At 39.3% G+C, this 576,716-nt stretch overlaps 20 protein-coding genes across 28 annotated transcripts; 9 read left to right on the top strand and 11 right to left on the bottom strand.

Annotated features, from left to right (window-relative positions):
* Positions 1–153,587: 153,587 nt before the first annotated feature.
* On the top strand, positions 153,588–175,040 carry vwc2l (von Willebrand factor C domain containing 2 like). Its single transcript, XM_063887223.1, has 3 exons — positions 153,588–154,065; positions 164,657–164,786; positions 170,074–175,040. Exons 1-3 carry the CDS (start codon positions 153,664–153,666, stop codon positions 170,223–170,225), a joined length of 684 nt encoding a protein of 227 aa, XP_063743293.1. The 5' UTR covers positions 153,588–153,663; the 3' UTR covers positions 170,226–175,040.
* Positions 175,041–175,205: 165 nt separating this feature from the next.
* bard1 (BRCA1 associated RING domain 1) lies at positions 175,206–196,718 on the bottom strand. 2 transcript variants are annotated; one of them, XM_063887048.1, is made up of 11 exons: positions 196,344–196,718; positions 194,610–194,666; positions 193,885–194,033; positions 192,261–193,297; positions 191,778–191,858; positions 190,721–190,893; positions 184,907–185,033; positions 184,169–184,301; positions 182,705–182,797; positions 177,495–177,592; positions 175,206–175,555 (listed from the first exon to the last, which is right to left on the bottom strand). In XM_063887048.1, the coding sequence occupies exons 1-11, from the start codon at positions 196,433–196,435 to the stop codon at positions 175,208–175,210; spliced, it is 2,388 nt and encodes a 795-aa protein (XP_063743118.1). In that variant the 5' UTR covers positions 196,436–196,718; the 3' UTR covers positions 175,206–175,207. The 2 variants fall into 2 exon arrangements, with proteins under 2 accessions (XP_063743118.1, XP_063743119.1); XM_063887049.1 differs by having other exon boundaries at positions 192,261–193,294.
* A 2,489-nt stretch (positions 196,719–199,207) lies between these two features.
* Positions 199,208–273,147, bottom strand: abca12 (ATP-binding cassette, sub-family A (ABC1), member 12). Its single transcript, XM_063888325.1, has 74 exons — positions 272,965–273,147; positions 272,131–272,208; positions 271,805–271,898; positions 269,688–269,820; positions 268,812–268,939; positions 268,263–268,336; positions 267,703–267,873; positions 267,364–267,557; positions 266,905–267,023; positions 266,657–266,757; positions 264,416–264,562; positions 263,534–263,700; positions 262,700–262,833; positions 262,099–262,229; positions 261,366–261,530; positions 260,905–261,113; positions 260,392–260,525; positions 259,800–259,911; positions 257,068–259,686; positions 255,405–255,716; positions 254,349–254,660; positions 253,292–253,603; positions 251,951–252,063; positions 251,617–251,684; positions 251,164–251,312; positions 250,847–250,977; positions 250,434–250,576; positions 248,503–248,670; positions 248,075–248,292; positions 246,242–247,168; positions 245,948–246,054; positions 244,663–244,769; positions 243,936–244,135; positions 243,299–243,375; positions 242,332–242,462; positions 241,428–241,598; positions 240,702–240,866; positions 240,263–240,458; positions 239,430–239,569; positions 231,799–231,918; positions 231,551–231,641; positions 230,962–231,141; positions 230,267–230,594; positions 229,138–229,252; positions 228,647–228,976; positions 228,008–228,077; positions 227,781–227,915; positions 227,184–227,345; positions 226,774–226,957; positions 225,877–226,095; positions 224,934–225,130; positions 223,297–223,454; positions 222,308–222,541; positions 221,952–222,099; positions 221,386–221,632; positions 220,070–220,159; positions 219,023–219,110; positions 218,754–218,881; positions 217,689–217,776; positions 217,217–217,325; positions 215,308–215,362; positions 212,769–212,946; positions 212,271–212,386; positions 209,991–210,153; positions 209,262–209,515; positions 208,719–208,923; positions 207,815–207,924; positions 206,873–207,023; positions 202,068–202,202; positions 201,383–201,486; positions 201,045–201,137; positions 200,747–200,852; positions 200,346–200,483; positions 199,208–199,917 (listed from the first exon to the last, which is right to left on the bottom strand). The coding sequence occupies exons 2-74, from the start codon at positions 272,194–272,196 to the stop codon at positions 199,813–199,815; spliced, it is 14,379 nt and encodes a 4,792-aa protein (XP_063744395.1). The 5' UTR covers positions 272,197–272,208; positions 272,965–273,147; the 3' UTR covers positions 199,208–199,812.
* A 615-nt stretch (positions 273,148–273,762) lies between these two features.
* Positions 273,763–282,607, bottom strand: pofut2 (protein O-fucosyltransferase 2). The gene is made up of 9 exons (XM_063888636.1): positions 282,409–282,607; positions 280,659–280,912; positions 280,244–280,388; positions 278,682–278,792; positions 278,177–278,243; positions 277,950–278,075; positions 277,426–277,606; positions 277,011–277,134; positions 273,763–276,066 (listed from the first exon to the last, which is right to left on the bottom strand). Exons 1-9 carry the CDS (start codon positions 282,582–282,584, stop codon positions 275,913–275,915), a joined length of 1,338 nt encoding a protein of 445 aa, XP_063744706.1. The 5' UTR covers positions 282,585–282,607; the 3' UTR covers positions 273,763–275,912.
* A 98-nt stretch (positions 282,608–282,705) lies between these two features.
* Positions 282,706–287,002, bottom strand: LOC134867009 (trans-1,2-dihydrobenzene-1,2-diol dehydrogenase-like). Its single transcript, XM_063887275.1, has 4 exons — positions 286,436–287,002; positions 284,002–284,193; positions 283,476–283,626; positions 282,706–283,248 (listed from the first exon to the last, which is right to left on the bottom strand). Exons 2-4 carry the CDS (start codon positions 284,188–284,190, stop codon positions 283,136–283,138), a joined length of 453 nt encoding a protein of 150 aa, XP_063743345.1. The 5' UTR covers positions 284,191–284,193; positions 286,436–287,002; the 3' UTR covers positions 282,706–283,135.
* A 196-nt stretch (positions 287,003–287,198) lies between these two features.
* LOC134867007 (tubulin alpha chain-like) lies at positions 287,199–293,499 on the bottom strand. The gene is made up of 4 exons (XM_063887273.1): positions 293,319–293,499; positions 289,206–289,428; positions 288,675–288,823; positions 287,199–288,335 (listed from the first exon to the last, which is right to left on the bottom strand). Exons 1-4 carry the CDS (start codon positions 293,319–293,321, stop codon positions 287,361–287,363), a joined length of 1,350 nt encoding a protein of 449 aa, XP_063743343.1. The 5' UTR covers positions 293,322–293,499; the 3' UTR covers positions 287,199–287,360.
* Positions 293,500–296,565: 3,066 nt separating this feature from the next.
* LOC134867008 (tubulin alpha chain-like) lies at positions 296,566–299,428 on the top strand. The gene is made up of 4 exons (XM_063887274.1): positions 296,566–296,675; positions 296,948–297,170; positions 297,380–297,528; positions 297,622–299,428. Exons 1-4 carry the CDS (start codon positions 296,673–296,675, stop codon positions 298,594–298,596), a joined length of 1,350 nt encoding a protein of 449 aa, XP_063743344.1. The 5' UTR covers positions 296,566–296,672; the 3' UTR covers positions 298,597–299,428.
* A 592-nt stretch (positions 299,429–300,020) lies between these two features.
* On the top strand, positions 300,021–303,287 carry tuba8l3 (tubulin, alpha 8 like 3). The gene is made up of 4 exons (XM_063887272.1): positions 300,021–300,060; positions 301,545–301,767; positions 301,882–302,030; positions 302,181–303,287. Exons 1-4 carry the CDS (start codon positions 300,058–300,060, stop codon positions 303,156–303,158), a joined length of 1,353 nt encoding a protein of 450 aa, XP_063743342.1. The 5' UTR covers positions 300,021–300,057; the 3' UTR covers positions 303,159–303,287.
* A 1,485-nt stretch (positions 303,288–304,772) lies between these two features.
* dnajb2 (DnaJ heat shock protein family (Hsp40) member B2) lies at positions 304,773–314,365 on the top strand. 2 transcript variants are annotated; one of them, XM_063887669.1, is made up of 11 exons: positions 304,779–305,110; positions 306,706–306,803; positions 307,063–307,172; positions 307,695–307,748; positions 307,932–308,048; positions 308,497–308,571; positions 308,802–308,934; positions 309,400–309,470; positions 309,775–310,071; positions 313,151–313,204; positions 313,363–314,365. In XM_063887669.1, the coding sequence occupies exons 2-10, from the start codon at positions 306,739–306,741 to the stop codon at positions 313,177–313,179; spliced, it is 951 nt and encodes a 316-aa protein (XP_063743739.1). In that variant the 5' UTR covers positions 304,779–305,110; positions 306,706–306,738; the 3' UTR covers positions 313,180–313,204; positions 313,363–314,365. The 2 variants fall into 2 exon arrangements, with proteins under 2 accessions (XP_063743738.1, XP_063743739.1); XM_063887668.1 differs by lacking the exons at positions 313,151–313,204; positions 313,363–314,365 and having other exon boundaries at positions 304,773–305,110; positions 309,775–312,325.
* ptprna (protein tyrosine phosphatase receptor type Na) lies at positions 312,859–331,609 on the bottom strand. The gene is made up of 24 exons (XM_063887667.1): positions 331,359–331,609; positions 328,223–328,273; positions 324,634–324,744; positions 323,894–324,011; positions 323,596–323,743; positions 323,116–323,311; positions 322,803–322,949; positions 322,511–322,636; positions 322,270–322,304; positions 321,916–322,181; positions 321,687–321,773; positions 321,492–321,571; positions 321,279–321,343; positions 319,501–319,710; positions 318,804–319,070; positions 318,547–318,694; positions 318,347–318,420; positions 317,922–317,999; positions 317,605–317,724; positions 316,914–317,080; positions 316,089–316,142; positions 315,847–315,911; positions 315,205–315,278; positions 312,859–315,087 (listed from the first exon to the last, which is right to left on the bottom strand). Exons 1-24 carry the CDS (start codon positions 331,432–331,434, stop codon positions 315,016–315,018), a joined length of 2,835 nt encoding a protein of 944 aa, XP_063743737.1. The 5' UTR covers positions 331,435–331,609; the 3' UTR covers positions 312,859–315,015.
* Positions 331,610–338,896: 7,287 nt separating this feature from the next.
* Positions 338,897–346,140, top strand: LOC134867174 (desmin-like). Of its 2 annotated transcripts, XM_063887538.1 has the most exons (11): positions 338,897–339,588; positions 341,632–341,692; positions 341,875–341,970; positions 342,906–343,067; positions 343,148–343,273; positions 343,363–343,473; positions 343,631–343,740; positions 343,899–343,951; positions 344,449–344,540; positions 344,729–344,767; positions 345,437–346,140. In XM_063887538.1, the coding sequence occupies exons 1-11, from the start codon at positions 339,005–339,007 to the stop codon at positions 345,476–345,478; spliced, it is 1,476 nt and encodes a 491-aa protein (XP_063743608.1). In that variant the 5' UTR covers positions 338,897–339,004; the 3' UTR covers positions 345,479–346,140. The 2 variants fall into 2 exon arrangements, with proteins under 2 accessions (XP_063743608.1, XP_063743609.1); XM_063887539.1 differs by lacking the exon at positions 344,729–344,767 and having other exon boundaries at positions 338,898–339,588.
* A 979-nt stretch (positions 346,141–347,119) lies between these two features.
* tmem198a (transmembrane protein 198a) lies at positions 347,120–379,197 on the bottom strand. 2 transcript variants are annotated; one of them, XM_063887540.1, is made up of 7 exons: positions 378,787–379,197; positions 361,929–362,169; positions 356,864–357,102; positions 355,987–356,199; positions 354,756–354,879; positions 350,934–351,235; positions 347,120–350,404 (listed from the first exon to the last, which is right to left on the bottom strand). In XM_063887540.1, the coding sequence occupies exons 2-7, from the start codon at positions 362,065–362,067 to the stop codon at positions 350,252–350,254; spliced, it is 1,170 nt and encodes a 389-aa protein (XP_063743610.1). In that variant the 5' UTR covers positions 362,068–362,169; positions 378,787–379,197; the 3' UTR covers positions 347,120–350,251. The 2 variants fall into 2 exon arrangements, with proteins under 2 accessions (XP_063743610.1, XP_063743611.1); XM_063887541.1 differs by having other exon boundaries at positions 361,929–362,165.
* A 1,646-nt stretch (positions 379,198–380,843) lies between these two features.
* Positions 380,844–395,925, top strand: LOC134867816 (myc box-dependent-interacting protein 1). Of its 3 annotated transcripts, XM_063888640.1 has the most exons (19): positions 380,844–381,171; positions 381,980–382,060; positions 382,341–382,395; positions 382,518–382,612; positions 383,280–383,375; positions 383,512–383,622; positions 383,710–383,802; positions 384,079–384,164; positions 384,341–384,416; positions 384,856–384,920; positions 385,564–385,608; positions 386,481–386,556; positions 386,990–387,112; positions 389,021–389,041; positions 391,382–391,786; positions 392,344–392,397; positions 392,625–392,699; positions 392,786–392,887; positions 392,977–395,925. In XM_063888640.1, the coding sequence occupies exons 1-19, from the start codon at positions 381,085–381,087 to the stop codon at positions 393,076–393,078; spliced, it is 1,848 nt and encodes a 615-aa protein (XP_063744710.1). In that variant the 5' UTR covers positions 380,844–381,084; the 3' UTR covers positions 393,079–395,925. The 3 variants fall into 3 exon arrangements, with proteins under 3 accessions (XP_063744710.1, XP_063744711.1, XP_063744712.1); XM_063888641.1 differs by lacking the exon at positions 385,564–385,608; XM_063888642.1 differs by lacking the exon at positions 391,382–391,786.
* Positions 395,926–396,602: 677 nt separating this feature from the next.
* On the bottom strand, positions 396,603–403,340 carry LOC134867787 (indian hedgehog B protein-like). The gene is made up of 4 exons (XM_063888599.1): positions 402,496–403,340; positions 401,075–401,232; positions 400,714–400,817; positions 396,603–398,711 (listed from the first exon to the last, which is right to left on the bottom strand). Exons 1-4 carry the CDS (start codon positions 402,799–402,801, stop codon positions 397,975–397,977), a joined length of 1,305 nt encoding a protein of 434 aa, XP_063744669.1. The 5' UTR covers positions 402,802–403,340; the 3' UTR covers positions 396,603–397,974.
* A 19,526-nt stretch (positions 403,341–422,866) lies between these two features.
* On the top strand, positions 422,867–431,610 carry LOC134867428 (sorting nexin-4-like). 2 transcript variants are annotated; one of them, XM_063887982.1, is made up of 15 exons: positions 422,867–423,019; positions 423,853–423,977; positions 424,639–424,662; positions 424,778–424,919; positions 425,129–425,278; positions 425,718–425,765; positions 425,989–426,044; positions 426,140–426,212; positions 426,535–426,596; positions 427,084–427,149; positions 427,266–427,355; positions 428,176–428,275; positions 428,517–428,662; positions 429,525–429,639; positions 429,832–431,610. In XM_063887982.1, exons 1-15 carry the CDS (start codon positions 422,927–422,929, stop codon positions 429,877–429,879), a joined length of 1,338 nt encoding a protein of 445 aa, XP_063744052.1. In that variant the 5' UTR covers positions 422,867–422,926; the 3' UTR covers positions 429,880–431,610. The 2 variants fall into 2 exon arrangements, with proteins under 2 accessions (XP_063744052.1, XP_063744054.1); XM_063887984.1 differs by lacking the exon at positions 424,639–424,662.
* Positions 431,611–439,735: 8,125 nt separating this feature from the next.
* Positions 439,736–459,730, top strand: LOC134867436 (zinc finger protein 853-like). Its single transcript, XM_063887997.1, has 9 exons — positions 439,736–440,001; positions 440,724–440,883; positions 441,617–441,746; positions 452,195–452,275; positions 453,578–453,604; positions 454,048–454,068; positions 455,869–455,985; positions 456,665–456,724; positions 456,811–459,730. Exons 1-9 carry the CDS (start codon positions 439,736–439,738, stop codon positions 456,837–456,839), a joined length of 891 nt encoding a protein of 296 aa, XP_063744067.1. The 3' UTR covers positions 456,840–459,730.
* Positions 459,731–462,532: 2,802 nt separating this feature from the next.
* On the top strand, positions 462,533–470,655 carry arsh (arylsulfatase H). Of its 2 annotated transcripts, XM_063888755.1 has the most exons (11): positions 462,533–462,641; positions 463,747–463,887; positions 464,209–464,330; positions 464,459–464,581; positions 465,032–465,234; positions 466,253–466,473; positions 466,736–466,872; positions 467,736–467,873; positions 468,176–468,335; positions 468,825–468,946; positions 470,055–470,655. In XM_063888755.1, exons 1-11 carry the CDS (start codon positions 462,637–462,639, stop codon positions 470,462–470,464), a joined length of 1,782 nt encoding a protein of 593 aa, XP_063744825.1. In that variant the 5' UTR covers positions 462,533–462,636; the 3' UTR covers positions 470,465–470,655. The 2 variants fall into 2 exon arrangements, with proteins under 2 accessions (XP_063744825.1, XP_063744826.1); XM_063888756.1 differs by lacking the exon at positions 462,533–462,641 and having other exon boundaries at positions 463,748–463,871.
* Positions 470,656–492,615: 21,960 nt separating this feature from the next.
* LOC134866915 (matrix-remodeling-associated protein 5-like) lies at positions 492,616–502,288 on the bottom strand. The gene is given in 8 exon segments (XM_063887129.1): positions 492,616–495,852; positions 495,854–496,309; positions 497,184–497,405; positions 498,173–498,380; positions 498,508–499,722; positions 500,135–500,270; positions 500,897–501,038; positions 502,071–502,288. Coding segments are annotated over 8 exon segments (4,230 nt in total). The 5' UTR covers positions 502,275–502,288; the 3' UTR covers positions 492,616–494,205.
* Positions 502,289–502,740: 452 nt separating this feature from the next.
* On the bottom strand, positions 502,741–509,793 carry LOC134867435 (matrix-remodeling-associated protein 5-like). The gene is made up of 7 exons (XM_063887996.1): positions 509,606–509,793; positions 509,312–509,441; positions 507,430–507,671; positions 506,664–506,815; positions 504,045–505,909; positions 503,220–503,969; positions 502,741–502,797 (listed from the first exon to the last, which is right to left on the bottom strand). The coding sequence occupies exons 1-7, from the start codon at positions 509,791–509,793 to the stop codon at positions 502,741–502,743; spliced, it is 3,384 nt and encodes a 1,127-aa protein (XP_063744066.1).
* A 32,989-nt stretch (positions 509,794–542,782) lies between these two features.
* LOC134866824 (neuroligin-4, X-linked-like) lies at positions 542,783–556,443 on the bottom strand. Its single transcript, XM_063886985.1, has 8 exons — positions 555,858–556,443; positions 554,755–554,907; positions 551,731–551,916; positions 550,709–551,159; positions 549,805–550,018; positions 549,016–549,140; positions 545,220–545,829; positions 542,783–543,305 (listed from the first exon to the last, which is right to left on the bottom strand). Exons 1-8 carry the CDS (start codon positions 556,336–556,338, stop codon positions 542,898–542,900), a joined length of 2,628 nt encoding a protein of 875 aa, XP_063743055.1. The 5' UTR covers positions 556,339–556,443; the 3' UTR covers positions 542,783–542,897.
* Positions 556,444–576,716: the final 20,273 nt, after the last annotated feature.

The following is a 576,716-nucleotide window of genomic DNA, read 5'->3' as shown; positions in this document are numbered from 1 at the left end:
ATGGATAGTCTCATTAAGGGTTTCAAAAATCCAGGTGCTCAGGTAATCTTTTCATTACATTTGTCTAATCCTAATCCTGTTGAGATAATTCCCAAACTACAGCATGATAACCTAAACCCACTTTTACTGTTTGGCTCAAAAAGCGCTTTCAGATAGACAACAAAAATAGCTTTACCTACAATTATTACATTTAAATAATCTGTGCTATATAAAGTGAAATGTACGTTAGGCAATGAAAGCCCCACTATGGTTAGTGAGGGTCTGACTATATAGTCATTGTGTGTGAAAACCTTTCCTAACCATAGCTTGTCACACACCTCAAAAAGTCACAGAACCCTGAAAGAGAACACACATTTTCACTAGCACTGTAGATTCCTTGGAAGATAAATCTACTTTGTTTACCAATTATCACATTAGAAGATATTTTACCCCATCAGACTTTATTTAACAAAGCCATTCGACCATACTACTACTGCTGGATCCCTCTATTACGACAACATTAGTATATACCCCTCTATGGACCGTGATTGCTTGTAACAGTATGCACACAAAGGAGCCCCCTGCTTGTCATTAAACACACTTTCTGGTTGCTCACTTTAAAATACCAAGACTCACAGTTCATGAGACATCAGGTTACGGTGGTTAAATACTTCACATGCTCTCAAACAGTGAAGCACCACCCAGATAAATGCAATACCAAGTCACATTTCAACATTGGGACATGTTCTGTACAGCTTGATCTCATAATTCAAAATGTTTATGTTAATGTTGAAGACGCCTCAGCTTCAGCAAGAACCGACATGCCAGAAATGACTTCCAAAGCTGGCAATTAAACATTTAATGCACCCTACCGGCTAAATAGGCTTCACTGCAGATCTTTATGCTGCTGGTACTATCACAACAGCTATCATTGATCCGTGAAAACAGACAGATGTTTCTTTCACCTAGTTGTCCTCTGGAATATAGGAGGATTTCAGAGGTTGAAGGCCCACCTAGAACAACCAGCACTTCAAATCAACTAGGGAGAAGGTCTCATTTTCAATGTATGAATGAATACAGCAAAGTAGTGATATAATAAACAAAAACCTGTTTACTTTGTTTACTCTCACAGCTGACCATATTATTATAGCAAGAAACTATTTGTTAAGTAAACACAGTGAAGTAATGTCCTAAGTAGAGAATACATCACACTCCCTCTGCGTGTTGATAGCCAAGCTTCCTCCTGTTAGTGCATGCAAAGCCTTGTGTGTGTGCTTCATTGGCTTGCTAATAGCAGGTAATCGTGCTCATATGGCAGTTACCTATACACTGCTCAGACCCAAATATTGTTGCGGACACACATCACACACTCTGCTGTTCATGCTAGCTTTGTGAAGGCAATCTCAAAATAATCTCTTAAATCCATATAGAGAACCTTACGTAATAAAACAGGGATTTTGTTCATAAGTTCTTTTTCACACGCGAAAAGCATAACATACAAGACAGAAAAGAGGACAATAGTATTTGATATGGTTAAAAATAACAATACAAATAAAATAAAAATGAGGTAAAAGTACCGCGGTCTCTGTAACATAAAGATGAAGCAGAAAACAGTAAACAGGTAATGTAGAGGGATGATACAGTTGTCATCTACATTAAGAAAAGGCACAATTGGCTGGCCTATGCCGCCCTCTATTGGCCAAAGGCCGCAACAGCATAGCACCGACATATGCTATTACACGAGGCCTATTATAACATACACACATAACAAAGTACAGGAATGCACAAAATTCTATATAATAACTGTAGTGTACATAATAATGCTTACATTAGCCCTGCACTTAATGGGTGATACCGTTATACATTAATACAGGCTGGGCTGCCAAGTGCTCCGCATGGCAAGGCTAGCTGCTATGGCTAACTAACCTCATTTACGGAGTTAGCGGGGTAATTGCGGACATAAACTTCCTGAACACTCAACTGGACAAGACTACATGCACTTACATTTTTCATGCACACACACGCATGTCCACAACACACAGACTCCGCCAACACTATAACACAGTTATGCGGTTATAACACAATAGTGACAGTCCAATCGCCATCAGTCTCCTTGCTTCAACTGAACAGCAAGTGCACGTTGCGAAATTGCGCCACATGGTTGAGACCCCTCTGTAATTCTGGCTAGGGGTCACATGGAATAGTCCAACTAACGGGGGAGTTTTATACAGCCACTGTTGAATCATTGAAACAATAATCTATTATGAAGCCAAGGGAGCGCCAGCACTGAGACATGGCTTTTATTTTTATGAAATATTTACTTTTTGTTGTTTATGAAACACCCAAAAATATGTCATGTGGAAAAATACAGGTTTAAGCTAATTCCATTATTCATCATTATGTTGGTCGGCAGCATAGACTAATTGGTTTCAGTGACAGAATTGTCCATATATTATCTACTTTTTCTTTCCTTCTGTGACTTGTGTCTAACCCTTGAGCATAAGTGAAAAAATATGCCACAGCTGTCACTGTTACTGGGAGGTGAGAAATGTAGCATGTTGGTGTCATGTTAGCACACCCCACCTGACTCCTTTATCCTGCTCAGACAGATCGCTACAGTGTGTCTGGTGTACCTTTCTCTCCACAGCACTGTCAGCTCTGGTAATTGACTCTTGCAGTCTCCGCTGAGCCGTCCACTACATGGCCTCTCAGGCTCCACACCCAATTACAGGCTGCAGCTCCCTGGTGGGCGGAGGTGGATGACTGGGGGGGGGCAATTGGGGGGTGCAGTATTATAAGTCTTTGATGTGGAACAGAGTGAGGCGGATACAGGCGGGCACACGTTAATCAGTGGCATGACCCCTTAAAACTATTAACTTATTAAATTGGTGATGCCACAACATGGATGCGGCCTGTTGGATTTCACACATCGCACTGTTACACCCAGGATACAATGTTGACTGGTCAGATTAAACAATTAGCTGCCTCACTGTTGTACAAGTTAAACGTGAAGGCATGCAGCACCACTATACGTCTTGCTCTATTTATTCGCTGTGTAAGGCAACAGATTGGTTTGAAGTCCTGTTCGCTATTCAGCCTATGCCGCACAGAGAGAGGTGATTCTTTATGGCCACCAGGCACAAAATCAAATAGCAACAAACAACATGATCGTGCAGCATTGGTCAGTGGCAGCCTGTCAAAGATAATAACCATCAAAGGTTTAGCTGTTTGCTATAGGGAATTCCTGAGTGGTGTCTTCACATTTTGTATGCAAGTTTCTTCGCTCCCTTTGCAGCTTTCAATATACTTCAAGGGAAATCATGGGGTTACTAGAATTCATTTTTTAGTCTTGGCAATGGTTTCTTTACAATTTTGATAACAACTCACACAGTTCTTGATGAGATCGAGGAATTTTGCATATGACATGACAGCTTGTTAAGAAACAGTTCAGCCCCAAAAATATTTTTGTTTGGCAAAAGCTTTGAATATAATTTTTGGGTATTTATATTTTAAATGACGGACTGCAGCAGCATGGTGTTGGCAACTGACAATTTGAACCCATTTCTCTGTTTGCTTGTTGACGTAAGGTTCCAGAACATAACAAATTATGTTTATCTGCAGAGTTGGGTGTAACGCGATACAAAAGTAACGGAGTTACGGTAAGGTATTACTTTTTGCTGTAACGCAGTAATATAACGCATTACTTCTGAAATGTGGGTGATATAATACCCATTACAATTCTCAGTAACTCAAGTTACAAAACATTTTAACCCGAAATGATGTGGTGTTTTGTTTCTAAGAAATCACAAACATCGCGAGACATTCCGACACCAGAGGAACAATTATGCCGGTAAGATAGTAACTCAGTAAGCCTATTTACTATTGGTTAAGAGGGCTGCATTTCAGATTCATAATGAAGAGCTGCAGGCTCGGAGAAAAGAACAGAAAAACACAGGAGTGCGCGCAGGCCAAAGCAACAGAAGGTCACTTTCTCTCTCGGTCTGCTATGCTACTTGAACCCCGAGAAGTTCAGAGACTCGTGGCGGAGTGTTGAAGATCTGCAGCTCTGTCCTCTGTGGAATCGCCAGCTTTTAGAAAGCTTGTCAGCCGAATCCCCGTTAACACACCAATGACAAGGTGAGCTAACGTTGCCATAAAGACTCGATCATATACAGCAGGTTACAGGGCCGTGCAGAGGCTCCACTAACATGTTATTAATAACAAACAGCGATGTAATGTTACCGGTATCACATATTATCCAGCCCACTTAAACGGAGTATACGTTTAATTTCAGCATACTGCCATAGATAGCTTTAATTAATGACCTGCAATAAACTACATTTTAGCATTTAGTGGTAATGTTTGGTGAAAGTAACTCAAAGTAACGCAAAAGTAGTGTAACGCATTACATTTCAGAGACAGTCATAATGTAATGTAACTTATTACTTTAAAAATACAGTAATAAGTCATATGTATTGTATTACATTTTGGAAGTAACTGGCCCATCACTGTTTATCTGTGACCCACTGAAGATGATGTCAAAGCAGTTTTAGATTAAGCTGTTGTTGTTGACAATCAGGAAAGTTACTCTTACCAAAAGTGAATGGAGTCAAGCCGAACCTTAACATGAAGTCGAAATTTGGCAATACACTGTACTTAGAATCAAATCCTACAATGTAGCGGTTCAGCATCAGGTATATATCCGGCTTTACAATAACTAACAGTCACTCACACCCAACTGCCAATTCACCACAATATATCTGTTTGACCAGGACATAGAAAAGGTTACCTATAGTGTGAGACCGAACAGCCTCACTTGACATATGTGAGCCACAGATTGCACCGGCCAATATTATTTTTCCTCGGAAACACTGGAGTGGATGTAAAGAGAAAAAGAGAGAGGGCAATGATTTTAGTTTATTAGTTGTGAAGCCTAATGGTCCATCTAAGATGTGCACAAACCAATTAGCTTAGCTGACCTTAGAGATGGTGTGTCAGCCTGTCAATCTCAAGGAGGGTGAGGGCAACTCTTATCTTTGGCTTACAGCTAAAGGGGGCAGATGAGTAGATGAGGAGGATGGAGGGAGTGATGGGGAGAAGTTATTGATGGCAGAGCAAGGCAGGGAGGAAGGGTCAATTAAGGAAACCTCTAGTGGCACTGACCCCTGAAGGCAAAAAAAGATCCAATAAGTACTATTGTATCAGCAGGTAGTGAAGAAATCACTATTATCATTCACTCGATGGAATTTCAGGAAATTCCTATTATTATCACCACCTCGGCTGCTGGTGAGTTTTACATCACTTTCAGATATTTCAAGCCTTAACACAGGGTTATAAGATAAGCTACACAAGTACTTTTTGTAAGTCGTTAAACAACTTCTTCTCTTTCAGACCTGTGTCATTTCAGCAGATCTATAATCCACAGATAAAGTAAAGTTTCTTCAGGGGTCTTTTGTTCATGGAGTGTTTTTTGTTGAATTTGATGGGGAAAACCTAACCACCTTGTGTTGTAAAAATGTTTAGGCCTACCCCTTTGCTAAAGATGTCAACTTCTGCATGATTGACATGACAACAGGGATTAAAGCAAATAACACATGTTCCTAAGTAAAAATAATTATGTGTAAGATTCGTAAAGCAGCTCTGTATTTACAACTCCATTGCATGCGAAGAAACATGACTGCTGCTATCAGATAGATGGACGCATATGAACTGGCACGCTTGCCGTTGTTTGAAGGAGAAGTGTTGTAAAGTCACTCACATTTTTGTTGAGCATCGTAGAGTCAAGCCTTTGTTGTTATCAACATGGTGCCGTCAAGCAGAACTTTACAAGGAAGCCAACCTCCACAATGTTCCACTGAGACGTACACAAATAAATAATATTCTTATCTTTATATTTCTGTAGCACACAATTAGAATCCACTTAATTTGCTGTGATTTATGCAAAGCTTACTTACCTTTATATGCTAGTAAAATAAATGTTACAGCTTAGTATAATGTCATTAAATTGCTTTAACCATCGTTTCTAGGACATTACGGACAGAATTGTTTGCCTGCTTTTGCTCATATGTAAACTTATATTTAAGATATTAATTAGTTTAGGCGTTTAAACAATCTGGGAAACCTTTAAAAGAAGGTTCTCAATGTCTCAATAAAAAAATGCATGTATTACTTAAACCAACTGCATGTTCAGGTAGTTTAATTCTATAAAGGGTGTGGCTGGTACTCATACATCTCAATTAACTGTCTATTCTTCAGGATTGTGCAGGCCTATAAATTCTTAAAATACACTATTAGTAGTTGAACTTTATTTTGTGGTGCACAATGAGGGCCCTGAATAAAACTGAAATATGAAGCCAATCAGCAAAACATTACAGGAGTCGAACCCAAACCATCTCTACAGCTCAGTGAGCGATTCTTTGCTTCAGACACCCTGTTTCCCTTTTCTCCCAGGTGCATCCTGTCCCTGAGCGCCCCATATAGAAACGTTACTCCTCGATTATGACTCTTGTCATGATCGAGCTACATGATAGTTAGTAAGAAGAATAGATCATTGTTAAGACCAGGTCATGGCAGTCATGTTCTGTCCTGGTTCTTAGCATTTGATGTATCACTTTGCTCGTGCTCTTCCTTGATCATGCTACATGGTGTTTTCATGGCTGAACTCGTGAACACCAAAACCAGCAGCACTGTCATCATTACACTCTCAGTCACCCACCAAGGAAACTGCTGTACCATATTCTAAAGTACTTTTCCTTAAAAATGTAAACTCATACATGTTGTTGTTGACTGACAGTTGCAAATGAAACCCAGTGTAAGTAGTTATTCTCAATTCTCTATCATGGCTAGATTTATTGAAAAAAGTCCTGGGTGCACTATAGCATTCTGACCTTGATTTTACTTCTAGCTCAAAGTCATAACGACCGGAAGCACAACAAAAAAAACTTTTGAGGAATCTAAATTTACATTTTTACAAAACTTCAGTTTGAATTTGAAATGAGGAAGCAATGTGATGATTGAGTTTGAATTATAATTCACATGTTTTGGCTGAGAAATGCAAAGTAAATGCAGGACAGGAGCAGCTATTAAATGTGTCAGTAGGGGGCAAAATTGGTCCAGGATTTTAGAATCAATGACCTCACACTAGCTGTGAGAAATACCCAGAACTATGTGGAGGATTTACAAAGTACGTCATAGAAAAAAGGAGAAATCGTACCCTCATTGAAAGCAAGCACTGGGGGTTTCCGAGATTTACAGATATGTAAGATTGCTTTCTGCAAAAAACATTTCGCGCAAATGTTGTTTTTTTCATGTTGAAAAATGTAGTTTGACAATATCACCGATTAAGTAGAATGAGATTGGAATTTTTGCTAAAAATCCATTGCTTTGTGTTGATAAAAATAAAAATATAGAACAAAAGAGTTGCTGATAACCAAGATGGCAAAAAAAGAGCACTCTGTTAACATTTACAAATGCACAAATGCATTAATGCACTGTTATTCCACTCAAACATTTGTATTGAGATTAACTGAAGGTCACTTTTTGCTTTTTGAAATTGTGGTAAAGAATAGTTAGAAAAAAACATGAATTGCCCAACAATGTCAATGATTTTATGGATAAAAACGGTTAACATAATCAATGTGTCAAAGCAAAGAGTAATAATTCTATTACAAGTGAAACACAATTGCATTTTTCATTAGAAAATGTAAAAACTATGTTTGTAATTCAGACTTTCTGTTAAAAATGTGTAGTCTTTAAGATTAAATTAATGTTATGATATCACTTTGAAAACCTCCCTCTTGACCTACAGAATACATTTTACAACTACTTTCATAGACATAGTTTTACACTGCTGGACAAATGTTCTGATTGGCAAGTGTAAAAACACAGAAGTTCTTCTTTAAGTGATGTGCTGGACAATATGATAGGAACCTTAGAAAAAAGCACAAAGAAAACTGCAGAGCCAGACCATAAGTTTGTCAATGAAACATAATAGAACTGTAAGCTTCCTATAGGGGACAAGCAAAAGCATCAAGCAGATCACTTTGCACAGAGTTACAATGACAATTTCTTTGCCCACTGAGCAATTTTGACCATAGCTGGAAAAAGACATATGGGCGTCTTCTTGTTTGTGTCTGTGCTGCCAAGTTTGTCACAAGTAAGAGGGGCAATAAAAAGTGGGAGGATTCTCGACTGGAATACTTTAACTATTTGCACACTACTCTAGATATTGATCTGACTGTACCAGTTTCTTGCATCTCATCTCAGAGTACTAAATACATACTCGTCGCCATTGGCTTTTGAGCTCATCCTTCGGAAATAATTATTACAGCATTAATTATGTCTGAACTATTTGTGGGAACTATGTGTAGAACTTGTAAATGGAATATACATTTCAAAGAAATAAACATGTTTTGCAATCAAAGCCACTGCACTGACTGTAAAGACTTCATTAGAATTGTTCTTTGCTTAGCATTAGTACTGCTTGCAAGCCTGTTCCCTTTTCTACTTTCAGAGCACTTACATTTGACATGGTTTATATGGGTTATGAATCAACTTTAATGGAATGACCTAATTCCTTAAATGCATCTCAGAAGAGACAACGGTGTTTGTCTGGGAACCATGAGTATGTGTGCCAAATTTTGTTCCATTCCACCTTGGAATATGTTGATACATTTCAATGAACACATGACAATTTAATGTGCTGGTGGCCTCTGATGCAACCAAAGTCATTTATATTGATCCTCTAGGGACATAATATATTTTTAACAAATATATTGGCAATCAATACAATAGTTCTCAACATATTTCACTCTGAACCAAAACTCTAAACCAGATAGTGGCACTAAGAAAGGTCAGGTTATTGACAACGTCAATGAGATAAATCCTCGTGGGACCATCAATGTTTGTGGAACATTTAATGGCAATTGATTTGATAATACCTGAATAATTAAAAGTATGGATCTACCAATCGACAAAACAAATGCTTGAGTTATTCTTGTGCTATATATTAGGAAAACGTTGGGTGGTGTTGCTTTGATTATTTGGTGATTCTTAACCATTCTGCATTTGTGAACTGCACAGTGAGCAGTCATTTCCCATGAGGTACTGTACCATTCTGGAGTATCAGCTTCTCCGACACAAGAAAATCCTTTAGCATGTCTTGCCATGCACTGCTGTATAGCCCACCCTGGCCCCTTCAAGTTCAAAAATTCACACTTGTGTTAATTTGAGTAATTCACCCCTGTGGAATGCAATAATGAAGGGCTGAAAACAACATCAGGAACATTTGTGCCATAAAAAGCCAGTATTTCTGAATATCTGTTATCATTCAGGATGACATTATGTATTTCATGAAAATAAATGTTTATTAATTTAAATACATTAAAATCATCAGAACACGAGTTGTCCAATTGTATCACTGAATCAAATTTCAAATCACAAGCTTGAACTGAGTAATTCAGCTAAAGCTAGTGAGTCGGCCAGAGTGTGCAACTGAATTCCTGCCCTCGGGCTGATTATTGCTTTTGCATGAGATATGGTCTGCCTCAGAACTAACTGGAGACCAGTGCACTGCATTTTGAAGGCAAATATCTACAGCTCAGGAAAAAATACATGTTGTCATAACAATCTCATAATCAGTTCTAAGGCAAAAATACATTGCAAATGGGCAAAGATGCAATTTTATTCCATGAAGGTTTCAATCTGTAATGTTGGCATTGCCAAATTATGTGTCCAACCACCCTTCAACACAGGATTGGGGTTTTGTTGCAGCTTGGACAAGAGGGTCAAAGTAGACATCCATAGTTGGATGAAGAGATATTCTCCATTAACCCTGTTGGCTTACACAAAAATAATGAACAAGCACTACCAAGGATCTTATAAAGATGAAGAGGTCTTACAATTTGCCTGCTCTGCAGCTTGGGTGCATAAAAGAGGTACTAAAGAACTCGCCCAATGGACATTCCTTTTTTTTGTTGGGGTATGTGTTTATTTAGGGATTGTTTAATCACCCAATATAACATTGCAATTGTACAATATTTCTTGATGTACGGGTTTATGTATATTACACTGCCGTGGCAGCTTTTTTTTGTAAGTTGTTCAGTGTGAACAAGATTCTGACTTGGATGGGAAAATACGGGGATGCAGTGTTTGCTAAAGATCCTCCAGAGTTTTTCAAACATTCCAGTCATGTGCAATGTGTTCTTGTGTCTGCTCTGCTGTTTCTGTGCCACTGCTCAGTATCTGACTTTTGACTCGGACCACCCACTGGAACACAAGGTGAAGGTTATTACAGTAATTCAGACTTTCTGTTAAAAATGTGTAGTCTTTAAGATTAAATTAATGTTATGATATCACTTTGAAAACCTCCCTCTTGACCTACACAATACATTTTACAACTACTTTCATAGACATAGTTATACACTGCTGGACAAATGTTCTGACTGGCAAGTGTAAAAACACAGAAGTTCTTCTTTAAGTGATGTGCTGGACAATATGATAGGAACCTTAGAGAAAAGCACAAAGAAAACTGCAGAGCCAGACCATAAGTTTGTCAATGAATGATGTGTTCAGTGTGAACAAGATTCTGACTTGGATGGAAAAACACGGGGATGCAGTGTTTGCTAAAGATCCTCCAGAGTTTTTCAAACATTCCAGTCATGTGCAATGTGTTCTTGTGTCTGCTCTGCTGTTTCTGTGCCACTGCTCAGTATCTGACTTTTGACTCGGACCACCCACTGGAACACAAGGTGAAGGTTATTACACATACTGTATTTGCCATTTGGGTAATAATGTGCCTCACATAAGTCCCTTCTTTACTGAACAAGTACATAGCCCAACATCCTCAACACAATGACAGAAAGGAACACTGAAGTTTCACACCAATATGTTAACTAACTCATATGAGTATGTACAAAGTCTAAAGCATAAGGTTTTATTTCGTTTGGCTTTGTGCTTCCATTCCTACCATTCCTATTTCACATACTACTAATGTACAGTATAGTTAAATAGTTAAGCGATGACGACCAAGTAACGATTCGCTGTAAGTCCTATATTACACATTATTAAAACAAAATCACCTCTCTAACATTGAATTCATATTTCTTTGAAAACATTTCCTTAACACAACGGTATTTATTGACATTTCTCAGTTAACTACCTATAAGTAGATAACATTTGAACAAATCATGTTTACTTTTTTAATTTAACCAAGAACATTTTCTACTGAATCAATCTTCAACATCCAAGTCAACAGCACCTGTGTTACCGGCTGCTAAAAGCCAAAGTTAAGTAGCTTAACTCATGCTAAATGCTATATGGATTTGTGTTGTTTGCTTGCAGCATTACCATGGATAAATAAAATGTGCCTTTTTGTGCTGTTGAGTGCAGGAATAAACATGTATCTACAGCTTATATATATAAACAATTAGAAACATAGTATAGGCCTGTATTTATTGTAAACCTCTACTTACTATTGGCCTCATTAAGGCTAAGAGACAAATCTGGAAAGGAACTGGAGAAAGGTCATTGCACGTCTTTGAATATTCTGTGCATGTATTGTGTGTGTTCACATGCATGTCAGCACTTGTATCATTGTTAACCTTTATCAAAATTTGCCTAAAGCTTAAAAGAAAATGTCATGTTCTTCCATATATTTCTGTATTTCCGTTTTTTATAGTCTATGCTTGAATTTGAAGTGTTTTTTCTTCTTTCTCCTTGTGTGTCCTTAGAATCTATATGTTCGTCCATTATTGTTCTAAGGAGCCTGTTCGGAGTTCCCAGCAAAACCCTGGACAGGCTACAGTATGTCCACAACTCTGCTACTAGGGTCTTCACCTGCACTGAATCATGACAGCATATCGCCCCTACCCTCTGTCACCTCCACTGGCTACCGGTCGAGTCCCGCATCACAAATAAACTCCTCCTCCATGCCCTTTGCCTCACGGATCTCCTCCACCCATACATCCTGTCCCGTACTCTTGGATCATCACACTCATACTTTTTTTCCATTTCCCATTCAAGCCTCCGCACTTTTGAGGGCCGTGCCTTTAGTGTCGCTGCCCCAACCCTCTGGAACTCACTTCCTGCTCAAATCCGTAATGCCCCTTCTCTGGACATCTTCAAGTTAACAGTGGAAACTCATTTGTTTAACATACCCGTCCATCCTTAAGTTACTAGTCCCCCCTGCACTAACAGAGAATGTCACGTACCTCCTTATGTGCCTTCTGTCTCCTTGTCTGTGTTCAGTTTAGTCCCAGTATGTTCTGTTGTTTCAGTTTCCCTCTGTATTAGCATTTTATAAATTGGTTTATGAAAGGTGCTATATAAATGTCAGTTATTATTATTATTATTATAATAATAATTATTATTATTATTATTATTATTATTATTATTATTCCAGTACAACTCCCTATTGCTGCAGTAAGCTTGTAATCTTGGACAAACCAAGCTTTTGTTAAGCTTTTCACTTTCTTTGGATACAATACGTGTTTTATGTAATGCAAATCAACGCCATTTAATGAAGAAGCTCCACAACATGTCGTGCTGAAATCCATTCAGAATGTAGGTCTAATACATATTTTTTCTGCTTTACACTTTGGAAATGTATCCACGTGTTCTGAGTCTACATTTGACTTTAATAGTCAATGCTGCACATCAGTGAAGAACAATCTTTGCATTGGAAATACATACTGATGATGTTTTAGTAAAAAGAAGGCCCAAAAGCCAATCCACACCATCAGAACTTTTTAAAAGGTTTTTGTAGTGTTTCAATCACCCATTCATCTCAAGCTAGAGATCCATTTTCATTAGTTTTTTTCTTCAAGGATAGTGAAAAATAAAACCAATCAAATCACAGAGGTTTCAATTTGTTGTGATAAGTCAACTACAGTATATCTTGCACAAACAATCCGGGCTGCTAGTGTCAATACAATCCGTCCCATGACACTATGAGGATATACTTACATCAATCAATCTAGTCTCTCTCAATAATGATAACTGCAGAAAAACACCAATCTGTGATATTCAAGCACAAGCTTTGACATTTAGTCCAAAGAATGAAAGATCACTGAGTTATAAAATGCCATTGAATTCACCATGAAAGAAGTTGTGATATTCAAAGTAGCGCCATTGGTAGGAAAGAAAGCCGCCGGTGTTTTTTCTCTCAAATGCTGAGTGCATTCTTGAAATAATGGCAGATCTCTGACATTTAACCAGATGGGTAGGCAGACAATGATCCTCACTCAAACTGTATGTGGGCTTAAAGCAATGGAATCAATTGAGCAATGAATAGGAGTGAAGAACAATTGTTCTAAATAAAAAATGGAGGGTTCCTTACAGTATGTCTCCAATGTCAGTTATTGTGAAATGGAAACTTGTTCATGTTTTGAATACTTGTTACAGGGTTGTCTGTGCCTTGTTACTGTTCAAATGATGTATAACAAAGTAGAGGTGTAACTCAATGGGTTTTGGGTAATTGCTTCTACCTAAATTAAACACAACAAGCATTACACAAAAGTGTACATCAAAAAAGTATCAAATACACACTGCTGTCTTAAGACTGTATGTATGTTTGTCTTGCTGTTTAATTGTGTTGAACTTAAATGTTTGACCTTTGTGTCTTTTGACTGTGTCCAAATCAAAGCACACCTGCCATTTATTGGGAAAGATACAAATTGTGTCCCCATGCCAGTAGAGTTTTTAAATAATTGTTCAAATCAGTTGCCACATTCAAACTTTGATTTAGAGAAGTACTAGTTTGTTATGGTGTAAGCTAATACTAGGTCTGTTGAAAATGACCCCAATAGAGACTGTGGAAATAAATCAATATATAGAAATGGAACTTTAAATGGCATAATTCACTGTTTCCGGACGGACCAGATTTCGAACTTTGAAATAACTGTTGTAATAATTAATCCTGTTAAATTTAGATGGGAAGTCTCTTAAATTTGTTAAAACCTATTCCTACTATAGAATTTAGAACCCTACAAGACTAATTTCAGTCTGAAAGAGTTTGTAATTTAAATGCAGATTGTCATGAAAGATATGAGCATTTTCATTTTGCATTAAGGTTAGAGTTTTCCTGGATTGCAGAGTATTGATGCCAAGATGGCAACTGATGGATCATTGATAGAGCTTAACATTATTTTTTTTTAAAACTATGTGATGTCACAAACAAATGTACCACATATGAATGGTATCACCAAAATATACTCCATGGTTATAATAAAAGGCAAAATTCCTCACAGCATTTGCCAAATTATCACATGCTGCTCAGAGGATTGATCTTGGAGAGTGTAATGCCATTAAATGTATGTTATTCATACCCAATGTACAATATATCTTTATAAGGGGTTGAAATATATTAGGATTATATGCATTTTAAATTCTGTTAAATGTTAACCGGACATTAATTGTGATAACACTTTGTACACGTTTTCACTGTATAACTTATGTGGACTTCCACCATGTTTTTTTAAATATTCAAACACAACTGTAGATTTTTTTAGAGGGCATTTTGTGATAGGATCACACCAGCCACAATGACGAAATAGGGCAAGGGCACCCATGCAATCATCTTCAAACTCAGCCCTGTTTGGTCTCAGCTACACACCTTTTAAGTCTTGAATCCTCAAATGGGTTTATAGGGGTTAACATATATGACAAAACTCTTTCCTTAACTTCTAATGCCCTTGCTCTGACCACACCCTGGTTGTGTTGTCATAACCTGTATACGGACAGTCCTGTGGCATCTTTGAGAACACCACTTTTATGTTTTATGTTTGCATCGTGCAACCTCAGACATTACTATTCGATAGCTACATCTCTGCCTGTACCAGACCAAGAAGTGATCAAATATCTCCTAAACTGAGGACGAAGAAGGGTATAGGAGGCTGACAGCTAGTATGAGGAGGCCTTCTTGAAATCTCCCCGTGAAGAGAGATAAAAGGAAAAAGTAAAGGGTTGGATGCTCTTTGGGTTAATTGCATTTGACATCCATCCTTGCCTTGTGTGCTTCTTCTCTGAGGTTGCACTCTGTAAGACAGGACAAAGTGTGGGTTTGGGTGCAGATGAACAGAGAGAATCTTGAAGCAGTGTGTCAGGGAAAGGGTATTGTAAGGATACATAGGTTTCACTTTGATCATAATGAATGTTCAGCTGACACTGCTTTCCTTTTTGGTCTCCAAGGAGACTGTGGAGGAGTAGATGGGGGAAGAGTGGGGGTAATATTTGAAGTCTCATAATAGAGCTGGGTGGGAGAGGGATGAACTAGTCACAGCAGGAGTTCATGATGTCTGTTAGTTTAAGATTATTTTTTGCTGTCAATGTAAACGTTAACTGTCATGTTATACAACTCTTAACAATGTGTAGATTTTACATTATTGTGTGGACTTAATATATAAAACTCTGCTGCTAATGGCATAAACTTGCATAATCTGCATTAACCGTGGACACTTACACTTGATAATTATGTGTAGAAAGACATAAACATAAAGACATGGTCTATTTGTTGTTCCAGTACATTCACCTCAGCAAACTACCCCATAACAGAAGATCAGTTCTTTAAGTGTATTTCCATGACATGCTAGCTATATATATCATGTATCTAATTAAATGTTTCCCATGTCAAATATAATGGGTTATGTGTTTTCAACTGAAACATTATCTAGCAGTGGCTAATGTGAAATAAGAGTGCCTACAGTAAATGCTAGAGACCAAAAGAGAGATAGAAAGAAAAAGCTAAAGAGGTATAGCACATCACAAAGAAAGGCATTCCCTATCATTCTCATCCTTTTTTCGCCAACCCCAAAATACCATGTTATGGCTCTGTATAAATTCCCCCCCAGCCAAGAATAGTAAAGGCCCATATCCCCTGGTGACACATTGACATCTCTCAGTATTCTGTCACTTACACCCGAATACGCTTTTATTGCCCCAGCCATTTATGTGGATCCATTTGCATTAAAATGATATTGGCAGCCATGCCTGGACAGCTGGACACTACTGTTACCCACAAATCCCTTCTTGGGAGAAGTATTTCTTTAGTTTCCTGAGAATAATTTTCATGCAGAATTAGTCAAAGTCCCTCAAGTTAGACACATGCCAGACTGTAAATGAGGCTGAATGAAGAAATGTTTATCCAGGAGGCAGAAATGTGATGTCAGCTATTAGAAGGATAGGTATCCCATGAGCATCGGTCGGGTCATTCAATCCCACAATGACACCATACATTGCTCATTCAATGATGGCTTTACAATATATCTTATCCAGATCAAGTTATGGTATATTATTTGCCTAAAACATTTATATTCCGAATGCAAAATGTATTAGTCATGGGAGAAATGTCCCCCTTTGAACCAACCATTTTCAGTTTTTGCTCTTAACTGTGCTGCATATAAGTTGCAACACTGAGAAACAGATTTTGTCGGGCGATTTGAGATAGCATATTAAGTAGTTACAGTATTGATGGACACACATGATTGACATTGATATGATAGCCTGCAACAGCATTGATAAGAAGAAATTAAGTTTTGTTTACAGCAAACCTATTGGCTTTTGTTTACAACCAATATAAATACAACTCTTTGGAGTCATAGTATGTCTGATATAACACCTCCTTTTCTCTGCATAATGGTGGACCTAATGTAATGTTGGATTGTAGTCGGAGATAACTCTTCATGATACAATGAGCTCTTCAATCAATAATCTCTTCTCTTCATCAATGATATTTGTAAATTCAGTATTTATTTTATACAGAGCTTTCTCCGTTGAACATTTAGGGGAGTCATTGTGATGTTTTTTTTCCTAACTTTCTCCATAGCTGAGACAACCAAGAGAATTGATATGGTCAACATAGGACAGTAACGGAATGTTTATGTTAGGATGCGTTGATGTTTTAAGGCTTACTATACATCATTTTGAATGTCAAAATATATTATTAACATTGACTGAAGTCACTTTAGTCCTTTACAAATTATATGGAATGTTATTTCTTATTACTTTTTTCACTGATGGCAGTGCATTTTGCTCAGCTGTGGTGCATATAAATATCAACTAAAACACTGATAGAGTAAATTGATGAGCGTATACTCAGAGTTAGTCGTCTTTTGAAAATATAGTTGGTGTATGGACTTTCTATCTCAGTACGCTTTGAATCAGTGTGTCTTGCTAATGAGGGCAGTATTAATTATTTTGTCATGTCACAACACATTTGTTTTCTAGAAGGTGAACTTAAAACATTTGCAAAGGCATTTTTAGCGACATGATATTATGACAGTATGCATGTCAGTAGTTTTCCACTTCTATAATATCTCAGAGCCCACAAAAATATTGTTAATTCGGCTGGGTATACAATCTACTTATGGAGTTTCATTAAGCTGACAATGATCAACGCCTTCATTAACAGCACTGAATGGCTTTCATATGAAGAATTTTCAGAGCATTCAGACTGAGCTGATCCATCCTCCGTGCTGTCCATTAGAGCTGTCAGGCCATAAAGAAAATCATTTCTCTAGAACTCACCCAAAAACAGGAGAAAGGAAGTGACTTAATGTTTCATTGGAAGGGACACTTCTTTTGTGAAAGTGAGGAAGAGTTGCTGGTGGGTCACTGTGTGAATAGATAACCCTACTCTAAAGATATGTAGCCTCTTGTTAATGCCATTAGTTTGTTACAAAACAGTTTACACCTGTATGTAAACACCAAATATAAAAATAACAATAACGAAGTTCTATTAAAATAAGTACAACGTTTCAGGGTGTATTTATTATGAGTTGTTTTACGGTGTCCCATAAATAGCAAACGCATGTAACCCCTGCTTTCTTTTTTTTTTATTTGGCAACTGAAGGCATTGTTTTGCTTGTGTTGTACCTTGTTGTTGAATCTGGTAGGGTTTGATGGTTATAAAATATGTTGTGTCTAACTGTTGGAAAATAACACTTAACTCTATTCAATCACTTTGAATGTATTGACTTGCTGAAGCTGGCCACAAAACTGGAACAAGACGGTGTCAATATAGCACTAAAATAAACAGGCAAATGTGTGTATTTGTCAAGCTACGCGTAGGGAGTAAGACAGGGAAATATTTGGCCCAGCCCGATGCTTAGCAGGAACTCAACAGATGTTAACCTCTCAACTATACACCTACAGTAATGCCCTATAATTGCAGCTTTTACACTTAAGAAATAGACAATACCCAGTTTTCAGTTAATGATTTGATAAGACAATTGAATTAATACCATTACCATCTCAATTATTATCTTCAGCTTGAAGTGAAATTAAATTACAGCAGGGTTGTGAATCACCTTTTAAACACCTTGTCACATACTGTAACTCTGACAAATAAGATTCATCAGGGAGGCTAGGGTCATATGTACTTTGTTTCTGGTTGGCGACATAGCTGTGTACAAAATAAATACCAGTGAGTTAATTTGGAACAGTTAAGAAACTTATGCTCTCTTCATTCATTAATATGATTAGTCCAACGTCTAAATCCCAGTGGAAGAATAGAGGAAGCAAAGCAGGAGACAGGAAGATCTAAGTTACAGAACATCTAGTTTTCAAGGGTAATCATATTTATTTATTTTACAGTGCCAGGGAATGTTTTATAACACTATGACTTTTTTATAACTTTTTTACTGGTCTCTTTAGAGTGCCATCATATCTCACCTCTAAAAACTATGCTGTGACTACTATGCTTCCTACAATGCTCTACTAATACATTGTGTGTTCTGCCTGGAGTTTGTTAAAATGATCTCTTCTGGTTTGAAATTTAAAAAATCACAGCAAATGATGATTGATGAATACTTTATGAGTTTTGGTCAAGCGGTCAATCTGAAAGTTTATCACATTGATGCTGTATTCCCATAACCCCACTGTTTTCAAATGCCAAGTTTCAGGGAGATTTCACGAGATGTATGTTCTCTGAATTGTAAAAGTGAAGCAGGAATATATGCCAAGGAGAATTGAAGATGTTATGAAGGCTCATGACACATACTAAGAAACATTGTGCTGTATTCTTACACATTTCATTCGCTACCCAATTGTATGTGTTAACATAGGTTCACAGTGTAGCACAGGGCATTATACTCTGCTCGGCCAAAAAAAAGGTCACAACACTGTGGGGGCAGTGCTATGATCTGGGGTTGCTGCAGTTGGTCTGGTCTAGGTTCAGCAACGTTATGTGCCCAAAGAATGAGGTCAGCTGACTACCTGAATTTACTGAATGACCAGGTTATTCCATCAATGGAGTTTTTCTTCCCTGATGGCACGGGCATTTTCCAAGATGACAATGCCAGGATCCATCGAGCTCAAATTGTGAAAGAGTGGTTCAGGGAGCATGAGACATCATTTTGACACATGGATTGGCCACCACAGAGTCCAGACCTGAACCCGATTGAGAATCTTTGGGATGTGCTGGAGAAGACTTGCTGTGGTCCGAATCTCCCGTCATCAATACAAGACCTTGGCAAAAAATTAATACAACTCTGGGGAGAAATAAATGTGACATTGCAGAAGCTGGTGGAAACGATGCCACAGCGAATGCATGACATAATCAAAAGATAAAGGCAGTCCAGCGAATATCAGTGTGTGACCTTTTTTTTTGCCAGACAGTGTATCATACTAATGCATGTTCAAGTCTCGTAAAAACCAGAATTATTTACTCCCCATAATAACATTGAAACTTTTTCAGGGATAAGTTATCCAAAGTTCATCAAGGCTATGAAGGCCTATAGAGGGACAGGCTTAGCTCTGGTTGAATCATCCATGTATGAATAAGAGATCACCAGGTCACAGAAAGCCAATCCTCTCCAATTCAAATTTAACAGGGTTAGCGTCTGGGTGAGTCGTGACTTTCCTGCACTATGTTTAATTTATAACCGTATATCTAAGATGTCAAATGGGTCAGTATATGTTTTGACCATTGGATTTTATTTTCGCAAAAGGATAACCAAAAACCAAAAACGAGTGGATATATCATTTTTGCTTTAAAATTGTAACAATAAAATTGAAATACAAGGCGTTTTCTTTATCATGGTCAAAATGTATTAACTAAGCTTTAAAAATGGCATGTTTTTCATTTTCTACTTCTTAAAACAAAAAATACATTTACTAGAAAACAGAAACGAAAAAAGTGTTTTCATATTCTGCTACCGTAGTTGCCGTTTAAAGAATAAGAGCGCAGATGAGGACGGTCCTGTGTCGGCAGTGATTCGGTGTTGAGAGGTAAAATTAGCCCACCCCTTGGACACCTTTGTGGCAAAAATGCATATTTAAAAAAGATGTATACTTCTTTCCATAAAGCTCTTAAACAACTTACTTGCTCGAAACGACCAAATGTTTAATTTTTTAAAAATATATTTTAACCCTTTACATGCCAGTTCATGTATTTTAATTATTTCATTATTTATTATTCATATTATTATTTCATCACTTTTGCGGCAAAAAATGCCACATTGACTTCCATTGAAACCATCATGCATTCTGTAATGTCAGCTCTCATTTTAAAGAACAGTAGTGATATTTGACATTTTTACTGTATTCTACCATTCCATCTTCAACCCATTATAGGCCAATGCAGGAAATTGTGTATTTTTGCCAGTTATATTACGGAGCTGTGTGACTACAAGGAGCATTATGAACACTTGCCTGATATTATATAGGTCCCCCTTTTGTGGTCAAAACAGCCCTGACCCCTCGAGGCCTGGACTCCACTAGATCTCTGAAGGTGTGCTGTAGTATCTGGCACCAGGACGTTAGCAGCAGGTCCTTTAAGATCTGTAAGTGACGAGGTGGGGCCTCCATGGAGCAGACTTGTTTAACCAGCACATCCAACAGATGCTTGATGGATTGAGATCTGGGGAATTTGGAGGCCAAGTCAACACCTTGAACTTGTTGTCATGTTCCCTTGAACCATTCCTGAAGCACTTCTGCAGTGTGAAAGAGGACACTGCCATTAGGGAATACAGTCTCCATGAAGGGGGGTTCTTGGTCTGCAACAAGTTTAAGTTGGTGGTACGTCTCAAAGTAGCATCCACATGAATGGAAGGACCCAAGGTCCTCCAACAGAATATTGCCCAGAGCATCACACTGCCACTGCAAGCTTGTCTTCTTCCCGTAGTGTGTCCTGGTGCCAGGTCATCAGCAGCAGACCAGCAGGTCCTGCAGCATGTGACCTGGTGCTCTCTACAAATGCAGCTGTTGTTGCAGGTGGTGGAATACCTCTTTTTTAGGCCTGTGCACAACCAGTACCCACCTCTCCTTCTCGTTGAATGCTGGCAGCAGCAGCAATGGCGGTGGTTTCTGCGAGGGCAGCAACAGTGGTCTGTACCTCCACCACCATGGTAGCAGCAGCTGCTGTACGTGGGGGGTACGTTCTCCGCAAAATCTGTGAGGACACCATGGATTTCCCCAGCTCATGTAAGAACAACTTCTGTCTGTTTGTTCTTTGCGGGTTCCAGGAGGGATTTACAGCAGTGAACAGCACGAAAGCATTGAAGGCGGAGACCAATTTAAGAAGAGGGCAAGAGGCCACATCGTGGATTCTTAATATGGCATATCTCGTGGGCTCTGGCATCATGCCGATAGGTGCCTGAATGTAGCGCCGTGTCTCGGCATAAGATGGAGACCAGACTGGCCCGATCTTTGCTGTCTACTTACTGTTAGGATGGGAAGGATCTTCAGTGTCACACACATCACTCAAAAGTTGACCTTTTTTTACCCTATAACTTATCAGTGCATGCTTACACACACACACACACACACACACACACACACACACACACACACACACACACACACACACACACACACACACACACACACACACACACACACACACACACACACACACACACACACACACACACACACACACACACACACACACACACACACACACACACACACACACACACACACACACACACACACACACACACAGTGTGAATATCACTATTCTTCAAAATGAAAAATGCATGGTTTTATACTTGAAATGACAGTGAGATTAAAAAAGTTTGGTTTCAATGGAAGTCAAATATGTTTTGCCATGAATGAGTCCATAAGGACTATCTGATACATAAAAAATACTAATGCAATCAAATATTTTTTTTAGGCTAATCTTTGACATAAGATTCTAATAACAACCGAAGCCACATCCCCCTACATTTTATTATCTGGAAAAACATTTGTTTGTGTTTTTTTATAATAAATAATGAAATAATTAAAATAGGCATTTAAAGGGTTAAAATTCTAAAAATGATTGAATGTTTCGTAGTTTTGAGCAAGTGAGAAGATGTTTAAAGGATTTATGAAGAAAAAAAAGAAGAAAAAAAATATTGCTGTATTATGATTTAATAGCAGCTGTTAGTGCGTGTACATTTTTGCCACGGACGTGTCCACGGGTCAATAGGTTAAAGATCATGTATTTGGTGTGGGCTGATTTGACCCCCGACACAGGACCGTCCTCATCTACGCTTTTATTCTGTAAACGGCAACTTCCGGCAGTTTTAAGAAGAAGAAAATCACTGACCCAAATGTATGACCTTTTCAACCTACGCCCACTCAACATGAGTGACCTATATAAAGTTAGAACAAATATAAAAATCCAATCCCATTTTGTTGGCTTCTTATATCAAACCATTGAAAAATAACTCAAGACCAACTTTTAGTAATTCCATGTGAACACATGTTCTGCAGAGGTTTAGCTACACAGATTTCCGTACATGTCCAGTTTTCACTGAAACTTGATTAATTTTCTATCAAAAATCCAATAATAGCCAATAATGATTGTCTTGCTTGTCATCTAGTTATTTTTGTAACTATTTAATTGTATTTATTAGTATGTTCAGACTTTATTTACTCAGAAAAGAAGGTCCCAAAGAGGGAAGGTTTTTTAAGTAGGTCAAATTGGAACTCTCTCATTGGTGTCACTTCCAATGGATGGCCTTAATGTGTCTGCACTACAGTGAGCATTCTCTTTTTGTGAATAGTACTGCATACTAACTTCCAGCCTGTTTGAGGCCTTTAAGAGCCTACACAAAATGCCCCCGTTCTCAAAGGCAGCCTCAGTGACTGATAAAAGGCTTTTCTAGCTGTGAAGTGTGCCGGCCTTCACATCAAAACCAGGCCCTCCCAGAGGAATCGCTGCTGTTTTGAAGTGAGGCGCAGCTCAGGCGTGGTGTCACATCGTATTTTCCCTCAGTTACAGAGTCCAGGTCATAGTTTTTATTCAAGCCTCTTCAATGATATAATAATTAATAAAGGTAACGAACAAACTAAGGCAATGAGTTATGTTATATGTTATCATTATACATTATACAGGATATACAATTCCATAATGTATGCAAGAATATATCATCAATTTATTTACTTATATAATCAAAAAGTAATTGATCTCTCAGCTACGATACAATACAACTGTTTCAAATTACACACACACTAATAATGAAATAACAATAAAACAGCATTACCAATAATTACTTAATATCATCATTTATCATTTCATAGTTTGTCAATGATAACATAACGTTTAACTAAAGGGAAAAATAACTATCAAGTTGCCATAAATAGGAAAACCTGTGCCTTGGCTGAAAATGAGATTATAATGTAAAACATGACTTAGGTCATCACCATGCGTTTGGAGGAATTGCTAAATATCTTGATCCTCCTCAAGTCTTTTTGTTGTGCAGCAGTGCCCAATGAATACGCCTGCCTTATAAATACCATTATTGATCTATGCTTGCCTGCCAAGCCTTGTTCAAGACATTCCCATACCTTAAAATGATTCTATTGGCCTCAAAAAACTGAATGAGGAGAGAGCTAAAAAATTATTTGAAATGCTACTACTCTTTGAAAGCATTAAAATACGATGAAATAATTTAAAAGAATTACAATCCAGAATTACAAATCTTTACATAACAAAGAAACAAATGAAGAATAAAACAAAAAGAGTCTTAACATTGACAACTGGAATGGCATGCCTTTGTTAAAGCAATACCCTACCTCGCTAGGTAAGAAAAAATATCACCACCAGTACAAACCAAAGCATGCACTGTGATTTGGATTTCAAAACAAACTTCTGTAACAATGTGTAGAAATGACAGGTTTACAAGGCATGCAATTATATGTAAATGGCCATCATTAGGCAGGCACACAATCACCAGCTAGTATGCAGTGATGGCAGGAAACTATTCCAAATGCTTGCAAATGGTCATCAAACAGAAGCAAACAGGCCGAGCGAGGATCAGAGGATAAGGCTATTGAGTCCATTTTAACACTCGGAGAGAGGAACTATGGCTACTTGGCCGATACAGTGTACAGTTTACCTAATAATGAATGGAGTAACAGAAGCTGGGCAAATGCAGGAAAGCACTAAGCACAAGACAGCAGAGGGATGTTGGATGAAAAAAACTGATACACGAGAGTAGTGGAAAATAAATGTAACCACTTCACAATGATGTTTAGCAAAGCAACATTACATATTCCAATTTCGAGGATTTATTCAAATGTGGTTGAAGGAAAACAACCACATATTTTTATTTTGATTATCCTTATTTTTTACATTGTGATTTACATCAGTCATGATTTGTCAGAAATGAAAGCTGGTAACATTAACCATCTTAAGTAACAACTGTCCCATAAACTGTTAATGTGAATAGTTATAATAGTGTGTTTGCTCTGGCCTTAGAAAAGAGACAATGGAATTGCAATTACAAGTTGTTTGTTTTTAGACTAGCTGGACATTTTTGCCACAAAAATGACTTTTCAATTACTGGTCACCTACTGATGCAGGTGACCAGTAATTGGGAACCCTTCATCATTCATATAGGCTTAACAGACTCACGACTGGATGTCAAAAAAAAATAAGGTTCCCCAAGCACTCGCTGATAAACACCCTAATTATCGGGTAATCCTATATCATACACGTTTAGTTGACTCTAGACAGTCTGAACAATCCAGCTTGCTTTGTGATACAGGGTGCTATTCCTTTTTCCTTAATATTTCAAGGTTAAAACTCAACCAACGCTTTATATTGCATACCTTTCGAGCGAAGTGTCTTTTTATCACTTTGGACACCTGTCAACAAAATAGCTTCCCGACATTGGCTCCTCTAAGCACACGAGTATAGATAGAGACATAACCCTGAGTGCAGTGAGATAGGATCATTCAGTAATACACCATTATCCCTCTTTGCCATTCTTTCCCTTGACTCCACTAGACTTTAATCATTTATTAATTTCCCTTGTGGTCTGAGGGAAGGCATCATGGTCTGAATTTAAAACTGCCAAGATCAGAGGATTTCAGTGTGACTTTTTTATATGAGAAAGAATATGGAATGTGCAGCTTTCATCCCAGCAATCATCCAAATCCACCATGGACATGCTTAGCAATATAGTAGTGAGTGATTACTTCAGGGAAACATATAAGAAAGATTGAGTCACCCTACATTTGTTTGACAGTTTAGATATACCATCCTGCTCTGGCAGATTGTAGAACAGCTATGGATTTATTGCTAAAGCAAAGGCATAATGTAAAGAAGCTGGTGAACTTCCATTGATGATGCACCAGTAGTTCATTGGGGAAAGGCATCCCACAGGAGACAGGCCTGTGCGTTTATTTAACATCTACTGGAAGCACAATTTGGCAGTGGCTCAGCTATATCCACACTCATGAGTGGAATTAACATCAGGACTCTGGATATTATCCGTTACCTCTGTTCTGGCCTATGAAAGACCAACTAAGTATTTGTCAGCAAGACTATGCAAGTTAAGGCGTTAAATACACAAAAAGGCAGTGTTATGTGATAGGCATAAGGGTAAGGCCAAACCTGATTAAGGTAGAGAAATAAGTTTATCAAAAGATTTAAGGTGTCCTGTCCTGCTTCACTTAATTTAACACTTTAGCCTGTGTCCCGTCTCAATACTCGCATTATTAAATATATTTTCTTAAAGCTGAAGAAAAAAAATGGAAACAAAATAATCTGTATACAGTCAACACATGCAACATGCAGTCATTTTGCTCTCTTGTGTACACTTCTAAGTGTTTTATTATGATACGTAAGGTGTACCACACTCCCCACACAAAAATTTAACGATCCATAAAGAATACTTGGCAGGAGAGGAAAGGGCCTGTATACCACTGACACTAATGAAAACACTGCTGCAGACATTCTCCAATCACCTCACCCTGCTCATACTCCCCACCAGCGCATATGGATTGTGACAATTTGCAAAGTTTAAAAGTACAGGCAGTGACAACCATTGCAGACTCCATTTCCTAATTTTAAGTCCTAATGTAAACACAGGCAAAGTTCAACATAAAAATAAATGTATAGTTTACCTATCAAACTTCCACCTTCAAATGATATAGCAGTGTGTGACATATCACTGATTCTTGTGATCATTGGCAAGTTGTGAAGCAATCAGTGGGATTGCTTTAAACACATACTGCGGTGGCACTTGTATTGCCGCATGATGGATGCACTGGCACTGCCAGGTCTAGTAGAATGAAAATATATGCAGAGAGTGAAAGGGAACAAGCAACTCCAATTTTAAAATCACAGAAATTCCTTTTTCTTGCTTTATGACTGGTCGCTGCGATTCACCACAAAAGAACCATTCATCAAAAAGCTCATTTCTATGGAAGATCAATCATGAGATACTTTGCATTGATCATTTATGGTAAATGTGAGCAAAATACTTGGTTGATCAACATAAGCACAATTCCAAAAATATTTGGTTTTCATAAAAAGGAAATTGAGCAGTAGCAAGTGTACTCAAAGTTTTTAAAATCTGAGTATTTTTGGGCAGAAGTGCATCAGCAAACATTTTGTGCGGATCCCTAGTATGGGTTTACAAATGCTGAATTTTTCAGCATGTGAGATTCAACAATAATAATAAGGGTGAATGATATGAAATAGACTAACCTTAATCAAACGTTCTGTATTCTACCCAGGTCCTGGTTTTTCATAATCCTGAACTTCTTTGACTAGAGAGGCTATAAAGCACTCCTGCCTCCTAATCATCATATTATTTGATGTTTTTTTTCATTCCTCTTATACCTGGAAAACCATGTGACCTTTATGCATTTTACATAAGTTGCCTAAGGCATTCTCTGACACCAAAAAAACATGCATCTAAGCCTTCAGATATTTAAACCTCCACTTGGTGCTGCAGATATTATATCCTACTGCCCGTCACTCACTTTTGCCCTTCAGATAGCAGACAGCCCACGGATTAGCTTGGATGAATGTAACCCACACTCAATTATTAGTGCCAGTAAAACAGTTTAACTCAAAGCAAGAGATTGTTGCCAGACTATTGTATAAAATACGTACATCAGCTATTGGTACATTTCAGAATTGATTTTACTGTAGGTTTAGCCACTTCCGTATTTTTAATCTGTTAACTCCCTTGTGAGTGGGATCACAGACTTACAACTGTAAAAAAGGGTCCTTCAGCTTTTACTATATCCAAGCAATACAAAAATGGCAAATGTCAAGGCTTCCCAACTGTAGACTGCCTTGATTAAACAAACCATGTTATCATTAGACTATTTCTACAGCCATTCTCATATTTACAACCAACAGCCAGCCACCATAGGGAAATGTTACGGCCCTGGTCCAATTTGGCTTTTAGATATTTTCAAGTTTTGTAGTTGACATTAAAATGAAGTTAAATTTCAAACATGGATAGGGTCTGAGGTAGGGTGGTAGAAATAAGGATGTAACAAGTGGGAAAGGGCCCCCCTAGTTTACAGACGATGGCCTATTCTAAATGGTTTCTGTTCAGAATCAGAAACAACCAAATGTAGTTTGGCATCTGACCAGAAGTGCAAAACAGCAAGTGCAAGTATCTGCATTATATAAATAAATGCATATGAATAATTATAAAAAGACTACATTGTTTCTCTTGTCTTTGCTAGTGCTGCAATCCCTTCAAATAAAGGTATTCACAACACGCTGAAAAGTATTATCCTCTATACTACCCATTTACTGACAAGATAAAAAGAAAAAATGCATTGTAAGATGATAGTGTTGCTCTAATTCTGCTGCTGCTTGGTGGTTTTCGAGCACAAGGCTCAACCTGTTGCGCTTTAAACACAAAAGTTCAATTTAATTAACATGGTTTAATATTTCTCTGTCTTTTTTATACAAATATGCACATAGAAAGAACAGCACTCAAAAGCCTCTCCTTTTTCAGCAGTGACAGACCAACAGTGAGGGAAGGACTTTAAAGGATGTCTTATGGAACATGACCACCAGATCCAGCAAGGAGGCAAGGGGACGTGCTGTTCTACTCAACAGGTCGCTAAAGCAGTGAGATACCATACAGTAAGAATGCATTTGAATACTACATTGCCTACCCTGACAGTCTGTCAAAGTTCTGTAAGCCATTTTATATTATTCATGTTCTAATATATCCTTTGAATGCATTTGAAATGTTTTACTGTATTCAAATAAAAAAGGCACCCTACATCTTGTTCTCGTTCTCAATATGACATATTAAAAGTATTGAGGAGCCCTCCTTCATTGGATTTGGTGGAAATGTACCATCACATTTACATGACTCCAACAGGGAAAATGGTGTCTGTTCTCAGGCCCTGAATGGATTAACTTTTGATGAGACCAATGGTAACTGAGTAACTCCTACATGCCTCCAAGTCTTTTTAAGTCCTGCCAAATGGACCCACAAAACTACACACGCATACACACAGCTTCTAGAATAGAGTGCATATAAGATGTCTCCTCTGCCAAGGCCCTAAATCATTCATCTAAAACCCCAAAGAAAACAAGAATTTAAAAAGTGATTTTTCTTTCTTTTCTCATGAGTGAATCCAAACAAAAACAACGACAAAACACCTCTGCAGCACTGTGCAAGTAATTCAGGAATGACTTACTGTAATGCTTGATGAATCAAACGTGTATATATTTGCAAAACAAATATTCTATTTCATATGCCATCTTTACCCCTCCATTATCTTTTGGGAACTATTCAATGTTTAACTCCTTTAAATTCATGGTTAAATAACCATGTTTTCCAATTTATTCCATGCATTATTTATGCACTGGTGTTTTTAGAGTCATTTTTTTTTAAAACAAGGCTGTTTTAGCACATTATGCATATAAGAAACATTTTACATTCATTTGTTTGTTGTTAGGTTACAAGACGCATAACGTTTTCTTATCATTTTAAATACAATCATATTCTAGAGCTTAAATAGCTGGAGTCAAATTGACTCCAATGATAAAGCGTGTTAGTAAATTTGATGATAACAGGAGTGTCAGTTCTGGTAAGCCAGTGTTGGTAGATCACCCAGTATACACTTTATGATCTGTGGGAGCCCACCATAACAACAACCTAAACGATCATACTCTGATGTGTCCAATTAACTATCTTACATTTTAAGATACTTAAAAAGGAGTATTGAATAAGGGTTTCTAACTTAATATGATTACTAAATGGTGGGATGGGTGTCACTGAACTGTCCGTTATGAGACTCTACATAAACTAAGAGATATGGAAGCAGATCAGGCTAATAAATAATGTCCACCAGCAGGGAGACAGATGCATTAATTCATTTACTTAAGTAATATCAGAACTGTTGCTGTTGGAATAGCATCAAAACAAATGAGTGCAGTCTTTCCTAACCATAGGAATTCATCCTTGAATAATCTTAATTTGGGTCAATGGTGTGTCTTCTTAGCTTATCCTAAAAAAAAAGATTTGGCAATCTAATGCAGAAGAGAATTATTAATGCAAAGCTTGGATGGATTGTCTCACTAATGTGAGATAACAAATGAAATTTATCTCAACACAATGGTCTAGTATGAATATTCCTAAACACCAAAAGACCACACTAAGAAGTTATAAACCTCTGTGCCGTGTCAGTCAATTTGAGTTTGTCAAATAGCAGACGTCAGAGAAAACAGGACGTCCTTGGTCTTGCATTACGATTGATGAAAAAGACTCTGTGAAAGTGAACGTGCGTCTCCCAGACTGAGTGATTTGGCCTCCATAAATCTGGGGATGCCGCACACAGCCAAGCCTCATCCGCCGTTGAGTCGTTGGAACAAGCAACGTTTACCTATCTAGCAGTCAAAGGTGAGTGCTTTCAGTTTTTGTATGCAAGTCATTACTTATCTATGTTTTACATGCTGCAGCGAAAAGTGATGATAACCACTGAGTTGAGATTAAGCTGTAAATGATGTGAAATATAGTCTCTCATTTTAGATGCCGCAGTACTGATCATTCTCATGCAAGCATAATGCCTATAACGTGTTTCATTTTCAGATCCATCCATCTGTGCTTCCTTCCATTTATCCCTCTGCCCCCAAATTGGAAATTAATTGGATAGGTCCGAGTGGCAGCTGACAAGGCTTGCTTGGCAGATGTGACCAGGAAACATGAGCACAATGGCTCCAATTGAACAGACTGGGGGCCTTTTCACAGCTACATATTGAGCTCTATAGAGAAAAGGGAAATTATACAACATAACGGATGAGGAAAAAGATTTCCATTTCACAAATGGTTTCTTGCTTGGATGCAATTCAAGTCGAGATGTCCTCATTGGTTTGAAAAGTTGATATGGAATGGTGTTTTTACAGTCTATAAGTTAAGAAAGATTGCAGTATATGACAAAAGCAAGTATGCACATAAAATAACCACAAAGTAAGCATACTTTATGTAACAATGGCAAATAGAAAAATGTAATCCAGAAGATGCCTCTTGAGATAAGATTTAAATTTCTCACTACTGCCAATTCAACTGTTGGATGGATTGCCCTGAAATTAACAGGAATGTTAATGTTGCCAAGATGATGAAGGCTAATAACTTTAGTGATCATCTGACTTTCCCTCAAGTGCCGCCATAATGTTAAAATCAGTAGCATGTGGGATATCGCAACATCTATGAAATAAATTGCCTTACACTTCATTTGGTGACTCATCTTACTGACTTGAGACATGTCCACTTGAGATTATGAACTGAAATGTGTTATTTTCTTTTGAATTTGTTGTATTTTCTTGTTTGTTTCAGCATTTATTTATGCTCAGTGTTCAACTGGGAGTGAAAGGCGACCTTCAGGTTATGGAAACAAACTTTCAGTTTCATTGAAAATAAGCCCTAATGTTTCCATCCACACTTTGATGTTTCCCTAAGAAGCCTATTTGGCTAGACAAATATATAAAATATTCACATAATTTCTAGGAGAGGTTGATGTTGGGCCTCTCTACTCGTAGTCTTCAAGAGTCAGGTCTATTTTCCGTTCGTTTTCTGCACAGCCCTCTCAATATTAATTTATACAAAACTTAGTGCATTTTTGGGTTCATTATAGAAGGGACAATAACCTGTCCGGGTTTACCCTACTCAATAGTTTTGTGTTTGCGTTCAGTTTAATTTTTTGTGCCAATTAGCCCAAAGATGTTTTCAAGTTTGTTGTGATACTTGGCAATTCAAGCAACCTATTGCCTTTAAAGTGTGTCCCTTTCTCGACTTGTTCACTGTGAGCAGAAGCATCTCAAGCATATTAAGCACCATGTTGAATGTATAAATTAAGGAAATGAAGAGACATAAATAACAAAACACATAATGTTGTATTGCACAACTGTTCCTGCCCTAGCCCTGCTATTCTTGTGAGATTCAGCTTGAACCAGATGCATTTAAATTCATGTCTCTTTTGATAAGCAAGTAGCGAATTATGGCTGAGCTCAGAGAGTGCATTAAATGAATGGCATTTAAAGAGTTGCGTGAAGAGCCTTCCTGGGACAGCAAACATAAACTACTTAAGATTTCAGAGCAACATTTAAATCACATTTGAGTCTCCTTTTAAAGCTGTTTGCGTCATAATTTATGAATGCATGTACTACTTTACATTTGACTTAGGAGGAGCAAATCAGATTTTTTTTTTTATCCGCCCTTCTACCTTTTAAGATAAAATCTCATGAAAAAACCCCTCAATTGAAGAATTTCCTTCAGAAAAGCCAATCAGTTTGCAGATCGAACGGTTTTCACATTATTTTCCCAGCAATAATCTGTTTTCTGTAAAGTACTATTTTGTTTATAGTATGGTATTCCAACAAGGGTGAACACCACTACACATTTGAATTAGCTGTATTGAAAATATAAAAGCAATCATGTTTTTGTGTGTGTACTGATGCTATACCAAAGTTATGGTAGAAGAAAAAGGTGCAGCATATGTCATTTTAACATGCAGAGGGTCGATAACTGCTGAAGGCAGTGATGCATTTTAACAGCTGGTGGAAGTAATGGTCTCTACAAAGGAAGCAATTCAACAACAAAACATCAGAAAAAGTCTGAAACTCAATATCATGCAGGTTTAAAAACATGTGAAAAGGCTGTGCAAATGCAACAGGTTTATCCTTGGCAGGCCTCTACGTGCATCAGTTAGTTTTCCCCATTGTAGCTTTTCATTTAAGCTGTTTAACAATGTATTTCTTTTTTAATATCTTAAAGTCAGTCAATAAAAACACAATAATCCTCTACACAATCAAAAGAGGGTATCATTCATTCACTCTGAGTGGGATAATGCTCATAAATTAGAAAAGCTTAATGTAAAGCTGTTTAACACTTATAGCTCATATAATTCTCCCACATCTACAGCCGTGGAACAAAGGAAGAGACCTCTTCAGCATTACTATTGTCTCTTGTTTTATTATTTATAGACATGTCTTCGAGTTTTTTTAATTTAAAAAAAATAATAATTATGTAGCCTATTCTATAAACTACTGACAATTTATCTCAGTGTTGAAATTCAACAGACACTGGAATGGCTGCCATACATGTAGAGACAATAAAAGACAACAAGAAAAGTTTGGAGTGGTCCCCAGAGTTGTATGAATGATTAGCAAGGAGCAGCATGGCCACACTTGTTGCTTTCCTTATTGGAGAATGTCATTATTGGGGGATAATGAGCTCTGCAATGAGATTTGCTCAGCATTTACCTCAGCATCCATTCTCGTAAACGTCACAGCATGACACCACCAACATGGTGGCTACCATTACTCTCCTCTTCCAGGAGTATGTCAGGAATCTGCATTTTAAGCACACAATCTCCACAGGCATGCAGACAGTAATTAAACTGCAGCATGTAGATAGCGTTTAAACAGCAAGGCACTTGCGGGAAACGGAAAGTGACACTTAACTATTTAAAATACAGTGTGTTGATTGTGTTTTGTGAAAGTGTCACATACAGTCTGAAAAGTGTGCTCTGAGGCATTGTCCAGCTGAAGAGGGTTTATGAGGAAATCTCCTGCACACTTTCCAGACATACAGAAATGCTCCATATGATCTAGCTTAAAGGGAAAAACTACTATAGGATATAGGTCAATGCTCTACATTACAAATAGACAGAACATTTTACTCTTTTTGATTTGCTTTAAAGCAGTTTCATCGCCTATACAGCAAACATTTCTCCTTATCTCTTCGATATCAGAGTGAGCATTGTGCAATTTAATTAGAACATATTGCAATAAAATAGTTCATGTCGTCTTTTAATTGTCCTCAAAAAAGGCCTTACACTTTAGGCAAACCTCAAACCATTTGCTTTGTTTCACAGGTCCGGGGGAAGAATTTAAATTAAAATTCATTATTCATATAAGCTACTGTTTAATTATTTCCAAATCCATGTTTCTAAATAATACATGTGAAGGAAAGGGAAATTTGTGTGAAAAGCCACAATGGTTGTGTGAATATATTTGTCAGTAAATGTGGGATACTTTACCTAAAAGATAAATTAAACAATGATTGCATTGCATGAGCAGAGGTTTTAAAACTGTGAAAGTTAAAAGCCTATTGAACAATGGTTTGGAAACAAGAGGCCTTATTTTGAAGAGCAGGTGTTTTCAAATAGTTGGGAAAGTGGTCAAAAGGACAGGACACTCAAAAACAACTGGAGGTAAAGGATCGTAGTTTCGCTGATTTGGCTATCACCAACGTAAACTTTCGGCAACTGATTCGTTGAGACACAGCTCATGGAGAAAGAAAAGGTAGGCCTGCTTTTAAGCCCTTAGCGTCCGTTTGTCGCAGCAACATTCACAGTCCTTCATCTCATACCTCAGTTATATCTAATCACACTATATGATTCGCAAACTTTTAAATTATGGGTAATTTACCTTTTCCGTGGATAGCGTTATCTCCGATGTCGATCACGAATAAACCTCCATTAATCCATTTAGAATCATAGAAAAAAGACGCTCCGTGTAACGCAGAACTTGCCTGAGAATTATCACGTTTTAGGTGTTCCTCAATATCAAAGTAATCCAGGGATAGATGAATGTAATTGGTTGGAACATTTGTAAACAAAAACTTGTAATAGCAAATTCGGCATACTTTTAATGGTGCTCATTTGCAATATTTAAAAAAGGGGGCAAAAGTTGTGCCCCACAGTGTACCTCAACGAATCAACCGCACCATAGTGTACCTTCCCTTATATTAAGCATTATGGGTACTTACAAAACGTAAGACTTGATTACCCTCAACATACAAGTAGTATTGATTAGATTATTTTTATGGAATTACTATGGGCTAAAAGAAAACAATAATTGTAAGAGTTAAGTAGATTTAAACATTTTGACCACATTTCCTTCCTGAACACAATGTAATGCGTGCAAAGACAGCAAGCCATGCAATTATTTTTGATGATCTTAAATCATCTAAAAAATGGGGAGTAGGCGACGTAGCAGCCTTGTTATGGTAGGCAAACAATGACATGCTGTGTTTTTAAATAGGTTTTTAGTATGACAATTGGCCAATTAGCTACCCATTTAAAATTGTATATTTAAATTATTTGCAAAATAGATAAATAATTGTAGTGCTTTGGAGTACATATAGATATTTGATTTACCTCAGGTTTCGCTTAGGCCTATGTATACTTGCTATGGAGGTGTCTTGTAAACCTATCTAAGCTGGGCACTGTTGTTAAACTTTGTTGTGACACTAAAATAACATTGGGCTTGAAGCCAGTGTGTGTGTGTGTGTGTGTGTGTGTGTGTGTTTGCATACATTTCTTTAAAAGATTTGCTACTACAGTATCTGCTTGACTGCTGTTATCTGAAAGGCATAACAAGAAAAAGTTGTACAAATTCCTCTGCAGCAAGGATTGGAATCATGCCAGAGACACCCTTTTTCCCCAACTAAGACCTGTAGGATACTAGAACACTGTCCACAGCATTTTTTACCAGCTTGAGTGCCTTTTGCAAAGAGCCTCCTTATCTCTTGTAGTCAGAACCCTGGGTCGCAGCTGTTCGTCCTTCCTAATGATCTGCAATGCAGGAAAGGGTTCTCTGAGTTAAAGCTGGAGTAACTCCTCATTTGATACTTATAGCCTCATGCTCTGAAAAAATATTATATTTCTGTCCGTCTGTCCGTCTGTCTGTCATGTCATATCTTGTTACATCTCGATATGTCTTCCTTGATGGTAAAGCTTTGGGATAATGTGACAAAAGAATGAGATACTGTATGGTCCTGAAGGTGCTGTATACAATTGAGATTAAAAGCAGTGTGGCTTACCTTGACTACCTTGACAGCTACAATTGTTGGGGGGAATTGTCTCCTTCGGTTTGACACAGTTATTTCTTAATTATGTTATAATGGTGATGATTTTTTTGGATTACATAGGATTAGACTGATATGGGGAATTTTAAGGGAAATTGTTGCTGTGTTTGCTGACAAAATTATATGATTTTATTTTAGAACAGCAAAGAGATGAGTGATTTACCTTTTATGTTATTTGTTTTCATAGTGAGCATGATACCCTTAAAAAAAGTGTTAACCCAAAACACAGACATGGCTTTAATGTTATTTGCAGCTTATAATTGTTAACAACAAACTGCTGATTTGGCTACTCAAGTGATTTGTTATTTGTTTTACTTGTTTACTTTTGTTTTCTGTGCTTGCCTGAGATGGATGCATTTTCTTAGAGCATAGAAATGTGCCGTATAATGGGAAAAATAAAACCTGTGTGTCCGTCAAATGTAATGAAAGTTTGCTGTCAACATTAATACTATTTATATGCAGTTTTAAAATGATGACATTCACATCCACAGATTACTCTTTCTCTTTCTCATCCTAATAGCAGGGTCAATATAATTCCTTCTTGTAGCTTTTTGGCTATGTAATGTTCAGAGACGGAAGTTGGAAGCACAGTACAATATGTATGAGAAACTTATCATCACATAGCTCAAGAACACTTTATTATTTAGTGCTCCTGAAGTACTGAGAAAAGAAGACACAATTCCCTTTGCTTTTTCTTTGAGGCTCTTGTAGGTTTGGCCTTTTTAAAATAACCTGATATGAGGCATTTTGAAGATCCACCTACATTTAGAGGACATGCACTCAGATTACTTTGAGTGATTTTTAAAACTGGATGGAAGTCATTTTATAAGTCATAAGAATGCGTTACACTTTATGTGTACTTTGAAGGAGATCTTGTTCAATAGGTACATCACAGTAAGAAGTCTGACCATCCAAAGGACCCACGTGTTCTGTTAGGCAAATATTTTGTGGTAATTTAAATAAATTGAGTCTTTGTAATATGCACAACAACATTTGAAAGTTACAGGCCGTTAGGTTGTTCCTGCATTTTTAAGTAATTGAGGCAGTCTTGTTGTTGGGCCTGTGATAAAATATTATTTTAACACCTTTAATATTTTATTATGTTAACATGGTGCACAATGTGCTGTTCTGGTGAGCTCTGGTGGGTGTACCTGCTATTGTAGCTCATTTAGCAGAGTATGCTAATTGCCGTTATTTAGGCCTAGTTGATTTTAGTTTTTGAGCTCCTTAAGTTATCCAAAGACACTGAACCCCAAATTGCTCCATTATATTTCCTGGATAGCATGTCTGTTCTGAAAGAGCCAAATGGATGTCATTTAGCGTTATAGACACATTTAGAGGGTTGTGATGCCTTTGATGAACAGCACCTGGTTTTCATTTCGGACATACCTGGGCAGTAGTTTATGAGGTAAGCTACTGCCCAGCTGTCTGTCCATTTAATGTTCACCATGACCTGCAGTATAAGCACAACAAATTGTATGCTTTTCTTAACATACCAAACACTTATACCAACAAAACAGTAATATTAATCAAGGTTTTCATCACGCTCCGCATGGCTTTATACCCATGCTATTTTGCAAGATGCCCCAAAGTTCAAACTGTTGTGTTGTTCAAACATGCTGTAGCTTGTTAACGTTGTTTCAAAAATAGCCAAGAGCAACTTCTCTATCTTTCCAGTCAATCACTTTTCTTCCAGCCATCAAAAACTTAAAGGGATACTTGGCAGATTTGAACTTTAAGCTAACTTTTTAAAAAGTGGAAAGGCTGTTAGGCTGTGCACCTTAGAAAAGTTGATGGAATCCAACGGTTATTAAAGGTCGTTTATGGGTACGGTCACCATTTTAAAATCCAAGATTCAATTTTGTCGCATGGTTGACAAAGATGTTCATTGATCCTTCATTGAAATGCATAATAAATGCTGACTAATCTACATGTTGGAGTGCTTTATGACAGAGTGAGTGTGACTGATGGCGGCTGTTGTCTTTACCCTGAATTCAAATGAAAGACCAATCAATACCAAAATTGGAGTCAGGGAAAGATTGTGCGACAACAGCAGGCTAAAGGCTCACATCACCCAGAGAGGGTTGCAAAATCCAATTACTTTGGTTAACAAGCTGACCTTCGCACATATAATGCCACTGTGTCCCCCGGCTTTTTTTCTTGGCAGAGCGTAAGCACTCCAAGGCCTCAACAAAACTCAAAAAATTGCAGTGATTGCACTCAAAAGTAATGTCTACTGAGTAGCTTAGAGCCAGCAATGAGGAACTAAATGATACAAAAGGCTAATGTGAACTAAGGTGGGTTTTTACTGAAGTTTAAAAAGCCAGAAAGTGGAGAGGGATGTGTTTGTGTGCCTTTCTTTTCTGTTTTGTGCGTACTTGTGTGCCGTCTACAAGATACTTTCATTGAATTGAATATTCATATATGAATGCCATTAGCGTGCTACTGTTTGATCCTTCAAGCAATGATCCAAGCTGCCAAAAATATATTAAATGTGCTGATATACTAAATATTGTAGCTGCCAGGGGACATGTGCAAGCCTACCAGCATGCACCTGGCCAATATGATATAAACATAATGTTATGGGTTCCTGCAGGAATACTACTATTTATGTGCAATACCAATTAATACGTATAATAAATGTTGTATTACCAATATCAAAGATTATACTTTTTCAGATTAATACATCATTAAGAAGCTATAGATTCATTTGTTATTGCAAACAAATATCTGTTAAACATCCTATTAGAATTGTCTCTATATGACTGGTAAGAAACATCACCCCACTGACAGATTTCAACCAGTAAACTAACCATAATTTACTTACACTCATCCCATCACTAAAAGGTAAACAACATACACAATGTTAGATTAGACTAATTCAATTTGGATATGCATCTGGGAAAGCAGATGAATTGTTATGAATGTTGGGCCTACTTAATAGTTTTCATATGCATCCCTGCAGAGTGCGAGTAAGTGAAGTGGGCTTTCACTTTTGAGGGATAATATATGTGGCAGCCTCAGAAATAGAGGCCATCTACCCTCTGCATGTTGAGCTATTAATGTATGCTGCCAAAGGTACATCTATTAGCATAATTGGGTTATTGACACCACTAGGGGGAAAAAACATAAAAGAGATAAACATATCAGCCCACAGAATAATGCTCCCGCTCTTGCATTAGCTTTGCTCCACTGTGGGGGGCTGTGCCAAAAGTCCTCTTTGGATAAACAACATGGATTATTGGACTTCTCAGGGTGATGAGTTGCTGAAAGGCCAACAAATCCTCATTTTAAAACACGGCTCAAGTTTCACAGGCCCTAATAGCAATAAGTTGCATATGAGCTGAGCCTGCTTTGAGCAAGTTTAGCTCTCAGAGAGGCCTCGGAGCGCTGACTGGTGTGAAAATAAAATGTATTTTGTCTTTATGGTGGGCTTACAACCGATCAAGATAATCTTTTCACAAAACATTTAGTCTTCAGTTACACACTTTAAAAAAATTATTCAGCTGTAATAACAGCCATTAAACACACATCTTACAAATGTACATCATTTGAAAATTCTTAGATTATAGATGCAGTGTCTGCAGGAGCCTTCTGATTGCCTGATTTTGATGAGCCCTCTGACTGTTTCATTCAAAAAGCCATCTTATTGTTCCATTGAAAGAAGCCCATCTGATAAGGTCATTGAAGGTGTCATATTGTAAGGTGTCCTCTGATTCGTAGATTTAAAGGAGCCCTCAGTTTGGTCCATAGAAACGGCACTGATTAGTCTATTTAGGGTGTCCTCTGATTAGTCCATTGAAATGAGCCCTCTGATTTGATCAATCAGATAACTTGTAGAATTCACATTAATGCTAATAGTTTGGACAGTGATACTTATGAAATAAGTTTCTGGTTTGTTATCAATGCCATTTATCTTAGCTATGCATTTGTAGTTCTCATTTTTGAGATAAAGTGTCAGTCTTGAGAAGCGTGAATGACAACCCCAGCTGCTTAAACTGTGAAGGGATCAGAATGCAGGACATTTGAAGAACAGAAGTTGTGCCTCAAAACATCTATCTGAAGATAGAATGCACAAGGCTTTCCCCATTATATCAATGATCTTAAGGTCTTTCAGCAGAAACTTCTCTCAATACATTCCATAGAACACCGGCAAATGGTGACAGGTAAGACTAGTTGTCACAGCTCTGACAATAAGGTATTAACTTATGGATGTATACTCACGTCCCTAGATGATTCAGTGTATCTTGAGGAAATGGCAAAGTTGTTTTACTATCTTACTGACAACATTGTGATGCTTACTAATTCAGTATATAGAAAAAATATGTTGTGAGCGGGAGGCTCAGGTAACAGGTAAGAGACGGAAGCGTTCGGCGTTGGGCAAAAACAATGCGTTTATTGGTTGAGAATTGTGCACACTACAGGCAGCTCCGCGGTACTTTCCGAGCGGGGAAGGCCAGGACGGGGTGTGTCGTCTTCCCAGGACCCAGCCTACTGCAAGACCGACCAGAACCAGGTTACCAACATGCCTTATATTAAACGCCTGATTACCTGATTCCGATCAGCTGTCTGGTCTCCGGCCGAGCCACTCCCCTCACCCCAGCAGCCGGCGCTCTAACCACACCCGGCTGCCACATATGTTTTTCACTGATATCCCAAATACCACTTATTCCCATTATTCAAATAATGGATTGCATCATTTGCATCACTTTACACTGTAAATTTAAATATTGTGATTGATATTCTCAATCCATTATATCACATTGAGAACATCTTATGGAGTTCTTATTTCAAACATTAGAATCACCTCAATCAGGGCTGTGAAGTCACATGACAACATCCAATCAAGCCTCACAAACCTCTACTGTCATACTGTACACCTGCGTCCATCACTTCAACTCCCTGTGCTGGCTCCTATAGTCCTGCGCTTGTTCCTTTTCTCCATTATTTCTGATGGACAGATGGGCAGATCACATCCTTGGCATATCGGGGTACCTCTGGGCGAGCAGCTGGGCGAAAGGTGCCAGAGAGCAGACAGCTGTCAGACTCCAGCAATGCATCTCAAGTAAACCTCCCTGTGCATGAGGATGACAACAAAGGAGACTGAGTTGACCCACCGATAGTACTGTCGGATGCACCACGAATCTGAACAGTCACACCTAGAATGCTTAATAGACATGCAGTCCAATGTCTTCATAATTTATTTTTTAATGTACTTTCACAACTGCACCTCTAACAATGTATTTCTCAATATACTGAAGAATGAAACAGCAACAGTTAAAAATAAATCATGCTGTGAGTTAATGTGCTGTACAAATATTGTTTATTTCTATTCATGCTGTTTTTACTGTCTGACGGTGTGAAAGTGAAAACTGAAAAGGAAAGTGTTACGCTACCGCTAGAATATGTTCGCCAATAAGGACCACACCATCAGCAAGATGTGTTAAATGATTTATTAAGAAAAAACATGAATGATGTGCAAGGCTCCTACTGCTTGCGGCTTGTCCGCTTTGCTGCAAGCGCTGTGGGGAAACTTTGACAGGGAATATGCTGTAGCATCCAGGCTTAACAAGTGCTCTTAGGATTCTACATAGAGGACAGGAAGATAGAGGAAGGGAAACTGTAAGGAAGAAAGGGGTGTTAAACAAGAGATTTGGGTTTAAGTGTGCATGGGAAATGCAGGAAGTGACACAGTAATGGTGTGGTTCTGTTCTCTGAATTCTGCCAGATTAAATAAATAGATCATGAAATGTTAAACATGACAAGACTATTAAGTTGAGTCCATATTCCAGTATATATACATATCCAGTATAATGTAATTTTTTAATGAAAAATTAGCACATCTTAGCCAACTCAAAGAAAGCATAGCTAATCAGCATAGTGTTGTTCAGGTTATGAATTCCATATCATGCACACTTTAATAAACTACAAATACATACATTACAATTCAATGCACATTCTGAATACGTATCAGTAGTCAGCACCCAAATCCTGTATATGAACCTACAGGCAGGCTTAATGGCTGCTGCAGAAGCTGGAGCCAGCACTGCTGATATGAGAGAGATGAAAAGGGGCCTCCTCTCATCATGCCTTCATCATCACAGCCTCAGAGGATGCAGAGAGAGGTGGGAGATTATGGAATCTGAAAGTAAAGTAAATCTCTCAGACCTATTCTCTCTCATGCTTCCAGGCTTGACCATTCATTTCAATCACCCCAGGAGGGATGTTTGGGCACATGCATGTGCGTGTTGTTTGTACCGGCATTAGGGAAGCCATGTACTTTGCAAGCTCTGAGAAGCGATGAATTAGGGATGAGATGCCTTGCTCGGGTGAAGATGGATAAACCATCTTTATATATCGCCAGCTGTTACATGACAGACCCCTCCTTTCCTTATCATCCAAAGCTTATAACTGTCATTGTATTTCATTGGATAGAAATGTTGCTGGAGCTGTTCAGTTGTCTTTGAGGTGGTGTGTATTGAACTAGCTAGGGTGAAGTAACACAAACAAGTAACAGAAGAAGTTGTCCATTATTATTTACACAAAATAATGTCAGTGTTAATTGTCAGGGAAATTCTGGCAATGACACAGAAAAGTGTTTAGGCTTACGCTATATTCAATCATCTTTCCATAACATAGTGAAGCAGGCTACGTTTAAATAACAGCAACGTTTAACCACACCGTTCCGTTAAATGCTGGATGGGTGAGATAAAGTATTTCAGTGGATCTACTGTATGTCAAAATAAACTTTGAGATCAAACGGTCTGTCTTCATTGCAGTTTAAATCCAAGTAACAATAATTCAAAGATTTTAGAGATAAGTGCTGTAGCATATGTTCACTGTTTTCACAAATTGCATCCATAAATAATACATTTTTCTAAAGGACAGGAAGGATGTATATTCCATTTTGAAACTGTCAAATTATCACATCATTTGTAAAGCAAAAGTGTAGGCTTGTGTTGTGAATGTATTTATATGTGACTAGAAGAATCAACTGGTGATGGTGTTGCAGGCAACTTCCTATAGCTAGATGACCCTGGTTCAAATGTGAGCCAACATAGTGTGTTAGCCTAGGGATTAGGGAAGGGAAGCTTGTTCAAAGTCACCTTGGGTAAAATGTTGACAGAGAGAGTGCTTGAATAATGCTCACTGCAACCATTGCCATTCACTCAACCTTGATCCAGGCTCCAAGCTGCGGTAAAGTCAACCTGACCCTGCACAGCAGGCATCAGAAAAGGAGTTTGGTGCACCAGGCAGCTGTAAGAGATGAAAATTAAATGAACATGTGGTGCAATTGTAAGTCAATATTGTTGCCAACAGTGCCATAACATGCTGCTATTTCAACATGTTCCTTTATTTAATGGCTGTTTTCACAGTCTATTTTCATTATTAGAAAACTAATGCTTCTTTGTTGCCTTTTTCATTTGTTTTTACAATGCCTTCATTATTGGCAAATCACTTCATTTTATTTTGCTGCAAGGTGATTTTTCTTGCATATGGCATACTGTATGTATAAGCTCAATGCATATGTACCCAATCAGTGACAAATAGGCCTTTTTAAATCTGCAGATCTGTGTTGTCCTGTGAATCCTAAGGTAATAAATAATCACCTTTCCTGCCTTTATTGTGTTGAGAAAAATATGATGTGTAAATCACGGCCTTAATTGTCTTTTAATACAAGAGTGCTCTTGGCAATGAAGCTGCCGCATTGGCCAGCATACTATAGAGATCCATTGCACAAAAAATTAACTATTTGATCCTCTGTTAAAAGTACAGTCAAACATTGTATATTGAATATAAACAACTATTACCACCTCAAGCCAAAGTGCAGATGCTCTTACAGTGCCCAATACAGTTAAATTAACACAACAACAACAACAACAACAACAACAACGACAACAACCAATGCATTCAAAGGCAAACAAATACATAATCATCTGTAATAATGTACCATTGACTCATTGCATGAATCCAAAGTTAAAACAATTACAAATCCAAGACTTTATTTGTATGACTTTTGAGATTCTGAGCATGCTACCTGTGTTGAGGTTCATAAGAGGTCTGCAATCTTTTTTCTCTCTTGAGATGTGTTTGATTGTGTTTGTAAATGTATGTCTAAATGTGCAACAATTCTGATTTCATATTGTGCAGGAGGCAGAACAAAAAGCTAAAATGGGGAGCCAACCTAATATGGAAGAATGGAAAGCACCTTAACAGATTTTTTATATTCTGTAGTTTTTCTTTAATAAAGTTTACAGCTGAAAATGTAACAGTACAACTATCAGTACAAACCACAGTGAGGACTGAAGGAGCTACCTAATTTGAAATGTAAGTCTAGTCACTAATATGATAGCTAAACAAAAAGCTCTGTGAAAACTGCAAACTCCAGCCTGTAACAGAGATAACCAGTTATGCACAGCACGATGCCACCATAGAGACATATCAGTAAACATGTGTTGTTATTGGCTAAAGGCAGGACAAACATAGGGCCCATACAGTTTAATTATAGTCATATTAATTATAATGTTTGTAGCAGCCGCCTGCTCTCTTCTGAGGTTGTTCCAGATTGACAGATGGCCTCTTCAACTCCTCTTTTAAGTTTTCTGTCTTTGAAATGAGTCCCACCCACAGAGGCTATGATGTCTGCAACCCCCCTCCAGCTAGAAAAAATGAAACCTTTTGGACCAGTGGATGCATAAGAATCTATACATCTACTGTTTAATAATCCAGAAACCCGTCCCTATTTCTATCCCTTTTACAAGACTATCTACTGTACTTTCAAACCATGAGATGGCCTTGCGCATATCGCTATTATAAACTGAACGTAAATCAAAAATAATGCATGCACTTTGGTTTAATTTATTTTATTTCTTTCTGATGATTTTCTCCCCTGCTGCCTGAAATGCCTCAATTGGACTCCTTTATTTCCGTGACATAGTGACATCATCACCATGTAACACTCACACATATACTGGCTAGAGCTCTAAAACATTGTACGGGTCATACATCTCTTAGCAGTTGACCAGTCACAAAAGAGCCAGCCAGCTAACCAATCAGAGTGGACTGGGCTCTGGATTCAGACAGAGGGTGAACAGAGGTGCACACTCAGTATAAGATAAATAAAGAACTGTTTGAACAATAACGCATGTCAACTTATAAACCTTAAAATTACTATAATAGGGCCCCTTTAAGGATTTACTAAATATGTACCAACATAACCTCTCTCTTCATCTCTGCTACCACCTCTCTCTCTCTCTCTCTCTCTCTCTCTCTCTCTCTCTCTCTCTCTCTCTCTCTCTCTCTCTCTCTCTCGCTCTCTCTCTCTCTCTCTCTCTCTCTCTCTTTCTCTCCGTCTATTTCGACCCTATGCTTTCTTTCTGAGTCTGGACAGGAGACCATTCATCACTAGTTCTAATTAAACATACACTCATAGTAGGGCACTGGCAGCTGCGGGGAAAGGAGGAAAGAGAAGGAGATCAATTGCCATGAGAGGGATGGAAAAATAAAGGGGTGGAAGAGAAAGGCAGCAGAGAGTGAGACAAATAGATTAGTCACTGTGATAGAAAGCAGAGAAAGGACGTGGAAAAAACTGGTGGCTAAAAGTCCGATCTTCTGCCAGACAGGCCAAGCCCCCCTACCTGTGTAATAAGAAGAGTAACTCCCTCCTCAGAACGCCTGACAGCACCGTCTTAGTCCATTTCTCTAACAACATGAGGTCCCTTTCCCATCCCACCAGAGACTGATGGAAGTTGTAAGTCACAGCAACTGCTGCTTTGGGGCTGGAAAGTCTGCACAACAGGCTGGAGATTGATTGCAATAGGACCTCTTGATTTCTGACCCCTTTTTCTTTCATGACAGATTGCTTAGATTATCCTGACATTGTTTGTGCTAGATCTTTCTGATGTGTGTGTGACGATAGGAGCGAGTAGCAACACTATTGGAACTTGTGCAGTGGTATGTCAAGGAGGAGACAAAATGTCAAAGATGAAAAAGTACTACTGCTGTAGCAAGATCATGCTACGGTAAAGCTGTCATCAAGCTTGCGATAAAGATACTACTCCTGTCTTTTCTTCATAAATGGCTGTTTTTTGTCACCGTTGGTTACATCTTTGCATCAACCTGACCTTTTCTCCAGATCTAAGCATCATTTGTCATTCTCTGGCTCCACAAAGTTGAGTTTGATTCGATTCACTCTTCATGATATGGACTATTAAATATTTCAATTTGAGTCATTAACCTTCATGGAGCGAAACAAATCTCAAATCCATCACTCTTTCCTGCACTATACAGGAACAGGCTGGTCAAACTAATATTTTGTTTTGACTACACTTAAATGTTAAACCAAAAGCCACATCCAACATTGAACTAACCACTCGCAAGACATTGTGCAAGCCCCAAGCCAAATATTTCCAGGTTTTGACGAACATCAGTTTAACCTCAAAGCTGAGCTAAACAAGCTAATTATACTTTATAGAGTTGTAAAAAGATAGAGAAGGATCCAAATGAATTAGTACCTGCTGTAAACAATACATCCCCCTGTTTCTCTCTATGCTGTGTGTAATTATTTGTTGTCAGTCGGTGTATAGAAATGCTGTTATTACCATTATAACATTTTCCTTGGTCGTCTTTAAAACATATATGATATTTCGTTGAATTCTATCCTCCACTTCAATTACTGCCTGTGCCAGTGAGTATGGAAAATCTGAATGAATAATGCAATCAGGTGTTAAGACTGAGACTTTCTGAAAAATGTCATGCATCTTCTTTAGCTATGATGGCACAGATGTATTACAGAATATCTTTAAGGACAATTATTATGAAGGTATAAAACTATGTAATCAAGGCATTGTGAAGGTGTCTACTTTTGTAGAGAAAAATATACTGAACTGCTGCCTGTATACGATCTCTTGTATATGATTTAGTTTTGTCTTGAATAGGATGCCTCTGTTGAGCTCCAGCTTTACTGATCCGAAGTGATGCTAATAAACTATGAAATATTATGTTATGAGTATACAGCTGGAACATGGACCAGTTACAGAGCCCATTATTTTAATTGGTTTAACCTTTTCAGTCACTACCCTCTGAAAACCTGAACTGTTATTTTGGTTGCTGTCATTTTTACTGGTTGTTATAACCGAAACACCAACATCAAACCGGTGTAGTTCAGTCAGGGGGATGAAGTAATGATCAGGTTTTTTACAGCTGATGACCCCTGGCTCCATACCCGGAGCAAAGTGGACTACTGAATCTCATCAGCCAGCACCATTTGGCTGGCTACTGCAGGGATCAACCAGCCTTCACTCCTACTCAATTTAAGATGATGCATGAACTATAATTTAACAGTATCACTTCAGCTCCATCTCACTGTCTCTAGCCTCTTGTGCCTACGGGGCACATTTGAAAAACACCTCTGTAATATAATTTGATTCAATCTGAAACATCTGTCTTATTTTGGCTTGCAAAGAGGGGAGAAGAAACACAGACATATCGATTGTTTAGCAGGTGGCATAGCTACATGGATTGCAATGTTGGTATTTTGGTTTACAGATATTTACTTCCATATTTATTTCTCTGTAAACAAAGCTCCAGGCGCCAGTCTGGTTGACAATGATCTGTCCTATCCTGTAAGTACTGTTAATATCAGACAGTGCCCCACCTGTCATCTTTTATAACTACCCATACAGCATGATTTGGCAAACACTCTCCTGCAATTCATTCCTCAGCATCAACATGAGTGTATGTATGTTAGCAATATAAATATATTAAACTCAAACCGTTTAAATGTTTTTTTGAGCTTATTATCCTGTTAAATATTTAAAGTCGACCATTAAAGTAAATTACTTGTTCTGTCTGTAATTCCTTTAATAAATGTCTTGCATTTAAGAAACATACATCCATGTCAATACATAAAAATCATCTACTTTAATCATGTTTTGCAAAATAACTAAAGAATCCAGCAATATGCAATATTACATCAATCATTTCTGAATGACAACAGGGATTGTGACGTCTCATCTTCCTCTGTATTTTCCCGTCAGTTGAACAATGCCATCAGCATATACTGTATGCATCTATTTAATTTAAGTCCATATAAGCAAACCATGTTGCATGTCAGAGCCAAATTCAGAGGAGTGGTCACTGCAGTATGCCAACATTGTCTCAGAGCTGTTTCTGGGGCTTAGGTACACTAAGTTAATAATGTGCATAGGAAATAGGTTTAAGGGACAGAGTCAACTAATTTAGTAATAAGAACAACTTCCTGTGTCTTATTGAACCTGGGAGGTGCAATGTACTGTAGATAGCACACGTTTCTACTCTACGTATACATCAATGACACTTTGTTTGGAGGTATAGCTGGTTAGTCATATTCATGATTTTTAGTAGAACTGATTGCCAGTCATTGGGGGGGCTAGGGACCCTCACTGTTTGCTTGGGTGAAGAGCACTGGGGCTGACACGTGAGTTATGTGTTACAGCAGCATCTAAGAAAAAATCTATTTATTGCTGGCTGGTTGTTACAGCACAGGAAACCACTAAACTGATGGAGAAATCCAAACATTGCTGTAGAATAAAAAGACCCCTGATGCTGTATTGATAATTTAATAGAGTCCATAGAGGTTGAAAAAAAATGAAAATGGAACTGAATGATTGATGACTGTAATTACAATATCAGAAAAAAAAACAACCTCAACTCTGCACATTAAAATCAGCAAAGGCAGTGGTGCCAGGTCTCGAGTAGAATGAATGCAAAGCTAAGGAGACGTGTTTGTTGTAAACTGTTTCACACCAGGCTTTAATGTGTGTATATTGTTCTCCGTTTATCAGAATGACTGATTTACTTAGAGAGTGACCTTTTGTATTGACACACATGCATTTATTACCAGGCCAAGCTGTATATTATGTTCTGACTCAGAGACGCCTCCTTAGTATAACAAATATAGTTTAAACTTTTCCTATGAGGGAGTTGTGAAGCAGAGTGTGAAATGAATACTTACTTCTATTCTGGGGTGCAATAAATAAAGTCCTTAGTTTATCAAACGAGGGAGCCCTTCTGCTCACTTATCATTGGGCGCACCCATACAATTAAAAAGACCATCTGTATGTGGGTATCATTTTTCACACAAACACCAAAAAAGAAATCGCATCACAAAGACTATGTGTTGCATGAATGCTCTAAGACAGTGAAGAAGGTAAAAATAATCTATTTAAGAATCAACATTAAATACACAACATATACTGGGCAATCTTGGGTTTAAAACCGAGATCATTTAAAAACTGTTGTCCTTGTTTAAGTCTTTATCTAGCCACCAGGCATCTTTAATGTCAAAACCAATCCAAGCTAAGAATGCAGTATTTTTAGTTTATTGACTTCTAACAATTTTGCTATTGAAAATATAGCAATGCGCCTAATTAAGCCTAGATTTTTTAAAGTGGATTTAGGGGTTTTTCCTTCATGACTGACACTAGATGTGCACATGATTGTTGTAGTCACTCACCATTTTTAAGATGTGCTTTTTAGGTATTTATTGCTCTTGCTAGCTTGTTATTTCAAGACTTTGTCAGCAACAGTTGTGTCAGATTTTGCCACAACCATCTGTAAATGTCCTTGGTGATTGTTACATTTCCTCACCCAGGATAACTCCATCACTGTCCCATGCAGAAATGCTAATGGACGTAAGAGGTTTAGAATGTTGAGCAGTACAAAATCTATGCAGTGTTGAGCAGTGTGTGTGTGAGCACACCAAGAAGAATGTCTCCAAGTTTTTCTAAACTATTGATCATACACTCTTTGTGTCATTAGTATATTAGTGCACAGCCGCGAGCTGAATGGAACAGAGAGGCAGAGATGAGTAGACCTTTTTCAAGGCAGACATTTTAGAAGGTCACACAACATTAGTGATGGCTGCTTTCCATTTAGGTGAGCCCTTCTCAAGCGCCTGGTAATATGCATGCTTGCTAATTGTTACAGCTTAATGGCAAACTAATGGATCTCAGTTGAGGTTATTAATTATGTCTGAGATTTTTCTGCTATGACAAGACACACTGTTCAGACAAAGGTTGAATTGACTGACATTTCTAATTGAGATGAGCCTCAGAATGGGACCATGACATACTGTATGTAGCTTCTAGAAACAGAAGCATAATAAAAAAAGGTGGAGCCTCCTTAAAACATCTTTTTTCAGGCAACTGAAAGAATATAATGTTAATGTGTTAGATAGTTTTTCTGGTTTATTCCATCAGCCATGAATGGTTGATTTATTATAAATGAAGATTGTGCTGAGAGTATGGAGAATCGTGGGATAGGATTAACTTCTGATTTGCTCCCTCACACACTTGTGTGTCAGTAGTGAAATCTAATCTTACAAACATGGGACCGTTTCAATTTATTTTTATGTCACATTGTGAGCCATAAATGACCTTTTAGGTTAAGCTCACCAGAACAACTATTGCTACTCCAGATGGTCACCACTCTATGTGACTATCAGTTAGAGTGACTAAGAATGGATAAGTTGTTTAAATAGCTCATATTTTATAACTTATTAAAAGTTATTAGGTATACCTGTTTCATCAAATGCAATCCAAGATAAAAGCCCTCCAAGCTTACATCGTTTAATAATTGTTTACACTGCTTCATACGTTTGTTGATTTGCTTTATTTTCTGTCGAATAGTTGTCAAATTAAATAGTCCTTATATCTCAATCTGTTAACATTGGGGCACAAACAGTCTATTGAAACTGATCTGTAGTTTAAAAAAAGAAACATCAATAAAAACAATGAATTCTGGCCACAGTGAGACCAAACATTTCAGTGCCTTTCTTTCTTTCTCTCTTTGTTTTTTACAGAATGAGAGAGATTGGATGTTCATGGGAATGAAAAGAAACACATACCCTGATACACATCCTGCAGTCACAGTATAAACCCTGTGTGGTTCATATCAAATCAGTGAGAGGGATTGTTGTTTTTTGGTGCTGTTTGAATTTGTATTTCCGTCTGACCAAACATGCATTGCTCCCTGATATCCCATTATCATGTTTTGACAAATTTTGTGAACCAAAAATCGAGGAGATAAACTGACCTCGATGCACACCTGTAAGGCCAAACAGTTTTTCATATAATGCCAAAGTCTGGATTGGTTTGATAACTGTACATAAACATTTCACTTTGTAACTTCCTTGACAGATTATTTGAAGACAACCCTGTGTATCTGTGTTGCTCTAATCTCTGGCTAAGATTTATGGTATCAGTTACATACATATGTGTATACAACTGTAAGGTCATAAAAGCTTTGGCACATTATCTTTTAGAATATTGCAGAGCAAGACCTGTAAGCTTATCTACTTTAATATGCACTCTGTCACTGTTCAGCTCTCCCCATCCAAGGAAGCTTTTTTTATCCCCACTGCCTCAACGGTAATTCATCCTCCAGAAAATGTATCCTGGAGTGACTTTTAATCTGCGGTTCCCCGGGTTATATCTTCAGCCTCCTCTAACAGCAGTCAATTGTATACCATCTCTTACAGCATTTGGGGTCCCAGGAGGCCAGTTTATTCCACACAGAGTTCCTGTGCTCCAAGCTGACTCCAAGCCAATCAGTTGTTTCATCTCAGTCTCCTGGCCGAATAAAAAGCTGCTTCATTGTCCATGAAACAATTTCAGGGTCTGAAATACAAACTGCCTGTTCGTCGCCTCCTCACCACTGCCGTCCTGCATGATCCATCTTCAACATGCAGTGTTGTCAGAGCACAGCAGCACACTCTGCAATGTAACATATATATTACACAACCAGCTTCAAATGAGATTGAACAAATTAGATATAAATAAGTTTATATGTAATTATATTAAATCATTAACATCAGATGGATTTTGGACCATCTATTTACAATTGCACAACAATTTAGGACTTTGTGAAGACAATTTATAAACCCTTAGTTTTTGTAATGAATAGTTTGTATATTTCCCCTGTCCTTAACATTAACTAATTTCCTGTCAGGATCTCTGTTATTCAAAATGACCTTAGTCTCTTTAGACCCAGATCTAATTAGGGCTTAAGAAAATAGAATGAAATCCAATTTGACAACCTAGTACTGTTTTTCTCCACTATGTCTAGTGATCCATTGTTTTCCGTTATAGAAAGGGAGCTGCAGGGAGAGTGCAGGCTTCATAACATCAGTATCCTCCAGCTGTGATGCTGCTCCCTGGGTTATTAGATGCATCTCTTTTAATCAGACACAATGTGGCAGTGACACAAGCTCAACTCTTTCACTGTCAACTGTTGATGCATTTGATGCACAGACTTCAGCGACATGGGAATATCATCTCCCTCAACAAATTATCTGGGAATTAACCACCATACCGTGCCATTTTCCATATTATGCAGGCATTACCTCTATGCAATATTGGTTATCTTTAATAATAGGGCTTGCTGTCAAATCGTCTTTGACAGTCTTTTACAGTAAGTTAATTTGCGCTTACACTACTTCTGGTTAATGTCCTGTCGTGAATAAATATTGTTACAACATGTATGGAATCATATTTTACTGATAAAAATAGGCTAAGCACATCTTGCAAATATTATTTAATAATAGTATTTAAAGTCCAGCCCTACATTGTTTGCTTTTTTCCATTTCAAGAGGAAAGAGAACAGCACCCTAATAAAACAAGGAGGCAGTGAAGCTTAAAGAAACTTTAAACGGATGAATCTTCCCCCAGGTTTCGTTTTCAGAGCAGTCAAACTAATGCCTGAGTCTGGGCCAGCTGATTTTGCTCTCTCTCTGACTCTCTCTCTTTTCTATCCTTCAATTCTTCCCAGGAAATGCTCCAACTAATCGCCAGGGGCTTGAGGGTTATTTGCTTCCTCCAGCCACTCTGGCCTCCGAGGACTCCCCAGATGGATCCCATTCTGGGTGTTCATTGAAATCATCCCAGCTGCCCTGTCTCTCTGCCCACAGCAAAGGCCTCCCTGCTCCTAATGCCTCCTGCTCTTACACCCTTAGAAGCCGACTTATTGTAGGCACATTTTCATTTGCTGGGACCTTAGCGGTAAATGTTTGCTACCAAGATAGTGGGTTTCTTTCTTTATTGTATGCCACACAGATTTCAAATTTGTAGTGTATTGTGTTTTTTTAATAGCCTACCAAAAGCTGTATATTTGAATGACACATGTGAAGAGTCAAACTAAGCTGTAACATGTGCAGCACATCAGTGTATATTTCTATTGACTTATGTTAAAATGCATTGTCTCTATCAAAGAACATATATTTAAATTCAGAAGCCATTATCTACAAAGCCCTGTTGCTTTTTTTACTCAAAAATAACACACACATAAAAGGCTTGAGCAAATATAGTATTTCATTATTTCGCTAAACATTTGTAGGTCATGGCTTGTTACACTTCTTGATCTGGGTAGTGACGGAGTATCAAAGAGAAGCTAGACATATTATAGACACATATAGAAGGAGTTTCTTGCACATATACATGTTGTGCTTGGGTGCTGCCCCCCTTCCTCATTATATATTGTTGTTTCCAGGAACAAAGACAAACCACTATTATAAAACGAGTGAACAACAAGCTTGTATTAGACTGTAACTGACTGTAAAGGTCTGCCACTTGTGTGGTCATGCATGACATTTTGAAACAATAGTATTGAGGCAAATGCAAAGAAGACGTGAAGTTTCCATCCATTCATTAAGAGTGTTCTGATGCTGTTGGCTCTGTGGGGTTCTACTAACAGAAAGAACAGCACAGATTTTAGTAAAATGCTTACTTTAGCATGCTAACATGCTCAGTATGCATATATGTTAAATCATGTCTCTGATATGTTTCCTCAAAAATGCAAAAATGCAATTGAATGTTATTGTATTTTTTCCAATACTCCTTATATCCGATAGCACAGCGCCTAGAGAAATGTCTTTGTTGTTTGAGCATTGTTGTAAAGAACAAAATGGAGATTATAAAGCCCTGTTACTAACCTCTCTCCCTGAGAACCTCCAAGTCAAACTGACTCATACACTACGGTGCCTGATCCAGTGAGAGTGTGTGTGTGTGTGTGTGTGTGTGTGTGTGTGTGTGTGTGTGTGTGTGTGTGTGTGTGTGTGTGTGTGTGTGTGTGTGCCCTGCAGGTTGAGCACTTAGACTCAGTCCTCCGAAATTGATTCATAATACTTGAAACTGAGGTGTTAACTTTTTTCAATAGAATATAAACATAGCTTTTTTTCCCATTTGTTTGTGTAATGATGCTGCCCACGTATGCACACTTAATGACTGTGTACACACAGGCACACACTCTAATTTTCAAGCTGGGTAAAACACTCCTCCAATGTTATGAAAAGTACACAACTCAGAGTGTAATAGATAGACATTATGGTAAAATAATCACATGCCAAAATACTTGATAATGACCATTTATATAGAGATTTTTTAGAAATCTATAAGCATCTTTTAAGATAGGAGGCCTTCAAACAGAAACAAATGAAACACTCAAAAGTTAATGGAGAGTTTTTGAATGCAATAACTAACATTATTACATCAAAAACACTGTTTTTTGGGAGTATTTTACTATTACAGGGCTCTTTCAACAATATTTCAAGATAGGCTGCTTGACTATAAAAAATAGCTGGTGCACTGACAAAGAGGTTATGTGGCATAAAATGTATGCACGGTAATCCAAAAACTGCTAATGACATAGGTGCCCTAACCAAAAATGTTTCCTCTAACTGGCTGATATTGCGAGATATTTAACAACACCCATACTTGCATTCAGTAAACATGAAGATGTTGGCAACGCTCTCCTTACAGACCCCTTTAATTCACCCTGGTAGTGTTGTTGCTGAAACTTTTCGAGGCACCCTCACATAGATCATTATAAGATTTTGGATGAGTCTCAAGGTTTGCATTATCCTTGTGCAACTGAGTCTACATCTTGGCATTATCCTTTTTTGTCCAGCTATAACTTTAAAGTTAGCATACTAGCATGAAGGCGGTATCAATCTTCTCATCTAATGATCTGAGCAAACAAGACTATTTACCAATATGTTGAACTAACCTTCTGTAGTCTTCAAAAACACATGACATAAATCAAACCCAAATCTTTTCTTGTAATTTTCCCAACAAAAACGTTCAGATAATGAGATTTCCATTCTTAAAAATAAAAATAAAAATAAATCTGAATTCAAAGGGTAATCTCTTCCCTCATCAAAAAAAAAAAAAAAAGCAGGAACGCTATTTGCTCAGAGCATGACTGCCAAATGTGACATTTTCCTTTCATACCTCAATAACTGCCACAGCACTGATCTCTCACTCAAACTGTAAGCACAGCACAGGTTGCTGGGGGGGCCCACTGGGAATGACACCATGTCAAGCGTCCTTTCGATTGCAGTTGTCAGCTAGAATGAGCGATGTAAAATGGCAATGTCAAAAAGCCCTGTGTTTAGTTTGTCCGTGCTGACAGGTTAGGAAATGGAGCGTGCTACCTGACCAGAATGAGAGAATGGCTGCCCTGTGGTGCCACAGCAGTCACACCTACAGGCCAAGATAAACAAGTTTTCAAGCCGTCAATCAGCTCCAGTGCTCTTTATTTCCAATGTGTTTTGCTCTCTTTCTTTTTGACTCTCTATCTCTCCCCTGCCTGTCATATTAACAAAGCAATGCTGTCAGATTTAACCGTTAACTGCCATACTTGAACTCTCCAGTTAGTTATTCTAAACGAGAACCTCTTATAAAGTCTCTGGTCAATTTAGATCACCTGGAGGCATATGTGCTTGCAAATATGAAATGACTTTGTATCTCATGTGTTGTATCTTTTAAATAAGTCTCAGGATGGTAAAATACCTTGATTTGTTAAGCTCCCAAGCTAAAAAAAAAAGCTCAATTAAATGTTCTTGATTATGCTTGCAAAGAACACTGTATACCATTCAAGTAGCAGACGTCTTACTTTCAACCAATGTTCAGGAATTGAAACACAAGACTTTGCCAGCAAAATAATATATTGGCTGCTAATTATTTTTATGCTGTAAATAGCTTGCCCAAAGGCTAAATAAAATGTAGCTCTATTCTCATCGATTTGCTCAGATCATTTAGTAGAAAAGTATGACCACAAATAGCTTTATGATGTCAGGTGGAATCTGTTCAGATGAGTCTTCTTTTGGTTTAGGGACAGTTTTGGCAGTCAAAATCACTAAAAGATTTCATGAGAATCAAAATGATTTGGGTTGTTGTTATGTTGAGGTTAATGTCATAGTCATTGTGAAAACAAACAAACATCCACTGTCTGAGAGGGTATGTGAAAATTAGTCACCTGCGTCAAATTGTCATTTAGATCATTATTTCTTTGTTTTCAAGGTACATCTGTTTGACATGTTTGAGCAATACAATTTTTGATCCATTCATGTTTAAACTGCCAGGTTGGCACATGGTAACCCTTAACCCTGTATTAAGAACTGCACATGGGACTTCATGCATACACACACACATACTGACAAACTTTACAGATGGAAGAAATGCATGATTAGTATGGGAACGGTATGTCAGCCACAAGCAGTAATCCCAGTGAGCCACGTTATGATTTCATTTGAGGATTTGGGCGGTTTCGATACTGCCTCACTATGAAACATCAGGATTTTTTTGTAGCACAGAAAGGAGAAATGAAAAGGGGATCATTTCAGAAAATTGCAGATAGTAAAATTCAAATTCATCTCAGCATACAGGATTCGTGATGAGATCAGAGTTCAAAATCGAAAAGCTAGCATGCAGCCACGATGATAGACGTTCTTGGTAGGATCTATAAAAAGATTTATTTTTCATATTTTATGGACATTCTCTGAAACACTTTCATCTGTAGAAAAAGACTGTCCTAACTCTTTTGAAATAAATCAGAGCAAATCCACGGCAGCTATTGTTTAATCGTGTCAGTTTAGCTTAAGTTTATATTAGGATCTGTTGACAATGTTTGACTACTGGCTGCCTTGTGTCTTGCAGCACATACAGTTAGGTTCTTGTTGGGCCGAACTCTGAAATACACTTTCTGTTTTGAATTAACAACCTGACCTTGTTGTTTCAAAACTTATGAAGAATGCATTTAGATTGCAATTACTCCTCATAAATTCCATGGCCCGATGCCTTAAAAATGTGCATAAACTCATAAATACATTCATTGGATATTAGGAATGTGTCATCAAGAGACAAATTATTGTTATTAACGGCACAAAGTCTTCCATATGTTCTGTGGCAAGTTTAGAAGTCACACATTCTAAAAACTCTTGGATCTGATTACAGAGAGCCAGCTGCTAACAATGTGGATGAAAGATCACCCTGAATGTAGTGCAGACTTTAAAATGTATCTTGCACAAAGAACATAATCCTTTGTATGGTAGTGAGGTGTTTGGCCGGGAAATGCCTAAAATATATTTGAAGACTACTGATAACTCATGATAAATGTTAAGGAGGTGGGTTGCAAATAATCCAAATCCAACTCAAATGATCATCATTCACTTGAAAATGTCCCTACGTATAAGATAGTTTGTTTGAGACATACATATCATGAACTTATTGTCCTTTATATTCTCACACCTCTATATGTGAGTTTCCTTTACGTGCATGGTCATAAAAAAACATTTTGCAGATTATACCTCTAGCTGTTATGAGCATGTCCTCCACATTGGAATCGATCTGAACATTCGTCATTGAGTTTAGGCTAAAAGTCTGTCTGAGACCTTGAGTGAAATGAACTTCATGTACTTGAATACAATCAAACTAAAACTTGAATTTCTTTTCAATGATGTCTGTTACATTGTGAACCTTGTGAGTGTGTGTCCTGCTGGTATAAAAGGAATTGGATATGGACTGCCATGGTGAAGCAATTGGTAAGTGGGCAAATCAATATAATCAAAGGAGAAAGGAGAAGAAAGAACCCATTCAATTTGTATGTTCTTCTTGTAAAGTGAAGTGCCTTTGCCCTAATCAACATACACACGTTTTACAATGTTAGAATGAAGAGTAGAAACTAAAGGGTTAGAGAGGAGGCAAATTGCAACTTAATTTTCCTGCTTCCAGGTCAAATTCACCTTTTGTGTTCATTTCTGCCGTTTTTTTCTCTGCTGTTTCATTGAAAGATTCAAATAGGTAAGCCCAAATAAACTTGCATGTAAATCAAGTCAAACCTTTTTACAAATAAATAAATAATTTAACCACATTTGTGTATCTGTCATTATTACACTTTCTCACAATAGCTGACATCCAGGTATATTTAATATTTTCTCAACAACCATTTTTTCCCAACTGGCAGTGCCTCACACTTTTACCATCCTCGCTGCACATCCACAAAAGAGTTTTGGTGTTCTGGCAAAATCTGATCGTAAAACTATATCCATTTATATTTCTTGACAGTACCTACTGTAATATGTCCCAAATTAAATAAATGTCTTCATTCATCACACAAGCAGTCTATTCTGATCGGAGAGGAAGAGGAAAATTCACTTTGGCTTGACATCCATCTATCATCATTGTGTTCTCTAATTTAACTTAAATTTTAATATTTTTACTCTAAACTACTATATTATTCTCCATTAGACCTTAAAAACGTTTTTCTTTGAAGGCCAGAGTAGATATGATACATTTATCATCAACTCCAGATACTTGAATCATTGCTTCACCAATTCCATAGTATGGGTGGACTGTTAGACCATATTTTTAGGGACTGCATGAAAATAACTAGGGAACACACCCAATTTATTCACAGTTGAACCATACCCAAAATTTGCAGATTCATTATGCACATTGTGTTATTGCATCTGGAAAGAAAAAAAAAACTGCAACACTCCCTCTTCAAATTAAAATCTAATAAACTAGACCAGTGAACAAACTAGGGAAATATTTGTATTATTTTTGATATGAAAACACAAGTCTATCACAGACTCAGGTAGAGAGAACATGAAAATTCTTCTTTGCATTAAAATGTGCTGCTTGCAAAAGTGCAAAATTCCTAGAAAAATACTGTCTAACACTAAATTTCTTTTATTGAGAAAAAACACTTGATTTGTTATTTTGTAATTCAGGATCAAGCCCGAACAAAATCTAAGAACTAACTGCAAAACAACTAAAGATACAGGGGGAGACTACTATCCCCAAACAAAACCTTCCGTCAAATAATTTGACGCTCTCGCTCCCAACACCTTTCTCTCTAAAAGTACATTGGCCTTCCCCTCTCCCTGCTGGAAAAGTTTATGTTTTCTTCTGCCCATGCACAGGACAGGTTTAGTGAAAAAAAAGTGTGTTCCCCTCATGTCAACGCTGTTTTGCTGCACCTTCAGCTGCCACCCGCCAGCTCAGCTTTTGCCATATTGAATGACTTGAAGGCAATCTCTCAATCATACTGTATATATGATCTGGTTTCTGTTTTAATACGTTTTAATAAAATAAATACTGATCAGTACGGTTAGGTCAGTTTGAAGGTGGGCCAAAGCAAACAAATAACAACGACAATGTTGCAGAGGAAATTTACCAAGTTTGTTTCAATGTTAAAGTGGAGGCATGAAAAGCTGCAGGGCAACATGGCGAGCATCAGATGAGTGGTTGTTGTTGGCAGGCAGGCAGGAAGGCGGGTGGAAAAGCAGGCAGACAAACATGAATCCTGTGCATATGAAACAAACAACCATTTACTTCTAAGCAAAGAGGGAAAACTCCTCTCAAAAGACACTACAGCTTGGCCTGAGTGTAGCTACCACCGTGGTTGGAACAACAATCTGACCACAAGTGGGAGAAGACAGGGATGAAATGCAAGAGAGGAGAGGAGCTGCTTAGCCATGTTTGTTGGTAACCAGGGCCCAGGTGAGCAGCAACACAGCGACAACGAAACACACAACAACACACTATCAGAAAGGCAAACTCGGGACAAGGAAGAGGGAATTAGAAACACAGGGAAACACAAGCGAGAGATAAAGCAGTGGCTGGAACACATACAGTGGCGATAGGTCTCTTGTTATCATATGAAACATGTAATGGGATTATCTGGTGATGTCAGTTAAACAGCCTGCACTTGCCCTGATCAATGGATAGTAATCTTCTTTGTTTGTCAAATCCAAACAAGAGATTGAAAAGATCTCCATCCCAAGGAGAAAACAACAACTTATCCTGATTGGCTTTCAATTTGATTCCACAGTGGAACAACATTGTCCAACAATCACAAAATTGCGCTAGTCTTTGCATCTTATCAGGAGTCATTAAAAAGATTATAATAACACATTCTCAATTAAATATAGATAATGTGAAGAGTTACCAGGCACTGTGTACACTGAATATTATTTTTAAAAGTTATTTTCTTAATTCATTCATAATGCTTGTTCTATAAAAATCAATTTGTCATGATGTAATTAATTCATTAGCTTAAGTGACATATAGCAGGACATATGGACAAGCACTGAGAGAAGAGGCTCTCTGGCCATCTGTTATTATCAGATTTCAAAGTCATGCTCAGCTGTGGTATTGTGCTTTTTGAACAGCCAAGCTTTCCTTCCACATAAAAGAACATTTATCTTTCAGACATAGGACTTATATCTACTTTTAAAATACATATTATTCATGCAGTGAGCATTTGGAGTGGTTTTCATTTCATTTCAAGCAGAAAAATGGAACAGTGTAAGACTACAACAGGTGACTACCTGAATGGACCATTGGGTTCATGTTGGGGTTTGTAACACAGAATACATTACTTTAATATGACGAGTTTTAATCTGTACTAACTTTTCCAACACCTTCTGAAACATGTACTGCTTACTGAGGCTGTAAGCAACACATCAAAGCAAAAGATGTAAAGACTCATACGGTTGGGAGGGTTGGCTGCACAAGGACAGACTAGTGTTTTTAATGTGTATGGACTTTGTGCCACTAAGCCCACGACTTTCCCTTAGGTCAAAATCACTACCAGACCATTGGAAACTCAGGCTTGAAAAATAATCAAAACCTGAAATCCAAGGTCAAAGCAATATCCTCCAGAAATGTGCTATTGAATTAGCGTCAACTGTATAGGCCCGATGTGTCCCGTTCATTTTTATTTCCTTTTCAATTTTTTTGAATTTACTTATTCATTTTTAGATTGTGTTCTAGGAAATACAGTATCACTCAGCATTATGTCAGTAAGTTGGACATATTTCTCATCTCTGTCTACACTCATGCCTGCCTCACCAGTCTTCAGTCATGCTAATGCGATTACTGCCACCTCGTTGGTCATTTGATGCTAGGGGAATTGCTAGCACAGTGATGCACTGACCTCTCCCTCTGAACACAGCTTCATTTCTAATTAAATGCTTGTTCAGAGTACAGAATCACTCAATGATAAGGCTGGTGCTAATTTAAAATGTACATTGTCTATATGCTGTATGTATATAGTAGGTGGCACTGGGAAATCGTGGAGGCAGAATGCCTTTATGCAGTTGGTATTTCTGTTGCCAAACAATCTATGATTTATTTATTACCTCCACTTTAAGGCACAACTAAGTTCAAACAGAAGGCAAATACACAGGCACAGCTTTTTTCACAGTAAACAAATATGTACCAGAAGTCTACAGATGTCAATGTAACCAGCAAAGAATCTTGGACCCCATTCAAATATGTTTTAGGATGGTTTAGTCCATTTTGGCACCACACTTAGATGAAGCACTCTACAGTTTGTATCCTTGTTGAGAGTTCATTTTGGGCTCTTCACCTTCTATGCAAAATCCCATGAAGCAGAAACGGCAGCATAAATAGCACTTCTAAAAATAGAGTGAGTCAATGGATTGAGGCACAGCAAGTCATGTTCAAAGCGTCAAGATAAAAAACACAAGTGATGTTTTGATTCACTTTATTGTAGGATGATATCAAACGTGATCTCTCTCTCTCCCATGTTAGGTGTTACAGATTGATAAAAGTTCCTCTTATCTCATGTTAAAGGAGAGGAACATCTATTATTCCCCATCCTTTTGCTGCCGTCAGTTTCAGAGCTGTATTGTGAGTTTGGGATAGTTGCTGTAACCACCTTGCCAGCCAGGCGATATTACTTTCTGTGGAAGGCATTTTCTCCGCCATCATGTAGCTTAAGAATAACTGTATCTCACTGCTATAGGGGTTCAATGCATTGCTTTTTCTTCTGTTGTCACAGGCTCAGTCAGGCAAGCCAATGGTGCAGAAAGGTTCTGGGCTGATGAACAAGCACACAGGCCTTCTAATTACAGCAACACCCTCTATTCAAGCCTGTGTTACACTCTGAGACACAATTAGTCTTGACTAGCAAAGAGCCCTCTTGTGCCTGCCTTTTACCTGCTCCCAGTCCTGTCTTCTAATTCAATTTTACAAGCAGCAAATATGATTGCCATGTGGATTCCAGACAAAACTGATCATACTGCTCCTTTGTTGTCTTCTTGTAATTGAGTCACAGATGAGTGAATATCCTTCCCTCCATGTGTAGCCCTGATATAGATAGGCTACACGTGAGATACACAGGTACTCTCATCCTATTCAAGTCATCACAACAAAACCGCACATCTGTGAGGGTAAAGGTATGCAGAGTGCGTGTTTCATCAGCTCTTTTCTCTGATCACAATAGGTGGCAGGATGGCAAGCTGGCACCAATAGAAGCCAAACTGCTTTATTTGCAGACTGTATGTGCTTGCTACACTCTAATACAAATATATAGAAAGAAAGAGTGCCAGTAAATATCATATTCCTACAGGTACCCCTAAAATCCTTAAGCAGTGCCATTTCAATTTGATGTTATTAAAATCACCACCATCATATGGAGTTAGTGAAAAAGGCTTGAAAAGCAAGTTAATTTGAAACATCTGCTTGCCAGGGGTGTACGTAATGATCTACATTTAGTGTTGTCAAAGCAACAAAGTTCTTTTTTATATCTGTTTGAGTATTTTCAAGTAGCTGTTAATATTATTGTGCTTTCCTACATTTTAAGTTGCATCACTTTAAATAAAAGTAAGATATCTGAGAAAGGAACAAAACAAAAGAGCAAAATCCAAATTAGGAACGCCATTATTATATTTTGCATAATGATATATTGACAAAGGAAAAGAAAGATTGCATGCACATCAATCATTGATAACGCATCACCAAGTAAAGATGCAAAGCTTACAGCAATCAAAAACACCTACTAGTCAATCCTGGAGCCCATTGTACATTGGTTTATGTACAGTATATATCTGTTATAAGGATTGGGGATGAGCAAAGATTTGCTCCAAAAATAAATATAAGATGTTACATTAATGGCTAAAATGTTCACAGCTGATCCTTTATGTGATTCATATATTACCTTACTATCGTAATAAGTCTAGACTGAGGAAGGTCAATGTTTTATTGTTTGTGTGCACTGACTGCATAGAGATTGAAAATATGTTTGCATTAGACATACAGTAGGTCTCTGTGGTATATCGAATATACAGTAAACAAGTTATTGCACCTTGTTTTGGTGCCTACATTCATTCTTTACTTTAATATGTCCATCATATAACATCATATTCCATTTCTTCAATGCCTTTAAAAATCTTAACAAGAAGAATATGCTTAAAGTTGTACTGTAGCAATGACAAAACCGTGTTATATTCACATAACATACAAGCACAGAAAAAAGAAAATTGGTACCTGCTATATTCAATTATAAGTCCACATGTTAGTAAAATAGTGGAATTTCAAACACAAAAGATCTCAGACCGTTTTTCTAATTATGGACAATTATGTGGAGTTAATAAACCATTATGCACAGCTTCTAGGAAATGGAGGATTTCAGCTTTATCAGTGTTTTAGGGTAATTGGTCTGCTTTTGAGGACTAGCATTTCAGCCCCTCCCTCTCATTCCACTTATGTCCCAGTCCAAGAGTTTGAGAATTTCAGAGGTCACATCCCTCCACCTGAAATGTCCTTGATCAGAAGTAATAAGGATTTGTATGTCCAGCACAGCACTAATTTCCCATGTAGTGCCTTTTTAGAAATGCCAGTGAAAAGCATCTGGAATATTAAGTCAAAACACCCTATTCCCTCCACATTCAGGACATGCTAGCTCTAAAGCTTTGACACAAAGTCAAGGTCACTACTTAAACACAACAGAGACCAAAGGATTTGCTGGCATGTCAAGAAAGATTTAGATGATTGCAAGAGGCAATTACTTCAGGGTCAGGGAGCTCTTTTCATAAAATAAGCCGACACAACCTGATCAGGATTATGATTCTCTAATTTCCATAAAACTGCCATCACCACTACAGGAGGTGCGAATGACTGATTGTAATCGCAATACATTTGGAACGATTAACAAATCTGCTAGGTCAAAATGCCAATCAAAATATAGTAACACTGTGGCTTGGTACTACTTCCAGTTTGTGTCAGTTTAAGATGCAGATGACAAATCCCACATTGTTTCCCTTTTCTGAACCCTGTTATAGTTCTCCAAATACTGTGTCTAGTTCTAAGATAGAAAACAGCACACCTTCCTCAGATGTTGATTGTTTTTCAAGTAGCTTGATAAGAACATGATCAATCATAATCAAAGATCCTGTCTTTGTGACACTGACAAGTAGTATCAACCTTGCAATGTGGAGTTGATGCCTGCTACAGTGATATATATACTATATATATGCAGCAGAGGGAAAATTCTTGCTACATCTGTCCTTCAGGAGCACATGACAGAAATGTACCAAAATATTGAAATCGAGATCCTGGCTTGGCACTTGGTACTCGCAAAGATGTACGCATCACACTGCCTGCAAGTGCGACTACAAGATATATTCACATACACACAAACACCCTTCTGTACATACTCGTTGCACATAGCAATCTTTTACACACTAAAGCCATTACTTTTGCTGCTATTTACCTACATGAAAAGGTTAGGTGAAAAGATGAATGTGGTAAGGTTGTTGGACAAACACTGATCCGGGAGCATTAATGTTTGCCATCCATTTCATTGCCAAACCAAGTGTTCATACTCATCTATTTGTCAACAGGGGAGCAGTGTGTGGATAGTTTGGGGAGGGTTTTAAATACAAAAAATATTGCATGTATCACCAGGAGACAGCTACACCAGTGGAATACTTAATTGTGCTGTTGAACAAATGCTTTCGCCTGGTGCGTAAGAATCCAATTTTAAATCCATCCCGATTGTTTTAATGTTTTAATGCTTTGAGCTCAATACAGATTAGCGACAAATTATTGGTTTGTGCCTGGCCTTTGTTTAGAAACAAAAGTCAGCTGTTGCTTGCTGCAGAAACTGTCTAGGTATACTAGATGGCAATGTTGATTATCCACCATGGCGTCTGTTCCTGTGCACCTGTCTAAACGGATATTCCCCATGAGGCAGGTCTGTGTGATCCCTACCCAACAGAGATAATGGGATTGTGGACTGCCGTGCATCAAACGAAAATGCTCGGTCTGCTTTGTATTTTGGCTCAGTCGTTTGTTTTGATATTTTCTTCTTTGTCTATCTCTTCCTCAATCCAAGAGTACTGATGTGTTAGTATATCTTCCCTGCAAAAAATGAATTAGGAAATGGTTATTTTAAAGGTTGCGATGTGCTTTGCAGTGGGGAATTAAGGACCTTTTTTCAGCTTCAGTCCGTCCAATATAAATCTCAAATGATGATAAGGTAAAAAATGAAGGTCAATTTATATATACTGACAGGGCAGTGCTTTGTCCTCAAAACTGAAAACAATATGTCACACATATCTGTTCTTCAGACAAGAAGTATGGGCTGTTATTGCACAGCACTTGCTTTTTTCACTCAGTCAGCTGCATAAAAGATGGAGTTGTGACACCGAATAAGCGTTATGAATGCAGATCGGACTAATAAATAAGTGTCCAGCAGCAGAAAGGAGACGGGTGCATTAGTTTAATTCTCATACAGTACATAATGCTAGAGAGGCTGTCAGTGCCAAAAGCTGTGTCAGTCTACAGCTTCTGAGATAGAGGCTCCACAATAGAGCCATTTACTTAAGACGGAAGGTATTGGATTGTAAATGCCTTGTTCTGCATTTGGATGAAACTCAAACTGGGATTCAGAAAAATTAATATTGCACATTAAATAAATCATTCATAATTTATTTTTTATTAAGATTTATGAAGTCACACAATATAAGTCATAACTTTGAATCTTATACTTACATTTTTCCTTCTCTATAATACATAAACATCAGATTACCATTTACACCTACTTCTGCACTACTGCCAATCTTTATCAACTGAGCATTTATAGAGAGTAGGGAGACAAAACTGGAACAAAAAGTGGCTTTTCTTTTCAACATTATGTCAAAACATCCCCAGCCATGTGTCTTCACAAACATAAACAAAGTTATATCAGACAAAAAAGGCTTGGGGCACATGTGAGAATCAGCCTTACTATCTAAGTAACATAAAACAGCTTTAACAGAAAGATGTCCTTGGCCCTGAATTGTGATTGATGAGTATTCCTCAGAGAAAATGGAAGTGTGCCTGACGATGCATGTGTAGCTGCCAAATGAAAGGGATAGCACAGGGAGTGTCCGTGCCGAGCTGTGAGTATCCCTTTGATACATAGTAAACAAGATGGAGTTGTTGTTTCAAGACCCGGTGGGTTAGTTGCCAACGCTGCCAAAGACCCCGCGCACTATACAGTATAATCATTTGTACCATATTTCTATAAATCTGAAAATAGATTATGAAGGTTGTGGTCTGTTGAGTGTGAAAAACACTTCATGATGATGTCACAAATATTTATTGGTGCATTATGAAAGGCGCTGTCATACTATGGGACAGACGCCCAAGGCAAGGCATCTTGAACACATTCAAGCAAAGAAAACATGCACACACTTATTGTCCACTGCCCTTCGGGGCTCAATTTACCACATCACTGTGTTATTAAAGGCAAGTGGTTGCCTTGGGCTAGTTTCAAACTGACAAACAAGTTAGAGAGCAGCAGAATCAAGACTAACATCCACATAATCCTGATTCTAAAGCTGCATTCACATGACACACGGCAAAACGTCACTTGACAACCTGCAAAAAATAATTTTGAAAAAAGTGTAAAATAAAAAGACTTTAAGGGTAAGCTACATATTAAACTTCACACCTGTGGTGGGGAACATTTGTATTAATGATAAATATAGAAAGTTCACAGTTTTATCTTTATCATAAAATGTGATATGAAGATAAACTCTGGTTGTTTAACACAAGGTTGGTTTTTTTTTTTGTGTATGTATTCAGGACATTATTGTACCTGCTGAGTTGATTTATGTTTAACAATTATAATTAACCAAACTCTACTCACTTTTAGTGAGCAGATGTATGCGAGCGTGGAAACATCAAAGTCAAAAAGTCCACTTTTGTTCTGACTCCTGTCAGTGACTGCAAAAGTAAGTTTCCCCCTGGTGGTGTTTTTGAGTTATTGCAGCTTTAATTACCAGGACCTTCAGTGTTCAGTGTTCATGCATAGAGAGCGCTCCACCACAGAGAGTTGGTTGTCTGAGCCTTGGAGTGGAACTAACAGTGAGTAGAGATGCACTTGGTTTATTTTAGTTGTTTTATGGCACTGTGATCTTTAAGGTGATGTTGAGGCATTTATTTTAAGTTACGAAAACCGTGCTAACTATGCTAATGCTAATCGCGATGCTAACAGTTAGCAAGAGGCTAGTTAAGTTGCTATGGCTAATTTAGTTCATTGTTGAGCTTCATTTGTGGTGAATGAGTGAATTTCATGTATCTGTACTGTAATATGTGTGTTCATCTGTGTTGCAGTTTTACCAAAAAACATAACTGAGAACATTCAGCAAATCAACCTCAACCAAAGCTACTGGGTCTCTTTTTATTGGTTCGCTATCTGTCAGCCAGGACAGAATAGTAAAATGTTATCCACACAGCGGGAAAAGGCAATTGAACAACTGTGAACAGCACGCAGAAACACTGCAAGATGAGCGACCACGAGGAACGTCGGTCTCAGCTGGAGACAAGGTCTCGAGTCTCAGCTTCACACAAGTCCTCCAGAGCTTCAACCCGGACATCGGTCAGCGCTGCTGCGACAAGGGCCAGAGCTAAGGCCGAAGCAGCAAAAATTAAAGTATCCTTTGCAGAAAAGGAGGCAGCCATGATGAAAGAAAAGGCTTCAATAGAGGCAAGTCTTCACGTGTTAAAACAAGAGAAAGAAGCTACTGCAGCATCAAGAGAGGCAGCAATATTCGAAGCAGCAGCAGCAGTCGAAAATGAGGGAAAAGACACTCTTGTGAAAACCCGACCCTCTAGCGACAAGGCACAAGAGTCACTGTACGAGTCCGTTAAGGAGGAAACTGGACGCAGACCTGTCACTGATGAATGCTATGATCGTCCCCCTGCCCCAAAGGTATTTTTGTCAAAGCATAAATATCCACCTGTTACTCCTGACACTCAAAGGAAATACACAGCAGCTACTCCTCCAGCCCCTCACCCTGCCCAGTACAACAAATACTCACCTTCAACACCTCAAACCCCTGACTTAGCCCAGTATCTTATGAGAAGAGAGATGGTGAGCTCTGGGCTCCTTGCCTTTGATGATTGTCCAGAAAATTACTGGGCATGGAAAGCGTCTTTCCTTGCAGTCACAAGGGAGCTAAACCTATCGGAGCAGGAAGAGCTCAACCTACTGGTCAAATGGCTCGGGCCGGAGTCATCAGCTCAAGCCAAGCGGATAAGGTCAGTACATGTAAATAATCCTAGAGCAGGTGTTTTAATGGTATGGGAGCGCTTGGAGGACACATACGGAAGCCCAGAGGTGATTGAAAGTGCGCTAATGAAAAAATTAGATAATTTCCCAGCTATCTCTAACAAGGACACATACAAACTCAGAGAGTTAGGTGACTTGTTAAAAGAGCTAGAAGCTGCAAAGGCTGAGGGATTCTTGCTTGGACTCATGTATCTGGACACAGCTAGAGGTGTGAATCCAATAATCGAAAAGCTTCCCTTCTCACTGCGGGAACGCTGGATCACACAGGGATCCAGATATAAGGAGGATTACCATGTCCCTTTCCCACCATTCAGCTTTTTTGTTGACTTTGTATGTTCCCAGGCTAAGACCCGCAACGACCCCAGTTTTGCATTTAACTTTACCTCTACCCCCAGTCAATTCAAGGTGGAAAAGCCACCAAAATACTTTCCAAAATCAGCTGTGACAGTTCGGAAAACTAATGTCACTGCCGCAGTTAGTGCATCTCAGGCTAGTACATCTGTGAAGAAAAATGAACTGGACAAACAATGTCCTATACATAACAAACCTCATCCACTGTCAAAATGTCGTGGGTTCAGAGGAAGACATCTTGATGACAGGAAAACATACTTAAAGGAGAATTCAATCTGTTTTCGATGTTGTGCTAGCACCAAGCATATGGCTAAAGATTGCAAGACCACGCTTAAATGTGTAGAGTGTGAGAGTGACAGACATACCTCAGTGATGCATCCTGGTCCAGCTCCATGGTCGTTTGGTGGGCAGGCTGAACACTCACCTGAGGACAAGCAAAGCAGGGAGATTGAAGATTTTGCACCTCCTATAGTCACCTCCAAGTGCACCGAGATATGCGGCGGTGCCCCCAAACCCAGATCCTGCTCAAAAATCTGCTTGGTCAAGGTTTCCCACGCTGACCGTCCAAGTAGGTCTCACAGGGTGTACGCAGTGCTAGATGACCAAAGCAACCGGTCTTTAGTAAAATCACAAATCTTTGATCTACTAGACATTAATAGCAGTGCATCCCCCTACACTCTGAAAACATGCTCCGGCACAGTGGAGACTGCAGGGAGGAAAGCGAGTAACATCATAGTGGAGTCACTTGACGGGAGAACCAAGGTGACACTTCCCACCTTGTTGGAGTGCAACTACCTGCCTGACGACAGATCAGAGATCCCAACCCCTGAGTGCACCCAATATTTTCCTCACCTCCAACCAGTGGCTGATAAGATCCCTCCGCTTGACGCCAGTGCTCCCATCCTGCTTCTGTTAGGCAGAGACATTTTGAGCTTGCATAAAGTAAGGGAACAGCGTAACGGGCCTCACAACTCACCATACGCCCAGCGCCTTGACCTTGGCTGGGTCATAGTTGGAGAGTTATGCTTAGGTGGTGCTCACAAGACAGAAGAAGTCAACGCCTACAAGACTCACGTCCTTCAAAATGGACGCTCCTCTTTCCTTAAGCCATGCACCAACAACATCCATATAAAGGAGAGGCTTAAAGGTCTGACCCAGTGCAGTCTTCAAACGCAGTCGCACAGTGAGGAGATCTTTCAGCAGACGTGTCGGGATGGTCTGGGGGAAAGTGTGTTTCAGAAAACACCTGACGATGACAAACTAGCCATGTCAGTGCATGACAACGATGTTCTCAGAATTATGGACAAGGAAGTATACATGGACGACGAAAACCACTGGGTGGCACCGCTACCCTTTCGTTCCCCTCGTAAGCCCCTTCCAAATAACAGAGAACAGGCCTCCCAGAGACTCCTCTCTCTCCAACGCTCATTCAGAAGGAGACCTGACATGAAAGACCACTTCTTTGATTTTATGCAGAAGGTCATTGACAACCACCAGGCAGAACCAGTTCCTCAACTACAACGCGGGCAGGAGTGTTGGTATTTGCCGACTTTTGGTGTATACCACCCCCAGAAACCTGGGAAAATAAGAGTGGTTTTTTATTCCAGTGCGGAGTACAAAGGAACATCATTGAACGACACGCTTCTCAGTGGACCTAACCTCAACAACACTCTAGTTGGTGTTCTACTAAGGTTCAGGAGGGAGCAGATAGCTGTCACTGCCGATGTAGAACAGATGTTCTATGGGTTCAAGGTCAGAGAGGATCACCGCCATTTCCTTCGGTTTCTGTGGTATAAAGATAATAATCCAGACAAGGAAATCATTGACTACTGGATGACTGTGCACGTGTTCGGGAACAGTCCGTCCCCAGCTGTAGCAACATACGGGATGAGGAAAGCTGCAGAACATGGAGAGACCGAACATGGTACAGATGCAAAGCATTTCGTCTTCAGAAATGTTTATGTCGATGACGGACTCGCCTCAGTGGCCAAGGAGGATGAAGCTATCGATCTCCTGCAGCGAACCAAGGCCCTGCTGGCTGAGTCCATCTTAAGACTTCACAAGTTAGCTTCAAATAGCGCAAAGGTCATGGAGGCTTTTCCTGTGGAAGAACGAGCAAGTGACTTTAAGGATCTAGATTTGGAAGCAGACCCCTTGCCCCTCCAGAGGAGTTTGGGTTTAAGCTGGGAACTCCAGACTGACAGTTTCACCTTCAAAGTGTCGAGAGTTGTTAAACCATTTACCCGGAGAGGCATGTTGTCCACGGTAAATAGTCTTTATGATCCCTTTGGATTCGCTTCCCCCATCACAGTGCAAGGCAAAGCATTGGTGAGAGACGTTTCCTCAGAACAGTACGAGTGGGACACACCTCTTCCACTGGAGAAAGAGACACAGTGGAAGGCATGGACTGACTCCTTGACTGAGCTTGAACAGAAGGCGAGTGTTACCCCTGCACCCCTGGGAGACTTCAAATTGGACCATCTATGCAAGGTACAATGGCGCCAGGTCCAGAGTTTGGCAGACTCCTTCTGGAAAAGGTGGAGACTGGAGTACCTGGCAACTCTTCAGCCACGAAGGAAGTGGACCACGGAGAAGGCTGACCTCCAGGAGGGTGACATTGTTTTGATAAAGGACGTTCAAGCAAAACGTAATGATTGGCCTCTTGGTCGGATAGTTAAAGCTATTCCTAGCTCAGACTCCAAGGTCCGTAATGTTATTACCAAGGGGTAATTAAGGAGTATCTTAGACCCATTAGCGATGTTGTTTTACTTATGCCGCAGAAGAAAGAGTAAATAGTGGTATAACGTATTTATACTAAGCGGGGAGTGTTCTTACTCCTGTCAGTGACTGCAAAAGTAAGTTTCACCCTGGTGGTGTTTTTGAGTTATTGCAGCTTTAATTACCAGGACCTTCAGTGTTCAGTGTTCATGCATAGAGAGCGCTCCACCACAGAGAGTTGGCTGTCTGAGCCTTGGAGTGGAACTAACAGTGAGTAGAGATGCACTTGGTTTATTTTAGTTGTTTTATGACACTGTGATCTTTAAGGTGATGTTGAGGCATTTATTTTAAGTTACGAAAACAGTGCTAACTATGCTAATGCTAATCGCGAAGCTAACAGTTAGCAAGAGGTTAGTTAAGTTGCTATGGCTAATTTAGTTCATTGTTGAGCTTCATTTGTGGTGAATGAGTGTATTTCATGTATCTGTACTGTAATATGTGTGTTCATTTGTGTTGCAGTTTTACCAAAAAACATAACTGAGAATATTCAGTAAATCAACCTCAACCAAAGCTACTGGGTCTCTTTTTATTGGTTCGCTTTCTGTCAGCCAGGACAGAATAACCTTCTTGTCAAAGTTTCCACATGTGTTATACATACAGAACATTGAAATACCATTTCTGGCAGGCCCACAGTGCAAATATAAACAACAACAAAAAGGAAAAAAACTCAGTAATATATACATATATTAGACACAATCAACACAGTTTGACGGTAGTGCAAGTAGTTCTTTGGTGCAAAAAATACTTTGTGCAAAGTACATTCTCAGTAGCAGCAGAGAATAGAAAGTGACTGTTGCTGATGAGGGAGGGGTGTGTGAGGGAGGGAGATTAATGTCCTGGTACATTTCCATTGAGGCTGTGGGGAAAGGTGGGTGGGACGGAGGGTGGAGAGGTCAGGGGAGAGATGGGAGTGGGGGTAGAGGGAGATGAGAGAGGGAGGGAGAGAGGGAGGGAGGGAGGGAGGAAGGAAGGAGAGAGGAGAGAGGGAGGGAGAGAGTTCAGCATCCTGACCGCCTGGCGGAAGAAGCTGTTCCTCAGCCTGGTGGAGCTCGAGCGGAGGCTGCGGAACCTTCTCCCTGAAGGCAGGTGGCTGAAGAGGCGGTTGGAGGGGTGGGTGGGTGCTTTGCGGGTGAGTCGCAAAACATACCATCATCTGCAGACACATTTCCCTCATGCACTGTAGATAACAAGATGACATATTCCAAAACAAGCAGAAGATCTCTTTTGTTTGATGCATTTGACTGAGCAAGTCAAATAAAACATAAATATAGTTCATGTGTTTGCAGTAACTTAATGAATGTTTGATCAAGGATTGAGGAAAATACGTAGAAAAAGGTCAACATACAGTATCACTCTTGATGTACAGAACAGTAGCTCACCGATATGGTCTGCTAACATTATAATAGTAGCACTTGTTTCATTTTACTGTCATTATTTCATTATTTGAACTAACAGCATCAAGTAAGAATTTAGACTCCTGGAAACATGACTTTAAAACACAAGCTTAAAATTCAATCAACAAAACAGATTGAGGAATGACTGTTGGCACCACATTCTGTGGTAAATTTGTTTTTTACAACCTTGCTAGTTCAAGGAGAAAGTGCTCGTACAATTCCAGGAATTGTGACACAGTGTGATTTATTTGTCCATAAAAGACATGCCAGAATGAGCAGGAATACATCCCGGAAATGACAATGCAGCTGAGGATAGAAATGTTTGGCAATCACTGTCGTTTTTGGCCAAATGGGCTGGTTTTCATGTGTTAAACAAAGCATGCTAGTGCAAATTATTTAAATATCAATTTGTTTCACATTCAAGATGTAACATTAGTTGACATGAGTTCCTGTAGAAACAGATGAATGACAGAAGAATGGACTGATTGTTGGGTAAATCACTTTGGGAGTTTGTTTGTTGTTGTCTAAGACTGTTCAGCCGAGTGCTTTATTGTTATTACAGCAAACAACATACATTTAGAGATCATGTTCTTTCAATTGGTATGTTGTTTGTAAAGGTGTATGCTTATATCTGCATGTGTTGTTTGTTGAATCCATCATCCGATGTTGATGTACGGTACTTTATTACTCTTGGAACTGGATGGCAATATGGTACATTATAACAAGATATAATGCTCTTATATATAAAACACCTGTCACTCATTTGTTATGTTCTCAGATACAAATAGTTTGGTTGGTTGAACTAATACAGATGTAACTACAAACAAAATATACTCAGCAAGTCTCTGCTTTTTATATCTGTCTTGTCAAGTCAGCAGAAACTCTGGCTTCAATTTGCCCCTCATGTAGTGAAGGTTGTTATTCCTACTCATGTTTGGGTGAGTTTTCCAGCCATTAGTCCTTTCACATAGTTTCTACTGCCTTGTCAGCAGGCTTTCCCTCCCAATTACTGCCACTGCAGAGGCTGTAGTTACTCAGTGAGATTCAGCAATTAAAGCTTTGCACCAGTGCTCTGGACAGTGACCCACTGTGTATCGTGATGGCTCCGTACTTCCTCCATTGCTTTAGACTGTCTGGAGGTGACAAGCGTCAGGAATGTCTACCAGCAAGCATCACCCCTTCAAAATGATGCCAGATATGTTGCAGGTGTTAGATGTTGTATGGCTGCCTAAAACAGTTTTACATGACCGTGTTATTTTTCTGTCTGTGTTTCTTTGTTCTTAAAGTGAAAGTTGAATGATTCTAGGTTAAAATGATCTAAAATGTGATATTTCTGGTATAGCGGAGATGATATTTAGGCACCTTGTCACATGTCATCATGTCCAATAAGGAAGTAAAGTAAAGGTAGAGGGGGGGCGGGCGTCGGTATTTCACAAATGCCTTTATGCAGTAATCATATTTCAAATTGATTGACCCCAAAAAAGTCACTTTTTGTCAATTATTCAGGCCCAGATGTGAATCCATCATCATTTGAAAAGGCGGTAGCCAGTAACAATCATGATGATTATAGAAATAGACACTGTCTTTGTGTAGCTATTTAAAGGTTGTTATGAAAGGCTGTTCATCCAGCCTCTTCACCCTCTGCTGAATTGGCAATGATTTAGAACGGTCGTCTTTGTTCTGCTTACTGCTCTATAGAAGAAGTACTTAAAAATGCAATTTATTTCTTACTGAATTGTTCTCAATAGAGTTTATCTTGATACTTTTGAAAATCCGAACACAGAACTGTAATGGAGTAGCTCTGATCTGGGCATCTGGATATTAATATTTTATTCAAGAGTTCTATTTTGTAGCCTGCTCTCAGACACACTGCATGCTATACTTAATTTTATTCAAGAGCATCATTGTCCTCTAGACTAAGGAAGGTTAAGAGGTTTTTGTTTTGTGCAATTTCTCCCCGTTACCTAATATTAACATGGTGTATTTCTCAATGCTATGAACACAACTGACTATTGTCAACAGCTCAGTATGTCAGCTGATTTTAAATATTCATCTTCTAATCTTTTTAATGATTATAGAGACTTCATAATGAACAAGTCCATAACAACAAGTCCTTTGAAACATGCCTCATTACTTTTAGCGTTGAAGGTGAAAGGCAGATATACAGTTATGATTTCTCTCCTGCTAGTCGGTGACTTTGCCAAGATGATCTTAAAGAAAGATTGATAGGGCTACAGATTTAGAAGATAAATCACAATGTACCTGACCATCTGTTGATCAAAGTACAGCTGATATCCATTTCTTTTATTGGAGAATAGTAGTTAGCTGTGTGAATGTAAAGTATGGCTCTAAACAACACTGAATTCAAGTAGGATTGTGGCAGGAAACTAAACTTTGAAAACAGAGACTGAGATTGAGAACTCTCTATTATCAGTATTCTATTTCTATTGTCATTTCAAGGCCAACCAAAGGAAACTTTTGGGACTTAAGTTTTGCCTACTTTTCAACTACTGGATTTGATCGATGGGGAAACATATTTGCACATTTTCTCTAGATGTGGCCTACAGTCAGCGTGTTCCAGCAAAACCAGAAAGGTAAGGAAAACTCTAACACATCATATCACTGGTGGCCCTTTGACCAAATCAGCAACAATAACATATTTATTTTGTATACAAGAACATTTATGAATTTTGTGACGAAGTGAAGACCTAAACCTAAGACTCAGAGTGAGAATATGAAACAGTATATTAATGTGGTTCCCTTGGAATGAAAGGGGATGTCTGGAAGAATAAGGAAGTGGAGAAAAGAGGAAGCTGGTAACTACTGAAGCTTGGCGGGACAGGCATTAGGGCAGGATTTGAAACTGGCTGATGAAGCCATCTTGAAAGCTAGCGAGCGTTGTGCTGGGTTGCTGAATAGGCGACATTTACAGGCAGGCAGACAGGCAATGACCCTGTGTCTCAGGGAGACAAGGTTGAACATGAATCTAAAAAATAAACGGCATAAAACTGGAAAACTCTAATAAGCCGTGGACTTGAGCTAACATTATTGTTGAAACAATGATCTAAATGGGTAGGTATCTTCAGTAAAAAAGTGTATTCCTATGTATCAGGTAAACTTTGGAATAACATTTCCCAATTTGTTTTTAACATCTTTGTCATGAGAGTTGAACAAGGTGCTTCCTCAAAAATGATGTAAGTTTTGTTTTCAATATTGCATGGAAATGATAGGGTTATAAGATGTTTATATGAAACCCTATGTGAGTTTGTAGGAGTTGACTGACTTTTTCCCATTTAATAATTCACTTTGCTCAACTCTACATACATTTAAAGTTCCAGCAACTGAAAACATCCATCTGTTGGAGTGGGTTTGATGTTTGCCATTCTCATAACAACAAATACAAAAATGTAAATTGTTTATTACATTTTGGAGCTAAAAAAAGGTCTTTGTTTCAGACTTGTGGCTTGGAAAAATGTTGTCACTTGTTTATACATTGTTATGGGAAGATAATGTATGCAACATGAAAATAGCTAAATTCAAGTTAAGTGCTGAACATCATTTACCTGGTTCACTTGACCCCCAATATTTAATTGAAGGACAGAATCTTCTAACATTGGGGCTTTGTACAAAATGGCTTATTGTTGTGGAAATTCCACACTTAATCACCTTCTGGTAAGAAAAGAACAACTCTACAAGCTTCAAATCAAATTAATGTTATTTAATAAAGAGCAGAGCATCTAACAGAATCAATTCCAGCTGGAGGCCAGATAACCTGCACAACCAATGTTGTACAAGGATCTGACATCAAAGGAGAGACAGCCAGTAGTCTCCATCTCAGCAAAAGGATATCTTCTTAGCTGATGCTAATTCAAACTGTGGGAAAGTCTAACATGCTAATTTACAAGACTAAAACAAAGGAAACAAATGGTCACAGAGAGACAGCCAGCTGTCTGTCTCAGCAAATGGATATTTTCTTAACAAGATGTAGATTCAAACTGTGGGAAACTCTAACTGCAGAAGAAACTTACAGTGACATGTATATAATTAAATGGGACTATTATACATTTCTACGATACTTATTTCTATGGCCATTTTTGCAAATGTATGTGCCCAGTCAATGCAGGTTAGTCTTCTGTTAAAACTAAATAGGAGGCAACATTATTAAGCCTGGTAACTACATACAGAATAAAGTCTGGCATCGATCATTTATTCATGCTGCTATTCCTGGCAAAAGCATCACATGAGCTAGTGTGGAAAAAATACTGAATGTACCGAGAGGATGGTGACAAGCAGGATAAGTGTGCTTCAAATAGAGTGTGGTCTCATAGGAATGGAGCCTGGGGGTGTGGCATCCATCTGACCATAGATAAATTACTTTGGCATATACTATATTAAAGCATGTACTGTAAACAGACCAATGCTTCATCCTATCTAGCTATATATGTGGGAAATCGGAGTTGCTTGTGCCCAAGGAAGGAAAAGAATATGGATTTCTTTGTTTATTTGTCTGAAATGCTTCTTTATCCAGCATGGGTTTGCTTGTTTTGGTTTCATGCTGTATACATGCATACAGTACGCTCGATACATTCTCTGATGGAATAAGCTGGCAGGAGACGCTGTGTTCTGTTAGTCAACACATTGATTTACTTCTAGTAATGTGTCAATCTCTGCTGTACCTTGGTGGTCAAATTAATTTGTCAGTCTCCTGCTTTCTTTGAGAGAACATTTCTTGCTAACTGGGGAGGACAGTTTGAAGCTGATTTGAGAGTGTTTTTTCCCAGCAAGGCCCACATAAAGAAATGTAAGTTCTGGACCATCAGGTTGCATCGATGCATGTAGGAGCCCCTCTGACAGTTAGTCCCCCCTTGGCTGTGGTGCACAGTTCCTTTGTGGTGCAGCAATGTGTGTGTCAGTGTGTGTGTGTGTGTGTGTGTGTGATGCTATTTATGGGATTTCACACATTGAAAATGCAAGCGTTAACTGGAGCACAGAAAACATACCCTGCACAAGTGTGGCTCCAGTGAGAGCTTTGTGTTGAATTCTTTATCAAGATTAAAAATCCTGATCTTCCGTAATGCAACGATGTGAACACTGGAATAATCAAGTTTGTGTAACCAAATCCATACAGTTTAACAACAGCAAACCGTTGAAGGTGTGCTTACCTTTCAAGGGACAAAGACCCTGACACTCATGAATAGAGGAAACTAACCGAGTGTTGACACATTCACTTTTGTTAAACCTTCTCTATTAGGATAGAAACTCTTCACAAAACAGCAGTGGTCTGCAAACTGGACACAACAGCAGCAATAAAAAAACCACAGTGTGAACTTATTGTACCATTGATGACCAAGATAAGCTTTATCTTTCAGTGAAATGGTGTGGTAGTGGGAAGTAAACAGAACAGTGAGGAAAAAGGGAGAGAAGCTACAGGAGCTAGTGTGACTGAGAAGCAGTTAGCTGAGCAGTTCAAGCACCCCTGCAATCCCTTTTTTGCTTTAAATTAACAAATTTCACTTTGATATCTTTCATTTGTAACCAAATGTGAAATAGTGTCTTTTAGAAATGACTGTGAACACGGTTTTGCTCTGGGCACATACAATGCCACCTTTTCACACATTAGTCTCAGGTGCATAGTGAACGATAAGGTGCCTATTTAAAACCTGAAACATTTAATATTTGAAAGAAATTTCAATTTTGCGGGTCAGGTTGTTAGTTTTAGAAATAAAATGTAATGCTTTGGAGACAATTATGCCTGCGAGCCGGTCACCTTGAGTGCGACTAAGGATCATATCATGTAATTAACAATGACCTTTAATTATTGTACATGCCCCCTTCATGTCTATATGCATACATGTCCCAATGGAGTCTCTTTCTAACTCACATGGGCCCTTCCCTGTACATGACACTTTGGTAAATATTCTCCTTTAATCACATGCATGCATTTGCTTCACAAATTGAATTACTTAACACTTGACGAGATCAAGGCTAGCTCGCAGTTAAACAGGAACCTGAATTGTGTTGAGATAATGTAAACCCATTTTCTTTATTACTTTTTTTATACTTCTTTCTGATGTTCATTCTCTTTGAAAAGGGGTGTAGAGTTGCAATCTATAAAGTGCTCTCCAAAACCAAACTTTCATCAGGTTATTAATAACATGTAAATGGTATTTCCCTTCATTCCATATTACATTCAGAGGTAAAATGGGGGAAGAGCACCATGCCATTATATATTTTTTTGCACGAGATTGGTGGAATATTCTCCAGTTCTGTAATTATTTGTTGTAAATACTTTTCTAGTTCATTATCCTTCCTTTCCTTGTGGGATAAGTTAGATATTATTTTAATACTGCGTTTCCTCTTTCAAGGCAGGTGAGCTTCATAGGGAATCATTCCCATAAAGGATGCCGACTGCATGACAGCATACAACTCTGAATGTTCAAGCAAAGGAGGGTGATCACTGGTTGTATCAGATGGATATCTGTCGTTGGTCAAATTACTGGTAAGAAATAAAACAGTTTGGATATTTTATGCATCAATAATGCAAAACCATGTATAAAATGTGTTATCGTATTTGTGCACTGTGGAACAGGAGGGTTGACACTTTTGTTTTTTTTGTCCTGTCTGGAGTTAATTAATCTTTTACATAACAATTACCTTAAAATTGTGACAAATTAATTAATAAAGAAGCAGTTACAATGATATATATTGTATTACAAAGTTTGGTTGGTTGGTAGATGTGTTATTATTGTTTAGTTTGACATTTAGAATTGCTCTTATGGATGTGGGAAAAGGTGTGAAGGATTGAAGGGATGCTGTTGTATCACCTTTCTGCCTTGAACTATCCAAACAGGATCGCATGGGAGAATTGTTGGTTATATGGACATGTTGTTAGTATGACATTTTCCACAACTATAGAGAAAAAAGCACAGGGATTTCTTTGGAGTGTTTAATATTTCTGCCTTGCACGCATGAAGACGGAGGATGAGGACAACACTGTTTCTTGTTTGAGGCAGGGGAGACCACATTACTATGATGGAAGATTTGCTTAAAGGAAATGAGAGCTCATTTGAAAGTTCATGATTTATGACAGCCCGTTACAGAGCTACCGCTAATTTATTACTCCTAATCCAAGCTCTTGTACAACTGTGCTGGAGGTGCTTCTTGACTACACCCCTTGTGAACAAATTATAAAAAAGTGCCCGGCACACCCCTCTGAGCCAACACTGTTTCTGTGTCAATTATGCCGTGTAGCAACAACAGATATTAACTACTTACAATGCCCTTATATGCTTTGCACTATAATGGGATTTAAAGCAGCCTGGTAACTCTGCTATGGGTCCAGACTGATGATACTGTCACGGTACAACGATCTCCCCCAGTATTGCCCAGCTGACGTCTCGGTCATGAGTGCTTTAAAAGGAAAAAACGTTCATTTATTATTAATTGGTGGTGTTGCGTTGTGTATGACATTAATGTTGATCTGTGGAAACCTCACATCTGCTCAGTGTGCTTATTTTCCAGCTTTCAAAGTACAGAACTAGATGAGAGCTATCCAACTATTTTAGTGGTATTATTGCCAACTTCAGAGCAATATGTGACTCCTCTGCCTTGGTCCTTGTCAAAGTTGCCATCTCTCTCTTTTTTCCATTTATATATATAAAAAAAAGGGATACAGCTTGAATTTTCATTTTCAATTTAATTTTCTGCCATTCATGAAAGATTTTTGAATTTTAAACCAAAGTCTAGTCATTTTAAAGACTGATCAGTATGATCAATGAGCATAAACTGCTGAGTCACTTTTGGAAAGACGAGTGAGGCACAAACGACATTCGCTAATGAATGTGTTATAGGGCTTTGTGTTGCTTCAATAAAGGATTGTTTTTCATTCACACAGAACATTAACAATGGCAGACTTGCCACATTTATGTGCCTCCAGCTCTGGCTGTTCCTGTAGGTATAAATATGCCGACATTCACAGTATATCTGTATGTTAATCATGTCTGCCATTTATAAAGAGAAATTAAGGCAGGAAAATAATTGATACCGTCATGGAAATGTGTCCTCTTGATGATTCAAATAAAATAGCTGCATTAATTGTACTGCTTATTTTCCCTGGTTAATTATATTATATTCACATTACCATAGCCTTTGTACTTTAAATCCATCCATGTGGTTGTTGACATTTATGCAGTGTATCACAAATTATGGTTTATAAACAAAACTGAAACTATTTAGTGAGTAAGAACTGTGCATTCCACTTTTTTCGGAGTCTGTAAGTCATGCATTGAGGGGAAGGTTTACATTTATAGAATTCATGATTATTTCCAGTTTTTGAATTATTTTTAACTTCCGTGTATTTCAAACTTAACACTTAGAGAAACTTCTATTGTTAAACTCACATTTATTTGGAGCAGAAACTTGACACAATGAAGGCACACTCTCACATAAAACAAAGTGATTTACATTCTTGCCTTTGTTTGCATTGTCAACGTGTCAAATGTCTGCATTGCATTATTGTAAGTGTCAAAGAAGGCACCTGTTTGGAGTGAAAACATCTTGCACTTAGAACAGAAATCCTTGCAAACAATTGTTCAGCTGCCAGAAAACAGAATTAAAACATTCCTTATTCAAACTCTGCTCTTTTCCTAAATGTCAGCATCAAATACCATCATATGAAACAAGACATATTCAGCATAGAAGATAAGAGCAGAATGATATAATTCATGCTCTCCTTGTGCTCGGCTTTCATACAACCTTTAACAGCTGAGAGCGCAACAATAGCTGTAAGCCGCTTTCCATGGTGTCTGACTCAATCGGAGTGTGTGGGATAGGGGAACACTTATAAGGACATCAGTTTCTGAGGCTTAAGCTTCACACTGAGGTTTGCTTTAACCTCTTTTATTTCACCTTTCTTTGTCCCTTTGGAGACTTACCAGGGCTAAGCTATTTGCTGTCATGGTTGTCTGTGCTGTGACATCTAAATCGTATTGCAATGTGTCACACATTCTGTACTGTGCACTTAGAGCTTCAATCTATAAATGTTACCATGTTTGTTGCATTGGCATGTTCAATTGAAGAGGTGGGACCCTAAAACCTGATGAACATTAGTAGTGAGTGTCACCAAAGAGTAAAACACATGTTTTTAGCTTGATATAACACAGCTAAATGATGATGGTAAATCATGGATTTTTAAAGCCAATATATGTTAACATAAACAAAAAGAAACAACAAATGAATATGGACATTACAGACAGATGGTTAAAAGAATACTAAAGGAAAATGTTCAAGGTGTTGGTAAAAAAACAGGGTTAACATGCTTACATTGTGCCATAACTATTTAGCAGTAAGTGTTTTTTCTCATTCGCTGTCAATGTAATCTCTGCCCTGCAAGTATAATACACTATTTAGATTACATTTACATTTTACATGGAGAGGCGTGTGTTTCACTGATTATCAGGGATATAGTATCTTCCTAATATTGGATGTGACAATCACATGTTTTGGGTTTTTTTTTGGGGGGGGGGCTTTGTACTGTAAACAGACATGTTAAATGTGGGCAGAAACCAGGTGGAACTTGTGACCTCGAAGCTGTTGCAACCCGGACTACCACAGGGCTGAACTTCCGCCCACTCCATAGAAGCAATGTCAATTTCAATTTGTGCTAGGTGAGCTTTATTTCGATTAGTGCTGTAAGGTTTCGTTTTGACCACTTCTGTCCAATTTAGGATATTGATATGCTAACAGGTAGGCTGTCCCCGCCCAGCAGGTGTTTGTGTTTATTTCAGCGAGTGAAGTCACGTTTGTAGACGAAATACACTTTACAAAAGTCGCCACTGCGAGTCATTTGGTTTCTTTTACCCGAGTGCAGTCTTACAGGCAGGTTGCAATATTTTACTGTAGGTTTAATTGCTCTGCTGTGTTTTCATTTGGGCCTATACATTTATACATTGCTTAAGAGAAATATTGTATATAAAGTGCTGAATAAACGAACATTAAAATGTTACAGAGCTGTACTTAATTTAGTCTAGTTTAAAGGTGTATAGACCTATCACTTCGATAATAATCTGTAGAATGTTTCAGTAAATCAGGAGTTTATTCTGTGATATTTATCTAAAGCAGGTTTTTTTTTTAATGTTTTGCACATAATATTTGTTATGTGACTATATATATATGACAAATTGAAAGCTTATCGTATCTTCCTTGCTGCTACAATCTTTCTCTACTTTTTTATTTCTCTGTATTGTTGCTGCGGTATCCATTTTGGGACCCGTTACATCTTGTTACTGGCATTGGATGACAAGTTAGTAGTTGTGAAAAATACAATAATGTTGTGTTGGACTTTTTGGTCGATAGAAGGAAGCTTAAGTGTCTCATTGACATTCAAAAATTGTTCATTCTACCACCTTTGTCTTAAAAACCCCCACTATGCTAATGCTCTCTTTCTGCACTGACAAGTCTACTTCACGCTGGAGGTTGTTTTTTTGTTTTTGTTTGCCAGTGTTGTTTTCAGGAATTACCCTGTCTCTTCCTGCATTTGCTTATAAGACAGTGTTGATGGCTGTTTTGAATAAATGGGGTGCCTAGACTCACATTTTAGGCAAGTGCACAGACATCGACTTCTAGATGAATATTTAAACACCTCTGTAGTGACAAACTTGTAACAAATAAAGTCAGTATACAGTAGTGATGGTCCTACTCTTTAGGGGACATACATATAAGAAGAACACATCTTTGCATCAAACTGATTGTTAATACAGGCAGAACTCAAATACAGAATTTAGCTTATTTTATTGGTATTTCTACTTAACTCAGAAGTCTTAAAAACCCAACAACTACAACAGGGCTGTAAATAAACTTGAGGTTAGGAATACAAGCACTGATATTGTCAGATAGATCTGCCTCATGAAAGAACAGCTTTTAGTTGTCAACATTCTTCCCTTTTGTGCCAGCAGTAACCAAAGACTGACAAAAAATATTTCTCTAAAAGTCTCTAAAGTAGATTTTTCTTTGTATCTAATTATTTCCCTCAGTGAACAAGCAAATAACGTCGTTATGCTCACCCACAGAGCAGCAGCATTCACAGTTTTCCCTCCTTCCTTTTGTGCGGTGAAATGCTTTTCAAACTGTCTACTATCCAACAATCTGTCATAGGCTATAACAAACATTATATTAGTATCATTGTCATGAATTTGTTCACTGTGTTCCTCTGTATTCTGCTCCACACACCTGCATCTTTCCCCTGTCTTCATGCCTGATTAAAACTCTCACTGTGGGTGCCGGTGCCGTCATTCATGTCATTGCCAAGGACAATCCTGTGATTTCCCAATGGTGACTGCAGCAAGGGACAATACTCTGCTTAACAATTTCTCAGATGGATCAATTTATCTGTGTGAAAACCTGAAATGGTTCTACAAAGCTGAGAAACTGATTTGGCGATGTAGAGAAATGACACACCTGGCAGATAAGATATCATAGCTGCATGAAATTATAATTGAACCCAAACATGTTAGGCCTGTCTGTACCCTGTACCAACAAAGCAGACATCCTGACATTTATAGAGATGTCAATGACAGGCCGCAGACGGAAAAACGTTTTTGAAATTAGCATTAAAGTTAATTGGATATCATTAGTGACTTAAAATCACTTGCATCTTAACATGTATTATGTCACAAGAAACATTATTTATATGTTAATAAAACAATGCCTATGATGATATCGCAGACAATTATCAACCCACCTCTGCAGCTCCAGACCAAATTTAAATTAATAACAGTTTTGCTAAAACTAAAACTCTATTTTTCCGTTTATTGGTTTTCTTTTCTTAATTTTAAATGACTTAAAGTATTTTACATTTTCTTTAAGAGACAATATTAAACTGGCTCTTCTTATTTATGTATTTTATTGTTTTAATTTACGTATTATATTTCACAGAATTTGCCTCATTGTGAATTATATTATTATATTTTATGTAACAATGTGTGTCGTGGTAACATCTTAAGGCACTTCAGGCAGCAGTAAATGGCTTCACATGTCATAGCACACGATCATTTGAGTTTACACAATCACTACTGACATTTTTCGACACTGATGTGTTCAGTCAAAACTCCTCAGTGCTCTCACATCATTGTACACATACATCATAAGCGGCTATAGCTCAAGCAGTATCCTTTCATAAGAGACTACACTGCCACAGAGAATGGATTATCTAACACAATAACAGATCAAAACACACCTCACAGCACAAGCTCAATGACTGCTGTAATAGCTCACCACATAATGGAGGGTGCATGCTTACAAATCCAATGCAATCTGACGGGTCTCACTTTTCAGAGCATGCTGTAATTATTATTCACAGGGCTTCTGTTTCATCCTCAATGGCTTTAGTCTGTAACTAAATACACATTTGTATTCTTTAGTTTTCTAATCCTGACACAACAATCAAGTCCAGTGTTCAACTGATGGTAGCATTTTATAGTACAGCACTAGCCTCAAGTCGGTAGATTGCAGTAAGTTTAATACCTAAATGAGATCAGAAATATTTCAAAAATGTGGTAACAAAATGTAATAAAACATGAACACAATTTCTCTAAATTGAATTGAATTCGCAATATAGAATAGTGGAATATCCAAATCGCAGTAAGCGCAATATTTTGTAAAGGCATATTAGGTCAAATATAATTATATTTACATTGTTGTGTTGCTGTTAACCCTAACCCAGCCTACAAACAGTATTCTACAATCTTATAATAGTAAATAAAATAACCTTTATTTGGTAAAAATCATGTTAAAAAAATCACACTATGATCATTTTGTTTTCTATTTATATGATAATGTGAACAATGTTTCAAAAATGATCACCTCTTCTAGTATCGTAAATCATAACGCTATTGGAATACTTATCAGTCAAAATAATCACAATTACTTATTTTTTATAGAACGTGTGGCCTTGCTTTTAACATCGGAGGGCATTTTGACCTAATAGGATATGATAAAGGTTCTGGTCACACATCATTACTGGTAACATCTGGGGACTATATTTCTGGCAACGGGGTTTGGTGTATTTTTTTTTTTTTTTGCCATACCCTTTACAATTGTTCTTTTGTCCTTAAAATCAAATACCTACAACGTAGTTACAAAACAAGGGCAGCAATATTTTATTCACACACATACTCACACAGCCACACCCACAGGAATACATGAAACAAAGCTGAATGATTATTTTAAGACTGTGCACCAAAGCAAAATAAAATCTAAACCTAAATAACCTGCAGCTCTGAAGGATGGCCCTGAACTGTAAACTGACATATAGCCTCAAAATTGAATCGGAACAAAAATGTGTCCAACCCAATTTCTAAGGCCTGATGTCTTTATTAGAAAATTAATCTGAACCTGCCCTGAATCCTCCATACAGGATCAGGATCTATGTGGCTCAGTATGATATGCTGTCCTCTCACTTTTAATGTTCCCCTTGTTAGCCGTTAACAGTTGCAGAATTGGCAAAAAAGTCAAATACTTATGGTTTGGTCACTTTTGAAAAATATGAAGACTGCTTTCAAAGGATAATTTGTTGTTCCATGCTGTATTAATTGAATAAAGTCAATGACAAGAAGACTCCTTGATGCTACATGCAGCCTAAACATATGACATGTTGAAATAACTGATGCAGATAATCAAGCAATAAGACATTACACATTCATAATGGATGAGCGCTTTGGATCACCCCACAGCCAGGATCGACATTTTGACATTTCTACCTCCTGTGCTAGTGCTGTGTCTAGTTCATGAGCTCAATACACTTTCTTTAAACATCCTGAAACATGATAGGGTGCTTCTCAAGACCTGTCATTTCACATTAGAGTGAAAACAACATACAGTATGCAGTTGTCCTTGGTCTGTCTATTTGTCATCAAAAGAAAAGGGCACAACTTACCTGAAGGGATGTGTGTGCGCTGGCTTTTCAAATCATTCAAAAATATTGAACAGCTCATTGGTCCACACAGAAATGCTGTATGCACTGCCTTTATCCAGAACATTTGACAAGGTTCTCTTTTACCCCTTGGTGGATATATTCTTCAGGGTATATTGTGATGACATATTAGTGCAGTACAAACGGACTATATCAACAATGTATAAGATTCTATAACAGACTATCATTCTTCAGATTTGACTGAGCAATTTGTACCCTATTTTATATTCAACATGTTTATACAACCCTTTTTTCTGAATAATCATGTTTTCATACTACTAATCTGCTTCAGCAGGCTAATGCTAATGCACAAAGTGGTGTAGAATCCAAGTGCACATAAGGCAGCATTTATAGAGGGCTTAAGTGAGTGCCATGCTCAAGTGCACTCAACATGTGGACCTGGGGATCAAACTGCCAACTCAAAGATTGGTTAATAACCATATTATGTTTTAAGCATCACATGCCCCTAAAACAATAGAATAGGTTTTGCAGTTTACTTTTAAAACGCAACCTATGTATCACTGTTAAATTAAAGGTGGATCATTTTTCTAGGCATTTTCATCTCATTAGGAGACAATGTCCGCCTCTGTTTTAACACAATGATGTTCGATACTTGTTGGAAAGATGTTAAACTCAAAAGGCTTAACTTATTCACCACAGTTTGTCAAGTGTTTGAGTCCTGGACCTCTCGAACGCCAAGCGACAACTACACCAGATATGAGACATACTGTATATGCTTCCCCGGTTGCTACAAAAATGAGTTTTACTTTATTTGGCACATGTTATGAGATTGTTAGAGCAACCCTTCTGAAATTAACTGAAATATTTCTGAAGTAAAGCATTTAATTAGTTTAAAACCAGTTGTTCCATCTACTTCTGGTTCACACGTCCACATCAAAGCGCTGTACATTTAGGCACTCAACAAATGATTCTGGTAAATGTTTGGTAGACATGTTGAACCATGTCATCCACAATAAATTCAAAGATACAGTATAGTCCCGTTTCAAAAGGTTTTTCAGACCAACTGACCATTGAACAAGCATATGAAGAATATAATATATATAGAATATAATCTTGGTATACAGTACGTGCAACTATAATCAGTAAACATGTCCAAACTGTATAGAAACAGGAAAAATATGCATGTTTCCAGGTTTTAGGATTTTAATATATAGGATGTTGGCCTTTTGTGGTTGCCATTGGCCTGGGTTGAGCCACATTTCATTTGTCTTAAAGTATTGTAAGCTGGACTTAAAAGCTGATGCAGCACATTATGTAAATGAGTACCCTCTTGCTAAAAAGCAACATGCAAGTTACAGTTGATGAAGTATTCTGCCCTGTTACTATTTTCGGATGAGTTCATAAAAAGTTGTTGTGGTTTATTCAAGCCTTTCAGATTATTATTTTTTATTCCATCTTATTATTGGGAGGGGTACAAAATATAAGTAGAGATCATGTACAATTTGCCTGCCGAACTGTGAGGTTGCAGAAGACTCCCCCATGACTGATAGGCCATGTCACCCGCAAAGGGCAGGAGGATAAGTGGAGTTCCTTTGTAGTATAATGGAGGTTGTAAAATGTAAAAGAGCTCTGTGATGCATTTACTGTTAGCCATAAAATAATACTCCTCAGAGTGGCCACAGTGATGGAAAGCCACCAGCTCTCCACAAGTACCCTGTGTCTTTATCCTGTCATCATGTCAACATGTACGTCAAAGTGCAGTAAGCACCGGAGTGACACATTCTAAGAAGATCTACTCTTTAAAGTTAAGTCGTCCTAAACAAAAAAGCGGTAAACCAGCAGTCTTTGCACCAACCCCACAACTCACATTTTATTTTGCTTGTATTATTAAACATATTTTCAGGGACAATATGGTGTAGCGCTAATGACATCAGTTCAATTACTGGTTCTTTATCATAATTAGTGTGGGTAGTCTCTCTAACTACATGCATGAGCTGTGCTAAGGGCAGGATGTTGGTCAGCAAATGAACATTCAGCTTCTCTGTCCATAATATCTGCCATTAATCTTCGTCAGCTCTTGACTCGGTCTGTAATGGAGGGGTCATTTTCAAGGCCACATTATTGAAGAGACATCTCATCATAATTAATGGTTTCTTCTTTCCATTTACGGTTCAAGGAGCTAAACAAAAACTGAGAAAAAGCCAATTATGACACTTTCGTTTTGAGCTGCTAACGTGCAACAGCAAATTAACAAAAGTGATAGAGTGAGTTTTTAAATAGGACTTCATTAAATTCTTGTGTATTCAATTTTACCGCTTCAAGGATTGTTGATCTCTTTCCATTCTCAGGACCAAAATATCCTTCAAGTTCTTTATGTTACAGCTCTACAGACTCCCTTGTTTTAAGTTTATGTATAAAAATGAATGTTTTTGTGATAATCTGGTGAACACATTTAGTTTTAAATGTTTCACCGTTCATGATCGGTGTTTGATAATCTTTTTGTACTTATTTCCAAATCATTGTATGTAAAGCAATCGATTGATTTGCAAAACTACTGCATCCAAATGTACCAATAAAATGAGAAAACCAATGGCTGCTTTGCTAATGTTCTTTTCTCTCCTAGATAATGCCCCACGGAACAATAGATGCATTCAATTAAGCAGAATGGCAGACATTTATCTTTCCAGGCAAGTTGAGCTTAATAGAAGAACACATAGCAGAAATGGAGCGATTAAGTATCGATATGGCACAACTATACAATAGACTTGATAGCTTTAATTGCATGTCTCTTCAAGAAAAGAAAAAATAAACAGTGAGTCTTCACAAAATGAAGTCCTCTTATTCGATAAAGGGATTGGATCAATGACACTGTTATGAAAGTTTTCTGGATTTCAAAATTGAAAAGCCTGCAATAAAACAGTTTTTTCAAAGACCAATATTTGATTGATGTTTCTTTGCTGATGATCACATACTGTACATGAAGAGACACTTTAAAATGTGTTTTAAGTGTACTGTTCCTTAAAATACATTATCTTTATACTGTCTAAGGCCCCATACTATACAAGGAAAACCAGAGAGCATTGTGAAAATTGACAAATTAATGGAAGTCAAGAAAGCAAATACAGTAGAGACATGGACATGAGCAAAGTGCTTCTCTGATGTATTTTAATTATTAAGGTCTAGTTGTTTGCCAGGACCATTTTCCACTGCAGTTTACAAGGCTCAATATGCAGTACTTTAAATAAAATGATTACATTATTTTGGTCGGAGTGGAAAGGCTATGAGCTCCTTTTCATACAGTAAGGTTCATTACACATATTATATTGCACAAGAAATTGCTCCGACGCTACTTTGAACTATTTTCACTATTATCACTAAATCGTTTGTTAGTAGAGAACCATTGTACTTACTACGGGTTTGGTTCATTTTTTTAAGAGGTTAAATCAGTGTAGCGAACAGTAAAGAAGCTTTATGTACACTTGCAGAGTGGATGGATGGTGAAATTTTCAAATCATCATTACAAGTGAAATACCTCCTGCAGCCGTTGTAAAGTAGTCCCTTGTGATTGTAAATAATGGAACTATCAAAGCGGCGGGCCAGTCAGCACTACATCCAAAATGTTTCCATTTGATATTGTAATGCAGCCTAAAACAACGCCTCTTCCAAAACAGTTATGGATATTGCTTTAATAATAGCAGATTACTGTGAATATATATACCCAATGCTTGTAGAATAATTGGCCTTTTACTTTCATGATTAGACCACTAATTACTATTGTAATGAACAGCAAAATAATTGAGAGGTCTCTTTGAACAGCAGAGGGAGGACTCTCATCCCTCTCTTTAGTGCAGACATCTATCTCTGCTCTATCTTCCTTAAATGAACTTCATTATACGCCAAGTAAAATAAACCAACCAATTAACTTATATTTTTGTCAGTGTTTATAGTAGTTTTGCCCCATATAATGATAGAACTTTTCATAGGGATTCTGTAAATGTCTAGAATCACAGAAGACAAAATATTATTAACAAAGTTGTTGGATTGTTGAAATGTGTAAATCTATTGTATCTGTCTTTCGAGGTTTATGTTGATTTGTTATGTATTTTCATATACTATTCACTACAGTATACATGTTGTGTCTTAAACACAAAATTGGGAAACTGTTCAAATCCGTCCAACTATACAAGTAGTAATACAGCAATGACCCTGGTAATTTTAGTGTCGAGCTTCCTAGTAAAGGTGGACTTATGTTCCACGTTGTACTAATACAATTTAAGTACACACTGTACATTGTGAAGTAGCTCCAGCATTATGCAAATAGTTCAGGGTAATTCAAGTTCAACAAGCCATTCGCAAGGTATATAGTTACTTAACTTAACTCTGATTCTCTTTGATTTGAATTGGTTTCAAGGTTTCAAGGTTTCAAGGTTTTATTTGTCATATGCACAGCAGATACAGCGTATATGTTGGCAATGAAAATCTTATGTCGCGTGCTCCTCCAACAACTCAACATGCATGGTGCAAAAGATAAATAAGTAGTGCAAAAAGAGAGAAGAATATTTACAATATTAACAATAAAGATTTGAGGATGTGAAATATATACATATGTGGAATACATTGAAAGTATTTAAATACTTTACACTGTTGAATGGGGAGGTATGGACAGATGCATATATTATGTATAGCAGATGTATATGGCAGATATGTACAATATATAGATATGTGTACTATAAACAGATATGTATGGCAGATGTGTATAATATATATGTATGTGTGTACTATAAACAGATGTGAGTAGACATTCACAGAGCTCAGGAGTTCAGTAGTCTTATAGCCTGTGGTATAAAACTGTCTCTGAGTCTGGTGGTCTTGGTCCGGATGCTGCGGTACCGTCTGCCAGACGGCAGCAGACAGAACAGATTGTTGCTGGGGTGATGGGGGTCCTTTAATATCCTACCGGCCTTCTTCCTACACCGCTGGGTGTAGAGGTCCTCCATGGATGGCAGCTCCGTCCTGGTGATGTGCTGAGCAGTTTTCACCACCCTCTGTAGAGAATTTGTGGCCCTCTCGAATATCTCTAAGTTACAGAATTCCCTTCAGGAGACATACACATACTGCCTTATACAGCATTATAACAAATATATATATATATATATATATATATATATTTAATAGTGTAATATGCATATACTGAGATTGAAGGTTTTCTTTTACTTCTGAATGGAATATGTGCTTAAAAGAATGAGAAAAACTGAAGACTGGGAATCCCATGACAAATAAACTAGATAAGACTGTGCAGCACAAAGACTTCAATGAGAACTGTAGAATATATAGATTATTAATACTGTAGGATTGTGATGTTCATGGCCTTACTCAATTAGCTAAAGTCTCCCTCTTCATATGATACAGTAATTAATGTTTCAAAGTAGAAACATACACTTCATTTAAGGGGAATTTAAGTCCATTTCCAAGTCTTGATGAAACTGCAGTTTTAATCAGTGTGAATTCATTTTTACTTAAATCATGTGAAATGGACCTGTTTCATTCATTCTAACTGTTTGATGTAAAGCATACTTAATGGATGTAGTAGTCTTTCAATTGTACTGTGACACTGTTAGTGTTCATTTTATACCAATGTCCATGCTGCCCTTTTTGTTTGTTAAATCCCAATGAGACTACTTGCTTAGATAAAGGATGCCTGAAACAGAGGGCATATCACCACAGTAACTAGAACTGTTGAGGGTTAATACGTGAAAAATGTGAATGTTACATACCAGCATTGTTTGTAATGGGAGCGATGCACATGTGACTGTCTCTCATTAGAAAGACTGAGTTGTCTAATGGGGGGCCATTTGTCTAGGGAATCCTTGATGGGAGCTAATGGGCACAGGATGTGAATTAATAAACAACGCCCAATTGTACATGTGTGGACAATTAATAGTGCTTAACGAGAAACAAGATGGATGAATGTGGGTGTGGGGGTGATGGACCTGAGTTTAACAATGTTACATGTTTGGAGTGACTCCTCCATAGCCTTGCTAAGAGAGCCACTTGATTAAATAGGGGTGGGAAGTTGGGAACAGGATGCTTTTAATCATGGAAGGCAGGCATTAAGGAAGCAAGCTGAATGCAAATAATCGATTACTCCTGAGTTGCATTTATATTATGACCAAAAGTTATGGTGCATTCACATGGTCCTGGGGTGGTTCAATTTCCCGGGGTTGGGAAATTATTTAGCCAACGTTGGTGTGTTCCAGATGATGTGCTGTAGTGTATGGCTCAAAGTACCTGAGGGGGTGTACATGGGAACTTTCCATTTAATGATCACATCTTTTGTTTATTTTGACACTGCGGCAGCTATGAACTGTATATCAATAGCATTGAAATTGAACATAACTTGTGTATCAACCTATTATTTGGATATGCTCCAAAATCTAGTGGGTTCTTTCTTGACCCAAGTAAAACCCTTCCGCAAAGTTAAATGAAGTTTTCCAGAAGTTTTTCCTTAATGTTACTGAAAGACGGACAGACAAACATTCAGTACCAGCCCAAAGAGGTAAAGATGATAAGGGTCAGAGGAAAATGCAAAGTATTATAGGATCCTGTCTGTTTGAATGTACCCAGATGTTATAAAACCATCCAAACCAACGGTCTAGTATACAGCTCCGGAAAAAAGTAAGAGACTGATCCACATTTTTCTTGAATCTCAATCTATACATGTATGGCAGCCCTTCCAGTGTCTGTTGAATTCCAACACAGAGAAATGTTGTCAGTAGTTTATATACAAATAAATAATAATAATTTTACTCAAAGACATACCTATAACTAGTAAAACCAGAGAAACTGATAATGCTGAAGTTGTCTCTTAATTTCGGAGTCCGGAGCTGTATGGTATCAGCTAAGCAGTCAGCATACTGTAGTTACAGATACTGGTCACTGTTTCCTATATTATATTATGAACATCAAGGAATCTGAATACATAAACCTGCTCTTCTTCTGAGTTCTACCAACATTAGAACATCTATTTGCCTTTTTTTGCTGCAACTTTTATGTACTGCAATGTGGAAGAAAAGTTTGACGAGTTAGGCGGTGTAGAGGCCATTCATCTTCAAAGAGGAGAGTGAAGTGCATTACAAAACCCAGAGCCCATTCTGAGCTTGGTGATTCAGCAGTGGGCTTGTCTCTATCAGATAAGATGACAGGCTTATATTGATGGGTCTTGTCCTTGCTCTGGCTGATACTGTACGGTGTACAAAGATGCTGGGCTGCAGCATTCCCCAGGGCTTCCCTTTGGCTTTGCAGCACAGCCAGAGTGACAGACAACTGCTCCAGCTAAATAATCCTCCAAGGAGAAGAACAGAATTGGTAATGAGAATCTGAGCAAGTAATGTCACCGTTGTATTCGAGGCAATGAATAGCAAGCACATTTTTTCTATTATTGACAAAATGCCCATCACCTGATGAGGTCCAGGAACAGTGCCTGGGGCTGTTGTTGTTGCCCATTCTATTCAATGCAAAGAAGAAGCATGTTTGGAACAAGGATGGACAGTTATCATGTTTATAATTATTATTATTTGAATCAAATTGAATATATTTTAGATTAAGATATATGTAATTGTGAAACTCTGGTCTTAAAGGAGGCATGTTGACAGAAGGTCGACAGCATATCCCTGCCTTTTGGCCATTAGATGCTGGTATAGGCTTCAGAACCCCTGTTAGTAAATAGGACCTCACAGGAATGGATGAGTTGATATATAGATCTTAACAGATTTATTAAAATCCAACCTACATTCCTCAACAAGTAACTGCCTAGCCCATATAATCAGTAATGCCTATGCAAACATGCTGACTAAAGAACTGATTTCTCTACAACTTTGTGTAGAACTAAATCCAATATGTCTTCCAATAAGCTCCAATGAAAAGCCATTAGAGCCATAGTGCTCCTTCCATTGAAAAACCCTAATGGCCTTCTGTTTGGGACAGGTGCTCCACAAATTGCTTTTTCTAAATGATTAATGAGTGAAGATTTATAGGAAGGGCGATCTTTGGACTACAGTACATTTGAAAAGTGTGTGTGTGTGTGTGTGTGTGTGTGTGTGTGTGTGTGTGTGTGTGTGTGTGTGTGTGTGTGTGTGTGTGTGTGTGTGTGTGTGTGTGAACATGGTGTTTTAGAATAATCAAATTACATCAGGGATATCCTTGGCATTCTAGCTTGGGGAACACTAGCTTAAAGGTAACCCTTAGGTTTGTTGAACGAGTTTGTATTTTACAATTAATAATTATAATGAATCATAAATATTATCAATGATAGTGGCCCTAAGAACTCAACACACTGCTACTTAGGAAATAGCATGAGAAAGGCTAAACACAAGTAAGAGAACAAAACATCTTTACCATATTTAAGAACACATGCAGAATTGAGAAAACAGCAGAATCAGTTAACATAAGGAGAGACAGATGCAATGAGGACGAACAAATGACTCGGTTCAAGAGGGTACAATTAGCGTCTCTTTTAATCTATATAATCTCATTTTTTGTTATCATTTCAAATATAGGACATCGTGAGGCAACAGCAATGGCCCTTTGCTGCATGTAGTTCCCTCTCTCTCCTCTTTTCCTGATGGATCTTTAAGGAAGTTAGTGAGATTAGTACTCTAGTACTATTGCACTAATCTGTACTATCACAGTAACATTTTTGCTTTTATAGGCATGCATGAGTGATTAAAATCTATTGATATTGTGTGAATAAAAGTCACAGGAGACATTGTCTTTTAGTATAAAACTTCAAGTACTTTTTTTGTGATTAGACCACATCATTTAACTCAAGAGCAATATTTTTTCAGTTGTATAAACACTTCTACCTTAGTAAATGGCCTTGCTTACTCTCAGCTTACTGTCAGCTCCTCTGACACATTTTGCATGAGGGCCATTTACACAAGATACAGAAGTAACTCCCTGTTTTTACCTAGTTTTTACCAAAATGTACTGAACAATCACAGCTGTCTCAGCACTGAGGCTAGTATTTTGTTCTTTATGGCTGGATGTGGCCCACAGGCAACCTGTTGACATTGAAAACTTCAGCTATTCCGTCACTCACAGATCAGAAAATGTGAAAACACATTTTTAAATCTGGCAAGTGTTCTAATAAAAAAAAGCAAGAAAGACAAGCAACATATTCTCATAACCTCTGTGCTTTTTATTTATTTATTCATGACAAGGCTAAGGCAAGATAGTCACACCTTCCACATAAAACTATATCAGCGAGGGCAGTTCTGCTGTGACATGTTAATGTAACTTGACAGTCATTTTGTTTCAAGTAATTTAGTGGAGAGCTATTCCTTAAGTGCATGTCTCCAATTCATAGGGTAAGACAGACACTGAGCTTGTGTTCAAGGCTCTTTTCACTGAAATATCTGTTTCCCTGCTGTGAAACTGAGTGAGGGAAGAATACTCCCCCAAGCTGAAGACTCACTCTGCAGCGTGTGTGTGTGTGTGTGTGTGTGTGTGTGTGTGTGTGTGTGTGTGTGTGTGTGTGTGTGTGTGTGTGTGTGTGTGTGTGTGTGTGTGTGTGTGTGTGTGTGTGTGTGTGTGTGTGTGTGTGTGTGTGTGTGTGTGTGTGTGTGTGTGTGTGTGTATGTTGATCTTTGTGGCCCCGGGACAGACTGCTAGACACCGATGATTACATTTAGAAACGGTCGGACTAACCCTGGCAGGAGTGCTCAAATTACCATGCTGCTCATTTTTAGAGGAATATAGTTTTGAGAAATGAAATATATAAACAGTGCACCCCCCTCAGCAGCCAAATGGTCACAGTTCAGAGGCAGAAAGCTTGTATTGCTGACTTATGTCCGATTAAAGAAAAAAGCATTATCCTTGCGCAACATGGCTGTAATTACCTTGACCTAGTGTCCTCCTGCTCAGTCAGTTCTTTGGTGCAGCGACATGGGGCTACAATAATGGCTCCCAAATCATTTTCACCTTCACCGCTGCTATGCTGAGAATTCAAATCACACAGAGAAAGTCGAGGCACAGATTGGCTCTCAGATTAGCTGCTTATCCTGAATATCTCCTATGCAGCCTCCAAGGGCGCCAATCAGAGAGAAAAATGGATTCCTCACTTTATCCCCACCATGCTCTAAAAAAAAGCCCACAATGTTTTAGTAATGAAAGATGCATTGTACTTAAAGGCATTTTTGCTCAAGTGCAACATTGATTGGTTTGAATAGAAAGCAGTTGAAGTGTTGCTCAGAGGCTCTGTGTTTCGCTGATGTCGCACTTCTTTTATTTAATGACGGCATTAAAAGAGTTTCAAGGCATCGTCACTGCTTGACTCTTGGCTAAACAGCTATGGGAAAATAGAAGTGTTGTTGAGTCAACATGGTAATCATTGTAAATGTTGTAAAACATTAACAATAAAAACCTTTGAAAACCTCTGACAGAAATTATTCAACCTTTTGATTCCAAGGAACTATGTAATGAAATGTTTGTGGATACTAGCCAGGTAGAGTTTTTGTTCTTATTTCCCATATATAACTTAGGTTTTATTCAATGGAAGAGTATATATCACCTTTTAATAAATGGGACCAATTTCAAAACCAACAGTATTGTCCTTACCATTTTTTTGGGGGGGGTTGCTACATTGAATGAAAGAATGGAGTTAATTACACATCCCAGTGGTTTTGGTCTGTACCTTATGGCTTTGTATTAGTAAATCCAGAGCAGTGCCTTGCTCACTTATTAAGTAAATTGTTTACAGGACTTAATTTGCTTTCCACAAAATTCAATCTAGCCAAAAGCTAATCAGCCTCCTACTGTACATGTCCTGTTGGACTGCTACTGTATCTCCCCTAATGTCCTCAGTCTATTATGATTGATCAAACATTTACAATCAATTGGTTGGCACCAAATCAGGTAATTATCAAACATGAGAATCTGCCAGTTTGACGTTAAGCAAGTCCCTCATCTCGCCTTCAGGTTGCCAGGTCATTAATCTGCGTCTAATCACCACAGTGTCCATTGCTGCTGCTTCTGGCTGTCAAAAACCCATTAGAATCTCATGAAATGTCTAACCATAACTTATACACTCGGCCACACCATCGCATCACCAGTCCAGTTAAACATCTCGTGAATCTTCCTGTCACAGTCGCCAGGGGAGACAAACACTGCCATTGCTGAACCTCATAAGGGTAACAGAAGGCAGCTTCTTTTTGCAAAAAAGAGCCATTTGGAAGTATGGTATTCAAAAGCCTCAAGGTCGGTGTGCTTGTTATGAACTAATTTGTCATTAGAGACTACAACCATAGCAATTGTATTTAAAGTTTTTCTTTTTGGCATCACTTGAAAGCAGGATGAAAAGCAATATAAATGCCTATTTTTGATAATGGATTGAAAGAAAATAGTGGGAGGTACTCAGCTCTCTGCTAATTGGCAGTTAAGTGATGAAAATGGTTGGACACAGCCTGTTCTGACATTGAAAGATGTTTGGTGTGGGGGCTTGGATATTGGTGAAGTCATGTACAATTCTGTAATGGTCACACATAATGTCTGCTGGTCTACAGGTGGCAGTAATTTGCTAAAATGTTGTAACAAGGCCCAACAATTGTAACTATGCATTTTGAAAAATGCCTTGCAAATGGTTTATGAAAAAGATAAAAGTGTGTTACATTTTGTTTTGCCTCAAGGATTCACATGGCACCCCTACCACTATTGGTTCTCCTGACTCTGGACTTGCAAAATCACTTAGAGTCTGTTTAACTTTAAATACCATGTAAAGTCTTCACACCTCTCTAGGCAGGTGTTAACAGTCAGACAGACTAGTTTCACAAAGGACTCTGGGATTGTGACACTTTTAAGGGATCAGATGTGAAAAAAAGTTTCTTGCCACCTTGACTGCAGACTGGTAGGTGAACATAAGTACTTTCAGAGGGGCTTTGGATTCAAAATGATTATCCTTAATGAGCCTTGCTGCATTTCCTTTAAAAACCCCTGATAGCAATCATTAGCATTGAGTTACAGCTATGTTTCTAAATGTGTGGAGGGTCTTATTTTGTTATTTCTATTCTAATTTGTTTCTATAACATACATACATTTTACAAATGACTTAATGCTGTTGTTACAATCCATGATACAACAGGTGATAACTCCTAGCCTTATGGTTAAGAAAGCTAGTAAATTCACAGTAAAGTAATGCTGACATATGGTTGCCTTCAGTGGCACAAAGGTCTGATTGAATGCATTTGATAGCCCCTATTGATTCTGCTATAGTGTGGCTGTTCGGTGTGGCTTCTGTACCAGAAGACAAATTGCTTCTGTCGACAAGCTTGGGGACTCGGACATGACTACAGTCTCGGGGGCAACCCTAGACCTACCTGCAATTATTCCAACCACTTATAGCTTACAGTACGGTATTATTCGCAATGATTGTTGAGTACATTGGTAATGAAGTGTTGCTTGCCTGATAATATCCAAATGTCAAATCTCATAAGCTGAGAAAGAACGCTCCCTTTCCAAAAGAGCCTTTGTGGAAATGTGCATTCACAACACAATCAAATCATAGAGGAAAGTCATACATACAAATAAATTGTGCTCAGGGAGGCTCATGGTACATATAGAGGTCGAGCTGTTCTGACTCATTAGGAAAATACCAACTGTCATTGAATGATATTAAAGCTACAGTGTTGAGAAAAACATATTGAAAAATTAAAAATGGTTCCTTAATTCTTTCCTTAAAGTACTTAAATCACGAGTAAGCATGCAGAGCATCAACTGAACATAAGTGTACCCTTTCTGGTTTAGAATTAAGGGCTGTCTACAATCGTTTTCACAAACAGTAGTTTAATGTGTCTTATACAAAAAGGGATTCATTCATAGAATATGTTATTCACCATATTTTTGCGGTGCACAATCACACTTTTCTTATTTTAGAAGATACTGTATCATTATTGTTATCATCTGCATCCTTCCCTGACTATTTGCGTCCTTCCATCTCTCCAGTTGAACTTCACACACTGTCATAGTCATGCTTCTATCTCTGAGACTGCAAAGGTAAACAAAACAGTGGGAGCTGTAGGCTGGTTGCTTGACAATGAAAAAATAAATGAACAACATATTTGTCCACCATCTTTACACCTGCCACACTCCCACACTGTGAAATAACATGGCAGGCAAACATTTGCAAAAGGGACCAAACACTTCTGGAACACTAGCTGATTTACTGCATGTATGCTGTCATTTATGAGACTGAATGTAGACTGTAATTTGATCACATTATAGGCAGTTTAGGGACATTCAAATGTCTATTCAAGATGTACAATGCAGACACGTTTTACCTGGAAAGGGGTTTAGGCATTCAAGCTTGCTTTAAATTGAAGAGCAAGTGCCCATATACTTAAACCAACAGTTGCTTTGCTGAGGATACAGAAGTCTCTCAAAAAATATGGGACAAGAGTGTGAATAAAAAAAGATCCTGTTGAATCATTTCTATTCATTTCATGTCAACGTCATGTTTATTCCTGCTGAATGGATGCCTAAATGGAACTTTGGGATTGTTATGAATGCAGATGAAATTTGATTCAGATTATATATCTTCATCTGTGGCCTCGTTATATCAAATGTCAATGTCAAAATATTGATACTATATTGGTATTTGAGAAAATGCATCAAAAAGAATATAGAACTTTCACCACACATATCTGTGCTTAATTGTATTGGCATTGCGTTTCTCACATGGCCTCGGTGTTGTGACGGTGATTGACAACCCCATCACAAAACTTAGGGAAATATAGTGAAGGACCAGAAAAAAGGCAAAGTTTGCTCTTTTCACATTTTCTGTTGATACTCCTGTGTCAGCAGCTGCAGCCACACTCAGCAGGTGAACTACAGATTCACTGATGCAGGCTTACTGGATTTTTCCCTGAAGACTGCAGCAATATTAATCACATCACTCAACTACACAGCAGCAGTGAATCAAGATAAGCCTCAAATAAATCATGTACTGTATATATCAAATAAGCCACGGTGAATTATATGACAAATAACTGACCTATGTTCAATTTTCTTAACCTTTCATTTACGTATTTTTACTAATCATTTTCACTCATTTCCACAAACACGAGAACACAGAAGGAGAACACACAATGAGAACAGATAACATGGGGAAAGCAACGTTCCTTTGCATGTCGGTCGAAGAGGAATGACAATCCTTTAGGGGATTTCATTATCTGCTGACAAATATGTCTTTTCCTGTCTGACTGATGGATCATTGCGAGCAAGAAGACTGAGTGAACTGGAGGTTGTGGAGAGAGTGATGACTTTTAAAGGATCATAAAGAACCTGTAGGGGACAGCTCTGTAAAGGATTATTTAAAAGTGTTTTAATTTATTGGGTAATTCTAAGGGAAGTGCTCTCCTTATCAATGAAATGACTTCAATCTGAATGTGAGTGCTATGACATTTAATTTGGTTCCCTCAGAGCTCCTAGTGTTAAATAACAGCAGTAGCAGAACTATCAAATGGAGGCCTTTATGAGCAATATCATATCATCCTCAGCTGAAACTGACACATTTCCTAGACTCCCAGCAAGCAAAGCAACAATTTTAAATGATTTGTAAACTAACACATACTGTATTGCTTTTTTGCCTAACTTTCATCAATGATCACCTATCCTGTCCTCTAGCCATTTTAACTTAAGTCTAGTGCTGCATCTCAGCCAGTGATATCCATTAAAAAGAGATTAATTATTTTAATTAGACGGTCTTAGACGGTCATGGATATTAGTAAATAACAATCTGTGGTAGCTGTTTCTGTTCAGCAAGGACCATCAAATACTTTAATGGTAAAGGAAGGATATTGACTTTCATTAACAATGTGAAGTGAGATTTTTCATTCAAGGTAGAGAGTGGGGTTCATGCGGACGGGTAGAAGTAAACTAAAGCCAAACTGCATAACAGACTTTACAAAATACACAAAAGCTGCTTTTTATGGGATCTCTCCTCCGGACACAACATAACACAACACACAGCAAAAGACCAAAAATACAGCATTCATCATTTTTTAAGTGAAAGCCAAAACTGTAAAAACCGTTTTATTCTGACCCATCAGCACCCCTATGGCAGCCTTCACTTTGAGTTTGTATTTCTGAAGTTTGGGAAAACAGCTTGCATCAAGAAAGTGTACACTGTGATAGAGTGACTGTAGTGATTTGTCCAATCACGTCTGCCTTCCACAATTATAGCATCTTTTTTTGTTCTGAAATAAAGGGATTTTATAAGTTATCATGAATTGTTTTCCCACATTTTTATATCGTCCTTACATAAATGTAAATATGTATTTCAAGAATTGTATTATATCACTTCTGTGATCTACATTTGTCCTAAAAGCCTATAACTTACAATAACCTATGCATTTGAATAAACAGCCATATTGGATGTGTCACTGTAGCTAGCAATTGAAGTGATTAGCTAGTTTTTCACATCACAGTAAGTAATAACACTGAGTAAGAATGGGAGAGAAGAGGCTATACTATTTTTTTTTAAAGGAAATAAATCAACATAGTTGTGTTTGTGCAGGATGGTATGTTGCTGTTGCCTAACATTGCTTACTCTTGAATTATACTTTGATATAGCAATTACATTTTACTCAAATGTTGTTATATTCCTGACTATAACTTGCACTTTGCATGAAACTGTATTATTTTTGTGCCTTAAACTGCATGCTCCAGAGATGCAGGGAAAGACACAACACAATGGGAGGTGGGGCAATGTGGTGGTGTATCTCGAGAACATGGCAACTGTCATCATCTTCCTCCCAAAGTCTGACACTATTGAGCTATATAGTTCCTATCTCATTCATATTTGATAACCTATCCGTCAATCAGATATCAAATGGAAGAAGGAAGCACTTTCCTGTGATGTTATGTTTAATGTGTCTAATGTCATAACAGCCTTCAGTGGGTGAGTGACAGTGACCTTGCCACGGCAGAGACAAGTGAAACACCACTCAGAATGAGAATGTCCATTACAGTTCTAACTAGCAAAGGACAGATGACACCTCTGTGAAGGAGTGCTTTGGTGGATACATGCTCTGAATACATGGGGACATAACTCGGATCTCCTAGGACCTAAAGATAGTTATGGGCAAAGGTCGAGTTCCTTTCCATTAATGGAGGTTGTTTCCCTAACCAGAATTTGACCTGCCATGTCTGCTTTTTGCTAATTGCTGGCTTGTCTTCCCATGTGACAGACAAGTATATTGACTCTGATAAAGCAAACACTTTGTTGTTGACTAAGGCTGCTTTTGAAATTGAAAAACCCCTGTACTTTTCATGAGTGAGATGTAAAATTAGGTGTGTGGAGTCGAAAAATGTATTGCCGCTTTTCAGACTGTCCATTGGTGGACTACTAAGCAGACAGTTTAAATAATTAACTGTTGGATGAATTATGAATGAAGGCAAGTGACGTTGAGGTAGAGTCAAAAGGAAAAGTGCGAGAGCACATTTGTAAAATGTACTGTAAGAACAAATTCACAATTAAATGTTTATTATTTCCCATACAATAATCCTCGAGTGGAGGTGGTAATATTGACCGACTCCTATGATAAAAAAAACTTTCATTCTACATTCCAGTTACAGTACCAGTAATGTCATGAAGAAAACAGTCATGTGATAAACAGAAGACGCATTGCTCAAGTTTAGTTCAGAGTCCTACATGTATGGCAGCCATTCCAGTGTTTGTTGAATTCCAACACACTCAAATTGTCAGTACTTTATAGAATACCATTATTAAAAAAATACATCATTTAATGCAAAGACAGACCTATAAATAATAAAACAAGAGAAAATGATAATGATGAAGTGGTCTCTTAATTTTTTCCCGGGCTGTACAGTGAAAATGTAGAAGGCATAACATCTCTATGCGATTCCAACGCAGCCTAAGTCTGACACCTGGCTGAGAGAATAAACCTCTGTTGATTACTTTTCAAGCGGTTCTATCATCTCTTGTAGTAAGAAACCCTTTAAGAGAGTAAAAATGGATGTAACCGCGGCCGTGCACACGGCCTAAAGTTAGCTGTTCTACTGATCAAATTTGCCCTTTTTTTCCCCTCAAATGTAGCAAACAGCCAAACTCCTCAGATTCAATTAGAAACACGATACAGTTGGCAGTCACAAAAAGGATCAAGACAAGGATTTACTCCCAAGAGTATGATATTTATTTATAAATATCAGACAAATTTAATACATTACAAAACAGTAGGGTGATTCTCTGAATTCGGTGCACATTGGAATCTCTGGTTTATGAAAAATATATCAAAAAAATTGTGTTTCTGAACATTGCATCTGATGAAGGACTATTTGAGCCTCTGAGAAAATACGTTTTCCCACCTTAGGCATTAAATCCCAAACATTATTAGGAATTTCTTTGTCAATTAGGTTGTATCAACCCCATAACAGGACAATTTGATTCCTGTATGATTATAATTCTAAAACATATTCAAACCAATTCTTCCAGTGCCTTAGTAATCACCTGTCCCTTGTGTAAAATAACTTATTGGAAGTATATTTTATTTGATTCTAAATAATAATAATTTGACTGTCAAGTAGGATATGGCAACTTAACGTACAAGCGGTCTTCATAAATCATGAAAATATACTTTAACATAAACATTAGATTAGGCTTTCGTATATTTTCTACTTGTCCTCTAAACGTTGCATACAGTTCAACAAACATGTATCTAATATTTGTTATTATTATCAAAACATTTATGAAAATGTGTCAATAACAGGGTTGAACACACTGTAACAGGGTTGAACACGCTGTAACAGGGTTGAATGAATGACAACATTTAATCAACTTGAAATTGACTTAAATTCATTTATTAAAACAAACATGAGGAAAGAAGCATCTCATAAGGTATGTAAAATAACATCACATTTAGATTGAACGGATCTGTCCTATGAGAAGAAAAATGAGAACAACAGCATAGGCTGAATGCTGTATACAAAATCTATCTCACTGGAATTGGTTTAACAATGTAACAATTGACATCACAACAGTTACGCTCTAAATATAAACATTAACATTAAAATCATTTCATATGTTCTTCACAGGCTTTAATACAATTCATCTCTCATCTGTAGTATCAGCAGTAAAAAAGTACATTGCTGTCTCTTCTAAAATCGGAAAATTGAGCGTTCACTAAACACTGAACTAATAAGTTTGATGAGTGAATGTGGATGGTCTCTTTTCTTATCTGATCTGTTGTTCCTGCTTTTATGGTTCTTTCATCCATTAGTTAGACAGTATGTCCCAGATCTCATTCTGAAATTGCATGTGACGTGAATCACGTCCTGTCACAGGCTGAGGAGGCAGGATGAGCTCAAGCACATCATCAAATGGATACCATAGTACATCTTCTTGTAGAGGCCAAAAGAACCTGTTTTTGGTTATTCCAGCATGGTGCATGCATTTGACTTGAACGTCGATTTCATTTGTGGCAAGGATTATTCCTGGATACAATGTTTTATCATAAGTGAGCAGACACCACTTCCCTATTACCTCTGGGCTATCCCAATTGATTTCTTTCTGCCCTTGTGACACAGTAGCTGGCGACACGGTAGCCTGGACTTTCCTGACAAAGCTGAAATGCTTTGTATTCCAGCATTCACATACAAGCTTTCCATAGGTGGAGCACATGCAGCTGACATCTCGCAATGTTATCTCCCCTCGAGCAAGAGTGATGACCTGATGGATGTGCATGGTTCCTGGAACTGATGGAATGGTGGACGGCATCCTTTGCAGTGCCTGCTCAACAGCTTCATCCTTGATAAAAAACAATTTGATCGAAGTGTCCGTCTCAGAGAGGGCCTTGAAGAGCTCATAAGCATTGTTGATGTCCCGGCCATGGCTGATGAGGTTGTCTGCTGATCTCTTTAAGGCAGCACCAACACCATCTGGTGCTCCTTTGCCATGACTGGACTAGAAAAAATTCCAGGTCCTTCTCCGTCCTCTCTTTTCAAGCTCTGTACTGAAGAGAAAAAAGTTTCCTTTTTGCTTGTACTGCGTACAGGGCCCATCACTAAAAAAGTGCACAACAGACACCTCTGGGTGTGTGGTCTGCACATAGTCCAGTGCAGGTTTCAGATGTTCCCATATAGCAGCTGGACTCTTGTGCTTGGATGGTGAGATGGAGGTAAAGCAGGTTGGTTCTTGGGTTCCACCAACATAGATGACCCCTGTGTGAAGTGTGGCCTGTTGGTGGGAGGATCCAAAGTGTACTGACTGAATTTCAGTGCTGTACTTACAAGAAAAGTTCTCAGAGATGTATCTCTTTTCCATCGCTCATGCTCTTTCCTGAGTATTCTTCCCTTCTCTGTGAATCTGCATTTCTTCTTGCCCTGTACTCTCTTTGCCTCTCTGCATTTGATTTAGCCATCTGATATGAAAATAATGAACATGAAATAACATTTAGAGAAAAGGGGCTGGCTGGCTTAAGAACAGTCCAACCTTCAACCCTGTAACAATGATTCAACCCCGTAACAGTGTTTTTTGTTACAGGGTTGAATGTTACAGGGTTGAACATTTTAGCTTAAAGTAGCCATAAGTCCACATTAGCTAGGGTATGGAGCACCATATGGTATGAGGAAAACAAGAAATTAATATATTTTTCCAAGAAAATTGTTTGCTTTTTCTCAAACAGTATTAAATATCATTTATGCATGTAACAGTGATGAAAGGTTGAGCTTTACGATGTCAATCTGACAATAAAAACAATTAAAATATAGGTAAGAAAGTATGCTCACACTTACCTTCTCTTTACAGTTTGAGCGGGGAAATGTTGAGTGATGTATTCCTGGGTGCTGAGAAAGTTGGACTGAACCATTATTTTTAAAAAGGGGGGGATTGGTATGCTGTTATGGGGTTGAACAAAACTGGGGGACGTGATTAAATAGTGCTATTTTATAAATAATTCATGTATTTTTTTCACATTTCTTTTATTTAAGTTAAAGTAGACAGGAAAATGATTATATTAGCAGAAAAAACTTGTGGTTACTGACTATTTTTATTTGTTTTATATTCAATGAAAAAGTAACTTTGCTCAGTAGGGACATGCTCATTTGGCTGACCTCTACGCCTCAGCAACCCATAACATTTTTCAAAACATAATTTGTAAAATATGTTCGTGTGTTATAATGCAAAGACACATGGATCTTTCCATTTCTTGTTTTAAAATGCATTTTGTGGTTTACTTTATATGAAAATCTTTGAGGTAAATCTGTGGGACAAAGTGCACCGATTTCAGAGAATCACCCAGTACTTCAACCAGTAAAAGCAACAATGAGGAATTCAGCAACAAAAACATTATTTAAGATGGTATCCAGCCTAGAAAAACTGACCTAAACGAGCGCAGACAATTACTGTTGAGGGGGGGGGGGGGGGGGACAAGCAGGACACACACACACACACACACACACACACACACACACACACACACACACACACACACACACACACACACACACACACACACACAGGGCCTAACACGCTGAATCCCAACTCCCAAGGGCTGCCACTCACGTCAGGGGGCTGGATCCCTCGTAAAAACCACACAAAACACAACAGTGTATCTGCTCATTGGATACAGATTTATACAGATAATAAAAACACTAATACTCTTGGGAGATTAGAAATTGGAACAACAACGTAAACGTGTTATTGTTACCGTCACGGACAAAGCTACAGTCTGCTGGAGTAAGGTATAAAAGTCAACAACCAGAGCCTAACGTGCCACTACCTCGATGATTGTGGAGACTTACCGGAAACGTCTCGCTCGAACGGGACAGAACTATCAGGTATCAGCTGTTTAAATATTGTTTAGCAAGTGACTCGATTGCGGAAGTGGGCAGTACCACTGTAGCGCAATACTACGGTGCCCAAAAGGTAGTTTACATTTATGGTTGGCTACATTCACATTAAAACATGAAGCTGGTGCAGTGTAGTAGTTGTTATTGTTCTAAAAAATCTTAATGCCCAATGTTAATGCTCTATGTTCAGTTGTAGTGTGTTCATTATAATGAGCAAAACAAAGACATGAAAAGAGAACATGTTTAATCATGTAGCATGGGCATTATTGAATAAACAGTATAAACATGTATCTTTATGAATTGAATTAATTGTCTGCTCACCATTACTAATTAAAAAGTTATACACTATGCTGTTGGATCAGACTGTCTTTAAAACAATGATTAGCCTGTCATGTCTGATGAAATCAAAACAATGTTCTATCATATACCTTTATAAATATGAGAGTACGTATTTTAGACATAACTAGGTTTCTATTTTCATTCTCACAACGCATTTTCTGTGCACAGCCTTCGACCCTTAGAGATCTCAGAGAGATGAGTGGAGTCTCTGAAAGAAACATCAGCATCAGCGCAGCAGGTTGGGAATGCCGGCGGGCAGAGACTGACAAGAGAAACACGCCCCAGAGCTTTCGGGATAAAAGAGAATGGGAATTAATGAGCATGTTGCTGCGATTTCTGCAAATACTGAGCTCACACCAAGTTGTAAAACATCATCAATGACTGAGGAGGTCATTGGTTGACTAGTAAACAAAGTCAAATCCAACGCTTCAATGCAATGTTATAATTTATTTTTAGGGTGACTTTGCAACAGCTGTCCAGGGACTACAGATGAAAAACAGCCTATTTGCTAAATCTGGCACATTAACAGCAATGTAATGTATCTGTTAAAAAAAGAATAATAACCAAATAATAAATAAATATATCTTTAAAAAGCAAACACATTGAAAACAGGCGACTAAAATCCCTTCAAATTAAGTAGTTTTACCAGGGCAACAATAACAACCTTTGTGTTATCTTGTATAATCAATAGTAGCTCAGCATTGTATTTACCTTACAACAGGTTTAGCATTGAAATGTCATCCAATCTTTTGGAAAACAAGCACGCTATAAACTTTGGCAGAAGGAAAAATGAAGGGGCTTTTCGTAATTATGGATGGAGATTCTAGTACACTTGAAGATAATTACGTAATTAATCCCCCATTTCTGTCAAATGGGCTCTACTTGCCTCTCTTTGTCATTGCCTACACTTTCAAGTTCAAAAACACATTAGTATGGCATCAAAAGGAAATGCAGACCTTTTATTTATCTTTACTGTATGAAGCCACTGTGTTGGCCCAGCAGACCCAAAAGACACAGGACTGAGTAAAGTCAAAAAGTTGAACATTGCTCATCTTGCCAGAATGAAAAATTATGTTTGGCCGGCGCCGCATTGGCCAATTAAAGAAATAAAGCATCATGCTTGGTAGATTACTTTGTGACTGAAGGAAAACTAAGAAGAACCTTATTATAAAAGAAATTGATTAAAGTAGTCAATACAGACAGATACGCTGTAGCACATCTCCTAACAATTACCAAACACTAGTCAAACTAACAGGTCTCACACAGACACACACACTACAGGTCCCACGCTGACAGCCATGCCGCTCACGGAAGAAGGAAGAGACCGACTGCAGCCTTCCTTACGCCTTTATGCAGGCCCTGATTGGAAATATGTGAGTTTTAAGACACACCCGATATTGGCCTACGATTGTTGATTGAACAATAAAAAATCTGAAATTACCAATGTGTAAACTAAACTGTATCACTAAAATAATTCATGTTTCTAGAGTGAGACACAGGAAAAAATGTATGAAGACACATCCTGCAGCATACAGGTGCTACAGTATGCTGTGAAGTGCAACCTGGAAATAAAGACACAATGCTGTCACACTCAACAGAAGGAGCATGTAGCTGTATCACGTGGTGAGTACAGATGTTTAACATGTAAGGACATGTTATTGAGAAACATAAGAGTGAACACAACAAAATAATATTACAATTCCTTGACATGAAAATGTATCAAAGAAATCACACAGTCCAGGAAAGGCTGCTTGAATGTGCAATTTAGTTTTCATCCGATAACAGAGCGATTAGCACAATAATCATGTTACATTATCCAACAATGAAAGGGCAACCCTCAGTGTGACAGAGCAATCAAATGTGTTACACTACAATGCAATTGTGACTGAATTAGAGCACGTGTCTTCTGTTGAATAGAACATAATCGTACTGGTAAAACGAATTATAAATAAAGCCTTTTTTAATGTTGGCATTTAAAAGCTGAATGTTTCAAACATACATCAGATAAACTAACTAACTGACTGGATCATGAGCTTCCTGACGGGCAGATCCCAGGCAGTGCGGATGGGGAACATCACATCCTCCACCTTGACCCTCAACACCGGAGCCCCTCAGGGTTGTGTGCTCAGCCCTCTCCTCTACTCCCTGTTCACGCACGACTGCGTGGCCACACACAGCTCCAACACCATCATCAAGTTTGCTGACGACACGACCGTCATCGGCCTGATCACAGACGGCGACGAGACGGCGTACAGAGAGGAGGTCAGAGCCCTGACATCTTGGTGCCAGGACAACAACCTCCATCTCAACGTCAGCAAAACAAAGGAGCTGATTGTGGACTACAGGAAGAGGCAGAGAGAGGCACACACACCCATCACCATCGACGAGACTCCTGTGGAGAGAGTCAGCAGCTTCAGGTTCCTCGGGGTAAACATCAGTGAGGACCTGACATGGACACATCACACCAGGGTCATATCCAAGACGGCTCGACAGCGGCTCTTCTTCCTCCGCAGGCTGCGGAAGTTCAACATGGACTCCAGGATACTCTGCAACTTCTACAGGTGCACCATCGAGAGTATCCTGACCGGCTGCATCACCGCCTGGTATGGCAGTTGCACCGCCCTCAACCGTAAGACTCTACAGAGGGTGGTGAAAACTGCTCAGCACATCACCAGGACGGAGCTGCCATCCATGGAGGACCTCTACACCCAGCGGTGTAGGAAGAAGGCCGGTAGGATATTAAAGGACCCCCATCACCCCAGCAACAATCTGTTCTGTCTGCTGCCGTCTGGCAGACGGTACCGCAGCATCCGGACCAAGACCACCAGACTCAGAGACAGTTTTATACCACAGGCTATAAGACTACTGAACTCCTGAGCTGTGTGAATGTCTACTCACATCTGTTTATAGTACACACATACATATATATTATACACATCTGCCATACATATCTGTTTATAGTACACATATCTATATATTATACATATCTGCCATATACATCTGCTATACATAATATATGCATCTGTCCATACCTCCTCATTCAACAGTGTAAAGTGTTTAAATACTTTCAATGTATTCCACATATGTATATATTTCACATCCTCAAATCTTTATTGTTGTTACTGTAAATATTCTTCTCTCTTTTTGCACTATTTTATTTATGTTATTTGCACCATGTATGTTGAGTTGTTGGAGGAGCACGCGACATAAGATTTTCATTGCCAACATATACGCTGTATCTGCTGTGCATATGACAAATAAAACCTTGAAACCTTGAAACCTTGAAACCTTAAGGTTTCAAAAGGGGGAGGGTGGTCTCCCAAGGGAGGCTCAGTAAATGGAAGAGAAAAAAATATTTCATTAGTAATTAAAATATCACACAGAAAAACCTAATAGTGTGTGATTTGGTTGGAGATACTTCAGAGATACAGCAGTTTAGGGAGATTTTATAGCTTTTTGTCGTGCATAAGTATGACCAAATCAGTATGAGCAAATGCAGACACAGTTTATCGGTATTTTTGTAAGGACCAATAAGGTACTGGTACCAAATGAATATAAGTTCTCCAAACACATCCCTGAAAACAGCATTATACAATATAAATACAAATAAAAGTTTCTTGTTTTTTTTACGATTTACTCCATCTAATACTATGCAGGTATTGAAAAGGAGCCACCATTATATTTATTTGGTTGATCAGTCTAATGACTTGGTACTGCATTCTTTAAGGTTTGGTAGATCGATAACCTGGTTTTGTAAAAAAAAAAAAGAAAAACGAATTGCACTGATTGCCCATGCTCAGCAGCCCTCCTGTTGGGAGATGGAGACGGAACTTGTCTTTGATTGAGTCAGACCCTCAGGGAATCTTGGTTTCTTGTATTTTTATCCTGACCTTTTTGGACTTTTAATATGCTGCAAATGTGTTAAATTGAAATCAATGCTCAAGCACATGCAGGTGTGATAAACTAATTATTGCATGACTGGTGACCAGAGGTTTTGATGTCAATCGCTGTGCAGCATCGTGCAATTTGGTTTTGTGGAGAAGCGGCAGGAGCAGAAAGAATACATTATTTGCAGGATGGATACAAAAGTGTCAGGCTGATTTCAATAATTCCCAATTGTATCAGCTGTTCTTATTCATTTGAGAAGCACCAGACAGTTTAATGTAACATACCGGAGAGTTCAGGGCAGCCTCTGTGATGAATAAAATTAAGGAAAGGAGTGCGGTACAAATATAACCTCACATTTATTAATGTAAAGCATACTGTATTCATTTATAGAAGATGCAATAAAACGTTCAGCAGCCCCTAAATCTAAGACTTAAGGGAGACACAACACATACAATTTTGGTCTGTCATCCTACGTTGTAGCTTTATTAGAGACTTAGTGCCTCAAGCCTCAATAGTTGCCATTAGTGTTCAAAAGCTAATAAAACAGATACTTCTGTCCGGTGTTTATGATTAGCTAAGCCGCTTTTGTACCTATTGTAAAAAGCTCATAAATACCCATTAAGTATTAAAAAAACACAAACTTAAGAAACAAATATGCTGTATTGTAACCTCTTTTTTGACGGAAATACACCCAAACTACAGCAACAATCTATGGTAAGAAAAATGTAACTTTTTTTTGTATATGCTTATTGTTACTTCAGCATTTGCACACTTTATAAGGATATCCAGATACATGTTATTTATCCCACCAATATTTAATCAAGCTGTATTAGATAGCAGCCGCTCAGCCATGTCACTAAAGAACACTGCTTGGCAGAATGATTGTTAGTCCTCTATGAATGATTTAATATATGCTGCTGTGTGTCTCATTTGGGACACCTTGCTAGGTGTGTGTAGTTTTATGCAAGCAATTAGCCTCTTGAGGCCGTAAGTAACAGGGATTGTACAACAGCTAAGAGGTTTTAGGTAAGACGCAGAGTGGAGTGCCTAACAACACCCCAGAGCTGCTGTAAAATCACTGTAACTTACAACCTCTTGTGGCAAATTGTTTAATTCTACCACTTCACTTTGTTATGTATTACCAAGACAATCCAGGAGGAGAATTAATGCTACGCTAATGCATGCTCATTTAAATCCGTAACAGCTCTATATCAGCAATAAGATCTAAAACAAATCATCCAATACATTTTTTTTAACCTTAAATCTCTAATCCTCAATATTGCTAGTGCTGTCCTAAGCTCTTATGGTTTACCACTGCAGCCCACCACTATGATTTAAACTGCATTGCCTTTTCCAGCTTGTATTGTGCTTATGTGGTGGACTTTCCTAATTTAAATATGTCTTTAATCAAATTAATTGGAGCAACCTGAGCCTGTTTTGCAGCACAATGTCAGTAGATGATTTTTGGGTCCCATTAGAAAAAAACCTGCAAAAAGCCCACAGAAAATCTGGTGCTGTTGGCACAGTGCCCATTAAACATAAAAGGGATGACTAATGCATGCTAAAAATCAATGTAATTATAAATTACTTAATTGTGGTACTAAATCCACTAATCAATGACATGAACCATCTGTGGCAGTGCACAAATTCTCCCTGCACATGTTGATGATTGATTACTACAAAGTTGCCTATGCAAATCTCAGCCACGCCTTAATTTCATCCATGTTTTCCTTATCATGATTGAGGTGTGGGTGTAGAAATGATCATTTTTTATTTGCGTCCATGTTTCAAGTTAAACAGATACTGACCTAATGCTCACTGAGTGCATGGCTCTCTATGGAATAATGATTGGCGCGTGTCGATGAGTCCCAGTGAGGCTGTTAGCTGAACTCGTCTCATGCCCTGCTGTAAGGATGGATGTCCACCGGGCATTTAGAGATTCTGCCCTTGTTTTTGTATTCATGTCAAAGTCATTTAGTGCTTCGGATGATGAATAAATAGAAATAGATTTTACAGTACAGTGTATCAAGAGGAAGTTGTTAACAGTAATGAGACGTATATCAAAAATGCATGATTGAACACTTCAATAAAATGATTTTTTGACATGGTACAGATTATATTTCTCTCTGATGCACTGCATATGACTTGACATTTCCCACAGTAGGATGCTTAATTTAAAGTATCCACCGATATTTTATACCAGGAGTCATTTTCTTTCTTCCGCAAAACTCATACACTGCAGAAGTTTCCCAGAGGCTCTCATTCCTCACTCTGCAATGAGGCCAATCCCTTAGAGACCACCTCTCTAAGCACTTTGTGACAGTCCCTGAAGGCTAGAGTCCAGCTTCCAGTGAGCATTTTATAGCACAGGGTAGAGTTGACTTCAACTAAAGCTGCTGACCTCAGCTATATAACCTTCCCACATTGGCAGCCGAGATATGCCTTCGCATTTACCATGCTGTAGCTAGCTCCAGGGCTGGTGCATAATTTTAGCAATGGTGTATGTTTGTTCTAATTAGATTTATGGGTAGGAAATGTTTGGAGAAGCAAGACAGCACTGTTTTATTATTAAGCTTGGAATCAGGTCAGATGAAAAGAGCAGCAATGAAATGCAGTTTGATATTTATAAGCTCTGAAAGCTAAACAAGAACACTCAACTGTAAATAGTCTCGTATAAAGTCATTTTTCAGGACGAGAAAAACATTCTCTGCAAAACTCCCAGGACAAAGCATAACCAACTGATCCTACAACCACCTACCCATGACAAGTTCAGTCAAATAAGTCATTAGTGATTCATAGGAACACCTATGAATCACTCATATTTCATTAGTGACCACTACATTATTTATTGCATTTAAATTGAGATACCATTACAATAATCTATTCATTTTACACCTTCACAGCTGTATAGGAGATATGACACATGCAGAGGCAGTGTACTAGCTTTCAAACATGTCAATTTATTGTTCTTATCTTCTCTACCTTCTGTCCAGTAATACATTCTTGGTGTGATCAGAGTTCCTGATAGGCTGTAAACTCCGCCGGTCACACTTCTTTGCTTTTTGTGATGAAAACAAAAGATCCAAGGGAAGATGGCTTAACACAATTATTTTATCCAACCATCTCACTACATTCCTATAGAATTCAATGCAGTAACATTTTGTTGATAATGATAGAATTTACAATGACACAAATCAATTTCAAGCATTGCAATGTAAGTTAGCTATCAACTACAACAATCATATTAAAACGTCGCTCTTTAGATCCAAACACTGAAAACATATTACCCTTATAAAAATAAAAGCTTACCCGATTACAATATTCACTTGGCCACTTTTAATCGCCAAAATGAACAATAGTTGAGTAGGCACTGACATAAATAATTTATAGAAAATGTTGTTTAACTTCTAAATCATCACTTTGTAACTGCATGCTGTGTGGTTTGCTGTTGCAGAATGAAATAGAATTACGAGTCCCACCTGGTTGTTGTGACCTCAGAGGAGACAGCTAATTGAATAAGCCAAACACTACAATTGAGTCTTTCAATGTGACCTCTTACAGTCCATGGCACATCCATTTAGATTCCATCTGCTCTGAATTAGGGACGGGCACATTCTCATTTGTGTCCCCGCTGCTCCAAGCAAAACAACCTTTGTTGATCAGAGCCACACAAGCACTGCCAACTGCGTGCATGCGATGAGAACAGCTGCCAGGGAATTGCAGGTGGAATTAGACTGCATAATGGAGTTTAAGGTACCCGTGTCATTTTAACTCTGAAGATGTGCACGACATTTACTCTACATAAAGCAGTGTCATCTACAGTTAATCTCTGTTTCTTTGCCTTAGTAATTGTTCTTCAGTGTATTTAGATTGCAATTCATTGAAGTTGTAAGAAAGAGTACAGCTATGTATTGCAACGGTATGAAATGACTTTGTGTAGAAATACCGCATAGCTTTTACGTCATTAATTAACAGACGTATTACAGGTCAACACGGCCATGTCCATTTTGAGCTAGTGATCCAATCACAACCCAAGTCACACTCTTTACTTGAGCACCAGAATTTTGATTATCCCTCTTAGGACTGAGAGCACAAAGGCTTATTAGTATTACAGTATGAATTATGAATGACCACAGAGCTCTATATGAGGCGCGTGTTATTCGTGCAGTGTATTATTAAACCATAAAGAGTTTTGCATGCCAAGCTGGAGAAAGTGAGTTCCTGATTGCTTGAACTCTCACCATTGTCTTGGAAACCATATACAATGTACAGTATATACCTTTCTGTGAACTATTCCCTAGATCTTTAATTTAATTTAAATTAATTTAATTCTGGCCTGTGCAAAGAATGGATTGAATAGGATGAACATGGAAAGAATGCAAACAACACAGATACAGTGATTAGGATTGCAGCACACTTAATGTCGAATATACAGCTTGTGTTTGAACTGTACCCAATTACAAAATTAAAAACAGAGTCATGTTTGAAGGTGTATGACACAGTGCTGTTTGATACTTGGGGTGTCTACTACCCATGAGAATGGGTATACACTATTATACCAACAGGTGACACCTGAATTCGTTTCAGACACAGCGCTTATGTTTAATATTTTGGTATCCCGATGAGCACACTTGCGAGCCCAATTAAGCACAATGGCTTAAAGCAACAGTACTGGAATATTGGAGTCATTTGGTATGCCTTAATGCAAACAAAAAAGGACATGTTTATTGGAAACTGTACTTAAATCTTACAAATGACTTCAAATGTAATTACAGGCGCTCTCCCAGGGGCATCTGATGGCAAACAAACTGACACACACTTATTTTTAGAGTTCAGGAAATTATTAAGCTTGAGTAAAAATATAAATTGTAGTTTTCTTTTCATTCCTGGTATGAGCACCCACTTTCGATAGCTTGGCCTTGGCAATTAGGCTAAAAGGCACATGGGGAATGATAAGCTGCTGCATGTCTGGATTTTTCAGGTGGTTTTTGATATTTCAGAGTCTAGCCCTGATTATATGGAGAGCGTCTGCACAACAAATGAAGCTGCCGCCAGAAAGATGTGATATGTTGCAAGAGAGAGAAGCGATGGCAGAAAGTGGGCTGGAGTTGTCATTCCATGTGCTGCGCTGTAGTTCAAAGTCCACACCCCCGCTCACAGTCAGGCACACAGTAAGTCTGAAAGAAGCCACCCACTTACTAATTTTGTAATTGGGAGCAGGGAGGGTAAATGTCTCTTTGACAAAGCACTTTCACTTGCAGGGATTCCTCTCCCTTCTCTTTCCCCCTACAGGATGAATTGCCACAATGACAAAACTTTAATGTTATCTATGCAGCTGTTGTTACATGCAGACACTTGGGGAGGGAAAGCATGTCAGACCACTTGTCAAAACTGAACATGAACAAACACAAAATAGTTGAAACCGATTCCTGAAAGCGAGTTTCCAGTTGTGTTTCTCTGGGATTTGATTGGCCAGCTTCAGCTTAACAACACAAAGAAAAAACAGAACAGTGCTTGATTTTTTTGAGCCTCGAGCTCCAACGCAACCAAAGAGACAGAGCTTTACCAAGCAATACTATGCTTTAAAGAATGAAAGGATAGCCAAGGATAGTTTACACTTTGCCTTTTTTTCAGCATGAAGCTTCCACAAGTGTCTGTACATACCTTTTTTAGATAGTATCTGAATATATGCATGCTTTTTTACACTAAAAATAAGGGTCAATTAATTATCACCTCCTCCCAGAGCCCACAGTGTATGACTATATTGTGGGTGGTTCACTTAGTTTATTTTTAAATGTGTGAAAAAAGGAAAAAACCTCCAAAATGAAGTGAGCATGTGAGTCTATAAAAACTACTAATCTGTATACAGGCAACAAAAAGTGGAAGATCTATAAGACAATCTACACATTTTAAGATCCTTTCCCCACTTTCATTTATTTAAATAACAATAGCTTATGTAAGATGACAGACAATGCTCGGGAGAACAGAGAAATTGTTCAGACAAAGCAGGCATCATGATTGCCAAATGATAATAATCCTTTATTACTTAAGTCTGGATGTTAAATTACCCCACACATCTCCTGAATATAGGATATATAAATGGATATTCTGATTATATTCCATGCATCAGTGCTAATGCTGTCTTTGTTGTCTCATATACTGAAAATGCCACAGGATGGAAAGTGACAGTTGCACCAACACCAGCATGATCTCGGAAATAGCAAGCTGCTCTACTTCTTAGAGGGGCAGGTTCAGATGACAGCACAGTATGAGCAGTGACAGATGCATCCAGTGGTAGTGAGTGCAGTCACATTTTTATTTCTTACAGCAAATTCAGATTGTCTTGAGTAAAACACATCTCCTGCAATCAGAAGCGACTGGAGTCAGCTGAACGGCTGATGTGTCTGGGTTTATAATTGTAAAGGTGCTACATGTAGCATCCCACTTGCAATACCGCTAGAGGCTGACTGAGCATAAGGAGAATGAATAAGAGCCATTCATGCAAAGATGAATGGTGTTACAATGATACTACTGGATTTAACTTTGATGGCCAAATTTATAGCTATTCTACCACTTCACTACTACTGGCAGTATAACACGATGGGCACAGTAGTTCACACTTGATTAAGCTTAGTGTGAAGTGTCGTAGATTGATTTGTGCATTAGAATGATCGTTTTGAATATCTAATCTGAATATGAAATGTAAGACCTGTCATTAAATGATATCCCGATCATGAAATTCCATCCTTTGGTTATAGTTAAAAACCTTGTGGCAGGGTTGTTGATAGGCTTCTTGATTGAGGCAGGTAAAATGAGCACTGCTGCTTTCAAGACTCAATAGAATCCATGTGCATACAGAACGACAGCTCAGCTCAGGTATGATTTTGTTTCATCAACAACATAATGAAATGAAACCCCATGGCAGCAAGTAATATTTTCCAAAGGAAGCAGATGAACAATTAAAGAACTGGGAATTTACCTATGAACTACTTTATCTTCCTTAATAGATTTCTATAAATGTTCATAGAAGCAGCAGCTGTCAGTTTCCCCGAATACGGAAAGCCAGTTAAGGGGGCTCCTGCAGATCCTTACTAAAGTAAAACTAAAACAAAGCAGAAATTAATTATTTAAAGGTATTTTGACTCTGACAGTCATACAGAAACATCCACATCTACAAGGGCTGTCTTTAGGAGTAAAGGGCAACCAGGAGGACTCCTTTAGAGTGAATAATCAATGATACATCCAATGGTTCGCAGGAAATTAATATTCAATATTTTCTGAGAAGCACTCCTCTGGGAGTACTTAACTACTATACAGTGAACTGGAAAAAAGATGGTTATACTGTACATGACACTGCAGAGTTGGTCGTAGAAAAATGATCAAGTGTGTCCAGCTGGGGGTTGTCGAGCGAACACATGATTGGAACTATAGACAATTGGATTCTCCTAGAAAAGCAATAAGAATCCTCTTGTATCAGAGGTACTGGAAGCAGAAACACCTGATGATGGCAGAGGTTGACTAAATTGCCAATACTTTGAAATTCAATTATTGTATTAAAGGGAACTGGTGGCAACAAGCTGAGCAATTACCAACCATAACACATACAATGACAGTAGAATATTTTCTTTTTCTAAATGCACCTAGTGGTATGTCCTGAAGCTTTTCCATAATCAATAGCTTTTAAATCCAGCTATAATAGAATAACAGCCTTCCTTTCTACAGACCTTGGAAAGAATGACACTGGTATTTTTATAAGCGTCACATCACAGCAGATCCCTTCTGTGAGACCGCATGTTGCAGAACTCCCCATATAGCTCAGAGAAATGTATAAACCGAGGGAAAATAAAGTTGCTAAAGATTGGCTGGATTTCACACACAAGGGATCTTCTGGTGCAAGGACTCATGGGCTTTGGCAGGGATTCATCTTTGATATTGCCTCCTCAGCACTTCCCCTATAACCTTCTCAGTGCATGAGCCTTGCAACATTCATAGAGTGCCGTCTTTTTCAGGCGGGCAAAAAGTCACTGGTTGAAGCTTAAAACCTAATTGCTGTATTGCATTAGTGTACATGCTGTGTATTGATGAGAAAAGTACAAAGAGGAACTTTTCTTATGTTCAGCTCGTACGTAATTTTAGCAACACAGTCACACACACTCTTCTCCTCCACTCAATCTGTATGCTTGTTTACTTTTTAAACACCTCTTCTCTTCCCTGACAATTCTGTTTGATTTCAGCACAGCCTGCTGTAGTTTGTGTGCAGTCCTTGCTAGTCCTGATCACCATACTTTAATCCAAACACTTCTTTGATGTTCCCAGACGTCTCGGATCCTGCCTCGAAATGAGTAGAACAAACAGGCTGCGATCAGATCACTGGTGCCTCTGTGGATCTTAAGGGCTACTGTGGAAATGTCAGTGCGGTTTAAATTACGCATGATCTGATAAATGGAACTGCTTTGTTGACATTTAGTACTTTATCTTTTTTTTCTCCAATAAAAATGCCAACCAGTTTTGGGGGAATTGGAGATGGATGGTATGATGATGTTTTTCAACATTGCACAGATCTTTTGTATTTGTAAAAGCAGTCTGGCTCGTTTTTGTTGGTTACCAATTTGAATGCTTCATTGATCAAATGTCTCTCCTGTTACATACGTGCAATCCTCTTCAATGGCAATAGCCTGTGGCCATGTGCTTTTATAGAACAAATACAGGAAGCAGTAACAATGTTTTCACACTTGGGCTGTGTGGAACAGGAATAATTTATGAGACCTCCTCAAGGTAGTTGTCTGAAGTTCACTGCTTGTGAGCCCTGCTATAATCTGCTTAAATGTATGCACCAAATGTAAAACCGACACTTTGCACACTGGCTGTTCATTAAGATGACAGGTTGGTTGTGAATTGTTATCATCGACCATTATACACAGTTTGATCATTAAAACAGAAAAACACTTTTGCATGCACTGAGAGCGCAGCACAATATGTTCACCGGGTGAAATCCTCCATTGTCCTCATAACAGCAATAACGTGAGACGCATGTTAAGTCGCCAATGTTTACAAAAATTGCACATTTCATGGATGTCAAGTATGAGTTGTGCAGGCAATTCACGCTTTGGAAGGATTCTCTTGTGTGAAAGAAATACCTGCAGTATTCACTCCTGCTGCTAAATGACTAAAGAAAACAACCTGAACCATACCAGGTTGTTTTTTACAGCAGAAATACAAGTACTGTGCTTCAACATGACTCCAAACAATGCCACAGTATTTCTGCTTCGCTTCTCCAGTGCATTGTATTTTTCATAGCGCAAGATGAATTATAAAAGACGACGGCATTGTTCGACAAACTACTGAACCCCCTTTGTAACATACATTCATGACTGCTAAACAGAAACATGTTTTCTTTTTCATTGTTTTAGAATACAAGATTAGATCCTTTTTTTTAATCCAAATTAAATGGAATGTCATTGGAGGCTTTAACTTTAAGGAACTTATCTAATGAAGCTAGAGAGAAAACTTGAATTGGAGGTAAAGTCTCACCTACAATTCACATGACAGGAACCTGGAATTCAGTATTGATTGGTGTCGGTGTATGAGGCAGTGCATATCTCTAAATTATCTATCAGTCATTAGTCAATAGTGAGTCATCGCAACTTCCTTAAGGTTTCTGGCAGGAGCAGAAAATCAGAGCTGATGTAGCCGGCCACTCATTACCCTGGAAACACTGCACAAAAACAAGTACACACAGTACCTTAATTACCAGTGGTGTAGAAGACATTGCATGCAGAGACACATCCATGTCTGACATCAGCAGTAACACTTCTTCCTCGCCCTGAGCATTGTCTATTTCTGAGCTCCTCTAACAAGCTATCCAAGCGGGCGAGGTGTTGTTTATATTTGAAATTGTTCATGAGTCCATCAGTACCAGTTGATGGCTGTTATTCCTCTTCATGAATATTTGTTTTATTTAGATATTCCTGGGAAATACAAATGATGATGATGATGATGATGATGATGATGATGATGACGATGATGATGATGATGATGATGATGATGATGATGATGATGATGATGATGATGATGATCGTGATCGTGATCGTGATGACGACAATCATGATCATGACGGCTGTGGTTTCAACTCCCAGTAATCTTAATGCAATTTGAAAGTGATTACATCCTACACAGATGGGATATGCTGAACAGCAGTTTTTGCAGCTCTGCTGAGTTGTATTTGTCTTTTGTAACTGCTACCCAGTATAGATCCTTCAGACCAAACAGCGTGAGCCTGATAAAACTTTGCATGAAAAGGAAATTATGAGACAACAAATTGCCTACCTGAGAAAAAAGCATTCCTAGCAGACTGCACTACAAAAAGAGCAAAGTTGCCTGTATAAACCTGATAATGAGCATTTCTCAAGTTAAGCGTCAATAGCTATGTAGTATTTATTACTGTCATTTTGGGATTTTGTCAAAAAAAAACACATTTAATAGCCTAATACATCTCAGGGACAAAGAGTGTATAGAGAAGGACATTCACGTGAGGGTCATTGGTCCAGAGAGCCTCAATGGAAGGAGGCTGTTAGGGGCCTTGAGGATGATGGAGATGGAGAGCAGATTTGACAGAGAATATTTGAGGGGTATTTCCTTTAAAAATCTCTTCAGCTCATGCTGACAACTTATGATCAGGACATTATTTCCCTTAGGACCTCAAAGGTATTTATAACATTCGGAGGAGTTTGCCTTTTATGGTGGAATGTTTGCTCTGCACCAAGGAATCTCTACTCTGTCAGCCTTCGACCTACAAATACCACCAGAGCATGTCAGTAGAGAAATAGAGTTTTCCTACCATAAGATAAAATTCTTACCTAAAATGTGCAACACCAAAACCTTATAAAGTTTGTATACAGGTCTTAAGGAATCTTATTTGGGTCAGTGATTTCATTGGAAAAGTGCCCCCATTTTTTAAAACAAGAGCACAGATGAGAATAAATGATATCAATACAAACCATGGGATAAGCATTGTTGTGGCATATGAAATAGGCTTTGGGGAATCAAAAAGATTGAGTTTCCTGAATAAACTGTCCACATAACCATGTCAATGATTTGTGAAAACATGTACATTTGGACACAATGCCACAGTAGGGAGAAGACTGGTGTGACCAGCTTTGTGTCTGCAAGATAAAATGATTGCTGAAGAAGAATAGCAGCATTTACAAAGCCCTCACATGTATGCACAAGCTCACACATAACAGGGGGTAATGGTCAGTGTCCGCCCTCTTGTTACTTCAGAAATAAAGGTGTTGAGGACAGCAGCGGCCGAGAGCTACTTGATGGCAGACATCACCTCTTGAATTATAATGGAGGAAGACATATTTAATATAAACTTGAATCTACAGTACATGGCCATGTTATGTTTTTTTCCGCTGTATTACCACTCAGAAAAAGAGAGCAAGTCATGTTTGCTCTTGAATTTGAAACAGGTGCAATATCCGTACAGAAACTAAATACTGAATTGTGGACCATTTAAATTAATGCAACGACAAAACATTTTTTGTAATAACGACACCACATTTATGATACAATAACATTGTCTGCGCCTCCCGGAAAAATATGTTTTATTACTTCTGGATTGTGCCCTGGACAGCTGGGTTATGTTTTGGCCATTTAACGGTTTTTGTTGCTTCCTCCAAAAAATGTAATGCCACCCCAGGACTAGATTAATTTATGCAATCAATATGGAGAACCACTGCTGAAGCACACTACTTTGTATCTGGTGAAATCACAAGCATTGACACAAGTGGAAATTGACTGGAAAAAAAGGGCTAGGAGAGGAGAATACATCATGGTTTGCGTTGAAACTGGTTAAGTTAAGGGGACCTTCGTCGCCATTTTGCAGAATGGCTATAACTTATGCTGACTGTCGGCAGGAAACGGGAAATTAACAGCTGTCTAACATGTTTGATTGTCCAATCTGTTCACCATGACCTATTTCCTACAAGGACTTTGTGTTTTTCATGACCTCTAAAGGACTTTATCACTTGATCAGATATATGTCATTTCAGGACTGAAAGAACAAAGCACTCATAAAAATAAAGATAAATCGTTGCCTTACAGTTAGATTATTCATGTAGTTACTGATGACTTACCTTATGGTTATCTTAAATACCAAAGCACACAAGTATTCTGGAATATGTAAATTGTAGTCCAGTGGTTTAAGTGTGAGTACAAAAGAACACTTTTGGAAAAAACCACCGAAATTGAACATCATAAAACGATAAAAGTGTGTTGTTTACTATTGTCATGGTCTGGCTCTTGGCCATTACAAAATAATGGGAAAAGACACTAGGTACAGGTGAAGTCAGTGTATTTAATATAACAAACAAAGAAAGCAACACAAATAAGGTGTGTGAGTCTGTAATATCAGTAGTGTTGATGTGTGAGCATGATGTAGTGCCAAGTGTTGTATGCTAAAAACAAAGAAGATGCCAACAAATGACTAAACAGGTAGCTGCACTCAGGATGCAAAGACTGGGACCGAGACAATCTGGAGGGGGCTTTAAACCCCGGTAGTGCAGCAAACAGGTGCTCCCAATCAAGTGTCACCTACCAATACATAAAGGAGAATTGTTAGATAACACACTACTGGGAGGAGTAAGACTGGGGTCGTCACACTACTATGTTGAGCATACAGTGACACTGTGAGGCTGAATAATGAAAAGTTAATTTGAACTGCTAATGCACGAAACAATTTTACTGCAGTCTCTCAGGAGTTCTTGATTGAAAACAGTGACCCGAGAAGAACTGGATTACTGGCGTTCTATTACTATATACAATTTAAAGACATCTAAAAGTATTCACACCTGCTTCACAAATCAATACTCTATCTTGAATTCTGACTTTATATTTAACACATTTACTGATGCATTATTCTGCAGTAGAAGTTCACATTTGGAAGGCAGTTGAGTCAATTAGCTGAGGTTGATCAGTCAGATGTCGCTTAATGCACATTTGATGATCCTTAAAGCATAGCAATTTTCTCCTTTGGGGTCTTAGTTTCCTTCATGATTTCCATGCTGGATCTAAATCTCCTATTGCTGTGCCACACAGGCTTCCATCTTAGTCGCAACAGGGACAGAGCTTTCGTCATCAATCATTTAAAGGATGCAATTTGCACAGCACCTGTCCCAAGCCAGAGGGTATTAAGGTCCTCAGCGAAAGACGAACTTTGGACTCAGTAGTTGAGGAGTACAGCTCATTTACAATATAATGCTTTCCACAGAGTGTTTGATGAATCAGCAAGCCTTTTTTTCTGAAGGCATGAATTAGCATTCAGTCTTGCCTTTGGAGAAGATACCATGTATCTTCAGGTTAAGTGTTTTCTGAGCCAAAGAACAATGATGGTGATTAATGTTTGTTTTGCCTCCTTTCTTTCTAAGTTTCTACGGTAAAGAACTTCACAAGAGAATAGTCTGTTTGACTAAATTAAGAGCTTAATATATATTAGCAACACAAGTTTTTGGTAATGTCGTATTTCGGTCCACCAAAACCTTCCATGTCCTAGAAGACAAATCATATCTTTATTTTCCCATCTTCCCACTGCAGTCCCCAGCTGTTACCTGCTGTAAACCAAGATCGGGGATCAAGGTAATGCATTCAGGATTACGGCAATGTGTTGCCAACTCTCTGAGGACTGTCCAAAGTGTGTTCCCACTGGTCAGAGTGTAAAAGCAGCTCTTGTCCTTCGCTTTCTGAGCTTCGAGCCTTTTAGCTGTGATCGTAATGGGAGGAAGTGTAGCAGAAGTGTAGCAGTGTCCAGGGGCATCGTCCAGACAACTTCCCTCGAGGATCCAGTCGGTAAATCATGTAATAGGGCTCCATCCCGAGGGACCAAGTTCATTTTGAAACTGCTTCGCTGGGATGGCAGAGGGACCAACAGCAGAGAGTTTTGTTCATGAAAAATGTATAAATGCTGCACTATCTTGTTTTCCGGGCACAATAGACGAAGTAGAAAAAAAAACCTCATTCTCTTACCAGCTTCTCATTTGTACTTTGGACTGTATAGAATGTGGTGAAGATGACTACCTTCATGGGACCCTGCAAATACAAACATTTTCAACAAGAAGAAAGTGGACGTAGCAAGCCTAAATTCAACAAAAAAGGATAGAGGTGCTGAAGCGATAAAATGAAATATGATTAGCATGACCAGGTTGTCATTTCAATAGTCTATGATGTATATTATATTATGTTTCTCACATAAATGATTTAGCTAAGGGCATAGAAGGCTTATTAAATGAAGAATCAAGGGCTGACGACTTTAGTTATTAAGTAATTATAGAACAGAAACAGTGCATTCAGAAAAAATCCAGAAAACAAAAGACAGTTCAAATGAGCAGCTATAATACTACCAGACTTTATATTGCACTTTCAGTCATGGGTGAGGCGTATCATACTATACATTATCAGTAAAACAGTATAATGTCATAATCCAGCAATGAACAACACAAAGGAGTACCTATAAAGTCTCCCATTTTCCACCTTATTCCCTTCATTTTGTGGCAGGGCAAAATGATTTGGAAAATATAACTAAAAAATATTTGTTTACACTTTATGATCAGCAATATTCTCCGATCATCTGCTACAAAAACTGTGTCACGTGTACATGTTTAGTTTTAGAATAATTGCCATGAGTGGATTTAACTAATAAATAAATATCATAAAAAGAAAGAAGAAACTTTTTTGGCTACTTTTCCTCTTCTTTTTCTCCAGGCCAAATAAATATATTGACATCTGTAAAGCGCTGCTAATTACACAGGCAATTAACACAGACTTCTGCCTCTGCGGAATATCAAACCTCCCAATCAACACAAAAAGCAGACCATATAGGAGTCCCCAAAGCTTTGCAATAACAACAGGCATGTTTTTAAAAATATTTATAGAATTGTTATTGGAAAATGAACAATGGATATGGACTAAAGATTAAATAGACTGAAAAGACTGTGAAAGGAGTGTGCAAGGCTCCCTGGAGTGTCACAGCAATTGCAAGGTAATGGTCTTTTTTCTTCTTTTTCTTTCACACACTTTTATTGTGTTCACTAAAAGGTAAATCTCACGCAGCACTGCTGGGGGAGGTTATTGTTAGTTTTGCTCAATACTGACTATAACATATATGCTTCTATATAACACTTCATAAAGCCGACATTCAACAAGGAGCTCTGACAAAGCCGTTGAAATGCAGTTTAACTGTATTTAACGGTGCTTTCATTAACTCTACTCAGTACCACCAAACCCTTTTTAGACATCTGCATAGGCTGCAGAGTGCTCCACTGACATTAGTGTTCAATGCAGATATGTAACTGAGCCCTATAGGCATTAACAGTTAATGCAGAGATGGCGTGTCACTTATTCGGGGATGTCCCTGTCTGCAGAGCAGGACCCACCATCTCTATGGCAGACAGGAGCCAAACAGGGCCCAGGAGAAGGGGAATGCTAATTCACCAGCCACAGCACTGCCAAGCTGCCATTAATCTCCATGCAGCACCAATACTTTAGTATAAAACATTTATACCATTTGCATACAAATTGGAATACCAATGAAATCAAATGTCAAAGACAAGGCTGAGGTAAAAAAAGGAACTTTGTGAGGCTGATGTGTGTGTTGTCATTCATCTTGCACATCAATGGATTGAAGCCTTGTCTTGTTATGTGAAACCCCCAATCCCCAGCTGATCAACAGTCAACAGATAATCACATTAAAATGCAAAACTGTGTCTATTGCATTATATATGGAACTCATGATGTGCTGCAAATCAGTGTTTCAATGGTTAGTTTATGCTATTGTTATCCCAATGTCAAATGTGACGCAGCTCATGCTCAGTTCACGGGGTTACATTTCTTTGGACCCACACCAACTCACATTCCATTTTACATTTAGTTTATTGTAGATATAGATATCTTGTGAAATCCTTCAGCACATCATTGAATAGTGTGTGAAAGGTGGTCAGTGCCTTTGGCGAAGTAAAAAGGTGAGTCTGGAGTCCTGACAAGCTTCACAGGTCTCTCAAGTGTGTTCACAGCTCAGCTCCACTGCCGCCTTCCCCAGAGGTTGGCCTGTAAGCAGTGGCCTGGCCATGGGAGATAAGGGTGACAAACATGGAGGCCACCACAGGAAGAAAATTGCACAAACACAGCAGGGCAAACAGAGGGCAAAATAGCTGTGGTACATCTGTGTTGTGCAGAAATGCAATGGCAGTGACCCTTATGAATTGGATATCCTGCTCTCCAGAGCTTTAACAAAATGAAGTTCTTCTAGCTAGGTGAACGGGTAAAGGAATGAAAAATACTGTGTTTGCTAAATACACTTTAACTCAGCAGTAGCTCAAACATAGTGATAACATTTGGGATAAGCTGTTCCAAAAATGTAATGAATAACATTATAATTTCAAATATATCACAAAGGTCTAAAGGGATATTAGATTTGTTTTGGGACCACTTAAAAAACAATATACCTAAGACAAATTCTTTAGAAGAAGTTCCACAGATCCATCCTCTGACACTGAAATACTTTTAAACCTATCCGCACTAAACTGTTGCAGAAAAGCTTTATTTGAACATAATTCATCAGAGGAATATAAAGGACAGAGAAAAACGATTCATTATTTTTGCACCCTCAACTAGAGCATAACCTCCTTAAATAAATCTTCTTGAAAGTCTACTGTGTCAAAGTCAGCCAATAATTTAGCTCCAGCACAGATGTAGACGTTTTCCTGGCTGCATCACTCAGGACTCCTGAGAGGAACTTTCCACTCTGCATTTATACCGTTTTCCTCCTTGTGTTTTATTTGCCCCGTATACATGGCTGTGTAAAAGATTTTCAAGGATTTGAAAATATGGAAAACAAAGTCCTACAGTGTCTTCACACCTCATATATAGATCAATTGCTGGCTTAGCACATTTTGGATTTGAGGTGAGGTGAAGCTGAATACACAAGCAGAGCCCTGACAGGTACACACTGGATTTATGTAAGTTACAGCAACATGATGAGACAAGCTTTGCAGCATTAGTGTGATCAGAGGGATATCCCTTCTCACCTCTGCACAGGTAAACTACATACTTTTTTATTAAATAGGTTTCTAAAGTGTATAGTATAAAATACTACACTGTGCCATGATATACTGTACAATGCAATACTACACTATAAATACTATTCAATATAATTCTATTATATATTATAACTTAACATATTATAATATACTCTACTATACCGTACTCAATTCTATTCTATTCTCAAGCATACATAATATAGGCGTAATGTTTTGAAATGTACTATTGTATACTAGCTATACTATTTTGCTATACACCGTTATATACTATAGTAATCTCTACTATTCTATTCTATACTAAACTAAACTATACTATACTATACTATACTATACTATACTCTACTCTACTATACTATACTACACTGTACTATACTCTACTATACTATACTGTACTATACTGTACTATACTCTACTATACTATACTGTACTATACTGTACTATACTCTACTATACTATACTGTACTATACTATACAATACCATTGTACATAGATTGTTTTATACTATTATACTATTCTGCACTTTACTATACAATACAATACTATACTATACTATACTATACTATGTGAAACTATGCTATACTATGTATGCTATACTAAGCTATACTTTATACACTAGGGAGGCATTGGCGCTCTCTGTAGGGTTTTGCTTTTTGAACTGAAAGGTCGCCGGTCGGACTGTAGAACCCCCTCATCAGTACAATATTCCCCCTGCTCCTAATACTAGGATGGGTTAAAGGCAACATTTTGTGTGTGCTATACTGTGTACTGTAATAGTATGACAAAAAAAAAAACTCTTATACTATACTATGCGATACTATACCAGTTTATACTATACTATACCATTGTACATATACTGGTTTATACTAATGTACTATTCTGTACTAAGGATACTATCCTGTGTTATTCTAAAAGCATTACCCTGTAGTATTCATGAAATGTTGTCATTGAATCCTTGCAACTTATATTCTTTCAGAAGACTGTTAAAAATGTTATTATGTCTAAGCCATGGGAAATATTTATTATCTCTTCATGTTACAATGGGTGTGATAGAGCTCATGCTTAATACTGTAAGGGTGTCTTGTGTATAGCTGTTACCTATTTGAAATAGTGTATGGCATTGTTAGGTCGACATGGAAAGACTGAATTAAATGAAATTCATCCATTCTACTACTTTTAGGTTCAATGTGCATTGTGGTCACCGTACCAATAATAAAGACTAGGTTAAGGTATGTTACAGTCATGGTTATTCCTTAAAAAAACGTTATTGTTCATCAGAAATGGAAAACAAACTATGACACCCATCCAGCGGCATCCTACTCCCTATAAAGAATCTGATGTTCATTAACAGTACATGACAAGAACATGACAATCAGTGCCTTTATCAGAAGACTTTGTCCCTAAGACGTAAACATAAGTTGTTGTGGCGCACTTGCTAACACTACTGATACTCCATTCATCTTACTAGGACAGTCTCTGCTGATTACCATCCTGAAATATGCAGATGACACAACAGCAATACAAGCTTTGACAAAACAACACTCAAACCACCACATAACAGTTTAAGTCAAGCCAGAATAAAAGCCTGACTCAAAATAAAAGGCATTTCTCATCACTTACATCACAAGAAAACAATAATAAGGACAGATTATGAATTCTCAAAGGTATCAGATAAGAGGAGACTTTTCCTTGTCATCTCTTTTAGTGTTGAGATCAAAAATGCTTTCTGATTTACCCTGCGGTTTAAGACCGATCTTAAAAGGAAACTCTAAATCCCATGTTTCTTTTAAGCTTCATTTTCGATTCCCCACATGCCGTAATGAGGAGCAATTGCTTTGCTTTATTTCTTTATATGTTTTGGATTCTGTATTACCCACTGATTGTTAATATAAAGACGTGCCACTCGCTCACACACAAACCTAGTCACATAATAACATCAGAATTTTAAATGTTTAAAACTTTCATCCCCAGCTCCCTCTCATTAGTGTTTTAATCAGGACATAATAATGAATAGAGAAGAAGACAGGGTGAGGCAAGTCATGAGAATAATTTAGTGAACCTCCAAGCTGCAATATGTGTGTTAAGCTTGTCTAAAATGAGAGAGACCCATTCAGTGATTTCATCCTGCGACTAACAATGCCTAACAAGTCTCATTTTGATTCTGATTCAAAACGAACATGTTTGAATTATTTTCAGCAACAGCAATTTGTGGGAATTTCCATAGGTTAGAGAATGTGCAATATGTAATATCCCGTCATGTTTGTTAATTTACTTATGTAAGTTATTTATCAGGTTTATGCTATATGTTTCATGTTGGTTTATGTTTTAGCATGTTTAGTCTCGTTGTTCAGGTTTCAAGTAACAGTCACTCATGTCTCGTCATGATCTTCCTGTTTTATTTTGTACTTACCTCTCGTTTCAGAGCCCTTCTTGCCATTGTGTGTTTTCCCTCCAGTGTGATCGTCAGCCCCTCCGTTGATTGCTGCCACGTGTCCATTATCAATTAATCAATCAATCAATCAATGAAATATCACACATTTTACATTTGTCTCAGTGGATTTTACAGTTTGTAGAGAATATGAATTTGACACCCTCTGTCCGTGGACCCTCACATCTGACAAGGAAGAACTTACAAAGAAACCCCACAGTTAATAAGGGAAAATGGAAGAAACCTTGGGGAGAGCAAAAGACCCCCAGGACAGGCATTCAATAACATGTGTCCATTTTTTAATTTTTTTAAATGCATATTTTCTTTTGTAAAGCTGTCTTTGGCTCTGTTGCTGCTGTAGCAAATTAAATTTCCCCTCTGTGGGACGAATAAAGGGATTCTGATTCTGATAAATTAGAAGACGATGAATCCAGTCAACAATCCTGTGGGAGCCTTTAAAGAAGTAGTAAGGTGAGCATCAGGCCAGACCACAGCGACAGGCACAGCCTCGAGTCTGGATCCAGGACTCAGGACCACAGCAACAGGCACAGCCATGACTCAAGATCGGGAAGTAGACAGACACCAAAAAGCTGAAGCTGGTTTATCTAAGCCTATAGCAAAAAATAATAGGGGCTGAAGCTAATCAGCCCTAACTATAAGCTTTGTCAAAACAGGAAAGTCTTAAGCACACTCTTAATTTACCTCTTAATTTATACCAATAATCTTTGCACTGATATTCCACAGCCAAGTTCAGTTAGTTCCATGTTTTTGCCAGTTTCACTCTTCTACATTTTGTCTCTTCATGAGTTATCTTTTGTTAAACTTTGTTTTCATCTTAAGTAAAGACTTTTTGATTTTGCAACCTTGTCTCAGTCTGAATGTGAGTTCCACTACACAGAGCTATAGAGAATCAACAAGGAAAGAATTGAAGTTATCTTGGAAATTTCAACCTCATCTCACGAATCAAGTTAATAATACATTTAATTTTCCCATTTAATTGTATTTTCCGATTGTGATTCTGGGTATGTACATGGATGCATAGTTATAGAAATGCATAAATGTACTCAAGAGGTTTATTGATGAATGTTATTTATAAAATGATAAGTCTGAACTGAGCATTTTGCATAACCTTCTGCTCAGTTTTTTCATTGTATGCATGTTATTGTGTGGGCATAATGTATATGTATGAGGTGCCATGCAGGACTAGAATAAAATATTTATTTCAGGGAACACAAAGGTCTTCTTTGACAAACACAGTGGTATAGAGGCGGCACACAGTGATCCGACTTCTAATCAGAGGCATTCAGCCCCTCACTCTCAGCAGAGATGTTGCATGATAAGACCAAGTGGCTTTGACGTAAAATAAACATGTTCCACACAGTCCAGTTAATGCTGCAGATTACCCATTTTCGGTTTTCAAGCTTTGAGTTGTGAAGAGTAACAAAGTACAATTAATCATGTAGTTGTTTTTCACCACAATCCAGATTCAAATATGGCAGTTTATACCTTACTCCAGTTCATGTATTTAAAATCTTAACCTGCTATTTACATAGTTATTCAAAATGTGTTATTGTTTATTATTATAGGAAGATAAGACTATATTTAAACTCAGGCGGAAAATCACAGGCTACCAAGCAGAATATAAATTAATTAAACTCGGGCTCACCTTCACTGGAATAATAGACTCTATTCTGAAATGGCACATTCTGCATAATGACTCAGTTTACTCTTGGTGTTTGAAATGTAGTGATGTTAAATTTCAACTTTTCAACAACATTTTTTCAAAGCCTGACTTTTCCTAACATCCTAGTATGTCTTCCCTCTGGTACTTTGACTCTGCCAAGAGCTGAAGTCTGACACTTTTGCACTTTTCTATCAGAGGCTAGAAGCATTATGATAATCCAATTATATGCAAGACTGCAACATGCCCCTGCTAGGCATTGTGTCGTATGGAGCTCATGCATGAGGAGGCATGAGGAGGTTACGGTGATATTTCTTAACAAAAGATCCTGACATTACTTTTCACAAAATATATTACCTGCATTAGCAGTCAGTCAAAAGCTGGACCGATAGCCAAGAATTGTTGAATGTTTTTTTTTCATGACACATGATTTTCCTATATAAGTTATTTCAACAGCCACTTATTACATGTACATTGGCTAGTAATCCTCAGTTACTTAAAAGGATTTTTTTGAGGAGTTTGTCGGTATCCATTGGAAGGATGTAATGACAGTGTTGTTTGCTAACATCCTTGACTTGAAAATGTTTCTTTGTCCCACCCCACAGGTTTTTAAACTTAACGGCTTACATAACAAAATGCTGTCACAGTTTATTGTTTCAGTAACTACAAAAATCTGTGAACAAACTGTATTGGCACTGCGTTGTTGCGAAGAAGCATTACAAAAGCGGCCAAGTCCTTTGACCAGAGAGCACACTGAGTGTATCCCTCACTTGAGAGCTTTCAAGCACCAAATGAAACCAAATCATTTTGATCCTTTAACCTTTTTTTAATCCTTTATTGTTAATCCTGTGTATTATATATGGAAAAATGGTTTGCATATGCTACAACTTCAAGTTATGAAGGGTATTTATAACTCTGTACTCATTGTGTCCCATCTATTCATAGCTGGGCAGTCCTGCTGACAGAATTGCAGAAGTTTGATTGGCATCTATTCATTTCCTCTGAATTGAGAACAGGCCTAATCAGAGTCAATCATTGACCCTTTCAGACAGATACCGATAACTGAATGATGCAGAGGATTAGCTGGCGCTGCCACTGCCTTGTTTACCTCCCGTGTTCGTAAGCCAGTAAATGGCTGCATAAATGGCACAAAAACATTAATCACAGCATGCAATTTTCTCTCCCACTGTAGCCTCTTCCAATGCAAAGGCTTTCATTTCCTGTTCAATCTCGTGACAGAAATCCAATCAGCAGTGGATCATAATTTATACACACTAGCGTGAATCCACTTCAGGTGTATGAAGACATCTTATTATTTTAACAGACACACAAGAGAGACAAAGCCCACATTTTGTCTTAGCCGAAAACAGAAAGGGATTGTGTTTTCAATTTGATTGACAGATAAATGGAGAGGAGATAATTCGTAGTTAAATATTCTTTAATTTTGTTTCAGATGAATGTTGTTTTTTTTGTCTTCTAGCACAAGAAGAACCAATTAGATGCTTATTGACCGCTGGTCAATCATAAGGACTCAGGAACACAGCTATTAAGGCAACACTAGGCTTAAATACACATGTTTTTTATTCACAATTCTAATTTTCTAAATAACCTGAATGGAAACACTAAAAACAAACAACTAATGGTAAAGGTTTTTACTCTTGAATGGTTGAATTGATAAAAGCAAAATGTGTTGTGCAATGAAAACAGATTCAGAAAACTAATTATGAAGTACATGAAGCATGCTACTTCAAAATCTACTAAAGCTTCTGCTTCATTGATGAGACCAAACTCAAACAGTCTCCTCTTGGCTCAACACAGAGGCATTAAATAGAAGATATCAAATAAAAACATCTACATATCTCAACTCTACAGGCTTAAAATGAAGGGAAAACGATCTCCCTGTGGTGCGGGATGCTCATCAGCATGAAGAGTATGCGTGTATGTTTATTAAGTTTGTTTACTGCACCCCTTGGAATTAAAAAATCAACTGATGCATGAAATAAACAAAAGGCACACTATGATATGGCTTCTCTTTCCCACCAATTACTAGGCAATGAAATGTAACGTTCATAATCACATGGCTCACATCACTTACCTACCATGGTCTGAATGCCTTTCAGCTTGTCAGGGATCCAAGATTCAACATATCGAGATGAGGACTGTGAATGGTTTGTCACATTTTCTCCTCAGCTGTGTTAACCGCGAGGCTACCCTGTAAACCTTCCTACACTAGGTTACAAATGTCATAACTGTACATGGTATTTTTAGTACCTATAATTTTATATTAAAGGATCACACTGATAAAAAGAAACATATATGCAGAATAATGGGGGATTAGTTTAGTTAGGAGATCACATCAAGTCAGGATATAATTCAATTAATTGAAGTTCAGTTAAACACTTATCAAACCACATCATAGCTTTGGTAGTTAAATACTGCAAATGTATGCAAAAAGGGGATATGTCTCGATGTACTGCCAACACAATAAGTGTATTTTTTCAGCAGAGCCTCCGCAATTGAATTGTTTCTCTCCTCTGAGCTCTGACACAGAGAGAAAGGAGACTGAAAACAGTTTAACATCACACCTCTATTGATTTATCCTTTATTGCTTGAGATTTATGAATTATTGTAAATCTGATGGTGTCTCTCATAATACTGCCACAGGCTTTTTAAATCAGTCTGACAGGTTATTATTAAGCTCCGGCATTGAAGGCAGTGTAGCATGGAGGAATGTACCATCCCTGATCCTGGAGGACAAAATATAACCCAACACTCCCTGGTGTTGAGAAGTTGTTGTGCCAGAACTACATCCCCCAACAATTGCCATGGTACTCTCCATCAGTCATAGCAATGAAAAAGCATTAGCCTAACAATAATGTAATCTGAAGCCACTCTCACTGTAGATCAGTCCAGCCTCCTAGATATTGCGTGAGTTTCTAACACTCTAATAAATATTACAGTACTGTCACCTCTCACAATTTATTGGGCATGTGTGGGAATGTGCTTGATGGTCATGTATATGGATTCAAGTAATGCATTCATAATAGATGCAAACCATGAGGGAAAAAACAAAGTAATAGGCATTGTGTGGAGCTATGACCACCTCTCTGCCCACAAGAAGTAACAAGCTGAACATAACACTGCTAGGGTGTCTCCTAAACAGCAGCACTCTACAGAAATATAAATGCATTCACCATTTTAAGATGTTGTGGTATCCTTAACTGAGTGGGGCGGTAAAAGGAAGAGTATTTGAAGTTCCTTTTTTTGCTTCTATTTGAAGAAAAACCCAAAACACACCACAAAAACTCCTGGAACGGATGGGAGAGAATGAACGCTGTCAGAAAATCATCCAATCATCATCCAAGTTTACACAAGAGAAGAAAGTAAAAAAGGACTCTTTTACACAAGCCATCGCGTTACACATGAAAAAGTCCAACAGCAATATAAGTGCTCGTCTTAACTCGGAAGAACAGACCGAGCGGCGATGCCTCATGAATAAATCTGTGCTCTTTAAAAATGTCCTTCTCTCACTGCTCTCTGTCCTAACGCTCTGTATTTTATGTACGTTTTTTTTCTTTTTCTAAACTTCCATTACGCTGCAGGAGAGGAAATATGCTTTGGTTTCTAATTCATCAAATCTACCTGTTACTTCATCTCGGAATCATCAGTGGCACCACGAAAATATGTCTATATCATTTTGAGCTGCCACTCATTTTTATCAGAAACACTTCTACACAATCTTCCCTCCATGCACTTTATAATCAAAGGATTGACTAGCCCAGACTGTGATAACATATTTAAATTGTACAATATTCATATTTTAATTCAGGAAAAACTGCAGATTAAAAAAGCATAATTGAAAGAACCAAATCAAATGATTTGGACACAGTTGTGAGTGTGTCATGAAATATGTACACCTAACATGGCACAATCCACACCTAGGACAGAAAAATGGTTGCTCAGGTTCATTTGAAACCATGACAGAAAAAATGACAAACGCTTTCCTTTATCGGCCATGAGATAAGTGTGGCAGTTTTGATAGATGTCGAGGTGTATACAGTTCTATCAGGGCTTTGTACGAGGGCTTGAACTCTTAGCAGATCATGTTACAACTGTATATCTGCAGAGGGTCATGGGTGCGTAGTCCACATGACAGGCTACAAAGCTGTCATGCAGACATATTCAGGAGGCCTGCGTGGCTTCCTGTAAAATGGATAAACAAGCATGCAAATCAATCATTTGTCATGCTGTTCTTATCCACGGTGACATTCGTTTTCCCTACTTAGTCATTTAATTTCATTGAAACATTTGTGGAGGATCTGACTCATGATTCACTAGCAATTTCATCGTGGTGTACTGCAATATCGGAGTATTGGGAATTCTTTGTTTAATGTTTGATTTTATCTCCAACTCAATCCTCCTTGCCAGCATTGCTTTGCATTTTTTAAATGTCTCCAGGCAGGGTAATCTCAATTTGTCAGACTCCCAGACTGAAATAACTCAACAACTATTGGATAGACCCATAGCCCGCTAAAAGATGGAGAACATTGATATCATCTGAAATAAAAATGTAATGGCCCATGTTTGAACCGTGTTATTGTCAATATACTGATCTTGTTTTCCTTTTCTTCTCTTCGTCTTGTTTGTATTTGGGTTGTTTTTAATCTATCTGTTATTCAGGTGTTTAGGTTTCTTTTATGAAGGAGTGTAAGAGGAACCATAACCATGACATACTTTACCCCCCTTTGTCTATTACCCTCTCACAAATTAGCTTTCATCTACCTTTTCATCTCTTCATTAAATGTTTGTCTTTGGAATTGAGCCAAATTTAATAAAAATATTACAAAGTACCTCCATGGACAATAGACAATAACAGATAATGAATAAAACGTGATAAAAACGTTCCCCAGATGGTGAACTTTGGTGACCTTCTGATTTAAAATGACATTGACATTTTTATTTTTTGCTTAAATATTTAAAACCTGTTGGATAGATTTACAATGGCATTTGTCACAGATGCATATGACTTTAATGATTCTCTGACTCTTCATCTATCACCATCATCTGGTCTAAGAGTTAAATTTGTCCAATACTTTTTTGTAAGACCCCTGAGTCTCAGCTGTACTTTGTATTTTGTGCTAATTAGCAAATGTCTTCATGCTTACATGCTGAACTAATATGATAAATATAGCACACTTCATACCAGCATATTTGCATTGTCATTGTGAGCATGTTTACAAGCCGAACGCCCTCACAGACATTACTCTTGTTCTCTTTGCTGGCAGGTTAAGTCACACTTCACGGTCATCACAGTAAGTTAATCTGTCATTTATCTACTATTTTAGTTGCCATAAATTAATCCATGTGATAAATATAGCTGTGTAAAGTCAAATACGGACCTACAAAGTGATAGAGCAGCTTCTAAATTACCCCATGAGGAGACAAACAAGTTGCACACTCTAGTAAATAACAATTTGTCACTGCTGTATTATTAATAAGGTATAAATGTGTTGAGGAGATATTCCTCCCTTCTTGCACAGGAAGTCATAAAAGGAAAACCTACCTACTGTTTGAAAGGCCTGTGTGCGTTAGTAATCACTCTGTCCTTTTTTCCCTGGGTCAGCCACATCGCTGCGGGTAGAGCAGCTGAATGCTGATGGGACCAAAGCAGTTGCCACAATCCCATTTGAGCAGTCACTGGTACTTTGCCTTAAATGCTTTTCAATCTGCTGGAGATCGCATTAGGCGGCTATTTCTTATCGACTCATCTAAAGAGTTTATGTCTCCATCTAATTAAGGGCAGTGCTTCCATAATAGCTCAATGCTTAGGCTGAGTTATTTCATAAATGTGTAGCTAAGCCTACAGTCCCATACAGTATCTGCTCCTCCACTGTTGGTTTAAAAGGATGTGTACTTAGTTATGTTGTGTGTCATGGTAATAAACACTGTCATAACAGACATAGATAATCATCATTACTGTATGTCTTGGTTTTTATCATAATTGTTTCACAGAGGATCTTTGATCAGTTTTGTTGATGTAGATCTTCAATAATGTCATGACTTGATATTATCTGCACTCTCTTAATAGACAATATGATCTTGCAGTGGTGAGTGTCAGTTGCTTGATATATTGTTTCCCCTATCGGCAGACTTATTGAAGTTGACAGGATTACAGTTCAGGCAGATATGAGATGGATCCAAGGTGTCCACTGCAAGGGCCTGCCAGCTCAGTCTGTTTCCATGCTGCTCTTTGTGTCACAAGGCAAGCCTCCTTTACAGACAAGGGAATAAAAGATGGGGCTGAGATGTATTATGCATGTGAATGAGGAGAGGCAGGCATCTGCCCAACAAACCAAAACACTTTCACGGGGCAACACACCGGCTTCTAGACTAAACTATTGTAACACATAGACTTGCTTAAACTGAAGGGAACACGTATTTATGTATTTGTTACAAAGAAGTGGCCAAATCATCATACAATTCCTATGCAGTCTTTTGTCAGAAATAAACAAGAGATTCCACTTATACAAATGTAGGCCGACCTTACATTCTAAACATATTGTTTAAGGACAGGATCTGGAACATTGATAGTGATGTTTGGGATTTCAGAAAAAAACATGTTTCAATTGTCACCACTCTCACACAAACACTTATAGCAGAAAACTACCCAGCAAAGTGCTTGATTGATCGAGGAGCATTTTGGTGTTAAGAGTCTCACCCAAGGACACTTTGACACACGAGCAGAAGGAGCCAGGGATCCAACATTTGAGCACAACACATTTGAAGTAAATAGGTACGCAATAAAAAAAATGTAAATGTGAAACAGTGGATATTTCACAGATATTAATTATTTTTGGAACGTTCAAACGATGTCAAGTCCCAACCGTGCTTATTGAGTGAAATCTATGTTTGCTGTGTTTTACTCCTTTACCAGTGATCATCCTGACTGAAGGATATTCAACCCCCGCCCATTTACTGTCCTTGCACTGTGAATTGATTCTTCTAACAGCACTTTAAGAGAAAAAACCATCTATCTCTCTGGGACCTCTTAATTATGTGTATTTTCTGCAACAGATGGCCCCCCTGATGTTATTAACACCAAAGAGCTTTTACACATTAAAACATCTGCTTTTTTTCTAACTTCTTGGTTGGCTTCCATCAATAAAGATTTTCTGAAATCATTCCAATTGTGCAATTTGGCGATTTCCAAAAAATAAATAATACACTTCAGCTGAATAGGAATGGGCCATGTCCCAAAGAAGTTTGTTGACAATAAATGCAGCTCTGAACCAGCCAGACTGTCATTAAGGGATTGTTTGGAAGAGGAGCCAATGATCTTTTTCTGTTTGTTGTTTGGATGGGCCTTTTCCTTGTGCTGTGGACTCACTCTGTTCTGTGACTGCAGATTGGCTTCTGTTAAACCTTAGTCATCCTCATCCGTCTGATCTTTATGTTTTATATTTGTCGATAAAAACCGAGTGAAGCTATGTCACTGGGGTGTGTTATTGGGTACCTAAAGATCTATCTCCAATAACAAATCCCTTTGTATAGGAAGACAGCATATTATCTTTTCTCCATTGTTTGATCATGGGATTAATCCTGTAATCCTTCAGTTGTCATGGATACAGAGGTGTTCTGAATCATTCATTTTATTCCAATATCCACAACTTTGACTGCTAAGACAATTAATGGTGTCCTCTGAGGTCAAACACTCTAACAAATATTATTGAGCTGTAAAACCAGAGTTCATTCTTCACAAGAGGCTGTGCAAGTGCTGTGAAAGTATGAATAGAAAACCTTATATCAGCATCAAACTGTTGGAAAAGATAACAGATATAATTAAACGCCATGTACGTCCCCTTTGCAGATTTTTGCAATATTGACGCCCTTCATCTGCTTCACAAAGCTTTATTATTTTATGTTAATTTACAGATAATGTATCGCAATGTATTTGCTAGCGATAGTTGCAATAGTTTGGTTCATGTAGACAGCTGTTACATTAATATTCCTTATACAGCAGCAGCACTGAGCGCTTTCTTTCAGTGTGGGTGATAAAGTTGTGAATATTTAAGCAGTCAGTCTGGCTTTTAACACACGCAGACTAATTTCAACTGACTTCAAAACATTAGATTGGCCCCATTCACAGGCAGACCTCATATTAAAAACCCTGTTAATGGTTCCACATCAAATTATTCAGAACAAACACAAGAGCAGTGGAATGCCAAAATAGGAATTAAGAATTAATTTGTAGGGTAATTGTGATGCAAATGAAGGCAGATGCCTACACCAAAATGAAATTCTCATTTGCTATTCTTGTGATCTTGGGGCAGTATCCCAATTACACTTAAGTCTGATGGAAACGCCAAAGTCTCTGAGAGTAAGTGGTGATTATTAAAGGATATTTGTGAGCATTTGGTGTAATGGACCAGTTCCAGTTTGGAAAATGTAACTCCTCAGAGCTTACATCACCACAAAATATTTTTTAGGTGGATCTCCCAATTAGTAGTCCAGATTTGAGAGATGGTCTTTCCCACATGGTATTGGTATTCATGTCATGCTTTGAAGATACGCCACAGGAGACAGCATTAGAAGCATATTGTACAGCCGAGTGAAAAATTAAACCCCATGACCACTGTTTTAGCTCTCATCTTAATGGGTGTAGACATTTATTGAACAAACAACATCAATCAATGGTATGTGCTTTGCTATGCAGTGTGTGAAAATAAGTGGAACATGTAAACTGTATAGGGATGGTTAGTTTTGGTTGATTAAAAAAATTCAAAATAAGTAATCTGATAGTGAAAGTTCAGATTGATTCTAAATATAAACATGCACAGATTGAAGCTTCAGAAGTGCTAATAATGCACCAGGCTTTCTACACCATATTCTCTCAAGTTAAGAGAAAATCCCATTGTTCATATTCAATAGCCAAAGAGAAGGTCACGTAAATAGTAAGCTGCCCCTAAAAGGAGCGAAGAGCAGAAACAGTGATGAAATGCGTAGCTTGCATTACAGTATGCCATGTCTTAATTCAATGATTAATTAGTAGTCCAAAATACATTTGGAAAAGATATCCTATATATTAAGAGCTAGACAGCATGTATTTGAGATTGTATGGAGGCCCTTCATTTATAATGTAAAGGATCTAAATTGATGTGAAGTTCAAGAGAATGAAATGAAGTATTGCCGGTGCAGTTCCCGAGATTTCTGCCGAATGTTTTCTAATGATTGCCTTGTATTAGACAAAGGGAGCATGTTTGTTTTTAATACGTTTTTTTGTATTGTTATATAAAATATTTTAATGAAAACATCGTGGGGGAAAGAAATGCATACATAGATAGAAACATGTGATAATAAATGCTGACACTACTTTGGACAATACTCCCAGGAAATAGGGAAATCCAATATCTGAAAAAACATAACATGTTCTTTTGTGCTATTTTTAACAAAGATGTTGGTTTTTCTTTTTGTTATTACAGGAAACAACTGCAGGGGAAAATGTACAATAAAAGCTGTACTTAAGGCTAGCTGTGTGGCCATCTCCTCACTATATGAGTGCAGTATATAAATACAGTTATATGACTTAGTTTAGATATAAAATCAGTTTTGAACTCTGCTCATTTTATATTCTGTTTAATGGGGAAATCATAATTCTCTATGGCATAAAATGTGCTGAGTTTTTCATAATGAAGATAATGTCTTGCTATAACAACAAAAAGAAACCATTACAGCCTAAAGAGCAAGCTCTAAAGTCTATGTCGGAGAAGCAGACAATTATCAGTTTCCAAAATGAATAGAGTTTTGCATCATGTTTGGGACGAGACACGGTAAGACTTTGGTATTAATGAGAAAACTACGTTGATCTTAATGTGCGTACACTTAGAAGCATTTTGAAACAAAAGAGCTGCACACTTAAAAATCAGTCTGGCATAGACATGGTTTGTGTCTCATTATTTGTTGGATGGTCTCAAACACAGAAGGTTATTTTAGATGAATTAGATCATTTTTAGCTATGGACGAGTGGCATGTCAAAGCCATGGGAGTGCCAGGGATTAGTAAATCCTCCTTAACAAGAAGAGATGTAACTGTTCATTTCTAGTCAGTGACTAATGTTATCATTGTTTGCGCCATCATGTCTCCCAATGAGCATTTACAGAGCATCCACTGTAAATCAGCAATAATAGAACATTTAGAGATTAGTATGCAGGAAAAATGTCTTGAGTAAATATGCAGGTAAAGACATCTTGTGTAACAAGGTCTCATTATAATGTGACAGTGACCTCGATTTTATTTGTATTTTATTCATGCAACGATATCAGCGATGTACTAATGAAAATGGTTAATACAGAGTCACATGTTGAGTTGTTTGGCCCTAAGTTACTGGCAGATTGATTTGTGGTTCCGTGATCAATTTCAAGGTTTATGTAATTGTCAAAAAATACCACGCTTTGTATGAAATGAGGAGTAAGTGATATTATAAAACAAGAGTGGGAGGGAAATATTTGAATATGGACAGAAAAGTGTTGTGAAACCAAGGTCAGTTCCAGCAAAAACGCTCACTTGGACTCACGTATATAAGTTGGTCTAAAGGTGTGTATGTATACTGTACATATGTACAGTATATATTTATTTGTATATACTTTTATTCTCTGGGATGGTGAGAAACAGAATTTCGATCACCATATCTGTGTAAGACAAATAGTGGAATTGATAAAAAAGATGGCTTTGACTTTGACATGTTCAGGATTGAAGGAATTATTCAACACCATATAAGCCTCATCTCCCATGTTGGGTACCTGCAGACCCAAGTGGCATGACGTTATGACTTTGTTGACATATGAGTCCATAGGAACTTTATGTCATTTGTTTCTGTTTTAATTTGTTCTTTTTTACAAACAATCAACATGTATATTATGTATAGGGGTTCTAGGGGACACAAGTCAAAGCACCCAATAGCACCCGATGCAGTTTGACAGTAATTAATTAAACAATGATAGGATATTTGCAAAAGGCCTTGATTTAGAGTATCACAAACTATAATGAGGTGGAGGCACTCTGTTTGTTATTTTAAATGAGGCGGACACAGTCACAGCAGATACAGCTCATAGTCCTTTTATGGTAAACACATATTGTTTTAGGGTGTAACAACACCAATAACTTACTGGCACTATACTGACTGCACCACTGTGCCAGCAGCAGGTTGTTCTATGGATATTATGAGATGGCATACAGCAGTGAAGACTGGTCCACCATTAACTCTGCTTGTATAATGACTGATAAATCCGGATGCTTGTTGACCTTATTCAATATGTAGCTAGAGTAAACTGCGCCTGGGGAAAATCTATTTGTCACAGTTTTGCTCTAGTTCTTGTCATCGCTCAACTCGCTGAACAATTAGTCAACAAGTCAGGAATCAGTGGGGGTGTGTTTGGAAAATACTTTCATAAATGGATAAAGCATGAATATTAAAATATTTCCAGATGCTGGGCTTTCTGCACCTTACACACACTCAACATTTCATTTGCAGGCCTATTTAAGATGCAGTGTCTCTTGTGGTGAAACACCTGGTCTTATTAGTAGAGTGCACAAATCCACATTCTGCCATCTGCAGCAGTGATGTCAGCACCTCAGTGGGTAACTATTCCCTCCTCTGCATCTGCAAGAATCAGTGGCGTTAGATGCAAGAAAGAGCGCTGATGAAGTGGGGGACAAGCAGAATGAGAGATGGGGGAGAGGAAAATCCCTGCTGTGAGCAGGGGTTTGATTCTGCTGGAAACCAGCTCTCCTTTGAGAAAAAGTTTCTGAACGGCAGACATAGGGAGGATGGAGGGAGGACGCATGCAGTAACTCTTCCGTATGCTGCTGACTAATTATCAAGCCAACAAGATCAGCCAGCTGTTCAGATCCACCACACGCCATTAGACTAATATCACACATTAGCATGAGGAATATTCGCCTGCCATCTTGGTAAACAGAGACATTCATAACAGCTGATGGGTAGATTGACATTGCACATCTTGAAGTGAAGCTTTGAAAAGACATCCATTCTCTAATAATACACATTAAAGTGTTTTTTTATTTGGGATAAACACATGGTTTTCTGTTTATGTGCCTCATTCGACATCTACAGTGAAAACGGGCATTTATATATTTGCTCAGAAATATCCTGGGTTATTTTTCCATCAATATGAGATGTAATACTTTCAGAAGCCAAATTAATTTTAGCAGCCTTAAGACTGGGGCTAAAGTTTTTTTTGCAAAAGGTTGGAAATAGATCACTGTATCATCAGACTAACAGCAAGGGAAATGAGGCAAGTAAGGAAGTGTGAGTATGTGCACCCATCTTTGTGTGTGTCTTATTTGCATGTTGTAGAAGTTGACTGATGCTCCTACACTTTTCTTCAAAAAGGCCAAAAAGTTAAATACAGGAAAAAGTTACAAGCAGATAACGCTAAACAACTTTTCAAGACCATATCATTTGTATGAGCTATGGTTCCAACCCACTTCACTACTACATGTTTCAACACTAAACATGATGACCACAACTCTTGCTATAAACATTGATAAACCAGTGAAAGTTATGGTCTCCAGTGGAGGTCAGCCTGTTGTTTTAATGCAACACTCATCGATTGAAACAAGTCAATGTTTTTCAACTCAATGCAACTGGATTTTCAACCATAAGCTGATACATCACAATATATTGATTTGATATTTACATTACTAGGAAACAGTCTTAATGTAGCCCCTATGGCCAACCAGTAACCGCTGTTTGTGCAGTGTTGGTCAACTAGAATACATGCTGTTAATAATTTATATTTGCTCTGTTGCCACGGCAGCAGCTTGGTGTTCTCTCTGCCTTTCAGCGGCTTTAATGAGGCTCAGACATTACTTTTACACATGAAAGAAATGTTTAATGTGTAAAGCGGTATCTTTAGGTGCAAAAATATCACAACATCAAAGTCCCAAAAGCAGACACTGGCCAATATTTAAGATTTGTATGGTTATGTGTAAGATGTAACAGTATCCCTTGTCTGTAGTAAGAAACAGTGGTTCAAATGGGCTGTATGATGTTTGCATTATTCATAGAATTGTGCAAGAGCCTTTGCCAGCAGGGCCCCTGGATTCTGAAATGAACCTACTGTACTGCAGAGATCAGGGCTGCAAAATCAGTTTTCATTTTTAATCCATTTTTTTAAACTTGATTTTCTCTACATATGTTTTATCAAATGTAGTGTATTTAGCTGTTTCATCACGTTGTTAGTTCCTGGTATTTACAGTAGTTCATTCCATTCTCTTTCGGTTTTGAAACCTGTTGTATTATTCAGTTTGTAATTTGTGTGAAATGTGTTATATAAAAAAAGGTAGATCATCAAAATGATTTAATATATCCCTGTCATTACATAATTTCTCCTTTCAATCAGGTTTTTCAACCTCAACTGTGCCATGTCGTTTTCACAGTATGCTCACAATCATGATACAACGTGGAACTGGGATTAACAGCGCAAGATTAATACTATAACTGATTTACTGCTGGTACCCAGTAGATTTGTTCATACCAAATCCAAGCATCATTTTAATCACATAAATGAAATGTGCCTCACTCACAGGAAGTGAATACTCACTTTTAATCGGATTAAAAACTGTTCACGTCAGATTGATAAAACTAAAAAAATACAGTGACAGAAAGAAAATATTGAAATACTTTTGTCATCACAGTCTAGCAATGATTTTTATGTAAATGCAGATTCTGCTCCTAAGAAAAAATGTACCCTTTAAGTTTTGATGTTAACTACCATCCGAATTTTGTCTGAAACAACAAAAGCTACAATTTAGTCGTTCAAATCAACAAGGGTTAGTGTTATTGTAGATGCCAACTATTAAAAAAAGTACACCAAAAGTACACCATGACAAAATGCCTTTGTATGTAGTGCCAATCACGGTAAGTGGCTGCCAAATGCTGGAAAGCATTACACCTCCCCAGTGCCTCATGAGTATCGCGAAATCAGAGGAAGTTCAGTCTGTAACACACCATGTCACTGTGATGCCAACTCAAAACACTCAGTATTATCCCTGAGCAGCAGGAGTGTGCAGCCTGTGGTGAGGAGTTATGGGCGTCACCTATGCAACTGAGTTTGAATGATTGTCACTTACGATTAAAATGAGGCTACACCCACACTGCTTGCATGTAATTATCATGTTAAAAAGTATTCAAAGCGAAACGACTGATTGTGACATTTAGTAAATGTTTTGTCACATCAACTCAGACACATATTTTACAGCATCAAGATTCCCGCCAAACTTGTTTGGTGACAACGGCAATTTAAGTTCTGCAAGCAATTGCTGTCAATTACTATTAATTATATATATGGTGTTGAGCCATTAAGCATTTACTGATAAAACATTTCAATACTTGCCTTGCTTTAAATGAGTGGATACATATGCACAACTGTTTACAAGAGAAAGTGGCAAATGTTTTTTAAGCTGAAAAAGAAGGGAAAATAAACACAGCCTTATGCCTCTTGTTCTTAGAGTATTTTCTGAGGAGGGGAACACATGCATGCTCAAGAATAACAACGTGTAGAAGAGAACTAAAGCAAAAGCAACTCCTTTTATTATTCTGCTGTAATTTACACAACAAAAACAGGGACAACAATACAGTAATGAGTAATGTTACCCATAAATAAGGACCACAAGAATAATTCCTTAAATATGAAAATGTTTTGATCACTACCAGCAATTTTATGAGTTTTCTCTATTTACGCTTGTGTTTCACATTTCAGCCTTTTATTACTATCCTGAAACCGAAATTCAAGAAGGTGGATTCTCACAGTGTATGCTGACACATCTCAGATAACCATATGCACTCTGTTAATCCATTCATTCATTAATACACATATAACTTATTCACAGATAACGCTGTAGAATCCAATATATTGTATGTGACTCATGCATCAAATGTCCCTCCCGGCCTCCTCTCCACTTCAAATGTATTTGCATGTCTAAAGCAGTAGAGTCATTAAGAGGCAACCAACCACAGCGACACAGTGTCAGTGCTCAGTGCCTCCCTGGAGCTGCTGGAGCAACGTCAGCCTTTAGAGAAAGCAAATCAGAGAGTCTCTACAGGTCCCCTATGGGAGGAGAAGAGAGCTCTTATTCTAACTCGGTGGGAAATGCCTGCACCCACAGGGGCACCGTTACACACAGCTGGGATAATAATAAGTATCACAGGGAGACCCGCGATTCACCAGCAAACTGACACCAAAGCACGAATTTCTTCCCTATTCACCGTTGCCACCAAATTAACTCATCCTAAAAAGCCAATGGAACACCTTCCCCCTAGCTTTAGAAGGGCTTTTGGATGTAGCAACCAGTGTGCCATGTAATACAGGATGTAGTTTATAGGACCACAGGGGAAAGTGGATGGGGTGAAACAGTGTTGGCAAGCTTTTCTCTGGAATGCAAGCTTAAATCAAAACACTTTCAATACAGGCTATGCAAGATTACATGAAACGCTCAGTTTGAATGTATTACCCTTTATACTTTCAGTATATCCTTTAGTTTCCCATTAAATATCTTTAAGGTTGCTAAATATATCTTATGTGTCACTCTTTTGCAGTATCATATTGAATATTGTGATTTAAACCTATGCTATTTACAGTATATCTTCAACATCATTGTATACATATTTCTTACAATTTCTACTTACATAACTGTTATATTTGACATTTTTGGATCAGGACATGATGTACTGTAACAAATGTCTCACTTTGTGGATACAATACTGTATGTACCTTGTTCAGGTGATTGTTTGAAAAATCTATAAAATAAAGATGATATAATTGGTAATGCATTCAACATAATAGGAAGGCTTTGGTAGACTTTTGGATCAGCCAGAGAGAGATTAATTTCCATTGTTACAGGGTCAAATCAGCAAGGGATTGCAGAAGTTCAAGCCAAAGATTGCATTTGTCACAGTAAAAGTGTACAACTAGTACTAATGTGAAGGACTGACTGAATATAGCAAGTGAGAGCCACAATTTCAATGTGAATTTCACTTCTAGAGACATTAACACAAAGCCTTTGCTTTATTAACCATACTTCCATGGAAGAGGAAAAAAGTATTCTTCACTAACACAAAAGCCTTAAGTCGCCCGAGGCCCACCTTCCCTCTTACTATCTGTTTCCTCTCTCTCACTTTATTCAGCTCACTCTGCTCTCTCCCTCTCTAGCATTCAGCTTAATAAGTAGCGTGAATAGCCGTGACCGAATATAATGCCTAAGACCTGCTAGCAGGCTGTAAATGTAGCCCTAATGGCTGAACCATTATAACATTAGGTACAGACTCCGCTGCAGTGAATGTGTTGCTGCAGGAAAACGGAGGTGGTAGAAGGCAGGACGCAGGGGGATGAGGAGCTCCTTCTCCATTAGCTGATTGAATTGGAAACCAGTCTTGTGGGCTGGGAATTGTTTGCCTCACCGCAACAAAAATTGAGCTGTAAACACTCTGTGGGCTCAGGAAAATGGCATATGAAAGTATTGTAACACTTACAATTCTACTTCACCACCGAGCAGTAACACACAGGTAGTCTAATGTTTTATAACAGTCACCCCATGTTTTTTGTGAGCCACAGTGAAGGCCTAATGGACCATGGCATGCTAGAGTAGCTGGCCGGCTGTCTTACACTACACATCTCACATTAGGATCCAACATTTACCCAAGTGTAGTGTCGGATTTAATAAACGATATATATATAAATGTATATGTGATATGGCTCCATTGCGGATAGGTGGGTGAGAAAAGGGAGCAAAATGAGAGGCTTGCCGACCCATAATTGTTTCTTTTCTTTGTAACCAGGTCAACGGCCAAGATATTTCTGTACAGAGAGTAGGGGAAGGGATGTGAGTAATGGGGGTTGTGGTGAATAGTTAAACACGGAGTAGTAGTATAGGATGGAAAAAGCATGTTTTTATCCCAGAAAAACATGCATGTATTGGACAGAGTCTGAGAGGAAAGACAGGCTTTGTGAGAAAGACGGGCCTGTACAAACCACAAGGGATAATTAGATGTTATTAACAGTTTCCTAATCTGTCACAAAACGCATCTGTTTGTGGGGGAGGCATAACGTGAAGGGGAAACCAAGTCTTGTTAGAGTGAGGTGGAAAATGCAGCCCACACATCCAACTTGAAGTCAAATAGAGATTTTAAATGATGAAGAGTAGCAGCCCGTATTACAGGAGCTGAAGATAAAAGCACACACAATAATGTAATATAAATATGCTTTCCACACTTTTGTATCAAGTCAGGAAGAAAAGTTAACAGTGTAACCTCAGTTTGCCCTGCGTTTGCCTACTAAATGTTTCCGCTGACACAGTAATTATGCACTGTGCACGTATTACCATGAGTCTCACAAACCCCTGCTTGCCATTGGTGTTGTTGTGATTGCAGCGTTGCAGGCATCTGCATTTCAAACACCTGCCACCTTTTAAAGATAACTAACCCCCGCATGAGCACTTCCAAAGGCCCTGGCTGCACTGTTTCACAACCTGAGTGACTTAACCAAAGTGTAATGATAGAGATCATATAATTCAAAGTTTTGAACATTTACATTTACTTAGGGAAATGATTAGTGGGGTGTATCTGACAGGAGTCGCTAACACATTGCTCTTTAGAGTTAGACTTTAGGTAACGGAGGTTGAATGTCATCCAGCCTGAGCTTGATGCTGAATTTGCTTGACAAATATTAGCTGAGAGCAGGCTTTGCTGTTTGCGGCACAGAATCATATTCAGAGGAGACGATACACAGGATATGCCCATGCATTAATGAGCATACACACTTGCTATATTAAGGACATCTTATGATGTTGAACTGTAGCCATATTTGCACAATCCACATCTTGGCTGTCTCCGACAATTAAGGTCTCTAACTTGTCAGATTCTCTTTATGTAAAACTCCTCCTCTGTGATAAGTGAAGATTTAATGAGGGAAATCAACATGGGATGATGGGTTTAACGCTGGTCATGTCAAGTGTGGATGTAACGCCTTCATGTATTTTTCAACATATGTACATAAATAAGATGGTGTATCTAGCTGTGCTGCAAAGAGGTTCTGAATATATATCTGTGAACGCTTACATGTTGCTATTGTGGTGTATTAAATCTGGTCATATACAAAACTAACTATGTAAATAATTTCTAAAGAAGGTAGAAAAAACTGCAATTAAAACTCAGAATTCCTGCCTTAATTCAGTAATATATTGTTTTAATTGGGCTGTTAATGTTGGATTTGACCTTCCATGATAGGTCAAGAGACAGCAGATGTAACTGTACCATTTGCCATACTTTGTAGAAATTAGTTTTCGACTGAGTTGCCTTAGGTATTGCATGTGTTTGGATTAACAAAGCTCTAAATATAATACAAGGTTTTAATCATTATAAAATAAAGGCTGTGAACACATATTTGAACAACACATGCCATAAGGTTGAGGTTATAAGATGTATGTGATTACTCATGGGAGAAGCTAATTAAGTGTTGGTCTTTCGGGTCTCACTCAGTCATCTGTTCTCAGACTGAATGTAGTCAGGCAGTGGCCCCTACGGGCTACCATCTGTAAAACAAAGCGGATGCCATACTGTCATTTTTCTGTTGTTGTAGTTGCTTGACGAGTCGAACTACCTCTTTGCCATGCATGGTAAAAATGAAAACAAAAAATGAGTGTCTGTATACTGTGCTGCACATAACGACTGAGTCATGGAAACATGCTGCAGGTCATGTGTGAAGACACTCGCACATGCGCATGCACACACACATGAACAGGTCTTTAATGATAACACAAACATAAACACAGGAGCGCCAGTTTACAGATACAAGAAAAAGGCATACATAGCCTACCTCCAGCTGCGTATCTGAGACTACTAATGAATTACTTCTCCGTTTGACTTGATTTTAGCCTTTACCTCTGACAGGACCAGTTGGAAAAAAGCAGCCGGAGTTGTCCTCGGATCGTGGGATGTGAGTTGTTGTGTCTGTGGGTGACGTTGGGGGACGGGGGGCGCTCTGCTCTGCTCAGTGCAGGACGCAGGAGACAGTCGCTCTCCGAGGTGCTGCAAGTCGGAGCGCTCCCGCCTCAGTCTCGCCTGCTGACGCTGAATGCCACCTCTGCCGATAAATCGAAAAACAAACAATGACTGGCTTCAATCCCATTTGGTTTAATTGTTCCTACTTCTACCCTTCTGGATTTTTATTTGACATGAAACCGCTGGATGTATACACGCACGCAACAAGACTGACTGCAGCTTTCTAACATTCACCTGCGTCGTGGGGAAATATTGAATTGACTCCGGATTCTCGGGAACGCTACAGAGGATTTTTTTCTAGCTGTTCTTTTCTCTGTCTCTGTCTCTCTATCTGTGCTGCATGCCACTGGACGTGAACTGTTTGTCTCCAAAAGGTGAGTCCTGGGAGGATTATCATGAAGCAGACCTACTTTTACGTGGATATCGCTTTCTTTTCACTGGAAAATGAGAATCATATCTCCAAAAGGCTGGTGTTTAATTGCTTTTAAATCCACCATCACGACCAGAAGGGAGGATTATTGTATTTGGAGTCTGGTGAATTTACCCTGTGGATAAAGTGAAGTTTCCAATAGGCTAAGGGACTGTCTTTAATCTGCTGTAGCCCTCTGTGTGTTGGGCGCTCTGGCTTCACACTAAGTGGATATCAAGCTATTTCAACGCGGTGAGTTTGCCCTATCCTGCACTATATATCCCTGCTGTAACTGGCATTTCGATTGATCTGTCAAGAGAATCACCAAAGAAACAAAACGATTCCAAGCCGAGGGGAAATGTGTATTTTCAGCTGTTATTATTGCTTTACTCTCTTGATTGATGCTGTGGTTTTCCCTTTCTCAATAAGTGATGGAATTGGGGTTAAATCCTTGCGCATTTATGATTCATGACATTGGCATGTTGCATTGCTAAATCAGTTAAGAGCAGATTACTGTTAGTTCAGAGTCTGAGCAGTGTCTGTAGACTAATGTCTATAATAATTGGCTTCAAAGGAAATATACCAATAGCTACCTGTTGTCTCTGATCGCTCTCATAGAGTTTGAATTATACAAAGGTAGATTGTCTTTTATTATAAGAATACTGCGATGACCCACTCCACCCATCTCAGATAGTGAATGATTTAAACCTTTTCTCTGAAGTTAAACGTTAACCCACTGCTGCAATTTTGCCCCCCCCCACACACACACACACACACACACACACACACACACACACACACACACCACGTCACGAGCGCACATATAGACCACTACACGCTTCGTTTGTCAACAAAGATTTTTTTTTTTTTTTCGGAAATAATAACATTACTCTGTTGACTGACCTGTATGGGGGGGGTCAGGATGTACAATAATGATTACGTCAACTTGTATGATCTGACAGTTGCCGTAGCCTACAAATGCACAGGCTTGCACAAGTGAAAATTGGGCTATTTAGGATGTGAGGTGCTAATGACGATGTGCAAAACAACAGCAGTGGAATCATCGCCCATCAAAGGCTATCATCTCTTATTTTTTCCCACTGCAGCCTCAAGTGATGATGATGATGATGATGATGATGATGATGATGAGAGCAATGAGGATACCCCGAGCCTAGCGATGACAGCTACAAAATCTTATTGAAAGTGGACATCGATGTCGCGGCGAAGGATGGGCCCTCTCCTCTTGGCCAGCTTCCTGTTCCTGCTGGCCCTGAGCGACGTGTCCCCGGCCTCGGTGGGTAACCCCGAGGATTACACCGCAGACGAGGCGGAGCGGACCGCCAGTGAAAACATTGTCTTCGATGACTACCGGGGGAAAGGATGCGTGGATGATAGTGGTTTTGTCTACAAACTTGGGGAGCGCTTTTACCCGGGACACTCGAACTGTCCGTGCGAGTGCACGGAGGACGGGCCTGTGTGCGACCAGCCCGAGTGCCCGAAACTGCACCCCAAGTGCACAAAAGTGGAGCACAATGGATGCTGCCCCGAATGCAAGGAAGTTAAAAACTTTTGCGAGTACCGGGGGAAAACGTATAAAATACTGGAAGAATTCAAGGTAAGATGTCATTTCTAGAATTCAACACAGATCTTTTAATTTGAAACACCTAGTCAAAAAGTATTGGCACATTTCTAGCAGGTCGGTTGCCATCAAGCTTTTCAACTAGACTATGATTCTCTCTCATTAAGGGGGTTCATGTTTACAAAATATATTTTATATATGTCTTCCAGTATATTAATACATTAGTTGATACACTATGAGGTCACATCTAAACTTCTATAAGGGCTATAGTGCCCAACTGATGCTAATGAGTTGGTTCTAACTTGCCAGGTTGTTTCAGTCTGTCTTGGTTAACGTCTGTATGCCACTGAAGCACAAATTGTACATGTACTGTATGTATATGGCAGTCTGTAAATGTCATATACAATAACATAAACAACCCTAAATATACACTCATGCTCATGTCAAATGACAGATACCAATCAATTGAAACATGACACAAAATCTAATGTCATGATGAAGTTATGTTGAAGCCACTGCACACACAATGCCATAGATTTGATGATATTCAACATTTGCTAGAAACAGCTCAACATTGACCTTTGGTTAGAAATGATAAGGGTCCGGGTTAGCGAGGCATCCTATTTGTGTTAGAATACATCACCGCTTGGCAGCGTGTAAAAATATCATGAAAATGTGTTTATTGGCCAATAAGGGAACAAAGATGGCTGACTTTCAGAGTGAAGTCATCCACTCCGCTGTGCCATTTACTGAACATTCACCCCGCGTTACTAAACCAGCGGAGCTCTTAGAGTATTTTAATGCTTTGATGTGTGGACACTGAGTCATTGCAGGAAGATTCAGTTCCCCCATGTCTCCTGTGAAAGGAGCACTGTTTCTACCCACCAGACCAGTGTCTCAGCAGTTGTTATAGAGCTTGAAAGCACTGCCTGATTAGAAACACTATTAGCATGACAACTTAAGTCTGTGTTTAAACTGTTGCCCATGAGGAAACCTCCTCATTTATATTACTCACAAGTGGATTGGGGCTGTAAGTGATGTAAATATAACGTGACATAATGCAGCCTAAACAATCATGTAGCGCTATAGTTAATCAAGGCATATGCGCATGTCCGTGAAAATATATCAGTAACTGGTTGGTATGTCCAATATAGTTGGTCAGCCAAATGCTTTACAATTCCAATGGAAAACTTTGAGGGTTCCAACAATTACATATTCTGACCTAATAGAGGCAGAAAACCTAAGTCTAGTGAGTTTAAGGGTAGTATAACGACCAAGATCCCTTGGCTTTTTCTAAACTCTGGCCAAGTTGATACCTCAGATTTATCAAAAAAACAACTTAACATTTTTTCAGTTACAAAAAAATGGGATGCACAAACCAACAGCTCTGCTACTAATGGATTATCCAGTCCAGTGCACACTGTATTTATGTTTATATTTCAGTGGAGAAGAGCACTTTTCAATCATCTATTTTGTGCATACAACTCAGAAATAATAAGCACTCCAAAACTAAATGAATACTTGAAAATGAGCTTCAAAAAGCATCTTCAACATTAACTAGCATTGTCAAAGGAATATTTGCTGAGAATTCAGCAGTGTTGGTAATCACACAACTGAAAGCATTGCAGCTTTTAGCACTATAACGCTTTAAAATTGCTTTGAAAGAAAAAAAGCACTACTGAATAATTTAAGTTATTAGTCAAATTATGAAGTGAACTTGGAGGCAGCAGAACAAGCTGTCAATTCAAAACTGACCTATTATCACATTCCAAGTTAATCTTTTAATTGTTATAGAAAACAGTTGCTTATTTTGCCAGCTGAAGAATGTAAGTCCATTATTCACTTTATTTTAGCTTTGTTTTTGGTCTCCACCATCTCTTGGGAATATCTGGCTCTTTAACGGCTAAATGTTCAACAACGATTACTGGCTAGCTGCTTTCTATGCAGTATGCAGTTTATTTAGCAGACTTTTTTGCTACAATGAGGTTATCAATGAACCAACACATTTTAGTTGCAAGTCGTAAAACAAAACTTAGCGAAATATACTATTTTGTAGCGCTGAAAGGGCCGACAAAGTCTGTGATCATTCTCTGTGGGTTTGTCACCTCAAGCAACGCTTCTTTTTAAACAACAGAAACATTTGTTTACCCATTATCAATACAATTTAAATACGCTGAAGATAAGAATCATGATTGAAAAGCTGAATGCTGTTTTTATCAGAGGAGTATGAAGCTGGGCTGGCTGTGTTGAAGGCAAATGCTGATACCACCTGTTTACAAACTTAAATCACTTGTGCAGAATAGCGGCATTTGAACATCATTTGCAGCAGGTAAACATTTACACAAAGAGTTATTATTGAAAACCTCAGAGCAGTTTACTGACATGCAAGGCTTCATCAGAAGGTTTTGTTATCCGTAGCAGGTCTTTGTTTGTTTCAGTTAGTTTACATAATGACTCCAAGGCAAAGCAAAGAAACCTCTGCTGGGAGATGTTAGAACATGTTGCACCTGTGAATATTAGCATGTCATGTCACTGAAACAAATTGAAGCAGGCAGGGGGGCTACACCGTGCATTGAGCCACATACAATGCAGACAAGCATTGTTATTAATTACTTTCTGTGTGGAAATGCAAAAGACAGAAACGGAAGCGAAAAACTGTGGCAAGGAAATGTCCATCAGTTCTCAAAGCAAAACCTTTGTTAACATAACCTCTTCCCTTATCTGCCTGTTGCTCATTAAGATGAATGAGTGGTGAGTCAGTGAATTCTGATTATTCAGTAGTTTTTTTATGTCGTAGGGGCCATTTTGCTAATGCTGAAACAATTAATTGAAAGCCAATCAACATAAAAATGCAGCAACAAGTTATATATACAACTTCTGATTAGCTGTGTTTTACAATGAACAAAATGCTAGTTTAGTTTATTGGACAAATAAGCAATTGGGAGATGGAAAATCTGATGGGAATTTCACAGTTCTTTAATATTAAATGTTTGTATTTATTTAAAAATATATATGTTTTGAGGCTTTTTGCCTTGATTAGATTGTAAATTCACATGAAACTGGGAAAGGGGGGCCAATATGGAGCAAAGGACCATTGGTCGGATTCAAAACCTGGGTCGCTGTGGTTCTAAAATGGGCTAATGATTGATTTATTTGAATAATATTAAAGACATCAAGTTGGAGTTATTAATGTTACTTGTGTACATACATTATGCATTGAAACAACACAAAGACAGTGACAAAGTGCTGCTGTTAATAAGGGATGAGCAGGATCATGTACCTAATCTGTACTTATTGGTTTGCACATCGAACAGCATAGTCCTGCATTGAGATGCAAGCCCACAGATTTTTCTAAGGGCAGTTGTGAGTGCCCCTAATGCTAACCTTGACTGGAGAGCCCAGAGAGGGAAGGGCATGTCTTCACACTTGATGGAGAGAAAAACATTAATTTGTTGTTATCGATCATCTCAGGGAAAATACCATAGCAGAAAACAGGAGGGGGGAAATGGGTCCGCCCCTCGTATCTTAGACTACACAAGTAGCCCCGGTGTCTTGGTCTACATCCCGAGCGAGGTGCTGGGTCTCTTCAGTGAGTATATGAAAGGTTCAGGACCATGCAGTGTTCAAGGAAATCAAAGGCTGTCAGTATCTGGTATACAGACCCCAGTTTAGAGATGCAGTCAGGTTAACCTTTGCTGTGGCCCTCTTTGGCATTTCCTTGGCTGTGCTCGTGCTACATTATGCAGACGTTTGCATTTATATTCAGTTGCAGATGATGAAGATGAAACGCCAAGACACAGCAATGTCAGAATGATAACAGAGAGACATGTGGTCAGTTTAAAGCTTCTGGAATGCCCGGAGAATGAATGAGGAATGAATGTAGTTATACATGGTGTGGCATCAACCATATTTTGCTTTTTATTTTGTTGAAAGTGTCATCATACTATACAGTAGGTCAGTCTTTGACTCCAACATGAGTACAATATGCAGTCGTTCTCATGCAAGTGGTTTTGGGCATTCATTCAACACAAATCAGCTGACTGTGGTGCAATGTCAGCCTGTCATTTGTTGAATCTAATGCTGGTATAACTCATGCATCAGCAACCTGATGATAAGCCTAAAATACAGTACCCCGTCATTAAAGTATTAACTTAAAGCAACACAGTGTTTGATATAATTTAGATATTTTAGATTTACCAGCAGTGGGTGTATTTTCTACTCTTTTGTTTTGATGCCCTGTGAGAGAGTCGTGCCACTCAACCTTAGTAGGTATTTCACCTACAGGGTTCCCCAGCAGATGAGGAGGGGACCAGTCTGCCCAGCATGGCTGCCGGCGTCCCTTTGGCCCCATCACAGCTGCAATCAAGAACCAGGAGCTATAGGGTGAGTTCAGATCCCAGATCGTCAGGCTAGGGCTGGGATGTGAACTCAAATGTGAACAATCCCGTCCGTGCTTCCTGCAATCCCCCTAGAGAAGGAATGCACTGTGGAAAAAGGGTGAGGGCTCCAACATTTGCTGTGTCAGAGGTACAAACTGAAGATTTCAGACTAGAATAATTCCTCATTTAGAGGCAAGTAGCGTTAATTAATTAATTTGAAAGATATATAACTGATACAACATACAGTCTTAATATATTTCCTTAGATCCCCAGGGGGCAGCTACTAATCTACTGTAGTACATGCCTACTACTGAGTGGGGCTTGAATATTGAGGCAATATCATTTTTCAGAGAAAAAAGCAGCCTTTTACCATTCTGCACCGACAATACTGTCAATGCAAATAAGATGCCTTTGTGACTTGTCTGTTTCTCGTGACTTCTGTCAATACAACAAGCCTTTGCTAAACTCAATGCTTGTTTATAGAAATGTGCACCAAAAATCTAAACAATGCCTGAACACACACACACACACACACAGACACACAGACACACACACACACACATACATTCATTAGTGACGCTATTTAGCAGACACCTATGAGACAAAATAGCCATAAAAGCTGTAAAAATGATTGCTTGTTTTCCTATCCAATTTACCAGAGGTAGCAAAGGACACAATTAGAAGAAATTATTAAGGAAGACAAGAAACACTATGCCACCCAATGCTACGTTTTTTCGTTGTTTGAACAGTAAACAATCTCTTCTATAAGTATCAAGGGTGTTTTTAGAATCCCACTCCCACCAATAAACAAGTCTTCCTCTGTCTCTGTATGACCGCTGGTGGAATATTGTTTTGAATTGTACAACAGCAGCATGCGGTGTGACTGTCAACCCATTCCCATCCCTTCAATAAATGGGTGGGATTTCTGTGACCCAGTTGTCCAGTTTTGAGGTATGTTACCCTAGCAGTATCCTCATTGAAGGTTATTTGATTACTCATTGCGACCTGGCCTTGTCTCCATTTGTCTCTGAGTGGGAATAAAAACCCTTACAGCCGTTTCACTGTAAAACCCAGCAAATAAGACAGGGACAACAGGAAACTTTTCTTCACCAAAACATCTGGCAGCACGTCTGAGTTCGATTTTGGTGTTTTTTCTTTTGTGAGTCTGGGATGCATGACTGATCCTCTTCACACTAGACCTCACACAAAAGGACACACTGAAAGAATCATGCGCAGCTGAATACATTGAAGGAACCTACAATTGAGGAGTTTCTGACTATTACTTTTTCATAATTGTTCAAACAGTTCTCCACTGACAAGATGAACGACAGTTGTGTAACATGCAATTAAAAACTGCAATAATGCAACTAACAAATATTCAATTCTGTTTTTAGTGGTGGAAAATCATTTACTCGAATTATGTACAGTACAACTTTATGATTATTTTACTTTGTACTTTACTTGAGTATTTCAGTTGTTAGTTACTCTTCAAGGAAAAATATGCCTTGTAGATAAAACTACCCCGTGTTATACAGTAGTAAATATTAGCTCTACCCATGCATTCAAATATTGCATAAACAGTATGAATATATTCCAATAATAGTTACAGTTCAATGTGTTATTAATTGTTATATATTTCTATTTAAGTGACATTTTGGATCCTTCACAGTATATGTAACAGAGATTAATCAGAAATATTGTAATATTGTAGACCTGTTTTAAAAGATGTGGTCATTAAACACACTTTTGTGAAGGTAATTTATTCTGGATGGATATGTCAGTATACAGTATCAAATCTAAGAATTAAGAAATGTCTGTAACCAACTTCAAAAACAAACACTGTAATACAAAATGGATGAAGTGGCACCTTGAGATCAAGAAACTCAACATTGCAAGCAAGACAAGACGCCAGCTGCCCTCTCTGTCTGACAATATAAAAAAATAATGTGAGCCATAAACTATTAATCCAAATCTCTGTTTAGTTGTTTCTCTCTCTCTCTCATTTTAAAACAACTCAAACCAAAGGAATTAAATGTTAACTGTTGTGTTCAGTCTAATTCCAATTGATCCGCACAATTTTACCCGCAGCCAGAATTCGAGACAAAACACAAGTGTGCGCACTTTAAAGACTGCTATATGATGTCTAATCATCTCCCTCTCTATCCTCGAAAGATAGTAATATGCCTTGAAAGGGAAACTGTATTGGTGCCAGATGCAGACTCCAGTGAAACTGTATCTAATTGTTTCCATTGTTATGTTTTAGTTTTATTTCCTTGCCCTATGTTTTGGCAGCTGATCAACAATTAATCGAAACTGGTGTAAGCTGGATCCTAACCATCCACTTAACTAATTGTCCCACTCCTAGAGGGAATACACGATTGTGCTGGGCTTTCACCAATAATAAGACACTTCAAACTAACATGTAATTGACCATCCTGCTTAGTAAAAGGTATTTTAGGGAGAGTAATGTCTTTGCTTTTTTAAAATATTATAATAACTATTAGATGCATGTTTATCTGTGGATCGTTTTTTTCGCTGCTTTTATCATGAACGTCACATTTTCATAGACACTAGCATCCTGGAATCGATCATATTCAATATATGGCATGTGGATAGCCAGAATGTAGCATACATCTGATTTATATTCAGGCTTCTTAATGTATGCGCCAATGCAGGTCTGTCTGACTTCCCCATATAGACACACATTCCTTTTCTATACCTGCTGAGCTTTTAAGCTGAATGAGCCCATTTCTGTTTCAGGCTGTGATGACTGCTGCATTCTGGATCTGATTTTCAATCTTATCAAAAGTAATAAAGGATGAAAGTACCACAGTTTATCCTCTGCGTTAGAGTTTCAGACTTTTCTAAAAGGTGGCTTCGTTCTTTTAACAAGGGGATGTGCGCAGGAATTTTGAGGGGGCTGTTGATATAACCTAAAAGAGATGAGACCTCATTCCCAATACTTAGCACAGACATAATATTATATGTTTATAATGCTGATTGAGATATTGTTTCTCTAGCTAGTTATAGACCTACTTTCAACAACAACAAAAAAGAAAAGAAAAATGTGATACTGAAACTTTTATTCAATTAAATCAATGCATCAATTTTCCCTTATAATATCCACCACTTAGCTTACTCCCTCAGCTCTTTCCTTCTCTTGTTGTAAACAATTTTAACATTACTTGTTATTATCAAGAAGTAGGTTTAACATGATTGCTAATAGCTCATATCACAAGTGAAAAGAAGCTGCTGTGGTCTTAAGTCGGTCTTTAGCCTGGCCTTTGCACCACTGCGACAGCACATTTTCGTTTTGCGTTAAGATTAGCTACACGTCTAGATTAGTAAAGGTCTGTAATTGTAAAGGAGGCCCTGAACAATGAGGATATTCTTAATGTTATGGTCAGTCTATTTTTCATGACTGTCTTTGACAATTACCCATCTATTTCAGTATCTACGGTTTGGTTGCAGTTCTCCAGCTGGCATATTGGCATAGCATAATCTCAAAAATAGGATGCCTACATGCAAAAACACCCTAAACGTCTTGAAGCTCTATTTAAAGACAATGATAAACACACAGTCTAAAACTCATTATTACAAACTGCTGTTGCTTCAATTCCCTAATGAGACTTATTTGTTATTATTATTATACCAAACATATTCCTGACTCAACCTTGGTTTCTGCTGCTGGCAGTGTCAATTTAAAATAAGGTGTAGTTGATTTCATATGCTGCCCCGGGTTAAGGCAATTCATCTTCTCTCAACCAAGGAAGCTCATGAGTGAGCCTTATATATTCAATTACCGGTGCCAAGACAAGTCAAATATTCCTGTTGGAAAACCTGCAGAATTAGAAACCTGTTATGCAGCATGTCTTCCTGAATCAACCTGTCAGACACATCCGGTTACATGCTGCCGAGCTGACCCTGAATCTCACCTTGAAAGACCTCACAGTTAAAGTCTGGCAGGCTGGCAAAATCTTCCATATGTATTAGACAACACCTTGCTGTGTAATTGGTATATTTCTGTATGAGCGCTTGAATTGACGGAGGGAAACATAACTGTAGGGGTGTTTAACTCGAAAGGAAAATATTTTTTGAATGGTTTATTTACATGAGCGCACTTGTGTTGGTAAGATATGAGATGAATGTATTACAGGAATTTCTGATGAGAGGAGAGTGACATTATAGATGTCTTAGAAGCTTTTATTATTTCAGTGCAGCTTCACGAGAAAAGGAAAGGCGTGTTTTACATCAGGGAGCGGCGGCTCTAAAATATGCAACAGGCACAATGAACAAGCAGATGAAATCTATCTTCATTAACATCACTAAGAATGTGAATATTTTGAAGCAAAGACACAAAACAAGATATTTTATACCAGGAAAACCCTAACAAGTTCCAGACATTTCCAAACAAATGCAGTCACTGTTCCGGCACTTATTCATTCCCTTGGAACAGCTTTTTGTTTTTGTGTGTGTTGCATTTTATAAACATCATATATGAGAGTTAGTTTCCTTTACTTTTTTTCTCCATCAGACCATTGTCTGATATTTCAGGAAGTATATCTTACAGTTAGGACATTCATACATTTTCTACCTCAATGAGGGAAAGTGGAATGACAGGAGACAAAACATTAATGTTTATGTCGCTGTGTTGCTTGGTGAATTTATTCATCCCAAATGTATAGATTTGGGTTAGGAAGCCACACTCATAAGGGTTTGTGCATTCTTTTTCTTTCCTATTGCTTTTCCTTTTTACTCTCCCCTGATTTTCAATGTGTGGCTGCAGGGCATACAGACTGCCATGAATTTAAAAGACTGGCTATTTCACATGGTGTGCCACTCAATGCATCTTGGCAAAACTGGCTGAGAAAATGTACATTAAAGTATCTGGTATTTCCGCAACCTCTTAACTAATCTCAACATCTGGATAATGTACGGTGAAAAGGTTGTTGTTGCTAAAGTTCTATTGTCGATGATTTATAAGTGGTGGTATAATGACAAAAAATCCTCAATTTCAAAGCACAAAATCCACTTAAGGGAATAATTTGACATGTTGGGTAAAAGGAAACTGGCTTTCTCGGCTTAGCATAAATACTGAAAACAGGGGGAAACAGTTTGCCTGGCTACATCCCAAAACAATCTGCCTGGAAGCACATTCAGAGCTCACTAATGATTCATTATACCTGGTTTGTTTACTATTTACCAGCCGGATGATTGCGAACTTCCTGCAGCCTTCACTGGTTTTACTAGCACCAGGACTTGGCAGTGGTATCATTTTCCTCAGTAAACCCCCAAAGAGATAATAAGCATAGTCTCTTTCTAAAAACATCTAACTATCACTTTAAAGGGTAAACTGATCATAAAAATATTAAATACGCAAAAGCTAAGCATAATAGTAGTCATCTCAACATTTGCTGACAAAGTAGCTGGTTTTGAAAACAAAATGGCACGCAATAAAATATTGATTACAGCAAATTACATAAATGTGTGGACTTCAAACAAATAACTCACCCAGTTTATTATGAATCATCTGAACCGTTTTTGGGTTCCTGTGCTCCACATATATATTGGTCTACCTGTAAAAACAACGACAGTATTTTATCGGTTTTAAACTGCAAAATGGTCCTTAATTATGAAACTTGTGTACCCTTTAATCCCAAAACCAAGTCTGGCTGAGCAGAGATGCCATCAATAGTGTGTTTACTATGAAAAGCAGAAAGGAAATTTTATATGATGAGCGGTTGACCTTTCGTGAGTTGGAAACAGTTTGTATTTTTCCACTCCATGTAATTGCATTACAGTTCATTTTCCGGTCAAGAGACTTTGTAAAGATAGAGTCAAGTAAGTGGGAGCAGCACAGAGAGCTGCATAGCACTGATTTACATGTTGCAGAGGTGGTAAGATATGCAGTTTCCTGAGGCAGGCCACAGAAGAATGCAGCAAAATACTAAATATCTTGAACACTACTTTACAGACTCCCTTATTAGTTGGGGATAACATTTAAAGTCAGCTACAGGCTTGTTTGTTAAGATGCAAGAGGCCTAATAAAATGCCGTTGTGAATAATTTACGAACTTGTTCCTTTGTCTATGAGAGTATGAGTATAATGAGATCATATTAATTGGGATATAACAGCAAAGGAGCCGACTGTTCAACTGACGTGCTTATAATGTAGTGCATGCACATGATGAAGGTAAAAACTTCTGACTCATCTAACCCAAATCCCCTGTCACCCCTTTCTGCCCACAGCCGTCACCCTGTGAATGGTGCCGCTGCGAACCAAATAATGAGGTGCACTGTGTGGTGTCCGACTGCGCCGTCCCAGAGTGTGTCAACCCTGTGTACGAGCCGGAGCAATGCTGCCCCATCTGTAAAAACGGTAAACACCCATCTCTTCTGGAATTCCACGCACACTTCTCAAAAGTCATTACATTTTCAATAAACCAATGATGGCAAGTTTATCTGTGGTATCACCATTTGATGGTCGTGCCTTTAGACGATGAGGAAGTAATTGATGTTTTATGAATTAAAATTATTACCTTGGGCCCGTTGGACACTAATTAGCAGTACTAGTTTTAATTATAAATGACACACTAAGCAGAGTAAACATTAGCCCATTGATTAAAGGCACGGTAGGAGGGTCTAATGGGTCCTTTGAGAGCCTTTTATCTCTCAGTGCCCTGACGCCCTTGTCACACACAGCCAATCCCTAAATTAGAATTATAGGATTCCAATGGTTCATTGGCTATTTACAAGGCGAAGTGGGATATTTGTCTTTGCCAGCACTAATCCTGAGGGATAGATGGAGCTTTATGACTAAAGTACAATAACTGTTTGCCTGCAATGTAATCCTGGCTGGAATGCTCAACAACAAATACTGCCTGAGGGATAATACTAAATGCACAGCATACATTGAACAAGATGTTCTTCCATGATAACATGCCTTATTGTATTCCATTTATTTCAGTATGTTGAGTGTCATGAGAAAAGTAGTGAATTGTCTGTGAGTAAGCCTGCTGAAAAAAGGCAAACATATTATCCTGAAATGTTTTTTCTCCCTTATTTTTTTTTAAAGCAGCGCTTGACCTATAAATATGATGGGAGGGGTTTGGTTCTAAGGCGGTAGCTAAATGGCTATTCCATCACAGCAAGCGCGTTTTCTTTCATACTTTTTTCTCACTTTCACTTTATCCACCTTGTTATCTTTCCTTTATTTCATCACATGACCACATACAAACACCCACACTAACACATCTGCACAAGCTGCTAGGAGAGAGCTAATCCAGGCTGACAGGACACAGTGACACCTTTGGCATTTCAGGGTAGGCCTGCCGTTTCTAGGCTCCCTAAAGGGTGCCAGGTCAGGATCTGGCAGCTGGTTAAATCTCTATGGAAGCTCAGACGGCTCTGGAGAGAGGACAATGAAGAATGCTGTTTTGCTCCCATTGTTTGCCAAGGTATAGAGGGCTGTGAAAGGGCTGTGAAAGAAGACATCCACTTACAGTATGTGTTCCAGTTAGACATGCGTTCAGTGGAAGACAGTTTCTTTTCATTACCTGCTACAGACAGTTCAAATAAATATGTGAAATGAGCTCAACTCTTTCAAAAAGCCAACTTCTTTTCTCACAAGATAACAATTACAAGACCAGTAGACATTACTAGGTACAGTTCATACTTTAGAGCGGTGATTTTGGTGTCCAATCCCAGGAAAACACAATCACCTAATACAAGTCTGTTAAAGGTGTCCATCTGCGGTGAAAAATACTAATGCTAGCAACACAGCTCGGATTTCAGCTAAATGTTAGCATGATCCTGCTAACATGTTAACAATCCAGAGATATTTACAGAGTATATAAGTAAAAGCAGAACATTTTACTTTGGTTGCCAACAGTTACCTTTTTTCATCTGTTATGAAGGATGAAAGTGTCTACCTTCACACACTCCTTTGGAAACACGAGTCCAAAATACAAACATGTATATCCATTATTCAATGATTGTGCTTATATCAGAAAATGGTGTGCTTACTAGTTCCAGAGCTGAAGAAGCACAGTATAGAGATCTGATGGGTGAATACTTACATTAGACAGTGTTGTAAACGGGGCTGTAGCTTCTGCAGGCAAAATCTGCAGCGTAGGAAGTTCGGAAATAATATCTACAGTATACTCTGCATCAGCACTGTTCAGCCCAACTCACTGACTTTGAGAAAATTAAAGAACATTTTTGGCTTCTTTAATTTTCAAAACCAATCCGAATCGTCAGAGGGTGGCCTGTTTGCTTAGGTCGGAAATCCTATTGTGTGTTTTAAATTAAATTGTTGTTTAAAGCCAACACTGATAATCGGGTTTGTGATTTTGAAAGTAAAATGTGTTTTAATACTTGGGTTGATAAAAGGGTTAGGGTATTGGTTGATTAGTGATCTTTTTTCAGGATTACTGATCATAATTGAATCTAAGGCGGGTCAGAATCTTAAAGCGTTTTAACTAAATGGATTCTGGTTAGAGCTGTGATATGCAGATGTCTTTTGACCAGCAATGCTTCTGCATTGGCTGCCTGCCGCCCTATTGTTAAAATGTTCCATTATTAGGATGTGGCTTTTCAGCTCATCTGCTTCTTGGTGTTTCACCCTGAAAACAGCAGCAGAGAGCAGAAAGCAGCACAATGGAATAGTCAGCCAGGGGAGGGCTTATCTCCCAGAACCGTGTTCATTGAGTCTGACTGATTCAGCTCTAATATTTATCAGGAATCTATACTGTACATTTATCAGGGGATACATGTAATTATATAATTCTCATGAAGATATGTATAATGAGTAGTAGTGAATTGGCCAGCGTTCTGTCACTATGATAGGATTAAATCATGTATAGATCTGCTTATCTCTCTGGATACTGTCACTGTGGATTTTTTAACAGAGGTATCATGCAGTAGCAGTGCTAGAGCTGACTGCAGTGAGGTAACACATTTAGACTGATATATTATATGGACACGCTGCATTTTTTTTGTGAATTAGACGTTTTTTGGCAGGTGAGTTTGAATGGAATCATTTCCACCTCCAGGCAATAGCTATGATCATTTTTGAGCCAAATCGACTGTAATGAGCCTTAATGCGTATTCACTCCTTAAGCTGCAGTCAGGGAAAGTATAATGTGCAGGGACAGTTGGACACAGGACAAACATTTTCTGACTGAACTAAATTTTATTGGCCATGAATCGATCACAGGCTCGGATGGGTGATAGTGTGTCCTTCGGACAGTGACAGGTAGCGGAAACTCTGTCCTTGTGGCTCCAAGTCTATCCGGCTATAAACAATCACACTTGGCAGCCAGAACCAGTGACCCTCTTCCCTCATCAACCTCCACTGAGTTTGTCCTGTAACCTGTGCCAGCTGTCCAGAGGCGGATCAATGAGAGTTAAGACTTGGCAAGCGTTCCCAATGTCTCCTCTAAGCTCAGATCAAAGGGCTTATATCAGGTCTGGATAGAGAAGGGGACTCATCTGTGTAAGGCAAAGGCTGGGGATACTAGGTAGCAAAGACCTCCTTTTTCAAGCACATGGATATTTTTGGCCCCCTGAAGCTTACTTTGACTCCAGAACACAGCAGAAGATTAACACCAAGTCCCACCAACATCTGAACTAAAAGCTTGTGAAATATATAGGGTTACTGGCCAATTTCACGAACGTCAGGCTGAGGTTGACAAAATAAGTTTATAAAGTTATCCTACCTCTTAAGTTAAGTAAACAGTTTAAAAGCATGTTGGATCAGCAGGCACATTCATCTTCAACAATCTAAAAACAGGGCTCATGAAATATTGACAGAGATATGTGGTTCTCAGAGAACACCAACGCTAGACATTAGACCAATGTATATAATATATGATGCAAAACTGTTGATTAAACGACCCCATATTAGCACACACTAAGTAATGAAACTAGTAAAATGCAACATACAATAACAGCCATGCTCCTTCGTATTACCTACTTTTACTTAACATTTTGAATGCAATACTTTTACATTTAGTAGAGCATGTTGACAAATTGGTAGTGCTACTTTGATTTAAAGAATCTGAATGAATATTTCACGTATGTCTTTGGGAAAGTAGTGAAGTAAAATGTATGGCACTGCTTGTATATTGAAGTAGTCAATTTGTCCAGGTGACTTTCAATATTTATCTAAGCCCCTGTAGTCTTTACATATCCTTAATGTGTGCTTTGAGATGCCTCATTATCATTCAAGGCCTATTTCAGTGTATAGTTTGAAAATCACAGTTACTATAACATGGACAATGGCTTAGGTATCTGTGACGGTGTGACAGTGAGCGAACACATTACCAGAAATGACAGCAGATGAACAAAATACAACCATAATTCATTTCAACACTTATACAGGTGCCTCCCCTACTGTGATATGTCATAATGTCCTTAATGAAAAGATCCTATGTTGTGCTCAAGTTGAGTAATTGTGCAGATTAGTACACATATGGCCCTTATCCCCAAATGTACCATGTGCAACTCTGCTCTTCAGATCAACTTACCATACGATTACACAATGCCACCATTAAATTTGCCTGTACTATATCAAATTCTGCTACTACACAAAGATGTCCATAACAATTTGCCGTGAAAGCTACTTTATCTTCAAAAGTTATGAGACATATGAGTTTTTTATGACTACTCGTAGAGTCTTGGATCTAGCAGTTTTTACTGTGCCGAATGCTGAGAGCAATCCAAAGTCACCGTCACACCAATTGAGCTGTTGATTGCTTCATCTAAATTATTAAAACCGGGACAAATTCATAGCACACTCTCCCTCTGCTGTGCTGTCTCAAAAAGTAAAGGGAAAGATCTGCTGCCCTCAAATCGCCCCCCAGGCAGGGAGAAGCAACTTGGACTGAATAATTTAATGTGGTATTTACCAATAATAAATGCATTTCCACAAATGCTGCAGTGTTTTTGGCTTCCTCGAGTACAGCTCTTAAAATGTACCAAGGCAAAATCCCTCTCCATATCTACTGAGATTATCAGATACATGGGTATGAGGCGCTCCAGTAGTACACAGTGAAACACATTTTAGAATTAAAGATATCAACAGAAAGGATCCGCACAAGCAAATCCTACAGTGTGTTAGACATCTGATTGATCCAATCAGATGTCAACATTAATCTGAGTTCTTTATTGTTTTAGAAGTCAGCACAGAAGGAGTGTGGGGAGAAATCATGTAAGGAATTGCTAAGGAGTTCTGTGGCCTTTTCATACAGACTGAAGTGATTAACACCATCCTGCCTCTCAAAGCAGCGCTCCCTCTCTCCCTCTTTTGCTCTGCCTCTCACTCCCTGTACTCCAGCCTCTCTTTACTGCCAAGCCAGCTCCTGGCAGGCTTCTCCTCTTGCAGCGCATTAGGATGCAAAGCGCTCCATGTCGAGGGAGAAGGGGAGACTAACAAAAGCGCTTTAGTGTTGCAAAAACAAGCCCATCGGTGCATGCCCGTGAAAAGATCTGTACGTCTGCTCTGACTCCTTTAACTCCCCGCAGCTCTCCACATCACTCCACCACACCTCTGAAAAGGAGAAGCCCTCAGGAGAACCACATCCATTTCTTGTCATTCTCATTCCTTTTCTTCTGTCTCTCTCTCTCTCTTTCTCCCCCCCCCTTCCTCCCTTCCCATGCGGCAGGTCCAAATTGCTTTGCTGGAACAACGATCATCCCAGCCGGAATTGAAGTAAAGGTGGACGACTGCACCATCTGCCGCTGTCACAACGGAGACTGGTGGAAGCCGGCTCAATGCTTGCGGAGGGAGTGCCTCAACGGCCAGACGTTGTCATAGAGAGACTCCACCGGGGATGGTGGAAAAGCTCAGGCAAGGCCCTGCCTACTGCACCATTTTGTATGATTGACAGGACAGGAGCACAATTCCTAAGCAACCTGAGACAGCATAGCATCGAAGAGATGCGCTCACAAGCTTCACACAAACACAAATGTTGTCACCGAGAAGAAGACGGAACTTGTCTCAAGGCTGTTACCACCCTCCGGTTTGAATCGTCCTATATATTTTCAGATGTTGACTTGATGCACTCACACAAAAAGTTTCTAAGCTCTTTGAACTTTTTCCTAACCATTGGCAATGTTGAATTGCTCATGTTGATTTCTGTATGTATGCCATCTGCTTGTTGTACTTGTCTGTCACAATCATGCAGGTGTTGTATTATTCCAACAGCAGGCAAAACGAACCGTAAGCACACTTAACAGCGCTTTTTCTGTTTTTGTCATTCGAGGATCGACACAGGTGAAAGCACTGCATAGGTGTGCCTGAGTTTCACAACTTCACTTCAAGAGCTTGTTTACAAGATGCAAATCACACATTAATGTTTGTGTTTTCATAAGACTTTAACACATTCTATCACTATAGCAGGAACTCACCTCTAACACTTAGATGATGCTACTGTCAATTTTATAAACTGCTGTAAAACCCCAGGACACTCTTTATTGCATACTATGGTTTTGAATCATGTCTCTGTACAGTAGCAGCACAGCCAGGGGAAGATGGAAAGGCAAGGAAGTTGGTAGAGAGCAACAATGAGAAGATGGAAAACTCTGCAACACAACAACAAGTCTGGGCAGCCTATGCCGGCTTAATTTTCGTTATTGTTTTCTCTCAGAGGTCCATATTCTCGAAAATATTCCTGCTAACTAACTGCTTGAACTTGTTATCAAAGCAATTAGCGAGCCAAAAGCAGCCTGCTTTAATTTCCTTTAATCAAGGAGTATTCTGTGATAAATCATCCAGCTGGGTGCTTGGCGCTGACGCAGCCTGCATGCTGGGCACACTCCAGAACCAGCAGACAAAAGGAGGAAATCTGCATTTGTCTAAATGCTTTTAGGCAGCATTCACATGCACATTGTCCATGAGAGCATACCCGATCACACCATTCGTCTACAATCGCAGCGCCAAAGTGTGTTGATCTGCACCCAGTGAAGAACAGAAGGCTTGGCAAAAAAACAAATCTCTAACATAATCCCGCTGCTATACATTTTGTAATAGATTTGCAGTTCCGCCCTTCCCCATATGTTAGAAAAGCTCTCACGATGTGGTATGTCCATACCATAATCGTCAAGCTAATGCATTGCCTTGATATTTTCCAGACCGGAGTAGTCCTCAAGTTGTCCAGTCTGGAAGAGAAAACACCCAACTAAAGCCCAAAACGCAATATTGTTGAAATGATAAATAATAGTCATTAATTCAAAGATGAATTCCAGTAAGCTCATGCCATTCATCAGCAGAATTTATTTTTTTCATTTCCAGAAAACCCTTTCCTTTTAACCTTTTAGACACTATTCCAGGGTGGTGATGGATGGGCTGCTTAATAGCAGCTCGCAGCACTCTGTAATGAGCCAGAAACGAACATAGGATAAAGCTCAATGACTAAAGAGGTATATTACCTACAAGGCACTAAAACTCATTTTAAAAAGAATATCACAGTATGGAGCAGAGTCTAAGGCTGCAGCACATGGTTGTTGGAGGAATCAGTGTGGGTGCATTTAGGGTATTTATCATTAAGCTACAGTGATTTAGTGTCTCCTAATATCAAAGGACACTCCTCTATCTGGATTGAGGTCTGCAGACTCATAAAACAAAACTGACATCTACAGTTTATCAATCAGTGCTCCAGAAATGTAAGAATTAACACAAAAGCTTCCTTAATCTTAATTACTTTAGATGCCAATTAATTACTCGGGCTGTACATGTGTCCACACATATTGGAATAACTTTACTGAGTAGCAAAGAGTGAAATGAGTGTTCCAGGGCTCAGGGACATGGCTGCCACCACTGATGCCTTATTACTATTCCAGATAAGATTTACTCAGCATGGCCTTTGGCTTTATACAGTATGAACAGCTCAGGCTGATTTAAGCACTGCTTTGTTTGTGTAAAATTATGTAATGCCCAAAACTAGTTGTGGTTTTACCATTTGAATTTCCTGTAACAGCTAGAAGGGAATTAGTAGGAGTATTTGGAGTACAAGTGCTGGGACAGTTATTCAATAACTGCTGAACAATCAGTAGTGAACAGATAGATTGAGAAATACACTGTTTTTGGTTGAAATAAATGAAAGAAAACTGGCAGATAGAAGTTACGAGGTGAGTTCATTCAAATGACTGTGTCTTTGATATTGAGTTTGATTGTTGTGATTTAATTCCCTTCCATGCTTTCAAAGTGCATTTCTTAGGGATGCTAGAACAGCTCTTCTCATTCATTTGCAAGCTGTCAGCACGGTAAGAGTGTAGAAGATGAAAGTCAAAGCATCAAGACAATGCAGTTCTTCCTTCATACATAGGAGTTGTGATTTAGTCTGCTTGTGGAAAGCGAAAAATAATACAAATCAAATTAAAAAAGCAATTCATATATTGAAAACATAGAGATGAAGAAGACCCCAACCCTGACCCTAACTCCAGCAGGCTGTACTGGTGCATATGTCGCTCAGCACTGTAAGATGTTTGATCATAAACAGTTGTCATGGAAATCACTTTTAAAGCTTTCATTTACAACTAAAGAGGATCATTGAGGATCCATGTGGATTAACATACAGTGGATTCCTATGTATGTCGTTTGAAATAGGCTGCATTGAAGAACACAATAAAGAAAGGCATTTCAGAGAGGCTCTGCCCGGGCAAACCTGGGGAAATTACATTTCTCATTACAAATATGTGAAGCTGAGGTTTCAAGGACAGGTTAGCAGCACAGTCTGCCGTTTGGTTTTCTGCCAAGAAACTTTAAGTCTTTATGCGCGTCTGTAAATGTCTATTCCAACCTTCCCCCAATTGTGTCATTGTTCACACTGCAGGCTTGTACATGGGCATTTTGTAATCGGTATACCATCCGCTCTTTCCATGAGACACCGACTAACTGTAGCTGGAAACCATGAATGATTTTTTTCTGGTTGTTTTTGTTTGTTTTTTTTTGCAACAAAACTGTTACATAAAGTGTGCCTGAAAACCAACACAGTACTATGTGGAAGAGGAAGAGAGAAACACTGTTATTATACAATCAATTGTAGATTTGGGGGCACCAAGGGTATGTTCATTCAAAGGTGGGATAGTATCATTTATATAACATTAAGATTTATGTTTAAAGTTAACAGCATCTTTGATTGTAAATGACCACATGCTTGCAGGTTCACGCTGTACAAGAAACAAAAAGGTCCACATTTTTAAAAGTTAAAGAACCCTTGGTGTCCCCATGTTGTAAATATCTTTAAAATGTATAATGTGTATTCTGAATTCTGAGGTGGAGTAAAAAAAAGACGTAAGAAATGTGAAAAATGTGTATTAATCATTGAGGCAAAAATTATTTTGGTAAATAGACTTGAAAATAAGTGTTATTCAGCAAAAGTGAGTGTGGATTTCTTTTTATGTTTTCCTTTTTTGAAAAATGCTGAAGCTCCGGGACAGGAATCAAGATGAAAACACAAGATTAACAACTAAGGGAAAATGTGTATTATAATTCTGCTAAAGAACAGATTTGTTGCCAACTGAACGAAACGGATTATGTTCTGCACAAACACAAGATGCAACAAACAAGAAACAATGTTTTTACTTTGCAGCTGACCCAGGACAGCCAAACTCCAGGTCATTTTTCTGTAAGCCAAACGTTGCAGAATAAATAAAAAGGGTAGAGGATTTTCCTCGGGCTATGTGAGGAAGAAAAAATACCAGTGCTTAATGCTTGTGAAATGCTCAGCGCGTTCAAGGGCATTACTCACAGGTTCATTCCTGCTTCTATTTCATTACAAGTCCGACTGGGCTTCTATCTCGTCCGCACTACTAATTGCCTTCCACCACCTCCCGCCATGGACAAGAAAAGGAAAGCAATTTTATGCAGCACATAGCAATCAATAGCAATTAGGCGCATCCCAGACTAATCCCATTGAAAATGGCATCTTGGGAGATGGCCAGTAGGACACCTCTTAAAGCTAACATACCTTCTGGCCAGCGTTGGCGGTTAGGAACACACACACAACTTAGGTGGATACAGCAAATGCCAATGCTGTGATGGACCTTTAAGTGCTTTGGTTTTCCTATCCTACACTTTACATTGAATCTTTGTTGATCTTTTCCAGGACCTACTCACTGCATTGGTATCAAACGTGCATTATCAATTAGACAATTATCCTGTTGTGGTAAACCCATGCAGATTATGGAATGTAATTGCACTCTAAAACCACATATTTAATACAGTGGCAGGCAAGACATCGATTTCAGTGTGACACCCACAACAGATGAAACTGCTAGTGATAGTTGAGAAGGAGAACGGCCAATGCAGGAATTGTTCTTGAGTGGTGTGGTGAAGAGGGAGTAATTTACCAGTACATCTACTTCATCCGTGGTCAAGAGCTTGGAGTAACCTCAGGAATCAGTGAGGATACAAACAGCTGAAATGAATTTCCTTCAGGAGTCTGAACATCTGGATTGATCCGAATTATGTCTCTGCTCCTTCACGTTCCAGGAAGTCAGTTTCAGGGCATCTGATAGAGATTACTACTGGAAGCTTCAGTGATGTTTTTTTTCCGAGGCATGTTCAAAACAACAGAGTGTAAGCATGTAGGAGGCATTATATTTCTCTTAGAATAATAAATAAACAGCAAATTGGGAATATTAGCACTTTTTATTTTAAGCAACATTATTGTTTTACTATTCTTTAAGTGATTATTGTCAACTTAATAATGTCATAGAGCACATGATGACCACGCTTTAGGACAAGTTATAAAAAATGTAGTTTTTTCAGTGCAAATATATGAATATGAAACCTGTTTAAACTGATGTTTGAGGGTCTGACACGGGGAGGAGGCGGAAGGCAGCGATGCAGTCGATGATCCAGCTGGAGGGCGCTGACCACACCTTACCTCGCCTCACTACTGCTGGCTTGTGAGGGCCCTGGCAGTCAAAGATTATGTACTGAGTGCAGAGGGCCTGGTCAGAGCCCGGCAGAGCGTGGTAGGCCGCAGCACTCAGGGTTTGTGTCACGTCGCTGTCGGGCTTGGGCTGCCGGCTCAGGAGTTGACCTCCTCCTTCCCGGAGCAGCTTGGTGAGCTCGTCTTTGGAAGGTGCCTTGAAGGAACCCAGGAGGAAGAAGAAACAGCCATCGAAGAGCGGAGGGAGCTACAAAATATTAATTCAAGCATTAGTAAGCGCTTTTAATAAATCTAAAACACAAAATGGTCTTCTTTCATAAAAAAGAATGTTAGTCACTCCAGCCAACACCAAAATAAACCCCCAGTCCCAGAGAACAGTGGCTCAAGGATTAAAGTCTCTCCTTTTGTCCATGTCGGAGTTAAACACTGAATAATTTCTTTGCCAATAAATCTAGGCTCTCATATTTCCAAGTGTCTGTGTGAAGGCTTTGTATTTACTTCTTTGCAGCAGAGCCAGGAGACAATTTATCAGCACCGTTCTCCAGGCAAAGTCGGAACCATTTAGCATTGCTGTTTAAAGCAGCAGTGAATTAGGCCACTGGAGACTCTTCTATTCTCTGCATCAATGAACTCAACTGTTTTGGGGAGTAAACTGGCTCCCTCAAGAATTTCTAGTGAGAGCGTTATTTGACTACATTTTGGTTGAGTTTACTTTTTCTTTAATTTATGATTGATGATATTGTTTTTACTAGAATGGAAATGTTGGATTCAGAAGACTGACGGAAAGACATTCTTACAATATGGACAGCCTAAATCTGCTAGAGTAGGTTTTTGTCTAAACCGGGTAAACAGGGCGCTCTTACTTTCGGCTTGACCCCTCATACCAAAGTGATGCCGGAAAACAACATTTCTGTTCATCAAAAACTTTATAATTACTCCAAAATATGTCAAACAGAGCGTTACACTGCTTTGTTTTTACGGAGCTCCTACGTCACGTTGTTGTTTATGTCCATGGCAGCATCTTGTATGCATGATGATTTTCTAGAGAAAGGGTTTATAAATCAAGCCTGCCTGCACAATCACCTCTAGAAAAAAACTCTGTATAGACGACCAAAGTGCCAATCATTAAAATATTTCTTACAATTTAGAATATACAAACAATGTGTATAGGAAGTATTAACTACCCTCAGATGTTTTCATATCACATTGTCTTTCTACATTGAATCAAGGAATTAGACATTAAAACAGAAAAATAATGTGTAACTGAATTCTATAAATCTATCTAAAGTAGGTGTACTTGGTATTAAAACTAAACTAAACGGTTGACAGCATAGGTATTCAAAACCTCCAATATTAAGTAACGGCATCTTCGGCCTCTTACAATATTTCAGCCTTGAGCGTGTCTGTAAGCTTTGCCATCTATAAGTTGCAGTGTGTCCCTGTCCTTTGCAAAATGACAAAAGCTCTGTCTCGGTTCAGTTATGAAGCTGCATATCCTCGTTTATACTGAGGTCCTGACTCTGACTCGGCCACAGCAGGACATTAATGTTGTTGATGTGTGGTCGGCTCTCCAGCATAGCCTCGACTTTGTTTGGAGTAGTTGTTGCTCTGGAAAATAAATCCTCTCCCAAATCACAGCTCTCTCATAGTTTGCAGCAAGGTTTCCTCGAGGACTGTGCTAGTATTTTGTTGAATTCATTTTACCCTTCATTCGTATAAACCTTACAAGGCCTCCTGCAAAGAAGCTTCCCCACTGCATCATCCTTGTAACACGGGGCTTTGAGGTGGAGTTAGCGTGTTTCTGCTGCCGTATGGTATTCATTTAACACCAAACACAGCCTTTGATATTGTCTAAAACCCTGGCTTCCATAATTGGTACTTTCATGTTTGTCTTCCTGCACCAGTTTGTGTCCATTTTTCAGAAAAACGCTGATCAAAGGTATATGTGTGTTATCGCAAACGGTTGAATACTGATGTTATCAATGTTTCCTTCCTATTTTCACAATTTATTTATTTTATTGTGCCAAATTGCAAATTGGAGTATCACAAAGCCAATGAAATAATTAAAGGAAGAACTTTTCACTCCATGCTGATGAAGAACAACAATGTCTGGAAAGGCAAGACAGCGGGTCTAGACAATCTATAATAATCTATTTGATTAGTTTGTTTGTATGCATCTCATTTACCAAGCTACATCTGTTGATGCGACTTCGCTGTGGGCCTTCTCCCGCTTCGTGCTCATTTTCGGGCATCCACTTGCCTGCCTGTAGACATGCCTCCACCCCTGGCATCAGAGAAAGAGAGAAAAGTTGAAGTTACAGCTAATTATATTGACTTAAAAGAGTGTGACAGGGCAATTGTGAAGGGAGAAAGACAAAGCTCATGTTGAGTTGGAATTGTAGTATTGGCAGAGCTGCAGTTGTTGACATAGAACGATGCCCACAGCGTGATGGAGTTAATGATGCAAGCATCGTTTTAAGCATCTCCAGCTTAAGCAGAAATCGAGCATCATCTCTCGCTCTCTTCATCTCCGAAGGTTTTACAAAGTCAAATTAGCACTGTGTGACAGCCAGCATCTTCTCAGTTAGAAAATAATCTTTATTTCTAAATCCTTACAAAAAGCATCTTGAAAGACAGAAAAGTTTGAGCGTAGCAGATGCGGAGACACACATTTTAATGAGCCCCCACTGTCACAGATAAAACATGCTTTTTTACACGACACTGATCCCAGTGCTGCAGATCCCTGTAAATGTTCCATTGCTGAATACCATGTATGGGGTATAATAAGGAAAATTGCACATCGAAACAAACTAGATTTGGTTGAAAAAACGGCTCTTTGTATAAAAGGTGTGAAAGATATCTGAGCGTTAGGCTAAGCGTGAATAACCATTTTGATTATGAATGTGCAGAGATTCTCACAACGCTTGCAACTGTTGCCGGTCATGTTTCACAGCAGGGCTTCCAGATGCAAGATGTGGTGGCAAGAACAGAGAAGGGTAAAGTGTGTGTGTGTGTTTCTATATCTTGTCACAATACAGCACTGTCATGAACCAGCACGTAACACACATAGAATTCACACAGTCTGCAGTCGTGGGGCCGAGTGTAATTACATTTATTCATCCCCCTTAATTACAGCCTTCATTCACAGGGAACGTGCCAGAGACTTGGGCAGAGACGAGGGGAGATACTGCGGTTAATCACTCCGGACGCTCACGTATAGTGAGCGTCCGGATATTTGCTAATTACGTTCACAAAGACTTAGAGCAGAAAACACTTCCCATCCATTCCTTCCTGAGTTAATGAATGAGTGAACAGCCAGATGAAGCTACTTCATTGGTTATACACAAGACCAAGTGGATACTAGAGTTGGATTTTTGTGAAATTCTGAAGGTCAACTGTGACACTTCCGTCTCCGTATGGGGTGCAACAGCTCATTCTTTATCAATAATCAGTCTCTTAACTACAAACCACTCTGTGCAAATGTGGCATAGCAGCATAACATCGTCCCACAGTTGAGGCCTTGGTTCAATGCCTAGTATTAATGCCTCCATTAATAAGCAAGTGTGTAATTGGACAGGTGCCCAGGAGCAGCCTCTTGCTGGAAAAGAACGTGTGAGGACAGAGATAGCACATGGTTGCATATTTCCTCCTGTCAATAGTTGTAGTTGAAGTAGCAGTGGCAGGAACAGAGGTTTAGGGAAATTAAAAATAATAGTGAAATAAAGATAAGACGACGTTAACATTTACATTTTGGGATATGAATGTTTCTTTCCAAGAGTGAGAGAAAACTCCTGTTTTTAAGAAGAGTATGGATCTGCAGTCCGAGGAAGGGGAAAACAGTTGGTCTGGCACTGTCAAAAATAAACAAAATATTCCCGACAACCCCCCCTATAGAATCCTTATTAACCCAAATCCTATTGCAGAATCCCCTCCTATGGCTCAGGGCTGCAAGTACTCAATGGCAGAGTTTCTTAAAATATTTCAAAAATAAAAGCCATTGCAACTATGCCATGCTACAGTAGAGTAAGTACCTCGCTCTCCCTGAAGCCATTAATTGTATATACAGCTCTGGAAAGATTTAAGAGACCACTGCAGCATTATCAGTTTCTCTAGTCTTACTTTGTATAGGTATGTGTTTGAGTTGAATGAATGTTTCTCTCTTTTATTCTTTAAATTACTGACAACATTTCTCTGCGTTGGAATTCAACAGACTGGAATGGAATGGCTGCCATACATGTAGGGCTTATGATTTAAGAAATCTGAAGTGGTCTCTTTGCGTCGCCTGTAACCAAGAAATAATGTAAACAGGGCTAGGCAGACAAGATATTAATAAGTCAGCTTTAGGGCAGCTGTGGCGCAGGAGAGGGTTACCCACTAATCGAAAGATCAGCTTTCGATTTCCAGCTTCTCCAGAACACATATCGGAGTGCCCTTCGGCAACTTACAGAACCGCAAATTGCTCCCGGAGGCCAAGCCATCTGTGTGCCTATGTGTGTGTATGTGTTTTGGCCCTATCAGTGTATGCATGTGTGAGTGAATGGGTAAATGTTGGCATGTAGAGTGAATGAAGACTACTAACAGTTGGGCATTGAGATTAATATCCTTATATAATCTCAAGTAAGTGTATTCTGAAAATGTTGAAGCATTTCTTTTAGTAACAGGTGCATGATGGAATAAAGCGTCTAAAACTTTTTTTTTCCATCCTGGGAGTAAAGACTTTAAGTTGGACTGGCTCTTTGTTAGGCGGGATGAAGTTGTTTTTCCTGTTTATAACACTGAAGAGAAGATGCTTTACAAAAAGAACAACTGTGTAAATGAAACACAAACCCGAAAAGAGGTAGGCTTGGGCTCGTCCTAATTGACAGCGAAGGCACATGCTGTAAAAGTAGGTGACAGTGAGAACTCAACTCGATGCACAAAAAACAAGGACAGACCCAGATAAGATGCCACAGTGATTGTCATGAGGAAGACAGGCTGTGTCAGGAGCTCAGCCAGCGTGTAGAAAATAGAAAGGGGGAGGATGGGGCCTGAATTTGGTCTAAACACATCAAATGTTATACCGTGACACAACCACCCACCTAAACACACACGTTTAAACTTTTTAAATCGCTTACTGGAAGAGACAAGCGAGCATGCCTTTTCACTCCACACACACACGCACACACACACACACGCACAGTGAAGAGACGCTACTGACGGAAACACCAGTGAAGGGCACACCAAGGTGCCAGAAAACTCTTTGACAGCAAGTCTCTTCTCGCTTCCACTAAAGCCGACTTCCTCTGAATGTGTGCTTGTTGACTTGGTTCAAGGATGTCAGAGAGACGGGCTGGGAACAGCAAACATTATTTCTAAGTATTCATCTCGGTATAAATCCAACAAAGTGAAAAAAAGAGTTACCAATCTTTCCACCGCTGGTAATATTAAAGCCTTGAGTCCCATTGATTCGGAGATTCCTTTCCCCAGTCACCCTCCCACTTAGTTTGACTGTCAGACATGTAAGCAGACAAACCATTTACATGAAAACGGGAAAAAAAAATTGTTTGTTTTTATGTTTCCTAGGACATTCCAGGTGTTGCAGAAAAATACTATTGCGTTAGGGTTCTTATTTCAAACACAGCCTTGTTTCACCTGAAAGGTTGCAGAGAAGAGGTCGATCAAGGGTAAAATGCACGAGTCCCACTAGTTTGGTGCAGAGGAGGCATTAAGACAGCAGCGTATATATATTCAACCCATATTATAATCTATTATTATGTTTCCACTGAAATGTGGGTGCTGAAGTCATGCACAAACAGCGTACTATCCAACACAATCGCACCACACTCCTTCCAGAGACAGACATGCAGGTAAAATGTTCTTTGGGATTCAGAGACGAACACATTAAGTTATTCCATACTGTCCGTGCACCACATAGTCCAATACACCTGCGCTGTGCTCCCAATGTAACCTCCCAGATCTTTTAATTTATCTTATTGCAACAAAAATAACTAACATATCAAATGTAGAGGGAAATCCTAAGGCTACAGCCCCTTTTGAATGTCTACTGAATACAGATGAGACCCTGTAGGTAGCACAAAACAACATTACCATAAAACGGGTTAAATAATAAAACTGTTGAAAATGAAAGCTGGTTATCAAGTAGCTCAGTTTGCCGAGCAGTCCAATCTAGTTATCTCAGGGATGTGAATGATTGTTGTGTTGTGTGTGTGTGTGTGTGTGTGTGTGTGTGTGTGTGTGTGTGTGTGTGTGTGTGTGTGTGTGTGTGTGTGTGTGTGTCTAATGTTTTTTGTTATTATTTATGACTGTTCGTTCAAGGACCTCTCATGGGGGTGGCAAAATGTATTTCCAGCAATTAACTTAGCTAAAAACAAACTTTGCCTTGTCTGTGGCAGAACACATTTTTGCCTTCGAGTTGGCTCAAAAGCTGACTTAGAAAAAGGTTGGTCTCATTTTAAAACCATAGCATCTGCAGATTAATTCATTGCCTACGAAGATACACTAAAGTTAGGCACGATAAATTTAAAAAACGTTCAAATCTTCCACTGAGAGCACCTATTACAAATGGGTTCTCACAGGAGGATGACGTTTTGATTCATAGACGAATCAAATGCTGCATTTAACGTTTTACACCAGACAATAAATCACCTGCTATGCAGGAGCCCCCAAAAAATATATAGTCTACCACACAAAGCCACGTAAAAAAAACATCTTTATGTTATATGGACTAAACAAGCAAGTAGTATCTGTACTCTATTAGCAGTAATTACCCTTTTAATAGCAGACACTGCCAGGCTTGCTGAGTCCCTGTGTCTATTCTTTTTCCTAGGCTACACTAACCAACAGCTCTGCAGAGGTTTCGCAACTAGCATGAGAGGGGAATCAACCTTCAACAATAAATAATATAAGCAAATTTCCAGAAATGTCAAACAATTCCCCAAAGGCAATAAATAAGTAGGCTTGTTCAGTAGTCCAGAGTGAGTACGACAAATAAATTAACTGACATTTTGTGCTTCCTCGTCTAATGATAAATGAATTATAAATAACCAAGGCACTTCAAAAACACTTCAAACTGTTACTAACAGTAAAAAATGCTTGAATAAAAGTTATTAAAAAATAGGATCAATGTGTCATTGACTCATGTCACGTGATCGTGGGCTGCAGTGTGTTTCGACTGATATGAAAATCAGTACATTAATAAAATATTCATACTCTGGGCTAATCTCTTTCATCACAGTTTAAAACAGAACAACGGGCCAAACTGAGCCCACATTAAACATTGAGGATATTTTGGATAAAATCAGCTTCTGTGTCACTACAGTAGGAAGTTACACAGGTACCAACTGCAACAATGTTAAACATGTCATCCAAAAATAGCCTCTCTCCTCTATATACTCACAGCTGAATTTGACAACCCGGCAGCCAGCAAGAAGACCCAGGAGGGCGGAGCTGGTGGTGGGCATGTGTCCTTCTGGCACCACGACATGGCTCACTGGAGGAAGACACAAACACACACACAGCAGCCAAATTTATAAAAAGGTGCGAGTAAGTTGTGCTACACATGCAAAACTAGATGCAGCCTGCTGCTGTCCTCCTAGTGAGACTAAAGGACTGAGTCAGCTAAACAGAGTGTGTATGCATGCTATTCGTGCAAATTCAATTAGCTAAATAGATCAAGTACTAAGTGCTTCAAGAGTAAACATTTATAAAAGTGCTAAGTGTATTCAGCCTTAATTTCACAATTCCGTCCGTTGATACTGCCTTGTTTTTTCCCTCTCAGCCAAGGTTAGATAAGTTATCAACACCTTCTGTTCATCCAGAGAAAAACATTGGAGCCCATCCTAACACATTCCTGGTTTATCCCTGAAATATGCTGCATTTTCAGTAATTCACTTACTTTTCCTGAGTGCAAAACTGTCAAACTATTCAAGGCAACAAGGCGACAAAAATCCAAGCAGCGGCTTCTTTCACAAAATGCTTTAGACGATAATTATAGGTTAATTAAAATTTAAGCACAAGCTCATGGCCTCTTTATTCAACAAGTGAGCAGGGTTGACAAGTACAAAATGAGCATAATTATTTCTCCAGGGCAAATGCATCTTACATTGCTCATTGACCGTGGGTTTGTATCCTCGAGTTCAAAATGGGAAGAAAAGAAAAACATTTTTTGAAAGCACAAACTTTCGCCCCTACGGTCAGAGGAGGGAGAGTTGAAACACACTTCTGTTTTTCATTAGAGCGTATTCATCCCTTTGACAGTACCTCCAAACATTTTATGAGGGATGATTTCAATTACTTTTGCTCTGTGGTGTTCTCCCAGCCATTACTATGCAACAGTGAAGGAGCTGCTGCATCACAATGATGTATCCAGCTCTAAAAGCACTTGTTAGTTACTGTTGAACCTTCATGAGCGATAATTCTAGAGGCTTTTACAATACGAGGAGCTCTGGGTAAAGTAAGGCCTGTAAAGCCTTGTAGCAGATAAAAATCTGATTTCTTTGGTGGTGAAAGTACTTTATGTAATATTCACAACCAACATCATGAGCAGAGGAAGACATGACCATGACTAGAGACTTCTTTGGTGCTTCAGTCTGCAATTTACCCATGATACATCCTTCAGTTGAACAGGGCATCCCAATGATGGTTGAAAACCATCAGTGTTTGGCAGTGAAAATACTTACCAGCCATTGTCCCAGTGTAGCAGCAATTGGCCCTCAGCTGCAGTTCATTTGCAGTGTTGCTGGGAGACCATGCGTCTCAAAAACACATCAAAAAGCAATCATATGTGACCGGTATTTTAAAAGGTTTCCCGAGGAGCATTTAGGGAGTTTAAGAAAGGGTTTCTGTAGCGAAAAATCATTACCTGAGCCAGAGAAGGTGTCTGCCATCCTCCCTCCCAGTAGCTCTCCCAGTTCGGCCACTTGAAGTTGTTCTGTCTGTGACAGCTTAGTGGTCAGAAAGACCGCCATTTCATCCCTCCTCACACAGTCACTCACCTGAGAAACGACACAACAACATGGTTAGTAGAACAATCGTGACCTTTAAAGTTAATGTAACAGTACTCAAGTTAAAAGCAAGAGTGACACCATTCTCCAAAACTGCAACTTGATTGACGTTCGATTTTAAGAAGGTCAGCATTTGATTAGCTTTTTCAATTTTAACATTTGTTTTCCAGCTTTGGCGGCTAATCCATCGTTCGATTCTGGATTTTGGGATCAACACATTTTGTGGTTTTATGCCCCGACAACTGTTACTTTGTTTAAAAATATAGATTTCAAGCTGCTGTATCCACTATATACTTTTGGGAATGTACAACGCTAAGGCCACATAGTCAACTTTAAGTTATTTAAAAAATGTTTAATAACAATAACTTATCTCCCACTGTTGACTTTAATTGCAAGCTAGCAGTAAGTAGTTGTTTAAGGTTTGTAGAGAACACGAGATACCAAAAGGGAATTGCAAATCCTGCTTTTGATTCTAATGATAAAAATCATAAGCTCATTTTGTTTGATATTCAATTCAGAAATAAGATTATGACAACCTTATCTAACGGTTTGGATGGAATTAAGAAAAACATAACGAGATCTCCAAGTGGACTCACCATGGAGAGACTAGCAGAGGGGCTGAGAGATGTATCAGCACATTGGTTCCCTTCTGAGGCTTCCTGGAAAGTCTCCAGCATCTCTGGACTCGCTGCGTAATCTGCAGGCCGCTTTCCATACTGGTTACTGTGAGGGAGAAAATAAAACAGTTATTATGTCAGTGTCTCACAGGATGCATACACTAGTGGATTTATGCATTTTCTGCAACACATACCACCTGGTGAAGAATAAATTGTAGCATTATACTGCCAAAAAAAATGTATTTACTTCAATGTGTTAACCACAAATTACATCAGTGTAAAAATGTGGATGTTTCGTTGTGTACTTGCACATATGTGGCAGGGTAATTAATCGTGGCAGGTGCGATAAGCCAAGGTAGTTTTCCTCTTCAAATGGCAAGTGGTTTTCAAATGTACGGTTACTTCATTTAATTTAAAAACATAATGTAGGTCCAATGAATTAAGCAGAGAACATATCTGTGAATTAACATCAACTGTTTGAACATCAAATTAAAAATGTATTATTGTTAATAAATGTACATAGTATTTTGCAAAGATTAGACCACAAGCAACCAAAAGCCAAATTGAATAGTGGTAAAGAAAAAAATGTCTACTTAACCAGATTAAAATAACTTAACCATTAGATCCCTAAAATGTATTAGGAGGTTTTTTAAAGATGTTATCGCGTCGGTCAGGCCTTATTTCTTAGTGAGGTTGTTCCGGAGTCTTGGGGCACTGACATGAAACCCTGATATTTTCAGACATATCAGAAAGACCAAAAAAGTCTCGGCACCAAGAATCTCAAACACTGCTTTTATACATGGCAAAAAATAATGCAAATACAATGCCTTCAACCACTTATTAATCTGCCACAGTTCATTTTCAAATGGTATCCTCATGTTCCTGTCTCTTGGTAACTACAAAGAGACATACATGCTTTACCACTGAATCAAATTAACTAACAATAGCTATTTTTAAAACCAAAATGCTATTGTTGTCCTGAGTGGAAAACAATTGCACAAAGCTTTGACAGACACTAACACAGCATCAATGATATTTAGTTAGAGCTCCAAAGCAAAGTCTTCTCCAAAAAGTTACACATTCCCAAATATCATTTCAGTACTTCAGCCATTGGAACATTTGGGTACTTTTTTTTTTTTTTTTGGCCAAGAAGGACACACAAAAAACAAAATCAATATTTGCCATTCCAGAGCTCTAAGGAAAACAATTTGGCAATGTCACACTCAGCTTGTTCTACGAAACTGTGCATCCATGTGTGTTATTCACTTGTTGGAGCGTAATTGTTTGATATGAGGGCGAGCGGAAATCTTTGTTCTGCTTCATTCCTGTCATGTGCATGGACAACACATGAACACAAGAAAATCTCATGACTGAATAACACTACTGGAAAGTGCTGAGTTCTAAAAGCCCTCTCAATTAAATACATTTATCTGGTGATAAGCACATTTCCTTTATTGATTTAGTATAGCTATTTAACTGTGATGCACTATATCCCCTCAGCATAAAGTATGTGTAATGGAGGTTTAGCAGCATCATAAAAGCAGCATTATGCAAGAGACTCAAAGAGAGGGAACTATCCCCAGGTTACAAAAGACACAATAAAAGACACTTTTAAAGAATGTATCTTTAAGTTTAAAAGAGCGGCATGAAAGAAAACTGAGGTCACCTTGAGGAAAGAGGGAGAGGAGAAGAGAATGAAAAAAAAACAGAAGACAGAGGAGGAGACTGAGAGAAGATCCAAGCCCAGCAGGTCGTCTCTAAAAGATTAGGAGTCAGCAAAGATAACACCTGGGGGACAATTAATAGGTCCACTGGTCCATAAAATATTTCATTTGGATTCATGCCCCTAACCCAATACACACACACAAACAAACATAAAATGTCCCTGACACTTATACATATGCACACTGGCACTGGTGTTATGCAGTCGCACGTGAGGAGAATATCTGGAGAAAAATAATAAAGCGTGGAAAATTGTGCTGGAGGTAAAATCATAAACACTCTCCCACAAGCCTCAGCATTAGGTACACAAGTGGGAGGAAGGCGGTGGAGGTTTTAGAGGATACCCACTCGAAGCATGACTCTTATACTAAACGGGAGGAGGACATTTAAATATTAATTTCAGGCTGAACACAAATACATAGTTCAGTTGAACAATAGCAGAAAAAGCTAAAACACCAATACTGATTCTTCTCAATTACATACTGTATCTGATCTGTTTGCTTTGGACACATTTTCCTTGATCAATTATATGGATTTTATTATGTTAAAACCTACATTTCTGTATCAAATGCACTGGTTGTTAAAAGAGAAGCTATTAGCTGTTATTAAGATTTTATGACTTTTATGAGCTCACGCACACCCAACAGCCGACCAAGCTTGTGCACTACGCTCAGCAGTGTGTCTTGAAGGAAGTCATATATCTAATGACGGAAAGACGTCGGGAGCAACTGATGAGGCAGAGGGCGAGGCCTGAATGCATTTTTAATCAAAAGGTTCATTAGTTACATTTCCTTCTTAAACAATCCACTCTCAATTTGTCCTGATGGTTGGATCAGCTGGGTGTTACAGTTTATAGTCTGTGATGCAGAGGATGACTCACCCAACGCCTCCATTTAACCCTGTAACAGCGCTGTGTAGTGTTGTTGTTATGCAGAGGCCCTTCTTTGATGGCAAAATGAAAAAAGAAATCACAAATAATCAAGAGTGGCTTTCCAACACATTGGTTCACGCTTTCTAGAAATACCCGCAAACATTATCATTCGAACAGGAAAAGGACATCCACAACATAATGTCTAGTTTCATTAAAAGCAGCTATACTAAATCAAATAAACAACATATCGTACGAGACATCTGTAGAACAGTAGATTGTGTATTTATGGTAGAAGCCTATTTTTGTATCGATTATTTATTTATTATTATTTTAACTTGTATTATTTATAACAGTTTTATTTGCGACATTTCTTTTTAAGCTGGTCTTTTAATCGTTGAACTCTATTATAATTATCATTAAGTTTACATTATTATTTTTTATTGTATACATGTTTATTTTATAGGTGTTTTATATTTTTCTGTATTGATTATTTTAGTCTTCCTTTATTTTCTCGAGAGGGATCATTATCAGTTATTGTTTTTATTATCACACGTTTTAACTGCTTGTGTCTTAACATGTGTGTGCATGTGTTCAAAAAAGGTCTTAAAGGGATAGTCCGACGATAATCGACTTGTGCAGACTTTCCTTGGAGAGGTGCTGGTATGGGGGCAGTTGGTGAGTCTTGTAAAACAGTTCTTTTTAATAAACTTCAGGTTTGCAAACTATGTTGTAGGTGCTCCGTTTTATGTGTAGGGACCCTAGTCATGCTACTGCAGAGGTTTGGTGCTATTTCGAGCAATGTTAGTGGTTAAAAAATGCTGTTTTGGAAGCGTTCTGCACACTGCCTCGATCGAATGCACTGTAAGCCATTTGGGCTATTAGCGTTGCTCCCGGTAGCTCCGGGGCAAGCTCTATAATGGTTGATGAATGAAAAAAACTCTCTGGGGGGCTCACTTGATCAGTTTTCATGCAGAAAAAGACCATGGGGTACATTTTCGGCGGACTATCCCTTTAACATTTGACCTGAGGTGAATGTCTTGTTGTTGGCTTTAATTTAAGATGTGTAAAACACTTCAAGCTGCACCGGCTGTATGAAAAGTGTCGTATAAATAAAGCTTTATTAATGCACATATTGTAATCACTATTGTATGTAGTGATGCAAGTCCGTTGGCTAATTGGCAAACCCAGTAAACAGTCAATGGTAACTTTTGGAGACTGTCATTGCTTGTTTATCGTTTGACTCAGAGTGCAGTGTAATTAAACCGATCCAGTGTATAGGCGGGCCAGCGCGAGGCACACAGGTGATGTTAATTAATGTCTGTATGGATTCAGTGCTTCAGGCTTTGAATGGTCATTAGTACTGAGCCAATTGAAATACGGTTTGTTTTTCCCATCTCGTCAAAGCAAGTTAATTTTCATGCCGTACTTCACTTAGAATAACTACATGGTGACATCTTCAAACCTATAGTGTGCAGGGAAAACTAATAAGCAGTAAGAAATGTAAAAAATATACAGAATTACATGATCCTTCAGTGAACATATGCTACCAGCTGACACCTTGCAGACCTCTCTGTGGCTGTCCTTAAGTGCTGCAATGATGTTGATATTAATGTTTGCAGGACTGAAACTTATAGTCCGGAGCCCTGCTGTGCATGCTGAGCTGCTTCTTAGAAAATGCTTACACCTGTTGTTTTTGAGATAGCAGGTAATGGTGGACTGTTAAAAACACATTAGGCTTCACTTAAGACTTCAGAACTTTATCATAACCTACAAAGCATGTCAAATACTTTTGCTTAACAGAAAGTGGACTCAGACGCAGTCCAATAACTCAAATCTAATGTGCAAACACAAATGTACGCAGAGCAACAATGAAAATCTGCAGAACCTGGATTTCCAGAAACCCTGAGCTGTGTGCCAATCATTGCATTAGGGATTGCATTGGCAGATGTCTTGGTGTGTCTATTGTGTCAGTGTGTGTGTGTGTGTGTGTGTGTGGCGGTTGAGGCAAGGATTGCAATCGTCTTGCAATGCCCTGACAGACAGCCCCCATCACTGCCTTTATTCTGCCTTGCAAACGAGTAACAAGATAGACAGTAAGAAATCTAAGACCTGGTGATCAGGACCCATCGAAGCAAAAAGCCAACACAGGGAAACGAAGACGGGACAAGACAGAGGATGATTGGTACGCGACGGTTGCAAAAAAGAGCACTAACTGGCCAGCATGCCGGCCCTGATCAACTAATCTATTGATCGCATTTATTAACCAGCATCCTCTCCCTCATTATCGATATTGTGCTACCCCACCTCCGCAGACAGGAAACGCTGATACAGCATTAACTGATTGACCAACGACTTATCTGCGTCCTTCGATTTCCTTAGCTCTATCCACCTACGTACTGCCCTAGCACCCGCATGTCCTTGATAATAATGGGCTGAATGCGAGTTGCACTGATGGGGAAACAGGAATTTGAAGATTTATTTGCGAGGGGGACAATACGCACTGGTCCGGAATAACAAAAGAGCCTTTATGATGTGATGTGATGCAATGTAATACAATAGGGGTGCAATAAATATAAAACTGCCTCTAATGTTTAGTTTTTGTTGGGAAGTTGTCAAACTCTGTTATATTGTTTATATTATTTTGTCTACCTCAATTATTTACCTATATCAGAAATTAATTGTATCTAATACATCACAAACTACCTCACCGACACAACGATTCAACTTTTACCACATTCTCTCTGCTGCAAACTCTGAGATTTTAGCCTTTGCACACCATTTAAAATGTAACAAAAACAATATAAACACACTTCAGGAAAGGGAACACCAAAAAAAAGGATAACAGGGCCAATTTAAGTGCAATGTACCGCTATGTTTTGTTTTCTGTGCAAAGTGCTGCATTAAAATGCAGCCCTTTGGCAAGGATAACCGGATGACCGGAAGGACAAGTACCAGTTCTAAGGCTCCATTTCAACAATATCAAATCAAAAATCTTGTTTATAGGTCTGACACTCACCTGACTGGAATCACTTGAGTATTCTTACAAATGAGTGTCTTTGATCAGTGATAGGGACAACTCAAAAAGGGCCGGTGCGAAGCAAACACGCCATCTGTGTGAATCGTTTTACATGTAAAACTCCTTTTCTTAACCTGAGGACCCAATTAACTCCCCGTATAAACCAACCGTTGAGGTGACTTACAGTACGCTCTGCGAGGCTCCTTGCTGCAGCAGCAGTTTGACGATGGCCGGGTGTCTGTTCCTCACAGCATCGTGGAGTGGAGAGTCATTTTTATATCCAGGAGTATTCAACAGGGCCCCCCTTGAGACCAACACCTCCACAACCGGCAGGTGACCCAGGTTACACGCTTCATGCTGGAACAGAGAGTAGTGATGCTCAGAAGTCATCCTGCTGAGCTTTCAAAGAGTTTGTTTCTCTTTTAAATGCAGACATGAGCTTCAATCTTTTTATGGGAATGTTTTAGAAGGGATGTGCAGTTCTTTCATGGGATATTTTGAAAATATATCAGATGTTTCAGCTCAATCACACTTCAATAGTTTGGTAAAATTCAACTTGAAAAATCTTCTAAGAAGAAAACTTCAATAATATCCTAACCTGCAGATCTAAAATTAAAATGAAAGAGAGAAGCAGCTTCGCAAAAGCGAGTGTTTTTAAAGGTCATGTTTGCTACTTGAACTGGAAGGTAATTTGACAAGTAATAACATTAAAACCATTTAAGCAACTGCACTGTATTTAAGTCTGAAGAGTTTTAAAAACTGTGTAACCCTAACATTAACTGAGCCGTAAACCACAATGATTATGGAAGTGCAGGGGTGGAAGAAATTGTTTATGATGGAGGTTTTGAAGAATAAAAATGTAATAAATAGAGATATTAAGCAAAAAAAGTGGCGCTTTCATGCACATTCATACCGGCCGTAAATCGCAGAATAATTAAGTATGTTGGTTTACTAGAGAAAATATCTACATGTAGATTTTGGGCAGAATGAACAGCTGCACTGAATGTGTCTGTGGGGAAAACGTGTCGCCATTTAGTCCAACAAACAACATTTTTCACACTGCATGTAAAAATAAATGGGAATACCATATGTTACTGTCAATGAATGCCATACATTTATTTATAGCCCAAGGAGAAAATAAATAAATGTTCAATTACCAATATCTGTATTTTTGTGACTCAGTTTTTCCACACAACAAATAAAGCTTGCAGATGCATCACTAGGTTTTTTATTGGACTTACCAGAGGGGTCCACCCAGCATTATCCTTCAGGTTGGGGTCAGCGCCCTGCTCCAGGAGTTCCTTGACAGCCTCCACATTGCCCTGCAGGACCCCGAGAGAACAACAAACCTCAGGTCAGAATTGCAGCGCTGTAAACGCAAGGCTTCAAACACAGCGGCTGATCCCGGTGTACCAAAGCTCCGCTGTTTATCAATCACACTCCACAGTGGGCCATTGATTATCTTGTCTGGGATCCAGAGGGGGATTACGGCTATGTTTACAAGGATTACGGCAAGACCGTTAATTCTCAGCAGACCGGAACACGGCTGTCTGATCATCTGAAGACTAATATGTTCAACTAAGCGGAGCAAACCCCACAGGAGGAGAAGACATTTTAACCAGCAGATCAATCTAATACATGTATTTTTTGTTTTATTGCTGTCACTTAGCTACATAAACGTTTGGAAATTGATTGAAAGGGAAAGGATTTTGAAACCTCCCCACCTTTATAGCAGCTAGATGCAGCGGCGTTTCGCCCTTGTGGTTCCTTTTCATGACCGCAGGGCTCCCTGAGGGGGTCCGTCCCACAGATGGACAGGGAGAACAGGGAGATTTTTTTCCAACAGTGGATGGGACAAGTGGGCTGCCTCCTTGCTCTTTTCTTGAGTTTTTGACACTTTTATCACCTTTGGGGCTAGCCGAAAAAGGGCTCAGGTCAGCTGGAGACATCTGTGATCTTCTCCGCCTGCCTGGGGAAGCCCTGGGCCGTTTTGGCGTGGTCTCCAAAGTGGCATCTTTCTCCTCCGGTCTGGATCTTTTTGATGAAGGCTTTAGGGGAGATCTGTCTTGGTGCTTTTCAGGAATGCGAGTGTCGGGCGGTTGCTTGTCGACACTGTCCGTCATTTCCTGACCAGGCTGTGTTTGGTCATTCAGTGCAGTGCTGCTGCCTCCTGAGAGACTCTCCCTCGTGGTGTCGAGTTCATTAGTACGCACTTGTGGCCCTTCAGTCAGAGTCTCGGCAGACGTGACAACAGGGCTTATGAAGGAAACTCTTTTGCTGGACCTTCTTGGCCCTTCAGCGTGGGACAGCTCCTTTTCCTTTAAAGCATCCATCTCTTCGGTAGTCCCCCATTGCTGGTTTATAGCCACCAGCCTGTTCTTCATCATCTTCTGGTTGCTCTGTTTCCGTGTGGCCTCAGTGGCTCCAAGCACCGAAACCTTCCTGCTCGGGGCTGTTTTCTTAGTTGATCTCTTCTTCCTTTTTTCATTTTTGCATCGCTCAGAAGAGGAACAGTCTGAGTCTTGGGAGGACGGGGTGAAATTGAAAACTGACAAGTCCTGACTTGGAGCAGTAAAGGTGTCTAGCTTTGCTGCAGCCGTTTTTCCAGGAGATGTGCTCTCCGGTACGGTGACCTCTGAAGGCTTCTGCACTGTGCAGCGTACCTTGCGGCTTCGGGGGCTAAACCAGATCTTGAAGTTTTTCTTGTGTTTGAAGACAGGACTTTGAGGTTGAGTTTGGATCTCAGCTAGGGAGGACTCTGCTAGAGAGGTGTGAGGAAATAAAAACTGGTTCAACAAAAGTTCCTCTCCTTTAGCAACGATATAAAAAAAACATATTTTAAAAAGGCTCTTTGTAATTATAACAACATAGAATATGTTGGGATGAAAAGGGAATAACATCAAACCTTAAAATTATGCACTTCCAACTAATAATAAAGACAGTTGACATAAGTAGTGAAGTGCTTAATCCCATAGCTATTTCCGTTTAACTCTAGACAGGCTGCAGATGTGTTCACATTAAAACTACAGACTTAAAAAGTGCCCCTGTAGTTATTTTTCAAAACTGAGACCTACTTACAAAACTAAGCACTGCAATAGATAATTGAATCATATAATTACTATCATTACCAGGGTGCTGGATGGGCGTTATAAAGCACAGATACAAGCCACTAATACTTTCATTCAGAGATTAGATTGATGGAGAAAAATGCTAAATGTTTCAGTCAACATTTGACAGAAGGACGTTAGGCAGATGACCGTGGGGAGAATGATAACGAATGACACATGGATTTGAGAATAAACTTGTTAATTATTCTTATGAAGCTGTTGTGTAATGGCTTCCATCTACCTGGCAGTTCTATTGGATTGAGCAAGGACTCCAAACCGCAGAAGAGCTGTATGATGCTGCTGAGCTGCCTGTTGATTTTAATGTCCTTCACCCACGCAGGACTCTGACATACCACGCAGCCATCTCCGGCCCCAGGGCCAGCACAGGACCTGAGCAATAAACAAAGTTTGGATTAGCAGTTCAATCACTACCCGGTTCAGTAAGAAGAAACACAATGAGCTTATCGATTTACCTGTTAAGGCTATTCAGTCATGAAGAGAAGGAATAAATTAAGGCTAAAGTTTGTGCCTAATAGGGACATTAATTCCCCTTAAGACTTTTAACTTTGCAAACCATGCATTGCCAACAAACCACGCTAATGCCATGGAAATCCAGTACTTCATCTGCAAGATGAATGAACCCCATATCAGGAAAAATGTGAACTACAGAATTTCTTTTTTTTTATCTCCTTCATATCCCTCAGATGTGTGAAATGCCTTTAACAACAGTGCTGTTAGTTGTGAATTTATCCCAAACATAGTTGGTGTTACACAATATAAGTACATTGGGTCAATTCCCTGTAAGTGCACTAGTAAACCAGCATGTATAATCCTGGCAGTAACAGACCTAAAGAGAATGGAGCCATAATAAACACTTTTATATACACTTGTGTCTGTCCACCATGAGACAGGTGTATTATCAGTGAGAATGTTACAGTAAAATACATTTTGTTGAGGTTACATTACCTGCACAGCATATGCTCGCACATTCCTAGACACAAAGGCTCCGTCATTAAATTCGAGCTGGAAGAAAAGAAAAACATTTTAAAGTGGTCACTTCAGTCAGAGTAGGCAATACCAATATTCTGGTCTGTAAAAAGAGGAAGGATATACAAATACTAGCAGCTGAGAGATTGTACTTTGCATGGACAACGGTGCTAAGTAAGAGGTCAGGGGATCAAGTCCTCTGCGGACTATGAATGTCAAAACATTTAGTACCGCGAGTAACCACTTCCCTATGAACATCCATTAATAACTCACTGTGAAATACGTAGTCTATGCTGTGTGATGCCCCTGTGGGTTTATCTGGAGAGGGTGTGGCTGTAGGATGTCTAACTTTGATTGCAGTAACTCAGGGCACCTGGGCCCGGTGCCCTGTAGCTACTTAAAGTCTCCCTGCCACACTAACTCTCTGCTCTGCTCCTCTCTGCTCTTTCCCGCAGGCACCAGGTTTTGGTTTGGTATACTTACTTAGTTCTACTTTGTACATCTCAACACCCTCACACATACACGTCCATGCAACCCTCCCGCTGCACTTACACTACTGATACCACTGACGTCCACACCTCATCCTTTACTTATTTGTGCACTTCTTTAATTTGACTTACTTTAATAAAAATATCTTTTGTTACCATTAACATGGTGTGTCTCTCTTTTGTTGTGGCCTTTTTGAGCCAGGTCATAACAGCTGTAAAATCTAAAAGCCAAGAAGATTCTCAACTCCAGCAGACACTGAGGAGAGTGGACATCTCCACTTCAAATATAGCGTAATAGGAGACCTTTAAGATTCAGTCTAACTATTACATTCTTATATCCACAATTTGTTTTAAAGTGCAGTTTCTGTTTAGCTTTTGCACAAAAACCTGGCTTTTCAATCCTCAGGGCAAACCAGCGAGTCTGTGTAATGCTGTCATCTCTTGTATGTTAGTTCTGCATTCATTTGTTGGTCACTTGGTCACATAACATGAAACCTTTTGGAGAAAAAAAACACAACTTTATAATAAATTAACAGTATTTTTATACAACTGTACGCTTTTGAAAAAAAAAACATGTATATTTTAGAAGACTAAAATTCCAATAAAAAAAGAGGCGTGTCTTTTGTGTCCAGTGTTGCAACAATTGCATTGGGTTGGAATTATTCGTCTCATGACACGAAGCTATTTTCTTTTCAATAAACAATAGCATAATTATCTTAATAACATAAACAAGTTTAGCATTTTTGATAATATGAACAATTTAACCCGGAATTATTAAAAATAAGACTTTTGTGAACGTGTGAAACTGAGAGGAGACCGGTGTAAATGTCAAATATATATAACTTAAATCTAACTCTTCCGTTTTGTTTTCCTGCTAAATTGCTTATGTTAACTGACTCACCTTACAACACTACTCTTAATAATAAATAGAAACTTTTTTTGTCAAAGACAACACCAAACGTGGAATAAAATCGATCATGTTATGCCCATAGAATGCTGTTCAATTAAAGTTATTACAATCAGGTGAGGTATTGTTAGTAGTTAACGAGCTAGCTGAGCATTGTGTAGGCATCTTCCTCTATGATTTTACAGCAGGTCCGACTGGTTGTAACGTTTTTCATTCGTAGGTTACCTTCACACACACACAAAAAAAACGATGCTTCATTATCTCTCGAAAGTGGCATTACATCACTTTTACGTTATAGTAACTCTAACGTAAACTTACCATTTGGAGCAAAGCAGCAGTTGTCGAAAGTTTGCAACCGCCTCCTTAGTGTTCTTCCAATCCTGTGTAGGAACGACGGCAATATTATCCATTATCAAATGATTTGATCTGTCTCTTCTGTTGTTACTTTGCTCTTGTTTGAAGCTTGCACAACAAGCCGAGTTGTTTACTGTCTACTTGCGTCTCCCGCCAAAGATTTACGGAAGTCATCTCTGAATGTTGCCATCGGTGTCATCGCGATGACGCAAGTTCCGCCAGTCTTTGCAATAAAATCAAGATAAAATGAAAACGTGTATCGTTAAAGACATCAAATAATCCGTGTAACTTCGTATCGAGTCTCGTCTTTTCCAAAACCAGTGAGCAGTTTTTGCTTGTTTACATTACATTACATAAAGGATCTTGCGAGCGAGGGGCGGGGTGCAATTCTCGGAAGTACTTTCAAAATAAGAGCCATCGTCTGGTAAACGAGAGTTGATGATGTATTAAAGTCTTTACATATAGTTGGAATTACAAGACTGAGGCATTTGAGACAGGCTTTAATGCCCTATCAGAACCTATGAGCAGTGGTGGAGGAAGTACTGAAGTGTAGTACTTAAGTAAAAGTATAAATACCCAGCAAAATATATACTTAAGTAAAAGTAGAAGTACTGCATCAAAAATCCTACTTAAGTAAAAGTCATAAGTACTGACTTTTAAATTTACTTTAAGTATTAAAAGTAAAAGTACTCACGCTATTGGTTGTTTTTCAATGTCTAGGCCATTTTGATGAAGAATGCAGGTATAGCTACAGGTAATACTTAAGCCTCTACAGAAGTCAGTTAGTAATAACTATAAGCAACATGTTCATTGGAAAGGTTGGTTTACTGATTGTGCTTACCCTCTATAATACCCTCTGTGCTGCTCACCATCTATAATACTGTTCACACTATAACTAACAATTTTCTGATGACAAGTTATCTACCAGGGATATCATCTGCAAAGATAATACCATTAAGACAAACCCATAAAGACAACATAATATACCTTTAAATCATTTATTTAAGTGATTGCCTATTTTCTGTAGTTTCTTGGCACATAAAAAAAACAATCATAAACAACAACAATCATAAACAACAACAATCAGAAACAACATGTTAAACTTGCATGTTACTAATTTGCCAGGAAGTCAAATGTAAGGCTGTCACAAGAGCATGGCCGTATAAGTGCCATACAGAACCAAATTTGCATTAACAGAACTTTTTGTTTAAGTTCATCGAGAGCTGGTTTTCAAAGTTTTTTGAGCCTAATCTGCCTCTTTTGGCAGAAAAAATGTGCCCTGCCGTACTAAAGAGCCGTTCACATGCCGCAGAGGCAGGCAACGGCGTGTTGATCTTGAGGGACAAATTGGCAACTGTGGGCACTGACTTGAGGGCATCCATGGAGGTAACCGAGTTTGCCAGGTAGGCATCCAGTTGTTTAGTGGTTTCCTGGACATTTCCCTTCATCAGGCCAAAGTAGTCCTCCTCCTCTGACCCGGAATGGATAACACATGATGGGACTGGCTCATCCTGCATGTATCTCTTGATGTAATCCATCAATCATTAGCTATGTCAAGCTAGCACGCTAGCTTGACATAGCTAATCTACCAGCTTTATCTAACCACTAGGCTACGTTAAATAAATAACTACGGTACTATCATATTATTTTTGATGCTATTGCTGTGTGTCAACATGCATTTAGCTAGACAACATTACAATGTCAAGTCAGTAACCAAATTAAATATATATAACAATATGCGAAAGTCACAGACATTAACTTAGCATAGCAAGAACTCTGCTTACCTCGATATGCTTCTTCAAATTTGATGGTGAATTTTTGAAGGCAAGCAACTCCTTTTTCAGAGGCCGACAGGAAAGGCACACAAACCTCCAGGAATCATCCTTGGGCCCTCTGAATTCAAAAAGGTCTTTTAAATATGGCCAAGGGTGGCGGCTCACTGCAGATGTTTCAGTCAACGTTGGCTCTGGATCCATGATGTCGAATGACAGTTTGTCAGGCTGTCCTTTGAATGACAGAGGAGGCAAGTCTACCGCGCGCTTTGCTATCATCGAAGCTGACAGAGCCACGCCACCTGATTGGTTTAAACATATTTTTGTGTAGGCATTGGCAACGTTATGGCGAGAAACTGCATTTATAAAATGTAACGAGTAACAACACATATTGTAGAAAGTATAGATAATAGCTGCAAAATGTAATGGAGTAAAAGTCGAAAGTATGCATTATTATTTTTACTTAAGTAAAGTACAAATACGGAAAAATTTACTTAAGTACAGTAACGAAGTAAAAATACTCCGTTACTTTCCACCACTGCCTATGAGTCACTTCACACATGTATAACATCTTCACTGAATTCACAATTTCTTTAACATCTTTAAAGTTCTTTTACTTCATATATTTAACTTGTAAGTCTACCGATATCTGTACATTTTTCCAATGTATCCTGATATTGGCTGCACTGCTGCAATGTATTTAGTGTCATGCATTAACCCAACATCTGTCATATTATAAACAAAGATCCTTGTATGTGTATCAATGAATTAGCTTGGGAAACAAGATTTACGTAAACTCCAACATCAGTTTTAAAGTCATAAAGTGGCATCTATCACATTTGTATAGCCCTACACCTTGCCCACAAAATGTAAAACAATGTTAACAGCATTAAAAAGGCCTAGTAGAAATATAATGGGAGTCATATTCAAAACTATCACATAGGCTATCACATAAGAAATATAAGAAATCAGCTAGACTGAGGTGGCTTAGGTCTACCATAGGGGCTTAACTAAGATTTGAAACAAAGACACGTGCAGTAGGAAAAAAGCTGCATCCACATTTAAAAATAGCTTTATTGGAATCGTAAAAATTGGTCCATAATCATGAAAAAAGTCCACATTCAGGATGTCCTTTTGATAGTAGGCACAAATGACATGTATATTAGAGTTAACATAACATTTTTTACACAATAGGTATATTTGCTGTATGAATGCTTTAAGATTATGTTTCCCCAACAATAAATTCAAATGTAAATGATTTTAAATAGTAAATACAGCTTTCTTCATTTGCGTAAAACAATGGCCCAACTAATGAGAGAAAATAATAGCCTACACAAATAATGTTATCCTTCATAAATAATGAGGCGCAAATAATAGAAGGTAAACAGGTGTGAAACTGGAACAGGAAACTTCATGAATCAACATTTTTTATTTGCGCATGTATGCAAATGTGAATGTGTCATTTTCTATTTTATTTTGCTAAGTATAAACATGTATGTTACCCTGTATGGGATCAATCAGGACACTTTCAAGAAATAATCATTACTTTTAAAACCTTAAAAAGAAATGTCACCATATATTTTAAGAGCAGATTTACTTTAAACAGATAGTATTTAATTTCGCAGTAGACGCAGACAAAATAGCAGGAAAAAATGGCATTTCTACATTTCTACTGCCTTGATGGAGGCAAGGTCATCAGATCCGTCTTCACTGCTCATTGAAAGGGATTCCATGGCGATGTTTCCCTGAGCGAAGTTGATGAAGACCTGTGAAGGTGCAGGAAAAATGTAAGTGTCATTCCAACATAAAAGACAGTTATTCTTCCCCCCCCCCGCCCCCCTGTTTTCATCCTTATTTTGGTATCTTCCAGGCCCAGATCCCCAAAATGGCAGATTAGTTGAAGAAAATCAGCACTGGCTGCATATAAAGCTCACGGATTCTCTCCCCAACTCATATTCCATTTATTCTCCCTCAGGCATACCCTCTGTCAGTTTCCTTCTGCCTCTTTCTTTAACTTTCTCAAACTCAGTCTTTCACTCCCACTCAGCTTTCTTCTGTCCCTGCTTCCCCTCCTACCCTCTCCCTCTACTTCTCTCATCTCCTGTCCCTTTTTTCTGTCCCTCGCTGCCATCCACCCACCCTCTACAAAGCTGCACACTAGTCCCCCCCCCCCCCTCCTGTCTCTTTTTCTTACCTCATCTAGTGTGGTCTGGCTCACAGAGAAGTGTTTGATCTGCAGAGCATTCTTGTTGGTCTCCAGCTGGTCGAAGATGTCAGCCACCCCTCCTGGAGCAATTGGTACGTGGTACTCAACCATTGTGGAGTGCTGGTCCTATGTGTTGACAAAGAAGGGGCAATTAGAATTGTATATATTCTGAAGCTCTCTATATAAACACAATTGAGAGTGAGGAGCAGTGTGTACCAACATTAAACATTGCACCTCAATCCTGAAATAATAGCTGTGATAAAAATACCACAAAAAATGCTCATCGAAAAAGACGTACAACCAAAATCCCATACAATGTATACTTTGCATTCTTTTCCCTCTTCTCTACCAAGTACCTGTAACTACTTTGGATAGCTGGCAGAACTCACCTTGAGATAAGTGCTGGGGAATCGACTTCGCATGAAGACAGTGATTGCCTCAGCGTCGCAGGAGGCCTCTGCCAAGTACATCTTCACAGTGAACCCGCTGCCGAACCTGCACAAAGGAGATTTTGCGAACAAAGCACTTTGTTATTACATGTCTGAGGGGTGGGGGGTACACTGCCACAAGTAAAATTGGGCATTCAGTTGCACAAAGGACCACAGGAGAGGGAAAAATATGAGGTTGTGGGTGCAGGGTGGAGAGAGCGGTAATGACTGAATTGGAGTTTCAGTAGAGGTCACTAACCTGTTCTTAATGTGCTGCAGGGAGCCCAGGCAGCAGAACTGACCTTTCACCATGATGGCAAGACGGCTGCATAGTGCCTCACACTCCTCCATGCTGAGAGACAGAGACAAAGAGAGAAAGGTAAAAGGTCACACTAAGATCCTTTGAGCATACCGTAATGAGCAGTGCCTGTGGTCACATAGAAATAAAAATAAAAACATTTAGTGCTTATTCTAGTTCTTTTCTACATAATAACCTGAAATGGTATTCCTTATCGTGAACACATTGAGTATATTTAAAAACAATAGCATTTGTTCAGGGATGAGGGACTGTAGCAGGTGTATGTATTTGAAGCTAACCTGTGAGAGGTGAGGACCACGGCACATTTTCCTTTCACTTCTTCAGAGATGATTTTCCACAGGTGACGCTTTGTGCGAGGGTCCATGCCGGAGCTCGGTTCATCCTGCAGAGAGAGGGGGATTAAGGAGAAGGTAGAAATGTGTGTTGAAGAGACAGAGGATGGTTGGAATCAAGTCACAAACATACAGGGAAAACAATGAGAATGAAAAAACAAGGGCAGGGTGAACAAGAATGAGTAAACACAAATACATTATTGAAAAATGGCAAGGAAGATGGGAGGCCAAGTGTTACAGAGAAAGTAAATAAGGGGAAGGTAAGGGAAAAAATGAAGACGACACAAGAGGCAGAGGGAACATCCAAGAGGATGGGGAAATTAAGAAGACACACAGAGAAAACAAAATGTAAGGATACCGGAAGGAGAGAGAGGAAGAGTAGGAGGATTTGATATAGATAAAAGGTAGAAACAAAGTTGAAAGCTAACAGGGAAGACCACCCTTGGGTGAGCCCGAGGAAACAGACTAATTAACTAGATATGAGATTTGTCAAGGCTTGGGGATCAATATCTACTTCACTTCAAAGACCCTTTCAGTAGGAACAATGTTATATGGTTTAATATTAGCTGTCTTGTGGATGGTTAGGCAATTAAATGAGCAGCTAAAGCGGCGAGAAGGGGCAGGTCCTCACCAGGAGAAGGATTTTAGGATGTCCGATGAGAGCCAGCGCAGTGGAAAGCTTTCTGCGGGTGCCGCAACTGTAACCATCAGTAATCATGTCTTTATGGTAGGCCAGCTCCAGCCTCTTCAGCAGGTAGTTCACCACCTTTTAAAATAAAAACATGCAGGGGATTAGACAGTGGTTGAACAAAAATAATGATCACATAAAAAAAAGGTTTACAGTTTGAAAAGATAGAGCATAATAGTAGTTTAACCTTTATCTTCCTCATCCGTGCAGATCCTTGAGGTTTACTTTTGTTCATATCTAATAGGTGATTTATGCTATCACTTAGATTTTTTACAATGTGTCAATCAATTAGTCCAAATTACATTTTATTATTGTTTTCTGCTTCTGTTTTGATTGGTGTTTTGTTTTTTTACCCCCGTCAAAAACAGGAATATTTCATTTTCATTTATTTATTTATTTATCAGCAGGCTAATTTTCAACTGTTGTCCTTTTGGCAAGATGTTAAAATAACCACAAAAAGACTAGAGAAACGAAAACATAATTAAAAAATACACACAGCAATAGACAACAACAGTACAACAATAAATAGGAACAGACAAACATGCAAACAGATTAAATACTATCATACTATGATACACTTAAAAGTGTTCACATTGTTGATTGCTTAAAAGCCAGTTCTTAAGATAGTGGTTAAATGTATGATAGGAGGTGTTATTTCTTCTGTATTGGTATTGTGTTCCACAGTTTTAAAGCCCTGACAGAGAAGCACAATTTACCAAAGGAACTGGCCCTAAGAGGGACGACACAGTCCCCTCTTAGGGCAGACCTTGTGGTTCTGCTGTTTGAATTGTTCTGCTGTATAAAAGTGCAGAGTGGTGGGGGTGCCTTGCCATTTATAATCTTAAAATATAAACATGCATCATTGTGTTTTAAAAGATTTTCCCAGCTGAGCAGGTTATGTTTGTCCAGGATTTTGCAACGTGATATAGCTTAGGTTTTCTGTCCAAAACGTTGAGAGCTTGAATGTGAAACGATTGGATAGACCTTAATGTTGTGCTATTCACCTGGGTCCAGCTGGTCATACAGTATGTTAGGTGGGGAATGATCATGGCAGTCATATAGAGTTTTTGCTACAGGTGTTGTCAAGCAGTTCCTTATATATCTAAAGTTTGCTAGATTGTATTTAGTTATTTGCATTACCTTTCTCACTTGGCTTTTAAAGGATAGTGTAGTGTCAAGGATAATACCTAGATATTTAAAATGTGTAACTGTTTGAATGACCTCCCCAGACTCATAGACCTTGGGTTCACAGTGTGATAAATGAACAGACATACAGACTATCTTCTTAACGTTTAGATATAGCTGTGTGTCAGTAAGCCATTGATGTACACGTACCATTGCATCACTTAGTTTGGCAGCAGCTTGGGCCTTGGTTTTTGCATGGACATAAATGGCAGTGTCATCAGCATACATTTGCACCTAACATCGGGTGCGCACTGATGGCAAGTCATTAATCTAGAGGCTGAATAGAATTGGGCCCAGGATAGATCCCTGGGGTACACCCAGTTCATTCCTCAGGGGTCGTGATGTCTCGCCACTTACCCTTACACACTGAACTCTATCCGACAGATAGGAGCTCATCCAGTCTATTGCACTGGTGAGAAATTAAAATAGGACATTTTGTGAATGAGTACCTGATGATTGACTATATCAAAAGCTTTCTTAAGATCTAAGAAGATTGCTCCAACAATGCCTCCTTTGTCCATTTTTTATTTGATAATTTTCCACAGGGAAACAATTTGCGGTCTCAGTGGAATGATTGGCTCGGAAGCCGAATTGCATGGGGTGTAGTGTGAAAGGACTACTGTTAAGATGTCCAGTCAATTGCTCAGCTACACATTTCTCAGAGATCTTAGACATGACAGGTAAAACACTAATGGGCCTATAGTTGTTCACATCAGTTGTGTCCCCGGATTTGTGGACTGGCACAACGATGGCTGACTTCCAGTCTTTTGGGAATTTTCCCTCCATAAAAGAGGTGTTGATTATTTTAGTAATTGTCCCTGTGAGAGTGGTAGCATGTTTCTTTAGAAACAGAGATTCCAGTCCAAAAATGTATTTTGTCAGGGAGAAGACTGGTTGTCTACTATCAATAGGTGGTGACTATATATGACCAGTTTGGGGAATGTGTAGAGTCAGCCTCACAGAATTAACAAAATGGTTATTAAAGATAGCCGCTGTTTCCGCTGGACCCTTACATAAGGTTCCATTGTCATTGATCTCCAGCTGCTTTGTTAATGTTAACTTTAATGAAGTTAATTGAACATGGAGAATATTGCAGTTTAATTCATAATAAAAATGTATAATTACAATAGTTGGTCCTATTTTAATGTAAAAAACATTATTAGGGGGATTCATTTTTATGGATCCCAGTCTGTAGTCCTTACAGTTGTTAGTGGGATGAGATTAAAGGTAGTTACATTTACTTGTCTTCTTAGAAATATGTTTTTGATCTCAAGGAAGGCCAAGAAAACCTCCAACCTATGCCTGGTGCAAACTGTTAATAAATGAAGAAGATGTGTAACGGTTTTGCCTTTGTATACTGGGAGTCAGTAAGTTTAACGGCCGCTCTACATGGCTCCATGACCATTAAGGAATACGAGGCAATTTCACAGAACTATATGCTGCTCCCTATAGTTTGATGCACATGAGGAGAAAGTCAATGCCCCCAACTGTGTCTCGTGCAGATCGAAACAAAACCAGACCTTTACAGGAATTACATTTTCCGTCCCTTTAATCCATCACATTGAGGACATCTCTCTGGGGGAAAAAGTCCAATATACCACAATGCACACAACTGAGGAACAGTAGGAAAGGTGCATTTACAAAAAAGCTGAAAAGATGCAATACAAATCATTGGCTATGTGATATTTAAAGTTAATTTCTCTTGCCTGCTAATCGGTCAACTGAATGCAACTTAATCAACTGAGGTTTCTTTCTGTCCCACTCCTATGCATATTTAATTGTGTTTGTACTAAAAGTGAATTTGCTTTGTGACTCTATTCAATCTGAGGTCCACGCTGTCCTAGGGCTGCAGCTTTATAGAAAAGGAACTGACACAGCATAATATACTTGGTGCATATCAAATATTCTCCATGTTAAACCTCATTGAAAACAGGAGTCAAGCCAATGAATGACTCATATCCGTTTCAGTCGCTTTAAAATCTCTACGCTGGCCTATTAATCAACAGTAAGCTGTAAATACTTTGGAAATCTTTTAGGAATAGCCTGTGGTAATTTTTAGCTTTAGCAATATGTTTTTCCTATCAGTTGCAAGGTTGGGGAAGCATATCAATAAAGCTAGCCAATGCATTAGATAGCTGTCCACTTAAGAGTTATAAAAGTGACTACATACAGAGTAGTACAAATCAAGGTAATCACACAAAATGATATGAACACTTGTGTGGTATAAGACCAGAGGATGTATTTTAAAGACATACACTTACAACTGTTGTATGCTTTGTATTGTGATGGCAAAATGATCTGCTTTTCTCTGTAAAGGGATTTGCCCTTTATATAGAATTCCGCCATCCAGGTGATTAGAGCACAGTGTAGGATATAACATACTGTAGACAAATACACAGTATCATCAGCAAAGTTTAAAGGATAAACTCTGGCGACATAGCATAAACCTGACTGGTTTACATCAAAATGTATACATATTTTTCTTTAACGTCCACTCATGAAAGGCGCTTTCTATCACCTTTGATGTAACAGCTCATTAAGCCTGACAAAACCATGTCAATGGGAAATGACCCCATTAAGGCTTGTCTCATTATCCACAGCTAGGGGGACTCTCAGCGGGAGACAACATAAGAGGAACTCTATATATAACCTCATCTTTGTGAATTAGCCCGACATCGATGCTGTGGCTATTATAACCATTGTTGTCACCGTCCTGACCAAAGAGGAGCTGTAACAACCGCAGCGCTGCCGATTAGAGCCAGACAGATCCATTTCTGTGCTTCACTGTCTGCGTAAGTAAGTGTGTGTCTGTGTGCATTGAGCATTGTTGCACATCTGTGTGTGATTCTGCTTGTGAAATGACTGAGAGTGTCAGAAACAATCTATGTTTTGTGCTTCTGCACCCAAAGTTGTAAAATGGAGTAGAGAGACAGAGAAACAGATAGATGTTTTTCTGCATACAATTTAGACTCGCCATAGCCAAGCATTTTTGCACTCTTCAGAACTGTTCCTTTTCTGTTTCTTTGTGAGGGGAAAAAAAGTCGAGATGGAAAATCAGAAATCACATCATCTGTTGATTGGTTGTTTTGTGGATTCCTCTCATGTTGGCAGCACTAGCAGCAGCAGCACTAGCAGCAGCAGCACTAGCAGCAGCAGCAGTGAAAGACAGACACACTCGGTAATCACCACAGAGGCAAGATTGATTAGTTCTCAGAAAGATAAATGGAAGAATGGGGCTAAAGTGACTCGTCAAATGAGATCGTCTCATCATCAAAGTATCGTTTAAATGTAAATTTGTCGGCATGGAAGCAAAGGCATCAGCTTAATTCTGAAGTTTGGATTGCACGCGCTGACAACAAAAGCTTTCCCATTTCGCCCCTGATAGTGCAGCTTTCGGCTCACATCACTCATCACTTCACAGCCTATGATTTAGTATGCAAGGGAGCATCAACAGTTACCAGTGGGGGTGCACCTATGAATTTATATCAGATCCTGTTTCATTTTGTGGATGCTGTTGTCACTACCCCAAGCCTTAAACAAAACGGTGTGCAGCTCTCCCTTACCCTGTCTATCTCCTTCTTTGAGATGCCTCGAATGCGAGCGTAGAAGTACAAGTGCTCTTTTCCGGTGAGCAGACTGTCCAATGCATCCACCTGGGGACAGTAGCCGATGTTAATTCCCTCGTTTCGGCACTCCATGATGTCTACCAAGCGCCTGGGGAAGAAGAAGACACAGAGATATTCTCTTTAATGATCTCCAGTACATGGTGTAGGGCAGATGGACATGTAGGGTGCTCTACTACTCCTCTCCCTGCTGGGAATACCCATCTTAAAAACAGAGCTTTTTAAAGGAGTTTTTAAAGTACAGTTGTTTATACCTGTAAAGGAAAGTCTGAGATATTGATATCAAACACAGCTGCTACTCGCTGAAACCGAAACCATTTATGTTCACATCTTCGCTGATGGGAAGCAATAACGCCGCTCATTTGGGGATATTTGCTAATTTAATCTAGTTTGGATCATTAGATGGTGGAGCTTGGGCACCTGTAGAAATGAAATCAAGTTTATGTGCAGTGATTGCTTCTGTCATGTTCTCTACAGTGATTTCATAAAGCATTTTCATGCTGGCAGAATATATTTTAAGTAAACAACTGTTAACTTGATTTATTTGGGAATGGGCATGCAGTGTGTGAACAGAAGGGAAAGCAACAGGGCGACATGGCCCGCTGCCAGTGACTATAAAGATTTAATCATACACAAATTATAAAACATATTTTGGGGAAAATTAATACTATTTTACTGTAACATAAGCCTGGCACCTTGATGTGTTCAGTGTACAGGTAAGATCTATTCCTGACTATAAATGCTAGGTTAGCTATATTGCAGTAAAGGGATGGCAAAAACAAATCAATATGTTTACTCAAAAGTTAAAGGGCAATAAACACAAGTTCTTAAGATGTCTTGCTATCCTAAAGTTTGTAACAAATACATTGATGATCAGCTTACCCATCCCTGTCCCTGATCTGTGCTGTGCCGTCCGTTGGGCTCACGTCTCCAGTCAGCATCTTGAAGGTGGTAGTTTTTCCAGCTCCATTTACTCCCAGAAGGCCAAAACACTGTAATCGGACACACACTGCTCAGTAATCCTGAAGCATTTGTCCTTTGTACTGTATATTACCATAGTGTTATGATTTCCCTAAGTTCCCATAGATAAAATGGGCAGTATTTAGATCTCAAAAAGGAAAACAAAGAAGCACATGGGTGGTATCCTTCATATATCCAGCCATCACACAGAGGAATATGATTTGAAATGATATTGGACAACTTTAATAAGGAAAAACAATAACAATATATTACTGCAACAACAGTCGTATTCCCTACTGACAAATCCACCTGGTGATTTATGTGATGTTCTCTCTAGCAACGCCTCCACTATAGCAGGGGCTAAATGCAACAAATTGTTTTGAAAATAAAACCTTCATTGCAGATTATCTGTAGTAAGAATGCAGCATATATAAATGCAGATGTTGTTCATTTTAAAGATGAGAATGAAATTGGTTAGACTTAGCTCTAACCGGCTTAGATTTCTGTTTGTTTATATGTAAATACTTTTTATAGCTGATAATAGGACCAAGAAAATGTTTTTCCTTGTATTTGAAATTCAACTGTGAATTGTGTTGAGTGCAGTGAACTGTAATACAAGTTAATTCTCTACTAATCTGAGCAAAACATGACCACAATATTCAACTCTTAAGCAGTACACTTGATATGTTTGATGATAACATTCATGCTGTTGTCAAAAGGGGTTGACAATAGTCACCCATTTAACAATTTCGCTTTCCATTTGCTGCTGAATTTATTAATTGTGTATTGTGTAAATTTATGTTCCTTTAGCAGGAAAAAGGCTCACCTCTCCTGCAGGGATGCCCACAGAGATCTTCTTGACAGCATGGACCTTCTTCTTGAGATGTTGGTAGACCTTATTCAGCTGGTTGACCTGCAGTACGTCTGAACTGGCTGCTCCACTGGAGACCCGTTGGTGCTCGGCAACAACATCCTCATCCTCGTTCTCGCAAGGCACCTGAGGCACCGTCTTTCTGCCAAAGATCAGATTCCTGCAAGAGTGAAAAGTATTTTTGTATTACTAGGTGTTAGTGTGGACAACTGGCAGACAGATTACATCTGTGATTGACTGAGACTTGAGGCTATTTTTTTTAACTGAAGTGAAATCTTTGCAGTTCAATATGTTTGGCTTTTATTTCCAAAATGGTTTATTTTTGTGGATTTTGAAAAAAACACATACCTTTACTTTTTTATTGTTTCTTGAATTTATTTAACAGACTTTGATGATTATTCAATAACTATACTGCTTTTTCCAGAAATATATGTGTACCATAAGAGTTTATTATGATTGTCATTATCACCACACCATCGAAGGCTTCTGGTTACTCGCCTGACTTTGCGTATAAGGAACCTGTTGAGCAGGAGGCGCAGGGCGAAGAAGACCATGCCCTCGATGAAGGAGGCGACGAACATCCAACCCAAGGCATCCATGGAGAATGGGTTCTTATAGGCATCAATGCCGTAGCCACTGAGCAGCTGGACTTCGAGGTTGATCCTGGCCAGTTTCATCAGCCCGTTCCCAAAGTTGAACTGGGGGAAGATTAGGAAGGCGTCGCTCAGCCTCCTGAAGATCTCCTGGATGACCTGCAGCAGCAGCAAAGGACAACACGGAAGACATTGAGAAGAGGGAGGGCAGAGTGAGGATGAGAAGAGTGGGTATGAAGCTGAGTCTAGAGCAGTGGTGATATAGCTGATATTTTGGCTAGAATAGATTAACTCTAGTCAATAAAATTAGACTTAAAAAGTCCTCATTGTCAGTCAACTAAAACTCACTTAAAAGACACAGGATGAGGTTTACTAAATATGATCACCGAGGTCATTATAAACAGGTATATGTCTTAAAAAATAGATGGCAAAAATCAAGACTATTGTGCAGTAACACGAGAGCTCCACCAGCTTTTTAATCTTCTCTTCCATGTCAGTTAAAATGTTTGCTATTCTCACTTCCTGGAAGTGAACACCACTGACTGCAACAGTCAGATATTTAAGTGTGTTTGTAACTACTTAAGATATGCGGTTGCTAAGATAAGGCATCTAGACTCAGGAAGTTAATGCTGACCTCAGCGTTTCTGGATGAAATTTGACTCAGGAAGTACAGGATGGAGGTGGACATGATGGTGTTGATACTGATGAAGAGGTTGATGCACACATAGGCGATGAAGGCCATCTCTGCATCCTTGAAGATGCCTGATAAAAGATACATCCAGGGGAAGGTAGCAAACCTGTGGAGGTGACAGTGACAGGATACTTCATACACAACATCAACCGAAAATAGCTTCACACACATAACCCTGCTGGGATCTGGCTGGGCTACATCCAAATGCAGAAAGATCCACAAAGACAAACACACCAAGTAGATATGGAAAATTCATACAGTCCCCCTCCTCACAAATGCACCTTCTAAAATGACACGACTTTGCATGTTTTTAACTGAAGTGGTTCAAGTCTTTCAGAGATTGAACACAGCAGTTGTGAGCCTGATGAAAAAAAGGACACTAAGGATACTGAAAAGGGAGGGACGAAAAATACCACACAATGAGGAGGGTAAACATTTAGTCATGACGCCAAAATAGAGGAAGATAAATTACTTCTCCGTTTATTCCCCTGTTGGCAGAAAACCCCTTTCCTTTTTTTCATTCTCTCTTTACTCTCACATAATCTGCTTGTTAGTTTGATTGGGGTGTCTGGGTCAGCAAGGAAGAGGAGGGAAAGCGAAGGCTGGGGAACAAAATGAAGAAGGAAGTAGGGTGGGAAAAGGAAAAGACAAACACACAGAGAGAGGCAGACAGATACAAAGCATTTGTGTGCCATGCCCTAAAATAAAAAGGTGCTTGGTAGGCAGACTGCGGGTGCCAAGCCATGACAAGGAACCGAAGCAAGAAGGCTGCAGATCAGACCAGGTGGGTGCCGCCTGACAGACTGTGATTATTCATTGCTTGGGAGGGAGACATCTGTCTGATAAATGAGGAGCAGAGTGCTGACTTGGCCTCGTAGGATCTAAGGCTCAGGATGAGGCAGCAACAGGAAACATAGGAGACAAAGTTTGAATAATCAGATATGGGGAAACATGGTGTTGCATTGGTGTGGCAAGTCTGCATAAATCTCATTCTCTTATTTAAAAATCTTGATTTGTGAGGAGTCATATTTTTACGAAGTTAATCCTGATCACCCTCTGTCCCTCTCTACTGTCTTTGGCTTGAATAAGATAAACATGTTAGCAGTGATTTTTGTATCAGCCTTTCAGTCCTACAACCATCTGTCTTTGCTAGAGACTGAAAAATGGAGCTGTGTTTGATTTTGAAAGGCAACAGCCTCTTTCTGCTCAGTGCTGTAAATCTAACCTGGTGGCACACAGAGTGAAACAGAAAATATGTAAGGAGGACATGCTTTTGAAAATGTTACTGTAGGTGTACAGTGAGGATCATTGCCCCTGCTGCAGAATAACGCTAAATCAAATGTGTTTTGATGCCTTCACTTGGATCAGAGTAGAATAAACAGAAGCAGTCAGATGATGAAAACAAACCCAGAGGTTAATCAAATCATTTGCTGAACAGTAAAACTGTCCGTTGTAAACATCCATCATTTTACAGACCAACTTAATTTGACCTACTTGCAGGAGTTGTGCCGTTGGATTATAACCAACATCGTTGATGCACCCACTTTAATTAAATTCTATACTTACTATCAACTAAAGGGGAAGTTAATCTGGCAAAACTGTCAGCTTCTCTCTGCTCTGTGTATGCCCCCCATTGGACACATTTATCCAATCAGAGACAGTCATCAAATTATGAGCCCCTGCATATGTGGTGGTATTGTGATGCGGTACAACGGTATTACCTTGTCATTAGCTGCCCTACAGTCCCTGGTTAATTGTATATTATTTAACATACCATCATTAATATAGGCTTGTTCTATGTTGTATTTTGGTCCCTAAGGGTGCATGTGATTATGCTTTATTTTAATCTGTGGCAGTGTGTTTTAGTCTTATTATATATATTCTATATCATGAATACAAATTTATTTTTCTTAACCACCCTCCCAGGATGGTGAAATGAGGTGAGTAGAGAGTGCAATTTTATAACTCATTAAACCATTCGCCTGAAGTGCAGCAAACAGCTGATTTTGAAAAAAAGTAAGTACACTTGCTTTGCCCTTTAATAACTCCAATGCATCAGCCTCATGGTGGATTGACTCATCGTCACATCACTTTTGGTCAGAAATGTCATTGACAAAAAGTGATACCTACTGCAACAACAATGCCATAAACTCACTTTGTAAATCAAGCACCTGGTATGCTATCAGACAGCGAAAGACTCACAGATAAAGCCCAACAACTCACCCAAAGAGAACCAGAAGCAGGGTGACAGCACCCAAATTCTGCTGCTCTGTGAACGCTGGAATCTGGAAGGCTGCGATCACACATACAGTCAAGGTCACAGGGATCAAATACACGACCTGTAGGAAAATACAGGACACAACATGAGGGCACATCATTTAAATGAAAACCAAATAAGTTATCTTTTAATAGCAATCAATTCATTAATGCATTATAAAAGGACACATTTAGTATGGTTTGCCTGGCCCAATGAGGGTTACATGCTTGCAAGCAAATGAAAGTTAACACTAGGATTATTATATTGGCAACCTAAATTATTGTTACGGCGCAGAAATAAATCTTACAAATGTTTGCTTTTGCTTTTAATGAGCGTGCTTTTGAGGGTTACACTTCTTTTTACACAACATGTTCAATTCAAATTCAAAATCATTTTATCATCAAGAAGAAATTTGTAAACAAGATGTCAATGTCATCTCCTGTTAGCTGATTAGGGCATGTTACCATGTCATAAAAGAAGTTCACAGCCCAGTACATGGGTTCACTGATGCCAGAGATGTGCTGGAGCCTCTTGGAGCCACTGTGGTGCTCGCTGACTTCATAGATGGCGAAGCTGGCTATGGTGATTGAAAAGCCCGTCAGCACACACATAGCCACCATGATCTGGAGCATTCCCTGGACACTGTAAGGACAAAAAAATGGGGTCATTCAGATGACAGTACTACCATCATTAATAACCAGCTATGTCCGTAATGAGAAAATTGGCATTCACCCACATCGATTCTACTAATGGCCATTAGATTCCTGCAAGGCAAATTGGGATTTTTAGCTTTAGTTTGAACTTAAATGGGGTTCCCCTTCATGTCACTATTAGGGTTATTCAAATATTCCGCCCCCATCTGAGTATCTCCACACACAACCTAAGAAATACCTCAGAAGGAAGGCTTTAACAGACATTTGCTCAAACAGACCATCATTTGTCCTTTTTAAGGCTGTGATGCTATTAGCTATAGGTTTAGATTCAAGAACAACAACAATTTAATATTCTCTGCTGTACTGAGACACTTTGAATGAGGCAAGCTGCTGTAAATACCATCTGAAAACAACGGCCCATTTTAGAAGCCCTCCTACAAACAATCATATCGTTCCCTGCTGGGATCTGACTCATTTGAACTATTGAAGTGGCTCACAATAAATGGAATTCCATTAATAACAAACAGCTTTGTTAAAAGAGAAGCTTGTGCCTCGCGTCTGACAAGATAATAACTGCAAACAAAACAGATGGCGACGTATTAAAGAACAACTTCACACTGCTGTATATTCAGTGCGCCGGTGGTGTTGCTGTTGTGGTGTTGCGGAAGCTTTTTTATCCAGACAAAACTCCAGACACCCAGCTGAGGCTTTGATCCCTCAGTTACTCTTCAACCCAGTGCATTCATTCAAACTTTTCTTGATGCAGCTACCTGTTCATCCCCCAATGCTGTCTATCCCACCTAACTGCTGGACTACTTCTACATCTCGCCTCTGGCTGGGGCACAACACCACCAACCAAATAAAATAAGCTGCATGAGGCTGGAAAAGAGGATGAAGCTGGCAGTGTGACTGAGTAGGAAGGAGAGAGAACAGCAGAGAGGGACTTGTGGTGGGCGATTGAGGGCAGCAGTAACAACAGAGGATAGCCAGCAGCAGCAGAGGCTACTTAGCACGTTTGTTAGCAGTATGTCCAGTATACACTTGTCTTTCCTCTGGGCAAGGCTACCACACTGTGAGAGTCAAGACAATTGAAGCAATAACCCTGTTGTATCTTTAACACAGCTCAGGACAAATCAATAAATCAGGTGAGGAAGCAAAATATCACAGAGGGATAACTGTGGACTTGCAGTCACTGCAGTACTAAAGCAGGCTAGCAAGCTCTGTCATACACATAAATAAATGTGCTCTATGTATAGAATCCAATAGGGCAGTCCACACAGGGAAATAGTTAGTGCATATAAAGCTCTAGAGCAGAGGTCTTCAACCCCCTAGTTTTTTCCCCCCACTAATGTACATTTCTTCAAATCTTTCACTCACATCACAAGGCTAGCCTAGACCTATCCCGCCAAGCTGCAATATTATTGAAAAGAATATACAGATAAAAATATATTCTTTTGTAACTTAAGGTTCAGACAACTTACTGATGTGGGAGTATGTGATTCACTTTCCCTTCTACATGTATGTTTAAAATAAAAAACGTCAATCTGTGAATTATTTGATAGCTCAATGTTCAATGCAAAATGCATGTTTTATAAATGGCAGTGGAACGGCCAACCTTGCAAGTGTTTAAAATAAAAACATGAATATATAAGACATAAACTGTGTATTAATTGAATATCTTAGCAACGAATGCACAATCACAGGGTAGCTATGTTTATACCTGGCACAAGGCACAGTTTAATATAAAACTAACTTTTATACAATATGTATAGGGGTCCCAGTTCCATCTCTACATGAGTTTTGGCATCCGCAGACAGAAAAATGTTGAAGACCCCTGCTCTAGAGAGACGAAAGCTTTCCTCAATCCACTGTTATTTCATTTCATCCTCTGCTACACACGCATGTTTGCATACAGACATTCACGCAAGCACTATTTCTGTATCTGGGTCTCTAAAAAGAGAACGTTGAGTATTTTAAATAAACTCATTTTGGGGAGTGGGGTACAATCAATCCACCTCTGTGCCACCTTCAGGGTAAACACTCATTTTATTGGGACGGTGATCAATAGTGCAAGCTCAGGGAAATCCATTTAGAAAATCAAATATGGGTAAATACTGCTGTCATGTACCTGCCTGCCTGGAGTCCACCCTGACTTTCATGTCCTGAATTGAAAAGTAGAATGCTTCAATAATTTAGCTGCGGCTCAGCAAAACAACAGGCCAAGGATATTCATCCTATTTTCACCAATTAGAATGCTAATAAGCCTCACGTTTGAAAGTGCAATCATTGATAATGTAAAAGAGTGACAGTCGGTTCAGCAGGAGGAAGAAATAACAATCCAAGCCCTTACATTGAATCTTCATCATCCGCTCGGCCGAAATAGGGGTGACTGGAAACTGAAATGGCTGTAATAGAAAGAGTATTAAGTTAGCAAGAGAAAAACAATAGCACACTGGCAATTTTTCAGCACAGAAACCAAATGAGCAATGATATTCTCTTAGCCCGGGACACAGTCAATTGAAAAAAATATTGTGCAAGATGATTTCATTTGCCAGTGCACACAAAGGAAATTGAATTTTCTTTATCATTGTTTCATGGGCTTCTGAATGCTCACAGACATGAACCGCTCCCCCTACATGTCTCTGCTTACGTTTATTGAGAAAAAAAGAGCGCAACCAAGGCTACAGTGGAGTAGGTCGGAGGCTTAGTGCCTTGCTTAAGGGCATCTAATGGGTTCTAAGGACTAATCTGAATCTAATCCGTAATCATTAACACTTCATTACAACTGCTCTAATGAGGGATGTTACCAGATATCTGGTTTGCATCTTTTATAATTGACTCCAGCTGCAACAAGCAAACATTTGTATTATTGATTCATCTGACATTTTCTGGACTGATCTATAATTAAAATGGGGGCTCGGAAATACTAAAAATCACAATTTCTCCAATCCAAAACTGCTCATTTTGAATGACCAACAAACCAAAACCCAAATATATATTATGATATCATAGAGGTAATGATTTCATATCATATTCATATTTGAGTAGCTGGAACCAGTGATTTTCTTTGGGTCATATTTGATCAAATGCGCTTTTACAACTAAAAGTGTATTATTCATGATCCATCCAGAGTTGACTGGATTGAATCCTTCCTTTTTATTGATCCATAAATGTTCAATTAGATTTTAGTTATCAGCCTCAAGCTGTTGAGGTTTATTTTAGGTTTACATCCTTTAAAGATGGATTATAAAACAACTGAGAAACAGTTTGGGCGGAGGGGCATACAAAAACATGTTGCAGTTGGGAGTGATAAGACTCTCTGTGGACAGTGGACAGGAGAGTGATCGCACATCTGTGGCAGTGGGAAGTTCTTCAAAATGCCTGCGAGACTGGCATTAAACAAACAGTTTTATGGCAACCTCTAAAGTGTCCCACCCAGAGTTGGTACCGCAGTTCATATTGTGAGAGGGAGGGCTTCACATTTGACAGATAAACCATCACCTTGAAAAGTAATCTCCTCAGATCTCCACCCCTGACAGCAGTAAGTGTGCAGCTACAATTCATTCTACCCTCGAGCACCTTTATCATCCTGTGTGGAATAAATGTATTTGTGTACATGTTCTTATGTGCATGTACTTCTGCGTGTGTGTGTGTGTGTGTGTGTGTGTGTGTGTGTGTGTGTGTGTGTGTGTGTGTGTGTGTGTGTGTGTGTGTGTGTGTCTGTATTCCTGCCTGCAGGCAGATGGTCAGCGTGATACAGAGCTGAAACAGTACTAACAACATGGGCCAGATTTTACCCCAGTGAGCAGCACTAATCAGTATTCGCCATGCATACTGGTGTAAGTCTGAAGACACACAGCACCCCCTGGCTTTAATCCAGTGAAATGAACCATGAGTAAACACACTGTTTACACCTCTGTTTATATTTAGCCTACAAAATGATCAAGGTGTTTAATCAATAGCACTTTACTGGATAGATAGATTCTCCGAGTACTGATGTGTGCATCCCCTTGGCCAAAACCCAGTCATGTCTTATTTCAAACTTTTACAATACCCTGTGTTAAAACAGCTACAAAATGTCACACAATATGAGTAAATAGCAAGCTTACGTATATATCATGTAGAGATAAGATTAGGTAGCTTATACCTGTTGTTGCATCTGTGTGGATAGAATTCTTATTCAACTACACTTTATTCTCAGACTGTGTCCCATGGCCTGTCTCTATAATTAAAAAAAAATAACTCAAACTCCAGTTTACCATATTCTCGTTGATCCTTGTCTGCTGGAAGATTGGAGCGCAGGATGATGTTGTTGAGGCTGTTCAAGTATGCCGGCATTGTGTGGTGGCCCTCTGGGTTGTACCAGACCTAAACACATTCAAACACAAAAATGCATGGAAACCATTAATCACACTGCTACAAATCAGGACATGAAAGACAACTATATCCCTACAACACACTTTCCAATATTTTACAACTAAGGCTATAAAGTACAGTCAATGCAGACGATATCATCCAAGGAAATTTACGTGCTAAAAACTGCTGGAGAATTGCTTCAATAAAGCATGTTTATGATGACACTGATGGTGTAACAATGCAGCTCCATCTGCAAGCCTTGATCTTGTAGCCAATCAACTTTAGATGCGATGTCATGTTTTAACTTTACACTACTACATCAGTAAAGCCATTAAAGTGATAATGAGACAGGCAGCATGGAAGAAGAGAAGTTACCTTAGACAGCGTACGGTTTTTGGGCACTGCTGTTAAATCCATTTGTAAGTCTTGAGGGAGTGTCTCGCCAAAAGAAAAGCCACCATACCTATAAAAAAAATTACATATATATATAGATAGATATAGATATAGATATATTTATACATAGATCCAAACAAAGGGTTCTGAATGCTGCTGAGAAAGACACACTATTTGTTTTGCTTGCTTGTTTGTCTTTTAATTAAATATCCACCTGGAAATGAGAAGCATTTTGGGTAAAAGCATTTGACCCCACGATCAAAGTATGACCAATGTAATTGACAAGATGCTAAAAGCCTAAGTGTGGTAATGTAACTTATGGCCCACTACTTAAACAGCTGTGGTATTTATAAATGTGCAGTATCACTGTACAAGCTGAGAGTCTGTGGCGATATCCCTGTAAAAAAATGCGGTTTGAAATGTATACTAATGCAAACCAAGCATTTCCTAATGCTGTAGCTTCACATTTAAAGCACCTGTTTGTCAGTAGGATTAATACTGACCAGTATAGTTAATAAAAAAATGCATCTGCAAAACACAAGGCACATTTTGTGACAGCGGATCTGTTTGAAATATTGAACAAGAGTAATTGAGTAGTCAGCAGCAGCCCCAGTGAGCTGTCAGGTGAAGAGCTGCCGGCGACACGCTGCACACCTCCAACATCTCAGCCAGGTATCAAACTACTAGCAGTGTGCAGCATAAAAACAGATTACTGTTGCTCACAGAAAGATTGACAAAGGCAAAGTATTGCCTTAAAATTGTATTAAAATAGTTTTTTGTAGTCAGTTGGAGATTTTAGTAAAACACAGCATTTTCTGTTACCAACAGTAAACAAATAGAACAGGATTTAAATACTAAGGACTGAAGTCTTTGACTGGAGCATCAAACTCATTAAAAATATGTAATATGTAATATATGTGATATATGTGGTATTGGATTCTACTGGAATGTATAGTTCATACAACTAGCGGTCAACATTAGCCCTGTGCCTATAGAAAACTATCAGTGAGGCATGGGTTGAATTCTCAGAGTGGCTGCGGTGTTCACCTGTTTCGGATGAAATCATTTGCTGTTGCCACCAGGTAATTCTCCACATTGATGCCACTGAGGTTATACACAGTCTGAGATGAGGGGATCTTTTTATGGGGGGGCTGGAAGTTGTCCACATCACAAACCTGCAGCATAGGGAAGAGAAAACTACATTACACTCTGCCTTTCTCACAATCACACTCAGTAACAGAGAAGCATGAGAACATAAAACACACACACACACACGCACATGCACACACACACAGTCCTCAGTGACCCAGTCTCACCTGTTCCTGACGGCTGCATTTACAGACACTAAATGCTTTGGAGCTGTTCCCCATGGAACTCCAGCTGCTCGTGCTTCTTGTGCACACCCTTAAAAGAAAACATTAACAAAGTGAAATGGTGGCTCAGAGGAACGATGGCAGACTGCAGTGCGTGATAATGACTAGACCATCCCTAGACAGACCCCGGAAAACATCCTGAAACTGAGTTGATATGATGGCCTGCATAGAAGCTAAAAACCTGCATGTTGGCAAACTGCAACCAGTCAAACAGCAGCTGTGAGTTTGCATGCAGTTTTTCTCTGATATTAGTTTTTAAAGTTATTTTATATGTAATATAAAATTGTATTATGTGCTTGCGTTGGTTAATTTTCAACTCCCCCGCATTTATTTTCAGTCAAGTGCTTTATGAGACACTGTGCAGAAGGAAATATTTTGCAGCAATAGACATGTCCTTGCATACTCAAATGCTCACCTGTTACTTTAGAAATAAATTAGCCAACAACAATGACCATATTCAAGGGACAATACATTATATTTTCTGTAAAGGTAATTGCTTCATGTTGTGATGATAGGACATAGGGAGCAAAACATGCAGTCTCTTTTCGCAACACAGGATCTTGTATTATCTCTGTCTCTCTCAGTCTTTTTTTTTTTTTTTTGGCAGTGCATTTTAAAATGCTTCCGAGGTTGGGTTCATGAGTGCCAACATTGATTCAAGAGCCTGTAAGGGGAAAATCTCCCCTTTAAACACAAGGTGTTTATGGAATACAAATTATGCTCTCCTATCGCAGAGCCCTGCTGCAGGCTTTCAGACACATACGTTGAGCTGAGTGCCAGGAAAACAGAGAGGATGCACATGAAGGAGAGAGAAAGCGGCAAGAATAAGAGGGAGGCACCCTGGTAATGAACAAGGTGAACGAGGAGGCATTAAAAGAATGACAGTAAGTATGAAAATAATGTGCATGTGGAAAAAGTGTAGAATACATAACAAAATTGAGCAAGGGCACCCAGAGTATCGGTGAAAAGTATATCATCATTTGAGCTTACGGGTTATTAGACTTGTCCAGGCAGGCGTTATCGAGTCCGGGGTATGACAACATGGTGTCTGTCAGCTGAGAGGTGCTGGGGTTCTGATTACTATGGACACAGAAAACAAACAGTCAACTCAAATCTTACTTATTTGATTTAGTAGACTTTCATAATAATTACAACCATAATAAAATGAAGTAACCGACAAAAACGTTTTTGTTCACAATGCTCTAAAATTGGTTTCAGTCATTATTGATTTATTCAAAACAGTGATGCTTGTTGGGGTTTCAAGGTTGGAATTCATCAAGGATAGCAGAGAAGATGGTATAAGAGCACTTTACCATCTCCCGATATTGTCGATAAAGTGACCATGGGGGCACAATCAGTGATTCTAATAGCCCTACTGTGGGGAGCTGGATAGATAAAAGGAGAGTGAGGACATTTTATTTGCCACTTTACATTTATGTGGAGTTCTTTCATTTGAGCTGTTTGCGGCTCGAAGACGTACTCTCATAAATAAACACTCAGATCATTGCATTTGTATTGTTCATGCAGGCAAGTCTGAAAACACACTGCTCTGAATAAGTTCATACACAAGGGAGACTGCTATCTAAATCTCCAAACCTTACCATTTATCTGAATCCAAATGATTGTCCAATTGTTTCAATCTCGATCGTAGTACGCTGAAGAGGACTTGGGAAAGCATCCATACCGATTTTGATATGGATGGCACCTCTGCATTTTCTCCTTAGCTACACATCCCCTTGATCAAACAACAGCATGTCTCAAGTATGAAGAGATTTCGCAACTTCCTGACACTCTTAATCCTTCTCACTTTGATCTTGTATCTCATCCATCTTCAATCCTCTCTTTCCTTCGCTCCCTTTCCTTAAGGTCTGTCTGCCATTCAACAAACTGCAGCTTCAAATTCATTCTCTAACAAGTGACATGTGGCGTCCCCCGCACATGACGAAGGAGCCCAGGGGACCAATCAAAGGATGAGATGCATCAACCCTTCATCAAAGTTGCAGGACCGTTGCAGCTCTGTGCTTAAAAATGTGATCTCAGTGCTTCGTTTAGGCCATGCAGTATAAGATCTGTAAATGCCAGAACATGGGACTATAAGACAACCTCTTCCAAGCTTTGTAACGAACCAAGTTTTGCAGAGAATTCTCTTGAGATGCACACAGCTGTATCATGATTTGTTTGATACTTTAGAGTTCCATTAAACTGCTCCAAACATGCTTGGTTTAAAAGGATCCTTATTAGCTTTGTTTACTATTGGGCCCCCGCTCCCTCTGCTCCCTTATATTTTGTTTTCCATGAGAGCTGACCTGAAGAAAGAGTAGCTCGGTCCTAAGTTGTAAAGCGCAGGGCTGATCTCCATCTCAGGGTAGTGCTGCAAGTCGCTCTTGATGGAGCCCAGGCCCATAGCAAACACCATGAAGAGCACAGGGAGCAGGATCTGGGAGATCAGGCCCTTCCAGTCTCTGCGGCTGTGGTGGAACCTCTTCACCAGTATGGCTGTCATCTGCTGCCAGGCCAGTGCAATGCCGCTCATCGTGGATGATCCGGTAAGCTCTGGGATACATTTGAGAAGAAGTGGCGAGAGGTTTAATCATTTATGTACTTATTCACTTACCTTCTTACTGTCTTACTGCTTTGATAAAACCTGATTTTCCCTCTAGGGCACAGTGGGATAAAGGTTAATGGGTAGATTATATCAGAAAATATGGCAGTACAATCCATCAGAGTATGGAAGTTGCTTAACTAGGTCAGCTGAGTTGAAGTTTGCTTCGAATATTTGTCTTTGACAATGTCAAATAGAATAGCAGTTGTTCTATAAATGCCAAAAAGGAAATTATATAAACTTTATGGAAAGTTGTTTTTTTTCACTCACTGATCTTGTCACCAAAGTTGTAAATGCTTCCACTGGAGTCTGAAGGGAAGCTGTCAATGGAATCAGTGTCAGAAACCGTCTCTGAGATAGACAGCGGCCCATCCTCAGCCCCATCTTCTGTGTTTCCATGAGTCAACTGGAGGAACACCTACACAGAAACAAAAGCAACAGCACCTGCTCACATCACAGAGCTTTTTGTTCCAATGTTTTTGAAGCTCAAAATTATTCTAACAAGTCAATATGTTCAACTTTATTAGCAGCACCGTGTTTTCACACAGGGAATATCCAAAATGTGTTGTTTCTTTTGACTGCGTTGTAAACACTGTGTTTTTGTGTGTTGACGTGTATGAGCTTACCTCCTCTAAGGTGGTGTCAGAGATGCCATAGCCTCCCAGCTGCAGAGTGTCCAGGTTGGCGTCCAGCGCAGTAAGGAGGGAGCGGTAGGAGGAAGCATTGGATGAGTTAAAGGGGGGCAGTGAGTAGACCAGATCGCCACCCTGGGCCTCCTTCAGTCTGGCTTCAGGTACATGAGCTTGGATAAAGACCTTCAGGTCAGCATCGTCAATCCGCTCAGACTCTAGGTTCTGAACCTGCACACAGAAAAGTGGAACAGGTTATAAAAAGCTTTATTTTCAATATTACCGTGGTTTACTTTCCACAACCACCATCAGCTGCCGTGGCTTGAAATATAAACATATGTATTATTTATGTTTTTGGTTTTGAATGCTCTATTATTTCCCCCTGATCATTTTACGTTTTGCTGACTTATACTACAAAGAGAAGACATTGAAGCCTGAACAGTCCAAATACACAATACTGGCAGCTTTATTTTAGACAAAAATAACTACTGGCATGAAGGGCACTATACATATTTATTTAGTATTTACAAAAAGTGAGAGACAGATTGCAGCAGTCAGCAGAGCATTACTTCTGTTTAGCAGTTTTTTTCCAATTTATCTGATACAAATCCCCCTATTGCAATATGGATTGTGTCCAACTCTAGTGTGGCAGAAATAAAGCCAAGAATTATTTTTGTTACATGAACAGGCCAGTTCCACTATAATAATGTACCAGGGAATGCTAATATTTATGCTGGTGGTGCATTCTCCAATTGTCTGACTAAGAGATATGTTGCCTTCTCACTTCTAGGATTAAGGATTAAGGTTTCTTCTCCCTGCTATTTTTCTGTAATGGGCTATATAAACTGTTCAAAGTGTACATGCTTTGTGAATTATTTTATATTCCTTGCCAGGAGTAGAACAAACAAACTAAATAAATACAAATAAATAAACACGCAGCTCTGAGGGAAGAAATCCTGAAACCGGATGCCAATGAAATGGAATACCTTCTTGGTTAGGGTGAGTTTGTAGCCCTGACCCAGCTTGTCCTTCAGGTGGAAGGGGGATCCGCAGCATTTTAATCCGCCTCTCTCCAGGAAAGCGATGCGGTCGCTAAGTACTTCGGCCTCATCCAGGTGGTGAGTGGACATAATGACAGTGCGCCCTGACAGGACACACACATAAAATGCATTTTATACCATTTCTCAAGCATTCCCTTCACTTTTAACTATTAAAAAAGCCACTGCTACCTGAAATCCACACAGGTATAGGTAATAGCCAGCCAAACTCGGGTGCAAAGCTTTGTAGCTGTTCAAGGTTTTGTAAAGGGTAAAAGAACAACATAGACGCATATTAAACTGTCTTTGGACAACAACTTTTTTCCTTGTTTTCCTTAGTAAGAACATCCTTTGATGTGTAGCTGCACACACAAACAATCGCAAAAACACACATCAAAATAAAATACCAGAAGCATGACAAAGATAAAGTCACACAAATGTGTCATGCTTATATAGATCATCAGAGAAACAGGCTCACAAAGAGCAATCGGAGCAGCAAGTGTATTTTAAAATAGATCCTCCTGGCAGCAAAGCCTCAGTTAACATCTGAGACAGGTCCAATTACACAGGATATTCTTCCACAGCTTCAATTATATTACATGTAGCAGTCTCCCTGCCATTAATGCCTTCTATACTAAAACAGCCTGAAGAATAACACAGGATTTGTTTTATGTTAATTATATGCTGGATTTAAAGTCAGATGCCTGAGCAGGGGAAAGCCCTCTAGAGTTGGCTCCAGGTTCCTGCTCCTCTACTCCATTCTCTCTTAGCAGGGAGGGGGGAGGGGGCTGTCTCCAGTGGAAAATAATAGAGCAAGAAGTGTGTGCACTAAATCATTTGAATATTTTTTTGAACAAGGATTAGCTTCATTACAAAAAATGTCTTATTCATTATCGTCTGACAGGAGAAAAATTATGCAATGTGATTAATTACACATTACACAAAGCTAGCCTGAGAATATGCACTTAAACTCATGTGTGGTGCTTTGAGCTCTTGAGAGAGTGAATGTGCTTTAAAACATGTTTTTCATTCTAAACAACCGGATCGCTTGTGATTAGCAAAGAGCTGCATGCAAAGTTTTCTGTCTGTGTTTTCATGTTGTTGAATCTATATGGCAGCTGATTTGATCTGATATGGAGGAACACAATCTTAATGATAATGCAGAGAGAGACCATGGGGGGCTTATAAGGTAATCAAGACTGAAGTCAAAAAAAGAAACTGCTGCATTATGCACCAACTGTAGATGGGTAATTGCTTCATGATTACGGCAAGTATAAAATGGACTGCAGTAGTCAAGATCGGAAAAAGGATGGCTTTGTTTCTGGGAATTGCAGATTTGCCTGCCAACATTTAGATAAATATTTATCAACTTTTTTATTTCTGGCTGAACATTTTAAGCTAGTGGTTAGCGGCCATCTCACTTTTCTATGGCAGCAAGGCGAGTGTGCAGAAAATTAGTTATGAACTAAAGTTATCTACTTCAGAATTGCCAAACCATTTATCCAAGGGGTGAGATTTCTTTCTACACATTTTTTCCTGTTCCTTTTGGTTCCTTTGGGCTATTTTTGCTCATCATATGTACTCACGTTTCTTGTGCCGGATAACAATGTCCCAGATGTTGCGCCTGGAGCATGGATCGACTCCTGAGGTGGGTTCATCCAAAACAACTAAGCGAGAACCCCCTATGAAGGCGATGGAGATTGACAGCTTGCGCTTCATGCCTCCTGACAATGTGCTCACCAGCTTGTGTCTGTGAGCGTACATGCCTGTCTCCTCTAGGATCCTGGTTGGGAAGTTGATGAATAGCATTTACCATACAGTATAGCTCACATTAGCATACTTTTCTGTGCATTAAAACCAAGTTTCTGAGTTACATTTCCATCAGATACCCAGCAGGATGTCTGAACAACAGAAACCAGTGGGAAGGTACCGTTCCATTCTTGTAGCTTTCATGCTTATTACTGCTCCTCTTGTCATGCGGAAACCCTCCAGAAATAGTTTCATGATGCAACTGGGAGTTCAACCCATAGCTATTTATGCCACAGAATAATTACATTTCTTGTCAAATGGTTGCCCCCTTTAGCTGATCTGAGAGAGCTCAAAATGTGATCAGGAAATTGGGAAATAAGTGTTGTTTTAGGTTTGTCCAAGTATGCTTGGAGAAAAAAAGCTTCGTCAGCCTGCATGCGATGTAAAAGAGGCTTATTTCAAGGATAACAAGTTTAACAATTATTTAGTCCTTCCGCAGATTGGACTTCTGGCTTCAAAGCCTAGATATTCTGTAAATTACAGCAGTGTACTCATACAATCTGTTTGATTATAACCCTATTTGAATATTGCTCTTGGTTTTTTCCCTATGTAACCAGTCACTGGTGTTAAGTACTGTCTCTAAATCACTGTCAGACTCTCATAACCCTTGCTCATATTTCCTAGACACTAGAAAAAGAACCCCTGATATAATCTTTAAAACCCAGTGGCTTATGAAGGAGTGCATTATGATGTTAAGCGTGCCCCCTGTAATAGACTCACGTGCGGACTTGTTCACGCAGTTCCTTTTGTGACCAGTGTGGGGCCTTGATCTGGCCATACAGCAGGAGGTGCTCCTTGGTGGTCATGTGGTCAAAGAGGACGTCATATTGCATGCACACTCCTAGCTCTTTGCGAATGTCATCAATGTTGGTCTGCATGTCTCTGCCGTACACCTCGATGGTGCCAGAAGTTGGGGCGAAAAGGCCAGTCAGGAGAGACCTAAGCACAAAGCATTATCATTTTTTACATGAGATAATTCCATTTATGAGTCATTTCATGTTTCATAAAAATATAATTCAAATACTCTAGTTTTTCAACTACTTGCTCATATCTTGTACCTAGAACACTAAACATTTTGCACTTCATTCTGTATTTTTCTGCTGCAACAAAAACATTTCCCAGTTTGGGATAAATAAAGTATTTCTGATTCTGATTCTGATAAACGTTGGAAATGTCCTTAGATTTTGTCCAATTCGTTTTTCTGTGCACTTTTTCCAAAGCATTTTCCTGTGAAATTATCATTTGTAGGGCCCTGGAATATTGGGATACATGAAATATCTTCTTGTTTAACATTGTTGAAATGTATTCTGCTGATGCACTCATTGCGTGTTGCTCTGGATAAGAGCATCAGCAAAATGAGTCACATTCAAAATGTAAATGTAAGTGCTCCAGCTGATGAAGACCTGTCGGGTAAATCTCTTCCACGTTGCATTTGCTGTGCCAGATTTAGACAAAACAATCTCCCTGTCAGCAGCGGACCCTTTTAAAAGGTCTGCTGATTAAAGGGATGCACAAATCAAATTTAAAAGACGCCTCATTGAGTATATGAATTGTCAAAATTGCAATTGCATTCATCTCACGACATGCTGATAAAGTGAAAAATCATGCCACACATACATGGTAGTAGTTTTGCCGGCTCCATTGTGACCAAGTAGTGAGGTGACATGGCCCTCGTAGAAGGACACATTAAGGTTTTGGATAGCTACTTGGTCACCATACTTCTTGCTGAGACCATGGAGGGCAACGCCCACTGGTAGCTCTGAGAAATCCTCCCCGATCTGAGAGGAAAGAGTGTTCTGGCCTGTAAAAGAAAATGGAGACAGAGCCAAACAGTAAATCAAACTCACAGGGGACGGGAATTAAATGAAGAGTGAGGGTGGAATAAAAATGTAGTCAGGTGTCATAGAAAAAAAATGATACAAAAGGGAGAACATCATGTTCCTGCTTCAAAACACAACACCGGAGGAGACAGCGGTGCTTATCATTATCTGCAGAGAGATAGTACAAATTCATTTTCCCCCCTGTACCTTTTCCCTTGTCATCGGAGAACACAGGCTGGTTTTTCTGCATGATGTTGGTGAAGAGGAGTCCTCGGCCCACCTTACTGTTTGACCTAAGGCAACAGCACAGGTCGGCCCAGAAGGAGGCTTTCAATGGGAAGTACCATGGGGAAGCGATGCCATAGTTCCCTAAAAGGTAAAGAAATGACCAAAAATAAATGTACAGAGCAATACATGAGCCCTTATATGCTTCTACCCTTATCAGTATACAGCAAATGCACCATGTGTGTTAAATGAATAGAGTTATACTACAGACATTGACACAGAATGCTAGTAGTATAGTTTGTGTCGGCCGAAATCCTAACAATTATTGCTTCAATACATACAATAAGTTGAAATGTTACCAATATTTACATTATCTGGTATCCTAAAATGAATAAACACCAACTTAAGGTTGGGATTCAATTATTCTAGTTAGAGAAATAAGAGCTATATGCTCTTTACACATACTTTTTATAGCAATGGTAGTTCATGCTGATTTCAAATGAGCGATAAAACATCTCAGAGCAATTATTACAAAGGACTGGCCTCATTCATACAGACGTCTATGAATTTATGGTTTACCTGGGAAGACCATTCGGATGTAGCACCCAAGGATGAAGTAGAGAATGGAGTCGATGAGCATCAGCCAGCACAGCCAACCGAATGAAGCCGTGTCTCCAGGTATGGGCGAGGTGTATGAGTTACTCCATTGGATGCCTAAAGAAGCCAACAGATAATGTGTCATTGCTTACCACTGACTAAAACAGCTGACTAAAATAATGTCAAAGAGTCACTATGTATGCGCAAACCTTCTCCTTGGGACTCGAATCGAGAGATATATTGACTGGCATAACTGAAACAGGTTGGGGAGAACAAACTCTGTAACAAAATGAGAGACAAATCAGACAACATATAGAAACATAAGCAGCAAGAAACGAACATCAAATGTGTCTTGTGCCTTTCTGTCATTCATCTCTTCTGTGCTTTCAACAACTTTGTGTAGTATGAAGTGATGTACTTCACTTTCACAACATAACATGAATAGTTTTGTTCAAAGCAAATAAGGCTTTTAAACTTGCACTGATATTATGTGACCTCTATTAATGATAAAATCAGACAATAATCACCAACATTTAAAAAAAGTTATGTCAGCATAAGAAGGCAAACAGAAAACATGTTTACTGTCCCTCCACTACAATGCTAATTATGTGTCAAAATTAAAAGAAAGTATCACAAAGTAAAACAGCTTGAGGCAAAAGCTTTTTTAGACTTTCCCACAAAAAAACATGTTTTAGGGCTGGACTTTTTTTGTCATATTGTTACTAAAGTTGTTTTTCTATGACGGATCCATTCAATTCCAGAACTGTGTAAGTTATTACACATACCACAGTACGAGCACAATTTTAACTGGTGAGTCATGAAAGAGGAGGTTCAAAAGGGTTCCTCACCAAGGCGCTCTTCTGGGAAAAGGTGAGATCTGTCTCCATGGCCAAGACCACAATGAAGGGGAAGAAGCAGAGGATGTACAGAAGGCTGCCGCTGAGGCCGGCGATGTAAGTCTTGTCAAAGAAGGAGCTGACCAGGTAACTGAAGGACAGGATGCTCAAACTGTAGTTGCAGAGGTACAAGAAGAGGAGGAAGCCATCGCTGTGGGGCAGAATGTGGCCGTACTTCAGCACCAGCGTGAGGATGGAGACGGTCAGCACCAAGTAGGAGGCGCACTCCAAGAACCAAGCAAAGAAATGGCTGAGCGGATTGACTCCCATCATTTTCATGTACTGTGGGAAAAGCAAGAAAAAGAAAACGATTGGAATACAAGGAAATTAAAAAACAGTTAGCTTGCTAGTGGTGCTTATGAATGTAGAACAAGGGGAGGAAACATTACTATTTAGTGCTGTTTTTCTGTGTGAGTGCATATATGAAAAAACACAAACATTACCTCATGCAGTCTCAGCTCTCTCTCGTGCACCAGTTTCTTCACAAAATCAGCCACAAACAACAACCAGGCTATCATCAACATGAGAGGGAAGACAAAAGAGATGGCCTCCAGGTACCTGGGGAATACAGAGATGCCAACTGTCAGTCAAATTTCTAGAAAACCTAACACCCAATCATTGTCAACAACAGAAAATAAAAAGAGCTATCATTCAGTCACCGGCTTGACAGAGACACGGAATGGAAAAGCAATATCGAAGGAGGTGTTAGGGGATTTTTGACAGTCTGATCCTGTTATTATTTACGCAAAATAAATGCCTCTCCATTTTATTTTTCATTTTTTTGACCTGATCATATCTGGAGCCTGAAGCACAGGAATTTAGAGCATGCGGTTTTTCATGCTACACAGCTATATTTCACAGCTCATGTCAGAAATTGTCTTGCTGAGTAATAAATCAGTAGGACGGAGAGGAGAGATTTCTCATATCTCGCAATTGGTCAGAGGCAGCCAGCCAGAGACATTGGCCCGCTGGTGCCTCTAAAATGAGATATCAGCACTCGAGGGCAGGCAGAAAAAAACATAGGCATTATGGTCAAGCATGATTTATTCGAAACAACGAAGAGTATCGATGCACAACTTAATGCCAAGCCCATATTTTGAATTGGAAATATACTACTGAGATGAGTGGTGTTCCTGAAGAGCATGGAGGGCCTTCAAGAGTATGGTCTTCAAAAATGAATGCTCAATAATAGTGAATATTTATAAACATGGTGAAGGAGCCAATTATAATGCGAAAAGGTTCCTGTGAAGGACTACTTACTGTCATTCCCAAGTGGCAAATTAATAATGAGAGAGCATACATTAATCCACATCAATGCATGCACTTCCCTACAGAGACACCATTGATCCTTTCAGGTTACTATGCATGCATCCACACGGGGAGCATGTTTGTACTGTGTGTGTGTGTGTGTGTGTGTGTGTGTGTGTGTGTGTGTGTGTGTGTGTGTGTGTGTGTGTGTGTGTGTGTGTGTGTGTGTGTGTGTGTGTGTGTGTGTGTGTGTGTGTGTGTATGTGCTTATTTATCATGTATGTGTGGGATGTGAGAGTGCATCCGTGTATATAGGGGACTCACTCATCCCTGTAGTGGCAGGGGTAGGGGAAGGGCTGCAGTTGGACAGCTGTCTCTGCAATTCTCTGTCCAGTCTGGGTCTCTATGATCGCCCGATCGATGTTCTCCTGCAGGTACACAAAGCCCCGGTTGTAGCGGAGCGTCCGTCGGGCCGAGATGTGGTGGTCTTTCATAAAATAGGGGTCACGGACCCTGTCTGTACGCATCACGTTGTCCATGTGCATGCGGATGGTGTAGCTGACTTTAGGAGGCAGGGTGGATGTGGATGAGGAAGCCCTGGCATTACGCTTGTTGGATTTGTCCTTGTCTTTGGGAAGCTTGAAGATGACACCTAAACGATAGATTGCAAAATCCCAATGTAAATAATAACATTTAAAGAGTAGCTTTTATGCTCTTTTTCTATCAGATATACTGCTTCCTAGTCTGTTTTGGTGGAAGTTACCTCATCTTAAATCCTTATCTATAGAAGATGAAGCACCATAGATAATATAAAAATCTGTAAACAATCATTTGATGTGGTGGATGCTTTTGCTTCAGGCAGGGATAAGCTCTAACACAGACACAAGTCCAGAAAAGTATGCCATAAGATGGAATATATCAATAATAAATCACATTTAGTGGATGCACACTGCACTGACATCATGAACCTGGGTCTCTTTTCACATAAAGCGTGTCCATTATATCTAATATTTACTTACTTGCGTAGAGATCCCGGTTTTTGGCAAGGTGCTGAGCTGCAGCGTTGAGCTCATCAGCAGAGTCGTAGCCACGGTAACGATCAAATGTGATGCAGGAGGAGAGGTTCACCATCAGGGTGGACAAGGTGGTGACCTGATTCATTATGTGTTTGTTTTTCTCCAGCATGACCGTCATGTTAGCTTTGTGGGGGAAAAAACACATTTAGAAATGCAGTGACGAGGTCAAAGCAATTCAGCGTGCAGATTTAGATTTGATTGCTGTAAATCCAAATTAAAGTAATGATTCTTCCCCGTGTCCGTTCCGTGTCATGCACTGTTATGTTAACTCGGATTAAAAAGATAGATCTGGCATTTCAAGGTAACCTGATTAAATACCTGCACATCAAAGTCAGACCTTTGTGAAAAAAGAACTGTCACATATAATCACATCCAGAAGAGACACCCTAAGGAATGCATGTTAAAGTGATGATAGCGATGTAAACATAAGCAGCTGTTTTCTGATATTTTACGGGCAAAAGGAAGGGAGGAATATAAAGGTGAGCCTGGAATCTGCCGCTTACAAAAGTAAGACCTTCAAATGCTCACTCACAGAAGTTGCTGAGCGTCTCCTTCATTGTGTCGACATTGATGTCAGTCTGCATCTCAATGAATCTCTGAACAAAGGAATTGCCGAGGGAATTCTGAGAGGGAGTGGGAAGAAACGAAGCACAACATCAAGATTCGGCTGCTGAAACTCGTGGCAGACCACTGCAAAGTTTATCTTCAGAATTTCAGCGAGATGGAAGCGATCCAGCTGCAACGATAAGATATTCAAAAGACAGTTCCGAGTTTTCATACCTGCAGCATTGGCAAAGTTTGGCTGAGTAACACGGCAGACTTCAAAAGGTAGTTGGACGATTCAATCCAGTCCTCGGAGTACTTCCTTAGATTTCCAAACTCATGCAAGGTGGAATTAGCCTGTAAAGAAGAGGACAACGACGACAATGTTTGAAATGGCGGAGTGTAAGCAAGATTTCATAACCTGCCCTATTTCACTCTGTGTGTGGCTGTTTTCGTCTGTGAAGTCAGCAGTACACTAAAAAAACAAAGTGAAAGTTGCTCAAAATAGTACCACAGTGGAAGATGGTGGCGCATACAAATATGTGTATTCCCGTTGCAATGCCGTATTTCTTGTTGACTACATGCCAGCTTCAGGTTCCTCGGGTTAACATCAGTGAGGACCTGACATGGACACATCACACCAGGATCATATCCAAGACAGCTCGACAGCGGCTCTTCTTCCTCGGCAGGCTGCGGAAGTTTAACATGGACTCCAGGATACTCTGCAACTTCTACAGGTGCACCATTGAGAGTATCCTGACTGGCTGCATCACCGCCTGGTATGGCAGTTGCACCGCCCTCAACCGTAAGACTCTACAGAGGGTGGTGAAAACTGCTCAGCACATCACCAGGACGGGGCTGCCATCCATGGAGGACCTCTACACCCAGCGGTGTAGGAAGAAGGCCAGTAGGATTTTAAAGGACCCCCATCACCCCAGCAACAATCTGTTCTGTCTGCTGCCGTCTGGCAGACGGTACCGCAGCATCCGGACCAAGACCACCAGACTCAGAGACAGTTTTATACCACAGGCTATAAGATTGCTGAACTCCTGAGCTCTGTGAATGTCTACTCACATCTGTTTATAGTACACGTATCTATCTGCCATAAATATCTGTTTATACATAATATATGCATCGGTCTATACCTCCTCATACAACAGCGTAAAGTATTTAAATTACTGTACAGTATATTTAAATAATTTCAATGTATCCTACATATGTATATATTTTACATCTTCACATCTTTATTGCTGTTATTGTAAATATTCTTCTCTCTTTTTTGCACTAATTTAGTTATCTCATTTTCACTATGTATGTCGAGTTGTTGGAGGAGCCTGGGATATAAGATTTTCATTGCCAACATAATTCTATATACGTTGTATCTGCTGTGCATATGATAAATAAAACCTTTGAACCTTTTGAACCTTTGAGTAGGGGTGCTTGAAGACTACAAAGGCAACTAAACCCTAGAAAAGCAAGAAGTAAATTGAAAAATAACTCCTGTAAAAGCTTTACAAGGACAAATGAGGGATTTTGGAGGATTTAGAACATAAAGTTCATAAGTTCATGAAGACTTTTTCTCATAATATTTTTCATATTTTATTGTACTCTAGATTTATGTTTAATGATTTTTGTATTTTTCTTATTAAGATTTTCTCACTATGTTTATCCAATACACCAAAAATAAATACATTTTAAAAACAAAATAACCTTGTTAGAAACTACAAGTTCCAAAGAACTACAAGTGCATTTCCCCTCCGCTCCACAAGGTGGTACAAGTGAACAATCTACCTGTCAATCATTGCCTACCCTTTAAATACAGACCTGTAAGGGCGGGACTTCCTCTCTTTGTCCCTAAACACGTCTGGAAATTGTTTGGTGAAGTGTGCCATGTGTCTTTTGGAGTTATTTCAATGTAAGTCCAGTTTCATTTATTGATGAGGATCATGTTTAGGTATTAACTGCTAATATGTTAATAGTAAGTTTAATAGTTCATTAGATCTAACTTGTTGATTATGAAGTTAATGTGAAGCTTGACTAGATATCGTTTGAATTGTCTACGTTTGATGTGGCATGTGTTGCGATTGTAAGGCAACATTTCTGTTTGTATTTTACTTTGGACAAAGCATTGTAATGTTGTTTTCTGTCTTTGTAGAACCATTGGTACTCATCATTGGCACTCATCCAGTCCTGTCTCCAATTCACCATTTTTGGACTAAGAGAGAATAAACTTAAACTTGAGTGCAACCTTGTTTCCTGTGTGGTCTGTGTGGCTCCAGTCTGAACCTTAAATACCCTACAATTGGTCCTTCGAGCCGGATACTGAGCCACACACCACACGAAGACAATGGCCGATGTACAACCAGACGAGATAAGGTCTACTGATGAGCCCCCTGTACTTGAGACCACGGAAGGTCAGGCTACCTCCACTGAGTGTGCGGATGGATCCCAAGGTGAATTAGACGCAACCAAGCTTTACGCAGAAGATAAAGCCCCCCCGCAAACATCACCTACGCCATCTATACCCACTCATCAAACAGAGCCTAGCCTTTCACCTAAACTCCCATTACCTACCTCTCACAAAGAGGACCAAATCCCTTTGCCATCAGTACCTTGTGAAGTCGTCTTAAAGCCACCTGCCCTTGACCCAGGGACTAGACCGAAAAGGCAAACACGGCCCCCTGATTTCTATAGTATTCCTGTGCGATCGCAAAGGCCGCATACACTTTCCCATGGCTCCCGTAGCTCTCATAGTAAGAGGGGTCGTACAAAAACGACCTTTAGTCTCCCTGCTAGATCTCACACCAGTAGGCATTCTAGTAGTAGCCACACTAGTTGTTTGAGTGACCTCCAAGTCAGCATGCTTGAGGCAAAGAAGAAGAAAGATGAGCTGGAGGAGCTGAAAAGACAAAGACAGGAGGAAGAAGACCTGGATGAACAATGCAAACTGATTGATAAGAATGCCAAAGCTGCTCAGCAGTGGCAGGAAGAGGCGCACAAGGACAGAGAGAGAATTGTCAGACAGGTTGCGATTAATAGACGCATTCGCCAGAAAGAACTAGAGCTTGACTCAGCCCAGCTTGTGACTAGTTTCATTCAACAAAACCTCTTTGATGACCCCTGTGGAGCTGCCGCTCTCTTTCCCTCACCTCCTAATGTAGCCACCTCTTCCTTTTATGATCTGCCTCCATCCAGAATATTCACTCCTGCCCCCTCAAGAATTCCGCATGCTGACAATCAAATTCTCGCAGCTTCACAGTATTCTCTATTCCCTCAGCCTGGCCTTCCCAGGGTTCCCCAAACCTTTCCTATGCCTCAACCTATGGAGCCAAAGGTAGCCATTTTCCAAGCTCCCAATTCTGTTGCTGCACCTCAAACAGCCCCATTGTCCATAGGCTCTATTCAGTCTTGCCCTTTGCCCCCTGTAGCTACTGCTCAAGCTGCAGTGCTGTCCATGCCTAGTGTGTCTACCCAGCCTTCCAGTCACCATGCCTCTGTCAGTGTACCACACTCCTCCCTTCTTATTCACCGTGCAACTGCACCGTCAGCGACTGTCCAAGCTCCTGCTTATATTGCATCCATGCCTGATCCTAGATGGCCCATTTCGACTGGTAGATTGCCCCAGTGCAAGTTACATCATCCCAGCAGCCACAAGCTCTTTATCCACATATTCAACCCCCCAATAACATGGATCTGCTAATAGCCTCAGCATATGGGATACCAAGACCTTCACTTCCTGTGTTCAAGAGTGGTCAAGAGAGTGAGTTTGCCCTCCTGAGAATGGCTCTTAGCAACCTCCTTGAAAATCACCCACATCTTACTGAACATTATAAATATCAGATCCTCTTGGACCATCTGCAGCACCCAGGTGCTAACAAACTGGCCAGATCCAGCATGCATGATGCTAGACCATATTCCACAGCTCTTGCAGCGCTTGAGGAGAAATATGGTCAGCCAAGGCTCCTTGTTCAGAGCGAAATTGGAGCAATATTGAATTCCCCCATTATTCGCATAAGCGATGTAGAGGCCCTGGATGATTTCTCCCTTTCCATCCATGCTTTGGTGGGAATGCTGCTGTCCCTAGAGGGCCCTAATGGCTCTGAATTAAGATGTGGTTCTCATGTCGACAGACTGCTTAGCAAACTCCCTGTGCAGTATAGAGATGGATTTGTTGAGTACTGCATTAAACGTGGCATTATTACTGGGCAGGCAAACCGAACTTACTCCCTCCTTGACCTTTCAACCTGGCTGCAGTCAAAGACAAGAGCTAAACGCATATCAGAGAGAGCGGTTGAACTCCATAAACAGGAAAGACCTACAATTGGTGACAAAAGACCACAAGCTGTAAATGAACGCCGGCCCTCTAGACCTGTCTCCTCTGTCTACCTGTCAACATGGGAAAAGGATACTACATCAAGCGCACAGGAGAAGGTAGAAATTAAGCCCAAACCTTACTGTCCTCACTGTAATGTCAGAGACCATTTTCTTGGTTCATGCCCAGACTTCAAGAAACTCTCAAAAAATGACATTCTGAAATGGATCAATGAGAAGGACAGATGCCGTAAATGTGGGAGAACACACAAATTTGACAAATGCACATTAAAGAGGCCATGTAACATTTGTAAGGAGATTCACCTAACCATTCTCCATGATGTTAATGTAAACAAATCAGTCACAGTGATGCTTACATCCTCCCCCTCAGAGCTCCTTTACATGGACAAACCCAACCGTTCCCATAAGGTCATGTTGAAAGTTGTCAATGTATGTCTCTACAATGGAGAGAAGACCTTCACCACATATGCAGTCCTTGATGATGGGGCTGACAGGTCCATTCTACTCCCCCAAGCTGTTCAGTCTTTGGGCCTCACAGCTCAGCCTGAGACCATCTCACTACGCACCGTAAGACAAGATATAGTGCAAGTACATGGAGCATCCGTATCTTTTGAAATTTCCCCTATCAACCAGCCAAACCAGAGGCATGTTATCAGCAGTGCATTCACTGCAGACAATCTTGGCCTGTCAGAGCACACATATCCTGTGAGACAGCTACAAGAGCAGTATCACCATCTCAGAGATGTTCCATTACAACTTGTTGAACATGCATGCCCTCTTGTACTCATTGGTTCAGACTATGCTCATCTTATTACAGCCATAGAGCCAATTCTCATAGGGCCCCCTGGTGGCCCATTGGCTGTACATACCAGGCTAGGATGGGCTCTGCAGGGACCAGCCGGTTTAGTCCAAACTCATCATCACACTCTGTCTTTCGCTCTTACCTGTTTCAAAAGTGAGCTGCTCAGTAATGTAGAGAGGCTCTGGCAGATTGACACCTTGCCCTATGTTAATGAGAAAACAGCTACACGGTCCAAACAAGACAAGCTAGCCCTTGATCTACTCCATTCCAAAACAGTACGAGTAGAGATAGATGGTGTAATGCGCTATGCCACTCCCCTGCTAAGAGCTCCCAACACTGCTCTCCTTAGAGCTCCCAAGAAAGCTGCCTTGCCCCGTCTCTGTGCTACAGAAAGACGCCTGTCCAAAGATCCCCCACTGGCAAAGAAATACCAAGAAGAGCTGGATAAACTTGTGCACTCTGGCTATATTCAAAGGATTCCCAGCGACCAGGTAGATCAATCAAATGAACACTGGTATTTCCCACATCACATTGTTGAACACAACAACAAGCACAGAGTCGTATTTGACTGCTCTTTTGAATACATGGGCCAAAATCTGAACAAATGTCTTCTGCCTGGACCAACACTGGGGCCCTCTCTCCTTGGGGTCCTTCTCAGATTTCGCCAACATGCTATTGCCATTTGTGGAGATATTAAAGCAATGTTCCATCAGGTACGCCTTCTGAATGAGGACAAACCTCTACTGCGCTTTATATGGAGAGGGATGCAACTGGACCAGGAACCCACTGTTTATGAATGGCAAGTCTTACCATTTGGAACGACATGTAGCCCTTGCTGTGCCACCTATGCAATACACAGACATGTCCAAGATCACTCTGGAAGTAATGAGGATGTCCTCCAATCTGTCCAACATTGCTTTTATGTTGATAATTGCCTCCAAAGCTTCCCTTCCTCTCATGAGGCCAAGTCCCTCATTAACAAAATGAGACCCCTTCTTGCGGATGGTGGATTTGACATCAGACAATGGGCTAGCAATAATCCTGCTGTAATACACCATCTCCCACCAGATGCAAAGTCCAAAACAACTGAACTGTGGCTCTCAGAGAATGGAGACCCCAAAGAGCTGACTCTAGGCCTCCAATGGAACTGTTGCACAGACATGCTGGGCTACAAAACCCGGTCCATCACTTACCATGAGCCAACAATGAGGAATGTCTACAAGGTACTGGCTAGTCAGTATGATCCTCTGGGCTACCTGGCCCCTTTCACAGCTCGTGCAAAGATTATAGTGCAGGACCTATGGAAGCAGGAAAGAGGATGGGATAACATAATCAAAACTGAGAGCTTGTTGGAGAAATGGCAAGCATGGGAAATGGAACTGCGAAGTGCATTCCAAGCGATGACCCCAGAGTTAAAGCAGCAATTGGCTCGGGCACAAGTCAACTTCCAATTCAATCCTCCATCTGCCCCCCATTTCGGTGGAAGCTGGGAACGAGAAATCAAATCAATAAAAATGGCCCTCCGTGTTGTACTGGGAAACCAACAAACAACTGAGACAGTCCTACATACAACCCTTATTGAAGTAGAGGGCCTTCTGAATTCGAAACCCCTTGCATACATTTCCTCTGACCCTGCTGACCTTGATCCAGTTACACCAAATATGTTATTGATGGGGCGGCCTGATTCTTCTCTTCCCCAAGCAATCTACTGTCCCAGTGAACTTCTTGGTAAGAGAAGATGGCGTCACAGTCAAATCTTGGCTGACAAATTCTGGTCAGCTTTCATCCGATCCTACCTTCCAAACCTTCAAGTCAGACAGAAATGGAAAACTGACAAGGAGAATTTGGATTCAGGCCAGGTTGTGATGTTGGTTGACCCCCAGCTACCTCGAGCATCCTGGCCTATCGGAAGGATAACCGAAACCTACCCTGGAAAAGATGGAAAGGTTCGCAGTGCTAAAATCACCATTCAAGGTCGAGAATACATACGCCCTGTCTCCAGATTAATCCCACTCCCTGAAATCACTGAAGAAGAAACCACGTAACGTATTTGCTGCACAACTCCGGGGGCGGCTGTTAGAAACTACAAGTTCCAAAGAACTACAAGTGCATTTCCCCTCCGCTCCACAAGGTGGTACAAGTGAACAATCTACCTGTCAATCATTGCCTACCCTTTAAATACAGACCTGTAAGGGCGGGACTTCCTCTCTTTGTCCCTAAACACGTCTGGAAATTGTTTGGTGAAGTGTGCCATGTGTCTTTTGGAGTTATTTCAATGTAAGTCCAGTTTCATTTATTGATGAGGATCATGTTTAGGTATTAACTGCTAATATGTTAATAGTAAGTTTAATAGTTCATTAGATCTAACTTGTTGATTATGAAGTTAATGTGAAGCTTGACTAGATATCGTTTGAATTGTCTACGTTTGATGTGGCATGTGTTGCGATTGTAAGGCAACATTTCTGTTTGTATTTTACTTTGGACAAAGCATTGTAATGTTGTTTTCTGTCTTTGTAGAACCATTGGTACTCATCATTGGCACTCATCCAGTCCTGTCTCCAATTCACCATTTTTGGACTAAGAGAGAATAAACTTAAACTTGAGTGCAACCTTGTTTCCTGTGTGGTCTGTGTGGCTCCAGTCTGAACCTTAAATACCCTACAAACCTACTGAGCAAAACACTGAATTCTGATTTCGAAGCTGCTGACTTTGATATTTGATATGTGCTTCATACCTTCTCCATTATGGCCCTGGTGACAGGTGTGTCAGGGGTATACAAAATGTGACCCATCAGCATTGGTTTGAGGAAGGCCCAGGCGATGGCTCCACCTGTGGTGTTGACCATATCCAGGTACATGTTCATACAGAAGGGAGCTACACAAGGGCAGGAGATTGGAAGAGTATTAGACATACAGTATCCATACAAATGTGATGTTTAAATTGTCCAACAAACAAGTTGATATCTAGTTTTGTCAAAATAATCTAACAGTTCGGTATAAGGCTGGCGTTCATAATCTTGAATCCCATTTAAAAAGACCAACAACGCATAAATCCATCTTTTTGGGGTTTTAATCTTCCACAAGGTTTCTGTAGCATTGATATCAGATCACATTTATCCCTAAGACTAGTGTAAAATCTTTAAAAATGGTAAGGTCCAACAATACTGGAAGATAGTATTAATGAATGAAGTTGTGGACTTAATGCAGTTTGCTGATGATGAGAAAAATACAATGCAATCAGCCTTATCCTCCTATTTGTGTTCCTTTATTACACTGGGAAGTTAGCAAACAAAAACTGAAGTGTCTATTCAAATTCTACTTAGGAAAACAAAATCTACTCTGTTACTCCCAACATTGTGATTGAATCAGAGACGAAATAGCCACACTTTCTTGTAAGGCATACATAATGTTTTTTTAATAATATAAAAATATATATAACAGAATACTAATTACAAATGCTTTTGACAGCAAAGGAATCCTGTAAAAAAACACTGAAAACCAAGAACAAATACACAGACAATGCAATTCGGTTTGCAAAAGCCCCAAATCCCTTCCTCATTGTACGTACAGGCATCCTGTGGGATCTTGAACCTCTCAATCATCTCCCCCCTCCTGCCCTGGTCGGGGTAGGAGGAGTTTGATTCCATGATGGCGGAGAGTTTAGACGCTCCGAACAGTGCCAGGATACCTTTACTGCACAACGCTCGAGAAAGGGTGACAAATGTAGCTTTGCTGGAGATGCTTGACCTCTGTCCTCTTACCATCTGGGGGAAGAGAGTGAAAATTTGAATACTTTATGATCATCATATACGAAAAATGTATTATCTGTCATGCAAATAGAAATACATAACTGAAGGCCTCTTGGGAAAAAAAACGTCATAGCCTTTTGCCTGTACCAGTTTGCAGTATTGTAACAGAATTTGTTTTTGCAAATGAACTCCTCATTTATGGCATACCTTTAGTGATCACACACACACATAGCTGCAGGTAAAGCACTGTACACATACTTGGTCAAATTCATTGTTGGCCCCCAGGTTGAGGTTTTGGATGGAGAGCATGAAGGATTGAAGCTGACCGACGGCAGGAAGAAACGTGTTCATCATGTTGGTTATAACCTCAGCCATCTGGAGCATCACTCCAAACAGGCCTTGCAATTCTTCAGACAACACCATCTGAAAGACAAGGACCAACACTAAGACATCTTGCTGCTATCTTATCATTTCCCAACTGTTACTGCTCTTTTTTTCTGTCTTAACTAGTCCCTAAATCCACACAGGACAATTTATTTTCAATGTTTTTTTACAATCTCGAGTGAAAAAAATGTGTAAAACCCCACATGAAATAAAGATGACCTTCTTATACTCAAACAGTACAAGAAGTAAACTCTTGAAATAAACTAAAGTTAAATACAAAAAACTGTATGCTTTTTACACGTTTCTAGGTAACAATATTTTTTGAAAGTAGAAACGTTAAGCAGAAAATAAATTTGAGAGGGAGGCAGAGCTTTGTTTGGTGAATTTTCTTTTACAATTCAATCATTTCTTTCTTACACTTATGTCAAACAAACACACTGTTTCATTTCACATGTTTTACTACAGCCCATCAACAATGCTTTCTTTGGCCATCACAAAATATCATTACGGGTTTTTTTAAATAACGAAGAAAATCACTTATAGGAGTTGTACCACCTTATTCTTTCTTTGACAAAAGACTCAATCAGAATTCAGCCTTACTCGGTAGATGAGTTTCTCCATGTTGAGATGGCGAGCCATCAGCATTGAGAAGCTGTACCACTGATCAACAGACAAGGAGCAGAAGGTCTTCAATATTTCGAAATCTGTCTCTTTCATTTTCAAAGCTGCTGTGGAGCTGCAATGACGCAGGTTGACCAACCAGGACAGGATCTGTTTAAAGAAATGAACAGTTAATACAGGCAACAGGACCACAAGGTGCTTTGGTTTTTCCCCCATTTATTAAAATCAACATGTCGTACAGTACGGGACAAGTCGGTCTTGCTGCTCACTAAATGATTGGCAAGAAGTGTTTGCAATCCAGCATACATACAGAGAAAATGATGAAGATTTTGAATAGTAAAGCATAGAAGTGTCATATGAATTCAATAGATTTTTAAGTAAGCAATCGTGTAAATCCGTTTGTACCAATTCAAAGGATATTAATGAGTCACATTGGTCTGCTATGAACAAAGCGCACACAGGGTGTAATTTACCTTAGGAAGTGTGTAAACAGTAATTAGCTACCACCAGTTTTTATAAATGATTCCCTGCTTTTTTTGTTTCAGCAGTGTCTGAGTTAATCTCGATACTTTAAGCAAATAGCCTTTTATTTTACCAAGATATGTCAGCTTAGGAGAAATAGACCATAGACAGTGGCCTTAGGCTTGCAATACAGTTTATCTTGTTAGCCTGATGGGTCTGGTATTAAATAATATGGCTGTGCAAAATGCAACTTTTGTGCCATTAGCTGAAGGTTACTGGATTACCCTCTACTGATAACAAAGGTTACATTTTTTAACCACTGTAATTCACACCATGTAAAACCAGCCTTAGGCAAAGCATATAGACAAAGGCCTGATAAAAATAGGATACAATTGTTTAAGTCCACACAAAAAAGGCTCACCTCTAAATTGTTGTTTGGTAATATCGTTTCCATCAACAGGTGCAGACCAGCTGGATCGAAATCCATGTGTTTCTGAACATCAATGAGGAAGGCTGTTTTATTCCTCAGCATCTCACCGACTGTCACCACTCCTGGGAAATAGAGTGAAACAAAGGCAGGTTGAAAGTGTATTTCCTTTTACTATGACAATGTCTCAGTCCTTTGCTTGTGTTGTTTTAGACCCAGGTAATGGTTTCTCTTACAAACAAACAAAAACAGAAATACTTTTGCTTTCAGTGGCATTTTTCATTTAATTCTTAAAGTTGATAAAAAAAAAAGTGGAATGGCTACGTTAGGTATTCCTTTTTTTTTATCATTACAAATTGACAATACTGGCTGCTGTTTTAAAAGAGGACCCCATCAGAAGCTGAAAGGTTCAGCACTTAATGAGATTAACTGTTAACTTAGCTATCCAATCCTAATAAAGGAGACACTGGTTTAATGTTTACTAGAAAAATGAACATGGAAACAGTGGAGAAATTTGCCTCCGCAGTAAGTCACTATTGTTAGATAATCCAGTGACAATAAAGGAAGAGGCATCAGACACAAGTGAGTGACAGGTGAACTGATATGAGCAGTCTGTTGCTATGGAAACAAGGTTTGCAATTTTCTATTTTTTCTAAAGATAGGATGTCAGGCATCACCCTTTTTAATACAAAGTGACCACAGCCTTAAATTAGACTTTTGGACCATTCAAAACAAATCTTTTGGATCAGGCCAAACTATGTCATCTGTCCTTGTCATTATTCATATTTACTCAGCCAATTAATTATACAAAAAACAACAGAACCGGCAGTGAGAAGTATAATCTGTGTGGTGGAACAAGCAGCATGTGGGGTTATTTCTGGTAGGTATAGCAGTGGTGAAGGAATGTATAATAACATATTGTGGAATACTGCAAGTGCTGTGACATAGGGAAAAGTCTTACCTGGCGCAGTGATGTTAATGTTTAAAGAGGTCAGGTTGCTGGGGTTAAAGCCCAATCCTTGACTCAACAGAGAGGACCTGTAAACACACATGCAGACACAAACACATACATGCAGGTTTACCTATTGGGCCCAAATGACAGCAAGAGTACTCTCTGATTTAATTTCTCTCAAATCCTGGGAGAAGACATGATTTAATATAAAGAGATTAAAGAATCTTACTTTTGCTCAATTCCTAATGTGGATGGGATCATGGTTATTTTATTTAAATGCCATAGATAGCCGATAAATAAGCCAATATATATATATATATATATATAACAACTTAATATTAATGTTGACATGCCCACAGATAAGACACATTTATAATATAACGGTAATATTTCCCCCAAACTACTGAATCTCCTAAATATCTGTTTAACCAAATCACACATCTAAGCTATTTCATGTGATCTTTTTATATTAACTGATGTAATATTCCTTAACTTCAATTCACTGAGCCTCCCCTGAAACAGTTGCAAGCCCTCTTTGGAAAGCTGGACTTCCATTTTGAAAACCTCTGATCTAGAGGTTTGCAAGAGCAGCTTTCTCTGTAATCACTGCGGTGAAATACTTTTAAGAATGAAGACAATTTTGTACCAGTCGGAATCGATTTTGTAGGTCTTAGGTTCTCCGATGACAGTCTGGAAGATGGCATCGTTCAGATAGGATGTGTTCATCATCAGACTCTCAACCAACATCTGCAGGCTCGGTAGAATAGTGTCACACAGCTGACCAGGCTCCATGGAGAGGGACCACATCAGCAGACGCACGGACTCTGTTTGCTCCACGGCACACACCTATAATCAGTCAAGTAAGAAAAAAGTTAGTATTTGGTTGGACATACTTTGGTGCTGTATCTTTGGAACTTTTCACTATATGGTTCAATTTATATAACCTTTAAAATTGTGTAAACTCTCACTGTGATTCAAGGAACGAAAATGAAACTTTTCAAAACTTTTGATCAAACTTTGTTTGTTTGTTTCTAGAAAGTTTAACTCGTGGTAATTCTGTCTTTGAGGCATTTCCTTAAGAAGCAAGGAAAACATAAAAAAGTTGATATTGTCAAAGCCCACTGTGAAATAAACACCTCTTAGCATGAGCAACCAAATAACACTGTGGGGACACATTGTATATGAGTGGGTTTAAACACTGACAACGTGTGTCAAGTAAGTTCTGCATCTCAATTATAAGTACTTCTACTTATAATAGTGCTTCTTCAATCACTTAATGGATCTTTACAGGAGTTCTTTAACATTCTGAAGTACTATTTTCCCTTTTTTAATTAACGTTGAATGTGTAAAAGTGGCCGGGTTAATGCAGAGACCTTGGATCCCAGGTGGCTGAGTTGCTCGGTGAATTGTGGGTCCGTCAGGTTGATCTGGAAGAGCTCAATGGCTGTTTGGATGGTCTCTTGCATGAGCATTAGGTTCTCTGTGAAGGGAGGCAGAGATTAAAGGAGAGGGGGAAACATGAGGGTAAGAAGAAAGATATTAGAGTTGGACAGGAAAATGGGACAGGAAAGGGAAAGGAGGGCAATAGGGTGACAGAATAACATGACATCCCACTGGTATTCATTACAACTCGCACCATTACGGGGCAGCGTCTTCAGCCAGCGAGCAGGAAATGATGTGCTTTAAGTGAAGCTCTGTGCTGGACTGATGAGGCCAGGATGGCCAGCAGTACGTGACGCTGTCGTGAATTAAAACACATCCGGCAAACCTGAAGAAAGGCACTACCTCGGGCAGCAAGATGTGATGACAGAATTCCTAATTAGGCCAAAATTAGACAATAGTGATGTTTAATCTCAGGGTGCTCAACACCTAGAGGCCCCTGCAATTACAACGGTTCACTCTGGATGTGTGTGTGAAGAATTGGAGCGGGGTTGCGAAGAAGTGAAGAGGCTGCATCTGCTTACAAAGTAATTCTATGCAGTGAAAATATTATCACACCAGCACAGATGCCAATTAAAAGGAGGTCATAGATGTCCACTTGTGTGAGTGCGAGGGGAGACGTTTAGCGAGGGCGGACAGGATAAGTGATTGAATTCTACTTTGCTAATGAGATTTAAAAAGGTGCTGAGTGGCTTTCAGCTGGAGAACGGCCATATGGCCTTGGGCTCTTTGGGAGCTCAAGCTAAGCTGATGTGAAGCCTTATTCCTCATATCTCTGGAATGAATTATGGCGTAGTATAATCATGTATACAATAACAACAGTATTAACAAATCGTTTTATGGTCTTCCCATGGTGTCGTAATAGCTGTGAAGGTCAGAGAAAAGTGGTGGCACTCTTCCATGCTGCGTTACTTTTTTTAATGGCCCAAGCTGCTTTTAACGTACATACTGACACAGCAGGTATGTAAACACAAGCTGCAGCTTCAGCGTGAGCTCTACATTACACCATTAATTAAGCATGAGTGGGAGGGAATTCACTGAGGAGTCGGTAGCTAAAGTTAATTTAGAGAAACTAAAAAGATAAAGCCTTATCCATTTGGGGATTCTCAATTTAAGTAATGAGTGGCCATTACTCATTATAAAACTGCATCTGGTCAAACAATCCTCTAGCTGTCCAGAATGAGTCAGAGAGGCAGTAGATCTGAACAGATGAGTTACCTTGAGATTCACCGGCAAGCACTCTGGTGATATTTTTAAGCACTGAGGAGAATGGTAAGCCATCAGGAAGCATTGCAGCAGCATTTGACAGAAGATTCATTGATGACCTGGGGAAGATTAAATACACAAAACAAGGTCCAACAGTTGCAAATAAGTGTTTTTCTTTTGCTGGAACAAACTTATATGTAAAGTGAATGAGTTTTCTACAACTAAAAAGGGCAAAAAGGTTTTTTTTTTCTCAATTTTTTTCATCATCCATTAAGCCATATTAGAGAAGGTGCAAAAAGGACTTACATCTGAAACGTGCCCGGCAGAGTGACAAAGGAGAGCAGGCCAAGGGCAGCATCAATGGTATCTTCCCGAGAGGCATTCAAGCCCCACGGCATGTTACTTGTAACTCCCTTCACCACAACGTTCATATCAGGATTGGCAAAGAACACATGGACTGTCTCCATGATTTCATTTGTAGACACAGGAACAGAGATGGCTTTGAACATAGTAGGGTAGTCGATGTAGAACAGGTCTACGAAGTCATCCATGGGATCCCTTGCCAGCATCGATGGGGCCTCGCGTCTGTGTCGGACCCTCGTTGTATGGTTACCACCACTCATTCCATGCGAAAACATACCTGGTCTTTGATCCTTGGGGGACAGAAGACCACTGGTGCTTACCAACTGCCTGAGCATTGCTATTATGTTCCCAGCTAGGTCTTCAAACAGCTCCATGTTATCTGACATGTCCATACCCATCTGGGTCAGGAGAGACAAGAGAGGCCTGATGATTTCGTAGATTTTAGGCAGAACCTGAGTCAGCAGATCAAGTCCAGATGATTGAGTGGAGGCCAACCATGCAACCATGTCAGACACCTTCTGCACAATCATGCTTGATTCGTTGGATACCAGAAACTGCTCCAAGGCTTGGTAAACCATAGGCTCATTCCCAAATATCTGCATGTCAATCATCCATTCAACTGCTACCTTTATCATGTTAGTTAGAGATGCTTCATCGAGTCCAGAGAAGTCGTTGTCCAACGTTATGTTTGCAGAGGAGAGGAAGATCATTGCTGCTTCCCTGAAGAGGTCTTCGGATGAGCTGCTGTTTTGAATAAGATGGTAGTTGCCCAGGATGTGGCTCAGTGCTTCCTCTAATGCATCAGTGTAAGGCTGGATGAATGGGGCCGCGTCTTCCAGCTCGTCTGAGAGCATTTTGAAAGAATTCAAACTGTAGAGGGGAACATTTAAATGAAAGTCATTTATAAAATGTCAATATGAATTAGTAAAACCTTTATGATTGCAGGACCTCAATCTCTTCCATGGAAAATGGACTCAGGACTAGTTCTACTTATTTTATGAAATGCAAATCTTGTTTTGTTTCATTTCCTGAACACAATTTTTCCATAGAAATCTAATTCTCAGCTTTGACAAGAAATAATATTTATTTTTAATGTATATAGTGTTTATCTCATGTAGGTAGACCTGGTGGATTCCCTGTGATATGCATAATATATGACCCTTATCACTGTGCACGGCTCATCATTTCAGCTGGCATATAAAGGAAAATCAATTTTAAGAGGATGTCTCCGCTAGCTGAATCATGGTAAAGCCATTATCCTGGCCTTCCTCTTTTCAGATAGAATTGCCTGAAATGAATCAAGTTGATCAAATGTGATCCCTCCTAATTCCTTGTGTAATTTGAAATGACTCAAATCGGCCTGACTAGTGCATTGTAGCTACTGTTGTAACAACAAAAAGAGAGGAGAGTTTTAGAGATTCTATATTGTCTGTATTTGTCTGCTTGGAGATACACTATTCAGCGGATTTTGTTATGTAGCTCCATTATATTTTGATATGATCACATCACATCCTGTTGCTTTACTGTTGATCCTCGGTTTGATCCACTAATGCCTCTGTTAGAAAAACAACTGGGAACAAAAATATGCAATGATGGATTGTTCATCATTGTAGGTTTTAAGAGCAAAATTCCAAATTTGACCTGATATGTTAATCACTAATAATAACATGGATCGTGATCAGATTCAAATGTAAAGGATACATTGGTAAATGGATTTTCTTGTTAAGTTTCGTGTTAGCAATGTTGCGATGTCATTGTGGTTGTGATTGTGTTTACCTGTTTAGCAGCTGAATATCTTGGAGCTGCTTGTACCAGTGAAGCTCTGCCTCAGGCCTCAGAGGCTTGCCTGAAAACCCAGAGAGCTGGCTGATGATGACCATGATGAGCTGCTGTGTCACAATTGAGCTGTTGATGTTGGCATGGTAGAGCGACTGTACACTTTCGACAATCCTGGCCGCTGTGGCGCTGATAGTCATTGGTCCCACACCCATGTGCTGTACAGAAAACATACAGCAGAAATGTTGTTGCAGCTTTTCTGTGTGTCAACACTGCCACCAAGTGGTAAACCCAGTAATTGTAATTCAATATCTTTGGCCACACATTTAAATATTTTAGTCTGAGAAACACATTTTGATTCGAATAGCCTTCAACTTATGAGTTTTTAGTATATACTGTTTGATTTGCCATTCAGCTACAGTACTCACACTCATGTTCATGGGGGCGTAGACAGTCTGGGCCTCAGCATAGGCCTCAAGAACAGGCTGCAGGTTGATGTTACACCACATAGACATGGTGGAGGGGCTTAGCCCTGCCGCCTCTCTTATGGGCTCCCATACTTTGAGAACTTCACTGCACTTCAACGTCCCATTAGCCTAGAGGGAAAATGTCAACACGTTATTGTATTTCATTTGTGTTGTTCCCAGAAAACTAGTTCAGTTTGAAAGGCAGATAGAACAAAGAGCCAGCAGACAAAAGGTACAGGCACAATGGACACCTCTGTATCTCTATGTTCATGCAGCTTACACAGTAGCAAAGAAAAGGGCAGAAATGTCACACAAGTATCATAGCTGGTAACAAATGTACATACCAAGTACACCCACCCACGCATATATGTACTGTATGTGCATACACAATGTATCTGAACAAACATTGGATCAGCTATTGAGTTTCTGCCATGTCAGACCTCTCTGATGGATTGTTAGCAGTAGAACTATAACTACACAAGACAATAAAAATAAATACATCTTAAATAGTGCTCTGCTACTCTGTACATATCCCTTATTATGCTGATAAATAAGAAAAAACGTGTAGGCCTCCTGAAAGCCTACTGAATTTTCTCATCTAACTATCGGTAAGATAATGAATAAGTTTATTTTCTAAACTGTGGTGGCCTACATATGGATTTCATGTGATCCAATGCAAGACCTCAACTACAAGGGTTCTTTAACATATAACTTGTTACAGTAAATAGTATAAAAATTAGTAAAGAACATGAAATGAAATGATAACATCATCTTTTTTATTTTATTCTTGTTTTTCTGTCTGTGACGGTGAAGGATAATGCATTCCTACAGTATAGCCATATACAGTATATACATAATGGTTTATAGACAAGAGTTTTGGTTGGTCCTTCCAACATTCACATTAATACTGATATATTGTTGAGCAGCTCAAATAGGCATATAGCTCGCCAATGTATGGCTCAGGCTCAAGTTTGGGGAAGCATGTGTTTGAAACACTGACTAACACCCGAGTTGTTTTTGCTTTTCTGTTTTTTTTCTTCTTTTTGTACATCAGAAGGACTTATTTCAGTGTCATACAAGCTTACCACTGACTTCCTGTCACTAAATGAGGCACATTCTTAACCTTTGGATGAATCATAACATATCTAAGTAACAAATGCCAGCCTGTGCCTGCCCTCAATATGTAAGCTGAATATATCTTGGCAGTCAGATAAATGCCTTAACTAAGACCCTGAAAACAGTTGCCAGTTTGTCCACAGGTTTATTGGATTAAAGGATGGTGAAACGACGACGCTGCGTATGGCATAAGATGCAAGCTGATGTTAGCTGATGATGACAGACAGCAGGAAAAAATGAATCCTTATACAAATGTGCTCTCTTTGCTTACTGAACATCATTCTTCTTGCCAACTTTCTAAGTTGCTTAGAGGATGCCTCTGCCCTCTAGTGACAGGTGTATGAATCTATCTAGAGAAAACACTTAACAAAACCTGGTAACAGAACACAGCCATCATCCAGTTGTCAGCTGCATCAATACGCTGTGTGCTAACAGGGCAAGACAACCCACATGCTATTTATATCCTGGCATGTTGTCTTTCAAAACACTTTAGAAAAAGTAAAGAAACAAAAATGGCGAAGAGGAAAAGACAAATACATAGGAATCCGAACCCCAAGCGTGCTCTCTACATCAGTTAAGTGTGTGGAAACTATTAGTGCATAAGGTGTAACATCAAGATGATAGACAAGCATAGTAAAAAGCAATAATGGATGAAGATTTATGCAATGTTACAGTCATTTATCTCTCACGACACTTTCTCACGCACACATTTTCACAAAAGATGCCAGCAAATGAATGTGAAGTCAGTAACATCTTCCAAGAGGAAGTGGTCTAACCTGCTCAGCTAGCTCCAGCGTGTGTTCAATGGCAGGCTGCATTCTTTGGGAGATCTCAGACAAGTTAAAATGAGTGGAGTTCACAGATTGTGCAATTTCTGTCATCAGGGTCACCACAGGCATCTGAAGGCTTTGTATCATCACTGGAAGAAAGAAAAGACAAACAGGTTTTACCAACAAGGATGGCTTACCAAAACAGCTTAGTATAGACAAAGAAAACATGTCCTATTTATAAAATGTACAGGAAGTACTTTTCAACAGGTATTTCATGTACAGTATGTTTAAGGTGTGATATTGTGTTTATTCTTACTTCCTGCTGTGTTACAGTAATGAATCTGGATCGATAAACGTATATACATGTCTTCCCTACACAAATGTAAGACAACAGCCTTGCTGTTCAGTAGTTTGCTCACCGTTCTGTGCTTGCACAGTGTTCACCAAGCTTCTTATGACTTTCTCAAACTGTGGGATAACAGATGGGGTGCCGTCCCACAGCTCTGTTTCGTTGAGGGTTGACAGAAGGGACTCTAGTACCTTTTCAAATCTGTGAAAACACACAGGTTTAGGGCAATCACAGATGCAACTAAACTGTGTTTTTATATTATTAAATAATTGTGTTATTATCTCAAAAAGACATAAGCAATTATGTTAAATATTAACCTGCTGTCTGACTAACATCCCGTTATTACTTGTTTGTTTATTTCCCATTACAAGTGTCAATCAAACTTACTTGTCCCATGTTTCTTGGTCTGCTTTTCCAGTCATCACCTCTTCTAGGACTGGTGCAAGATGAGCAAAGCCCTCCAGAGATGGAGCAGTTGTATTTAACCCTGGGCCTCCCATGATAAGAGGCCAAAGCGTGCTCAAGAGTTTCCCAATCTGAACACAGAAAAAAGGGGGTCAATAGAGGGGGGAAACAGGTCGCATTTTTCACCCACTGTTTCATTCAATGCAAAACTTTAAGTACAAAAGTTTTGTTTCATGTGCTTTTTGATCCTTTAAATGTTGTGACAACATAGAGGCAACATAACTGATAAATGATCTATCTTTTTGTTCCTGTAGTTTTGAACTAGGTGTTGGCCAATGTTTTCAGTAGATGGCATTGAGATGCCAATCAGCATTTGTTTCATTATCGACAAAACAAACTGCTCATACAATCATGTGACAGTGATTTAAGTCTTACCTGGCTGAAAATGATGGGCAAATTTTCGACTGATGGACTCTCAAAACTAGCCCAGAGACTCATGTTGCCTGAAATGACAAGAAATATTTTTTACATTGTGGACCTACATTTAAATATCGAATATACAAACTTAACCTTCTGTTTAAAGTTTGGAGTAAAGCGTCATATTTTTAGAACAGACATCAAATAAATTGTGCAACTTTAATCCAAAGCTCCTAGGCTGTCTGGCATCAAAACTTAAATAATTAAGTGCACAATGCGACCTCCACTCCATCAGAGTTCATCAGGAGTCAAAATTCTGTCCTCCTACAGTGACACGCAGAAGCTGACTTGCCTTGGCTAGACTCCAAGATGGAGTGAGTGACATTAATGAGGACAGAGATGTAGGCCTGGGCAGTGCTGTTTGCTGGCAGGAGGCTCTGCACTGTTTTCATCTCATCCAGAATCCTGAAGAAACAAAGGGTATCAATATTTCAAAACTGAACATTTTTCACCAAAAGGTCAACATGTCTCATAAAGTGTAATCAAAGGATTTCAGGACGGCATGCACTCCATCTTTCTGGTTGTTTTCAATTATGCATCTGGACCAGTAGGTGTTAGTTGTTTTTATAATAATTATCCACTAAGGGACTTCTTTCTGACAAGCAAGATGAATCCAATACATTTTGATTAATCAGGCCTAGTTGGTAAGACAGTAAAACTAAAACAAAAGCACCTTGAATACCAAGCATCATAACTGTACCCCTTTAACACAGATTAAAAAAAATAAAATGCTGTCTAAATGTCTTGTTAAACCAAGTGTATTTCATAATTTAAAAAATGCATAATTGAACCTTCAATAATCAGATTGTTTGGCTACTTGAGGGCGGCAGAGAATAAAACCAAACATTGACATATTACTACTTTGATGTTGCAAGCTTGTTAGCAAACACATTATTGTTAACACATTTGCCATACTAAATAAGTATATCTGTTCAGCGGATGAATGAAAGTCCAAAAATCACAATCATTTTAGCTCTGCTCTGTTTTTGGTCTCCAAAAACTCCTTGTTGAAATATTTAGTTTTTAGCTGCTAAATGTTACACTATGTTTAAGAGCTAGTTGTTAACTTTGTCTGTCAGCCATTTTATACTGGACAGCAAGTATTTTAGAGTAGGTTCTTACATTATTTTAACTGAAAACAGCTACAGCAGCTGCGCTTAACATTAAGTTATGGGTGTTAAATTCACATCCATGTGCTCAAAGATGCTTAAACAGGCCTAAATGCCTAAATACTCCATAGGGAAACTGCAGTAAGGTGATAAATATATGCGATTTATTAACTACTGACAACATATTTCACATCAGGTTGGCATTTGATCTATCTCAATATAAATATATTGATGTAGCTGCTTTAGGCACAACATTCCTCATTGATTAAATCCAGGTATAACTCTCAATTATAGTGGCATGACGAGAAGTTAACAAACTGGGACTGCAGCACGGGCTGTTTGATGAGTGATGTTAGCGTATATAGATACTTTTGTTCAGATAGTATTGTGATTTTTTTGTTTCCCTGACACAACAGTGTTGGTTGATGGATACTAACTGTCAAACCTTTTTCAACTCCATTGAATAACATTGTTAAAAAATCATTAGTCTTTTTAAGTACTTAGAAAACAGAAGCATCACTCACAACTGATTCAAGCTGTTTGGTCCATTGGCTGTGGAGATGCTATCAAAGTATGTGGTTGCTAATTTGACTACAGCAAGCACATATTCAGCAAACGGCTGTGGTATTATCATTTCGATGAGGTTCTCAGCTTTCTTGAGCAGTAGGACAGAGCTGTTACGTGATGAGGCAAAACTCATGTCTGGTTCGAGAATCAGCTTTAGTGAGTCCTGCACAATTTCCAGGATGTTTCTGTTAATGAGGAATGAGATGTAGGCCTGGGCTGTGCTGTTTGGTGGCAGGAGGCTCTGCACTGTTTTTAACTCATCCAGAATCCTGAAGAAACAAAGGGTATCAAAATCTCAAAACTGAACATTTCACATTGATAACACTGTTTCAAAGGATTTCAGGACTGAATGCACTCCATCTCTCTGTTTGTTTCAATTATGCATCTGGACCAGCAGGTGTTAGTTCTTTTTATAATAATTATGCACTAAGGGACTTTTTCTGACAAAAACATGAATCCAATTCATTTTTATCAACCAACCCTACAGTAGTTGGTAAGACAGTACAACTAAAAGCACTTTGAATACCAAGCAGCAAAACTGTATCTCGTTAACACGTTTTTAAAAAAAAATGCTGTCTAAATGTCTTGTTAAACCAAGTGTATTTTATACTAAAACATGCATAATTAAAGCTCCAATAATCAGATTGTAACTTGGGGGCAGCAGAAAAAAAACACAACATTGACATATTGCTACTTTGATGTTGGAAGCTTGTTAGCAAATATATGGTTACTTACAAATTTAACTGCAGAATTAATTACATCAAAGTAAAACTCAATTATACTTGCTTGACGAGAAGTTAACAAACTGGGACTGCAGAACGGGGTGTGCGGTGAGTGATGGTAGCGTATATAAATACTTTTGTTCAATATTGTGAATTTGTTTTGTTTCCCTGACACAACAATGTTTGTTGATGGGTGCTAACTGTCAAACCTTTTTCAACTCCATTGCAAACCATTATTAAAAAGGTCTCCATTAGTCTTATTAAGTACTTGGAAAACAGAAGCATCACTCACAACTGATTCAAGCTGTTTGGTCCATTGGCTGTTGAGATGCTCTCAAAATATGTGGTTGCTAATTTGACTACAGCAAGCACATATTCAGTAAACGGCTGTGGTATTATCATTTCGATGAGGTTCTCAGCTTTCTTGAGGATGAGGATGGAGCTGTTACGTGATGAGGCGAAACTCATGTCTGGTTCGAGAATCAGCTTCAGTGAGTCCTGCACAATTTCCAGGATGTTTCTGTTAATGAGGAATGAGATGTAGGCCTGGGCTGTGCTGTTTGGTGGCAGGAGGCTCTGCACTGTTTTTAACTCATCCATAATCCTGAAGAAACAAAGGGTATCAAAATCTCAAAACTGAACATTTCACATTGATAACACTGTTTCAAAGGATTTCAGGACTGAATGCACTCCATCTCTCTGTTTGTTTCAATTATGCATCTGGACCAGTAGGTGTTAGTTCTTTTTATAATAATTATGCACTAAGGGACTTTTTCTGACAAAAACATGAATCCAATTCATTTTTATCAACCAACCCTACAGTAGTTGGTAAGACAGTACAACTAAAAGCACTTTGAATACCAAGCAGCAAAACTGTATCTCGTTAACACGTTTTTTAAAAAAAATGCTGTCTAAATGTCTTGTTAAACCAAGTGTATTTTATACTAAAACATGCATAATTAAAGCTCCAATAATCAGATTGTAACTTGGGGGCAGCAGAAAAAAAACCACAACATTGACATATTTCTACTTTGATGTTGGAAGCTTGTTAGCAAATATATGGTTACTTACAAATTTAACTGCAGAATTAATTACATCAAAGTAAAACTCAATTATACTTGCTTGACGAGAAGTTAACAAACTGGGACTGCAGAACGGGGTGTGCGGTGAGTGATGGTAGCGTATATAAATACTTTTGTTCAATATTGTGAATTTGTTTTGTTTCCCTGACACAACAATGTTTGTTGATGGGTGCTAACTGTCAAACCTTTTTCAACTCCATTGCAAACCATTATTAAAAGGTCTTCATTAGTCTTTTTAAGTATTTGGAAAACAAAGCATCACTCACAACTGATTCAAGCTGTTTGGTCCATTGGCTGTGGAGATGCTCTCAAAATATGTGGTTGCTAATTTGACTACAGCAAGCACATATTCAGCGAACGGCTGCGGTATTATCATTTCGATGAGGTTCTCAGCTTTCTTGAGGATGAGGATGGAGCTGTTACGTGATGAGGCGAAACTCATGTCTTGTTCGAGAATCAGCTTCAGTGAGTCCTGCACAATTTCCAGGAGGTTTCTGTTAATGAGGAATGAGATGTAGGCCTGGGCTGTGCTGTTTGGTGGCAGGAGGCTCTGCACTGTTTTTATCTCATCCAGAATCCTGAAGAAACAAAGGGTATCAAAATTTCAAAACTGAACATTTCTCACCAAAGTTACCATGTCTAACAAAATGTTATCAAAGGAATTCAGGGCGGCATGCACTCGATCTTTTTTGTTTGATTCAATTATACATCTGGACCGGTAGGTGTTAGTTAATAATTATGCACTAAGGCACTTTTTTCTGACAAGCAAGATGAGTACAATACATTGTTATCAACCAAGCCTAGTAGGTAAGACAGTACAACTAAAAGCACCTTGAATACCAAGCACCACAACTGTACCCCTTTAACACATATTTAAAAAATGCTGTCTAAATGTCTTGTTAAACCAAGTATATTTTATACTAAAAAATGCATAATTGAATCTTCAATAATCAGAATGTTTGGCGACTTGGGGGCAGCTGAGAATAAAACACATTTCATATATTAGTACTTTGAGGTTGATATCTTGTTAGCAAATACATGGTTACTTATACATTTGACTGACTAGTATTTAGCCAAATTAGTATATCTGTTGATGAATACAAGTCCAATATTCACAATCCTATTAGCTAAATATTGTGCTATGTTTAAAAGCTTTGTCTGTCTACTTTTTGATTCTGGACAGCAAGTAATGTAGAGTGGGTTTTCTACATCATTTTCACTGCATCACTGTTACAGCAGCTGAGCTTGACATTAACCTAAACTTTAAAGTTGTCACAATCTGTTTATTTTCTGTTTTATTTTGAATTGTCACAGTCTGTCGGTTTCCTGTTTTACTTTGAAAGGTGTTCACCCCCTGTTTCATGTCTGTATTTGCTTCCTGTCTCTGTGTTTTCCCTCCTGTCTGATTATCTCATTCTGTTCATCTGGTGCCTTTGTGTTTTCTCTACCCTCCCCAGCTGTGTCTTGTCGTCTTGATTGGTCTTGTATGTATTTAAGTTCTGGTTTTCTGTTGGTGATTCTGGGCTCTTTTTGCATTTCATAGGGAGGTCTTGTTTGTATGGCTTGTATCCAGTCACCTTGAATAAAGGTAATTTTCGGTTTACACTTTTGTCTGTCTGCACTTGGGTCCAACCTGCGCTCCCTGATGTATATTGAATTGAATATATTGATGTATTATTACATCCAGATATAACTCTCAATTATAGTGGCATGATGAGAAGTTAACAAACTGGGACTGCAGCATGGGCTGCTTGATGAGTGATGGTAGCGTATATAGATGCTTTTGTTCAGATAATATTGTGTTTCCCTGCCACAACAGTGTTGGTTGATGTGTGCTAACTGTCAAACCTTTTTCAACTCCACTGAATAACGTTTTAAAACTTTTTTAAAATACTTTTTAAGTATTTGGAAAACAGAAGCATCACTCACAACTGATTCAAGCTGTTTGGTCCATTGGCTGTGGAGATGCTCTCAAAATATGTGGTTGCTAATTTGACTACAGCAAGCACATATTCAGCAAACGGCTGTGGTATTATCACTTCAATGAGGTTCTCAGCTTTCTTGAGGATGAGGATGGAGATGTTACGTGATGAGGCAAAACTCATGTCTGGTTCGAGAATCAGCTTCAGTGAGTCTTGCACAATTTCCAGGATGTTCTGCTGTACATACGGCGGCAGGGGGCCTGTGGCTGCGCTCAGGATATGCAAAGCACTTTGGATCGCTTCCAAGATGGCGGCTGAAAATTGTTCACTCTGTAGTCCACCAGGTTTCTCTGCCACCATTAGGGCTTTACTTAGGGACTGTGTGATATTCCTAATGATGGAGAGGTAGGCCTTTTGATCAGCACTGACAAAATTGACTATTGTCTCTAGCAGTTGATGGATGTCTGTCATAGGGGTGGAGATATTTATGTATGGGTTTGCCCATTGGAGCATACTTTCAAGGACCAACGGGACATTGGGTTGTTTCATCCATGTTTGTATGAGGTTGATGTATTGCTGAACTTGGAGCTTGGTGACATGCAGAATGGTTGTGTACTGTGTACCTGGGATTTCATTCTGAGTCTCTAGGTTGACCATTATCAATTCAAAAAGACGTTGGAGAAGCTCAACTGTGGTCTGGCCAATTTGACCAATCCCTGCAGCATCTATTGGGTTCTGAAGGATATTCATCAACAACTCGACCTGGTTTCTGACGAACAAAGAGAAATCCACCTGTGTCAGCTGTAATGTCACTTGCATTTGTGTGAGGTACAAAAAAGGATGGAGAAGCTCTGAGACTGAGCTTGTACTTGAGATGTTTTCCAGTTTTTTGAAGTACCATTCTATGATCTCCAGATACACCTTCTGAGCATACATAGGGTCCATCATCAAGGTGGAGTTCAAATTGTCAAAGGGTTCTGAGATGGCGATCAATTGTATCAGACCCTCTATCACCATGATTTCCTTCATGATCTCCGGAGTTGACAGGTGGTTCTGCTGGATGTTAATCTTGATGTTGGCCAGGGTGCTGTTCAGGGTGTGTGCGATAACCATTTGAGGATTGGGGCTGAAATCAACCTGGAGGACATCACTGATAGTGTTATTCACGATTGATGGAATGAGTGAGAGGATGGCTGTCTCATTACGGAGGACCGGTAGGTTTGACAGGAAACTGCTGACACCATTTATCAGGCCCATAACACACTGGGCTGTCACCATGGGCTTATCCTGTGGTTCGAAGCACTGGCGGACTTTGATAATCTCCATTAAATCCACCATCAGGTCATTTATGTTGGCAGCTCCAGCTTGGGCAGCGATGTTGTTCAGCTCCTCAAGGGTTAGGTTTGACTGTCGCAGAGCATTCTGAACATCAGACACACTAATATTTGGTGTAGCCATGATCAATCGGATGAAATGAAGAAACTGTTTGAATGTTTCCACATAGGCAGCATCATCAGAGGACAGGAGAAGAGAGAAGACCAGGGATGCAATTTCCCCATCCTCCTGTTTCTTCAGCACAGAGTTGGTAGCAGATAATGTAAGATTGACAGAACCGTCAGCTGAAAGCATCAGGTCCAATATCTGATCAAGGAACATGAAGATTTCTGAGACTCCAGCCAAGCAGTTTTGTCCTGCTGCACATTGGATTATGTGATACTGCAGAACTTTGAAATCCTCTAGAAAGAGAGCAGCTTCCTGTTGGACCTCTTTTGGGAGGAATGCTATGAATTTCTGTGCAACAATGTCCTGAGCAGCATCTGGTCCAGCCTGAGTCAGGTTCTTAAGGCCTTCTGGGGTAAGAAGGCTAAGGAAGTCCTTTGAGAGCATGTGGAGGTCAGTGACTTGTGCTGCTCTTAGTTGCCCACTTGATAACGGAAGATGTTGGATTTTTCTCAGTCTGTACAGAGACATCACAAATTCTTGAAGCTGTTGTATGTACCCAAGAATGATGTCAGTTGGGTCACCGTTTGGAGAATCTAACACCCTCTTCAGTAGCTCCATGGCCCTAAGGATGGCTTCCACAAAGCCAGCTGAGGTCTGGTTGGTAAAAGGCTGGATGGCTTTTCTAAGACGGGCTACATCCTCGGGGTTGAAGTAGTCTGAATAGGTAAGCAGTGTGTGTCCCATGATGTGAGGAAGAGACATGGTGAGGTTACCCTCCAAGGAAAGAAACTGCATTATCAACCGTTCCAGTTCAGGCATTGTTGGGTCTGTCTCATTGAATGTAAAAATGTGCTGGTTGAGCCTGCCAAGCTTCGAGGCAACATCCAGTACTGAAGAGGCATTGAGTGGACCATCACTCAAAAAAAGAGGCAGCAGTGGTTTCAGACCGGTGGACTGCAGCAGGCGACCGATGACGGGAAGCATGACATTAGGGTTAGCAATGCTTTGGTCAGGAAACTGGGAGATAGTGTTGACGAAAACATCCAGGTTTTCCAGCAGGTTTGTCAGGTAGGCAGAGAGCGCATCTCCACCTTTGATTTCTTGTTTCAAAAATGAACCTGCCAGATGTTTATAGGTGTCCCCATATACATACTGCAACAGATTCACTGTTCCTTTTAGAAAACTACAAAGAGAAGAGAATGCAACATGTCAGAAAATCTTGTTTTTTAGCATCTACAGAGTAACACCGCATCATCTCCACGTGTAAAACACTTCAATTATCAAAAATAAACTTACTTCACCAGAACATCTTGGTTTGGTGACATTAGAGCCTGAGTCAGTGTTTTAACAAACTGGGGCCATTTCAAACCAGTATCACATTGAAGGGCACCATCGTAGCTCATTGAACCTAAAGTGGAGGGTAAAAAAAGTACATACATACTTAAATTGGTTGTGTTTGTTCTACTATGTTAAATAAATACTTAGAAAACTAGTTTTGCAATTAAATACATATTCTGTATCATTTGGAGGAATATGTACTCCACATATTCAACCAGTACATTATTTATTGAGGTTCATTGCAGTGGCCTATTGACATTCTCCAAGTAATCATTGCGCACAGGACCATATTAAGTAAAAAAATAAAAAATACTAATGCAGCCCAAGTTGCCATTTCTTTTAGTTGGTCAAGATCTACTGGAAATGTATTAAGTAACAATCCAGTTATCCAGAACTGGAAAATGTTTTCAGTATACCTGACTGTATACCAAGAAGATATAAATAATTCACAGACAAAAAAGTGCCTTAGTGACGACAATGACAAAGAAGAAAATAAATTACTTAAAAAAGGGGGAAAAAAGAAAAATAGAAAAGCAGAGATTGTACTCACAGTTTGGTGGTTGAGTTGTGAGTCCAGGCCTGTAGTTAGAAATCCAGTAGAGCATGTGAAAATAGCCCTTTACCTCAGGCCACAGCGGACTCTTCTCAATCTTTTCTCCAACATTCACCATGACAAAGAAAACACTACAAGCAAAACAGAACACAGCTCTGTTTAGACAGTGAAATGTTAAAAGACATAACAAAAACTGTATATTTTATCTTAAAAACAACCTGGTGGAAATTGATACTCCTATTCACCTTTGTTTTGTTTTTTTTCTCTCCACTTAACAAAATGAAATGGGCTGTATTCATAGCTTTTATCCAACTTAAATCAAGAATCCTCACAGGAAGATAGGTCCGTTAATCTTTTGAGTTACATTAATTATGTGAGTTTAAATTAAAATGTGTTTATCACAAGATAATATTAGTTTATATCATATTGCAAATCATCTCTTCAAAGTAAAACCAGATACGTGGAGCACCATAAAACCCTGAAGCTGTATAATCAAAACGTTTGCAAGACCTTTGTAGAACAGTCTCCGTAACATCAACAGTGCTGTTGTCTGGCATCCAGTTCATCCAGTAAGCTCCACCCAGTTCCGTGGTCAGCCTGTCGGAAAGCACAACGAACTGCAGACTGTTGTTGTACAACCTGTGCCACTCAGAGAGTATCATGGGAAGTGTCACGTTGGAGAGTGTTTGACCTGTGAGGACACCGTATAAGTCTTGCGCCTGTGGAAAGATAATATAAAATAAGTTGTTAATCTACAAAGTATATCTGTGTGACATTAATAATTATTGTGTGTTAACATAAGACTGACTTTCATATTAACTAATGAGGTACATTTTGTGAATTTCAACTACACATAAAAGTCAAAACCTTAATGAAAGAAATCTGTTTTAAAAGAAAATAGCCCCAAAACAATAAAAAAAGTAGTAAAAGTGGAAATATATAATCTTTTAATGTAGTTAGGTAACTGTTACCTTTTGAACCAACGGCTGCCAGTCCAGCAGGAGCGCTTCTTGTAATGCAGAGGTGTTCTGACAGATCATTGATCTCCAAACCTCGGTCTTTAAGCTCTCTGAGTTTAAGAGCCATTCGAAGGGACCCAACACATCTTCACATTTTAAAGAATCAGTTGACAGGATCTAGTACAACAAAACCAAAAAGCACCAATTAATTACCTTCATTGTTTTTCTATACAATAAACAAAAACATAAACCATCCCCAGAAGTCATGGTCCTTATATGATACTTGTCAAATAAATCAGACGAGTGTTCAGTACCGTAAGTCATGGATGCCTTGAACATACTTTCATAACAAAGCTTTTTGAACAATGCTTGGTTGCTCAACATTTACCTCGGAAGATTTAGCTCTCTTTTCTATGTAATGATAACAACTTGCACAACAACACGCTTGGAAGCCAGGCATTTACCAGGAAGTGAATTTGAAAAGGTAATTGCCTACTAAATATCCATTACACAGGAATTACAACCTGTCTGTTTGCTTGTGGAGTTACCACAATGTGCAATCCTCTATGCTCATCTACCTTGATTCAAGCAACTATCCACTAAGCTGTAATTAAATTAATGAGAACTTAAAGAGACTACAACTACAAAAAGGAGTTTAAGGTTGTGAAATAACACCATGATTCCTTATTAATCAAGAGAATAATAGCAAAAGGTGTGTGGTTAGTTCATAATACTACAAGCATACCTTCATGATCACTTCCATCACACTGTCCACGACTTGACCAAGCCAAGCGCCTGCCACGGTCTGGTCTTTCAGCAACGTCAGATAAGTCATCTGGAGTTTATCAGCATCTTTCAGGACATTGGCTATGAATTCTGTCAGAATGAGAGTCATTATTGAGTGATATACTATAAACCAAAACTACATTTTTAACAAGAAAAAATTAATCCATGTTTGGACACGGTTAGGTCAACCAATTTGTCACACAATTTCTGTAATTCAATACATCGCAGGGGGATTAGGTTTTATGAAATGTTAAAAGCTCCTTTTTGTGTGTATCTGTTTCCCGCTTGGTAACTCATCTAGTCCTACTTTGGTTCTTTCAATATTCCCCTGAGAAAGGGAGTGAACTTCTTCCTTTCACCTCTGGTATAGTACAAATACTTCAGAGGGAGGAAACAATAGTGACTGTGGCAGTCAGTGGGGAAAAAAAGTCATACTTCTTCACTGAACCGAACTGTAGTCCTGTATATGTGTTACCGTAACGAATATGTATACGTATGCATGTAGACATCAGGATGTTTAACTGAAACTTCACTGTGAGCAGGATCTTTTGAAGTCTTACCTTCTATATTTTCAAGCGACAGTGACGCAAAATTCATGGACTGGAAGCCTGTTCCGAGGATGCTCTGGAAAACCATATCCAGCTCTGGAACACTTTTTATAATCTCCAACACCACTTGACCGACTCCCAAAAACCTGCCAAAACAGAAGGCCAGCCTCAAGATACAAGTACAAACTGTTCATGTGCACGGCAGACTTTTTGTGCAAATATATTTGTTATAGCTTACATTTAGCCTTTTTCTACAGCCAAATATTCATATTTATATAGTCATAAATGTAATATGTTAGATTTTAAATTTAGAAAATAAAAGTTTAGCTAACTTCAGGGTGTGAGAAAGACACAGTTAAGAGACAAGAGAAGTTGTTTACAGTTTCTTGTTTCTAGTTATAATATATAAAACAATATTAATATATATTTGTTGTAGATTTGCTGAAACAAATTGTACAACAAAGGTTAAATATATATAAAAATGGCTTTCAATATCCAAATTGTATCTATAAAACACATCTCCAAAACATTTCCCAGGAAAATAACCAATTGTTTCCTCTCTGTATTGCACACATCTATTTTGATAGTGAAGCATAGCTGTTAGCTGGAGCAAAATAATACTAGACGGCCCTTTGATGTCTCTTACCCCAAGTATAATCCTCATTCCTACAAATAAACATTTCCTAAAACCTTCCTTACACTTGCTAGAACATTTTTGTGACATTCAGAGAGCCCATTCCATTGCTTCAATGCAATTAACTTCGTACTGTTGTTTTTGCAGCATTACGAAAACAGAAAACCTCTAAATATATTCTATATAGGTGATTGGGAATGTACTATACTTACAACTCCTCCTCAATGTTTTGTGGTTGTGTCTCTAAGCTACGCCTGGTCCTTGTGTTGCTGGAAACTTCCTGTCCACCTGGAGATAACGTTCCCATCAGACTGTGCAGCAGCCCTTTTGCATAGGACACGTCGTGAGGGGCAACGTGCTTACTCCACACCAGGAGAGCCTGGGCACAATAAAATGGTTGTTAACAGAGCGTATGCTGAATTAGGCTAGAAAAATCCAAATCTTTTTAGTTAAATCCTAGCAGATCTGTGTCTGTCTTTCAACAATATTTTTTTACATATCACTAAATATCAATGATATCTAGGAGTATATCATTGATATTTGTTTCTTTCTCATCTCCATTCACCTATGCACATTTTGATATCAAATCACATATAGCAGGGCAGCTACAGCTCTTACATTTTAAACACAAATACACTGCACATATTTTGAAATCCTACTCAGTATTCTACCTAAGTAAGTCTCTGATATAATACCATCATTTTGCGGATTGCTGTTCAGCTGACTTTTGAAGCATGTACACAGAGAGATAACTGAGTTAACTAACTGCTTCTGATTGGGAATTACCTCATCAAAACACATCCATGACAGTGGCAGTGCTAATTGGATGTCTTTAACGGTTCTATTCCCCAGGTGTGACCTGGGTCTCACAGTTGCTTGTTGCTATGGCCAACAGCTTTCAGCCTTAGTCAAATTATTTAGTGTTTGCTGAATCTAATTAAAACTGAAGGTGACACTTGAAACACAAATTAAAAGCAAGGACAGAACAACACAGACAGGAGAGAAAGAGAGAGTGAGATAAGAGAATAATATGCTACTTAAAGAACAACAAGTAGCTGACTCATTTCTGATGTCTGTGATTGTCTCCCTCGTACCTGCTTCGCCAACTTATCAGGGCTGATCCAACCCAGAAGCATGTCCACTGTGCCGGTGCTGCACGCTGCTGTTATCCACATCGGGTTGCTGCTGTTGTCACACAAGTACGAACGTGCCATGCTTCTGTCCAATGTCAGGCCAATAGCCTAGAAAAGGAAACATAATTAAAGTGAATAAAATGAAACTGTGGTCAAAATCTTTATATGTGGTGACTCATTTATGGATTCAGTATTATCACAAACAGTCTATAGTAAAAGAATGTGGCTTCATAATAATAGTTCTGGGAAAGAATACTTTCATATTAGTTAATTAAATATGAAAGTACATCAAGGAGATGGTTAGCTATAGCTTAGCATTACAGGGTAAACTGCCTGTCTAAAGGAAAAAGAATCTAGGCACATGGTTTTTTATTAACTTTAACAGACCTATGCTCTGTTAACCTCTGCTTTATGCTAAGCTAGGCTACTGGGCTGTACAGAAGCTTCATATCTATTATACAGTGGGGCAAAAAAGTATTTAGTCAGCCACCAATTGTGCAAGTTCTCCCATTTAAAAAGATGAGAGAGGCCTGTAAGTTTTATCATAGGTACACCTCAACTATGAGAGACAGAATGAGAAAAAGAAATCCAGGAAATCACATTGTCTGATTTTTAAAGAATTTATTTTCAAATTATTGTGGAAAATAAGTATTTGGTCAATAACAAAAGTTCATCTCAATACTTTGTTATATACCCTTTGTTGGCAATGACAGAGGTCAAACGTTTTCTGTAAGTCTTCACAAGGTTTTCACACACTGTTGCTGGTATTTTGGCCCATTCCTCCATGCAGATCTCCTCTAAAGCAGTGATGTTTTGGGGCTGTCGCTGGGCAACACGGACTTTCAACTACCTCCAAAGATTTTCTATGGGGTTGAGATCTGGAGACTGGCTAGGCCACTCCAGGACCTTGAAATGCTTCTTACGAAGCCACTCCTTCGTTGCCCTGGCGGTGTGTTTGGGATCATTGTCATGCTGAAAGACCCAGCCACGCTTCATCTTCAGTGCCCTTGCTGATGGAAGGAGGTTTTCACTCAAAATCTCACGATACATGGCCCGATTCATTCTTTCATTTACACGGATCAGTCGTCCTGGTCCCTTTGCAGAAAAACAGCCCCAAAGCATGATGTTTCCACCCCCATGCTTCACAGTAGGTATGGTGTTCTTTGGATGCAACTCTGCATTCTTTCTCCTCCAAACACGACGAGTTGAGTTTTTACCAAAAAGTTCTATTTTGGTTTCATCTGACCATATGACATTCTCCCAATCCTCTTCTGGATCATCCAAATGCCCTCTAGCAAACTTCAGACGGGCCTGGACATGTACTGGCTTAAGCAGGGGGACACGTCTGGAACTGCAGGATTTAAGTCCCTGGCGGCGTAGTGTGTTACTGATGGTAGCCTCTGTTACTTTGGTCCCAGCTCTCTGCAGGTCATTCACTAGGTCCCCCCGTGTGGTTCTGGGATTTTTGCTCACCGTTCTTGTGATCATTTTGACCCCACGGGGTGAGATCTTGTGTGGAGCCCCAGATCGAGGGAGATTAGCAGTGGTCGTGTATGTCTTCCATTTTCTAATAATTGCTCCCACAGTTGATTTCTTCACACCAAGCTGCTTACCTATTGCAGATTCAGTTTTCCCAGCCTGGTGCAGGTCTACAATTTTGTCTCAGGTCTCCTTTGACAGCTCTTTGGTCTTGGCCATAGTGGAGTTTGGAGTATGACTGTTTGAGGTTGTGGACAGGTGTCTTTTGTACTGATAACGAGTTCAAAAAGGTGCCATTAATACAGGTAACGAGAGGAGGACAGAGGAGCCTCTTAAAGAAGAAGTTACAGGTCTGTGAGAGCCAGAAATCTTGCTTGTTTGTAGGTGACCAAATACTTATTTTACCGAGGAATTTACCAATTAATTCATTAAAAATCCTACAATGTGATTTCCTGGATTTTTTTTTCTCATTCTGTCTCTCATAGTTGAGGTATACCTATGATAAAAAATACAGGCCTCTCTCATCTTTTTAAATGGGAGAACTTGCACAATTGGTGGCTGACTAAATACTTTTTTGCCCCACTGTATATGTATGCATGTGAGTGAAAAATGTATAGAAATGCATGTAATTCAGAATTTTACATTTTCTTGGATACCAATGGATTTGTTCATACCGTACCAACACAGATATGCTTTAACTTAATAACTATGATCAACACGTACCTTGTCCAGGGGTATTTTGATGTTTTGTAATAGAGTTTTCACCATTTCACTTAGTGAGTCATTCTGCAATGTGACAACCGCTCCAAGGGAAATGGACACATCTATCAAAACAAAAATCACATGTTCAGATGTTACACCCTTATGCCATAGCAACATTTGACCTGCATATTTACAAAAATACATCTGATTTACATTAAAGTATTTTGGAAAAAGATATGGTTTGTTCAGTACAGCTGATGAAACATTACCTCTGCCGGGCCAGTTTTGAGCATAGTTGATGAAGTTGATGCCTCCTGCAAGCAGTGGATGCACCGTGGAAAGTGAGGCACCTGCTTCTGGGAAATTGCTCTCGATGACATGCAGAGAACTAAAGAGACCGCAGAGGAAAAACGTTTTATTATCAAAACATGCACACAACACCTGAAAGACACACACACATTTTACCCTTCAGCTGTATTAAATCCTTATGTCTCAGATGTTGTGGTACGCAAACAGCGATGGTCCAAGTTTTCCAAAGCCATTACCGATAAAGTAATTCTAAATTGAATCACTAGTGTTCAATTGAATTGTAACTCAGTTCAGTAATTCTTTAACTGAAAGCTGCTTTGGTACTATTGCCATCTTTTTTTCTAAACGTACTAAATAAATAAAAATCTTTAAGCAGCTGCCCTTCATTTTGATTTGTTTCATAATTGAAAGTACATTACCCCTGTAAGTTGGTGAGTAGGATATCAGCGCTGTCCAGCCCTTGGTCGATGGAACCAGAAGTGAGGAGCTTGGGAATGGCAAGAAGGGTTTCCCACAGTGAGGTCTGATTTTGCAGTTGATCGAACAGCAACACCGCAACGCCAGCCAACGACATCATCTCATCAGGCTCTTTCATCATCAGCTGCGTCAGTATCTGAAAACAGAGGGCAACGAAACAAACTTCACTGCAGCAGTTTTGTGTCCCTTAATAGTTCAAACCAAAAATTATGTAAAAACATATAAAACAGTTGACACTTGCAAGTTTCAAATTCTTTATGCAAGCAAACACAAACACATACCTGGTTTAGTGTGTTGAGCGAGACTTCCAACATAGTGTTGTTGGAACTGCAGAAAGTGACCACAGCATAGGAGATGCTGTTGGGTGACGTGATGTTTATCATGGGCAGTGTCAGGGAACAGATGGCTCTCTTCAACAGGTTCACTGACTCCAGCATTTGCTCTGGGGACCCCTGGATTCAGATTATTACTATTAGTAAATTCATACAGTACAAGATTATAACACAAATGTTGATTGTACCTTCACAACAGGTTTACAGTTCCACAATCTTCTGTATCAATTAACTATTGAAATAATTATTTAATTGAAATAATCATATGAGTCTCTGCAATTTGCCATATATATTGTAGTGAAACGTTATCAGGTTAAAATACTTTCTTTTTTTTTTAAAAGTAAAATAAAAACAAATGTTTAGTTATTCCTATGAGCCGTTTTTAATGGTCAATAATAGCTTAACTGCCACTGACAATGGTCTAAGGTTTTGGTTGTGTGGCAATTGATTGAAAGAACAGGTTTTTATTCATTATATTCAGAGTTGTTCCTCTATAATAATAACTTTACCTGATCAGCAGGAAGTGTGTTATTCATTGCGTTCATGTACGAGGCGTTATTGGAGCTTCCTTGGTGAGATGAACCTTTAAAACAAGAATGCACAGTTGAAAAACTTTGTAAAAATGCAGTTACAGTAATTCATAATATCATAGTAAACACATTAGCAAACAGTAGAATGGGCTACAGTAAAAAAAGAATAAAAATAATGGTTATTTGCTTTCCCGCTGATTAGAACCTCTCTCTCAAATTTGCCTACCAGCACATTCACTAAAGAACACATACTGTATGTTGTTTGTATAATCTGTACAAAACTTGAAAGCACATTTCCCAAAATGAAAAACTTTTTCTTTAATGAAATATTTCCAAGTTTGTTTTACAATGTTAGATCCACAACAAATGTATATTTTCTTCCTGACGTACAGAGCATGGCTAGTCTATTCTCTTTAAAATGTGGCTAAATGGTTATCTTTATGGCGCGGTTCGCCACAAAAATCGAATAAATTGCATAATTTGACCCAAAAATGTTTTGCATGGTACATGGAAATGAGGATGACATACCAAAAAAGTTGTTTAAGACATCAATCAGTGCTGCAGGATCATTGCCAATGCCCTTAGGAATAGGGTAGTTGAAAAACTCTTCCCCCTTAATCAGTTGTGACAGTGGAGAATCCTTCATGTTGAGTGACCTATCATGCAGAGTCAAAGTGTTACAGGCAATTAAAAGATGATCAACCAAACATATGCAATTTGAATCCAAAATATGTAGTGGGTGAGAGTGTCACTGGTCTGGTATGTGTTTAAACCATCAATCAGCATTGGGTTGAGGGTGACAAACTGGTTTCTATCAGTCAGCGACATTCCTGCATCTAGAATGTATACCTCAGTGACAGCGCAACAGAGCTCCACAAAGGCAGAAAAAACAACTCAAGGAACAATTTAACTAGTTAACACTTGAACTACAACAAGACAGGCTTACATGAAGAAATCCGCGTATTGATGGAGTTGTTTTAAAGAAAATGAAAAAGTAGTCAGTCATCTAATATTTCTTTATTACAATTGAAAAGAAGAAAAAACAAAGCTATGCTGACATAAAAGTAAAATGCCATCAAAGTATGTTTTTCTTTCAGTGTTTGGCTTTCCTTTGTCCTTTTACTTCTCCTTATCTATTGTTGGTACATTTCCATGATCACACTAACTAGTCATCTCATGTAATGCTGCTATGCGGATGTGTGTCACTCCTTTGTGTCTCTTCTGCCCTCTGTACATTTCCTTTTTTTAATAAATGGTATGACACCAATAGAGCCACGGGAGACATTAGGTTTAAAATGTGGGGAAATGATGAAGCAGTAAAGATGCAGTGATACTGATCGAAATCGGTATTGGGCAGAAATAATTCCTACAGTATATACAGTAGTGTGTTCTAAATGGGGATACCTTGCAGTTGACTTTGATGCAGCTGGGTCCACCAGGCGGGATTTGTTGTGACAGTTGCTGTCTGTGTTGCACATGAGGGTCTGCAGGAAAGGGAAGAAGCCTGTGCTGGGTAAGTTTCTGGGTCCCACATAACCTAGAGGAGACGTGACAAAATGGAAGTTGTAGTGAGGATGCTTGAAAACATCACAAAATTGTTTCAAAATCCCAGTAAATAGGAAGCTACATTTAATCAACAATATAACAATGTTTAATGACAGTTTTAAAAAAGAGGTCAAAAGGAATCTGTTCATCAGGGAATACACTGAGCGCTGCGCTTGACATGTTATCTTGTAGGGATTTCTCTCCCCAGAAGATCTTTAGCTTGAACTATTTTCCATTCCATTTTTTTGAATCACTGCCAATGAATAAACACACCATTTTTTATTTTCAGAAAACAATCTTATACAATTACTTAAATTAAGAACAAAGAAAGCAGACTACACCGACTGCATGGTAAAGTACTGCTGTTGTTTTAAGTATCATTTTCTCAGAAAGGTACTTGACCCTAAAAGAACTCTCTATAGAATAGGCCGAGCAAACAGCGTTTGACTAAGCCTATATCTACAGCAAAAACAGTGACTCATGAGAGATAATATACGTGTATAAAGAGAGGTATTTCAACTTGAAACTTTCCATTTTGACAAAACTGAACTCCAAGTAGTGCAATTCTAATAATGAGTTGAAGTTTGTAGTTTAGTAAAACAAACTAAAACCTAGCAGTGTGTGAATGTTACATTTTTTCAACTGTCAAAAAAAGTTTTTAAAAAGTGTGTGTATATTTATTTTCAGTAATTTATCAGTAGTCATCAACATTTATTTCAGCACCTCTAATAATCCAGCAGGGGCCATCTCATGGAAAATTACAAGGAATCATTTGATAACACTAAATAGTTGTGTGAATCAAGGTTACTGCTGGTTATTCAGTATGATTGGTCACTGAAAATGTTTAGTTGCTTGCTTTGGGAGTGGTTTCATACAAAACCAACGACACAATAAACAGCACTTTACAGGGGAGAAATGGTCCTATTGTTCGATTCACTGAAAAGTGATTAAGTTACACAGGAATCCCTGCATTCACAGAATCTGATCCAACAAAAAAGACCGAACAAACAAAAGTGGGAGGTTTAACTAAAGTTTTACCAGAGTAAGATGGGTGCAATGTACAGTTTTCTAATGCTGTATATAACACATCACAATGTGCCTATTATCCACTACTGAAAGGTGCATAGAAAGAAGAAGTTATCTTATAACAATGCTGATGTAGTTTTGAATGTTCTTTTTTTTTTACAGATGCAGCTTATTTGTTAAAGAACCAGGCTTACTGGAATTGAAAAGGATTTTCGGTACGTTTTGATCTTGTGGTATGTTTTTTTTCTTCTCCAAACCAACAGGTTTGAATGTCTGCCCCTCCCTCTGTACTTGAGTCTCATCTGATATGGCAAAACAATAGCAAAAAGTACACTTATGTAACGCTCCCCATGAAGAACCTTTACCCGCATTATTGCAGAAAGATTAATGTACTTTCTGTCATCTGGGGTTAAAGAATAAAGGTGTGCAAACACCATGTTAACAGTGCAGGGATAGGCTCAGCTCTAAATAAATGTTAAGTCATGTTTGAGTTTCCTTTTTGTACTTTCATTTTGGAATTGGAATGTCAAAGTGACTTTAAACACTATACAAAAACCCTGCTGTCCAGGTCAAGTCATTTTTTGGTGATGGAAATGTCCATTACTCAACAGCCAATTGGATCTTTCCCTTGTGTCTGCCACTTTAAGATCTTGCTCTCTATGAAGTTGAGAGATAGCAGCCAATAAATCTTTAGTGTAATTTGCTGAAAACAAATTGCTGATATGGAGACAATAATGCTTAAGTACAGTATTACCAGAAAGGCTCAACTGTGTCTTTTATCCAGAAGTTACTTTATTCTGTTTTCAGTCCGCTCCATCTTGTTTGTTATTGACTGCATAACAGTTAGACTTGTCTTTGTGAAGAGAAGTGTTTGTAGCACTACTTAATTACATTTCACTAACATGGATCTAAATCAAAGCACTGTTGTACCTGTGCCGTGTTGCACTTACATGTATGTTTTATTACTGGAGGGAATTGGTTGCGCGTCACAGCAATGATGATGAAGATGATCAGAGGCCAGACAACCAGAGTCAGGGACCATAGCTGTAACACAAGATATCATAAAACATTAATATCAGTTAATGAAGAGTTCATTTATATTGTTTATATAGATATACTGAATATTTGAAGTGATAAATGGTTCAATATTCCTGAAATATGGAGCATCCCTTCGGTAAAGGTGCTTTACAGTATGTGATTTATTCCCCATAATCTTTTTTAAGAATCCACGTGGTTATATAGAAATAACATTGCCTGGCTCTTGGAAGTCACTTACTGGCTGTCTGATGACTGCGAGCCCATTCTTCCAGAGAAGAAGTTTCAGCTGCTGGAAAAAAGCCATCAGGAGAGGAGGCTATAAAAAAAAAGTCGACCATATGAGAATGATTAGTCCATCTATGTACATGACATTTATTTTCATTTTTAATTATGTATAAAAATGAAAGAAACTAATTACTGAATCACTAAAATACTGAATAGTGAAGTGTCCATCCCAGTTCCTCAAAGGTGATGTCTTTACATGTTTTTGTTTTGTCAGTCAAAGATCTAAAGATGTTCAGGTTATTGTGACAAAAAAAAAAAAAAACTGAGTAAAGCTGGAACTATATTATGTTTAGAGATGGCAATTTATTTAATTCTCGTATGAAAAAATACTTTTTGATTCATTTATATGATTAATTGATTATCTGAATAGTTGAAACGTTTTCCTCGATACGTCGACTCGTTTAATTCGGCTTCACGATTGATTTGTTATCATGAACGAGACGTTGCTATAGTGCTTAAAGAATACTAAATGTGCATTTCTATGACAACTGGGTAATTCCATGCGTGGAAGAAGGATTGGAACTTTCTTGAAATCAATGTCAGCTGTTAAATCAATATTGAAGGTAGCAGTTAAACATACAACAGTCTGATAATGTATACTTGATGCATAATTCAATGTATTAATAGTTTATTATACCTTGATATATTGTAGTAAGCGGAACGTGGAAACAAAAAAGTTAATCACAAATCCACGGATAGAAATATCCACTTTTTGATGACGGAAAAATGCGATTATTATTCATTCACTAATAGAAGTTACTGTGTAATAATACAATATGACTCTTACCTGTTTGCGAGTGTCCTCTTAATTGTTGAAAACGATGTGTTATCTGACTGTAGAGCGCAGGATAACGAAGGACATGGCGCTAGGTGGCCCCTAGCAGGATGATTTTTCCATCAGACGATGAAAACTAAGAGGAAATCACGCTCCAAAAAAAAAAACACACAAGGAATGAACCAGCGATTTCTGCAAGGGATAAATGTTAACAACCTTCACCTATGTTCTTGCCTGCTGCGTATGTGAGTAGCTCCACATGTGTGTGACAAGGTAAATCAGTGAAGAGGGGCGTGTACTGCAACCTGCCTGACTACAATACAGGATGGCACCTGACTTCAGGGAACACCGGTGCTATCTGTACTCAAGATGACATTTACATAATTGTATGACATTCTATTTTAAGCTAATCATTGTGTTTGAGTTGTAGGCTAAATAATAAGAGTTTTTTTTTTACATAATTGAATATAGTTCCTTTCTTCCACTTACCTGAATCCTTTAAAGATAAAAGCTTAGTCTTACATATGTAACAATACACATTTCTATGAATATGTTGATCGCATATTTGCTTTTCTGTTCGACCTGCAGTAATAGTACCTACAGTTCCTCTTCAGGGTAAGACTTCTGGGTTTAGATTAGGCGAAATTATTCATGGAGGAAAGATTGATCTGTTAAAATGTAATGTTGAGAAACATGTTAGATTTATGTTTTACAATCGAGAGCATTGGTTTAAAGGGGACAGGGCAACTACGTATCACATAACACTCGACTACCCAAGACAGTAAGATGTTATTGAGGAGGGACACCAGGGAAAATACACACCTCTTTTATGTAGGGGATCCACAGGGAAAAGAAAAGAAAAAAAACAATGCAGTGTATTCACTCGGCACTGCAGATCGTATGACTTGAAATCAAATAAAAGAAAAACAAATACAACTGACAAAAAATGTAATAAACTAAGGAATATGATATGAATTATAAAACTAATTACTATGAAAAATACAATCACAATTGCTTCATTTACACAAAAGGTCAAGATTTGAGCCAAAATAAATCAGATTTGTATGTTACGAATGCCTGATGCAGCTGAAACTAATGCCATTTTTAACTTCACTTTCATACACTAACACACACACACACTGTGTGGGTGTACATTATTGCAGCTGATACTAACACTGCTGAATGACTCGGCATAATTGTACACAGAGTAGAGTCTGAACTAACAGGTTAACATCTGCCAGTCCACTTTTGCCATTATGGCACATTTCAAACAAAGTAAAACAATGGACAATAAAAAGCCTCAGGGTTGGGCCAATGGAGAGCATAGGTGATATATGACACTATTATATTGTTAAGTATCAAGTGAATTCTGTCTTCAAGGTAGTCTTACTGGTTTTTCATCTTCATATGAGCATACAGAGAAAAAATCCTAGTCATGCAAGAAATCTCTGCGGCTGTGAGGACTGCATACAGTACATCTAAAATCTTAAGGTTGGGCCGCCTCAATCACACTCTTTTTTTTTTGTCAATAAACGTGAATAAATAAATATCCCTAACAACAATAGCATACTTTAAAGATATATCCTTTTACAATCACACTTTTTTTTTTACATCACCATTTCTAAATTTGAGCTATTGACTGCAGAGAGATACGGAAATATAAGCATCAGCAATCAAACTTTAAACATTTTCATAAATCAGTTTTATGCCATGTTAAACCAGCCTAAAACATTTGATTTACCATGAAAATGATACCACTACTGTACAAAGCAAGTCTAGACAAAAAGCCCATACCAAACATGTTTTAATCAAAAACATGGGCATCTTCAGGAATTTTAAAAAATGATGTGTTGTAAGTAACATGACAGCTTCATAGCGAGCAAATGTTGACGAAACACAGTGGCTCATTTGTGGCATTTAAATTCTTTTAAACATATTTTAATTAGCAATAATACTGGTCAATGTCAAATACATTAAAACACATTTTAAAATTAAGTTAAGCACCATCAAAAGCATTATGATATTCATTTTGACGACTTCATATTTCCAACACCAATAAAATGGTAATGTTATTCAGTGGAATTAATGTTAATACTGGCACTGCATAGAAGGAAAAGAGGTCAATTCACATCACAGAAACACAGCTGAATAGGAACCAAATGCACTTATTTCTGAAACAATTGTGAGCTAGAAATATTTAGCAATATTTAGAAAAAACTAAAGAGATATCGGAACCGTGGAGCAGCATTTTAAGATTGAATGCATCATGCACTGATCACGAGTCAGGGTCATTAGCACGGTTAGAAACTAAGCAATGTCCTATGGAATTTTGCTTTTTTTTTGCTGAAGTAAGTAAAAGTCGATAACACTGGGTTATACAAAATACATATTTGAAAATAAATTTCTTAACACATCTTTACTTTAAAGTTCCACAGGGTACCTTTCATTAAAAAAAAATCAATATACGATTGTTCCTCCACAATTTTCTGGTGTTATTTTAGAAAAATGTAATTGTATATTTAAATAACGAGTAGTTAATGTATAGATGCTCAACACCTTTGTATCTCGAAAAGTTTAAACTGAGAATATTCCAACACAACAGTCTTTTGCAGTCACTTTAAGTCACGCTTTCTCCCCAGTGGTGCTGGTAATAAATATGAGAAACGATGTAAAAAAAATGAAGCTGTCATTAAAGATAAATATTCAACATAAAGCCCAAAGAATGATTGCAGATTTTCTTGTTAAACATTACAGTAATACATGTTTGGCAGCCCAGTCTTGGCGTTTTAAGCATAAGGTCTCAGTGGTCACTACAGACCTGATTGCACAATTCTGAACCATAAAAACGAAATAAAAAATTACACCATTAAACAGTAAAATATCTTTCAATTTCCATACAAATAAATGTCCCTTTTAACACTGCTTTTGGCACTTGTGTGTCAGGAAAGTAAGTGGTTGCATCAATAAACAATTTTCCAGTGTGTGGGCTGTTCACATTCCTTCTCATTGTCCCCACAGAAACGATTGTATGTCGCTTTGGGGTCAAAACCCAAAATTTCCCTCTCCTCATGGATCCGGAAGGAGAAGGTGGACACTGAAGTTCCTATGAAATATCTGATGAAAAGAAAAACAGTGACTCAAGCGATGTGAACCTTGGGAAATGAGATGATCATGCGAAATGCAAGGAGGTCATCATGTGCCGCTAGAACCAGTTTTTCAAGTTGAAACTTTTTCCACGGTTAGGAGTAGGAGTGATTAGGCTGCTAAAATATCTGAGGCATTTGGCGTTACAGAACACTTTGTTTTACAAGTTAAACATCGATCAAAACCAAGAAACTGGCATTAGACTGCATTCACTTCATTTAAAAAAAAAATGAAGACCAACAATAACATTTGGATTTCCAATCGATCAAAAAGCTTTTCACCATTTCAAATTGAGACCTATTACAGTATACAAGTGTTTTTTATCCATCTACAGTGCACATAAAACTCAAAAATAATAATGTAGCAAGAGTCTACAGGCACATCGGTAACTCTGTAAAGCTGAACCAAGGCACTGTAGTACTGTAAACTGAATGCTATCATCAGCATGTTAAGATGCAGACATAGACATTAGTCACACGGAGCAGAACAGCAAAGATCAATGCCTGGGATTAAAAGAATGAAAACACAGGTGAGAACCCATTTCTAACAAGAACGTCATTAACCTATAATATGTGCCATTTTGTTGTCTATACACTATCATATGTATATGTGTTTTCTATATTGTAAAATAGTCTAAATTATCTAGAATATGTTGTATTGAGTATTCTTGTGGTTCATGTCCTTTCTATTGGAGATATGTATATGTACTGGCTGATCTTTTTATTTTTATATGTTTAGAATTGTTCCACCTTTGAGGATATTAAGGTGTTAATGCCTGGACACACTGCTGCTACTGTAACTAAATACATTTCCTAATTCGGGATCTGTCTGTCCGTCCGTCCATCCGTCCGTCCATCTATCTTGTTAACAATCTCATAATGAATATATGTAAAAACACCATAACAATTATTTACCTTGCATGGGCACATATCCACTGGTCAATGATGGCCACCCCCCCATCTTTAAAGAGCTCCAGGTCCTCCGTGGACGGCTCAAACCGCACCATGTCTGGCAACAACCTTCGCAGCTCCTTCGACTCTACAGAGTCACATACATTAAACAGGATTACAATAGCATTTACAGTGGAAATACTCTAACAGAAGTCACTATAATGACTGCTTTATGCATGCTACCATTATTATTATTATTTCTAGTTGTCCTATTACAGTGTCATTATCATTATAACACATATGTTACAGTGTTAATGGTGTATGAAATGATTTAAGATCAGAATATTTCCACTCCTTATTAAATAAAAACACAATGTGTATTAGCCTTTTGAATAAAATACAGTTTGTAATTGTCTTGAATGTGCCAGTTTGTCATTACCTTCCTCATCGGCATCTGATGCAACAAACACTTTTTCAAGTTTGTGCTTCTTCATCAAGCTGCGTATTTTTTTCACTGCTCCTTTAAGGCTGGGTACATCCTCCCGATGACCCCAGATAAAGTCCTTCCTGCGCAGATGGACCCCCAGATATGGACCCCCTTTAGCTGAGCCCAACTTGGCCTTTGAAGGAAATAAAGGAACGGACCATTGTTCAATTATTGCTGAATACTTGATTGGTTGAATTTGGAAAATCAACATATGAAGAGTCAAGCAGCACGTTCATACTGTATATACACATGGATGATTTAAGAGCAGGCCATTTTCTCACAACACGATCCCAATTAAATCTGACAGCAAACAAAGGTGTGTGTTAGATGATAAGCTCAAAAATGTAAAACTTTCAAACACAAGTGATGCAAATGGATTCACGTGTTAAGTACTTGGTTAATATACTGTACAATTCCACAATCTTTATTCCACTTATACAATCCCATTATTGTGCTATTCATTAAAATGTACTTACTTTCATGCGAGTCCAGTCCTCACTGTAAATAGTCTGGTCTCTGTCATCTGAGGAGTTCAGGTACTTTGCTCTGAAGTCATCTCCTATGAGTCTCAGGTGCTTGGCAAAAACCATACTGCGGCGGGTCTACATAAAACAAAACACAGAAAATTCAATATAACAGAAACAAATGTTGAATGTATTGCCTGACAACTAAATTATGTAATTGATATTAGCCGAGTACTTACATCCCAGTAATCCTTTCCAGCATAGTGATCATGAAGGAGTGTCTCTGCTCGGTCAAGCATAACCGATCTGCAAAAGAGGCGCGGTACAAAGAGATTAATCCGTCTAGGTCTAAGAAAGTCCGAACTGTAAGCTTGACCACATTTAAGTAACTTAATTAAGTCAGACAATCTTTCAGGTATTTTACAAATAAAAGAATCACAGGTTTGGCTCTCTTGATACTGAACACTTTAGATAGTGACTGATACGTTTGGGCAGATCACTTTTGTTCCAGTATCGTCAATTTGGATGTTTGTTGTTTCACATATTATCTAGTCAATCAGCTACAGCTTTCAGAAAAGGTGCATAATGAGATTAGTAATGGTTATTATCTACATATTAAAGTCAACTTTAGGAGCTAAGATTGCAAGTTAAAGTCAGAAAAATGATCATTTATTATGTGAAATGAGATATATGTATTTGTATAATCCTTGCTGTTTATATCATATTGTTGCTTGATAGACTCACGTCCCTGTGATGTTCTTCTGGAGGACTGGGGACATGATGGAGGCATGACCTTGGGCTGATATACACGTTACATTTCGAGCTCTGGTCTCCTCGTAGCCCCAAAACCAGCCTCTTGGTAACACACACAAACAAAATAAAGGAGACATTTTAAAATGGATGGAGAGGAGATGAGATATGAGCAGGAAAGAAGAGGTGGATATCACATATTTCGTTTTCTTAATAAATACATGTGGGAACAATAAACCACAAAAAAAAAAATGTTTTCTTTATTTCTTATAATTTTCCAATTTGATTAAAAATGTCAGATTACTTTTTCCACAAGAAGATATCTATTGCTACTGATACGATTATTGTAGATTCTAAGTAAAAGTTGAAATAAGCATTGTTTTATCATTATGTATCAGTTTGTTTACTGCGGCAGCGGGGTGTGGTTAGGGCGCCGGCTGCTGGAGTGGTAGGAGTGGCTCAGCCGGAAGCCAAACAGCTGATCGGGATCAGGTAATCAGGTACTGATTAAAGTCATGGTCGTAACCTGGTTCTGGGTTTCTTTTGCAGTAGACTGGGTCCTGAGGGAGGACTGTCTCCACCTCCCACGCCGGACGAGAGCGACTAGCCAGCAAGAACGTTGTTAACGGGCTGTTCGGAAATAAATATATTTTGTTCCAAAGTACCAGTGGTCCTTCCATCATTGGGAACCCAGGTGTGAGCCTGAACGCTCACATTTACGTTTTTCAATTTTATTATATCCTACCAATTGTATTTATCTAACAGGCAGTATTTCCAACTTAAAATTCTTTAAGATGCAGTGAACGATGCAAAAACTTTGTAGGTAAAAAGTCTTTATTTGTAAAAGTTTAGCATGAATACCTTTTTTGTTATATTTGACTGTGTTCACATTATTGCAAACAGTTCAAATAACCGTTTTGTTTTTTTTAGCCCCACAATCTTAGACACACAATTTACTTTGCTTACATGCGATGATTTTTTTAATCTTTTTGGTAAAAGGATTGGAGTAGATACTGAAATTAGCCACACTTTGAACTGAATAATGAATCTGGAATTTTGAACCAAGAAGCAATCAAATCGAACAGTCATCCCCAGCTAATTTATATCTGTTAATAGATCACTTACTATATTTAAAATGTAGACTTTATGCATATTTTGATATAAGAATGTTCTTTTCATATAAGGAATAATTTATCCATCCTAATCTTCAGATGGGGCCTCTGTTTTAATGTGTGTTGACATGTTTTGACTATAAGCAGATACGTTTATTGCCAGCCTGTCACAGATGAATATGCCGACCATTTGAGAGTTTGGGAGAACTGATGGTGAAATAGAGCATGAACACGCCATTATCATTTCTCCTTCTGAATACTCTGATTAAACCTGCAGTTTCTCAGACATCCGATTGCTGTCTAGCCTCCTTATTTTCCAGTCAATGCGGCAAAATAATTCCCAACATAATCCCAAGAATTTTAAATGTAATCTAATTTTGAGGGTGCCAAAAGAAAAAAGTATTCAGTGTTTTAAGGCAGTTTATTTGCAGTGTGTTTATTTACCTGTAGTAGCCCTGTTTATCTTTGGAGTACATCAACTTGTCAATGCATGGTCGTTCATCAACTTTCTCCTCCCATTTTCCATCAGTCCATCCCTCAGCGTAGTTTTGCAATACCAGAACCTGATCTATGAAAGGGCCTCCGTTTTCTACATCCAAAGGAGAAACATAACATATTCACTTGGCAGTTTGTTTCAAAACACTTAATCTGAGCTGAGAAGCACTCCTTATCAACAACAGTGATGACTGAGCATTTCAAACTATTCATATTCATTATTAACAGTATAGAAAATAACTTTAAAAAATACTTGTTTTCTTTTTTTAACCATAAATTAAATTAATCAATAGGTTCAAATGCAAGACAAATAAAAACCTTCAGAAAATGTAACTCTATTCTGGGTCAAAGACAAAAAGCTCACCAGCGATGAATTCGTCATACTCAATGACAGGCACATTGGCCTGCAGGCTAGTGAGGCTGAAAAACTCCCCCCATGGGATACGAATCTGATGGAGGTTTGAGCTCTGCCAGTGGTAGAGGCGACCCCATGGGGGCAAGACCAACACCCAGTCATCCCCTTCCTTCCTCAAAGTCTTCACCAGGGAGGCCATGCGGATATAGACATCTCGCCGCAGATTGAAACCCTCCGGGGGGTTCACATCATACAAGAGGTACCTGTGATGACAAAAGACAACACGAGAAGTTTAAAAATGTTTTGGATGGATAACAAGCAGCATTATACACTTTGGTTAGTGAACACAAGAGCGAAGGCTAATCGTGTGCATCAACTAACACATTCAATAATCCAGCAACCTTGATACAATTTTAAAATGTGTCTATAAAACTAAAGCATTGTCTACTTGTACCTTTAATTTATTTTCTAACTCTAGGTTGTTTAGGTATCCATAAAGTAAAGATTTTTAGAAATGTGTTCCTTCTTTCCAATAATTTAACCAGATACTGGTAATTGTGTGGAGTAGTTTATGGAGTATTTGAGTGGTTTATGGAAACAGTTCACAGCAGTTCCCATCCTGTGCGAAAATGTATGATGTGGTTTGTTAAATAAAACGGAATGATGGCAACTGTCCAACGGGAAATTATCATACCTGCAATCATCATACCTGCAATCGTCATACACTGAAACGATTACACAAACAAAATAGTGCCATGAAATGGTATTTAAAAAAAGCAGAATAAGGAAGTCAAGCGAATGTAAGCTTTTTAAAAAATCCAAGAATATAATAAATATTCATTTAAAACTAAAAAAAATCACCTAAATCAAATAATAAGAGCTGTGTCCTACTTGTGCAGTGAAGTAATACAATGGTGCACTGATCTGGAGTCAATTGGTCACATGACATGAAAGCTATTGAAAAAAATTACAAGAAAAACTGCTGATTTTTCGTTCAGATTGTCACCCAAGACAGAAAAAACACTCTACCTTTCCTGTGTAATACATGATGCATTGATTTGGAGTCATTTTTCATAGAAACATTCATTTAGAATAGAAGCTTGACTAAAACCTATTAAAAAGAGGTATGTGCTTTTACACCGGAGGGGATGTGTGCCGAATATCCTACCTAAAACTGACTTTACAGTGTCATTGTGGAATATACTTCACGCTGCTGGATCAAGTGCACAGAAAAAAAAATACACAGGTAAAGAAATACGAATCGATGTGTCTTCAGACATTATGTGGTCTATCATTTCTGGATAACCACCATATTATGTTACGCCTCGCCAGATAAGACCAGATTCTCCCTTACGTTAGTAACGTTATCCGTTACTCAATGAGTCAATGTAGTAACGGACTGAATGTAGGGCGGAAAATAAGGCATTCTGTTGCTGCTTAAGGTACCATTTATACGCCGAAATGCATTACAACACAAAGGGGTTTGGTGAATTGTATTCATGAATAATTCTATGAAGATGAAATGTTTCCAATACCGAAGAAGTCGTTAAATGTGTACGTTTTTGAATGGAATAAGGTACACCTCTACTTCCCAACAAGAGTGCAGGTGTTAAAGCCTGGCAAACGGGATACAAAACAAGGTCTTGATGAACAGCGTGAAACTGAATCCGTGTAAACGTACCATAAACATAAAAAAACAAATCTAAGGTTAGCAAAGAGTAGCTAGCTAACAGTAAGTGTAGGGTGTGAGGAAGCTTACCGTAGATCCCTGGCAGCAGCGATGGGTACAGTAGCGGTGTGGCTTGCACTGAACACATTGTCGGCGTTCACTGTATCAAATGCTGCCAAAGCAATGAAAATAGACAAAAACAACGCAGTAAACGAGTCGATTGTAGCAATGCATACCACTGGTTTATGCACTGCTCTGTGCGCCATATTTCTTCAGAGCCACGCACTTCCGGAAGGGTAAAAAGCGTCTGTACAGTTGCCGAGCAACGAGCGGTGACATACATGCAGTGAAATTGAAATCTGAAAAATGAAATCAGGAAATGTTGGCTAATACTTCTTTATATTTTTTAATCAATGGCAACTCACCCAGATATATTTTGACATGTCTGTCTAAGAAAACGTCGAGACGAGATGAAATGCACAACTTAAAAAATAAAAAAAAAGAAAGAAAGAAATACAAATATGAAAACCTTTGACAATCTCAGTATTATTTTTTTCCACAGACAACATTTCACAGTAGGATAAGCACAGATGTGAAACAAATACAAAGCATAGTGATGGATTAATTTCATTCGGCTTTTTGGGTTTTAGGGTACTATAACTAATTATGTTGTCACCCCATTGGAAAGCCATAAGGGTAATATAAACACAGAAAACATCTTGAACCATCACATATGGCATAAGTTTGATAGGATATTTTAGTCAGTTTTTTTCTTTTTGAGGTACAAGTGTGCTACCTAACCATCTCTGAAAACACATCACTGGATATTGTCCTGGTCATATGTCACTCCCAGCTGCCTTCGGGCCTCATCTAATACTTCTGACTTCAGGCTGGAATGAGCCCACGGCATCCCAGGACTTTCCTTCAGTCCTAGAGGGGGACAAGTAAATATAAATAAGGATAATTAAGACACAACAACAAGAGCCATCTATATTCAATATTTTATGTTGTATTTTTGACATTTCATTTGTAAACATAACTTTCATTCACATTTGGATATAGTAAATTACTGCACATTTTAATGAATTTAGGTGATCAACCACTACCAGATCAATTTAGAAAGCAACACCTGTTTTATATGCACCATAAAATACTACCTTTCAGTAAACATTGGCGGACCTCCTCAGCTTCATATCGTAGTCCTGTGCTGTTTGTGAAGTTTAGAGGCATGCCGGCCTCTGGCAGGGGGAACTGCATCTCCTTTCCATTCGCCTCCAAGGACGTGGGACACCACATATGGTCAGGTATCTGATGTTGAAATAAGTATAATTCACTCACTTTGCTTATAAGGTATAAGGGCAGTTTATGCAAAGGATACATTTTTGTAGATAGTTCATATTTTGCAAAACTTTGATGATGTTTTCATTTACAAACATAGTTCCAAATTATTAATAAATACAGGACTACAATGGCAAACTAGAAGCACCTTGGGCTGCAAAACACATGGATTAAAAAGTAGATATTTTACCACTCCTGTTCACTAGAACGGTGTCAAACATGTACACCTATGGCTGCAATTCCTCAGCTTTATCTATATCTAGCTTAATAATACAATGTCAAAAAATGTGTTTGGTCCTGTTTGGAGATGTTTCTGCATGCCATTTATCTTACCTACCCTCTCACCATTGAAAACTGTGAAGATAGACTGTAGACAGTATAGAGGCCCAGGTCAAGCAGTGCCATATGCTGACAGAAAAACACACCAATGTCAGGATCGTTTGCCAACTCATCATAACTCCCATATACTCTTGGGATGTTGTGCTTTTTGGCAAAGTCTTCAGAATGCTGCAGGTCCCTCGCTGCAACAGCCATTATCTGAGGATGAACACATCATGTTAGTAATGCAGCAACACTGATTTTTGTATTTACCAACATTCTAATACAAATGTATATGGGAGCAACCATGATTTCATTAAAAATTATAGCAATCAACCTGGAGAGATAATTATTGCCACATACAGTGGGGCAAAAAAGTATTTAGTCAGCCACCAATTGTGCAAGTTCTCCCATTTAAAAAGATGAGAGAGGCCTGTAATTTTTATCATAGGTATACCTCAACTATGAGAGACAAAATCAGAAAAAAAAAAATCCAGAAAATCACATTGTAGGATTTTTAATGAATTTATTTTCAAATTATTGTGGAAAATAAGTATTTGGTCAATGACAAAAGTTCATCTCAATACTTTGTTATATACCCTTTGTTGGCAATGACAGAGGTCAAACGTTTTCTGTAAGTCTTCACAAGGTTTTCACACACTGTTGCTGGTATTTTGGCCCATTCCTCCATGCAGATCTCCTCTAAAGCAGTGATGTTTTGGGGCTGTCGCTGGGCAACACGGACTTTCAACTCCCTCCAAAGATTTTCTATGGGGTTGAGATCTGGAGACTGGCTAGGCCACTCCAGGACCTTGAAATGCTTCTTACGAAGCCACTCCTTCGTTGCCCTGGCGGTGTGTTTGGGATCATTGTCATGCTGAAAGACCCAGCCACGCTTCATCTTCAGTGCCCTTGCTGATGGAAGGAGGTTTTCACTCAAAATCTCACGATACATGGCCCCATTCATTCTTTCCTTTACACGGATCAGTCGTCCTGGTCCCTTTGCAGAAAAACAGCCCCAAAGCATGATGTTTCCACCCCCATGCTTCACAGTAGGTATGGTGTTCTTTGGATGCAACTCTGCATTCTTTCTCCTCCAAACACGACGACTTGAGTTTTTACCAAAAAGTTCTATTTTGGTTTCATCTGACCATATGACATTCTCCCAATCCTCTTCTGGATCATCCAAATGCCCTCTAGCAAACTTCAGACGGGCCTGGACATGTACTGGCTTAAGCAGGGGGACACGTCTGGAACTGCAGGATTTAAGTCCCTGGCGGCGTAGTGTGTTACTGATGGTAGCCTCTGTTACTTTGGTCCCAGCTCTCTGCAGGTCATTTACTAGGTCCCCCCGTGTGGTTCTGGGATTTTTGCTCACCGTTCTTGTGATCATTTTGACCCCACGGGGTGAGATCTTGCGTGGAGCCCCAGATCGAGGGAGATTAGCAGTGGTCTTGTATGTCTTCCATTTTCTAATAATTGCTCCCACAGTTGATTTCTTCACACCAAGCTGCTTACCTATTGCAGATTCAGTTTTCCCAGCCTGGTGCAGGTCTACAATTTTGTCTCTGGTCTCCTTTGACAGCTGTTTGGTCTTGGCCATAGTGGAGTTTGGAGTATGACTGTTTGAGGTTGTGGACAGGTGTCTTTTATACTGATAACGAGTTCAAAAAGGTGCCATTAACACAGGTAACGAGTGGAGGACAGAGGAGCCTCTTAAAGAAGAAGTTACAGGTCTGTGAGAGCCAGAAATCTTGCTTGTTTGTAGGTGACCAAATACTTATTTTACCGAGGAATTTACCAATTAATTCATTAAAAATCCTACAATGTGATTTCCTGGATTTTTTTTTCTCATTTTGTCTCTCATAGTTGAGGTATACCTATGATAAAAATTACAGGCATCTCTCATCTTTTTAAATGGGAGAACTTGCACAATTGGTGGCTGACTAAATACTTTTTTGCCCCACTGTACATTTCTGGACACTGTACTTCCTGCTGCTAATTAAAGAAAAACAGGGGTGGTGATACAAATTAACCATGATTAATTGCTTTTGTGGGAAGGGGATGTGAATCTAACACACATTTTGTATTACTTTATGGGAGGCACTGTTACAAACATGTAAACAGTATAGCCTATAGTGGAAACATGTAAACTCAAACTTTTTACATAGATGAAACGGTAGATAGATAAGAGTTTATTAAGAAATGTTTTCTTCTTTCGTGACAAAACTTGCTCTCAAAACAAACCTTGAATGTTAACAAAATCCAACTTTGTGTACGGTTTTCATAGGCTTGTACAGTACATGAAATATGTAGCCGTAATATAGTGCAACACTTCATTTGTGTTCTTCGGGAGCCAGTGTCCGTAAAGCCAGTCATGACTTATTTTGCCTGCAGTGCATATTCCCCAGCATGTAGCCATTACAAGTTAATAGCAATTTTAGCTAACATAATACATTACCCTGGGAATGGTTGACCTTTGCTCTCGTGAGATATCAGCCCAGCCTCTGCTGCTTCAACAATCTCCACTAGAGGGCGCTTCCATACCAGACATGTATAGCCTCAGAATATCGATATCCAGATGATGCTGTGTTGTATTGCAAATGATTGATCAGTTACCGCAATTACTTTTTTTATTCATCAAAGTTAGGCCATAGACTGCCATAAAAATAACTGTTCTAAGGTTTCAAAACGTAAGCTGCATGCACCAAGAGAAAGGCAGAGAAACACTCTGTAGGACCAGAATGCATTCTAAAGAATTTCAAGTTTACACTTTGTACAGTCAAATAAGAGTTTGCTGTTGCTTGATTCAGTTATTCCATTCTCAATGATGATACATAAGTTATTTAAAGTATGTAATAATATGGTACGCGCAGTGAGAGTGGTATGCATAGAGACAGATCTGATTAAATCTTGATCTTAAAAAGTTTTTATAGTATAAAAAAAGAAATACTATAAATAATATAGACTTTTTCTGCTAAATTGAATGAACAGTCCTCAGTTGAAGTGGGTTTCACTGAACTCTCGTGGGTGAGCTTAAAACAAGTGTTTTAATCAGTAACAAACAAATAAGTATAATTTTTTTTTAAGTCAACAAATAAAAAAGGCAATATATTTTAGAGTTTGATTTATAGCAACAACACATGTTTCAAACAAATAAGGTAATTGAACATTGTTCCGAGTTTTTGATAAATAAAAATGATGTAAATTGACACAATACAGCGTTTGATGGCACAACCAAAAGTTTATTGATAAGAAAGTTGATTTTTTAAATAAAACCAATGCACATTTCTGAATTAAAAACAAACATGCAAAATGTGTTTCATTTCTTTAAATTATCTTCAAAGAATAATTGAAAATAACTGGCAAATGCGAGGTTTGCCCAACTAATATTCCTCTCCTTCCTCATCCTCGTCAAAGGAGTCGATCCCGACCTCTTCATAATCCTTCTCCAGGGCTGCCATATCTTCTCTGGCCTCTGAGAACTCTCCCTCCTCCATGCCCTCCCCAACATACCAGTGAACAAAGGCTCTCTTGGCGTACATGAGGTCAAACTTGTGGTCGAGACGGGCCCAGGCCTCAGCGATGGCTGTGGTGTTGCTCAGCATGCACACAGCCCTCTGCACCTTGGCCAGGTCTCCACCAGGGACCACTGTTGGAGGCTGATAGTTGATGCCCACCTTGAAGCCTGTGGGGCACCAGTCCACAAACTGGATGGAGCGTTTGGTCTTGATGGCAGCAATAGCCGTGTTGACATCTTTGGGCACCACATCACCACGATACAGCAGACAGCAGGCCATGTATTTACCGTGACGAGGATCACACTTCACCATCTGATTGGCTGGCTCAAAGCAAGAGTTTGTGATCTCAGCAACAGACAGCTGCTCATGGTAGGCTTTCTCTGCAGAGATGACAGGAGCATAGGTGGCCAGAGGGAAGTGGATACGAGGGTAGGGCACCAAGTTGGTCTGGAACTCTGTCAGGTCTACATTCAGAGCTCCATCGAAGCGAAGCGAGGCTGTGATTGAAGACACAATCTGGCTGATGAGCCTGTTCAGGTTGGTGTATGACGGGCGTTCAATATCTAGGTTTCTGCGGCAGATGTCGTAGATGGCCTCGTTGTCCACCATGAAGGCACAGTCGGAGTGCTCCAGGGTGGTGTGGGTGGTCAGGATGGAGTTGTAAGGCTCAACCACTGCGGTGGAAACCTGGGGGGCCGGGTAGATGGCAAACTCAAGCTTGGACTTTTTACCAAAGTCAACGGAGAGTCTCTCCATGAGCAGGGAGGTGAAACCAGAGCCAGTTCCTCCACCGAATGAGTGAAAGACTAGGAAGCCTTGGAGACCTGTGCACTGATCAGCCTACAGATAAAGACAAACAATTAAAACAACTGACAAAAACAGTAACAAAGTATTTATTTTCACTGTTTTATACTGAAGAAAATCTATATTTTGCCATTGTCAAATACATTTGTGTAAAAGGAAGATTGCAATAGAAATCTACCACATCTTTGTTTTGTGTATACCAAAAGCATTGTTGTAAATGGCCCTTGCGCTATAACCCAATTAAAAAATATGCCTTTAATCTGCACATCGGTAATTTTTAAGCATTAGTGGTAGAGCTACATAGGAAGGAAAGCTAAATCTGAATGGCCTTTGGAAACTAATATTTTCTGACAACTCCCACTAAAGGGGCCTTACCAGTTTGCGGATTCGGTCCAGGACAGAGTCAATGATCTCCTTGCCGATGGTGTAGTGTCCACGGGCGTAGTTGTTGGCTGCATCTTCCTTTCCTGAGATCAGCTGTTCTGGGTGAAATAGTTGACGGTATGTTCCTGTTCGCACCTCATCTAGGGAAATAAAAAAGCAAAAGTTGAGAATACAAATTTGAAATCCGTCATAAAATTGCTATTATTGGATTAATAATTTCATGGACTGACCAAGGCAACGTATTACTTGGGGTTTCACACCGACAGATGGACATTTCTATGGTTTGGTTGACGATGAAGGTAAAATAAGACCCAACTTCACACTTAAAATGTACTGACAACTGAATGGATAATATCTATGGATAATGATGGTTGATCAGAATATCTTTTCTCAATTTGCCCATGAAATCCATCTTGTACATTGCACTTATCTCTATCACAAAGGAAGATATTACCATTGTCTGAAAATGCTCATTCCTGATATCTAAAAACATCAAAACCTCCACCTCATAACACTCCTTACCAATGACAGTTGGTTCCAGGTCAACAAAGATGGCTCTGGGCACGTACTTCCCAGACCCAGTGTCACTGAAGAAGGTGGTGAAGGAGTCATCATGGCCTCCCACGGCCTTGAGGTCAGGCATCTGGCCGTCCGGCTGGATTCCATGTTCCAAACAGTAGAGCTCCCAGCACGTGTTGCCCATCTGGACACCGGCCTGTCCAACGTGGATAGAGATGCATTCACGCTGAAAGAGAAGAGGGGAAAAGTTGAAATATATGCCAGAGGAAAGGACAGAAGAGGAACGAAATAATTGCGAATGCTAAGTGACAATGTTTTGGTCTTTCCCAGAGAGCCAAAAGCTTTAAAATAATAATCAACGTTATATTGAAGGACTTAAAAAAGGAGAAATGTAATAACTTAACCACTAGGTGGAAGCAAATAGCTACAGCACTGGTGGAAAGAAGGTGAAGTTGAAAGAACAAGCTAAAAAGATTTGCTGCAGCTGTCACTGGGTCTCATGTGACTGTCTGTGAGCTGGAGTCATAAGCTGAAATGGAGGTTGAGTTCAGAGTACAACTGACGTTAACATTCCTACTACCAGATGACCCAAATAAAAAAGAAACCACAAATAGAATCACCAAACAACTGCAAAATACTATACCTACACTGTGTGGAGGTGTGTTTCCGCAACATTTTAAATGCAGTAGTCAACAATAAACATTAAACTTACAGAAACATAGGGATAATGGCATTAGAAAGATCTTCCAGGGCTTTCAAAACAAGGCACTGGAAGCTAAGCAGTAATGCACACACAATAAAAAAAACTGATGTCTGAACAAGTTGCAGGGGTTCCAAAGGGTTTTGCAAGTATTAGTGCATTTACTGTAGCCTCTCCCTTCAGTATTTGCCAAAACAAAAGAAGTAATTCATCACTGTTTGGCTTTATGAAACAGAAGAGCAAAGAGCTAATATGTAAATTGAAGTAAGGCTAATAAAAGTCTACATTATTTATGATTGGCTTTTTCTTGCTTATCTGAGACACACTCAGACTAGTTCTTGTTAAGGTGATAAAATACACCTTGAAACAATGTCTCAAGTCAATGAGACAGATTTTGTAAGTATATTTGTATCAGTGTGAAGAAGATACTTTATTTGTCTAGTCTACATTGTGTTTGATAAAAATAAGTTACTAGAGCCTGAAGTGATTAGTCTCAGATACGAGTAAGCATTCCAAAACCACGTTCATATTACTTTTTTCGCTCTGTACAACAGTGACAAACTTTGACATACTATGAAGCCCCACCTTAACTTTGTCAGGCAGCTATTTTTATCCTTCCCCCAACTTTCCCCTTCTCAATGATCAGATAGACAAGGGGAGGTGCTGGTGATTTAGGGCTGAGGGACCTGTATAATTTTAGAGTCTGTAAACACTCATTAAATCCCTGTCGATCAAAGGATTTTTAGATACAATACATCTTAGACGTTATCACCAGAAGCCATCCAAAGCAAAGGTGACCCTCCTTACACTGGACCTGTGTTTCCAGTTCAGCTGAGTTATGTGAAGCAGCTGTTTTAGGATCCCAACCTGACACCTAGCAGCAAAGGCTTTTAGTTTCAGTAAACAGGGACTGACATTCCGAAAAATAGTGGTCACTGCCGGGTTAATTTCTGCCCCACATGTGCTGAAAGCTTCCTGCAGTCTAAAAACAATTTCTTTATAATTGAAGCTGAAAATGATTAAACCTAAAAAAGGTATGTCCTTACTTGAATGCTGGGATATTATATTTTAACACCCAGGCAATAAAAGGTATCAGTTAATAATTAAAGACAAGAAGTCTCAAACTGCTGAACTTTACTAATAACCTGTCAGGGTGTGTCTGTATGCTGTGTGACATTAATAAGGGTATGTCTATGGCCAGATAAACTTGAAATTCTAGTTTTGTTGGCGACTAAAACTACTCAATATAATGAGCACTGTACATAAATAAAAAATGTAAGAGATTTAAAATAGGCAATCACTTTGGTAAAAGGGTTTTTCAGGTCAGCAGAAATGGGAACAGAGATCCCTTGTTACCCAATCGCCTTTCGGCTTCTATAACCGGAAAAATACATAATGTACCATAAAGAGAAGGCTGGACACTAAGCTAAAGGAATATTTTCTACACCAAAACTGCAAAGTGTTGTTTATTATGTTACATATGAAACCATGCTTTAAAAGTAAAAGTAGACATTAACTATTTCCATGTTGGATGTTTTCACATTGTTAGATTGCTTTCTTAATTATTTAGTTTATTCTTTATTGCCTTTTTATGTTCGTCGATTGTTCTGTCCAACACTTCTTTTTTTGTCTAAACCTGGATTTGTTGACATCTACTGGCCACATTTAAATGATATTTGCATTTGAGGAGGATTAATAGGTCCAAAAAGAATGCCTCGTGTGTCTAAGGCTAACATCTCCCTGTGTCATGGAAAAAGACTGTTGGGACATGTTTTCACTTGAATGGACTTGTATGCGTGACCCACCCGAAAGTTAGTACCTCTTCATACTTGCTACATGATCCATTTTGCAATATAAAGTCCTTTACTGTAGTGCTTTAGAATAATTGATTACCTTTCTAAAATGTAAACTAATGCAACACGGTTTAATTTGGAAATTAATTGGCAAGGACTATTGGTTCTGATGAATAATACATAACCCCTTGGTCTTTCCTGAGGTGATGCGCCAGTCTAACTCAATCAATGTGGACCAACCCAATGAAGCCTGGTTGACTGATTTTGCAGCTTAAACTACAAAATGTGTGGAAAGTAATTTAAAAGCAACATTCTAAAAAGATTGATCAAGTTAACCAGAACGTTTAATTTAACTATTGGTAGCTAGGCCAGTTTATACAAAACTGTCACCGATTTGCTGAACTCATTCATGCTGACAAGTAATCACCTCTTTTGAATTTACTGTAGTGGTGTCATGGCTTGTTCTGATGAGTCATTCTGGAGTCGACTATTGTACTACAAGCATAGATTATGCCAATGATAAAACTATCTTGCGGAGGTGTGGGAAAGTCGTGTTAATTCATAAAAATGTAAGACCTACGTTTACGCATAAATTGTTATTGCAGTTATTGTTAAAGTTGTTTTTATATGTGATCCTTAAACAATACAGGAACTACATTGTATTGTCCAGGAATATTTTATCAGGGCGGGTATACTTTTAGTAGCCTACACTGTGATATGGTGTGGTTTTTATAAGCACACAGAACTGACAATGCCAACAACCTCTGTCTATACTGTAGGCCTACTGTGCAAACAGAACAGGGGGTAGCATGTTGAGTGTCTGTATGCAAGTTCAATTCCTGAAAGACATGAGACTTTGGAGTACGTCAAAAAGTGATCACAATGAACTCCACCATTCAAAGCACCTGCAAGGTTATCTTTGTTTTATATGACCTGGATTAGCCATTACTCCCTTTTAACTATGAATAACAAGTGTCTTTACCCTCTGCAGTATGGACGCAACTTTTTAAATGTTGTTGAAGTTGAAGGCCATGTTCCCATGGCTGTTTGAATTTGAAGGGGCATTTTCTTTTCCTGCCATGCAGAAATACGTGTCTCAAACCGTGAGACTTGTGAGACACACCTTAATTCCTTACTGACGCATATGGCACACCTTATCACCCTTTTGCCTAGTATAAACACAATACACATTATACAATTCTTTAGAAAAGGTATTTCACCTTATCTGAAAAATACTTGACTAAAAATAATTAAACTATGTATCATGTAGCCTATGTTTAATGAATATATCCCGCCTGAAAATATAGAGACTGATCATCCCCACCTGCTAATCCAAGCAAGCAGCCAGCTCAGCTTTACTGCCAGTCTTTGAGTCTATTTCAGTCTGTGTTTCTGACACAAGGTTGCTGCGACATGAGTGCGCAGAGGGAGCATTTCAGAGTTGCTAGATCGCACCTTCCGCCCAGCACATTTTTAACTGCATCCAAATACTGCGGAATCACTGACGCAATATGTAAAAGCAAACTGCGCAGGGAATCTCAACGCAGTTTTAGGAGATAAACAAACGCAACTTCGTAGTGGAAATGTTTCTCCAACCTCCAAAACAGAACCTATAGGACTTACCATTGTGGCTTCTTTGTAGAATTTCCTTTGAACGAAAAGAAACTTGCAGTTGACTATCGTTTCGCCTGTAGCTTCTCACGGCGCCCTTCAATGTGGTCGGAGTGAGTGAGTAATGCCAGGTGGACGAGGAGCTGCGAAGCTATATGCTTTGGACTGCAAACCCCTCCCACCTGTGTGTCTGACGTGAACGCGCACTGAGAGCGCGCAGGCCACCTTACGTACTGCACCATACTGTGTCTGTGTTATCATCAAAATGATTAATTTCCCCAAAAACATAGAGGCCACAAGTCCCAGTGCCTAAAGCTTTTCAAATACAATCTCTGGGGAAGTTGTATGTGAAAAACTGTCATGGTTTGAATTAGGATACTGTTAGGTGTATGCTGTGTTGGAAAGTAGTATATTTACTCAAGCACTGTACTTAAGTACAATTTTGGTACTTGGACTTTATCTGAGTATTTCAATGTGTTGTTACTTTGTACTTCTACTTCACTACAATTCAGAAGTAAATGTTGTATTTTACTCTATTAAATTTATTTAATACCTTTAGTTACTTTTCAGATATGCATACAACATAATCAACATTTAGGAATAAATTAACAAATTACCTAAGAGTAAAAACTTAGCTGCACCTTTACCAGCTTTGATAAACACATTAATGCATCAATATTTATAATCAAAACATAGGATATGTATTATTCTGGAATGGGCCAATCTGCATAATGAGTACTTTTATTTCCAGTACTTTAAGTGTGTGTTGATTCCAATACTTATGTACTTTTACTTATGTAACATTTTGTATGCAGGACTTTTACTTGTAACAGAGTATTCCTCATAAAGTAGCACATAACAATACCCATAGCACTAATACAATACAGTTAACAATGTGTTAACAGGACTGAAGACTCAATGATGTGTTTATATGTGTCCATGTTGCAAAAGAGAGAAACAAATAGTCAGAGTTAAATGACGGTGGATTAAAGTCAGTATTAAGCAAGTTGGATATGTTTAGTGCATACCCTGCACTTTGTCTCAGAGTTTCCTTTCATGATGATGCTCTTTATGCTCTTTAAAGTCAATTCTGCTAATAATAAAAGTGTGTGTAGGGAACAGCAAATCTCCTTTTTTGTTCTCTCTTTGCATTACTTAATCCCATTTTTAATGTTTCCCCTTTGGTGTTCAGGAAATTCCTCCCCGCCTTTTCCATCAATTCAACTTGTTCGTCTTGAAACTTGTATGTGTACTCAAAGGGTCACGCCCACAGTCAGTTATTTTGTGGGTGGGAGGAATATCCTGCCAACAGGTCTGTTGCAGCAACCCTTCAGACTGCCATTATACTGCTGTCAATGTCACTAGTTGAAAGCTAGAGGTCGTAGTTGCTTCACCATGAGTCACTGAAGGAGACAAAAGTGTAACAGACAGTTCATGTGAGATCTTGAAGTTTATTTTTTCACCACAACAGATGATCCTGCAAAGTTTTTTTTTAATGTTTATCTCATTCTACAATAAAAGTAATTGGGATTGTACGATTCTCATCAGTATTAGGTGGCTCACTCAAGCAAATATTTATACAGTTTGTTCAACTTTAATTTATCCTGATCTCAAGATATGCAAATTAATTCTTCTTTTTAATGTTGTTCTACTGTGGGCCTCCTTCCTTGTTGCCAGTTATATCATTAGTATGTCCTGATTATTAAAGAGACTCTAATATGGAGCGATTTTTGGGACCTGTAATCTCAAACAATGGAAGTGGGAGGCTGCTTTTTGACTCGGGCAACACCTATAAGGACAGCCAGGTGTGTGCTTTACAAGTGATATTTAACAATACTTCAGTTGAAACAAAATTAACCAGACTTAAAGAAAAAGGTAATGCAATGCTGGAATTGTAATCATATCCCATATTCTGTTAAATATAATGCAGGTACAGTATATGTCCTAAGCACTTATGCAGATTCCAAGTGTTACAATTTGACATATTTTTTCATTTACACCACATGTGCTTTGTGAGTTTTATGATTAACTAATGTGTTACCGGCTTTGGTTGACTGTGGTGTAATACTCATCTTAAAATCAGTCAGTTGGTTAATCAGTAACATTTTTACTTTTCACTTTTGAATCGTATCAAACCTTTTCTTTAGAAAATAACTCATGTTGTAAGAAACAATAGTAACAAAAGGAGGGAGTCCATTTAACTTTGTGAACAAATTAAAATGGCCATAAATGACAGTGTTGTACCTTAAAACAGTAGCCTATACTGAATCAAATTCCCATATAAGTGCTGAAGCCTGTTGGTTTTGAAAGTGGTTTGACTTGTTTCAAACATAACAGAGCGTTCTGCCTTTGAGCCATACCATTGTATCATAAATTAGGTTGTCTCGTGCCAACTGAAACTCACAGTAGAATTCAAAACTAAACTATACAACCTATTGGGTATGAATGTGGTGAATGACAAGGGTGTGAAAATAGCAGATGCATTTTACTCTACTTAATCAGCTGATGCCTTACAAGCGGATTCACTTGTATTCAGTTACTCTCCCAAGGGGTTACAAGAAATAGGGAAGGAGGAGGAGGTCTCATTTTAATGTTTTGCTTAATACATTTCAACTTAGGAAAATATTGTAGGAACTGATATGTTTACTGATGATTTCCTTTTAAATTATTAAACTTTACATTTAAGTTGTATTAAAAATACATTTTACAATTAAGTCTTATCTTGTATTTGCTGCATGCTTTTATTATAAGAATCCACACAAATCTTTAAAAGAAAAAGAATGATAATGAATCTATTTAAAAATCACAGTCTAATTATGCTAATTCTGTGTAAAAAATCATCCATTTAACTATCAGTTTCCACATATTGATGCATTCAAGTCATTCAATATGAGAATGCAACATTGAAAATGTTAATTATAGCAAGTAAACGAAAGGTACTTAATTCAAAATTTTACAAAAAAGAACATACAGTAGGGTATACTGTTATATGAATGTGACACACAACAAAATCCTGTATCCTGTGATAAGCTACTTCATAAAGTCATATACAGTATGAGAAACTACCAAGTGAAACCACATCAGGTCACCTTTCCCCTTGTATGGGGTTAGCTTCTGTTGTCTGAAATAAAAGGTACACACCAGTACTCACAAACGCACACAAAGAATAGGGTGGTGACCTCCTTTTGCATTGTTTGTTTGTTTGTCAAGCAGATGATCTTATCCTGGTCTCATCAATAGGTTCTCTGATTACAGCAGAGATCAAATCACTGTTCACCTTAAGCTGAAAGTATAAAAGGGCAGAGAATAAACGCTCTTTCCACATCTTCTTACCGATACCTGGACATTGGAGAAGAAACAGAAACTATGGTAAGAGGTGATTTGCTATTTTCAAACTTTCCGCCAGTGCATCTTTTTGTATCTATTAAAAATTGTTGCATTTACTGCGTTTTTGCAACAACTGTGTGAAGGAGGGATAAGATTTTTGAAAAATGTTGCATCAGTCCATGAAAGTCGGAGTGGTGTAAATTATATAATGTGATAATTGGATTCAGGCCGTTGAATAAACACAAGTGGCAGAAAGGTGGAAAGTTAACAGATTCAGATGTAAAAAAATAAACCGTGTTGCATGTTCTCTGCAGCGTGAATGTATCTCTATTCATGTGGGCCAAGCTGGAGCTCAGATTGGCAATGCTTGCTGGGAGTTGTACTGTCTGGAACATGGGCTGCAGCCAGACGGACAGATGCCCAGTGGCAGGAACACTGGAGGAGGAGACGACTGCTTCAACACCTTCTTCAGTGAGACCGGGGCAGGAAAGCATGTTCCAAGAGCCATCTTTGTCGACCTGGAACCCACTGTCATTGGTCAGTGCTTGTTTTATAGCTGATATTTAAACATGTGTTTCCCTGTATTTATGTTGTTTTAAAAATGTTTAATTTAAAAACATGGTTAAAATGTTAAACACAAGGATGCAATATCTTCACTCTACATGTATGCAAATGATTATCATCTCTTTGGCCAGCTCTTCATTGTCTATGCGATGAACTTGTTCGGCTATCATTTTTTTCTCCAGATGAGGTGCGTACAGGCACTTATCGCCAGCTGTTCCACCCTGAGCAGCTGATTACAGGAAAAGAAGATGCTGCTAACAACTACGCCCGTGGACATTACAGCATCGGCAAGGAGATCATTGATCTGGTTCTGGACAGGACTCGTAAAATGGTGAGAGAATGTGGTGCAATGATTCTATTATATTAAACTTGTTTTTTTGTTTAATGATTTGTGAATTTTCTTGTTGCATTCCTACTTTTACAGGCTGATCAGTGCACTGGCCTGCAGGGATTTCTGGTCTTTCACTCCTTTGGTGGAGGAACTGGCTCTGGTTTCACCTCCCTGCTCATGGAGAAACTCTCCGTTGATTATGGTAAAAAGTCTAAGCTTGAGTTTGCCATCTACCCGGCCCCCCAGGTCTCCACCGCAGTGGTTGAGCCTTACAACTCCATCCTGACCACCCACACCACCCTGGAGCACTCTGACTGTGCCTTCATGGTGGACAACGAGGCCATCTACGACATCTGCCGCAGAAACCTAGATATTGAACGCCCGTCATACACCAACCTGAACAGGCTCATCAGTCAGATTGTGTCTTCAATCACAGCTTCGCTTCGCTTCGATGGAGCTCTGAATGTAGACCTGACAGAGTTCCAAACCAACTTGGTGCCCTACCCTCGTATCCACTTCCCTCTGGCCACCTATGCCCCTGTCATCTCTGCAGAGAAAGCCTACCATGAGCAGATGTCCGTTGCTGAGATCACAAACTCTTGCTTTGAGCCGGCCAATCAGATGGTGAAGTGTGATCCTCGTCATGGTAAATACATGGCCTGCTGTCTGCTGTATCGTGGTGATGTGGTGCCCAAAGATGTCAACACGGCTATTGCTGCCATCAAGACCAAACGCTCCATCCAGTTTGTGGACTGGTGCCCCACAGGCTTCAAGGTGGGCATCAACTATCAGCCTCCAACAGTGGTCCCTGGTGGAGACCTGGCCAAGGTGCAGAGGGCTGTGTGCATGCTGAGCAACACCACAGCCATCGCTGAGGCCTGGGCCCGTCTCGACCACAAGTTCGACCTCATGTACGCCAAGAGAGCCTTTGTCCACTGGTATGTTGGGGAGGGCATGGAGGAGGGAGAGTTCTCAGAGGCCAGAGAAGATATGGCAGCCCTGGAGAAGGATTATGAAGAGGTTGCCATTGACAGCATGGGAGAGGAGGATGAAGAAGAGGAATACTGAAGCTCCTAAGGCCTGCATTTAAGTGAGAAATATGATATTCAAACAGTGTTTTAAAATGGGCCATTTAGTTTTACGTAGCGAAAAATAATGTAGGCGTAATGTATCGATAAAACAACAATTTGGTTAAGAAAAACATTTGAATATTCTTATTATTAACATCATTCTCAAAACACAGCAAAATGGTAAATGGAACACATTTCTTGAGTATTTCTTAAAATAAGTTGCACTATGAGGAACTCAGTAGGACACTGTATTCTGTGATGCATAGTCACATTTTATTTGACACACAAACCTAAGTCAGGATATGAACTTAACATATTCAATCTTTTAAAAATGTAATTACATTTTACAGACTCATTAGTTATGGTGCTGTGTGAAAACAAATTTCCCTCCAAAAATGTGTGGCCAGACATATCTCGTTTTGAGCCTTTTCTTCTTTTTGCGGTATCAGACTGGGAACCCTCTCTTTTGTGCCCCTCCCCCCACTATCCTCTCCCATGTGGAATGTAAGTTATGAAAGGCTCCTATGTCAATTTTGATATAACATTCAGCTGTGACTGTGTGAGTACAAGAGGGATAGAACATCACTGAATCACTCTCTGACTGGTGTTGTTTGTGTAGCTCATACTCAGACAGTGGCCTTCAGCAACAATGGGTTCACAGTTGTGTATGAATTACAGCTCTGATCCAAAGAGGGCTGTTGAAAAGTTTTACCAAGGAAAAAACACTTGCCTTGCCATTTCATGAAAGTTTCTTGTTTTTAATCTTTCATACATTGGTGTGATGTTTGTCTTTGTGTAGTGAATCAGCTTATTAAACTGAAACAATGTAATTTGTGTCATCTCACATTATTGGTAAGGAATCTCACATACTGTATATCTTTACCATATGCTTATTTAGATAAGTAAGACCTTCATTTATGTTAGAACAATATTTATGATTATTCCATAAATATTCAAGACAGAAAAGGGCTGTTAGTGTGTTGATGAATGTGTAGGTGTACACATAAAATAAGCATTCACTATCCTAGCTCAGTGTCCCTGCTGACTGAATATACTATGTGTTATATGCCCAGATATAATCAGGGAAGAACATTTTTCAAGCTATTGGTATATTTCCCAACTTAACTTAAAGTAAGTTAACTCTCACACAACATGACAAAATATGGGGAAGTGATCATGAAGAAAATGTAAAAAATAGTTATGTCTCCTTACATAAGTATCTAATCTTGAACTGACAGACAAGCAGTTTAATGTAAGGGTGGATAACATGACAGAAAGTGTTAAGGACTTCCCACTTTTCTGCTGCTCCCTCCCTCCAATGAGCTATGCAGCTGCTTGCTGTGGTTTCCTGCCTGCCCCCTCCACATCCTTGCCTATATAAACCCTGACTCTCCTCCTCCTCCCCACTTCTGCCTTGTATCTGAATCCCTTACCGTCAGTCGAAGGACCAGCAGACAAAATGGTGAGTAACAGCTCAGCTGATGACGTAGTCTTGAAATTTCCATTCTCTCTCTCTCTCTCTCTCTCTCTCTCTCTCTCTCTCTCTCTCTCTCTCTCTCTCTCTCTCTCTCTCTCTCTATCTCTATATCTCTATCTCTCCCTCTCAGTCTCCCTTTGTCTCTGTTTCTTAGCATTATATGGATTAAACAGCCGGGCCTCTTTAATGCTCATAAGGCTCTGCTGTGAAAAGCAGCTTTACCTTTTCAAGTTACTTTAGTTTTGAGTTGACTTTTACTTTAGCTTTAACTTTAGATATCAGAGAGAGGAATACCAAGGGATAACCCCTCATGACTGTAAGACTCCAAAAGTTATTTCAGTAGGCCTACTCTTAGACAATGTAGGCCAGGTGATAGAGAATTTATAAGTTACACAGTTTTGTCATTCCAATACTTCTTGGATGTACTCCAAGTAATTATTCAGGCAAGAAACATATGTGACTAAAGGAAATAAAATGACCCGAGTCTTAATTATGTTTTTTTTGTTGAGGAATTAAAGTAATCTTGTCTAAAGAGTGGTCAGGTCCATTGTGGCAGTGGGGAGATGGATAGAAAGGACAGAGAAAATAGGAGTGGTCCGGCCTACAGTAAAAGTTAGTTGGCAGCCATTTTGCAGCTGTTAGGAGTTTTTGTCAGGAGAGAGATGTGGAGACTGGGAGCGAAAGAGGGAGACATCCCTCACTGTTACATAGCACCATGCAGCTGGACAGGATGGGGGAGGAGAGAGAAACAAAAGGGGAGGGTATGAGGAAAGGGAGGAGATATAGGATGGAGGAGAGTGGAAGGCTTTACCTTTTTTTTTTAAAGCATGGCCTTCCTGTCTGCCTTATATTAAATGTTCTATTTGTATTTATTTTTTGGGAGGAAACTCTTTTTTAACGTTTTTTTAGTGCTTTTAAAATGCATTTCATTTGTTGCTACATTTCCTGCCCACACGCTTGACTGTCCTTACAAAAAGTGCAGAATAGGATCTAATAGCTGCTTTCATTAGAATGCTGGCCTGCTTGTATGCACTTGGAGCAGCTGAAAGCTCCAACATTCTGCTCTGGCACACAGAATTCAGCTGTCAATGCTTCTTTGTCAAATAAGCAGACAAAGTAACATTCACAGTCCCGTCTGAATGTAGAAGACATCAAACCAAAGATTGTCATTCACCATGAAGTTCAAAGAAAGAACACTGCGTGACGTAAAGCAATAATTTAACACAACAGGTTCTTTTTTGCCTTTTCTTTAACAATTGTTAAACATGAAACTACTCAACTGAATGAACTTATGAGCATACCTGACATTCAGTGACACATGCTGTAAAGGTCCCTAGCGATTTTATAGCATTAGTGATGAACCAGGAATTTCCTAAAGCAAAGGTACTTGCATTTGGAGGCTAAATGTAAATCTCATAATATTAGTTGACTTATTTCTTTAACAAACCTCTCTCTGTTCTTTTAATCAGCGTGAGTGTATTTCCATGCACGTCGGCCAAGCCGGAGCCCAGATGGGCAATGCATGCTGGGAGCTGTACTGTCTGGAACATGGGATCCAGCCAGACGGACAGATGCCCAGTGACAAGACAATCGGAGGAGGAGACGACTCCTTCAACACCTTCTTCAGTGAGACAGGGGCAGGAAAACATGTTCCCAGAGCCATCTTTGTTGACCTGGAACCCACTGTCATTGGTCAGTAATATGTCAATAGTGTGTAAATAAACACAAACTTACTTGACTCAACAGTCCATAAATGTAAAAGTGGACATTATCTCTTACTCATGTTTTCTATTTTTACTTTAATAGATGAGGTGCGTACAGGAACCTACCGTCAGCTATTCCACCCTGAGCAGCTGATTACAGGAAAAGAAGATGCTGCCAACAACTACGCCCGTGGACACTACACCATCGGCAAGGAGATCATTGATCTGGTTCTGGACAGGACTCGTAAACTGGTGAGAATTTAATTTGTTTTGTTATTTTGGAACACTTTGCCTTGTCTCTTTGACTAATCATAATCACAACTTTGATCGTTCATGTGACTTCCTAACTTGATGGTGTAACCAGATAGGATTCTTAATAATCAAGGATCATTTTTCTTTCAGGCTGATCAGTGCACTGGCCTGCAGGGATTCCTCATTTTCCACTCCTTCGGTGGGGGCACTGGCTCTGGTTTCACCTCCCTGCTAATGGAAAGACTGTCTGTTGATTACGGAAAAAAATCAAAACTTGAATTTGCCGTTTACCCGGCCCCCCAGGTCTCCACCGCAGTGGTTGAGCCCTACAACTCCATCCTGACCACCCACACCACCCTGGAGCACTCTGACTGTGCCTTCATGGTAGACAATGAAGCCATCTATGACATCTGCCGCAGAAACCTAGATATCGACAGGCCAACTTACACCAACCTGAACAGGCTCATTGGCCAGATTGTGTCTTCAATCACAGCCTCGCTTCGCTTCGATGGAGCTCTGAATGTAGACCTGACAGAGTTCCAGACCAACTTGGTGCCCTACCCTCGTATCCACTTCCCTCTGGCCACCTATGCTCCTGTCATCTCTGCAGAGAAAGCCTACCATGAGCAGCTGTCTGTTGCTGACATTACCAATGCTTGCTTTGAGCCGGCCAATCAGATGGTGAAGTGTGATCCTCGTCACGGTAAATACATGGCCTGCTGTCTTCTGTATCGTGGTGATGTGGTGCCCAAAGATGTCAACTCCGCCATTGCTGCCATTAAGACAAAGCGTACCATCCAGTTTGTGGACTGGTGCCCCACAGGCTTCAAGGTGGGCATCAACTATCAGCCTCCAACAGTGGTCCCTGGTGGAGACCTGGCCAAGGTGCAGAGGGCTGTGTGCATGCTGAGCAACACCACAGCCATCGCTGAGGCCTGGGCCCGTCTTGACCACAAGTTCGACCTCATGTACGCCAAGAGAGCCTTTGTCCACTGGTATGTTGGGGAGGGCATGGAGGAGGGAGAGTTCTCAGAGGCCAGAGAAGATATGGCAGCCCTGGAGAAGGATTATGAAGAGGTTGGCACTGACAGCATGGGAGAGGAGGATGAAGAGGGAGAGGAGTTTTAAAGGGCCAAACATACATCCCATATTCAAAAAGTTATCACTAATGCAGCACATTCCCAACAACACTTTGATAACATTTTGATGATGATCAATTTCAGTATTATCAATAAAACGTTTTCATGAAACCTTCAAGTGATTTGTGGTCATTCCTGAATTATATCTTTAGCATTGTTTAGCACTGAGTTAAGAAAATATGTTAGTGTAGATTATGACATCAACAATATTGTAACACATTGCTAGCCTACTTTATTTTTTATACTGATTCATATAGAGGGATCTCAAACTACAGAACTTTGCATTTAACTTTTACAAATGTTGCTGATTATGCCTGGTTTTAGAGAGAATAATTGTAACATATCAGCAAAGTATTGAAATCTATTCATGATATGAAACTGCTGTCTATGAAAGGCATAAAAAAAATGATAGGGCGAAATAAAATCCTTATCAGTGACCAAAGCATATCTCATATGTAAACCTGATTTAAAAGTATTCTCAACTATACATGTGGATATATTTGCTATTAATCAAGGAGGGTGTGTTTTGTTTTGGTGGATTTCAGAATGTTTTAAAGGAAATTCCAGTTTCTCTGCCTCTGCCAATTTCCTTCCTTTTGTTGCCATGTTGATAATCTGCTACAAAGTATACAATGGGCTGGGCAGGTGTTGCACCTGCAGTTGCTTCCATCAGCCACCAGATGGGAGCAATTTGAGTAGCTTTTAAATTCGTCTGAGTCAGTTTTGTCCTTTGCCTGAATATAAAGATGTTGAGTCGTTTAAACATGAGTGACCAGTGCTTGAGCATGTGTTAGTCAAACTAACGCCAAAAGACTGCTTGCTCTTTAGTTTCACTTCTATGGTGTACTACATTAAAATAGGGCTATTATGCCCTATTCAACAATATTTTTTATAAACGCTCATTACTTTCTTTGAATAAAATATTCTGATCCTGTATGCAATGTGATGTATAGTTATAATCACCATTGATAGGAGTACAAGTATCCATTACCTGTAATTTACTAACATATGTTGCAACATAAGTACCACAGTGCAAAACTACTCTATAATAATAACAACAACATTTTAAGTAGGGTATTCAAGAAAATAACTTCTACTGATAGAATTACATTCATTAAAAACCAGAGTAATGAGATAATTATTGACAATCATTCCAATATTATTTTAAACTTCTTATGCATGGGTGCTTGTACCCAATAATCTATTATTTAATAACATGTATGTAACATTCAAAGTGACTGTGGCTGCCAGATAAATGTAGCCTATTATGTGCTATAAATATATTGAGTTAAAGTATAAACGATAAACTTTAGCACAGCCATGTGGGTAATTTGATTAGCCAACATTGCACCACTCTTTAGTAGCCTAAGCATGTAGCCTATGTAAATGCGTTAGTAGAGTTGGGATGACATTATTTGAAATATATCTGTCCACATACAGTCAATTTGTTCGTATGTCTTACTGAAGTGGTTGGCCATAGTAGGTGAATACCATAAGAAGTGTTACGTTATTGGTAAAGCCACATAGAGCAACAGGCAGCAGACAAGGCAGGGCGGGTCTGAGCACCGTAACGAAAACACTGGCATGTTCCACACGCTCCATTTATCTCCCTCTCTCTCTCAGTGACGTAGCGCGTCAGTTTAGACCAGCAGAGGAGGCAAACAGGGCAGTCTGTCAACTTGTTTTCCCGGTGTGGACGATAGAGTAGACTGCAGAAGCAGAACGGTAGCCTGCACTGCAGTAGACATATTTTGTTGTCAGAGAGTGTTTGTGCCGGGGCGCTGGAGAGGAGGACAAACGGAGGAGGTTGTCCGTGCGGCTGTCAAGAAAACAGGGGGAGCGCATACATACCAGAGGCACAGCTATCATAACTAATTCATTGTCGCTACAGACCGGTGGACAGGCTAACCTGCTAACTAATAAGCCCGAAAGACTCACACGGTAGGTCAATTTAGCTTCGGCTAGTCTTGATAATTTGTGGCTATACACACTGACCATGTACACGTTTTCTAAAGACGTAAAACTTTGCCATAATAGGAAATATGGTGTCAACCGGATTTCCAAATAACGGTGACTGTACCATTAGATTGAATGTAGTTAGACTACTAGAATATAGACAGCACCTCCTTGCAAATCCAAATGCCCGTGTATGTAAGTTTGCCTAGGCCTACTGTCATGTCAGCAGCAGTTGTCAGATGCCATGACTCTAGAAATAACATAGTAATAATACTCGTGTTAGCGCATGGCTGTTCCCGGAGGGCATAGAAAGTTATGTTTAGGTGTTTTACTTCAGTTTGGAAGTCCCCTTCAGCCCCTAAAAGTGGTGAAGTCCACTAATGAGATTGGCATGGTGGTTTGCATGCTGACTAACGTTGGCTATAATGGAACTAATGACTGTACAAAGGTCTTATCAGTTCAAGGGTACATTTAGAAGTAGGCTATTATTAATAAATATTTACAAAAAAGTTCAACGACATACATAATATTGATCTATGATATGTTAGCCTGTGTAGAGCACAAACGAAGTCCTCCATAATGTATTTACATTAAAGTATACATGTTTTGCCTTACAGTAGGGCTACAACGGCTACATCTCATGATTCAGTAAAACCTAGTATAAACCTCTATGGATATGTTGTCACTCCATTGCCAAAATATTTTCATGTAAAAGTTTGAAAAACAAACAAAAACAGTTTAAAATCACTGTTGCTCATTACAGTCCACTGCAATAATGGAGTCTTGTTATAAGTCTTTCATGGATTCATCTCAGATAAGCTACTGACGTTTTTATTCAGTGCTTATTGAGTTTACTTTTACTGTGTTGTCCTCTATCCAAAACATTTTTTTAAAGTTTAGGCCATTGATATGATACATTGGTCATAGTAAAGGCTCTAAATCCTAATGTTGGTGAACTCGTTATTTATCTATTGCTTTAAAGAGCAACTCTTGTCTATGATCATCGCATGTTGGCTTTTGGAAATGTATAATTTACTGGCAAAACACTTATTTTACCCTGCATCAACAGGCAAAAGATCAGTTACAGGCAAAAGATCAGTTGAGGTGAACTTCATTGATTGTAAAGTGAAAGTAAACAGATATCACTGCCACTCCCACATGTTTTTAATTGCTGTGGTAGATAATCCCTCAGCTCACGTTTAACCTGGGCAGAGCATGCTGGGAATAACATGATAACAATAAACAACTTTTATTATAAAAGGTGTACTGGCATAACAGATTTAGCAAAACTAACAGAATACATAATGTATTTGTCAACAATTGCATACTTGCATTCAGAATGATGAACAACAATGTTTACATTACACATTGACTTCTTTAGCCGTTCACTACACGTATGCTGCTCTATATGCCAACTTGACTGCAAATTAAATAAATAAGGAGCATAGAGCTGTTTCTTTCCCTTTTTTGGATTTTAGGAAATACCAGAAATACCGAGGATTTACGAACGTGTTACTTCTAGAGAAAGGAATTTGTAAAAATGAGCCAATCAGAGTTGAGTTTGTTCTGAACTCTTTCAGGGGTCGGTGTGGTGAGGAGTCACAGGGGGCAACATGGTGGATTACTATAACGTCCTAGGAGTGTCAAAAACAGCCTCTCAGGATGACATCAAGAAGGCGTGAGTATCCTGGTGGTCTCTTTCAAGTGTTAGGGCTTACTTAACTGACACAAGTTCTTAACAATACTTACAGTTATTGAAATTATATAAGGAGTTTACCTTCTGCCAGGTTATATTGGCCTCGCAAAATAAGCAGTTTCTTGGTTTTATGCAGTGCAGGGTTTCTTTTATCAGGTTATACCATTCATAGTACAATCATTTTTCTTTCTATGTATATTTTCTGTATGACTTAATGTTTGTGTATTTTTTTCGAGTTCAGGTACAGGAAACTGGCACTGAAATGGCATCCAGACAAAAATCCAGACAACAAGGAGGAAGCAGAGATAAAGTTCAAAGAACTGTCTGAGGCCTATGAAGTCCTATCTGACAGTAAGTCGAGGCATTGTCCATCTTTATATACAGCTACGGAAAAAGACCACTCCAACTTTTTCTTAAATCTTTATCTCTACATGTATGGCAGCCATTTCAGTGTTTGTTGAATTTCACAAGAGAGAAAAATTGTCAGTTGTTTCTAGAATACCAAAAAAAAACATTTAACTCAAGCACAAACCTATAAATAATAAAACAAGAGAAAATTATAATGCTAAAGTGGTCTGTTATTATTTTCCGGGGCTGTATATATATACAGTATATGCGTGTGGGTTGATGCTGTGAGTCATGAGTTGGGAATCTCTTTGAGATAATGTCAGGCTCTTCAAATAGGAACTTCATTCATAGAATCCATGAATCAGTTTCTCTCTCTTCTCACAGCAGTTTGATTTTGTATTCATTTTAATAACTTTAATGTAACGTGTGTGAATGTATAAGGGAAGAGAGTGAAATACATCGGTGTACAGGTAGCTCATACGTTTTTATTTCATTCTTAAACCGTGCTCTGTTCTTCTATTACAGAGAGTAAGCGTGATGCATATGACAGATGTGGAACTGACAGAATGCGACACACAGGTAATTAAAACCCAGCTTGAAATATTAGTGCATCAACTACATGTATGTTCATGCTAACTCAATTTCCTTCACTTCTCTCATGTTGTGGCAACTAATACATTTCCCTCAGTCTATTCTTTCCTCCACTGTTTCACTCTCTTTTCATGCTGCTGACCCCTTGACCTTGTCTACTTCATTTTTCAGGTTCCTCCAACTCAGACTTTTCATCAGATTTCCCAGGTTTCACCTTCACATTCCGCAACCCAGATGATGTGTTCAGAGAGTTTTTTGGCGGCCAGGATCCTTTCGCTAACTTCTTTGGTGAGTCATGCACAATAATCCAATATTAATCCGGATTTATATTAGCATTTGTATTTTTCATATTGAATAAACAAATATTTATATTTTCTGAAAATTAAATTAGGGGGAATCAATACTTCAATCAAAACAATTGGTGTTACATTTTGACAGGTATATTTTTAAGGTTATTTTTTAATTTTTTAGATGGATTCCCTCTAGGCACTGCTAATGACTTTATCCTTTGGCAACATTTCACATTACACATTCTTTCATCATGACACATTTATTAATATTGTACGAATTTGTATATGAAGAGTTTGCTATATGTTTACTTCCTACCCCTCACATTAGAAGATCAAATTGCTTTCGTCAATTCTAACTTCTTAGTTAATTAGCATCAAAACACCTTACTTAAGAGTACAGTATTCAGGCAATAATAAGTGTCACTCTTTCTCTTTCTCTCACCCAGATGACTTCTCATCCTTTGGAGGCATGTCGTCTCGCCTCGGCCCGGGTCGATTCTTTTCTTTCCCTTCAACAGGAGGTAAACAGCTACATGGTGGAAGTTAAATGGCACTACAGTATCCATTATAGAGTATACTTGGACTCTATGATAACTGATTTAAGTTTGTGGTTAAAAGTCGTTGTGACCTCACAAAACAAGTTATTGACCCAGGAATTCATACTCTAGATGTCACAATTTCACTCAATCTTCTCTTCTTTTCACTTCCTTTCTCTTCTGCTTACCCTTCCTGATCACCTGTCAATCTTCAGTCGATTTTACCTCCTTCTCCTCTTCCATGGGTGGTCTGGATGGGATGGACAGCATGGGCGGCGGTATGGGCCACTTCAAGTCAGTTTCTACCTCCACTCGCATCATGAATGGCAAACGCACCACCACCAAGAAGTACGTAACGGGTCCCAAGTAAAGTTACCCCTCCTGGGAAATATATCATTTTCAAATATTTATGGGCTTGCTATTAACTACTGTATGCAATTCATGAACGTGAAACATTGTAGGAAATTATCTGAAACTTATAATGATGTGAAACATATTTTTAAAAAAAGGCAAAAATGGCTCATTTAAATATTCCTTCACTTTCGCCAAACAATGATAGAGAAATTGTTTTTGAAGTATTTATTGGACCCCATCTGTTTTAACTACAGATGGGGTCCAGTAATAACAAGCTGCATGAATATGTGGGAGCAAGTGTTTTCTTAATGTTTGTATATTTTGGCTTGTTTTATGTTTAAATGTTTCTTTCTACTCTCAATGTTTTTCATTTCTGTAAAGCACCTCAACTGTTGAAAAGTGCTTTATAAATAAACTTGCCTTTTCCTACTACTTATTTCTTATTTTTCTTACTTACAGGATAAAGGAGAACGGGCAGGAGAGAACAGAGATTGAGGAGGACGGGGTGTTAAAGAGTGTCCTAATCAATGGTAAAAGAACGCATATTGAATGTGTAAAAAAAGACTAATGTAATCATTTTCATGACTTTGCTTTCTTTAAATTATATTTGTTAATGAATGGTTTTAGTGAATTTGAATGTTTTCAGAAAACAAGTCAAACAGCAATATGGAGGCTGAACATGCTAAATTGCAAACCTTAGATTTTACATTATCTTATCAAAAAGCTTCTAAGTTGAACGTTGGATTTAAAGAAACTATTATATTGGAGCTGTGTGTATTTGTAACTCCATGGTGTGCACATCAACACCTTCGTTCTTGTGTGTGTTGTCTCCAGGTGTGCAGGATGAAATGGCCCTCGCTCTGGAACTGAGCCGGCGAGGGGAACAGTCCCGTCAATCTCCTCAGAAACCCAGAATCCAACACAGACCACCTGCCGAGTGTGACAGACCCCGCCCCAGCCCTCACTCCGCAGCCACACACCGCTCATTCAGCTCCGCCCCATTCTACCACTACGGAGTCGCAGCTGGCAGTGAGGAGGAAGAAGAAGATGAAGATCTGCAGATGGCTTTGGCATGCAGCTTGTCAGAAATGGATGCCAAGCAGAGAGCAACTGCTACCGACTTCATATCAGGTGCCGGGGATGGGGGCGGAGCCATGAAGTGCACAATTGATGGCTCCAAAGTAGGCAGGGTTGTTAAGATTACCCAATTGAATGTGGCTGATGGTGTAGGGCAGGGAGAGGATGGGGGGCAGTTTAAAAAGGGCTCAGGGCCTGGTTCTTGGTCAGAAATGGAGGGAAAGGTTAAAAGCGAACCAGACTTCTCTCCTGAGTCATCCACTACTGCCACCACCACGCCTCTGAGCCAAAGCAGTGAAGAAGAGTTTGCACCTGCCATGAAAAATAGTGACGGCAGCGTGAAAAAGAAAAAGAAGTGCGGCTGTATTATGTGTTAACACAGTGTGTGTGTGTGTGTGTGTGTGTGTGTGTGTGTGTGTGTGTGTGTGTGTGTGTGTGTTTGTGTTTGTAGTGGGATGCCTTAATTTTTATACTAACATCCGCGTTTCTGCTTTAAGCCAGACTCTAATGTAATGTGATTGCCAGACTCAGACAGTGCCTGAACCTATCACAATGCTTTCATGCAGACTCAAAACTAAAAGAGACAGTTAGTCGGCTTTGACATGATGCCAACCCAGACATTTCCATATCCTTTTCCAGTACAGCTGAAAGATCAAATAGAATGCAAAGCAATACAGATGATTTGTGAATGTATGTAAATATGCCAAATGTTTACACAGACTGAAAATAATTTGAGGGTTGAGAGGGATTTAGATGTGGCTAAGTTTGTAGTGATTTAAATACCAGTAAGTGCTGTGTGTTTGTGTGTGTGTGTGTGTGTGTGTGTGTGTGTGTGTGTGTGTGTGTGTGTGTGTGTGTGTGTGGATCAGTTGCGACTATAGAAGCATTTCAATCCGACTCTTGCTAAAGGAATGTATGTCACACTTAGCCCAGTCCAAAACAGTCTTCGGTACTTGAATAACTTTTTAAAAACTTGTTTTTATTAAAAAAGCTCTTTATTGGTCAGCTTATACTGATTTTTAGAATATGCTGTATATAGTGGCAAAAAGATAGATGAAGCAGTCTCACACTTTGCAAACACACCGGCTTTCTAGTCAGAATCACTCAGACCGGCGGCCAAAGTATCATTTAATGAAGTCCAAGCCTTAATACGCTGCAATATCACGACCATATTTGGTCAGATTGCAGATTAGGGTTTGGCAGCACTTTATGAGGCTGAAAGGCACAGTGTACAATATGTACAGCATTAAGACTGATTGTTAATTACAGTCAATATTAATTAGTATATACATCCTTAATATTGGGAACCTTTTGATGCCTTTGCACGATTTGCCTACTTTATATAAATGTTTCCTACTTTAACACCTAAAATGTGCCACGTTAGAAAACATTACGTTTATCAAAGCACAGTTAATGACAAAGCTATACATTAGTGAACAGGAGTGTTGTAAGGTGAGGAGGGGGGAGGAAGTGTGGTTAAGTTCAACTACACTGTGAATGCTTTAAAATGATGTCCCCAATCAACAAATCAATGCTGCGTTTGATTTCCCTTGGACAGGTTTGATCTGTCAAGGAGGTAATGTAGCTGCCTTTTCCTTCCTGTCAACCTGAAGTGAAAACACTAGTTAAAGTATTCTTGTAATAATCTGCCAAACATGTATCTTGAGAGGAGTTGAGAATAATTCTAGATGTGGTTTTTCATCATATCATAACCCCATCTTTGCACCACAGCAAGACATACCTGCATATTATCAGTGTAGTGAATAGGTACTGTGCACCGTCCAGGAGAAGTGACGAAAAACAAACTGCTGACTATGACTGCTGCTGTAGAACTGCTTGTGTGCAGGTGTGTTGTGTGGAGCGACTCTTAGAAAGGAAAACACTACTCTAAATACAAGTATTATGTTAAAGAACACTTTTTTACTGCTGTTCAAAGACATGCCTGTCTCAGTAAGTACCTCAGTGTCTTGTTGCTGGCACTGCCGATATACATAGAGCACAATAAGTGTGTTATTTAGATGTTGCATATTTTTCATGAGTGCTTTCTTTATTTTGTTCTGCATGAGTTTTGCTTCGCTTTAAAGAATAACGCTCATCACTTGCAAAAATGAGGCTCGGCTGAGTTTATCAGTTCTCTTCTCAGTGCTGTTGATGCCCATGGAAAGGGAATGAGAAAGAGGCAGATGCTTTCTCTTATTAAAAAACTCCCTGTATTATTTGTACTACCTTGAACTGCCATGTGTTTTGTTATTTTTATTTTTCAGATTGTTAAAAAGGAAATAACAAATAAAGAGTGACTCAAAGAGGACATTGGAAATATTTGATTTTTTTAAGAACATGGCAGTAATTGTTCTGCCTTTATTTGTCACATATTTCATGCCACATTACTAGTGCACCACCATTATTACTACAACTAACAACCCAACATGAAATCACTGCAGTGCCGCTTTCCCTTTCATTTATATAAACCATGATTCTGGTATTTCTGGATCCCAAAAAAAACGATGAAGAAGCCATTTTACAACAAATGAATTGCAAATATAACAGCATTTAATTGAAGAGCCAAAAGCACTTAATCGGTATGCTCACTTTTGATTTCACTCAGTTGTTTAAATCAATGTCTTATATATCATACTGACCCATATCACACCTCCAAAAGCCTACTTTATCATTACAAGTCTGCCTGTTTCTCACCTGTTTATATTATCTCACCTTATTTTGTGCAAGAGAGTTTTCATGTACTTTCAGGGTGAACTAAGTAGATTTTTAATTGAGAATATTATGTTGATTAAAAAAATGGCATTGAGGAATAATAACTCAAAAAATCAGTTTGTTACAGTAATGTTTTCAAAACCTGTCAAAACAAGATATAGATTTAGAGCTAGCACACATTTAAAATAACCACAAATCCAATGTTATCTCATATTTTGTTCCTGCTGATCACTTTTGTTTCCTTTTTCATTTTGCTACTTCGCTAATGTGCTGGTATCCCCATTTAGTGCCTGCTGCAGTATCAAATACATAGCACATACTATTTTTAAAATCAATGTGACAATCATCTTACAATAGAATTAAGGAGTTAAAGACTTCAGTTGGAAATTTGTTGTCTTACACATCCTGCTCCCTGTTTCAGACTCAGACTTCGAGGCCTTCACAAGCTAACCTGATTGGCTCGTGCTGCCCTGAGGTAAAGACCGGTGTGAACCTGAAGCACCCTGAATGTTGCCCATTAAGCCCTTTGTAGATGATGACATCCAATCATTCTTAGAAGTAGTGTTTATAAAAGGCATCAATATTTGCATTACCGATGAAGTGTAACATTTCCTTGTTCATTTATTCTTACAGGTCAAAGGTCAATTCCCCAAGATGCACTTGTTTCTCTCTGCCCATCATGGCCACTACCTGCTGACACTTAAAAATATTCAAATGTGTGTTATATATGTTTATGAATTGTGTGTTTGAGTGTGTGTACATAGCTCATTGTGGAGCAAGAGACTGGGACGTTTGTATTTTGAATCCTGAGGAAATAGTTTGAATCTTCTCTGCATTAACTGATGTGTCAGCAGAATTGATTGCTGAATTATGCCTGCAGGTGGAAACTGGTAAATGAAACAAGTAGAGAAATGTTACAAAAGAAGACAAAATAAAGCATTTCTTGCTGACTATTCTGCATCAGTCCATATTAGTTTGTAGACTTAAATAAAATATATACACAATGAATATAGAATAATATAGGAATTGAAGATAAATTGTCAAATGTTCTCTTTAAGTTAAAAAATATATACTAATACACTTATTTTTGGCTGTTCCACCCTTTATGCTGCAGGGGGCACTGTGTGTACAGCTCTAAAGGTGCAGGTGTTGATGCATTTATGATACATTTTGAATAAAACATGGATTTTTAATCAAAAGATTAAAATGCATGAGACAAAATGCCTTTTAAATGCAATTTTATCATTTTTTTGGGTATGAAACAAAAAGCACACCTACTTAAAAAAAGGTTGTTGTCAAAATGAGCAAAGAAAGCCTGTCCCTCTGTTGTTAGTTTTTTTTGCTGCGTCACATCACAAATTTATTCAGGTAAAGTCAAAAATACATTTTTTATAGATATTTTCTGTCCGTCTGCTACATGAATAAACACAATCATCAGGATGAATTATTTACATAGATCACAAGTTTGTACACAGAGTAAGACGATGAAGAACCCAGAGTTACTTTGTGTGCAGAAAGAAGGCAAGGTGGACTTTGTGGACAAGGTACATCATCGAAAGAGACCAGGGCTTAAAGCAAACAATCATGTTGTCATGACAAAGACAAGCATCACAAATAAAAACCTGCTTGGAATCAACACACAGTAGCACACAGTATTCTGGTGGACACGTAACAACACACTTAGAGAGTTAAAAAATAAGTCAAACCTCTTAGCAGGATGGATACTTTTGGAAAGGGATTCAACATTATTTTAGTCCAAGAAAAATTGTAATGCTCAACACAACAGCATAACAAACCGTGAGGGATGGTGGAAATCTTCTGTTAATGTTAGATCTTTTGAGGTAATCATGTCATCATGTCGAGTAAGAGGGTAGATTAGGCCAATCTATTATGTTCTTGCACCTTCAAAAGAAGTGTGTTCTATCCTGTCAGGGTGCAGTATATCAGCACGTTTTTATTCTTCGTTGTCATTGGATGGCTTAATTGGTGTCTTATTAGGTAGAATCTTCAGAGAGCAATGATCAAATTGATGCAATTATGACTAACATTTAATCCTTTGGCCATATTTTACATCTTGCAAGTAATCATTTATGAAGTGTTAAAAACCCAGCAAATAAGTCGATGGTAAAATACTGCATGCTGAAGACATGAGCTGTAAGCGCTCCAAGTGTGCTGAAGCAAATTCTTATATACAGTGATGGCCAGACAAACATGGCTGGATGGTACGAGTGTGCCCCTACAAGTATTTCTTTTTGTGCCCATGGATGTCCTCACTGCGCCCTCAGCTCACTGTGGCAGGGCTTTCAAGATGGCGTTCACCTCCTCTGCTACTGCTGTCAGCGCAAACTCAAACTGGTCCTGATAAGAATGAGAGATATGGGGAAAAAAATAGCGGGGTGGAGAGAACGTTTAATTGTAGTGGACTTCTAACTTATAAGTGCTAAAACAGGGACAACACACATAGATATATTGTACCTTGGTGCGGACCAAGCCAGGTCTCTGGTCTCTGATGTGCTCCAGTGCGGCTGCGATGTCAATCTCCTTCACTCCTAACAACAAAGATGGGAAGGGTAAAAACATCAGTACCACAGTTTCTGAAGAATACTCACTGTTTTGTACGACACAAGATACAAGCCAACCCTTTTAGGCTTCTATGGAAAAGGAACATTATTTTGCATCCTGGTATTATTCTGAACATAAACCTTCTGTGTGGTCAGGATAACACAGATTATTTGGTAATGTCTTCATGAACCAAACTAATTTAACCAAAACATTTTTTTCCCGAGCTACGGCAAATCTATAAAACAATATCAATAAACCATACATGTATCCATACCATAGTTTGGAACATTACATTTTAACTGGGTATTGTCCACAGTATTCAATGCATTACACGTCTAATATGTAATGTCAAGCGCTTTGAGCCGTTGGAAAAGCGATAAAATAAATACCATGACTTTTTATTATTATTATATCCCCACCCTCTGTTATCAGTGTACATACTGAGCTGCTGTCAGCAAAACTTGACTTAATTCTACCTTTACACCCAAATGGTGACCCTTTCATAATGTTTAGGTACTAAATGCGTGTTCAAATGTGTGTGTGTGTGTGACTCACCCTTGGCCATGCGGTTCAGCACCATGTCAATGAGGATGTACGCGCCAGTCCGGCTAGTGCCATCGCTGTGAGTGACAGAGATAAAATAGGAAATGCACTGCAATGTAATTCTCCACATTGTGTCACGCCAATCTACTTTCTGCTCCAAACACACAATTAGTCAACTAATAAGTTATATTTTATAATTCTGCAAATCCGGCTGTTTCACAGAAACCTGACAGTCATTAGATTCATGTTTTTACCCGCAGTGAACGATGATTGGGCAGGAACGACCTCTGTAGCATTTATTCACCTTCCTGAAAAGCAGGAACAAGAGACAGCAGAGACGGAAAGGAGAACAAAGAACAGGGAAAGCGCATTAATATAAATGATTCATAGTAAACTTTGTAATCGCAAATAAAACCATGTTCACATATTCAATCAATATACATAAGTGTCAGTCATCGCAACATGCAGCTGTTAATGTCTCTTTTGCAGATTCAGATATTGTTCCAAGTACTAAGAATAAAGCATGGCAGATAAAAGACAGACAAAAAAAAGTCAAATCAAGAATGAAGAAAATGATGTAAGGACAGGAATACATATAAAATGTCATGGGGTGGTGGAGCACATGGTAAAACAGGAAAGAATAGGTGAAAAGGATGCCACAGATTCACTGTCCCTCTTGCAGTAGCCAGTCACACCTGCCAATGCTCATTTTTGTGACTATGCAACTGGAGCCAGAGTACTAGCTGCAAACCACAAAAATGACACTGGGAGGTGTTAAAATACAAACCTATCAACCTGCACACTGGGAGAGAGGGAGAGAGAGAGAGAGCTGATGTGATGGAGAGGATATGAATCACACCATGCACAATGATTCGTTAGAAGAAGAAGAAGAATGTGATGAAGGCGATCAGGAGGAGCCAAACTTGCTGATGTGTTAGGGTACCAGTGAGTCAATGCAATATTACACGCACTGCATCCTTCCCACCTGTTGGCTCCATTTCGTGTTTAATTATTCTGGATATTTTGCTCTTGGGGCACTTCAAGGGAACATGTGGGAGAGTCTACATGTCATTTCTTACCGACGGAAGTCTAAAAGCGGCCTTGTGGAGGTGGGGATGCCGTCAGCTGGCCAGCTCAGCAGGTGAAACTGCGTCAAGGTTCTGGTCTCCTGCGTCTGGACATTTTTCAGGTAGAAGCTACGCACCAGGAAGTCCTTACACCAGATGTGCTCTGACACCAAGTTTACCTGATGAATACAAAGGTATACAAGGGGAAGAGAGACAGGAAGGAATGACAGGTACAGAGGAGGAATGGACAAGAGGGTAAAGGAAATGTGAGCTAACAGATGATACATTTAAACCAAAGTCCTAACCAGGAAAACCATACATGTGAACCTAAAGTTGACTGTAGATACATTGACTACATTTTTTAGACAAAAGGCCTGTTGTAAATACAAATGTGTAAGTAACCTCTCTTAAGTGAATGCACACAATCCAAGATGGAAGTATTGAAAAATTCCAATTTCTGAGTTTGAAATTATTACATTCAATTTTGTAGTTTATGTGATACATCTCTAAAATCTTGAATATATATTATTAACAGTTATCATTAACCTCCTAACATAATCATTTTAAATAAACCTTTTATGACCACAGTTCCAATGCAGAAGGCGATTCCTATTACAATGAATGCTTATTACTGGAAGAGCATATTCAAATACACTAAGCTAAATGTGAATGTGAAGGTTTTGAGCTGCAATAGGAAATTAACCTCATAGATGTGGTAAAGTGATGAGCCCTCATCAGGCCAGTACCGCTCGCACTGTTTCTCTCCATCTTCCACCAGAGCTGTCATCATCACTATCACTGTACAGCCATTCTCCCACACCATCTGCAGGTTGGAGAGACCATACACACACACAAAGGGGATGTAAACACACACTCTGTGAGTAACAAAGGGACAGATTTTCTTGCAGATGGACTAAATGGTCCAATGGCCTACATTGTTTCAATTTGTCAGTGAACAGCAAGTATATAGTCTAATTTGGGAGTAAGACAGAAAAAGAACTTGGGAGGGACTGAACTAACCTGCCAGAAATCAGCAACAGTGTGAGCCATTGGTCCCTGTGTGGCGATGTAAGATGGCTGGCGTGGGTCATGGTCAAACTATTGGTTAAAAAAGGAAAGGAAGAGAAGAGATTTTAAAGGTTGTTCCTTCTGAGGATTCTAATGCTTCAAAATATGTCCTTGGCTTCTTGTCAGGGATCTAATTTTACAGATTACACTTGAATTAGGTTTTAGTGTTTGTATGCTGATAGAGAGACAGGCATTAGAATTGCAGATTGAAACACAGAATTAAACTGTAGGACACACCAAAAAAGAACTGTGCTTCAACTATTTCTTTTCTGTTGTAACAAAGACTTTTATGCAAAACTCATTACAATGAACAGAACACTTTGTAATAAACCTCAGTTTAAATATAAACATAGGTCTAGGACATTAGGACTCCTTACAATGAGGCTGGCATTGATATAGTCTTGTTTATTGGAGTTAACTTCAGGCTTCAACTTCACCCGAGTGTGATCATCTGTAAAAGAGAGGTCAAGAATGAGTCACTTAATGAATCACTAAGCAGGGTGATCTATGATAGATCTTGCCACTCCATCACAGAGAAAGAGAGGACATAAACAGAGTGACACATTGATGAACTTACAGGGGATGGATTCAGGGTGTCTGTTTTTGTCCATGTTGCTCGGAGCTTGAGCTACAGTTATTGAACAGGGATCGGCCTGGTATGAGCACAAAGCCTCCCACTCCCTCTGGAGACGGTCCTTATTACGCAGGTGATCCTCCATATAAGCCTGACGGAGAGATGAGAGGGAAATAACATGTAGGAGGTTGTTAGCGGCAAAGGAGAAAGAGGATTTCTTTTTCTACATAGGAAGTACATTTACACTCTGATTGACTCACCAGTATCATGTGACCAGTAGAGATGTCCATGTTGGACTGGGCAGGCTCTTCGCTCCAGGACGGGGTGGAGCTGTGGGTGGAGGACGGGCTGTGCTGGGGACCGTCGCTGAACTGAGAGGAAACACTGCTGACGCGTGAAGTGTCTGTACCCCTCCGGCCGCCGGCACCTGTGCCAATGGCAGAACCCGCCATGCCGCCGCTCACTCCAGCCATACAGTCCTGCCGGGACAGGGAGGATTTGGACGCCATGTGCTGCCGACAGAGCTCCTGGAGGAAAGTAGGGAGAGGAAGTGGTAGAAAAGTAAAAAAAAAAAAGGTTGTTAATTTATACCATGGCAGCAGCTATGTATTGTGACCAATATCATTATTTGTATTCTGCTTAATATAAGAGACATTTCTGCAAACAATATAATGCTTTTACTATGAAATTTATATGCTATTTTTCACTTATTGTGTTATTGATAACATGTACATACTTAGCCATTTTCGCCCCCCTGACTTTACCTGCACTCTGCTGTTGTAATATTGCAGATTTCCCTGTTGCGGGACTAATATAGGATTTCCAATTCTTATTCTGATTCTAAATTATTTAAATGACTGCCCTTTTGACCACACATAACATGTTTTTTTTCATTTCTCCATGAAATGCTGGAAAACTATACAAAAAGACATTTCCAATCATCTTTAATTTTCTTACCTGGTAGTCAAAGTGTGTTTCTGCTCCTCCCTCTGGCCCCAGTCCAAGCTTGCCATTGGCCACTTGTTGAGCATAGTGCCTGAAGCAAGCTACAGCCATAGCCAATACCAGCACACCTCCAACGACTGCCATGGAAACAAGGGTGATGACTGTGCCACTGGAGCCTTGGGAAACCCTGGTTACCTGAGGGAGACCGCGTGCATCTATCCTCTAGGAAAAACACATCATAAAGAGCATGGAGTAGGCTATTGGCAGGAAACATATTCCCCAAAGTGCTATCTTCCTTTATTGACACACATCTGCCATTTAAGAGTAGTCAATCTCAGCTAAGCTACCTCTGGGATTCTGCCCCCAGCACCGGCACTAAAGGTCACTCATTTCATAATAACCATTTCTTTTATGTAACTGTACATGACAGCAAGGTGCGCTCGGTGAGTTTAATGTTGACGTTTAGAGACAGAGGTCTCAGAAGTCAAGGTAGTATGAACCAGGGAGTCGTTAAACAGACACCAATGTGTCATTCTACCTCTTCCTCATCTTCTCTTTTCTTTTTCAAAACGGTTTTCATCATGTTGCAACAGCAGAATTCAAAGCAAAATAAAACGTCTCCTGAAATGAAAATCACCGCCTATCTTTTTATTACAAAGATATTTGCTCACTGTTGATGAGTGTGAGTCTAATACTTAAATCAGTATACATATCACGCTGTCATTTGAATTTAATTAATGGATGAATTAACAAGTATAGCCAGCATATTCCATGAATGCATAAGCAGGAGATTTACAATATCTCTGCAGCCCAGAATTGTATTGTTTTTTGTGTGTGTTATGTTTCTATTTATGCTAAAATGGCCTTTTCTTTTCAATTCAACAAAGTTAGAGATGAAGGCAATGATTCAGAGATCTGAAATCACCAGTGACTGTTGCCATAGCACCTGGGATACAGGAGTCACAGTAGGGGGTTGGAGTAGGAGATGAAGCACCATGGCAACAAGTGCGGTGACGTTTATGAGGTGTAGACTTGCTGATTTGTTCTGACCACTTGCCCTCCAGGTGGACAACACTCAGAGGGGCATACGCACGCAGAAAAACACCCACACACAGTATAAGAGCTGGGTGTAATGGTGGATGGAAAACTGAATGTACTGCCTGTGTGCTGCATCACAGAACAGTACATTGCTCGTATTAAAATCTTTAAATCTTTAAAGGTGGAAGAAAGTATGAACACAATAAAATGAACTAAACTTACAATAAAAACAATAAACAGCACCACATCTATGTACATATCTACAGTATAAATGCCATGAACAAGAATACCCAAGAGAAAATGATCTAGATCATTTAGACTGTACCACAATACATTACAGTAGTACTGTGTTTGATTTGTACTGGGTATTCTCAACACCAACACACCCAGTTGTGTATCCAAACCGTACAAGCAGCCATTTCATCGTACCAGCAACATGATCTGATGCAAAGGACTTAACATCTATGGGAAACAGAATCAAGCCATTCTAAGACAGCCATGAATAGAATCGATCCATTAGCTGGTGGTCTGTTGGGAGTCTAAGTTGACACTGGCAAGTCGGATCATCTGTCAAGATAGGGTCCATTAATTATTAGATTTAAATGAGATGGTAAGGATAGCAGAGAAATGATTATATCTCTGTTGCCTTGACAACTGCTTCATGTGTTCCTGTTAGCAGAGGTTTACAAAGGGACATTTCCTTCAGTGGCAAATGGAGTTTATGTGTGTGTGTGTGTGTGTGTATCGCATACCTCTCCTACACCGGTCTGTTTAATCTTCAGGCCTGTTTCAGACTCCAGGAAGCTCTTTTCAGAGACTGTTGGGGGGGAAAAACAAACAACAGTGTGAAAAAATAGCAGGTTTAGTGAGATTATTTTAGGAATTTCTAGGACACAACACCAAAATAAGCCTTTACACTGTCACTATCTTGTGTGTTGGTGTTTGTGTGTGTTTTCGAGCCTCACCAGCTTTGGCAGCCATGTCTGCAGCCGTCATGTTGTGTTCATTCTGGCGGATACGAAACGTCAGAGCAGGGCCCACCACACTGCAGATATAAAACCACAGGGACACAAATGGTGGATGCTTCTTATTGTTTAGAGTTAAATAATAAAAATGTACTACGCTCTCACACACAGATACACACTTTACAGGGGTTTTACCTGATGTTGATGAAGCTGCTGGTTGTCAGGTGTATCTTGTCAGCCAGTAGCTCCAACAGCTTGACTCCATCATACAAACTCAGAGGACTATGATTGAAAAAACATGATTAAGCTTCTTTAAAACATTTTTATTAAATGTCCTATTATGCTCATGGCTCAACAGGAGGTAGCATGTTTTTATCAGATTATTTTCAATAGAATGAAGAGCTGAATTTTAATGAAAGCTTACCTTTGGTTGGTGACGATGTACCCATACTGCTCCTTGGCTCCTGTACCCTCAACCAGTGGCAGCCCCTGCTCCTTCGAGCCTTTTCCAGCTTCAGCAGGAGCGGCCTGCGGGGGCAGGGAGGTAGAAGGGGGCAGGTGGAGGCTCTTGGCTGGTGATGTAGCTGAAACTGAAGCAGAGGACGGCGCTGGAGGGGCATCAGGGGGACCAGGAACTGGGACAGGCTTTGCCGGCTTCTGGGCCACACTGTCTGTTTTTAACAGCTGCATCTGAGAGGGAATGATAGTAAACCTGTCAGTGAAAGAAAAAAGTCTATGATTGATTTTTGTGAACGCTGCTGAATGTAGGCTGACTTACCTCCTTGAGGGTGATGAGATCTTTCTCCATTGGATCTGTGTTAAGACAGATAAACAGATAAACAAAACAATATAAGCAATTTAAGTATGTTTTTATTCTTAACATCTATTCCTTCATAAACTTTATACAGATATAAGCTCAATATTATAACTCCACTAACCCACTTTTATGTTTACAGTATAGCAAGGGGATAAGGGACTCAGTATTACTGTTTCTCAATTTGAGATAATTGAAAGACTACCTGTTTTGTCTTTGGCCTGCATCAGCTGCAGAATGAGGGCTAGCTTGTACAGCTGCTCTTGACTGAGCTCTCTGGGGTCGACTCCGTACCTCTGCAAGACTCCAGACATCCTCTGCAGAAGTCCATCTATGACAGGATAGCAAAATTAGCAATACCTCTACACTGTCCAATTCAGATAATCAAATGGATGTTCTAATCACATACACTGTGTGTAAGAACTTTGCTATTTTTTCTTTCTGTGACACATCATGTAAATTCAATTTAAGTGCAATTAAGTTTCCTTTTCCCTCACCACTGTTTCCAGTGCTGATTTCCTGAGGAACCTTTTTGTTCTGCGGTACTTGCTGTCGGCCAGCAGTACCAAGTCTCTCCTCTAGGGTGTAGTCTTCTACATAATCCACTGGCACCTCCAGTTCCAAGTCCTCATAGTAAGGCAGAGCTGCTCAAAGCATTATACAGTAAGTTATGATGGTAAAATTAATCGTTTGGGCATAAAGTTGCTTACAGTTTAGCAAAAAAACTCTAGATGACAGTTTTTTTAGCGAGAAAAATATGTAGTTTAATGTTTTCATTGTTCTTAAGCAGCTATATAGCCCAGTGTTTACCTGCAGGAGCCATGGCAGCGGCCCCTCGGTGGCGATAAGAGGGCTGTGCAGACGCCATGTAGAGAGAAAATGCTTCCTGTAACATCTGCCTGTCACGCTCTCGCTCTCTCTGATTTGCCTGGGACCTTGACGAGGGGCGGGCATATCCATTTCCTGCTCCTATGAGGGATCTCTCCACTTCGTCTTGATATCTATGCTGCAATCAGGAGATGTATCCAATGATTTAGTACTGTGTGCATGCATAGATGGGAAGTTTAAGATAATAACTTTTTTATGTTCTTCATATGTATTTGTGTTTTCTCTCCTTTGTTAGTAATAATCTAACACATTTTTTTATCTAATAAACACAATTATATTGTTCTAGGATGATCTTCATTGTGTTTAATTCTAGATTATGATGTACTTTTTCATTTAAGTTTGGAATTGATCCGTGATCTGTGACACCTGCTGTTGGATTTGTATGCCTGTGTGTAGCTGTACCTGGTGGTATGTGTATGGGTCCATGGAGGCTGACTGCATTCGTAGCGGGGTTTGAGGAGGCTCGACAATCATGTAGTCCAAATAGTTGCCACCAGGAGGTGCCTTGCCAGACTTAGAACTGTGGTGGTGGGGGCTGTTCTGTTTGGAACTGGCAACCCAGAGAGAAACCAAAAGAGGAATAGAATCAGTTGAAAGGAGGGAAGGATAGAATTTAGGAGTCCATCCTATGACACATTTGTTGTGTGTAAAATGTACATGTATAGCTTAATATCTTAATATGTAAATGGAGGGCACTTACTGAGACGAAACAGAAGAGGATGAAGCAGAGTTTGGCTTAGAAGGATGGGTCGTATGGGGAACTCTCTTCAGCTCCTTTGATAAAATATACTGGGTGATGTCATCTTGCCAGGAAAAACCTGAAAACACACACACACACACACACACACACACACACACACACACACACACACACACACACACACACACACACACACACACACACACACACACACACACACACACACACAGCAATTAAAGAAACTGAGAGGGAGAGTGGAAGGCTATGGTGTGAGTGGAGGAGAAGGAGATAAAGATTCCCTGAAATCGATTCTGTTTTCTAGGAATGTGTTGAAGTGCCTATGTAATTAACAGATGTCTTCCTGTACACTGTAGGCCTGAAACTGTGCTGTATGACTTTGTGTTTAGTGCTAAAATACTAACATGATAAATGAAAGTGCTAAAAATGGTAAACATCAAGCCAGTTTAACATCAACATTTTAGCATTGTCATTTGGAGCATGTTAGCATGCCATCAAAGCACAGCTGTATCTAAATATTGCCTCACTAAGTATTAGTTTAGAATCTTAGTCTTGTTTAAAAGTGTTTATTTTTGTGTTGGCTTTTATTCTTATTAGACTGATAGCAAACTGAAATTCAAATATTGCCAATAGACCATAATTCTCATAGAAATTGGTCAAAATTAGCCACGATTTTGACAAGTCAAAAATTGCTCGGGGAAGATGTTCATGTGTAATCTCACCTTTTACCATGAGCTGTTTTAGGACTTCCTGCATCCTCTTTAGAACAGGAACTGTAACCTGGTACTGGACCAGGTCCTGCTTAGAGCTGAGGCACTGACCGAACAGCCCATCTGGAATGAAAAAACACATAAACAAATTAAGCCCTTATTTTTGCCTGTAAAAGTATGTAGTGATTTGATTTTTAATGTTACTTCTGGACTTCTTTACAGTTTCCGTAAAATATTTCAGTGATGTTGCCCTAAAGGTACACTTCAGTATTTTCTAATATTACCGGTAATTCTTATGCCCACAATGCAGTAGCCCACAGCCGTGAGTCATAGTTTTAAAGTGCAGCCTACACACTTACACTGGCTGTCACCACTTTGGATGAGGTTGTACCACTGCCAGTGCGTGTGCTTCAGAACTGTTCCTTTGAAACAGTTAATGACACCATGGCAGCCACATGGCAACGGAAATAACGATAGCATTTGCTCAGTGTTATTGTCTCTGAAATCTCCTCATAATACGATCATGAATGTATCCCTATTTGAACACATACATAAATGAAGGACTTTGCCAAGTGAGTACAGTATGTCAACCTTAGCCCACACAATTACATGCACAAACCAGAAACAGTGATTTATGAGTCTGATGGATTTAAACGGTTAATCCCTTCTATACATACATCTGACATTTGTTATACACAGTAAAAAAGACAGGGATGAGACAATTCAAGCAGTTCATGGTGGATAATTCCAAACATACCAAGTGTAATTGTTCAGCATTGGATTAAAAATAATTCAGGAGGAAAAAGTAATCCACAACAAAGTGAATGCTAAAGAGTGAGAATCTCAAATGTCTTTTAAATAAAAAACCTCAGTGAGCGAATAAATAATGGAACCTCTGGACAAAAATATTGTCAAACTGCGATGAGACAAAGCAGAGCAGACTACGTATTATCTGGCGCAATGATGAGTCACCACACTGGCTAAATCCCACACATCCCAACCTGCCACAATGAAACTGTGAATTGCTAAACAGAGCAGACTGTGTACAGCTTATTTTCTGCCACTTAATGTATTGGAGAGTAAGGAAACAGACATATCTTTACATTGTTTCTGTTTTGCTGAGTGAACGCCTTTCAGGTGCGAAATCAGGTTAATATCATAGCATTGTGTTTGAACCAAGTTGATCCTTGACAGTCTGAAAAGATGTACAGATAAAATCTTTCAAACCCCATATTGTAAATCAAATTACAAATAGTTATTGTTGACGCTGTGATATGACCCAGGATATTGTATCCAGGCAATGAATTGCACTGGGAGGGTAGAAATACAGTAGCTCTTGTTCTGATGGGGAACTGACTTATGACAGAGAGAAGAGGAACATGAGGAGGAGTAATGGAAGATGAATGGAGCAAATGGCACAGTTTGATTGGATTGGGACTATTTCTGGAGCTTGGGTTATTTCTGTGAAGGGGACACACAATAGTGTTCAGCATTCAGCAACGGGGGATCTCTGTTACTGTTATGTGAGAGAAATGCAATATTTGGCTCAGACTATAAACAATATTTGAATGAAATGAAGGGTTGAGTAAGCCCCATGAAGACAAGTATGTGTATTCACATGAAAGCAGTGGCAAACAAAATAGGGACGTAAGGAAAATGGTTTATTTATGATGCTTACTTTTTTAGTTGAAATCTATTTCTGTTGATGACACCAACCCTCTCCTCATCTCAGGGATTGCCCATTTACTTGTGTGGAGCACCCTGATAAAATGTGCATGAGCTGCAGCTGGGCAGTTTTTACAGACTTTTCCAGGGGCCTAGCCATTTTCCCGAGAGCGGGCCTGCCTCGAGGAGTACCTGGTTGACAGTGTGCTACATGTGCACACAAAACCCCAATGATACTTATTCTGATTAACAAAGGCTAAACACTCGACAGGCATAATGGGGGGTTGCCTGCAACAACAACATAAACCTTGGTCCATATATGACCCTACACAGCACCCCAAGCAGGCGAGCAACACACACCTCTACCTCTGACAGTCTTTAAGAGGGGTGAAAACAGGGGGAGAGGGAGCACTGTGTCCAACACTGTACACTTCTTCTACCAAATGTGTGTTGTGTTGGAATAGAGCCAAGATAGGTGCCAGCCACACATCCTCTCACAAACAAATTAAACAACTGCTAAGAGCATCTAAATAAGTAATACATTTTTCCTATAGTGACAGGCAGCAATGCATAATAGGCCTTTAACTCCTAAAACACCTATTTAATTACTCTTGAAAGGGAAATTGTGAAGGCACCGCCGCCTTCACAAAACCTTTGAGGAAGCCATATAATGAGCTTGCCTCTCTGTCTGTTATGGATAGATTTTAAATTGAACTTTCAGTTTTAATCACTTTTATTTCCAAGCTAAACTAGAAGGCACCTGATCAGTGTGTACATAACCCAATACAACAGTCATCAAGCTCTGGGAGTGATGAAGCAGTTGGATTTATATATTGCAATACAATTATTGCTGAATTTGCATCTGAGAAAGAAAACAAAAATAACCATTCATAAAAATAAACACCAAGTAGCTGTCTTGTGAAATGAGACGGGCTGCGTTGAAAACCAGGCATTTAACGATGTAGCGGGTCTGTATTTTCTGTGAAGGAGTCCAGATCAGAAAACGCTGAGGGTGAAACATGTCTAACAACAAGTACAAATATTAATTTATAGACAGTGGTCACTGATTCATTCTTCAGTACCATATTTGCAAAAGGGCACTATACCGTCAATGAACACACAGACATATGGTGCCCGTAATAAACAAAGAAAGGAGGTGTACATTATTTGAATAGGATGCTTGCAGTAAGTTAATGAAAAAAAAAAAAAGCATTCATATTTTCCATTGATCGTTCTGTTGCTGCTATTTCTGTCATGCTCTTAAAACACCTCTTTGTATTCTTTATCTCAATTCAACACAAGCACTGCTTAAGTGTTAGAGACAGGGAGACCTGCATGTATCTCTGGAGATGGTGACGGATATGCTGCCTGTGGACTTCCACCTACAAGCTAAAGAATTAGGTCAATTAATATTTTTTGGTGTGTAACAGATGTTTTCAGCTTATCTTGCATCTCTTAAAGAGATACCGAGTCAGATAGAGACAGAGGGTTCATCATACTCAAAACCTCTGAGATTTTTTTCTCTCAGACCCACAGGCGTCCGTAAATACAGCCCTGCTCCTGAGCTGCATGAGCACTAAACCATTTAGTATTCAGTCCAATGGCTGTTCGTGTGCGTAAATGCAATCTCCACAGAGAAGTGCGTAAGCGTGCGTCAGTGACTCATCACTGTATTGCCACAACAACTGTGGGGGTGTCGACCTCACAATGATGTCAGTGTTGCTATGGAAACAGTCGAGCAGGGGAGGGGCTTGGCTAAAGACGAGGAAAGGGAGAGGGGCAGGTGACGTTGAGAGATAGACAAACGAGGCTGAGAGAGGATGTAAAGGATCAAAAAGTAGACTGTCATAAAAGTTTAATGTTTGAGTTCAAGAGAGAGTTTGTTTTGATTTAGTATGTGTGTGTGTGTGTGTGTGTGTGTATGTGTTTCACTCACCATCAGAGCAGAACTGATCCCTTGTGCACAGTTTCCTTTCAAACAGGCAACCTACGGTAGGATGACAAAGAGAGAGCTAATAGGTACTCAAATCTTCAAAATCTTTCAAAGCAATATCCATGGCAACAACAGCTTTATCTCATATTTAAAAGGTTGAAATGAGAACACAGGAATGTCAGAGTAATCCTGGCTTACTCAATATAATCAGTTTCAAAGGCAGCCCACTTATCAAGACATATATAATTGCACAAGGACATTTTAAAAGGCCCTGCAATAAACCTGTAACATTGGAAAAAATTGAAATACAAATGTTCTTATTTTTGCTTGGACAATTTTGCTCTTGCATAGCCTATCAGTGCTCTTACAAATATATTTAATAAGCATGACTGAAGATAACACGTTCACCTCCTGATTTGAAATAATTTTTTTGACCTATATTGTTATGCTGATTTGGTGTGCAATTGAACAGTGTTGTCAGTCGAAGTTTAATACCGCCTTTGCATTTTATTTTTAGCTGTTTCACAAATTTTTGATTCAGGCTTGTGAGTAAGACCTTAGAGGGTTCAGCAGTGTGGGAAGGAGCAGGTGGCTGACGATATATAGGAATGTAATAGGGCAAAATATGCATGGGTTATTCTGTCTCTGTTCACTCCTTTTTAACGTCACGGTTCACTTTGTGCCTGTTCTGTTCAAAGTGTATGGAGGAAAAGACAAATGTATCCCAAATGATCATACCATAATGCTAAAAATGGCAGATGAGAAGCTGGTAAACAAACAGAAACTTTGATACAGAAAATGGAAAACAACTTCCTTTATTTTAAAAGAAAAAAATAATCAGAAACAAACAACAGTTTGAATGACTCACCTTTACTTTCTTTGAAGAGAAACACACACTGGCAAATACACATTTCTCACACAGAGCACTGTGCAAGTGAGTATTGTGTTTCTTTAATGCCTTTTTAAGTTTTAATCCATGAAGCTATATTTAAGGATTTAAGACACAAACATAAAGGAACCACAATGTTGACAATATATTGCATGTGAATGCTAATCTTAATCATTAGAACTAATTGGCTGGCCAGGAAAAGACGACTAACAACCTTTGACCTTAAACCAATGGGAAAAATACTTTTCTAACTAATACAATTAGTTTCTATTTCTTAGTCAAATGTTAGTGTCCTGAACACGCAGATTTTTCTAATTGCAATTTTGCTAAGAAGGTAACATTAAGGTAGCAACATTAACATAAATATTTGTTTGTATTAAATTAAAATAGAGAAATATTAACCCTCTCATGTCAAAAAGGATCCAATTGATTTCTTACGTTTTTAAGAAAATATTTCAGTGGAAGCCTGAACGATTGTACGGGGTTTCATAGCAACAGGACATCCGCCCTTAAAAAAAATGTCAGGTCTTACAAAAACCTCCTACTGCGTGTGTGGGGACGGTCAGTCGGTCGTATGGATGGATGGCTAATCAGATGAACAGATGGATGGATGCTTGTGTGAAAGAGCAGAAGTGGAAGAAAAGAGGCGTTAATGGATGAGTGGACAAAGGGAAGCAACAGTGACGGCTGGTTTCTCTCCACGGTGCTGAAATCTCAGGCACTTGCAGAATGGCTTCCCATTGTGCTGTCCTTTGTTATTGTTAGCTTGGAAAAAATAACCTTTATACTTTCTCAGGTTTTCAATCAATGATGTACATGTTTTAATGGCAAACAGCACAGAAAGTCTATTTTACAATTATTGTATGTTCAGCTATGCTTGTTTTTATGGATGTACAGAAGTTTGAGAAATTGCATACATTATCGTACCTTTGATATTCCCATTAACTGCCTTGTATCACATTTAGGTGAACAAATAATCATACTTAAAAGATAAGTAAGTAATAAAAAAAGTAATACGATTTGCAATTTATGCCTCAAATTATTTATATGACCGCACAGCACAATGTGGAAGGATGGAAATCCTTCTGTTCTAACAAAATCATGCTGACTTGTTTTTGCCAGAAAAAACCTGAGGGAGAGAAAAATAATTATTGGCCTTTCTCAAAGTCAGAAATACTCACTGAAAACATTTTACAAATATCCCCCTCTACATGTCAGACAGTCAGAAAGCAATACAACGATCCATGGGAAAAGCACTGTTTAGCTGGTGTAACAATCCACTTGTTGCATCAATAACTATTTATTCCAGTTTATTGCATCAATCTACAAGAAAAGAAAAATAATGTCATTACTTTTTCTTAAGCAATAATCAATATGAATTAGTCAAGCTGAAACTGCTCCTGCTGCCAATGAGAAGATTAATAACATTAACAGCTACACCTGCTGCTGTCAATGCCCTTTTTTGCTGCTGAGGGTGAAATGTTAGGGCGAAGCTGTTCAGCCATCAGTTAACACAATTTTCAATGTAGGAAACATTTCCATTTCACTACTAAAATTCAATTATCAAAATAGAATCTATCCTAACAAATACTATGTTTGATTTCAACTATCTTTAGTGTTAGATCAAAGAAAAAAAGTGACAATTGTGTTTTATCCATTATTTTGTGTTTTAAACCTAATTCTGCGTCTACTTTTCGAAATGTTCTTCAGTCTAATTCATGGACCCCTTACTGTATTTGATGACTTTCTTCCTGAGTTTTTAAGACAACAAATAAAACACAATGCAATTTAAAGCATAAGATAGTGGCATAACATTGATCATTATTTTCTAAAATGTTCCAAGGCTCTAAAGAAAAAGAAATAACAACAATTAGTGAAATCAGTTGTTCTCCTCCCTTACAATCTTTGCATCCTTCATCTCTCATCTTCCTCAGTTTAATCATATTATCCCCATTTACACACATAGCCAACCAAACTTTGGCAAATCATTTACAGTTAAATTCACTTAATTTTGGTCGAAATACACAAAAAACAGCTTTCTCTAAATGTCTGAGCCAGAAATATTACACGACATTTAGAGCTATGCCACAGGGGACAAAGTATCCTAGAGTAGTAGCATATGAGACAACCGTGATGTCATTAGCTACTTAAAAACACCATGTACCTGTGGGAATATTATAGGAATATGACCGTGATTTTCTGAAAAGGAGCGTGCCATTATCTGCATTATCACCATCTCCATCATCTTACCGTATTTATCTGAGGTTCCGGGGTGGTACAGCACGGTTAGGAGGAGCAGAGCCCGCCATGGTTTAAGGTGTTGCATGATCCTCTGAAGCCTCCCAGCAGCGGAGGTAATGCAGAGAGAAAGATGCGGAGTCCCTTTTGCTTTGGTCCTCAATTTTAAATCCCCATCATTTTGACGACTGCTCCCATTGCACCCTAGATGCAAATGTGACCGAAAACTATAAGTGAAAAAAAACGAGTTCTTCCCAGTGAAAAGGCGGGGCGTGAGGATGGGGAGGAGGACCCACAGCGTAGGAAATAACGTAGAATCTTAAGAAGCTCTCTGACAGAGACATCGACCTGCAGCTGCGTCATCAAGGCTTCTCACAGAGATGGATGTTATGTTTATAGTTCACATATACACAAACGTCATGCATTCATTATTGATAAAGGTGCACATGCACACAAAACGTGGGATATGCTGCTTAACGTTATACGTTACCGAACACGGTGCATGCACAGGTAGGCCCATTCCCCCTCAAGTATCTTAAGCTAATGTTTGTTTGAAGCTTAAATTCAATTAATGTGTGATAGCTGTCATCGACTCTAACATTTTTCTAAGGTGAATTGTTTTCGTAGATACCTGACCTGTTAACGTTGTTTTTGTTTGTTGACAAAACGATAGTGTTCTACACAGTCTTAACTTTTAAAGATGAGCTTTTCCCACAAATAATGGTGGAAGGAAGGCTGCTAACAACAGCTATCATAAAGGTCATGATGAAAGGCCCTACACATGTTCAGCCCAGTTGAGACTGCATTGCACCAAGATCCAATGTGGGGAAACAAGACCACAACATACCAATTAATCTAAAATAACATTTAGAGCGTGTAATCTCTTAACTAAACTGAACAATTAATTTCCCCTTTGGGGGATCAATAAAGGTTAATCAATAAAGGTTAATCTTCTCATTTAGTAGATATTCCCAGTGACAAGTCAAGTGACTTGATTAATTAATTCACTCAAATCCTTGTTTTTTACTCCAATAATCTTGTTCCAATGATCTTAGTCAAGGTGCAATAATTCATTTTTTAAACTTAATTGATTAATTCTGATTGGAAATGCACTAAATAAGGAGCCACATTTCCACTGAGGAAATGGTCACACTTGTCCAAGTTGTCCTTTTGCTCCCTCTTGTGGTCATTAGAACACAGACAAAAATCAAACTGCAGTAAGATAAGATATGATAAGATAGATCCGGTGGGGAAATTCAAGAGTAAAAACAGCAATAGGGTGAGAACTTGAAAAACAGGACAGTACAGATTCACACAAGGAAAAAAAAGAATACACAAAAAAAGTAACTGTTAAAAAAAGTCATCATAACTATGCTCTAACTTAGTGTACATCCCTTGATAAAATGCTGTAATTCAAATGTCTTGCCTTCAGTGAATATAGTACTTACATATTGAGGGTAAAGCCGTGAAACCTGGGCCACCGTACAGGTTGATATTGCATGGTTTTCAGTCTCATGCCCACCTGAATAGGCTACAATGTAGACACTTGCTCATCAAGTTATTCCAGGTTACACAGAATAAAAATCTAGTTATATAACTAAAGTGTTTTGTTCGGCCTTCTGAGCATTTAGCATTTCATGGAAGCAAAGAGCTGTATGATGTAACTGGTGAATAATTGCTACGTTTGCAGCACAAACACCTGTTGAATAAAATGACTGAAAAGTCAAACTAATTAAACTTAGGAAATAGGTCCGAACTTCAACATATTTGTATTTAATGTAAAAGAAAAACCGCTCTGTGTCAGCAAGACTCTTACTTTTTAATTTAAGCAAACTAACAGATGTACTGACTGCCCTATAAAATACTTTTGGCTTTGGTTCTAATATTCACTAAGTAATCCTATCCTTGGAATACCATAGAAAGCAATAAATGTCTGATAATGTCACGGGACCATTATCGCTTAATCTTCTATGAATGAACCTGTGCTGATTGTTAAGTGTACATTGTGCTCCCATGGGGCAGTTCTCATTTTACTCACATAGGTTTATAGGGCAACTGGACTGGGATAAAACAGCATGAGTCATGAATCATATGCTTTGATCTGATGTCACTTCTGGCTACAGGCACATTGTGTTGCAACTGGCATTTGATATCATATCCCTCCTAATATAAATCTAAAATAGAACTGGAAGAAATTAGCTCTTAAAACATGTCTATCAAAAACATGTTCCTGTTTCCATGTTACACACTTGCATGCAATCACCAATGTGCAAACACACTCACATACACATATCTGTGTTCCTCTCTCCTTTACTCTCATCTGTTCGTCCTTGTGTCACTCTTTTGCGACAGCTCAACTCATTGGCATGTGTTTATTCATGTTTGGTTGGTCGCCGGGCAACTTGCATTCAGTGTTTATGATGGATGAAACCAGCTGAACACCCTTAACCTATACATACTATTTAAATCATGTTAAAACATCATAGGATTTTCACCATTTTCACCCGGCTCTCTCTTCCTATCGCTATAAGACTGCCGCTATTATCGCATTCTGCAGCTGCCAGATCCAAGATACAGTAAGTCTGTATAACTTAGTGTTTATGCTCCCTTACACAGAATAATATAGATATGTTTATGTAATGTTGTCTATGTGGTTAAACACAGATTGTTCTTATATATTTTAGTTTCTCATATTCTATGATTAAAATAGGATCCTCAATAATTTCCCATCATGCCATTTTTACCATCATGTCATCCACACTGGTTGGCTCCTAACTGCGTGAGCATTCCGCAAGCCACAGAGCCCCGCACCCTTAGCCCAAATACCCCACCTTTGGGAAAATAGGGATGAGAAAAGTAAAAATGTCAGGATAAATCGACCTTTAACATATATGTTTTTATTAATGTAAGTTGAAACATATACTCCAGGCGGGTTCATTGGCAGTGATAGTAAGTCATTGTAAAAGGAGTGGGAGGAGTCGGCTTCAAAATCAACTTAATGAGTGAAACATATATCTGACTGAGTCATTCTTTCATTAATTACTGAATCTAGACATAGGAATTTGTACTTTATAATCCAATTTAATAAATTAGCTTTTTCTAATAAAATATTGTGGACATTTCTGCTGATATTTGTTACATTATGCAGCATTCCCAAGATAGCAAATTGGTGTGGCTGATTACGACTGATATGTAGTGTTGGTATTCTCAGACTGTCTGTGTTTCCAGCCGAGCCAAGATCTGGATGCTAATTTAAGAGCGTTTTTCTAGGCTACAGACCAGGTATTGCCCTTGCGTGATGGGTTGTTAGGGAACAGATAGGTAGCTCATATTCTGTGCTGTGCTGATGATGTGTTCTTCAACTGGGAAACTCCAGGATGACTACTCCCGTCATAACAGAAAATAATACACTCGTGTCACATCTTGATCCTATCGGGGTATTGAATGTAATCCATTGCAGTGAAAAGCCTTCACATCACTTCTGGTATATGAGTTTAGTTGAATAGGAAACAGTTTCAACGAATGACTCGTATAATCCTTTACAAGTGAAGTCATTTGTGGGAGGAGTGTCACACTTAACTGGACAAAATGGGTTTTTGGTGTTGGAACAAGCAAAGCCAAAGGCCTGGAAGCCGGATTCCCAGACCCACAAAGGACACAAACTTAAATATATGTATTTCGGGTTAAATAAAAATGTATAACTGGGCATTTTTTTCCAAGTTATGGGTGTATAGTATATATTTTGTACTGATTGTAATATTTTTCAATCATACCACACAGTTGCCCTTTGACACCATTTATATTTTATCTCATTTGATATTTGATGTCAGAGGTTGATTTTCAGCAGTGATGTTTTTATACATTTCTCAGGACATGTCAGTAAAAGCAGTGTCATAATTTGTATTTTTGTAGCTGGTCTCTATCTCTGTCTTCAGTCCCATGATCCTTTAGGAAAGCTAAAAATAGAGCTGACACTCCTAGCAGCTGACTGTGCTCTGTGAAATGCAAATACATGCACGACCACACACAAACTCCCGGCCCCCTGAACTCTACTACCACGCAGAACACATGGATACATATGAAACCCAAACTGGAAGTGACTTACAATCAGCCACTGTAGCAGCCCATTTTGATATAGTGTGTGCTTGTTCATTATTTGAAGCTTCACACATTGAAATTTTGGATGACATTTGGATGCTTCAGTGGCAACAAATTACTCAGTCATTTTTGGGTTACACATTCAACTGGGGTAGAAGAGCAAATTCTACTGCAGGAGTTGATATGTCATTGGCCATAAACCTAATGTTTAAATAGTGGGCAACTAAAGATCACTAAAGAGCTATTATTGCATTTAATCAAGGCCTCTATACACCAATGGAGACTGTGCCAAAGAGCAGACTTCATGGAGCGATGAAACTTATCATATGGCCCGTTAGCCTGTGGGTGGAATACAGTGGAGTTGTTTACCTTGTAGTCTCACTGCGACTGTGTTCCATAACTTGGACGTGAACTATTAACCCCTTTCGGAGCAGAGGTCACATGCACTGGATCTGTATAATCGCCCTTGCTTCCTTGGTGGTAATATGGACTACAGCGGGACGACTTCCTCCATTGTGTATTCCTGTCAACTATGGTTATGAAGTATGTAAAACTGTGGGAGGGGGGTAGGGGACTCACCAGGTTCATATTGATGTGGCCAAACCTACTGTCAGGCACTGAGAATAGCCGAGACGGCATGGGTGTGCTCTCCCATGAGATCCAGCATGCTGTCAATGATTTCAGATGGCTTGCTGTCGAGTCCTTGTCCAAAGAAGAACTGGCCAGCCTGCTTCGCGTCGACCAGGGAGTGTTAGCCCAAGGGTTTGTGAGTCAGCTCACCACTCGCAATGCTGCTCTAGAGGGCCGACACCATGTAATCATTTTTGTGGCATCTGCAGTGATCTCCCAAAGTGCAAACTGTGCTTCTATCTGGGCCAGCCAGGCCGAGGCAGACTACTTTGTTTGCCATACTTTGATGAGATGTCTCTAGAAGTTCTGCCAAAATAGAGACAAACAACTTGTATGTTGGACTATACATACGTGTTTGTTTTTTTAAGCCTTGTGTTCTGTCGAATACAACATTATGTTTTCTAATTGACCTATTCAGGACAATTTTGCTGTGTGCAAGCTAGTTTAATTAAAAATCAAGCTTAATTGAAATCTCCCTTATTCTCCTGCTAGATTTGTTGCACTTGTTTTGGCCGGACAACTGACCCTAGTATTGTTCTTATTGGTCCAAAGAGTTTGGTAAAATCTGCAAGGTTGAGGTGACACTTGAGGTGCAATCAGTGAGATAAATTGAAAACCCCTACATGGTTATGTGGGACCTTTCAATGTATAATTTGTGTAGGAAGTTGAACAAATGTAACAGCTGGATTTAGCCCTCAAAGATATGTTTAGCATCTTACAGAGCTAGGGTTGCCATCATCACCATTATCGTTATCATTAACACCAACACATTCACAGTAAGACATTTGGCAGAGATGCCTCACAAGCCTGGGCTTGCATTTTAGCTGTGAAGCGCTGTGGCTGTCAGAAATGAGCAATGTCTGTCGGTTATAGACCAATAGCATATCTCATTCACACACACACATGCACACTTACACCTACACGCACACGCACACGTACACACACACACACACACACACACACCATTTTCATTGAAATTGGAAACACAGAGCTGGGATGATTTCATCCCTGTGTTGATCACGTTCGAGTAATAAGTAAGCTTACATTTGTAAACAATTGTTAGTTTTACCAGCTTATGACAAACATGAGTAACTATGAAATAAGACAGGTTTGTTTTGCACATACAAACACTGTATGATTACACAGTTTCCTTAGTTGATTTATGCACAGCCATCTTGGAATTTGAGGTTTGAAATTCTAATGACCCATTAAAACTGGAGCACACCGTAGCTTATTATCACTAAACTGCAAATAACTAGTGACACATCTAGCAAAATAAGTGAGTAAACTAGACAAGGTATACCGTATAGCCAATCTTATGCTGCCATGTGTCTGTTGGAATTGTATTTGGGCGGTCGCAGCATGCTACTCATACCAAATACCAAAGTGATAATATGCTATAAATTCAGCCTTAACCAGGTCATATTCCTAACTTTAAACAAATAAATGTATATGGACTGTTGGCTTTTAGGTGGGACAATAATTTTGTAAACTTGGTAAAATAAGACACAAACTGCGTATTACAAAATGTTTAAACAATGCATTTAGGTGTGTGTGTGTGTGTGTGTGTGTGTGTGTGTGTGTGTGTGTGTGTGTGTGTGTGTGTGTGTGTGTGTGTGTGTGTGTGTGTGTGTGTGTGTGTGTGTGTGTGTGTGTGTGTGTGTGTGTGTGTGTGTGTGTGTGTGTGTGTGTGTGTGTGTGTGTGTCCAGTGGAGAGCACTCACGATAAAATGGACAGTGTAAGTGACCTTCCCAGCAGTAGGGCTATCAGTCAGACTATTCTGCTCCTTATATAACCAAGGGTAAACACATAACACTATTATAGCTCTAAAGATACTGGCAAGTAGCAAGTAGAGTAACTGTTCAAAACATATCAAATGTAAATCATATTGCGCAGCATTAAGATGCTGCTCAATGGATTCGTTATTATGGGTTGGCATTGATTACATTAACACAGTTTAAAGCTTTGAAAAGTGGGTTTGATTGACATGTAAGGCGTCAAAAAAACATCAGTTTATCAAAAAGAGGTGTAAGTTATATATCCATATTGTTAATTACTGTGGCACCTGGAAATTGATTTACAATAAGTATTCCTTGCCTATTCCAAAAATGCAAAGCTATTTTAAACTAACTCAAAATGAGATGTGATCTATTTTAGTCTTTTGACATATAGACTGTGGGTAATATTCCCACAGGATATGGTATACAGATACTGTTTATGAAAGAAACACACACACACACACACACACACACACACACACACACACACACACACACACACACACACACACCCACACACCCACACGTACACTGAAGGCCACCGCCCTTTCCAACTGTTGAAACCAGAACCCTTCAACAGCTGAATTGAGGATTGAAATGAGGGGAGGGGCTGGAGAAAAGATGAGTGGCTGTAGAGAGGGAGAGGCGATATGGAGGAAAAGCCTGTAAAATATTGGATGATCAAATGGATTTACAAAACAATAACATTACTTTTCCTTAAAATGTGGTAATTTATAGTTTTGAAATGATGAGAGTAGTAAATGAGAGTAACCCGGGGTAAGAACAATTTTTATTGCATCTCCAAAATGTTTTCCCAATCTCAAGCCGTATCCAGAACAGATCTATTGTGAACATTTATATGGGTTGGGACCTAGATCAATTCCGACAGTGATCAATTAACACAATGGGGTTCAAGTACAGTGATGATGGGGAGTAGGAGGAAGTGTTAGTACAGACAGGGGAATGGTGACAGAAGGAGGACGGACAGGGGGTTGGGGCAAGGAGTGGGTGTGGTAAATCTACAAATAGCTGTGCTCAGTGTCTAACATTTCTTCACTAAGTCTCTCTAACAGTTGCACAGTGGGACAGTTGGTTCTCAGCACCACACGCGGCTCCATCAAACCTCAAGACAACCCAACAGTCAACCAGCCATGAGCAAGTCCTACTCCTCTTCGGCCCAGTCGGCCTCCTCGTACCGTCGCACCTTCGGCTCTGGCGTAGGGTCGACCCCAATGTCAGCCTCTTTCTCCTCCTCCTCCGGAGGTGGTCGCCGCTCTGCTGCAAGCCACATGTCTTCCCGAGTCTATGAGGTCAAGAGCACCGGTATTCCCTCCTATTCCGGCTACAGGGTGTCTTCTGGTGCTGGGGGAGCTGGGTACGGCTCCTCTTCAGCCATGCGCACCTATTCAGGTGAGAAACTGGACTTCAACCTGGCCGATGCCATGAACCAGGACTTCCTCAGCACAAGGACCAATGAGAAGGCCGAGCTTCAGCACCTCAATGACCGCTTCGCTAGCTACATTGAGAAGGTGCGTTTCCTGGAGCAGCAAAATGCAGCGCTGACGGTGGAGATTGATCAGCTCAAGGGCCGCGAGGGGCCCGGCCGTGTAGCTGAGATGTATGAGGAAGAAATGAGGGAGCTGAGGAGGCAAATAGAGACCCTCACCAACCAGAGGGCCCGCGTGGAGGTGGACAGAGACAACCTGGCTGATGACCTGCAGAAACTGAAGCTCAGGTAGGTCAGTGGATGGTGAAATGTGTACCAATGGATGCACCTTTAAAGGGAGGTAATAATGTCAACTTGTTAAATGACAAACGTGATGAAGTGACAAAGAGGCTGATAGCAAATGTTCCAGAAAAATAATGAATAACTGAATAGTTTAGAGAGGGTCTTTGGTCACATTTGAACTTTTGCTACAGTTGTGTTCATCAGAGGTTTACAACCTTTTTGGCATGTGATGCTTTAAAGTAAAGCAATTCCTGCTTCCTTACCTTTGTCATTGGTTTGATTAGTCTTTGAGTTGTGAGCAGTTTAACCATAGAGACATTTCTTCTCATACAACTTGGAGAAAAGGCTTCAAAAAAGCTCAAATCAAACTTCAAATATGTGTAGCAGAATTACTGTGAATTCACGCACACCCATGAAAAGACCTTCGAAGTTTTTCTTGTGACACTTTGGGTTCGGACCTCCAGGTTGGCAACAGCTTGTCCACTAGGTGTTCTATCAGAAAATCAGAATGCCTCGTTGCTGAATGTTTTTATGAAGAAGAATTGTGGTTTAATGAAAAGCAGGAGAAAGAAAAAAATGTGTCTCCCAAGTAAATACAATAAATTAAGTAGGCAAGTTGCAGTACAGGCCCATAGGAATAAAGTTGAGGCAGACGGACGGACGGACAGACAGACAGACAGACGGACAATGAACAGAGATTTACGTGTAATGAAAATAATCACAACATTAATCTGAAGGACAGCTATATACATACTGTGTGTGTGTGTGTGTGTGTGTGTGTGTGTGTGTGTGTGTGTGTGTGTGTGTGTGTGTGTGTGTGTGTGTGTGTGTGTGTGTGTGTGTGTGTGTGTGTGTGTGTGTGTGTGTGTGTGTGTGTGTGTGTGTGTGTGTGTGTGTGTGTGTGTCTGACAGAAAGTATGAGAAAGAGAGAGTGAGATTAAATGTGGGTGTATTTCAGATTGGTCTATTTGGAGCTACTAGGTCAGCCTTCTGAATTTTGTATTTCTGTCACTGCAACAGCGAGGTTAAATTTGGGTGTATACAGAAACACAGACACACAAACACGCAGACAGAACATCACAGTTCAAACACACACATCACAGACACAATCATTCACTTTTCAGCAATGAGTGAAGCTTGCTAAAGCACCTACTGCTCCCACTGAGATCAAAATACACACCTCCAGCCTACACAAGTTATAATACCTGTGCGCACACACACACACACACACACACACACACACACACACACACACACACACACACACACACACACACACACACACACACACACACACACACACACACACACACACGTATATATTATATGTACACGCACTGATAGAGAGTCTGCCGAATTTAAGGATCGCATCAGCGGCTAAATGATGTAAAAACCCCAAAAGAAGAGGGTTTTGCTACAAACACAAGCATTGACCAAAAATAAAAATACTGCATTGAATTTAAAGTTAACAACCCTTGGAATACCAGAGACTTTAGACACATTTGAAGTATATGCATACATTACATGCCTACACTCTTTTTTCATTCTTCTCAGTTGTTCAGATTACACAGTGAAATGCTAATTCTGGATACAGCATCAGCCAGGGCCAGACCTCTGTTCCTTTACCCCTCTGACACTGACAGTGTGATAGCAGCTGCACATAGAACTGAAAGAGCAAGTGTGTGTGTGTGTGTGTGTGTGTGTGTGTGTGTGTGTGTGTGTGTGTGTGTGTGTGTGTGTGTGTGTGTGTGTGTGTGTGTGTGTGTGTGTGTGTGTGTGTGTGTGTGTGTGTGTGTGTGTGTGTGTGTGTGTGTGTGTGTGTGTGTGTGTGTGTGTGTGGATATGGTCACAAATAAAAGTTATACGATGTGTCATTGTATAGCCAGTTCTATTCTTGTTATAAAAAGACCAGAGAGCCGAATGCTGGAAGAATGAGAAGTGGTAACTAGTTGATCTGTGCCTGGTAATTGGTCTCTGGGGAATAAGCCATGCTCTCCTACACAGTTAATGTGTCTTTATTCAACTCTTCTTGCTCTTTTTTTAATTTAGACTGCAGGAGGAGGTCCACCAGAAGGAAGAAGCTGAGAACAATCTTTCTGCCTTCAGAGCTGTATGTATTTTTTTCTACAAAATCACAACATTGTACCTCAATATTTCTTATAATATGTATCTTAAAAGCCAAAGTGAAAACTGAAGCACTACATTCTATCACAACTGTCCTTGTTTATTCTCTCAACCACTTTATATATATTATTATAATCATCTTTTTTATGTTTCTTTGTATGTATCCAGGATGTAGACAATGCCACTCTGGCCAGGCTGGACCTGGAGAGGCGCATCGAGAGCCTGCAGGAGGAGATTGCCTTCCTCAAGAAGATCCACGAAGAGGTCTGTTGATTTGTCTATTTGATTTAAATTCTGTCAGTATTTCTGCGTGCAATCAGTCCCCCATATCTTCAGTATGTTTTTTCTATGTATGTCAGTAGGATAGTGTCCACTGTCTACTATCATATAACACCTCTGTGCAAGGCTGTACGGTAACACTAGACATATCTGAGGCTCTGTAGGCATGCAGCTCTTCAAAGAGATCAAATAGTTCACACTTAAACACAACCACAGATGATAAAACATGTTTATCAAGCAAATGTAGATGCATAAACACTCTTTCTCGCTACACAACAGTGCGGGCAGTATAGAAGCAAAGCAAATGCAATAACTGCCATAGGTATTTTGGTGCACTTTCATCCAAAGGCATCAAAGGACAAAACTGAGACACATGCCTGCAGAGTTTATGTGCTTCACCACCTCTGCCTTGGCTTTGACGTCTCAGAAATGCTGAACTGACATTTAATATAGAGGGCATGTCAGCTGCTGTGTGTGTGTGTGTGTGTGTGTGTGTTTGTGTGTGTGTGTGTGTGTGTGAGAGTTAGTTTGTGAGTGTGTGTGACAGAAGGAGAAAGAAAAAAGGGTAAAGAATGTGTGCATGTGAACAGATGCAAGGCTTTTTATATATTTTGGTTAGACCAGGAGACAGCTGAGTGGGACCAAAGCTTACTAGTTGCGGTTTTATATTTTACAGTTGCTCTATATTAATAAGTAAATGTCATTGATGTTGGATGCCATGCATTGATTTTAATGATTCATTTGAGTTTTTTCTCTATGTACAGTAAGTCAAAGTGGTGGCTTAAGTGATTAATGCAGACAAGACTTTGCGTGTTTGTCTGCTCCTTACAAAACATTATCTTTTATAACCTCATACGCTTATTTGTTTAAAACATATAATTATTCACTTCTCATAATCTTCCACCATCAACCTCTCTCAGGAGATCCATGAGCTGCAGAGTCAGATGCAGGACACTCAGGTCCAGGTCCAGATGGACATGTCCAAGCCCGACCTGACCGCTGCTCTGAGAGACATCCGCATGCAGTATGAGGGCATCGCCGCCAAGAACATCGGAGAGGCTGAAGAATGGTACAAGTCTAAGGTAGGGCAGGAGCCGGCACACACAAACACTCACAGGTCATGTGTGCTCTTAAGCTGATACAACTCCTCCTTTCTCCTCAGGTGACTGATCTGAACCAGGCTGTAAACAAGAACAATGATGCTCTGCGTCAAAGCAAGCAGGAGTCCATGGAGTACAGGCACCAGATCCAGTCCTACACCTGTGAGATCGACTCACTCAAGGGCACCGTAAGTATTGAATGCAACCTCTCTATTGCTTTCTTTCTGGATAAAACCTCTTTGTTCCACTTTTAACTTCACGTCTATGTCTCCTGCAGAACGAGTCTCTGCTGCGCCAGATGAGAGAGATGGAGGACCGCATGGGCCGCGAGGCTTCCGGTTACCAGGATAGCATCTCTCGTTTGGAGGAAGATATTGCTAAGATGAAGGTAACTAGCCCATTGATTTTTTACACTTGCTCTTTACCCATTTAAATCTATGAGGTCATAGAAAGTAGCATCAAACTGGTCCAGAATTTAGAATATCTCAATGTTCAGTTTGTCCTTGGTGTGGTGTGAACATAACGTGTTATTTATTGACTTAAAGGACGATATGGCTCGTCACCTGAGAGAGTACCAGGACCTTCTCAATGTGAAGATGGCCCTGGATATTGAAATTGCCACTTACCGCAAGCTGCTGGAGGGAGAGGAGACCAGGTGTGTGGTATTCACGTTTAAATGTGTGTGATATTTGAAGGCTTTTCTTTCGTCTGTCCTAGGCTGACATAACCTGACTTTTTCCATTGACAATCTTAATTTCTACTTCAGTATTCCCCTTCTTTTACCAGCTAAACTTTGTTTATCTTCTTTTGCAGGATCACCACCAACATGCCTTCCCAGTCTGCTTATTCCTCTATTGGATTCAGAGGTAGGAGAAACACTACACATTCTTCATGTCTCACATAATAACCAAATACAATTTGAAGTTCCCAACGAGTCAATGAGGGGATAAGAAAAAGACTAATAATAGCTTGTGACTGTATATGGCAGGGGTTATTTTGAGTGCATTACATGTTGCAGTGACACATTCTGACCACTGTGTGGAGGTATATGACATGTCAGGAAACCTTTGTCGCTTTTTGATGCACTGGAGCAAATATCATGAAGCCACACATCAATAATCACAGGACATTTCCCATTTGCTTGATGTATTAACAGTCCAAATGTGCAATAAATCTCTTCTAATTACTTCCCCTTTCACCACCATTTTTGCTCCTTAAGTAAAAAGCTGAAATGTAAGATGACGTATTAGGTTTCAGCCACAATTCATTCATTATGAGTTTGAATATGTACCCAAGCTTGGTGTTCCTGTCGCTTATTGTGCGTGTCAATGAAGTAGTGTAATGTGTGAATGTGTTGTTACAGAGACCAGTCCTGAGTCCCAGAACAAGCGCTCCTCAGAGGTTCACTCCAAGAAGACTGTTCTCATCAAAACCATTGAAACCCGCGATGGAGAGGTGTGAGCGCAAACACACTCAACCATGTATATGTACATGTGTATATGCATGACATACTGTACACTTGCATCATTTACCATAAAGCTTTCAGCCCCAGGACACCCAAAGTCATATATACTGTGCATTTAATTGTTTTAAATGTATGAATATCTTGCTGAATTATTTGTATTTGTTATATTCTCATACAGCTGAAATTCTCTATGAGCCAGGGCGCTAGTGCCCAGTCTGTAAGTTATACACTAATATCCCACCTTCCTTATCTTTTCCTATAAGGGCTGAAAAAAAAAACGATCTTATCTACTTTATAGAACAGACTGAAGTTTTGCATGTTGCCATGACAGCACAGTGTAATGCAGTGCAATCTATGTTTTGAAATCTAGGCTGGGCCATATAGAGAAATATAAATCACAAAATGTTCTAAGCAAATAAATCATTATAGAAGCTTTCACTACATATTTACAAAATTAAAAAAGCTAGAACAGACTGGTGGTTTCATAAAAGGACATCCTTGACTTTAGAAATCTAAAAATAGAACCTTTTATGATATCCAAAAGATAAGACAATAAATAGTCTCATGTCACAAATGGATTGCCTATATTGCCCATCCCTAGTTGAAATCATAGCTGCAAAAACCTTTTCAGCCTGTTTACGCAGTAAATCTTGTGGTTTGCCCTGTATAAACTCCTTTAATTGAACATCAATACTCCACAATGGCTCCCATGAAGCACCTTTAATGTCACTGGCATCTGTCCTTTATCCAGGCACAATACCTGCTTCACTGTTAATGGAAAATACTCTCACGCATTATCTGCAACACTCTTCGGTTGTGACAAAGATAATGAATATGTTTTTCCTTCCTTTATAACAATTTACAATACCTCTTCTCTCCTCCTCAGGTTGTGAGCGAGTCCACACAGCACCAGCAAGACATCATGTAAACCGGAAGAGGCAACATTAAAAACACTAAATGAATTAATAGCACACCAATGGATGTTTTCCTACCACAATTTATAAAATGAATCTATTTTTAGAGCCAGAATGCTGACCATTTTAGCTGATTTAAAAGGAAACACTGTGATTTAATGAATGCAACTGGTCTTTAGACAATGTACCGTACATCATGAACAGGATAAATGCAGTATTCAGGCAAACGCAGTGCCTTTACCCTGGTTTTAAAGAAAATTCATTCAAGGATTCATGCTTTATTTGTGTTACTTTCCTTTACCTAAAATACCTATTATTTACCCATATTTGAAATATCTTGTCTGCATAAATGATGCAAAGTTTGAAATGATCATCAAGGCTTGGTGTAGCTGTATTGGCCCAGTATCCAAAGAGGCGTTTGTACGATGCAAGAAACAGTACTTTTCACTGCACATATTCCAAGCCTTTCTGTGCAAATGTGTAAGGATATGAATTGATTAAGAAGGGCTTTTATTTGTGTAATGAAAGTGACATGTCAGAAACACAAGCCTATAATGAGAGAGGAACTCAGTCATGTTTGAAGTTTGAGTTCAATGTTATGTTCTGGGTGTTTGATTTTATGAGGGTGACCATGTTGTGGCCAAAAATTCAAATAAAGACCTTTGTAACCATCGTTTATCCCTTGAGTCAGCCAGTTTCTTAAGATTTCTTTATAAAAGAATATTATTTGTTGTGTGTGTACATCACACATAGTCTGAGACAGTCTTCTTTTTAAGCTCTGCTCATTAGCATTCCTCAGATAGCACGCAGGACTTTGCATTGACTTCTTTATGAGCTGTTTCCACCCACTGCATTTATCATCTGACGTGTGCTGTAGCTAGCTATACTTGCTTGCTCAGCCAAGCGCAACCCTCTTCTGTTAACATTTAGGGCACTTTTATGAAGAAAATAGGAGAAACAGGAGCGATCTAAGGGGAAAATGAAAAAAGGCTTCTCAATGAGCTGTCAGCTTAGTTTTTTTTAGTGGAAAGCAAATGAGCACAGCATCAACAATTATATAGTCTGTGTGGTTTGTGTCTGAAGTTTCTGGACTGAAAATATTAACAAAGATTCTTAAAGAAAAACATTGGGGGTGGAGGAGGAGGGAGGAAAGAAAAATACAGAAAAGGCAGCATGCAAGGCAAAACCACGATGGTGGTACAGAGATCAGCAAACTAGAAAGAAAAGGCGTAAAGGGAAAATAAAAAGGTTATTCAGAAAAAGTGGTGAGAACGATTTAGAGGGAGGTAATTAGGCAGAACAATGAAAGAAACAGACAGAAAGAGAGCGAGAGATGGCTCTTCCAGTAGCAATGTTGAGCAAAGCTAAGGAATTACTGTCTGTTCACAACTGCTGCCTCTGCCAACAACTTCCCAATCATTATAAGTCAATAAAACGGGTAACTTGTACCGCTTTTATTTCCTTCAAATGAAGTCAGCTGACCTCAGTGACTTCTCCTTTATCAGCTGCTAAAAGTACTGCTACAATTTTTTATTTGGCTCCTTTTCTGTGCTGCTTGAAGGTTGGTTTTTTTTCCTGATAAGATTTTATGACAAACTCAGTGTACAAGCTGCAATGCAAATGTGTACCATCAGAGCAATTGAATGTATATGTGAAGTAAGAAGAAGTCATAATGGATGGACTCAACTATAAACAAGATGCTTAGTTTTTTGTTTAAAGTATTTTGTATAGCTCTGTATCGTGGCCTAGACATGATATGCTGTAAAGCCCGACTGAAACCGATATTGTAAAAATCAGCTGGTTTAAGTAGTACTGCCGAAACACTTTGATTTGTTACCTAAACTCCTACCTTTTATGTAAAATAAATGTGTGTCTGATTATTTGATATGTGTACTCATAAAATCATCTGTGTGATCACTGTAAGAAAAGTAAAGAAAAACAAGACCATTAGATTGTAGAATCACAATGTTTATCATAGCTTAGGTCCATATAAATTCATGCTATCAATAATAATAATAATAATGACAATAACCATTGTCTTCAGGTGTTTTTTACACATTTAAAGAGGTTGGTAGGAAAATCAAATGCAATATCTTCTAAAAAAGATGGAGTAATGAGTAATCACCGATGGTTGCTGATAAAAAGAGTCAAGGCTCAGTTTGTTTGCTGATTTTCATCACACATTGAAACAGCAGCATGAGAATGATACAAGTGCATCCACCATTCAGCCAGGTAGAACTAATTGGACATACAGTAGTAACGCAATATAAAAAAGACCTAATCCAATCAGCTGGATAAATAACATAAGCGATCATGATGTTAACATAGAATTAAAGAAATGATTTGAACATTTAAAAATTATTTACAGTTCAATATCTACAACAAGTGTTTTCCCTACATATGCTCAGCAGTTATGCACAATCACAGAAAAATAATAGTAGAAACAAATGCAAATGATTATGATGTTACAAGCGCACTACAGTAAAACCAAAAAGAAGAACCAAACGGGACTTACATGTTAGCAAAGTCCCAAATACAACTTCAACAGCCACTACTGACAAACATTATAGGCGTAACACTGATACAGTAGAAAGGAAAATGGCTTAGCGTAATGCACGTCGATAGGAGGGAAATTATTCATATTATGCATTTTCAAAGCCCTTTACCTGGACAAGTTTAAACAGGGATAGGAAAAGATCAAATAAGTTGGTCCTTTCAAGATTCACTATAACCTTTTCTGTATGCTGTTGATATTGAAATGCTTAATTGGACTTCCTTCCACAATATCCCTTCAGTCAATGTGGATTGTGTTTTGGGACCAACAAACTCAAAATGGAAATCGGAGGTTTTCACATGACAACAGTGACACATTGAAACATCGACACATTGGACAAAGTTACACAAGAATTCTCATGCAGTTGTGGGTTAGGGTGAGAATGATTGGTCCTTCCAATGCCAAGCCTGTCCCTTCAACTATTAAGAAATTGAGCAAAGTACTGTGGAATTGTTTTTTTGATCTAAAATTCAAGGTAAACTCTAACATAAAAAGGACATAAAACACAATCCAAGTGGTCATAATGAAGTTACAGTACCATTTAGTCTCAGTAGGAATTGTAACATTAGTAGTGCTGCTGTTTATTCTAGGAAACTACAGTACCTTAAACAGGTTCAAATAAAACAAAAATATTTCCTTTGCACTGAGAGACTCCTTGTGCAAATCCAACTTCCCTTCAGTACCACAATTGTAATGTTCGGAGTAGATCAGTGTTCAAATCCAACTGACAAGAAAAAAAAGGTCCAGTAGTAAACATTAGAGGGCGCCCTTTGCAAATGATTTCATCTTTTCACCATGTTTTGTGATTTACAGGAGATTATGTTGCTTCTGCTCCTTTTCATCATTTTACACTTCATCCAAACTATAAGATTCACAGCCTTACTGAACCTGTATACGAGCAAAAAGGGGAAACACAATACAGCATGTTTTACATACATTTCAATTAATCCCCCTCTCTGTTAATAAGTGGTGCAATCCATCACTTGCCACAGGGCTCCCTTATAATCTCACACACAAACACACTATATCAACCATATTTACTGCCATGTATTGTCCTCTCTGAAGCACATTTCTGGATGACCAGTATCAGAGAGCAGGTTCTTCTCTTTCTGTTTGACCGTCACACTACTGACAAATTCACAAAATGTAGTTAGTCTTTAGGATTAGGAAGAGTGAAAGGAACACGAGAGCACTTACAAAAACATGTCGACAAAGATAATTACATAAAGTAGCTTACAAAAAAGCTTTTAATTCCAGGAGAAGAAGAAAGAAGAAGAAGGGTACGGATGTATCTTCTGCTCAGATCTGTGGTTAAAACAGCTGGGGAATCGAGGGCAAAGGGAACTGATGACACGTGAGCACATTTCCCTTGGAAATTGGCATTAATGTAGGCGATGACACATGGAGTGTTCATGGATGGGATAACTTAAAAAATTGTCTACGGGGTGAGCTCTTTGATCCATGTTCACCTGAAAGCAGTCGCAGTTCTGCATTTTGAAGCAGCAGAAGACTGGTGCTGGCTGCCATGTCTGGATTCACAAGGTGTCAGAGGAGATAACAGGCTGACTTCATGTACTCCTCACTTCCTACAGCGACCTTTCGTGCAGAAAATGATGAAGAGCTGCCTGTCTGTTCAAGTTTTTGCTGTGGTTTTTTATGTTTTTCTGAAAGTTTCCTCTATGGGCACTGAATAGTTAAAGCAAGATTTTTTCCAAGATTCAAGATACAAAGAAAAGGTTTATTGACGGTTGTGCAACCTTAACTCTATATAAGCCACATGATGCATTTCCTTGAAAATGGGGCAGCCCTCCAGAAATGACTTATTGTGATTTGAAGCAACCAGAAGTTTCTTTAAATCAAATGTTCAACTTTCAATCAACTTCCCAGAAGTCCATTATTTCAAGTGTCCTGCAGACCAGGATAGGGGATTTAAAGTCAAATACAGTTTGTGATGACTTTAGATTTGATGAAGCAATCAGTTCTTGTGTCTTCAGAAAGAAAAAAGTTCTTCCCTTGCATCTGTTCATAAAGAACAAAACAGGACCAAACTGGTCAAATAAATACAACTCCTTAGAGAAAACCAGTGTTGGACAGGACACCTTATTTGGATAACTGAGTTACTGATGTGTTAAATGGCAGTTAATTATGTTGGCAAAGTTAGATTTTCTATGACGTATATGTTTGAAGCAGTCCTATGTGACTGTGGGTGTGGTATGGTGTTCATTTCCCTGTCTCAGATGCGAACTGGAGGTCCGCTGGGAGCCGTGAGGGGCACTCGAGAGCCGCAGTCGTAGTCGAGTTCAGCCATCCGGGAGCGGCTCATCATTCGATTTTGGGAGTACGCTCGTCTGTCTGTTTGTCTGTCCCTGAAACTCCGGATGTAGCTCTGTGGACAGACAGGAATTAAAGGGTTGGGTTATGAAAATACAGTTGTGGGACATTTGCGACTGCTGCATATTACTCCCTAAATTATTTGGAGTATCTGGCTGTGTCTAAAGGTTATAAAATCTGTCAACAAAGAACTGTCCACTACTTGCAGGGACACTTCACTAGGACAACAAGACTACAGGAAATCATTGATCCTGGTCAAGAAAAAGTCTCACACATAGCCCCATCTGAACCTAAGCAGTAATGTGGTAATCGAACATTATTACTTATTGGTGCTGAAAAATTAAGCCAAAGCCAAAAACTGCAGTTCACTGATTGGCCACTTGAGGCTGAGTCCAACTGTGAGTCAATCCCCATAAACGTCCAACATTACAACCTAGTCAAAGTATGTGTCACTTAATGGAAAGCCAAATATTTTGTATATTTGTTTTCCAAGTTCATGAAATAGTAACTCTAAAACTATTACTAGCTTATATATTAATTTCTTGAAATATTTTTAAAAGCATGACAGGAAGAAGGAGGCTTACCGGTGACAGTACATCTCCATCAAAGCGCCTTTTGGGGTTGGACTTGCGATGGTAGCCGGGCTCAGTCTGAGGAGGAGGGACTTTAGGTGGCTGAGAGCTCTGTGCTTGGTGATGAGGGTGGGATGCCGTGGGGTGATGGTACTGCTGGTGATGGTGGTGATTGGTGGGGGCTTTCTGCTTGTGGTTAGGCTTCTGGTTGTCTCGTTTTTTCTTCTTCTTTGTCTCCTTCTCCTTTTTAAGCCTCTCTTCCCGCTGTCGGATCCGCATGAGTTGGACTCTCCTCTGCTGTCGACTCAATACCACTGGAGACAAAGAGATAAGAGATGTGTTCATGTGTGGCCAGAGAAGAAACAATAGATAATTATGAGGCAGAGAGGGAATCATTAACACAGAACAATGTAGCTTCTATGGAGAAACAAAAGTAACTGGATTAGTCAAGAGGAAAGGATCCTTTCAAAATCTGTCAGATTGACAAATAAACAGGGGAAACCTTCAATCAGATGGTTTTGAATGTTAAAATTAACTTTGAAATGCCAATGGTTCATCCCTAGAAGAGTTATTGTAAGTACAGGCATCTAAAAGAAGGAATAAAAACACACCGATGTCCATTTCCTCATTTCCTTCATTCTATTCATATTGTTGGCAGACAGATAATTGTCCTCGCTGCATGTACTCGTACTGAGCAGCTCAGTCTCCTGACATATTGTGAGTGGGTGAATGTGTTTGTGTAATTTTCACATCCACCCGGGCAAAGGATGTCCAAAATCCATCCTGTCTCCCTATCCATTGATTACCCATTAAATTATTTCTGGTTATGCCTGTTTGTGCGCAGTTGGGTTCAGCGGTTTAAATTGCAGAAATGTAATGTTCATTATGCAAATTCAAAATGTTGCCCTTGCTGAACTTCATGAAGATAAGATGTACTGTATGCATCATAGTTAACGCGTATGTGTGGGTGGGTGTGGAAGTGTTATGTTGTCTATTGTTGTTTCTTTGTGCGGGCGGACAGCTAACAAGGCACCATCTGCCAGGGAAACCGCTTAATGAAACCCCCCTTTCCTTTTCCTCGGCTCACCCCACCCAGGCCTCTGGTTCCATGCTTCTATGTGTGTGTGTGTGTGTGTGTGTGTGTGTGTGTGTGTGTGTGTGTGTGTGTGTGTGTGTGTGTGTGTGTGTGTGTGTGTGTGTGTGTGTGTGTGTGTGTGTGTGTGTGTGTGTGTGTGTGTGTGTGTGTGTGTGTCTACTGTACATCTAGTTTTGTAAGGAGTATGAGCCTTGGACCTCGCTAAGGAGTTCATTTTAGCCAGCCTGCCTTGACATTGTCTATTTTCAAGGCAGGTTATGGGTGTGTGTTTACTTTTTTGTTGTGATTGTTCAGGTTCTGGTTTGTAGCCTGGATATCCATTATGTAAATCAAGTATTATTAGGTATATAATGATTTTCTCTCATTGTCTACACATGCAAAAAATAAGAAAAAATTAAATGTCCTCGCATGTACAAGCTAATTCATCCCTGCCTGTGTTTTGCACGCTATTCAGTCAGCTGACAGACAGATGATTTTTCTTACTGATGCACTTGGGTAGCCTGCTTACCCAGTGTGCCCTAGATGATTACCCTCCCCTGCCCTTCCCCCAGTACACCTGCTCTCTGTTGTCCCCATCCATCTTTCTCTGACAATAGAACTTGTCATCTAAGAGGACAGAGAAACTCTAATAAACTATGTATTACAGGCTGTTTAGGAACACTTGAAAAGGATTTTCAAGCAACACAACATGACCCTTACTGACCTCGCTTTTTTTTTTACAAAGCAGAATTAAAAGCAGTAACATTCACAGTTGTCTTTATGAAGCTTCCCCCACAGTCCTCTCACAATCACAGGCAACAACGTTCTCTTCCCAATTTTATCCTTATTTTTGGTGATGTCCTTTCTCTTAATTAAAATGTAATCTTTACATATTTGATTGAGATATAGTTCCTCTAGTTTGTGTGATTGTTTAACAGGGAGAAATACCAGAGCAGGGTTATAGGGTTTTAGTCAAGCATTAAATAATTTAGACACATGATTTCTAGCAAGCTTTTGTACTTCAACAAAGTTGTGTCTCTTAAAGTTTTGGAAAATAAATGTAGTTCTTTTTGGGCCTATATGTGCTTTCTCTATGCCTTCCCGCCTTTCTAGGTGTTTTTCCCACACACATAATTGCATATTTTTCAAAATAGCACCAAAAAGCTTTTTCTATCTCTTTGCCCACTCCCTCTGACTGGAAGCCACGGCAGCCTGCTGTTTAATCCCTTTATTCGAGGCCATGTGTGACTTCTAAGACACTGTTTAACCCAGTGTGTCATACGCCAGCAAAGATCAAATGTGTGTGTGTGTGTGTGTGTGTGTGTGTGTGTGTGTGTGTGTGTGTGTGTGTGTGTGTGTGTGTGTGTGTGTGTGTGTGTGTGTGTGTGTGTGTGTGTGTGTGTGTGTGTGTGTGTGTGTGTGTGTGCATGAATGAATGAGATGTGTGTGTTTAAATGCTCTTGTTCTTTGTGTATAAGTGAGTGGGAGTCTATACCCTAGTATATTTTTGTCTCTGTGTGAGTCTGTTTGTGTGTGTGTGTAAGTGATCTTGCGTTGGTGTTGTGGTTGCTTTCAGAACAGATTAAGGCTTTCTCCATTAATAGCACACACCGCTGACAACACTAATGCTGGTGTATTCAGACTTTCCCACATACAAACACACAGTGCTCCCTGCCCTCACAGTGGCTTTGATTTTTTTTTTCAGTTGCCATTAAAACTGCCTGCTTAATAAAATTAGGATAGATTTGTCAGTGTTGAGAAAATGGAACCAGCTTGCAGTTGCCTTTTTGAAATCGATACTGAAACAAGCCTAATCATTATTCTGTGTGCTCGACATAATTACTCAGTATCTAAGATAAGACTGAATAGAAGTTGCACATTTCTACCAAGAAACCTGAATAAATAGACATTAAATAAGACTCTAACATATGCATGTACACAGTTTCTGCAGCTTGGGCAAAATAGCAGCATATTAATTTACATAGCGGCTATCATTGGAGATATTAGTGGTAAATACTGTGAATAAGAATGTAAATACGATTTTGAAACTGCACTATAAAACATATGTTTCAAGAGGTCTGCAGCAACCTTGCCTGAAGCTAGAGGCTGTGGCCTAGATTGCCATAAAACTAGAACGGCTAGCATTTTCTGACATGTCATGAGGACACGTGCCCTCAGCCTCTGACATTCACATTTCCCCCAGGTCCCTGGATTTTACAAACATGCCATTCTTCTTTTCTTTGGAAAATGTCCCTAATGAATTCCCTCCTTCCCATATCCCCTGACCTCCACACCACACCACCTGCAGAAATGCTCCCAATTCCCTCAGCGGCTCCTCTGCGGCCCTTATTCCATTTCCACTTGCATGGGCCTGTACCCCGTCTCTGCCACTGATTCTCTACCCTGCCTGTGATCTGCTACCTGTGTTTAGACCTACTGCCTGATTCTTAACTGCCTTTGACCCCTGTTGACTTTTTTGGCTTGTTTGGACTGACTCTAAACTGCTGACTAGGCCTGTTTTGACATAAATTATAGTAAAAATCCTGGTCTACCTGCTCTGCCTAACATGTTAACATTTGAGTACGTAGCCTTTTTCTCAGCTCGGAGATGATTACATTTTTGATTTATAAAAAGAAGTCCTCATAAGTAAAGAAGTAAAGTTTGTTTCTACACACTATCTAGCACAACAATATTGGTGCCCACAGTTAACTTAAACCTGGTAAAAGGTGTCTGGTTGTGTGTAAAGCAGCATCACTCACCTTCTGTGTGAGAAAATCCCTCTGCAGTGACTTTCCACTGGATCAGAACTCCAAGGAGGGCCAGGACCGGCCACACTCCCAAGATGACCCAAGTAAACCAGCACAATGGCTTCTTTGGCGCCACCTGCAAACATTATAATTACGGTTTTAGATGAATGATTTAATTTCAATAAATGTTTACACAAAAACAATATGTTGTTTGTAATTGAAGAAACTTTTAGTTTCTTAAAGGTCCCCTATTATGCAAAATGCACTTTTTGCTGTCTTTTATACATGCCCTCCAAAGGCGCGCGGCCAGCTTCAGGTCAGCTGAAATTTAAAGCGACAGTCACAGAATCAGCACTTCAGGAACAGGGCTGAAATGGGGCTGAGGTGTATCAGGCATGCTACAATGCGTGATCTGTTCGGTATTTTGAGCAAAACACTTCATAGACATGTTTTTTTAGAGATATTGCCCTACTATATATTGTTAAAATAAAGCATAATAGGAGACCTTTAATCCTTCTTCAGAGTTCCCAGAGTTATTAAAGACATGATGAAATACCATTATGTGTTAAATGTTTAAAACAAATCCAGTTATTCCAAGGGGTTTGCAATATGTGACTGGTATGTAAATGATAATATGTTGGGGTCATTTTTGTTGCCAGATCACAGCCCAACTTTACACCTGTGGGAGATTTTGAGCACAGTCTCTATCAGCATCTTTAAATCATCCAATGATTGAATAGATATTGGTTAAACTTTGGCAGGACAGTTTGCATTATGTGGGACTGTTTTATAGCAATATTGGATTTACAGGATTTTTTGCATTAGTGTTGTCAGCTATTTAATTCACTGACTCAGCTCAAAAGCAGACATTCCCATTTGGGAATTTTATCTACAAATGGTTTTTCAATTGAATTTGTAGGAAGCAAGCTGACTACTCTTTTAGAACACAATCACAACATAAAATTAGATATACTTTATTGAAGATTTTATCCATATTTTCTATGCTTAACTCAGCCCGTCTGTCCCTCATCCACACACATATCATCCGCAATCTGGCCAATTGTCTGTCTGTTTTCTCACAAACAAACACACATGAAAATAACGATCCAAGGAAAACAAACAATCAAGGACACAGTGACTCTCAAATAAAAAAAAATCTAAATGGTAATAAACATTAAAATAAATGAATAGTTTTGTTTTTCTCTCACAAACAGTTTATATACAAACTCACAGACAAGCTTACCCTGAGTCTCTCGTAGATGTAGTGTACCAAAGCGAACAGCTCTATAAAGTAATCCACGGTGACAGTGATGATGGCAGAGCCGAATGTGGCGGTGGAGAGGGTGACGAAGCAGCGCTGCCATTGAAGAGTGAGGACGGCAAATAGCGTCCCAGAACCCAGGAGGATACCCAGAGGAACCCACACTGTTTTTGGGTGGTAGAACTCCTCCATAGCCTTGGAGAAAGAAAAGAGATCATCATTTTACTTTGGCAGTTGTATTATTTTCTTATAGTATTTTGTGTAGTTTAAATCAGTAGAATGAGTTACATCAACATCAATGATGGCAACAATTTAATACATCTGAAATAATTTGTTCATTCACTAAAGCCAATCCAAGTCCACAAAGTACATCCACACAAAAGTTTACCTCAACTTGTGACAAATTGGTACCATATATTAAAGTCTCTGTCTTCCAGAATGTACGACTGGCCTTTAGATTTGTTTTTGCAGTCAGTTATGTTAACTCTTTGACTATATGTGCTGATTTTTAGTTAGTATGCTTACTTTTTGGCTATCACCACACCTAACAAGATTAAAGCCGGTATTTTTTATGGCCTTTTAACATGTGTTCTAACTGGACCTTTCTTTTTCTCGGTAAAAACTGTGAAAGTGTGGATTACAACAATCGTGCAAGCCACTTGATGATGTGACACGTCCCAAGTAGGTTTCTATGTGATCATAGAGCAAAGTGTTATCTATAAAAGCAGAAGCATGTTCGTAAATAAGAATGGACTTGTGAAGTTGTAACACTTATCATAAGTTACCATTGAATCATTATCTTTTGATATTCTGTATGAGATATAAGATAAATGGAAATAGTCATCAAAAGTATCCTCACCACCAGAGAAGCCACTCCAAGCAGCAGGCCAAGCAGCAGGCCCACCATGAACAGACCCACACTGCGGACCAACATGGTCACCAGGCCACACAGGGTCCCGATGCCCAGGCCGATGCCCACTGACGCCTCTACACTCAGCTGAGTGTCCATCACCCTCTCCTTGTAGCACAGCATGAAGATGACCACAGAGCCAAACATTAGGCCTGTGAGGAACAACACGGCCTTGAAGCAACGATAGCCTGCAGGAGACATGGAAAACAGTACTGTAAGAATATGACAAGCATACAGATGCTTTTACAATCTGCAACTGTCTGTGTAAATGATTCAGTTTCTCTTGCAAGCAAACAACCGCCATATCTTTGAAGCATACATCGTGAGCCACCAAGCTTTAATGGATCCATTTTATAATGCCAAATACATACCAAGACAAGTGTACAACAATATTAGCAAAACCAACACATAATGGCAGAGAGAAATGGTATTTGTGGAAACATTCTCTAAAGAGGTATAAAGGGGGTTTATAAATTGTTACCATAGGTAGGACCATAGATAATTGTTACCAATTCATGGATACATTTAAATAAAACACATGTTTGAAATTATCAAATGCAACATTTTGGCTGATGATAATCATCTTCCACCATCACTTGTGGTTAAATGATGAATGTAGCAACCTAAAACTTGTAATGGTTTATGACCAATGTATGAAATGTAATAAATTATCTGATGACCGGTTATCCGCTGCAAATGAATATCCTTCATTAGCCAGAACATGCATTTGATTTCTGATTTAACATGTGTTTTCATCCTTTAAATATGTGAGTAAAATATCTTAGGCATGATGCATAAACAAAAGCAATGAAGAATATGAAGAGCCACCTTCCTGTGGTGGGTTAGGGAGCCATTTCTTCATTATGAGCAAGTAAACCTTCATAAAAGTGCCTTAAAATATGATAATCATCGTATTATGAAAGGTCATCCACATTCATTAGTCAACATGCCAGCTGAATAGAACAGCTGCTATCCTTTTAATTTTGTTTCTACTCCCATCATGTTGTCCCTCCTGTCCTTGTCTTTCTCTTCTCTTTCACCAGCTTCATTTAAATGTGTTTATTGCATCCAAAAAAGATGGCAAATCATTTAAAGCTGAAATTATCAGCAGTTACAATCTGCCTGGCCCATGCTTTGGTGTTTATTAATGTTTGTGTCTCACTTTGTATTTGCTGTATTTCTCCTTCATTCTGTCTCCAACTGGATTCTGTCTCTAGGGGAACCAACATCAGATTGTTATCTGTGTGTAATCAGGCATTGCACAGCTGAGCCGAACAATACTCTTCCTCTCATCCAACCCAATGTCCAAGCTCCTCCCTCGTGACCATTACTAATTTATTTGATGGACTTCTTCTAGCTTTATTTATTTCCTTCTTCTCACTCTTCTGGTTTACCATTGTAGACCTATCGTCCAGCCACCAGGCCCCTAAATAAAACATGTGGTAAAACCCTATGTCTTTCATCAATACTGCTCGCTGTCTTCTGTTACACAGTTCCTGATCATCTACAGTATACCCAACTGAACATTTGTTGGCCACATGGTTATCAAACATTTTTCTTCTATATCAGGTAGTCTGAATCCATTTTTGATTTCAATTTTAGTACAACCGCGTGCATCTCGTTGGCAGCTCGTAATCTCCAGGTCCACTTTACTCTGACTCACCCACCCATTTCTCTGTCCTTTATCACCCTGAATGTTCCACCCCCTCTACAGGGAGTAGGAGGGGGACTGTTTTTGGTGCCATCTTACTTCCCTTACCTTTCCTGCAGCCATGAAACCCTCCAGCCCATCTGTTCACTCCAGCTTGTTCAGCTCTTGATTACCTCCCTTTCCCTTATTTTCCTTTGCCTCGTCCATTTTGTCCCTATAATGTCACCTATAATTTCAGCTGCACCTTTGATTTTTATCAAATAATTACAGCTAACCATTTCTTCTTAAAAAATACAGTTTTACAAAATTATACAGTTGCAAGAGGCATCCATCAGCGGGGAGAGACTCAATTCTCAAACTGCAGAAATGTTATTTTCAAATGTCACCGTGGGGTTTCTTAGAAATGTCAACAACATGCAATGTGTCTCATCTGAATAACAGGTTTTTTTTAATTTGGTTTATAGAGCAATATCTGGAATTGAGGGTGAAAATACTCCCTTTTTATCTTCTGTTTCTCTCACAGTATGTTGTCAAACAAACAGAGAAACAAATAGAAAACAGATCTTAAAGGACTGAGGAGCTGAAGTGATGAAGAAAAATGATGCAATTTCATCTCGTAACGCATGACACTTTGCTATAAATCTTTAAAACAACTCTTTTTGTGTGGTTGATTCTATATATTGAAATGCAAGTCAACTTGTTAATTATAAAGCTGGTGTTGATTGATAAGAAACCTAAAATAAAAGGATCAATTGCTCAATGCCTGAATGTTAGAAGTCTGCTCAGAGTACAGCTGAAGCGGATACAACATGGTCTTTGTCTGGCACCAGCCTAAGGGCAAACTCTGCATGTTCTACCCTACTAGTGGTGAGGATCTACAAATAGCAATGACCCTTACATTTTTTAGCCATCCAATAATTTTGTTTCATGGCCACGAGCCACTATGGTCTTGTACCATGTTTGGAAAATTAAAATTGCTGGGTAAACCGTTTGTAATGCAGGGACAGACCCTGATGGTGCTTTACAAAGACGTACACACTGAATGTTAATGCTGTGTTTACGCTCCAGTGAATCTCTCCCTTCTCCATTTGAATGCTACACATTTACTAACAGCTTCAACATACAGCAATATTCATCTAAAACCAGCTTGGAGGTTGCTTTCCCGAAATTGGAATTATATCATTTTTTCTACGCAACAAAATTCAGTGTTTTTATTGCATGAAACAGTGCCCTTTTAATTTCCCTTTTTAATACATATTTGACAAATGTTGTTGCTTGTGTTACCAGCACTATAACATCTCTGTATTGGGCTGCTGGTATTATGGATGTATATCAATTTACATACAGGACTTTGTACATTAGAAATGGTCAAGTAATCTAACAGAGGACGATTGATCACAAGAAAATACATACAATTAGAATATTGCATGCATTGTTTACGCAAAACCAGACACTGATTGTTGTGTTGGGATTTATTACCACTAATGTTTCCTGTGGATAATTTATATCACATGGCTTAATTGTGCACAATATGTTGTGTTCCTGTTTTGAAAGTATAATGTTAACCTGTATGGTCTCCTCCTCAATAGCCTGCGCTGTGGGTAGGCAGTTATTGATGCAAACCATGTAAATGGAAGAGAGTTCAAATCTCTTAAATAAAGGCAAAAAATAACATTAAAAACACAATTTGTGCCTGCATTGAGTCCCCGAAAAACGGCCATCAATTCACAAAGCCAAAGGAAAATGAAAATCTCTGCCTGTGCCTCTTTGCAAAGAAAATAGCTGCATGAAAATGATTACACAGGCTGTAAGACAACAAGCATTCTGAATGCAATGTCATTATTTGAGCCCTTTTATGTGATTTGGCCTGTTCCTATTCAAATGTCATTGCAATTTTTAATCCATCATTTTGTATTGAAACAAAAAGAAGTCTAATGTAAAAAGCCTGTAACCATTACAGCTGATATGTTTTTCTCTAATTATTTAGAGATGACATTTTCCTGTAATGACTTTACATCAAAACTCATTAGAATGAGCCGCTAATACTCATTCACTTGGCACAACATGAAGCCTCAAGTTAGGACTTTGTGTTTTAGCATATGAATGGACCCATGCATAAAGTATGAGCCAGACGTTTGATGGTACAGAGGAATACCAAAACAGTTAAAAAACAACAGGGGTCCACTGCCAGTTAGGACTAGTATTTTTGCTTAATTGCAAATTCTGTACTTCATTTTCTCTCACCAATGCTGCAGCATTTAGTTAAAATAAGCAGCAACATGCCTTTGAATCAGCAACAGATTTTCTTTACGAGACAGAAAGCAGTCCGATCTTTCCTGTATGGCTGCTGATGACAGCAATCCGGGAAGCCATGTAGGGGTAATGGCTATTCAAGGATTTGATAGGATGTAATTCTAAGAAAACATGCAAACATATAGCTATGCCATAATAGCTTACTTTGTTGGAATGGGATTTCAATATTGATTCACAAAGCCAGAAACAACACAACCTCTCTGTACTGCTTTTAAAATCAATAACATCGTAAACCAGCAGAGCAGGATGAACTAGAAATTAGATTTCATGGCTCTTTGGCCACTCATGTTATTGTTGAACATTTAGGAATGATATCAGCTAGCAAGTACCCTTCAGTGTTTCTATGGTGCCTATCAATAATGCTTCTGGAATATATGTATTTACTTTTTAGATGTACTAATTGATGCCCATGATCAACAGTTTTGTGCTTTTGTAAACAGTTGTGTTTTTGTTTTTTTAAACATACATTCAGCAGCTTTTAGAGGACTGAAAATAAAAGCACAGCATCTACAAACTCCTGATGACACAACAGGTTAATAAATGAACTATCTATCTGATGTTTGGGACAATTATGGTACCTTTGCTTAAAAGCAGCCCAGCTGTTTCCCCCTGCTTACAGTCTTTGTGCTATGCTAAGCCAACTAGCTGCTGATGTTAATAATATATATATATATTTTAATACATGAGAGTGGCATTAGATCTTTTTATCCATCCGTTAACAATGGTAAACTTTTTCATAGATTGTCATCTGAACAGGACACATGAGGTATTCAAAATGGGACTAACATACAAAGACACATTGAAACTTGCCAAAAAAAGGAGTAAAAACAGTACTCTTAACTGATGGCTGTACATAATTCGAGGAAACATGTAATTATTATACTGCTTCTCAATAGTTTCTTTCATAATGCCCTTAAGACGTGACTTAGACACCATATTCTGAAATAATGTAACACTGCAAAAGCTGCGTCAACCTTTGTAAGACATTTGTTGCATGAGAACCTTTCAGATCTATTTCATTGAGAAGCTGCTTTGCTCAGAGTCACTTACCAAAGAAGCAGTAGATGATTCCAAAGAGGCAGCACATGGAGCAGACCACTGAGGGAACAATCTCATACCTCCTCTCAATCTCCTGGTCACACTTCAGCCCCACCTCAGCCAAACCCAGCAGGCGGCTGGTGGATGTCATGGTGACTGAAGTGAGTGGTGGGTGGCGATTAGGGGGTGAGGGGTGGAGGGGGTGTGCAGGGAGGACTGGATCAGTGGGCCTCAGCCATTAAGAAGTGTCTACCTGCAAAAAAAGATTTATAGAAAAAGAGTGATAGAGAGAGGGAAAGAGGGCAGGAGAAATAATGAATGGGGAAAGAAAGAGGAGAGAGTGATTATTGATTGCTCATTTTAAGTACTCAGCTGTGAGTGCTGAGAGAGCAGTAAGCATGCATTACATTTTGAAAAAAGAAACAGCACAGCCACTCACACAAATACTGCTGCAGATGAAATGTCTGCATACTAAAGAAATGCAACTCAGCCACTATCATTCACTTGGGTATACAGGAAATAGGAAGCAACAAATTGTTTCCAACATGTGCAAAGTAGCTGACTGATAGCTGGAGATATGCAGCACCAACATACTGATTACCATAGACAGATCAACAAGAAACAAAGAGAAATAACACTGCTTAAACACACAACACCTATTTCACTGCTCTAATCACCCATTTAGAATAATAAATAAATAGCTGTAAAGCTGAAAGATTGCTGCTGCAGTGTTGACAATTAACCATGTTCCACTATAATTATAGATAACTCCTCAGGAATATGAATGTTCATGTGTTGATTCGTCAAGCTGCAAATGTTGAATATACTGTATTTTCCTGGGAAATTTAGTGCAACATATACCAGATAACATTTGTTTTGGTTAAGGTCTTACACAATGAGTAAAGCAGCAAGTATTTCAACTAAAACAGCATATTACGGCTTTTAGTAGGAGAGTAAGACAAAAACTCGTGAGACATACGAGTGCAATACATTACTACGCTTGTAATGGAAAAGGCAACACCGACACATCGCCATTCTGTGAGTAATAAAACTGAATCTGGACTGCAGTGGGTTCATTTTACATGCAATCATTGAGATTGATCTTAACTTTTAGTGATGTAGTTATTAACCTAACACAACATAGGAAATTAATGCAAAAGCATAATTATATGGCAGCGGTAATTCAGTGTGATTACTAAGTGTATACAATTAGACTCCACTATATGTAATTGACTTTAATCTGTAAATGTTGCCACAGGGCAGATCTTGCTACACTGTTATAGGCAAATAACATGTAACATTTTTTTATACACAGTGTGCAGCGAAGAGTACAACACTTCATCTACTGAGATATGTGAAGACACAATATACAGTGGGGCAAAAAAGTATTTAGTCAGCCACCAATTGTGCAAGTTCTCCCATTTAAAAAGATGAGAGAGGCCTGTAATTTTTATCATAGGTATACCTCAACTATGAGAGACAAAATGAGAAAAGAAAATCCAGGAAATCACATTGTAGGATTTTTAATGAATTAATTGGTAAATTCCTCGGTAAAATAAGTATTTGGTCACCTACAAACAAGCAAGATTTCTGGCTCTCACAGACCTGTAACTTCTTCTTTAAGAGGCTCCTCTGTCCTCCACTCGTTACCTGTATTAATGGCACCTTTTTGAACTCGTTATCAGTATAAAAGACACCTGTCCACAACCTCAAACAGTCATACTCCAAACTCCACTATGGCCAAGACCAAAGAGCTGTCAAAGGAGACCAGAGACAAAATTGTAGACCTGCACCAGGCTGGGAAAACTGAATCTGCAATAGGTAAGCAGCTTGGTGTGAAGAAATCAACTGTGGGAGCAATTATTAGAAAATGGAAGACATACAAGACCACTGCTAATCTCCCTCGATCTGGGGCTCCACGCAAGATCTCACCCCGTGGGGTCAAAATGATCACAAGAACGGTGAGCAAAAATCCCAGAACCACACGGGGGGACCTAGTGAATGACCTGCAGAGAGCTGGGACCAAAGTAACAGAGGCTACCATCAGTAACACACTACGCCGCCAGGGACTTAAATCCTGCAGTTCCAGACGTGTCCCCCTGCTTAAGCCAGTACATGTCCAGGCCCGTCTGAAGTTTGCTAGAGGGCATTTGGATGATCCAGAAGAGGATTGGGAGAATGTCATATGGTCAGATGAAACCAAAATAGAACTTTTTGGTAAAAACTCAACTCGTCGTGTTTGGAGGAGAAAGAATGCAGAGTTGCATCCAAAGAACACCATACCTACTGTGAAGCATGGGGGTGGAAACATCATGCTTTGGGGCTGTTTTTCTGCAAAGGGACCAGGACGACTGATCCGTGTAAAGGAAAGAATGAATGGGGCCATGTATCGTGAGATTTTGAGTGAAAACCTCCTTCCATCAGCAAGGGCACTGAAGATGAAGCGTGGCTGGGTCTTTCAGCATGACAATGATCCCAAACACACCGCCAGGGCAACGAAGGAGTGGCTTCTTAAGAAGCATTTCAAGGTCCTGGAGTGGCCTAGCCAGTCTCCAGATCTCAACCCCATAGAAAATCTTTGGAGGGAGTTGAAAGTCCGTGTTGCCCAGTGACAGCCCCAAAACATCACTGCTTTAGAGGAGATCTGCATGGAGGAATGGGCCAAAATACCAGCAGCAGTGTGTGGAAACCTTGTGAAGACTTACAGAAAACGTTTGACCTCTGTCATTGCCAACAAAGGGTATATAACAAAGTATTGAGATGAACTTTTGTTATTGACCAAATACTTATTTTCCACAATCATTTGAAAATAAATTCTTTAAAAATCCTACAATGTGATTTCCTGGATTTTTTTTCCTCATTTTGTCTCTCATAGTTGAGGTATACCTATGATGAAAATGACAGGCATCTCTCATCTTTTTAAATGGGAGAACTTGCACAATTGGTGGCTGACTAAATACTTTTTTGCCCCACTGTAGCTCTGTATTGATAACTTTATTTGGGTTCCTTGGGTTCCTAAAAGACATAATCAGATTAATAAGGAGTTTGGTTTCAGTTGCAGACACACTGCTTTGAGATTCCAATCCTTTTCTTAATCTTAGATGTATTTGTTGAGGACTTTTGTTGGATGAAAATGTGCCTGGGGCTCCCACTTTGATCCATTTTTGGCAGTATCTGTGCCATCAGCTACTTAAATTGATCAAAGTTAGCTTTGTTTTAAATATTTCTTGTGAGGATATCCAAGGGCAGATTCAGTAAAACACTATGTCCCACTCTACCTTAACATGATGGCACAAAAATATGACTCTTCTTTTGTTAACCACACACCAACACGAAGCACCATTCATGCACTAAATCCCAACGCTTTCATTCCCACTTGAGTCATATATTAACTCATGCTAAACGCGTAGCCTCATACAGTGGTGGATATTCATAAATGGGGGCATTCTTCAAGTAGTATATATGGCAGTATTTTACCCTGCATCATTATTATTTCATGAAACAAGTACTGTTCTACATCTTTTATTCAGTAATGAGGGCTGCTCTCCATAATAACAGCTCTTGCTCAGGCCTAGTAAGTCATGGCCAGGCTTGTGGATGAACACACTTTCCAAGTAATTTCCTTTCCCACTGTTTTTGCACAAGGGATGTGAATCTATCTGACCCTGTTCTCATCTTTCTTACTCCTATCTGTTTGTGCACATCTTTTTTGTAAAGCCAAATACTTTAGAAGGATCATAACATCTTAAATGTAAGGGTTCATTTGCAGTCTGAATGAGACAATGAACCCTTTTTTGAGTCATACCCTTCAAACGCAGACTAGCCAATAATAGTATTATAGCAATGTCGAGCTGTACTGTGCAGTGCATAGAGAGTACATGCTAACAGATGTAGACTACTATCCCCAAAGCATGAGGATGCTGTTTTACACATGAGGTTTTATTTCTCTGGATCAGTTACCTCTGTGTGGGTTTCTCCTTTAGGTCACTGCACTTGTCATGTCAGAGTACATATGACATACTCACATTTTCTCTCTCTCTCTCTCTCTCTTTCTCTCTGTGTCTCTCTTGCTTGTTTTTACTTTTGCATACGGCTACACTAACATACCATCTGTACACACTTGCCTGATTGCACAGTGGAAGTAATCCTTATTGACACACACACACACACACACACACACACACACACACACACACACACACACACACACACACACACACACACACACACACACACACACACACACACACACACACACACACACACACACACACACACACACACACACACACACACACACACACACACACACACACACACACACACACACACACACACACACACACACACACACTGAAGCACTGAAGCACTGAGCAGTCAAATACAAATTGATTTACTTTCAGCTTGACATTCTGTGTGCTTTGGAGAAAAAACAACACACAGAAGCAGGATTTATAAAGAAGTAATAATGCAATACTGTCCCATGCTAGCTTACCTTTTAAAATTAAATTACTTTGAGATTTTGCTAGAAGTAACAATTCAAGTTTTGCAGTTGTCACATAGGATAAAGAGCAGCAATTCAATTTTGGTCGCAACACTCAAACAATCAGCTTTATAGGAGAAAAAATGTTTCCACTCACATGGGGGTGGATGTCACCATTTGTACACCATCAGCTAAACTCTGGCAGCATTTATTTGCTGTGAGTATGACAGTAATGGTGTAGAGAGGGTTGAAAGAGTGAAATGAATAGGTCCAGTAAATTAAAAAATAATCCACAGTATTTTTGTAAATAATTGCTCAAATTCCCAAAATGACATGAAAACATCTAAATGTCGGCTGCTATAATTGCTTTTAAGCCCTGGCAACAGTTGCTTTGATAAGATCCCTTACTATGACAGCAACACCCACCTGAGTCTGTGCCTATGGGCTTCCCTGTCACTACTAGTATAGAGTTAATAGCATTAGCACAGATTAAGATGAATTAGAAGAAGTTTGGAGTTTGAAGTTAATGCAGGGTGTTTGAATGGAGCAGCCTGGCAACCATGTAAGCTACATAAAGTGCACAACAACGCCATGTCATATACAATAATAACAACTGTGAGGATAACATGTGGTGCTGTATTGATTTTTGAGGTTATTTCCGGACTCTCAGGTGCACAGTAGTAATAGCAGGAAACTCCAACTGGGCCGGGACGTATTGACAGGAGAAACTAGGCTGTCTGGTTTCCCTACATTTGAAATACTTATTATTGAAAAAGGAAAATGCATTAAGGGAGCTTATGCACTGCCAAAGAGAAATAACCAAAGACACATGCCCTTTTATTTTAGTCCTTGTCTGGTTCTTTTTTACTTTAAAATAAATGTTCAAAATGAAGGACTTATTTGCACTTCTTGTCCGTCCTGGGAGAGGGATCCCTCCACTGTTGCTATCCCTGAGGTTTCTTCAAGCTGCGAGGGTCCAAGGACAGAGGATGGCGTATTCATATTAATAGTCTGTACAAACTGTCAAGTCCACTTACACAAATGTACAATTTGTCATATTGGGCTATATAAATATACTTTGATTGATAGACTCCTCAGGCATTATAACAACTGATGTCTCCGTAGTGTTTCAAAACCGTTTTTTACAACTACAACTAAAATATTTCTTTTGTATGTGCTGCAATTTCAAAACAACACATGCAAACAAAACTTTCCCAGTAACACAAAGTAACTTAAATTGTTAGGGAGAGTGGTTGGTTGCTTGGTTACACAATGTTTATTTGCAATAGTTGACATCATCACAGATGTACTAGGGATCTAGTGATGAACAATGGTTGTGATTTCATTGGGTCCCAATGAGAAAAAAGGGAATCATATAAATTAACATATCAGTGGTAACAGATTGTAGTTTGAGATTGTTTCACAAACAAAAGAAAATAATGAATGAGCTGACACTGAAAGTCAACGTTGCAATTGAACAAACACACTTACAATCAGAGCCCTGTCAAATAAACTACAGGAATCATCCTCAGTCTACACAGTAAGACTCTTTTATCTGAATATACACATGTGAATATTCTATCAATTCACAATGTGACCAGACACTACCTTTGTTATCTGCGGCACCCACAGAGAGGAGACACGATTAGAAAGTACCCCACCACCAATAAGGTCAGGACAAATAAGAAGGAAAAACAGCATATTATGCAACAATCTCACGTCCTGTCTGTTGCTATAACAACCAGCAGTGGTACAAGGACCCTGCAAATGGGAAATGGGGCCCGTCTCCATGGGAATGTGCATGTTAAGAGACAATCTGTGACGGTTTCTTTGAGGCTCCTGGCAGCAGACGGTCCTGACCTTTGACCCCATTCAGCTAGTGCCTCTTTATAATTCACCAACATATCGGGGTGTCCACCGAACTCAGAGGCAAGAAAAGTCCCATCCTTCATGTTGAATTACCAATGGTTACCAGTGGAGCAAAACTTTGGAGTTCTGATGGAACAAAATATAAAGTCTAGAATACTCTAATAGGTATACACAACATATATATAGCCTATATCGTCTGTGGAAATGTGTGCCTTTTCTGCACAACTGATGATGCCTAGTAGAATTCAAAATCAGCCAAAATCATCCTGGGATGAAAAAAAAGACTGTAGGGAAAGCCATCAGACCGTAAATTATTATCAACACAGAAGCACAGTTTACTCTTACTTTTGGTGTCTCTGGGTGATGCAATAATAAATCTAAAGGCTACAGTTCAATGCGGAATATTATTTGCTTCGCTGTGGAACTGTGTTTCCATAGAGACTGAACTATAGATCTAGTTGTTACACTTTCACACAATGTACACTGAAGTTGGCAGGCGATGACACTCATATCACTTCATATGGTTTTTATGACAGATGTGAAATTGTGCAGGAAAATCAATATAATCACACTGTAGCAACACAAGTTTGCACAGCACAGGGTTTAATTTTCCATCAGCTTCACTTCAGAGCTTCAGTATGTTAGCTCTGCAGGGGAACCAGCATCTAAATTCAGTTTCACTGGCTTGCTCACAAATAGGGAGCACTGAATTACACCGCTGCACCTCTGACACAAATCACAGCTCCCATGATGATTTGCCCAGCTATATCCATGCTTGCATTGCTCCGTAAGTCTGACAGGAGAATAATGGGAGGTTACATATCAAAACCACTGGCATTGTAATAACCTTTCTGCGTGTTGATGTTCTCTCTGCCGGGGTTTTGCCTCTACTCTTCAGATGAGCAGACAGTCGGGGGTCACGGATCAAATGTGAACACTCCTGGCACTGGAATAAGTGTTTTATGATTTATTCCGCTGTGTGCCAGGTTGTCGTTGGCATGCAATGTGTTTAGTGCGGTGTGACTTCACCTTCACCTCGATAAAGTAAGAGTTTGCTGACTTTTACAGGGCTATAAACTGATATAAATAGATGAAATAAAAATAATGCTATCCTTGAATGAGTGTCACTATGAATAAATATCTGATTCTACTTGAACACTAGATTATAATTCATCAGATGCATGAAGTAAATATGAAAATGTATTCTGCAGAAATTCTAAGGAATGTGAAGAGAAGTCATCCCTACCTTAACTGTTAAGTGTTTGCATATCTGTAAAGCTTTTCCTCTCTAAACCTGCTCAAGAAAATATATTTTATAATCTGCTATTGATACGACCAAACTGACAGGCGGAAAACAAAGGAGATGAAGGGTTTGAAATTGTTTGTGTGTGCGTGTCTAGGTTTGTGTTTGTATGAATGTGTGTCAGCATGAATATTTCAGAGGCCCCACACTGAGGGGTGGCGACAGAGCATCAGCAGAACGAGGACACACTGCTCTCCAGGGTGGGGATTGGAGGGGTTGGACAGAAAGAAAGAAGGAGACAGAAGGAAAGAAAGGCACACAGAAGAGAAGAAGAGAAAGATGAGTAGCAATCTCCTTAGACTGAGACAGGAAGACAGAAAGACACAAAAAATGTCACAAAGTTAGAAATGATCTGCAGGTGTTAGGAAACAGCATGGTAAAATGAATGTTTCCACAAAGACACTGCCTCTGAGATGACAAAAAAACACACAAAAGAAAGTCCTTCTAGCAACTCCATGTCAGCTTTGAACATGAACTTTATTATTTATACTTAAAAAAAAAAAATTGTTAACATGTTCAATAAATTGACTTACTTTAAAAAAACTTCTTACCTAGGCAGAGTGTTGCATTCAACAAAACCAGACCTCAGTGTAACTAGTTCATGTGCCAAAACAAGACAGCACAACAGAAGGGGTGCTAAGTTCAAGCTCTTGAGGTATTGTTTCACTCCATTTTTAGGAAGGTCAAATACTGTATATTGATAAACAAGAGTTTCTCTAAAAGTGTTCATCACATTATTTGTTTCGGCATTATAAAAGCAAACAGGGAGCATTTCTAGGGTTTCTCTTAGTTGTTGTTTAGCTAAACCTGAATCTGATTCCTTTAAGTAGAAAGCACAATTACAGTGTCATTCAGGCACTCCAATGGTTTCATTGTCCAGAGTTGGAGATATTTGTCTCAGAGACTTCTGCCTCAGCCCCATCTCAACAGCTGTCAATTGAATTTTCAAAAGCCTTTCAGCAAAACATTGGTGTCATTACTCGGGGAAATAAACAGACCTCGCTCTGAACAATTTTCTCAGCACAACTCTCTACTGGAAAAAAAATCAACCAAAGAAAGCTGACAGCATGCTCTCCAGATTGTTGAGAGTAATAGAAATAGCTTGTTTCTGAAAAGTGAAAAGCTGAATTATTTTAGTTTTCCAATGCTTTGAGCTACACGATCGAAAATACTATTGTGTTAGGTGGCAGCAGAAATCTTGGCCATCCATCTATTGATCCATCTATAAATCCATATCTTCCATACTCTACCAGAGTTTAAATGGACGATTGTCTCACCTAACTCTGGTGTGAAGTGGTGATATTGATTTTTAAATGCATCCAATCAGCAGATTAGATAAGACTGTGGTGGTAACTTTACCATTCTTATTTTTGTATAGGATAAACTACAATACAACCTTTGTGAAAATGAGTTCAGTGGGTTGCTGTTCAGTAGGGTAAAGCAGGATGAAGATTTAGTCGGTCAGTCCAAGGTGAAATGGTAAAGTTTGTTAATACCACTAAAGCGTTTAGTAAGATATCAAGATTTAGCCCATGACGCGTTTACAAGATACTACACATGGTCCATGGTTTGTAAAGGGCAGCATCCTTTTCTATAACCTGCACAGTGTAGGATTTTCCAGTATCCAAGTTTGTTTTTAAGGGACACACATGGCCCTAGAAATGTCTACTGGAGGCTTGTCTTTAAGTGTGTCAAAATGTCTTTCACAGGGGTTTGTTGACTGCACCATTTTGACCCAATATTCCACACATTCATAATCCCTAAAAGATAATTACAAAAGACTTAACAATCTCCTGATTTCTCCTGGAGCGCCACTAAGAGGTTTACATTTTTGGATGGAGGGATTGCCGCACTATTTGGTAACAACAATCTATCGATCCTTACTTCGTCGCATAAAGTCTACTTGTCAGATCTCACTTCCAATTTGTCCAATACTTTGGTTTATGACCAAGCTCTTGCAAGTATAATTACCTTTCCATTAGCCTCAGTTGCTAATACTAGCATTCTAACAAGCTTAACTAAATGGTTTACATTATAACTGCTAAACATCATGTGGTTTTTCTGCAAGCATGACGATATTAGCATTTCCCAAACTGTCTGTAGCAAATAACTGTAATCCATCGACTGGAATCATCTAACTTTTACAGTTTTGTAATGTCGGACTCATATTCCTAGCATTTGCATATCAGACTTTCTTGCAGTCTGACTTTCATCCTCTTTTTCTGTCTGGTTATCCATGTGCTCATTGTTCTGTGCCCACTGAATTGCACAGATTCATAACCTACTACAATGTAAGATCTTGATTCTGAACAGAGAGACAGTAATAGTCATGTCATGGTTACTATCCGCTAACACCCTCGCTCTTCTGTTCGTTTTCTAAATTGGGGAGGGAGAGCCTTCATGTTCATGTGGCAGTGAGTTACAGTGTTGCTGATGTCATGGTTACTAACAGGATGACTGTGTTTCCATATAGGCCTAGCCCATCTGTCACTGGGAAGACTAGCTACTACGGTGTGTGTGTGTGTGTGTGTGTGTGTGTGTGTGTGTGTGTGTGTGTGTGTGTGTGTGTGTGTGTGTGTGTGTGTGTGTGTGTGTGTGTGTGTGTGTGTGTGTGTGTGTGTGTGTGTGTGTGTGTCTCTCTCTATCTAACATCAGTTTTCATGCTTTTTTCTGTGGTAGAGTAAAGACACAGAGAGATTAATTAACTAATGCAATTACGGTTGATGACCACTGACCATTGATATGTAAGTTTGCCCTATCTCAGTTCTATCTTTATATCCAAAAGGCCTTTTTTCCCAACGATGACATTATGTGACAGGTATAGCTCTATAAGCTCCTTAAGAAAAGAACAGTACATGTGTACTGGTGACCTTTGTTATACACAACAGGATCATCCTTACTGGGATAATAGGTATCACAGGGACGCCTTACCAGTGTTCCTTAAACTATAGATACCAACATGTTTGCAGCTTAAGTGCTTACACAAAACTTCAAAGTGCTTTAATGTCTACAAGAGTTTAAAAATGGGAGAATATGGGGCTAATCATTGAAGTTGTCACTGAAAGAATACATCTCTTATTGCTTTTCTTTCAAGTGCTTGCTATTTTTGGACTCTTTATAGGCTAAATCATTAATTATTTCATAAAAGCTGATGATAACAGAGGTAATTCTTTATTGCCGGCGGTTTAAACAGCCGAACTGTGAAGTTAAACTGCAAATAATCAATGGCCAGTTGGCATAGTAACCAGGAAGGCACATATAGCCTTGTTTTATGGAAATGATTCCTCAGTTACAGCTTTTAATAACTGCACTGCTTAGCTGAAGTGATTCTAAGTAATAGCTAAATCCTCATTTTACTGTAATTTGCCTAACAAGCTTGATTATCCTGTCTCTAAAAACATTGCCTTTCTAGGCATTTATTTGTTTTTGTACTTTGATCATGTCTTCTCTAACAACTACAGGTCCCTTGTTAAATAACACATTGACAATGGTAGGTAAACAAAGCTAATAATGTGTTTTAGCAGTTTTTTCAAACCTTTATTATCAAGTGGCATACACTTCCATATCAGCGCCAGATTCATTGAAATAAAGTCATTGATTTAAAGCATAAAAAGGGAAATCTCATACAAAAACGGTTTGAATGCCGTTCCCTTCTATTTTTTTAGTTCATTCTTTCCTTTTTCTGCATCTTGATACGCTCGCTGAGTTCTCTGCTTCTTCATCATGCACTCCCTCTGCCTTTTTTGTGTCTTTAAAAGGAAAGTAAACCAGAGAACTCTCACAGTGAAATAGCCTTGGCCCGGGTCATTTGGTTGTCTGGGCCATTAGGTTTAAATGCAGGATGGTGATTTGTATGGGAGCTGTTAATTTTCTCCTCACACTCTCCCTCCCTCTCTTTGAGTTACAACACTATTGAGATGTTGACCCATCGACCCCTTGTGCAGCCGCCCACCCACACACGCATACACAAAAACATGGAGAGAAAAGTATGGCCAAAGATTCTTCTAGACATAATGTCCTCCTCTATAGCTGACCGTCCTCTTGCCAAATCCTTTTTCATTCCTCTATTAGCAAACTTCTCATAAAGTGCAACAGCAGATAGGAAACAACTTTGCTATGCGGTGATCTCAGGACAGGTGTATATTTGGATGTGTTTTGTGTACTGTGGGCAGCCTTGGAGCATCTAAGTGAAGAGATCTGAAGAGGTTATGAATGTGTGTTAGTGTGTTTATCCGCCCCCATGTTGGTGGCCTCAGCATTGATCCCCCTCTAAGCCTTGGTCCTTGCTTGTGGCCTGAAGGTGATGTGACAGGGTAGTAAAGAGGCTTTAATCAGATTACAGCTCATTCGCTGTCTTTCACTATCTCTCTTTTGCCAGTATCATCTATATCACTGCTGCTTTCAACCACTTTCTCTCTCTTTCTCCTCTTGCTGAACACCAGGCCTACTTTTAAGCCACAGCGTCACATTTTACTTCTATCCCACATGGATCTAATTGTTTCTTTGCAAATGTCCCCCATGAGGTGAGAGTGGCTGTTCAGAACTGTACGACTGCACATAAAAATGAATAATCAGAGTGCATGAAATAAACAATTCTTATAGCAATGTCTTTTAAAAAAATGTTTTTTATGGTATTCAGGTAACTGAGATCAATCTTGCTGATGCACAGATGCACTCATGATTATTCTAACGGCGTAAACAGATTTCCATTTCTTTAAAAACCATTATGGCTCCATTTCCTACATAATTATCTTCATGCTGCTTTTATGCTCTCAGCAAGAAGTAAAAGAGACAGAGTGGCCTTGCACAGAAACCAGGGACCTCTTCACCAAAACGGTGTGAGTAATAGCAGAAACTATTGAGATGAAAGAAGTTCTCAGATGTTTTACTCAAGTTAAAGTATCAATTCATCAAGGTGCTAATACTCAAAATGTGTTCAAAAGGTCAAAGGTAAACCAAACCTGACACTAGTACTACCAATGGCCACTGGCAGTGTTATCTTCATCTACTATACTATACTCTCACTTTAAGTATGATATGTGCAAAGAGCTATTAATAGTTCTCAAATACGAAAAATGCAAATGCTACCCTGTGAAGTGAAGGGGAGGGAAAATGTAAAGTCACATATTGCAGTATTCAAGTAAAATACAATGTGTATTTAATAATTATACACAAGTGACGGACTTGAGCAAATAAACTTGGTTCCTTTCCACAAGTGACAAAGTCTCTGTATAAATCCTGTGCTGATTTCAGCTCCATCTCTCTGTCGATCTGTCCAGAAATATTGAGATTGTCTGAGGTTGAGCTTCCTCAAAATGTCATAAAAGGTGATGATCTAGTTTCATTTTCCGAAAATAGTATTCCTGAGTCTTTGCAGTCAACACAAATGTTCAAACACACACAGAACACTTACATAATTAATGCATCTGCACAACAACGGCTTCACGCACACATATTGTTTGGGTCTATGACATAAACAAAGGCAAATGTGTCTGCTTAGACATGAAGGAGAGACCTTCAGCTACAAACCATCATGACAGCCAAGCACACACACCCACACTCACACATTCACACATTGCCGGAGGGCTCATACACGCTGTGAGTCAGATATGGTTGAAACTATAGCGACTCCCAACCTGACGCTGTCCTAATTACACTGACCGTGTCCTGACCAGCCTACATTTACTATACATAGTGCTTGAATGACTAAATGGATGCCAGACAGCGTATGTGTGAGGTGCACAACAAACAACAATATCTGACCAGCATATGTGTGTGTGTTTACATGTGAATATGCCAGTGGCAACGAAAGCCCTGGTGTGTATTAATGGGATTAGGGTCGACTTTACACTTGCTTTTGCCCTCATTGTTTCTCTTCTGCTTCTCTCCCCATCTTTAATTCCACCTCGGCCATTCTTTTTGAATTCCATTTCCCTCGTCTTTTTTTGTATTTATCTCAGTATCCATTGAGTCTTTCTTTTAAGTTATTCTATTGCTCTAATAACTCCCATTTATTTTCACTCGCAGTGCTTTCTCAATCTCTCTTTGCTCGCAGTGCTTTCTCAATCTCTCTTTGCTCGCCGTGCTCAAACTTCAATCCATCTTTCTCTTTAATATATAACAAAAACACTGAGGCCTGCTGCAGACTAGCTCTGTCAGACAGAGAAGCCCCTGAAGACGTTTTGTGCTCGGCCTTGAGTCTGAGTCTTTTTGGCTTATGTATCCTGTACTTACATAACTCCTCATCAAAGCCCAGCACAGTGCATAGCAACATAGGCAATGTATGAATGAAATGAGTGGTAGTCTCTCTGGTAACCATCCTCACTTCAACACTGAGATCTAATTGTTTCTATCCTAAACTAGATGAAATATTGCATAACCATTTATTCTATTAATTAAAATGATAGTTGGGAGGCTTTTATCTCCACACTGAAATCTTAACCTCCTAAATGCTGAATTTTAAGGAAACTTAGAAAGAACATAATGTTGTTATGGCTTTTTGAATAATAATGCCAGGCAAGACGTATCACACTTTTGACAGCTAAGGACAAAGGTAAAATGCCATTTAAAAAAAAGAGAATTTATGACTGCTGGCCAGATTCATCAGCTCCAAGCATCTCAGGTTGGCCCAAGTCCTAACTCTGAGGACTGCTTGGCTCTTGGTTATGGTTACGTAACTATCAGCAAAGCACCACACGGGGGGCCTCGTTTAAACTATTTTTAATTGGCTTTCTAAAAGGAGTGGGACTGAATCCTGGTATGTAGTCACATTTCTCCCTCACTATCTCCTTATTACCTTCTTTAAAACATGAGCCTAACCAATCCTTACACGCACTGAGATTAAAATGTACTATAAAGATATGTCATTAGTCAAACATGGAGGAATCAGTGTAGGAAGAGCACAGAGCAAGATAACTTCTGACAACCAGCGCTTCCACTGTGTTCACAACATAAGGTATATTATTAGGGCATCATTGGACATCGTTGGAACATGTTAAACACTTTCATTTTGCTCCATACATCCTTTAACATTGCCCCGTTTGGTGACCCAGTGAAGCAGCACAGCTAGCAGCAGAAGAAACCCTGCTGCACACACTTGGATGTTAATATGCAACTGTAAAAAGTGTTTGTATCAGAAAGACAAGAAGCATGCCAAGCCAAGTTTGATCTGATAAATGGTGGGAATAAATGAATATATGATAAAAATCTATGTTATTCGGGGAACAGGTTCATTCAACTCTTTATTCCCAAAATCAAGACCACAGCTTCAAAGATCAGCTCAGGAAATGAACTGAGGGAGAGTCTTATTAAAAGACTTTATAGTGCTACAAAGTAATAAACGCTGTGGCTTGACACCACTGCATACTGCAATGCTCTCTATGGAACAAAAGCACACAGTCAGTAACTGGCTACACAGTGGTTTCTAAACTCTATTATGAACTGTAGATAATGGTTGCCCCCCTGGTATCTTTTCATTTGCATACACATTCAAATACTGCACAACCTTAAAATCCATCCTTATATCTCAAGAGATCGCCAGCTCAGGGATGTAATTTTACCGTTTCGCCTCATTTTCATACTTTGAGAATGCCGAACTGTCGCTTATAATCTGAAATTCTAAAGGAGAACCACTGCTTCTTATAGCAAAATAAGAATCCTACACTCCATTACTGTATATGTTCTTTGCATCTCCTTCTCTTGTATATACTTTTCCCCCTATTCTATAACATCAAAGTAGGTATGTACAGCATGTAACAAGTCTTTCCTTCTCTTGTTTATTATGTCATTGCACACCACACACCCCCAGCATATCCTGTCACCAACTTAATAAATTATTAGACGACCAACACTCATATAATTCTATCCACTTATTAATTTATGATTTAATTGAAAGGTCTGTGAAACCTAGTTTCCCCACCAAGAATCATGCAAAAGCACCACTAAAGATTGTGTTTGCCTTCCTTGGAATTAGTAAATCGTGCAGCTAAAGAAAAGCATACAAAATTACAATTTCAATAAAAAGGAATCTGAGTACCAAAATGAACAATTAGTGGCCTAACAGCAGAAGGATCTAATTGCTGACATACAGTACCAAACATAAACAAGCATGTTTATCATAGCACCAAAAGATATGTAATTATTGGAACAATTGAACTCTTTTAATGGCAAAATTGTTTGGTTTTGATCCACATTCGAGGAATGTTATCCTAATTCGCTAAAGTGGGAGAGAGAAGACACAAGTTGATGCTGTGCCATTTTCAGAACATCACTAATACGCTGTTCAAAGACATTTGCATGTTAAACAAAGGAAATAAAAAGGCAAATGCCTGCACACTTAGCTCGGCAGGCTTTCTGCCTATAATTACTTTATCTTTGCTACAGCAAACTGTTCATTAGATGTTTGATGTTCTATTACTGTTACCCGAAGAAGAGATAGGTGGAGGGAAAAAGTGTTTTCACTCTCTCCATATCAATATTTTGTTTTTGGATATACTCTTATAAGATGTAATGTTGTTGTTTGTCGGTTGACACTTTTTATAGATTTATAGTGACAGAGGGACAGATGGATAGATAGATAGATAGATAGATAGATAGATAGATGGATAGATGGATAGATGGATAGATGGATAGATAGATAGATAGATAGATAGATAGATAGATAGATAGATAGATAGATGGATAGATGGATGGATGTAGGTTCGATGTAGGTTCTGTAAGTGACTTTCTGCCAGTGCAAATCAATTTGGCTCCTACTGTTTACACGCTGTCCAAACCAATTATGTACACGGGTATCAAATTCAGAGTTTAGTCTTTTCAATTATTAATTCCCACACATCATGAAGGATTCATCTGGATGTCACTGATATGCGTGCTCTCAAAGTGCTCGAGCCTTGTGTTGGAGAACCAATTGCAACGGTTTGAAAACAATAGAGGCAAAACAATAGAAGAGCGGAGCTAGTCAGTCCTCCAAATGTCCAATTTTCAAAGGCAATTACAATGACGGGTACAAGGCTGTGGGCAACATAATAAGCTATTGGGAAGGGTTTTACAGTAGGACATTCGTTTCGTTTAGGCTGGGTGGAGATCACTGAACAAAACGTTACAATTTGTAATTTGTGACAAAGACAGGCTGAGTAAAAAAACGAGAAAAAAACACCTACGTGCTTAGTAAGGATAACATAACTGTAATGTTGACATGAACAAAGAAAACTCACCTCAGTAATGCATCATATCCTCGTGTGTTTTCTTTGTCGTCCCCGAGTCCAAACGAGAAAAACAGATTTTTTTCAAAGAAAGGACAGAATCTCCACTTGTTTGGATGAAAAACCCAACATGATCATCTCAGGGAACCGGGCTTGGTCCAAAAGACAAAAGCACAGCGAGCAACTCCAACAAGCCTGAAGCGAAGACTAAAACAATGCTCAACTCCTCTTGGCTTCAATTTCTCACTTACTGCGTCCAGACAGACGCGCTGTCGTTAGCCCAGATCTCATGTAATATTGAACGCCAATAATGGACCTGTGCGACGGGAAATGGAAATGCTGCCTTGCGGTTTTTATTCCGTGTTTACATCATGCTTTCTTATGATATCCCACCTAAATCGACCCGTGTGTGCGCTTCCTTTGTGTTCTCTGTCTCGCTCACTGTGGGTAACGGGTTAAACCATTCCTGCAGCACGAGAGGGGGGGGTCTGAGAGGAGCTACTCATGTGGATATGGGAACGAATGGGTTTGGTGACTCGTGGCCAAATGTTATTATTGTCAGGGATAAAGACACAAGGAGGAAGAGCAGAGGGAGAAAGTCGAAGAAACATAAGGGGGGGGGGGGGGGGGTACTTGCACGTACACGCGTTATTTTACATTTTCAAATAACTGTTTCACTGCTATTGCAGATTTTTCACAAATCTGTGTAATCACAGCCTCCATACTCCAAACCCTTTTACTTCTCACATGAAAGTAGGGTTTATAAATACGCTCTCATGCTAGATTATGCAACAGAGTTATAATTACGGCCAGTATAATGTTGGGGGGGGGGGGGGGGGGGGGGGGGGGGGGGGGGGGCTGGGGGCATAAATACCAGCCTAGAGAGCTTTATGTTCGGCTGCCTGTTACTCCCCACAGCAGCTTTGGAGTGTACTATCAGGACCGTGGATAGCTCCCTGCCAGTACCAGCCACCTGTGTCAATATAGAGCTGTGGTTTATTTATAATATTGAGTATACAATTAAGCTTTAAAATATTGTTTGGGTTGTTGTTCACCAGAAAAAGGAAATTTGACTGATGTAGCCAACTTGTAGTAAAGATCACACCATGAATTAATTCTAGCATCACTCGGAACAGCCTGATCTGGTGATGTTGGCAGACTAAATCTAATACTTATCTAAAAAGCTCCTGCTTTCTTTTGTATTGCAGCCGTTGAGCTTAAGCAAACATTATTAAAAACATTCAAGAGATGAATCATAGCTTTGTTACTATATGTTGCTGGATAACATGTTGGCCAAAGGCGCCATCTCCTGGAGAGTTTGTAGATCTAGACATGTATTCATGTTGTTCACCAGATAAAGCCTGTTGTAGCCTATGTGTCAGATAATCCATTGCATCCCGAGATGTGTTTACCATTCAAGAAAAAACACACTATCAGAGCCATGTAGCCTGCAACATCGCATACATTCACATTTATTTGGGAAAGTTTGGTTTATTATATTTTTTAAAACCAAACTAACATCAACATTTACAAATGCAGGAAAAAAGAGAGACTTAGCTACTTTCGAAATCTAAAGGTGTTTTCCTAAGTGTATAAGATTGTTCAATTATTGATTTACTTGATTTTTGAGCTTCCTTTTATAGTGAAATATCGTACTCTATTAAAGGTCCTCATGTCATTTCATGTGTTACGTAATGATGTAATATCAGATTAAGACAGATGGATTTTTAAAACGTTAATAGTCACATGTCTAGAAGGCCTGGTCTGATTTCTTATTATGTTTGCAATGCGTTTTTGGCTACATGTCAGGTAGGATATGTATTAACCATTGATTTGAGACATTGATCATTGAAGACTTGACTACAGGAAAAAGGTAGTGAACCAATCTTTAAGGTAAAAAAAATAACCACATTTCATTGATCAACAAATGTCTTTTTGGGGGGAAATTATAAAATAATATTCAAAAACAGCACATTGTGTTTATAATGTAGCTCGTATATGTACAGACCCCTGTGTGGACGCGCAGCAGCATCTGTGCCTTTAAGAGCATCTCTGACAGCATCCTCTTCTGTCACGGACGCGAATACAGCAGCTCAACATTTGAGAATACAGCTTAGCTTTCTGCATCCACATCCTCCTAGAGATACAATCATAACATCCCATAATTACATTTATCGCCATTTTATTCTCCACTGGACATTGATGAATTTGCCTCAACGGTTGCCGTAGCGGTCCATCCGATCGTTATTGCTCTTATTTCCTTCCTTCCTTCCTTCCTTCCCGCATCCAAAGACAGATCTACGCTACAAGATGGCTGAGTTGAATTTGGGGAAGGGGCTGACCGCAGGAAAAGTGGCCAGCAACGTTCAGAAAAAACTGACGAGAGCCCAAGAAAAGGTAAGACGTGCTCACTAATGTGTAAATATTGGGAATTACAATGCAGGCCTTCACGCCGCGAAGCAGCAGTGCTGCATCCTCCACCACCAAGGCGCAGTGTCGCATCACGACATCCTCATCCTGGGAGCAAGGATGCTGTATTTGGGGATGGGGATGTCCTCATGAAACACATCGTTTCTGGACTCAATGTCATGCAGCGGGCAAGTGCATATTGCAGCGAGATATACTATAACCCTGCTCATAATTTAGCCCATGACTGTTAGGTTTCTGGCATTTTAAATCCCCAATTGGGTATCTCATTGATGGCTTGTCACACAGATGGTGGCTGCAGAAACATTGTTTTTTTTAGCAGTACGATGATGGGTATTACCCATGCTGCAATACGTTCAGTACAGAAGACAAATATGAGGCCTAGTCAATGCGTTTGTTCATGCACCTGCGCGTTGTTGTGTGAATGAATGACAGGGGGCGCTATTCTATCATAATGCATCATTTGCTGTAGGGTGAAATAGAGACAGGCAGAAGCAAACAGATACTGATTAGGAATGTGTGCTTGCCATTGAATTAACAACATGTGACTCATGTGGGTATAATGCATACATGCATACATACACATAGGACTGACAATGTGACTTATTTCTGCTTACCTATTAGAATATGAAACAGTATGTTTATTTTGTGTTCCCATTTATAATTTACATTTTGAAAAACTTGAGGGATCAACACTGGAAATCTGATGAATGGTTTGAGTAAATTATAACCTTGCCCTTGGTATTGTCATTAATGTTATCATGGGTTTGACTGACAGGTTCTTCAGAAGCTTGGCAAAGCTGATGAGACCAAAGATGTTGCTTTCGAGGAAGAAGTGATCAACTTCAACAAACAATATGTGAGTACAGTCCATTGAACGGCACTTCTTAGTATGGTGCCATAATGTTAATATGCCTGGAAATCAATAATGCTGCTGTCCAAATATCATCATTATTATTATTATTATCTATTCTTATTATTATTATTATTATTATTATTATTATACAAACTGAATTTTGCATTTGGTAAAACAGGTTAGCATTTGCTGATTTTAAATGATGTACCTAACAGTTCTAGAATGTGTCTCCTTACTGGGTCGCTTTGTGTTCTGAACTCCGGGTTTTCTGTTTCACCCCAAGACTGAAGGCAGCAAACTGCAAAGAGACCTAAGGGCATACCTGGAAGCAGTAAAAGGTGAAACACACAAGCATGTACTTGCATGTACCAAGCTGTACTGATACAAAATAGAAGAACAAAACAAATACACACCAGCAAATATCCACCCATGTTCTATTAATGTATGTGTTTGTCCTCAGCCATGCACGAGTCCTCCAAAAACGTGCAGGCGTGTTTGGCTGACATGTATGAGCCCGAGTGGTACGGCAAGAAGGAGGTGGATTCCATTGTGGAGGTGAGAAACACTTTTCATGAAGGTTTTTAATAAACAGAGATTGCCTGCATCTATGAGTGTGTGAGGACACAATGATTTCCCTGTAGAGGTCACAGTCACTTTTTCTGTGTGTGTGTGTGTGTGTGTGTGTGTGTGTGTGTGTGTGTGTGTGTGTGTGTGTGTGTGTGTGTGTGTGTGTGTGTGTGTGTGTGCGCGCATGTGCGCATTTGTGCGCTTGGCTCCCTTTAGCTTTGGCTTTGCTAGAGGGTATTTTTTCTCTTGACAGAAATGGCAAGTTAATACATTAAAATCACTTTTGATAATTGTTGAGTAGTGTAGCTCTTTAGATTTTCCTCTGACACTTTCAAGTATATTACTATTGAAATTGCTTTTTTATTAACGGTTCTAATGCGACAAAACTCCCTCGAGCTAGCTGCTGCAAGATTCTGCAATCAGTAAAAAGGGTTTTAATGTTGTTCTTAATTTAGATTACAAACCATGAGCAAAGATTTTTGCAACAGAGCTACTGGAATGTAATAAAACGTGGTGGACAAATAAATCCAGGGGGGCATAATGCTGAAATAAAACAAGCAATAACAGCCTGTAAATGAAAGAGCTACCCAGTTTGTCCTCTTTAATCTCAAATTTGTATTTATTTATGGTACAATTATGTCCATCCATGCTGCAGGACTGCGATGTGCTGTGGACTGACTACCATCAGAAGTTAGTCGATCATGCCCTCATCTCCATGGATACTTACCTGGGCCAGTTCCCTGATATCAAGGTAAACTGTGTGGTCCGTAATTATTAATACAATATAGCTGCGGTAAAACAAGTTCATATTTGGAGGATGAAAACAGATGGTTACTTGCAGAAGAAGACACTTAAGACGAGTATGTGCTTTCCCCTTTTTTGCTCAGGCACGTATAGCTAAGAGGGACAGGAAGCTGGTTGATTACGACAGTGCCAGGCACAACTATGCTACCACACACAAGACCAAGAAAAAGGACGGGGGCATTAAAATCACCAAGGTAAAACTCATTTAAAAACCTGGCAGTACAAGTGCAATTTTCCTAAAGATGAATATCACTCCATCTATTTCTTGGTTTTTCTTCCAGCCGTCGTCCTTGTTGGAGAGGGCCACTCCAGGTTGGGCTCAGGGTATCTTGTCAGCACACAATGTTGCCCAGAGCAGTCTGTCCAGGAGCCAGGTACACAAAAATCTTACTGCACTTTCATTACTTTCTATTACTGCCCATGTTTCCTGCCATTTGCTACTGTTGTATACCTATGAGTGTAACATAAAAATGTGATAACTTTAGACAAACCATGTTAAAGCATAGTCACACCGTGAGTGTCAGGGAATGCTACACACAAACATATACTATGTAACTGTGTGTGTGTGTGTGTGTGTGTGTGTGTGTGTGTGTGTGTGTGTGTGTGTGTGTGTGTGTGTGTGTGTGTGTGTGTGTGTGTGTTTGTTTCAGGCTGAAGAGGAGTTGGAGAGAGCCCAGAAGGTGTTTGAGGAAATTAATATTGACTTACAAGAGGAATTACCTTCTCTCTGGAACAGGTGTGTACGTGTGTGAGTCTCTGGAGAAATTGATTCTCCCGCTGATGGATGGATGCTGTAATTGTGTTTTACTTACATCTATGGATCATTGCTTACTGTTACAAGCTGTTAAACTAAGTTAAGACAATAATGCAATCAATACTGACTTTCTCCCTTTCTTCTGACCCTTTTCTTAGTCGCGTTGGGTTCTATGTCAGCACCTTTCAGAGTTTGGCTGGTTTTGAGGAGAAGTTTCACAAGGAAATTGGCCGGGTGAGTCTTGTGTATAGACCTTTGCTAATGCTGAATTCAGAAAAACTGGGAAACGCAAATTGATTTGTGCTAGATAACAGCTGATGAAGAATGTCAACAGTGCAATATTAAACTACATTAGCAATTGCATACCAAAAACCTTGCAGACATTGGGTTTTAACTGAAAGCAGAGGATTATCCACTGTATTTCTGCCTTAACTTGACAGTTGTAAATGTTCACTATCAGAAATTGGATATTATGATGCAAACAAGCTGAAACAGACTGACACATTTTGCAGCATTTTGCTGATATAAGAGAGAAGGAAGAACACAAAACTAAATGTAATGATCGGTGTCATTTAATCTGCATTGATAGTCCCACATAAGTGTAGAATGATGATGATGTAATGCAGTTATTGTTAGGTATTATATCTAACCCCTCATCTTTCCCCCTCTTCAGTTGGATCAGGATTTGCATGACGTCTTGATTACGTTGGAGGATAGAGGCACGGAGCCAGCAAGCAGGTTAGTTACTTCCAGAATTCTGAAAAGATTCACAGAATTAATCAGCAAGACGTCTTTTCAGCATACAGGTATTCAATGTAATCTACGAATGTTAGCAAATAAAATTCAGGTAACAGTGATGCTATTCAGTTCTCAAAAGTACTGAGATATTTTGTAAATATTGCACTAAGATGAAAACCCATTTACCTTTTGGCAATTCCAAAATATCCCCTAGTCTTCCTGAACACATGTGTTTGTGTGAAACGCTGAACCTCATCAGTCTATCACTGACCGGTCAGTCATCAGCCACCAAAGAAAATACTTGCTTGGTTGCATATTTATGGCACCTTCTAGAAATGGGCAAATATATTTTCAGAAATGTAAGCAAATATTTAAACTTCTTGCAAGCACAAAATCCATCGTGCTTTATGAATGCACTGTGAAGGATGGGAAGTTGAATTAGCAGTGAATTAAGGGGTTAGGTTATTTTTTAACAATCACATTCTTTCCCCCTGTGAGGTTTGTGTACGCCACAAGGTTAAAATACACAGATATGCCGCAGTTATGGATCAAAACACCATTCTTTAAAACATTTCAAGCTACCCAAATACATAAAAAATATGGCATGCATTAACCTGGAGCCATCCCTGAACCCCCATTTCAGAAAGACAGAAACCCGCGGCGCCTCATCGTCAGGAACAAATAGGAGGTAACCTACAGCGACTGTGGTAACCATGGTGACTCAACTTTTGTCTGTCTGTCCGACTGACCTGTCTGTCCAGCTGTCTGTCTGTCAGTCAGTTTGCAGGTTTGGGAAGTTTGAAGGAGAAGTAGTGCTTCGTTGTGACATGAATTCACAGACACACAGATGGGAGAGCTGTTCTCCCAGATATAGCAGTTGAACAGAACTGCATGTTTAACGCTCCACCAGGCAACTCTGTTACATAACAATACAACTGTAATACCCAAGGTACATTGTGATATACATGGCTGGGTGAACACACTAGGCGGCCACAACACCTACAGTAAACTAGCTTCTGTGTCCCTAGTATTAACCCTGTTTCACATACTCTGTAATTTCCAAATTAACATAAACATGCAAGTAATATACCTGGAAGTTTGTGTTGTCTTGCTATTTAAGTGCCTGAGTTTTAACCTCCTTCTGACATTCGACCAACCAATGTACAGAATTGCCTGGTCCAGCATTACATTTCAGGTTTTTCAACTCTTATTTTCTGGGACTGTTTTGTCAGCTTTAGAATATATAAATATCACAGTGAATGCTTCTAACACTGAGCGCTTGCGAGGATTTACTCGAAGCACCAACAAAGCCTGCTTGCATGGGATGGAGGGAGGACACAAGAGGACGGAAGACTCACTTTCTTGCATGAAAGCTCTTGCAAACAGTAGCTTTTGTTCAGACTCTTGTACAGCATGCCTTGTAACTTTTCAAGTTGTGGTAGCTTTTAGCGGCACCTTTAAACCTTTGCTCGACCTTTCTCGCACAGTGTGTGCCTTCCTTGTTACTTTCTCTGTAATGTGTCTGTCTTTGCCCTCTATCTCTCCCTCTCATTTACTCAGTGCGAGTGGAAGAGAAGCATCTAACCACAGTCTCAGGCCAGGAGGACCACCGCCAATCCCCAAATCCCCATCCAAGGTAAACAAACTTAAACAGAGCGAGGCAGTCGCTTTGATCAGCGTTGTATCTCAATTATTTGCCAACACAGATGTGACTAAGAACAGAAATGTGGGATGCATTTCATTTAGGAGACATTTGTAATATAATCAGTTACTTCTGTGCTCTTCCTGCAATAGCAAGTGAACTTATTTGTTGACAAAAATAACATTGTTTGTCTTCTGGGTTTGAGATTTTTTCAATCTGATTTTGGAAAACCTTATGTTTGCAAACAAACTCCATCATAATTTCTAATAATTTAAAAAGATCAAACAACATAATTCTAATAACTTTAGATCGACTTCCCTCTCCTGAGCACCTGTCTGAAATCCTTGTGATACATTTACTTCCGGTGTAAAAAAACACAACTATCCTAAAATTCAGCCCAAACTGAGCCTCTCTCTCTCTGTTTTAGCTGAGGCCTGCAGTCCCCCCTCCACCCAAGGTGACCCCATCTCAGGAGTTGAAAACAGAAAACATCATCAGCATGTTTGATGCTGCAGCTACTCCTGATATCAGCGTCACCTCCCCTACAGAGGTGAGTGAGCAGCTGCTGTCTACAAACAGACACAGCCCTTTAATTTTCCACTCTCCAGCACAGGTCAGAGTCTGGCCTGCCCCTCCTCCTACCTCTGTTATTCTATTTGATTCTATGTTATTCTTTTTGGTTCCATTCTTTTAGTCTACCATATGCTATACTATCTTAACATATTCTAGAATGTTTTGTTATGTTCTATTCTATTCCATACTATTCAATCATATTATATTATTTTCTATTCTATCCAGCCCTATTCTATTCAATCCTTTATCTTTTTCTATCATTGTTCTATTCTCTTCTATTTTATTCTCTTCTATTCTATTTCATTCCATTGTAATCTATTCTGTTCCATTCTATTCTATTAATTATATTCTATCCTGCCGTACCCTATACTTTTCTATTCCATTATTTTCTATTCTATTCTATTCCATTAATTTCTAATCTATTCTATCCTGTTTTATTCTGCTTTGCTGTCTTTTCTGTCCTGTTCCTTGACCCTCTATGCGCCCAGTTAGCAAATGAGCCCTCGTATTCCTGTTGTTATCAGTTTGACAGTCCTGCAGTGAGCAGCCTGTTGGACATGGACCCAGACTCTTTCAGTGCAACAACCAAAGCCTCCACGGTCACACAGGTGGATCATTTGCAGCATGAACATATAGATCGTAGAGACAAGAAATGCCAAGCTTGACAAGAGATGTTATATTGTATTCAGAAATGTTTTAAAGTCATTGTTTTATTGATATATAGAGTCTTGCAATGTGTTTTGGAAGTTGGGCAGGTGATAATGTTTCCTTTTGGCCAACAACATTTCCAGTTGCAGTGCAATGTTTGACTTTAAATATATATTGAAATAAGCTTGATTAGACTGGATACATAATCAAAATCACTTGGTAAGCTTGGCATAGTTTGAGGTGTTACCGGCTTTCTAATTTATTAACGAGAGGTAAAGGATGGCATGATGATCTGTAGAAACTTGCTTTTAGTGACCACTTCTTCCTGCTTCAGCACTATCCACAGATCAGTCATGCCATGAAGACTAAAGCCCTGCTCTGCTCTTACTTCTCTCTCTTCAAAACTGTACAGAATGTGGGTTTAGATATTGAATGGCATAAGCTGTACTTCCTTTATCATACAGATGGGAAACAAATTGTAACTTACATTACTTAGAAAGTTAGATGAAGAAGTACACCTCATGTTATTTCACTCATTCAAGATATGTTCAGCTGTTGTTTGATCCAGGGATGGTTTTTGTTAAGCATTATTATACCTGATAGATGAATGGCATGTAGCCTACTGTGTTCCATGACCCAATTAGTAGGTAACAGAGCCCAAATCAGAACAGAAAATACCGGGAAAATATGACAAAGTTTGGATCCTTTGTGGTTGTGATTTTTCTGTCTGTAGTGATTCATTAGAATTACAGCATTAAAGTGCTAACATTGGTTATATCATTCACAATGTAGCTGTTATTCTTCAAGTTTTACATAGAGAGTACATAAAGTTCAGTAAGTACCCCCTAACTAAAATGTTCAATGCTGTCACAATTTAAAAATTGACAATAATTTAAATCAAAAAAGGGGTTTTGTTGACTCTGAATGTAAATGAATTATATTGTCATTCGCAACAGCTAATTAAAATGTAATTAAACTACAAATAGTTTTTTACATTCTACTCCAGGGTGCCCTGTCCAATAAACACATGACAGTGGCCCTTTTTTTTAGACCATTACATTTAGTACTTAAATCTTTACTTATTACACCTATTATCTTCATTCCTGAGATCTTTTGCTATTGGCTTTTAGCTTTCGAGCATGGGTATTGCAACAATAATTTCTCAGTAACAAGCACACGCAAGAGCTTTCTAGTAGACTTAAGTTATGAATTTGTTACATTCTCTGTTTTTTCAAAGCCTGCAAACTGGGACTCATGGGTAAGCATATCATCCTCATCCTTCTAATGTTCTTAATGTGCAAATTATATAATAGACATTTTGATCATCATCTTCATCAGCATACTATTATTTGACTTCATACTAACTATTCATTCATTTGTCCTTGCCTACATTTTCTACTAATGTAACCATTATACAAGCCCCAGGGTCACTGTGCTTGCTTGACAGGGACTTCTATAATGGCGACTACTGTATAGAAACAAGCTTTTCCTGAATGTATCTCTATTATCTGTTCGTCCCAAATCTGTTTGTGCGTCATGTTTGTGTCTGCAGTGCTTTGATGTTATAACACTAAACATGGAAGTGATTGTTGTGCAGCACAAATAGAACATGGGAATGAGCTTGGGTCAATTCAGTTTCAATTTGACATTTTACACAGTTATATTCAGTATAATTAATAGAGTAAATTGAATACAAATGGTGACTTATGTGCAATCTTCTTTTAAGAGCTCTCTCACATTGCTATAGGTGTGGAATGCACAGTATGTTAACAGAATACTTGATGTATTGTGAGACACCACTGATACAACATAACACAATGCACACTCAATTAGCATACATTTAATTGTAAATGTAAAAATGTAACTGAATCAACCTCCTTTCTTTCTGTTCCCCCTCGTATTCCTGTGTGTTTACATGTCACACTGACAGAACATGTATAGCCTTTACATGATAGCTCCATGTGACACACAGGGTACAGTTTTGTTCTTAAAGTTGAGTGAAGTTGCTCATGTTGTCACTGGATTGTTTCATGGAAATGAGACTGGTCAACTCAGGAGAGCTAGGGGCAACTTCACACAGCCTTGTGACATTCCGACCATTAACTAACCTTTCCGTTCATCCCTATTACTGTAAGAGAGACGTGTCTCAACAAACATACGAGCTTGAGGCAAAGCAGTGATAGCTCAGAAAGGACGACACTTCTACTCTTACAAAGCTTCCCTCCTCTTCCTCCATCTGAACATAGCCGTGGGAATATAAACCTACAAACTACACGCAAAAGATCCAACATCTATTTTCTGATGGGAAAAGGCTGACAGTTTTTGCGTTTCTAGCTTCTGCTGCCACCCTTCCTTATCTTCATTTGTCTTTTATTTTAACCTGAACCTTCTATGAAAAGGTTTATCCTTCTACATCAATCTTCTTGGGTCTCATGGTTATGATGATGGTGATGATGATGATGATGACTTCCTGCTGAACTCCTCCCATCGATGTCAATCAGCATCTTTCATGGCCCCGTTTCTGCTCGCATGTAGCAAAACTGTTCCATATTCCCTTATTGTCCCTTAAACAATATCAACCTAAATAATGCCATCTCCCTAAGCTGTCATCCATGTTCAAATCTTTTAAATGGCCATTCTAGTGGTTCAGTAGGTTTCTGCTCTTTAACTAATCAGCCATTACTTACTTCACTGACAACCACTTTCAAAACAGTGGTGCTTTGAGTGATATGCTTACACCATGCTAACAATAAAAATGCTACCATACTGATGATTAGCATGTTTAATGCTTACCATTTTCACTGCCTTTGTAGGGGGCTAACGGGTTAGCATGAAGATTAAGCCAACAAAAATGATTAGTTCATGGGCTAAAGCATACAAAATCACCAGTATTGTCTTTTAAAGTTTAAACTACCTTCAGTCTTTAACAACTTATCCGTCCTTCTGATAATTCAACATTAAGGGTGCGTGTCCATATAGCGTTTTTTCTCGTAAAAAGTGTTGCGAGTGAGTTTATTTTTATTTTTTTTATCTTGACAACATATCGGCATTGTTGCAGCTGTTGTTCGATAAATAAGCATTTCCCCTTTGCATTTTATTTTCTATTCAACTTACTATCTATCAGTTTTTTCACCATGTGCATCAACCAGATGCATATGTAGGTTGTCTGAAAACAAGGAGTGACAACACCTGCAGCGCTTTCAGCCTAAGTGTTGCATACGCTCTCTCCTCATTGGGAACTACTAGAAAAAAGCTGGTTGATGCTGGCGCTCAAAAAAGCACTATATGGACACTTAGACTATAGGCACCCCTTTATTATCCCTTTAATAACTTTATCTTTATCAATTATTGTCTATCAAATATATTATACTTTGTTCCTTAACCCACTTCTTTTTTGTAACTCTGGCCATACCTTTTTATATTTCTGGAAACCTTTTGTCAATTGAACTGCCGAACCCTTGAATCTGGCCTTAAATCTCCCGTATACCTTGCCTTTCCGTCCCTTAAAATGTCTTCAACCATTTGATTTATGAAATCTATAAGGGTGATATATCTTTTTTGACCTCTGACCCCTTGAAACCTGACCCTTGCCCCTCAGCATGAGGAGAGTGATGCCCAGGAAGAGTACACCGAGCCACATTATGACCCAGTCATTGCTGCTGTAAATGCCTGGGGGGATGATGGTTCGCAGCCTGTCCGCTATGACCCCATAGAAGCTGCCAAAGACGGCTGGGGGGATGAAGGAACAGTACCAGTTTGCTATGAACCCGTGGCTCCGGTTCAGGAGGTAGGGGGGAATGAAGCTAATAACTATCCTGAGGCTGAAGCCCAGGAGGACTGGGGTGATGACGGCGGCCAACCAGGCACAGAGGAGGTGGCCGCCCCAGAGGAGGAAACCCCAGCAGCTGAGTCTCCCATTGATGCTGCTCTGGAAGAAGCCACACCTGCTGCTGCTGCTGCTACTGCTGCTGCTACTGCTGCACTGGATGATGAAGAGGGTCAGGTAACCGGAGAGAGAAAAATGGAGAGATGCATCTGGACGAAAATGGTGGATGCATTGATTTTTGGGAAGGAGGTTTGAGCATGGGGTGCTGGAAAGACACAGATAGTAGAGATATACTGTACGTTGTGAAAGAAAGATGGCGAAATCTTGAGATAAAACAAAAACTAGAATGCATCTGGAACAGCAGCATGGATGCATTTACTGTGACAAAGGACACGTTGGAATTTAATTGCTGAGGGAAAGAGAAGAGTGTAGACATCTGCTTCTCAATACACACAACTAATCCCAGTCACTGCTTATCACTAATCCACCCACATAGTATGCTGGGCAAACACTTTAACTAATATGGTAACTGTGCATTAGTATCCAAGCTTAACGTCTACTCAACATACTTGCTTGTATTAGTCATGCCTTTGCTGTTGAGGCTGTGTGGCTTGTCCTTTTTGTCTGTCTTTGTCTTGTCTGTCTATTCTGCTTTCTACCATTCTTTCCTCCTCCTTGTTTCAAATGTCACCTGTCTCATTCTCTGGTATTGGTCTTTGTGTCTCTGCTCCCAGGGTGAATCTGCAGCAGCTGCTGCAACACCAGAGGAAGAAGCTCCAGCAGAGGAAGTATGTACAAGGGGAAGCACTATAACATTTTACACCCATTCATACAAAATCACTAAATGTTTCTTTATATTACTGAATGGCATCATTCCTCTTCTCATTTACTTCTAAAAGCTATCTCATCCATCATTTTTGCATTTATTATTAGAAAACAGAACTGTACTAAAATAAAACTATAATTTTGTGACATCACATTACATTTCATTGAAAAAAAACGTACATTTTTCTAGACGCCTGAAGTAGCGGCAGCGCCTACAGAAGTAGCATCAGAGCCCGAAGAAATGCCACCTGGCTTTTTGTTCAAGGTAAAACCGGATACAGGATTGAGGACATATCTTTAATAAATACAGAATAAATGGAGCTAATTAATGCTACTATTTATGTAATATAGCTCCTGGTGATGCATGATTACGCTGCCAATGACACAGACGAACTGGAGATGAAGACTGGTGATGTGGTGCTGGTTATCACCTTTGAAAACCCTGACGAACAGGTACACACACACACACACACACACACAGTCACACACACACAACCACACACACAGTTATGTCCATTCATTCATGCTGCGTGTGTTTTAAGGATGATGGGTGGCTGATGGGAATGAAGGAGGACGACTGGAAGCAGAACAAAGAAAATGCCGCTACAGGAGTATTCCCTGAAAACTTCACCCAGAGGCTGTGAGGAAGGAGAACAGGACGTCATTCCAGCTTCCTTTTCATATTTCTCTTCCTCTTGCCTCAATCTTTCCTATCCTCTCTTGCCCTGATATTATCTTTCCTAGGACTTTGGCCATAGAAGCAGAGCTGTCACAGCCCTGGCTGAAATCGTGCATTTCTAAGGTCTGCTACACTGTGCTAAAAGTGGATCTTGGCATTTCTGTGGATTTCTGCCAAACTTTACAGTTACAGAAGTGGCCATTTCACTGGTATCCCTCTTTGTTGTCTTGCTTTTGCTACACCTCACAGGATGAGTTGATTTGAGATTCCTGATCGCGCAAGAAAGATGCAGGGATAGTTGCCTCTGCAATGGCTACTGCTGCAATTGCCTCATATCGTTTTATCTTAGTCATGTCTCATCATTAACTTTCCTTGGCCTATTTCACCAACTTAACAGAGAAAATGTCTTTTGAGCGGTGCTTTTGCTCATCTGATACCGAGAGTACAGTGTAAAATTATGAAGTCAACGCCAAGAGTAGCAAAGTTGCCCTTCAACAAATGTAGTTATTATAGTTATAAGCCAGGCTGACAGAAAGCTGAGCTGAGTCCTGTTTAGCAACATTCCCCAAGGAGAGTAACACGTTGAACAGTAAAAACAAATCCTTTCTGCCAATTATACCCCAGTCACACTGCAAAAATTGACCTGAAATTGACACTCAAAAGTGATCTGTTTCATTTTGAAAAGTCAGCTTTTTGAAAACCAACATGGCTCAGTTCAAAATTTTGTTTCAAAACAAAACTCCTCATCTCTTCCCCGACATGATTTGACATAAAGATGATTTGCTACCACTATTTGTTCACTGATATTTGTTCAAAAAGATGAGTCCATAAACACAAAATAATTAGGAAATGATCTAAGTGACAAAAAGTAGCAATATCATCAACAACAGGGATTGAATTTAGCCACTCATTAATGTGAGTGGGTAGTTGAAACTCATTTCTATTTTTGGCAATGGTCATTTTTAGCCGGGTGTAGCCATTATGTCCATTTGCTACATGCAGCAAGCTGGTAAACATTTCAGATTCTGTGCCAGTATTTCTTGTTCACTGATCCACAATCTCTCTAATTAGTGCTGGGGCTCTGCTGCTGTCACAATGCCTTTTGGAAACATTCAGCACATATTTTACTCCTACCTTAATTATCTTCCCGTGAAACCTTAGAACATGGGCCCCTTGTTGTTGTCTTGGTTTAGATCAAATAGTGATAGATTATAAACCTGTTGTTAAAATCCAAACCAATGCATTTAACTGGCATCTACTTAAATACAGCAGGAATTCAATATAAAATGCTTTAAAACTCCCAACAAAAATACTTTTTACAGAGCCCTATAGAGTAGAAGAAAAAAACAACTGTTTCCATCTTTGACAGTCAAGTTTTTTAATCCTTGATGTTTGACTTTGTGTAAAGTTGTGTGGAATGGGCATGTAAAAAAATCTTTTCAAGGATTTTTTTTCACAAGGGATTCCAAATATGCATTAGCCTGGCTCACCAAAAGCTGGACAAAAAAAAAAAACCGAAAAGAAAAAGACGCTGCTACTGGTAGTATAATAGTAAGGCAGATATGGTTGACCTTAATGCTAATCAAATATATATTAACTGAGCCAGCCTCATTTGAAAAAATGTGCCGAAAACAAATCCTTGCATTTGCATTGAGACAACCTAACTCAAATGCAGATGTTTCAGAATATGCACCAGAGCAACTTCTTTTATTTTTGTATGCTGCCAAGCAATGATTACATATAGCCTAATATATATGTCAACCTAATTGCCAACTTACTGTAGGATGTTATGGAGTGTTTTGTACTTCTGTCAGGTTTACTGCTCTCAACATAGCCGCTTACTGTAGGTCATCAAAACTATCTCACATGCATCCAGTCACTGACTCAGAAGAGATTCACATTGCTCATGATGTTGTTAATAAGTGTGCGAGAAAATGGTTGTGTGCGGTTGTATGTGTTTACGGGTTGTTTGAAAACATAAATTCTTTATCTATAGGCTATTGTTATTGGACGATATATCACCACCACCTACCAGGGAATGAGGTAATTTCGGTTTACAGGAAGTTTTGGACATCTCAAACGTATTTGGGTTTGTTTCCAATGGCTGGTATTATGGTTCCAGGTGTTATTGTGCATTTGTTGTGTATAAGTGTAATTTTGCCAAGCTGTGATGACAGATACATATTCTATAAAGACATTCATATCTGTATGTGAGTTACTGTGAGCATGCTGAATTCCCATGTGTTGTTGTGTGAACACCCTTAATTTAAGACGATGATACTTGGGTCACTTTTGAGGCAGCTGAAACAGGCAATTTTTTTATTTTGTATTATTTATTTTGTTATTCCAAATAGAGGGAGGGTGGGTGGTTATATATATGATGTGTGTTTTTCCACCGCTCCCTCTCAAATCAGTCGTGATTATAATTGCTTGTGATCCATCAGCCTTGCCTCAAAATGTTTCCAGGGTATCGTGGTCCAAACAGACCTAAACATGATTACATGGAGACAGGACACATAGAGAACATTTACAAACCACCAGACTCAGGTGGACACATTTTTGTAATGGTTTTCAGTATTTTAAGAACTTGAGCTGTGCATGATTTTTTCATATGTATTTGAAGAAGCCTCACATGTGAGAACATCACCTGCACATTTAGGTCAACCACTTTCATATGTTTTATTTTTAAACATATGTAATAGCGTTTCCTCTGGGTCTGGTTCTCTATTTGTCTGTATGGATAATGAAGTCTCCTGTGATGAGATATGGGATACGACAAAAAGATTTTCCTGTACCTAACTGACCAATAATAATAAAGATTACATAGAATCTACTTTGGTTTTTGGATCATTTTTTTCTACTTGCTGAATTCTGCTAACCTGCAGGTTTTGCTCACTTCAGGGTTGAGTTCCATTTGTCAGTTTAGTTTAGGAAGGATCCTAATGAAGTGATGTCAGTGCAGTCGGATTCTCTTGAAGCCCAGTCATCCTTTCCTAAGTCCTTTAGAATTATCCTAACCAATATTCCTTATACCCATGACGTTTCATGCAGAGGTCAAGGAATAGTGGTTGGGAAAAAACATAGTAGCTGACTTTTGGACAATTCAACCACAAAACCATGATCTTCTATGCAAGTACTAAAGCATCCAGCAGGGGACGCTGTGTTCAAGGACTTATTCTCCACCCAAAATAAAAAAGCATTCAGGCATCATGAGGAGGAAAGAGGAGCTGTTACTGTGTGCTGCTGTCCGAGGTACTGAAACCAGGCAGCAGCCCACCCTGTAACCACAGCCGTTCATGCTGCATTCACAATGTTCAAGCTGTTGCTAATCAAGACTATTTACAGCGATTGCTCATTTTTATTGCTCTTCATGTATCAACATGTAACAGATGATCAGCACATGTCCAAAACAAATCCAGAGCCTGTCTGTCAGAACAAGCGTAATGTAAATAAAGAAGTGACTTTATAACATAAACAGTAAATATCATGTTTGCCGTCATGAGATCTTTAATAAATATGTTGCCATTAAATAAAGCACAGAGTAGATTTGGTTCATAAACAACAACTTTATGTTTCAAATACAAATTGTAGGGACAGAATTGCCAAAAAATAATAATAGTTTACATTATTTTCTAAAAAATAGATCTTTAAATATTCTCTCCAACGATAGCTTAATATACATATGTGACACATGTTTTTAAGAAGGCATATAGAGAAACGCCTTGGAGCTCCTAGATAGCAAAGTTTGAGTTGACATGCTCAATAAGTGACAACCTGGACAAACACTTATATTATGTTAATATTAATTTTCATTCAGCCATCCATCACATCTGCTGACTATAGCAACAAAATTGCTGTACCTTTGCCAGTCAAGGGTTTAAGTCTAGTGTGATAGATGGAATAAAAAATAAATCAATGCAAAGGAGAGTTATCAAGTAACTATCTCTAATTTAATGTTATGCATAGCTGTTGCTTAATACAGTAGTTGAATACAGCCTGAGTGTTGTGTATAACTTAAGTAGATACTACTGACCGGAAATTGAAAACCTGAAACAATGAAAACATGTCACAAAATACATTTTAAATAAAATAACTGATAGAAAAAACCATGAAGATGTATAGATAAACCACATGAATCCATTTGAGATAATGAAGCAGATGACATACTTTGAAAAACAGATTGACAGCATGGCCATTATTAACTCATGCATTTGCCTTGCATTGGTAATTATACACACAGTGTCCATTATCATTTTTCTGTCATTCAAATATACAGAACTTCCTCCATCATGGTCAAGTTAAATATTATTTTGGAAATGAATTAGAATATACAGTCTCGGCTCGATAAAAGAGAAGTACAATTGACTGCAGGAATGATTTGATGATGACAGAACATTTTAACAATTCCTAACAGAATAAATACCTATGTACATATTAGCTTCAAATCACACCTAGTTCAGTCACTAGGTTTCTCAATTTTCTTCATTCCTCCTCAAATGTATCCTTCATGTCTTCTGTGAAGCTTAGCGCTCCCAAAATGTTTAAAATGTATAAAATGTTCTCTTATTATATCAGTTAACCCCAGTTTGATCTCCAGCAACACACATTTTAAGACATGTAATACAGTACAAAAGTAAAAATGAAATTGATTGTCTTCCTTTTTTCATTTTAACTGAATTTGATTGTCATTTCGGTCCTCTAAATTATCTGGAATGAATGAAATTGAATTTCCAAAAGTAAAAATAATTTGTTGATGTTTAGCAAATACAGGCAAGTATAGTTGATGGTTGTTTATCTGTGCTTTGTGTCTGCCTGAAAAAGGTGAAAGAAGTCATCAGAGTGTAACATGTCACTGTGACTCCTATCTTTGTACTTGCTCGATCCCCAAGGGGTGGAAGTGTCCAGCACCCAATAGCATTTGCCCCAGCCTCTGTAGAAGCCAAGTGTACCAGTGCAGGCCATCAGTCTGAGGTTCTGAGGGTCCGATCAGGCTGTAGAAGAACCTCAGTGGCGCCAGGACCCAGTGGGCCAAATGGTGATTGTCCACAGCAGCATAGCAGGATGCCAGCACACCATTCACCACTATGGACCCATGCTGGGTTAGTGGGGCATACAGCCCGGTTCTCCTCTGTTCTTCTACAAAGGTAACTACAGAAGGTGTAGCCTGTAAGCCCACTTTCCCTTGTGATGTAAGTATGCACTGTCCAGGTTGGACTTCACTGGCAAATACTGTCCTCAGATCTGCTTTCCATCGAGGCCTGTCCTTTGGTATGGAGCCCTTTTCAGCTGTCTCGTCCAACTTTGGCTGATTCTGCTCATCAGTGCAGTCTGTGACAAAGATCAGGTGAGCGGCTGTGAGAGTAATATTAAGTCCTCTGTTGGTGCCAATGATGTAGAAGATCTTTGAGGTGTTGGGTTGGTGGTCCAGAAAGGACAGGACTGGACTGTAGAGAAGGGGGCCACGACCATTTGTCATTGAAGAGGCCAAGACTCGGTCACCGGGGTGAAGGTCATGCATCTGTTTAGTAGCCCCGCCCTGAAGGATAACCTGAGCATCACCAGGGAAACAGCCACCGGTTTTGGCGGCAACAGAATGTTCTGGAGAAATAAAAGAAACAAATGTAATTTGATTTCTCTTTGTGTTAAATTACTCTTATGATAAGAGTAAAAGCACAGAAGCACTTGGACCCTTACAGAGGCTGCATCTGCACATTGTTCTAACAGTTCTAGGGCACTGAGTGATCTATAAAGCAGGCCAGACTTTGACACTGACCCAAGGACAACTTTATCTCAGTGGATCAGCGGCAGATTGTTAGCATATGTATATAATGAGACTCATGTTCAAACTTTGGCTTTCCTGTCTGCCTCTCTCTCTTAAGAACAATATTTCTAAATGCATCCACAATGAAAAAATAAATGTACCACTATACTATAATGAAATAAATGTACCACTATACTATAATGAAATAAATGTACCACTATACTATAATGAAATAAATGTACCACTATACTATAATGAAATAAATGTTATCTTTAAATTTTTTGAAAAACTATATCAACACGTTTGTGTGGGGTCAGAACAATGTATTTTGAATAATAAAGTAACAAAAGAGAAGCACTCCTGGTATTTTGCATATACGATTTTTTGCTGTGAAGTTTGACCCCTCACTTTACTATAACATGTATGGCACACTGACATTGGTATGACATGATAACCAAAATACATCATTTGAAAGGCATGATTGCTGTAGCTCTACTAGGAAATTTTCATTACGCTGCCCAAGACACCACAGTATATAAATTTGATCTTGTTGGAGTTCATCTGTACAAGGTGGCCCTTTAAGACGCAGTGAGTGAGGTGGCAAGAAGAGGTAGTCAGCAAGAGCTAATGGATAACCAGCTGATTGTATCACCACAGTCTGAGCACGGCCCGGGGTCAGAGAAACAGGAAAGTACACAGACTCAGACCTGGGTCTAGATATTGTTTGGATTACAGCAGAGGTTGTGTTTTGAACCATTCTCAATGGTTCCACACAAGAAGGAGCACTGGCACATTGTAATGAGGCTGATTTCTTATTTCTTACTGAAGGCAAAATCTTTTTGAAATAAGAAAAAATATGTGTGTGTGTGTGTGTGTGTGTGTGTGTGTGTGTGTGTGTGTGTGTGTGTGTGTGTGTGTGTGTGTGTGTGTGTGTGTGTGTGTGAGGGTTGTGTTAAATCAGTCTTAAGGCAGCCAAATATTTGTCCAAGGTGTGTGTGTCTGTAAGCCAGAGGGCTGCAGAGAAGGAGGGCTGTGACTGGGAGGTGATAGATAAGACTTAGATAAGAGATCTGAGAGAAACCTACTGAAGGAAAAGCAACAGCAAAACAAAGGGAGAGTTAATCATCTCACAGCTTCTAACCTCAATGGACTGCTAGAATGTAGTTTGGCATCAAATAACTGGTAGTACCAGCCATGGGTAAATGGGTTTCCAAAATGTCTCAAGTTAGAATGGCTTGAGGTGGAATGCGGCCAAGAATTGTTTGCTTAAGGACACTATCTGATTTGAAATACAATTTGAAAAATAAAAGGCTCCAGATTACATTTTAAATGTACAATAGATGTAATCCATTCCATTTATCTTATATTAGTGACTGATCTGTCCGAACATTACACATAGCATAGCTTACATCCATGTCAAAAATGGCAATTTTACACTGGCCTCATCTGCACATCATATGACTATCTAATGTACGATCACAGAGAATGATCACTTTACGATGAGATCAAGAAGAGAGCACAGGTGCAACACCCTGCTTTGATTGGCTCCCAATAGGCCGTACACACAAACACACACACACACACACACACACTCACACACACACACACACACACACACACACACACACACACACACACACACACACACACACACACACACACATAGTGGTGATAGTGGCACTGAAAGGCAAAGTAAACCATTAGTGAACCACCAACAAAAGAATCAACCTCATTACTGGGAATGACAGCTGGCCACAAACACAAAAAACATACAAATACACACACGCACACAAAAAAAACCACAGACACACATGCATACACAAAGCAGTTCTATCTTACCTGACTTAACGCTACAGTGAATGTGGGCTTTGGACTCGTAGTAGACCCAGTCAAATCCAGCTTCTACTGCCAGTCGGGCCAACATGGCATACTTGTTTCTGTCCCTATAAATAAAAACAATTAAAAGATATTTTATACTCCTATTATAATACAGTCAGAACTTGACTGCATACACCAAAAATGAACGGGAAACATACATTTTCCTAAGGACATCCAAACATTCTTTGCATAATGTGATACCTGAAACACAACGTTGACTAATTGGATGACTCATCACATAACTGATAGATTGACTGACTGAGTGACCCATAAGCATTGTAAATTATAATTGGGCTGTTCCCACCACATTATGCATTCCTACCTGTCTGATGTGGTGATATCAACAGCACGTCCCTCATAGTGCAACGAGTCCTCTGAATGATGACCATCCTCATCCCAGCCCTCAGTCACTCTCAGCTTAACACCTGGCCACATGTTCATCACAGAGATGGCTAGAGAGTTTAACTTGTCTTTGCAACGCTAAGAGAGAGATACATGGAGGGAAAAGTAAGAAAGGCTGTTAAATTCAAACACTGATAAAAAACAAGGTTATCGAATGAGAGTATATGGAGGTAACAACCAACTGAAGAAGAGAAAGAGGGAAGTTGTGAGAAGAGTTTGGTGGAATAAGAATAAGGCATCGTTTTAGCAAAGCGGTCATCAAAAAGATGTCCAAGCTCAGGGGAAAATATATATATAATGTGGACAGAGTGTGTGTTTGGGTGTGTGTTTGGTTGAGCAGATAGTCAGAGACATCAGTGAATCCCATTAAGGCGGGGACAGGGAAGTCGGGATCGGAAACAAATGACAGAGAGTGGAAGAGCAGGAAAGGAGTATGAGAGTTACTCAAAGCAAACAGCATGCTCATTAGAAGTGATGAGGGCATACCTCTTCACTAACATACTCAAACACTATGTAGACATGTGGACAATAGCCTTATTATAACAGTGTCAGGTGAATTTTGTCAGGTGAATGGTCAAAGTACACACAACTATCCACGAGTTCTTGCATGTGATGATTTAACAATTTTTCAGTTACTTATGTAAAGCATACGGTCTAAAGCTAAAGGAGACATATTTACACAAGAAATTTAATCTCATTAAAAGCAGATAATTGACAATTTCCATCACTGAATAAATTGATTCATTATTTAATTTAATTACAATTACATTCTAGTGAATTGTGCTTTCTTTTTCTGGACTGAATATGAACAAAGACCTTCATGTGAAACTAAGATTAAGATTGTGGTTGTTAACCAGCATAGACTTTGGTTTGACCTTAAAATAAATTTTGTTTACGCAATCCCCTTGTGTCTAGACTGATTAAATATTGTATAATGATTGAGACTTGTCAACAAAATAAAACTGAGTTTAGGAGTAATAGCAATACTTCAAGGCAATATCAGTAGCTAAAAATAGAGGAAAATCCAGAGGTGAAACAAAGGGCTGAGAGTCAATGAAATCAATCATTTTAGTTTAAACATTTAACAGACAGCAAACATTCAGGAGACAGCTGGATGCAACAGTGTGGCTAATCTATTCTGAAGTAGTGCAGTTATTTCACATTCTCATGACTTTCCAAATTTGACATTGGAAATTAATTTGTTCTTCTCAATGTTGCCAATGAACAGCATAATGCCAGGTAGCCTATCAAGCAATGGCACTCAGGAACAATTCGTACTACCGTTGTGCCTCAGAGGAAGATGTTTACCCCCATGCCTTTCCATTTAATTTCCTTCCTTACCTGGGTCATGAGCCTGTCGGCGCCAGTGTCCTCCTCATCTTTGAAGATAATATCTGTGTTGTAATTTGGTGTCAGTTCTTTAAAGCGCTCGGAGTTGCGCGTTATTTTGCCCTCGGGTCTCCCGCTGGCTCCCAGGGTCTTCTCGGCGACGTTGGGACTGAATTGCTTGTAAGCAAGCGGGATGAGCTTCTTCGGGAGCCGCCTCTTGCCGTACCCCCTCCCCGGCCCGCAGCCCTCCGAGGCAGGTGCGAGGAGGAGGACCAAGGCACACAGAGAGGTGGTGAGGAGGAGGAAGGAGATCCGCATCGCCCCGGGGGGAGGGAGGACTCTCCCTGGGGAGAGAGATGTCTTCAGTACCTCCCCAGCTCAGTTCCCGACTCCATCGTCCGTGACAGTCGCAACATCACGTCCGAAAGACTCGGATAAAAGTCGCTCACCTTGGCAGCTCCAGGCACCATGAGGACACCAAAAAGTTTTTTTAGCAGCTCCAAAAAATGGACCCACAATTGAGAAACTTCGCTCCCTCCGCCTTACAGAATCAACAGTAAGTGTGTAGGCTGTAAAGTCCGTGTATTTAAACAAACAGGTTCAAAGTCGATTTGGTGGGCGAGATAGTTAAAGAGAGAGAGAGCGGTTACTGATATCCAAGTTGCAGTGTTGTGGTTTCTCTCCCTCTTTTTCTTTTGCTGTGTGAAACTGTCACAACACCGGCCACTTTCACCCGCTGCTTGGCTGGTCTCTGCATATGCGACCGGCGTGCAACAAGCTGCAGCTTTCCAGTTGAATTGAACGGATTTGAGTGATCCAAAACGATCTGTTGCCACTTCAGACCGCACCCTGCCAGTCCTGCCCTCCTCTCTTCCCTCTCCTCTCCCTCTCTCCCTCTGTCCCTACTCTGCCACCCACCCCGCCCCTCCCGGGCACAGGGTGCACTGGAGAGTCCTATAGTCCTGTCCACACTGCTGGCAGGCAAGCAGCAAACACAAGCTTTGCCCTTTACTGCTGCCACTTCACATTTCCACTTTTTGTCTTTGCCTGTCTATGCCCTTGAGAGCTCCACATACAGACGACCTCATTTTAGTTTTTGTTATAAACTGTAAACAACACACTATAACAATCAATTAAACCAATACATTTCCTGGAGTAGGCAGCCACCGATGTGTTTTCCCCCTGGCAGCATTCCAATATCAAACAAGATCAAGGGTCACTGGTTGACTGACTGGCTGCTGTTTGGTTGACTGAATATTAATGGGGTAATTTACTAGCTGTAAGACTTACTGATTTCCTGGATTTTTGGCAGGTGGACTAGCTGAAGCGTTGCTTGGCTGAATAACTGATAGAATGACAGTCACACAGATTGTTTGACTTGCTGACTGACAGACTGACTGAATCTAAGATTGGCTGGCTGTCTAGACGATTGCCCTAATTAATCAACATGATTAATAACTGTATGCCAGTTTCCTAAAATGGAGAAAAATCGTCTTTAATTTAGTACCTTTTGGACGTCAGGCCCCCTGGCGCGCTGTGTGTGGCTGATCCCCCCTCTCTCACACACACACACACACACACACACACACACACACACACACACACACACACACACACACACACACACACACACACACACACACACACACACACACACACACACACACACACACACACACTAGCAAACCCAACCCCTCCAAATTAGCTGTTCAAATATTTGCCAGCAGAAAATCAGTGGTCTTACCCCTGTTTCTCAGGGTAGGCTCCTTTGAATGAAGTGAACTGTACAAGGCTGAGGGTTTCCACAATTTATGTTTTATTATTTGTAAGTGTAAACACCATAAAGTATTTCTGCCGCACCACCGCTTTTCATGTCTCATGATGGAACAGAGAAAAGCAAAGAGGGGGATTCACACACAGTAAACAGTCATCTATAGCTGTGTTTGCCTTAAAGCTGAAATAGAACATAAACTGGGACTTGTGTAAATTCATTAGAACTTTCCTGGTATGTCATAAGTCAGTTAAAAATAAATCTAAATTAGTGCTATAGAGGTGTCTGTGTTTTACTGAATTTGTATTTCCAGCTTTGTAATTTGGAAATGCTCTGATAATGAAGTTTCACCTCATTAAGGAAGGGGAATCTCTATTAAAAGGGACACGTGATACTTGTAAAATCTGTAGAAAATTGTCACAAAATCTGAAATGTGTGTTGGACATGCTCAGGGTGCCTCTTTTGTGAACTATTACAGGTGAAAATGTTGCATGCAGATCACTGTATGGCAGTGCCTCAGGTGGGACAACATGCTCATTCACTTTTTCACAAAATCTTACATATGTCCAGTAAGTAAAGGACTACCAACAGCAGCTGTCTGCTTAGCTTAGCAAAAATACTTTAAGCAGTGGGAAACTGCTGGCCTGGCTCTGTCCAAAGTTGACAGAGTCTACTTACCAGTACTTCTCAAAGTTACTAATTAACACATTATATCTTGTTTTTTTAATCCGTACAATCACTGATTTGTATGAGAGCCAAGTTAATGTTTTTCAAGGATCTAGGTGTCAGATTTTTTCTGAGAGAGTATCAGTAACCTCTTGGAGTTTCCGATGATCCCCTGCCAAACTTATGGTGACGACAAGACTTCAGAAAGTCAAGAAATAACTCACCTCACTTCACTTCAGTTTTTAGCCATGTCTTTTTGTATATTGTTAGATACCTAGACAATCTTAATAAAGTATGTGAATATGTGAAGATTGGAGGAGCTGGTAGATGGCTTTGTTACCCTCAGACAGAGCTTGAGGTTTCCCGGTTGTGCTAAGCTAAGCTAACAAGCTACTGGCACCACGGGAGCTTCATATTACTCTGAAGACCTGAGAGTCGCCTTGTTCTACTGATCCAACTGAAAGAAAGAAATTAATCATATTTACAAATTGTTCTGTTCAGAGTTGTTGGTCCAACCTCTGGCAACCTCCGCCTGTTCATATCAAGAGTTAAAGGCTTGAGAAAGACACCGAATGGCAAACTGCAATGAGCAGAACAATGCCTTGCAATGGCAGCTCTGCCACAGTTGGCATGTGAACCAATCATATATTGAAAGGTTAAAGGCGCTGAGTGATAAATGGATTTATCATTTACACTATTAAACAGCTGATTGGATCCATCACATTCAGTACAGTTTCTTAGAGCCGTTACTTCTACATGTGTACAAACGTTTGTCTGTGTCCATGCGTGAGCAGAAATCAATATGCAAATTTGTGTGTGCCCACGTTTGCAAAAGCATATGCTTTCCTGTAACTATCAACATTTTGTGGCCGTGTGTGTGTCATCCTTCCTTTGAAGATCATAAATACAGGCGTGGTTCCAGGCAGGCCGGCTGCCTATTCAGCGTGGCTGTCGACAATGCTTCAGAAGTGGTCACATTCTCCCATCCATCCCTCCCTTCATCCATCCGTCTTTCAGTTCCTCTTTGCCGCAAGAAAGGACACCATGGCCTTTCAAGCAGACAACAATCTGATCAGATCAAACCAGAGTGGAGCCTGACACCCCACAATCCCAGACAGAGCTTCTTTCTCTGCATCAATCAATCAACCTTTCAAATTCTCTGTCTTACACCATTTCTCTTAACGTATTTATGCACTACTGGTTCATATTTTGTAAGGTATGAGCTCAAACACACATGTATGCAGTCCCACAAACACAAATGCAAAAAAATACATATATCCAGACATGTGCGTGTAGTACACACTCACACGCTAACAGATTCACACACACACCAGGCCAGCAGACGAGCCAACCGAGCATCAGGCCTGTACTCATTGATGTTTGTTAAAGTTATTAATTTTCTCTGTGAAATAAGAGGCCTCGGTGGCAGGACAGAAGGAGATGGGTGCCAGCACCAGAATCTGTCTCTGCTTTCATCTGTTGGCACTGGGGCTCTATGAGTCCACAGCTAAGGGCCTTTACATGGGCATCAGGGTTACCCACGCATACCCCGGGCCCTAACCAACAAAGGCTCTGAGTGGGGCAAAAAGGAGGAAGGCACAGATGAAAAGAATTGCTAAGAAGGAGATGAAGGGGAAAAAAGGGGAGCATTTAAAAAAGGATGATACACACAGACAGAGAGATAATGAGAGAGGGTGAGAAAAATGTACAAAGGGGTTGATGAGAACATTTAGGGAAATGAGGGTGCAAGATGTGAATTGAAGAGTTAATGAGAGAAAGAGAAGGATTGAATGAGTAAGAGAGAGTTCGGAGGCTACATGGCACATAAGCTGGTAAACAAGTGAGTTTGGGTTGTTTTGCACCCAGTGGAAGCTAGCGTGTCTGTGGCTTGTGGTGATTCACTGTAATGGGGGTTAAAGACGTTATGCTCAAGGTAACAACAGCTGGCGGCTAAAACCACCATCCCTCTTCCTCCTTCTCCTTCTTCTGTCCCTCCAAACACTCCAGCGTCCAACCCCAGACCACAATCAACACCTAATACTATGCTTCCTTTACACTAAACTTCTAGGTGAGTGCTTCTATCTGAAACCTTCTAAGCCTTATACTTTCAAGACAAGGAGATAAAACTTCCTGGATGTGCAACACTTAAGTGTAGCCTTCACACATTTCAACATACCTTTTTGGCAGTGAGTGCCACTTGGCCAGTGTGAGGAATTTAGGAGCTAAGCTGGAGCTAAACTGGAGCTAACATGGCAGCCAGTGAAAACCACAATGACCAAAACTGTCTATCAATGGTTGAGTGGCACCGATAATGGTCTTGCTAAAGGGTAGTTCAGTGCACCATGTTTTTTCAGAGAGCAGACAGAAAGGGTAATATAAAAGTAGAGTACAGGCTAAATATGTCAAGGAGTTAGCGGCCTAGGCTAGCCACCACATGGATAAAGCAAACAAAGAGCTGCCCAGGAGACTAAAGTATGCTGTGTTTCGACATTCAACACATATGGATGGAGAAACACACGCACATACTTGTAAAGATACACACGCACGCAGGTGGCTACAGACATAGGTTGACAAACACACCCACAAATACAAATACATGCACCATTTAGTTTGCATTATTACAAGCAAACATCCACAAACCACCTATGGAATCCTAGTATGGTCATGGCCATCCTTGAGTACTGACACAAATGACAGTCTAAACACAGCTGCAACCAAGAAACACATTTCTATGCTTTTGGCATATTTATTAATTACATGTGGATAGATCACTTAAAAGTCTTAAAATAAGACTTGAGGGCTGAGTGAGACACATAAAAGAGTGGAAACTTGCTTTAGGATTCTTGACAAAGACTTAAGTCAAATTTGTATGAAGTGTCCTAATAACAAGTCTAGTACCTGGGTTATGCCAACAATAATGCAGTCAGTACTCTCCATGTCAACTGAAGGATCTTTTCTCTCTCTCTCTCTCTCTCTCTCTCTCTCTCTCTCTCTCTCTCTCTCTCTCTCTCTCTCTCTCTCTCTCTCTCTCTCTCTCTCTCTCTCTCTCTCTCTCTCTCTCTCTCTCTCTCTCTCCTGAGTGTGTGCCACATCTGTGGGCTCTGTGGTGATGTTTCTCTGCTCAGAATGGATTCACCAGCTCAAAAACGTCCTTATTATATTTATATTTTACTACACCACTGGAAATCCATGCCAGCTGGGCTGCAGAACATTGGGCAGAAAGAGGGAGAGAAGCAAAAGGGAAGGAGGGCAAGTTAGAGAGAGAGAGGATGAAAAAAGAGAGAGGGAGGTAGGAATGAAAGATGTAGAAAAATGGAGAGACACAAGCATAAAACTGAACGAAAAAGAGGATAGAGAAGAAAGACAGGTAGAGTCAGAAATGGGGTGAAAAATGTAAAGTAATGTTAAGAGCATAAGAGAGGAGAAGAAAAGGATGAGTGAAGCAAACTGGATAGAGAGAGTTTGGTTGAGTGGGCACCCAGAAATAGGCTGTGACAATATGATTACCCTGGGTGCTCAAAGGTAAACACAGAAATGGGCTGTCGAGAAGACGAGTTAATTTCCTCTTACACACACTCATGTGCACGCACACACACACACACTCATGTGCATGCACCCACACATGCAAACATGTTAACCGGAATCACAGAAAAACAACAGTGACCTCTGATGAGTGGAGCTGGATGAAGGACAGAGGGACGTCTCTCTCGAAGAACGAAGGGAGGAACATAGAGAGGGAGAGTTGATGACAGATGAGGAAGGGAGAAAGGCAATGGATCAGGAGAGAGGAGGTCACGGGAGGGTAAGTGGGATGACTGGAAGAATTGATTGTTGATGCATATCTAATTGGAAATGCGATTGTAATCAGGAAAAAACACCACGTTTCCCCTACTCACTCCTTATTTGTCCATTCTATGATTTTATCATATTAAATTATAACTATTTGGCTGATACTTTGGTGCAAAGCCAGTTCAAACAATTGCAATTAGCCTCCATATGACTAAGAGCCAGGACTTTGCTGAAATAGTTGATTTTTCTGAGAAATTAGGCAGTAATGCGACTGTCCAGACTTTAGAGGGACCTTTTTTTCAACACTCTCTTGCCTGTATAATAAAAGACATTGATCAATACTGTATGAGCACTATAGCAGCCCCGTAAATGTTCCTGACCGCAAATTAAAAACTTTAACTAACAACTAAACATACTGTACATTGCCAACCACTGTTGCACATCCCTTACATTTCCGGAGAACCTAGCTATACTTTAAAAGTCTTATCTTTGCCCTTACTACACTATTAAATGCTCTTAATCAAGACTGCGTCCCTATTTGTAACTTCAGACAAAGACGATTTTATTTGTTGTTGTGAATATTGTTTTCGAAAGTTAAACTTGTTTTTTTTTGTCTTTGTACTGATGGCAGGGCAGCAACTACATTTCCTTGCAGATTTTCTGATGGCTTTTAGCTGACTGGTGATTAACTTTGAAATTGAACATCATAATATTAAGCTGAAAAATATGTTCAACCAAGCCTAAACGGGCTGCAATGCTACATCCTGCAAAAGCACACCCGACTGGGTGAATGAACATGTTTTTAAGGACTCCCATGGCACTACAACCTCCAGCTGTTAGCATTGATGCTCACTCCACATGCATAAAAAAAACAGAATCAGAGTGATTATGGTCAGGAGAACACTGCAAATGTATCTTTGTTGAATTAAATTTCATTTTGAAGACCTTCCAATAGAAAACATTTCTAACCCTTCCGGATAGAATATTTCAACATATGTTGCCATCAACATGTTATTCTGGGGAGAAAACACATCTGCCGTGGTTGCCTTTGAAGTTACACAACATTTTGTTATGTCTGAAAATTAAAAATACATTGCAAATCTTAATGGAATCTATTTTGCTTTCCAAAAGTTAAAGAATAAACAGTTAAACGGGAATGATTTTATCTTAATCCAGCACATTCAGAACTATAGTTTTTGTTCTTATTAAGTAATAAAACTCAAACTTGCCTTCCCACATCACTTGTTGCACAGAAAGATATTTATAGACATCTTCATCAGATTCACTTTCCAATGAGGCATAAAGTTACAGAGTTGAACAGCTACTACTGAGGAAGGAAAATGGGACATTGGAACAATTTTATTGAACAAACAGCGGGGTTAATCGAGATTATTATCAAAAGGAAGTGATACTGGCTACTCCCAATAAAACTAAGACAACAATAGCCTCAGTGTAGTGAGAGTTTGTTACATTTTTATACCTCCTTTTTTTGGGCAGAACATTGTTACACACTCACATTCATCAGAAAATGCATTTACATCTCTAGAATAAATAAAAAGAAGTCGAACTGCTCATCAATTGTAATAAAGGGATTTTCCTAATAAGTTAATAGTTACCTTTATCGTCAATACACCAGCACCCTTGTCAGTAAACATTCAATTATAAGACCAACTTATAAAAAAAATTCGTACAACTATCAATAACTGTTCAGTATTAATTAAGGGAAAAGGTAACTAATTGTTTAATGTTAAAATAGAAGAACATCTTGAATCGTTAGTTTTCACTTAATAGAAAAACTTTCACTGTACTGTCTGGGTGGGGCTGTGGGTAGAAGATTTTCTCTCATTTTGAATATATTTTCACATTCTCATTCATAAATAATACACTTCCTTGTGTGCAACTACCAATTATGAAACTCAGCCTCTGCAAGTGTAATGAAAAAAGACTGAATTAGGATTAAAGACAGGAAGAGCCTGTCAATAAAAGAACAATGTGAGAGAAACACAGAAAATAGTGTCTGGCAGAATGCTAAGAATCACAATAAAACATTTAAGAGAAATAAATTAAAAAAGACACAAGATGAATCAGGGATACCGAAGAAAAAATATAGATACAGAAACAAATTAAAGTGAAAAAGTAAAAGGGCGAGAAAGAGCAAAAGAGAGATGGATGGCTATGAGGACTGGTACTGATCAGTAGCTCTTTCTGTGATGCGGCTTCCAACTTCCAGCCCACCGATTGGTCAGCTGCCTAACTCGGAACATGCGTTCCCACAATCCCTCAGCGCCACTTCAATCCCACCACACTGGTTCACCACTCTGCGGCTCAAAACAGTGCCTGCTGGCATGGGCAACATATCAATAAATTCATTACACATTTATACTTAAATATTTATACTGCAGCAGTGTGTTTTGCACAAAGATGGTATTTATAGTGTGTGTGTATGTGTTTGTGTGTGTCTATGTGTACTCATATTTATAGCACGGTGTCACATCGTAGCTGGGTGCTGCGGTGAGACAGCTGTCTGGGCTGGGGGTTGGGGGCGTTGGCTTTTGGGCAGGGTGGAGGGGGGGGGGGGGGGGGTTATGCAGAGTAACAGAGAACAAGTGGAAAGATTGAGGGACAGGCATTTAACAGAGACGTATAGATGAAGGGAAAGGAAATCCAGTTGATGCACTGAGAGAAAGATGAGAAACAAATAGTCGGGAACCAGTAACGGACGTCACACAGCAAATAGATGGGAAAGTACAAATTAGAGACATATTTCAATAAAAAAAATTAAACAAAAAACAACAATCCATATTGCTGCTACTACAAAAGACAGGAAACAGCGAATATTTAAAAAAAAAAAATACATCTATTGACACCAAACCCACCCCAAAAAATATTTATTCAGTGGAAGCAGAAACTAGGAAATGACATGGTGTTTAATTGTTCAGTTGTTTATCAATTCCCATTCAAAGGCCCTTTTAGATTCTTCACTATTGTTTGTACGGTTACAATGGTTTTCATAATGTCTATTCAAAATTGTAGCAAGAGATTGGGTGACATCTAGAACATGGCAAAGAGGGTGAAAAGGCTACAGATGCATTAGCAAGGTCTCATAAGATGAAGCTAAAAAATAAGTTAACAATGATCAACTGAGCTGTCCTTGGCATGGGTTTTTTGTAAAAGAAGAATTCTGTAATGTGTTGACCACATAGATTCTTGTTGACTAATCCATGTTCTTTTTCTAACATATCATAAGCAAAAACCCCTTCCATGGGTACAAAGTGGTCACTCGTAGTTGATCTCATATTGAAGTCTGGCAATACTTATTATAGCACTGGTTAAAGTGTGTCAGTAGCACAGAGTACCAAAAAATAAAATGTGATTCTTGCTACGTCTCAGAATGTTTTTGAAATCAGGAATTATTTCATTGCAGCTGAAAAATCCTGAATACACTTCAGTCAAACAGATAAACAACAAATGGAAGTTCTTACATCAGCCAAGTTGTAAAAGTCTTGTATGCTTTTCTGAAATTCACGTTGAAATCTTACCTCATTCCACTTCAACTTGACAAAGACTGACTCTGTATTTTATACACCTTACAAATAAGGTGAGACTGATTGTATTTCAAGATTTACCTGGAACAAGCTTATTTTATGCAAACTTAACTTGTTGAAGCTTTTTTACATAATAACTTTCTGTTGCTATACTGTTACTAACCCAGGGCACTTTCTTAAAGGATGTCTCTACTAAAGGTGCCACTTTAACCAAACTCTTTAACTGTGTTACCGAGGAAACTGTAGCTGAGTTATGAATGAATTTACTGATGGGCGATGTTGGGGTTCGCTGGATGTGTTGACTTGTCAACTGTGTGTATGCTGCATGTTTACTCAGTAAGCCAGCGGTACAAGCAGTGGAACATACATGACCTTTGTGTATGTGTGTGTGTGTAGAGGTGACGAAAACATCTGAAGGATTTCCCTCATACAGGCATATGTATGTGTTGAAAACAGAAGAAAGTTTTATCCTCTTTCCTCTAGACACCTCGTATATAAATATATATAATTCATCCTATTCAGTTTTATTGCACATTTGCATATATTAATGTGTGAAAGTGTGTGTTAGTGTCAGGTTAGTTTTCACTCCCCCTGCTCCTGTTCAAAAAACATGTCGGTGTTACACTTACAGAGGCCTCACTGAAAATAACACCATGGTCCACAACGTCTTCATTGGACTTAATTCACCACCAACAGCCTCGTTTACCTTACCATAATTATACCTCAACCAACTCTCATTCCCCAGCAACAACATCTGCATTCCTTTTCCATCAGGCAGCACAGCATTAAGATTATGTTGACAAAATAATCATCTCCACAAAATAATTAACAAATCTATATCATGTTATAGATGCATCATGCTGACACCTTGATAGATATACTTGTGTTTCAGTGCTACTGTAAATAGCAAACCAAACTGACTTTATTGCAGCTTAAATATAGCATAGTTGTAAGAAACCTGGGAACCGTACTTTTGGTCAAATGTGATACTACTACTACTACTACTACTACTACTACTACTACTACTACTACTACTACTACTACTACTACTACTAATAATAATAATAATGTGTGCAGCCTAACATGCCAGTGGTCAAAAAAGGAGAAATAAATTAGCATAGCTGCAGCAGTGATCCCAAAAGCCTCATACTTAATGGTCAATAACATTTAAATATAACATTTCCCTGTTTTAATATATGTTTTTAAATCCTCCTGACTGCAACATCAGTATTCGAAAATATTTCAAATTAAGGTTTTGTCTTTACCACCCCTCAAAGAAATGTCGGAAATCTAGCATTTAGCCTATGTCTTTCCAATGGTGTAAATCAATCATGAATACACCTTGACTGAGGAGAAGAGAAAACAATTCCTCATTTACGTTGTTAATTAATTATTCATTTATAAGAGATTAAATAAAGCAGAAAGTTGCCCACCTGGCTGAAAGGGCAGCAGTTTTTATGTGTGAGAAAAAGTGAGATGTGATGTGAGAGTAAGAGAGGTTAAAAGAGAGACAGGAACAGGGAGACTGCGACGGACAGACCGAGAAATTAGGGGCTCTACTGACCAGAAACTGCTATGACTCAGTCAAAGTCAACATCTTTGCTGACATCACTAACCATCAGCTCCATCATTTCAACTTTAAATGCTTTGATGGCCCAAACAACCTTCATTTGTCTAAACCCACAAGGGTTTTACTACTGCCAGTGAGACAAGGGTAGCCCTGTAGCTATAGCTATAAAAAAATGCAACAGTTGGTTAATGCTTCATCCTTACACTATCTAAATCAACTAATGTCACGCCAATGGAAACTATCAATTGCCCAAACTCAATAATGAGCTTGTTATCTCTAATAAAGTGAATGAAAAAAAAAGTTTACCAAATGTGTGTTTTTTTTTTTTTTTTGCAGTGACTACCGGGGAAGTGGTGTTCTGAATAAGAGGACTGTAGTGTGAGATGAGAGAGGTAGACAACCAGGCCACAGGCGTCCTGCAGGCACCAGTCAAATATACACCGACTTAATTAACACTTGTGAAAACTCTTAACAAGGCCAACAATGTGATCCATGATAGGCTTCATGTATATTGTATGACAAAATGGAAAGACGTGTGGATGCAGGGGCCTATGTACAGATAGCTAAGGAGGCATTTTGGAAATATTACAGTGGGGAGGTATTTTACAAATTAACCAGACAATTAATTTTGATAAATGCTGCAAATTTAGTGATGAGAAGTAATGGAATGTCAATTTAGAGTACACTGCTACATCAAAATTGTGAAAAAATAAAAATAACAATATAAGAAACTGTTTAGCTCATGGAGTCTGATCAGAAACCAGAAACCCCTATACACAGAAGTGTACCTAACTGAATACAATTCTGGATTAATTACAGTCTAATGATATTCCTTATTTATAACAGAAGGAATACAAGGATAAGGAAGAGAGGTAAGAGGGAATTTAGCGTTTAAATTTGCGGCAGTCTGCATTGGGGGAATGGCAAGGGTAAAATGGGGTAGTGGGGAGGGTCGGGATTTCAAACCAGCAGCTTCTAATCCTGACACACTGCCTCTGCCAATTATAAGGGCTCTTAAACACAACCGGTGGGAGGAAAAAACATGACCAGGGAGACCAGACTAGCGCCGGGGCGTATTTAGCAACATACAGGCAGACTGTAATTACATATATGGCCAACAGAGAGATTTAATGACTTTTTCCTCCTTCTACTGATTGACAAGGCAGAAGGGTGGAGGGGGGTGGGGGGTGGATAAAGCAATAACGGAGAAAGAGCATGAGTGTATGTGTTTCATTTTTTGCAGAAAGGGATCATTTTGGGGTGAATGTGATCTATCAATTTGCAAGGGCCATTCAATATATTTAGTAAATCATTTTTTCAGAAGTTTATCACCTGAGCACCCTCAGAGCTTGATGATAATCATTGTAAAGCCGTGATGAAAATCTGGTTAAGCTTGGGGGAAAAAAACATGGTAAATCAACCAATAGACCTTTTTGTTATCAACATTTAAAAGTTGACTGGCAGGTCCAGTGGCAAACAGTTTGTCAGTTTTAATAATAAACAAAACATTTATACTAGAATCAAAGTATAGCAACCCTGTGAGACTGTACTTATACAGTGACAGTGTCCTCATGCTAATGTTTACCAGGAATTATGTTATCATGTTCAACACCCTAATTCAGCAGGCCAAATATGCTAATTAACACTTAACACAAATTACCGCTGAAGTAGTTTTGGGGTATTTCAACTAACTATTTGACCCATTCATTTGATTTCTTGTTGATAGATGCTATGAAATGTGAGGTCAGTCACCAAAATGATTGCAATTTATCTTAAGGGCAATCTAAATGTCATACTGTACACGGCGACAGGTACTATTTAAACCACATCGCTGCAATAAGGAAGTAGCCTTTTTACATGAGCACCCCTAAACCATACAGTAAGATTTTAGGAAAAGTAGTTGAATTTAATTCAAACTTAGAATCTTTGAAAAAATCAAAAGTTGTTTAACAACACTTACCTATTCTGAAGGTATTGTAAAAATAAATAAATAGAAAAATCATTAAGCCATCTAAATGAGCAACTATTCCTTCCATATCAAATAAAACATTGTAACCAACTAGCTGCCATTTTTGTCTGGATTAGTATGTGGCGACGCTTTGCAATTTGAGATTTTTCAATTTTTGTAAATTGTACACCAAATGGTTACTTAAGTCTTCATTGAAATGTATACAGCATATCACTGATTTGTTTTTGTTTTAAGAGGAATCTTACCAAAATCCAACAGATTTGTAATTGTACCTGGTTTAAAACGACATTTGAGTCCCTTAAATACCTAAAAACCCCAAAAAGCATATTTAATTGAACCATATTTATTCCTGTAGGTTTTCAAAATCCACATTTTGTCGTCAGCTATTTGAGACCCACAGAAACATCATGTTTTCATGTGTTGTTTGTAGATAGCGTGCTGCTCTTGTTTACGCTCTCACAAGCATCTTACATCATTACGACCACAGCAACATAATAATAGCATGCGCTTCAGACACACAAGCGCACGTGCACGCACGCGCGCGCACACACACACACACACACACACACACACACACACACACACACACACACACACACACAAACACACAAACAGACATCCACACACACACCTCATCCCATCCTTTCATCGCAAACCACATTCACACTTCCTGTAAAACCCTGGCTTCTTAAACGATGGGACAGAACCCAAGATGGGTTTCAGCCCTACTTCCGGTGGTTTGCCACATGATAAGGAGTACTCATATTGTTTAATGAGGCTGCATCCCAGGCTATATTTCTCCTTTTGGCTTTAAAGGCAGAGAAAAAACTGCCATAAACTTCCCCTTTTGGTCATAGATCTTTCTAATCCCCGTCTATCCATCAAAAACTTCCAGTCTCCAGCTTTAATTTCCTTCTTCTAATCTCTGTAATCTGTCTGTCCAAAAGATTACCACAAACCATTACCATGGAGATGACTGCATCATTGTCCAATACACCTGGTTTGGTGTTATTGTACTATATACAGTTTCATAACGGTACACAGAACTCCACAACTGCATAGTTGTTCAGGGCTTAGTTCGTCATCAGATACATTTTGGTAAACCAACATGAATAATATCTCAGCTGGTAACATTTTCAATCAAAGAAGAACTGTTTCTGAATCACTGGTGGAAATTAAATCATGCCATGACAAACCTCAATTGATAAGCAGATGAAAAACGTCTCAAGACAGCGATAGAAATACAATACAGTCAAACATAAGAATAACTAAAGGGAACACTGCGCCGCACCGTATATATCTGTAAATACTTTCTGAGAACATGAAAAATGATCCGAATACAGTAACATGGATGGTAAGTTTTACATTTTCCGCACAGGGGTATATATTTAAACAAGAGGAACAATTATCCACATGGCATACATTTCAGGACATAACACTCCTTACTACACCTGTCAGTAGTCTACACAGTAAAGTCAGAAGTCTTATTCTCTTATCGAGAATTTCCTTCTGCAAATATTTAAATGAACTTCACAGCAATTATACCTGCAGGCTAGAAAATAAGATTAGAACATTGAGGTCTTTGTTCCCATTTTGATGCAACTCAATAATTTCAGTTGGAAAAAAGTCAGAGATTCAAATGTATGTTGAAGGGCAAGCAAAAGAACCCTGTGACCAAAAAACCTCTGTTTAGTCCAATTGTATCCACTCATTGCGATTTGAGCCTTTTAAGCGTAAATATGCCAACACTCTGTGTAATTATAATTGTCCTATAGGTCTCCTGAAATATCGCCCATGGGCCCTGAGCTCAGGGCAACATTTAAGAGGTGGAGGAAGTTTTACACTATAAAAAAACTTCAAGATTGATGCAGAGGAGCCTATTTATTGGACAGGTAGGCTATGTGTGATGTGGCTAGTGTTAGCTATCAATCTTGTATTTGTAGATTCAACATGACCAAAGTCGGTTTGTTAAATATTTATTTACCACTGGTCGTAATTACATTGCGTCTCATCAATTACATTGCATCCTATCAGTCAGGTGTTAGGAATGATACAACTTTGAATGTTAGGCATGCAAACGTTAGCTTTTACTGCTATATGTAATAGTGGAGCTACCTCAAATAACTAGAAGGCTATTCATTGAAGGTGTACATGCTTAGCATACAATTTAGCAATGTTAGTAGATAGACTGAACATCAGGGATTTCATTAAGTCTGAATTATACCTCTACTTTCACAAGAATCAGTAAAGAACAAACTTACCATCACATCTTTAGAACTGACTCAAAACTACAAAACAATGCTTGTATCTCATATTTTTCTCCCTATCTCATACTATTTTGAAATCACTCAAACAGATCTGTAAACTTAAACAGGATGTCAGGGCAGTGTCCCTACATGCACATGCACATACTCACACACATACACACACTTACATACATCTTGCTCCCAGCAGATGTTTCGTCCACCACTGCCTTCCCAGAAACCCACAAGTGAGCGTATTTTCCCGCCGCAGGGTCGGGGAGCAAAACCACTGAAGAAGACCGCTGCACCCCAACATAAAACAAAACACCAGAGGGAAAAAAATGTACAGAAAAAAACTTTCAAAAAGGAAAGGAAGGGAAAAAAGCAAAGGATTTTCTAATCCATCCTTTATTGAGGTGGCTGGTTTTCGGCAGCGCAACCTTTTTTATGTGTGAGAAGCCTGGCCTGTAATTTGGGTAGCCACGGCGACCAGAGGGACTTGTAATAAAACGAAACTCTATTCTGGGATGCTCTGTAATAATGGACGCCACCATCCACTCCTCTTGTTAGAGATGGAAGGATGGATGAAGGGATGAAGCTGGATGGACAGATGGATGGAAGGTAGCATCATATATGGACAGACCGATAGACAGATGGACAGTGGATGGACATGAGCGCTTTATGTTAAATGACAGGGGACCAAAAAAGGAATATAAAAAAGCAAAAACCTGAAAAATTAGCCGTATTGAGTCTTGTATAAAAAGATTGAATTGATTAAAAGATGAATGGGCAACATAATACTTGGCTTAGTGGATAAACTATCTAATTAAATCTCTAACTAAAGCTCACACCAACAAAACTAGTTCACCCTCAGTCCCTCCCTCAAACCCACTAAGGTACCTGTTGTGATCAATACTTGGCAGGATTTCTGAGTGACCATTCGCCACTGTTACAAGTCCTTGTGGTTGCCATTCTGCATTCAGACACCTCTCTATAATCTCCACGCCATGTTAACAGTCACCCATTATGCCAAGGCCATAATTAGGAAATCACATTGGCATATACATCCTGTCATTAGAAGTGTCTATTGCTATTGCATTGTAATTACACTTTAGTAGGTTGTTATTACACCATTTAGAAGCTGTCCGTCTTACCTCAATCTCCTCCTTAATTGGTCATGTTGGTCTGTCCCGCCCCCCGGGTCCGCCCACCTCTTTGACGGAACATACCAGTGGTTTTAGCATTTTAAGCTGGAGAGTATTACAACTGAGTCTAATATGCCACAGAATGAAAGAAATGAAGGCAGAGAGAGAATTTGGTGAAAGACAGAACTTGGGAAGCGATTGAGAAGAAATCAAAGAGGGAAAAAGGGTGAAAAACACAGTTTCTTGTAGCCTGACGGATTCCCTCCCAGTCAACCAAGGCTTGTCCTTTAATACCCAGAAACCTTCATGTGGCTTCTCAACGATTGCACATGGGGAAAAGCTGACCACATAGCTGCCACGCTGCTTATTATACAGCATTGCTCACACTCTGCATGTGCGTTGGCATGAGTGTGTGTGTGTGAGACTAAATGCACACATAATATAGTAAATGAGTACACATTCAAGTGTGCTTGTACGCTGGTTTGGAAAGCAACATCAGTCATACAGAGAAGCATTCTATGAGTCTTGCACGTCTTCATTTGTCAACACTCTGGTGATGGATGGGAGAGAAAAAGAGGAGCAATATATTTAAATGTTGAGGCAAAATGGGAAATACTTGACACAAGTGAGGAATATTATTTTCAAGGCAATGTTGACACAAGTATTACAAGTACTTAACAGAAGAACAACATTGAAGCGACAGATGATCCACCCTCTTATTCAGCTAACTATAAGCATTAGGTTGACAAAGTCAACTTATTTAAATACCACAAAGCTGCAATGCTGCTGTAATTACAAAACCTCTCAAATGTAATTCAAAATATAATTTTGTTAATGTATCTGTATGTGTTTGTAAGGGTACATTTAAAACGTCATTTGTGAACACTACACATGGTTTCTTAAATTGAAGGTTATCCTATGAGCAGGAGCCCTATACAGCAAGTTTTGGTAAAGGTAAATATAAAAGAACCAACAAACCTTCCCTCCATTTCGACATTTCATTCACGTGCATATACTACAAAGGCTCACCCAAACAAATAAAAGAACACTGGACACACTGCATGAGTTTTCCACTATGGTCAAAGGCAAGAATAGATGGATGAAGGAGAGGGAAATAAAGGAGACGGACTACGACATGAAGCAAACCATGTGTTCCTTTCTACTGACCGCAAGGACTTCCTCTTTATGACCTTCGTGACCAGCCTTGTTTGCACACACATGCACACATACTGTAAACACGCACATAAAGTTGACTGTCAAAAACATCCTATAATTTAAATATCTAATAAAAAATATATATATCTGGATTATCTATACACTTTGCTCATATTTTTACACAGTGGTGTTAATTTTATGTGATATTACTTGGTTTAATTAGATAAAAGTGCTATTATTTGACTTGCAATGGCTCTTATTATTGAATTGTTAAAAAATATATAATAACACATGAAAGTAGCATGCCTTTTCAATAAAATACATTAAGACCGGAAGTAGGAAACGTAGGACTACTTTGAAACAGAGCCATTATACTTAATTTATATTAATATGATGTACTTTAGTTCCCAGCCCCTCACACTTTACTGCTGTGCTGCTTATGCACATGTTGAAGTTCATCCACATTATTGGATTGTTGCTGCCCTCTGCTGTTCAACAGTCATACTTCAACAGACAGACAAGTGATTCATTCAAACAACAAACAATAGACAAATAATTCAGTGAACTGGAAGAATGTCAAGACTACACATGAAAGAACTAACATTACAAGATACAGTTACATGTTTAAAACTCATTTATAGGACCAATTTATTTGCAATTTAAAATTGGCATCTGCAATATCCAGTAAGTCAGTATCATTAACAAAAGCTATTATTCATGTTTGTTTTCAGACAGTTTGACCAAATTATCATGACTCAGAGAAAAACATACGCCCACAGAATTATAGTCACTCAGCAGCTGTAGGTCAGAACTCAAATATAGACAAGACGAAACACACACACACACACACACACACACACACACACACACACACACACACACACACACACACACACACACACACACACACACACACACACACACACACACACACACACACACACACACACACACACATTGTAGCTAAGTGTCCAAGAACGTTGGTCAGAGGGTTTGAAAAAGTTGTCAAAAGGACTTTTATAGTCAGCTAAATAGGGGTATAGGTGTGTGTGTGTGTGTGTGTGTATGTGTGTGTGTGTGTGTGTGTGTGTGTGTGTGCGTGCGTGCGTGCGTGTGTGTGTGCGTGTATGTTTGTGTCTGTGTGCCCGTATGTGAGGACAGGAAGTGGTGGTTGTTGGTCTGAGGTCCGTGGCAGGAAAGAATGGTAACTATGCTGTTGCTGTGACTACGGCTGGTCACAGCACAGAGCTTTGGTTTTCCTGACACACTGCAGACTGAAACCGCATCCCAGCATCACTCCATCAATTTGCCCATACCTGCTGCATCCACGTCATCATCATTTCATAATGAACCACTATGTTAATTAATCTCACCTTCATACCTTTGTTTGTATGATTTCCTTTAACCTTTTTGGTCATTTTCTCATCCGCCCCACAACACCCCAACACCCCACTCCATGCCCAGTGGCATCTATATAAAATGCTTCCTTACTAAATGCTGCTCCACCCTTCTCTTTAAACATTAGACGCTGCACAACAGCGTGACCACAGGAACTAAAAGGCCGTGTTTCTTTGCTGTTTACTAGCTTGAGGCATACCACATCCCTCTCATTCACATCTGGGTCCACAACCATCGAAAAACCAATGAGAGAGAGGCCAAATGATATCAACAAAATAAGGAAATTCATCACATTTTTGAGAATTTAGTTTTCAAACACTATGAAAGCAATGATATAATTCTGAACAAAAATATACTTTGTTTTGTTTCACAAGTGTATGGTGGAATATCTGATTGTGATGATAGCAGAAAACCCTCTTCATCATAATTCCTAAGGATGTCTCATGAGAGCATGTCCACACATCAATTACTTTTTAGGACACAGGTCACTATATTCGGTTGTGACAACTTGGTCATTCTATAAACAGAATCAATAGGGATGGGCATTCAACAAACATTTAAGGGTCATATTTTTTTCTAGATTAGCCCCTCATAAACATCACACCACGTAAATCACTTTGCTCTAAAAGGGAAAAGGGAAAATAAACACATTACAAACCAAAATCCCACCAGTAGATGTCAGCCTTGCCAGTGGAAGGCATCAAATGAAGATGCAAATGTTGCCAAGGGGGTATCGGGTTCACCAATTCAGCACAGCTGCATGGAAACTTCTGAAACTATCAATTCATCTTCAAATGGGAACCAGATTTAACCTCAATTATATTGGCTTATCCCATATCTTTGTAATACCTATGTTCACAAGATAATATGTTTGGGTTGAATGAAACTGTTTACACAATCAATATATATGGTCAATTGTTACTTGGAAGGTTGCAGCACTTTCCGGACAAATTTGTTGTTTAAATTAATCATAATAATTATTCATATTAATGTTATTATTATTAATATTATGTGTGTTTAAATATTGTTTATAAATATTGGTATTTGTTAATCTACTGGATACATTTACATTATTTAGTTTAATCAAAAACTAAGCGATCACTCGCCTCAGTCCTAAACGCGCATGCGCAGACCAAAGGAAACGCTGCTCTGCCAGCTCAGCTGACAACAGCAGCAGCTCGGCAGCCAGGGGATGATGGCAGACTCTGGAAGTAACGAAGAAGTGGCTGTGATCGGTAACACCGACATCACTTCAACAGAATCCGAGAGCAACATTATCAACACGGTCGTACATTTTCTTACTCGTTATGACAAGCATTCATGGAGTTATTTAGTCCGTCTTAACAAGTGAAAACTTTCCCAATCAGGCCTAACGTTCACGTTATGCTAGCTACCCAAAGTGCAGTTTAGTGATTCAAGCAAAGGATATGTTTCCACTTACCTCAACAAAAAGCTTTTCAAATGTGTATAACTTTACCTGGCTTCAAAGCTGAAATTAGCTACAAGTTTTGCGCTTAATGTAACAACGTTAGCATAAGAGTCCTGTTGCTAACAGTTATTTGAAGCTACTTTGTAAACTTTAATCCTGACGTTAGCTTGCTAGCTGGCAAGTCTGAAAACTACACCCCAAATTTAGTTTACTTCAAATGATCCAGTAGTATTTGTGTCCTGCAAATTCAGTCATTATTGCCGTGATTTCAAGTCAAAAAAGGACAATTTCCGGATAGACAAACACTTTTTAGTACTTCATAGTGGTAGTATTTTCATGTCTTGTGAATTGCACACGCCTGTCATACCCTTTGTAAAGAAGCAGACTGTTGCAGTAATATGTCGTTACCTTAAGTTGCAAAACAGCTGCCTGTTGCTCTGTGTCCATATGCTGCTCTGTTTATTAGTCTCTTAGAATGGGATTGAATACAACTTTATTGTCCACCAGAGGGAAAAGTGTCTGATATTTCCCTTCTCCCTTAACCCCTGTTAAACTTACTCCAGCACACCTGTATGTTCACCTGATTTAGTTGTTTATGATGGTCCCCCTTATATTTGACACATACCTTGTTATCTTTCATTTACGGCATGTTTCTAATGCTCACACATTACATTTCCTTGTCTGTGTAGATGGTGGAACGAGAGACAGCTCTGTTGAGGAAAATGGAGATAAATGTGGCAGAGGCTGAGAAGAGAACAGGGAAAAACACGGTTAACATGCAGGAAACCTATACTGTCTACCTCATAGAAATACGGTAGGTCAACAGCTGTCTGGTTACTGCCAGCCTTTTATGTTATTTGGTTGTTTTTGAAGAAATAAAATGGGCTACAATTTCACTTTTTCTCCCTGATTTTAAAATTAGTGTTAGAGCATATGCAAACAACCTAATTTGGTGATGCTGAATGAACAGCAGTGACAAGAAGAGTGGAGAAGAACCATTAACTCCTGCACTTCATCAATATAAATAGCCCACAGGACATATTTGATTTCTCTTCCACAATGTATTTCTAAGAGTCCTTAGAGTAATTAAGTGAAATACTTCCTTGAAAGATTGCAATTTGGCAACCACAAACAGGACTAGTAATCTCTTGGTGTATTCAATTTGATTACTTGATTGGATTTTAATGCTACTTCAGCTGTGAGTTGATTGCTTAAAGACAAAAAAGCCTTTTGTGCTTCTTTAAATGCTAGTTAAACGAAACAAAATCAGGGAGCAGAATGGCCTTTACTGATTACCATGACAGACCCCCCTCTCTTCCAAAATAATTTCATTAGTTTACTTGTCTGTTCATCTGGCACTAAGGTAGCTCTATGAATTCCTATTAAGGTATTTTATCCACTTTTAAAATCAGACGTCCATTTGAAATGTTATCACAATTCCTCTGACAAGATTTTTTCTCCTCACCATTACTCAGAAAAGCCCACAAGCAAAGCCAAAGGTAAATGTGGTACATTGCTCATGCTATCTCAGGTTTCTTTGAACAAGAACAGTAGCTACATTTCTGTGATGATGCCTGATAACACTACTGTTTATTCCCATCCCTCTGTCTGCAGGCCAGCTGAAACTGTTCCAGGAGTGGGGGCGCCTGCAGCACCTGACACTCTGTGGAGACGCTACAGTGACTTTGAGTTGCTCAGAACATTCCTCCTGGTCACCTACCCCTACATCATCATCCCTCCCCTGCCGGAGAAAAGGGTGAGTGACACATAATGTGGGTGGAAGAAGAATGAATAAAAAAGAGGAATTAACTACATTTTTTTGCTATAAGTAATTACTTTTGGTGGAAGTACATGACATGTATTTAGTCTTAATTTCACTGCTTGCTCTCAGTTTCCTGTAAATACCCTTGTCTTTTGAGGCAGTATTCACTTTTTATTTTATTTCCTTCACTCTGCCTTTTTTAGGCGGAGTTTCAGTGGCACAAGCTGTCAGCAGACAACCTCGACCCAGACTTTGTTGAGCGACGGAGGGTTGGCCTGGAAAACTTCCTGCTGCGTGTTGCATCACATCCTGTCCTTTCCAATGACAAGATCTTCTTCTTCTTTCTGACAGAGGTTAGCACAAGGACTAAACTGTGTATCGAATTATTCAATACAAAAATGCACTCTTGTAGTCTTACAGTCATTTCAAACTGACAGTAGGCCTGTTGCAAAACAGTTGCATGAGGCTGCACTGGAGGGAAGATGCACACAAAGAAGTGTAAAAGGGAAATTCCAGTCAGAAGAGATGTCATGCTATATGTATCATAGTATGGAAATAAACAATGACGGTTTCTCTCGTAAACTTTCCCAAGCTAATACATCTTTCTGTGCAGCATCTTGACACCTTTTACTGAACTTCCATATTTGTGTTCCTCCCTGTAGCCTGAAGCACCATGCTAAATCCGGCGCAGCATCTTATGGTGTTTTGTTGTAGAGTAATTGTCTGCTATAAAGCCCCCTTTTGACACCATATGATTCATGTGTCTGTCATCTGTCCATCTTCTTTCCTCAGGAGAAAGGCTGGAGAGAGGCGGTTTTGGAGACAGGATTCCAGGATAAGGTATGCAGTTTACTTCACATTGTCTCCTCCAGACTTGAGATGGATAATACATTGTCTAATTATTTTACAAATAATCCTCAATTTCCTCTTTGCTGGAATGTTTGACTGAGAATCTTTTTGTGAAATACCTGTTTTTCATTATTTTATTAAAGTCAAACTCGATCATAGGCCTGTACCTTTTTAAACTGTCCTAATTTAACTTGTTTTGTTCTTTTCCACCCAGGCTGACTCCAGACTAAAGTCTCTGAGTGCCATGTTCAGAGTCAAGAACCCTGACAAGTAAGTGCAATACAAACAAAGAAAGACTTTTTTTACTTTCATTGGTTTGCCTGTGAAAGTTCGTTTGATTTATGATCAATGTGTTGTTTTTCCAGGCGATTCACAGCAATGAAACAATACAGTGATGAACTGAACACTGTCATCTCTCAGTTACTGAGGGTGAGGGCGGTGAGTTAAGCATGTGCAAAACACACGCATACAATGTTTTTGTAGTTTTGGCCAATTATTTTACATTTATTTGCACACTGTTGTGTAACATGGGCATCCGTTTTTCCCTGACATCTCCTGCCACACCTTTTAACGTCCTTAGCATGCTAGATTTATGACTTTCTTTAATTACTTCAACTCGACCTTTGTCTTCTTGAGAAAGTAGTACACTGTCAGCCTGTATGAGCCCCTGTTCTGTCGCTTCTGCCTCTTATTTATTCTTCAACCAGTTTTATTCTAGACTAGCCATAACATAATAATGAATTCAATGTCTTTATTTTAGAGAGTAGCAGACCGGCTGTATGGTGTCTACAAGGTCCACGGCAACTACGGCAGAGTATTTAGGTGAGAAACATTCTTTTGTTACTGTATTTATAATCTATAATAGTTCAGGCCTAAATGAGGGCACTGCATTTAGGCAACATAAAGCATAAAGAGCTCTGAGCTCAAATCAAAAGACCTTACGTGCACATCCAAATGCCTCTAACACCTCTGCAATTACAGGTGGCCTATATCTCAGGACTTGATTAATTACTGTGAAGAAAACAAAATGAAATTATTACTTTTAAAGGATGTTAATATTTGAACTTTTTAAATAAACTTCGTAGTGGAGGGAACCGTGTTGACCTTAATGCATACTGACAGACCTTAATAAACCTGATGAATTAAAACAAAATACAAATGCGTAATATATTCAGAGGCAAATGGTTGAACAAAAAGCAGGGTTTTGATTTTGAGTACTAGTTATAAAAAGTGTTGAAGTTTTATGGACTGAAAGAGAGAATTGCTTAACTAGCTTAACTAAAGTTTGCATCACTTGTTGTGTCTGTAGCGAGTGGAGTGCTATTGAAAAAGAGATGGGAGACGGACTGCAGAGTGCTGGCCACCACATGGACACGTAAGTAGACTTAAGAAGCATTTCAATTAGTGTACCCTCTCACACACTCTGAGTATACCTTACATTCTCACACAGTGTGCTTTTTTTAATTGGCTCACTTATAAACGCCACCACAGGTATGCTGCATCAATAGATGACATTCTGGAGGAAGAAGAACACTATGCAGACCAACTGAAAGAATACCTTTTCTACACTGACGCCGTCAGGTAAGTGTTGTTCAACAGAGAGATATATCCATCACTGGCCAAAAAAAGGCGACATATATTAGTTAAATTAGACGATGCTCTTATCCAAATCAACGGTCCATCAAATAGATAGTCAGCACACTTTATTACCATATGGTTTGAAGAATTATCACCATTTGTGTTAAAGGGATATTCTAATTAAAGTAACATCATACCATTTTTTTATAAAGCTGATTGCTCTTGAATGTATATTACCAAATATTTGGACCATTGATTAAGTTTCTAACTCATATTTAAGTACCAAAATACCAAATGTCCAGTGGTTACTGTAGACTTCTTTTTGTTGTTTAAAAGATCAAACAATTGATTGATTAAATTAACAACATGCAGATTTATTCATTTTGATGGAAGAGCTAGTTCAGAGTTTTGGTCATTGTTGATGTCTGAAAAAGCTAATGTGAGGTATTGTGGAGATAAAACCCTGACTTGTCCTCAAAACATTTTGCACATGGTTTTATGTTTTGTTAATCATTTTCTATGCGAAGTTGTCGAGACCTCTATAGTTTTTCTTCATCTCTATTCAAAACAAAGCAACACGCAGCAGCGCACATGCAAATTGTCAATAGCAGATGCAAACCATCTTTCAGCAGAGCATATAATGCACACTTGTTGTGAATGAGCACTGATGTCAGAGCTCTGTGATTGGATGTAGTTCAGTGTCACATCCTGTTCTTTTAGGAGCCAGCTGTAACAATCGGTTATGTCTTTATTATTGATGTTGATGGAATAGTCATATATGTTGACTGTTTAGCATGTTTCCTCTGTGTGTTTGTGAATTAAGGTCAGTTTGTAAGAAACATGACTTGATCCAGTATGAGTTGGAGATGGCAGCTCAGGACCTCGTCTCTAAGAAACAGCAGAGAGAAGAGCTGGCTACTGGGGTAATTCTCTCACACTTACACACTAGCTTATTATGTCTCACTTTCGTTTACACATTCGGGGCACATACACATGTAGTACACACAATGACCGTGTTAAGTCAGTTGTCAAATTGGCAGATGATTGCACACAAGTGATTTATTTCAACAGATTTAGGCAAGCGTTTAGAAACACTTTTGTGGTCTGATCTAATGAAAACATCAGTAATTCAATTAATATGTGTGTGTTTCTGTGTTTGTGCAGACAGTACGTGTGTTTTCCCTGAAGGGAATGACCAGTAAATTGTTTGGCACAGAGAGCCAGGAGCAGAGGGAGAGCAGGTTGGCTGCTCTGGAGCAGAGCATCCAGGAGGGGGAGGAAGCGCTCAAGGAGAAGAACACAGAGTGCCAGTAAGCTCAACACTAATGATCCAATCCAAAACCTTTTTTTTAATTGTATATATTCACTCTCTCTTAGTCGGCTCTTCTCACTCTTTTCTTCTCTCTGCAAACACAGTTTATCTTCTGGTTTTTAGTCACATAATTTGCCCTTGTTTTTATAATGTACTGTTTCATGCCTCAGACTGAAAACTATACGTGTATAATCACAACTTTGGGCCTTTCCTTTAGAGGGCGACGGCGTTTTTGGGGCTTAAAAACGCAAAAAAGTGAAACCACTCTCCAAAGTGGAAATCTTAAAAACACTCCACCGCCGCGTTCCTGTCTAAAGGGTAAAAACGCAAAAGTCTGCTCTGATCTGTTCACGTCGCGTAGGCGTTTACGTCACAGGAATGCGCCAGTACAGGAAAATAACAACAAACATGTCGGATTATTTCCATCCGTCGGACGTTCAAATTGCCCTAGCAGCTCTTATAAACATCCAAGAGTCTTTTCAGCAGTTGTACCAAATCTTTACAGATGGTATTACTGAACAGAGAAGGCGCATTAATTACCTCCATCAAATTGTTGATGCACCAATTCGTCGGAGGCGAACCAGACGGCTTTGGATGAGACCTGGGAGAACCGCGTGGACTTGGTGTTTCACACTACCACCTAGCCGCCTGGCATGCATACAACATAGAATTCCACACACTTTTGCGTCGCCGTATCTGATTATGTGTCACTATGTACAAACACATTAGGAATTTTGAAGGAAACCAACCACATAGTTTGTTCTCCTTTTGCCATGCATTCTATTCCCCAGAATTCCCCCACAAGCTCTTTCACACAAACTGCTCGGTGACAGAGTTTTTGTTTGTGTTTGTGTCTTCAGAGAGTTTGTTCAAATGGCCTGGGAAGACATCGAACGTTTTAAGGAGCAGAAGGACAAAGATCTGCGAGAAGCACTAATCAGCTATGCCATTATGCAGATCAGCATGTGTAAAAAGGTATGGGGTTCTTTTCGCTAATGTCTTTTTTCTTGTAAAATTGGCTACTTAAAAGCGCCAGGCATCTTGTGTTGTTTATTTTTCAGCAATAAAGCTCCCAATCTGTTTTTCGAATTGAAAATCCTGTTCTGTTTTTGCGGTCTTTCTCTCAAAATCACTCATCCGTTCACTCTCACTTCATCACTGTCTCAGGGAATCCAGGTGTGGTCCAACGCCAAGGAGTGTTTCAACAAAATGTGAGCCACTTTCCAGCCATTCAATCTCTTGCACCAAAACAATAGTCAATCACATTTTCCAGAGTGGGACCACCAACCAATCCTTAAACTACTGTCTAATGAAGATGGACCACAGGAGCCCAAATACTCTCCTCACTTTGTGTGCTGCGCTGAATGATTCTGTTTCTTTTCCACTCTCTTTCTGTCTTAACACACATGCACACATACATTTATTTAGAGACAGTTTCCATGTCAGTCCTAGCTGTCTTAACAGGAACATTCTCCTGGCATTCTGCTGATGTGGTTTTCATTCCTCTTTTTTGCAAAACTGAAAACACGACCAAGAGGAAACTCCTGCACTAATAATAATGCATGATGATTGCACATTGGGAATGGCTGTGCAATGAATTTGGGTTGTTACACTAATCTATCATCCTGAAAAAATGCAAAATATATTCCCCACAAGGAGTATATTTCAGTCCGTTTTAGAGATCATGCTCTCTTATGACAATGTTTTAAAAGGATGGGGGAAATACAGCATCAACCTTGTTTGAATTAAACATCTACTGTAAAGGATATCCTTTTTATTTTGAAAATTAGAATGGCATCTAGACTAAAGTTTGCTCAAATTTAAATTTTCTTTCAACAATAGCTTTTATAACCTACGTCTCTGGGCCTTCCTTAATGCAGCAGAGCTTTGCATTGAGATAAAAGGACAAACATTCAGGTACCAATGTTAGAATTGTTGCCAGGAATAAAGTTTTTCAGAATACTTCTACCACTACTTTTTCTCAGCCTAAAAAAAGTGTAATCTTTTGAAGTTCCTAATAATCTCAGTGGGACATAAATCACAAACAGGAAGTCAACATTGTAGGGGACAATAACCACACTCTAGGAAGTTACTACAAATTAACTTCCCTTTTCTTCTTCATTTCCTAGTCAGTCTTTATGCTGTTTTTGAACGATAGCTGACCAAAGTGCTTATGACCAAGATCTAGTCTGTATATTACAGATCACGGGTGGAGAGCACAGGACAGGGTTTGTCAAGCTTTGGGTAGTTTTTGTTATTGATATTTTTTTTGTTTCTTTTATGTGCCAAAAGCAAAGAACCAAGAATAACATTCAGTCATGAAGATCTCACTTTGGTGACTGTGGATGCTTTTTTTGAGGACTGAAACATGACACTGCTACGAACTAACCAATATGTGTTGTTAAAAGCAACATGCGTGCTGAAAGTTGAATAATTGTGCCTTTTTCTTTGCTGTCAAGCTTTGTTGCCTTAAAATTAACATGGGTTTTGTACAATAGGGGAGGGGAAAAAAGTGTTACCCTCTCTGCCTCACTGATATAAAGGTAATGCACTGAAAATTAGACATGAGTTTTGATGTGCATGCAGGTCAATGGTTAAAAAAAATACTCACCAAATAGTGGAAACCTTTAACTACTGTACAAATATGTCAGTAACTAAAATCCTGGCTAAATACATATGCTATAAACAATACATGTGCTACTTTAGCCTTCTTTTCGATATCTATCTAAAGACAGATTTGTGCAAAAGGATTATGTAAAAGTTGTGCAGATATTTTGTCTCTTTGCTATCTCTGCTTTTTCTTAACTAGTCATCAGAAATACTCTAACATCCCAAATCAAGGCTTTTTGTATTTTTTTAATGAACATGTTCAATAAGAGATTGTTTTTATGTTTATGTAATCATTGTGCTAAGACACTAATAAACGCATTTCTTTTTTAAAAACTATTTTCAGTGCTTTTTTATTACATGTGGACATGAGCTGGGACAAAATGTGCTACTGCTGGTTTCACACTGTGTACAGACTACTGACAGGTTTGCTTGATGACTTTCATGTATTACTCTTGGGTGTTTTTTTTCTTTCTTTGTCTTTGTGGATAACAACAAAAGAAACTAGCTGCAAATGAGTCAGTTCTAAAGGGAAAACTGTTGTAATTCATCTGTTTCGAAGTAACACAGCCTCACCCCTATGCAAGACTTGACTTTTTTTTCCATGACACCTGTGGTAAAGGTGTATGAATTAGATGGGCGTAACCATGTCTTTATACTTATGTGATGGTGGTGCGTTGATACCTGACTCCTACCAACATGTCAGAGTTATCAAATCGCACAGGAATAGTGTTCCAGCAGTGGCTCAGTCAGTAGGGGCTTGTAGGGTCGCCGGTTCAAGTCCCCCAACAGACTTGAAATATGGAAGGTGGACTGCTAATTGGAGAGGTCCAAGTTCACCTCCTAGGCCCTGCTGTGGTGCCCTTGAGCAGGGCACCGGACACTTCCAATCCCACGTCCCCATTGCTCCCCGGGCGCTGCACAATAGCTGCCCACTGCTCCTAGTACTAGGATGGGTTAAATGCAGAGAACCAATTTCCCTGTTTGTGCTCTGCTGTGTGCATGTATGTGACAATAAAGAGGGTTTCATCATCCGTTTCATCCTCCGATTCTTATAGTTTACTAAAACGGTAAGAATATCAAGCAAAGCAATGCATCACTCAAACAGTTATGAATAAGGTTAAAGTTAGGTAGAAGAAAAGACCTTTAAGCTGTCCTTGAAATAAATTACTTATTTGATATTTGATATGAGACATTTGATTTGGTGTCTAATCTTAAAACATAAAAGTGTTAAAAAAGGTTTTTATTTTAATTAAACTTAGTTAAATGTGTTTTATTTGTATCATATTATTTAGTAGATGTCTCCTTTACCATTTATGATGCAATACAACTAAAACGGCTGAGACAGAGATAATTGTATATGTGGTCAAAACCCTCATCAAAGTGATAAGGATTTGTCTATCGGGATTTGAACGCCTCAGACAGAATATTGGATAGGCGTAAACTGTAATATCCATGATGAACGGCGCCCCCTGCCGATTAATTCCAGTAACAGCAGTTTCATTTGGCTCCGTTAACAAAGTGCTAATGAAAAGGAGAGAGGAGCCCGAGGAATAGAACATGATCTTTTCAGATCCACATTCGGTCTGTATGAGGTCATCTCTCAAATAGAAACCTAACATTAATTTTACATTAGAACAAACCAAAGCCTACCAAATCCATTAATTCCGTGTCCTTTTCAGAAACCTGATATATTAATAAACCCAAGTAAACTATATGGTTGTGAGGCTGTAAGAAAGTAACTGACTATATCAAAGAACATTTTATATTTATGAAGTTACAGCCCCAAAGAAATGCTTATTTTCAACCAGGATCATCTGTGGCTTAGAATCTAACTAGACAATGGCTTGATTGAAAGAATGCTTGATACTGAGTTTCTGCCAATTGAATTTTGTCTTAAACTAAGCGGGATCGATAAAGGAAATTAATCATATTTTTTGGCAACAATCATTCTAACATCGTGATGGCAAGGTCAGAAACGTGTGTGAGTAATGCCATCACAGCCCGGTACACAGCTCTCCTGCCAGCTTGCCTTACTGTACGTATTTGGGAGAAGAGACCCGCCCACCTTGATAAAGACTGGATCTTTCTCTTCCAATCCACACAAAAGAAGAGGACGACAGATCCGCGGCGGCGCGCACTGAGCAGAGCATCTGAGCACCTTGGAAAAGCCACGGGTTTGATCCGACGCACAAGAACGCACCGGCACACCGACACGCACGCCCTCCAGATCCACCTGAAACCTTCGCGCCGGTAGATTGTCCTGTTTGAAGGCAGAGGAAAGAGAGTCTTAACCCCGGTTCAATCGCAGCCAGAACACCGTGTTCCCATGATGTCATACCTGTGGATTCTGCTATTAGGAAGCCTGCTGGCTACAAGCGCCAAGGCAGAAGGTAACGATTATATTTCCAATTAATTCAGCCCAGCCTTTAGCTACATGCTCTTGTTTGCACACACACACACACACACACACACACACACACACACACACACACACACACACACACACACACACACACACACACACACACACACACACACACACACACACACACATTTATCTATCTATCTATCTATCTATCTATCTATCTATCTATCTATCTATCTATCTATCTATCTATCTATCTATCTATCTATCTATCTATCTATCTATCTATCTATCTATCTATCTATCTATCTATCTATCTATCTATCTATCTATTGTATGTATGTTTATATATGTCTGTCAGTGGGTTGATCATCTTCATCAGACTGTGTGTATGTGTGTGTCTGAGGGCAATTGCCAGTGTCTTTTGCCAGCCTGTCTGCCTCCCCGTCTGCATGCCAATTGAATTCACCTTTAGCTATAATCTGCTTGTTTCAATCTGTTCTGACAGAATGAATGAAAGCAGCTCTACCTTCTTTGTCTTCTGCTGTCCATTTTTCACAGCTCTTCAGGCCAGACATTAACAGTGAAATAGGTGTGTCATTTAATTTGGCCATATCTTTGTGGACATGAGTTTGGCCCATAGGGGTGTGGTGGGCCCATTGTCCTTACATAAGAATTTCCCCTTTCTTTTAATTGTTTCATCCATTTTCCCACTTCTTTTTATCCCTTTATTTAATTACTGATGCTTTATGAGTGTCATTTTCTCTTCATATCTTAATTTTCCATTCTTTGATCGCTTCTTCCTCTTTCTAATTCCTCAGCTGGCCCATGGGCCCCTGCCCTTCCCTGCGGCACATGCAATGATTTCAGATTTCTCAAGAGTAATAAAACTCAGAGGGAGAGAAAGGAAGCATTGACAAAAGCAGAGGCACTTGGAAAGATGGAGGGAAAGATAAGAAGATGTTGGAAGAAGATTAGTAATAAAAATGTTGGAACAGATTAAGAGGGAAAACAGCAGATATGCAGGGTAAGATAGAGAGAGGGAGTTCTTCCTTGATACAGTGAGCTTCATCACCATTATGCAAACTAAATTTCAGTTGGTGAAATTCTGCTGTAATCTCACTCTACCGGTTCATTTTTTTTATGAGCGGACAAACCACAAGAGATGAACCACTCCTACACACACACACACACACACACACACACACACACACACACACACACACACACACACTCACTCACTCACTCACTCACTCACTCACTCACTCACTCACTCACTCACTCACTCACTCACTCACTCACTCACTCACTCACTCACTTTTTCTCAACTTGCTGAACCTCACTGTAAAACCCAATGTGCTGCTGTACTTTGACACTGAAAATCTCCATGGGGGTATTTGCTTGCTTGCATGTAAGGCGGTTCATAGTTACACTGAAAAAAAAGATGGGTCCTTGGGTCAGCGCACACATCATGCACAATGTGTGTAAGCTATAGAAGTGAAGTGTAGGGAGTGCCTCTGTAACTAGATCCAGCTCCAGCTGTAGACAACACCCAACAACTCAACTAGTTTCAGCGCCTTACTCTCCCCCAGGGCCCTCAGCATCTGTATGTGTGAGTGTGTGTCTGTGTGTACGCGTGAGAGAGAGTGTGAGTTGCTGTGTGTGTGGGTGGGGGAATGACTTTAACGTACAGAACATGTGGGAGTATGAGAGTGATCATTAACTGTATGAGTCAGTTATAGAGCATGTGTGTGTGTGTGTGTGTGTATCTTTTAGAGGCAGATGAAAGAATTGTGATGTGTGCCAGGTGTGTGTGTACTGTGTGCAGACTTGTCCTTGTTTACACCATCAACTACCATAACATAAATCTCTCTTATGGTGGATAAGTGAAATCCACTCACACATGCACAGACACACTCTCACTCTCTGCTCCCATGGGGGCTGTTTTAAGGTGTGCATGATTGGGATAAACACAGCGCTTTCTGTCCTACAAACACACAATAGAGCCATATCTGACAGAACAATGCACTGTGGAGGTGCTGTTGTATCACCTGACACATATGCACACACAGTTACTGGTGTACGATTACAAGACATGGATGGTTATTGGTGTCTGTACACGCTATAGTACGCATTCAACCACACTCATATAATCTCACGGCAGGAAACCAAAAGTGTCATATGGTTCTTTCCCTTTGGCAATGATAACTGGCCTCAGAATGTGTGTCATACAAATAAAAGGGCATTGAATTTTAAAAAGATTAACCTGTTGGTGTTGTAGTTTGCAAAACATAAGGTGACATGAAATAAATTTTACTATTTAATTATCAGGCTTACTCAGAAATGCTAGCGAACCGTAAACCGTTTTATTATGTGTCCGCCTTTGGCATCAATCATTATTACAGCACTAAAACTTCTATGATGCCTGTGAATCATTAAAGGTGCCATCTCCACGCTGTATTGGTTGTTGTCATAGTAGCTCCTAAACATGATTTGACTTGCTGAAAGTGCTTACTCGTTTACTATTACTGAGTATTTTAGTTTTATTCAGTGACATATATCCCTTAAACCCTGTTTTAACATGTCTTCAGGAATAGCTTTCGCCAAAGTTGGTGCCCAGATTAAGTAGCCCCAAGTGATGTCAAAGTCCTGCTTGCTGGAGCATAAAGAACAGCGAAATGGAAAGTGGTGTGCAATATATAGCTTGCTTTCAATGTTTCAGCAAAAAAAAAAACAGTTATAGATTAAGCTTGACTCTTGAGATGTGCAGCATATTCTCTACAGGAGGGAGTGTAATGCTTAGCTTTTAAAACGTTGCTTAGTACAAAGACTGGAGACAGATGGAAACAGCCTGACTCAGTCCAAAGGTTATAAAATACACTTACAGGCACCTCTTAAGCTTGTGAGTTATATCTCATTTGTTTATTGTGTACACGAAAAACAGCCAATTTAGGGTTTTACGGGGGTTAATGTGCTGGACTATTTCCTGGCTGGGACCATTGACTTTATAGGCGGGGACCAGTAACTCACAGTAGTGAGTTGTGCCTGGCCAAGACATAGGCTGGCACATTACCCCTGAAACGTGCTACAAAATGTAAATGTACAGAGCTAGGCTACCTGTATCCTCCAGTTTTCTGTGTTGTGCTAATGATAATGTTCAGTTTTGATTGAGAATGGCGAAAAAGTTTAACATGTTAAATGTAGAATATTTAGCAGAGCTTTTTATTGTACATATATATGGGCTTGACAATATATTACTATTGTGAAGTACAAAATATTTTGGAAAAAAATCTATATATGGTAAATTCGTAACATGGCATATGTATCTTTCCTGTTTTAAAAGTGATGTCCTTTTGAAGCACTTACCAAAATAGGTGTACCTGATAAAATGGCCATGGAGGGTATTGATCAATCTATCAACGACTTGTCAGCCAGTTTACATAAAGAACAGTATGTAACTGACAGTATCATGTTTTCCCACATGCATAAACTGGTTTGTCTTAAGAGTCTGTCTTTGGCAACCTTTTCTTAGAGTTTAACACTGCATATGCTGTTCAGTCTCATACAATAGCGTGCAGCCATGTCAGAGACACACATATGACTCATGAGCCCCTGGGGAAAGCAGTGGCAAAGAAACAAAGGGAGTTAAGAGTTTGGGAGAGGGAAACAGAGAGGAAAGGGGGGAGACAGTCTTTAAAGCAAAAAGAAAGGAAGGGCAAGAGGGTTTGGATGTGCAACAATTTGCTTTACTGCTGCACTAACACAAAACAGGACAGCGCTTACTCAAGGGTGAGAGTGAATGTTAACTTGAGTTTTGTGTGTGTGAACATATGGTTGTTTGTAAGTTTGGACTCAAAGGGGGAGGAGAAGGTGTTTTTATGGGTTTCTGCACACGCAAAACACACATATGTGCGTGTGCGCATGCCAGTTGGTGGGTGGGGGGATGTATGGGGGTGTGTTTGAAGCGGAGGTAGTTAGAGGAGGAAGTGGCAAACTGATAGATGGGAACAGAATGTTCTATGGAGTGGCGAGAGAAAGAAAGAGTGTTTGTATGGGGGACAGTTCCCCCCCCCCACACACACACATACACGCACACACACACACACCCACATCACATGTTACATGAGAGCCACATACCTCACACACACATGCATGTCGGCACAATGCCATGGAAAAATGTGCCCACTCATTTCCACATTTACTGTAGGTGAAAACATATATACTCACAATCATTTAACACACATCAACAGGGAACCCGGTCTGAATAAATCACAATTAAATGTCACCAGAAAGTTAACCTGCATGTTTTAACTTTTTCTCAGATTTCTTAATGTTATAAAAGGCCTTCTGTACACTGGCGAGACATCTGGCGTCTAAACTAGTTCACCAAGCTTAATGTTTTGCCAAGGTACATCTTTGAAAACACCTGTTTGATTGAGACAGTGATATCCAAGAACGTCATGAAGATAAAACTCCACCACAAACACATTTACTCACACATTCAGTCCTCTTTATTCAGTTTGTGATGCTGTTAGATTCTTAATAAACCATGAAGGGCACTAAGTACAGCTTACCACTAATGCAAATCTCATACTGTGATGTGAACTAAGAGAAAACAAAGAGAGCTTGTTTTTATTACTGATCATGCATCTGTACAAGTCACCCCTTCATGTTTCTGTATGATTAGCCATGCTTGTGTGAACTTACTTCTGAGTGTATGGAGTTGTTTGTGTGTTTGGAAGAAGCAAGAGTGTCATCAACATTGCACGCCCCGCCTCTAGAGAATAAACGGAGCGATGGAAATACTTCAGAGTGTTCCTGCCGGCTTCCCTCAGGCGGTCACTGACTCTGATAGAATCTTACTTGGTAAAGGCAGGGATTCTACATTGGAAATTCATTTGACAATAAGTAACTGTCTTAAAAATAATTATTAAATAAAGTATAAGTGAATATACTGTATTATGGAAGATAGTTATGATACACAGCAGAAAAACCCTTATGATTGCTGTTATGTCTTTATTTTTCCAGTTCTAGGAGTTTTAGTTGAGTTTTGGTCCTAATTCGGCCTTCCTGTACATTTCTTTTCACTTTTCAAATCAGTTTTTCAAGCAAAAGGCCACTCACCACTCATACCATCATTTCTAAATGGTATAAACCTCTTAAAGGTTGGAACTATCCCGAAGAACCAGCATCAGGGTGTTGCTGAAATCAGCTCAACGCAGAGCACAGTTTTGCTGTTTCAGCTTCTCACATTCAACAGGGGAATCTCGCAGCACTGCCTCAAACACACACAAACGCCATGCTCATCTCACACACAGAATGAAAAAGACATGTGCTTTGTATTTTCTCATTAGTACAGAGTTGCAATGCCAGTGCAGAGGTTGAGTCTTCATATGATGTTGAGGCAGGTGAGACGTGATCGATGCGTCTGTCATCCATTTGTGGCTGGAGAGTTCACATCAGGAACCAATCAGAGCAGGGTGTGGCTCTTTGTGTGTGTGTGTGTGTGTGTGTGTGTGTGTGTGTGTGTGTGTGTGTGTGTGTGTGTGTGTGTGTGTGTGTGTGTGTGTGTGTGTCAGTGGTGATAGTCATGTCAGAGAATGTGTTGAATCCACAGCATCTTAACAAACATTTCGACAGATAATTTTAATTGTTTTAAATGGTAACAGATGGATTAAGGCATGCCATTTTGAATTACCAAGGGTCACACTCATTACTGCCAGTCTTATGTTCTATTGGTTCTATTTTAGGTCAGACTTGTAAACATGTAGCTTATTTGTTTGTGAACAGGCAAGGGCACAAAATATTGGTCAATTCAGTCAATTATAGGGAGGTTGTGGTGCCAAGTTGCAAGCCTTCAAAGGTAGAAGAAACTCCTTTTGAGTCATTGAGACACATTACCATGTCCGCCTCCTTTCTTCTTTAGAGAAAGAAAATGATGGTCCTCAGGCGTCTGTCAGCTTTTTAATGTATGCTTATTGAAGCTCCAGGGATTCAGGACATCCCTTTGTTCTGTTTTTTCCGCACTTTTTTAAATGGATATGCACTATTAGTCAGCATTTGACTGGATATATTATTATTTTACGTTTTGTGAAGATGACGCAGCTCCTGAAGCAGATGCAGCAGCTCCTGAAGCAGATGCAGCAGCTCCTGAAGCAGACGCAGCAGCTCCTGAAGCAGATGCAGCAGCTCCTGAACCAGACGCAGCAGCTCCTGAAGCAGACGCAGCAGCTCCTGAAACCACTGAAGCAGAAGCAGCTCCTGATGCAGATGCAGCTCCTGAAACAGAGGCAGCCCCTGAAGCAGACGCTCCTGAAGCAGACGCTCCTGAGGCAGACGCAGCACCTGAAACAGACGCAGAGGTAAAAAAAAATAACTTCTCTGTTGATTAGTTTCTTTTGGATAATCAATCTGTGTTTATCTCGTCTTGCATATAAAAGTTACCTAATTGCAAGTCCAGGTGATGTCGAAAATATAAAAGCGAGTTCAGTTCCAAAAGGTTATCTTTAATAATGTTACTGTGATAATTGCAAACCTTCTCGTCTTAAGACCCCGTCATCACTCAAAACTCTTATCTTGCCTGGTAAAGAGCTCACAGGAAAAGGTTTGGGTTTTCTGAAAACAGCAGTACTGACCAGATAAATAAACATTTCTAAACCTTGTCCAGGTCTGAGTCTTCTGTACTGTGCATTGTTTCTATCTAACAGTGCCTCTTTGCAACCTGAATTTAGTAGAGCACACTGAGGTCTCGAGAATAGCTAGCTCTTGATCTTCAGGCAGTTATTTGAGAAGCTGATTCATATCAAATGGCTGAAAGTTGGTCATGTAAGTTCATGATGGGCATAAAACGTGTTATAAAACATAACGTCAATGGCGGCTTTGTTTCTACCCTTTTCAGACTGTATTTTGTGTTTAAGCAAAGCTCCAGTTTGCATATCAGTTGTGCTGCTTAGTAGGAGAAGAGATATGGTGAAGCACTAAAAATGATGCTCTAATCTTGAAACCAAATCCCCGGAGTGCATTTCAATGTTTAAAAATGTGTTTTGTTTTTATTTAAAATATATATAACTCGTGTTTAATATAGGAAACGGAAGCCAAGCCTGAGCCTGCTGCTGAACCTGAAGCGGGAGCTGATGATACTGTGGTTCCTGAGGCTGGTGAAGCAGAACCAGAGCTTACTCCAGAAGAACCAGCGGCTGCTGCTCCAGCAGACACAGAAGCAGACACAGCTGCAGCAACACCAGGTGATTAACTGGTGTCTGAATATACACACTTGAAAAAGGAAATACAGTGAAATCTAAAAAACCGTTCTGTTTCTTTTTTCAGATGATTATTTTGACACAAAAACATATTTTTTTATTTTATAATAATCCTTCACTACCAAAAATTCTACTGACTGTTTTGTGCTCTCAAATAAAAAGTTAACATAACATGTTAACATGAATCAAGTATAAAATCAACACTTAGCACGTTGATGTTTTATGTTCATAAGCTTGATAAGAACACTGGCGAGGCATCTATTGGCATCTCAAGTAGAATGTTGTGCTTCAATGCTCCTTTGTTATAGAGACAGATTTCCAAGGAAGTAATGAAGATGGAAATCCGGAAACACCCACACAGACATGAAAAGTGCCACAAAACAAGCCATTCCATCTCATCCCATGCCATAAAATATGGATAACAAAAATAAATTAGTGATCTAATACTTGCACCCCACATCTGTTTTTCTGTCTGCTCCTGCACCTGCAGCTGATCCAGAGGATGAAGATCCAAAGGCTGAGGAACCAACAGCTACTAAAGAGGAGGAAGCTTCCCAAGCAATACTGAGGCACCCACTCAGGAGGAGGTCAGTAACAGTGTTAAAAAGTGTTATTCAAACCTAACATCTACATTATGATTATGTATAATTGCAGACCTCCAGGGTATATACTTTTGGAAGTTAATGTTCATTGTGTTCATATTCAATACTTTCAATAGAGTGGACCTGTGGCCCCAGCAACAGCAGATACAGATGTAAAAGATACTGAGGAGAACCCAACAGATCCTGCTGCTGAAGAAACACAACCAGGCGCTGAAGAACCAAAAGAGGTGGTCCCTGTGGTCCCAGGTAAGAATATACTGTAGATTTCCTTGTGCATATCCTTTACAGCCTCGTATGGAAAAAGAATATATGATCCCCATGCCACTAATCAAGAGAGCAAAAATGTCCATGCCTGTTTCTTTAATGACTCTGGTACAGAATGCAGCTTTGAGACTGTAGGTATAACTTATAAATAGTTACTTGCGTCAAGTCCCTTTGGACAGAGTAGGTATCTTGAGGTATGTGTTGGACACATGAATTTGATCAAATCTGATGAGCTCATCACTTTAGCATGTGTGTCCTTTACATGGGGAACTGTACAAACTTGTTTGCAAGATTCATGTTCTGGGACATTCTGTCTAGTTGTAGCATGTTACATACTGCACCATTTGAGTCATGATCTCCTATATAAGCATAATGCCTTAATGTATATAATTAGCAGTTTAATATGGAGAAATTAGATATTCACATATTCCTTCTTTGTAGACAGCAAGCTGTGAAGCTTTTTATTTAAAATTAAAAACAAATGAATGTTACACATTTGTAGAGCGCTTGATAACGGTGTCAAACCTGTCTGTGGATTTGAGATTTTTGCATCAAACACTGATTCTGTTCTTTGTTTCTGCCGACAGTTGTAGTTGTTCCTGTGAATGCAGGTAAAAAAAATATTCTACCCTCCTCTTTTATTTGTGCATTTTCTAAAGAAACTTATATAAACCTTGTATATAATATTTATATATACTGGAGCCAAGTCTAACACAGCTAAACAAATAACTCGGGCACACCACAAGTAATTGCTAAATATGACTCAGCAGCTCTTTTCATCAAACAAGAGCTCTTCATAACATAATTAAAACCAGTTTATTTCAGTTACTGCAGTAAATTGAATACCCAAAACTAAACTCTTAAATGTACACTTGCGGCAGCTGGTCATGTTGAAATCCCAATAAAAGCATTACATTATATTATTATATGAAAACTAAAAATCACTACAAATTAGAAGTAGTTGTGTGTAAAGCGAGAACTTTTGAATCTCAGATCTTTATAGATTGTGATTAATCTTAACTTACTAAACATATTTTATTATGTATGAGCCTTAACTCTGGACCTACTGTAATGTGTCAAGCATATGAGATGTCCAATGTGTCATGACTGAACCCTAGGAATACCCATGAAGTTGTTGCTGTCAAGTGTTCCGTCTTTTTTGGCTGTGCTTAACCCCCACTTGATAGGGAGGCACCAATTCTGAATGTTTTAACTGGGTTTCACTCAATGACCAGGCTTCTTGTATCTTTATCCGATTTATTCCTTTTGTAGCCCAGACAGTACAGGTGAAAAACCTTAAAAACCAGAGAACACCAACCATTTACAAATTTGCACATCTCTTATAAAAATAGGCACAGGAATCAACAATGATCAATTATCAAAATGTTTGACCTGACACACACATGTATAAATAACCACATATATATATAAATAAATAACCACATGTATATAAATAAACACATTTGTTAAGTTAATCATTTTAGCTTGAATCCATCACAGATATTAAATTAGCCTACATTTTCCAATACGAGAACCACAATGAGTGACTGATCAACCACATGGATCACTAAACAGTTAAATTGTTAGCAGCATGTTTAGCACACCATTTTTTCCCATATAAATATTTACAAATATTTACAATACATATTCACTCCCACCAAGTTACAATGTGCAATTTCAGCAATTCATTTTAGACAAACTTCATATGATCTAGGACTATGCACGTTTTAAACCATGGCTTTATGCCAATCCATCACAGCAGTATTCCATATCAAAGAGCTAAATCACTGAATTAAGCAAACTGCAATAAAACTGACTAACCAACGTTTCCACAATACATTCTGCACTACCCGTGAATATTTACAACACAAAAGCAGATACTACCGTGCACAAACACAAATGACTTTCCCGCGGCAGCATTCAAATGCGTCGTCGGCGTCCATCAAACAATCAACAAGTGGCACTCGCAACAAAGTCTTAACGTAGCGATCTTACCGGCTGTCTGTTCAGTCTTTGAATAATTGGTACCAGATTCAGCACAACTTCGGAAGAGCTCGATGAGAATGCCGCCTCTTACTCTCCTCGTGCTTTACTGACGTTTGTCTTTTTAAACAGATATTAAGCCGGACTGCGTGCGTCTTCTTTTCCTGCTCGAGTGTTCACATGCGAGTGATAATTAGTTCCGCTTGACTGCCGACGACGAAAAAGGGGCGTTCACCGTGACACCTCCCACTCAACCTTTTTGTACTTGGACAGATAGGTTGCAAACTTTAAGGTGAACCTAAACAGTGAGGATTCTGCTCTTCTACAGGGAGAAGGACTACCAGCCGTCTGACATCTCTTCGCAATACCACCCCATTTGACTTCTCCGACCTCTGAGGACTTGGTCGCTGGCCTTTGATTCTGAACGGAGGCACAGTTGCTTGGTGTGACAAGAATCTCAACATCTCTCACGATGTCCTTTGAGTCGGGAGCTACAGTGACGACTCTGCCGAGCCTAAAATGACCCCGTAGAGCGTTTTGATCGCAAAGCCACACAACATCCCCAACGCTGACATTTCTTTCTGTGGTGTGCCATTTGGTTCTAATGAAGAGACTTGGGCCAGCAAGCTGGCTCCACGCTTTCCAAAACTCATTCACCTGGGTTTGAATTTCACGAAGGCGCTTGTAGGGATAGTTGTTAAAGCTGAAGGACTTCACGTCACCACTGGGAGATGCTCGTCCTAAGAGAAGCGAGTTTGGTGTTACATACTCAATGCGGTCCTCTCGACTCTGGATTCTTGCGTCAATGGGCCGCTCATTAGCCAGGTTAGCTGCCAACTGGAGGGCTGTCAGGAACTCATTGAAAGTAAGGCTTGCCGTCTTGCTCAAACTTTGAAGTGCTCTCTTGGCAATCCTTACGGCAGCTTCAGCAGCTCCGTTTCGATGTGGTGAATCAGCGGGGAGCACTTTCCATGTCCAGCTTGTCCCATTTTTTACAGCATACTCCTCCAGGCTTGCTGTGTCTTGGCTTTGCAGAAAGGTGTACAAGTCCTCCAGCAAAGATCTTGCACCAACAAAATTGGTCCCAGGGTCTGACCAAACCTTGAGGGGGTGGCCCCTGACGCCAGCGAATCTCTGATAGGCCATTAGAAAGCTCTCTGTGGACAGACTACTGGCGAGATCTATGTGCAGAGCCCGGCTCGCCATGCAGCAAAAGACGACCCCCCATACTTTCATAGATACTCTTCTTTTGATGTCATCTCTCACCAGGTATGGTCCAAACAAGTCAACAGATATAAACTGGAATGGCGCAGCAGGTCTTGACCTTTCTACTGGCAGATCACCCATCACTTGTTGGCATACTTGAGCTCTTGCCTTCCTGCAGTGGATGCACTGGTTGACAACTTTCTGGGCCAGCCTTCTACCTTGGATGACCCAAGCCTTTTGCCGCATCCTTAACAGAGTCCCGGCAACCCCTTCATGACCTTCCTGATGACTTTGGCGTGCCAGTAGAGTTCCTAGCCAGGTGTCGAAAGGAACCAGTGGAACAGCCAAGCAGTCTTCTTTGAAATACTGTATTCGGCCTCCACACAGTAACAGCCCACTAGCTCCATCCTTGTACACAACCAGCCGGTCTGTTGTGGTGCTGGGGAAGGTAACTCCTTCTTGTGCTGCTAAACACAGATCTCGGAATGAGTCCTCCCTCTCGGCCGTAGTGATGATGCCAACCAATGGGACTGCCTCCCACTTTGGTCTTCCCCTGGCTCTGCAATGAAGAAACTTCTTTGCCGCCCTCCAGACCAGCGCTAGTGACTTCATTAGTCGTGTTAGGCTACTGAACCGCTTGCTATCCAACAGGCTTGAAGCTGCAACCTCGGCTGGTGGCCTATGCAGATCCGCGGAGGTCGAAGTTGGATCCTGCTTGGGCTCCTGCCTTGACTCCTGCTTGGGCTCCTGCTTTGCTCCAGCCCGGGTAAGGGCAGCAACAAAAGCCTTCTTTTGGATGCGTGTGAGGTTCTCTCCCGCTTCGGCAGCAACATCCTTGGCGGACTTCACTGGCCACTCACTCTCTGGGAGACTTAAGAACTTAGGACCCAGCTGCCACTCTGTGCCTTCATCCAACTCTCTGGGGCTTGCCCCTCTGGAAATAATATCCGCTATGTTGAGTGGACCAGGAATCCACCACCAGTCTTGGACGTTCGTGCTGCCTTGAATTTCCCCAATTCTATTTGCGAAGAACGTCTGGTAGCCGTAGCTTTCGCGTTGGATAGCCCCCAGGACTGTCTGGCTATCAACCAGGTGGTACCACCTCTCCACACGAATTCTGCAGTGCTTCTGGAAATACTTCTTCAGACGGGCAGCGTAGACAGCTCCACAAACTTCAGCCTTGACAGCGTCCCCCTTATGGTCTAACGGCGTCAGCCTGGCTTTGGATTCAACTAGCCGTATGGTCACGTCTTGTGGCAATTTCCACCGCAGGTACAACACAGCGCCGTACGAGCGCTCACTACCATCGGAGAATGTGATACCGCAGGGCTCAGCGGATGGGTCAGGAGGTGTCAAGGCTCTGACGAAACTCACCCGACCGAGCTCAGCATAGTCCTCAAAGAGGCAGACGGCATCTTCCCGGAGGCCCTCAGACAAAGGTACGTCCCATGTATTTTCTGATGGACTATCTTTGCCCTTTGCTTCTTGGAAAGCTCTCCTCACCAAGATGGCTCCCTTCTGCTTGACAGGCGTCACAAGACCAAGGGGATCGTCCAGTCCAGAGACTTGACTTAGGAGCTCTCTACGAGTGAGTGGATTTGGCACCCGTGCCCTTACTTCATCTTGCAACAGGTTTTCTCCCAATCTCATTTTCTTTTTCTTTTTAGAGAAGTTCACAGCCACCATCATGCGAAGTTTGTCACTCTCTGGGTCATACCCAAGACCCAGAGCTTTATTGTTCTCTTCGGAGAGTTGGTTTGGAAGGACCATCACTGAGGGTTCTTTCCTCTCCAGGTCTCTGTGTCCTGGCCTCCCACTTTGGCCAGAGTAGACCCACGGCTTCATGTAGAATCCGCCGGCTTCCAGGATCTTTTTGACATTAGCTGTTATTTGCTTGAGCTGACTCGGGTCGTTGTGCGAAGTCAGGACATCATCGACATAGGCGTCTTGTTCCAGCACACGGCGCTCTTCTGCAAGGTGGTTGAACATTGGCAGATTCGCCGTCTCACGCATGGCGACTTGTGCGATGCAGCCTGCCGGCTTATCTCCGATGTTGACCCTCGTAATCGCCTTTTCAGTCCTCATGAATGTTGCTTCGACAGCCCTCCTATTGTTGGGCAATGTTACTGGATCCTCTATCCAGGGATATTTCGCATGCCAATGTGGCTTCTCACTGTGACGATCTCCGGTTACATACGTCAACCCACTCTTTATTTGCTCCAGCTCCCGCTCCTCAGAAATGGTCATCTCTTTCCCCCCAGGTTGACAATGTCCACATCTACAGCCGCCGCACCTGGGCTCACAGGCAGCCCCAATGCTGTCCCACCTCCACCAGTCCAGGAAGTCTTTGCTGGCCGCACACGTAGTGGCTTGGGTGAGTGGAGGCTGTTCAAGTGAGCCTTTACAGATGATTTCCTTATACTCTGCAGCTGCTGTCCGCATGGAGCGTGCAAAATGAGTTCTGGAGCCATGGGCCGTGATTTTACCATCTTCCAAAAGGTCTGGATGAGAACCACCCACTGTCGTCCCAAGGGGACCATCCCACAAGACAAGGTCACCAACGGAGCGCACCTTCTGAGGGACGAGCTGGCCTTCTTTATGGCTAATGAGGAGCTTGATTTTAGTGGGACGGACCAGTTTATGGAGGGGAACGTCAGGAAATATTTTTTGCAGTCTCTTGGGTGGCACGTGCCGATTTACTTCTGCGATGCTATTCAGCCCATAACACACAAGCTGGTGGGATCTCAAAGTTCCCTTTGAAGTTGTGACCCGGATTTTCAGTAGATACCGCTTGGTCTCAACTGTTACTTGCATCCCGCCAACTCCATGGACTATGAGCGTGACATCCTCACTCCGCAAGTTCAGCTCCCAAGCAGCCTCGTGAGTGATGTAATTGGTGTCGGATGCCAAGTCTATCAGGGTCCCAAGCTTCTGCCCAGCATTTGCAGTGACTTCGAGGATCATCATTATGACTGGGAACTCATCAATACCATTCTCCGCCATGACTGAACTGAATGTTTTTGAGACAGAATTACAGAACACATTTCGACACCGCTGAGCCAAGTCGGGGGCCAGGCTTGTCAGGAACTCTTCCTGGGTCTCTGTGTACTTTTTCAATTCGCCTCTTGCAGGGCTCGGCCTCAACTTCCTCAGCCCATCTCTTTCTCTTCCAGCCTTGGAACAGAGGTAATAGTGATGACGTGGGCCTTGAGTGTCCTTACACCCCTCGCTTTTACACAAAAAGGTGGTCTTGCACTCTGCATCATTGCCGTGAACCTCGAGACACCTCCCACAAGCACCAAGTTCCTTAACTGCTTCTTTCTTTTCTGCCACTCTGAGCTCTTTGAACTTCTTGCAGTAATACAGCTTCCTCCCGTGGCCTCTATCTCCACAGACAACACAAGATGCTTGGGAGCTTGAGGAGTTGGTGGACTTTGTTCGGGCGTGCTTTTGTGGGATTCTTGCCTCTCTCTTGCTGGGATCATCCCTTAATTGATCCAATTGCTCATAAATCTTCTCCTGACTTTTCAGAAAACCAAGGAGCATGTCGAACCTGTCTTCAGGTGATACGTCTTCCTTCCCTTTTGATACATAGACCAGCCACTCCTTCTTTAAGCTTTCAGGCAGCTTGCTCTCCAGGGACTTTGTGACGAGAGGATTTTTCAAGGCGCCCGTGTCTCCCAACGCGCTGAGGTCATACAAGGCTTTTTCAACAACCTGGATCAAGTCCACGATCTGCCTGGGTTGGTAGCTTTTCACCGGTGGCAGTGACTGCAACTCTTCAACAATTTCCAGGGCAATTGCTGTTTTATTTCCAAACCGGTTTTCAAGGACGCGAAAGATTTCATCCGCCGTTCCATATGTTGACAGGCGAAGGTCCCTCGCTACCTTTTCCTCAAGGCTATCCAACAGCTGGAATTTCCTTACCTCCCGGGAGCCGGTAGGTTCCCCTTGCTTTTGGAGCGCCTCCCATTCCTTCTTCCAGAGGTAGAAGTTTCGCTTATTTCCATCAAACTGCGGGAGTACTGTTGGCTTCAATTTGATAGCAGGTGTCCGACGTCGCTCTTTTCCTGGGGACCCATCATTCTCCAGCTTCGCCTGTAATAGGGTGGCTTTCTCTGAAATCAAGTCAAGCAGCCAACCTTCCACACGCCTCATGCGCTGCTGGAAGTCAGGCCGCTCTTCATCTGGGACCCAGCGAGTCCATTTGCAGATGGCTTCTTTTCCTGCTCTCACCAGCCCCTCAAGGTTACTAAGCATCAATTCATATACCTCCAATTTCAGGCCAGATTCCTTTTTCTGCATCCGCTCACACTCCCTTTCAGCTGCCCCCAGTGCCAGGGACAGTTCAGGGTTGCCAAAACTTCCCCATAGAACCCTCTGGACAGCCTGCTCCACCTCCTCAAGTTTTTCTTCACATTCATCTGATGTCTTCTTAATGTCTGCACTTACGTCCTCTTTGGCCTGCGCTTCTTCCTCAGTCCAGGAAATTTCCACCTCCTCATTTGCCTCCATCACCCGGTCAGCCTCGAGTGCGACCTTGCTGAAGGCTTCCACCAGTTCTTCCGCCGACATTTTCTTGCAAGACTTCAGTAGTGAGTTTGCCAGTCGGGAAAACCGCTGTTTGGCAGTCGTTCTCTCCTTCTTTAACTGCTGCAGAGACTTTGACCCCATTTTGGGCTTTGGAAACGAACTTGGAAAGCTGTGGGCGTGGACTCAGTTGCAGGTGGGCGTGGACTCAGTTGCAGGTGGGCGTAGACTCCGCTGACTTAGTTGCAGGTGGGCGTAGACTCCGCTGACTTAGTTGCAGGTGGGCGTAGACTCCGCTGACTTAGTTGCACGTGTGTGCCCAACTGCAGAAGCTGTAGCCTGGCTTGCTAGGAGCCTCTTCAACCAGCTCGAGTCGGTTTTTCACTGTCAAGTGTTCCGTCTTTTTTGGCTGTGCTTAACCCCCACTTGATAGGGAGGCACCAATTCTGAATGTTTTAACTGGGTTTCACTCAATGACCAGGCTTCTTGTATCTTTATCCGATTTATTCCTTTTGTAGCCCAGACAGTACAGGTGAAAAACCTTAAAAACCAGAGAACACCAACCATTTACAAATTTGCACATCTCTTATAAAAATAGGCACAGGAATCAACAATGATCAATTATCAAAATGTTTGACCTGACACACACATGTATAAATAACCACATGTATATAAATAAACACATTTGTTAAGTTAATCATTTTAGCTTGAATCCATCACAGATATTAAATTAGCCTACATTTTCCAATACGAGAACCACAATGAGTGACTGATCAACCACATGGATCACTAAACAGTTAAATTGTTAGCAGCATGTTTAGCACACCATTTTTTCCCATATAAATATTTACAAATATTTACAATACATATTCACTCCCACCAAGTTACAATGTGCAATTTCAGCAATTCATTTTAGACAAACTTCATATGATCTAGGACTATGCACGTTTTAAACCATGGCTTTATGCCAATCCATCACAGCAGTATTCCATATCAAAGAGCTAAATCACTGAATTAAGCAAACTGCAATAAAACTGACTAACCAACGTTTCCACAATACATTCTGCACTACCCGTGAATATTTACAACACAAAAGCAGATACTACCGTGCACAAACACAAATGACTTTCCCGCGGCAGCATTCAAATGCGTCGTCGGCGTCCATCAAACAATCAACAAGTGGCACTCGCAACAAAGTCTTAACGTAGCGATCTTACCGGCTGTCTGTTCAGTCTTTGAATAATTGGTACCAGATTCAGCACAACTTCGGAAGAGCTCGATGAGAATGCCGCCTCTTACTCTCCTCGTGCTTTACTGACGTTTGTCTTTTTAAACAGATATTAAGCCGGACTGCGTGCGTCTTCTTTTCCTGCTCGAGTGTTCACATGCGAGTGATAATTAGTTCCGCTTGACTGCCGACGACGAAAAAGGGGCGTTCACCGTGACAGTTGCTGTTTTAGTAGTTTTACATTATCAGTCATTTAAACATGCACATGACCTGCTTTCATGAGATACTGTATCGTGTATCATTCGCTGCAACGCCCCATTTTGCGAACATAATAATTGAAAACAGATGTACTTTTCGAAAAAGGTTATGAGGTGGGATTTTGTCCGACACATTTTTACCTCCTAAATTTAATTAGAGGATGTATGGTTTGAGTAAAGAAAGCTGGAAGTGTCGCACTTACAATGGTATTCTTTCTGCGCTCATTTCACCATTTGTCCTTACCTGCTTAATAGCAGGACATCCTCTTCTTTGTCACTCAAGAATAGTAATTTTATGTTTGGCTGGTCATTATCTCCACTCTGAGTCATGCTAACAACTAAGAAAGGGGAGTGCAGGAAGTGGCTGCTGTGGAAGGTTTCTTCCATGTGATAACTGGCAGGGAATGATATTGCACGGTGGTGACAGGAGGTAAAGAGTTGAGAGATGGAAAGTAGGATTAAGAAAGGAGAGCAAAAGAGAACAGAACAGAACAGGGGGAGGGGTTGTTATGTAAGGTAAACTAAGGAAAGAGATGCAGGGATATGCAAGGGCAAAGAGAGGGGAGAAGGTTGTGAGGTTAATGAACGCAGGAGATGGAAAGTATCGGAGTAAAGCTTGGCTCAAAATATGGTTTCATTACTTAACATATATCTGTGATAAATGGTGCTTAACTATGAGAGCAAAATTTACTCATGAATTTATGATTCCATATCAGGAATTATTTAGGGAGAAAGAATAGGTCACTGGAAAATGACTCCCCTAGGTTCTATCTGAAATAACTGACTGATCCCTGCCCAGCCTAAACAAGTTTTGTAGCATCCCACATGTTTTAATACATCACTTGGGGTTTCCCCCAGAAATATAGAGTCAGGTTAAGGTATTGTTCCTGACAGATAATATCCTTAAAATCTAAGTCAACACTTGTTTAAAGGATAACAGTCACACCCTGAGAGCAGGTAGAGTTTCACAGTTATTTTCCAGGACACTTCTGCAGGGTATTAACTGTAGAAGCCATGAGGGACTGGGGGGAGGGTCTCCATTATAGCTGATGTTTTTATTATAAAAGATTAACATGCAACAGTGAAGTATCGTGTGTTAAAGAGATGACATGTTTTTGGTGAACATCTGGAAGATATCTCTCCTGGGCGCGGTGGTGAAAAGTGAATTTCCCTACGGGGATCTAAATTGCATTTTCGTCACCAATGATGCCTTAATGTTTTTTTAGGGTCTTTTGACCTGGAAGATGCTCTGCCAGAAAGTGCTGCAGAGGACAACTCAGGAAGAAGCGGCAAAATGGGATCTGGAGGTGAGTAATCTCCATCACCCCTCTTGAGAAAACCTCTTCTGACATAAAGGGTTTTATACTTGAGGTGGTTATCCTAAACTTCTGGTTTACGAATACATGGGAACATGAAGTGAATAAAACATTTTCTAATATACTGTATGTATATTATTATTTGCAATTTGCATTTGCAATTTAACGAATAGGGGAAATTACAACAAAATGACTTAGTAAGACAGTCACTGCTCCCTGGGGAGTTATTGTCTTTTTTTTTTCAAACACAGCAGTGTATTATATCCATATATCCTGAGACATCGAGCTAAACATTTTCTATTGATACGGCATCTTTCAAACAAAGTTATAAAATGCTTTACGGTGTTGAAAAAGGACGTAAAACATTTTAGGATTGCAATGAAGTCAATTAAAAAATTAAAACAATTACACTTTCAGTGGAATACCCTGAAATAAAATAAAAATCACGATGCAAGATTATCAGTAAGGTTAGACAAGTTGCGAGTAAAATTATATGGTTTTAAAATATATATATATATATATGATATAAGTAGCCATCTTTGTACAATCGGTGCACTGCCTGTAGCCTTGCATCACATCTACAGTCACACCTCCCTAGAGTCTTTCGTAGGACAAGGTCACTTCAAGACAGTGCCTCATAAACTGTGCTTTTAAACATATTCCCTTGGATCTTCAAGAATGCTGTTCTAATTTTAGCATCTCTGTTTCCCACGACAAGAAAATAGATCGACTTGTTTTACTCTCATCAAGAAAGCCATAGAATAATTGAACAGCAACTGATTTTCCCTCCTTATTCCTCATCTAAAAGCTGATTCATCTATTTCAGTATAATGATTATAATCCAGTTAAAGGGCGCTTTCCTTAAGTGCTCTGTTATTAGAGGATTTGTCAAGTTGAAGCAGGTAGACGGCAGCCATGACGTCACAGGCTTATACAGGCAGGTAACACAGAAGGAGATACTGGAGTTTGATTTGCATATGTCAGAGAGTAAAGTTCAGAGCGGACCACAAACAGTGTTTATTTGTCTCCCCCTGATATTATAAAGGAAACTCTATGAGTGTACCAAAAGGACATTTCATATGTGCTTTTCCAGACCAGTTAGGACAAAAACCCTAGACCACTTAATGCCTCTGAGGTAAAAAACCACCTCAAAGAGAATAATCTTGCTCCTCCCTTTTTCTTCTCCACTGTCTGGGTTTAGCATGCATCATCAACACATTGAAACATGAAATGATTTTGCGTTTTTTCCCTATCCTCCTCTAAGCACTTGTGTTTCTTTCTTTCTCTCGTTAGCACATGCTGAAGGTGCCATAGGAGATGGTAAGACTTTTTATTTTCATGATCAAACGATATACAAAGAAATAATCCCATCAAGCCAGCTTCTGTCCAGTAGTTCTCGAAACTGGTGAAGCACACAGGATATTGCTGGCATGCCACTGACAGTACAAACAGGATACTAGTCTCAGTGGAAAACGCCTCTCCGCTATTGTTATAGTTCGAAAACACAGTTTGAAACTGCTCCTCTGTAAGAGCATTGTGAAGTGTAGTCACGCTACACACATCTGTCCAAGTGATATTTCTGATGGAAGTAAGTGCGGCTCCCTTTTGTCAGACAGACACAGTAGAGCGACAGGTGCCTGTTTTTGCATGTTTAAATAAACAGTCCCTCACTTCACAGTCGATGTTTAACTCCTATAGGGTTTACCAGTATGTGCATGGTGTTTCATGTTACTAACGGTATGTATATGTTCTCTGTTCAACAGGAAATAAACCTGAAGCCCAAGGTGAGCTGTCCCTCTTTTCTTTTTTTGTTTTGAATACAGTAACTCAGCCACCCATTCACTGGCCTAAACATACCTGCAGCATAAGCATTCCCCTATTTTCATAACTGTAGGGCCCTAAGTAGGTGTGTTGTCGCTGCAGTAGGACATTTTCCAAACTTTTCTTTAAACTTGAACTTGCCTTTAAACTTCGATAACTGCCTTTTTATATTTAATGAATGACAAGCAGGCTTTTAGAGTGATTGGACCTTCAATTGGCAGAAAGTCACCAGTGTTACAATGCCAAATGGTATTTGTATTAAAACCTAACAAGGATATAGATTGGTAATGTATGAATTCATGAGTGTTATGATAGTCAGAAAACCTCTTTAAATGCTCCATGAATAAACACAATAATTAAAGTTTAGTAATGGCCGGCAATCAATGTTAACAGTTGTAAAGGTATATCTGTAAGAAAAAGTACAATACAACAGATAAGAGACAGCCTTGTACACTAATCAGGGAAATGGGTCACATTGTAAAATGTAACTTTTTCACTGACCTCTGACCCCAGCCTTGTGGCCTACAGTAGTGTGATAGGGGTTGTGTACACTGATTCATGCCACTTTTTTTACATGAGACTTAGTGCTTTGTCCATGGTGTGTTCTGTATATTTGCAGATGCATGTTCATACAAGTCTATTTCCCACACCTTTACTTCCTTGTACTGACTCACTCTCTTCCCCCAATTTATTCCACTTAATTTGATCTTGAATTATTTATTTTGAGTCACGCAAGTTCTCTGACTCATGCCACTCCCTATTTGTTCTCCTCTTTGTTTATCATAACTTTGGAGGAACTCTTTTATTTTTCATGTATGTTTTTGTAAGTTGCTGACTCATCACAACACCATTCTCCCTTTGTTTTCATCCGCTTCAGCCTATCCTGACTTTTGAATTACCTTATCTATTCTGTCTGATATGTTTTGTATATTTGTAGTTCCAAATTGTAAATCATTTATCTACAGATATAATTTCCGCAAAAAGTCTGTAATATTCACCTCAATCTTCATCATTTACAGTAAATTCAGAATATTTTAGAAGCTAAATAAAGTCATTATATTCTGATGGCTTTCTTCTGGCAATGTATCTACAACAACAAAAACTTGTATTGTAACGTTGTGTATATATCTGCCATTCGGTGAGTTATATCATTAGTTATTTAACATACCTAGTATATACAGTGCAAAGTAAATACTATAAAATATTAAGCATATGATTAAAAAGTATTTTTGTGCTATTTACACTGAGCATCTTATTTCATATCATATAAGTGCACTAGAATTTGCCATTATTTTTACTTATATTGAGGTTGAATGAAGGGCTTTTACTCATAGTGCTGCATTTGTTCGTGTGCCTTTCACAGACTGAGAGGTATTTGCGATGACACAGCAGGAAAACTATTCAGATCTGTGTTGGCATGGTAACTGGGTTACAGGTGCAGACAGATTTATTCTGTCGCTATGAATGCTTTCAAGGGTCTTAATTATTGGGTAGGCAAGAGAAATGGAATCAGAAAATGCTGCAAAAAGATGATGCATCTCTCAAGTCTCGTGTCATCGAGCTTCGGCTGAATGCCATTTCATGTTTCATCTGCAAAGTGGCAGCCAGTGTTAATACTGTATACAACAATATCCTAAGCTGCTACACTGGCCAATATCCACTGCAGGAGTCACATTTGTGTCATAAACACTAGTATGTTTAGAGTTCAAATATTGTTTTCAAAAGATATTGACTATATTGTCTTTTTTGTGTGTTTCCTACAGAGGCCAGCTCCGGCTCTGTAGCAGGCATCCTAAGTGCAGTTGCCGTGGCCATAGTGGGAGCTGTTACTGGATATTTCACATACCAGAAGAAGAAACTGTGCTTTAAAAACAGACAAGGTAATTATCACGCTGACAAATAATATGATGCTGAACTGCTGTAAACAGGGCTTGATATTTTTCTGATTACAGAATTTATACAAAAATGTCTTTAGAATCTAATCAAGCTACCAGCATATTCAGTCACACCTTTGGATTCAGATTTCAGGACAGGTTAGTGTGTGACTTCGGGTCTGAATATTACAAGTTCTGGAGGTCAGCAGTCTTTCTTTGAGACATAGCAGAGTCAGCTTGATCCCTTTAGAGTGTTGTCAATTGCTGTTCACTCACACACATCCTGCATACCAATACTACCAATTCAGCAGAGTTTAATTTACAGTCAACATCAGTGGTAGGCCATTCAGCTCAAGTGATGCGGGGTAAAAGTTAGATTCAGAAAAAAGATTTTACTCCGACTATAATGAGCTAGTATTTATCAAATGTTAAAGTTATAAATTTGCCTTTTCATATATTTAGCATGTACTGTATATGTATGATGCTCAGTAAAAGGATATCAGGCAATTAGAGCCTAGAAAAATTAACATCCTTTGAAAATCCCCCCCTGGGTGCTTTCACTGTCATACTTTAGTTTACTAAATGCTTGAGAAATCCCAACTGACATGACTGATGACTTAATTGCCTTATTTTTGTCTTACCACGTTTTTTGCGTCTGTCTGACTTTGTCAATCTCTGTGAATAGAAGCTGATCCTGAAGCTGCCCGCAAAGCTGATACTGCAGAGGCTCAGTCAGATCCCCAGGGTGAGACACACACACACAAAATACATTTTAAGTAGATGTATGAAAAATGTAGAAGCATTTTTTGACATTTTTCTTTCTTTTTGCAGTCCTTAGCAACCTGCTAAACTCCTCCTAAGGTAGCAATGGATACATGACAGCTTGGACCAACTACCGGCAAGAAAGTGGCAATCTCACTGTTAGGCTCTATCTGTAGAGCTAAATTACTGTGAGGCCCCAGAGCAGGGCTGTGTGTGTGTGTGTGTGTGTGTGTGTGTGTGTGTGTGTGTGTGTGTGTGTGTGTGTGTGTGTGTGTGTGTGTGTGTGTGTGTGTGTGTGTGTGTGTGTGTGTGTGTGTGTGTGTGTGTGTGTGTGTGTGTGTGTGCGTGCGTGCGTGCGTGCATGTAGTCTAGTGTCTGCATATACATGGGGAGATATAAGAGAATCAACAGGGGTTTTATTGATTGTTACTACAATGGAATTTATTGAAATAATCACACCATCTTTCCACTTTAAACCAAATCATACAAGTGGACATAAACGAGATTTAATCTCTAGTTAACCATGAAATGGCAATGATATAGAACTACCTTTTTCTATGGATACTATATAGTTCTAGTAATTCAATGTGAATATAAACCAGTGAAAGTTATTGATGTTGTAGAGGTCTAACTTTTTACTGAAATCGTATAAGTGGATTTTATTTAGCTTATTCTGTCATTGTTTGAGCCACCAATATGCTTTTAAAAAATCCATTGGCAACAGTCACTTAATTAAATATGTTTTTTATTGTCTGCAGTAGAAATGCAGGATAGATGAATAACAGGGGGCTTCAAAAAGTACCACTGTATTTCCTGGCTTATGGCATGGAAAATAGTGTATGATTATAATTCTAGGATTTATGGTCCAATGTGTGTTCAGGGGGCCACTGATGTCACTGTGTGTGTGCGTTCTTGTTTTGTCTGTGTGTCTTTTTTTAGTTGGTGATGGGGCTTAGTTTTAAATCCTGTTGGGGGACTACCACTTCTCTTCAGTCAGTTCAATAAATTAGAGTGAAAGCGTGAAATTTCCAATCAAACACACTAAAAATTCAAATGATACAGACTCATTTATTTCAAATTGATTAAGCTATCAATTTGTATTGTATAATTATATAAATACCTATATTTAGAAATGTACTGAGCTGAAGTGAAGTCTAGTCCAACTCTATTTCTGTCAATGGATGAATATTTACCTGACATGGACAATTTCAAAGATGTCATGTAGTTATGTATTAGAAATTGTTCTGATGTAGTCTGTGTCAGTCTAGTTGTGATGCAGTAATTTCTCCTCTATAGTGCCTTCACTGACACAGCCTGGCTTGACCAATCTACAGACACACAGGGAATAGAGCTAGGACAAAAAAGGGAAAACAGACAAAAAAGTAGTTGAATGTATTGAAAAGATACTAGACAATTGTGGAATGTATTATGTTGTTTGAGTGGTAATCATTTTGGTGTTAGAAAAGCCTTACCTTAAACTGCTTGTGAATGTGAAACTGTTACGTCAGTGTGGCAGCTGCTGTATGTGTTCGCAGTCGGCGGTTTTCTGTTTAATTTCCAGTACATTTTGAACTAATAATGCATTCCAAACTCTTAACAGCCTCAAAATTCAGCAGTAAAATTCTCATTGTGTGTCTTTTTATTTGAGCAAGCCAGTTGCTGTCACAGTGTTTTTGTATCATTCATATTTCCAAGTTAGGAACATCATTCACCTGTGATTTTTGTATATGAATTTTACATTTAGCAGCAGCCATCTTGTTGCTGTGGTATTTTGTGAATATCATTGTAAAATGCCGCAGAAACAAAGCTACTGCATTGAAAAAAACAACAGTTATTTTTCGGCTGTAGCAAAAAACAAATTTAACTTCTGAATGTCTTTTTGTTGCCTTGCAGTTTTGTACTTGCTCTGCCCCCTTTAAACCTTAAAATAGGGTTATAGAGGTTGCATAGTGCTGCAGTTCATGTAAAGTGTGTTACTTGTAAAGCACCATATAGCTGCAATACAGGACAGAGACTGTTGCTAACAGCCTAGCCTCAAGCTGAGAAATATAATAGTTTGTGATGTCACATATTGACTTATCCTACTGTGTAAACTGTGGGCTGGATGCCGGGCCAAAGTTTGAAATGCCTTCTGATCTTGTTATCTATGATGGGGTTTCTCTAGACACATTAGAGCCAAGTGAAGAGTGTGTCTGAAATCTCTTACTGCATCTGCTATAAGTGATAATGCACAAAATACACACTAAATAACAGTACAAACTTTCAGATATAGCCACAGATGCCTTCAAAATAAAACATCCTCCTTTATAATGCAGTACTTGCCGTCTTTGTGCACTTCATTGAGTGCCACAGGAATCACAAAAGAACTCTTCTGTCCTGCAGTGCACATTCAGAAACCTCACTGGGACTGATTTGATGAAAAGAAGACTGCAACTAAAATACATCCCTTAAAATTGCACAAGGAATGCTTGTGTTTTCAGCATCATGGTCCACTCCACAGTTAGTCCCAAGAAGTCACATTCCTTGTAAGCAAACTATTGGAGCATAGTTTCCAAACCAGAATGTAAAATCAAGGAAGTTGTAGACTTACTGAAGTGCACTTCGCAGATAATGCTAAGGCATCAGTCATGGCGCTAACAAGTCCTGCCTTATACCGCCTCTTGACTATTTCATAGAGGGAAACAAAGAACAAAATGTCACCATCAGAAAGTAAACAGTTAAACAAGAAGAGAAGTTTTTGCAGGTGATTTGAATAACACGAACTATATAGGGGAAGCTCTTTCCTATCCTGTATACATCTTGATTTATCAAACATATTTAGACAATTCATTTTCAATTTAGACTAGTGTCTTCTACTTTTATTTAAGTATGCTGAGTTTTCATTTAGTTTTGGAACAATCTTTTTAATTTTTTTGTCATCTGGCACTTGTTGTTCTTCTGGAATTGTGTAAATAATGTTTGAGGAGTCAATTAAACCGTTTTCGTGGGAGTTGGTGTTTTATTTCCCTGCCAGATATTTTTGTCTGGTATGAGTGTGTATGACAGTTGGACTGCTTTATCGAAATCTGATTTTAAAAACTGATACGTATATGCATTTTTACAGGTGAGACATAAATAATGCTTTCAAAATGTTTAGTTTTGATCAAATAACATCTGTAATGTATGTGTTTGTGCATTGAACTCTGTTTACCTCTATCTGTGTGACTAAATTAAGTTCCTGTGGGCTGTTTGAAAGTTAAGTAAGCTCACGGATAACAATGACAAAAGAGACATCACGAGACGAGACATGACCGAAAATGCTTGATATGTCAGCTATTTATAGGAGGTCAGATTTACACAGTTTTGAGCTTGGTGAATGATTGATAGTGACAGGTCCATTGAGAAGCACGCCCGACGTCTCAGAGAGGTTCCTTGGCAAAGGTATTCACACATAAGCCTTGCAGCTGTTACATATTCATTTCATTCTATAACACCCACACCATAGGTAAACAATTCAATAAAATCCTGCATCGCAAGCTGCTTTGATGACTTGAAATACTCAACAACGCTGAAATTAGCATCCGATACAGAGCTTCCGATTCGGCAGTCAAGGGGAAAGTTAAGGGATATTTAATTTACAGCACTGATCGACCAACCCTCCGTTTCTTGGACCTCTCAAATCGCTGCATAGCCAATTTATTTGGACTAGATAATCCCAGAGAGTCTAAACATTCTTTATGACACCGCTTTGGATTGGACTCCTTTTTTCGCATCTAGACCACATTAGACCAGGTCCTGAACGAAAACCAATACTCATCAAATCTGGGCTGGATTATCACAGAGAGGCTAAATATTCTTTATAATATGCTTTCAGATTTGTGAAACCTTTATTCTATTTGTGAAAATGTTTAAAAGGGAGATTTCACTGCTTTTTTCACATCTAGACTACATTAGATCTGGTCCTGATCTAAAACCACTATACCTAGACTCATCAAATCTGGACTAGATTATCCCAGAGAGGCTTTAGTCTATTTGTGAAGATGCAAAAAAAGGGAAATGTTGCTGCTTTTTTCACATCTAGACCACAGTAGACAAGGTCCTGATCTAAAACCACTATAGCCTACTTGTCAAATATGGACTATATCCCAGACAGGCTAAGTATTCTTACAATCTCAGGTTTGTGAAAACGTTATTCTATTTCTGAAAATGCAAACAAGGGAGATTTCACTGCTTTAAAATATATAGACCACATTGGACCAGGTCCTGATATGTAAAGCACGAACTGCAGCCGAACTGTCCGCAGATTGCCTGCAGACAGACAGAATTCTGACTTTAAAGTCTGTAATGTAAAAAAATATTTTCTTTTTTTCATGTGGCCCTAATCCTCTTCCGTAGAATCCAGATTTATTTATTGAAATCATTTAATTTATCTATTTTTGAATCAATGTGTAGTGGCATGGCCACTAGGCAATGCCTCCCCGCAAACTCGGCCTATGGGGTCTGTTCGGCTGCAGTCTTTCATTTTATTTTGAAAGAACAATTTGAAGAGTGCTTTACATAGTTAATATATTAGGACCTGGTTCAATGTGGTCTTAACATTTTTTTAAAGCTGTAAAATCTCCCTTTTTTGCATTTTCACAAATAGAATAAAGTTTTCACAAATCCAAAACCGTGTTATAAAGAATGTGAGACTCTCTGGGACAATCTAGTCCAGATTTGAGGAGTCTAGGTAGAGTGGTTTTAGATCAGGACCAGGTCTAATGTGGTCTGGATGTGGGGAAAAAAGCAGCGGAATCTCCCTTTTTTGCCATTTCACAAAAAGAATAAAGCTTTCACCAATGTTCTTCAAAATCTCGTTTTCAAAAGTGGAGAAGAAAATAAGAGGAATCCTGAGTAGGCCTAAGGTACAAATCACAAATAATCCAAACTTTGTTTAAGCAAGTAATTGAATAACCAACTGTGTTGCATACCGTATCCTATAAGTGTGTATAATACAAAGTACACTTATAATACAATAGCATGATAGTTTATGAGTTCATGTTTAGATGACTGGTTTGAATTCATCAGCATCAGGAAAATGAAGCAGTTTCTAAATTCACTTATTTGTGTGAGCTCCAATAATAGGTCATGGGATTTATTGGACATGAGCTGTGAATAATTCATTTGTAGAGCAGTTTTCCTTCTCACCTTATTTAATTTATAAAATAATTTTCGGCAGTTAAGGAGGATTGCATAAGTAGTTCACTAGAAAACGGAAAAATAAATAGAGAGCTTCTTCAGGGTTGCCAACTCTCACGCATCTGGCGTGCTTTCACTATCAATTTGCTCTCACGCCTCCCAAACTATTCTCACGCCAAAAACAAGATGAACCGGCGTTCGTTTTTGGTTGGCTATTTACAGTTTTGAGTTGACAGCCGCTCAAACCGTCGATCCACTCCCTCCCTTCCCACCACTCTTAACAACGATGACAGGCAGCAGAACAGTCCTTTCATCAGTCGACGGGGAATTTTACTGAAGGGAGGGTGGGTTTGCACGGTGCAAAGTGATATCGGTGAATATGTTTGAAAACATGATTAGAGTACGATAACCTATTCTATAAAAGCCACATATATATAGGCTAAGGTCCTGCTACGGACAGGATAGCAGTCATCTAGTGTGCATATGTGTAATTAAACCCATGACATCAACATCTCACTCCAGCCAGTAACCTAAAGTTGGCAACCCTGGTTTATTTCTAATTTGTAATAACGTGCGCTTTTACTTGCTCTACAACATTACGATAAATGTGTGTGTGCGCTCATAAACCAGACATTACTGTAAAGTAAGGATTGGTCAATGGACTGCGCTTCCTGTGGCTTCAGCTGAGTAGGAAATGTGTCGTTTTTGTAGTTCTATGAATGAGTGTATTGTTCAGATATGAGGTGAGTCTACAGGCAGGTTTATCGTTGCTTTTTTTTTTTTAGAACAACAGACCTTGCATGCATTGTGACTGAACTACCGTAAAATAGCTTAATTTTGAACCCGACTTAATGATGCATCAGTCTAATGTCGAAGGCTTTGATTCGAAGTCATTGCAGACTAATAACACTTTTCTCCAGCTAATTAATGCTTACAATTATAAACTTACACACTGCTGTCCCATCAGCAATCACGATATAGGACTGACATTCTGGGAGAAGTCATTAAGGGAAGTATGCAAACGGGTTAAATGAAAGTACGATTTAACCTTATGTTTTGTCGTTTAAGAGCAACTGTCAAGCTAGAGGAAATAGGCGAAAAACGTTATTTCCACTGCAGTAAGGTATGTTTTACTAGGTGGAAACCATGATGGGAAACATCAATACATTTAGATTACTGTTTGAATTCAAACAAAGCCACACCAGTAATATAACCTCATATGTATTTGGAGTCTCAGATAACTACAGAATAATTTAAGTATAATAACTTAACTCAATTGGAAAACTTTCCCATGCGTTTATACAAAATAGAAAGTGAATGAAAAGACCTGTATCCTACTTTTCCAGTGCTGTTATAATATCTGCTGTGGATTGTGAGTCAGTTGGTCACATGTCTTGTCTATTGAAAAGACAATAAAAAAAAAGTCATTATTTTTGTTAAATAAATTCATGATGCATCGGTATCCAAAAAAGTGGGACACATAAGACCTATTTATCCTACTTTGTTTTGTTTTTTTGTATACTGTACATTTCAATAATATTGGAAAGTGAACACAGATGGGTTGAAAAAGATCATTGGTTTGGCCATTTGAATGGTAGGTCCCCTAGTAAAATACTGTGGTCCTTTGACTACCTGTCTTTGAAACTGAGACGTCGCTGCAGCCACTCAATGTCTGTTGAACTAAAACCAACTTCAACATGGTATTGTTGCTGGCAGGTCACAGTCGGATAAAGCTGGATTTTAGATGATTGATTCAATGGCTTTTCAACCTTTTTGCTGATTATTAGTTGAGAATCGATGAACTGGCTGTTAGGTTCAGCCATAATACCTTTAATTTTCCTCCCTAAGGTCCCCTGTATTGGCACATTTTCTATTCTACCTTGTCCTGGCAGCAGGGGACGAGATAGACAGGAAGCCCAACTTTGTCATGATGATGGTTGACGACCTTGGCATCGGGGACATTGGATGCTACGGTAATGACACCATCAGGTAATTCCAACTTGATTTAATGGTTCTCTTGCCTTTCTTGTTTTGTTCGTTTATTGTCTTCTTTTATTGTCTTTTATTATCTGATTTTATTTATTGTTGTCACTGCCTGTTGCAACCGTCAGTACCACTTTGTTGCAAGAACATTTTCATTTCAGAGATAACAACTACATCTTATCTTATCGCATCATTTAGAAGGCCAAGGTCTGTTTTTCGTCTAACTCTTACAGTATATGCTGCCTGGAATTGAATGTTTATTCATTTAATTATTTAGTAGTCTCTGTTCTACCTATTAACTTGACCTATTTACACCTGTGCCTGTAGGACTCCTAACATAGACCAACTTGCTTCTGAAGGAGTAAAGCTGACTCAGCACATTGCAGCAGCTCCTCTTTGCACCCCGAGCCGGGCCGCTTTTATGACGGGGCGCTATGCACTCAGATCAGGTAACTGATAATCCAACACATATTAGCAAATGCAAATGGGAGCAACCTGGGCATATTTGTGCAGCAATTTTCGACAATACATTTCACATTTATGTATTTCTTCCCATGTGTTTGTCTGCTCACTATAGGACTGGGAAGCACCGGCTATGTGCAGGTGCTGCTGTTCCTTGGAGGTTCAGGGGGACTTCCACCCAGTGAGACCACCTTCGCTAAGAGGCTCCAGCAGCAAGGATACACCACCGGCTTAGTGGGTTAGAAAAAATATTGTGATCAATTATTCTTTGGTTCTCATCCTAATATGTTATATAATAAACGCTTTAGCTGGTAAGACTTTCCTAATCATCTAGCCACTTGAAGGGGGTCATCAGTACAGAATGGCCTCTGCTTGGTTAATCAAAGTGTGTATGCATAGAATATTGAGTGTGTGCTTGACCTGTCTTGGTCTTCTACTTTTGTGTGATTTAGAGAGTATAGGAACAATGTCTAATCTTTTCTCACTTGCACATACGGAGGCAATTTGAGAGGGTGTTAGGTTCAACAACTTAACAAGCCAGGTGTAGCACACATATGGTTTTGCATTTGGCATATACTGTACATGGTTTTTTGGTATTGTGGCTGTTCGAATTTAAAATGCTGCCTTATACATTTGTTTGGAGTGTCGACTACTTCATCCATCTCTTTTTCTCTCTGTGTCTCTGCAGGTAAGTGGCACTTGGGTGTTAACTGTAAACAAAGAGGGGACCACTGCCACCATCCGAACCAACATGGCTTCAGCTACTTCTACGGCCTGCCCTTCACTCTGTTCAATGACTGTGTGTCTGGAGAGGGGAGTGATGTCTTGGCAGACTTCCAGCATGCACTCCGAAGTCTGACCATGTTTCTTGGAGTTGGTCTTTTGACACTGGTGGGTGCTTTTCTCAGTTGGTTAGTTTCAAGTTATCTCCTTTAGAAAATGATCACAAATGTAAATCTGAAATGACTGAATAAGTAAAAAATGGATAAGCTAGGATACGTATTGGTTGTCAGATAAACAGGAGGAAATTGGAAAACAAAGAGTTGCTGTGCCCTTTACCCTTAAGCAAAATAGCTCTTTCGTAATCACTTAGACAACGGTTTAAAAAATACAGTGGGAACAACGGAGACAATTGTGGTAACGACACGTCAGTTGGAAACCTGTTTTTAAAAAAATGAACCACAGTGAGGTCTCAGCGATGGTAGGTACCTGTATGATTAATAGGAAGTAGCTGTGCTGCAGGTAGAGCAATCGGCTTGAAAAGAGGAAAACTAAACCAATATAAAACACAGAACTAGTTTCAGCAGGAAGACAGAAGTCTATTAAACTATTTTCAGATGTAAATAGTGTACAGAATCTGTGAACAAAGGACACAATGTTATTCTTGTTCACTCATGAAAATCAGTGACTTAGTTTGTGACGTCATCTAGTGGCAACATTGCAAAATTGCAGATCCAGACATGAATACAAAGGGTCATGGTATTACACAATTCCATGTTCGATGCAACACAGTTCAACAGCCCTGAAAATAATCCTGCTATAGTGAAGATGACAATGTTTGCTATTGGTAGAGAAAATGTCAGAGAGATGTTTATTTAGTAACAACAGTTTTGTTCATAATTAAAGAGGTTTTAGTTTGTGTTAATGTTTGAATGGGTTCTAACTGGCCATATGCTTCCCCTTCCCAAACTGCAAAAGTTTAAACAATGTTCATTTCTCATACATATTTTTATACAATTCATATTTTTGATTTCAAAATGGATTGTTAAGGGTTTTAAGTACATTTATTAATGTCATTGGAGTGCCTTAACCCAGGCAGTTGTATTCATATTGTTCCTTGATTACAATGGTTTAATTTATTGTGTGTTTCTAAGCACACTGGGTGTTTGCCTGTGGGATGTTTTTGCAGGTGTGTGTCTACATGTGTGGCCTTCTGGAACTCAGCCTGTGGCTATTGGTAGCACTTTTTTTTGCCAGTATCCTAGCAACCTCTGTGTGGTATATGCCCTTTAAACTCCTGCCAACTTGGAACTGCATCCTCATGAGGGACCAAGAAGTGATCGAACAGCCAATGACAGTGGAGACACTGCCCCAGAGGCTGCTGGGAGAAGCACAACACTTTATAAAGAGGTATGTATTGACTGTTTTGTTTTTTTTACACATTTTTTTTACCAGAAACAGAAAATGGCATTGTATGTGGGGTTGACTTTAAATATACTACAGTGCCAATATTCATCATTATAATGTAACATGTCAGTGTTCTAAGAATAAGATACTGTATATCGGGGCTACACAAGCCACACTATTGGTGGTATTCACTGACAATTAAAAAGATGAAGAAGTTCTCATTCATCATAATTGACCCTCAAAACATCTCTCTTCTTATGTTCAGGAATGTTGATCATCCATTCCTCCTGTTCTTCTCATTGGCCCATATCCACACGCCACTCTTCAAAACCCCAGCCTTTGCCGGTAAAAGTCGCCATGGTCGCTACGGTGATAACATTGAAGAAGTGGACTGGATAATCGGTGGGTAATATTTTGCTCAGGTGTTTAACCTTTGACCTAGTTCATAATTTTCTCCTTCTCCTGTCTCTATTCCCATGGCATAGTTCTTTGGCCTTGGGGTTGGCCTGTATTCTCCCTTAAGGAGTGGCAGCTTGGGTGCTTTGTTGATGCCAGTTTCTGACCGAGCACAAGCTGAGATAGTTTTATTGTTTAGGGACATCTAGAAGCCCTTCTTATCTGGAACGTAGGTTCCCCGGCGTACATTCATGTGCGACCTTAGTTAGATTTAGGATCTAACATACTTGTTTAGTCTCACTGAAGAGGAAAGTTGATTATCGGACTGCAGAAGAGATCTTCAGAACTGGTCGGGCCACCGCTCTGTCAACTCTTGGCTGCAGCAAATGTCTTGTCAATTCTCCGGCAGTTAACTTTATAATAAACCTTCAGTGTTTGCCATCAAAGTTCCAGCTCTCCCGTGTCTCTCTGATTCTCGTCTCCATTGCTCCAGAAGTTCCCATTACATATTGCATTGGCACTCTGAGATTCCCTTGGAATGAAGAGTGCATTACAAATTAAATTTATTATTATTATTATTATTATTATTATTATATTGGCCATTGGTAAAAATGATATAATTGCTTCTAATGTGACGGTGGCAAACCAGACTGATTGGCTGTCATCTACCTAGTGTAACATTTTACAAAGGCACAAAGATCCCATCATTACTAGGTTCTTTACATTATAATGACCACTATAAATGATCAAAACTACTGAAATTAAGACAGAATTGTCCTTTAAACCATCAGGAAAGTCAGAGAAATCATGTTGTCTATGGGGTTTGCCCTTTGTATCCTTTGCTAATGCTATATTAATATATTTTCTAGGTAAAATTACAGAGACGGTGGACTCCCTCAGCCTGACCAACAATACCCTGATGTACTTTACATCCGACCATGGTGGACACCTCGAGGATGCTGATCCCATAACAGGACAGAAAGGAGGCTGGAACGGCATCTATAAAGGTACATATCCTCTTACACATCCTATTGTCACTTAATTAGCCTTTTCGATGTTGACAACCACATTTTAAACATTATTTACAGCATAGAAAGTTGTATTTCTGACCAAAAATCAATGGTGAAATTCTCGACTTGGGGAGAAACATTATTATTGCTAAATGATAAAGCATATACCTTTGATAATGTGGCTTGTATCTTGGTTGAAAGGCCATTATATTTTCAGCAGTAGGTATCATTCTTAATGCATTCATGCAAAAATAGGGAGATTTTATGTTGTGTAATTTCTCTTAATTACTTACCTATAGGTGGGAAAGCTATGGGAGGATGGGAGGGAGGGATCAGGGTGCCTGGTATTTTCCGCTGGCCTGGCAGACTGGATGCAGGACGTGTGGTGGACGAACCCACAAGCCTCATGGACGTGTATCCAACACTGAAATATTTGGCCAAGGACACTCAACCAGACAGGTGAAGTTTATGTCTGCCTTCTTTACATTGTGTGGGCCATATTTGTTTCTTCCAGAGTTGTATTGTGGGAAAGGTTAATGCTTCTGTATAAGTTAAAAAAAACAATAGTACACCAAAGCACTGTTTACAGTTACAAAAAGAGTGGAGACAGGACCACACAATTACTCCTAACATGAGCATAATAATTTAGGTGTTTAGGAGCCACATAATTACAGTGGTGGATTAAAGATTACCTTGTTACCTGTAAACAACTACAGGTAGACACTGATTTTGCTTATTTTTCCAGCATTGTAGGTGACATATGTACAATCTACTTTTTATTCTAACTTATTTACATATTATTGATGCTGTAATAACAAGCATTTTTGTTTTCCTTTTCTCAGTTTTCTTGATAGTTATAATATGATCAATATACTCTCTCTTTTGATTCCAATTATATTTCATCCTTCCCCTCTTACCTGCTTTTTATTTTTCTCCTCCCCCTCCCAGACAATCAGACGGCTATAATCTCATGCCACTATTGGAGGGGAAGGTAGAGCGATCAGAGCACGAATTCCTCTTCCACTACTGTGGAGTCAATCTGAACGCAGTACGCTGGCACCCAGCTGGAAGTAAGTTCACACAGAGATGCATTCAATAAGGTAGCAGAGTGATGGACGTTTTATTCTGCAATTAAAGGTCCCCTATTATACACTTTAAAATATATATATATATATATATATATATATATATATTATAGGTCTCAGGTATATACAAAACATGTCTCTGAAGTGTTAGGATTGAAACCAAACACATCATGCATTGTAGCATGCCATAAACCCCTCTGTTTCAGCCCTGTTTCAAAAGTGTCGGTTCTGTTGAATGCAAATGAGCTTCTGATGCTGCTGGCAACGCCCCTCTACGAGATGATTGGTTTTTAAAAACACAATAGTGATCCTAGAGGAGATTCAGGTGATGAGGTGGGCGGGTGTTACCTTGGTTGGTTATTGGCTAATGGTAGCAGTCCCCAAAAAAACATTGTGACATCACAAAGTGGCCAAAAGCTGAGCAGCTCATTCTCTGACAGGTTTTTATATGAATGGATCAGGACAAAATGAGGGAGAAGCTCTTTTCCTGAAACTCTCTGAATCTCTTAACAAAGGAGACAGATATTTATGTATTAAAGACATGAAAAACTAGATTTTGCAAAATAGCTGACCTTTAAAGTTTCCTTTGTTGATGCCACACTTAAATCAAACATCTTCAGGCAATAAAAAATAGAATACCACAGAAACAAGCTGGAATTAAAACATTTCTTACATCTTAGTACTCAGACTACATTTAAAGGGAAAATGCATCAACCTATTTTCACAATAAAACTGTATCTGTTCAGCGGTATCTAAATTATGACTCACTAGAAATCCAAATTGAAATAACGTCTTGTTTCTCATTGCATATAAATATATAGCTGTCATGTCAAATAACTACGCTGGATGCCGGAAGAACAGCAGTTTATGCAGCTGTTAATAAGACTTTATCAGTCAATATCACACCTACTGAGGAGTTTTTTTGATCAACACTGATTAGATATAACAAAAAAGATGGCTGATTTTCTCATAAAGGTTATGTATGAAACTGTTATTACAATATGTGTGATGTCATATTGGGCTTTAACGTCACAGTACAGTACATTTTGTTACAAGCACGAGTTCCCATCTTCTGTTGTGTGTTTCCAACCAGGTGACTCCATCTTCAAGGTGCACTTTTTCACTCCCAACTTTTCTCCCCCTGGAGCCGGTGGATGCTACGACACTAAGGTATGTCTTTGTCATGGAGATCATGTGACGCACCACAACCCACCACTGCTGTACGACCTTTTCCACGACCCTTCAGAGTCAAGCCCACTGACCCCAGACACTGAGCCACGATACGTTGAAATCCTGGAGCAGACCGCCAAAGCTGTGGAGAGACATCAAAATACCCTCACACACCAGCAGGTGTCTGGTGATACTCATTCAGAATCCAATTCAGAGGAACACAACATTCAAAATCAGATGACATGGGAAAAGATTCTGTGGAGACCCTGGCTTCAGCCCTGCTGTGGGACTTTTCCATTCTGCGGCTGCAAAGAGGACACAAAGCAAATTTAAGAGGAAAACTCCACCAGGCTCTCAAAATGTTGCAAAAAAAAAACAAAAAAAAAAAAACTTGGCTTTAGTGTTGCTCCTCTAAATTCTATTCATGAATATATCTAGATGCTATTTAGAAATGTTAGAGATATTACATAACAAGGTTTTGCCTAACATAAAAAAAAAAGTGATTGCACTATGCAATTATTTGTCACCCAAAATGTTTTGAAAATGTATTGAAACAGAAGAATAAGTATTACATTGAGTGCACATTGCAATAGAGTAGCCAAAATAAATGATGCATCTTTGCATACACGGATAGGAAGTCATTAATTAACTGAACTATCTGTGCTCTTATTTCTTAGTGTAAGGGACATAAATTCAGTAACTTTGTGACATAATACAATTGTATTAAAATTGCATTACTTGTTAAATATTATTTGAGTGTATATTTTTCCCTATATTCGATCCGCTTTGTTTCTGTCTCTCTCTGAACAAGGACTAAGAAAATAGGGTAATATTACTCACAAAGGTAGTTTAGACCGTGTGCCATTAGAGGGCAGAGTGAGACTGTGTTTGAGAGGGAGCCATAGTGGGGAGGGGTGGAGTGGTGTGAGGTTGAGGGTAAGATTGTAGCTCAGTACTCTCAAGGCAGGCTTTAAAGCTCTGTTCAATCACTTAATATCAGGATGATTTGCATTTTTAATAAAAAGGTTACATTGTCTGACCACTAGATGAGCACTATGTGAAGCATATAATGTTTTGATATTTCTGTATAAGTATAATATGTCATCAGTAGTGATTAGCTGGAGGTTAAAAAAGGAATTCCTCTCGTGCATTTTGGTTTGTTTTTAGCTCTAGCCATCAAAACAATACCTCCCAGTAGTGCTCTTCTAAAGAAATTTCCTTTTCCCTCCCTTTAGCTTCACCATAAAATTCTCCCTTGTCACTTCTCCCTTCCTATTCATCCAAATCGTTTTGGTAACAATACTTTTTGATATTGGCAAAGGGATTTTCCTTTATTTCACTCCCCTTCAGGAATGTCAAAAGCACAAGGTCAGCCTCAAAGCGGCATCACTCAAAGACACTGAAGCAGGGTAGTTGTTGTCCACCAGGGTGTTCTAGTTCAACCACAAGGACATCCTGTAGCTCCACAGATCTTTAAAAATGAAATAGTTTAAAGACTGCTTGAATTTCTCTATCAACAGTGTCATTATCGTTGATTAACATCATCCTCAGCTCTCACACTGGTCTCCCTACAGCAGTGTCTGGCTGTCAAAACATCAAAGTTAGCTAGCTTACAATTGTTCTTCTTCCTCCCCTTCTCTGTTTCCTCTTCCTCCATCTCCTCAAACTGTTTTTTTCATCTCCTACTCCTTCTGGTCATCCCTTCATCCTCCCTCCAGAAACCTCACCCCCATCTGCACGTGAGGAAGGGTATGTCATCATTATTATCATCACTGTAATTGTTGCCATCACAGTCATAGTATTTACCCCTCTCCCTCCAGCAGAGCTTGTACATCAAACACTCCGCAAGTTCATTACAGTAGCCACTCCATTATATCTCTAACAGTAAATCATGCAGCGGACCATACATAATGACATTTGGCTGTACGTCAAAGTTAATGATGGCTATGGGATAGAATGTTACTGGCTGTACATCATGTCACACAAACACACTCCCACGCACATTACCATGTGCACACGTAACAACACAGAATCTTGCAGGTGTGCACGGACATAGATGCTCATGCACGGTTGTGCATACACATGCACACAGTATATCATGATGTTTTGAACAGATCAGTGGCTTTTTGTAAAGGTGACTGTTCTCGGGAGATGCCATAAAGCATTTTTACAACCCTCTGTTTGAGACACACAAACACACATACAGCTAGAAAGCATGGCATGTTGAACACACTGAAAATACCTCTGTCATATTAGCCATGTCACATATATCAGTAACAGCTTAGGGGCTGCTTTTTTAATAGTTGTGGGTTTGTGCTTATGGTTCAGGTGATGCTAAAGGTAGCGTTCATTATAGAGCATAGAACATGTTTAACTGTAACATTGCCACTCATCTGTTGCAGTATATCTTGGTTGGGGGAAATCTGTTTTCTATTTTGGCAATTAGTTTCATTGCCATTTGAATTTACTGAAAATGTAAAAACTAGAAGATGTGTGTTGTGGTCAATATTTGAACTTCAAATGATTAAAAAAACATTCTGATGCTGAATTTTAATTTCAAACAGACACACACCACACCACAATGTTCTTTACATTAGGAAGGATAAGTGCCTCTGAGTGACAGCAAACAAGCTCTGTAAACTGTTGCCCTCTTTCTCCATCCTTCTTTCTCCGCCCTGATTAATTCCTCTGCTGCTTCACTTTTGCTTTTCACCTGAAGTCACTCCATCTTAAAAATGAAACACTACATAGCTAAATGTTGCTTTCTTTTCAATGAGAAGATTTAAATCACTCTTAGGTCTGTGCTTTAATTCTGAAGTTGGAGCTGGCAGGCAATTAGCCTAGCTTAGCATACAGAATGGTTTCAGGGGAAAGCAGGGCTATCATATCTAGGTACAACATTCAAAAATACTCACAGCAACAACTCTGAAGCTCAGAAATGATTATTAACAAGTTATACAGTATACTGCTTGTTTTATTCATACAAAAACACAAACATGGGGTGCGGTTGTGTAACAGTGAGGTTGCCAGGTTTGGTATCATTGGGTCAACCGTACAGAGAGCTAAACTAGAAACTGTATGCCATGCTGACTGACCAACCTGTCAACCATATGTCCTGAGATGCTGTATAGAAGAACCAGGCAGATGACTTAGTGGGTAATTTACCCTTAAACAAATGGTTCTGTTTGTGTTTTGGCTTTAGAAAAGGTAACAGCATAATCTTCACAGAGAGTCATTCAAGCTTTTTTGCTGATTGATGCTATATAATTCCAAAAATGTTGAACTATAGTTTTAATGTTAGGATCACCAATTGTCTGTAGTTCCTTGAAATTTGAAAATTGTTTGAAATACAAAAAATATGTAGATTACTTTGCCATAATTTCTCCCAAAATGTCAGACCAAGATAAAAAAGAATTAGGCTGTCAGACTCAAATAGTGAAATACTCTTTGTAATTCACCATAGAAATTCTCAACCTCGAGAGAACATGCTAGGACTATTTTGTGTCAAAGTGAGAAGTTCACAAGGTAGTTGGGGACCTAGGAACACAGGAGCGGTTTGTTGGCAGTGGAAATGTGGGTAAAGAAAATCTATTTATGTACATGAAAATGAGGGCATATTCTCCGTGGCCAGTCAGGAGCCATATTACTGTTACGTTTGGCTGAGGTTTTCTTAAAACCACAACTGACCTCTGTGGTCAAGCCATCACATACCATTACAATCTACAGTCCATGCCCAACGCAGCGTGTACTCTTTGCCCTCTCATGCCTTTTATTATTTCCTCAAAATGAAAGCTAACTTTGTCTGCAGTTGGTTTAAAGGCCCCAGGAAAAACAAGACTAGGGAACGACACCAATGTAAAAAGTTAAAGCATTAAAGGAATAGTTTGCATTGTTCAGAGTGGGGTTGTATGAGGTACTAAGTCAGTATATCACAGTTAATGATAGGTCCCAGTTTGGTGATAAAGACAGGTGTTATGGCACGGAAGCAAAGCACTGTTCTGCTGTGGATAGGGGCAGCAGCCAAACTTTTTTAGCAACCTCTTAGAGAGTCCACCTTAAAATATCAATGTCAGTTTGAGCCTATGCTATATTTTGTCCAATTTAACATGTTGTCAGAGCCTTTTCTAACATGGAACAACAGCTATTACCTATGCTGTCTTCAAAGCAACCAGATTTAATGAAATTCAAGAACAATAAGTTACCCTGCAGAAGTCCTAAATTTGCTGGTGCACTGCTGCTTAAAGGGTTCGGTTCGGGGTTTGTTTTATTATGTGACTTTTGTGTTTTGAAACGTTTTATTTTCAAGCGTAGAACATTTTCTAAACATTGCATACTGTTAAAACTGATATACATTACTTTGAGGGGCAAAAAAATGTTTTTTCTGCTGCCCCTGTCCACAGCTGTGCATTAGTTTGGTTCACTTACAGTACCCCAGACAGCTTCTCCAAACTTGGGGAGTGAAGACCGCCATGTACTGTAAGTATTACACTATGGATAAATACCTCACAATTTCTGTATAACACACCCTCCACCACTTAATTATCTTACTTTCTTTAACCAACCAGTCATACACAAGTGTTGAGCCATCATCTATTAACCAATGTCTGTTCCTCTATCTGGTCACAGTACTTTGTGTACCAAAATAGATTGTTGTGGCAAAGCACCTTTTTAACACTTACATTAGGAAGCATGGAAAATGTGCACGATGAAGAGGGAACCTGACAGAGTGTGTTCAATACATTAGGCTTTTAAAGATCCGGACAGAGGTGTTTATGCTGCTATTACTGCCAGATAGATTTGTGTGAGTGTGCATGCAGACAGTATATTTCTTTATTTGTAGGGACACATTCAATTGATGAGAAAGTATTTGCATGTATAGCTGTATGCGCATTTATACCATGAATGGCAGAGCAGCAGAGGCAGATGTCCCCTGCATAAACGTATTTGTTTGTGAGATTTTATATGTGCGTGTTTCCAGCAGTACTGGGACAAATTATTACAGTGTGAGATAGGCTCTGGGTGTTGAAATAATTTCTCTGCTGGGGAACTTTCACTATACACACACACACACACACACATCACTAAATCAAACTGACTCCAAGCCATTCTCAATCTTTGCATGTCTACAGTACTCTGCTCTTGTATCTAAATGTAGATCTAAATCTGATTTCTGAGACCTGCGGGGAAATTGTACTGCACCAGACCCTGTTGGGTTATTGTGCATTTGTGTGTTTAGTGTGTTACTGTGTCTGTTGTGTAAGTAGAGGTGTTTCATGTTGTGTACCATATGGTCAATATTACCCTTCACAGACGGACAGAGCCTCAGGCATTGGGACTGCACACACAAATTTACACATGTACACTTCTTTGCACACATAATCGAACCACAAAATGTGAACAACATGTTGAAGCACATGTACTCCCTCCACACACATTTTCTCACTTAAAGTGACACAAATATACTTTCACAGTCACAAAAACACACACCACCCCCCACAAGCGTTTACTTTCAGCTCCTCTTAACTGACAGGAAGTGTTTAGTGTGGTGGGGTTTGATGAGGAACAGATAGCTAAATAACAAGGCTAATGGGAAAAGTGTAGCCTATTATACTCACACACATACACACACACCCACTCTCATACAGGGATCTCTCTTCCTGTCCTCTTAAAATGACAGAATTCGGCTCCAGCCACCATCATCTGTTGTTTAGTTTTGCACTGTAGAGCAACAGCTTTCAGGCATTTTGATGCTTGGGTACACTTTGATTCATGGGCTGAAAAGAAAAAAGACCAACTGCAGCAAAATGCTAAATTACCCCCGGTTAGTAGGATGCATCAGAGCGGTGTGTGTAATTTAGGGGAATTACAGCTTTTTAAAGTGAGACTCTCTCCCACATCTGACCTCCATCTACAAGCACACACACATTCTCGTCCATATCAACCTAGATTGCAGATGAACGGTGTAAGTCAACGTGTAATATAGGCTTTTTGAAAACTACATGCATAGCTTGTATATCCACTAATCCTACGGAGTGATTACAGAAGTTTTCAGGGTTTTCATTTGGTTGTCTTATACTTTTTCTATGTCTGAGCACTCTGTGTAGTCTGACATGAATTATGTCAAAGAATACAACATGTTACAAGTCACAGGGTCACTTAGTGAGATAATTTAATGTACTGTAATGGCATTTCAAAATGAGAACAAAAGCAAATCTGATTATCTTTCCATGTTTGAACTCAGAGAAAAGAAGGCAGAAGAAAAAACAAATACCGGAAAGCTACACCACCTTGGGAATTGTTCAATGAAAGAACATACAGCACTTGGAAATGTGTGACACTAATTATTATTAAGCATATTTGGAAAGGACTCAGGGTTCAAAAGCTCACTTAAGGGAAGATAGAATACAATTAAATTATAGAAATTAAACCAAGAAGAATACATGTCTGCAGGCAGAAAAGGCAAACGGATCACATTTAACAGTAATTTATTTATTAGTGGTTTTATTTTGAACTGTACACCGGTTCTAAAATGTAATGTTACCTCAAGAGTGGGACGTTTCCTCCTCAACTGATTTAAATACAATTTAATTCAACATAATATTGAAAACTTAGCAACAAAAGCATATTGTTAACAGCAAAAGCACCCAATTCCTGAGAACATGTCTGAAGTGCTAGCAATATGTAAGAACAGCTGAAACCAGTTTGAAGCATTCACAGCTACAGGAACAGATATTCCCTCAATAACTCATCATGACAGGCTCTAGGCCTGGTGAGGAGCCGAGCGAGAGGACAAGGAGCAGGAATGAATAATGGAAACATGGTGCGATGGTCATTGAAAGAGGGAGGGGTGATGTGTGATGGAACAAATCATAGTGGGAATAAAGGGTCGGAGAATGGAGCTTTAGCAATAGGAGGAGTGTGCAGAGTGTGACCAACATTATACAGACTTGCTGATGACAAATTGAACCAAAACTCTTAGAGGAGAGAGAGGGGGAAAGAAAGGGGAGGGATCAAATGGATTCTTGTCATTCGGTTTCATATCGTATGAAAGGGATATTGACAGATAAAGGAACAGGTGGTGGAACTGAGAAAAACACTCATACTGTAATGATTGGCAAAGAAAATCGGAGGAGACAGGTTGAAATATGTGAGCAGGAGAAAATAATTGCAAGACGCTGATCAAAACCTGAAGGGTCTGACTCTTTGAGTTGGAATTGAAAGTACAATGGCAGCAGGGGGAAGATAATGCTTCTGAGATAGACTGAGAAAAGTGTCAATATTACAATGCCGCTGGTCACACAGTGAGTCTTTTTCTATATTGGTGTGGACAATCTTTTGTGGCACAACCCTGACCTTCACCTCATGTAAGACTTTGGGGATGAATTGAAGCACCGACTCTTATTTCAGTCGAATATAACCAATCTCTGCAGGAAGGTTTCATAAATGAAAGCATTCCAAGATGACTGGATGCTGTTTTGGCAGCATAGTCATGCCCATGGTTATGGTTATCCCTGTTCAAAAAGCACATACATGGGTGTAATATTTTGGGGTCCTAGATTTTCACCATGAAGTGTATCAGTGTGGGTCAGTCTCTACAGGGGAAATAAAAGGACTGAGAGAAGGGATGGATGTTTGGACTGGCCTGGGACATCTCATCTTGTAGGAAAAAGAGAGCTGACAAGAAAGATCGAAGGAGTGGGAAGGAGAAGCGGCGTACTTGAGAGATGGTTGAAGACTGATAGAAGTATCTGTCATCACTGGAGAGATGTGAAGAGGAGAGGAAAATGAGCCAAGGGATGAGGTAGAGAGAGATTAGTGAGGCAGTGAGGAAAAGGGACATGAAGAGAGATAGAGAGGGGTTCAGGGGGCATAATAATGACAAAATGACAAGAGGATGATAGAAGCATGGGTCATGTTTACCCACAGGAGTGAGAGACTAAGAGAGATGGCGCAGAGTCCTGAGGCAGAGAGGCGACAGCAGGCTGAAGGGTCACTCTGTTTACGGGGAGAAGGAGAGATTGAGGGATATTGATGTGAGGGGAAGGAGAGAGATGAAGAGAGACAGCTCGGGATGGAGAGTGGGCCTCTGGCTCTGAGAAGAGAAAAGAATGATGAAGCGAACAAGAGACAGCAACGATGAGAGCCTGAGAGGGGGGAAATAGTCGCAGATAGAAGAATTGTTGAGGGGAGAGGAGGGGGAGAGAGAAGTTGAAATCCAATAAGAACATTTAGTCCACGGCACAGGTGCAGTTCTTTGATGTTCAGAGTTTGCAGCAAACATACTATTCGTTATCCAGATAGCGTAGTCTGCAGGGATTGAAAGAACAGATGGAGAAACATGAGAGATTTATCTGCGTGTTAGAATGGACAGGTACAGATAGAAACAGATAGATGGTTGCAAAGTTAAAGATGCACCTGGAGTTAGGGCATTGGCTACAAATATTCTGTCTGATCTACTCCTTGACTGTGAATGACAAGAAGACTAAGATCAAGTCAGAAGTTAGAGACAATATAACACTTACTGCTACACTGTCAGTTTGGAGACATAAGAAACAAGTTAATTATCAAAACATTAAGCAAATCAAAACGAAACAGATTCAATACTGCCTGGGTGAAAACATTCAATGTTTTGTGAGCATAGGGACCAAACTGGAAACAAGCCATGGAGCTTTGTTGGCTAATCCTGACCTTTCTGTTTATGCTAACAATGCCCAGGATAAGCTAGCGTTGCTTTAAAAATACAATTGTTTAATAAAATCAATCAATCAATTGAGGGGACATGTTTAATTCTCCACAGTTTCCACCTTAGGAAGCTGACATTTGGCAAGGAAATCCATTTTGTGCAAGCTTGTGCATGGATATATGTGCAAACATGGTTGCAGCTGTAGCAAATTTGCTCTTGTTTGTGTGTTGCTTACATACTAAGTTAATATATCTACATTGTTAACTTTGTGCAACAACCTTAAGCTATATTGCATTGGTCATGCCAGGAAAGATGGGTCAGAGCAGTGACTTCTTCTCTGCAGGGAGAGTGAGTTAGGGCCTAAGGTGACAAACACATGAGTGAGAGAGACAACAGAGAAAATGCTGAGTCACTCCATTTGGAAGAAAATGGTGGTAATGAGCGAGGGCAAAGCAGCAATGAGAGGTTGAGAGGAGATAAAGGGGACAAAGGGCGTTGCAAGGGAAACGATGGAGCAAGAGAGAGAAAATGGGAATGGGAAACATTAGAACAAAAGAAGAATTTGAGAGATGAAGGGAGTGGTGCGAGTGAAGTCATGCTTTTTCTACCATTAAATAAATGTAGGTCATCCCTTTTTTAGGGCTATGGGAACACCTGTTTCTTACAGATAACGATATCATGGAATGTTTCTCCAGTATGTGTGTGTGGTTATGTGTGAGTGCTGTGGTCCTCCAAGTTCAACCAAATAGCCTGTCATTTTCTTCTAAACTAACCCTTATGAATGTTTTCCCCCTATTCCAAAACCTTGTCAAAATACTCTTTGGTTACATTTGGCAAAAAAAGTACTCCTCTGTACTTTCTTAGCCAAAGGACACACATTTTTCAAAAAGTATAATCATGTATCAATTCTTTAATTTAGTATAGGCTGAGTATTTTCCTAAAACAGCCGGACTCTGTAATTGTTATTAAATGTTTCTGGAATAGGAGTGGTGCTGGATTTGTTAGGATTATTTTTCAGTAGCAGATAAATAACCATTTGGTGAGCGAGTGAGTATTTGCTGCAGTAGGACATGTAACATATAGTCAAATAAATAACTACAGATAGGGAATTCATCAGGATAAAAGGGAAGAGCATGGCCTCAGTGTAAACTCGCAGCCGTTTACAGCATGGAGTTTCAGTAAACAACTCAGGAGGAGGTACTTCTAAAAAAAAATGTTTATGTTGAACAATACTGGGCAAAGAAACAATTCTTCTTACATTAATTTCCTTAGGCCTTTTGTCTCATGTCATATTCATGTATTATCTTTCCTTCAGTGTGTCCTCCTCTTGGTCCCTAAATTCTTCTCTTGTACACTACAACTTCTTCTCAGGCTAAATATAATTCAAATCTGTAAACATAATCAGATAGTATTGAAAGAAATGGGCTTAACAGATTTCACCCGTGTTACAACAGAGTCTTGTACCTTTGATGACAGCATGGAGAAATGTAAAGCCATGGTTGGGCACAGAGGTGTTATCACTGTGATCTGTTATCCTCATTAAAACCAGCTTAACTGTATCATGTGTGGAAATGACTCTCTTGCATCTAACAACATGCACATACAGTAGATGCAGTGCACTAGAAATAACAAGTAAAAGTGTCTCGCAAGTTGAAAACATTAATCACATTTAGTTTTCATGTTCAAATTGGAAAGGTATTGCATTTCCAGATATCTGTTATTTAGACAAATGCTTAATACTGCAGCACCTCGGAGACAAGAGCCCAGTCTGCTCTGCAACCTTATTGGTTGGCTGGCAGCCTCTGTGATTGGTCAACCGCTTCGAGCTTGCACCTTAGCCTATCACCTACAATGTGTTGTAGTGCCAAAAAGTAATGCAAGTGTTACATAGTGATGTCATCATGTTGCAGAAGTACACAAAGGATTGTTTCGGTGGGAAAAGGAAAAGAGTGGGTGAAAGAGTAACTCCCTCTGGAGTGAACTTTGGGAATTTAGCCTTTACAGACTATTTACATCCACAAAAACACACTAAAGGAAAGGAAAAACCCCCAAAACAATAATAGGGCCTCCTTAACAGCAAACTCATACATAAAGTGTTTTATATATTTTTAGAGGAATTCCATCACTGACTCCCATTAGGCAAGAAACTGCAGCTGCAAAGCTTTTTGTGTCTGAAACATTAAGGCTTGCTGCACCTCTGACCACACTATGCCAACACAGGTGTTTTTGCTATTGCCAGTTAATTAGAAACACTTTCCTCTTGCATTGTTCGAGTGTATGCAATGCAAACTCACTTAGATATACAGTAATCCAAAGATTATAGAAATAGCACAAAGTATGCCTTGATGCATTTTGCATAGCAGTCCTGTTGACAGAATGTCAGGTAACAGTATCTCAGAGAGAAATGCTTGCCTATAGTAAACACAGTAAGGGGGTATGATTGGCTCTCAAGCAGTTGCTCTTAAAGGCATAAATACCATTTAAACTAAAAGACCTGAAAGTCTTCATTCATCAGATCTTTGTCTTGCCAATCATGTTCCAATTGTGTTACTGTTTATATCAAAGAAATCTTTGTTTTCCAAATCATATGTTTATCAAAATTAGATCAAATAAAGACAATGTCTGTGCATTTTATAAAAGAGATATAATCAGATTCAAAAACATAAAGTGCATGGTATTTCTTTTGGCCCTTTTCTGGTATGAAATAACCACTTTTGCATATCATTTTTATTGTCCTGCAAAAGACTTTCTGCCTCCTTTGTTTTTTTTTTTCTTTCACCTCCTCTAGAGTCCCAGCACGACTCAATAAAGTAACACAGTTGTTTCATTTTAACACCTAAGCACACAATGGAACTCACTTTAGTGCCTTGCAAAAAATAGGTATAAAGAAAATTCCATGATTGAATTTCTCTTTACTTTTTTCATTTTTCAACTGAATAGTGTTGAAGGCCTATGCAAGGGGCAGGAAAAAAGGAGAAAAGCGAAAGCATTATTTTGCCATTGTTCAATTGTCACAAAAACAGATTGCAGAAACAGCCTGGGGAATGTTATGAACAATAGAGCTCTTTGCAGTTGTGTTGAAACCAAGAAGTGTGACATAACTTAGAAAAAAAGCCATCTTGCTCTTTTTTTTCTAACTGTAGGCGTAATAGTTTCTCATTATTACAATGGATGAAACCAAGTATGCATCACAGAGAAAGCCACACTGTTGGGATTCTGGTAGTTTAGTCCTTTTACTTTAAGAGCAGTATTTCAACTGAAAACACATGAGGTGAAAGACAAGGTTGGGAACCGTGGTAAAAGGTTAAGGAGTGGATTCTGTGTCCTAATGTAAGAGTATATGTTTGGACTCTTCCCAACTTGAAATGATTAGGATCCCTTGAACTGTGCAGCATATGAAGTCAGCAGCAGCCTGAGAATCTGAATCAGTTTGGAAAGTACAGCTGCCAGGATAACTCCTCTGTTTGCCTGTCTGTCTAAATATGAGCTGAGTGCTTCAGGGGATTTTTACTCTCCCCTTCTTTTCCTTCTTTGTCTTTTTGGGTCTTACCGTCTTCATCCCCCTCCTTCATCCCTTTTGTTCTTTAACTTTCTGACTTTCTTGTTTTCTCTCTGCTGTTCATTTGTTGAGTGGTGTTTTCTTTAATAGAGTATTGGGCTCCACGGCTTCTTATTGTCCTCTACTATTTTAAACTGTCTTAATCACTCTCTTTTCTATATGGGTGGATCTACGTTTATAACACGTGATATTACATGTTTCTTATTTATTCATGTATATTTTCTCTTAACCATCAAACGGTGTTGTGTTTATTGTCCGTTTTTTAATGCTTTGTTTAAAAAACAAGGATGGCGCCTCACTTATTTTGTGAGGTTAGTTAAATGAACGAATACATAGACTGTATGCATGTGATGCTCTTATATTGGCTACTCTATTTACAGAAAGCACAACTTTGTGCACTTGCAAAAGCATCCTGACATGACAATACAATCTTATTTGCAACATAAAACCCATTTCCTATAGTTTGGGTCTTTTAATTTTTGGGGAGGTTGAGATGATTACAGCTTGGCACCAGATCATTTTTATAAGCTGAAACTGAGAGCATATGATTTGTATCATATATGTATAAAATCATTGCCATTAGAGCTTGTTTATATAACTAAGATTAGGTTAAGATGTTATAGCTTTTCCGAAGTGAGAAAGATGAAATGTCATTTTACACATCCATTTGTTCATCACCTTTGTACGACTTATCATCGTTTGCCCTTTCACGTATTCACATTTGGCCAGAAACACGTGGCTCTTTCACACACGACATCACACTAATTTTAGTCACAGAAACACACACACACACACACACACAAACAACACCCACCAGTCGTGAGTTGAGTCAGAGGCCCTCAGGTTTGCTGACTCAAAGACCTCTCCTTTTACATTTCTAATGTCATTTTCTGCACACCCTATAGCCTGCACACACACACCCATACACCAACATACAAACAGAGTTCATGGCAACACTAGATGTGCCCATTTTAATATACCCATGCCCACACATAGTTGGCATGCACTCATTAAAGCATGCTTGCATACGTCATCATGCCAATGTATTAAACACACACAAATTCATGAATGAACAAAAATGCACACACCATATGAACACAGACTTATTAATATGATCATGTCCTTTAAGATCCTCAGTGTCAAGGGCAAGAATATCACTAATGTGGTCGACAGTGTATTTGTGGATCTAATGTAGATCTGTCCCTTTTGTAATTTTTTTTAGCTTTGCTTCAGTGGTGAGGGGATTGCTGAAGTCACCCCAACGTACCTCCTTGAAAATCATTTACAACTTACATTTGTTTTTAAATTATAAAACTGCCTCTAACTTGTATTTCCTAGCAAACATCGGAATTCAATGTATCTACAATATTGTCATCAAAATACCTACGAAGTATTTACATGTGGAGTAAAACCTTACCACATGTTTGCACAACTCCCAAATTCCAAGAAGTCCTATAGTTTCCCCTATAGGTCTAAAAGAAGCCAGATTTGAGTACTGGGATTATTTGGTTATCTGAAAAACACATTTAACATTGTAAATCAATAATATAATGTTATTTACAGTTTTATAAAACCTCTAACTTCACAGGGACCGAAACTGAGGACATGACCTCTGTGTCTTTGATTGTATCTAAAGCTCTGGACCAGGTCAGCAAGAGGTCGAGGCTAAGAATGTTTTTTTCAGAGATTAAATGAATTCCTTTTCACCCAATCAAGAAATAATCTCATACATTCAGCAGCTTGTTTTGTGTGTTTTTTATATCATATAATAATAAACATGCAGCTACATTATTAAAACATGCATTAAAGAAACACAGATAAGCAGAATATAGATCAGTGGATTATGGAAAACAGTTGTGCAAGGACCCTGCTCTTCATAACACTCTGCGCTCATACACAGATTGCAGTCGTATACACAAACACAATCACAAACACTTAATCAGCATTTTTAATCAAAACCAGAACATTTTACTCACAGGAGGTCGTGTAGTTAATTTGAGTTGGTTGTTTTTTTTATTTAATACTAAATAAAAATCTTTGCCAAGATAATCTTAATTGCACTTTAGCTACTTCATCACACCCACATACTGCGCAGCCCTGTGGTACTCTGCTAATCATACTGTGCCTTCAGCATTAAACAGTGACAATCTGCCTTTACCATACTCTATGTGCCACAGAAACATAAGTCACTACTTTTGTGCAAGTCACTGAAGAAGACACTGTCAGCTCAATGCCAATTATTTGAAAGCATTGTAACATTTAAGAATGAACAGACTCAATGGGCTGAGGGTATATTTAGTATATTTGATGCTCCTTATAAGTCATTGTACAGAGAGGAGAATCACTTCACTGACTCGTGACAGAAACTAAGGAGTAAGAAGACATCACCATAACTGAGGATTGATATTTTCCTGCCTGGAATGGCCATCTCTGTCTTTCCATTCCCTCTGGTCCATGTTCTTTCTCTTCTTTTTCTCATTCCTTCCCTTTGTTTTTGTCCTTAATTTGCCTCCTGCCCCCAAAGAAGCTAAAATTGCGATGACATTAGCAAGACCTCCTTTCTTGTCTCTCAGCGGAGAAGAGCATAATTACTGTGTCTGGGCTTCGGCAAGAGTCCCTTGGCACTTATTGTGTTGAAAGAAACCTAATTTTCACAGCTGCACTGCCACACTTTATAAAAAAAATAAAAAAGCTAGAGTCAAGATTTCATAAAATCTTATACAGTTAACTTACTATATAGAAGGGATTATAGGGTAAGTGTTTAACAGCTTGGGTTTGAATAGAGCCATCTTTAGATCTCCTGAATGTGCCAAAAAGAGCAATTGGTCACCTGCAGTTTGCAACTGAAACTTGTTAGGTTAGTTGAAACCAATAATATTAAGTTGAACCTAATAGTTGTTATTTAAATGTAATATTATTGCTTTCAACTAGCCTAATAGAGTCATGTGAAATCTGTTGACATAATGTGTTTAATTAAAGTCAACATTTCAGTCTTCTCAGTTTGTGTTCCATCATAAAAGAAAACCAATCAAGAGCAGTCTTTCACACCTGAATGCATTTCTCCTGCAGCAGTCTGGTGTTTCTCTTAGAGAAAGTTCAAACGAAAGAACTGGAGACAGGAGGTTTCTGCAGGGATATTGGGCACTAAAACCACAACCGCAGTCTCTGATATGAGCCTTCTGCATCCCTGGGAATCTGTATTATTACGACTTCCTGATATTAACCAGCTCTCTCTGTGTCATGGTGTCTTTTATTGCTCCCGCATCGAGCTTTGCCTTTCATCTTTTATGATGGTTTATCTCTTAGTAGATATTCTTTTGTTAGTCTTTTTCTTATCTGTCGGTTTTCATATCTGGCTCTTTCCATCTATCACACAAACAAATGCACATTAAAGAAATTGGGTGCAAAAATAACTTCCCTAATGAGATATAACAATATCTAGAACCAACTCACGCACATGGAAAAAACACATCCACATCCACCTTTATGTACAGCACAGACACCCATACACCCATACACACACACACACAGACACACACACACACACACATACACACACACACACACACACACACACACACACACACACACACACACACACACACACACACACACACACACACACACACACACACACACACACACAAAGACATGCCCTCAGAGTTCTGCAGCTTATGATAATGTCTGTCTCTCCCAATTAGGCACCTCTTTCTCTGTAATGTTTTCCACACTCTTTGCACTCTTTTCCTCTTAAGTCTGTCCTTTTTTTCCCCTCTTGTCTCTCCCATTCATTCTTTTTCTTTCTAAGCCGCACTATCAGCCTCTAACCTGTCTCTGACACAAAACAGATGTCTCTCCATGCCCTGCTTCCTTTCCTCTATCTCTTCCTGCTCTTCCGTCTCTCTCACTTCATCTTCACCTACCTTCGGTTCTCAGCACTACATTTTGTGCCTCTGCCCTTTACCCGCTGCCTTCTTCTCTGTCATTGATGTCGCGTTGTCTACATTCTCACATTATTTACTTTCTCCGTTCGATTGGTTCACATCAACATTCTAATGATTTCCAGAAGACCAAATGCTGAGACGAGCATTGTCTGACTCTTTTTCAGCAACGTCATTCATGTACAAACAAACAATCTCGTAAATCAATAGTTTGCAGCCTTGAATTGCTTTCGTGACTTTTGCTTACACTACATCTTTACTTGTCTCAAGCCTTCTCTCTTTACTCTTTCTTTCTATAAGTTTTGTTAATCTTAACGTTTATTGATAAGAGTTCCACTTGTGTTACCCTTCGTTTCTGTTTCTTTGTTTCAGAGGGAACCACACATGGCTTCAACATCCGTTTGTCGGTTCCAGTATTAATGTTTATCATCTGACGACCCTCCCAAAAGTCTCATAAATCAGCTTTGTTTGTTTCACATAATATATTTACTACATTGTTAATCCTCTTCATACTTTTGAACATTTGTTATTTGTGTGTTCCTTAATTCCCTCTTTTTCCACTTGTTATCCTCTGCTAATTTTTTCCATCCTGGATCACCTAAGGCGAGATCACCTGCTACATAGTAGAGAGAGTTCATTACCTCTGCCACCTGAAGAGCCGGTGTCAGTGTGCACGAGCAGTACTGTGTCTCAAACAGTTGTTGTAGGGATTTTGGATGGGAAGGAGGCCTGGGCCATATGTGTAAAGTGCATTGTGTGTGTGAGTGTGTGTTTTCTGCCTTTCATCCCCACAATAGAGAGGTCCTCTCGCAGCTTCTCTACAATTTATTTCATAATTACAGGGGACATGTGAAGGAAAATGCTGCACTCAACCAGTGTTAATCATGTGTGGGTGCATATGAATGTTTTTGCGGGCGTTGGACACATTTTCAAAATGTGACACTTTCAATTTCTAAATCAGCTGTTCTGTAGCCATGAATCAAGCCACAATGTGCTGCAGGCTTGTTTCAGCTTGGTTCTCCCACAACACAAGTGGGTTTGTTTGTTTTAATGGGCTTGGGTCCCAGTGTGACACTGAATTTATTCAATCTGGTGAAAGACAAAGGGTTTCTAAAACGACAACAGAAACACTCCCTTTTCAAATGTTCCAAGGCACCCTTCCCTCCATAAAGACTTCCTATGCCATATTGTGTTGTTTTATTGCAGGGGAACTTTGTTGATGCCTTTTAAGAGGACTGGGATTTCCCAAATCCAGCTGGACATGACTCAATGAGAAAAGCATTAACACCAATGGCCCTTATTAATTTACACCTGGTAACCAGATTGTGTTCACCATTATTTAACAGGGAAATAGATAATTAATGACCAAAGAATGCCTGTTAAGCTCAGCTTTCTTGGTTTATACCTGCATTTTCAAGTAGCCTGTTTTTAATGTGGTTATCCAAATGTATGTTATGTCCTTAGGTGTCAAATTAATTAATAATAATTAACCATGCAGAAGCCGGTAATATCAAATACTGTTTTAATTTGATCAAACATACCACACTAGGTAGTTTTTCAAGCACAGTTTATAATCGAACAATGAAAAAAAAAACACTCTCAGTTGAGCTTAACCAGCTGTTCCTCAGTTGTGAAGGTTTTATCCATATGAAGTTATATATAAAGCCATTAACCCTTCCAGAAACTATGCGTTACTCCAACATTAATGCAGACCAGGTATGTATGGTGCAAAAATGCATTAAAATACACTGCAAGTTGGAGTTTTTGATGAAAAACCAAAGGTTCAATATGTTTGCACTTACACACCTTTTGATTTTGTAGACTTTTGAAGAGACTTTAAAGTTTAAAGACAGATAAATAATGCAGGTATCTCAGATAGGCTCTCTGGAGCCAATGCATAACACAGATGTGTGTTTTACAGAATGAGCTTTGAGGGCTGGAAACAGTCTACTTGCCTCCATTGAGCAGATGATTAATTACCTGAAGCTCTCTGAGCTCTTTTTGTCAGGTTAATTTTTATATATCATCCTCTTGTGTGTGGTATGGCGAAGCAATACTGCAGTGATTAATTCAAAAATAAATTAAGCAACTCATTTCAAGCTTGGTAATTGAGTAAAGCAAAGCTGTAGGTCAAAGAAGTAACAGCTGAAAATACTCTAGCACTGAATATTATATTTTTTTTCAAACAAATACATTGTTTACTCTCACAAGGGGTGCTGACAGTAGCGCATATTATTTAACTTAGGCTTTGTTCAAACCAGCTGTGTGAGTCCACCCAAAAAATCTTCATCTGTCGTCCATAGTTTCACTTTTACTTTTGATCACTTTATCTGAGCACGATTTGCAAGTCAAAACTTTTGCACAATAACAGTAACTCACAATAAGGGTTTGTGTGTTGTGTGTGTGCGTGCGTGCATGGGAGCGTATGTGTTGTGTTTGTGTGTCCTATAGTGATCCAGTCCCAGTGAAAGTAGGCCAGCCAGTTAGTCCATGAGTCAGCCTTTTCTCCTGAGAAAGGAGACTCCCTGACATGACAGCATCCTAAAAAGCTGACCGACACACCCGACTTGGCGGACACTCCACACACACATTAACTTACACACAAAGTATCAAATATACAGTAGATGGATACACAAGCACTTACAGCACACAACACACATAGTCATCTCACTGCGAATATATTACACACCCAGAGTTCGCTCTTAGCAGTATATTGTGATGGATACTGTAACCGTTTTGTTTCCCCGGGTGTAAAAATGTTGTGCTGAGGTCACTGACTATCAGTTGAACTCAGATTAATGCTGACATGAATTGTGTTGAACTCAGTGATCCTCAACTGATCTTAGCTCTGGTGTGACTGGATTATTTGCAGTGGTGGGAGAAGTAATCAGATGAGGTATGGAGCCTACATTCTTTGTAGCTCTGTACTGTGCTACCTTTCAAGCCGCCCACATTTTTGTGGTCCAATAAAATCTTAATATTTGATTAGAAATCCCTCTTACTGTAAACTGCTCAAACATTCCTATTCGCTGGTGAACACATCTAAGTATGGAAGTTATAGTTGCTCTAACTTTTTGCTGGGAATTTTAACATAACTATAGACACAGGGACATTGACTCTTTATGGATACAATGTCGCGATTTGAAACTCCAATAATCAAGATAGCAAACAAACAGAAACCAGATTAAACATTTAACATTGTTCAATGAGTATTTGTATTCACACATTATTATGCCTTTGTGTGAATAGGATTGGGTTGAGCTGACTAACACTGACGATAAGGGGCCTTTGTTTTTGCCAAACTGCAACCCGTGCAGTCCGCCTATGGGCTGGGCTGGATGTATTATTCCTAAACTAGCTCCAGATAAACCTTAAACCTCTAAAGGTCGAAGGGACTTGAAGGAGATTCTCTTTTGTATTATTCTGTTTAAACAACAATACATTGATAAACTGTTAAATATGCATGCAGTATTTTATTTAACTTCACAAAAAACAGATCTTTAATGTTACTGAACTCTAGTGAAGTCTTTGTAACAACATAAGCTGCTAATGGGTTTAAGCACTAGTGTAAACACAGCCTGCTGTGAGAGGTGATATCACTTCTTGACGTATGTGCTACCAGATGTGTTTTGAGTGTATGCTGCTGATATATAGGGTTTGTTATGAGTCTTCTTTGCCTTTTCATCTTAAAACATGTTTCAACAGCTGCTAAAGTAGTATAACTGTGAGCTCTGTTCATCACTCAGTATGTGTCTACGTGTGTGTGTGTGTATGTGTGTGTGTGTGTGTGTGTGTGTGTGTGTGTGTGTGTGTGTGTCTGTGTGTGTGTGTGTGTGTGTGTGTGTGGGGGGGGGGGGGGGGGGGGATTGTCTGTATATTACTTATTTAGACACTAATATATAAGTATGTGTACTGAATGTGCGCACATGTGGCTCATGTGGCATCTTGACTTGGTCGACATCTGTGCTCCCATTAAGTAATGTCTATGAAATCTATATGACAACAGCTGACTGATGCCTCAGTTACGCCATCGAAGTCGTATACGCAGTATACCTCCTCCCACAAGATCCAGTTTAATATCTTCTTTCCCATCTGCTCATTACTGCACAGGGTGATCTTCAGTAATTTGCATCTACAGGAAACAATCATCCCGCTGTTTTGATAAATACTAGGGGGAAATGAGTCATACCTATAAGGGTGAACCTATATCATAAGATGTGATATTGGTAGACTAACTTACACAAGGTATGTGTAGATAGAGTGAAATATGTTGGAAAATGTTCAGTTTTAACATTACAATAGTTAGGGCTGATGTATTAGAGTTGATGTAATGTAAAAATAAACCATTTATGTGTGTGTAGCTGTAGGGTGAAGTCAAAACAATGCTTTTCCCGAGGGATCTTCCATGCAGGAATAATTTTTTAATTATATCCAGTTATATAATCACTATTACTGTGAAATGGAATAGTTCAGACCCTTTTCATGTCATTAATATTTCTGTTGGAGAAACAAAAATGTAAAAAAAGAATAATACATTGGAAACACATTTGTGATGGGCGAAACTAATGAGGCATCAAAACAAATGTCTTTTTCAATCCAAAATGTATTGGTGTTTGAAAGCAACATTAAAGATACGAGAGTAATGGATCCGTCTGAGGCCCCTCGGTGGGTGGTGGGATACTTCCACGGTACGAGTTACATTGAACTTGACTAATACATTGATTTCATAACTGATGATGACTTTAGATAATCTTTTGGCAGAGTGCATTTTCAAATACATCTTCTCCCTTAATGCATGTGGTAGACTACAAAGTATAATCTAGTGACTTTCAAGAAAAGGCCTCCAGTACTGTAAAAGAGGTTGCACTGCCTGTTTCCTATTTAAAGACAAAGAGAAATCAGCGCACTCCAAACCAGATGACTATCTGTCGTCTGTCTTCTCACTCGGATGAAAACATTAAAGCTGGGTGGACCGTGACATGTGTCCCGTTGACATGCCAGATAGCTGGTATGACTAAACTGTGATGACAACGTTGATGTGAGGCACAATGCGAGCAGATGTAGCAGCAGTGTTTGTTTTGTTTTGCAAAGTATGCAGTTGAGTTTCCAGGTAGAGTGGGTGATGTATTAATAATGTCTCTGAAGCCTGTGGCTAGCTCAAATGTATGATAACATTAATAAGCATAAATGATGGTATTATAGTTCATTCTGACAGTGACAGGGCTGATTCACTACTTTTGGATTGTAGATCTTTGGAGTAAACGAAAAAGTTTGATAATTTTAGATCATCAGCAGAAATTGTAGTTGATTTCCTATCAGATTACAATGAAACTGAGGGCATCATTTATATGTACACGGTGTTTAATGGCTATTGCTACATATTGGCAGCTAATCCAAACAGACCATTTAAACCAGTTTGCAAACTCTTCATGTCAATGGCGGAGGTCAAAGTGCCCATGTGATGCTCTGTATTAGTTTGTTACATGCTTGTCAATTTGTTATTGCACAAAAGAGGATAGACATTAATTTGCATGCTCAAAAGGGATCACTGGCAAATATTGAATTAGTGTCACAATGAATGGAAATTTGCCAACAAAGGACATCATTCAAAACATAAAAAGGCTTTGCAGAAAACAGCTGTCCTCAGGGAGCAAAAAACTCTAATGTTGCTCCCATGCACTATTTTCCCCAATATTTACTAATAAAAAACCAAACTGCACAAATATAAGGACCGGTACATTGAAATTAAATGAATCAGAAGCACTTTTGATTCGTGAGCGACTTCACATCAATAAGCTCAATGTTTAGTTTGTTTGTTTGTTGTTTTTTTTTTTTACATTTCGATAATTCAATAACAGTTATTGAAATTATTATAAATAATAATTAAAGTTACTTTCAATAATTTTCTCAAGATTCTGGCCTTGTGAGGCAAAGATCATGATGTCCTAAGTCTATTATGACATCATGATCTTTGCCTCACAAGGCCATAATGTTCCTGGCAGGTTCACACAACAAAACAACAATAAACAATATATAGAAATTGTTTACACTTTTGAGTATTAATTCAATGATAATTCTGCAGTTCAGCTCAGAAAGTATTCAGTAATACCTCCTTGAAGCAGCATTTTCACCAGCTATTTGTGATGATTTTCACAATTATAGAGCAATGTATAAATGGGTCACATCCAACATTGGATATATGACCCATATATGATTGACTATAGCTGCTCATAGTCAATATAATGTCTGATTATTGTTTGTATTTAGTGGACTCAGAATAATTAACACACTTGACTCGCCCTGAAGCCTGCTGTTAGTTTATTACATTTCCCAGGGAGAGCAATATGATGTCATCAACATGTGTCCCATCTTTAGTTAAGACCCCATTTCCTAGTTGGACAGCTGAGCCGGGGAGTTTCTGTTCTCATAATATACTCAAGGAAAACCTTCCTTTCTCGCACCCACACTAGTTTTTAACTTTTCTGACAGAATCTCCCCACACACACTCTGTATCTTTTCTGAACAAAACTTAGTTTTGACTGCTGCCATTTCATGTAGTACACTTTCAGTAATTTCTTCAGTTTTATTTATAAAATGAAGCTGTTCAAAAATATAGCAAGCAGTCATTCATTGGTAACTATTGACATACATAATGATATTTAATAATTTCTCCCTTTATGACAAAACACATCTTGCAACAGTCTTTACAAGACAAATAATTTACGAACAAAACAAAAAAAACATCAAGGGAAAGAGGAAACATGATAACTATGAGCTGCTGGCTTTGTGCTCAACCTTAGGGAAGGCTCTTAAACCACACATACATTTATACAATCTTTAATATCAAAATAATCACAAAGATCACTCTTCAAAGAACAGACTATTGTGTTTGCATGAATGCTTTGTACCGTGTCTCTTTCTACCCCATTAATGCTGCGAGAATGTGGGATGTGCTCAAAGGTGGTAAAATAATGTTGGCAATGTTTTAAATCCATAAAATAACAAGAAGACTTAATAGGTTCAAAAAATCCTGAATAAACTAGTTGGATCACAATGCTTGAGCCCTCATCATGTCTTCTACCCATTCACTGTAACGCTTGGGCAGTGGCTGCCAATGGACTTTTCGCTGCATATGCATCACAACAACAAAATAACACCTTTTTTATGTACGTTATAAATAAAAAATGTAGATAGAGGGTAAATATCAAGTTGAAATACTACATTTAAATAGTGTAAATGATGTCCCGTTTTGAAAGTATGTAAAAAAAATCTAATATTTTATAAATATACACCAAATTCAAACATGACTATATGATATGAGGTCAAATCGAATATTAATGTGCGTTTTGACAGTTGTGAAGGACAGGAAAATGTATGTTTTCGTCCTTATTCTGTGAAAAATACTGTATTCTATACTGCAGTATAGAACAATCAGGCCAAGTAAAGCTTGCTTGTCTTGTCTGGCAATACTAAAATGTGACGCATGTTTGCAGTGAAAAGGTCCACAGGTACTGATTTGGGCCTTTAAATATACACTGCTTTGTCGGTCATTGTTTTGTTTATGCAAAGAAAAATGTATGATGCTGTATCAGCAAAGAATCCTTCAACTCCTGATATTTCAAACAAAAATGTATTGAAATCAAAGTCATACAAATACATAAATGAGACATAATGTATACATGTATATTATTATTGTCTTTTGTGAGATTCAACAGTATCTCCTGTATAAAGCCTTGCAGTTCCTTTGGGCATATGGGAAACATAAAGTGTTATCAGCAGAGGAGTTCATCCACTGGTACAGTAGACTTAAAGTGTCTTGTTCTGCTGATTGTGTGTGTGTGTGTGTGTGTGTGTGTGTGTGTGTGTGTGTGTGTGTGTTTACTTCACCCTGTTATATAACATGCAGGTAGGTTGCCTTGGTGTCCACTCCTATGACATTTTTGGCAGTGCATCTGTAAAATCCTGTATCCCTACTTGTCGGGTTTTGTATCACCAAGGAACCTTGAGGACTAAGGTAGCGGTTGCCATAAATACGAGCCTGACCCATGACCCTCAGCTGTGTCAGGTCTGGTGTTTCCCAGGTGACAGTCGCCCGGGGTGTTGCTATCGTCCGACACGGCAGCTCCACAGCCACCCCGGGTCGTGTGTAGGTCACAGGGGAGGGGCCTATTGTGATGCGTGGGGGGTATGCGATGACGATGACGGGAACCGTGATGACTGAAACCGAGTCGCCACTGGTGGATCTGCAGGTAAAGGTGCCGCGGTCGAACACGGAGGCCTGTTGGACTGTCAGAATTCCATCTTCTTGGACTTTGTGTCGGCCTGAGTCATCACTTTCACCCCGGGACAGGACTTTGCCACTGGGTATGGTCCATGAGAGAGAGCCCTGGGTATGTCCATTGGTTTGAGAAGCAGGGCAAGGCAGCCGGAGGTTCTCTCCATTAACAATGCTCACCAAGGGAGCTGTTCTGGTAATTACTGCTGGCACTGACACAGAGCTTGATGAACGGGAGGAGGGCCAAGGAAGAGGACGAGGTGCGGCAGGCAAAGACTGGCCTCTGTGAAAAGGCTTTTGAGTAACTTGGATTTTTGGATGAAGCACCTCAGGCAACACTGGCCTTGAGCTTAAGGATTTAGCTGAATCTAATGAGGCTCCCGGGCGAGGCGCCACTATTACACCAACACTCCCTTGCACAGGCCTTTCATCAGCCCGTCCCCTGTGTGAAAGTCTGGCATCTTCTTGTGGCTCAGAGACCTCCAGCTCCACCTGGATCCTCGTCTGTCCTCTCTCACTTCTGACCACACATACTAAGGTCCCAGAATCGCTGGCGCGCACTCCTCGCAGCTCCAAAGAGCCGTTTCGGTGCACAGTGAGTCTGCTGCCATAGTAAGGAGCTGGCAACACGCCATTACCAGGCAGAAGCCAGGCCAGACGAGGGGGAGGGGAGCCTTGGGAGGGGCATGGCAAAACCACAGTTTGGCCTTTCACAGCTTGCTGTTTGACTGTCGTTACAACCCCCACAACTGTGTTAGTATTGTTTTTAGTTCCTGTATTACCAGCAGCTATAACACCATTACTGCTACTTCTACTAAACACATTTCCACTGAGTGAGCCAGTAATAGCTCCTGTATTAGACATATGTATCCTGACATTGGCTCCTGCATTTACTTCATTAGTATTAGTCCCAGGATTCCTTTCGACATTATCTGATCTAACTGTGCTGTGACTGCTACTCAGGCTATTACTATTACTTGTAATGCCGGGTCCATTTTGATTTGTTCCAATGCTATCTGCTTTAACTCCTGTATTTTTAGCCCCACTCACCCCAACACTGATAACACTTCTTCCTAGTTGTGTTGTGATTCCACTGAGAGGTCTGTTCAATCCATCTCGACTATCACTCCTAAGGGCAGGATAAAAGCCACTGGTCCCTATGTTAGTGCCAGCATTTGGTACAATGTTTTTTGTCCTGCCATCATTATCACTATAGCCATTATTTATGCTGTCATTGCTGCCAAGCTTGCTTGTGTCTCCATTAGGTAAATCCAACTTGGCGTGTCCCTGCATTATTAGGGCTTTCCCCTGATCTACTGCTATGACCACTGTCAGGCTGATTGCTAGTACTCCAACCTCTTCCTCCCAGCTGGCCACTCTGTCCATGGTTAGCAGCCTCCACTTCCAGGCTCACCAGCATGCTCCTTTCCCCGGCTGAGTTGCTTGCTCTGCAGGTATAGTTTCCCGTGTCGATCTTTTGAACCAGACGCACCTCCAAAGTTCCACCCGAAACCACCACAACCCTCTCAGAATAAAAACCAGATCCCAAACTTTTGGGGATGACACGGTGGGTCGGGGAAAACCATGTCATCGTCGGGGCAGGAACTCCAGTGGCTTGGCAGGGAATTGTAGCGGTTGCCCCTTCACGTACTTTGATGACGTGTTGGCTTCTGTCATCAGTAAAGGTTGGTAGAGATGTCATCATGACCTTTACTTTGACCTGGAAACATTGAATTTGAGTTAATTTACAACTGAATGAATTTGTATTTTTATTTATGCAATATGTATTGTGAATAAGTATAATAAATGCCGTTTTATCATATACATGATAAAGTAATATTATGTTTGTTATGTTAGAAATAATCAATATATTGAAACGGAACATTAAAAGATAATTCACTGTTTCTGGACGGATCATATTTGTCCAGTTCCGGTAGTATTACCGGATGTTGTTTTTAGCCTCAGATAGCATAAAGCTAATATTGTACTGTATATATGAGTGAGGGAGAAGGATGCGTGGAGTTACATACTAAACACACCGCCTCTACCGCTCACTCATTGATGCTGCAATGATACTATTGCCTGTTTAATATCTGATAAACCTCAGAAGGATTGCATAATAGAATATCGTAGATAAGAGATCCATATCACTAACAAGATGACGACAGTGACGTCATAAGAGGACCCGCCCCTGACGACGTCAGCCTATAGAAGAGTCCGGCGAACCCCATGTGACAGGCGGCCAACAGGATCCAGCCCCCCACTACCAACCAATAAGAGCACGAGAGCGGAGCGCGTCTTATTTTGAAGTTGTTTATTGTATGGTCGGAAAGGGGTGGTTCTATAAAACATGTTGGTATTGTGAAATCGAGCTCTCTTTTGTTCCGGACCGCCAGACAGTAACTACTGATGAGCTCCACTCAGTCAGTGGACGCGTGTCCCGGGCTATTGAGCCACAGCTGTGAAACATTTGTAAAACCTACTGCTGCATCCTTTTATCAAATACTCCTTTTAAAACTTACAAGAGGAGGTTTGCTTTCTTTCTTTTGAATCGACTCCTGGGCTTCAAATAAAAGAACATTTCTTACAGTTACCTTCATGGTGTCTTGGCCTCCTCGATTCTCAGCATAACACGTGAACTCTCCCTCTTCTCCCATCCCGACTGCTGGTACCAGTAACGTCCCATTGTCAAACACTGTTAGCCTCCGTGGTCTCCCTCCTCTGTCCTCCCCCTGCATCACGCTGTTCACAATGGTTCCATCTGGTAAGCTCCAACGCACAGATGGGTCAGGCAGTCCTGATGCCTGGCAGTCCACCTGCATGAAACAGGATCATTATTATCATTAAAAGTTGTATTAACTTTAACTTAAATTAACTTTTGTTTGGATGAATGCCAAAATGATGAGAGCTGTTGCGAAATAAAAATGTCTCCTTTTTGAGAAAGGAAAGATGCATAGCCTACTGCTCTAGTTTCAGCTTTTAATGCTGTTTGTACGCTCACAAAAATGGAACTGATTTATTAAAACGCTGCTAAGCAACACAAATGTAGTTGCATTCAAAAAACATTAAATTCTCATTAATTTTTAAATGAAATTAAAAAGGAGGGCAACAAATTCTCCAAAACAGTGTCCTCTTTCTTGCATTTCAACCCGCTTGCCATTGTTTTTCATTTCACTGTTGAATATTCCTGTGTCAAGTACCATCCCCCGAAGGCCGCTGTTGATGATTCATAACAGACTATGACCTGACAGGTCTTTCTTTTCCTTTTTTAAGTACAAAAAATATGATGCACTTTTTGATCAGAAAAAAACAACTAAAGACACAGCTTGGAGCTATGGAAATGTTTGGCATTACGCCCAGCCATAGAAGACATCCAACACACATCATGACTTCATCAAAGTCTCTCAAAAAAGCTCTAAAAGCTCAAAAGGTGTGGAAGATGGACTGTTTTAGTTTAAGTTTTTGGCAGCATTTGACGCAAGTTTCTAACAGTGGAACAGTGGGGTGTGATGATCCTTTAATTACTGGTAATGAGCCAGGCGGAGATAAAGTGTGATTTAATTATTTCTTTCATTTAACTTACCTTCAGTGGTGTGCCAAAAGACACAATCTGATTGAGTGGTTGCTTGGGCTCGATCTTGGCAGGCTTAGTAACAACAGAGACACGAAGGAGGCGATAATCATCTGAGACCTTGTTGCGCGCGATACAGAGGTAGTCTCCAGCGTCCTTCTCAGTTAATGCTTGGATTGACAGAGTTCCATTAGGGTGCACCTTCAAACGATGGTCAAAACTATAAATCGAATGTGTGGACAAACATACACACAAATCACCAACAGATATAGAAAGAGACACAATACTGACAGAATCACTACGAGATATAATTAAGCAACCGTCGCACGAACCCACATCCACTGTACCTGTAATGCATGTCCACCAGTTTCCTAATAGGGGTCCTCCAAATTATGATAGGTGGTGGGTTTCCAGTTACAGAACAGTGAAGCTGCAAGAAGATCCCGTATTGTACAGTAGTGCTGGAGGGTGATGTAGAGACAATAAGGGCTTTACTGAAGGGGGAGACAGGTAAGGGATGCAAAGCAGCTGAGGCTGTATTTTTTTTCGAGAGGGAGGAAGAGATAACTTTTGTGTTATTTATAATGCCAGCTGAGACTTTGGTGTTATTTGTAGGCATTGTGGAGGATGGGGAGAGAGGGGAGAGTTTTGTTTTGTTGATGTTGCGTGTGGGGTAGGCAGTGACTGTTTTATTGATTTTAGGAGGTGAGTTAGTGGCAGTGGGTGGGTGAGGGTAAAAAGATGAGCGAGAAGAACTGGGATTGAGCGGCAAGGTCCGGGATCTATCAAAGGGCGATGAAGCAGAGAGTCTAGCAGAGTTGAATGAATTTGAAGGGTGGCTGGGGATGGATAAAGTTCTGTCTTTATTTAGTGAAGATAAGGGAGATGTTTTTTCAGTGGCTTTCGCTTCCTCATTTCTTGCCTCACTCTGGCTTCTTTCACCTTCTGCTGACCCTTCAATTTCTACCCTAACTGTTCTCTTATCGGCTCCAACAGCATTGCTTGCTATGCACTCGTAATTCCCAGAGTCCTTATGCCGAACTCCTCGAATATGCAGTGTCCCATTGGGCAAGACGAAAAGGTTGCCATGAAGAAACTGGGATTGGCGGACTATAGTCCCATCTGGAATTCGCCAGCGCAGAGTTGGTGGCGGGGCTCCCCTGGCAGAGCAATGAGCATAAACAGGCCTCCCAGGAGATAAAAGCAGGTGTTGCTCTTTGGCTTGCTGTATAACAGGGGGCAAGGAGGACACATGTACACGCGCAGAGGCACTGGCTGCACCTGCTGAGTTGGAGGCCACACAGCGGTACACGCCTCTGTCACCGGTTAAAGTTGCTGAGATATGGAGGGTACCATTCGTGTCCATAGTAATGCGACTGGTGGAGGCAGAACTGGAGGTCAGGACAGAACGATCAGGCAAAACCCAGGAGAGCAGAGGGCTGGGAACACCATCCGCCTGGCACTCCAAGTGCACCTCTCCACCCTGATGAATGGTAATGTCTCTGTAGATGGCCAGCTGCATCCGAGGGGGGCGTGTCCACACCTCCAGGTTGGTTAGCAATCTATCATGAAAGAGTATACACAAATACTTAACAAAGAAACACATTTGTAATTATTCCAAATAAAACTCAACGTAGATGTCATAGGACACATTTAGGAAACTCCCTACATTCATCTATTCACAATTCATACAGGAATTCTGAAAGAGACTGGGGGTTGACAATATTTTTTCAAGTAAGACAATTATATTGGGATTGGATTCAAACAAACCTTTTATAAACATATTTCATATGCTGAGATTTTGAAATGACTTTAGGCTGCTTAAAGATATACCAACACAGCATGCATAATACTAAACAGCTGTTTGCCTTTGGCCTGTGTAATTAATACAGCAAATATTTTGTACCATGGTCATTATAAATAAATGCAATACCTAGCTCCATTAATATTCCTAACTGGTATAAGCAGCCTCACCTGTCGCGACCCAGAACGCTCTGTGCACTGCAGATGTATGTGCCTCTGTCCTGCAGCTGAACATTCTGGATAACTAGAGTGCCATTTGGCAGGACCACAAAACGCTCTGCCCTGGAGTGAATTGACATCAACGCTCCTGAGAGAGAAAGACAGCCAGACAGACATACAGACAGCAGGAGAAAACAGCAGTAAGGAGACAGAGTGGGAAAAACAGAGACAAATTGGGACAGAAAGTTAGAATGAGACAGAGGAAAGGAGGATCAGGGAAATACTTTGTGGCACAGCGTGAAGTAAGCCCAGTGATGCAGTGCACAAATGTTCCATTACTTTCTTGTAATATGTCTTTCCCACATGGAAAGCGAAAGAAAAGCCTATTGTGTACATGCCAGTGCGTAATGCTGGGTGTTAATGGGTTACTTCATCAGTGCAAAATGTGTTCATATTCATTAAGTTATATTACATACTAACGCTTAGTCGGTTTTTCCTTTCAAATCTATGACGTCAAGAGGTAAATACAAACCTCTACTTATTCCAGTTTTAAAGGAACAGTGTGTAGTACTTCCGATAAGAAAAAAGCATTTCTATGTTTCCCAGAATAAAAATATAGGCCTGAGGATTTGAGAACGATTTACTGAGTAATCTTTAGAAACAAAACTACATCCTGATTTGTACATTCATATATATAAGGGTATCTTGTTTTGAATATTGACATATTTGTGTATGCTGAAATACATGTGTGCATATTTTCTGCTCAGTGTGTACCTGTGGAGACCTTGGTCCACGTGATGGAGGGCTTTGGCTCTCCTTGAGCTTCACAAGCCAGCCTGGCAGTGCTCTCTGCTGGGAAAGACACTGTCCTGATGTGCGGGTCTGCAATCCTCGGTCTGGATCTTACAACTGGGGCCTATATAAACATTTCAGAGATTTAAGATGTTTTTTAAAATCATGAATAAACTGAAAAACAATAGATAAAAAGAGAATTGTTTAATATGAAATGTGGCCAATCTACCTAATCAACACAATGAAGTAAACACATCATTTGGCCAATTGCTATCTCTGTCATTTTTTAAGGTAAAAAACTAACCAAAATGACAGATAAATCATAGGTGTGGGGATAAGCATAAAGGCCATTATACATATTTCAATTGTTTTTTTCAAATGTTAATTTACTTAAAAAGTAAGGTGTTTTGGTGAAAAACGTGTTGAACATTTTTTCATTTTGAAGCTCTAAGGTTAAGCAATTCAATATAGAAGTACTGTAATACCAGATCAGAAACCATTGATGGTGAACCTAGTGGTTTTGTCTTCTGAAGCCTGCCAAAAGAGCTCTGCAAATTAATTAACAATTGATTATCTTAAATCCCTTGGGATTTGGGTCTTAAGACACATGTTGTTGATTATGGAACATGTGTTCTTCATCACTTCTTTAGATCTTGCAGGGACTCTGGCAGAGCTCCGGAAAATCCATGCAATTAAAGAACTGTCCTAAACATCCCTTAGGTTTTATAGCAGGTCATGTGGATACAGATTAGACTATTTTCAGATCTATTGTGCTTTTCTCCTAAGCTTTTGCCTAAAGGCTTGCACAATCTGTGTAGCGTGTGTTTCTGTGTGTGTACAAGCATACATGTGTTATTATTTTCTGGGCCAGCACTCACTTAGAAAATAAATGTTAATTTGAGTCCCACTTAGCTGACAACAAAAAAAAGTAGCTCTATATATATCAAATGCAGACTGCATTTAAGAAAGCACTTACAGAAATGTCTAATTGTACAAATGACAGAAAGCAAGAAGCAGAAAAATAGGGGGAAAATCACATAAATTAACAAATAAAAAACAAATGGTGGCCCAACTTAACTCTTACTCTTGAGGTAATGTGTGTTCTTGCAAAATTCCCAAAATAGCTATACTGTTATTTGACTCAATTTGAACTCACCCCAGGGGCAGCAGGGAGTGAAGGGGAGGGGGCCCATTTAGGCCGGCTGCTGTCTGAATCCGGAATAGAATTAGTTCCAGTGTTCCTCCAGTCAATAGAAGGTCGACTCTGGTTCGAACCCCCAAAAATAGGCCTTCCTCTAGGATCAACTTTGACAACGCCCGGCCTCTCTCTGGGTGATTCTGTTGTACTTGTTGTGATCATTGTTGTAGTTGTAGTTGAAGATTTACCAGGTGTAGCTGCCATCGATGTTGTTGAAGGTGATTTGACTGAGGTGGCAATTCTAGTACTAGTAGGAGTAGTAGTTGTAGCAGTAGTAGTACGATTAAGGGTTGCTGGAATAGTCTTGATTGAGATTGCAGTACTAGTAGGTGTAGTAGTTGTAGCAGTAGTAGTACGATTAGGGGTTGCTGGAATAGTCTTGATTGAGATTGTAGTACTAGTAGGAGTAGTAGTTGTAGCAGTAGTAGTAAGATTAGGGGTCACAGGAATAGTCTTGATTGTGATTGTAGTGCTAGGAGTAGTAGTTGTAGCAGTAGTAGTAGTAAGATTAGGGGTTGCGGGAATAGTCTTGATTGATATTGTAGTACTAGTAGCGGTAGTAGTAGTTATAGTAGTAGTGGGGCTAGTTGAAAAAGTAGTTATGGTAGTTGGAAAAGTTGAAGTAATATCAGGTGTTGTGGTAGAACTGGTAGAGGTAAGAGTAGTTGTAGTACTTCTGGCAGTGCTAGATGTAGGGATAATACTAGTAATTGTAGTAAACATTTTGGGACTTTGAGTCAAAGCAATATTTGTAGTTCCTATGGGATGAATGTCCTCATTAGCTGTTGCGGTAGATAAACGTGTAATGCTTTCAGTAGAATCGGTATGTATTCTCTTGAGAAAGGTAAAAGGAGTAGTGGGGAGATGTGCAGTAGTAGTTGTAGCTGTACCAGAGACTGTGGAGGAAACAATGGAAGGAGTGGACGAGAGAGATATGGAGGAGTGGAACACATATGGTTCAGTTGAGAAATTCCTCTCGAGTTCTACATTTTGATTGCTTGAGGGTTCAGCAACATGTTTGCCTAAAGATGTGTGTGTTTTTGTGTGTGTCTGAATGCCATTTGTATATGTCTCGGCATGTGTGTTAGGCGAATATGTCTGCACAACCGTAGCATCCAAGTGAGTGGGTGCTGGTGTCGGTGTGTTGAAGAGAGTGGATTCTGCAGTGTCTGGGATGTTGGCTGAGTGAGTCACCATGTCTATATGTATCTTCATGTGAGAGGGGGATAATGAGGTGATAGAGGAGGAAGAGGGAGTCAATGAGGGGGAGGCAGAAGTGGAGATACCAACAGTATTAGAAATAGAGGAAGACTGAGAATTCAGTACCACATCATTTGAAGTAGTCTTAATATGGTCCCTGGGTGTCAACAACAAGGCTGGAGATGTAGTTGTTGATGCCAGCATCAACATATTCATTTGATCTGTTGTAGTGACAGGTGTCTCAGTTTGTGACCTCGGGTTTATAGGGTCAGGGATAGGTCGGCGTGGGGTCAAAGGACGCCCCCTGGGCCTGTTGATGATTCGTCTTCGCTGTCCGATCCTCCTGCGAGAGTTCCAAGGGCTTTGAGGCCGGGAATTGGGTACAAAATTAGGGAAGAGTCCCTCCCGGGGGCTTTGGGGCTTCGTTCTAGAAGGGTTGGTGTTTGCTTCTGGCTCATCACGTTCACCTGTTTCTGGGACAATTTCATTTGCTCCTGACACTGGCTTCAATGTGACTGCTTTTTTCAGTGTCTCTTTGTTTGTCACTGACTCTGTCTGTGGAGTTGCTTTCTCTGTCTCATTCTCTATATTTGTCTCTGTTTCTGTTGATTCTGTTGTCGTCTTTATCTCTGTTTCTGTGTCAGTGTTGGTCTTTATCTCTGTGCCTGTTTCAGTGTCTATATTTTTATCTGTGCCTGTTTCAGTGTCTGTATTTTTATTTTTGTGTGTTACCATTTCTTTGTTTACAGGGTGAATTTGCTGAAGGCCTTCCTCTTTTAGATCAGTCTCATCAAGAGATGACCCTTCAGTTTCTGATTCGTCCCCTGCTCCTTCAGATCTACTTCTCTCTGTATCCTCGTGACCTTCATGTCTACTTGTGTCTCCACCTACGCCTCCTCCTACAGCTTCAGCTGTGGGATTTTCTGCCACGACAGGCTCGCTTTCATTAGTGGCAACAGTCTTCTGTCGAATCTTAGCCAAGAGATCAGCCCATTTCTGAGGGTCTATCCTTTGTTTGTTTGTGGTAACCCTATGTCTGTTCTCAAAGCGGTTTCTTATCTTGTTATTGGATGATATAGGCCTTCCTTCTCTCCTCAGGGGGCCTTCTCTCATAGGTCCACGTCTTACTGATTTTCCAATTGAAAGAAGTCTGTTTGGGGAATGCTGAAGAGGTCTTGGAAGTTTCCTATTGCCAGCAAGAATTATCTCTCCTTCCGCCATATCGCCAGACCCTTCTTCTTCTTGTAATGGAGCTCGTATCTTGGTTGACCGGCCCGCAGCTGACTGTGGCCCTGTGGGAAATGAAGTCCTAAGTGGAGGGGGATGTCTTGAAATTAATTCAAGCTGAATCGACAGAAAATCACTACCATACTGATTGACTGCAATGCAGCGGTAATGACCAGTATCCCTCAGAGAAGGGTTAGGCAGAGAGAGACTTCCATTTGATTGTAAAATGAGCCCACCTGATACAGGTAATCCCTGCCGTACCAAGTTTCCATCTGGTAACATCCAACTTATATGAGGCGTTGGTGAGCCAAAAGCCTTGCAGGATAGACTGACCGGTTTCCCAACAGTTGATGTGACAGGAGGTCCCACTTGCTCTCCTGAAGGGGGAAAAGAGGAATCCTCCACCGCCAGGCGCAGGGGAAGAACGTCTACATCCTTGCCTGCCCGGGCTATGCAGTAATAGATCCCTGCATCTGAGAGATGCACTTTTTGTAGAAGTAAACCAGAGGTTGAAGCCTGCATCCTACCACCTAGGCTACTGGAAGGGGATATGAGCTTGGATCCATCTGGGTGAACCCACTGTACTTTGGGGTTACCAGAACTTAAAAGAGGGCATGATAGCTCCACCTTACTACCTACTACTGCTGCAAGTTCTGTGGTGGTCTTATTAGTTGAAATTAGCACCCATGGGTGTGAGGTAGGGGAGGATGATGAGGGATGAGAAGCAGGGTCAGGATGAGCAGAAACTCTTGTTGAGTAGATAAGTTGAACTCTGTGTCTGTTAGACTGCGCTCTGTTTAGCTGAATGCTGATGGCTGGCTGTAGTAACCATAGCGGTCTGGCTTTAACAGAAGATTGGACTCCAGTGTGATAATATCCTTCCGTCTCTGGTGCCTGCCTGTAGCGGTAAGCCAATGCTGGGGCTTTACTCAGCATGATCTGCCTCTCCAGACGAACCGCAGTCTCACTGTAGTAAGCTAGGATCCTCCAAAGTTTCTCATAGCTCTGTTTGTCCACAGGGCATTCTAGGGAGAGTGTCAGAGCAAGGGGGAGAGGAGAAAAGGAGGAAAGAGAGAGATCTGGAGGAGGGGCAATATCCTGGGACTCTGAGTTAGTGAAGTTGCAAACCAGATCCACACTGTTGCCTTGTTGGTCAGACAGACCCAGAGAGGCAGCGCCTAAAGGCTCTCTAAAGGATTCGCTGGTTTGGATTTCACTGAGTTCTGTCTCCAAAGGTGTTTCTCTTCCTGGGGAGGCGATAACAGGCGGGCTGCACAAGGGGTCAGTCTGCTCAAGCAAGCCCTGACCTTGAAGGGAATTTGGCGAGGCACAGATCGGACACTGAGGGCCGCTGGGACATTTCATTAAGCCTAATTGAGAGAAAGGCAGAGAACATTATGTCATAAAAGGAAGCCTTGACATCTCTATCAACTGTGTATAAAAGCATAGCAACTAAACAAACATATCAGTGCACAATTCAGCTATCTGAACATATTAGCAGTGTCATATGTTAGTCATGCCAGCTCTTCTTAAGAATCGATTACCCTTTATAGGTCTTAATAATTCTGTATGGTGACTTCATCTACTCATAAATCAGGAAAATGCACAATAATTAGCCTATATTTCAGCTGCCTTCACACATCAATGCTGTCATCATGGATTAGTCATAGCAGGTTAAGTCTGGCATATCAATGAGACATATTCATGGTCCAGCTCTCATTCATGTCTCTATAACTGCCACAAGAAACACTGGAAGAGATACAGAAAATGGAGGAAATGTGAGAAGGGGGTGTTACAAAAAGCAGGTGGAGGGAGGTCAGAGGAATAGACTAAACAAAACCATATGTGTAGGAAAATAAATTTTTAGAATTATTTTATCAACTGGCTTGATTTGATATGCTATGTTACAGCTGTAAAATGTTTCTCTCAATCCACTCGCCTTGTTACTACCTTTCCTTGTTTCCTTGTTTTTCTCAAATCATTCTAGCTATATACATTTTGCAATAATCATCAAATGTTTTTATCTCTGTCTGACTTAAACTGGCTCAGAGGCTTAACAAATGACCAACATAAATCACATCTGCATGACAATGACAGGTGAAAAATATCAGACGTAACAATCACCTGGATGTGCCAGACTCCAAGTGAGAAACCAGTTCATCCTACAGTCACAACTCCAAGGATTAGCCTGCAGCACAAGAGTCTCCAGCAGAGGTGCTGTTGCTAATGTGTCTTTGGGCAGAGTTGTAAGACTGTTGTTGGACAAGTCTAGGTGTCTATAAAGGGTGAAAACAAACAAAAAGTAAATATTTAGTGGGTGGGGATAGTGGACAACAAGGTTAAGTCAAAATCATGGAGAAATTGATAAAAGAGTGTGAGTGGGTAGTGATAGATGACAGTTTAGGGGAAAAATAACTACTCATTTTTATCACTTCCACCATCATCCTTATGTTCAGACCCTGGTTATTACTCTGCAGTAGTAAGATAATTAGATCATTAATAAAAACTGAGGAGGCACAGTGCCAGAATTGTATTTCGGTATCAATAACCAGCAAGACTAACTTTTTTCATCGAGTGGGTTCTTCTTTTGACTAATCAATCCCGTGTCACATTATCATTATATTTCACTGGACACACCATTTTAACAACATTTTGCTAATGCTTGGTCACAAGTCTACATCTTACAAATGTTTTTTTTAGTATTTTGATAGTCAAGAACATAAAGCTCAATTTATGGAAGTATTGTAATGAATGTAGCAATAACACATTTACCAGAGAACAGAGAGTTCTCTTTTTTTGCTTGTATGTGATGTGTTGTTAAAACATTTGTCATGTTGTAACTTGCCAAACAATGACTATAACATTATGTGCTTTAAGTGCTCAAGCTCACCTGAGTGTAGAGAAGTAATATGTATTCAGGAGGGACAGTGTGCACAGAGTGCGAGGGTGCAGTTGATGCAGCCTGTTCCCTTGCAGACGCAGCAGCCTGAGGCTAGGCAGCTGGAGTAGCGCCCGGGGGTGGATGTGCTGGAGGAGGTTGTGATCCAAGTACAGACGCAGCAGGGAGGTCAGGCCAGAAAAGGTTAGAGATGAAGAGATCTCTCCAAGCTTGTTATAACTAAGCTTTAGTATCTGCGGGGGGAGGGAGAGGAAATTGAGTGAGCGGAAGCAATGAAGGATTAGAAGAGCAATAAAAAATGGGGCATCAAATCTGATGAAGAAACCAAGTCTATGCACTGATCATAAGTCTGCCACTGGACACCACATGCTTGTAAATTGAATTTATGACACATTATGCAAGGGGGATTGGAATGATGACAAAGGAATCGGGGGAAAAACTCTTTGTAAGCAAAAATAAATGCAAACTGTGTAGTTTTTAGATATATGGGGAAATACTTTCAGTAGCACACCAAATTAAAGAAAAAAAGTCCACCACACAAAACCAGACGTTATAGTCTTGCTGCAAGTTTATCGATTCAAAGCAGCAAGGACTAAAAGGATATTCTAGCGCTGGGGTTCTTCAATGTTTCAAATATGAAATGTATCCTCAGCTCCAGACTCTGGGGATCTATTATTATTCTAGTCATGTGCGAAAAACCCACCAACCTTTAAAGACACACACCATGAAAACTATGTTGTGGAATTTTGTTTCTGTGAAGCTTGTGATAAATCTGCTCTGCAGGAAGGCTACTTAGCTGGCAGAGTTCCAACTGCTGACAGATCTAGCACGTGAAGCTGTCAGCACATGGAAATATGGATCTTATTATCACACAATGGCAAATATATCAGCATCTGCCTGGGAGATGAAGGGAACAATTGCTTGTTGAGTAATATGACGTCCCCACGGACTGCTAACTCTGCCCTTAAGTTCCTGCTAAAATGTCCAGTGTGTTTCCTGTCACTGAGCAGCAAAAAGAATGATAGCAAATAAATTATGCAGAAAAATGTGCTGACAAATTAGAACAGAATCATTTAAACTATTATATTAATTTCCATAATGGTTTTACAGATTGAATGTAAAATTAATCATTTTATAATCATTTTTTATCGTCAGTCTGACCGCTAGATTTAGGCTTATTTATTAATATAGATTCCTCTACAAATTTGACCAAACTCTTTGACAAATGCTTTATATGTTGATAATCTCTGCATTACTTATGTTGTTAAAAACTGAAATGGGTTCTGTCAAACAGTTTAAGTATATACATCCATCATACTTAAAGCATACTTATACAGACTATAAACTAAAATTGCTACAAAAATGTAAGGGCTGAGCTTTCTGAAACAAAATACATTTGAAATAGTGAAAGATCCTTGTATGGCTCCTGAGGCTAGGATTAAGGATTAGTCTGTGAGACTCGGTCCAAGTTTGATATTCACAACTGTGTCCTGCAAAAATATTTTACATCCAAAGAGTCAAAGGCTAAATATGTGAGACAATGATTTATTTTCCCCATTAACATCCATAAACGTTATAATCCAGGAGGATAGTTTGTCTTAGAAAAGGACAATACAGGATACTCAATGTTGGTTGCGTTAACGGCTTGGATAAAGGTCTGCTTTAGTTCCACAAAGAAAAATCCACAAAACATAAAGAAAAGAGCTCTGTAGAATCATCCCCATTTCTTTTAAATGTTTGCTTTCATTCATTTTGTCAATCATCCCACCCAATCATCATCTGCTAGTTTGTTTTTGAAATGATTTCCCTCTCTTTTTAGCCTTAAACTATTTCAATGTTGGGTCCAATGCATGTTGCTCTTCTTCCCATTTACCTGTAGTGATTTCATATCTTTGAATGCTTCATCTGGCAGATGGTGGAGGTCATTGCTGTGGAGCATCAGAAGCTCCACCTTCATTAGCCCAGCCAAAGAACTGTCACGTATTGTGCTGATGCTGTTGAATCTGTGGCACAGACACAGCATCATCAACCTTAGATGTCAATACATCAACCAATATTATATCTCCTTAGCTTGATCATTTACTGCAGTTTGACACATTCCAAACTTTGTGGGTGTGTTTGCATGGTAAATAAGAGCACTTCTATTTGCTCACTTGAATTCCCTTACCCAAAGTTTATGCGGCGTGTGTATGGAGGCAGTCCAGAAGGTATGCTGAGCAGGGAACGAAAGGTACAGTGGACTTCATTGGCCTGGTAGCAGTTACAGCTCCTGGGGCAGGCATGGCCCATGGGCACCACAAATGTCAGTACCAGTAGAGTCAGCAGGGGAACCGACACACACACACCCCGATACATCCTCAGTCCCCAAGAGAAGAAGCCCCGCTGGGATTATCACTGCCAACAAGAAGCAAAGAGCAAAATCAAGACTGATGGAGGGTAGCAAAGTGCATCACACTGACATGTGTCAAAATCCAGATGACAGTCTCTGTCTCCGTCTCTGTCTCATCCTTTACACACGCATGCACGCACGCACGCGCACACACGCACGCACACACACACACACAGGCACATAACTGTATTCATACAACCCAAAAAGCACACATTTTACACATGAAACTATCGTAAGATCCGCACGAGCCCCACCGTCACATTGGCACTTGTCTGAAACAAAACAGACCTTCGGGCTATATACACATGCGCACCCACTTGCCCAGTAGGTCGATTGAGCGGCATACATAAAGAAAAACTAAAAGAGCAGGAGGATTTAAAAAATATAGCATTAAAAGAGAGCACGTCAGCTTAGACCTCACAGAAACTCTCCTACTCTGTTTCTCTCTCCAATTTAATCTCACACAAGCGCACAAATGCTCTTAAACCATTCAAATGTATCAAACCAACTGTAGAGCAATGGCTGCGAGAGGCTTTTTAAATTTGAAGCTCAAAGTGAAGTAAATCACACACTTTAGCAAGAAGCATCCGAGATGAATTCATTACTGTAATGCAAAGTCGCGGATGTGCAGAGCATACCTTGAAATCCTGTGGAGTTATTTCACGCAGTTATTCATTCTGCCCATCAAACACTGATTATAATCCAACTCCACGGTTCGGAAATTTGATTAGCAATTAAGTTTATCATCCACCAATAAACTCCGAGATTGTTGAAAAGAAGTGGAGTTCCCCAAATAAATTGTCACTTAAGATGTCAGTGAGGAGAGCGAGGAAAAATAAAAGAAAGTAGTCACACTTTTGTGAACTCTGCAAAACAACAAAATGATTTTAGTTAAATCCAACAGGTCTTGCGCGTCTCTTGAAAAGTAACACTGGAAGTGACAGGCGGGCTATGCAAACACGCCTGGCGCTGCGTGAGTGTGCGTTTGTGTGGATGACAGGGGATGTGTGAGTGTGTATTCGAGCTGAGGAAAAGGGACTCTACCGAAGTAAACTTTGAGTGACGCTCTGGCTGAGGGGTTTGTCCGAGGAGGGGCTTTCTGGAAACACAAAGGTAACAAGTTACGGCTTGGCAGGCTGAACTCCTCAAATCTTTACTCTCTACATGTAGCCACAGACATCTTTCTGATGAACTACAACTTACTGGACGTTTTCTGTCTCAACTGATGCCGATCACATGTTAACTTCTGTGCTCACTGCATCTCCATCTATTTTGCAAATTAATTTGGGAAAAGGTTATACTGTAGCTTACAAAGTCAGTTAACAATAAGCATGACTGGAGCTTCAGATTGGCCTAAGCAAGGACTTTTTCTAAAACGAATACCCCATTTTTTGGAATAGAGATTAATATCCCAACTTGATGTCCCAAAAGCCTTTTTGGTGGCTTTTTCCCACTCCATGTAATTTAATTTAATATACCTTAATTAGATACCGCAAATCTGAAGATTTTTTGTCTCAAAAACCACGATCAGATTCCAGCTCATGGCCTCAGATGGTTAAAACTCTTCAAAAAATAGAATCGGAGGATGAAACCCTCTTTATTTGTCACATACATGCACACAGCAGAGCACACACAGTGAAATTGGTCCTCTGCATTTAACCCATCCTAGTAGGAGCAGTGGGCAGCTATTGTGCAGCGCCCGGGGAAAATAACCAACATGACACAAGACTCCTGTTTCTTCAATGGTATCTAAATTGTTACATGGCTAAGTGTGCATACATCTTTGGTTTAAAACATCCACCCAGGCAAAATGTTTGGTTTTTTTTCTATTTCTGAGGTTTGGGCCAAGGACCTAGTGTTTGTGTTGTCAGGGAGTTTATCTTTCTAAAGTGGGACAATAGCGACTAGATATTTGTCCTGAAACATGTGTGTGACGTCAACTAAATAAGGGATTGTTTGCTCTTTTATGTGATCTCAGATTCTCGGGAAACCCAAACTGATGATACCTCCCTCTCAGAGATTTAAATAAAGGCAGGGCAAGCAAAAATAGACTGATGGCCCTCAGCTGTTGTCTCAGTAAACTCACCCACTGTCCTTCAAGGGCCTGCCTTTGTGTGTGTGTGTGTGTGTGCGTGTGTGTGTGTGTGTGTGTGTGTGTGTGTGTGTGTGTGTGCGCGTGTGTGTGTGTGTGTGTGTGTGTGTGTGTGTGTGTGTGTGTGTGTGTGTGTGTGTGTGTGTGTGTGTGTGTGTGTGTTTGTTTTAATCATACACATTAAGTTTCATTGCAGTTTTGTTCCCACATGGGGCACAAGGGCTGGATATCAGCAGCGGATGTGAGAAAAGGGTCACCACTAACTTCTCACATCAGCCGCCTGAATAATGGATTATAAAATGAATTTTGAATGACTGTTTATCCCCCAAGCTTGAAAGTCGATAAGTGAACATATCAAAGTTGCCACTTGATTCATCAGCAAATTCCTCCATGATGATTTTCAACAGATGACCCAATCTCCACCAAGATATAACCCTTGTCACTGCAGGCGATCTCTTTGTGTTGAAGCTTAACAGTTCCCATGCTGCACTGACTCTCTGTAACTCTGATAGGCTGTGAAAAGCATTAGGCCCTATCCTAACTCTCTTCATTACAATATTCATCACTGTACTGGAATGTATTGCGCCATAATAAATGAATCATTGTCTGTCTGACTGGAAGGAAGGAACAAATCAGGACATAATGTAATATCAATGGCACTTTGAGGAAGGTGAACGACTGAATTAAAGAATGAAGGGAGACAGGGAGAATGGAAAGGGAATAAAAGGCATTACTTGGGCACTCGGTACTCTCCTGGTATAACATTTGCCCATGTATTACCTGATCATGTTTTGTTTTAAAGGATTACTGCATGATTTTGAAATATGCCATGACAAACCAGTTAAAATAATAATTGTTATTTAGTTGTCAATTAATCAATCAATCAATGAGCAAATGGCCTCTACTTACACATTACTTATACAACCTACAATAAGTAAAGTTGCAAGCCTTCCTCTCCCACTGAGACTTTAAAAAGATCCGCTGGTCATCAGTGCTCTCTAACTTTTTTTCTCTGGGGTTCGGTGCTATCTAGGTCAACCAATGGAGTGCTGAGTCATGAGTTCAGGAAGTAAACAACTAAGTAGACCAGCTTGCTGATACATAATTTAATTTGCCTTTGATGTATGAATAAACTCTTTCTCTCAAGTTCTGACCTAAAAATTGTTGCACTATATTAAACTAAATCAGTTTTTCCATTATCTGCATTTTGTATTTGTTCTAACTTTGGCTGAGAAGGATACAAATGATTGGAGGGAGAACAGTAAAGGTACAAGGTACAAAGGTGTTTTTACAGAGGTGCTACTTGAAAGTATGAAGAAACGAAAAATACGTCTACTCCTCCCAGTCAAGGTTAATTCTAAAAATGTAAGACAGGGTTTAAGAGTTCAGTAAGGGCAGGAATCCAAGAGAATCCTCAGAAAAACCAAGACTTTCAATTACGTTCAACATGACCTCATGGATCCAGACCAGTTTCGGCTGCAGGCTCATAAAATGCTGGTTTATCGCAAAAACAGATTGTCCACAGCAGACTTCTTAAAATCAGCTTTCATGAACGTTTCCTGAATTGAATGAATACTTGTCCTGCGAGTGTAAATCCAAGATTAAATGTGCTTATTGCATTAGTTGCATGGAAAACAAAACTCATCTCATGGTTAAACTCTCAGTTGTGGTATTGATTATTTTGTCCTGTCTTTAATATTTGGATTCAAGTTGTTCAGTAGATAGGATTATACATTCATTATATAAAGCCACCTTATGTAAGTCTTGTGATACAAAATCAGATGGTACATATGGTATGTATAGAGACTTAAAGTACTTGGGGAAGTAATACAAAATGAACAGTGACTTCCAACATGTTTTTGTTTTTTAACAAATCTCTACTTCTCCCTACACACTGTATATTACCCGACAACAATTAGCTCAAATTATTAGTTTTAAAGGCTTACATAAACTCATAAAAGCAAATGTTCCCATAGTCTGACTTTGAAGAAGAAGTGCTCTCCTAGAGCCTGGGAGCTCTCAGGGTCAGTCCTTGGTGTCTATTATCGATCCAAGGCTCTGGCACTCCATGAGGTCAAGGCTTGCCTGGACAGATGACAGCCTGGGGCTTAGCAGCTCAGTGGGCGACCATGGCAGCGATCCACTGGGCTGATGGTTGGATGATCACAAGGATTTGTTCTTTTTACATTGCGTTAGCTTTGCTCTTAGTCGTAAACTAAGTCATTTGAAATGGCAGGCTGTGAGAGGGTTACTGTATTTGATCTGAATTGAAGCAATTACGCTAAGCAAACAAAACTCCATTATGGCATTATACTATCTTGTTATGTGACAATAAAATTAGAATATATACAATTACATTTTAAGCTTGTAAGTTTGTTTTAAGATCATTTTGGTGGTTATAATGAAAGAGCATGATTAAAATGCAAGACTACACACAGTACAAATATGTGAGTAAGAAAAACTGTGGAATTCCCAATACAGAGTCAGTTTTCATGCAAGTGATTCTCAAGCAAGGGTTGGAGGGTGTTTTTGACACTGGAAAACCTGGTGCAGTCCTCATGCAGACACAAAAGAAGATGCATTGGTTGTCAGTGGTCTTGGCTTACCTTGGGGAATCTGTGACGAACAATTCTAGGGGAAAACAACAATGTGTTTTTGATTGGTATGTGGAAAAACTGTGATACTTTATGTGATTATCTGTATGTTATATTGTGTTGCATGCAGGGTCCTTGCACTATAATGAAGATTATTTTTTATGTTCAATAGTTGATTTCATTTTGTAAAAAGGTAACAATCACCAGTTTGGTCCTCTCTATACTGTACAGTCATGCAGTGACTGTGCAAAACCAAACCTCTTTATGTTGTAAAGTATACCACACTGAATATCCATTGAATATAACAATAAAAAGTTAATCTATTTCAGCAGTAACACAGTCAAAAACTTAATTTGTTGATCAAGCTGTTTTATGTTGACCCTTGTGGATTGATATGAAAATAAATTAATGTTTTGATATCGTTGACAACATAGCTTAAAATTAACATTTGAAGCTCATTTATGAAGTGGAACACAGCAGGTGATTTTGTTTTTATGGAGAAATTGACAATTTTATCACATTCCACTAAAAAGGTTGTGTTATTATACCCAACACCAACACATTGAACAATCATTGCTGTATAAGTTAGTGGTTGAGCAGTTAAAAAAAACATCATACAGCCAAATTAAACATCCTACAGAAGTGTCATCCAGAGTTTTAGTATCTGTAAGACTTACGACGAGAGTTATCAACTATGGTGTTCAGGAGTAATTCATGTCATCATCACTAAAAATGATGGGGGCAGTTAAAATTGCATCTGGAAGCTTGAAAGAGGGGGATTCATTAATGAGATGCACAGATAGCCACAAACCCCTGTTGAGTTTTTCTTGAATGATATACAGAGCCTCTGTGAGTAAATCTCACACATGTATAGCATAGACAGACTCTCAGCTATTGACCCTCGGGCCATAGAAGAGATGAGGAAAAAAATTGAGCAGTTAAATAAAAATGGAGAAGGTTAAAGGGGGTCCATCAGTGATCTGGAGGTTTATTATCTGCAGATGTATACCCATTATTATCACCAGGAGGCAACAGTAAATTGCTGCTGCAATACCATTTAACCCTTAGGAAGAATTATTTAAACAATATTTTTAACAAAAGAAAGCATCAGGAAAGATCTGGCAACCAGTTGTTTTCAGTTTTTTGTTGCACTGATTCTATTCAGATGTAACATAAACATACATAGGAAAAGGGTTAGGAAAAAGGTTTCTTGTGGAAACAAACATACTGAAATAAAATCGATCACAGCATTGTTGGGGATAGTCAAACAATGACCTTTCAATGATTTTAAATAAACAAAAGACTCTTTACATGATGTCATGCTCCTGGAGCTTCTCAGAGGCTCTGACTTCTGGAGAATAGAAGGATCATTGTTAAAGAGAACATTATGGGAGAGAGAAAATGGGGAAGAGAGTGAGATGCATTAGGGCAACAGTTTAAAAGGTGCTCCAGGCGTGGTAACGGAAGGACAGAGCTGATCAGAGACAGAGGGGGTTGACAAGGGTTGAAGAACAAAATAAGTGAGTGGCTTGAACAGAGGTGTGGGGGAGCTGCATGGTGACCCTGGAGGCTTGACGTCTGGTGGCCTGCAGTCCTTTACATATGCGCCTCATAACAGGGGCTTTAAATCAGCATGAAACACCAACACACACAAAGTGTCACTTAGAAAATGGCAATAACAAAAGCTCAGGTGGGACATTCCTTTTCTTTTTTTCCATCACACCTCTCTTTACCCCTTTCCTGTTTCTCAACTTCCTTGTGTGTGATTCTGATTATTGCTTGTTCTGTTTCTGCAATGACAGCTTAGTAGCAGGGTTACACATGATTTCATTATATTCTGTGACAGACTCTAACAACGTAAATGACTCAATACTGTGTTAACTTGCTCTAATTAGACCCATGAATTACTTATGAAAGATAGTTTAATTTCACCCGGTATTTTCACGATTCCATTTACAGAGAAGAGATTTATTTTCAACAAAATGTGTTCATATTAGATTCATATGTTTCCAGTCCTTTCATATGACATGCAAAATGATCTGCCCATTATGTTCCCCATCACTTATGTGACAAATATATGTCCATTCTTACAGCAGTCTATTAAATATGGAATACATTGTTTTCTTTGCCAATCATTTTTACTTTCTGTCATGTTTTTATAAAAGGACTAATAATATTCTATTGGATAATTCTTGCCTTAAAAAAATGGACACTTCGGTTAAAAAAAATAAATAGTTTATTTGGTTTCTTGAAAAGATTGATAATGATTTTTTTTTTTTTTTACATAAAATGATTATTTATGTATTCTTTATATATATCTTTAACTTAATTCTGAACATGTGTTTTTGCATTGGGCTTGGACCCAAAATTCCTCAGGGGCCATTGTGTCCTTTCTCTGCGGTGGCCCCTTACAGACAAGCACAGCAGTACTTCTTTTATAGAATCTGGACCCAGAGTGAAACTACAAATCACCCCAGTTTGCCTAGAAACTGTTGAGCAACCTCCAGTTCAAACAAGCACAGACACAATTTTGTCTTTTTAATTAACTAATACTTTGTAGTGACTCTTAGCTGCAGCTATTTGGGCAGGCAATTACTCAATGTGGTGCAGTTCAGCGTTTAGGTCCATAAAGTCCATTCGCATGGAGGTGTGAGTAAGCTGTCATGCTAACTAGCTCAAACACTTCAGGCTGTTTCGAGGTTTATTCGGCTCCCTCAAGTCCCTCTGGTCTTGTTTCCCATAGTGCACGTAGCCTAAAGCTATACTGGTAATGCAAGATGCTTTGAACTATTTCAGCAAAAAAGTAAAAGAGTTACTGCAATTAGCGTTAGCATGGTAAAAGTGGGTCTAAAGACATTTAAATAAAAGTGTGCAGACTTATTCTGTCTTTGTTGCTTTCCAACAAGGAATTATTGTGGCTCCATAAAAGTAAAATGTCTCATTTTTAATTGCAGAAAAAAGGTTTGACTTTAACTTTACTGATGCTCCAATGAAATGTTTCTGTTTTGCAATCACTGAAGGGCAGCCAGTGTTTAGTGCACTGCTGAGTATTAGCACCAAGGTGGGTGTTTGCTGACATGGGCTATATAAACCCAAGTCATCTGGTTGGAGGGCACTCTTCTTTAACAGCCCTATACTCAGATTTTATGTTAGACTAACTAAACTATATCCTACATATACTCAAGCACACCAAATGAGTTGTCGCAAAAGTGGCATGTAATCAAAATGATTAATTGTGGATCCTCGAAAAGGTCAAAAACAAAACATTGTAATCTATGCCATCATAAGTCATAGGTCACAGCTTGTCCAATAAACTGAATCTGCCTTGAAACACAAATCAAGGCTGGCACCTCTCTTAAATAGGAAAGAAATGACATTTCACCGCTTGGCAGAGTAATTTAGCTGGTTTACCTAAGAGTGCTAAAAGTGGCAGACTGCCCACCAGCCCAAAGAACAGGATTTGGAAAGGCTTACCGAGGTTTTCTATGAACACAGTTTGAGAGCTGACTAATGTTATGTAATGAGACTGACAACTGGAATGGAAAGAATAACATCATAAAAGACATAATAACGGAATAAAGTATTAATCAGGGACTTTTCTGTGTCAGAGTGCAGGGTGAGAAAACTTGCCCTCCGGAGAGTGACAGGGACTAAAATATGCACCCAGTCTACGAAAAGGAGCGGTTCTTAGAGTCACAAACCCTTTAATGAAAATAACTGGTCTTGCCACAAAATCACATTAACACACAAATCCGCTGAAATACACACACGCACATTTTTCCTATTGAGACACTGTTTTTATCTCTTATGTTCTTCTCTCTCACTTATAGACCTAAAAATGGATCATCAGCACTTGCAGACATACACAAAGGCACCAGAGCAGATGTCACATGGCGAAGTGTTTTAATCATATTGCATGGTTTTTGTTTGCTTGTATTTTGAAGTGTTTACACTGTTTAATTTGATCCGATTTTGTTTCCTTTTAGCATGATTTTATTTTGAAAGGTTTTTACCTACTTCCGCCATGGTGATTAAGGACAATTGGCAACACGTGGGGCCAATCATGGCCTACCTATATAAAGGGAAGGGAACATAGGAGCGGAGAGAAACAAAAGGAAGAAGACAAGAGAAGACGAAGACAAACAGCAGTCCAGTGGAGAGTGTGAAGCCAAGGACAGAAGAGGGCAGAGTTTTAGTTTGTTTTATTGTTTTAATTCTATTTTCAGTAAAGTTTTTATGCCAAATAATAATTTATTTAAACCTTTTTAACTTAAGTAGTTTGGCTCTTGATTGCCCAGTTCACTCTACCCAATTTAGTAGAACCTCTTCTTACATTTCTACCCCTCCCCTCCTTTACACATACACATTTGCTGCCCTGCAGGTCAGACAGAACAAATCTGTAATTATCTCAGTGGAATACTCTGACTTTTGCATTAAACCTTCACTCAAGTATCTAGGCCATCATAATGGCTAGTCGTGCTAAGAAATGTGTTGAAAACGCTAATTAAACTAATTTCTGGTTGTCTCAGAGATGTAGCTCATCTATTTGTCTCCTGGCTAGGTTTACTGCAAAAAGGGCTGGCATTGCCGTCACTACCCTACAGTATTTATCCTGCACTTGTAAAGAAGCAAATGAGATGCCACGCTGAGTAACAACGTGTATTCTTCTCTGTGATACGTTCTTCAAACTGCCTCATCTTTAGAATATGTTCCAGATCAGCATCTGCATCGTGGAGTGCATATCTTTTTTAACACTTACCGGCAATTTAAAGGTAGTCGCAGAATTATCCTTACACAGTTACTTGCAGACAAATATTTTGTAAGGCATGAGTAGCTGCCGATGTCTGGTATCTCATGCCGCTGTAGCTGTGGGTATACTATCATATTCCTACTAGAATGGCAACATCCTCAAAATGAAACCATGTATTGGTCATCAAACAGTGTTTAAATATGTTATTGGTGATCAAGAGCATGCCAGAGTCATGGTTGGTAGCATGACTAACAAAATCACATGTTTAATTTCATCACTGATTGTCGAAATGTAAGTTTAAAGGAGGACCGTGAAGGTGGTTTTAACTTGTTTCTTCCAGTGCAATTTAAATGTTGTAAACAATTCATTAGTTTGAACTGTCGCTAGGGCGTTGCCATTAGGGAGCCGAAGAAGTCAACTTAATTCTGTTTTGGTAGAACTATGATCCCTCATCTTCTACAAGATCTTGTCCTTTGAATTAGCTCTAAGTGTGACTGAGTTGAAGGGAGCTGATTAAAACCACTCTGGTGGAAATGCTATCCTTCATGCGCTTCAAGAGCTTGTATTTCTAATTAGTTCAGACGATTAAAAAAGTTGAGCATCTATCATTCTGTCGGGTGCTGCTCTCGGGCTTAGTTCAAGGCAGGAAAGTGACTTGTCCTGTGGGGAAGTTACTATAGGTAACTTGGTTTCCATGACTGAAGACGATCACGTGTCACATATTGTCAAACCGCTGAATATGAGGGTGTTTCTAAATACACAAAAAAAATACATGTTAGACCAGACGAATAATACTGACATCTAGTGCTCTTCTTGTTGAATAGATTAGGCCAAATTGTACTTACAATACATACATACATGCATACATACACACACACACACACACACACACACACACACACACACACACACACACACACACACACACACACACACACACACACACACACACACACACACACACACACACACATACATACATACATACATACATACATGCATACATCTTTCAGGTCTTCAATACATTTTTTACTCTGGAGTGGGATATGCAAATAATTCATTGTTAAAAGGTTAGTGTTGTGTGTAAAGCATATTGACGCTGACCCTCAAGTGGCCGTTGATGCGAGTTTGAGATATTGCAGCCTACAGTGGATTTTTATTCCTTTCTTTGGTGGTTTCCTGCATGATAATTTTGAAAATACTCTCTGGAGTCACGGTTTCCTTAATCAAAAAATGTTATTTCACACATAGACCCTGAGAAGAAAAGTTGTCAGCTGTTGTTTCTCACCAATCACTTTGATAAAAGATGCTCTTAGGACAGCTTGATCAACAAAGTAGCGTATATTCGGTACTCCGAGTTGAGTTATAAAGAAATGATCTGCCTGTTCCTTCATAATAAAAAAAGACAATTTAAGCCTGTGCAGCTTATGTAAGTAAAATATAAAATAACAGCTGTCCCAAATATGCTGTCAGTCTTTATGTGTCCAATAGTTTCTATGCACATGTAAACAGAGCAACTGAGATGGAAATACACTGTAGGCGTACCATGGAAGGACTCGGTGTCACGCATGTGAATATGTGGCTCTAAAGGTTTTCAACATGACATCATCCCTGAACAAAGAAAGTCACAGCATTGTTATAAAGCTGGTAATCATTATGTTCACCTTTTAAAGTTGGAGATAAACATTTTATAATTGGAAAAAGGTTCGACTTTAATGATCCTAGTGGCAGAATGAATTATTTCGGCATCAGAGAGCATTATTCAGGGGAGGCTACGACATGCAATTTGGCTTCAGAACACAGTGCTCAACTGAGAGGTCATTTAAAAAAAAAAAATACCTCCTCTTTCTTATTGCTCTGTGTGCTCATATCAGATTTGTTGAGGTGAATAATATCCTTTTGACACATTCAATTACTCTGTTCTTTCCTAGGCCCTGATTAATAAGCCAATGAATAAATAATGTTATTGAATTGACGATGTTATGATTGAGAAAAAAAATACATAGATTGTAGTTAAGCTCCTCAGCAAGTGAGATCCTGAACCAAGGACCCAAGGACCATATAGTTCACACTGCCATAACTCCTTATGATTTAAAAGGTCACATTGTTCTCTGTTCTAAGTATTATGCATACTGAATGATGACAGTCCGACAGTAGCATGACGTGTTACTTCCATTAGACCTCACATACACCCCTTTGCCCCTTGTACTGCACCTAGCTCCTGGTCTCTTCTTCTTTCTGCTGCACACATTTTACTACAGTTAAGTGTGTGTGTGTGTGTGTGTGAGTGTGTGAGTGTGTGTGTATGTGTGTGTATGTGTGTGTGTGTGTGTGTGTGTGTGTGTGTGTGTGTGTGTGTGTGTGTGTGTGTGTGTGTGTGTGTGTGTGTGTGTGTGTGTGCGCGTGTGTGTGTGTGCACGCTCTTGTCATTGTGTCTCAACCCGTCTCCAGATGTCAGGGGGCAGGAGGGCTGCAGATGGTCGTCATTCCCTTCTGACATGACAGGAAGAGAGCGTTTGAGAGAGAAGTAGGGACAGAGAGAGAAAAGGAAAAGATAAATGGAGCATGTGAGGAGCAGAAGGGCACAGAGAGGGAGAGACGAAAAGAGAAAGACAGAGAGAGAGATAACAGTCAGTAAAAAGGCTCCTCTCGTCCCAACAGTGACATTATTGCTAACGCTCTCTGCCCGAGGGGACGTTCTGTACAAGAAAACTGATGGAGTGAAAGCACATCAGAAAGTTGTTCTTTACACTTGTAACCCTGTTTGGGAAAGTTAACACTGCTCTTCCTCACGAGCAGAACTTACACATTCATTATTTAAGCGTTTCAATTGTTTTGCATTTTTAAAGATGCCTGCTTTGGAAAAGATTATGCAAGAATCCAGTGTACATCTGGATGCAACAAAAAAATATTAGATAAGGATTATTATTTCCCCACAGAGTATATGGTTTTACACTTTTTATTATGAAGATTACAGGCCATTAAATGGGATTCTTAACTGGATGAGAAAAAGAAAATCTAATTATAAACTCTATATGACCCATTCAGTATTAAACATGTTTCCTATTAGAGGTAATTATTAGATCATTGTGGTGTTGAGTTCATCTGCAGGAGCACGTGATGATCCTATATTTCGCATCCGTAAGTTTTTAAATTGGAGAAATGTCTTTGAGCAGAGAAGAAGAATAGGAAGTGGAGAAAAACATCACTGACACAGACGGACATTTTTAATGAATGAGTGTATTACTGTCGGCCCGCAGAATATTCTTTGATGTGAATGCTGGCATTTGGAGAGGAGGAGGCGCTGAGGAATGTTGAATTGGGCAGAAAGAGGAAAGAGAGGAAAGGAAAGATGAAGAGAAGCTTAATGGGGAGTCTGACGCCCCCAGGGAAACGTTCCTTGGCTCCAGACATACATGCACACATACAGGCACACATAAACCTGAACGCCATGGTAAAACCACAGTACAGGCTGTCAACCTATAGCTTAGCAGGCCAACAACACAGGACGGCTGCCTCATTTACACACTTCAATATGTGTTTTGAATTGAGAATGAGAATGCAAACAAGACTTGACAAGGCAATAGCATAGCAAGTGATCATGCACTTCACAAATCCAGCTGGCTGCGAAAAAGTTCATAAATAAAGAAGAGGTTACAAGCCGAGTGCTGTTGGTTTGGCTTACAGAGTTATTTAGCACACTTGGACTCAAGTGGTCTCTAAAATTGTAGTTTAGACTAAAAGAGGCCATTGCCAGGAAATAAAAAGCAAATGATCTGAAGTGATGGATTGTAGGCCTTTTTCTACTGTTCTGAATGCTTTTTGTTTTGACATTTTCCTTCATACTTCTAATATGGTTTAAAGTGGATGACTGTTTTTCTGATTTGCTTGTGTTTCATTCATTTGTTAAATTTTGTTGAGCTTGGCAGAAGGATCTAATGGGAACAGTATCCAGGAGTAGGGAAGATGTCAGATGGTCACCTTCTTGACATTTTAGAAACCAACAATCCTATGACAACAGTTGGTTAATGTCACTATTTACCATCCCTACAGAGGTAGGAAAGCAGGCAAAGATTTAACCTCCCTCTTAAGTTTATTTTTCATACTTTCTGCTCCTACTTATGTCACTCTTCTTTGTGTCGACACTTTAGCAAGACTTTGATAGATACCTGTCTAAAAATGTCCTACATTTTTCCCAGAAACAGCTCACATGTCTGTTCCATACGTAGGACTGCTTTTTGCCCTGTCTTCAAGTGTGGTTGATCAGATTAACTTGCACTTTTGCTGTGCCCTAATGTGGTTAGACAATGTGTCAGACAAGCTTTCTTTTTGAGCACAACCCAGCCCTCAGCTCTCTCTGTTTAAGCTTGTGTTTTTACATGAGCATGGGTGGTAATCTTTTAAAGAAGGATTGAGAAAATATGTCTTTTCAACACATAAACAGCACTTTCAAATGTACGATCATATTTGTGTGCACATGGTGTCTCCTAATGATCTTATTCTCTACCAGACAGTGTTTTAGTCAGACATCTCACCGTAGTAATTCAACAAAGAGCATATCTAAAGGAGTCTAGATGAAGAATCATTGCTTTGTAGTTCAACCGTTGCAATATAAATTATTCATTGTCTATGTTTAACATCCCGCCTGCAGTCCCAAGATCTTTGATCATCCCCGGTTGTCTCTACCTTTCTGTCCTCAGCTCTTTCCTTCAGGCTAAATAATGAAGAGTGCACTCCACAAGCTGCATTCGAAGGAAGAGTGTGAAGTCGCTGTGTGTCAAATGTCAAAGGGTGCAATGGGTATGTGTGTGTTTTGGTGGAGGGCATGCTCTCTTATCTTTGACCAGCTGTAGTGAAGAGTGGTATAGCGTTGCGGTGTAAAGTGATCTGTGCGCAAACACACACACACACACACATATATATATAATCATTCACACAGCACAGTCTCTGTATGACAAAGTCGCTAAAACAGGAAGCAGACCAACAAAGTAAATATAGAGATAGATGAGGTTTATAAATTGTAATGCAACTCACATAAACTAAACCCTCCTTACCAGTGGCTCATAGATTGGGCACATTTTGGGGGGGGGGGGGGGGGGGGGGGGGGGAATACAACAAATAGCCAAAAAAAGATTTATCAAAATGAAGTGTTTTGTTGAACAAAAGCAAACAAATTCAGTGTACGCACTCATGGGAGAACAACTGATGTTTTCATAAATCCTGTAAAAGTGAGTGCAGACTTTTGTTGGAGAATTGTTTCAGCTTATCCCATGGGACAGAGGGTGACATCGCTGATTTAGAAGAATTCAATTTGAGTTCAGTAAAACTTTATTCTTTGAGTGAAAGATAACCAACAGGCAGGATGCATCAGAGAGACAGAAGAAGAGAGACAGATATTTAGGTACATAACATAATCAGAGTTCAGATTCAAAGTATTTTTGGAAGGGCTTCTGTGGTATTCCTGATATGGGTGATCTGCTGTTTGAAATCATCAAATATGACAGGGGATTTTGCAGCCAGAGCCCAGAGCTGTCCTGACATCGTCTGATGCTGGCAAGCTGTTGAGAGGGAAGTGGATTTGGAAGATGTGCGAGAGAGTGGCCAGGAACTGCAAGAAGGACATGTAAAAAGCTTTAGTCGAGACAAAGAGCATGATAGAGAGTTGAAAGGATGAGGAGCTTGAAAAAAAGGATGAAAAGTAAGGTCATTGTAATTCTTTAGAGGGATTAGTGCTATCTACTGCAGGGTTTGGACATGGTTTAGCTCACACATACACACACGCACGCACACACGCACGCACACACTTAAATGCATACAGACCTGTGAGCATGCACGCACACACACGCAGGATTATCGCTATCCAGTAATAATCACTTCACATCAGATGCTCCGTTCATGTCGTCTGGCGGTGTGTGTGTGTGTGTGTGTGTGTGTGTGTGTGTGTGTGTGTGTGTGTGTGTGTGTGTGTGTGTGTGTGTGTGTGTGTGTGTGTGTGTGTGTGTGTGTGTGCTTTAAAATAAAGCAGTCTAATCCTAAAGGAATGGAACATCTTCTCTCTTTCATCCTTTCAACCTTTTTTGGGAAACATTAAAGCACAACGAAATGCTCCTCAAGTCAAGTTACAGGAGAGTGAGAATATGTTGCAAAAAAGGAGGAGATAAAGGGTAACGGAGATGAAAAGATTAAGAGTGAAAGGATATAAGATTTAGCAGAGAATAAATGTTGTTCAGATTATATCTTGTCTGTGGTCTTCATTTCTATATTCATCTTTGTCCATATGTAAAGGTTACCATTGCAATAATTTATGCCACACCTTGTGCTCGAGATTTATTTGTCCAGACCTGGTTTGTATCTCTGTTTGCAGCATAGCAGGAAGCATTGCTCTGCAAAGATAATCTACCACTTGGTTTTGATCATTTTTAAATACCACCAGAATAATTTCCAATGAACACTGTACTTTTTATTTGTGTTTGGCTGTATTTTTGTTCATCTAGGTCGTATAAGGGTTCTGCTGGGACTGGTACGACCCACTCTCCTGCTCTCTCTTTCCCTATAGAAAGTTGCGATAACATGTGTATCCAGTTACTGCATAGATTTTACAACAGGACAGAAACAGCCAAACACTAAATGAAAGGCAGTGTAAACCCAGAAACCACCATAAAATGCACACAAGCACTCATATATCCTACATGCACGCAAGTGCACATGCATAGATAATGAGAATGTGCACTTAAGACACAGACACACACATGCTGTATCAAGCTTCCGCTAAACGTACACAGAGGCCTTCAAAAGAATGACACATGGGCTGTTGATGTGATGGTAGTGCAGAGGAAACGCCGCAAACAGGAAATTCTCCAGGATTTCCCACAGATCCCCTCTCTCTTTATGTGGTCAGAAGCTAGTAGCTCAGGCTTGGCCGCAAACATGTAAATAGACAGAGAGAAGCTGTTTTGTTGGAGGAACACAGGATCCGGATCAGACTTCTGCTGATTATGTTTCTTAGTGCAGTACACAAAAATAATTTGTTAATTCACAAAGGGACCAATCAAGCAACAATCAGAATATGTACACATTTATTGATCAGAACAATAATAATCACATTTCCTGATAAATGGTGTAAGTTATGCCACTTGACAGCAACTAAAAATTGGTAAAGTTCTAAAAATGTTTATCGGTACAAGTATTTTGCAGTGTCAACATGCAATAAATTGTTATATTGACAAGCATATTGACAGAAAATAATGCCTTAATGTAAGACAACTTCACTCATTATACTGAGGTTTGTCACATGTTTCTGTTTCGTTCTTATTCAGAAATTATCTCCCTTTATCTTCCTACTTGAGTGGTGTTGCAACATCAATCTTGAGTTGTGAGGCTGCTACTCAGTTTTGTCATTTAAAAATACATTTTTAAAGTGTGACAAAACCAAAAAGAAAAACATTACCTACCATGCTATGGAGCAGCTGCAGAGATATGGATACTCTACATAAAACCTGTTAGTGGAATAATAACTCTGATCTAATAGTGACAGCATAATTGAGAAAGTTACAGCTATTTAAAGAGTTGTTGACATGTTTAAAATAGTAGTATGGCCTAAAAATTGCCCTTGGAATAGAGGTGATAAACCACAGAGGTAGTAAAAAATGGAAACAGGCTACAGTAAAAATATACAACTCATGTTCCTACTGATGTCTGATGAGACACTTTTAGTGCTATAATGTTAAAAATAGATGCATTTGTTGCTTTGTAGGAGTGCACTCATCACATTGGGTGGCCAGTGGATTTTGGACCATGAGCCTTAGTAGTCTGTTTGTGCCAACTCTAAGATGTGATCCGAAGAGAATTAAATCTAATACATCTGAGTAATCTTCCACAGATTTTGCTTTTGGTTTTATGAGCCCATCAAAGCTTTGCGTCCACTGAGTCACAGTCTCCTGCCCCTCTGATAAAGAGCATACTTCCCTCCAATCTGTTCTCATAGAATGACCTTTGAGAAAGCAGCAGTAAAACTCCCCATGGCGAGAGCATGTTTAGATCTCACTAATGCCTCTGATAGGAACGGCGACTCTGATAAAACAAGCAGCAGCCTCATGAATACCATCGAAAGCTCTATGATTACTTTCAGTGCAGGCTTAGGAAGGGCTCTTTCAAATATGCTGCTGCTAAAATGGTTAACTTTTAAGATTTTCTCGCAGTCATAATCCTGTGTTACTTTTGAAACATCACAAAACGGTTGGTCACTCAAACATTGGATACCCAAAAGGAACAAACAACAAAAGGTAAATGTGATTAGTGTAGATTATTGGAGACTAAACAGAGGGATGAAGAGAATTGGGAAAAAGAAAACAGTAAACCATAAATAAGCATTTGCAGCTTCAACTAAACATAAAATACACAAGGAATACTCAACAACAAGGGAACTGTGGAGATTTCCAGCTGTAGACTGAGTTTAAGCTGCTTTCCTCCTGAAAGTAAACCAGAGGATCATCAATCCCACTGAAACGCACACACACGCATGCACACACGCACACACTTACATCGAGGTCCCAAGATGGTAAAACCATTGAAAATGTAAGGGCTTTCTTTTCTATCTAAAGCCATGTTGCTATGACGACCGCCAAGGAGAGGATGTGTTAAACACTATACTTTTGTTATGTAACCAAAATCAGCTACTCAACCTTCTCAAGGTCTGACCATTTTTCATATTCCACCATAAAAGGATCACCTGCTAATATCAGCATTTCTGTTGAGAATTGATCTACTCAAAAGATTGTACACAAATCTGAAAATCCTTTTATATTTTTTTTATATCGGAAGAATATAATGTTTCGATGGCTGAAGACGGATCAGATCTGTAATGCTTCAGTCCTAAAATGGACATACGGTCTGTTGCTGTGGGAGAGGGGTAAAGAGAAAGCAAAACAAAAACAGGGAATAAAGGGTAAATTAAGTACAACAACTATATGATTTAGTTTCATAACAGAAGACAGCCTAATTCCCCAAATCCCTATAATCAAAAAGCTGTTCAAATGAAGTGCTTTATTGAAATGTGATCTTTGAGACCTGGTGTGTCTCCAGTGTCTACATTACTGCATCATTGGATTCAGGCATACTGTTATGTGAGTATGTAAAATCACACCTCATTAACTCATACAGCTCTTGTTCAGTATGAATGGGTCCAGTGTTTCAGCTGTTTGTCCATAGCTGCTAGTCGTAATAACACTGATCACTGATCCCAAGATACCAATAGACCATTCCTTGCCCTGGAAACACACACACACACACACACACACACACACACACACACACACACACACACACACACACACACACACACACACACACACACACACACACACACACACACACACACATTCCTCTTTTGCCAGCAGTTGACTATCTTTCCACACCAACCATGTGTGGACGCACACAGAGACAGCGGTACAGGTATTGTTGTAAACATCCCTTCTGGCATATGTGACCACCTACAGAATAATAATTACTGACACACGGAAACACTTTAGACTAAAAGAGGCAGGTACTATATGCACACACACACACACACACACACACACACACACACACACACACACACACACATAAGATCATGTATACAGATAGGGCAAACATATACAATCATACACATGCAAACACTTTTGTGTACAAACACACTCATCACATATACAAATCATTCAGCATTTTCTGCACAGAAAATGTGCACATACCAATGCACACACAAACACAACCGTACTGCTTAAGCCAATTACTCTGTTTGCTTTCTTCTGGTGTGGCCTGGTTTGGCTTGGATTGGTTGTGTCTTTTTCTACAAATGAACAAGTTCATGCACTCAAGAGAAAAATATTTTATTTACTTTTTCATTTTAACCTGCTCTCTTCTACTATGAAGAATGATTAGTAATTGTTGAGGCCCACCAAATATGGAAGGGATAAGATGGGCGTTTTTATCCTGCTTGATTTCCAACTTGAAAATGTAATGACGACCGCACTGATTGAGGACTTTTTGCCTCATTAGTGTCCAAGTGCGTTTACATTTTCTTTTCCATTAGTCAGTCTTTAAACACTACAACAGCCCAAACCATGTTCCCTTGCTTACTTCCTGTCTGTCTTCTTTTGATAATTTTTCTGTTGTGTGTTTAGCAATCATAATTGAAAGTTTTTTGTTTTTCACAAATCTACAACGGAATATTTAAAAAGTAATTAATGAATAGACTTGGTTGCTTGGTCACAGCGTTGTTAGCAACAGTTGGCTATCTCGGGCAGAGGTCTGCTAGAGAAATAGCAGAGTGATTAATATCAAAATTCATAACTGAATATTCAACTTAGTGTAATAAATTCTGTTCATTGACAACCAACATTGACAGCTTCTTATGTCATTAAATATGACTATTGATTAAATGTTGTGAGCTGATTGGAAATGAGTGATATATTATAGTTGTTAGAGAATTATATATATTTTTGGCTTAGGTAGGTCTTTTGCAATGTACCACAGCGTTAGATTCAGGGTCCATATTTGTCTAGTCTTGCTGAGGAGGAATGTTGATTATACACTCTGAACTTCTTGAAACCTCAGACGAGATCTTCAGAATTGGTCTGGCAACTGCTGTGTCAACTCGTGGCTGCAGCAAATGTCTTGTCAATTCTCCGGCCGTTAACTTCATAATAAACCTTCAGTGTTTGCCATTAAAGTTCGAGTTCTCCCTTGTCTCTCTGAGTTGCGTCTCCATTGCTCCAGAAGTTTCCATCACAATAGTTACCTTATGGAGATTTATTTATCCTTTTCTTTAAAAATGAAGTTCGATTAAATGTCAGTATTTGCTTATCACAACCAACCAATACCAAACACATACAGTTCCGTGTGTCGATGAATAAAACAGAAAGGATTTGTGTGATTGTTGGACTTCAAAATGTTCTGGGGTGACGCATGAGCTGCAGCGAGAGATAGAATCAAGTATCCCGTTCATATTAACCCCCGGGCACACTCCAACACAAACACATGTGAGTCCACAAGCTGATGCCAATTTGGAATTTAATTATTTCTCTTCAGTTTTAATTTTTTATTTTGGGAAAGGGGTTAAAGGTTTTATGGAGTTTTTTAAGTTATGTAGAAATAATTTTTTTAAAAACACATCCCATGAGGGACGACTGCCTTAAGCCAAAATGTGATCCATCGCACACTTCCTTGTCATACTGACAGGGCTAGAGCAAGCAGGGCCATTTATTTTTAATTATCAGTAACGCTTTCAACATAATATGGTGGAATTATGAGAGCATTCTTGATTAAAAACTGAATCTGTTCACCCTTCAGTTTCTCTGGAAGCCATCTTCAACAGACATGAGCTGCAGTGCATACCAACACACACAGACAGACTGACATTCACACACATGCATACACTCTACACTGCAGACACATGGTTCACAGTCATTTGGCACCACCTTTCACTTTTAACACCTGAACTTTGACCTAAAGCAGCCCAGTCCATCACACCTAAGAATTTTCAAGGTCAAAGATATTTTATATTTCATTTAAGTGCACTGCAGACAAAAGCCTTGGGAAAATGTACATTTTACATTTTTTTTATATTGTTGAAACCATAACATTCCATTTAGTTTTTATATCTCTAATGTTTAAGTCTGAACCATTTACTTACTTAAAACATTGAAAAGCTAACACAACTGTACCGAAGTTGAGAATATGATACCGCTTAAATGAAATAACACTAATACATTTATTGCATAACTCTTTTGTTTTGCACCTTTAGTCTAGTAGGATGAAAGGAACTTAACCAACTATACCTGCACGCCTTTAAAGTGCCTTTAAGAATATGGCTGCATTTCCACTGTGAACCAGGTGAAACACAGACAGTAAGTGTGTCGGAAAAATACTGCCACAAAATGTAAGTGTGTGAGACTCTTGACAGATAGCTAAAATGTGACCCTTGCCAATTTTAATACCTAAATTATACTTTCAACAATAGTTTTCGACTATAGGTTTTTTATGTTCCTGCAGGACTGGATGGTGCAAGAAACCATCTGGAAGAAAAGCGGATGTACAATAAACCAGGTCAAGGGTGCAGTCAGAATGATTCAATGACTCATCAGTCAAACAGTTGCCATAAGAATGAAAATAAAAATGGTTACAGAAGCAGGCAAGAGATTCTAGGGTATGATGTAAAAAATGGTCTTATCTTTCTGTTATTACTTTAAACCGAGGTCAACAATGTTTACAGACATAATTCTACTTTGCTTGATCTTTGATATTAATATAAGGTATTGATCCCTCTTATAATGTATTCCTGTAGTGCTGAGTGCGGTTTATACAGGAGGAGGAGAAGCCTTGATAAAAAGTGTTATCATCTTGATATATTTCAATGTGTGTGTGTGTGTGTGTGTGTGTGTGTGTGTGTGTGTGTGTGTGTGTGTGTGTGTGTGTGTGTGTGTGTGTGTGTGTGTGTGTGTGTGTGTGTGTGTGTGTGTGTGTGTGTGTGTGTGTCTCTTCGAGATACAATAGTATATTTTTCCTGACTGTGCAGATTGCAACCGGGGTTTAAATCCTAAATGGTGAGGATGAACTTCAGATGAAAGATGGTTATTCTAAACAAACCATTGATTCCAGTAAGAGACAGACCTTCCCTGCAGAGTGTGTTGTTTGTCTAAGTGTTTCTCCAGCCAGAAGATATCAAACCACCCATGAGTCTGAATGTAGAGTTACATATAACAGGAGACAACTGTGTCTGTCTGAAAAGTAGAATACCGGAGTGAGATGATGGCTCTCTGGCTGAAGGGAAAGCTAAATCCCAGACCTTTGGCTATTCAATTGCATGAACACACCAACTTAACCAAAAAAAGTTTTATAGATTTAGACAGAACTAGAAAAACAGTAAAACACACTGGCAGGCAAGCTTGCATGCGGCACACATGTATGCAGTAGCACTAAGTCACATGCATGCAGGTACATACAAGCTGCATACACAGAAGCCAAGTCAGGGATTTATTAGGAATCAAGGTAGTGGTTTGTACTTTAGGGGCCACTTAGAGAGGCACTAATGTCAGAGCTTAAACTAAAACACAGCCTCTGGTGAAACACTCCCCCGGACTGCCCATGACACACACACACACACACACACACACACACACACACACACACACACACACACACACACACACACACACACACACACACACACACACACACACACACACACACACACACACACACACACACACACAGAATTATACTCTTACTGTTATTGCAAAAATAGTACGGCACGGAAGTTTTTTTAAGTGAATTTGAGTTTGTGAATTTAGAAAACAATTGGCCACAGGGAAATGACCTCCTCTGTGCAATAGTGAAATAATCTGCGTCTTCTGAGAGAACAAAACAAGTGGATTTCTTGTAAGGCCGATACCTGATATTGAACTCCAGCAGACTGTTTATACGGCAGAGACCTGAGTTGTCTACAAGTTGTACAAAAGCAGCTTTTAGCTCAACTCAATACTCAGAGACGGACAGAAAAGCGGGGGGACAGAGGAACAGACCGACATTCCGTAGAAGCAAACTAGGACAGATGCACAGCTGACATTGAAGAAAATATTGCTTCTGAGAAACTGTCTGGTTAATGAGAGAGAAGGGTTAAAGTGAAGGGGAAAGGGAGCAATAAAGCAGGCAAGCCAGACAGTATGAATGAAGAAGAAAGAACAAAACAGTTATAGGGAGCAAGAAAAGGCAGCAATATGGGAGATGAAAGATTGCCATGTTGCTACAGTATGTGTGCTGCAGTTAACAGGAGGTTGGGAAGGAGGAGGTAGAGGCTTTACATCAAAGAAGAATATGAGTTTGACCTCTGCAAGAGAGGACAAAGGGTTTGACCCCTGACATCTATAAAGATACAGTTACACAGAAACCTCTTTAATAAACACACTTTTTAGTGGAACAAAAACAGTATTATCTGCCATTTGTTCTTTTATGTTTCCCTTTCTTTCTCTTCTGCATGGTTTGCTTTGTGTCTTTATCTTACCTCGGTCTAACCAAACACCTCCTGTATATCCACTCAGCCTATGCGGTAAATAACATGAACGCTGGTCGGTGTTGTCTTTCTTACCCTGAAACACACAGACATAAAGTCAGAGATTAGCGTGAGTGTGTTATGAATAAAATGTAAATATTGCAGAGTTATAGAACAACTCCACTATGCGATAACACACTTGTCTCATCAGCCAACATCACACAGCCGAGCCACACTAGAGACAAGTGTCACCTTCTCTCCAATTGAGAATCTGCAGATTCACCCTGTTTGTTCAGATTATTAGTATTCTGTTGCAGAGCGTGTGCACTGGTAGGAAAGTCATATCAGGATAACCATCAGAACTGAAGAGCAGAATACAAATTTATTTTAACGGGATCAACAAATCTCTATTCACCAACAGTGGCTGAAGCTGTTGGGAAAACATTTTTTCTCATTTCCTGCAGCTACCGAGAAAGAAGATATTAAAATCTGAGAAGTGGCTGGCATACCGACATGGTCTTTTACAGTTTCAGGATAATCGTGTTCATCATTTTCAAACCTTTGCCACCTTTTGGAGCAGCCATAGATACAAAATTGCATCAATAAACACCGGCTGCATCTCATAAGTCTAAACAAATTTAGTTTTCCAGACATCAAGAGTTTAATCAAAAGTGAGAGGGAACTTTAAGATAGTTAGAAAAATACATCTCAGCCAAAGAAGATATGAAACAATTTGTCAGTGGTACATATTTAACCCTTTAATGTCCAGGTTTATTTAAATTGTATTTGCTTGTTTCAGTTGTTCATTCATGTCTTTTGTTTTTGTTGTTAAGAGTTATTTGTTTCCTGAGAAAACTTTCCACTATCACAAGGTCAAATGAGAATTCTGTTCAATTATAATTAGCTTCACTAAAAACAAATCCTGTGTGTAGAGAATATTGAGAGCATCCAGGTAGTTATCTATCCCTTCCAGCTGTGACTTTACTAACCTGAGTTACATCACAGCTCACACTGACACCTGGGTGTACTTTATATAACACACACACTCAAAAGGAATAAAATCACACGAAAGCGTACAGAAGAACTGCAAGCACACAGCTTCATGCACATACCATACACAAGAATGTAGAAGACTGTGCGCAGGTCTGGTATAGGACAGATAAAATTAGGATTACATGAGTCTCTGTGGACTGTGGCTGTGCATCTGTCAAGTGAATCAGCACTCAGACAGTACAGTACCTGGCTAGCTGGCTTAGTGATTCTGTTTGTCTCATCTGTCTCTACATGACCAGACTGAATAAGCAGAGCCATTTGTCTAAAAGAGTCCTGTCAGTGTAACCACTGAGGCCAAAGCTGCTCCATGTCCTGGATAGATAATAAGCAAGGTGGCAAAAAAAAGCTCCAGAGAGAAAGAAGTGAGTAGCCGCAGTGCATGAGTTTGCTGACAACATCAAGGTAGTTCCAGGTAGGAAAAAAAAATCCTGAAAGCAAGGCACCTGATAGCATTCACTAAATCTATGAAAGAAAGCTTGTATCCTAGTTAGGGATAATGATAGATAACTCATTCCCAAAAAGGCATTTAGGCTTTAATCAAAGATACAGAAAATCCAACGAACAAAAATAAAATTCCAAGGCAATTCGCCGAGTCAAGCTATCACACTTACAAGAGATAGCAAGCCTTTATTGCATAAGAAATATGTTATTGGTCTGAGGAAGAGACTGAGGTGGCATTCTACAGAGACTGTAGATAGCACAAGTTGACAAGCCTTTATTTTTTTTACAGTACAAATCATGGTATAAGGACAAAGTAGTGATCTGTACCTGCATTTGTTGTCAAATAAAGAAAAGTTAAACCAACGATTATTACCCTGCAGTCGGTTACTGGATAGTTTGACTTCAATCATTCACAAAGAAAATGCAAGTGGCAGCTAGCTAGAAAAAGCTATTTATTTCTCAGTATAGCTACTGTTTTTTTGAGGAGAAGGTGAAATGTAACACAGTAGGAAGTAGAAACATGAAATCAGCCATGCATGGTGTACAAAGAGGTAAAGACATACCAGACCAACTTGGCACCACCAGTGTAGCTTAGCGAACAAGGAGCACCTGATAAAGCTATTAAGGAAGAAAATGCCAGATCCTTGAAAAGGGGTATTCATACGTCCCATAGCTGAGGCAGCAAATTGTGGGAGGATGGAAGAAAATGAGCAATAACACAGACAAAAACAATGAGGTGTCATCTGCATAAATTTACTACACCCGGTAATTCAGCTCATTTTAATATAGCAAACTGAAAAATGTATAAATGAGACCCTGTGGGAATATCGAGATGTGCTGCAATCTTAAAGAAACACAAGCAACCGGACCAACTTGAAGCACCCTTGGCTTCAGTGTCACACGGGAGAGCACATTGCAATACCAATTAGGCTTGTTTCTAGGCTATTTTGGGGCAATGTCGAGGCTCAAATCAACACCATGAAAATCTGTGAGGAATTTTACCAGACGAAAGTAAACAGAAAGGACCTCAGTCTGCCTGCAAAGGAAAAAAAAAAACAGATGGAGGCTGCAGGGTGTGAGAGGAAGACTTTATCCTCACTAAATCATAGACAGTTCACACCCCGGTTATGGGCCTCTGTGTGTTTGCATGTGTGTGTATTTGGTAAGAGAGATTTAGCAGTAAGGAAAGCTAGTGCTACAAAGCCAAACTTCCTTCCTGTCTGAGCGATATCACAGGCCAACAATAACACACACACACACACACACACACACACACATAGGGCAGTGCACACAGATCAGAAGGTTCCATGTGAATGGTGCACACACACAGACACACAGACAGTTCTGTGTAGAAGCCTGGGAATTGGAGACACACACTCCACCATCCTTACTAAAGAATTGAAAGCATAGATAGGTACTATATGAACTGCTGAAAATGAAAATGTGTTTGACTTTCCTGCTCAGTGTACTAGTTTGCAAAAATGAAACAAGTTCTGACTCAAATGTCCTGAGATGTGAGATTGTCCTGAAAAAAAAAGGGGCAAATTGTGACAAACTGATTTTCTTTTCCCAAATAAACAAATACAGTACACAAGATTACAATGTCGCCTAGACTGTGTCCCTAAGGGATCCTTTCCTGCTGTTAATTTATCAGGAACAATGCTGACCTCAGCTGGACCAAGCGTGTTACTGCTGTTGTTTACGCTCTTTTATGAGAAGCAGCGGGCATCAGAGCAGACTGAATTATGTAGCAATTCTCCCACAGAGAGAAGTCTGATGAAGCATACAATCAAAGGGAGAGCCACAGACAGAAAGATAAAAGGGTGGGTTAGACAAGCAAGACAGAGAGACAGCTGAAGCTGACATATAAACATGGTAGGGAAAAAAAGAGGTGAGAGAGACATGGTCAACAGATAAAAAGCAAATGAGACAGACAAGCAATAAACCGACTAAAGCATCCCATGCTTAATTAATTAGAGAACGAAAACACTGCAGGGCTCTCGGCTGCTTTAAAGACAGTTAGCTGTGTAACATCCACACAACAACACACCCACACTCAGAAACCCAGACACGTGCAACTACAGGCATGTACGCACACACCACAAAGGAACCTTGTATCACCTCTTTTCACGGCTTTTTAGATGAGGAGAAGGGGAAGAAAACTGGAATGAAAAGAGCAAGGAGGGAAGTAAATGACTCGGGCAAAAAAGAGGGGGCCAGCACTGTGAGGAAGGGGGGATGGGAGAGAGAAATAGAGGAGAGAAGAGAAGAGAGGAGAGGAGAAATAGATGTAAGGAGCAAAAAGAGTGAGATGAAACAATGTGAAAGGATGCAGAGAGAGCAAGTGAGGAGGAGGCAGATGAACAGGAGGAGGAGGAGGAGGAGGGCACATTAGATGCAAGAAGAAGAGCTCAAAAATAAGAGTAGTGAAGTGCAGTGGAGAGGAGAGAGGAGTGGAAAGACAGAAACGGGCAGATGAGAAAAGAGAAGAGAGAATGGAGACGCTGTGACCTCACATGCTCGGCTGCAATGACGCTTTGAAGATCATCTCAAGGTTGTTAGATAAGAGGGAAGGAACCCATTCAGGCAGAGGAGGAGGAATGGGGGGGGGGGGTGACAAAGGACTATAGGGAAAATTGCGATAGTGGGAAGACCAACAGGAGGTGAGGGTGGGGTAAAAGAAAAAGACAAATATATAAAACAAAAAACAAAGAGAAGAGGATGAGAGAGAGGAGAAAGAGCTGTGAAGATAAGAGGGGGATAGTGTAATAGCGAGAGTGATGAAAGTGGCAGAAAAAAATATTCAGTGACTCAAGTTCCTATGAGGCAAGCAGTGTGTGTGTGTGTGTGTGTGTGTGTGTGTGTGTGTGTGTGTGTGTGTGTGTGTGTGTGTGTGTGTGTGTGTGTGTGTGTGTGTGTGTGTGTGTGTGTGTGTGTGTGTGCGTGCGTGCGTGTGTGCGTGCGTGCATGTGTATGTGTGTGTGTGTGTGTGTGTGTGTGTGTGTGTCAGTGGTTGCTTCTTGGCAGGAGTGATTAAGTACAATGAGCCTGTCAGCCAGTAAACAACCAGGCAGGCTGTGTTCCATACCTTAATGAGTTTCCCTTATCGGTTACTCTCCTCTCCTGCTTCAATGCATCCTTTATATTTACTCTTCTGTACATTAGCTCATTCAGTGGCTCCCTCTCCGCATCCTATTATCATTCATCATGGCATCATCCACTTCAAAATATTCCAGCTCGAACGCTTCTGCTTTTTTTTTGGCATTATTTTCCGCCCGCCCACTACCTTCCTCGATTCTCCTAGAAAGAATAAAGCCGAAGGAGTGGACACTGTCACAATCTTTGAGACTGTGGGATTCAAACAAGCAAAGTATCTTTAATGTCTATTGGACACTATTTAATCATATTCTGTACTGGAATAACACTTTACAATAATTGTGTTTTTCTTAGCAGGGCCAGCAGCTTGGCTCTATGAGTGACAATAAAAAGAAATGAAGACAAAGATTCATGGCCCCAACAGGATGAAATGTAATAACTTTGGTGACCTGCAGACTTTTCATTTGGTCCCATAATTATTTCTAATTTAATTTTTTCTCAATACTTTGTATTGTAACCAAAAACCCTGACAACGATGTATCTGCTGATTGATGAGTTGCATCCTAAAAAGCTAAACCAAGATGGTGAGCACATTAAAGATTAAAAGTGTTAAACATTAGCAGTTTAGCATTGTCATGATAATTATTGTGAGCATTTAGCTCAAAGCCTCACTGTGCTTAAATCCAGCCTCTCGTGGCCCCTATGGCTGTAGACTCTTCGTCTTATTTAAGCAATTTCTATGTTCAGTCTTTATTAAACCATGGGATAATCATCCCATTCAGAGTGTGTCGTGACTCATTGCTCTGTTTCTGCTTCAAGTTCATTTTCCTTCCATTAGATATGTAAGCTACAGGACAAGACGGGCAATTTGTCACAATAGACATCATCACAAAAGCTGGACTTACACTCACAGAGCATGTTTACAGTATATCACACGTGATACGTGAGCTCTGTGTTAAAGATTAACGTTGGCACATTTTGAAAACAGCATTATTAGATTAGATGAGACTAAATCAATGATTGCCTGAGATTTAGCACTTATCAAATACTACCAATTATTACTTTGAAATTGTCTCCAGATGCTTCACATTAAGCTTTCAAATATTAGTCAGATATCTGTGAAAATGTTCCAATCCCCACCATCTGGATATATCCCGCTACACACATTATTTCTGGGCTGCACTTGGCAGATAAACTTCCCCACCTCTTAAACATATCCTGTTGAAATAACCCTCAATCATGTTGATGCCGTTCAAGAGAAATCCATAACAGAAGTATTAGATGTTCAAATAAACTGTGGAAAATATGTTTCTGTTTCCAAGTGACTTTTGATTTAGTCAAAAGTAGTCCATCATGTAGGCTTTTGTTCATCAAATGTCAAATTGAAATGTCAATGTTAACGATACTTTTCAGTTCTGAAAAACTTGCACTGGCTTCTCAACCTCCTTTTGGCACATGTTGACATCTAACAAAAAAACACCTGATCATGACTTGAACTCATGCCTTCCAATGTGTTGCCGGCCGTAAATCAAATTAACTGCAGTCATATCTAGTTAATGGGATTAGAGCGAGGACACACTGTAGGAGACATCAATCTGGTCTGGAAGTCAGCCATGAATTTGGTTCTTTCTTACAGGGTCTCCTTGGCCAGCTGGCAGGGGCTGCTGATTTACAATAATATCGCCTCATTTTGCTGCAGTAAGGATTTAAGAAATTGTACAGCATATGCACTAAGGAGCAAAGCGTATGATAATCCATATAGCATTAATTGAACATTGCTTTTATATCCTAAAGACTAACATTTAACAATAGATTAACAGCAATAGAAACTAGAGGAACGGTACAGCGAGCTGCTAATTAGCTCAGCCTAGCATAGGGCCTGAAAAGCTAGCTTGGCTCTGTTCAAAGATTTTTTTTTAAAGTCTACCTACACACACCTCTATACTTTCATAAACAGTTTATATCAAAATACACAAAATGAGTCTATAAATGACAAATTGTGGTTGGAATACAAACCCACTTAACAAATGTTATTCTTTAAGAATCAATATAATTCTACCACCATCATTTTTCAATCATCAAAACCCAGCTAACAATTTAAAACAAATAAAAAGAAACAAGACAAATGTTATATCTTTACTGTGCATCACTTACTAATTCATAATAAAACCTGAGGATGCATTAGCAAAGCCCCCATCTCCTTTTTATTTATAAAACCACTACCATTATATTCTGAATTAAGACATACAAGACATTTCAAATGCTCATAAATTGTAAAATACTGATATTTTTATTTTTCAAAAATGCAGCAGAAATGTTTTATGCTTGACACAATCCAGCCATCCGCTGAGTCAATAAACCTATATGAAAAAAATATTCAGTCAATCAAACATCCTTTAAATGTTATTTTATATCATTTTGTAAAAGTTCTTTGCTTGTCATCCACAAATTGTTCAGCTTTCAGTTTTCATGTGTTCTGTTGATAAATAACTAAAATCTCTCATGAAGAAGTTACTTAGGATGAGAGGAGGTTAAATAGGCCTCACTGTGACAAAGCTGCTTGTAGTCGCACAGATGAGGCTGGGGGGGGGGGGCAGGGTGGAGGGGGTTAAGGTAAGTAAGGAAAGGAGCAGGAAAAGAGGATTAAGCAGGAAAGTTACATTATCAAGGTAAAATACTTAGGTTAATTTACTGGTTGGGATCAAGGTGTGGGATTTGCCATTGTTCTTTTTTTTTTTTTAAATGGAAGCCATGACAGTTCCCCATCTTTGCCAAATGACTTGCCATTGTGAATTGGTTGAAATTGATTTTGTGAATGCTGCAAATCTTATTATGGTGACACATAGCAGTAACCAGCGGTGCCCTCAAGAATTAACTGTGAAGTCAGCAGGAAAAGGCTCTCTTGGAAATAAAATCCATCATTATTTCCACAAGATGTTGGTGGGGATTTTAAAGATTAACGCCCTTGTTCATTAATGTGTTGGTGGCAATTTCACATTACGAAGCTGTTTACGCTTAAAAACTGGTATGTTCAGAGGCATATTTGCCTTTAATGTCGAGTCAAATTATCACAAAAAGCTGCGCTCATTGTCCAGAGGCTCAACCTAATTAATCAAATCAAATCTGGTCCCGAACAATTGACAACATGCTGGCAGCTAGTAAACCAAACTCCAGGCTTTAAATTGTCGGTGACCGATCCACTACAATTACTGTGACTCTGTGGAGAGATTTTGAATTTCAACAATTCCTATTTAAACAAGGTTTCAGTTAGCATTAGGTAGTTCAAGCAGCGGCTTCATTGTTCTAAAAGGTTCAGAACAATAAGAAAAAGCATTCTTTTACATACTTTTACGGGAGGGGTGTGACTTGGCCCCATAGACTCCACCACATTTAACAAAAGTAAAATGAAATAAAGTAGGATTTCGAAGGAATCAGGAGGTTATTAAGGAATAAGGGGAAAAGGGGAAAGGTAAGGTATTAGGTTCAAAGGGTTAAGGGGTCATGGTTTTTGGCTGGTGCTCAATCGTCAAACCAATATTGCATTATGTACACAGTACTAGCTCAATGTCTGACGGTCAAACAAATAGACAGGATGATGTGAAAATGTCCTATACTTCAACGACTAAACAAGTTTCATGATGTTTACACAGTTTAAGAATTACTGAAATGGCTGTGCATAGCCTTTTAATAAAAGGTACTGTGTATATATTACAGTGGGTGAGATAGAGAGACACCAGCCCTGCTTCAGGACACCTATACAATAATATAGTAATATCTGAAATGAAAGCAATAATGTGGTTAAATAAGTCATGTTTTAATGCAAGAGCAGGTAAATGCTATAAATCATAGTATATCGTCTGTATCTTTCCATTCTATTTACAATAGTTTAACACATAGCTGGTTAGAGTGATTCTTCAGTAAGTCTGACAAAACTTCAGAGGCCCTTTCATCTTCTGAAGCTAATTTATGTCTCTTGGCACATTTCCACTTCTATATCACTCTCTCACTTCTTTTTCACTCTCACAGCTGCTAAATCCCTCTCAATAAAATCGTAATCTCTTTCCCACCATCTGACAAACTTTCCTTCAGCTAATGTTGTTTTTTTAATCCCCTCTGTCTGTCTATCTATCTGTCTGTCTGTCTGTCTGTCTGTCTGTCTGTCTGTCTGTCTGTCTGTCTGTCTGTCTGTCTGTCTGTCTGTCTGTCTGTCTGTCTGTCTGTCTGTCTGTCTGTCTGTCTGTCTGTCTGTCTGTCTGTCTGTCTGTCTGTCTGTCTGTCTGTCTGTCTGTCTGTCTGTACATCCATCTCTTGCTGAAATGTGTTATTTTCTCCTCAGCTTAGGTTGATCCTTGGCAGATAGGGCCTTTGATCTTTTAATGGAAAAAAATGCTACATTCACATTTCACAGGTTGTTCAAGTTGACATCAGCAGTCCGTGTGTGGTACTTCTTAGCTCAGTTCTGCATCTGCTCTGCTCAGTCCCAGCACTGCTTCTCTGTGCAGCACAGGTACAGTAGGAGATGTAAACTGATCCATCACTGACCCTTATGCCACAGTGCTCCTCCTCTTCCTCCTCAGGTGTAGAAAAAGCAGAAGATTTAATATCCAAAGCAGCTTTTGAGACATTTGATGGATGTCTTGTCTTGGCTCGTCTCGTTCAAGGTTATGAGCAAATGATGCATAGAACTGCATCTCCCGGGATCCAGAGTCTTCAGTATCCCGACATGCAACACACAGCTGTCTGTCTTTTCATCCTGTTACTGAACATGTCTTTCTGTTACTCCACCTGTAACAATCCTGCAGGGTAATTAGTAGAGGTATTTAAGTCTATTGTTTTACGTGTGTGTCTGTGTTTAAATGGGTATGTGTTTGTTTGTTTGTTTGTTTGTTTGTTTGTTTGTTTGTGTGTGTGTGTGTGTGTGTGTGTGTGTGTGTGTGTGTGTGTGTGTGTGTGTGTGTGTGTTAGTATGTTTGTGTTGTATTTATGTCCCTGTGTGTGCAAGTATCTTGCTGCAGCAGTTATACACGCGTGGTGGAGTGTGTGTGCGTGGAGATGTGTGTGTGTGGCAAGTGTGTATTACTGTATGGGCTATGATGCGTGTATCCTTGGTGTGGATGCCCCATTCTCATCCCCACCACTGATCCAGGTGTCATGGGGGTCATCGGTGTTGCCGGGGTAACAGGGTGTGACCCCGGAGTCACGGGCAGTGATCCTGGGGTCAGAGAGGTCATGAGGGGGACGTCGTCGGGCGAGCGGCGCAAGGTGAGGGTGTAATCTGGTGGGCAGGTGAGGCGCACAGTGTCCAGTGTGCTGTAGATGTCCTGGGTGTCCATGCCGTCCAGAGCGTCCAGCGTGTCCAGAGTGTGATGGTGGTGGGCGTTGTTCCTCTCGTCTGCTGATGCAGCATCACACTCCAGCTGCTTCACCTTAAAGGTGGAGTGAATATTTGTATTAGAAGACAATAGGAGTAAAAGCAGTGGAGACACAAAGATATATAAAGTCAGAGAAACTAAATTATCAAATATATGGCTGCCACTGAGGGCATTTTTTTTATGGACTAATCAACTAATAACTATCTTTAATTAATTAATCCTCAATATTTGTGTGAAAAAAAATGTTTTAAAAAATGGCAATTCCAATTTCCTAAAGCCCACGTTCCTGCATCATTTTCGATAAGTGTTTTGATGACTTATTAACTCTTCATTACCTATTCACTCAATTCCCATGTTATTATGAGATTAAGAGATGAGGCCAAATTATGGTTTTCCTTTTATATATCATGATATTGCAAATGAATCCACAATCACAGTATGTATAAAAAAGTTAAACTGATTCCATCTTAACGGGACTCAGACATTCACAATATGCAATCCTACAAAAATCCATATTTAATAATACATTATTATCTTGCAGCCTACATATAAATGTAATATAAAACAATGTAAAGCTTTGTTTGTGTATGAAAATCATGTAAAAGTATAAAGGGTGAAAAATGGCATCTACTCTCCATCTATGTGTTAGTGTAATTGACACCTCTCAATCAAAATAACACATCTCCAAGTATTCATCACGCTCTGTAAGCTTCAATTTCTTAAAATAACCCCTATGACACTTTCAGCTTTATGAAATTATCTATTAAGATCCCACATTTTTGAAGTAGTTTGAGGGATTACTCCAGTCAATTAGTTTCAGACCAATCTCGCAGTCGAACTAATCAAACCAATGCTATTTGTCATCATCATCCAAAGCACTCCCGACTTTGTCTCTAGGTGATGTCTAGCCTCTGCAAGACGAGCATGTTGTTACTTAAAATATTTAACACAAGCATGCCATGCATAAAAAATATTCTAATAGAAAAAGACAAGTCTTCATTTTTCCTTGTCACCTCAGATCTACTGGTGGTGCACGAAAGCCATACAAAGATATTTAAAATAATACAACACAATTCCAAAAGCAGCTGCAACACAGAGCTACATTACAGTGGTTCAACAGCCAGTTCCCAGTGTTTGCGATCTATATAGGGATCTGACATTTAGCACTCACTGTGGGAGATTCCAAAGCCACTAACTGAGGCTCAAAAGAGGCCAAATAGTTGGAGGATGCATTGGAGGCAATTGGAAGCAATCCAGACACAGCCCGTACATGCACAGGCATCAAAACAGACTCACAGATACAAACACACACATCCGCACACTCATAATGCTGATGACAGGCTGCGTTTTGCAGAAGTGCCCTGCTGGCAGCTTCTGCACTGGCAGGAAAGGGGTTCATTTAGTCACAAACACAAATCCTCTTAATGTTTCTTAAAGCTATAATAATATGCATGATTATTAACAATAAGAATTATATATTTCGATAAAAGCTGCAACGATTAGTGGACTAATCAATCAGTCAACAGATAGAGAAATGATCGCAAGATATTTTAATAATCGAGTTATCATTAAAGTTCTTTTTTTTTTTTAATGGCAATGCTATTTTCAGCCTCTCAAATATGGAGAACTCCTGCTTTTCATCACGAGTGTGAATATTTTTAGGGACTAGTCTGACCAAACAAGATATGTAAAGACATCACCTTTGAGAAAATGTGATTAATAATTTTTATTTACAATTTTCTGTCATTTTATAGACCAAACAATGAATCCTGGAATCAAGGAAATAATTGATAATGATTCATTGAAGATGAATCGATAAGGAAAATAATTGTTAGTTGTTAAATAACTTAACATGATGTGGCTACAGAAGCACACACAGGCAACACACACATTGTTTGTAGTTATGGTTCGAAAGAAACCCCCCAAAAACATAATAGCATTATTAAAATAGAAAAACACATAGCTCACCTGTAATGACATCAGTCCCTCCCCCTGCAGGTGGGCGGCGACGTCTGCAGGGGTGATATCTCGTCTCGGGGGAGGAAGCGGACGTGGACGACGATGTTCCAGACGCCTCTTGTCTTTTTTGTACAGTAAAGCTGCGAATGCGAGGATGTTGAGAAACAACAGTGACGCTCCCACCGCAATCGTCACCGAGAGTTCGGTTGAGTAGTCCTCATTCGGGACGCGGACCCCTTCTTCACCAGTACCTTGGCCTAAAGCAGCCTCTGGGGGCTGTGGAGTTCCTGCCTGTGAACCTGGATGACGTGTACTGCCAGGGGGCCAAGCTTTGGCAAGACGTTTAGTGTAAGAATAAGGAGTGTCATCCTGTGGAGAAGGACTATGGGTGAAGGAGGAAACCGATTGGAGGAGTTCATTGACATGATGTAAGTGAGGGACCAGCTGGAGCCAGAAGGAGATTTTGGTGGCACGGTAGTGGTCTCTGACACGGGGCTTCAGGCCAATGTGGAGGTACAGCTGCTCTTTAGGGGTGTACTTAGACCAGGCCACTTCTTCAAAGCGGTTGGGTTTGGTGTGGATAAACTTGGTGTCTTGAGGAACCGGCTGGTTTGGATCACTGGAAAAGTATGAAGCATATTGAGTTATTTATTCACATAGAGATAGGTTGGTGGTCAGGTGATGAAGAAGATGTCTTATTTGAGGCAAGACACTGCTTTTAATCTTCTCTGAAATATACAAAAAGCTGTAACCCTAAAGCTGTAACATAAAAGTTTGCAAAACATATATATATATAACAAAGATAACAGAATAAGTATTAGAGCAATAATGAAATAAAACCCATTTTAAAATCACCCAAATATAAGACCAACCTAACGGTAATAACAGTACACAATTGAACAATTATAAATAAACCACAATGATATGCAAACAACAGAGGTTTTAAAACCATTTTTAAATGCTTTTAGTGCAATAGTCAACATAAATTCCAATATGTAATGCTTTGCAGTTTCTCAAATGTCAGAGACTCCTAACAGAGGTGCTGAAGACGTTTTCTCAGCTGGCTAGCATTCTCTGGGGGAGTATGAGTTTCTCCCATGCTGCCCAATGGTTTCACTAGGGCTGGCACACATTGTTCTAAATCAATATCAACATTATAAAAGACAAACCAGTGGCAATGAATTCTCTCCCAATGGTAAACATGTTTTGTTTTCCTGTATGCGTAGCTCAAAGGTGACTCTGTTGCAGATCATTGATTTTGGTCCACTCTACATGCCATGTGTAAAACATTTCAGTAAATGTACAGATCCAACTCTGCGGTTGGAACTGTGTGGATATTTGCGTCTCTGAAAGCTGGCAGATATTGTTATTAAAGATGAATGTGTGTGTTGCATAGTGAATACATCTTTAAAAATCATCTCTCTGACACATACAGACAGGCATTCATTTGACAATTTACCAACTTATTTGTGTCAGCAGCAAATCTGACATAAATGAAAAAGCAGCACATCCTCACAGAATTGCCAGTTATACGTTATGTGCTTACTTGTCAATCAGCACCTTATGAACAGCACAAGAAGACAGGTAGCGTAAAGACATACCGGCACACTTACAAACCGTCTAAGGATTTATACGCCTACACAGAAGCTTAGAAAATATACATGAGGGAGCATCACACCCTTGCGTTAAATTGATCTGTCGCAGAGTTCCATCACCATCCGAGGCACTCTCAGCCGAGTGAAATCATTCTTTAGAGAGATACTCCCGTTGATAATTGCAGTGTGCATGGAAATCTTATCAACCCTTCTTGGTGATTTTTCTCTGCAGTTTTCTGGGGTGGTAATGACAACATTGAACAAGGGCTAGAAAATGCTAACTTGATGCAATGTGATTGCCTCACTGCACCTGCGTTAATGACCAGACTCAAAATATGTACAGGCACTGTCCTAATTTTGTGTGTTGTGAGATAGCAAGGCTCTATGGTGATTTAGATCAAGGTCTAGACTGCAGATGTCTCTGTAAATCTGAAGAGGTCTCAGCGGAGTGAGCCTCGATTGGATTAATTACTGGTAATTACTCGCTTCCAGCTCTGCAGAAAGAGGGTCCATCCTCAACAATTACCTTTATCTTGTATATCATGTCAGAGTGGAGAGATAAAAGGTACTCTTATCAGTGTGGACTGTCGGGATTTTAAGAGTTTAACCGTGGATACATTCTACGACTGTGGTATTCGTTGCTACTGGCAGATCATTTCAGTTTCAATTTAATAAATTGGATCTCTAGAAGCTTTTTTAGCCACTGGCAGATCATTTTAAATTTTGATTTAACATATTGAATAAGCTATTCGTCTCATTGGCTGTAAATGACTGAATTAGGGAAGATTAAAGAAAAGGAAAGAAGAGAAGAGGCGAGAGAAGAGAAGACAAGAGGAGACGAGGTGAGAGAAGAGAAGACAAGAGGAGATGAGGCGAGAGAAGAGAAGAGAAGAGAAGAGAAGAGAAGAGAAGAGAAGAGAAAAGAAGAGAAGAGAAGAGAAGAGAAGAGAAGAGAAGAGAAAGAAGAGACGAGAAGAGAAGAGAAGAGAAGAGAAGAGAAGAGAAGAGAAGAGAAGAGAAGAGAAGAGAAGAGAAGAGAAGAGAAGAGAAGAGAAGAGAAGAGAAGAGAAGAGAAGAGAAAAGAAGAGACGAGAAGAGAAGAGAAGAGAAGAGAAGAGAAGAGAAGAGAAGAGAAGGCCAATCTCTCATCCTTCTTTAAGGACATTACCTTGGCTTTCATCAAGGACCTTTTCAATAGCAAAGGCTTTTTAACTTTCTCCACCAAGGCCCAAAGAAGAAAAGCCCTGTCAAAAATGTGACTTGACAAAGAACCTGTGTGCACGCTCCAACAAAATTAGTCTGCAGCGGTGCTTTAATGATTGTATCTTAAGTACTGTCGTCTCGCCAGACATCCGAGACCTTTTGAAGGAAAATACATTATAATACAATATCCTTTGCCTGTGAGCTCATTATTTTTGTTGCTCTGAAACGCAGGTGTTCTTTTCTAATGCATCATTAAATCTCAGCATCACTCCTAATGAAAAACATTATCTATACTATTAAATTGTTATTTATCTTGATGGAAAGGTTTGACAGAGAAATTCATTCTGGCCATGCTGTCTTCTGCACTCAATTCCTATAATGCATTTTCCTAATCAATATGAACATCATTTGTAAGAAATACATTTACTCAATGATAATCAAAGTTGTCATTTTCTCCCTGTTGTGTGAACCCTGCCTAAAAGCTCCACTTCATGCCCATGTACATGCTAACTATCAATGAGTCCAACACATTCAACATGGATAAAACCTATTCAAGATGCACTGTGCTGTTTGTCTTGATGACACCGCAGAGCTAAGTCTTGGCTGTCTAATGTTGAGCTTGGAGGAGATTTGTTCCTGTAAAAATGACTGAGCTTTCCACAGTTACAGCATCGACACTCTGTGTTGCCAAAATCTTGTCTCTGCAGAGCGTCCCGGATAAAGTATTGACAGCTGGGCATATTCTTTTGCTTTTGAAAATGAGATTCTTTCTATATGTGGATAAGGATTAGACATTGATAGCAGATACAAATCAACAGATTTCTTGAAAGAAAGAGGCCAAAATATTTGTAATGAAATATGTTATGCTATGAAATAGCTTAGTTTGTTCCTATTTTCTCAACTGTCTTTATATAGTTTACTTTGACAAAAGGTAATAAAAACTCTTCTCAGTGGGATTTTTCAACTGAAATCAATATCTCACACTAGAGTACATTTTAATAGCTCACCCAGTCTTGGCAAAGTTGGTCCAGTAAGTCATGACAACAGCGCTCAGCATCACATCGTTCTTGGAGAAGTTACAGTTGAACAGATCAGTGGGTCCCACCATGGGCACACCAAACACATAGGGCACCTGCACCGACAAACAGACACATTTTATTATAGGGTACTGTAGAGGCTTACCGATCACATTCATTCTCTTGAAAGTAATCATGACAGACGTTAACTTCATCCAAATGAAGACAAACAATGTGTAACTGTAGAGAACCAGAAATCACTGAATCAATCTTCATTTTGACAAACTGCATCCATAATAATCTGGACTAAAATCCACCCCCACAAACACCAAATACAAATGCAGACACATTAATTGCAGTGAACCACACCTGAACATTGGAAATCAAAAGTGCTACTTTGTTGCACAGAACAGAAGAAAGGATTACTGTAATACACTGTAATTATCACAGTGGTAAATATACAGCAGCTTTTCAAATAAGCTGTGCAGGGAAATAAATTCCAAAAACATTTCATATATTTTAGCTGCAGACGATCGCTTCATTCTATTTATCAAGAATTTTGAACAAATCAATATGAAGCACTTTACAGGGAATCTTAAGAGCTCCAAATTCATCACATTCATATTTCTAAAATTCTTCAGACACTAATCACTTTCATTTTTGCTTCTGAAACAAAATGTCTCTCCTTGATGTCTAATATCATTATTTATCTCTCTACTTACAAACACTACAAAAGCAACTGTCACTCATAAGCAATACAGCACTGTGACATCAGCTTACCTCGTCACCATGGGCGGAGTCAGCCCAAGGCGGTGTGGCGTCACTCTGGCAGTGGTGGTAAAAGGAGTAGAAGTATGTGGGGGAGCCATACTGAGCGTGGAGGTCAGCTGTAGCTATTGCTGGCGCCACCCATTGGTGGTCCGTGAATAACGCTACTAAAGTCTTCCGTCTGGTTTCTGCATTGTCACGGTCTGCCCAGTCCGTGTACATGAACCTTTAGTGGATACATGTCAGATTAGCTATCAACCGATCTACAATCTAAAATGTATCATACATTTATTACTCTTCATAATGTGCATGTACATAAACAAATACACCCTGTCCATTTATGAGCTAGTTTGACCATTTGGGAAATACACTTTCCTGCCACGGGTTAGATGAGAAAACAGGAAACCAGCAGAAACAACTAGCCTGGCTCCATCAAGAGTTTTAAAGCTCTACCTACCAACATCATTAAAGCTAATATATTAACAAGATATATGGGTTATGAGCAAAAAGTATAGCAAGGGAATGTTATGGTTGGAAGTAATGTGCTTTGACTATTTCTTGGCAAGTCTCTGCTGGTTGCCTGGCAAAGTCGCAGTGGCAACAAGATTCAATGTCACTAATCCCAGCCAAGAAATACTCCAACATATAACGCCCTGTAAAACCACAAAGTATCAGTGTTACAGTTTGGTTTTAATTGGTGAGATTAAGAGCTCCTGGTACATTTTTCGGAGAGAGGGTGATTGTTTCCTTTCTATGGGCAGAGAAAATCTAACCATCTAATGACTGCAGCTTCATATTGAAGAAAACATAGATGAGAGTGATAGTGTTCTCTTCTATCTTTGGGCAAAGTCAACAAACTTATATCGCATAAATGTCAAACCACTCCTTAAAAACATTCCTTGAGAGACTCACTCACCTTATGCTCTCTCTCAGCGTATCCCGGCCTTCTGGGTATCCATACAAACTGTCCACAAAGTCTGACACTGCAAAGTCAAAGTCCTCAGCCGTGACACCGTCCTCTGAATCCACAATGCCCTCCACAAACTTCACACCCTCGCCCTGGTTAACCCCTAGCATCACGTCGTAGTTCAGAAACTCTCCCTGCTCCATCAGAATCTGGGGGTCATCAGGTATGACATCACCATCAATCACCGGCGCAAAAGCCGTGTGATATTTGGCCGGCGTTACGCTCTGCTCCACAAGTTCTCGGTAACTCCGGCCCTGGAGGCAGGCAACCAATTGGGTGCTGTCTTCAATGCCGCACCCCACCCTCTCGCCGAGCTGCCGGGCGTACTTGCTGGGCTGGTAGTTGACAGCCCAACTGGCTAAAGCGCTGCCGCTCTGGATGATGGCTCTGTGGAACAGGTCTGAGATACACATGAACACACAAACATCAATACAAATAAGGGCATGGAAAGCTTATAAACTGAGGCACACACATGTATATGTTTATAAACTACATGCATTCACACACATGGATGAATGTATCCATATGGTTGCATAATACATTTGCATACATGATCAGATGGAGACCTAGAATTTCCAAAGCAAAAATCCCTGACATGCATTATTCAGAAGTATGACCGGTCAAGGTTAGAGCATCAGGTTCCTTTAGGTACGGGTTAACAGTTTAAGGTAATAAAGCTCTTACCAATATGCGTCAGAGGCAGGCTGTTTTATTCAGAGAACTCAAAGGCTTATTCAGGCAGTTATACTAGTAAATGAAAGCTGCATCGGTCCACTGGAGACCATGAAAGGTTTCATAAGCATGAGTGTCATAGCTTTTACAGCCCACACATACCTGCCAACCATCATAGGTGCACAACTGCCAATCTCACTATATTCATTGTGCATTTCTAAACTTCCTACATTGTTCTGCATAAATTACACATACAAAATAAAGGTTAAGCAGGGTTTTTGTCCCTTAGTCTTCCTTACCCTCAGAGTAGTGAGACAAGGTGAGTAGGCTGACGCAGGAGGCCCCGGCCCCCGATCCGAACACAGTGACTCTACCTGGGTCTCCTCCGAAGGCTGCAATGTTCTCCTTTACCCAGCGTAGAGCCTGGATCTGATCCAGCAAGCCATAATTCCCTTTTGCCGCCTGGTCACCTGTGCTCAGAAATCCTACAGGCAGACAGAGAGTGAGATGTAATTACACACAGTACACATATAGTACTGACGTTTAGAGGCTTGCCTGAAATCAGAGCTAAATATTGGCTGTGAGAAAGCTATGTATACAATATTTTTTCCTGTTGTTTCTTTGAAGTTATTTTAAAATGTACAAACACACAGAAGCACACATGGATGTGATTCCCACTTCATTGCATCCCCACTGTTAAAATCAATTATGCATGAGTCTTGGTTTATCATGAAGAGAAGAGATATTAATGAAAAATGATATGCCTCCCTGAAATACGTCGAAAATTGGATTAATTCAACAAGGTACATCCATATTCATGCAACGGGAAATCAACTTACACACAGACAGACCTACACACACATGCAGTTACAGACACAGCAATCCCTTTTTCCCATTACTGCTGACGGTGTTAGGTAAACACAAAGGATCCTAAAGGCTCTCTCCACTCCAGTATATCTCATTACTGCAGAAGCTAATTTCCCAGAACCTCAGGCTGGCCATAACACAAACTGTAGGAGTATAATGAGCATGAAAGGCAATGTAAAAAATAATGCATTCATCACTTATGAGCAATTTGTCAGACATTTTTCTCATGCAAATAGGGCATTATAAGAAAATTATATTAGTTTGACCATAGTAAAGCTTTCAGAAAGACCTTATATTTATATGTGTTTTTGTTTTGCTTATTACAATAAAATTAGGGAAACATGTGTAACTGTAAATTACTTTGCAATTATGGCTCACCTCATGCATCCAACTTATGAAGACAATGATAAGGAAGAAGAAGAGATGATCAGGGATGGTGGTGGTGGTGATGATGATGATGACAGTGATGATCGTATTCGAGGAGGTGGAAACACAGAGGATGGAGATGAAGACAAAAAACTTGATATGGTGATTAGAGACTACTTGCATCCCCAAGGTCAGAAATAAATAGCTGTTTCACCCACCAAGCAGATGCAGATTTATGCCATCATGTAAAATCAATATCTAATGAAGGCCGTGAATGCTTCTAAAAGACAGAAAAAGGCAGCACGGTTCTCAAATCAATTTGTTTTTTTTGCGAATGTTTCAACCTTTTAATATATATCCAATTCTACTCCCCTCCATTTTGAAAACATTTTTTTATGTTTTAAGTGGTCTGATTTCTCCTTCATTATGACATTATTTGTGAGTACATACAATCTATAAAGCATGCAAAAAGTGCATACACATTTAGTAAATAAATAAAAGTGAATGAGTGCACCAAATGCTTAAGAGAAAGAGCAGCAAAAGGAAGAGTTCTCCCTGTTACTGTTACTCTCTTATAGCAGAGCATTTTGATTAATACATCTACGTATTTCTCAAAAGCCTTATTCAAATGCATTTATCATTTAACTTTCTTTGAACATACATTCCATGTGAGTTCAATCATTTTAAATATTGCTGAAAATATACTCTATGCACACATTTTATTAACCTGCTGGCAAATTTTAATTAATCTTTTCATATGAATTATTAAATAGTGTGCAACTCCTAATGAGAGTGGTGGAATAATTTAACCCAGCCGATCGTATGATATGCAGCTATTGCATTTGACTTTTCTCAATATGAAGCAATCCTTTACTCACACAAACTACTCTATACTCAGTTTATTACAGTAAAGGATGCTTTCAAAGTATCATCTTAACCCTCCTGTGGCCATGCTCAGTCTTTTTAATTTTCATAATTACAGCTGCAAAAATGCCAGAAAATCTAAGATATTCAGCCTGTGCTGAGCCGTCTAAAATTAGAATAACCACAGGGAATCAGATTTTCTCTGTTCAGAGAGCAATGAGTCAGGGAGTCATGGAGGTAAAAAGGATCAGATTTGAGTCAATGCTAGTAGTGGGGGAAAAAATGGCTTTAGGGGGTTTATTTCCACTAGGGACACCCACACTGAACATGTTTCCATTTAAAAAAACAAAAAGGCACTGAGTGAAAACGACTCATTAATGGTTTTCACATTTCATAGCTCGCTGAAGGATTAAGCAATCCAGATGGTGTATACAATGTAAATGTAAAGAGATTATGAAATTAAAAGTGAGGAACAACAGTGTTTAAATCCTTGGTTAAAAGGAATAGTATAACATTTCTTACTCTAATTATTTATAGATCATAATACATATGTATGTCACTCCATAAAAGACAAATAGCAAGATAAAAATAAAGCTGAGTTAAAAATGTCTATACTGACTGTGTTTATATATGAAAGCATTATTCACTCATACGTGAACACAAATCAATATTTGAGATTGAGTTCTATTATTGACCATTGTCATAGATTAAACTTGATGTACTTTTTTCCGATTTTTCAAAAGAGAAACTGCAAAAATCCAACAAACATAAATGCTACACAGATGTGTGCACCGCATTTACAAACATTATCCATTATACGCGCATAATCCTAGCCCCAATGTAAAATAAATTACTATACAGTATTTGCATGATACCGCAGTGATGTTATCAGAATACCCAGAGCACCTTGCCAGTAATTGCAGGGCAAGCGGGGTGCTGAGGCACAAATACAGATATTTTAAGATATTTCTAAGTATAGATTGCTTCTTGATTGCATGTACCCAAAAGGCATCCAAGTCATGCTATCAGTATTCATTGGTTGTCAACACATATTGTAAGTATGTCTGTTGCAGAATAACTCAATAGAATGAAAAATGACCTGAATATAGAATCCAGAGGCATGCTTTAACAGGTACTAAAAGCATATACAGTCATATTACCATAAACCACTGTGTTCAAACACAGATAGAGATGATATATTAGATATAGAAGATATATCATTTTACCTAGTACTCCTAGGCGATAGTTGAGGGTTATGACAATGACGTTCCCATAGCTTGCCAGTACGCTACCATCCATCATGTTGCCGGTGCCTTCTGTGTAGGAGCCCCCGTGGACGTAAACCATCACCGGCCGCTGACCCCCCTCCTCATGGATGTCTGAGAAAAGTGAGAAAAAGAAGAGGATAGATAGATAGATAGATAGATAGATGATAGATAGATAGATAGATAGATAGATAGATAGATAGATAGATAGATAGATAGATAGATAGATAGATAGATAGATAGATAGATAGATAGATAGATAGATAGATAGATAGATAGATAGATAGATAGATAGATAGATAGATAGATAGATAGATAGATAGATAGTGTGAGTGTAGGCACAGATCCACCCACTTTCCTTCTGCCTTCATTCTGTCTTTGTTCCTTTATTTAAATAAATATTCATAGCGACTGTGTGTGTCCAACTGACCGTCCACCTGTCCATTTGTATGCATATCAGCCTTTAATCGGTTGGTGGGTTTATACATACAAAATCAGGAACAGTCTGTGGCTCCTGTGCTTCCCTATGCTTCATATCTCCCTACATTAATTTCTCAGCAGGTGGATTTAAATTGAGGCTGCAGGAGTGTTCATGCCTGCCATCGTGTGTGTAGGTGTGTGTGTGCGCAGGGTCACATGCATGTGTATGAACTAATATGTATGCACGAGTGAGCCTGTGTCCTTCCCACTTTCCCCCACAAGTAAAGGCGTAAACCTCTTGGCGACTAAAGCAGGTGTCTGCATATTAAGTGTTGGTTCAACCAGAGGCGTGCACAAGGGGGGTGGAGGAGACTTGGCTTTACTTTTAAAAAGAAAACTTTATTTATTTAACAATGGCATACCTGTGCCCTGACACGTTTTTTCCACGTTTAATCAAATGTCACAGAACTAATGTTCTTAAAATCACCTTGCGTGATGTCAACCCAAGGTTAGCCAGTGCCGTTCTGTTGCCACTTGTTTGACCCGACATGTGAACAAATCAGGTCAGCCTAATTCTAACCCTGCATGCTTATTTATTCACACTTGCCTCAAGAAAGTCTGGGCACATCTTTAGATTTACTCACCTTCCTCAGTGGGCACGTAGATATTTAGATATAGACAATCCTCACTCTGGTGAGTGAGGTACGTTGCTGCTATATCCAGGTTAGCCGTGAGCCAGGAAGGCATCATATCCCCCAGCATGCTCCTCTCATCCAGTGACTGCGGGCACACTGGAGCAAACTGAGTCACATTTCGTATTCCCGGCCATGGCAAAGGAGGCTCGGGTGCCTGAAAGCGTCGGTCACCAGTCGGGGGCCTTGCGTATGGTACCCCCAGGTACTGGATGACGGGTCCGAGCAGGTCGGAGGGCAGAGGGGTCAGCATGCCGCGGATGCGGCCCTGCACTGTAGAAATGACAGGCACAGTCTGCTGCGCCAATGAAGAAGCCGAAAAGAGGCTAATAGTGAGGCAGAGGGAAAGGACAAGGGATAAAAATCCAAATGGGGATAAAAAGGATGGAAGAGATGGGGGAGAGGGAGTCCTCCTGGTCCTCTGCTCGGACATGATGATGTGTTTAGGGATACCAGATGGGAGGGAAGCAGGAACAGCCACCGGGAGGGAGAAGACCAAGGCTTTGTTGACCCTTCAGAGGTATCCACCACTCACACACAGCTGCTGCTCAGCTTGGCCCATAGCACACACAACAAGCAATCCAGGCTCTTGCAAACAACCTTTTCCTTTTGTGTGTGTGTGAGTTTGTGAGTCAGTGATTCTGTGCCTCTGACTGCTTGGTGACTCAGTCAGCGAGTCCCTTGAATACTTGTCTGTGTGTATGTATGTGTGGAAGTATTTAAGCTAGTGTGCATGCCCTGGACTGGCAATTTGAGCATGTGTGCACGTGTGTGTGTGTGTGTGTGTGTGTGTGTGTGTGTGTGTGTGTGTGTGTGTGTGTGTGTGTGTGTGTGTGTGTGTGTGTGTGTGTGTGTGTGTGTGTGTGTGTGTGTGTGTGTGTGAGTCTCTCGTTATGTAAACAGTAGCATCACTGTTCTTCTGTCACCCTCTCCTCCTGTCACCCCCATAACAAGCCCAAACTGCCTCCTGGAGAAGAGACAGAGAGGCAGAGAAATGGAAAGAGAAGGAGAGAACGATTAAATTAGTCTTCATTAGAATAATCACAGTGTCAACTAGTTAAATGTCACACACACACACACACACACACACACACACACATACACAGCAAACTTACACATCACATCAGAAAAATAGGCTGTGCTACCTCACTGCTATTCACGTTAAAATTAGATATGAGAGCGATAGATTGGGAAAACGAGATGTTGTCCGCTGAGCTTAACTCGGTATCAGACTTTCAGGGCTGCTGTGTCACACAGGAATGGCATATGTGTGTGTGTTGTGTGTGTGTGTGTGTGTGTGTGTGTGTGTGTGTGTGTGTGTGTGTGTGTGTGTGTGTGTGTGTGTGTGTGTGTGTGTGTGTGTGTGTGTGTGTGTGTGTGTGTGTGTGTATCCAGTATGAGCCTCAGACATATGTCACATCCTCACTACACAATGTTTCACAGACCACAGGACTGGGTTGGTGGTGGGGGATGGGGGGGGGGGGAGAGAGTCACTCATATGCTTAATTAAACCCCGAGTACACCAAAGGGCTCCTGACCTGCATGTAGCATAAGGTAGGAAGCCTGTGAACACTCTCTCTCTCTGTCTCTCACACACCAATCACACACACACACACACAAACACACACACACACAAGCATGCACACACACTTTGTTCTCTATCACCCACATATGCAAGCACACACCCCTACTCTATAAGTAGTATAAAATACACACAAAGGTTTTTCTTTTTTCCAAGTTTATCAATTTCAACATGCTCACACTTTCATTTTTTCAAACACACACACACGCACACACACACACACACACACACACACACACACACACACACACACACACACACACACACACACACACACACACACACACACACACACACACACACACACACACACACACACACACACACAAACACACACGACATACACAGCTGCTCCCCAGCCCACACTGCTATCTCTCTGTGGGCCTTAGGACAGAATATTAACATACACACGCACGCGCACAGAGAGCAACATCAATTTCCGTGTAATCACACACACATACACACACACACACTCACACACACACACACACACACACACACACACACACACACACACACACACACACACACACACACACACGTCCGTACTAAGCATCAAATATATTACAGTGTCAAGTGATCAGTACTATCGCTCCTCCCATGTTAGATTGTATTGGTGTCGGCTGTCCAAGGTGCTAGTTAACATTCCAGTGGTGATCACACACGCTGATGAATAACGCTTCATTTATCAAGGCAAACCCGCCTGCCACCCTCCCCTTGTATGTTTTTACAAGAGGAAAGAACAGATAAAAGCCGCTATACATTCTAATTCTAATTATCAATAAAGGAAGAAATGAGGCAGGGAATAAATAAGCGAACGTGTTGGAAATAAAACGCCTGATTGTAACGTAGAATATCCTGACTACATCTCTATCAGCGCTGAAGCTGACTACGGCAAAACACACACATACGCACACACACTCAAATGCAAAACCTCAACCTGCATCCGCGCTGCAGTAAAAAAAAAAAAAAAATCAAATGACAAAATGTAGGATGTAACGTACCCAGCCAGGGTGTGAGATGTGAAATTCCACGGACCATGTTCCTGTTCTCATCCACCGCAATATTCACCTCGTGTTTTCCGCTGCTGCAGCTTAACCGACGTGCCCGGGATGGGATATTGGGAGATATTCCTCTGCTGCTGCTGCTGCTGCTGCTGCTGCTGCTGCTACTGTCGCTACTACTGCTACTGCTGTTGCTGCTGGTGGCGATGGTACGTCTCCGAGGTGGGAATAACCCAAAAAAAAGAAAACAAGCGAAAAAAGCTCAGGCCTTCAGTCCGGGATATGATGCAATTGAAAAGGAAAGACGTTTTGAGTGTAGCAGAAATGTTAGTGTTACTCCAAGGATTGCAAGGCCCAGGACGTTCAAATGATCAATCTCCCTCTCTTCCTTTCGTTCTCCTCCCTCCCCCATCTCTCTCTCTCTCTCTCTCCCTCTCTCTCTTTCTGTCTCTGCCTCTCTCTAGATGCGATTGGACAGTGTGGCAGGCAGCAGCTACGGATCCAATGATACGCAACTAGCTCCATGAGGAAGCGCAGAGTGGAGAGAATAGAGAGGATAGAAGAGGACCAACCTGTGCAGGGAAACACACACACTCACAGAAGTGCACATCTTTACACAAAGTATATTGGTGCATAAACACACATGGCCACACACACCTGTGGAAGGTCCTATTGCACATTTGGAAAAAAAACACAAAATCCCCAGAGGGTAAAAATGCCTCAATGCATGGTCACACAAACCTGTAGCAAACATATGCTCACACGGCAACCTGCATGTACCCAAACACCAGCACGTATACACACAAACACAGACACACACCTCAACACAAATAGTGCTGGAGTACACAGTGACCTCTTCAGGACCAGAACAGGAGATTCTGTCTCTATTCAGCCCTGCCTTCAAGCTGCTTTCTCCCTTGGGCAATGTGTGTGTGTGTGTGTGTGTGTGTGTGTGTGTGTGTGTGTGTGTGTGTGTGTGTGTGTGTGTGTGTGTGTGTGTGTGTGTGTGTGTGTGTGTGTGTGTGTGTGTGTGTGTGTGTGTGTGTGTGTGTGGTAATGCAGTGGGTCTGCAGTCGCTGCTAACTGTGGGAACACTCCTCACGTCAGCAAAGCGTGCTGCAGAAGCATTCGGAACTTTCTATTCCTCTCCTCAACAATCTTCCATCCACCCATCCATCTCTTTGTCTGCCTGTCTACCTCTCCGTCTGCCCATGCAGTTCTCTGCTTATTCCTCTGTGATGCCCTCTACTCATGTCTCCTGAGTCTTCCCTCCCTCTCCTTTCCTCTCCTTTAAAGCAGGTTGTCTCACTATCTTCTTTTAATGAGACGAAATAAAAACACTCAGGTCAATTTGCGGAAAGGCTTTATTATACAGGTGGGGTTTGAGAGGCGATTTAGGAGGATGACATTGACTTATAGTCTAAGCTTTACAAAGCTGTAGGGCCTTTCCCTAGTTCTTTTTAACCAATATGACCCAAAAGAAAAGCACTGCATGAGTATCTGGGGCTTTGCAGACTCATATCGGATTAAAAGGTTAGAGGTCTAGCCACAGGTTAGGCCTGTACAACCCAAGTTATCAATAAAATCCAAGGAATAACTCAGAGACTCAAGCTAAAAATGTTCGGCCATAGAAAGGAACTATAGAGTCTATATACGTATCTATATGTACAGTATATATATCTATATCTATATCTTTAGTTTTGTCAAAATATATATTTTTTATATCTATAAAAAACATTGTATTCTGTTGATAAAAGAGAAAACAGATATCTGGGTTTGGTAGTAGTGTAAGCAACAAAACAATACTTTAGTTTTGTCTAAATATTTTCTGTTGCATTGTTTACTTGTGTGAGCAGCAGACAGGACATGAACCTGGACTCAAGCTTTGTACTGGCAAACAATTTGATTTAAACAACAGAGATCTAGATCTGTTAGTCATTCTATGATTTGGGGTCTTTAGGGGACAAGGCGTTCCCTGTGCCTTTCATCACTATGTTTCATCCTGTTCACAAAGTCCATGCAGGCAGGAGGTTGAGATGAATGGCTGTGTCAACCAAACACCAGACTTGGACTGCTTTTCATATTTTTACCGACAGACAACATTGGGTTTTTCAACGCACAACCGTTTCTTAACCTGGAAGCTGGGGTAGGCAGTATATTTGTGGCAGAGAGTCTGAAATTTCAGCGACAGTAATTAGTTTAACCTTACTTAGTCCTGAATAGTCTTCTCTATTTAACTGTAAGCAGACTGTTGTTGCAGGCACACAGTTATCACGTCCTTCATTGAACTTCTTAGTCAGATGAGGCAGAATATCTTCTGGTTTTACTTATATGTCGCATGAATGCACGAGTGCCTAAATTGTCAAGCCTATTTATTGATAGGGTTTTCCAATAGTTATTTTTCAATTTGAAAACTGTACTGATTAATTGTGCTTGAAGCTCCTTCAATCCGTGTCCCAATGATGTCTTTAAAGAGCTTTTCCTTTTGTCAACTGGGCCTTCTTAGCATTTTAAACATGCTGCAGAGCCTAATAGAAGGTTAATTGCTTAATGGTATCATAGAGCGCACCTGTATGAAAGCATCTTCATTAGTTCAAGTCTCTCATTTATTCTGTTTTTTCTATCTCTAATTAAACCAGAGATAACAATGGAGCTCTGTGGCATTGCATGGAAGCAACGGGAATAAAGATCACGAAAAGACATTCTGTCACAAGCATGCATTGTACTTTCCATTTAATTGCCCTTCAAAAGATTACAAATTATGCTGTGTTGGACAATTAGTTTAATATTTCTTGCTAGTTTTAAGTGCTTTATCAAAGCCTCATGCCAATCATGCATGATGAATGTTAATAACCTCTAAATACACATTGTTATTCTATGTGGGAAAAGGAAGTAGCGAAAGACATACACGATGAGGGAACAATACATTGGCACTGATGTGCCAGATGAAAGCTGTGACCTGGTGTCAAATTGTTAATAATCATGCAAGGTCTTCAGAAAGCCTGCAATTAAAATGTAATCTTCAATTCTAGGATTTGTTCTTTTCATCAAATAAATGTGTTGTTCAAATTTTACCCACTTAGAATGCAACTGCAACAAGACCCAGGATTTAATGCTATTATCTGAATGATCCAAGTTGCCAGAATAGACCATCAGTTCCTCGAAAGAAACAGACTGGTGTGTGCATTTTTTACTTATTTTAGCAGATCAGAGGAAAACATACAATCATAATCTCTGTAAACCTAACAGGTCGTCAATACAGGAAATTAATCTTTCATACTAAAGTGGATTCACATAGGCACCATACTCCTATGGAGAGTAGCCTACCTCCTTAATTTGATCTTTTGAAGAAACCTTTCCTGTTTGAGTCATTATGTCATTACAACCAGAAGTGGGAGCTGAGCTGCAGCAGGAAGTAATTTGGATGAAGATAAATGGAGCACGGCTCATCTCTGACCAGCTTCAATCCAATTTATATCTTGTTTTAAATCACTGCCAGTATCTTTCTCGATTTAGTGAGATAAAGCTTGATGTGCATTAAAGATACACTGGACAATCACCAGCATAGCAATGGAGCTCTGTGTCATTCCAGTAGATGAAGTAGCCAAATGGTAGCATGTAGTGAGAAGAAATGTACACCTGAAATTGTTGTCGGAATGTAATGCTAGTAAAGAAAACCTTGAAATAAGTTAAGAGACCTTTATGCGCCTAGATTTGTGCTTACATTAAGCACATTAAAACTCTCATTAACTTCTTCTCTCCTTTTCACCTTTTGCCCTTATTCCATGCAAGAGAGACAACTGATTGACCCAAGAGCTTTTCTGGTCAGCTCCCAGGCTCCTTAAGAGCCCCTCTGGTCAATCCAGGTGCCCTACAAGTGACATCCCCCCTCCCCTGGTCACATCTAGGGTCTCTTTAGTTATTTTAGATGGCCTCAAGTTCGCTCTGCGCGGTCCAAATGCCACTCGGCTAAGCACGAGTGCTGCTCCTATGTGACATAAGGATAAAAAATCATCGACCTACATGATCTGCAGAGGTGGCCCCTGTTTATTTTTTACCATTGATTCATAGAAATCTATGTCTGGAGACTGAGTTTGTCTGTGCATGCATTTTTTATATGATATTGCTACTCATTTTCTATCCTATGGCATGACTATTTCTCTGTATACCTCCCCAGACCTCCATGAAAATTGTTAGAGGCTCCTGTTTTATTACAAGGTTCCTGACATTTATAGTGTTTTTTTTTTTTAAACCATTTAATTTCTTTTCTAAAAACCACAAATACACACACACTCACATTATTAAGTCACAACCCTGTCGAGGTGAAAGGATTGTTTTTTAACATTGCACAAAGCCTCTTTTTGTCCATTCATCCATCTTACTAAATTAATTTCAGTTCTTCTCTCGATCGCTTAGTCCAGATTAGTCCGCCATTCATTCATCTCACATCCCTCCAGCTCTCCTGTCTCTCTTCCAACACATTTGCTCTGCTCGTCTATTAAATTATCACTCTGTCTCTCAGCAGCCCAACTGTCTTTTAGTTCAGCCTTCCCTCCAACAGCTCCCGTTCTTCCTTAAAATATTCATTGATGTCTTAAAGCCCCTCAGTCTCTTCGATACATACTACCTATCTTTAACTCGTTCACTGCTCTGTGTAACCATCTTAGAAAATATAACATCACATATTCCCAGATACACTAACAAGGACAGTTTATTTGCATGCATTACATTCACATAATTCCATTGGAAGTATAATTCTGAAATGACTTTATGTACTGCAAAGCAATATTATGTCATTTAAAAAACCCACAGTCATAATCTGTGATTTTTTCCCAAAATACTGGCACAATAACTGGTGTTTTATATTCTGATGTTTTAAAATCCATAAATCAAAGTATAGTATGAGTGGATGTATGCAGAATAAGTAAATACAATCTAATGAAAATGCTGCAACGGAGAAAAGCAGAAAATGCTTGAAATAGGGTTATACTGTGCCAGAGAAAACAATGAGTTAATCAGTTACAACACACCATTTCATCCTGTAATTTGAATAACAAGTATGCTCTTAAAGCACATTGTAAACCTAGTGTTTATGTAGGTATATTCTAACTCAGACAATATAGTTTAAATAAAACAAAAACATGTGCTCCACCACTGTCTGCATTTCCTGTGTACATTATTGACTCTTCCATTCGGTTCCTATGATATTTCAGTCAAATTGCATAATGCTGTCTGTGAGCCTCTCTCCTCCTGCCGTCCTCCCTGACCATGGTTCACTGATGGAGCCGCACTTTAAGTATTTTTATCCCTCCCATCATATTATTTGCTGGGCAGTCATATTAATTATCCTTTATTTATCAAGCACTTGTCACAAAGTGCATTGTCACAAATCATTTTGCTTCAAGATAACAAAGGACACAGAAACATAAATTCAAACAAAGGCCAATAGAAGACACTAAAAAGTGATCTGTTTCATTTTGAAAAGTCAGCTTTTTGAAAACCAACATGGCTCAGTTCAAAATTATGTTTCAAAACAAAACTCCTCATCTCTTAGATGGCAAGGACACTCAGTTTGCTTAAGTGTGCCTGTCAAAACGTGTGTGAGAATATATTACTGTAAACTATTCAGGACACATGCCAGACTCACAGAATTTCAGACAGCAGCCATAGATAGATGGATAGAGATAGAGGCTGCTCTGTAGGAAGCTTTTATTACTTAATGTGCATGTGTTCTGGAGTAAGTCTGACACATTCTCTGAAATGATTAAATGGGCAGACTGACATTGAGACCTGCATACTGTGAGAGGAAATTACGGCACAGTACTGGATTATAAAACATAATTAAGATAAGGCAATAGACAGGAGAGAGAACAGTGAAGATGTTGTGAGTCTATTTGTCCATTTCAGACTAAGACTGCATACGCACTCACACTCTCAATTACTTAGCAGACACAGAAATGTAAGAAGTTTAGTCACATGCAGGATATAAACAAATAGCTACAATGACTGAGCAGAAGACTAAAAGAGCATCAGATTAGGTTCTCTGCCTATATGTTATTTCCACTACTTGTTTTAATATTAAATGCTTTCTCATTTTAAACAACATAAAATCAGTTGTAATCGTTATTGAAAAAGATTTAACGAAAGTTAAGACAAAGGGGTCACTAAATTGCTCTTAATTTATTGGCTCAACATTTTGCCTCACCAGCAGTAATCTGTCAGCCTTGTTGGATTGTCGATGGACAGCAGTGACATAAACTGAGTGGTGTGTGTGCTGGTATAACACACACACATATATATATATATATATATATATATAACAATTGTTCTAACACTCTAAATATCAGCCTCCTTTTTATATAACACATTTCAACACCAACTTGCACTCAAATAATACACCCACAAACTCACTATTCAAACTATTGTTTCCAGCAACAAAAGCCTTTGTTTTTGGCTCCCATTGGCAGGTGGTTATTTGCCAAAATTTGATTTATTCTTCATTTCCAAAATCTCACCTACACACTCCCACACTGCGTTACAAGCGTAGGCCGGGGTTGGCTGTGAAGTCAGTGATTTTCTGTGCAGTGTGGACCAGCTCTGTTGTGTGCCTGCACCTTTGCAGGTTGCAGGAGCATATGAGGTAGTGGTGCATGTTGCACCGGCTACAAACAGCAGCAGCCCTTATTGGTATTTCTCACGGCGTTAGTGGGGGAGGGGAGGATGCCGATTGGGAAGTAAAGGACAGATGTCAGATGGAAACATTGAGGAGAAAAGCGAGTACTGGAAGGTTGAATGAAATGGAAATTAAGATAGAAAAGAGAATAAAAAACCAGAAGAAGAAGAAGAAGAGTAGAAAACCCGGAGCATAAATTGTTGGTGTAGGTGGAAGACAGAGGAAAAAGAGGAGAGAGAGGACAAAAGAGGGTGGGAAGGAGAGCTAATATGGTGGGCTGATGGTGTGAAAAGTGTGGAAAGCATTAGAAAAGGTGAGAGCAAAGCAGACACAGAAAACAATAAGGTGTTGGAGAGAGGGGTATTTTATTAATCTTTAAAATAACAGTTTTGTGAATCTCCTGCAATCATAGTTCAGGGGATAGTGATACAGTACTGCGCAGGTGAGGTGAGTATCGATTGACTCGCAGAACCAGTGTGTACATCCAGAGGCTGCAAGGAAATTGACATGTCTGGCCATACCTCTGTGGTGTGAATATAAAAGCCCTATAATTGGTCATTCTCTGTGGACTAGCTTGGGCAGAGGTAAGAACCAATAAAAAGCACAAAAGTACAGTGAGGAAATTGATTGTTCACAGGAACAAAGGAGACAAGAAAAGCCTTTTTTCAAACTGTTCTTTATCATTTCAAGAGATAAACAGAGAATAATGTTTTTTTCAATATATCAGCAATTGAAACTGCAATCATCGAGAGTGGTTCCAATATTCTGAGCACGTGATTAAGTTATTGATTGACTCAATAATTGACGGTGTGACTGACCAGTTGATTGGTGTCTTGTGTAATGGCCACATTATGAAGGTGGAGCAAAAACACATGAATAAAGCATTTTGTTTTCATGAAACACATTCACCAAGTTAAGCTGAACACAAAGGTGGGTAGCACGTGACTTTTCTATCCTAAAATTCATGTATTTGTTCTAAATGCCATTATAGAACATACATAATTCTGTCACACCTGCAGCCTAGCATATTTTCATATTATATTTTATACCTCATAGCCCAACGTTAATCATTTTGCTTTTCCCCAGCGTGTTGCAGAAATACTGCCCATGTAAATCCACAGTGCCTGAAATTGATGTCCAAGTATTGCAGGCCTAAAGGGGCTTCCTGCTGTCATCTCACATCAAATAGAAAAAGGAGCTCTCATCGCTCAGGGACGGGACCATATGCATTTCAAAATATTTATATGTGAAGCCACAAATGTGTGTGAGTAAAAGCTTCAGTCGATCTAGCAAGCATATTGTATTGAATCAGTGATCTTAATGTGAGGCGGCTGCGACTGTGTTACGTGTACATGTGTCTTCTTCTTTATGTATGACAGGAGATTTATTGCTTAAGGTACCTCGGAGCTACAAATAGCCACCGCTCAGTTCCCCAAATTGATACGGCAGCTGCTCAATCAAGAGACCTATGGGCACTGCGAGGCAACAAAGTCTTTAGGAGTGCTGGTGAAATCCTGTTGCTTAACTTGGAAATCCGCCCCCTGTCTCAGTGATCCCTCTGTCAGCTTTGTGTTGTGGCTGTGCATAAGTCTCTGTTTAAAACAGTGCATCAAGTCCAATTTGTCAAATCAGTATGAATTTATGCAGAAGCTGCGCACCTCCTGCTGTGTTCACTTAAGCAGTATTACAACAGAATTACTGTTATAATTTAGATACTTGTTAAGAGATAGACTTCTTATTAGTATTCCTGCTTAGTTCAATGATTGATTTCAACAAGAAGGGTGGAGCTTTGTGAGGGCCTTGTGAGTGTCTGGGAGGTAACAAAAGTAATCATGTACCAAGCATCATAATAACATGTAAATCACCTCTTATCAACAACCGAATGATACATGCTCTTAAGCATTTTTTGAATATTCATTATTTGTATAGCGCCTAAACATAACAGTAAAAAACCTACGAAACCTTTTATTTTACGTGTGCACATTAGATGTGACTGACTCATATCGCCAGAAAAAAAATCAAAGCCCCTGGTTTAAAAGGCGGAATCGTACACCAGGTTTGTGTTCAGGACCTTTCTGGGGAAGCTCTGCAATCGATGCTGCTGGCTGATGACCTTAGTTTAATGTATTGGTTTGTGTGTGAATGAATTACTGAGTGTGTGTGATTGTGTGCAAACCAACCTTGATACTATAAGCATGCTCTGAGCAAAGCTGGCACTGAATTAAACGGGACCTTTTTTGTCCAATGGTTGATCATCTCCAGTATGGCCCTGAGCACTGCCTTTATCACAACCACTGATGTTTCTACTGCCCTACCTCCTATTGGAGACCTGAAATTCCCTTCCAACACACACTCACACACACAAAATATTCAGAAGAACCGACACAAGTTCACTCAGACACACAACACATATGAACACATACTTACGCAGAGCACAGATTTTAAAAATGCAATATGCAACTGCAAGTAATGTACTAAATGGCTCTTTGCATGTTGCATGTCCTGCTCTTCTGCAGACATGTGGAGTGAAAAAAGCGCATACCTATTTATACACGCACCCAGAGGTACAGCTGTGGAAGTCAGGACAATATGCAAATATAACGTTGCACCTTTAAATGGTGTTTGATTGTAAAATAATCTGTAATTCACCAAATCTACCTAAAAGTAGCACATATAGGTTATACAGTGTACAATTTTAATTTGCAATTTAACCACTTTTTGTGCCATCTGCTTCATTCCTTTATTGTTTGAAAGAAATTTGATTCAGGAATCACCAAAGGCAGCTGCTAAGACAATAATAATGAAACATGCATGAAAATTGCTCACATGGGTTTTACATGGAGTAGTTAACACTGGTCTTAGATTTTCTCTTCAAATTATCCATCATATGCATAAAGAGCAAAATAGTATTCTACCAACGTGACAGTCTAATTGACGTGGTACTCTGGACATTCCCTTATTTCCCTTTTAAATAAACTCACCAACCAAAGTGAACTTTAACATGTGAGACGACTGATAAGCTTAACTGGAAAGATGTCCTCTTCTTTAAACTCATCTATTATGATAATAAAAATTAGACTTCTATTTTACATTATGAAGCAAATGAAATGGCTTAATAAGTGTTAATAGCTGTTTGGCAATAATTCATTATGCAAAACCTAGGAGTGGCTGCTGAATTGGTCACGGAGATCCTCACAATGAGGGGAGCGTAGGTGAGAGACTTTCAAAGTATATTACTGCACAAAATATTTATGTTTATTGAAGGTCGCAAAGAATGATAGCAGGGGGAAGACTTGAGTGGAGTTAATAGAGAACATAGTTAGACTTACTCTTTGATATGTGTCATCTATACAAAATGTTTAATTTGAATCAGATAGTGTAATTTTTTGCCAACCATAACCCAGTATTGCAGTTGACAAAAATTAACCATACCTTAACTAAAGAGTGGCAGATCATATTTTAGCACTGACAATCTGTTTTATCATGCACGTATAAGGACTGTTTGTCTACCCAAGAGTAAGATGAGACAATGTATATGAATTCACTGTCTCAGTGCATAGGACATTAAAAAAGTACTAGTAGGGAAATGATGAACAGAGGAAGGATAAACAAAAAAAATGATTATAAAAGGCAGATACATGATACAGATACAGACAGTTACACAAAAGTGAGAAAGAACCCTCATTTAAAAAATTCAAATGGCCATTGACGTGTCACGTGCTCCTGGTAACCAAGCAACGCATGAAGTGGGCCGGCAGCATAGGAAAAACATTGTTACAGTTTCTTAAAAAAACATTACAAAAAATAAAAACTCTACCATTTATCTTAGTCTTTTGTTTAAAAAAATAAATGTAATGGTGTAGCAGCTCTGGCAGTAATGTACCATCCACATTCATCAAGATAAAGGGGATCAGAAATCAACTATGGAAAAGAAGCAGAGGCTTTCGAGTGTGCATAGAGGCACACAAGTGTGAAGGAAAGAAAGATAAGAACATGCAGAAGAGGATATGCAGAATATAAAGTAGAAAAAATCAATTCAAAATAAGAGGCAGTAGAAGAGGTCCCGCTGGTTGCATGCGTGCTGCACCATACCGAGTCCATTTGCCATGCGATTTTTTGTCAGTTTGCTAATAAGAACAACAAGTTAGGGGCCAAGAAGGTCAATAACAGCCTCTAAAGCAAAGTACCCTTTCCACAGATACTGATGAGAGCCCTCAAAAAAAAAAAAACGGGGACTAAAACGTCTTTACTTGTGGAACACCCACTGATGACACATGTCCCATATCAGAAGGAACTGACATATCTACTCATGTCTCCTTATTTGAACTGAGGTGGATTTATAGCCATTTTGACTACAGAGAGAACTTTGGTCTACTCTATACTGCATAATGCATGAATATGATAAAATAACAAATTCCAGCTTCAGTGGGATAAGGAGATAATTTAGTCTCTTTAGTTCAAGTTTGCAACCAGTGAATTGACAGCATCAAATCAAAGTTTAAACTTGTCTTTTCTAGATACTTCATTTCTGATGCATACCAATGCATCTTTTCTGGCAAATCCCCATAAAGGAAACACTTGAGATATGAATCACTGTTAGTTTGCAAATGAAAACAAATACAAGTGAGTGTTTTCGTACAACAAGCCATTTCTCAAAGTCAAACATGTCCTGCAGGGAAATAGAAGAATAACCAAAACAATCACATCAGACTTCCTGTCCTCGCTGTAATACAGAACAATGATAAACAATGACTAACATTAAAGGGATTTAAAAACAGATATATGAGCGTTTCTTTATGTTCAACTTTCTCTATCAACGTTTAAAAAAACAGTTGTACTACTACTACTTATTTTATACAGCAAATACATAACAAATTTGTACTGTAAGTTTGAAACCCAAAAAGTTCCATATACCACCATTATCTGACATTAAATGACTGTCCAGTGTCTCGGCAGCACTGAGATGGTCACTTTCTGATAAGGGATGTTAATATTCACCAACCAAAGCAAAAGAAAATGAGGGGCATAATGTCATAAATTGCCAGTTATTTTCCTCAGTTGTGTGGGGGTGAAGGTGGGCTCCATCTAGTTGGATGGGAGTAGAAGGTAAAGTCATGTGGGCCATGAACTCCACAACTGCCTCAATGAAGTCGCAGATCTAATCCATTTTGCATGGAAGCCATAATTAATGCATACAGCATTGGGCTAAAACATACATTTCTTGGCGTGGGACCAGTAAGTTAACCTAAAAATAGCTGTCATGTATAAAAATGTACAGTCAGAGGTAAAAGTCTTGGGACAGCCGCAGAGTGAAAATGTTTGTTGCTGTCGGTGAAAGTGAGTCAGCGTTTAACAACTTGCATAAGTAAAAATGTGCTAAGTGCAGTCCGTGGAGAAAAGCCCAGGGAAAGTGAAGAGACAATTCTGTTGCATGCACAAAAGCCTTCAGTACCTTTCCGCCAACTGTATTCTTGTAACAGTGTCTCCTTTTCAAGATTAATGTGTACACAGTCAGTGTTGGGTGTCAAATTACAATAAAAGCTTTCCAGGCAGCCTGCTACTGCAAGACCCCCATGACAGTTATGGGTGCTGTTTGGCGTACCTGTAAAATAGTAATATGTGACTTTATATAAAAAAGAGTTCTCTGAAGGACTTGCTTACTGACTACTTGCTTTAAGAAAGGAACACCTTTTTTCCCAGCTTCTTTTATTAATGGTTTCTAACATCATTAAACAAAGGGGGGGAAAAAACATACTAAGTATAGATTGGGAAAGTCATTGCCAGATCCTCAGTTGCAGTCCTTTGTGTAAGCCATCTTGTGCTGGTTTTCTAAGAGGAAGCAGGCCTCCATAGAGGTCCTTATATGGTGTATTAGTAGGCGGGGTTTCAGATGGGATTGGTTAAATGATGTGTGATGTCATGGAGGATAATTAAAAGAAATACTGAATGGTGAATGATTTATTTGATGGTTTTGAAGGTAGAGTTTTTATTTCAACACATTCAATGATGAAATTATGCCTTTTTGGAATAATATAATAGAGAAAAACAATGAATATTGGCGAGTCTGAAGGGAATAAACCGAACTGCACATACAGCCTGCACTCTTGCACTTTTGCACAATAACTTTGACCTGCACTCCCTTTGTCCACATATACATGTGTATATTTTTAACAATACTTTTGTTACTTATCTGTATATATATTTTTTTTAGTTTTTAGAATTTCAGAATTTTTTATTTTTTATTTTAAATTTGTGTTTCATTTCCCTGTGTGAACCTGTACTGTTTTTCCTCTTCTCTGTTGCTGCATAAACACTTGAATTTCCCCACAGGGATTAATAAAGGTACAATTTATCTTGTCTTATCTTATCTTATCTTATCTTATCTTAAGGTGGGCTCACATGCTTTATATGTCACTGGAATGAGTGGGGGTTTTTTTTTTAAACGCAGCACCCCTATTGTTAGCGATGGGAAGGATATGTGGTGTCTTTGATTCATTTTATATTTTGAAGGAGGAAATTAAGTCAGCACGATATCTTTTTTTCTCCCATGCTATGCTGCGCATCACCTTACGAGACTCCCCCAGGAGTCATTCAGTTCACATTTAAATAACTAGAATAATATTAACATGTTAATGTTATGGGCTGGGATATATATGATATGAAGGCCTACGCAAGTAGTCAGCATGTGAAGCCCGTCACTATGGATTCATTAGCTGGGTTCAAGTCTGGCTCATTAGTTGTCTCATACTCTACTGTATATCTCTCACGTCTTCTTTTGTTCTCCCTTATGTAAAATACTTAATAAGGCTGAGTGACAAAGCCATAACCCTCAATTTTCCTTCAGGACTGTTTCAAGTGACTTTCACCAGTTTCATTATGAGCATTTTAAGAAACCAGCACTGGAAAGGTGATTCTAGAGTGACATTTTTATTAAATGAAAGCTAAGAAATGTATGTTTTTATTATTATTATTATTATTATTATTATTATTATTATTATTATTATTATTATTATTATTATTAATATAATAATAATAATAATCATAATACATACCATTTTTATATAGCGCTTTTCCTAATGCTCAAAGACGCTCATTTGCCACAACTGTGGGCAGTGACTACTGAATGATCATGTTTATAATTTAGGATAACTCTTGTTTATCCAGGAATAGAACAAGTGATCTTGCAGTTGGCAGCAGGGACCACTCAACTAACTAATGTGAGGACCGAGCAGCCCTCTGGCAAGTATGAATATTTGATCAGCCAGTTGCAGATTTCAATATTTGATTAGCCTGTTGCAGGTGGGGAAGATGTGAAAACTGGATATTTACTCGCGGAAGGAGTCCCAGTTCGGCATTTACTCTTACTTTGTTCAATATTGTTGTAGCAGCTTGTAGGCTTACGACCTTTCCTTGATCTAAAACGCTAACAAACACTTATTAATATAGCTGGGTTTTTTTTTACATAACAGGCGTTTTATTGGCAGCCTGTTTTGTATGTATGTTTAACACATGAATATTGTAGTCGAGGGAAGGAAACACATGCAGGTAACTGTCAAATCACCAACATGAGACGGCAGCTGCTCATACAGTATGTTGTTCCTCCTGAAGCACATGCATGCTCACAAACACACATACACACACACACACACACACACACACACACACACACACACACACACACACACACACACACTTACATATAAAAATGCCAACACCACTCTACCTTGATGCTTTTGTTGCTTAAGTCAACCAGATATTGCTTCCCCGCAAGTGACAACACACAGACACAAAAATACACACCGCTGCACCACTCTACCTTGTTGTATCATGACCTTACATCGTTTTGTGACTGTGACGCACTTCTGATATTATCACTGTGAGCCCTAACATGGGCGATGGACTGGAACGTCCATGACTCTGTAATACACACGTGTCAGTGGCAGGGTTAGGGGCTTCAATATGAGCACTGGACTGAAACCTCCCCATACACACACACACACACACACACACACACACACACACACACACACACACACACACACACACACACACACACACACACACACACACACACACACACACACACACACACACACACACACACACACACACACACCATTTGGGTCCAACATAATCACAGAATATTGCATGTACACACACACATATACATATATATATACAGTATATATATATATATATATACTGTATATATATATATATATATACTGTATATATATATATATACATATATATATGTATATATATATAGAGAGAGAGAGAGAGAGAGAGAGGGAGAAAGAAAGAGAGAGAGAGATAGAGAGAGTATTTTGGTTTTTGAGCAGTGTATGGTTGCAGTTAAATAATGACAGTACAATCCAGAGGGATTGAAATCACTTCTTTTAAATGACCCTATTATAATCTAATTAAGTAGATTAATTACAGAATGTAGGGAATGCATATGAAGAAAATTGTATTTTGTTGCACAGCATCAGTTAAATAAGTATGGATAAGTCTCACCTATGATGTGCAAACACATGCAATGTTAATCAGTGTGGACACAAGAGGAACTTTCCTTCCCTGCAGCTTATAAACAAAAGCACACACATAGACACACAACACAAACATTAACCTTGATCTACCTTGATATCCGTGTATGTCATCATGGGTACTCCTTCCATGCCTGTGACAAACACATAACACACACACACACACACACCAACACACACAGAGCATTACCTCTGCTCTCATTTTCGTGCAATGGACTGGAACTAACATATACATTCCTGCGGCTGTCTCAAACAAAAACACACACAAACACACACACACACATGGAGAGAGACAAAAAGGACATGTGCACACAACCTTGCTGTGTTTGTTGAATACTAAAAAAACACAACCTTACACACACACACACACACACACACACACACACACACACACACACACACACACACACACACACACACACACACACACACACACACACACACACACACACACACACACACACACACACACACACATTATGAGCTCTGACTCACGCTCTCCCTATAGAAATGAATCACTGTGAGTCTATTCAGCCAGACACAAACAAACATACACCCCCACACACACACAAACTATACTGTACTACTTCAATGTTCTCATCATTCACACTAACGCGTGCTAGAGTCAGGAAGCATCCGTCTTTGCGCCTGACTTCATAGGTCAACTCTGCGACAGCAGCCAGCGTCTCCTCCGCTCGGGTGGAGGGTGTTTGATGACCAAAGTCCAGCTAAAATGACTAGGGGCAAAATTTCAAACAGCATTTGTAAATTGAATATGAAATAAGATACAACACATACAAATATTTTAACATGGTTTAAGAAAATGTTGTCTCTGCTACACAGCAGGGCAACCTTATGCCTTGATACTTCACTGTTTGCTACTGTTTAAGGTACGATTAGCTATTTTTGGTCATTTTCTTCTGAGAAGTCTTGTTTCATTAAAGGTCAAATAGGGAACCTCTCCTGAAGAGATATAACTTCTGTAAAAAGTCTAAGACCAATATGGCATCAGGCATCCTAAATTACCTCTGCACACGTTAAAAAGACAAGACTACCAGTAAATAATAACATAGTGAAAGTCATGCACTTATATGGAAGCGTTCAATTAATATAACCCAAACATTGTACAATATGAATGAGTATTTCTCAGCAAGTATCAGATTATTGTATATAGCACTTGGTAATATGAATTGTGATTTGAACAGTAACCACATAGTAGTACATTTATTTCAAACATGTTAATATGCTTTACAATTATGCATACGTATAAATATTTAAATTTACAATCTAGAATGTAAAATGAAAAGAATACTTTGAAATTTAATTTTCATTTTGCATGAATATTTCAATTGGGTTAACTTCAGTCATCTAAAAATTAAGATCTATAGTTGATTCTTCCCGCTGCTTTCATTAAAAATTCATGCATGTAAGCAACATGTGTGTCTTCAATCATGCAGATGTGGATGTTAACATACTATTGTTGCAGCGTGCAGGCTCTTCTGCTTCCATAGAACTTTGGTTTGGTATAACTATGTCCTGTGGAGGACATTGACACACAAACACGTTAGCTGAATTGTGCACACACACAGTTTTGACAGAACAATGAACCGACAAGTACAGGCAAAGTCACAACCTTTATTCTACTCCTCTGACCAGTACATGGACCCTCACTGTTACAGGCAAGTTCGCTGTCTACAGTGCTCCAAATCCTCCTCAGTAAAATTAGGCATCTTATTTTCTCTTTTGTTCTCAGTACCCCCCCCCCCCCTCCCACCCTTTCACTCTGCCAGCTTTTATCTCGTCGTGCCTGTCTTTTCTCCCTTTCTCTTCGCTGTCTCTGTTGTCTTCGTTAGTCGGTCTCATATTGTAGTGAAACAAGTTCCTCTCCGATCCAGAACTCCACCATGGCCTGAATTCATCGGCTTATCCAGTGTGTGTGTGTGTGTGTGTGTGTGTGTGCTTGTGCATGTGTATATGAGTGGCCTCTGGAGCAATGTTGTGAGGGAAAAGTGTGTTATGAAAATGGAAAGCAAAGGGAGTGAGATGAAATTTGTGTATGTGACCTCCTTTCCTGGCAGCCTGACAGAGTGGGTAGAATGCTTGGACTGGGTGGTCGTTGCAAAGCACTCAGCCATCCATCGACTGACAGCCATTGATCTGCAAAAACCAATGACTCACTAACTCCTCAGTATGCAACCCTCATACTTATACATGCAAACGGGACTGCTGTGTGTAAACAACTGCACACAACGCACAGACAGGAAGGCCTGTCTCTGTAATTACTGATTAATGTAATTGCAGTCCACAGATTAAATTACATCAATTGGCTCAGAATATATAAACGGAGTTACTTTCAGAGATTGCAGTTGGTTCCGACCCTAACTCACACGTAACCCTTTTTATGAAAATAAAAATAACATAATATTGGAAACTCGGAGTGTAATTAAAGAAAAACTGTATTTCTAATGAAGACATTTTACATTGTTCAGCTTTGGTGTATGTTTTTTTTTATTCTGATGTGCATTAACCTCTGCTAGCCATTTTGCATCTGAGCCCCCAGCACTTCACCCAGCCAAACTAACCCAAAAAAATATGTATTACTTTATGTTACACTAGATTCAATGTCTCTGCAACCCAATAACTTAAGTCCCTTACTTTCCATTATATATTACTGTACAAGTTAACGTGTTATGTTTGAGACAACTTCAGACATGCATGCCAATCACGAGTCATGCAGAAAAGCAAGCATTTCATTTTCACAAAGAAATATGTTGCAGGTACAGATGTGCTGACAATTCAACAACAGTCTTTAAGATAATGTTGGGAATAAAAACATTAATGTGGTTTTCATACTTTGAACTTAGATTTGATCCTAGTCAGTCAACAAATTTGCAGATTAAAGCCTTTCAAACTTTCTTCATGAAGACTGCCCTGATCAGAATAAATCACACATGTATAAACTGAATATAAAGTGTTTAGAAATAGATATACTTTACTGACGCGAAA

This window comes from Eleginops maclovinus, chromosome 7, assembly GCF_036324505.1.
Source record: "Eleginops maclovinus isolate JMC-PN-2008 ecotype Puerto Natales chromosome 7, JC_Emac_rtc_rv5, whole genome shotgun sequence".
NCBI lineage: Eukaryota > Metazoa > Chordata > Actinopteri > Perciformes > Eleginopidae > Eleginops > Eleginops maclovinus.
This window is presented reverse-complemented; position numbering and strand designations above follow the sequence as displayed.

Bases quoted from the DNA above. Each gene is read 5' to 3' on its own strand.
- vwc2l (XM_063887223.1), top strand. From the start codon at position 153,664: ATGTCGCGGCGAAGGATGGGCCCTCTCCTCTTGGCCAGCTTCCTGTTC. The intron at 154,066-164,656 runs GTAAGATGTCAT...TTCTGCCCACAG, and splicing joins AAATACTGGAAGAATTCAAG to CCGTCACCCTGTGAATGGTG. The intron at 164,787-170,073 runs GTAAACACCCAT...CCCATGCGGCAG, and splicing joins CTGCCCCATCTGTAAAAACG to GTCCAAATTGCTTTGCTGGA.
- bard1 (XM_063887048.1), bottom strand. From the start codon at position 196,435: ATGGATAATATTGCCGTCGTTCCTACACAGGATTGGAAGAACACTAAG. The intron at 177,593-182,704 runs GTGAGTATATAG...CTCTGATGCCAG, and splicing joins CCGGGTTGTCAAATTCAGCT to GGGTGGAGGCATGTCTACAG. The intron at 175,556-177,494 runs GTAAATGAGATG...AATATTTTGTAG, and splicing joins GCATCAACAGATGTAGCTTG to CTCCCTCCGCTCTTCGATGG.
- abca12 (XM_063888325.1), bottom strand. From the start codon at position 272,196: ATGGCTTTTTTCCAGCAGCTGAAACTTCTTCTCTGGAAGAATGGGCTC. The intron at 267,874-268,262 runs GTAAAGTTATTA...ATCTGAATCCAG, and splicing joins ACACACTTCCTGCTGATCAG to GGGTCCCCAGAGCAAATGCT. The intron at 209,516-209,990 runs GTCAGCATTAAC...CTGCTGCTGCAG, and splicing joins TTTCATCCAGAAACGCTGAG to GTCATCCAGGAGATCTTCAG.
- pofut2 (XM_063888636.1), bottom strand. From the start codon at position 282,584: ATGGCGCACAGAGCAGTGCATAAACCAGTGGTATGCATTGCTACAATC. The intron at 278,244-278,681 runs GTGAGTCTATCA...CCTCTTTTGCAG, and splicing joins CAGAAGAACATCACAGGGAC to ATCGGTTATGCTTGACCGAG. The intron at 276,067-277,010 runs GTAAATAATTGT...TCTTTTCATCAG, and splicing joins TGGATATGTGCCCATGCAAG to ATATTTCATAGGAACTTCAG.
- LOC134867009 (XM_063887275.1), bottom strand. From the start codon at position 284,190: ATGGCTGTTGCAGCGAGGGACCTGCAGCATTCTGAAGACTTTGCCAAA. The intron at 283,627-284,001 runs GTGAGAGGGTAG...TTTCAACATCAG, and splicing joins TATCTTCACAGTTTTCAATG to ATACCTGACCATATGTGGTG. The intron at 283,249-283,475 runs GTAGTATTTTAT...GTCCCCCTCTAG, and splicing joins CCGCCAATGTTTACTGAAAG to GACTGAAGGAAAGTCCTGGG.
- LOC134867007 (XM_063887273.1), bottom strand. The intron at 288,824-289,205 runs GTAAGGAGTGTT...TTATTTCCCTAG, and splicing joins CCTGGAACCAACTGTCATTG to ATGAGGTGCGAACAGGAACA. The intron at 288,336-288,674 runs GTAAGGCCCCTT...CTTTATCTGTAG, and splicing joins TGGACCGAATCCGCAAACTG to GCTGATCAGTGCACAGGTCT.
- LOC134867008 (XM_063887274.1), top strand. The intron at 297,171-297,379 runs GTCAGTGCTTGT...TTTTTTCTCCAG, and splicing joins CCTGGAACCCACTGTCATTG to ATGAGGTGCGTACAGGCACT. The intron at 297,529-297,621 runs GTGAGAGAATGT...CTACTTTTACAG, and splicing joins TGGACAGGACTCGTAAAATG to GCTGATCAGTGCACTGGCCT.
- tuba8l3 (XM_063887272.1), top strand. The intron at 301,768-301,881 runs GTCAGTAATATG...TTACTTTAATAG, and splicing joins CCTGGAACCCACTGTCATTG to ATGAGGTGCGTACAGGAACC. The intron at 302,031-302,180 runs GTGAGAATTTAA...TTTTTCTTTCAG, and splicing joins TGGACAGGACTCGTAAACTG to GCTGATCAGTGCACTGGCCT.
- dnajb2 (XM_063887668.1), top strand. From the start codon at position 306,739: ATGGTGGATTACTATAACGTCCTAGGAGTGTCAAAAACAGCCTCTCAG. The intron at 307,749-307,931 runs GTAATTAAAACC...TTCATTTTTCAG, and splicing joins TGACAGAATGCGACACACAG to GTTCCTCCAACTCAGACTTT. The intron at 308,049-308,496 runs GTGAGTCATGCA...TCTCTCACCCAG, and splicing joins TCCTTTCGCTAACTTCTTTG to ATGACTTCTCATCCTTTGGA.
- ptprna (XM_063887667.1), bottom strand. From the start codon at position 331,434: ATGCAACACCTTAAACCATGGCGGGCTCTGCTCCTCCTAACCGTGCTG. The intron at 319,071-319,500 runs GTAAGAAAATTA...ACTTTCCTCCAG, and splicing joins AAACACACTTTGACTACCAG to GAGCTCTGTCGGCAGCACAT. The intron at 315,912-316,088 runs GTAAAAACATGA...TGTCACTCACAG, and splicing joins CCAATCATCGTTCACTGCGG to CGATGGCACTAGCCGGACTG.
- LOC134867174 (XM_063887538.1), top strand. From the start codon at position 339,005: ATGAGCAAGTCCTACTCCTCTTCGGCCCAGTCGGCCTCCTCGTACCGT. The intron at 341,693-341,874 runs GTATGTATTTTT...GTATGTATCCAG, and splicing joins ATCTTTCTGCCTTCAGAGCT to GATGTAGACAATGCCACTCT. The intron at 343,274-343,362 runs GTAAGTATTGAA...TGTCTCCTGCAG, and splicing joins TCGACTCACTCAAGGGCACC to AACGAGTCTCTGCTGCGCCA.
- tmem198a (XM_063887540.1), bottom strand. From the start codon at position 362,067: ATGACATCCACCAGCCGCCTGCTGGGTTTGGCTGAGGTGGGGCTGAAG. The intron at 356,200-356,863 runs GTGAGGATACTT...TCTTTCTCCAAG, and splicing joins TTGGAGTGGCTTCTCTGGTG to GCTATGGAGGAGTTCTACCA. The intron at 351,236-354,755 runs GTGAGTGATGCT...CTTTGTCTCCAG, and splicing joins GGGATTTTCTCACACAGAAG to TGGTATTGAGTCGACAGCAG.
- LOC134867816 (XM_063888640.1), top strand. From the start codon at position 381,085: ATGGCTGAGTTGAATTTGGGGAAGGGGCTGACCGCAGGAAAAGTGGCC. The intron at 386,557-386,989 runs GTAAACAAACTT...TCTCTGTTTTAG, and splicing joins TCCCCAAATCCCCATCCAAG to CTGAGGCCTGCAGTCCCCCC. The intron at 392,888-392,976 runs GTACACACACAC...GTGTGTTTTAAG, and splicing joins TTGAAAACCCTGACGAACAG to GATGATGGGTGGCTGATGGG.
- LOC134867787 (XM_063888599.1), bottom strand. From the start codon at position 402,801: ATGCGGATCTCCTTCCTCCTCCTCACCACCTCTCTGTGTGCCTTGGTC. The intron at 401,233-402,495 runs GTAAGGAAGGAA...TCTCTCTCTTAG, and splicing joins CCGACAGGCTCATGACCCAG to CGTTGCAAAGACAAGTTAAA. The intron at 400,818-401,074 runs GTAGGAATGCAT...TTTTATTTATAG, and splicing joins GATATCACCACATCAGACAG to GGACAGAAACAAGTATGCCA.
- LOC134867428 (XM_063887982.1), top strand. From the start codon at position 422,927: ATGATGGCAGACTCTGGAAGTAACGAAGAAGTGGCTGTGATCGGTAAC. The intron at 424,920-425,128 runs GTGAGTGACACA...TGCCTTTTTTAG, and splicing joins CTCCCCTGCCGGAGAAAAGG to GCGGAGTTTCAGTGGCACAA. The intron at 428,276-428,516 runs GTAATTCTCTCA...GTGTTTGTGCAG, and splicing joins GAGAAGAGCTGGCTACTGGG to ACAGTACGTGTGTTTTCCCT.
- LOC134867436 (XM_063887997.1), top strand. From the start codon at position 439,736: ATGACGCAGCTCCTGAAGCAGATGCAGCAGCTCCTGAAGCAGATGCAG. The intron at 440,002-440,723 runs GTAAAAAAAAAT...TGTTTAATATAG, and splicing joins CACCTGAAACAGACGCAGAG to GAAACGGAAGCCAAGCCTGA. The intron at 454,069-455,868 runs GTGAGCTGTCCC...TGTTTCCTACAG, and splicing joins AAATAAACCTGAAGCCCAAG to AGGCCAGCTCCGGCTCTGTA.
- arsh (XM_063888755.1), top strand. The intron at 467,874-468,175 runs GTACATATCCTC...ACTTACCTATAG, and splicing joins CTGGAACGGCATCTATAAAG to GTGGGAAAGCTATGGGAGGA. The intron at 468,947-470,054 runs GTAAGTTCACAC...GTTTCCAACCAG, and splicing joins ACGCTGGCACCCAGCTGGAA to GTGACTCCATCTTCAAGGTG.
- LOC134867435 (XM_063887996.1), bottom strand. From the start codon at position 509,793: ATGTATCGGGGTGTGTGTGTGTCGGTTCCCCTGCTGACTCTACTGGTA. The intron at 505,910-506,663 runs GTGATTGTTACG...TCTCTCAATTAG, and splicing joins TTGGAGTCTGGCACATCCAG to GCTTAATGAAATGTCCCAGC. The intron at 502,798-503,219 runs GTTGTGCAGACA...CCCTACATCTAG, and splicing joins CCACTCACTTGGATGCTACG to CACTGCCAGAAGTACTACAA.
- LOC134866824 (XM_063886985.1), bottom strand. From the start codon at position 556,338: ATGTCCGAGCAGAGGACCAGGAGGACTCCCTCTCCCCCATCTCTTCCA. The intron at 549,141-549,804 runs GTAAGCTGATGT...TTGTCGGTGCAG, and splicing joins ACTCCGCCCATGGTGACGAG to GTGCCCTATGTGTTTGGTGT. The intron at 543,306-545,219 runs GTGAGCTATGTG...TCCACCTTTAAG, and splicing joins AGGGACTGATGTCATTACAG to GTGAAGCAGCTGGAGTGTGA.